Genomic DNA, 490,262 nt, shown 5'->3' with positions numbered 1-490,262 from the left:
CTATCCTGAACTCCACGAATAGCACAAAAACTATTTTTAAGATATTCAAGGACATTACTTCTCCCATTAGTCAATGTAACAAGACAATTGCCTCACAACTGCTCTGTGATGATACCTCGTTGCATTTTCAGGAGAAGATTAATAACATTGTTGGGAATTTATCCCCTCATAATATTCAGGCTATAGATATCGAACTGGATGAGCCAGTAACTGAGCTTAGTGATAACTCTCTGCTAACTTCTTTTCAATTATTCACGGAGGACTCTTTTGCAAGCACAGCTTATAGCATCTCCTAAGGCTCTCCGTTAGACCCTGTCCCCCACAGAATTTGGAAACAATTTGGCCAAATCCTGTTTCCATGGCTTCATAAAATCTGCAACCAGTCCTTGGAGGAAGGTGTGGTTCCAGCTGTATGGAAGCAAGCAATGGTTTCTCCGTTGCTAAAGAAACCATCGCTGGACTCTACACTACCGGCCAGTTTTAGGCCAATCTCTCTTCTCCCTTTCCCAATAAAATTTTTGGAAAAAACAGTCATCAGAATCCTGTCTAAACATCTAGAAGAAAACCAGTTGCTGGACGAATTCCAGTTTGGTTTTCGACCAGCACATGGTACTGAAACGACATTGACCACAGTGATGGATAACCTTGGACTGCGCGCCGACAGAGGGGACGCCTCGATCCTTGTCCTTCTTGATATGTTGGCGGCCTTCGACACTGTGAGTCATGCCGTTTTGATGCAAAGGCTGTGGAACAACGGGGTGAGAGGAAGAGCTTTTGAGTGGCTGCAATCCTACCTCCTGGGTCGCCAACAGGCAGTGACTTTAGCTCAGTTTACAAACAAAAGTCTCTCCTGTCCATTATGGAGTTCCGCAGGGATCATCAGTCAGTCCCATCTTGTTTAATGTTTACTTGAGACCTTTATTGTCCATCATAAAGTCCTTTGGTATCAGCGTGATAAACTATGCGGATGATACCCAACTGATTTCTCTCTAGAGGGTAAACAGGAGACATCGCTTGAGGTGTTCCAGGAGTGTATGCGGAAAACGGCTGGCTGGCTCGGAGGTAATTCCCTTCAACTTAATGGAGGGAACACAGAGGTGATGTATTGTTCAGCTGCAAAAATTCCAAAGCACCTCCAGACTGAGTTTAGGCTCACTCCAGAGGAAGATTTATTAAGTCCGGCTAATACCGTACGAAATCTCGGAGTGCTAATGGATGCCAACCTCCAAATAGTGTCTCAAGCTAACAAAACTATTCAAGTCTGTTTTGTTCTAATCCGCATGCTGCGAAAGACTCTCCCCCTATTACCAAATGACTCCCGAGCATTGGTGGTGAGAAGTATAGTGTTAAGCAGGCTGGATTACTGCAGAGCGGTTCATGGAAGCGGACCATTACCCTTGCAGGAAAAATGTAACTGGTACGAGCCTCCCAGACACTTACGGTCTGTTAACACAGGCTTAATATCTATTCCCAGATTTGAACGATCTGGAATGGGGGGCAAAGCTTTCAGTATAGCAGCCGCACAGTTATGGAATGGGCTGCCACTGAATCTTAGGTTAGCTGACCCCTTGCTGGATTTTAGAAAGGGTTTGAAAACCCTATTGTATCCCAGAAATTAATCAATCTGTCATCATCACCTGAGCCGTAGGTACAGTTGTTCTTTGATTGTCTGAGCGCCAGGATACCCGTAGGGTGATAGTAGCGCTATACAAAAAACTCACTACAATACAATACAAATGACTTGATATGGTGCACACAAGAAATACTTGAAATTACATCTTCAATCTCACATGGTTTGATAACACTATCTGATCTTGCCATGCCGATATGGGAAGGAGAACACCACTGGAACCCCAATAGGAATAAGGCTTGGTCATTCGATAAATCCTTACTCAGGGACCGACTGATTACTCAGGAGCTAAGAAACACCATACCACAATACTTTAAGGAAAATGATAATGGACAGCGTCCTCCAAATACCCTGTGGGATGCATTTAAAGTGGTATTCAGGAGATGATGCATTGTGGAAAGAGAGGAGCAATGTCACTTAAAAAAAAGAAATCTTTAACAAGCATTAAAACAAGTGACTGAACACCATAAAACTTCGGGTTCTTTTAAAGCCCTCCGAAAGATACCTCTCAAAGGTAAGATTAATCTATTAGCCGCTGGAAATTCTGAGGAAGTCTTGTTCTTGAAGCTGCAATTCTATGAGCATGGTAATAAGACTGGTTCTCTTTTAGCCAAAAGATTAAGAATGCAGATTGTGGCTACAAAAATGACCTTCTTGATTGGGCCAGGTGGTAAACAACTTCATATAAATGTAGATAAATTGAGGGCTTGCCGGGACTTTTACTCTGATTTATGCCAAGCAGACCCGGTTCAAATAGATTTGTCATAGTAGCAAATCTTCCCACATTATCTAAGCCCAATAGTGACTACCTTTGAGAACCTATTACAGCTGAGGAGATTAGGTATGAAGGACCTTCCTCCTAACAAATCCCTAATATTACTCTTTTGCCTAAACCAGGCAAGCCACCTGAACAGTGCGGGTCCTACCACCCATTGTGCTGTTGGATACAGGCTTGAATATATCCATAAGGCTTTTGGCCCACATGCCCAATTCAAGTTAACCCAGATCAATCAGATGTTATCCCTCAAAGGCAGGCTGCAGATAATATTAGATGAATTTTACACCTCATTGAAAAGGCTTATTTTATTAAGATACCCCCTGGCAATTTTATCCCTCATGCCAAAAGGGCCTTTGACAGAGTCCTTGCTCGAGTATTGGAGGATATAGGACGCCGTCATCTTTGAAATAGATCACTGCCAGCTACCAGAATCCCAAAGCTAGAGTATTAGTCAATGAAGATAGATCAGAAGACATAATTAGAAACAGGGTAACAAGACTTGGCTGCCCTTTGTCGCCTCTATTATTTGATCGCGCATTAGAACCAGTGGCGACGACAATTAGACAACATGCAGAACTAAAGGAAGTGCTATTTGGAGGCGATCACTATAAGATAAATTTCTTCGCAGATGACATTCTGCTGTCCTGAACTGAACCTAAGTGCTGGAGACCTTTGGGAAGATTCCTGGTTTTAAAGTGAACCTTGAAAAATCTGTAATGCTTAATATAGATCTACTCCTGGAAATCGAATCCCATCTTACAGAGACGACATCCTTTTGTTGGGCCACTAACAAACTTAAATACTTGGGAGTATTTATCATCCCCAAGCTCTGAAAATTTACAAGGCCAACCACACTAGACTAGTCTTATTCACGACTTGTGTAAATGGAGCAACCTCTTTGGCTTGTGGCTAGAAAGAGCTGCACTGAGCATGAAGAACTTACTACCCAGATTGCTATATATACTCAAAGCCCTTCCACTAAGACTACCCGATAAGGATATGCAAACCTTACAAACAGTTATTGACACATTTATATGGCGGGAAGGAGATCATGTATATCTAGAAAATGACTTAGAACACTGTAACCTGGGCCCGCCGTCACACCCCGAAGAGGGGCCCCAATTAATCTTGTGCGACCCCCCCCTCTTATCTCCACAGCCACCGCAGCCCCCCGGATGGTCGGGATTGGAGAGATACAGTTGTGATAAAGATGAAGAAGAGGACTGGGGGCCCTTTAAATGGACTGGAAGTCTGATGGAGGAGGAGGAGCCACGCACTCTGATTAAAGGCAGCGTCGACAGTCCACAGGTGTGTTACTACACCGGAGGAGCGGACAGCGTGAAGGAGAGCGGAGAGGCGGGAAGCAGCGAGGAGGAGTGGAGAAGAGGAGCGAGGTGGATAAGCGAGGAGAGCGTAGCGGAAGCAGAGAGACCAGAGAGCAGAGGACAGAGTACGGCACCGTCGTCTCAAGACCCAGCGGGACCCGAGGAGACCTCTGGAAGTGCGGGGAGCCGATCAGCAGAACCAGCGAAGCCCAGAGGCCAACCCCACGAGCCGCCCAGCCGTATGCCAGGAGGGGTACGGCTAGCCGAGGTACGTGAGCGATTCCTGGGGTGGTGGAGGAAGAAAGGCAGACACCTGACGTAGAGAAAATAGTTGCCCTGAAACGTCTGGGTTCCCCTCACCAGCAAACACCCGTTTGTTTTTCCCTGTCACGTTTCTGTTAAAAAGTGCACCGGGTGCCTCCTTCACATCCCTCACTATCCCCAACCCCCCTCTGCAAACCGAGGCTTATTCACCTGAATACTTACTTGTCCTCTCTTCTGTTTACTCCCTCGGTGTTCGGCGAGAGCGGGCATAACGGAGCCTCCGGAGCCTAGCCGAAGGAGGAGCCCCGTCCGGAGAAAGGAGGAGGGAGTACTCCGGAAGACCCGGCAGGAGAGAAGCCGATCTCCCCGTAGAGGCTCTACGAGAAAGACCTGTACCGATACACTGTTGGCTAAAATAAAAAAAAATACAACAAAAACTCGCCTCCTACCAATTCCTAGCCCCGAGGTAACAGTGGTGGAGAATGCGGGCATAACCTCCGTCTGTCAACCAAAGATGGATGAAGTTGTACAGGCCCTTGTACACGGACAGGAAAGACTGGAAAGGCTTGCTGAGCAGCAGCTGCGTGCTGCTGAAGCTGACAGGGAGATCATCAAAGCGGCTGTTGTAGCCCGTGCCCTAGATCCTCCAATATCCACCAGCTCAGTGGCAGTAGGCGGGACACCCCATACCATAGGAGGGGTATCGCTGCAGAAATACCAACCCGGTGAGGACCCGGACGCCTTTCTTCTCAATTTTGAGAGAGCAGCTCGAGCATGTGGCTGGCCCGGGGCGAAATGGCCGTTCTTTCTGGCCCCATTGTTGGTTGGGGAGGCTCAGGCGGCCTACCAGGTGGCGAACCCACGCGGAGACACCTCCTATAATGACATTAAAAAGATTATACTGGACCATCTAGGATTGGACAAAGAGGCGTACAGGCTTCGGTTCAGGAGGGAAGGAGGCGTACCGGGGGAGACGCCTAAAACATTGTTTGTCCGCCTAAAGATGGCCGCGGATAAATGGCTCAAACCCAACGAGAGCACGAAAGAGGAGATAATGGACCGTATTTATCTCAAGCAGTGTCTAGAGGCCCTACCCTTCTCTACCCAACGGTGGCTAAAGCAACACCACGACCTAACCACCAGCCAGGCAGTCGAGATGGGGAATACCTTTTCACGAGTGCAGCAGAGACCGCCTGTGGCGGGGGAGTCAGAGAGACAGAAAAACCCATTCAAGGCTGAGAAGAGACCCGTGAAGGCACAGGAGCCACTGAAAAATAGGCCTTGGAGACCGGAGCCCCTGCCACACAGTGGGCCCAATGTTTCGAGTGTGGTACCTGGGGACACATTGCACGTCATTGCCCCCGTCGGAAACAGGAAGAGGAGCCCATGGAGGTCGGGTACTTACCCCGGACAGTGTTATATTCGGCCGAGATGGGGCACGCATATCGAGTGAGTATGGATGTAAATGGTAACCCAGTAAAAGCCCTTCTCGATTCCGGATGTCGCCAATCAGTAGTCCAGGCCCACCACGTGCGTCCACACCAGGTTATGCCCAGAGAAAAAGTGTACATCAGGTGTGTCCACGGGGACGTGAAACCCTATCCCGTGGCCATACTCCCGTTGGTTCCCCATAATGGCGTCCCCTACTGAGTCAAAGTGGGTGTGTTGTCCTCCCTACCGGAGGACCTAATAATAGGAACAGATAACCCGGCTTTTCTGGATATGTTTAAGCAGAGCATTGAGCCTGAGAGAAAGGCAAGACCCCCTACCAGGATACGGAAGCCCTTGCCAGCCCCGGTCTCTCCAGAACCTTGGATACTGGACAGGAGTTTTCAGTTCGCCCAGGCCAATGATGCGACATTGTTCAATGCATGGGAGAGCGCGCACCAAATTCAAGTTCTTGTTCCCATCAAATATCCTCGCCTGTTCATTAAAAACGACTTGCTATAAAGACAGGGGAAAGAAAACGACCCCGAGCAGTTGCTGGTACCAGTGTCTTTCCGTGAGCAAGTGCTGTTCTATTCCTACTCACACTTAGTAGCAGGCCATACAGGAGCCGAGAAAACGACGCAAAATCTACTGAAATGCTTCTACTGGCCAGGGATATATAAGGATGCCATGGTATATTGTCAGGAATGTGACATTTGTCAAAAACGGAACATGACCAGACCACCCGCAGTTCCATTACAGCCTCTTCCGATCATAGGAGTCCCCTTTGAACGAGTAGGGATGGACCTCATAGGGCCTCTCCCCAAGACCAGAAAAGGACACCAATATGTGCTGGTAGTAGTCGACTACTCCACCAGATTTCCCGAAGCCTTCCCACTCACGTCGGCGACAACAAAGAACGTAGCAGACAAAATGCTGGAGCTCTTCTCACGAGTTGGTTTCCCAAAGGAAATATTAACAGACCAAGGGACCCCCTTTGTGTCTCGCCTCATGAGAGAAGTATGTACCCTCTTACACATCCACCAAATCCGCACCGCGGTATACCACCCCCAAACTGATGGACTCGTAGAGCGGTACAACCGCACCCTGAAGACCACCCTGCGTAAGATGTTGGAGGTAAACAGTGCGGAGTGGGACCAGGTTCTCCCCCTCGCCCTATACGTCATCAGAGGACAAAAACAAAGCAGCATGGTTTTCTCCTCATTTGAGCTGCTATATGGTCGCCAGCCTCGGTCCCTCTTGGACATGACAAAAGAGGCATGGGAGAAGGAGACCCCGGGGGAGATAACCAAGACCCTGGAGTATGCCGAAACCTTCGGTCCAAACTGGGCAAATTAAGAGACTTGGCGTTCGCTAACCTGGAGAAGAGCCAGGCGAAACAGAAGACAATATACGATAAAGGAAAAAAATGGCGAAGACTCTCCATAGGCGACTGGGCTCTGGTACTTCTGCCCTCCTCGACCCAGAAGTTCAAAGCGGAGTGGGGAGGACCCTACAAAGTCATGGAAACAGTTGGAAACACCAGTTACCGACTACAGATCCGGCCCCGGAAATCTCAGGTGTACCACATAAACATGTTAAAAAAATGGCTTGGTACCCCCCGGCCGAGATCCATCTGGCAGAAAAGAAAAAGCCCGACCCATCAACTACCCTCGATCAACTCGTGATCAACGAGGACTTGAGGGAAACGGAGAGACAGGAGCTAATGAAGACACTACAAATCCATGCCCCGGTATTCTCCGATATACCAGGAAAAACCTCCCTGGCCGAACATCGCATCAATACCGTACCCGGGAAAAGCGTCAAGATCAAGCCCTATCGGGTACCGGAAGCCCGAAGGAAAGGGATCCGACAAGAAGTAGAAGAGATGCTGAGACTAGGGGTTATCCGACCATCCCACAGCGAATGGTCAAGTCCAATAGTCCTGATCCCTAAACCAGACGGGACACGCCGGTTTTGTATGGACTTTAGATCGCTGAATGACATTTCCACATTCGATGCTTATCCCATTCCGAGAATAGATGAACTCATTGAGAAATTGGGAGAAGCCAAATATATTAGTACGATCGACCTTACCAAAGGATACTGGCAGGTCCCTCTAAAGGAGGAAGACCGGCACAAAACCGCGTTCACCACAGAAGATGGAAGATACGAATTCACGGTTCTCCCGTTCGGACTACATGGCGCCCCTGCCACTTTCCAAAGGTTGATGAACAATGTTCTAAAAGATATCTCGGCCTTTACGTCAGCCTACCTGGATGACATTGTCGTCTTCAGTCCGGACTGGGATACGCATCTGCACCACCTACAACAGGTATTAGAAACCCTCGCCCAGGCAGGATTGAGAATAAATGCAAAGAAGTCTTGGATCGCGTTCCAAAAAGTGAAGTATCTGGGTTATGTACTCGGTCATGGCCTCATCGAGCCGCAAGTGGAGAAAGTGAGGGCCATAGCAGAGACCCCGTTCCCGACAACAAAAAAAGAACTGCGTGCGTTTCTCGGCCTCATAGGCTATTACAGACGGTTTATACCAGGCTTTGCGCAGATGGCAGCCCCCCTCACGGACGCCCTCCAGACAAAAGTAAAACAGTCGGCATTACGGACACCCACCCCGGCCATGTCCGAGGCATTTACCTCCCTTAAACGTACAATCACCTCGACCCCGATACTCACCTCGCCAGACTTCTCGCGGCCCTTTTCCCTCCATACCGATGCCTCGGACTACGGTATCGGGGCCGTGCTGTCGCAAGTGGGTGTGTATGGTGTTGATCACCCCATTCTGTTCATTAGTCGGAAGTTGTTTCCGAGAGAACTCAAGTATCCGACTGTTGAGAAAGAATGTCTGGCCATAAAGTGGGCTGTGGAGAAGTTGTCCTACTAGCTGGAGGGACGCCCATTCACGCTTTATACTGACCATGCCCCCCTTCTCTGGATGGCCCGCAACAAGTCCAACAATGCGAGGGTCATGCGGTGGTTCCTGGCGCTACAGCCATATGCCTTTAGCGTCCGCCACGAGAAAGGGGTGGACAATAAGGGGGCCGACTATCTGTTCAGGAATCCACTTCCCGAACGGAAGTGTTCAGGGGGGATGGTGTGTAACCTGGGCCCGCCGTCACGCCCCGAAGAGGGGCCCCAATTAATCTTGTGCGACCCCCACCTCTTATCTCCACAGCCACCGCAGCCCCCCGGATGGTCGGGATTGGAGAGATACAGTTGTGATGAAGATGAAGAAGAGGACTGGGGGCCCTTTAAATGGACTGGAAGTCTGATGGAGGAGGAGGAGCCACGCACTCTGATTAAAGGCAGCGTCGACAGTCCACAGGTGTGTTACTACACCGGAGGAGCGGACAGCGTGAAGGAGAGCGGAGAGGCGGGAAGCAGCGAGAAGGAGTGGAGAAGAGGAGCGAGGTGGATAAGCGAGGAGAGCGTAGCGGAAGCAGAGAGACCAGAGAGCAGAGGACAGAGTACGGTACCGTCGTCTCAAGACCCAGCGGGACCCGAGGAGACCTCTGGAAGTGCGGAGAGCCGATCAGCAGAACCAGCGAAGCCCGGAGGCCAACCCCACGAGCCGCCCAGCCATACGCCAGGAGGGGTACAGCTAGCCGAGGTACGTGAGCGTTTCCTGGGGTGGTGGAGGAAGAAAGGCAGACGCCTGACGTAGAGAAAATAGTTGCCCTGAAACGTCTGGGTTCCCCTCACCAGCAAACACCCGTTTGTTTTTCCCTGTCACGTTTCTGTTAAAAAGTGCACCGGGTGCCTCCTTCACATTCCTCACTATCCCCAACCCCCCTCTGCAAACCGAGGCTTATTCACCTGAATACTTACTTGTCCTCTCTTCTGTTTTCTCCCTCGGTGTTCGGCGAGAGCGGGCATAACGGAGCCTCCGGAGCCTAGCCGAAGGAGGAGCCCCGTCCGGAGAATGGAGGAGCTCCGGAAGACCCGGCAGGAGAGAAGCCGATCTCCCCGTAGAGGCTCTACGAGAAAGACCTGTACCGATACACTGTTGGCTAAAATAAAACAAAAACTCGCCTCCTACCAATTCCTAGCCCCGAGGTAACAAACACACAAAAATGGGTCTCACAGACATTAAAAAAGTACTACCAAGAGTCACAACAAAGAGTATTTTTTTAATGTCTCTTTGAAACGCATATGGATGCAGCACTTATGGGTCGAGACCCTTGGCTATATCATGACCATACAAAAGAGCCAGGCCACCAGTATGGTACTACTCAAAGATTTTGAAACCAACATTTGAGTTATGAGTAAAACACAAACCACCTGCCCATTCACACCCTTCATGGGTAATTCATTATTCATGCCAGGTCTGATGGCAAATTATTTTGATAGATGGTCAGAGGGGGACTGTAGAATGTTGTGAGTATTTTTTCAGGGAGAGGAAATTAAATCCTGTTACCAATACAAACTGGATTATAACGTACAAGAAAATTACCATATGCACTATTTTTAACTTCATCATTGGGTGTTACACCCTGAACACAAAGTACTGGCTCCTAGACCCCTTATAAGGTACTAACCATGTTGATACTAAAGGTTATATGTCTATATTTACTCCATACTGACAAGAAGTTTCCAGGACCGAATCGGACATATATGAGGAAATGGCATATTTTATTGGGTAAACAATATCCTGTGTCTCAATGGTAAAAAGTGAGGTTAGATATTTGCTCAATTTGTAAAAGTGTTCAGTACAGAGAGTTAATACACAAAATAATGTTGATTTGGCATATCACTCCAAAGAAGATGCAACAAATGTATTGGACAGCTTATGGTTTGTGCTGGAGGGGATGTGGACAGGAGGGGGATGTAATGGATATGTGGTGGCCATGTCCTAAAAGAAAAATGTTCTGGAAGAAAGTCCTCAGACACATTAAGGGCAGACACATTAAAGGAGTGGCAGGGTACACCTTCACCGGGAGCCAGTTACTATTGTCCTGTGCCTTTGGCCAGCGCAGTGGAATAGCCACACCAATGCTGGCTGGAAACTAATAACTAACATGCTCCTGGCAGCAAAACAACTGTTGGCATTAAAATGGAGATCACAAGTTTTCCCAACAATGCAAGAATAGTCTGGCAAAGGCTGGACATTGCTGGCCATGGAAAAACTAACATGGAGCATTAATAATATGGGCGGTAAATATGATAGCAAATGGCAACGGCTTGTGGATTACCTCAAGGACAAATGCTTTGAATATGGCTGGCTTAAGGCATTCTAATCTCTCAAACATACCAACTACCTCCCTTATTCAAAGGAGAAGTACCTCTAATTGTGAAGCGAAGGTCTAAACTCAGTTGAGCCCGTTAAGGGAGGGTGCTTATTCCCTGTGTCTACTTTTTAAGCCTCAGCCAAATGTTTTTTTAGGAGGAGTTTCGCTTTATTGATTCTCCTAGAGAAGGGTGGAGAGAGGGATACTAGTCAATATGATTTATGGTGCACTATTGAGTGATCATTTATTTATATGTAACTCAGTTGATTACGCTTGTGTACTGTTGTGAAACATGATGTGGAAAATCAATCAAACGTCTATGAAGAAAAAAAGATGGTAAAGAAGTATGCTCTACGGCATGAACAGATACAAGAAGAGAAAGGGATGTCATCATATAAGAAGCCAGAAAATGAGAGCAACAAGAAAGCCAATCAGTGGTAAGCAATGGACTGGCCAAAGTCTACTGTAAGTGTTGCACTGATTCTGCTGGTAAAACACAACTGTGTGTTAGGGTGACAAGATGTCAGAAGGTAGGGAATGAGTCTCTCTCCCATGTCAGTAACTGTTGGCCCAATCCTAGCTAACTCCTAACCTTCCCGGAGGAACATGTGATTTTGGCAACCTCGACCATAACCTAGTCCCATAGGGACCCATGGAAATATATCCTCCCCTTTTGTTACTCACTTACTCATGCATGCCTGTAGTAAACATAAGAAAGACACAAAGAACATTTACAATACATTGAAACTAGTGTAGGCCATTATGAAGCAAATATGCTGCGATCATTAAGCAAATGCAACAAAACAAAGTAATTAGCAGTACTAATAGGGTATATAGGACAAAATCCCAACCATGAAAAATTATATATCTGTCTAGGTCTACCCTTAAAGGGATATATCTTTGTGATCTCTGGGACTGGTCCAAGACCACATACCTGGTGTATGTAGTTAGGTGGTCCACATCATGAGTGTAAACTTAGTTTACGCGGGGTGGCAAAGCAGGCACTGCTGTTATTCCAGAACAGTCCTCTCTGCCAGAATTCTCCTCTCTACCCCCACAGGAACGGAACACAGTTTATATGATAAAAACGATGGTGCTGGAGATACAGCTGTGCGACTGTGCTGTCTAAACATTAGGAACGGTTGCTGAACGAGCAAAGAAAACAGTACCCTATGTTGTTATGTATTCCAAGCAACATTGTACAAAAAGTGTAGACTAACTCCCAAGAAGAGTCCCTGAATAACAAACATGTACAGCGTATTCCCAAAATAATGTTTCAAAAAGCAAATGTATTATATGTGGCTATGCTGAGCAGAGGCAGCCTAAAACATCTAACACACCAAACTAAGGAAGAATCCTTGTGATATATAATAACAAACAGTAGGCTCAATAAAACTTAAATAGAAAATTTAGAAAAGGGGGCGAATTAACTTTAAAGAGAGGCACCCGAAAATTCCTTCCACATTGTCATTGTTTATCAAATCCAGAATGGAGTCAGCTTCCGCAGACGATGATTCCACAATAGCCCTTCTCAAAAGCTCCAAAGATATGATCCTCGCTATCAGCCGACTGCTGAGGACGTATTTTCCTGTGCTGCATCTGTGTTATTAGATTTAGAGTTCAAATGTCTGGGTGCCAAAGCCCCCATTTCCCAATATGGAATTGGTTCATAGTATACATCTCGAATCAACTGCAAGTTCATGGGACAACTCCAAAAATGGATCGTTATTGGACTCATCAATCAGTCCATGTCCATAGGAACAGTCAATTGCATTGCAAGACAAACATTGAGTCCCATTCAAAGGGACACCATAGGCACTGAAACACAGGTTGCACGCAGGAAAACCAGCCGGGTATGAAAGGCAACCAAAATTCATCGTTCAGCTCCTGGACCAGTGGTGCTCCAAAGAATTGTGTCATGCTTTCACAGTACAGCTGGACTGGAAGTAATTCCATTACCAGTAGGCTTTGAAACAGAACACCCATTGCATAGCAGCAAAAATAGAACCAAAATGCCGCAAATTAGGTATGACAGCAAGGGATTGCCCCGAAAAACACTTGAAAACAACACTTGAAAACCGAGAATGTATAATGGCAGATATTACTCCAAAGAGTTTCTGGAAGGTACTGACTAAGCCAGTTCTTATTGCTTAAAAAAGTGAGCTATAACAGCAGTATTGGAAGCATTAAAATACGAGGTACCAGCTCACCAAAATGCTGTGGAGGTTAGTGCCTTAAAGGGTCTGTATTTTTGATGAGGAGCTACGCTAGCAACCAAGATGGCCGCATAAGCTCCCGGCTCCGTCGACCTCCATCGCTGGCGGACCTATCCTGAAATTCATCCTGACCTCCCGCCCGACTCCCGTGTGTCTGAATCGTTGCTGAGCCCAGGGGGGCAATCTCGGAGTTTTTATTGCTCTTATTGACGAAGTTACACCGTCTTTCATTTTCGGGCCTACTCCAGTGTGTGAGCCGGGGCCTCGAGTACTGACCCAGCCGGGTTTCAGTTTAACAACATCGGCCGCGGGTTCCTGGCGGAGTCCAGTCTCATCGGAGTGAAACGTATTCTCGATCCTGATGGTGGTCTTTGGTCCCGGCGAATACTAGACAGACGGCGATGAGACCTGATTGCTGCGGTGGGTGGGGGGCCAGGTCCCGGGACCCTGTTGAGTCTCTCGGGGTCCGCGGGTGGGGCCCCCGCTCACGGCAGCGGTGTGAAGAGCGCCAAGCCTGCAAGTCGCCCGTTGCCACCGTCCATCCCGCTACTGTCTGTCTCCCCGGAGTAGCCGGCCTCCGGGGTTAAGGATCTGCTTTGTTATCATGCAAGCGGAGATGGATCAGACGATGTGTGGACCAACACTGGGGACCGTAATGGCCGCCATCGGGGCTCTTCACCTGCAAATGGAGGCTGCTCTCCACAAATTAACTGTACGCATCGAGACTGTGTGTTTGAGACCGGACTCCAGCCCTGTGTCAGACCTGCAACATATGGTGACCCCCGCGAAGCTTGGTCTACCTCGAGAGGAGAACCCCGAACATAATCAAAACCTGGTGCCATTTGTCTATGCACGACTACAGCGGTACGTTACTGGAGCCCCTGAACAGCTAGCAAGATCGGCAACGTCATCGCCCGCGCAGGACTCATTTCTTCCTTCGCTTCTGGAGACTTCCATTACTACTTTTTGGACTGACTTCCGTGTATTTGGTAGACTTCGAGACTTAACCTTTTTGACCCTTTCAGAATATATTGATCTCCTTTTTCTACAACGTTTTGACTCTTTTGCTACTATGTCGGTCCTACTGGATGGGGTTTGCGCGATGGATCGTAAGGGCCAGGGCTGAATTTGACTGTCTAAGTTCGGTACAGTGACTTTCTTTTGGCTCTGCTGGGTTGTATCCGTGAGCGTAGGGCCAGATGGAAGCCCGATTGTCTGGGTTTGGTACAATGGCTATGTTCGAAAAGGGATTTGCTGCCTCTGTGGTGCCGGGGGTTTGGCGGGAAGGTCTTTTCTCTTTCTGTGACCCCCCTACCTGTTTGCTTATTAGTCTGCTTTAATTCGCTTAGTACGATGGTAGGGGATGTCTGTTTTTGGCGGGGGGAAGGGGAGTCCGGGAGCCCGTATTGTATTGTATGACATTTCCTCCTTCATCTTTTCCCTTCCTTGGGGGTTAGTTTAGTGGGCGACTGGCACGCTGCTAGTGGGGTTAGGTCGTAGCCATCTGCAGGGGTGCAGGGTGGAGGGTTGAGGGGGGGGGTTATTTTTCCTTTATTTTGTTCTATGGCCTTTCTTTTTCCCTTTTCCCTTCTTCACAAGAGATGTGGCATATTCTCCTGAGTCTTTTGTTCCTCATATTTGGGTGTCGAGTGTCCGATCTTCATATGCTGTATTCTGGGTGGACGGGTTCCGATGATGTTTGCTTAAGGTTTTCTGTACCGTATTGTTTTGCCCCAGCTCTAAGCTGGTATTGATGACTCTCAGATGCCTATAATTGTTATGTATTTTCTCAATTCATTTGCCCGTTCACCACTACAATATGTTCCACCAAATGATACCCGATACGTACATTTCTACTCTTGTGTTATAATCAATAAAAATATATATAAAAAAAAGGGTCTGTATTTCACTGAATGTCCTTGCAACCCGCAGTTCAAAGGATTCTCGGACAGATGTTAATGCCACGTCCTTTTGAAACAATAAGGCTTTGAGTCTGCTTACCTTATTGAAATCAGACTTCAAGGTTGGAATTGAAGGCCACAAGGAAATATCAGAAACCTCAGGAGTTGGAGGGAACATTATTGCAGCAAGTCACTTTCCTGTGAAAAAGAAGGGACATACGGAATACTGTCTCGCATGCCACAACAATCTTGGACTTCTAACATCAAATAATTTACATTGGAAAGTTTGATAATGCGGGGAAGAATTGAAGGGCTTGGTTTTCTTTTTAGAAAACAGGCCAAACTTGCTATTAAAGTATTACATGCTCCATGAACTATAATATGTATACAAACAAGTGTGTGGCCGACAGGAATAACATTTATTTCCAGTAAGGAATACCTCTTTGTCTTCCCTTTCACATCGGTCATCAAAGGGACCGCAATTCGTGAATAAAGCTCCCTCTCAGGGGTTCATATCTTCCCGCTGGAAAATGTTTCATGCAAGATGTAAACTGGAATGTCGAAATTGTCAAAGATATTACCCCATGAATTAACCACACTGCAGAAGGTGGTTCAGCTATTGTGAAAGGCAAACGTCTTCTCACTATATAAGATTGTGTAAGTGGCATCTTTTTTCGCTGTAAACGTGTCCGGTTAAATTCCAAGAATAGGTGCGTAGAAAATTAAATAACGCCATGGCACTCAGCCAGATTTTAATACCTGAAGTGTCCAACTAAATTGCTTAATAGATCTAAACTGCCTTTGCCCATGGTATAATGAAGACATGTAATTTTGCATAATATCAATAACAAACTACACAATGTTATTCAAGCTATAAATGCTAGAAGACAACGTATTAATGCTATTATCAACAACAGCAAGTACTTTATCCAAATTATCTTGATCAATTTGTCTTAAACGTGCAGCCGTTTCTGTGATAATTTCCAAATGTTATTATAAGTGGAATAAGTGAATCTTTGAGACATCGGACCCAACAAGAAATCTGATTGAATCATGTCATATGACAATACAGAGACATGATGTTTAAATGCAGACAGTGTGGAATGTTCCAAACATTTTTGGCACAATTTCCCTACCAAATAGGTGGTGGCTATCCCTGAGTGTTGAGAGTGGGAATAACAAGGGTCTGGTCTGCTTGCCTTAAACCCTGGTCTGGAATTAAAAAACAGGCATAACAACCATTTGTGTTCACTGGCCACAATCACCACCCACTTGGACCAGATATTGTGGAGTTGAATATACCATTCAGCATCATACTGTTGTGCTGTTCTTCACTATCATTTGTTAAATGTTACCAACTGTCAAATCAGGCAGTGGAAGTAATATTAGATTAAATAATGTCTTTAATTTTAGCAAGTACTAGACCAAAACTCATTTGTGCAGGAATCAAGCACACTCTAAAAAAGGTGGTTTGTTGCCTGACTTTGCCAATGCTTAATACCATATATTCGGAGCCTTTTAATGCCAACTGTGTGATATATATCCAAGCTGTGGCAAGATAAGTGTGTTTCAGCCATTAAAGGAAAACACAAGCTGGTTTAGCCATAGTGTATAGAATGGTGAACATGTCAAGAGTCCAATGAAAAATCATCTATTTCTGCAAAATAACCAGAAGCAGTCTGTTGAAAAACAGGAGCCAGAGATGTAGAAAATGAACAGGTAGATTCCTTGAAAGGTGGATCATTATGAGTGATTCCATCTGCAGGAGATGCAGTTGCAAAGATAGTACTCACTTCTGTTGCATGGCTGGTATTTGTAGCGGCATCAGGAATTAACTGAAGTCCATTCACCACCACCATCCCCCCGCTTGGGAATTAACAGCTTCAAGGTTTCTCTCAACCTGAAGAGGAAATTTGTGTGTGGTAGCGAGAGGAGTTAGGAAACTACCGTGAAGTCCTCTGTCCTACTGTTTAGAATCAATCAACCACATGCTGTAACTTTACTTGATCAATGGACACAAACGATTGTCTTTACAACCAGCGAGCTGTAGCAGTATTACTGTTCTTGTACATGGAACGACAAGGACTGGAATTGGTACATGGTATGACGGGCCAAATTCCTTCTTCATCGCAATCTTTTCATGAACGAGATTGCCAACTTGTGGAATTCATTCAGAAGGCGCTGGCTGCTCCTTGATTCCGGAAGAGGTAGACGTCTTTAACTGTTCGTTAGCCTGACCTTTACGTAAGTGTTGCAAATCCTGTAAGAAAGCAGTACGATCATGTGCATAAAAGGGCATGGCTGCCACCACGGTGTCTTGACCATCAAGGTCTGGAACATATTTTGATGCCACAGAGGACCCCGTCTAGGATCCGGACACCCAGAGATCTTTTAGGGAGATTATTAAGTGCTGTTTGCACTAAGGTGGAGTTCACAGAGTTTTTGCCACTCTGTGCTCCGCTTGGAGATGGAGTTCGGCAGAAACTCCGCAGACCTAGGCCGAACAGAGTTTACTGGAGTGAGGCCCTTAAACATATGATATAATATGGGCCTAGTTGCCCTAATGTTTTCATTCAGGGAAGCTGCCATCCAAGAAAGAATAAATGCCCATCGTGAGTGCATTGGCGAATGACCTCAGTTGTTGTTTACCGGCCTTAGCAGTCAAAAATGGACTCCCTGGAAAAGCCCATAATGCATAAACTTAAATGAAGTACTAATCCCAGAGGTGTGAAAAAGCCCTGGCAGGAGAAATTGAGGACGGACTTCAGCTCCAAGGCAAGGACACAGGTGGAAAAAGAGCTGCAGTGCTGAACTCGCTTCAGCCGAAATATGCGGAAACAGCAGGGAAGTTGAGCAAGGACATTGAGGAAGGCAGATGTATTTTTGCAATTTTCTATAGCGCGGATATGGCCCGAAGGCATCAGAGCGCTTTACAACAACAGCAGAAATTCAATGGAATAGAAACTGAGCAATCAGACGAGGCAGAGAGAAAGCAGCAGAGCTCAGGTCACAACCAGCTTCACCCTTTGCCATGTTCCAGGAGGAGTGTGGCTGAGCCAGACAGCCAGCCAAGTACGGGATTGGTTGCGCATCTGTGCCGTGCTCCACTATTTTATTGGTGGCGCATGTGGCTGTTGACTGCACTCAGTGTGCTGTTTGTTTTTTTGCACACCGCTGCGTGGCGCAAGGGAAAACTAATAATAGTGGCGGAAGCCAAGCAATACTCCGCCTAGCTGGGGAACTCCACAGAATTTGGTGGAGTTTTTTGAAACTCCACAAGCTCCACCCGCCCTTAGTTTGTACCTCATATAAATGATGGATCCCGCTATGTCCTGAACCGAATACCCTAGCTGTTAAGGATTGCTTTAAGTCACGGTTCATTCTCGCAGCTACAGAATTTTCCTCAGGATGGTAAGGGAAGGAGTAATGTACCTCTACGACCAGGGAAGCTATAGAATCCCCATATGCTTTCAAGGCGAAAGCAGGTCCTTGGACCCAGTGGAATGAAGTCCATGCATATGTTCCGAATAAGAAATGGAAATCTTTAATAACAGTGCGAGTGTCAGTCGAACGTTTTGGCCACACCCAGAGGAATCTCAGGCAAGAATCAACTGAAAGTAGGATCAATTTAAACGCACCATCCAAATTAAGAGGACCACAATGGTCCAAAAAAATGCAGCCACAGAGCTTGTTGGAAATCAACAGGTGTGTCGTTGGGGGGCAAACCATAGTTGAATTCTGAATTTATTGAGAAATGTCACAGAAAAAGGACATATTTCTTGCACAAGCCATGCCTCCAATAATGCTGTTGCAATAAGAAAATTGTGGCCACCACACTCGCAGATGTAACACCTTCATGCGCACCTGTCACTAACAGCCTGCTGTCTCGATTAGGAATCACACAATCACTAACATCTAGATAAGTATATTTAGCTGGAAACCCCTTAAGCAAAGAGGTTCTGTTGTGTGTAGCATTAACGGCAGCCAGTATATCATCATCTACCTTCGTATGAGAACGAGTAATCGCAGCAACTGTCACAGTGGAAACTGCAGATTTGGCAGCTTGATCTGCCAAAGAATTCCCAGTAACGTGTATTCCAAAATGCTCATGACTCAGTGTATGAATTACATTAGCCTGCACTAACCTCTCTTTAAGATCCACTGCCTTCATCCAAAGCAGTTGATGCTTTATAGTATTTCCTTTAGAATCCCTGAAACCATTCTGGGGCCAATAATGCTAATTATCATTAATAGACTGGACACAATAATATGGATCACACACTATAAGAGTGGGGAATTCAGGATAGGTATCCAGCGCAAGTAGCAATGCTTTCAGTTCAGCTAACTGCAAAGTGCAGTCATCTAAGGACTGCAAACAATTTTTTTTTGCGGTTTCAATCTACTATCCAACATTACAATATGAACAGAGGCGCACGCGCCGAATAGTGGTGCTTGGGGCCTATAGCAGGCTGGTCTGAACCACCAGTATAAACAATATATTTATACTGTTCAAGAGGAACAGAGTCTGTAGCTGTTTGGGATGTTGCCCATTGAATACAACAAGGATGTAGGGCTTTTGCATTAGGGATGTTAGCTTTTGTAACAGCCTCAATGGCTGCAATAGGATTAACAAAAAAAATTGTTTCCCCTGTGCAAGTGGCTGCGTGTATGACTGCTTAAATGTCTGTATTCTAAGACTATCCGGTATAAGTGTTTTGGCTTTACCACCTTGAAAAAGAGGGTTATTCATTAGGGAGATACAAGGCTCAATGACACCCTGATATTCTAATTGTGAGAGTATTTCTCTAACACAAGTATTAGCATCCCGTTTAATTGGGTATTGTGGTTTCACTTGTGGGCTGGAGCATATGGGTATAATATGATAAGGAGAGACCTCATCCAAGCCGACATGAATGTGGTATAATGCCATGGCTTGGGCAAGAGCCCATGCAGATGCGTAGGCTTGTTTGACTTCACCAGGGATAAGCCCAAGAAATGATGGTATTATTACATTGTCACCTTGTGGTCATGTGCGTACAAACTCTGGGGGCCAGTTGACCTCCGCCAAGGGAATGTCATATGATAATGTTAAATTCTCCCAGACTATTACTCGTACAGTGCACTGTATGTCACCCTCAATTTGTATATCTAAATCATTTGATGTATCTGGAGGGCCTATGCGCTGAGCTGGGGTTTCATCTGTAATATATTTATCAGTTGCTTTTGCAAGCACAAACTCCTGGTGCTTCTGGCGCACTATAGGGATCTCTGCTGCGCTGTCGAGGGGAGTCACCGTCTACCTTCTTTTCAGGAGGAGAGTGCTCAGTGTAATATTTTGCGGATAGAGCTGCAACTTTCTTTTTCTGAAATTGGGGTTTAAACTGAAGAAGTTTCACTTCCTTCTTTTTCTTCATATCAGAAGAGCTTTGTGAGTCCTTTTTCAGTTTCACGTACTCTTCCTGTCTGCACTCAGAATGCCCTTCTCTCTCGTATTGTTTATCTGATGAGTCCTGAAAAGAACGAGGACAAGTATAAGAATATTGATACCTATCAGGGTCCTTCAATTAAGTGCGATCATGCAAATCATAGCATCTGTCAGAGTGTTCCTGTTGCAGAGGACCTCCTCGAGACATAGCTTTTTCTTTTGTTATGGGTTTGACCCATCGTTTTTTTTGCAAACTCTGGGTTCTGATTGGCAATGGCCTGGTCGGAACTAGGTTTGCCAAGATGTAGTTTATTTGTTCTAACCCCAAATTATCACGACCTACAGAGGTGTACACCTCAGCAATCATTATAGGTAGCTCACGTTCCTGTTCGACTGGTATGACCTTTGCAAGCTGTTGGCGTATAGCCAAAGCTGCTGCTTCGCCTTTGATGTTGGCTGGAATCATTGAGGAGACCACAGGAAAATTACACATTAATTTCATCCCTAAATGCAGGGCAGAAGCTGCCCTGTGTTTATTCTTTACTTGTCTCAACACCTCTGGCAAGACTGCCATAGGTGGAGTTCAATGTGTTATGGTACAGACTGCAGCAAAGATTGTGCCCCAAGTAGCCCAGTCACCTATTTGGGTAACCATCGCAAAGGGCAAGCACATAGTTAATATTCTGGGTGTATCCAGTGGTCCCATAAGGGGAAACATGGTTTCAATCTCATTAATTCGTTGAGCTATCCAAAATGGAAATTCATCACATTTCGTGGGAACTTGTCTCCTAATTGCATTAATAATTATCAGGCTAATAATTATCAATTTGTGGTACAGCAGGCAACTGTGGTTGTCCCGCTAGAGCTGCCCGCGCTGGGTCAGCTATCTAGGTGCGTGAAACATATTCAGTTAACTGCCAATAAAGTTTTACCAGACCATTGTATAATGACAGTAGCTCTTTAGCATTGAGACTTCATGCTAATGCCGGTCATGTGGTCCCTTCATTACTAAGGGGTTCTGTGTGGACATGGTCCAGCACATGTATTAGGGCGCCTCGGAACCAACTTTGATATTCCCAAAGAGATAGCGGTATTTCTAGCTGTTGATATGCTATGTATTGAGCTGGGGGTACAACGTCAGTGCATGTATGAAATGTCTGTGTGTTGGCATCCACAGCTGGACAATTGCCTCAAGAATAAAAGACTTCCAATCGATAGGCATCGTGGGCATTAACAATGAAAGTTACTTCACTGCTAAAATTGGACTGCAGGTCTGCAATTATCAGCTATAGGTATATGCTGCAGCACCACCATTACTAAAAAAATAAAAGGAAACTGAGCAGTAACACAAATATGGGTATCCTTGAAAAAGGTTCAAGTTTGAACAACCATCAGAAAAATGTAGGTCCTTCCTAAAATTACTGTGAAGGATTAATCCCCAACACCATAGACGTCTTGGGTAGAGGTGTAGAGGTACTACTCAGGAGACCCGCTAAATAAGTACCTGACCAAAGTTGGTAGAACCATATTGCACGGATTCTGCTGGTAAAGCAAAACTGGGTGTTAGGAATTCAGAATGTAGGTACTGAGTCTCTCTACCAGGTCAGTAACTGTCGGCCCAATCCTGGCTAGCTCACAGTGCCTCACCTGAACTCCTAACCTTACCAGAGTAACATGTGATTTTGGTAACCTCAAACATGACCCTCTAGTCCCCAAGGGAACCGTGGAAACAGACCCTCCCCTTTTGTAACTCACTTACTCACTCATGCATGCTGGTAGTAAACATAAGAAAGACACAAATCAGATCCTCAGCTCCCTGGTTTAGTGACTCCCTACGCCAGTGTAGGAAAGACTGCAAACGGCAGGAAGGAGCTCGGAGGAAGGACTTTAAGGCAGAAAATAAAAAGAACTACGGAGAGGCCTTAAGTGGCTATCATAAAAAGATATATGCAGCTAAGAAGAGTTTCTTTGGCTCAAAGATTGATTGTGCGAAAAATAAAAGCAGAGAGATCTTTGACATTGTCAAAAGTTTCTCCTCACCTAAGGCTGCAACTAGGTGCTCCTCCCCCTCTGATGAGTGGATCAGGAAATTAGCCAATTTCTTTTACACAAAGATAGTAACTATACAATCTGAGTTTGCTAGCCCAGACATGAAAGATGTGCCGGCTATTCAACAGGCTGGCCCCCAGTGTCAGATAGATGGTTTTTCCCTCTCCATCTTCCCGCCTATGCCATTTGAGACATCTTTGGCCATAATGAAGGGTCTGAAATCTGATCCTTGCCCGGCCAAATTCGTGGCTTCTATGGCAGAGATTCTGAATCCGACTGTTAATGGTGTTATGAACACGTCCCTCCTTACCGGACTGGTTCCGGTCGGATGAAAGAGCGCAAAAATAATCCCTCTACTACAAAAACCCACGGCAGACCCCATGGTTTTTACTAATTATAGACCAATTTCTCTTCTGTCGTTTTTTGCAAAAACAGTTGAAAAATACGTCCACACAGTGCTCAGCAATTTCGCAGAGGACAATAATCTGTTTAATCCTAGCCAGTCCGGTTTTAGGCAGAATCTCAGCACTGAGTCAGCATTATTGGAGGTATATGAATCGATCAAGGAGACCCTAGACGCAGTTGGCAAAGCGGTCTTGGTCCTTTTGGACCTTTCCGCTGCGTTCGACACCGTGCCCCACGGCCACCTCCTGCAGAGACTGAGGGAGAGTGGGCTTGGGGGCACAGTGCTGAAGTGGTTTGCTTCCTTTTTAGAGGGTAGAAACCAGGAGGTCTGGTCACCCCCCTTCTTGGCCAGTGTGCCAACTTTGAGTGTGGGTGTGCCACAGGGCTCCATAAACAACAGGATGTGGGAGCACACCGCTGACCTCACAGGCAAGGTTCGCCCCTGGCATTCTGGTAAATGCAGTCTCTTGTAGCTCGCTCCAATATTTTCAAGTATTTCGCCAAGGTTGGTGCAGATAGTGCTGATCTCGAACCTTGCTGGCAGGTGAAGCGGTGTGCTCCCACCCCTGTTCCTGTTTAATAGTACTCCCATGAGTCATTGAGCTGACGAGCTCGTGGATGAAGCACCTGCATGCCTGTAAGAGGTACCTGACCTGAGAAAGATGTTGGCAGCCTACTCAGCAAACCCCACATTTGAAAGACTGTAATCTCTACTGATGACGGTTAAAGAACCAGAAACACGTGTCTAGAGATCAGTCTCACAAGCACTATCTGCGCCAACTGTGGCGAAACACTCGAATACTCTTGAAGCAAGCAAGTAACTGAAACTGCATTTACCACAATGCCAGGGGCGAACCTTGCTGGGAGGTGAAGCGGTGTGCTCCCACCCCTGTTCCTGTTAAATAGTACTCCCATGAGTCATTGAGCTAACAAACTCGTGGATGAAGCACCTGCATGCCTGTGAGAGGTACCTGGCCTGATAAAGATGTTGGCAGCCTACTCAGCAAACCCCACATTTGAAAGACTGTAATATCTACTGATGATGGTTAAAGAACCAGAAACACGTATCTAGAGATCAGCACTATCTGTGCCAACTGTGGCGAAACACTTGAACACTCTTGAAGCAAGCAAGTAACAGAAACTGCATTTACCACAATGCCAGGGGCGAACCTTGCTGGGAGGTGAAGCGACGTGCTCCCACCGCTGTTCCTGTGCCACAGGGCTCTATTTTGAGCCCTGTACTTTTTAATCTGTACACGGCCCCCCAGCTACATTGGCGGAAGAGAACGAGGTCACAATATTATCGTACGCCGATGACACCCATCTGCTGTTCACCTGCAGGAAGGGTGAGGAGTTCAAGGGGGAGAAGATCGACAAGTGCCTAAAAGAAACCTTTGCTTGGTTCAAACATAACCAACTGAAATGTAATTCAGATAAATCTGAAATCATTTTCTTCGGCTCCCCCCCCGATGGACGTCTGAAAACAATGGTGGCCCCAACACATGTCTCCTCCACAGTCCGCGGTCAGCACCGTAAAGAACTTGGGAGTAAAAATGGATGACGCACTCTCTATGGTATCACAGGTATAGTCGGCACTCAGAACCTGTTTTGGTCTCCTGAAGATGCTTCGGAGGTTTCTATTTCTTTTACAGACTGAGCAAAGAAAAATGATTATTCAGGCCCTTATCATTTCAAGACTGGACTATGCCAACATTCTCTACTTGGGCCTTCCGGAGTTCTTAATTAACAAACTGCAGGTAGTACAGAACACGGCAGCCAGGGCGGTTCTGAGCCTAGGGCCTAGAGATCAAACCTCTCGCCATCTCAGAGATCTGCACTGGTTACTGATGCTTGGTAGTAGGATCCACTTCAAAGCTCTGGTCCTGGCCTTTAAGGCCCTGTATGGGATAGGAGCAAAATACATCTCTAAAAGAGTTTCTTTTTATATACCTGGCAGATCATTAAGATCTGCCCACCAACATCTTATGGCCACCCCAAAATACTTTAGAGCTCGCAAAGGCGGTCGCTCCTTTCAAGTGCAAGTGGCTAGACTTTGGAATAAGCTGCCTCTCCCACTTTGGAAAGTTACTAACCTGCTCGTTTTCAGGAAGCAATTGAAAACTTGGTTGTTTCAACAGACAGTATAACTTTTTTGTCTTGTTCCGGTTTCTTTTCTCCTGTTCTTTCTCCGGTTTTTCCCCCTTGCTTGTTGGTTCTTTCTGTCTTTAAGCGCCGGGACACTCTTTTGAGAAGCTGTGCGCTCTAGAAATCCTTCTGAACATAACATAACAAAGAAAGTTTACAATACATTTATTGAAACTTTCGTAGTCTATTATGAAGCAAATGTGCTGCGGTCATTAGGCAGATGCAACTTAACAAAGCAATTAGCATTATTTACAGCATATATAGGACAAACATCCCAACCATGGCAAATTATATATCTGTCTAGGTCTACCCTTACAGTGTGTGCACAAGGATATATTTGCAGTCTCTGGGATTGGCCTAAGACCACTTAGCTAGTGTATGTAGGTAGATGGTTTGCATCATGAGTGTAAACTTAGTTTATACAGGGTTGCATGTCACGCACTACTGTCGTTTCAGAACAGTCCTTTCTGCCGGAATTCTCCTCTCTACCCTCAAAGGGATGGAACACAGGTTATATGATAAAAACTATTGTGCATCCGTGTTATGTCTGAATATTAGGAGCTGTTACTGAACGAGCAAAGAAAACAGTACACCATGCTGTTATGTAGTTTAAGCAACCGTGTACAAGATGGGTTGACTTACTCCCAAGAAGAGGCCCTGAATAACAAGCAACATGTACAGCATATTCCGAAAATGGTGTCACAAAAAGAAATGCATTATATATGGCTATGTAGAGCGAGCAGAGGCAGTTTAAAGTATCTAAGACGCCAAACTAAGGGAGAACCAAAGTGGGTCCAGAAGGGAAATCACTACATAAGTAGTGGTGATGTCCTCAATATGTCTTCTTAAACAGACAGCTAAAAGCTGTCTGTAAGCGATGCTTAAACAGAGTTGTTACAGGAATCACTGGACTCGAATAAAGCAATCCAGGTGACATGAAGTCATCTGGTAACCATCCAGAAACTGCTTCCTTCTTCTAACAATTCTTTCCACTTCCCTTTATTGTTTATTTTGTTGGCTGTGTCTATTTTTAGTACCATATGCAGGCAAGTCAGTTGTCACATTTATCAATAATTAGCTGAGGAAGGGTGACAGCAAATTCAGTGCGCCGTTGCAAGTGAAGGAGGTTTACAACAGGGCGGCCTTGCTCAGCGATGGGACAGTTTGATCTCAGGATAGAATGTCCAAGCGCAACAAAATACTACAGTGGACCAAAGAGGAAGATGCTCAATCTGAACATTTCAATGACAACCAGGCGGAGGTCCTCCTATCGAAGGAAGATGAAGCAACCGTGGGAGGAAACATGAGAGAGATGGTGTCGGCAGAAAGGTGTGATCTGGAGTGTACACTGGGATACCAGGAAGGTCCCAGAGAAGCGTCACGGAAGGACAGGCCCGGGGGAGCAGACAGACTTGGGAAGAGAACTCCCAGAGTGGACGCCGAGATCGCCTCCGGTACTCCGGTGAGACACACCGAGCCGGCAGAACAGTGGTAAGACCGGCTAGGTACAGAGACTATGAGATGGGTGAGATCGAGGCTCCATGAAGCACATAGACTTTAAGGACTTTCTGTTCACAAATGTTAATTGTTAAAAGGGGGGAGATATGTAGTGTCGCGCTTTAGTCGTTGCGGTCTGAAGCAAAGACGCAGAGCGCGGCGGCCATCTTGGTGAGACGCTGCAGACGCGCGAAGCCTGCGAAAGTGCAGAGACGCGTTTCCCGGCGCTCTTCTGCCTTACCATTTAAAAATAAATAGCTTTAAACCTACAACCTGTTGTCCCCCTATTTGTGGTCCCTACATATAACCAGCTTGTAACACACAGGGCTGCAAAAATACTCCAACATGAACTAGTTTGCCACAAACGTTCCGCTTATAGACCAAAATGTAATTATTCAAAACTGCTATAGCTTGCGGGATCTGCCTGGCGTACCAAGGTGTCTGAACACTAACAGATATTGTTGTAAGTGCCTATCACCTCCACTTCACCAGATTCTAAAAACCCAGCCTCCACGGTGATGTAACCATTTAGCCATGGAACTATCCATGTAAACATGTGACCCCAGAGACAGTTCCTCATTCTGACGCCTGGTTGATGTGCTTTGCCTATTTCAGTATTATTGTGTTTCCTCATAAAACCATTTCGCCTGTCAGGCACATCCGGAAAATGAATTCTTTGTGAATTCATGGGCTATGGAATCCTGGGCTGTTAAATAAGTTTCCTTTCTCTCTTGACATTCTTCAATGCATAAAAGGTATGGGAAACTACTGGAAGGTCACTTGCAAATGACACTGGGATTGTGCAGCAAAATATACATAATTCTGTTGGGAAATAATGTACTGGCTTCACTATTCAGTCTCTCACCAGTGCACACACACAACTCAAACACTTGAAAAAAACACTTACCAATAGTGATTTGGAGAAGAAAAAAATAATTTATAATTTCCACTCTCAAACAGTGTCTCACGTGCATTAATTAGTTCCTGGTAACTTCAAAAACGTGGGAATTCCCAATAAAAAGATGTTGCACCCTCCTTGTATTATTTTAAAAATTGTCTGATTCTGAAACACAGTGCTACAGCAGAAGTACTACCCTTCATATATTTTGTAACAAAAAACGTAACAACTACAAACAATATCGGGTTGTTGAAAAATACAAGAATCTTTTTTGATCCAGACAAACACTGCCGTCAGAATTCTTAGTAGAAATGTCAGTGCTGCTCTGCCATGGAATATTATACCCCTCAAAACTATCTCATGAAACTGCTTCTGGGAATATTGGCCAACAACAATCATTGAAAATATTGTGGCAGAAGTCAGTTCCAAACAAGAAAAGGTTTGTGGCCTACATCATCTCATGGACTCTAACTGGGCTTGGAGACCGCTCCATGTTAGCTGGTCACCATTGCTGCCAGTCCTTCCCTTGTACCATGATTGTACAATGAAAGGATTGGCCATACAGTATCCTGCTAACATGGCTGAATAGTCCAGTCAGAATGCAAGCAAATGAAGACTACAATCCACAGAATACACTTATTTGTTTGATGAAAGCCCATACTGAAAATATGAGTCTACTGACAGAAGAAACACTCTGGCAACTAAATACCCAACACTGCCATGGGTAATTCTGTTATTGGGCAGAACACATTCAGTGGCATTATAAGCATGATAAACAGTGACTTTGCTAATTTACTTCACTGCACTCTAACCATGGTTAGTACCTTCAAATGTCAGGGTGAACATATAGGTTGGTGCAGACCCATTTGGAAGGAAGGCAAACTAAACTCAGGCTGTTACGTAGCAACCCATAGAGCAGGACAGCTGTGATACATGTATATTATTGTTTACTGTAACTTTGTACTACTTAAGATTTATTTAATGATTTATAATAAAATTTAAAGTTTGCAGTCACCAAATATGTTATATGATTTTGCCACTCGATAACATTATGAATGATTTATTTTATTTATTGTCAAACCTAACAGTGTGCAGCCTTGTTTGAGTGCTTGTGAAGGCCCAGCAACTGACTCTGAAAGAGCAATTGAATAACGGTTAATGTTACAGTAGTTCGGTGGGTTAACACCACTGCTGGGTGATTAACATTGGTTAAAAAAATAACATAGAACACTCTATATCACAAATTTAAAAGAAACGTAATGATGCTTGTATACATCACAGCACTAAATTGTGAGCTAAAGCCGAATAGAGGTAATTAATTATTAACTTGCTTCTCCTGTCCAGTTCAGTGTTTTTTCAAGGAATAAAAATGCATGTCAAGCTTTTATGCAGTTTCCCTGTCAATTTTCACATTTCACCTGCTCATTTACCACCAAGAGTTTGCTGCTGGTTATGGGTCCAGGATTTTACATTCCCTGCTGTCGTTTTATCAAAGTGCTACGCAAACAAATGATGGACGGAATGCTGAATAAAACATACATTCACCCCCAGTCAAGAGATCTGGGTAAATCCATCATTATTTTGCTCACCATGCCACCCCAGTTTAGCTCCAGCCATATGCAAATCAGTCTTGACCCTGTGCCTCATGGGAACAACCCAGACCGAACTGCCAAGCCAGGTCCTCCCTGGACTGGAAACAAGCATCCTGGGACCAGTTTCTGGGTATTTCCCTTCATCAGCCAGGCTAGCTTGATTCCAGTGGCACAGTGAGCAAGGGACTCATGTCTGGTCATACCCATCCCACTTAGGGTGAAAAGTGCTACTCAAACAAATGATGGACGAAATGCTGACTAAATCATACATTCACCCCCAGTCAAGAGATCTGGGTTAAATCCATCGTTCTTTTGCTCACCATGCCACCCCGGTTTAGACCCACCCATATGCAACCCTGTCTTGACCCTGTGCCTCATGGGAACAGTCCAGACCAAACTGCCAAGCCAGGTCCTCCCTGGACCGGAAACAAGCATCCTGGGACTGGTTTCTGGGTATTACCTTTCATCAGCCAGGCTAGCTTGATTCCAGTGGCACAGTGAGCAAGGGACCCAGGGCTGGGCATACCCATCCCACTTAGGGTACAAAGTGCTACGCAAACAAATGAATGGAATGCTGAATAAATCATACATTCACCCCCAGTCAAGAGATCTGGGTTAAATCCATTGTTCTCTTGCTCACCATGCCACCCCAGTTAAGACCCAACCATACGCAAATCAATCTTGACCCTGTGCCTCATGGGAACAGTCCAGACCGAACTGCCAAGCCAGTTCCTCCCTGAACCAGAAACAAGCACCCTGGGAGTGGTTTCTGGGTATTACCCTTCATCAGCCAGGCTAGCTCGATTCCAGTGGCACAGTGAGGAAGAGCACGTCTGAGCATACCATCCCACTTAGGGTGAAAAGTGCTACACAAACAAATGTTGGACGGAATGCTGAATAAATCATACATTCACCCCCAGTCAAGAGATCTGGGTTGAATCCATCATTCTTTTGCTCACCATGCCACCCCAGTTTAGACACAGCCATATGCAAATCAGTCTTGACCCTGTGCCTCATGCGAACAGTCCAGACCGAACTGCCAAACCAGGTCCTCCCGGAAACAAGCATCCTGGGACCAGCACTGTAAAGGTGTCCCACAAGATATTTTACACTAAACATACAATTCATACTAACAGTGAAATATGTGGATACCATGCTTCCAAAGGCCAATACATAAAATAGAAGATAAATTGCATTGTATTGCAATACTGCATTGGCTGTGCCTGTTATTTTAGAAAATACAGCGTTGTTGGTTAGCAGATGTCTTTTAAATATAACTCATCATTTTTTTACAGTGGAGAAGTAATATATCAAAGCAGATTTAACCTTGCACTGATCACACTAAAATGTTAATATATATCAAGAAGGCTAATAAAGGGACAGTGGAGCTCAATCGGGTTCTCATGTTGAGCATCAAATGATTCTGAAATATTTAGAGATCTTTGAACACTCTAGTATTGCATATGTTTTTATAAAATATTGATATACTCTAGCCTTCTTTCACACTCTCCTGTACCCCTGCAATAGTGTTTGTTAGTAGGATAATGTTACAAAATGCTTTCCCTTTTAAGTCAGAGAAAGGAAAAGCAAACACTATGTTAAGAGAAATATCAATAGCTGCTAACAAGAAGTTGGCTGACAATTTGACAGTCTGCATCTGAAAAGACACATGAAATATTGGAAGAAAAAATGTGAAAGGCCACTTCATTGCTAATTTCAAAAGTGAACAGTTTTTCTGGGATGCAGAAGCACTCCCACACCCCTAATTCCCACACTATTGCCACAGAGGGAGCAACACAAAAGGAGAGCCTCACACAGCACGAGCAGAGAGGACAAGCATTGGCAAAGTCAGTAGAATTCACTGCTACAATATGTGTCAACCTACTGACTTTGCCAATTGTTTGCAAAGCATTGTTAAAAAACAGAGAAAAAAATCTAAATATTGGAGGAAAAAAAGAAACATAACAGTTGTATGATGTAATGAATAGGATAGTCTCAGAATTTACAGGAAAGTGTTTGCCAATGCCTATACTGACCAAGAACTAGACAAGGTGCTCTTGCCATGTGGGTCTCTGCAGCAGTCCTGGGAGCAAATGTGTGGTACCCTACGAGAAGAGGATTCTCCTTTTCAGTCATGGTAAGTTCATATTCCTCCTCAAACTATAGTTGAATGAGTGCAGTCGCTCACCTCTCCTTAATGCTGTAAATTCTACCTTTGGGGGCAAAGTCTGGGCTTTCCTGCAATATGAGGAATGCAGTAGATAAAATAAACTAGCCCGATAAAGTCTGGACTGTAGTCAAATCTCTGTAAAAAAATATGGATGTATGACGTTACAACGCATACTTTTACAACACATGCCTTTACAACGCATTTTTTACAACGCAACATCCTTTACAACGCATTCCATTACAACGCATGCCATTACAACAAATTGTCTAAAACTACCTTTACAACGCATTCCATTACAACGCATACTACCTTTACAACGCATACCATTACAACGCATACCATTACATTGCTTGTATGGTAAGTATTGGATAGTATAGGGGTAAAAATTACTATTCTAACTCCAGGGGGTGCAATAGTAGGGTAAGTGTTAGATAGTGTAGGGGTTAAAATTACTATTCTAACTCCAGGGGGTGCAGCAGTAGGGTAAGTGTTGGATAGTGTAAGGGTTCTATGCATTGTAATGGTATGCGTTGTAATGACTGCGTTGTAATGACATGCGTTGCAATGGTATGTGTTGTAGTGTCATGCGTTGTAATGGAATGCGATGTAATGGATCTTGCGTTGTAAAAGTTTCGTTGTAAAGGTTGTTTCCCCAAAAATATACCTGTGGCTGTGGTTTTATGGATGACTTGGGAAGGGTTGGGAGCAACACGTGCACTCCCATGAAGTGTTCAAAGAAAAAAGAAGCTCCCTGATGTGAGCCATGGAAGGACACAAGTCATCAGATCGAAATGATGCTAAAGGAGCTAAGACCCAGAGGACAGACAACCACAAGTAGAGGACATGGCTGGACTGGGAACGCAAACCGGCCCTGGCAATTAAGTCTGACGGCCGCGGCAGGGGTGGTGGTCTGGTGGGAAACACTGCTGATGTTTCTTCTACAGGGGCCGATATTGCAGCACTGCTGCAAAACCGACTCACTGTACCAAAACCAACCCCCTCTCGTCCAAAACCTGCCCCCCACCCTTTCGGCCCACCAGGAAAAACCCGGTGGCCGCTACAGCCAGTCCAGCCCTGGTAGAGGAAGAAAAAAAGCTGCATAAAAAGCAAGCAAATGAGATTGACAAGAAAGCCAATAAAGGATAAACAATGGGCTGACCAAACCCACTCTAGATATTGGTATTGTACACAATAGGTTTTTACCAAAAGACAGCTAAATACATGCTGCTTTTATAATTCTCTGTAAGGGCATTAAAAGGCAGGAAGTTGGAAGATTTACTCCTGTCTTACTGAGGTGCATTGAAGTGAGAGGCATTTTTCTAGGGGAAAACAAAAATAAATGATGGCTAATAAACAATTATTTAAATAAGTAGTGTTAGATCTGGGGGTCTCTAATTGGCAGAGGTAAGTACCTTAGACCAAGTAGGGACCCTTGCTTCTAGTCAGGGTGAAGGAATACACACAGTAGATAACCTCCGCTCTCCCTCTAGGTAGCTTGGCGCGAGCAGGCAGGCTTATCCCCAAGACAATGTGTATAATAATTGCACTTAACACAACAATAATCCCCAATCCACCACAAACTGAGACCACACAGGTAAGTATATTTTATAAAAATATATAACTTTATCTAGTTGCAGGCAGTAAAAAGCAGTAATACACGATAATCACTTCTTCAGGTAAAGGTTGCACTTAATTCTTAATGGTTGCACTTGTTAGGAAGTTCTTATTAAAAATATAAAGAAAAAAAATAGTCTCAAGTCTCTCTTAAAACCAGTATTAAACAAGCATTGGCATAGCCAATAGGTCTCGCCTTCGGGACCTTATAAGTGTTTAGCCATGCAACAGTTGATGTTGTTGCACCAAGGATATTGTGCTGCATAAATAAATACTTATAGGGTCCCAAAAGCGAGACCTATTGGCTATGCCAATGTTTGTTTTACTTTAAACCATGTTAAAAACATTGACAAAGCCAATAGATTTTCCTTAGGTGAAACCTATTGGATTTTCCACTGCTTGTTTCACCTTAGCTTAGACCTAAAACTTTTGCACATTTTGCAGCAGCCTCCCTCACACTGTGTATAATGCAAGGCTAAAATAATGACTATATGGTGCTTTCTGTTACAGGCTGGGACCACATAGCACTAAAAATATACGTTACCCTTCTCCACAGCACCAAACTGGATTTAATTCTGTGGCTCTCCGGTTACACACCCAGACAGCGGCTCTCCGATTACACACACAGACATTGGCAGTGACTATATTAACCAGTAGAGGTTTAATAAGTAAAAGTTAATTTCCCACCAATTAGTTTAACCTGCATTTGTTTTTATTTTAAAGTATGTTATTTTATAAGCAGTTACCTGAGGGTGACAGGAAACACAAAATAGCTACAGCATCATTTTTCTTTTCAGCCATGTTTTTGACCCCTCCCCCACACTCACTGACCACGCCCTCATTGCACTCACTAGCGCAGTTTCTATACTCTTTCTTTAATGCACTTTGACTGTTCTATCAACTTTCTGGTCCTTCCCACCAAAGATCACCCCCCCTCAGTGTGCCCATATAGTTCAGTCCTTTCCTCTCTCTGGAGAGTGCCCTTTACCGTGGCAAATCTAGAGCGAGCCAGAGAAATAAACCCCAGGGGATTGGCTACCAAGACTCTGCCGGAAAAGCTCCCCATCAATTCTCTTAAAGGGTACACAAAAAATAAGAGAAATTGTATGAACGTGCACCCATGAACGTGACCGGTCGTGCACGGAGCAGTGTCTTGTGTGGTATTCGGCTAAAGTCAACTAATACGGACCAGGATGAGGAAAGAAAATGTAATTCGAAGTGCACTATACCTCCCACTGTTATTAAACATATATATGTATATATTTATAGGCATGAGGAGGTAAATTGATTTATTTATCCAGAAAGTCACGAATTTTAGGTGCAGTGTCTGAACTGGTACTAACAGCAAAAGCCATCTGGCCTCATCGACGCCTATCCGCTAACCTACGTTATTTGACGCTGCAGAGATTTTAAATATCTGTGTATATTGAATTTCACAGTGCATCAAAGAGAAGAAGGCGCTAGGCTTTAATATAAAAAAAAATTCAAACGCTACCGAGTGAAAAAAAGCGATGACATCGCTCACCTACGAAACCGAAAGAGCCCGGGCTGAGAGTGAGGGCGGGGGCTGCCCGCGCATGCGAGATCCGAGCCCCGAGCCCCGGCGCCGAAGCAGAGTGCGGCATCTTAAGTCCCGGGTCCCAGGAGGGGGCCCGGGTGAAGACCAGCGCTGCGAAGGGAGATCGTTGATCGAGACTTACCCCTGGCTGACGAGAGACAGACACGGAACACGCTAAAAGAGCCCGGTGAGTTTGGGGGAGGGGGGGAATGTGTGTGCGTGCGTCTGTCTGTGTGTGTGTGTGTTGTGTGTGCCTGCGTGTGTGCCTGCCTGTGCCTGCGTGTGTGCCTGCCTGTGTGCCTGCCTGTGTGCCTGCCTGTGCCTGCGTGTGTGCCTGCGTGTGCATGTGTTGTGAACAGCCGGCCGGGATCGGAGCGCAGGGGGAGGGGGGGAATGTGTGTGCGTGCGTCTGTCTGTGTGTGTGTGTGTTGTGTGTGCCTGCGTGTGTGCCTGCCTGTGCCTGCGTGTGTGCCTGCCTGTGTGCCTGCCTGTGTGCCTGCCTGTGCCTGCGTGTGTGCCTGCGTGTGCATGTGTTGTGAACAGCCGGCCGGGATCGGAGCGCGTGACCTGATCCGATTCCGGCCGGCTGCGTGCGCGTGACAGTCTGTTGTCTCTGCCTAGTCCTTGAACGGGAAAAGGACTAAAATGATTACAATAGATCGCGCTTTGCGACAGCAGGGGCTTTCGCCCCTGCATCGCAGGCGCGACCTAAAAAATAATACTATTGATTTCGCTCCTCGTGGCTCTAAAAACGAGCCAACCAGACTATGCCAATGAATTATTATCAGCCCGCAAAGCAATGGGCCTCAAGCGCTGCAAGCGCGCCTTACCCGTGGTGCGGGGAACTCTTTGATGCCAATCAGCGTGTCCTCGCGCCTCAGGCGCACCGCGCCGATCAGAGCTCACTCGCTCTCACCCCCGGCCGGTCTCAGCAGCCTCTCCGCCCGCTCTCAGTCCTTCAGGAGCGGCGGGGAGCGGAGACGGCAGGCCGGGGGCTGGGGCACTTCAGGGATTCCCTCGGCGAGGTCGGGTCAGTCTTCCCCGGTCCCGGCGGCGATCGGACGGCACTTGCAGAGGTCCCGATGACGGGGACCAATCCTGTCGCGGCGTTTGGGGCGAGCCTCTCTGCACACCCGGGAGTCAGCCAATGGCAGTGCGGCTCCCGGGATAGGCTCCCGATGACGCTCCGCTCCTCAGCCAATCACGGCACAATAACACTGATGACGCTGCGCCGCACGGGCCTATCCCGTCGCGGCGTTGGTGAGGGGGCTCGGCTCCTCCAACCAATGGGAGCGCGGCGGCTTCGTTCTTCGGCCTCGCAGCTCCGATCAGGATGGCAATTTGAAAAGAGGTTTTCTTGCCCCGGGCTGCGGCGGTGATCAGGCGGCAGATGGTTTTCGAGGGCGTAGATCACGGAAAGACGCCCTCTTGGCCTCACAACCGTTCTTGAGTAGATTCCATGAGGGGAGGCACCACAGACCTCCGACCCTCGCTGGGAATGTGCCGATGAGCACCCCGATCCCTTCTTACACTCAGCAGTTGAGCACCACACGCTCCAGGTCCGAAACAGCACGATCTTGTAGCAATTCTTGGCAAAGCTTTAGGAACCTTTAACCCTGGGTTCCAAACAGGAGGCCAGCTCTTCTCAGGCCCTTGGAGATTCAGTGAAGACACAGCACACAGCAAAGTCTTGGTAGATCAAGCAGGTAGGGTCACAGCACACAGCAAAGTCCCTTTCTCCTCCTCAGCTTTCAGTTGAAACAGCAGAACAGGTCAGCCCTTAGAGCACACAGCAAGGCAATCTTCCTTCAGTCCTTCAGCAGTCCTTCTTCCCTGCAGAGGTTCCTTCTTGATGGTAGAATCTTGGAATCTAAACTTCTGTAGTCAGGGGTCCTTCCCTTATACCCCTGAAAGCTTTGAAGTCCTTTGAAGTCTTTGTGCAAGGGGGCCCTGAGCCCGGTCTAAACCAGTTCTGGGGGTTGCTGGAGCACTGAGGTGTTTCTGGTTTTCTTCTTCCTGTCAGCTTCAGGGTCAGAGGTGACAGTTGGCCGGCAGGAGAGGGAGCCAGCATGGTGGTCAGGCAGGCACAGCCCGGCACTATCAGGCGCTTCCTCCTCCCCCTTCCCTGGCAGCAGATGCTGCCTTTCATCCACGGGCTGACCCCGACCCCCTCCTCCGGGGGCTCTGCAGCCCCTGTCACACCCAGACCAGACAGTCAATCCACAAACAGGCCCAGGCACACAGAAAGGTTTAGACAAGAGAACAGCCACTTTCTAAAAGTACTATTTTCAAACACAGGATCTAAAAACAACCTTCACTAAAAGATGTGTTATTAAATTCTGAGTTCAGGGATATCTTTCACTTATGTCCCATCTTGTTCCTATGAGAAGATAGGCTGGTATCCATTGGGACCAGCCTCCCCCATGTTATTCTATGGAGCAAGATAGCCTTACAGCAGTGAGCGCACAAGATGGCTGCCGCTCACTACCAGAGCATGTGACCTGCACTAGTACATGCTCTACCTTATCCATACACTGCACCCTGCCCAGGGGGGTACCTTGAGCCTTCCATAGGGGTGACTGATGTGCACAGACAGGGATGGGTTAGGCCCAGCCAGTGGAGACACTGGCCAGGGGGACAGGGCAGTCCACTGACTGCACACAGGCCCTGCGCTGGCAGGCCTGAGACACCATTTTAGGGCTACTTATGTGGGTGGCGCAATCTGCGCTGCAGGTCCACTAGTAGCATCCGTCATCACCAGCCCTGGCACACACAGTGCACTTTACTAGGGACTTCATGGTGATACAAATATGCCAATCAGGTATATTCAATCAATATGACAATTTACAGAGGGAGCACTTACACTCTGGCACTGATCAGCAGTGGCAGAGTGTCCAAAGCATCTAAACCAGCAAAAACGAAATCCAGCACAGCATCAAAAATACATGAGTCAGGGGCGTGGCTTCGAGAGCGGCAATGGCGGTCGCAGCTTCTTAGAGCTCCCGCTTGCCCGTGACACATCCGTCCAGTTATCCTGTCCCCGAGCCTCTACGACACACCCCAAGTGAGGCGATTACAGCTGAGGGCACCGGACATCTTCCGGTGCGGTCGACGACGATTCTGGCGCTTTGGTCACGGCGGGGAGGCAGGGAGAAGAGTGCGGCCTAGTGCGCAGTCGGAAGCCGGGACCTGGATTTTGGCGCTCCCCGTCCGGGAGGCACCTGTGTGGCGCGGCCGCCTTGCCGCTTCTCCAGTGCTGAATTGACCCGGCGGGACAGGAGAGGGCAGATACAGTCCCCCCGGGAGCCCGGCCACGGCGCCATAACATCGGAGGGGCGAGGCTCGCTCCACTGGCTGCTGGGGCCTAGCGGGACCGGCGGAGCCGGGGGCCTCGAGTTTCGCGGCTCCCGCCCGGGGCTTGCAGTGGGCGGTTGCCGCTCCCGGGACTGGAGGACGCCTCACCACTGCTTCTCTGCATTGGAGGACCATTTCACAGCGGTGCGGCGGTTGGCGGACCCTGTGGCGGGCGGCACATCGTGAGTACCCCCATCTGGACCCCCAGACATTGCTGGCAGTGGTGGCAGGCCTACAGGTGCAAAGAGGGCGAAACAAGCCCATTCACTGCGCTAACAGACTTACGGGCCACAGGTGGCGTGGGGGTGACTCCCGAGGCCTGCTCTGCATCACCTGAACTGCGACCATAGAGGGGTGTCCGGGTGCACGCATCTGGTGGTGGGACGTGATCGGCTGGAGGGGTCCCTATTGGGCTGGACGGAGGACGTGGGAGACCCCATACTGCCACGCCTGTGTTGACTGTTGGTGGCCCGCGGGCGGGTGGCGATCATGACCCGAGGAGGAGGCGGCAGCCAAACCAAGCAGCCGACCATCGACAAGTTCACGGGACCGACTGGAGGTCCGGGCCCGTCGGGTGGGGGTCAACAACAACCACCCCCCCAGACAATACCGCGCTCATGGCCGCCATCACCCAGTCCAGGGATATGCTGGACGCCAAAATCGGCGCAGTGGGCGCGGATGTTACCCTGATACGCCAAGACCTACGGAACGCGGTGGCGCGGATTACCGAGGCGGAATCCAGAATCTCTGTGGTGGAGGACGATGTTGGGTCCTTGAAGAAACGACTGGCGGTGGTGGAATCGGTGCAGAAGAATCTGGCGCTTAGGGCTGAGGATGCAGAAGGTCGCGCCCGCCGCAACAACCTCCGATTTGTTGGTTTTCCGGAGCGCTGTGAGAAGGGGAACATGGAACAGTTCCTTACTCAGTGGCTGCTGAGCTGGCTGCCTCCGGGGATCCTGTCCACATGCTTCGTCATTGAACGCGCACATCGCGCCTTGACCCAGAGGCCGCCGGAGGGTGAGCGGCCCAGGGCAGTGATCGCTAGACTATTGAACTACCACGACCGCGATGTTATCCTGAGGGAGGCATGGTCCAAGGATGCCATCCTATATGAAAACCACAAGATCATGGTATTCCCTGACTATACCAAACTCGTGCAGCAGAGGCGACAGTCCTTCATGAATGCTAAGGCGAAGCTCTGTGGTCTGGGTCTCCAATACTCCCTGCTGTACCCTGCTCGTCTGAGAGTAATTTTCCAGTCCAAAACATTGTTTTTTGATTCTCCATGAAACGGTGGCGCTCAGGCCACATGCCCAGCCGGGACTGAATCCGGGGTCCTCGAGGGGTTCCTCACCGGAACGCAGAGATCAACCGACCAAGGGTAAGAGATCTAGATCACGAAAGCGGTCGGCCTCTGTCTCTGGTGCACAGGGAGGCAGCAGAACCGAAGATTCGGACCTTTCTGGGAAGTGACATTGCTACTTTCAGGTACTCTGTGCTCCTGGTTTGATGGTGTGGCTCCCGGGGAGGGGAGAAGTAAGGGCGGCGGCCCGGCGAACTGGACGCCTTCCTGATGCCTCAGAGTCATCTCGAGACTGTGTTCGTTGAGTTGAGTGGGGTGGTGGAAACAGGCTCGGGTACAGCCGATTGGGGGCTGTCCCTCTCCTACCCTTGTAGGAGTTGGTTTTTGGGGGGGGGGGTTGCGACAATGGGTTTAAGGGTGTTGGGATCCATTGGCATGGTAGGTCTTGGGCCCTCTGTTTTGGGCTTGGGACTGCCCATGCCGCGACAGATGCTTCATAGTTCTGTGAGGTGTAGGGGGGGGGGGGTTGGGGGAATGGACAGTAAAGGAAGGAACGGCAGTTGCTGTCCCTGAAGTTTCTGAGTTTTGGGGTGGTAGGGGGGGGATGCACATGCTTTCTATGAGGATGCGGATGTTGTTGAGTGGTGGGTGGTGTGGACACGGGGGGCCTTCCTGGTGGACTCCATCTGACTATGGCTGATACTGTACACGGACTCCCAGTGGAGTCTCTACGAGTGGTTACGTGGAATGTAAGGGGGATGTTAGACAAGGTGAAACGTGGGGCTGTCTTGCGCTGGGGGAAAAGAGCCGCTGCAGATGTGCTTCTGCTTCAGGAGACTCATATGATGGGGTCGAAGGCGCTCAGCCTGCAGCGATTGGGCTATCAGCAGGTATACCATGCTGGCTTTACCAGGGGGTCCAGAGGGGTGCCTGTTCTAATCCATCGTAGGGTGGCGTACGTACACGAAAAGATGTGGGCTGACCCGCAGGGTCATTATTTGTTTGTCAAAGGCAGGGTGGGTACGGAGCCCGTGGTCCTTGGGAGTGTCTATGCCCCCCCCCCCCTGCAGTGGGCCCTAGCTGAGAGACTGTTCCAGGTGTGGGGGGGTATCCCGGAGTCCCTGGCGGTGGTCGGGGGAGACTGGAACGAGGTGATGGACGTATGTATGGACCGCAGGGGGCGCAGGGAGCTGGGCGGGCTGACCCCCCCTTCTCCCCCCTCCCCTCCCTCTACTAGGCTGCGAGCGATGTGTGATGGAATGGGCTGGATTGATGCCTGGCGACATATGCACCCTACTGCGCGCGAATATACGTTTGTGTCTGCTGTGCATGGTTCCTTTTCCCGCTTGGACTACATGTTTGTTCCCCGGGTGTGCATGTGCAGGGTGCGTGCGGTGGAGATTTTGCCGAGGGGACTGTCTGATCATTCCCCAGTATCGATCGAAATAGAACTCGTTAGGAAACGCCAGCCCTTTAGATGGAGGATGTCCTCGTGGCATCTTCAGCAACCTAGTTATGTTAAGCACCTCCGGGAGGTCATTGATCATTACTGGCGGGAGAACCTTGTTGAGGACATTGACGCGGTAGTGGTGTGGGAGGCTTTGAAGCCCACGGTGCGAGGGGTGGATATTGCTTGGACCACTGCGGCTCGCCGTGGGCGTCGTGAGGCGATCGTGGCGGCTGCGGCACTGGTGGAGACACTGGAGCGGCAGAGTCGGGGAGGAGGGGATGAGATTGGTGTGCAGCTACTTCTCCAGGCACAGCGATCCTACGCGTCAGTCCTACTGGATGAGGCCAAACAGGCGTGGCTGGCCACGCGGAGCCGGATTTGTCAGTGGGGTGACAAGTCGGGCTCTATGCTCTATAGACTGTGCCAGTATAGCATTAAACCCGACACACTGCCCGGTCTTCTTGCTGAGGATGGAGCGGTTATCACGGACCCTGTCGGCCTGGCAGCGAGCTTTGCCACCTACTTTGGAACGCAATATGCTCCGTGTGATAGCTTATCGGGAGAGGAAGTGGCTAAATTCATTGATGACCTACCCCCTAAAGCGGTGTCTGATGAGGCCAGGAAATCCCTGGATGCTCCTCTCACGGCGGAGGAACTTGGGGAAGCCCTGGGACAGCTTAACGCAGGTAAGGCCCCCGGGCCGAGCGGTTACCCCTGTGAATTTTATAAAAAATTTCATACGCAATTAGGGCCCCACTTTCGGCGTGCGCTTGAAGCGGCGCGTACTCAGGGCAGGTTGCCGCCTGATTGGCGTCATGCTGAGATAGTGGTTTTCCCGAAACCGGGTAGGCCCCCTGATAGGCACGACTCATATCGCCCCATCTCGTTACTTAACATAGAAGCCAAAATACTGGCCAAGGCCCTGGCGAATCGGTTGCTTCCGTATATAACGGAACTAGTACACCCCGATCAATCGGGCTTTATGCCTGGCAGGGCTACACACCACAATATTCGGCGTGCGTGGGCCGCGATAGAGGCTATGGGGGCCACGGGCGAGCGGGCTGCTTTGTTGCTTGCTGATATTAATAAAGCGTTCGACTCGGTGAGCTGGACATATCTGTTCGCGCTCCTGCCCTGTCTCAACCTGGGCCCTATTTTTCTATCCTATGTTAGGCTGCTTTATACGGATATCACGGCCGCTGTGCGTGTTGCCGGGGCAGTGTCAGAGATCTTCCACGTTGGCCGGGGAACCCGACAGGGATGCCCTCTGTCCCCGTATCTCTTTGCCCTTGCTATGGAGCCGTTGGCCGCCTGGGTACGTATAGATGCGCAGATGCGAGGATTTGTGTGGCCCCAGGGCCTCTCTGATAGAATTGCGTTGTACGCTGATGACGTCCTTTTCTTCCTTACGGACCTGCGTCGCTCCGGGCCGCGAGTATTGGAAATAATGCGGGTCTTTGGCGAAGTCTCGGGCTTATACCTGAACCTAGGTAAATCCACCCTGTGGGTCCTGGGAGGTGGTGCAGTATCGGACCCCTGGACGCTGGACCTACGGGTGGCGACCGATGGCATGCAATACCTGGGGGTGTTCCTGTCCGAGTCAGCGACCCTCACGTTGGAACGTTCTGTGCTGCCGGTTTGGGAGCGGGTGCAGGCCGACGTGAAAACTTGGTCCCGGATGCCTCTTAATATCTTTGGCCGGTCCGCCATCTTCAAGATGGTGGCGCTTCCGCGCCTTCTGTACCAGCTGCAAAACTATCCCCATTCGGTCCCAGCCTCGTGGTTTCGGCAGGTGAATTCGGTCTTGGGGCGGTTCCTGTGGGCTGGGGGTTCTGCCAGGGTGGCGTTGCGTACGTGCTTCCTATCTACGTACTGTGGAGGACTCGCCACCTCGGACCTCATGTCCTACTATCAAGCAGCTCACCTGCTCATCCTTAATGACTGGTGGTACGGTGATAGGGGTGACCCGGCATATGCTTTAGAACGCGCACTGATGGGCGACAACACTCTCCACATGCTCCTCTACTCTGCCCGGCTGCGGCGGGAATTGCCCAGTGTCACGAAGACTGTCTTCCTTGTTTGGCGTCAGGCGTTGCGACGCATGGGATGGTGGGGTAAGCTGACTGCGGAAACACCGCTGTGGCGTAACGGTAGACTGCCTGCGCTGGCCTCCTTGTCGGGCTTCGGTGGCTGGGACGCGATCGGGATCTCGTTGCTGGGCGATGTGATGTCCGGAGCTGCTTTTAAGTCGTTCCAGGACCTTAGTGCGGAGTTCCACTTGCCGCGGACCCAGTTTTTCCGTTATCTGCAGCTTCGGCATGCGCTCGCACCATACATTGCCGACTTAGAATCGCTCCCTGAATTTAGCCCTATTGAAGCGAAGTTGTTCATGGGGGATCTCGGAGACAAAAAAGTGTCCCGAATATACCAAACGATGGTCACCCACTGCGCCTCCGACCTTCTTCCCCTGCGGACGGCCTGGGAGGCGGATGTTGGTCCCATGGACGAAGACGATTGGCGAGAGGCCCTGGAGTCCCCACGAGGGACTGCCATCGCGATGAGGCTCAGGCTTATCCAATTTAAAATTCTCCACAGGGCTTATTTTACCCGTGAGCGCCTCTGGAAAGCTGGACTAATTGAATCGCCGGAATGCCTGCATTGTGGGATGGAGGTGGGCTCACTGCTGCATACGGTGTGGCTGTGTCCTAGAATTGTTGGCTTTTTGGAGAGGTGTGTGGAGTTGCTTGTCTGAAGTGCTGCGTTGGGACCTGCCCCGCACCCATCGATTAGGTTTGCTTCATATTCTTGAGGGAGTGGGGGGGAATAGTTATAAGCGCCATCTACTGCTATTGGGGCTGGTACTAGCCAAGAGAGACCTGGCACGGGATTGGAAGGACGAACGGGCCCCTCCTCTGTGTGTATGGAAAGCAGGATTAGATTTTTGTATGGGTCTGGAGCGCCCGATCTTTGAGGCGCGAGGATGCCCCCGCAAGCACTTTAAGATATGGAAAAGATTGGCCGATTATAGGGACTTGCCACTGGACCCTCCAGTTGAACCCGAAGAAGAACCCTAGGCTTCCCCCATTGCGTGGGCCAGTGTCTTGCGCCATACCGACTACTCTATACTCACTTAACGCTGTTACCTCTTCGCATGTGCACGGGGTTAGGGAGGGACTGCAGGGTGGGATTGGTTGAGGGTGGTGGGAAGTTGGGGTAGGGACGGGTGGGGGGTAGTTCCAAATAAATGTGATTTGCAATGAGTCTAGTTCGGATTCGGATCCTGCTATATGTAATGTATCCAAATGCTTAGTGGTTTCTCCTGACTGTGGGGTGCCACATTAATTGCCTTGCTTGACTATTCAATAAAATCTGTTGTGAAAAAGAAAAAATACATGAGTCAGAGGCAAAAAGATGGGGGAAAAACCACGCCAAGGGTGTCACGTCTAACACGCGTCCCCTCCAGCTGAAAGTGGGGAGAACTACCCAACCTCTTGGGCGTCCTCATCACTAAGGCGGAAGAATCTGGACAGACCATCAGCATTGGCGTGTTCTGTACCAGGGCGGTGCTCCACCGTAAAGTCCATCCCCTGTAGGGAAATGGACCACCTCAACAGTTTTGGATTCTCACCCCTCATCTGCATTAACCATCTGAGGGGCCTGTGGTCGGTCTGAACACGGAAGTGAGTCCCAAACAGGTAGGGCCTCAGCTTCTTCAGAGCCCAGACCACAGCGAATGCTTCTCTTTCAATGGCACTCCATTTCTGTTCCCTGGGGATTAGCCTCCTGCTAATGAAAGCCAATGGTTGGTCTCCGCCCTCATCATTGATCTGTGAGAGTACTGCTCCCACACCTTGCTCTGAAGCGTCAGTTTGCACAATGAAGTCAGGTGCCTTAAGCACCGGTGCTGTGCACATGGCAGCTTTGAGGGTGTCAAAAGCAGTTTGACAGGCCTCAGTCCAATTCACCTTCCTGGGCTGATTTCTAGATGTCAGCTCTGTCAAAGGGGCCACAATAGTGCCATAACCTTTGACAAACCGTCTGTAATACCCGGTGAGACCTAAAAAGGCTCTCACCTCAGTCTGGGTCTTGGGGGGCTCCCAAGCCAGAATGGTATCAATTTTCACCTGTAGGGGAGCCACCTGGCCGCTCCCCACCTGGTGTCCCAAGTACACCACAGATCCCTGCCCTATCTGGCATTTACTGGCCTTGATAGTGAGGCTTGCCTTTTGCAGAGCCTTCAACACTTCAGAGAGTGTTGCAGGTGTTCTTCCCAAGTGGAACTGAACACATCAATGTCATCCAGGTAGGCTGCGCTGAATTGCTCCAGCCCTGGCAGTACCTGGTTGACCAATCTCTGAAATGTGGCAGGGGCATTTTTCAACCCAAAGGGCATGACACGGAACTGGAAGTGCCCCTCTGGATTTGAAAATGCTGATCTTTCCTTGGCCCCCTCAGTTAAGGCAATCTGCCAGTACCCTGAAGTCAAATCAAAAGTGCTCAGGTACTGGGCAGCTCCCAACCGATCCACCAGCGCATCAGCTCTGGGGATGGGGTGCGCGTCAGTCTTGGTGACCGCATTGAGCCCACGGTAGTCCACGCAGAACCGAAGTTCTGGGGTGCCACCTGGGGTAGCAGCTTTCTTAGGCACTAAGACCACTGGGCTAGCCCAGGGGCTGCTGTAGGGCTCAATAACCCCTAGCGCCAACATCTTGGAAACTTCTTCCTTGATGCTAGCTCTGACCTTGTCAGCCACCCTGTAAAACTTCTGTTTCACAGGCAGACTATCTCCAGTGTCCACATCGTAAACGCACCACTTGGTGACACCTGGGGTCAGGGAGAACAGGGGGGCGAACTGACCCAAGACTTGGCGACAGTCCTTTTGCTGCTCTGGGGTCAGGGTGGGGGAAAGGACCACACCATCCACTGACCCATCTTGCTCCTTGACTGCCAGGAGGTCAGGGAGAGGATCACTATCCTCCTCCCCTCCAGCATCTGTAGCCATGAGCATAGTCACTTCAGACCTCTCAAAGTGGGGCTTGAGGCGGTTCACATGTAGCACTCTCAGGGGCTGCCTGGGAGTCTTCAGGTTAACCAAATAGGTAACCTCGCTCTTGCGCTCCACCACCTCATATGGTCCAGACCACTTGTCACGGAGTGCACAAGGCTCCACTGGCGCCATCACCCACACTTTCTGACCAGGGTGGAACTCAACCAGAGAAGTGTTCTGGTCATACCATCTCTTCATTTCCTCCTGGCTAGCCTCCAGGTTCTCTTGAGCGAGCTTTCTGAAGCGCTTGGTCTGGTTGCGAATGGCCAGCACATAGCTGAACACATCCTGAGGGGTTTTCCCACGGGATTTCTCCCACCCCTCCTTCACCAGAGTTAGAGGGGTGGCCATACAGCAACTCAAAGGGACTGAACCCTAAGGATTTCTGAGACACCTCCCTGTAGGCAAACAACAGGCATGGTAACAAGACGTCCCATTTCCGCCTCATGGGCTCTTCCAGGCCCATAATCATGCCCTTCAATGTGCGGTTGAATCTTTCAACCAACCCATTTCCTTGAGGATGGTAAGGTGTGGTGAATTTGTATGTCACCCCACACTCATCCCACAGGGACTTCATATACCTAGAAATGAAGTCTGTCCCCCTGTCTGAGACCACCTCTCTGGGGAACCCCACACGGGAAAAGATTCCCATCAGAGCACGGCCCACCACTGGGGCTGTGACTGTCCTGAGCGGGATGGCTTCCGGGTACCGAGTGGCATGGTCCACCAAGACCAGGATAAACCTGTTGCCTAGGGCTGTCTTGGGGTCCAGGGGCCCCACGATGTCAATGCCCACCCGCTCAAAAGGGGTGCTCACCACAGGAAAGGGTTGGAGGGGTGCCACGCACTTCCCTCCGCTCTTGCCACTGGCCTGACAAGTTTGGCAAGATTTACAAAAGGCAGAGACGTGCTTCTTCATCTGGGGCCAGTAGAAATGGGTGACAAGTCTGTGATAGGTCTTGTCTTGCCCCAAATGTCCTGCGAGAGGCACGCCATGAGCCAGACCCAGTAGGAAGTTCCTGAAGCGCTCGGGTACTACCAGCACACGGGCTGCACCGGGCTCAGCGAACTTAGGCTCACTATAAAGTAAGTCATCCTCCCAGTAAATCAAATGCTCCCTGGACCCCAGGCCTGCTGCCTGGTCTGCAGCCTGCTGCCGCACACCAACGAGAGAAGGGCACTCCTTCTGAGCCTGGCAGAATTCCTCCCTGGAGGGACCACCCTCTTGCTGCCACTGGGACAGCTCAGGCAATTCCCCCAGTTCGGCCACCTGCTCCCCTGTAGGTTCCAGGGCATCCCCCTCAGGGTCTGCTTCCTCCTGGACCGTGGGAACAGTGGGGGCTGGTTTCCCGCGCCCTCTAACCCTTCCTCTCTTGGCAGGTCCCTGGGCCATTGTTCCAAGCTCCAGTTCTGCTAAACCGCCCTCTCTGGCTGTCATTGCACGGGTGGACACACAGATCCACGCAGGCAAGCCCAACATTTCCAAGTGAGTCCTGTGCTCCACTTCTTTCCATGGAGAGCTCTCCAGGTCATTACCTAGTAGACAATCTACAGGCAAGGCATCACTTACTACCACCTCCAAAATACCGGAGACTCCTCCCCATTCAAATGGAACATTTGCCAACTTGCAGAGGCGCACTGAATTGTCAGACGCCACCACAGGCCGGCGTACCTTGGGAATGATCTGCTCTTCAGACACCCACTGACACCTGACAGATGTCACACTGGCCCCTGTGTCTCTCAGAGCCTCTATCTCTTTTCCATTGATGGTCACTGTTAGACCTGACACCCTTGGCGTGGTTTTTCCCCCATCTTTTTGCCTCTGACTCATGTATTTTTGATGCTGTGCTGGATTTCGTTTTTGCTGGTTTAGATGCTTTGGACACTCTGCCACTGCTGATCAGTGCCAGAGTGTAAGTGCTCCCTCTGTAAATTGTCATATTGATTGAATATACCTGATTGGCCTATTTGTATCACCATGAAGTCCCTAGTAAAGTGCACTGTGTGTGCCAGGGCTGGTGATGACGGATGCTACAAGTGGACCTGCAGCGCAGATTGCGCCACCCACATAAGTAGCCCTAAAATGGTGTCTCAGGCCTGCCAGAGCAGGGCCTGTGTGCAGTCAGTGGACTGCCCTGTCCCCCTGGCCAGTGTCTCCACTGGCTGGGCCTAACCCTTCCCTCTCTGTGCACATCAGTCACCCCTATGGAAGGCTCAAGGTACCCCCCTGGGCATGGTGCAGTGTATGGATAAGGTAGAGCATGTACTAGTGCAGGTTCCCTCAGCGAGGTCGGGTCAGTCTTCCCTGGTCCCGGCGGTGATCGGACGGCACTTGCAGAGGTCCCGATGACGGGGACCAGTCCTGTCGCGGCGTTTGGGGCGAGCCTCTCTGCACACCCGGGAGTCAGCCAATGGCAGTGCGGCTCCCGGGACAGGCTCCCGATGACGCTCCGCTCCTCAGCCAATCACGGCACAATAACACTGATGACGCTGCGCAGCACGGGCCTATCCCGTCGCGGCGTTGGTGAGGGGGCTCGGCTCCTCCAACCAATGGGAGCGCGGCGGCTTCGTTCTTCGGCCTCGCAGCTCCGATCAGGACGGCAATTTGAAAAGAGGTTTTCTGGCCCCGGGCTGCGGCGGTGATCAGGCGGCAGATGGTTTTCGAGGGCGTAGATCACGGAAAGACGCCCTCTTGGCCTCACAACCGTTCTTGAGTAGATTCCACGAGGGGAGGCACCACAGACCTCCGACCCTCGCTCGGAATGTGCCGATGAGCACCCCGATCCCTTCTTACACTCAGCAGTTGAGCACCACACGCTCCAGGTCCGAACAGCACGATCTTGTAGCAATTCTTGGCAAAGCTTTAGGAACCTTTAACCCTGGGTTCCAAACAGGAGGCCAGCTCTTCTCAGGCCCTTGGAGATTCAGTGAAGACACAGCACACAGCAAAGTCTTGGTAGATCAAGCAGGTAGGGTCACAGCACACAGCAAAGTCCCTTTCTCCTCAGCTTTCAGTTGAAACAGCAGAACAGGTCAGCCCTTAGAGCACACAGCAAGGCAATCTTCCTTCAGTCCTTCAGCAGTCCTTCTTCCCTGCAGAGGTTCCTTCTTGATGGTAGAATCTTGGAATCTAAACTTCTGTAGTCAGGGGTCCTTCCCTTATACCCCTGAAAGTCTTTGAAGTCCTTTGAAGTCTTTGTGCAAGGGGGCCCTGAGCCCGGTCTAAACCAGTTCTGGGGGTTGCTGGAGCACTGAGGTGTTTCTGGTTTTCTTCTTCCTGTCAGCTTCAGGGTCAGAGGTGACAGTTGGCCGGCAGGAGAGGGAGCCAGCATGGTGGTCAGGCAGGCACAGCCCGGCACTATCAGGCGCTTCCTCCTCCCCCTTCCCTGGCAGCAGATGCTGCCTTTCATCCACGGGCTGACCCCGACCCCCTCCTCCGGGGGCTCTGCAGCCCCTGTCACACCCAGACCAGACAGTCAATCCACAAACAGGCCCAGGCACACAGAAAGGTTTAGACAAGAGAACAGCCACTTTCTAAAAGTACTATTCTCAAACACAGGATCTAAAAACAACCTTCACTAAAGGATGTGTTATTAAATTCTGAGTTCAGGGATATCTTTCACTTATGTCCCATCTTGTTCCTATGAGAAGATAGGCTGGTATCCATTGGGACCAGCCTCCCCCATATTATTCTATGGAGCAAGATAGCCTTACAGCAGTGAGCGCACAAGATGGCTGCCGCTCACTACCAGAGCATGTGACCTGCACTAGTACATGCTCTACCTTATCCATACACTGCACCCTGCCCAGGGGGGTACCTTGAGCCTTCCAATGGGGGTGACTGATGTGCACAGACAGGGAAGGGTTAGGCCCAGCCAGTGGAGACACTGGCCAGGGGGACAGGGCAGTCCACTGACTGCACACAGGCCCTGCGCTGGCAGGCCTGAGACACCATTTTAGGGCTACTTATGTGGGTGGCGCAATCTGCGCTGCAGGTCCACTAGTAGCATCCGTCATCACCAGCCCTGGCACACACAGTGCACTTTACTAGGGACTTCATGGTGATACAAATATGCCAATCAGGTATATTCAATCAATATGACAATTTACAGAGGGAGCACTTACACTCTGGCACTGATCAGCAGTGGCAGAGTGTCCAAAGCATCTAAACCAGCAAAAACGAAATCCAGCACAGCATCAAAAATACATGAGTCAGAGGCAAAAAGATGGGGGAAAAACCACGCCAAGGGTGTCAGGTCTAACAAGTAGTGTGTTCTAAAGAGGCATAGTCAGATGCATTGGTGGAGTACAGTGGTACAAATAAAAATAGTACATTCAAACTATTTGCCTTTTCTGTGCTTTTCAGGATTTACTTTTAAATAATTGCGTGTTTGGAAAAGAAGTCCCATGACTGGGATAGGGTCTCACCATATACACTTATACATTTCAGGGGAGAACCGTGTCACAATGTTACTTTCCCACCTGGTTTAAAAGAAGACCATGATGATTCCCGGTAAGAACATGTGTTTTACCCGCTGCACAGCCACAGCAACCCCCATCTGCGGCTCTCTTGAGCTTCTGGTCCAAATGCACTTTGAAGAGAAAGAAAGGAAAGCAACACTGATGACATACTGCTAATGTGTGTTTTGTTTTAGCCAGCACAGGTACTGCTAGTGTGTTTTTTAACCTTTTTATGCTGTTATCTTAATTTTCAACTGATAGTTTGATTGTTTTACTCATGCCGAAATTCGTGGCAGAGACCCCATTGCCCATCTGCGTGTCTCCCAAACAGGGCTAGGCTAAGCAGCAGATAAATAGGCACCTAATGAGATAATTTCATCTGATTCACAGTGTGCTGACACATTCGTCCGTGGCAACACACAAAGTAAAATTGATTATGTCCCTTAGGGTTTAAATCTATGGCATATGGTAGAGGATTCTGAAATCCTCACGAGGACCGATAAGGATCACAGTGGGCTGAGGCTTACATTGGGTGGCAAATTTCTGAGGATTTCTGCATTCCTGGGTAATAAATCAGAAACAATCATAACCATAGGCAACAGCAGGAAATAGATCAAATAGTCCAAATTGAGTCTTGACAAGGGAACTCTGATATAATAATAATAATAATAATAATAATAATAATAATAATAAAGAGCTTATAAAGCGCACAGTAACGCCATCACGGCGTGTCCCCGTGCTGAATGGATCTACTCACAACCACCCACTACAGAACCCCTAGCCCTACAAGGTATAGAGTAGAGTTTTGAGCCTAGCCCGAAACACCGTCTCACTGCTCTCCAATCTCAGGGCAGGAGGAAGTTTGTTCCAGTGCTGAGCAGCTTGGAGCGAAAAAGATCGTCCGCCCATTCTGGCCTTCCTTACCCTTGGGACTGTCAGCAGCCCAATGCCCTCCGAGCGGAGGGCCCTTGGCGGTTCGTAGCGGCTGACTAAGTCCCTAAGATAGGCGGGCGACCTGCCCCAGACAATACGGTGACAGAAGAGGAGGCATTTGAACAGCACGCGTTTCTTCACTGGCAACCAGTGAAGCGCATCCAGTGCCTGCTGAGAATTTGCTCTCCTAGGTCTCCTTAACACCAGCCTGGCGGCGGCATTCTGGATGACTTGCAGGCGACCAAGGCTACCCTCGGTGGACCCAAGGAACAGAATGTTTCCATAGTCCAACCGAGAGGTCACCAGTGCCTGCATCAACGTCTGCATATCTATGATGATTTTAATGACATCCTTAAACCGCTCCATGAATATGCCTGTGACACTTCCTTACAAACAGACTACCACCTTACTTTATTTACCGCCCTGAAGCTACAGTGTACTAAGACCCAAAATGTTTTTTTTTTAAACCCCTTTTCTCGCAGTCACCTACATGGTACACCAAGGAGTGTTAAAGGTGAAGGGTTAACTCATTGAGGTTGTTAAAAATGGTCTTCATGAGGAAATCCGTGTTGCCCGAACAAATTCTAAACGGAAAACCACAAGTACCAAACAATGTTGGGTAGACTCCAACTGGAGGCGACCAACAGCAATGGCCCCAAGAACTTCTGGCATATATTTGCACATGGTTTCCCCAGATCTAATAGCTCTGTAGAGCTAACAATCCAACCACTACAATTTAGACCCAACTGAGCCCAGGGTCAGATGTCGTGGGGACACAAACATTAGATCTAGAGATTGCTAGTGCAACCACACCACTTTAGTTTACCCTTCCATACACTCTACGTGCCATTCTGGCTATGCCCTCAGGGAATGCCCCGGGTCCTGGTAGAATTCCTGCAGACATGTTTAGTTCGGAACCCCTTGTATGGGGACCTTACATAAACTCACTTTCGAACAAGCTACTGGCAGGTGGGAAAGTTCCAGAATCGTGGCAAAATGCAGAAATTATCCCAGTCTTTAGAAAGGGAGACAGAGGAATTCCCCAAAATTATTGGCCTCTCGGACTTAAAGATAACCTTCAGAAGGTTTGGATTGACAAAGCTTCAATCCTATCACAGCTACAGGCTGGGTTCCAGGCGAAGGTGAGCACAACAGACCAAATATTTAGATTGGATCTCATTGTGACAAAATATCTTAGGCTCTCTAAGGATCACTTATACCTGGCTTTTGTGGACCTTAGGGTGGCCTTTGATTTGGTTCCTAGGCAGCACTTGTGGTACGCTCTAGACGCAATCGGTATAGATCACAACCTGCTGGACACACTCATAAGACTACATAATAACACCACTGCATAAGTTAGGTGGGGGTTGGGTGGCAAACTAACTGACCATATATCGGTGCAGCGAGGGGTGCAACAATGGTGCGTAATCACGCCAACGCTCTTCTCATCGTACATCAATGATGTGGTCAAGTTTCTAGGTGAATTTGTTTGTGATTCCCCAAGGCTAGCTGGTTGTTCCACCCCCGCTTTGCTTATTGCAGATAATACCCTCCTGCTCTCCAAACTCAAACTTGGTTCCGAAACATCCTCAAAAAATTTACTGAGTTTTGCTAAACACTTTTAGCTTAAAGGTAAATACCACAAAAACCCCATAACAATGATTTTTAACCCCCGCCCAGCTTGTAGTGGTAATTTTTTAATGAAAGGGGAGCCCTTTCAAATAGTAGGACTACCAAGGGATCAGAACAGTAAAGAGCAGAATTTGGAAATCTCACATTGAGAATAGTGACTCAGTGTTACATTTCGCCTCTGCAATCACCAAGAGGTTTAAGGCAACCTCTCCTAAATCTGTATCCCCAGATATAAAAGCCCAGTCTGCAGCGCTCCGTAGGGTAGATGTTTGGAGGATTGCAAACACCAAAGGTCTGGTTACGAATATGTAAATAACATCTTGAGATCCCTGTTTAGCCTGCACTGGGCCAGGGACAGACTAATTTGCATATAGCCAGGTTCTGAGCTGGGATGGGGCAGTGAGATAAATAACGGTGATGGATCAAGCCCTGATCTTTGGACTGGGTAAGAGTGGTCTGCTTAATTCAGACACTCTGTTCATCACCACCCCCTTTTCTGAATCGTTTTTGGCCACTATAGGTGTGGCAGGGTATACTCAGACATGAGTCCCTTTCTCACTGCTCCATCAGGATTCAAGCAAGCCGGGCCAAAGAGGCTGAAATGCCAGAAACCGGTCCCCGGTAGCTTGTCTCCTTTCTGGTGAAGAATTGGCTTGGTAGTTTGGTCTGCCCTGTTCCCATGATGCACTGGGCAAGGGACAGACTAATTTGCATATAGCCAGGTTCTGAGCTGGGATGGGGCAGTGAGATAAATAACGGTGATGGATCAAGCCCTGATCTTTGGACTGGGTAAGAGTGGTCTGCTTAATTCAGACACTCTGTTCATCACCACCCCCTTTTCTGAATCGTTTTTGGCCACTATAGGTGTGGCAGGGTATACTCAGACATGAGTCCCTTTCTCACTGCTCCATCAGGATTCAAGCAAGCCGGGCCGAAGAGGCTGAAATGCCAGAAACCGGTCCCCGGTAGCTTGTCTCCTTTCTGGTGAAGAATTGGCTTGGTAGTTTGGTGTGCCCTGTTCCCATGATGCACTGGGCCAGGGACAGACTAATTTGCATATAGCCAGGTTCTGAGCTGGGATGGGGCAGTGAGATAAATAACGGTGATGGATCAAGCCCTGATCTTTGGACTGGGTAAGAGTGGTCTGCTTAATTCAGACACTCTGTTCATCACCACCCCCTTTTCTGAATCGTTTTTGGCCACTATAGGTGTGGCAGGGTATACTCAGACATGAGTCCCTTTCTCACTGCTCCATCAGGATTCAAGCAAGCCGGGCCGAAGAGGCTGAAATGCCAGAAACCGGTCCCCGGTAGCTTGTCTCCTTTCTGGTGAAGAATTGGCTTGGTAGTTTGGTCTGCCCTGTTCCCATGATGCACTGGGCCAGGGACAGACTAATTTGCATATAGCCAGGTTCTGAGCTGGGATGGGGCAGTGAGATAAATAACGGTGATGGATCAAGCCCTGATCTTTGGACTGGGTAAGAGTGGTCTGCTTAATTCAGACACTCTGTTCATCACCACCCCCTTTTCTGAATCGTTTTTGGCCACTATAGGTGTGGCAGGGTATACTCAGACATGAGTCCCTTTCTCACTGCTCCATCAGGATTCAAGCAAGCCGGGCCGAAGAGGCTGAAATGCCAGAAACCGGTCCCCGGTAGCTTGTCTCCTTTCTTGTGAAGAATTGGCTTGGTAGTTTGGTCTGCCCTGTTCCCATGATGCACTGGGCCAGGGACAGACTAATTTGCATATAGCCAGGTTCTGAGCTGGGATGGGGCAGTGAGATAAATAACGGTGATGGATCAAGCCCTGATCTTTGGACTGGGTAAGAGTGGTCTGCTTAATTCAGACACTCTGTTCATCACCACCCCCTTTTCTGAATCGTTTTTGGCCACTATAGGTGTGGCAGGGTATACTCAGACATGAGTCCCTTTCTCACTGCTCCATCAGGATTCAAGCAAGCTGGGCCGAAGAGGCTGAAATGCCAGAAACCGGTCCCCGGTAGCTTGTCTCCTTTCTGGTGAAGAATTGGCTTGGTAGTTTGGTCTGCCCTGTTCCCATGATGCACTGGGCCAGGGACAGACTAATTTGCATATAGCCAGGTTCTGAGCTGGGATGGGGCAGTGAGATAAATAACGGTGATGGATCAAGCCCTGATCTTTGGACTGGGTAAGAGTGGTCTGCTTAATTCAGACACTCTGTTCATCACCACCCCCTTTTCTGAATCGTTTTTGGCCACTATAGGTGTGGCAGGGTATACTCAGACATGAGTCCCTTTCTCACTGCTCCATCAGGATTCAAGCAAGCCGGGCCGAAGAGGCTGAAATGCCAGAAACCGGTCCCCGGTAGCTTGTCTCCTTTCTGGTGAAGAATTGGCTTGGTAGTTTGGTCTGCCCTGTTCCCATGATGCACCGGGCCAGGGACAGACTAATTTGCATATAGCCAGGTTCTGAGCTGGGATGGGGCAGTGAGATAAATAACGGTGATGGATCAAGCCCTGATCTTTGGACTGGGTAAGAGTGGTCTGCTTAATTCAGACACTCTGTTCATCACCACCCCCTTTTCTGAATCGTTTTTGGCCACTATAGGTGTGGCAGGGTATACTCAGACATGAGTCCCTTTCTCACTGATCCATCAGGATTCAAGCAAGCCGGGCCGAAGAGGCTGAAATGCCAGAAACCGGTCCCCGGTAGCTTGTCTCCTTTCTGGTGAAGAATTGGCTTGGTAGTTTGGTCTGCCCTGTTCCCATGATGCACTGGGCCAGGGACAGACTAATTTGCATATAGCCAGGTTCTGAGCTGGGATGGGGCAGTGAGATAAATAACGGCGATGGATCAAGCCCTGATCTTTGGACTGGGTAAGAGTGGTCTGCTTAATTCAGACACTCTGTTCATCACCACCCCCTTTTCTGAATCGTTTTTGGCCACTATAGGTGTGGCAGGGTATACTCAGACATGAGTCCCTTTCTCACTGCTCCATCAGGATTCAAGCAAGCCGGGCCGAAGAGGCTGAAATGCCAGAAACCGGTCCCCGGTAGCTTGTCTCCTTTCTGGTGAAGAATTGGCTTGGTAGTTTGGTCTGCCCTGTTCCCATGATGCACTGGGCCAGGGACAGACTAATTTGCATATAGCCAGGTTCTGAGCTGGGATGGGGCAGTGAGATAAATAACGGTGATGGATCAAGCCCTGATCTTTGGACTGGGTAAGAGTGGTCTGCTTAATTCAGGCACTCTGTTCATCACCACCCCCTTTTCTGAATCGTTTTTGGCCACTATAGGTGTGGCAGGGTATACTCAGACATGAGTCCCTTTCTCACTGCTCCATCAGGATTCAAGCAAGCCGGGCCGAAGAGGCTGAAATGCCAGAAACCGGTCCCCGGTAGCTTGTCTCCTTTCTGGTGAAGAATTGGCTTGGTAGTTTGGTCTGCCCTGTTCCCATGATGCACTGGGCCAGGGACAGACTAATTTGCATATAGCCAGGTTCTGAGCTGGGATGGGGCAGTGAGATAAATAACGGTGATGGATCAAGCCCTGATCTTTGGACTGGGTAAGAGTGGTCTGCTTAATTCAGACACTCTGTTCATCACCACCCCCTTTTCTGAATCGTAGCCTGCAACAGAGCACACTCACGATACCATTAGTTTTCGATACAGGGCTTAAAAGGGTGGGGGATTTGGCAATGCTGAGGCAATACTGGGATAGACTATGGTCCACTGAAGAGATTCATCACTACAGACTGGCAGCGGGGGAAGTCCTGAGCAAAGCGCAACCACCTCCCTGGTTCAAGTTTGTCAAATTTCATCTCAACGGCCTAGGTCTCGGATGGTATTGTTATAATCCAACCACTATTGAATCTGGTACCTAGGGTAGAGTTAAAACCACTTTTGGGAATAGAAATGTCTTTGAGCACCACCGCAAGGCTAAAATCGGGGGTCTGCTGGAGGAATTTCTAGCTTGTAAACCCACCCCTGAAAAAGAATTATACTTATTTCAGATCAAACCTCCCACAGCTCGCAAGCTTTTTAATACAATTTAGGTTGGGAACACTATTGGGTGACACATTTATGCATAACTGTAAATCTCACCAACCTATTTCGGAAGCATTTGCTTCTGTAATCATGCCAGAGAGGATATGCACATGTGCTATTTTTCTGCCCCAAGTATGACAGGCCCAGGCGGAATTTGGCTTAAACCCTTGTGTTCCTCCATTCGGGTGAGACATCACTGGGAGGCTTATCAAATCCATTCCTGCGCACACTTACAAGCCAGGTTTTAAACATCGTATGCACCGTTTTAAGAGCTCCGTTCATGTTGTCTAATATTACCATAATCCCCGGGCATTTATGGGAACTATGAGTTGAAAATTATATAACAGTTTTTATGTAAATACTATTACCGCTATATTTATGTTTTTAATCTTTAGTAATATAACTCCCGGAATTAATGCTGAATTGCTGTATATTTTTATTGTAATTTGTACATGTACTGTATTATTTTATGTTTGATGTGTCTTATGGGCAACTACCCAAAATAAAGTGGAATGAAATAGGGTACTTGGTGCCAATGTTTTTTACTGTGGCAGCACTGGGAACTCTGCTGTTAGAAAACAACAGACTTTCAGTTCTAGGTAATTTATTATCGTAGTTTTTTTTTCTGTGCCAGTGGGTTTTTCTCCTCTCTCTACAGCAATGGTGTAGCTCAGTTTATTTAAAAAGTTTCTCGTTCCTTATGACATAAGTGGGTCGTGTGTACAAATGGAGCACTATTACTTGTGCAGGTTAATAAGGGCCAGGGATGCACAAACTGTCTTGGTCATTGGGAACTCTTTATGGTTCTGCCACGTTGAGATAAGACTATACCATCATCTCTTTGATTAGTGTGGAGTTATAGAGAACTTAGTTATGTAGCTTTTAGGAGGTTATGATTGGCCTTGCAGACTGTGAACATGAGCATGCGCTGTCTGCTGCAAGATTTATTGTTATCTTACTATTGGCTTAGAGCCTGCCCATTGCTTACCATTGGTTGGCTTCACTTCCACTCTTATTTATTTGCTTCTTATTCATTAGCTGTGTGGGCTTTCTTTCCTCTTCCTATTTTTATCCTACTCGTGGAGCACGGACCCATTACTATGTCCTTTTGTTGCTTGCTTTTTCAGGTGCTACATTTTTTTGTTTTAGTTTCAGCACTCTACAAAAGTGCATGTGTTTTCCAGGTGTCTCCCTCATGTGCTTCTCACCCCGCATTGGCTTCTCCTCCATTTTCTTTCTCCTCGCCCGTTGCACGTTGCTTTCTTCCCCTGTTTGATAATCCTACGTAAACACCCTGTGTAGGCTTCCCCCCCACATATGCCCCAATGCTGCTTATGTCCCTTATGCCCACTGTTGCTTATGCCCCACCCTTGTTCCTGTGTTGCTTCCGGCACTTGCTTTAAGAACCCGCACGTACCCTGTGCTGCTTCCACGCGCGCCCCTCTTGTTTCTTTTCCCCCGCTTAAAAAAAATAATGCCTCCATATGTTTTTTTCCTTTAGTTACTGATCCGAATGGGTAACTAAATAGAATTAAAACAGTCACGCCATTTTATAGCCGTGTGCATGCATGGTGTGTGTGCTAACAAAATGGTGTTGCTAGTGGCTTCAGAAGCTTTTTTTGTTTTGTTACATTCTTCAGCTATGTGGCATTGCATCGTGGATGCCCTACCGCATGACTAATATCATTGGCAAAACCAATAGTTCCTAAAGGAGAGACCTATTACATTTGCATATGCTTGTTTTACATGGAAATTGTGAAAGAGTAGTTGTAAAACAGATAACGTGCTGCTCAACACACCTCTACAAACAGTTCTGCTTTTAAAAATGCTAATATGCAAGATTGAAGATACCGATGCAAAGTGTTGTGTGCTGAACAAGCAGGGGTTAACAAGATAAGATACTGTCACCATTTATTATGTTCCATTTGCTGAACATAGAGAATACAAAGCCTCTGCCTGTGCTTCATTAGTCATACATCACAGGCAGCAGTAGATGAGGCATTAACCCACTTTATACAAACTACAGCAGCAAACCTGTACCTAAACAAAATACAGCATGAGAAAACGTTCTGCCACATTAACCCCTTGGCCACGGCGGTAATTCCGCCGCGGCGCTGGAGGGATTGGGGGTGAGCACGCCGCCCCCATGCTCGTGACGGAACCACGCCGTCATGAGTCACGGGGGAGCTGTGCTCATGGCGGCGTGGTTCCGTTACGACCCCGTCCACTCACTAATTCTATGTCAGGGAGCGGAGGCGAGGATTTTGCTAGTCCTTTCTCCATTTTATTGGACAGCAAGTTAGAAGTAAGATAAAAAACAATAAGCCATGGACTACCCAAACCAACATGGCCGCGGTAGTCCTGGTAACATGTCAACCAATCAGAGTCCAACAGTAAGCATATAGGGAATCCCATCTGTTAGTCCTTCCTCTTTCTCCATTGCTGCCTCGGCAAGATAAGTCACGTTTTTTATCTTTGTCGTGGCAGTTATATTTCTTAATATTGACAGCTTTGTTTGGTTAGCGCTTGATTGGATTTGACTTTGCCTTGTTGTAGGCTGTGTTATTGTGCTTTCTAACGCGGTAGGCTTTCAGCCCGAGTGTTTCTTCTCCGCGCGTGCGCGGTCTTGGTGTCGGCTTCTGACGCCGACCAGCTGTTCTCCTCAGCGCTCTTCGCGCTTGAGTAGAAACGCGCTGAGGCATTGCGCTTCTTTCGTTTTTGTGCCTCTTCCCTCGCATTGACGCCGTTTTTGACGGCAAGAATTATTTTCTGATCTCAGTCAGAATTTTCGTGTTTCAGGCTTTTCATTTGTTATAGCCTGTGTGGTACCTGTGTGAAGGGTGTCCCCTTATAAATAGTTGGGGTGTTTGTGTATGGGTACCAGTTTCTCTGCAAGAATGCAGTCCTGTCGTCCTACTGTTGAAGTGGTGGCTTCTAATGATCAGCCACAATTGACCCCTTTACACCCTCCTGCAGAGGTTGACAGGCTTCTCTCTTCGGCGATAGCTCAAGCTCTGGCACCTCTGCAGGACAGTGTAAATAGACTGTCAGCCCATGTTTTCAAGAAGGATACAGGTGTTTTTGGGGACAGTGGGGCAGGGTCCAGTGGTGTTCCATGTGCTCTACCACGTACGGCCAGGAAGCGTGACGCGGGGCACCTGGAGGGCTTCAGTAAATTATCTGAGGTCTTTCGTAAGAGTGCGCGCATGCTTAGAAGCGCACCCTACCGGGGGGAAGACTCGCCCGGAGAGACTGGTGGCTTTATCACCCAAGACCTTGACCCGGAAAAAGGGTTCCCCTTTGAGGGAGATGATGAGGAGGATGAATACGTAGATGAGGATGACGACGCTTCCTCAGAGGATTTTTCTGACGTAAGCAGGTCTTGGCGCCCAAAACCTAGCGCTCCTAGTCTTACGGGTGGCGATCTTGCGCCTCCTAATATGTTCGACCCATCTACTATTGTAAGACCTAGATCTTCTGAGTGGTTTCCTGAGCAGTCTACAGCTGATTATGTCGCAGCTAAGCTTCGACAACCTTTACCTCAGGATGTCCGCCTTCGCCTTCGTTCTGAGTGCCCTCGCCCTTCCCTTCCCTTTAGGGTAGCATGTACCCCTGAGATTGATCCGAAGTTGTGTACCTTCTTCGCCAAAAATATCAAGGACCCTAAGAAGGGTATAGATAGGTCCTGGAAGGCCTGTCAGGACAAGCTTTTGGACGTCGTGGGTCCCCTGACAAAAATTATTGAATTGGCCCAACGTTCTAAAGAATCGGGCTTGCCAATGTCGGTTGATGAAGTGGCTGGCTGGTCGCAACGGGCAGTTTGCCTTCTGGGCAATGCCAATTGTGCGCTTTCAGCGGAACGTCGACGATCTTTGCTTCTTAAGATTGATCCTAAGCTAGGAGAGTTGTCGTCTTCGGAGGCGGGCCCGGTTGCACAGGGTGCTTTGTTTGGAGATCCCTTTGTGAAGGAGTTGGGGAAGTTTGTCGCTACGTTTTCTGCACTGGATAAGGCTCAGGCTTCTATGAAGAAGTTTTTCCCCAAAAAGGTTTTTGGTGGGGCCGGCAGAGGCAGGGGTCGCTCTTCCGGCCGTCAGGTCCAGCAAGGCCCCAACAGAGGCCAATTCAAACGAAACAACGGCTGGAATGATGGACGTCAGGGTACCTTTTACCCTTCCAGAGGAGGCAGAGGCCAAGGCAAGGGACGTGGTGGATACCAGTCCAACTCCAGAGGATTTAATGGTAAGATTTGGCATCGTATCTCTGGTTCAAATGGGGGGAAGATTGGCGTTGTTTCCCCAGGCCTGGTCGTCGATCACTTCAGACTCTTGGGTTCTACAGACAGTTCAGGGGTTTCACATAGAATTTTACGGTTCCCCCGTTCAAAAATCTCATCCTCGCCCTCTAGTTTTTTCTGTCTCAGAACAAGACCTTATAGATTTGGAGATGCGGGCGATGTTACAAAAAGGCGCCATCATCCCCTCGGTGCTTCATCCAAACGGATTCCTCAGCAACATCTTCCTTGTGGAAAAGAAGGATAAAGGGTTCAGACCGGTAATCAACCTCCGCTCCTTCAACGAATGGCTGATTTACAGGCATTTCAAGATGGAAGGCATCCATCTTTTGAGAGATCTTCTGTTGCAAGACGATTGGTTGGTTCGCTTGGATCTGAAGGATGCTTATCTTTCGGTTCCAATCTTTCCTCCTCACTGTCGGTTCCTCCAGTTTCTGTGGAGGGATCAGATCTACGAGTTTCGTACGCTCACCTTTGGTCTTTCCTCAGCACCTTGGTGCTTTACCAAACTCCTACGCCCGGTGGTAGAACATCTCCGTACCATGGGGATTCGTCTTATAATTTACCTGGACGACATCCTTCTAATGAGTCAGTCCAGGGATCTCCTACTTCATCAACTTCAGGTCACAATAACCCTTCTTCAATCTCTGGGTTTCATCATCAATTCCCAGAAGTCGGACCTCATTCCTCGTCAGGAAATGACTTTCCTTGGCTTTCTGATCATAACTACGGATGCGACGCTTCATCTTCCTTCCGAAAAGATCTCCAAGATCAAGAAGGAGATTCGCAAGGTTCTCCGACGAGATCGGATATCCCTCCGTCAATTGGCCAGGATTGTGGGATTACTGTCGTCATCGATCCAGGCCATTTTTCCAGGCCCTCTTCATTACAGGGCCCTTCAGAGGCTGAAGGCGTTTCACCTTCGCAAGGGTCTCACTTACTCGGAACTGATTTCCTTGAACCTGGAAGCCAGGTCGGAGCTTCTTTGGTGGTTGGATCACATGGATGCTTGGAACGGGAAGGCGATTTTCGGTTCCCGTCCGGATCTTGTGATCGAGTCGGACGCCAGCCGCCAGGGGTGGGGAGCCCGGTGTGGCTCCCTCTCGGTGGGCGGCAGGTGGACGGAGGAGGAACTTCACCTCCACATCAATTGCTTGGGGCTCCTCGCGGGTTCCTTCGCAATCCGCTCTTTCACCACGACCAGAGTTTCGTGCTGTGTTCTTCTACGGATGGACAACACGACTGCGGTCCGGTACATCAATCGGTTGGGCGGCACTCATTCCAAAGTCCTAGCGGATCTGGCGAAGGACTTTTGGAACTATTGCCTTCTTCGTCAGATTTCTGTTACGGCGGAGTATCTCCCAGGCGATCTGAACACGGTTGCGGATTGGCAGTCCAGGAATTTTCGAGATGCCAGCGATTGGAGACTGGATCTCTCGGTATTCCAAAGAATTTCGGACCTTTGGGGTCTTCCGGTGATGGACTTATTTGCGTCTAGGTGGAACGCCCACCTTCCCCGCTTCTACAGCTGGAAACCGGACCCGGGTGCGGAAGCAGTGGATGCCTTCCTGCAGGACTGGTCCCGGTTTCCAGCTTATGCATTTCCTCCCTTCCTTTTCATTCAGAGGGTTGCAGCTCAGGTCCGCAGACAGAGAGCTTCTCCAATCTGGAAAGCTCAATGCTGGTTCCCTTCTCTTCTAGAGTTGTCTTGGGACAAACCTCTTCGGTTACCGTCGTTCGATCACATTCTGACGGATCCTTTGGGTCACCCGCATCCCCTGGTTCTCCAGGGCCATCTACATCTCATGGCCTGGAGGATTTCAGGGGACGTTGGTCTTGCGACTCACTTTCGAGAGACGCTGAACTCCTCATCCAAGGAGCCTGGGCCCCTAACACCACTAAGCGTTATAGATCAGCATGGAACAGATGGGTTCGTTGGTGTGTGGCAAAACACCTGGATCCCATGGGATCCTCGGTCACTGATGTGATTAACTTCCTCGCTGATCTTTTCCAAAAGAAATTGGCATACAGCACCATCAATTCTTTCAGGTCGGCGATCTCTGCTGGTCATGCCCTTATTGATGGCTCTCCGGTGGGTGAGCATCCTTGGGTTTGTAAGCTCCTTAAGGGTATTCGCCTTTCGCGCCCCCCGGAGCCTCGTTATTCTGGATTATGGGATGTTAATGTGGTTTTGAATTTTCTTAAATCCTGGCAGGATAATCAATACCTTTCCCGAAAGGAACTTTCGGCCAAATTGGCGATTCTTCTTTGCCTGATTTCTTGTAAGCGTGCTTCAGATGTTCGTGCTCTGGATATCTCAGCTAGGGTTTTTACCCCAGAAGGGGTTACGTTTACGGTTTCAAGAAGAACTAAATGTAATACCAGGTCAGTAACTTACCCAGCTTTCCCTGATTCGCCATAGCTCTGTGTTGTTCGCTGCCTCAAAACCTATGAGGATGTTACTCTTGAGTTCCGCCCTCCGGGCGAGAGACAGCTGCTTATAGCGGTTAAAAAACCTTTCAAGGCAGTTTCCTCTCCCACCATTGCCAGATGGGTCAGGTGGATTATGTCAGAAGCTGGAATTAGCATCACTGATTTTGGGGCTCATTCCACTAGAGGTGCAATGGCTTCTAAGGCTGTACAAGTTGGTGGACGATTGGAGGATATCATGAATGCAGCGGATTGGTCTTCGGATTCCACTTTTAAAAAGTTCTACTTTAAACCAATCCATGAAGCTGCATCGTTGGTGGTGAGTAAGCTTTGAACAAGCAAAATCCTCGCCTCCGCTCCCTGACATAGAATGAGAAATTTCCTAGTTATCACAAAGGAAAGTTTCAATTCTATTAAGGAGGCGGAGGCGAGGATTTTCCCACCCAGGCTTTATCGAGCCTTCCCTCCCGAACAGGATCTGTGATGATTTTACTACGTCTAAGGGAAGTAACTCTTTTCCTATGTACTACTGTTCTCATGGATAATCTGTGCAATAATGTTTATTTCCTATTTGCAATTCGATTCTATTGCTTCATTGCAATGTTCTTGACTTGTTCTACATTGTTCTGGACAAGATATTATTATTATTGTTTCTTTCCCCTAGGCTCCGATCAAAAAGCGGACTAGTGGATGGATGACTTCTTTCCTGCGGCAGCACCCAAGAAAGAGGAAGGACTAACAGATGGCATTCCCTATATGCTTACTGTTGGACTCTGATTGGTTGACATGTTACCAGGACTACCGCGGCCATGTTGGTTTGGGTAGTCCATGGCTTATTGTTTTTTATCTTACTTCTAACTTGCTGTCCAATAAAATGGAGAAAGGACTAGCAAAATCCTCGCCTCCGCCTCCTTAATAGAATTGAAACTTTCCTTTGTGATAACTAGGAAATTTCTCATTCGCCCACACAGGCGGGGAATCAGTGCCGCGTGGGCGGAGCGGCCGCAGCATGATGGAACCACGCCGTCATGAGCATACACCGCCCGTGGCTCATTGTGGCGTGGTTCCGTCATGCGCAGGGAAGGGGTTAAAAATATTAGTGAAGATATTTCGTAAACACTGGAATAACACAGTCTCTCACAAATTTCTCAGCTGCCTAAATATGTAAACACTGAAAAAACTGACTATTTTGCGAAAACACCACAAAATACCCACGGTAATGGCAAAAAATAAAATAAATAAACACTGAAATTAGGGAAGCCCGGCAATAGCGCATGCAAATTGAGCATTGCCCATCTTACAAAGAAAACATTAACAGGCAGTATGTGAGCCAGTTGGGAGGGATTATGTTGTGGTATTGACACATTTGTACTGCATGGGACAAGCTGCAAAAAACAGTGGCGGCTGGAAAGTACCGCAATTGAAGAGGTGGGGAAATGGGTTAACACATTAAAAAAATAAAAAAAAAAAATTAAATAAAAAGGTACTTACCATGCTTTCCGGAGACACGTCCTCCTGGCTCTTTCTGTTTTTATTTATTTATTTATTTACAAATGTTTTATTGGGTTGTCGGTTAGAAGACATCAGAACAGTGCCAATTTCCATCATGTAGCATGACATTACAATGCAAGCAACTGGGAAACATCCTTTACAACGCAACTTTTACAACGCACTACCATTACGACGCAACTTTTACAACGCAAGTCATTACAATGAATTGCGCTGGAGGGCGCTCTAGGATCGGGAATAGTTTAATTACTATCCAACAACTTCCCTACTATCCACGGGGACTGGAGTTGGAATAGTAAATTCAACTATTCACTATCCAGCGCCCCCTAACGCAAGTCGTTGTAACGACTTGCGTTGTAAAACCTGCGTCGTAATGGCATGCGTTGTAAAAGCATGCGTTGTAACGTCATACATCCCAAGCAACTTATGTACTGCTCTTATTGTTAACAAAATGTAGTCTCCAATTTGTAGTGTTATTGCCCACTTATTCAGTGTAACATATCTGAACCAACTTTTAACTTCCAACTTCAAATTCAGGTCTCTTATCAGTTTTACAAATCTTAAACCGAAATTGATGTTAGCTGTGTCATGTCTTAGGGAGGTCCTTTTACCAGTGATGTGGCTCAGTGCTGGGGTCCACATTTGTCAGATCATGTCTATGCTTTCTTAAAAGGATGGGCCACTTTGAGTTTCAGCAGTCTTGCAGCATGCTGAACCCCAGCTAGTGTACTATCATGGGCAGTCCATGACTGCCTTCTTACCACTATGATCAGAGAATATCACATCCCTGTCAGGAATATTCCCTGCGGTCTGGTCTCGCCAGGAGACTCCACCTCTACCAACCACATTTTGGAGTACATTAAGTAATGCATATAACTGCAACCTATAAGACGTTCGAGTGAAAAGGGCTAGGGAATGATTGAGGGAAAGAGAAACATGGAAGCTTCAGAGTCCGCTGCCCTGACCAGAGTGAAATCATCTCCGGTATTTCAGCACTACCAACAAAAAAATTCAATAATCATCAATGCACACCAATAATACATACATTACAATTAAACCTGTAAAAGAAAAAAACCTATTAACGTGTTTAATGCAAGATATCCAGCATGCAAACAAACATAAAGAAAGGCAATTGATTATCAAAAGACTAGAGCTTTGCCAATAACCAGATTGAACATGTAATGCTCCAATCCATTCAGGTTTTAACCATGTTCATACATTTTCTCTCAATGCAAGTGAGTAGGAGTGAGGCTACCTAACAACTCAAAGATGAGGATTAATGATCAGGTCTAGGATTTTCTCGTGAGAAGGAATGCAAGATGTCTTTACCGATATGATACAAGTAACACTAACAAGAGCTGACTCTACTACTTTCTGAAATCACTGATTCCTTTTGCCAGCTCCAGAACAAGGCTATGCTTTACTAACACACTTCAGCAAATGTACATTGTAAAGTATCTAGTTGCATGCACTTGCAAGAACAGTAAGATTTTAGTGGTCTTGAAGCTGATATGAAAGCGACATACCGAATGATTAATAATATGCAACAGCACGTTAGGACACATAGGAGCATTAGCATTTGTGTAGTGAACATATATGTATTAAGGTCCTTACATGTATAAACTTACTTTTTCAAACTACTCTCCATTTCACTTAACCGGCAGTCCTTAGAGGGAATATGGTAACTGGTCTCCAAGCTATTAGAAAACAGTCAGAAATGCGGTCATAGGAACTGTTTGGACCACAAATAAGGAATAGATACATTAATACGAACTCAGGCATCAATGTACATGGACTGCTTTCTAGAAGGTGAATGCAGAAGAAACCGTTTCATGATAAACTCCTAAGTGCAAAACAACTAGACTAAATAGGAAGACCATGAACTATTGGGAAACGCTGCACGCCGGGCATTTTAGCGAGAGAGAAAAGGCACACACCTCTGGTCTTCAGCAAGCAGGAACAAAGTCACCACCACACTTGCACAAACTAAATTCTGGCTCCTACACAGAGCATACTGCACGCCGGCGCCTAGCAGCGGTCGGGCTGAGAAACAATGTCCTATGTTGGAATTGCCAGAGCCAGAAAGGAGACCTAGCACATATCATCATCCAATGCCCCAAAGTAAAGGGATCACTGACAGAATATCGACAGTCAAAATATCGACTTGCTAAAATATCGAGGTAAAAATATCGATTGCCAGAATATCGACTTCCTATCTACAAACAGGTAAGTACAAAAATATCGACTCCAAAATATCGATAGGAAAAAATATAGACAGTCAAAATATCGATTTTTTTAAATATCTTAAAATTAATTTAAAACTAATATATTAATAAATATAAATAATTTAAACATACTTAAAATACTTAAATAAACTTAACATTAATAAATAATTAATGTAACTTTAAAAAAATGTTTTTAACTTTAAAACATATATATATATACATATATATATATATATATATATATATATATATATATATATAATCCACAATCCTGAGTACCAGCAACACCGCACAGGCACGGAACAGGCACAGACCACAGGCGAGGATTCAAAAAGTAAAGTGCTTTATTCCATGAATGGAGACAGCAACATGACGCGTTTCGTCCGGGAACCCCGGACTTGATCACATGCATATATATATATGTTCCCACAAAGCCTCCAAGCTTTAAAGCAGCACTCCACAGGAAAATGTTCACAGAACCTTTATTTCAAAATGAGGTGATTGAACAGGCTGGTGATTAAAATCCCCGACGCGTTTCTGTGCACACCTGCACCTTAATCATGGGGTAAGCACACTGCAAAATCCGGGCTGAACTGTCACGAGTATTTCTCCCATCTGTTGCATGCTTTTCCCCAGTGAAATGCATGCTGGGCGTGGCAGTCCCAATTCTTCCCCTCTGGTGGGGTCCGATGTTTGCAATTGATTTTCGTTCGCCTGTATCAAATACATTTTGTTCACAGCCCTCCAGTGGGCCCCAGTCTGTCTAATCACCTCCAAAATTGTGTTGATTTCCTGCGCTGGAACAGGCTGTGAAGGTCACAGCCACACAGACTCTTCCCAGTGTTAATGGCGGTGCTTACTTCCACGGCTGGAGCAGCCGTGTATTAAATGTTCCCACAAAGCCTCCAAGCTTTAAAGCAGCACTCCACAGGAAAATGTTCACAGAACCTTTATTTCAAAATGAGGCGATGGAACGTATATATACATATTATTAACAAAACATATACAATATTTTTTCCGTAGGATAGCGAGAGGGTTACATTTACTATTCCCACTCCAGAGAGTGCAACAGTAGGGAAAGCGTTGGATAGAGTAGGGGTAACAATTACTATTCCCACTCCAGAGAGCGCAACAGTAGGGAAAGTGTTGGATAGCGTAGGGGTAAAAATTACTATTCCCACTCCAGTGACTGCAACAGTAGGGAAAGCGTTGGATAGCGTAGGCGTAAAAATTACTATTTCAACTCCAGAGATTGCAACAGTAGGGCAAGCGTTGGATAGTGGGAGGGTAAAAATTACTATTACCACTCCAGAGAGAGCAACAGTAGGGAAAGCGTTGGATAGCGTAGGGGTAAAATGTACTATTCCCACTCCAGAGAGCGCAACAGTAGAGAAAGAGTTGGATAGCGTAGGGGAAAAAATTACTATTACCACTCCAGTGAGTGCAACAGTAGGGAAAGCGTTGGATAGCGTAGGGGTAAAAATTACTGTTTCAACTCCAGAGAGTGCAACAGTAGGGCAAGCGTTGGATAGTGGGAGGGTAAAAATTACTATTACCACTCCAGAGAGAGCAACAGTAGGGAAAGCGTTGGATAGCGTAGGGGTAAAATGTACTATTCCCACTCCAGAGAGCGCAACAGTAGGTAAAGCATTGGATAGCGTAGGGGTAAAAATAACTATTCCCACTCCAGAGAGTGCAACAGTAGAGAAAGAGTTGGATAGCGTAGGGGTAAAAATTACTATTCCCACTCCAGTGAGTGCAACAGTAGGGAAAGCGTTGGATAGTGTAGGGATAAAAATTACTATTCCCACTCCAGTGAGTGCAATAGTAGGGAAAGCGTTGGATAGCATAGGGATAAAAATTACGATTCCCACTCCAGTGAGTGCAACAGTAGGGAAAGCATTGGATAGCGTAGGGGTAAAAATTAATATTCCAACTCCAGAGAGCGCAACAGTAGGGAAAGCGTTGGATAGCGTAGGGATAAAAATTACTATTCCAACTCCAGAGAGTGCAACAGTAGGGAAAGCATTGGATAGAGTGGGGGTAAAAATTACTATTCCCACTCCAGTGAGTGCAACAGTAGGGAAAGCGTTGGATAGCGTAGGGGTAAAAATTACTATTCCTACTCCAGAGAGTGCAACAGTAGGGAAAGCGTTGGATAGCGTAGGGGTAAAAATTACTATTCCTACTCCAGAGAGTGCAACAGTAGGGAAAGCGTTGGATAGCGTAGGGTTAAAAATTACTGTTCCCACTCCAGCGAGTACAATAGTAGGGAAAGTAAGTACTTCATATATAAATATAAATAACATAAATATTAATACCAATTACAAATTAATTAACATTTTTACAATTTTATAAAATATATTAATTAATCAATTAAAATTACAAATAAAAATGAGCTAATAATAAAAATTACCTACTAATACTAATTATTTACCAATTACCAATAAAATAATTTACAATATAAAAATAATTAAAAATTAGACACATAAAAATATTTAAAAAATGTAATTACTTACAATTAAATTACTTCCCAAACTATTCCCCTATAAACACACAACGCACTACAGAAAATAAATTACTAAAATTAACATATTTATCAATTAATCTATTAAAATTAATTACCAATTATATTTTAATTAATTACCAATTAATAATTAATTGTCAATTAATTTTAAATAAATACCAATAAATAAAATAACATATTTTATTAATTATAATTAAATTACTTCCCACCCTATTCCCCTATAAACCCACAACCCGCTACAGAAAACAAATTACTAAAATTAACATATTTATCAATTAATCAATTAAAATTAATTACCAACTATATTTTAATTAATTACCAATTAATAATTAATTGACAATTAATTTTAAATAAATACCAATAAATAAAATAACATATTTAATTAATTATAATTAAATTACTTCCCACCCTATTCCCCTATAAACCCACAACCCGCTGCAGAAAACAAATTACTAAAATTAACATATTTATCAATTAAAATTAATTACCAATTATATTTTAATTAATTACCAATTAATAATTAATTGACAATTAATTTTAAATAAATACCAATAAATAAAATAACATATTTAATTAATTATAATTAAATTACTTCCCACCCTATTCCCCTATAAACCCACAACCCGCTACAGAATTATATTACGCAAATATTAAAAATTATTATTAACTTACCTTAAATTCGATATTTTTGTTGTCTATATTCTGTCTAGTCGATATTATGTCCATTCTATATTTTTGATTCCATATTATGTCCATTTTATTCGATATTAAAATGTTCTAGTCGATATTTTGGTAGTCTATATTCTGTCTAGTCGATATTATGTCTATTCTATATTTTTTACTCGATATTATGTCTAGTCGATAATAAAAACTCGATATTTTGACTCTATACCAAAGTAAAGACATTCTGGGGGAAGGTAAGAGATTTCATACATAACGTAACGGGGTACACACCACAACTAGACATCCTCAGCTTAACAAACGCTTTCATGGCCCCAGAGATACACTCCACTAACGACAGGAACCTTATTGACCTACTCCTCACAGCAGCAACCAAGACAATCCTTTCGAACTGGAAAGACACGGGGAAAGCCACTTTCAAAGTCTGGCTCAACTGGGTCATCTTCCTAAGGGGAGCAGACAACGTAACAAAGAGCCAAACCTCCCAAGTTGGCCAGAACAGCGAGATGTGGCACTCCCTGGACAAATACCTCGACTCGCAAAAACTGCCATGAACACATCACACAGCTAGTCATCACCACCCCCCGCACCTCCTCCTCGCCCCAGTGCCTGCCGTCAGTAAACTCTGTCTAACAACTTACCACACACCACACGCGTGTCCGTTTGTTCTCGTCCTTCCTCATGCTTATCTCCTACTCACCTCTACACATTGTCCTTTCCCATTCATGAAGGCAACGCAACGCAAACAAACGCTGTAATGCCGCCAAGGTTCGAAGTCGATCATGTATAATCATCACTCAAGCTCATGATTAACCAGAATGTACTAACACCTATGTTTACAGCGACAGAAAGAACAGTAATTGCCTTCGTACCTGTCTGACTCTGTACTGTGATTGTAAAAATCTCTTTCTAATAAAATAACCTCAGACATCAGAGCAAGAGCTCACCAGCATGATGATGTCAGGTGCCATTATCACTGTCTTCAAGGCAGCTGTCCTGGCTCTTACCATTCATCCTGAAGGCTACCTACCCACCATGGTCCTCATCCAATTCGCCACAAATGTTTGTGACATCTTTATTTTCACTTTCTGCTTTGTGTCACATTGTGAAGCACCATTTCCCTCCAAACCATTTCTACTGATTATTCAGGTATGTCTCACTTTCAATCTTTTTTTTACTTTTACATAAATTCCTGATAGTCTTGCACTCGAGCAGGATAACAGTTTCTCAGGCCTCTTTTTACTTCCATGTGGTTTCTTGGTTTCCAATAGCCAATACAAATGTTCAGCAAGCTGCTGGGTGCTCAGGCAGAGCCCGGGGCCAAAGAGAGGTGAGGGCCCATGGATATGCAACTCAGTTTCACTTATTCAATCATGACTGAGGGAAGTCAACCTCGGGGAGGGCACTACAGGAAATTAGAAAGGAGAGAACAAAACCTGCCTTTTGTGAATCTGGTCAGTCATAAGATGAGGCTGGTGTCCGAATCATGAGGGCAGGACAATCCGAGTGGTCCATGTTACATAGCTACCAGTAGTTGGAGCCCTCATCCTCCATGGCACCAACTTCCAGGCTGGTCTGACCAAGCCTGTGATAGGGCTTTTTCTCTTTACCTTCTCGTCCTCCCTGGCGACAGACCTTTGCTGTCTTTTCTGAGGTGTAAGGAGCTATAATCACAATTACAATACTATTTCTAAGGTCAGTCAATAATGAAGGTTGCAAGTAGTTTTGAAGGGTTTTATTTTCTAATTAAAATGTTAGTAAGTTAAGATTCTTTATTCACTAATCAGAAATCAATCAGATTACATATTTTATAATAAAAACATATGGCTAGAGCAGATCATATTAAAAGAATGCTTTCAGTGCATTCCATAAAAAAAAGGAATCCCGATTCTAAGAATGGAGCAAATATGGTGTCAATCAGCCCCCATGAAGAATTTAAAAGTGAGAGGCAAGAATGAGAATAGGGCATGAAATTCAAAATCAATAATTGCAGAACTTCCCATATAGAGAGGCACAAAAGATTCAGTAAAATCTTAAAACAGCATTGGGTAAATAAGCATTGGCAGGAGCAAATGCAAATCATCAAAAGGTGAAGCATAGAGTATAGGTCCGATTGAGTGAGAAAATGGTTCTTAAACTTCACCAGGAACACACACTTTTATAAGACAGCATAAATCATTGTTGCAATACATGTTGCCTTATGCTTTCGTCTTCATCCAATGAAAATTCAGTATTCTCCTGAGAGCAAATACTTCCCTCCGGTTCTCCCACGTCTTCTGTTGTCCACCCAGGCCTTATCACCATGTTAACAACTTCTGTTAATTAATCTAACTTCACATGGGCCATTTCTAGTTCGAGTCTTTCGTTCGCATGACATGACTTTACTACATTTCCTAACCTTCTAATAAAGCAAAATGTATTTTAACTAAATGATAATCTGTCTGAAAGCATTACATCAGCTGCAAGAAAAGAAATTATTAAGCAGGAAATTCATTCATTTTAAATACAAAATGTTAAATGAATAGTCCAGGACATGTTATTTGCATGTAATAAAATGTGTGTTGTCTCCTTTCTTAGCAAGTAGAACAAAGCATAGATAAAATTATGAATGGTTTTCTGTGTGAACTGTAACATTTACCAGCTATTGACCGAAAGAAAATTTGCCTAAAGAAAGCGCTTTCTACACAATATCCGTACGAAAAGTTTGCTATTGAAGAGGTCAAATTCAGTGTCATCGTGTAAATTGTGTAAAGCTTCTTTTCGCAAAGAAGGATGTTTTCATGGCTACAGCATTCCTTTCTAAGTTAACTAAAACAGTTTACAGATTTTCTAGAAATTTCTTCTAACAGACATGGTTAAGCGGAGGTCAGCCTTTCAAGCAATTTGTGCTGGTCTTTTTCACATTTTATTCAAACCATTTATTAGAAAGATGCATAAAGCAGGTTTTAAGGCCCACGTTAGTAAGTGTGTCTGCACATTTAAGTTCAAGTTCAAGTTCGATCATTTGTATAGCGCACTACTCACCCAGAGGATCTCAAGGCGCTGGGGGAAGGGGTTCAGTATTTGTCGAATAGCCAGGTTTTGAGTTCTTTTCTGAAGGAGATGTGGTTCTGAGTAAGGCGGAGGTGGGTGGGGAGAGAGTTCCAGGTCTTGGCAGCCAGGAAGGAGAAGGATCTGCCACCCATGGTGGATTTCCGGATGCGCGGGATTGCGGCGAGGGCTTGATTGGACGATCTTAGTTGGCGGGTGGGTTTGTAGAAGGACAGTCGAGTGTTGAGGCATTCGGGTCCTAGGTTGTAGAGGGCTTTGTGTGCGTGGGTGAGAAGGCGGAAAGTAACTCTCTTGTTTACATTTAAGAGTCGTGTCAGTTCAATATAAACTGCACATTAATCCTGCATATTTTTTATTTTTGTATGTTTAATAAAAGGACCCTGAGTTTCGCACCATAGCTCTCAAACAGCCCTGCCAACAATAAGGAGTCTCTCAGGACGAGGACCTCTGTTCTAGAATACAACTGGCGAGCATTTCTTGTAAGTGCACTAAGATGATGGGGTGGATTGCCATCTGCTGGAATGTCCATCTAGCCTTTAACATGCATTAGATGGGTTCTAACAGGGGCGACCGGTACATGTATGTGGGGTGGGGCGGGCCGAAGAAGCGGGGGGAGACGACAGACGACGGGATAGGGAAAATAAAATAAATAAATACATAAAACCACTTACCTTATGCTCGCCACATCGCAAACTCAGCTTAAGCCTACTGTACATAGTAGGCTTGAACTGTGGTTTGAACGAAATACTTTAACTAGGGGCACTAGGAAGCCATGTGTGTCAGAGAGAGCCTGATCTGTGGGGATGTATGAACATGTGTGTATGAATGGGATATATGTGTTTGGGTGAATGAGAGTCGGTGTCACATGCACAGGGCATATCTTTCGCCATATGTGGAACTGTTACATGTATAACCCAAATATACAACCATTTATTTTAATGGGAGAAATTTAAAGTGCCAAAAATGTTCTGCAAAATTTTTTCCTAATATGGTAAATGTTGGTGCATTTCAAATTTCTCCCACTTTAGAAAATGGCTGTATTTTTCAGTTATAAATATTATACCGTGTCTACCAGTCACTGGGAGCAAGATGCCTTCTGTGTGTAAATGCGACACTCGAAATAGGGGGAAATTACAATGAAGAGTTAACATTATATTTATATGGTTTCCATAAAACTCATCATTTAAATTGTATCCCTTTCAAAGTGTCGCATTTACAAACAGCAGGCATCTTGCACCCAGTGGCCTGTAGACATGGTGCCATATCTAAACAGATAAAAACAGCCATTTGTTTAATTACGAGGAATTTAAAGTGAAGAAATATGCTTCATAAAATATTAAGACATTGACTAAATTTTTCACAGAAATACTTTTATCCACTTTAAATTTCTTTCATTTGAAAAAAGACCGTATTTTTGAGTTATAAATATGGCAAAGTGTCTACTGACCACTAAGAGCAAGAGTCCTGCTGTTTGTAAATGCAACTCTTTGAAACGGGATAAAATTAAAATGAAGAGTTAAGTTAATCATTAAATTAACTTCATTTTAATTTTCTCCAGTTTAAAAGCATTCAGAAATATTGTTTTGTTCTCTTGCTCCAATACTGAGTTGACAAGGACTTTTATTTATGATGTACATACCTCAGTGCTTCATGTCTGTGACCTGGGTCATAAACCTGACTCCAGCCATGCTTATTATCAGGCCCCTCTATCTGCAGCCTGAAGATAATAATGTAGAATAAACACAGTTTTCCCTTAACTTTAAAAGAAAAATGTGACCCTGTGCTTATTTAAAAATGAACTCAAGGCTGTGAGCTTCTCTGAAGGTGTCTGTGAGCTACTGGTAGCTCACTATCGACTGGTTGGAGAAACATGGTGTAGACTGACAGCACAGACTGAAGTGATGATCTGCTCCATTTGAGTATTGTCCGTTTTATACCTTGCATAAGAACTTCAGAAATATGACAGTAGTTTTAGAGTTCTTTAGGGACCATGAAATTGCACAAAAAGGGCTGATGTTGAAACTGGTCTCTTTTCATGGGCATAACTTTTTTGTTCGGCTACTTCTAAAGAGTCACACAAAGTGTCACAACTAAGACACTGAATTGTAACATATGGGTACAATGGAAACAGTGAAATGTCACACATGAGCAAACTGAAAGCTTGGCAGACTTCATTCCCTTGTGTTGTGCACTGCAGAGCCAGTTCAGAGGGGCTAGTCACAGAAAAGGACACCTGCTAATGAGCTGTAGCAGCAGTGCTACACATGTTCACTTATATTGTTTGAAGAAGTACTTTAGTACTTCAAAATATCACACAAATGAACAATAAACTAATTTAAAAAGCATGCACTACAATTTTTAAATCCCTTCCGTAACATGGTAGGTGCAGAGTCTAATGAGCACAACTCTGGCCACTCATGCAAAACACCAATTTTGGTCCATGTAGGCCTCCCTGCAATTTCAAACCTCTTCCGACCAAGCCCTCGACCATAGTGTAGTGCGCTACCTGATTTGCCAGATGTATGAAGCGGTACATAAATGCTACATAAACTACAGCTTCGCACTCACCCTTACCATCCACCAAATAGCTGAGTTCAGGAATAATTAATCTTTAGCCCTTTGATGATCAAAGTACATGGAATTTCTAAAAGTAGTCCTATCTCCACCCACTCACTTCAGTATCTGGATCTCCACTTTCCACCTAAAAGTATGAAGGCAATACTTTTCCATTGTCGGGGAGGCTCTCCTCTTCCCTATCTTGTGCCATGCTAAACTAAGGGCATCCAAACATATCCACTTAGTTTGTGAAATTAATACAATACTACAAACATCAAGGGTTTAAGAAGGCATCTGCTCCAGTAAGTAAGTAAGTAAGTAATGTTTATTTTGTACATGATTAGTTAAAATCTTTACAAAAATATAAAACACCAATAGAAACATTAAAAACAGTTTATAATTCAGCTTAAAAAGTAGGAGATTTACGGGGAACAGTTCAGGGTTGGCCTCAGGTCCTAATAAAGTTCTTTAAACACTATTAAGTCTTTTCCCTGTTAAGTCAAAGAACTTCACAACCTGGCAATTCAGTTTGGTGTTACTGGTAGTAAAGCATAATTTGACTGCCTGCCTGCAGGTCCGAACAGCATGTGACGTAAAGGATGGTAACAAAAGGTTATACCTCAAATCCCTTAGTTTAGGGCATATACAAATCACATGACCAATGTCCTCCTTACCGGACTTACACAGGCGACACTGTTGCGAAGCATGTGTTCTCTCCCTTGGGGGCAGGTGTGGCAGTATCGGGATTACACGAGGCGTAATTTTAGAAACTTTTCTTTAACTTTTATTTTCATCCCGGTATTGAGATATGCTTGTGGCTGTGTTTTACCATAGTGGCCCAGGATTGTCCATCCATGCGCTCTGTTTGCTAGGTCCTTCTTATCTTCAATCGCTGAGATAATGCGTGCTGATCTTTTAGCTAGTTTTTTGAAGGACTGGAGGTCTATAGAAGTTTCCCAAATGTCAGACAAACCTAGAACTTCAATTGATTCAAATAAGTAGTCTCTAGGCAACGAGGTACGATGCCGGAGTAACTCTTTCCATATGTTGGCATTAAGGGAGTCGGCCTCTGCATTGCGGATCTTGCGCCAGCTGGCTACGTACGCACTCCACCTTTCTAATCTTTGTTTAAGAATGCCAAATTCTAAACGAATCTGAGCAGGAGAGACATATTTAGGAAGATTAAAAAAAACCCTATAGGAGTTGGCTATAACTGTGTCCACCAGAGCGGCATCCTTCCCATGCAGAGATTCCCTCCCATATGTGAGCGTCGGTTGTAGTTTCGCACGCAGGATTTCAAGAAAGGGTTTGAGTGTGAGATCGGGGAGTTTGGCCTTTAATGATTTTAACGCCAGATAAGTCATTGTGGCCTTCCCTCGGAAGGAATGGAGTTGAGCCCTAGACGTATTATTTGAGTCCAGGAGAACACCCAGATACTTGTATGTAGCTACCCGGTCAAGTTTTTCTCCATTCAAGTACCAGCAAGGATTCCTTTTTTTCCTGTAATTCACCGTCATGACCTTTTATTTGTTAAGATTTATTCAGAGGGCATTCTTTGCTGAGAAGGCGTAGGCTGCGTTCAAAAGGTGCTGAAGGCCTGTTGACGAGCGGCTTATCAGCACCAAATCGTCCGCGTATAGCAGATTTGAAAGGGTGATTTTCCCTAACTTGGGTGCATGGTTGTGGCATTTATTGAGTTCTGCAGGTAAATCCGCCAAAAAAGATTGAATAAGATGGGCGCTAGTAGGCACCCTGATGTAATCAATAAGAAGCTGGAACTTCCATGTAGATTAAACAAGTTACTTTATTTAAGTTAGGATGTTAAGTTAAGTATATAAAATGATAACCCCATCAGAAGCAGCTGTCCTGCTGCTCAGCCCTCACCCAACTGACATTCACAGAGCACTAGCATTCCAACCATCCAATATTCCACAACACAGACATTCTAGCTGAGCAGCAGGAAGACTCAAGATACAACATATCTCCCTTCGTTATGGGAACAATTGCATTGTAAAATATAACAGATGAATCAATTAAGATAATGACCACATGTAAAGTACACATAGTCACAAACTTAAAACAATGCATATACAATGAATATGCAATACCATTCTACTCACCTCGCATTACACACTATACCACAACTCACCAAGAAAATACACCCTGAATCACTATACCGCGATTCACCCAACTAACAAAAGGAATACAACACGAGACGCTATATAACATCTCATCTCGCACACCACAGTCTGAGCAGAACGTCACATAGGTCCCTGAAATAAAGCACTATCCTTCATCATACACCATCAAACCCAAATACCACAAATCATACCAGTTGGCCAGACCAGTACAACAAGCAGCACCCACAGGAACAAACCTTAACACCAAATAAATCAGGAAACAACGTGTACCACTCAGACAAATGAACAAGCCCTTACATAACTCATTCATACTCCAGAACAAGCACTTACATAACTCATTCATACTCCAGAACAAGCCCTTACATAACTCATTTATACAGCAGAACAAGCCCTTACATAACTCATTCATACTCAGACAGCTCCTGGTGATTTATTCACCTGCAAACCAATACTGAGAGACTATACTGCAGTCATCTCATACACACACAAACCAATGGTTGGCCTTACGTGAACCAACTCATACACAACACCTGTTGTGGGACTTCTCTTGGTGACTTATTCACCTGCTACCAAACTACACTAAAACTGAGAGACTATACTGCAGTCATCTTGTACGTAACACAAACAAGAAAGAACTAACAACTTGACTCGACTCCAAAAACAACACTTATGGAAGCTACACTCTGTTGTGCTCTAGTTCTGGGACAAATGTTGCCAATGTTGGCTCTTCCACCACGTCTTCATGCTTCCTTCGCATTTCCTGTCTTTCCTTTTGCCAGTTATAGCTTCTTCTGGATTCAAAACCAACTTCCGTAAATGGAACTTATGTCCTATTTTAGCAATGAAAGTGCTCTCATACGTTGGACTTTTTGTCTTATAGCAGCATCTAAAGTGCTTTCATAAGTGGGACTTTTGTTTTATTGCAGCATCTACAGTGTTCACATATGTGGGACTTTTGTCTTATTGCAGCAGCTCTCATATGTGGGACTTTTGACTTATTGCAGCATCTACAGTGTTCACATATGTGGGACTTTTGTCTTATTGCAGCAGCTCTCATATGTGGGACTTTTGACTTATTGCAGCATCTACAGTGTTCACATATGTGGGACTTTTGTCTTATTGCAGCAGCTCTCATATGTGGGACTTTTGACTTATTGCAGCATCTACAGTGTTCACATATGTGGGACTTTTGTCTTATTGCAGCAGCTCTCATATGTGGGACTTTTGACTTATTGCAGCATCTACAGTGTTCACATATGTGGGACTTTTGTCTTATTGCAGCAGCTCTCATATGTGGGACTCTTGACTTATTGCAGTATCCACACTACTCACGTGCAAACTTGACAATTCCCAAAAACTCAGTTCTTTTTAATCTACATCTGGGCTCAAGAACTTTAGATACGTTCCAGTTGACCTCCGGGGCAACATTCACTGTAGATCAAAGACAATACCTGGTACACCTCATAGAGCATCGACATTCAGATCAAACCTCACTGCGTCAACATCAACGTCAATATCCTGTCTTGACGATGTATGCCTAAATTTTCCATTATACAAAATGGAGGCACGCACGATAACGCAGAGTCGACTGGTTCACGGCATGAACATGCACCAAATAATGCCACGCCAGCAACAGACGAACATGGAATGAAGTTTCGTCACAAAAGCCACAGATGAGGTAAATAATTGTACAATCTCGTCTCATGTAGATTTGAAAAGTAAACAGCAACCGTTATCTCTCTCCACAGAAAACAACAGTCAACGGAAGCGAAAGTCAAAAGTACATATTTCTTCTTTTTTCCTTCCTTTTTTTTTGTTTCACTTTAATGGTATCTTGCCAAGCACCACAGCGCCGTCTCGACACTTAATCCCACATCATATGCCAACAACTCCTTGCGCTTCTAATCCAACTTTAGTTCATCACAGAAGAGAAATAACACATCTGCTGATAATAAGTCCGTACTTTAAACCAACGCTCGTTTTTTTTCCCTTTTCGCCAGAACACAAACCCCACTGTAGCAGTATACATGTACTCCTCACTTCGAGGCTCGATTTTATGCCCCCGAATACAAACAAATCCTGCACTCTGCACCGAGGCTCGATATTTCCTTGCCCCCGGACAACCAACAAACATCAAAAACGTCTGATGTTAAACTGTTAATTAACGCTGAAAGATTTGGCACATTTGGGTTATAGGGCGACCGATGGCAGGGTCACTGATGGGGTTCTTTAGTGCCAGACAGCGTTACGCACATTCACTTAATTACTTCAAAAAAAATTTACCTCAAAATTTCCTTTTCTTCTATTTTCTGTACCTATCCGGTTTCATTTTCTAACAGCCATGAACTTTTCTTCTTACTTTCTGTCCAGTTTCTGTTAGGTAACCAGTTACCTTGAAGTTTCACACGTGGATTCTTCTTCACAACAATCGCCAAATGATGTAATCAATAAGAAGCTGGAACTTCCATGTAGATTAAACAAGTTACTTTATTTAAGTTAAGATGTTAAGTTAAGTATATAAAATGATAACCCCATCAGGAGCAGCTGTCCTGCTGCTCAGCCCTCACCCAACTGACATTCACAAAGCACTAGCATTCCAACCATCCAACATTCCACAACACAGACATTCTAGCTGAGCAGCAGGAAGACTCAAGATACAACACACCCCTGCTTTAGTCCTTTTGTCGTCCTAATCGGCTTCGAAAGGTGTGTACCTGCCCCAAGTTTAATTTTGATCCAAGTATTGGAGTGGAGCAGCAGTATTAGGACGTCTAGGAGGCGTTTCGGAATGCCCCAATTGTAAAGTTTCTGCCAAAGTTTGTTGCGGTCCACATGGTCGAAGGCAGCGGTATAGTCGATGAACATGAGGAATAAAGGTGACTTGGTTGCTTTTGCTGCACCCATCAGAAGGAACAATGCCATAATGTTAGTTGTGGTCCCTTGGCCTTTGCAGAAACCCGTTTGGTTGAGTGGGATAATGGCATTTTCAGAGGCCCATGACGATAATTCCTCCAAGATGAGTCCTGCGAAGTATTTTGCTTCTACGTCAAGCAGGGCAATAAGACGATAACTGTTTGGATGACTCTTGCTCCCATGTTTGTAGATCTGCTCCAGCATTTGCAGTATTACCTTTTTAGGGCTCGGGCCTAAGACTCCACGAAGTGGAGGCGGAGCTTGCGAGCTCTCATGTGTTCAATGCAGAAAGGGCTCCGGCTGGCACATTCCGTAGTTTTTAATGGCATCTGCCTAGTGATTCGTCTTCGCTGTGCTGTGTATTTAGTAGCGGTGACGTGATAGGCTGTAAGTAATTTACGCGTGCCCGATGTGGCATATTGTGTGCGAGAACGAGCACGGCAGAGTGATTAATCTTAATTACGAGCTGTCAGAGTGCCCGTGTAATGCAATCCAGATGGTGCGAGCGCGTTCACCATTGCATTGCATTTATCATGCGCGCGTTTAACATTTACCTTTCGCGCACGGCAGTCCATTCGTGTGTGTCTCATGGTTGCCCTCATCTGGGGGTGTGGGGCAATAAAATATTAGATAGAACGGAGGCACTCTTGAATGTATTGCACCATGACAAGTTGCACCGTGCTAAGACAATATATTATTCATCTCGTCATATTTCTGATGAGCCAATGTTAAAAACAGAAGCAGCTTAATGTCACAGACGACCTCTGGTTACCCAAAAATGTTTTCTTCCTTAGTTAACTGACACGAGCAGCACATGTGGCTCTGAATTTTGTTAAGCTTCCGAGAATACAGTGTCCATCCACCCCACCCCCCGCCCATCAACCCCCCACATCATCATCAACTCTCCCCTACCCCCCAACTCTGCCACGGGCTTTCACTGAAGAGTTCTCAACTCTAGCAGCAAAAGTACGTTTCCCATCACTAACCTGTGAGGACGAACAGCAGCAAGAGCGCTGGAAGGAAGTCTCCTTGGCTGTTTGCTTTCGGTGTGTCCATTCAAGGTGGGGGGCACGTCCCGTTCACCCCCACTGAAGCCGGTTTTGCCAGCGCGGTGAGAGAGTGTCTAGCCGCACACGTGCGCGAGACGGACAGCTGGAGCGACTTCCGATGCTAAACTCTTGTCAAAGGGTGGCTCGTGGGAGCAAGGGACCCATTGCCAACTTCCACAGCATCGGTCTTCTCAGTTCATCCCTGAAACTGTGCATGCGTCGCAGCTGTCCCCCACGCCGCCACCAAAGCGCCAACTAATATTTTCTAAACTCTTCAGACATGAAAGCGACTGTGCCTTTGTCTGGGAGCAGGCTACAGTCCCGGCCGGCTCCTTCCCTCTGCTTTCCAGCTGCTGGTCCCGGTGCCTGCTTCTCAAATTTCAACCTCCTGGGTGGCACTGGGAGTCTTAAAGAGGCAGATACCCCTTTACTCCTGGTTTTAGCCAAACTCAGATTTGGGCGGCCTTATTTTCCCGGACTGGTTGCATCTTGATTGCTTTTCCATATCAAATGCAAGTGTACCAAATCAAAGTACATATAAATTAAAACAGTGATGAATAACTCACATGCTTAGATCTTGGAGCAAATAAACCTCAAGTATTTCAAACATCTTCATGCTTTTCTTTCATTGTAGCGTTTTTTTTGGTGCAAATTTATATAGCGCGAACTCGACCCGAAGGTATTAGAGGGCTTTACATGAGCATCAGTTACGTTACACAAGGCGCATTCAATTTTTTAACAGGCACGGGGAGATTAAGTGATTTGCCCAGGATCACAGAACATGTGGAGTCGACCCCGAAGCTCGAACTTTGGTTTTCCAGCTCCGAAGTCGGCAGTGTAGCCGTTAGACCACATCCTCTCCGCAGCGTTGATGGTTTGGCACTCATAATTAACTGAGTTCCCATATTTTGGTTCCACCTCCAGCCCTGCCTCCGATATTTGTACAGCACCTTACACCCCTGGAGCCAGGTGGGCAACAAGATTTGGGGGGTGGGGTGTAATTCTTCCAATAAATCAAAAATGGACTAGCTAAATAATCAAAAGAAAATAAATTATTTTAATTTATCAAGGACTCAAGTATGCTTCGTCAATGGTTTTTTGGCACCTGGTAGGTGTGCTCAGAAAGCCCTCACCCACCAACCTAGTTGGTGGCATGCTTCATCATCGGGCCCACCCAGTGACACCTAGCGTGTCCCGGGTGTGCTTCGACGCCTGAAGACAGCGGAGCAGGTATGTCGCTGTGTGTGCGGTGAAGACTGTTATGGATCGTGATTTTAAAACGGCTTGGCGGGGATCCCAGTGCCCGAGGGCAAATACACTTTATTAGCTGGGTCACCGTCAGCGGTTAAAAAATAAGGCTTATTGGATGTTAGAGGCGAGTTACGACCTCCCACATCCTGGGGTGTGTCAACATGTTTCAGCCAGTGCCTTATTACTATGCTGGCTTTCTTCAGGACGGATAAAAAAGGTGTGTGCAATTAAAATTAGTGAGTGTATATCCAGACTATGTGTATACACGCCCTAAAGTGTTTTTCTATGTGTGAGTGGGGAATTCCCATCTCAAGAAAACACCTGTACATAAAACATTTAGGACAAGGACAAAACATACAAGGGAAAAAGTTAGAGTCACTTGGCTGTATAATATGAATACAGTTGGTTGCCGGCTCTATAGCGGTGTGGGTGCTGGCTATGAGCGGCTAGGGTGTAATGGCACTGGTGGTACCATTAGGGTGGGATTCGCACTGGATTGCGGTAGTGGGGTGGCTAAAACACGAATAGTTCAAATTGGTGCACAGTGGTACAAGAGGAAAAACATAAGAGTTCAATCTTACGCTATTTTGTAAAAAGTGCTACTTCATGGTTTGAGAAGTGGCATAGGTTGACCCTGTGGAATAAAAACATAGGTTTTGCCACAGTGGTTGAGAGAGAGAGAGACCTGTAGGGGAGAAAACGCTTACCAGAGATGAAGAACCGTCTTAGTACTCACTGAGTTCTTGGTCAGAGCCTGCCGTGGACCTGTACTGCCTCCTTCGCTGCACCGGTAGCGAATGGCCATGGGAGTGGGCTTTTTATACTGCAGGCTGATTGTTAAATTATTGCCACCTGTGTTTTTCGAGAAAAAGGGTGAAAAGACTCGAAATACCGGGTCAGTGCGCTCGCAAGCGCTAGTCATGGTTGGGGTGGCGGTCTGCGCATGCGCGTAGTAGTGTGCTGTTATCGCGCATACACTGTGTAGCAGGACTTTATGTCCACCACTTTGAGTGCTCCCACATTGCCACAACCAGCAACCCCTTCAGTCACCACATCCTGAAATGGCACAGGTACATTGACGATATCCTGGTCATTTGGCAGGGCTCACAGAGTGACCTGGACAACTTCATGACATGGCTCAACACCAGGGACCAATACTTGAAGTTCACTAGCTCCGCCAGTAACAAAGCTTTGCCCTTCCTGGACCTAGACATCAGGGCAAAAGATGGAACCCTAACCACGACGACTTACTATAAACCTACGGCCAGGAACTCTTTATTGCACTACAACAGCTTTCACCCCCGGCCCCTGAGAGAAAACCTACCATTCGGACAGTTTCTCCGCATCCGTAGAAACTGCACCAATATACATGACTACAAAGCACAATCTGCTGAATTAGCTACCAAACTTGAAAACCGCGGATACCCTAAAACCATCATTCACAAAACCCAGAAAAGGGCGAGAAACCAAAACCGGGATGCCCTTCTGGAGAACCACGTGAAAAATGACCAAGATCAACCCATCACTTGCGTCACCACATATAACACGGCCTCCAACGAAGTGACCAAAATCATAAAAAAACATTGGAGAATTATCAACTCTGGACAGAGGGACTGGGAACCACCCAGATTCGCTTACAAAAGGAACAAAAACCTCAAGGACCAGCTGGTGAGCACCAGACCTAGACTACCACACAAGCAACCAGCCAATACCATCTTAAATGCCTGGGGCCTTCCGAAGGTGGTTGGACACTACCCTTGCAACGATTGCAGTGTGTGCCATTTGACCACACATACCAAGACGCTCCACCTGGAACCCAACAAAACATGGACACAACAAAGTCACACCAACTGCAACTCACGCAACGTGGTGTACCTCCTGACCTGCACATGTGGCCTCCGTTATGTGGGGATGACCACCCGAAAGATCAAGACCAGAATCACTGAGCATCGGAGCACGATCCGATGCAAGAAAAACGTAAGCAAGCTTACGAACCATTTCATTACCCAAGGTCACACTCCTAATGACTTTAATTGGACAATAATCGAGCAGATCCCAGAAAGTGCCACTGAAAATGACAAAAGACTCCTGGGCAAAGAACAAAGATGGGTATACCGTCTGTCAACATCGACCAATGGGCTCAACGATGCCATCCCGTGGAACTCATTGTCCCACACATGATCAGGACATTAAAAAAAAAACCCAAACTCACACCCCCAGCCCAGCAGTGCCAGCCATCCCCAGACCATCGCCCGGTCGCCTTGACAACAGGCACTCTAACAAGACCAGTGCCCAGTTGCAATGAGGCATACATTTGCCTCAGTAATTCCATCATTAGTCGTTTCCTATTGCCCCACCACTTTTGTTAAAAGCACCTGATGGTTCTCACTCGCGCCGCATTAACCGCGCACGCGCGAGCGAGTAGTACCGGCCCTCCCACTCGTGCGCATGCGCAGAACGAGCACCCTATGCGCATGCGCGATAACAGCACACTACTACGCGCATGCGCAGACCGCCACCCCAACCATGACTAGCGCTTGCGAGCGCACTGACCCGGTATTTCGAGTCTTTTCACCCTTTTTCTCGAAAAACACAGGTGGCAATAATTTAACAATCAGCCTGCAGTATAAAAAGCCCACTCCCATGGCCATTCGCTACCGGTGCAGCGAAGGAGGCAGTACAGGTCCACGGCAGGCTCTGACCAAGAACTCAGTGAGTACTAAGACGGTTCTTCATCTCTGGTAAGCGTTTTCTCCCCTACAGGTCTCTCTCTCTCTCAACCACTGTGGCAAAACCTATGTTTTTATTCCACAGGGTCAACCTATGCCACTTCTCAAACCATGAAGTAGCACTTTTTACAAAATAGCGTAAGATTGAACTCTTATGTTTTTCCTCTTGTACCACTGTGCACCAATTTGAACTATTCGTGTTTTAGCCACCCCACTACCGCAATCCAGTGCGAATCCCACCCTAATGGTACCACCAGTGCCATTACACCCTAGCCGCTCATAGCCAGCACCCACACCGCTATAGAGCCGGCAACCAACTGTATTCATATTATACAGCCAAGTGACTCTAACTTTTTCCCTTGTATGTTTTGTCCTTGTCCTAAATGTTTTATGTACAGGTGTTTTCTTGAGATGGGAATTCCCCACTCACACATAGAAAAACACTTTAGGGCGTGTATACACATAGTCTGGATATACACTCACTAATTTTAATTGCACACACCTTTTTTATCCGTCCTGAAGAAAGCCAGCATAGTAATAAGGCACTGGCTGAAACATGTTGACACACCCCAGGATGTGGGAGGTCGTAACTCGCCTCTAACATCCAATAAGCCTTATTTTTTAACCGCTGACGGTGACCCAGCTAATAAAGTGTATTTGCCCTCGGGCACTGGGATCCCCGCCAAGCCGTTTTAAAATCACGATCCATAACAGTCTTCACCGCACACACAGCGACATACCTGCTCCGCTGTCTTCAGGCGTCGAAGCACACCCGGGACACGCTAGGTGTCACTGGGTGGGCCCGATGATGAAGCATGCCACCAACTAGGTTGGTGGGTGAGGGCTTTCTGAGCACACCTACCAGGTGCCAAAAAACCATTGACGAAGCATACTTGAGTCCTTGATAAATTAAAATAATTTATTTTCTTTTGATTATTTAGCTAGTCCATTTTTGATTTATTGACATATAATTCGGGGGATAAGGACTAGCTTTCTGGTCCTCTCTCTCCCTCTTGATACACGCGCGCGTGTAATTCTTCCAGCCATAGGCAGAGTGGCTCTAAGATGTGGTGAAAACACAACACAAGCCTCATTAACAAGTAAATGGTCTTTTAAAGACTTTTGAAGTACTGAAGTGCGGCTGCAATTAGAGGGTCACCAGCCCACAAAGCTGTCTCAGCCTGGGCTGGCAGACATGAAGGGGGGGGAAGGGGGGGGGGGGGGGGGGCTGAAGCCCAGGTAGCCCAATGAGTGTTGCGTTTGCCTGGAGCTAGGAGTTACAGGTTTTCAATTCACCGTAAGGCCTACAAATCCCTGCATGCAGGTTGTTGTCGGCTTGAGAGCCGGGAAAGACAGAAATCGTCACAGAGACGGTTGTGTGCACATTGTATGTTTGAATGGAATTCCCATACTAAACATTCAAGTGTTATTGCCTGTTGTTTTTCATATATTCATTGCATTTTTAGCTCACCTATAGAGATGCACAAGAAACCTACAACTTTGAATATAAAACGAGCGAGATATAAAGGCAGAGCTCACAGGTTTAGGATGTGTATGCATGAGAGTGTTTTTATTTATTTATTTACATTCTAAGATTTGTAGTTCTGATACTGTCATTAAAAAACTCCAGTTCCAGAATGTAAAGGTACACGCTCCACTGGATAAACTTCTCTCGCGTGGGCCTGGAAAACGCTAGAGCTCTCATAAAGGTTAGATATTACAACTGTGGAGGCCATTTCACTCTATCTCATAAGTACCTACATTTACTGAATGTACTAACACTTTAATAACTATTTGATTGCTAAGGATTAATAACTTCTGCAATGTGCTTCCATTTTCATTGCAAAAACCACAGTTGATGGACAGAATGTAGAACAATGTCATACATTCACCCCAGTACAAGGATCTGGGCCTAAATCCATCTTTTTTTGCACTCCACACCACCCTGGGTTAGACAGTGGCTATATGCAAATCAGCTCTGACCCTGTGCCTCATGGGAACAGTCCAGTCTGTACTACCAAGCCATGTCTTTCCCAGACCGGAATCAAGCATCCAAGGACCGGTTTCTGGCTATCATATCTACAGGATAGCAATGACAGCGCATATCTACAGGCTAGTGAAGCCAATACATATCTACAGGCTAGCGATGACAGTGCATATCTACAGGCTAGTGAAGCCAATGCATATCTACAGGCTAGCGATGACAGTGCATATCTACAGGCTAGTGAAGCCAATGCATATCTACAGGCTAGCGATGACAGTGCATATCTACAGGCTAGCGATGACAGAGCATATCTACAGGCTAGCGATGACAGTGCATATCTACAGGCTAGCGATGATAATGCATATCTACAGGCTAGCGACGACAGCGCATATCTACAGGCTAGCGATGACAGTGCATATCTACAGGCTAGTGAAGCCAATGCATATCTACAGGCTAGTGAAGCCAATGCATATCTACAGGCTAGCGATGACAGTGCATATCTACAGGCTAGCGATGATAATGCATATCTACAGGCTAGCGACGACAGCGCATATCTACAGGATAGCAATGACAGCGCATATCTACAGGCTAGCGATGACAGAGCATATCTACAGGCTAGCGATGACAGTGCATATCTACAGGCTAGTGAAGCCAATGCATATCTACAGGATAGCGATGACAGTGCATATCTACAGGCTAGCGATGACCGAGCATATCTACAGGCTAGCGATGACAGTGCATATCTACAGGCTTGCGATGACAGTGCATATCTACAGGCTTGCGATGACAATGCACATCTACAGGCTAGCGATGACAGTGCATATCTACAGGCTAGCGATGACAGTGCATATCTACAGGCTAGTGAAGCCAATGCATATCTACAGGCTAGCGATGACAGTGCATATCTACAGGCTAGCGATGACAGAGCATATCTACAGGCTAGCGATGACAGTGCATATCTACAGGCTAGCGATGACAGTGCATATCTACAGGCTAGCGATGACAGTGCATATCTACAGGCTAGCGATGACGGTGCATATCTACAGGCTAGTGAAGCCAATGCATATCTACAGGCTAGCGATGACAGCGATGACAGTGCATATCTACAGGCTAGTGAAGCCAATGCATATCTACAGGCTAGCGATGACAGTGCATATCTACAGGCTAGCGATGACAGAGCATATCTACAGGCTAGCGATGACAGAGCATATCTACAGGCTAGCGATGACAGTGCATATCTACAGGCTAGCGATGATAATGCATATCTACAGGCTAGCGATGACAGCGCATATCTACAGGATAGCAATGACAGCGCATATCTACAGGCTAGTGAAGCCAATGCATATCTACAGGCTAGCGATGACAGTGCATATCTACAGGCTAGTGAAGCCAATGCATATCTACAGGCTAGCGATGACAGTGCATATCTACAGGCTAGCGATGACAGAGCATATCTACAGGCTAGCGATGACAGTGCATATCTACAGGCTAGCGATGATAATGCATATCTACAGGCTAGCGACGACGGCGCATATCTACAAGATAGCAATGACAGCGCATATCTGCAGGCTAGCGATGACAGTGCATATCTACAGGCTAGCGATGACGGTGCATATCTACAGGCTAGTGATTTGATTTGATTTGATTTTGGGTTTTATAGAGCGCATAGCTACCCTAGGGCATCCCAGCGCTAGTGACCACTGTCCTGTGGGGTAAGGAGACAGGATGGAGGGCTCAGGGGAAGAGTAGGGTCTTTAGTTGTTTCCTGAACCTGAGGTGATTGTGTTCTTGCCTCAGGGAGAGAGGAAGGGCATTCCATAGTCTGGGGGCATTGTACGAGAACAGGCGACCGCCTGTTCTGGACTTCCTGATTCTTGGAACGTTTGCAAGGGAAAGGGAGTTTGATCTTAATTGTCTACTCGACTGTTGTTTTGTTACAAGTGGCCTAAGGATGGGGGGGCCTTCGTTGTGCATAATTCTATGGGCTATGCACAGGGACTTAAAGTTGATCCGTTCCTTTACTGGTAGCCAGTGCAAGCTTCTAAGGGCTGGTTTGGCCGAGCTCCTTGCGGCGGTTCCTGTGAGGATTCTGGCGGCCGCATTTTGTGCACATTGAAGTCTGTGGACTACAGAGGCTGGGGCCCCCAGATAAAGGACATTACCGTAATCCAATCTGGAGTTCACCAGCCCCTGCATTAGGAGTTTCCTGGAATGGAGGGGGAGTAGGTGTAGAATTTTTCGTGCCATCTTTATAAGGCCGAAGCAGGTTCCCGCGGTTTTCCTTGCTTGGGTCCTAGAACTGAGCTCCTGGTCCAGCCATATCCCAAGGCTCTTTACTTCGGGCTTAGGGGATGGCGGGGTTCCCATGCATGGTGGCCAGGGGAGGGGAGCGGGGATTTTCTTAGGGTTTCCCAAGAGGAGTATTTCTGATTTCTCCCCATTCAATTTTAATCGGGAATCGCACATCCACTGGTGTACCTTTTCCAGACAACTGGATAGATTGGGGAGGGCGTTGTCAGACTGGTTGAGGGAGACGACGAGCTGGGTGTCGTCGGCATACATTATTGATTTAATGCCAAAAGGCTTGACAACATCCTCGAGAGGTTCCATGTACACATTAAAAAGTGTGGGGCTCAGGGAGGATCCCTGGGGCACCCCACACTTGAGTGCTTGAGCCGTGGAGGTGGAATGCCCATCTGCTACTTGAAACGACCTGTCTTCAAGGAAGGAAGAAATCCAGGCTAATGCGGAGTCCTCCACTCCTATCAGCCCAAGACGGTGAACAAGGGTTGCGTGGTCCACCGTGTCGAAGGCGGCACTCAGGTCGAGGAGGATCACTGCCACTGATCCTCCTACGTCCAATATGCCCCTGGCTTCTTCGACTACGGCTAACAGTGCGGTGTCGGTCCCTTGTCCAGGTCTGAAGCCTGTCTGGGACTGGCGGAGAAGGTGATTGATTTCTAGGAACTCGGAGAGATGTTGGTTTGCAATGCGCTCGGCGATTTTACTAATAGCCGGTAACAGTGAGATCGGTCTGAAATTAGATGGGTCTGTGGGGTCTAGATGCGTTTTTTTTATGAGAGCCTTGACTGTGGTTTTTTTCCAGTTTGCCGGAACTGAGCCGTTCTTGAAGGAGGCGTTGATCAGGTTGGTGAGAGGAGGGGCTATGGTGGAAGCAACTAGCTTTAGTTTACTGATCGGGGCTGGATCTGATGGAGCGCCGCTTTTGACTTTATGTAGGACGTTAAGAAATGTTTCGATGGTGATTTGAGGGAAGGAGGATAGCCTCGGGGTGTCTTGGCGGGGGAAAGGGTTAGGGCTTCCTAATGTGGTCGTGGCAGGCGGGAGGAAAGTCAGGATTTTTTCGATTTTTTGAGAGAAGAATTCGGCCATCTGATTACATTTTGCGCCGTCCAGGTCTGGTGGTGACGGTGGGTCCTGAATTTTGGTGAGGAGTTTAACTATCCTATAGGTCTCTTTTGCGGAATTTGCCGCTGTGGCTATTTGCTCTTCGAAATCGGAGGCCTGGGCTGATTTAAGAGCGTTTTTATAGAGCCTGATATGGATTTTATATTCACTTCTGTTTTCCGAGTTCCAGTTCTTTCTCCATTGGCGCTCTAGCCTTTTGCCTTTCTTTCTTAATTCACGTAGTTCGTCGGTGAACCACGGTAGTTTGGAGGATTTCCTGGAGGAAGGGAGGGTTTTGAGTGGCAGGACTGTATTAAGGGAGTCGCTAATCCATTTATGTAGCTGGATTTCAGCTTTAGACGGATCTGGGTCTACAGTAGGTAGAGTGGAAGACAGAGAGCGTTCCCAGAGGATTATGTCTAGTTTTTTCCATGGGCGTGACGGGGCCTGTGGGCGAGGAAAATTTACCATCTTCCCTGGAAGTTGGAGTTTAAAAGGAACCAAGAAGTGGTCTGACCAGGGAAGGGGTAGGGGAGTTTGAGCAGAAAGTTTGGAAAGATTAGAGAAAACGGGATCCAGTAAGTGTCCTTTCGTATGAGTGGGATCGTTGCTGAGAAGTTGTAGGTTAAGGGAAATTAAGTCGGTTTTTAAATCTGCGGCGGATTTATTGTTTTGATCATCGAAGTGGAGATTTAAGTCGCCGAGGATTGTAAAGTTGGGAGTCACACAGGCCAGAGAGGAGATAGCGTCCATAAGTGAGTTTATGAAGCGACCTACCTGACCAGGGGGGCGGTAGATTAGGACCCCAGATAGTGTGGTAGATGGCGGCAGATGTAAAGAAAAAAGCACATTTTCACTATCTAGGATGGGGCTGTCTTTGAACTGACAAACAAGGCTATCTCGATAGATAATCGCAATTCCCCCTCCGGTACCCGTCGGTCTGTTGAGAGTTTTAATGAGGTACCCGGGAGGTAGCGCTTGGACAATATCCGGGTTGGAACTCGTGGATAGCCAGGTTTCCGTTAAGAACAGAACGTCAATGTCCGACTCTGTTAATAATAGGTTAATTTCTGTCTGGTGCTTTGGGAGTGACCTGCAGTTCAGCAGGGCCATCTCCAAACAGGCTGGTTCGGGAGGGTGAGAGGGCGTGAACCTGAAGGCGCAGTTCGGGCACCTAGGATGCTCGTCTTCCAGGCTGATAGGTTCGATGCATCTAGTGTTTAATGGTACTCTGAGTTGGTGCAGAGTTTCCTGTGAGTATTTGATACGGGGGGTTTCGAGGCCGGCCAGGAGTTTAGGCTCTGGGCTCGGTCTGGCGCGGACGGGCGCAGACGGGCTTGCCTTAGGCGCGCCTTCGGCGCGCAACCGGCGCTCGTCCGCTGCGCTTCCTGTGCATGCACATGTTTATAGGAAGTGGAAGTGGGCGTGGCCTAAATGGGCGTGGCCAGCGCGCACGCCTCTGCTGATGGCGGCCGCTGTTTTGCAAAGAGCGCGAACAGCCTTCAGATCGGCTGTGTGCTAAGGATTTGGTGTCAGGAGCGCGTCAGCACAGAGAAGGGTGAGTAAGTAATAGACAAAGTAAAATGCAAATTTTTAAGATCAAAGTGCAAGTATTACAGTTTTTTAAAAAAGCAAGTTTTAAAATCAAAGTGCTAATTTTTGTTGAAAGAGTACCTCCAGCTCCCGGCTATTTTGCCTCAGGACTGGGTGAAAGGGTCAGTCAAGCGCTAGATGAAGCGGAGTATTTATAGCGCTGTCAGGGGGCGTGGCTTGGGTGGGCGTGGCCTAAATGGGCGTGGCCAGCGCGCACGCCTCTGCTGATGGCGGCCGCTGTTTTGCAAAGAGCGCGAACAGCCTTCAGATCGGCTGTGCGCTAAGGATTTGGTGTCAGGAGCGCGTCAGCACAGAGAAGGGTGAGTAAGTAATAGACAAAGTAAAATGCAAATTTTTAAGATCAAAGTGCAAGTATTACAGTTTTTTAAAAAAGCAAGTTTTAAAATCAAAGTGCTAATTTTTGTTGAAAGAGTACCTCCAGCTCCCGGCTATTTTGCCTCAGGACTGGGTGAAAGGGTCAGTCAAGCGCTAGATGAAGCGGAGTATTTATAGCGCTGTCAGGGGGCGTGGCTTGGGTGGGCGTGGCCTAAATGGGCGTGGCCAGCGCGCACGCCTCTGCTGATGGCGGCCGCTGTTTTGCAAAGAGCGCGAACAGCCTTCAGATCGGCTGTGCGCTAAGGATTTGGTGTCAGGAGCGCGTCAGCACAGAGAAGGGTGAGTAAGTAATAGACAAAGTAAAATGCAAATTTTTAAGATCAAAGTGCAAGTATTACAGTTTTTTAAAAAAGCAAGTTTTAAAGCCAATGCATATCTACAGGCTAGCGATGACAGTGCATATCTACAGGCTAGCGATGACAGTGCATATCTACAGGCTAGCGATGACAGTGCATATCTACAGGCTAGCGATGATAATGCATATCTACAGGCTAGCGATGACAGCGCATATCTACAGGATAGCAATGACAGCGCATATCTACAGGCTAGTGAAGCCAATGCATATCTACAGGCTAGCGATGACAGTGCATATCTACAGGCTAGTGAAGCCAATGCATATCTACAGGCTAGCGATGACAGTGCATATCTACAGGCTAGCGATGACAGAGCATATCTACAGGCTAGCGATGACAGTGCATATCTACAGGCTAGCGATGATAATGCATATCTACAGGCTAGCGACGACAGCGCATATCTACAGGATAGCAATGACAGCGCATATCTGCAGGCTAGCGATGACGGTGCATATCTACAGGCTAGTGAAGCCAATGCATATCTACAGGCCAGCGATGACAGTGCATATCTACAGGCTAGCGATGACAGTGCATACACTCACAAGGAGACCACAGCCAGCTGAGGTGCAATCTTCTCCCACTCACAAGAACGACATCACAGGCAGCAGCAGTGCAAGCTTCTTACACTCACAAGGAGACCACAGGCAGCAGAGGTGCAAGCTTCTCACACTCACAAGAAGGACATCACAGGCAAGTGGTGCAATATTCGCACACTCACAAGGAGATCACTGGCAGTACACACCACATGAACACACTCCATAACACATAGCAACAATACATTGGCATTTACAATGCCATTAGCTCAAACTCAAATAAATCCGAGCCCGATTGCATTTCTAATGCTTGTTAATATTTGTATTATGTACTCCTGTATTCTCCCGCTTCCTTGGAGCTCTACATTTCCCAATATATGCTTTCAGCCATTAATACTCCCAACATCTGAGTTGATTAGGTGGCATTGCTGAAACGGTGGTGTATTAGTAGCCGAGCAGTGGGGACAGTTCGTCTGAATCTAGTGTCTATCAAAAATACTAGAGCACAGCATCACATGCAAATAATGCGTATGTGTACAGTGCTGTATTCTTAGATTGCACGGTACCTCAAAAAGCCTCCTCTATATTACTAAAACCTTGCATGCCAAACTGATCCCTAACTAACTCTTGTGTAATATAACTGGTGTTCAAGAAAAGTGCTGGAATACCTTTGGGTCGAATTCGCGCTATATAAAACGGCAACAAGAAAAATCAGATATAACTTCCATTAATCTAATATACCACAAAGAGATTTAAGTGAATGCATGGAACGGTTTCCCAGATATCGCAAGATTCATCCAAATAACCAACAATAAACTGTAACCACCAATCTAAATCTCGGGTTCCCAGAGCAGCGTAATGCCTAGCGTAAAGGGCTTCAACGCTCGCCAGGGTTAGCAAGTGCTACATTAATTCAATTACAAGCATAAATCCTGCCGCATGACGCCCGATAAAGTCTTCAAGATGTCCTGTCAGTAGTACAGCATTGGTATCAGTTAGCAGTCTAGTTCATTATAACTCTGCGAGCAGCCTGCGTTGTAAATCCGTGAGCGAGTAAGCCCAAATGTGTCACCGTCTCTGATTCGATTGTAGGGTAAAACCGTGATCACAACAGCAGATCTGATTGGTTCCCTGGCCTGCGTGCTAGTATTCCGAATATTTCGGCGCTTCTGAGGGTTGCCGCTGCTTCCGGATCAGGATCTGAAAATTGTGTCTGACAGCAGGGAGCCGAAAACATGCTGGAGCAGGGACTAGAGATGGCATCTATGATCCCGGCCTTGAGGGAGCTGGGAAGGTGAGTATCTGACAGTGAGCGTCAGTGTGTGCGAGAGGAGCAGCTGTATCGAAGGGCGGCAGCAGGAAAGCGAGTAGCAACGTTATGTTATGTTAAGTGCAACTTATAGAGCGCGCTAACACCAAAAGGCTTCATGGCGCTTTAACAGGGGGTCCAAACCATTTTTGCAAGAAGAAAAAGAGGGTGTTACAGAAGTTCTAGTGAGAGGGAATTAAATAGCTTCTATACATTCATCCAGTGCAGCTTTTCAGCTAACACCATTTAGCTTTATGGAACTTGTAGTTTTGCATTTAATATTTTAAGCTTTGGCTCAGAAATCCAAAAGTACTGTTGGTTAAAAACAGGACTGTCTGTCTGAATGTGCCCCATATGACTTAGGAACACTTTGCAAGGATTGAAGATGGGCAGCAGAACCCTTTCTTTGAGCGATAGGGATAAGAAAATCCCTGATGCTACAGAAGTGAGGGGCAGTAGAACCGCAGGGCAGGATCATAGCAGCACAATAAGGAGTGAGAGTTGCACCAGAACCTGCGTGTTAGGAATGAGAGGGCACTAGAAACTCGGTGCAGGAGAGGCATTCTTTGCACGAGACAGAATAGCACTAGCCCAGCGGCATGAGGAGCGAAATGGGTAGCAGTTCCCTCCTACTCGTCCCTCATTAGTGAATGGGGAGTAGCAGGTGCTACTCTCACTTAAGGAGCAGCCGGTGAAGGACGAGCATACTGTCCCCAGGGAAGATATGAAAGGGGTGCAGAACCGTTAGTTGTAAAGAATGAGGGAACAGCTTAACCCCTTTCCTATGTAGCACCTGGATGGGCAAAAGCAATTCTTTTATCGTGTTCACTGTTTTGTCAATTTGCATTTTAGGTTCGACTTTTTCTCTTGCTTTTCAGCATATTAATCATGAGAAAGATTGTTGATGTGTCTGGAGAATATTAGGTGCATCTAGTGCGCCAGTGAAATTCAATGGGAATTCTGTGGGATACTGTAATACCTCCAGGCTCGAATGTCTTCAAGTTTTAGTTTTTCACTATGCACGTGCAGTGCTAGTATATCTTGTGTAGGTGCTCTTTTTGGTCTCCCATGCCTTCTCTGTATCTTGCTGACCGGTAGTTGGTGTTCTTCTTCGATCGTGCCTTCATGAAGTAAGTCTTGCGTATGGGACCTGTCTGCATGAACAAATATAGAAAGTCAATAGTGATTGCTGGACAACATCTTTGGTCTTGTGAAATTAGGGTTGGTTTTAAAGGATGATAATCCAGATAACTTTTAGATCCAACAAATTCTTGAATGGCTTGGTGATAATACAAATCTTAAACTGGCTCTTAATGTGAATGATTATGTCCCTTTTTTGTGGGATCAATTTTTATTGGCAAAAACCCCCCCACACCTCCAGTCATCATGCTCTACCATATAACTTACACAGACTACATTGTAAACAAATAAAATTACCTTATGCAATAGTTGGTTGGAAGAGGTGTCACTGCACTAGCACACCCAGCAAGAGCACACATCAATCACACTTTCCAGTCGAGCAACTTAACCCACTACTAGCTCACAGGAGTAGGGCATCCTGGGGCTCCCGAAGCTCAGCAAGCATTGCCGCCGATGCCTGCAGGTCGTCTGCAAGCTTATCTCTGCATGTTTTTCGCATATGGCTCTAATTGGGCATGGCCCATTCATCCATGTCTGGCAGCCAATCAGTCACCCTCGGAGCTATAGGAGACAACTATCTAATGGCAACCCTCTGCTTAGCAAGTACCAAACCCAAAGGGAAAAACTTCCCGCTAAGTTTATTTTTTCTTTCGAGCTGGGATCATCCCAGTAGGCACAGTCCAACACCCCTGGGAACAAATCACTCTGAAAGCTCATTCAAGGTTTCCAAGATGGACTGACAAAAGGTATCCAATTTGGGGCACTCCCAGAACACTACTTTGGTGGAGTAGTGTGGCTCACTGGTTAGAGGCGGCAGACCCGGAAGCAGAAGTCGGCCCGGGACCAGGGTTCAATTCCCGATGCGGCAGGGTCGTTGACTTGGGTCAGCGGACTCGATAATTCTCGCTTCGGTGCTTACTCTAATCAGGGGTTCCACTCGGCAACTCTGGGCATTAGCTTGCCTAATCTCCACAACGGCCCCCTCAATTCCGTGGATGCCTGGCTCCACCTTGGGGACTCCCAGCAGGGACCATCCCACAGGGAAAGCCAGGACGGGTTCCCCAGGGTTATACAGTGCCAGGAAATCTACGGACAGGTAGCAGTGCGCTTTACAAGCTCAAATACATACATTTACAAATACATTTACATACAACATATGTAGAAAATCCGCCCTTTGCCTGGCTCAGTGGGGACAGGAGGTCGAATGTCCTGGGTAAATTGCATGCAGTGTGGTCGGAGTGAGGCGTAACTGGTGGACCACATTATAATGAAGCAGTTTGAATCCGACATCCCTAGATGTCCCCTTCACCCTGGCATTGACGCCCTCCCGTTCTTTGTCGCAAAGAGTAGCACCCAGAATCTCATGCCACTTATTATGAACAAAGCGATACAAAAGGGGATGATGGATGGAGCGTTTGAGCAAATCAAACACTCACCCCCAGTCAGCTGATCTGGGTTTAATCCATCACCATTCTTTAGCTCACTCAGCCACCCCAGTTCAGACATGGCCATATGCAAATCAGTCTGACCCTGTGCCTTATGGGAACAGTCCAGCCCGAACTGCCAAGCCATGTCTTCCCTGGACCGGAAACAAGCATCCTGGGACCGGTTTCGGATTCATAATCCTCATCAGCCAGGCTATCTTGAATCCAGTGAGCAAGGGACTCACGTCTGAGCATACCCTGCCACACTTAGGGCGAACAAAGCGACACAAAAGGGGATGATGGACGGAGCGTTTGAGCAAATCAAACACTCACCCCCAGTCAGCTGATCTGGGTTTAATCCATCACCATTCTTTAGCTCACTCAGCCACCCCAGTTCAGACATGGCCATATGCAAATCAGTCTGACCCTGTGCCTCATGGGAACAGTCCAGCCCGAACTGCCAAGCCATGTCTTCCCTGGACCGGAAACAAGCATCCTGGGACCGGTTTCGGATTCATAATCCTCACCAGCCAGGCTATCTTGAATCCAGTGGCCAAGCGAGCAAGGGACTCACGTCTGAGCATACCCTGCCACACTTTGGGCGAACAAAGCGATACAAAAGGGGATGATGGACGGAGCGTTTGAGCAAAACAAACACTCACCCCCAGTCAGCTGATCTGGGTTTAATCCATCACCGTTCTTTAGCCCACTCTGCCACCCCAGTTCAGACATGGCCATATGCAAATCAGTCTTACCCTGTGCCTCGTGGGAACAGTCCAGCCCGAACTGCCAAGCCATGCCTTCCCTGGCCATGTCTGAACTGGGGTGGCAGAGTGGGCTAAAGAACGGTGATGGATTAAACCCAGATCTATTGACTGGGTCTGAGTGTTTGATTGGTTCAGATGCTCCGTCCATCACCACCCCCTTCTGTACCGAACATGAAGACTGATCGCATCAAACCTGCTGTCCATGACTCAAGTTGGCTGCCTATTCTATTCTATTGTATTCTATTCAATCCATTTGTGAAATGTATTATTATCCAATAATGGCATCCTGTCCTTGAGGGGAACCATTTGAAAATGGCAGCTGAAGAACTAGAATAAAAAAGTGTGAACGATTTGCAAAAGGCAAGGTGATCATTATGAAGGCGAATGGCAGGGGGGAGAGAACTGAAGAACAGGAAGTGGCATTCAGGCACAGAGAGCCACCAAAGAGAGTCTAAGCATAATGAGCAGGAAACGCAATAGCAAATAAATGTACCTTGCTGTTAAGTATGGGCCTGCTTTTTTAAAAACACTTTGTTAGTTTAAATAAAAGGTTACAGTATCACATCAACTTAGCAGCACAGCTACAATATCTGATCATTGAAACATATCTGTGCCACAGATTTCGATAGGTACAGGATACCCATTTTGGCCACTGCTAGCACTGTGCATAATCATCAACCACAGTAAATAGACATGCTAGGGATATCAGACATTTCGTGTAAGACCACTAGGTAGTTAGTTAAGGACACATATATGTTGGATACTGATTGTACATCCGACCATACTGTTTACCGATAGTGGCCGAATTTTGAACATTTCCACTTTACATGGACGATGTCAGTGTCCTCGCCGCCACAGCGCCGACACTCTGCACCAGCGGTTAGGCCAGCTCTGTGCAGCTTATATGGAGTCCAGTGCCAATTGTGCAAAACCTAACAGTAGAACAGTTTCAAGCTGGCTTCTCTTAGAAATGTATTGTGGCTGTCCATTAACTCAGTCCACTCATCATCAGGAAACTGAGTCTCGAGCCACCTTTCCAACCAGTATTTAAGTGCTGTTGATGTTAGGGTGGAAAAAAAGTTCTCGGTAATGTTCCAGTACAGCTCGTATACCGTGCCAGAGAACCCTTTCCATGTATGCACGTGTTGTACAACAGGTGATCTTTGAATGGGGGTACGTATGACCTTTAGCACACCTCGTAATTAGTGGGCAAGTTGTAGATAACACCAGTACCTGGAGAGAGGCAGTGCAAACTCTGTAACTATTGAAAGGATTTAATAGGATTTAATTGCTGGATCCTTTTACTGATCCATGATGGAGCAAGTAATGGTTCATGGTTTTTTTGTGTCACGTGGTTGTGCCAAATGTGTGCTGTTTTGTGTGTGCTGAAATTTGGAGCAGGGAGTGCATCTTTTGTCAAGCGCATCATGAATCTTTCAGTATGAGGTTTTTTTCCGTAGTCTTATCTTGGTGCCAGGTTTAATAAATTCCCAATTCATTGTTTGCCTGCCTGATGTGTCTTTCTATCTTGCCCCATGAGGAAGTTTCTCAGTGCGTGTTAAAAGATAGACTGCCACTACTAATTGGTGTACAAGCCAGTATGATTCCATGTGTGGTCGTTTTAACCTCCCTTCCTAGTACTAGCATAACGCTTTGCCCCAGCAAATCTTCTTCGTTGCCCATTCTAAATAAAGGTTATAATACTGGAGTCTATCAGTTGGATGATTTGTTTTGGAATTTTTAAAGGCAACATTCTAACACTAGTTAAATCTAGGCACTAGATTCAACTTAACTTGTTTTCATCCTCAGAGAGAGAGATTGTAAGGGCAACCACCTCTTAATCCTTCTTGTCGCTTGGTCTAATAAGTGTCTTATATTGGCATTCATAATGCTTGAAAGGCTTGCCTTGACATAAATGCCCAGGTACTTTAGGTCAGATTGTTTCCATTGAAAAAGTGTGTTAAACACCACTGTCTGAGACGTATGTGTGTTCGTTAGGAGTGCCTTGTATTTGGTGCAATTTATGTTATTCCCTGAGAATATTGCGGGCCATCTATACTCGTAGAAAGATATTAGGATGGGAGACATTCATCAAAATATCATTGGTGCAGTACACCGTTTTGTGCTCTGCTATTGCTGATTGTATTTCCAAATCTATTGCTCTGCCTGAATAGCCGCCAGTGGTCCCAAAACCAATAGAAATATCAATGGTGAAAGAAGGCATCCCTAATGGATTACCCCCCACCCAGGTGGAGCTTGTCTTAGAAAAAGCACTGTGAATAAGGCGGAAGGACTTGAAAGTGATGTGTTTGGCAACTGGTGGTCAGGGCTGAGAGGACCTATGGGTAGAGATTGGGGCTAGCTGGGGCAGTAGAAAGATTAGCTGTACGGCAGTATGCTGTACCATGAGGAGCCTGGCTAAAGATGAGGCAAGAAGGCCAGTATAAAGTCAGCTCAGTAATCCACATTGGATAGAACTATCGCCTGCACTATTGATTGGTGAGCAGATCACTTTAAGAAGGAAATCTGAACTGAAACGGAAGAAGCAAGGAGAAAACATGCTACCGATTTGGGGGCGATATTGACGGAGTGTGATGAAAGAGAAAACAGATACTGAAGTAATGTGGGTGGATAGCTAGTCTAAATCAGCAGACCACCACTTGGCACACCGTAAGGTGAGCTTAAAAAATCTATTTTGTCTGTGTTAAGTTTTCAAGTGCCATTGTGCATCCAAGTGACCACCAAGTTGAAACATTTGTGGACGTAAGACTGGTTGTTCATGTGTGTAGCATCCATCTGGACCAGAATTAGTGTCATTGGCATAGGAAGTAAAGGATAGGGAGACCAAAGAACCCGATAAGTGCTAACAGTAGAACAACATAAATATTGAAAAGAGTGAAACTGAGGAAGGAACGTTGAGGGATCCTAAACAATATTTTTTTTTTAATCTGAGCTGAAAGTGGGTCTATGGATAGCCTGGGATCTGTCCATTCAAATATTGTGCAGTGTATGCAAGAGCCTTTGCCTGGATACCTACTTGGTGAAGATTTCCTAGCCGAATGCTGTGAGACACAGCATCAAAGGCTGCAGGGAGAGCTAACAAAATCAGAGCAGCACTGCTGCCCTGATCTGCTAGAAACCTTAAGTCATACAGGCTGGAGACCAAGATTGACTCGGTGCCGTGGAAAGAAAGGACCCCCGATTGAGAAGGATCTCAGATTTTTTGGGATTTCAAAAAGGAAGACAAATGAGCGTCACTTTATTTTCAAGAATTCTCTGGGGAGCATGAGAAGAGAAATAGGACAGAGATTATTAAGAGTATTACGATCTGCTGTAGGTGTTTTTTTAACAGGACAGCAAGAGTCTGTTTCCATTAATGCAAAACGAGTAGGGGGTTAAAGCTGTATTGCAGAGATCTTTGAAAACTGAAGATAGCACAGAGGCAAGAAGATGAATAATATCGGCTGGACATGGATTTAGAGAAGAGACTGGTTTGATGAGAGCAAAGGTTTGGCATTGTGTTCCTGGGAAGGTAGAGAAAACCGAAAAAGGTGAAAAGGGAACTCATTGTCAGTAGTAGAAAGGGGGTGAAAAGACACCAGTGGAGCTTTAGGAAAAGCAAGAGTAACAGAAGCGCAATTATTTTCAACGTTTTCATGACTAAAGAAGAAATCAAATCACAGAGCATGTGAGTTAAGTTGCAGAAAGTAGGCTGGTAAAGGAGGCAACAATCTTGAAAGTTTCCCTTTGGAGAAAGTAGCAGCTGTGGCTATTTCATCCTCTTTGAAGTCGGCGCGTGTCACTGAAGTATCTTTTCTGTTAGTGTGGAGTGCTATGTGCAAGTTAGTACGAACATGGGGCAATACTCTTGGTGTCCGTTCTTTTCCAGTTCCTTATAGAAGAGTTTCTCATCTTTTAGGTCATGGGTGAGCCAGGAAGCCAAAGGATGAAACTGATGCCAGTGAGAGAGTTTCAAGGGGAAGATCTCATTAATTGGATTAATTTATCCAAGAGTTGATACTGTTCACCTCATCAGGGGAGACATTCCCTGAATAGGGGGTTCTTGTTGAATTAACTGAGTAGAGTTCTTCACAGCTTATTTGTACCAGTCATATTTAAGAGCGGGTTAAAGGGCAAAGAGCAAATTAATTGGCTCTTGTGTGCTTGTATCAAGAAAACTACTGTCATAGAAGCTGATATTTGTTCATCTCACAACTTTTACCTCACCTGTCCCTCCAAAATGTTACAGAGCTACTGCCTTGACCACAGTATTGAGCACAGGATATGGCTTAGTGGTTCAGCTCTTATTCAGAAATTCTGGGAGGGACCTGCAGAATAATTCACAGCAACATGTTAATGTAAACTTTGAGTGATCTATGTCTCATTGTTCTTCCCACCTCTCACTAGTATGTGTAAAGACCCAGGACTGGATAAAACCACCACTCGGGTCACTCAGGCATCACAACAAAATGCTTCCCGCGTAGACCTTACTGCAATTGAACATCTTTGCAGTGATGCACTCCCATACCGTGTAGCATGCTAGGCGAAGGAAAATGCATTTTGTCTCCTCGTCAGGGGTATGAAGTGTTAATCAAATGCAGTTCCATTTCCACTTCTCATTGACTGCCAACCGAGATTACATGAGCAGTAATGGTTGCAGTTACACTTGCGGCAAATCAGTTTTCTCATGTAGATCACACGGAGTCAAGACTTCAGTCCCAGTGATGGCTAAAATATTAACTAATAGATATTCCATTGTGAACATAGCATGCAGACACACTGACTAGCAACTGATGTCATTACAGACATCACGCAGAAAGTACACGTTGCAATACTAGATTTTAAACATGGAAAGTTACCATTGCATCAACAGCTGTCACATGCCCTCATAGACCTAACACCGACTCAAAAGTCTGCAGCACATCGGGCACTGAGGGCAGGGTTAGCAGAAAATTTGAAGCAGTTGTTAAATAATTACAATTCCCGAAAATGTAAACAATTTTGACAGGCATCATGGCAGTCTACTAAAGTTAGTTACTACTGAATATTAAAAATGTCAATTTTCTTAAAGCTTCTGTTGATGGAACATTATGAATAAGATCTAAAACGTAAACACCAATGAATCTCTCTAGTTATAGTTAGCTGCATACCAAAACACCCTGCACCTCATCCTTGACCCACGTAACCTCACAGCACGATTTCAAAATTGGTATAATTTATGATTGACCTGATGGCATCACATTTGATGAGATCAGCAAAAAATTGCTGTTAATTATTGCAATTGCCTGCAAGGTTGTGGTTCCACTAACATTTGGTACAAAGAGGAAATGCTCCCATACCACTTGTTAGGGACTGTCCGGGACTATCTCTGGAACACAGTCAGGGACTTGGGCGAGGACGGGCGACTGGGTAGAAAACGTATGCAAAAAGAGGAGTTCAGCGCTGCCGAGGATCATACAGGAAGTCAGAGGAGAAAAGGGATCCAGGAACAAGATGGCTAAGACTCAGAAAGAACAGGCACTCATGAGGTGATTTAGCATTCAGAATAACTACACCCAGGAGGAATGTGCAAGACATATATATGAAACAATATGAACAATACAGGGGAGTGTGGGGTAAAGCACCACACAGTAAGACTGAAGCTCAGTAAGTTCCTCACCCACAATTGCTGTTACAGATACTGACTGCAAATACCCACATATAGGATATGCATGCAAAGGCAGGGTCTGTGGAGCTTATATCTATGGTGATATAAATGTAACTCAAAGACAATACTCACAGTGAACAAGAAACACCACCTAGGTGCTCATCTGTGCGCACGGATCCTAGCGATCAAACAGAAACACGCAGGCAGTAACAGCACAATAAACAAAGAGCTAGCAAGGAGGAGTGCTTAACAAGAAAGGAAGGAACTCACAGGGCACACTTGGCATAAAGCAGGTAACTAACATACAAGTTAATAGAAGCCAGACAGCAGGCATAGAAAGACAGCAAACTAGGAACGGGAACCAAGGAAATGGGAAGAAAGGCAGAGACTTGAAAAGGATATACAGAAGGGGAGGCTACAAGGGCATACTCAAATAGTGCTGGATCAGGAGTTAAGAAAACAAGGTAGCACTGAAGGCTGGGCTGGAGCAAGAACAAGAATTTAGTAAACGCTCAAAAGCCAAAGTAGCTAGTTCAGGAACAAGGGAAACTGCTGCAGCTCAGGAACAAGGAATGATAAGGCTCAGGAGTGAAAGTAGCACTGCAGGCAGGGCTAATTCAGGAACAAGGAAAACAGCAGCAGGTCAGGAACAAGGAATGCTAAGGCTCAGGAGCAGGAACTAGAATTGAGCTAAAGCTCAGAAGTCAGGGTAGCACTGCAGGCAGAGCTAATTCAGGAAAAAGGAAAACAGCAGCAGGTCAGAAACGAGGAATACCTCTAGCTCAGGGAACACTGGAAACAAGGGTCGGTGTCACCGTTACACAGCTACAATGACCAACCTTGGCCTGAAGGGTGCTGGGGCTTAAAAAAGCTCACAGTAATCCATGCACCAGGTGCGAGCAGGGTAGAAGCAGCCTGCACAGGTGAGCTGAATTCCTCCACCCATCCTTGGCCTGCAGGGGTGGAGATGAAGCAGTGAGCAGGGGATTCTAGGTAACAGAGTGTCAAACATTATCAGGTTGGATTCAAGCATGAGCTGGCTAGCTTTCACAAAATTCGGGATGGATTGGGAATGGATGTCAATTCCCCAATAGTGACCAAATGTATGGAAGTCAGGATATGCATACAGGGTAGTATCTGGAAACGTAGTAGAACACAGGAAAGTCACACTATGCGCCCCTCTGGTGGTGGGCACGAGAGTGCAGGGAGAGAATCATGACACTACTGACTGTTCATAGATTTCATTATGGTTATAAGGCGTCACAAGTCTGCAGTTTACTTCACGGACTTGAATGACCACCATGAGCCCCCTAATGCCATGAAATCTGAAATAATCCTAATCTATTTATCCAAAAGTGTCGTTAGAATGTCAGGTGGTGGTTTCACAAGAGGTGCTGCCATTTTCACCAAACGTGGAATAATATCCTATCAGTATTGTCCTTATATGCCCAAAAGTCCTTCATGTGCTTGCAATATGCCTTCACGATTTTAAAAAATCTTTTAAAAAAAAAGGACTCAATAATTGCAGCTTTTTTCCTAAATTAGATAAATGTGAGGACATCTATATATACTGTATTCTAGCATTTGAGCACCATGTCACTTGTGTTAGGATATTGGTACCTTTATCTAACATATTATTGGTCACGTCATATGTTATGACACAATTGATATTCTAGGTGAAATAAGCGTCCTGGTGCCAGAGGAGTTTTTTTTTTAAACAATTTTATTGTTTTGTTGTATACGCAGTATTTCACACCACCTTACAATTAGCATTGTTTCTGTTGCTTCTTTTGACTCTTAATACACAGCACACATTTAAGTGGGGAGTCAATGAAACATCTGCGCCCTATATTTCCAAGGCATATCAAAATGATTTTACCTTGAGGGAATACCCTTGCCATATCTCTTGCATAGAACAGTTACACCTCTTATTGCCCTGTCCAGGTTACTGTTAAACATCATGGCGAGAGGTCCTCGGCAATTATACACATGCTTACATTTGCAATAAAAACATAACAAACCTGGGAACAATAACAATTCCAACACTGTCTAGGATTATGGCCACTTTTCAGGTGTAGAGCTTAGCAGTAGTTGGAACAGATACCTAGTTAAAGTATTCTTCAAGATGCTACGAAGGGCGTGGTAGCCGTTGTTACCCAATGCCAGCCTCAACCATATAATTATCTAATGAGAATGTCTTCTGAAGGGGTGGGTATAAAGGGCAGATGCAACATGTGACAAGGGAGGTCTCCTCTAACTGTGGCATATTATTTTGCCAGCTCTGCCTTCAAACCCTGCAAGGATCATTTCCCAGGATGTCACAGTCAGATTTCCTCAGGCCCCGCTTCGCATCCATATGTAACGGGGTACTTTTGTATCCAGCCCATGCCCCAACCTCTCGCCACCATTTATCTATGGACAGAGCGGCTGTTCTCTTCCAGTTCATGGCAATGTATTGCTTTGCTAGAAATAAGGCTAAACCAGCAAATCAGCCTGTAGCCTTCCTATCTTTAGGGTGTGTGAAATGGCTCAGGAGGCATACCCCCATAGTGCAGCTGATATTACCACTAGTGGCAGAGATCTTGCCATTGGTCTATTTGAGCCTTCACTGCATGCTGGATATGGCTTGTGGCCATTCTTAGCTTGTAATGATCACAGTCCCTTCTATGCAATGTTGTTGCCTTTAACCATTTTGTGTCCCTTGTACTATTACTAGTTCTGCACTCTGTGTACACCTGCCACCCACATTTCCAAGGGACACTGTTTACATAGGATTGACTCTAAAATATCTTTGAGCCATTGCACCTATAGATCACCTAAATATATAGACCCTTTCTTTCAACGTAATCAAATGGGTGTTGGAGGTTCCTCCATTGAATTGGCAGTTCCTACATAGATTTTAAAGGAGAGTCCCTATTGAGAAGAGGTGTCGAGCAGCTACTAAATCCTGGCTGTATACCTTCACAAATCATTATTATCCATTAGTCCCAAAAGCACTGCCTGGAAGATCAGTTGTTCGGCGCATGTTGATATAGTACGATCTTTTGTGAAACTTCCAAGTTTCCACCACCCACATTATCAGGGTATTGCGCGAGAAACTTTAAAAAGCTGCTGAATCTCCAGAAGAAGAGCTTTTAGTTGGAGAATATGTTGCATTAAATACAAATGTTTTGGTAGGTGGTGTCCTCCCGTTACTGATTCTTTTTTGCTCACCTGCCTCTATTCACTAGATCAGAAAAGACCTGATGCCTCTGTGGTGAGCAGGGTATATATGCATGAAAGTGCTCAGGCAAGGGGATTCCGCCATAAATGCATAGTTTGCCCATTTCCCTTTTGATTAGTGCTACAGGTAGACCTCGGGTTTCTGGAGTCCCACTTGGCAGCTATAAGATGAAAAAATCTGTAGAAGAAAGCCAGTATCCATCCGAAATGCTCTTTTGACAGGTGAACACCTTTTTACTATCCTTCTGTTAAGTATATGAGTCGTTGAACCTGTGCACATTACAGTACAATGCTACTAAGGCGGAGAGTGGCTCCTACTCTAGAAAGAACAGCTTGGTGTTGGATTACTCCTTTTGGGGAAGGCTATGCTTGTTTAGCATATGGGCCTCCTCATTTAATGGAATAGGTAGTCTAAAAATCAATGGAATGGAATGAGTGAGTAGGATTAATTCAAACATGGCCACCCCTCACTTCTCTGTAACTTAAAGGCATCAGTAAGTAGCAATACCCAGGGGACAGACCTAGGTTATTTGTCGAAACTGCACACTTACAGGCTCTTAAGATATAGACTGATTATTCCTTCTACTTGTTGTACTGTGGGTTGTTGATTATTGTTGTTTAGGGGGCACTCTTCTGCAGCACGGATTTCAGCCTTTGGGGCATTGATGAATTAAAGCTTTGGTTCAGCTTTGTATAATTAATGGTGCATCATGATCGATGTTACAGTTAGTGTTCTTTCTCTTTATAACACATTAGTGCCAACCCAGAAGATTACAACACAGTTGTTCAGAAACCTCGACAAATCCTTTGCCAGTTCATCGATCGCATCCTTACAGACGTCGATGTTGGTAAGTCATTCATTTACTTTGCACGCTTCATACTAACTGCATGGCTCACCCTGTTGTTACTCGTTTAGTATGTGGTTTATATTTGTGAACATCAGAATAATGAGATTGCGAATTTGTTGCCTGTGTGCCGTCCTTGTGGAGAAGTGTGAAGATCAGGTACCACCGTACTACTTTCCTTCCAGTGGTTTGCAGCAAGCAGTTGAGGGCTTTGTACAGCAGAACATGCCATGTGTCAGTTTGCATGCTTTAAATATTGAGTCAAGCGAGATGATTAACACTTCTGGAGAAACAAGGTATGCAATTGAAGATGTTTGAATCCTTTCTCTGAAACATAGGATTTAGGGTACACTGGTCAAATGGTACATTGAAGTCCCAGTCTCCCGGTTATTGCATTTGTGTATTTTCTGCACATTCAGCAATGACTGAATTCTAGAGTGACAACATAAGAAAGCTTTGTTTTCTGTTGCTTCATTTGTTAAGCAGCAATTGCATATTTTATTCTGTGTAGGATGTATGATCAGATATTTGCACTTTGCATAAAAGTGAAAATAAAGGTGGCTTTTTAGGTCTCTCGACAGAAGACTTTGGCTGTTTATCAGAGCTCCTGACATCAATACGTATGCTTGACCGGTCCTAAAAACACAGAGTAGGCTTTGGGTCAGTCTCCTTGAACCATTGCCTCGTTAGGGTCAGCCCTGCTCGGCCATTGCTTTCTGAAAGCATCAGTCACATTTTTGTCCAGCCCCTAGAAGTATTGTCCATTTATATGTGTTGCAGTGGTGATTGGATAGAGTCAGCCTCTAGCATCCCATATTCAGTCCAAACAGTTGGAATAGTGTACTATTTAAAAGTCTATTTTGAAAGTATTTTAATACAAAGGTTGACATTGGAAATGGAAATCACAATGCCCATGCCCTTCCCCCTCTACCTGCACCTTTCGATTATATCGTCTGTTAAAATAAATTACTGTTAAACAGAAAGAAATTGCACCAGTGGGCGACTCAAGCCTATCGCGTCATGGGTATTTACATGAACCCTGCCACGGCTGTGGGTGTTTTCTTTATCAATAGAGCTGTCTTTTTGATCCTTTGCAGTTTATAGTAGAGGGAAACCAGAGGATAAAGAAAAGGCATGTTTTATGGTATTTTTCATGTAGTCAACACCACCTTGTTTCTTGTGAACTGCACTCCTGCTGACTTTCCACTAAGGGTGATTTTAACTATGTGTTTTGTGCTCCCTTAGTTAAGTTTTGCCCCAAATGAGTTTTTGCACCTAAATGTGTTTTTGTTTCAAAAAAAACTTTGTGCTCTCAAAGGTGCTTCCACACACTGCTGATGTCGCACCAAGAGTGCAATTGCATATAACGATGATTTTACTTCTAAATATGACAATATTCTGCTTACTTTGGTGGTAGCTTTGAATGACCTCACATTCCGACACAACGTGAACAAAGTTCCCAAGAGCTACACTTCATCTTAAACATTTCACTGGCCAGAACTCTGAGCCAGTAAGTCAGATAAAGTATCCCCTTTGGATAAGTTATAGAGCAGATTCTAAATATGCAACCTCATCATTACAATTAAACTAAATTCAGTACATACAGCCTAACAGGAGTAAAGAGTAAAAATGATGCAGATGATTGAAGTTAAAAGCGTGTACAATTTATTATAACTTTTATACAGAAAGAAAATAAAGTAAAATGGTTATACATATATCCTACCACAGTAAAATAAATACATAAAAAATCCAAACACAGTGAGAATAGTACATAGAAGATAGTTCCAATTAAAAATAAGAAAGGACACAATAGTCAAACAAAATTAAATCAAACTCCAAATTGTACATGTATCTTCAAAGGAGAAGTTATTTGATCCAATGACTTAGTGTGTCACATTTCAAAGTAGCATCGACGCGTTTCGGTTTTGGCAACTTGATTTAAAAGCCAGCACCTTCCTCAGGATTAAAATATAGATTCCCACAAAGTACAATATCTGAAAATAAAAATGTACAGTATAAGATACACCATATCCAGTTTAAGATTACATCTACATCATACTCTGATGCCATCCGGGCATATGTCCAATCAACCTCCTCCAACTTCCCACACCTTCCTCCCCATTATGAATTGAGTGTTAGGATCATGTTAAGTGCATTAGTTGGCAGTGAATGGTATATCTGGGATACTTTGTTGTTATTTTGGCCTTCTATTGTTAATTTGGTTTTAAGTGGGCTAAATTGTGGAAGCAGTTTAGGGTCTGGACTGTGTTATGCTTTTCCCACACTCATGCTGATATTGTACTAAGTGTAACTTTGCACCTCCATCTGCTGTTAAGCACATGTGAGGACATTCTGGTGCACACCTTTTACACCAAATGATGCATCTAACTACCATCCTTTCTCTCTGTAAGTAGTGGGTTTGCCCCAGATGTGTTTTTCACCGAAATGGCATATAGTAAAGGGGTGTAAAGTGCAATGGCATAGGAGTGTAGTGGTGCAGAGTAGGTTAGAGTGGTGTACAGAGGATAGCCGTAGAGTGCAGGGGCATAGAGTTTAGTATTGCATAGTAGAATGCATTGGCATAGAGTGTATTGGAGTAGAGTGCAGCAGCATAGAGTGAAGTTGTGCAGAGATTGGAGTGGCCTAGCCTGAAGTGGTATAAAGTGAAATAGCGAAGAGTAGAGTGGTTTAGAGTAGAGTGCATTGTCCTGCAGTAGAGTGGTGTAGAGTGGAGTGACATAGAGTGGAGTGGTGCAGAGTGCAGTGGTGCAGAGCGCAGTGGAGTGGTGTGAAGTGGAGTGATGTCGAGAAGAGTGCAAGGGCGTGGAGTGGTGCAGAGTTCAGTAGAGCGGAGTATGAAAGGTGTGCTAGCACACTGCCATTACAGACAACATATTAAATTTTCAATTGAAATGATCATCATTTGCACAGACATACAGTTTTACTAATAAAACTATTCAGTGCACAAACGATAATGTGTGGAAATGGCGTCACCTAGTATTGATTTGTTTTGATTATATTAAAATATTTGTTTCCAACACACTTCAGAATGAACAAATGTGCTTCATTTGTGCGTTCCTAATGCTGATATATTCCAAAATACTTGAAAATTAATGTAATTGTTGTGCACTAGAAAAAAAAAACTTTCCTACACCCAGAATTCAGCAAGATTGCCACACAAGTACTTTCACTTTGAAGTCCGAGAAAGAAAGGTAAACATCAAGCTCCCTCGGTAGATGAGTCTGATCTTTGACCTCTGTCTTTGAATGCCCAGCATAGGTGACAAGACAAGAACAGGTTTGCAGGACTATTTACAGAATGGAGCCGTAGTGGAAGAGTACAAGGGGAGTTGTTGTGAGAAGGCTTTGCCCCTTCAGAGGGCGAACTCTCGCTGGACAGCCTAAAACAAATAAAGTCAGGAAATAGAAAGCCAGAAAATGTGAGTTGCAAACCACAAAGCCAAGAGTAAGCAACAGGTGGAATGCATTCCCTAGGAAGCTTTCTGAATGTCCCCAAGATATCTTTAGCAGGCTTCGATTTAAAAATTGATGGGATATTTCCTTACCCACACGGAGTCACTTGAATGCAAACTGATGAACTCCGTACATTGATCCTTGTTCCAATACCGCGTTGTGGAAATTACAAACACAACACCTAAACCACCAAGTCTAAACATCGTAGAGTGCTCAAAAGAAGTTTTTGTAGAAAACAAGTTTTAATGAGGGTTTCCTTGGTTTTAGAATTAATCATCTTATCTCCTCTTGTCATCAGATCTTCCCAGACAAGTTCATCGTTCACTGGCAAAAGATGAGAACACCTGCACATCTCTATTCAAATGCTTCCTCTTAGACAAGAAAAACTACTGCAACATTATAGCCCACTCCAGGTTGTTAAAGGTCCTAAAACAAACTTATATAACAAGGACGCCTTTAACAACAGGAATACCTTGAAGCAGCAGGTCTAGAATGCTATTAGACTACTTCATTCACTGAGGATGTAATATGCTATATTAATATGGGAGAAGCCGAACAACCATCACTGAAATGTTGGTGAAGAAGGTCTATACCAAATATTATTGGCTTAATTTGACAGCATAGTCGTCAAAACATTAGAAGCAGATCTGCCGATACACTGAGGACCTATCTGCAACCTCACCTCTGGAATCCTGACTTAAAGTGAGGAGCTGTGTGTGCCCTTCTGCTCAGCTGGAGTCAGGGCTGCATGTATCGAGTAGTCGTCTTCGGCTCCCCGGTTTACAGGAAATGCTCTGTTTGTTACTGGGACTGTGGCAGCTTGGTAGGCTGTGGGGTAGCCCTTGCTAGTGCTGAAGATATGCCTGCCGTGGCTCCCGGTTGCTGTGGGGCCAGTTTGCATGGCCAGGGAGGATGTCGGCCTGTCGAGGAGAGGGAGGAATGTCTAGGAGGAGGAGGAAGTTGTGCTGGCTGTCAGCACAAAGCTGCAATTGCACTCTCTGGGACCTATCTGGCACAGGAGGAGCACGGTTGGGCATGGCCATCTTAGTTGTTCTGGCCAATTTGTTCTACTCCTGTTCTTGTTCTTCTACTCTTCCTTTCAAAACGTCGTTCTGGATTCATCTTACTTGCACTTTCTGTTGTCTAGTCTGATAGTTCTGATTAATTATTGCCTCATCTGCTTTAGTACTATGTCTAGCCCTGCTACTATCCTGCTACTATCTGCCTTACTCTTTCTCCTGTGCTCTTCTCCCTGCGTTTTCCTACTCACTGATTTATTATTATCCATTCTCTGTCACTCTAAAGTCAACCTATAGTACTGGAAGCAAAATTATCTCTGTTGGCTTACTCTAACACTCCACCACTGCCTTATGTACATGACCCCCATAGCTGTCAAGATTTTTTAAAATCAGGTGATCTGAGTTATTCAACCCTCATGGACTCCCCTTAAACACACAAAACTCCCAGGGCACTCAAGGTAACTCTGAACTGCTCAACTTGCCATACAAACTCAACAGTGTTCCTCTAGCCTCCTTTCATATTCCTTCTGTCTGGCACTCCTACCTTTGCCCCAAAGAATAATGTGTCAACACAAATAACTTCATCAGTATTAAACGCACTCATTCCTACTCTCGTTCCAGTCCAAGCTCCAACTTCTATCTAATGTGATTGCTACTAAATACCAGATTCATTTAATTTAATTTAATTTAATTTCAAAATACTTTATTCGCCATGAAACACAATACCATAAAAGTACAGATAAAAAAAGAACATCACAATGTAAAAAGGCTGAGATAAAATACATGTGCAATCCATTCACAGGTGAAGCCGCCTCTCCTATATCATTCAACTTTAGGGTCATAAATAAAATGTCCTGGGTTTAGATAGGTCAGAGTAAGTTTGTGGAGGGATAACATATAAAATCAGCCACATAAAATGCACGAATAATTAATCCCTTTACGATTAAGAATGCCTTCCCCCACCCAATTCCTTACTAAGACCTTTAACAGACAAATGCTGCAACCGTATGTATTCACCCCTCGCCTCTTGTGTTTCTGAGTCTCACAGCAGACCTTAAAAAGTTTACAGTACAGAAAAGTGTTAAAACCTCTGTGGACAATTTCAGAAACAATAGAGCCACCTTTACCTGTTTAAAACTAGCGTTCTTTAGAATACTTTTTAAAAATAGAATCCTTGGGCGCGCATAATAGGGACATAATAAGACAAAGTGAAGGGTGTCCTGCGGAGACCGATGGTAGCAGCCGCATGGGCCCTTCAACTCTATAGATGTAGTGTAACCTGCCGGAACTGCTAAAATATGGTGTAATAGGTTTAGCCTGAAGCGTGTCATTATGAATCTGTCTTGGGCATTGTGAAAAAAAGACAAATAAGGCTCAATGCCCAGACAGGATTTGGTCAGAAGGTGTGCTCTCACAGATGGCTTAATCAGCTCCCTATCTTGCCTAAGAGATACAACATGCTTCAGGAATTCAGCCTTGACATGCGCCTTGTCCCGGGGTAACAATTTTGTAGGGTAGTTAAAATAATCTGCACATCCCATGCCTGTGAGGGTTTCCCTCACATACTTGAGCCATGGGATGTTCCGGCCCCGGTCACGGGCAATACAGTCCATTATAATCTGTTTGCTTAGTAAGGCCTCAGGGTTTGTCCAAATTTTGATCCAAAATGTTAGGGGTTTGAGTTCCAGGCTGTCTCTAATATGGATAACACCCAATTCTTCGTGAATAATGTGGGAAGGTGTACTCTGAGGCACTTTCAGCAACCGCCGTAAATATTTGTTCTCTTCAATTTGTAGATGTTGTGAATCAATAAAACCCCAGATCTCCCTGCCGTAAAGAGTTTTGGCACAGCGACATGACCAAAGGGTTGTGATCACTGGAAATGCTTACATGTATATTAAAGCTTAAAATCCAACGCTTTAGCGTGTTGGAAACTAAAATAAAATCAATATAGGAGTGTACCGGGGTGGGCGGGGCTGAATAGACAGAGTTGGAGACTTTATGTAGAGATTTCAACGAGGGCTTTATTTTTATTAATGACCTCCGTTTTCTAGTTGTTATGCGCTCTCGAGCGAAGGCTGCCGGGTCTATTGCGGGCTTCCGTAGAGGATCCAGGATGTCTTCAGACAGGTAGGTCAGTCCTCCGCCAGGCACAGCAACCGGAAAAAAAGGAAAGAAATAGGATCGGGTTAGGGAAGGTTTTGGGCTCAGGAGGTTTCGGGGCCGGGTGTGAGGAAAACCACGTGCTCAAGTGCAGGCAACCCTCGGTCTGTGCAGAACGCTAGTGCTCGTGAGGAAGGTATAGAAGAGGTTGTGAGACTGTACACGGGCTTTACACTATTTACAGGTCACTCCTTAGGTTGGACACTCCGTCCCACCCAACCCGCTACTTTGCCCCGTACCTGTTGGAGCCACGCTCCTCCCGTGGGAGCGTGGCGGGGCGACCCGTGAAGTCGGTGGCCTCCTGGCTTCTCGGGGTCCCCTCCGATGTTCTTCTGCGGGTCCGTCTCGTACTTCTCGTCCTCCTCGCTCGATCCTCTCCAACTCCTCCGTTCGCACTGTAACCCTCTCTCCTCCGGGAAAACGCCGTCCGTGGCTTCCTGGGTTCCTCCTCCTTTTGGCGTGGATCGGGAAGTGACGCGGGTTAGGGGTGGTTCCTCGCCATATGTTCCTCGCCATATGTGAACTCGTATAGTCCCTCATCGGTGATAAAGGATGTTTTCTTCCGGTCCTCCTCACGGAGGGGCACCTGCCAATACCCCTTCGTGAGGTCCAGGGTGGTGATGTACACTGCGTCTCCTATTTTCTCGATCAGCTAATCGACTCGGGGTATCGGATATGCGTCGAATGTTGAACTAGCGTTTAAAGCCCGCAAGTCCATACAAAAACACTTTGAGCCGTCGGGTTTTGGGATCATCACTATAGGTGAGGACCAGTTGCTCTTTGACGGCCGTATCACCCCAAAGGACAGCATGTCACTGACTTCTTTCTTCAAGGCGTCCCGTCTGGCGGCTGGGATTCTATAGGGCCGTTGTTTTATGATTTTTCCAGGTGGTGTCTCGATATAGTGTTCCACCAGGTTTGTCTTCCCATGGCAGCGAAGGGTTGAAGGACGGTCCTTAGCTCCTTTTCTTTCGTATTAGATAGCTCCTCGACTCACCACGAGATGCTCGAGGGTAGAGGTATCGGTTTGTACAGCGGGAATAGCTAGGTGGGCTCCTCGGGGAGCGGGGCCCAGCCATTCTTTCAGTAGGTTTATATGGTAGCACTGAGGCTTGGCGGGGGAGAGCTGTAATCGGTAGGTAGTATCTCCGATGGATTCAGTTATCTGGAAGGGTCCCTGCCATTCGTTCTTGTTTTTGCTGCTGATGGACGGCAGAAGAACTAAAGCCCAGTTCCCCACCCGAAGGCATCGCAACTTCTTTCCTTTATCATAATTCTTTTTCTGTTGTCTTTGCTTTTGCTCCAGGTTGGAACAGGCGAGATTTCTGAGTTTACTGAGTTTAGACTTCAGTTGTACCGTTTATTCCAATAGGGATATCTGCTCCTGTTCCTCCTCAGACTCCCAGGAGTCCTTTGTTATTTCCAGTAGAGACCTAGGAAGACGACCATACAAAAGCTCAAAAGCCGAGCAGCCAAGGCTACTCTGCTTCTGCGCTCATAATACGTATAGGGCTAATGGTAATAACCTGTCCCAATCCGGACCTTCGGACGTCAGCATCTTCTTCAGTGTGGTCTTGAGGGTTTGGTTATACCGTTCCACCAGACCGTCCGTCTGGGGATGGTAAACCGATGTTCTTAGGGGGCGTATGTCCAGTGTCTTAATAATAATAATAAGCCATTTCTAGAGCGCCTGGCTGCACAAAAACAGTGTGTCCCCGCGCTAGATGCTACTAAATCATCGAGAGGCAGAAGTTAGGGCGAAAGGCCATGGTCGGAGAAATACAAAAGAATTAAGTCGAAGGGAAGAGGAGCGTTTTAAGTTTTACATACCTCTCTCATTAGTCTGGACGTAAACGGCGTGCCCTGGTCGGTTAGTACCTCTTTGGGAAATCTGACTCTCGCAAACAGCTCTACAAATTTTTCTGCAATGTTAGAAGTTGTGGGTGTTCGTAACGGGAAGGCTTCAATGAACCTGGTGGCGTAATCCACTATAACAAGAGCGTAGAGGTGTCCTTTTGAAGATCTTGGCAGGGGGCCTATTAAATCCATGCCGACCCTTTCAAACGGTACTCCAATGATGGGCATGGGATGCAACGGCACGGCGGGAGGGCGGTGAGTATTCCTTCTCTGACATATTTCACATTTAGCACAATAGTCTTTGACGTCCTTGTATATTCCTGGCCAGAAAAAATGTCTGAGTATGCTCTCCGTAGTCTTTTCCTTCCCGGCGTGACCAGCAGTGAGATGTGCGTGTGCGAAGAACAACACTTGCTCACGAAAAGACAAGGGTACTAACAGCTGAGGTTGACTCGTCTCATGGGACTGCCGGAATAGCAGATCCTTCTTGATGACAAACCTTGGAAATACTTGATGTGGGGCTCCCTGGGATGCGTGGGCGCTCTCCCAGGCATTGTACATGGTTCTGTCCTCACCCTGGGCGAATCTGAAGCTGCGGTCTAGGACCCAGGGTTCTTGGGTTATGAGAGCATGAATGGGACTGCTCCCTTCGCGTTTTGTCTGATTCAGGGAATTCCTAAAGAGGGAGAGGAACTCCGGGTTGTCTACCCCTAGAATCACGTCCTCTGGGAGGGAATCTACCACTCCTACCCTAACAGTACAAGAGCCTTTGTCTACATGGGTCAGGGTGATAAAGGCTACAGGATAGGGCTTAACATCCCCATGGACACAGCGTATGTTAACTATGGCTTCAGGGACATACTGTCGGGGTAGGACAAAACGTCTTGCACCACTGATTGCCTACACCCTGAATCAAGGAGGGCTCTCACTGGACGGCCATTCATCCTCATACTCACGTAAAATGATGCACCCAGTTCTGCGGAATATAATACTGTCTTAGGAAGGTACCCCACTTCCAGAGGCTCCTCTGGGGGTCGTTTTCGAGGACACAATCTGGCAATGTGGCCCCACTCACCAGAGTCGAAGCATTGGGGTCCTCTTGAGAGGGGGGACACCATTCCAGAGGTGATCTGTCTCCTTGGTTCCACACCCTGCTTGGGTTTCTTGTCTGGTTTTGGTGTGGGAAGTTTTTGCTGGCCTTTTCCTGTTCCCAACCCGTGGTTCTGGGCTGCGCCCTTGCAAAGTGAGCAGCCATTTCGATGGCCTGTTCTATGTTGAGCCCGGCATGCTGTCGGAGCCACCTCTGAGATGCATATGGGAGGGCTTCCATGAATTGTTCTAAATATACTTTGTTTAGGATTTCTTCCTTGCTACATATTTCGGGTTTTAGCCACTTGTCGGCAGCCATCTTTAATCGGAAAAAGAGGGTTTTGGGGTTCTCTCCGGGGTCCCTCTTTCCTTTCTGAACCTCACTCGGTAAGCCTCTTGATCCAGTCCCAGATGGTCTAGAATGACCTCTTTTATCACGGTGTAGGAGGTGTTCCCAAAGGGGTTAGCGGCCTGGTAGGCCGACTGAGCTTCGCCGGTCAAGAGAGGCACCAGGAAGAAGGGCCATTTCGCCTCTGGCCATCCCAGAGCCCTGGCAGCCCTTTCAAAGTTCAACATAAACGCATCCGGATCCTCACCGGACACATATTTCTGCAGCGCGATACCAGTAGGATGCGGAGTATGACTCCTTCCTTCTACTTGAGTCACGACGGTTGGAGGCGGCACATTCTTCATGCTTTCAAGGTGAGCAGTAATGGTGTTTTGAAAAAGTCCCCGATCAGCTTGAGCGGAGGATAGCTGGCGCTCTACTGCCCACTCGAGCTTTTCCTGTCCTTTGATCATGTGCTGGATTAGGGCGTCCATCTCGTTCTCACAGATGGGCTGTGGTGGAATAGATCCCACTTCTGACAGCACTTGTACCGGGGTGGGTGGGGCTGAATAGACAGAGTCGGAGACTATATGTAGAGATTTCAACAAGGGCTTTATTTTTATATATGACCTCCGTTTTCTACTTGTTATGCGCTCTCGAGCGAAGGCTGCCGGGTCTATTGCGGGCTTCCGTAGAGGATCCAGGATGTCTTCAGACAGGTGGGTCAGTCTTCCGCCAGGCACGGCAACCGGAAAAGAAGGAAAGAAATAGGATCGGGTTAGGGAAGGTTTTGGGCTCAGGAGGTTTCGGGGCCGGGTGTGAGGAAAACCATGTGCTCAAGTGCAGGCAACCCTGGGTCTGTGCAAAACGCTAGTGGTCGTGAGGAAGGTATAGAAGAGGTTGTGAGACTGTACACGGGCATTACACTATTTACAGGTCACTCCTTAGGTTGGACACTCTGTCCCACTCAACCTGCTACTTTGCCCCGTACCTGTTGGAGCCACGCTCCTCCCGTGGGAGCGTGGCGGGGCGACCCGGGAAGTCGGTGGCCTCCTGGCTTCTCGGGGTCCTCTCCGATGTTCCTCTGCGGGTCCGTCTCGTACTTCTCGTCCTCCTCGCTCGATCCTCTCCAACTCCTCCGTTCGCACTGTAACCCTCTCTCCTCCAGGAAAACGCCGTCCGTAGCTTCCTGGGTTCCTCCTCATTTTGGCATGGATCGGGAAGTGACGCGGGTTAGGGGCGGTTCCTCGCCATATGTATCCTCCCACTTAAAGGCACCGTGTCCCAGCTTCTCGGGCTGCCAAGGGTTAGCGTCATCGTCCTCCGGCCAGTCCTCTCTGAGGCACGGACCCGGCTGCTGTAGAGAAGGGATAGAAGTAGGTAAAAGCAGGGCCACTGTCCACCAGTCCGATTCCGGGGTTTGTCCCTCTGTCGTTCGACCCGCCCTGTCACAAGGAGTCACTTCCTCTACCTTTAAAAGATGGATGGACCATTCTGTCCTCCCCTACTTAAATCAGGTCCATAGTGTATGTGAGGGCGTGTGTGCCCAACACCTTACTTAACTCCCTTCCCTCCCTTGTATGTTCCAAGTGCGGGCCCTCTTCCCATGGGCAGGATTACCAATCCCCCCTGCTGACTTTCAAATATGGGCACATATGGCAATTCAAATCGCCAAGTAACACCAACTGGGGCCTCATCGCCCCTTGATCTTGTATACCTGCCAGCCTACACTCCAACTCGATACCTACAGATTCATTAATGAGCTTCACTCTGAACTCTGCAACCTCCACTTCCATCCAGAATTTGAACATTCTTTGCATCACTAAATTCGGTCTTACTGAACATTCCCAGCGTGTCATTAGGTCATTAATCCTTAAGGATACAAAACATAAATCGGGAGACAGCATAGCAGTAATTCTCAAGGATATCCTTTAGTAAAGATCTATACTCACCAAAATCTGACAGTTGAATGCATTAAAATGTCTGCAACATTTTTGCCATTCAACAGTCTATACCTGCACACCATATATCACCTGGCTAAACTGAGAACAAATTTCAGTAGCTAGGTTTCATGATCCTTTAACTCAAACCAAATGATGTCTAGGAAAAATTCATTTGTAGTGGATTTGAATTTCTATGCCAAGCCATGGCAACAATGTCAAGTTACCCGATCCTAGATAACACACCATTACGCCACAAGCTATATTAGCATTCCTTCCACCCTACATACTACAGAGGCAAAATTCTCTGTCTCATTTTCGCAGAGCCAGACATCATTAAGTGCTTCTCCACTATTCCATGTGATTTGCCTCCACTTGACCTTGACTAACAATACTCCTGTCAAGAAAAGTTGGAGTTCACCTGGTACTAGTGCTCTCATCTGCCATACTGCGAGACCCCATCACTCCCTAAATTAAAGATACTGGACCTTTCTTCTGACATCAATGACACTATCAAGAACTATCATATCATTCATTTGACCAAGGTGTTCCAAGGGTGTGTTTTGTTTTAGCTGTAGCTCATTAACACAAAATGCAAGCAGCTGTGCTTGTCCCAGGTCCTCCAGTTGCCTGATGAATTTGAACATTTGGCTTCAGATTTTGATCTTTGCTATTTTTCTTTTTTAGTGGCTTTGGAGCTTTCTAAAAAAGGTGACTCACAGCCAAGTTCTGTGATGCTGTTGGACTTCATTCAGCACATCATGAAGTCTTCGCCATTGATGTTTGTTAATGGAAGCGGAATGCAACTGGAAACTGGAGCTGAACAGAATTGCGTTGGTGAGTTTAAGTTCATGCTATCTGTTACGTTAACAGTATAATCCACGTTGGATTGCATACATTAAAATGTAGATTATTTTACTTCCGTTTTTAATAATCAAATTGATGCCTGTCTTAATTACTGTCTACCGAAACCCTTTCTCTGTGATTACAGATTCTTTAAAAAATATTAAGAGAGATGCTTATTAGTCTTGCCTTCTCTGGCCTGCAGTGTAAACTGCCTCAGTTCAATTCAGGGAGATTTATTAAGCGCATGACTACCTGACAGGCTTCTCAGGGCTGGGAAGGTTAAGATCAGATAAGGAGTCCCAATCAAATAGGTAGGTTTTCAGTTGTTTTCTAAAGCTGAGAAGGTTATTTGATCTGAGGGAGAGAGGCAAGGCGTTCCAGAGCCTTGGGGCCATAAAAGCAAAGGAACGCCCTCCGCATTCGGACTTTTTCACCCTGGGGTTGGAGAGCTGATGCAGGCTGGTTGATCTAAGTGTTCTGTTTGGCTGATATGGACTGATCAGTTGATGGAGGATGCGAGGGCCAGTCTTGTGTTTTGCTCAATGAGTCCTGCACAATGCTTTGAACTGAATTCTCTTTCTGATGGGCAGCCAATGCGGTGAGGGCTGAAGAGGCAGACTGAGACTTGGGAATACCCAAGAGGATCCGGGCCGTGCCCCATAATATATAAGTGCCCCTTGCCACATTTTCTCCATTTGAGGCTTCATGCCCAAACCTTTTTTGTGATTTGAAAAAAGAGACTACTGAGTGGCAAGTGGAATTCCAGGATTTTCAGTTTGAGTAAGAGTGGTATACAGGCATCATATTTCAGAAATGAAATTAGGCCTCAAACCGAGCTAATGAGGCCGCTGCTTATTGGCACATTGTAAGCTTCTCAGAATCAGGGTAACTCAAGTGTGGGTTTCACCATGCTCATAAGCTAAAATACAATTGGTCTATACTTCTTTCTTTGCTGTTTTAAAGTGACATTTTAGAAAAGGAAGAGTATTGTTTAGAGACCGTGATTCTGCCCGAGGTTTGTGGGATTGCCGGTGCTCCTCTTTAAAGTTTCACTCAGTCTTTCACTGAGACAGTGTGGCCTTAACTTAATTTGAATGTTATGTAACCTGTTGATGTCCTATGCCTTCCGTTTGTTTTATAGGGGGTGCTTTTCATCCAGGTGTAATTTTGTACAATTCATATTTATAGCAGTAGCTTACTTTTATTTATTATTCAACGAGGAGTTTGTATAATGCCATGTGTAGCTTTTTAGTGTCTTCAGCCGACTAGTAGGTAGGGAGAATAAATTGACTGTTTGAAGTGGACATTAGCAGAATCTTTAGCGGGGTCATTAACGATGTCCAGTTATTTCAGTTGAGGGTGAGTCTGTGTATACTTAGCACATGTGGAGACAGTGTCTCTCTCTCGCTCTCTCTCTCTCTCTCTCATGTAGTCTATCACTCTCACCCTGATACTCTCACCCTGATATCACAGTTCTCGGTGTATTTGTATTTTTTTACTTATTATTCAATAATTCTGCTTGGTCTTTCTTGCGAAAAAAGCAAGAACATGGAATTTATTTTATTTATTTATTTTATTAAAGAAGTTTTCTATAGTGCTGGCCAGACCCGGGTGTATCGGAGCACTTTACAACAGGAGGGAGAGAAATTATATACAGTTTAAGAAAAGGATAAACGTATTCGTAAGTGTTCAAAAATTACAATTGTGATGAGCGTCCGAGGTGCGCCATTGAGATAGAGAGGTCTAGGGTTCCGAGGTGCGCCTGTGAGGTAGAGAGGGTTAGAGGTAATCTCGATACATGGACAAAGTTTAAGGCTGAGAGATTTCTCCGAGCGGCGATGGAGCAAGGTGATGGGTTGGGGAGAGGGGATGAGGTAGGCAGTAGATGCGCATTACCAGATGACTGTCGGCTGGAGGCTTGAGAGTCACGGATTTCAGTTCGGGAAGGCACGGTTGAGGTAGAGGACTTTTAGGAGGCTTTTGAATTTTGCAAAGGAGGGGGTAGTTCTGATGGCAACAGGGATGGAGTTCCAGATTTTGGGTGCGTTTCCTGCAAAGAAGCGGGTTGCGTTTTTTTGTTTGCGCGTTTCAGGGTGATGAGTAAGAGGGAGTTGGAACTCCTGAGGCTTCTAGGCTGGCCGGCTTTCTTAAGTTTAGAGGCTAGGTATTCTGGTTTCCCTGTGTGCAGGGCTTTGTGCGTGAGGCATGCAGTTCTGAAGCTGGCACGCAATTCCACTGGGAGCCATTTTACTTATCTGAAAGCGGGAGAAATGTGGTCGTATTTTTTGACTCTGGTGACCATTCTGGCAGCTTGTTGCAGTCATGAGTTGATATTGTACGCTTATGTATGATTCTTATATGGTAGTGTATGCTAGTACCTTGCATATTGTATTGTATTGTTATTAACATTTTTTGTTTTTATAAATGTGGGTCACATCCATATAGCTTAATTACAGATGATTTTTTTTAATTGTCCATTGTGTTATATACTGTGGTGTGGTGTGTATGAAAATATGCTCCGATAGAAAAGACTCTATGGCGGGGAGAATTTTATGTTCTTTTAGATTGTGTACTACAGCCAGATTACACCTTGTCAACCTTCGCTCCCCTGTAGCTTCATTCGTCTTTACATAATTTGATTTTTGTGTTTTAACAGATACACATATCTTCTCATGTTTGTGGCAGGCTTCATCAAAAGTATATCCTGCTTGGTGTTGTCATCAGAGTTTCAGGGCATATGTCAGATGTTCTAGCCCTCCTTCCCACTTATAGTTTTGCAGGTACAAAGAGGTTTAGGATGCCTGCCAGTTGGCCTGTGCTCTGTTTGATTTGTGGCTGTGGTTCTCAGATAGTAGTAGCTTGTAAGCCCCCAAGAGACAGAGGCGTCATTGCTAGCCCCCACCTAGCTCATAGACAAGGGGGTATGTGGTACCCCTCCCCTACACCTTGTCCAAGGGGGTGGAGGTTTGTGATTGCCTCCAGCCTTGCCCTGTGGAACTAGAGCACTTCCCCAGGAGTTAGGGCAGCTGTGAATTGGGCTGATCCTCTGTTGTTCACCAAATGCTGTAAGCCACGAAACAGTAGGTCTGCTTACAGCTGCCTCTGTGCAATTGCAAATAAAATACTTGGGCAGCAATGAGCTGACCAACTTCTCCAGGGCCCAAAGGACTTTGCTGGCCGTTAAGGAGTAGGACAGCTGCCAGCTGCCTAGTTTTATTTTACAGTTATTATTTTTTGCAATTTCTGTAGGAAGCTGGCACTGTTTATACTATACCAAAGTATGGTATAGTGTTCACAGAGTCCAGTGGATCCCCAGAGGTATAGCAGAGACTAAAGTAGATACTACTGTACCCTCTTTTGTGGTAGTGTGGTTGAGCAGTCAGGCTTACCAGAGGGTAGTGTTAAGCAGTCAAGAAATGATGTCACACACTCAAAGACTGAATCCAGACCAATTGTTTGTATAAAAAGTTATTTTGTTGATTTAGTTCTAGAACCAATATTTACTTAGTAGCAGGTAAGTTAAACTCTTCATACAATGTTTCTTTTATAAATACAGTGAACACTGGATTTGTAGGAACATTCAGATTACTTTTGCAGTTGAGAAAACAATTTGTAAACAGTTCAAAAGCACTTGAAATTACTTGTAGATTACTTTTGGGTTACTTCAAGATTACTTGCCTAGTTTACCATGAAACGCACTCCTAACACAGTTCAAACAACACAGGACATTAGGAAACAGGTTAACTCTTGTGAAGGCATTAAGTTACATTTTGTTGCAGTACAAGACAGTTCAACACAAAATAATTTTCAGGGAAAACCCACCATTCAGTCCTATGGAAACAAAATTAATGTTAAGTTTGTATGTGAGTAAACAGTTTCAGGATTGGAGTTTTGGAGGATAGAATCAATGTTCCCCAAGATTTAGGTTGGCACTCACAGGGCACCACCTGCAGCACTAGGGCAGCCAGATGCAGAGTGCCAATGTTAGTCAATGGGGCAAGGGGAACCTCGGTTGGGGGCTGCTCACGGGCAGGCCATTCGCTGTTGGGAGCCAGGCTGCTAGGGTTGGGGTAAGGGTAAAGGGGGTCCCAGGTTGGCACCAAGTCCACACCAGTATCAAAACAAATTGGAGGTACCCCTGTAATTTGTGGCAGGGAAGGGGGTCTAACAATAGGAAAAGTTAGAGATCCCTGACTTTTTCATTAGCTTATTGGAAATAGCAAAAAGTATTCTCAGTGGACCTGATCTAGCTTCAAAGGGACAATTGCATATGTTATTATACATTGGACTAAATTATATACTAAGCAAAATTGAACAGCTGAACCCAAACACTAAAAAGATTAAACACACAGATGAAAATATCAATCAAACGATATTATGTGATATTAAAAATGATCATAGGTTTTATTGTTTACCGCCCAATTGGGTTACAATCTAAAAGGATATAACGCACATATAATTAAAAACATCATCATATTCTTAAGTCAAAGTTAAAACAACAGTCGACGCAGCGTTTCGGTGCTTTTTTTCTTTTTTAACACCTTCTTCAGGACTTTAAAACATTTGACTCCAATTGCTCTGTATTATGTGAACGATTGGTTTCAAATAAATTCTACACGTACTATGCGTTGCTCAGGTACCTCAGGTTTCCTTGAGCTCTCTCATTGTAGGAATATGCTCTTCTGATTGCACGGAGGAGCCACCGTTAATGATAATAAAAAAAGGAACTTCTATGGTTTATAAGCCTGTTGTCGATAAAGGCTACTTCTTTAGTGGAATTTAATCTTGTTCATTTATATACTTCGTGAGATTTTTCAAAATTTTCTCCTTGTTTTGATATAAAAGCCAATCTCATAATCGGAATTCGGCCTCCCTGCTCCTCCGTGACAGCGTCTTCTTGGAAATTTGAAAACAAGGAGAAAATTTTGAAAAATCTCACGAAGTATATAAATGAACAAGATTAAATTCCACTAAAGAAGTAGCCTTTATCGACAACAGGCTTATAAACCATAGAAGTTCCTTTTTTTATTATCATTAACGGTGGCTCCTCCGTGCAATCAGAAGAGCAAATTCCTACAATGAGAGAGCTCAAGGAAACCTGAGGTACCTGAGCAACGCATAGTACGTGTAGAATTTATTTGAAACCAATCGTTCACATAATACAGAGCAATTGGAGTCAAATGTTTTAAAGTCCTGAAGAAGGTGTTAAAAAAGAAAAAAAGCACCGAAACGCTGCGTCGACTGTTGTTTTAACTTTGACTTAAGAATATGATGATGTTTTTAATTATATGTGCGTTATACCCTTTTAGATTGTAACCCAATTGGGAGGTAAACAATAAAACCTATGATCATTTTTAATATTACATAATATCGTTTGATTGATATTTTCATCTGTGTGTTTAATCTTTTTAGTGTTTGGGTTCAGCTGTTCAATTTTGCTTAGTATATAATTTAGTCCAAATGTATAATAACATATGCAATTGTCCCTTTGAAGCTAGATCAGGTCCACTGAGAATACTTTTTGCTATTTCCAATAAGCTAGTGAAAAAGTCAGGGATCTCTAACTTTTCCTACACCAAGTCCACACCACCAGTGGCGCAGGGGCTGCCGGGTGCAGTGTGCTCAGGAGATGTCGGGAGCCCAATGCTTTTTAGTATTAAATCTTTTTTATTAAGCAGCAAAGGAAAACATTACATCGTGCACAGCCACCCGCACCTGCATAAGCACAAGGCGGTCAAGAACAGTTCAATAGCGTAAACACGGCTAATAGATGCTCCAACTGTGAGCGTTAACACAGCAAGCCGCCTACAACCCATCCGGGCCGGCCGTGTCCTAAAGGCTGAAATGCAGGTGCATGTTGTAATGATAATGAAACATGAATAAAAAAGGAAAAAAGGAAGACGGAAAAACAAACCCCTGCCCCCCACCCTCCTCCCGCAACCACCCCCCTCCTTGTCCACAGAGCAAAGATAGAGACCATAAGGGATCACCTCTCTAATAGGTTCCATCGGTTGCAGAACCACCCGGAGTCTTGCGCTTGCGTGGCTGCGCCTTAGGTTCTGGAAGCGGGGTGTCCGCAAGGCGTAGCAGTCGCAGGTAGCGGGGGCAGCTCAGTTCTCGGATTTCTCCTGTCAGTAGGGTCAAGAACGGCCGCCAAAGTGCTGCAAATTCTTCCCCCCTCCCTGCCTTTGCCAGTGATAGTTTCTCCATCCCCAGGATCGCCCATAGCCTATGTAGCCAGCCTATTTGTAAGGGAGGTTAGATTGCTCTCCAATGTGCTACTATATTTTGTATAGCTGCCCCCAGTGCGATCGCAATAAGCCTCCCTCTCCTGGATCTTAAGGGGTACATCAAAGCGTTAGGAAGGCCCAGCAGGACATAAGCAGGGAATCTGGGTAGTTGAGTATCTAGGTGTGCGTCTATCAAGTCTAGGATTGAGTTCCAATAAGGCTGTAGGCGGTCGCAGCTCCAAAGTAGGTTTTCCAATGTTCCAAGCTCCCCACACCCTCTCCAGCAGCGGTCGCTAACTCGGGGGTCCCATTGATGTAGTCGTTCGGGTGTGTGGTACCAGTAGGTGGCTACTTTGGTCATGGTTTCGGTAAGACCCGTGTGGTAGGCAGAATGCCTGGCTCTGTAGTAAACCCCCTCCCATTCCTTGCGTGTGAGTTGTCTCCCCAAGTCCCTCTCCCATCTGACCCTCGCCGCGTTGTAAGTGTATATGTTGGTGAGGAGCAGGTGCTGATACAGATCTGAGATCAGTTTTTTATCGGAGGTGCGTGTCAATAGCCACTTCTCGTATGGGGTGAGGAAGCACTGTGCACCGGGTCTGACCGATGGCTGTAAAGCCCAATGGCGGACTTGCAGGTAGGGCAAGCGATCTGTTTCCGGTATGCCATAGTCCTCCTTCACCTTCTGAAAGGGAAGGATGCCGTTAAGATCAAACATATGTCCCAAGTCCCTACAGGGCGTCGTCCTCCACGTCACGAATGTCCGGGGGTCAAGGCCGGGAGAGAAGTTAGGGTTGTCGAAGATCGGCGTCATTGGTGAGGGGAAGGAAGTGAGCTCCCGCCTAACAGCCACCTTGTCCCATATATCCAGGACGGTGCTCGTGATAAGTGAAGCGTAGAGGTTGGGAGGTCTATGGCAGCGTGGCAAGAACGGGACACCCTGGAGCGGACGACCTGCCCACTGCCTGGTCCTGAAAGAGCCAGTGTTTGCCAGATTCCAGTTGGTGCCACTCCACCAAAGTGCGCAGCTGAGTCGCCTGAAAGTATAGAGTGAGGTCGGGCACACCTACACCGTCATGTTCGGGGGGGGAGTATAGCGATCGTATGCTTAAACCGCGGGCGGCGACCGTTCCAGACAAAGCGCGCCAGATCCGATTGTGTCATCTGGAGCCATCCCGCCGGAGGGCGTAGAGGGAGGGTCTGAAATACATAAAGGATCTGCGGCAGCAATGTCATCTTGGCGGCTGCAACACGGCCCAGCCAGGATAGTGTGAGGTGTTTCCATCTTCTGAGGTCATCGCGAAGGCGGGAGCTGAGTCTAGCATAGTTGGCATCCCCGGTGGCTCGCACCGTTGGGGCGAACAAGACCCCCAGGTAAGGGATGGTAGACGCTGACCACTGTAGGTCAAACTCAGCTTTGGCGTCCGCCAGTACCTCTGGCGACAGTGATACGTTCAGGGCCTCTGACTTCGCTACGTTAATCTTAAAGCCTGATGCCAGCGCAAAGGTGTGAAGCTCCATAAAGAGCGCTCGGAGAGATTGCATCGGGTTGGTCAGGGAAAGTAAGATGTCGTCAGCGTACAGACTGATCGTGTGTGTGTCCCCGCCGAACGGGATGCCTGTGATGAGGTTATGTTGCCTAATACGTTGTGCCAACGGCTCCATATAGAGCGCGAACAGGAGGGGAGAGAGCGGGCACCTCTGTCTAGTCCCCCTGCCGATCGGAAACCGTGGGGAGGTGTGGCCGTTAACCCGGACCGCAGCATTTGGTTGGCGGTAACAATTAAATATACGATTGCGAAGGGTTTCTCCTACCCCGAACCGCTGTAGCACCAGGTCCAGGTAGGGCCATGCACCCTATCGAATGCCTTCTCTGCATCGATAGTGAGGAGCATGCAGTCCGGCCTCGTCCGCGACCCAGCCTCGATAAGATGGAGGACTCGCCTGGTGTTGTCGCTAGTCTGCCGTTGCGGGATGAAGCCCGCCTGATTGGGCTCCACCAGTTGCTGCATATATGGTGCTAGTCGACCTGCAAGAATGCCGGTGTAAAGCTTCAGGTCGATGTTCAACAGGGAGATTGGCCTGTATGAGCTACATCGGGGGGGTCCCGTCCGGGCTTGGGAATTACCGAGATTGCCGCTTCCAGCAGATCCGGGGGGATGGCACCAGGCTGATCGAAGTTGTTAAAAAGGTCTCTCAGCAGTGGGGCCACTTGTGGGCAAAAGGTCTTATAAAAGGCCGCTGTGTAGCCGTCCGGGCCTGGTGACTTCCCCAATTTGAGGCGGGAAATCGCCGAGATTACCTCCTCAAGGCCAATTGGCCGATCGAGGAATGTTGTCTGTGCCTCATTCAGGGATGGGAGGGCGGCACCCTGCAGGTAATCATGGCCATCCTGCAGGTTGAGGTGGTCCGCCGTATAAAGTTTAGCGTAGTAGTCTCCAAAGGCCGCGGCGATAGCCGCGTCCTCCGTGATGGGGGCACCGTGGCTAAGCTGGAGGGTTCGGATATGTTGCCTCTGACGCTGCTCCCGCAATCTGCTCGCTAGCAGTTTCCCGCAGCGGTCTCCTCCGGTATAGTATGCGTGTCTTAGGCGCATGGCGGCATATTCCGCCACATCCTGGTCTAGGGCTTCCAACATTTTCCGCTCCGTACACAGCTGACGCCACGCCCGCGCCACCCCAGTGCGTTGGTGCATCTGTTTCAGTTCCGCCACTCGCTGAGTGAGTTCGGCTCTCTTCTGTGCGCGCTCTCTATTATTAGCCGTAGCTATAGAGATAAATTCACCGCGGAGGACCGCTTTGAGAGCCGCCCACTGTGTGGCTTTAGATGTATCATCATTAGCGTTGTGGGTGAGGAACTGAGCAAGCGCCGTCTAAATCCGCTCTAACGTGGTCGGAGTCTGTAAGAGGCCATCCCGCAGCCTCCAGTGCCGCTGTGGGCCGGGCGTGGCCGAGATAAGAAAGGACGCCACCACCGGCGAGTGATCGGACAGAGAGGCCGGGAGGATCTCCACGTCTTGTGCCTGAAGCACCAGCTGGGAGGAGCACAGAAGGTAATCAAGTCGTGCATATGTTTTGTGGGCCGCGTAATAATAAGTGTATGCCATTGCCCGTGGGTGTGAGTGTCTCCACAGATCGACGAGATCCAGGTCTGAGAGGTGAGTGTGCCCTGCCGCTGATAGTGCCCCTACTTGACCGGACCGCTGGCCAGAGCGGTCCGCAGTGTTATGAAACACAAGGTTAAGATCACCCCCGAGCAGTAAGTGTGGTGCGTGGTGGCTGTGGCTGCCTCCAGAGCAGTATGCAGAAAGTTCTCCTGACCTTCTTTGGGTGCATATACTAACAACAATGTCTGACCCGCCACTTGGAAGCAGTGGACCAGCAACCTACCCTTGATCTCAGCCTCTTTCTGCAGGACCCTCCCCCCAAAGGATTTGGCCACTAGGATCGCTACCCCGGCTACCTTTTTGTTTGCGGACGAGAAAAACTGCCAGGGAATGGATCTGGACTTGAGTCTGTGTTGATCTTTGGGCAACAGGTGTGTTTCCTGCAGGAGGCAGATGTCCGCCTTCGAGTGTTCCAGGAGAGATAGGACCGATTTGCGCTTGATAGGGTTATTAAGCCCTCTCACATTAAGCGAGAGAACAGTCAAAGGGCGTGTCATTCTAAGCGGTCAACTGGGCTGGCTGTGCGCCACGCCTGATCTGCAATAGTGAGGTGCGCCGCTGTGGCGGGGCCGCGCTGCGTTCTGCGCGTTATGCCTAGGAAACACAAGAATAAACTCAAAATTCCGTGGACAAGGAGAGCCCCCTTACCCCCCCCCTCCCAACTCCAACACCCCCTCAACTCCCACTGTCCCCTCCCTGCTCCCCCTCCCCGCCCCTACCCCAACTGTGAGCAACTCACTAGTGAACATTGTCCCAGGTCCAGTCATCAGTCTGGCTAGGCCTGTGGTAAAGTGCAACGTTGACGGGGAAACAGTGGAGATGGCGACTCAACGGCCCCCTGCCCCGACCCCCTCGCCGCATGGCGGCAGTGCACACCTGTAGCCCCATGAGCAGTGTCTCATGGCGCGCTGGCCGTGTCCTTGGTCACTTCTTGGATAGCAGCTGCGTGTTCTTGCGCCACTGTCTCTGGGTCCGGCCTGCTGACCTTCTTCTTAGGTCGCCTGTGCCTCACCTTCTGCCAGCCGTCTCTAGTGCCCAGGGAAAACGCCGATTGAGACAGGGGAGCACCAGTCTCATCCCCAGATGCCTCCTCTTCATGGGGGATGCCCAGCAGGTCGCAATTTTCACGTAGAGATCTGAGTTGGTGTAGTGTCCCGTTCCACTTGAAGATGATGCGGAAGGGGTGCCCCCAGGAGTATGGGACCCCCTTGTCTCGTAGGAATGTAGTGACCACCTTGAATGTCCGTCGTTTCTGTAAGGTGATTGCGGACAAATCCAGAAAGAGTTCCACCGCCTGTCCCTGATAGAGGAGGGGCTGGTTTTGCCGAGCCACCTTCAAGATACGCTCCTTGAGGGGAAAATCAGGGAGGAAGGCGAGAATGTCCGGCGTGGGAGCGGCTGTGCGATGTGGGAGACCCACTCTGTGCGCCCTGTCTATTCTGATCTCGAAGTCTTCAGACTCCCCCAATATGTCTCGGAACAGGCCCTGGAGATAAGCCGCTACGTCCCCTCCTTCAGTCTTACGGGGTACATTCCGGACTCGGATGTTGTTGCGTCGTGAGCGGTTCTCCAGGTCTTCTGTGTGCGCTTGTAGATCCATCTGTTGCTCCTGAAGTCTGAGTATTTCTTGCTGAAGTGTGTGCACTTCCTCGCCTCTGGCAACCTCCGCGTTCTCCACCTCTGCCACTCTCTCCCCAATCTCGTCCACATCTCGGCGTAGTTCTTTGTACCCTCCAGCCATCTCCTGCTTAAGGGTCTGAATATCCTCTTTGAGGGAGGTGAACAGCGCTTCCATGAAGGACTTTGTGGCTGGCGCTTCCCTGTCAGCTCAGTCCCCGTCCCTGGGTTGAGGCAGCGGCGTCTGCTTGTCGGGACTCTTCTCCCCTTTGGCCGTCCCTTTTACGAGCATTTCAGTAATAGTGCGCCCAGCTCTGCGATTAGAGGAGGACATGGCCGAGGCGCGCTTCGTGTTATTGGCGCCTCCGTCCCCTGTAGTGCCCCTCACAATGGCGCCGCAGCCGTTGGGCCGTCACTGGGAACCAGTGATGTAGGCCCGGGGCCCGCTTTGCGGGGGAGCGCGTATGCCGTGAAAGCGGGGTGTTGAGGTGTTCCCGCAATGGCCGTCTGTTGCGTGCGCCAGCCTCTGTCTCCAGCAGGCGAGGGCCTGACTCGCGCCCTCGGGTGCTCGGCCTCGCAGCTTGGTCTCGGGCGGGCCTTCCGCTCCTGCGGCGCTTCGGGCCTAATCGCGCCTCAAGTGAATGTTTCCCGAGAATGGGCAGGGGCGCCGGGTGCGCGGTCTCCTCATCTGCCGGCAGCGGCGGCAGATCACCAGGGGCAGGACCTCCATTCCAGCTCGCCCCCCCGGGGCACCTAGGCGGCCACAGTCGGCAGGGCCAGCGTTCGCCCCTCCAGGCAGGTGGACCGGCACCCCACTGAAGCACTGGCACGTGCCTCAGGCGTGTCCGTGGTGGCCGTTAGCAAGAGGATGGTGGCAGCATGGTGGCCCGAGTGCCGGGTGCGGGCCGCTGGCAAAGGGCAGTCCGGGGGCGGCGGGCTCCCGGCAGGAGATTAGGCACGCGGGGGTCAGAATCGTAGCTGGAGCCTCCCCTGACCAAGGCCTCCTTGCGTGTTGCGGGGCCCTTCTGCCCCCCCTCTAGTGCCGATCTGCTCTTAGTTCAGCCAGGCCCTGCGCCGGGGGCTCGAGTATGCCCCCCGAGTCTCCCGCTTTCACCCCTCCGCGCCACTCCTCACCTCCGACCCTCTGGCCACCGCAGCTCCGGATCACGAAGTGTCTGGGCACTCCACGCTGCAGGTCTCTGCTTCCTCGCCTCGACTGCTCCCAGGAAGGCTCCGCTGCTTCCCACCTGGCCGCGCCTCCTACTTGCCCACCGCTCCGCTCCGGTCGCGGCTCCACCAGCTCCACACCGCAACCTGGCCCGTCTCCGCAGCAGTCCGGGCCGTCTTCTGCCCCTCCGGCTCTCAGGACGCCCGCTCCACGTCCAAGGGAGCGCCCGGTCCTATAGGGCGGGCACCCACTCACGTCGCGGTGTCTTCTGAGGGGATCTGCTGGGCCCCGACGCAGGCGCCGGCACCGAGTCTCTGCAGGCCCGAAAGCCGGGGCCTCGAGTTTCGCAACCTCCGGCTGGCCCTCCCTCACTCCGCCGGCCGGGTCGCGGTGGCGGTAGTTGGTGCTTCTATTTCACTCCCGGCCAAGGGTCACGGGCAACTGGGCCCCTCTGCCGACACCGCAGGGAGCGGGACGGTCCTCACGCCGCCCAGGCAGCAGCCACAGGTCAGTGCGAGGCCGGCAATCACAGCGGGGCAGCCGCCATCTTAGGGATCGTGGTCGCGGGGCTCCACATCCGCCGGGTCTCCCAAAGGGTCATGCAAGTCCGGCAGCAGCGCCAGTGGTGCAGTCCACTGCAGCGGTCAGCTGGCGACCCGTAAATGCAATGTTTGGGGGAGGTTTGGCCATGTCTAAATGCTTCAAACGGGGATCGGGGCAGGGAGCCACAGAGACCTGCGTCCGATCAGGTCGCCATCTTGGCCACGCCCCCCCAGCCAATGCTTTTTAAAGGAGGATGTAGGTCGCGGGAAAGGACTGCAGGCTGGGGCCAGAAGACTGGATCAAGGGAACCAACAACTGAAGGATTAAGATAAAGAGTTGTTGGACACCAGGACATCAACGGCCAGGCACCTCAGGACTCGGGTGCAGGGGTGTCCTTCTGTGTCGGGTTCCGGTCGCGGTTGAAGGGACCCTTCAGGATAGGGGTGCAGGCATTGAGAGGAAGATCGGTGGAGGTTGTTCAATGCTGGAACACAGGTCAGGATCGCCAGGGGGACCTCACTGGGGTGTTGGGCCAATCAAACTTGGGCTGTGTGCTTCGGGTGGTGAGGACTCGCGGATCCGGCTGATTCTGGAGTCCTGACTTGGGTTGGTGTTGGACAAATCCGGTGCCCACAGGAGATCAGAGTTCTTTAGGAAGGCAGGGCAGGTCTCCGGGGTTCTTGGAGGCTGCAGGACAAGCCGGTTTCAGCTCGCAGGGGTTCAGAGCAGGAGACAGGTCGGTAGGGCTGGGGTGAAAGCAGTTGCCATCATCCTCCTCTTCTAAGCACAGCTCTTCAGTCCTTCTTGTCATATCGACCTGAAGAGGCAAGGTTCAGGGGTGACCAAAAATACTAGATTTAGGGGTGTTGCAGGGGTGTACAGGTTTGGAACAATGGGTCCCTTTACTGGGGTCACTACACCCCCTAGTATGCCACCCTCCAGTGGGAGGGGGTCATAGGCCTCTTCCTGATTGGTGGCGTCCCCCATCTCCAAGATGGAGGGGACTGAGAGGTGGCCTTCCCTTCGCCTCCCCCACCTGAGTGGTGGGGTTGGCAAATGTGGGTACCCTTTCTTCCTGGCTAGGGTTACCCGCCGGTTCTTGCGCCCAAACTGGTGAGAGCCAGTTGCTGATAGCAGCAAAAGGCTGGGGGCAGCTAACAAAGGAAGCAAGCCTTTGAAGCTTCCTCTTCGAGGACCCTGCCCATCCTGGGGCAGGATGCATGACACCTCTGCCCAGGATGTGCTTTGTTTCCAGACCCAGAGAGCGGAGGCTCTCTATCCAGTGGTCCAGAATCTGTCTGCTGGTGGCATATGGCTGGGAGCCAGTCAGGAACCACACCAGGGCTAGTCGTTTTTTCAGGGGCCATCTCTAAGATGACCTCTGAGCGTATGCTACATTAAATACCACACTGGTATCAGTGTGGGTTTAATGTACTGGGAGGTTTGATACCAAACTTCCCAGACTTCAGGAAAACCATAATGGAGCTGTGGAGTTTGTGTTGACAAACTCCCAGCCCATGCATTCATTGCCCTTACAAGGTCTGTGAATGGTGCAGACACTGTAGGGGCATATTGTTCTTGCAGCTATGCTCTCACCTGAGTATGGTGCACCCTGCCTTCAGGGCTGTAAGGCCTGCTAGAGGGGTGACTTACCCATGCCACAGCCTGAGTTGAAGGGCATTGCATACTGGGATGTGTGTCATGTCAACTCTTTGGTTTGGTCTGCACCAAAACGCCCAGCCTGCATTGGCAGGGTGAGAGTGTTAAGGTGAGGGGTCTCTGAGAGTAGCATAATACATGCTGCAGCCCTCAGAGGCCCTCTCTGGTCACAAGGCCCTTGGTACCAGGGGTAACGTTTACAAGGGACTTGCATGTGGCCCAGAGGTGTGCCAATTGTGGGTACAACTGTACAGTTTTAGGAAGGAACCCAGGTACTGTGTCCTAGTTAGCAGGATCCCAGCACACACACAATCAAGTTGGCATCAGGTATCTGGCAAAAAGTTAGGGGGTGACAGTGAAAAAGGGGCCCTTTCCTTCAATCACCCTTCCCCTTTGAGCAAGGCAAGGATGGAGAGCCCCAAAGAAATAATCTCCAGGCCATGGGCAAGATGGAGGGAGGGGGGAGGGAGCTAAACATAATACACCCCTGCAATTGTGTAGGCAAGGGGAAGGGTGGTAACCTATTTCCCCATCCTACTCTTGGGCAGTGCATGGCAAAGAACCACTCTATGCCCTTGGGCAAGGTAGGAACATACCCTTCCCCGGACAATATGGGGAGGACCTGGCAGTCATGATGAGGGGACATAGTACCTCTTCCGGTTTGGCTGGGGGAGTTCGATGACAACAGAGCAGGATGATTTCCTCTCTATCTTGTGATAAGGATGAGCTGGTCATAACTTACCCTCTATAAATATTTGGTGGACTTTAATTCACCGGTTTCAAAAGTAGTCACTGAGAACATTTTATAGTTGAACACTCATGCTATTTGTAAAAGGGACATCTTTTGGGACTGCCTTTTAACTTTTGAACAGTTTGGCAAATCTGCACCAAATCTGATACACCCAAGACCTGAATTCTGATCATTTCCCCAACACCCGTCACCCCCATTTGGTGAAAAATGGTCAGTATGGACTAAAGTTGTTAAATGGGTAATGTGTGGGACTTCTTTTAAAATGAAGTCTCAAACTCACCTACACAGATGCAACTGCACCCCGGTAAATACATTGTTTTGATGAATATTGTTTATTAATATGGTAACAGCCACATCCCATTAACATTGTTCTCCGCAGCTAACCTCAGAAGTGTGTCAGTTTACATCCAAGGTCTATTTCAAGCCCTGTATTAGAGAAATTGGCATAGTCCTGTGGCCCGCAGTTTTTGTATGGTCATGTCATCTCCAGACATCATCAATCTTTGATCTTATTCTCTGTTTTATTCTTCTGATCTAGAATTCAGCAATTGGATCATAACAAGACTCCTACGGATTGCAGCTGCATCAAACTGCCATACCTTGCATCAGAAAATTTCAGTGGTCATTCGTTCTCTGCTGTTTCTTTTCCGGAGCAGGAACCCTGGCCTTTTTGGTATCCTCACCAAGGAGCTGTTGCACCTTCTCGAAGATCTAGTATTTTTGCATGAGCAGGACACGCAGACTCAAGCCAACTCAGACTCTGTAAAATGGCCAGTAACAGTTTGCAGATTCCAAAGTAACATGAGTGAAGATAAGGTGTCTTTAAGTGCAGCACCTTTGTTGTTGATGTGCATGAGAAACGTGGACACCTTGGAAGCCACATTGTTGAGTATCTTGATCGACATTCTGTCTCTTGTGTATTTCCGGAAGCAAAATCTTGTTCTGTGGGGTATAGGCTGCTCTCTCTTGGAGTACGGCAGTCCGCACATTAAAAGCATGGCCATGCATCTCATTGCGGACCTCATTGATCTTGGTGGACCACCAGAGCAGCCTGCCAGCTTTTTCTTCACCGTTTTCTTTGGTATACTAAAATCCATCACTCTGATGGAGCGAGTCGAGTTAGAGCTGTATGAAGGACCACTCTCACGATTGGTGAGGACGCTTTTCCCTTTTGAAGAGGAGTCCCATTTAAACATTGAGCCTGTCTATCTAAACATGCTGCTTGAAAAGCTGGGGGTGTTGTTTGAAAGTGGTTTACTTAGTCAACTGCAGTCTGAAACCCTAAATGTGACTTTATGCCGCCTCTTCCAGTACTTCCTTTCCTTTGTGCCCCCTGGATATGAATCTGCTTTAGAGGTCCGGAAAACCCGCATTCACATCATCTGCAATGCTTTTATCAATGCTGTAGGAGATCAGGACCAGCAAGAGGTAGGTTGTGATGTGTGTAAGAGGCGAGTGTGAGGATCAAGATGATACTGTGCTTTGTGATTTAGTTACGTACCCTTGCCGTAGAGAGGCACTTGATAGCGTTCTTCAGCGTGAACCATTCTTTTTGTAACATTGTTGTTCTGCTGTTGTTGACTTAAGCACCTTACACATGCAGTTGTGGGTATTACAATGTGAGCTATTGCTTGTAACATTTCTAGGTGGCAGTCGATTTTACTCTCCGTACATTAGTGATACTGTGAGCTTTTCAGTGGCATCTGCAAGCTTTGCTTGTGGTGGTAACACCTGCTTCACTTACTTTTAGATAAATCCAGAAATATCTGCTTGGGTGATAATACTGGGAGTATTGTAATAGTTGGACATGACTGAAAGACTAGTCTTGGACTGCCGCAAGTTCAAGCACTAACGCTTAAGTTGGCTACATATATTTCCACATAAATGATGCACCATTCTGTGTTTTCTTTTCCAAGCTGCGAGACAAAGCCTTCTTTTCAGGGGCTTATAGCATCACTTGGTAAAGTAGAACCAACACCTAGAGAAACCCCACAAATGATTAGAATTCCACAAAATGAAACCTGCAGATTAAGGTTTAAAGGCAATTATTGACCTGGTATCAGTCATGGTGTTCCATGAGACTTTGTCTGGAGGTCCCACGTGGGATCTCCTCGAAACTGGAATCCAGCAGGACGATGAGGGATGGGTTCTACTGGCACGGAGCTCTAACTGGACTGCCATCCAGCACCTCATGATTCTGTGCAGCACAGCTTCCCAATAACGAAAAATAACTCTCAGAGTTCATAGTATAGAATTCAGATTTTATGGAGCACAACCAACTGTGCCGCCAGTGTTGAAGTTGTACCCAACCTGTGCACAAACACTCACTTTATTTTCTCAATCACTTCCCTCCCTTCTACTCTGGTTTTCTCAGTTTGTAAGCCTTTTCCTGTTTCTGGTGGTATGTGTAGCAGAGCATTCAGTCCTATTAGGGAGTTCCTTAAATCTGCAGTACTCTGATATTGGTTCCATACGTGTACCCGTTTTGTCCTTCTCTGTCCACAGGCAATACTACTGTCTGTGCAACAATGGAGTATTTGCTTCAGCAGACTCATTTCTGATCATGTCTGATTTACTGTTGTAGTCGAAGGGAGGGGTAGAGCTTCTCAAATTGGGTTCTGTTTGCTCAAACGCAGGCGACACTTGTCCAAGGAATATTTGTGATATCTGGAAAATCAAGAACACATTTGTTTGGGCCGGTGCTCGTGCAGAGGTATATTGTGTGAATTTGCTAGTACAGCAGTTGACACTCAGAATAGAAGTACAGCTACAGTGAAAATGGAAATAACAATACACATGAGGATGCCAGGATGCCAGCTGGCTTGTTTGAAAGGCTCGTTTTCTTATAATATTAAGACATGCTGGAATCCGTTCCAGACATATATCCACAACTGACAAATTGTATGAGGATAGTCAGAATTAAAATGTGAATGCAACACTTGAGTTTCTGTTTTGTCCAGTTCAATTATATTTGTAGGCATGTGCCCGCCAAAATGTTCACTCCATCATAAGCGCTTTAAATTCTGCAGCAAGAGCAAAGTTATGTTAGGGAGAGACCAGAGAGTAGGAAAATTGATTTTAAAAAACTGACTGACGAAGAAAATGAAAGAAAAAATAATAATGCACACTTATATTTAAAGGGGCCAGATATTATGATTGTACAGTGATTGTACAGTGCACCTATTCAAATATTAGGTACAACACCAAATTGAAATTAAACAAAGACATACAACCGAACAAATTACTCCACAAAGAAAGAAAATAGGCTGCTGACATGGAAAGGTATCATGTGCATGCTGCTGAGATAGCTTGGCACACAGCAGTAGTTGCTGCTCCCAAATGCCTTCCCTCCAATATATTTTCAGACTATCAGGTTTTGTGAATTTTGAAGTAGTGGAAGGTTGTTTGCCCTCAAAACCCTGGCTGTCTGAGGGAAGTAAGCCATTGAGTAGGACCAGAGTAGGAGCAGCCTGGTTGCTCTCTGTCTCTGAGAGCAACTAAGGGCCTGAGTCACACATAAAGGACTCTTCAGAGTAATCATTGTAGGAGGTGATGAAATCCGAAATGGTTCTGTAGATCTCTTTCACTAAATACTGTACTTCACCGGGGACAGGCAGGAGTTCACCAGAACACACCAGAGCACTGTAGGTCTCATTCATGTTAGAAGTTTCTCATATGATCTTGCAAGTTAATTCCCTCTCCTGTACCTGCTTAGAACTTGACTGATTACTTCAGACACACATTATTGAAATAGTAATCCCTAATCGTGACCAAGGCATCCAATGTGGTTTCTTCAAAGATTCACCCTTAAATGGTCTGGAACAAAAATGAATATTGATACAAGTACAGGTTCAATCTGCAAAGTAGTTGTTTTTTTGCAGCAGATCACCAAGTATCCTTTGAAAGGTGTACTATTCCCAAGGCATGATAATTCACTTTTCAGACCATGTGAAATGTTACATATCCCACTTATAAGCTACAAAACGAAGGTTACAGTGTACCCGGCCCATTAGATTTCTGGTTGTATGTACAAGGTAAGTTAGCACAATTATAAAGGCTAGCGAGAATCGTCACATAGGCAACTGTTGTTAGCAATCTGAGTTGTTGCATGGTTCTGCGTATGGTTTGAGATTGGGGCTGCAGAACACGCTAGTCCCATTCAGTGACAGGGAGTTAGAGGACAGTAACATTTTGCAAGCTAATGTTTCTTTGTGTATGTTTAAAGATTATGAAGGACGGCATCCAGTTTATAGCTCGGTGGTGGTTGGGATCTTACACAGCAGTCCATTCATTATTATGGACTAGATCCAGGGAAGTAAGCAGAGGACCCTAATAGAGGCACAGCTCCAGGATATTGGCTGCCTTGGCCATGCTCTAGAGTGGTTTTGATCTTTTTTCTTTGACAGGTATCAAATGGTGGTGCTTCTGACTTTTACCTATGTGGACAGAAACTCACCCGGGGAGTGCCCCAGGGCTACATTTTATCCTCTGAGCTTTTTTATCACCTAATTGCAGGCACTGGCAGTCCTTCTACACAGACTGGGGATGCCATCATACATTAACACAGGTGACATCTAACTTATGTTTCGCCTGTCAATAGATGTACGTTCCCGGAATAAGTGTACTTGTCTACTATTCCCTCAAAGCTAGGCCATCAACTGTGTTCAACCTAAAATTAATGTCTGACTTATCCAAGGAGAAACCATTTGCTTTTCTATAAAATGTTCTTGCCAAGTAAAAAAAAATCATCCTCAATGCTTCACTTAGGGCTAAAACAGACTAATTTCCAACATTTCTTCTGCAGCCACACTGTTGGCATGCCTTTCTTCCTAAAAGCTCAAGCATACATTAAATAAATTCTTAATTATGCTTTCCCCCTTATTGTGGGATGGAGTAAGCTTCCTTCCATTGAGAATAGAACTTCTTCCACTGGACATATGTTAAACAGCATTCATTAATCTATTTGAACTATTAGTGGAATGCAGTGCTACAACGCTATTGACCACTAGTTACTCATAAAATGTCTTGGGCTTCACAGGCCTTCTACTGCATCTGTCTTGAGGAATCACCCTTGTAGATAGCCTTTCTGCTCTCTATCTTAAACAGTACCTGAGACTAGTAGCTAATCGCATTCTTTAGTGATCACACCTAATTTAAGTGTTACCCAGAGAACATCCACTTTGTGTGAATTTTTTAAAAGCCCAACTTGGATTTTGTGCCATTGTGAAGGTTTGGTGCCAATTATCCTGCCTGCACTGTCCCAAAACTGCAGTTCTATGGTTTGATTACCCATATCCATTTTTCTTGGTTTACACCACCTGCAATATACTTGGTCAGGGACTGCAAAGCCCTCTTTCACACCCAAGTGCCCTTTATAAAACATTAGCACAGATGAAACAATAACACTTCCTGATTTAATTTGCTAAGAACTCCTCCATACTGCACAAACAGACAATATTTGTTTGGAGCCCCCATGATCTGTGCATGGGGTCATTACAATTGTCAATAACAGGCACGGAGCAGCCGCATCATTTACAGGCTCAACTGAAACAAAATTGTGTTCCTCTACTAATATTCTGATGCAAACCCTTTGACCTTATGCAACCAGCAATATGCGGGAAGGAAAGGCAGTGGCTGGCCTTCCAAACCTGTGAACTGAGATTTGCACACATCTAATGTCCTTATTCTACTCCAGATGCCTGCTATGGAGTTTAACATGCAAAGTTATAAAAAGTAGGCGGCTGGGGTTTGAAAGACCACCAGTAGAAGCATCATTGTGAGTAACTTGCACAACTTTTTGATGGAGACGACCATGTAAAATGCCACATCGATTCTATTTTATTGTGCTTTTGAGGGCAAGAAGAAACCATGGGGCATCTATCAACAGCCTATGCAAGAGAAAGTGTGAATTATCGTTGCATTGTTGTTCTAGAGCATATATACTTTTTTCTCCTGTTTTTTTTTTCACAGTATTTGGTGAGGTCACTCTATGCAGCATTGAAAAATGAAGGCTTGGAAGTGATTGACCAACTCCAGTGGAGGATGCATCAGGGTCAGGTGTGGGAGGCAGATGCTGGAGGCAGCAACAGTAGCAGTGATGAGATTCCAGAAAAAAGATCTCGATTGAGCCTTTCATTAAAGTCACCCAGGAGGAAGCTCCCACCAGCAGAGTAAGAGATGTCTCTCACGTCTCACTAACACGTAGATTAGTCTATATTGTGCATTTTCTATTAATTCACACACTTTGAATCACCCTAGTAGTGTGAGAATGCTTTACATTTTCTGATCTTTGTGATGATGCAACTACTGGTATGATGCCTATGTGGCTCTGCCAAAAAGAAAAAACTTAAATGGTAATAATGATTCACCAGGCAACTACCGAGGGTATAGAGGAATCCTGCAGTGAAAGAAGTTGAAACTGATATTTAGGGCCATTAGGGCATAACATTTCTATGGCAACTCTTGTGGTATACCTAAACCCACTTGGCTCAATCAAAGTAACACTTCTTGCAGTGACCAGGCTCACTTCTGGGGCAAGGAAATCTGATCAAAGTATCCTACTTATGATTACACTAAAGGTGCTGCTAATTGAAGCAAGGAGCCAGTTCAGCACCTCCATACTTTTCCACGTAGGCGCCCCAAGTGATCAGGACAGCAGGCTGAATATACCCGGTGGCCAGCGCACGCTCAGTAGTTCAGACGCTTGTTAGAAACCTTATCATTCAAGAAAGACAAATCTATGAACCAATCATTCTCAGGAAGTCCACCCAAAATATAGAAATCATTATTGCTTGCAATTAGAATTTCGTTCGCCTACGAAACCCTCAAGAAGGCATTAAAGGCCCTACTGTTCCAACACCACTTCCCATTTAATGGACCACATGAAACGTCCGAGCTGAATAAACCAACACTAAACGCACTACTGTAAATATATTACCGTGGTCAACCCACACCGAACTATTCAACATTAATGAATTGCTTACTGTATACTTTACCATATGGGCACCCATTGAAGTAATGCTTATCTTGTAACCAATTCATTATCCTATCTAAAGCACTCTTCAAAGATGATCAGTGGGAAGATAAAGGTCAGCAGACTCGCCATAAATCCTCATTGTGTAAATAATTCCTCATTTTATTCCTTGCATTCTACCATCGCAACCCGTTTTAGGGCGGGATGATTGTGGCATTGTTCATGATTGGTGCTTAAGTAAATCCAGGTAGTCTGCTCTGTGCCCTCCTTTCTTATATAGCGGGTAGACCGGAGTATGCATTTGGGTCATATGAGAACAAAGTAAAATATTGCTGTTAGGGCAGTGGGAAAGCCTATCTACAGATTTGGAATGTGGCAAGGTAGCATTAGGACTACAGAATATCGGTGGGTGGGGAAGCTCGACCTTGCAACAAACATAAAACACATTTGGGTTTCTTTGCTTTTTAAACGCTAATTACAACCCAGAGCGGGCAGAAAAGTTTTTTTTTTTCTTAATGCCATCCAGAAAAAGTTTGTCACAAAAACTGTTATTGTCTGATTTTTTTTCTTTTCTTTCCAAGACACCTTTTTTTAAGTCTTGACACTCATAATACTGTTGAAGCAGGTGGCACATTTCTTGTAATTGGAATGTTTGCTCATGTCTTCACTTAGTCATAAGATAAGGACAAAAAATTGGGGTTTAGCAAACTATTTCAAATTTTTTATTCAAGTTTTATTTCAATACAAATGTTAAGTCGTTTTATTTGTGGAGCATAAAACATGTGTTACAGTTGCATTAAAATGCATTGTTTCGGAAAAGATACAATTTGCAACTGGTTTTTTGTCATCAAAAACTGGCAATTTGTGGCAATCCACTGATTTATTCTTTCCATCCAGATCCCACCAGATGATAATGGATTAAAAAAAAAAGTGTGATCATCGCAAAATCTTCAGCTGATACCGTTGGCTGCTCCTCATAGGAGATCTAAATACCTTCATAATTTCTAGACAGCGTTCCTTTCCAAAATTGCATTAGTGCTCGACATAGCTTTCCGACTCTCCTACTTCGTTTTCGGGACTTCATGTCCTGGATTTGTACATGAACTTCCCTTCAGATATATTTAACATCTTGGACTCAGCCTATGTGGTTTAGTAACACTGTTCGTTTGATAATTCCTGTAGGGCTTTGTTGAACCTCTGTATATAGGAGCTGCTGATCCATTTTCACTTTGATTCGTTGTGCTTCTGTGGCAGTAGTGGTTTGGGGCCTATGTCACTCTCTCTGTGGCAATTAGAAGAGCCTCTGAATGGCTAAAGGACTTTGTGCACAGCCCTCAAAGACTTTTCTCTTGTGATCTTGGAATCATCGTTCAAACTCTACATTTCTACATTGGATGGAAAAGCCTGTTTTAAAATGAATTACCTTCTTGCTTAAACTCCTTTGTCATGAGTCTGTTGTAAAATTGATGTGTGCCTCTATGTTAAAGATGTAAGCACTGTTCTAGTAATGGTGTGACCGTTGCTGAAGTCTATAACTTCGTCCTCTGGTTGATCTAGCCCTTCAGTCACCTATCTGCGTAAAATGTCTGACATCTGGCCAGCCTCTGCACCTCGTTCTCTCCACTACTTATTAGTTGGGCCCAGAACTGGTTTGCTTATGGGTCCAGCCCTTTGCTCTCTCTTCACTGCTGGGATTAGCAGTTGAGAGGATTCAACACACTCCTCTGATCAGCTAGGACAGGAGAACTGGCACTTTCACTTCCATTTCGTCCGGTACTACTTCCCACCAGCAGATTTACTGATCTGAAATAGAGTTGGCCTAAAAGATGTGCAACCTTTCCATACTCTGAATCGCATGCTGCAAGTGAAGAGACCGGCCTTTCTACAGAAAGACTGAGAGGGGCATTTATGAGGGGTGGGGAGTGGCACAGGCGAGGCTCCAAATAGTTGACTAAATATCTGTCTGTGCTGGGGGTAAGGAGGAAGGGTAATTGATCTCAGAAGTGGAGCCCATGGTGTGGTACTTATCCATTTCTGCTCCCTTCTGAACACCTACTGAAATTCACGTATGACGAAGGTTTCCACTCTTATAATGAAAACAGTGCCATATGTAAGTGCTTGTAACTTAGGCTTGAACTGACCAGGTCTTCCATGTCAAGTGAGTTGTAGGGAAAATGTTTCTGTATACCTACTCAAAATGTCACATGATTGGATTTCCGCACTTGGTTGTGCTTCATCCAGCAAAATATAATAATGCTCAAGCAGTTGATCAATCTTTAACCAAAACATTTTGTTTTAGAAATGTGCACCTGATCTTTTTTTTAATAAATCTTTTTATTAAACATTCATCGACATATGATATACAATACAGAGGAATCAAAACATTACTATCAGCGAAGGCAACAGTAGATAGTCTTCCATGTCAGAGTACTATGGGTACAGGCTACGGGGTGTATGTGCACCTGATCTTGAATAGTATTATCGACAAATGTGAAGAGAGGTCCCAGGTACTCTCGAACATTCTTCTGCTAAGAGAGATTTAGTATTGGCTAGTAGAGGGGTTGCATTTACTTGATTTGCATTGCATGTTTCTAATTGGTTGTTCTGTGAAAAATCCCCTGTCCACTTGTAACCGTTTGTGAACTACTGCACAAGATTTACGATTATGACTCAATCATGTTGTATTTTTTCAAGAATTGGCTCCCTGGACATGACCATAAAAAGTATGCTGTGGAGTGCTCTTTGCAAGAAGCTTTCAGCTTTGCTGGTTCTGCTTGAACAAGACAATCCTGATGGGGACATTGTCAATGCTTTGGAGGGAGTTGCTGTGATAATGAGACTGGCTTCGCTGTGTACAGTTCACGTCTCTGAAAAATGCAACAGGTAAACCCAATAATAAAGAACCACCCTACATAATACCAACCTGATGTGTATTTGTTTAGGATTGATGCACGTTATGTAGCTCCTTTCCTGCTGTCTCTTTGAAAAGATGTTTCTCGGGTACCACCATAACAACTGCTGAACCTGGCAGCATTAGATGTGCTGATCTCAGCTCATGTTTGCAAAATCTGTGATTCACTTACCATGTGCTGTTGCCATGCTTTTTTGTTAACTCACACCATGTATAAATGATTGCTTCTGAACCATGTGTATGTCCTAAAAGGTAAAGATCGGAAAAGGTGGTGCTCACCGATGGATGACTGATTGCAATTGATGGAAATCAAACTGCTACTTTGCAGTTTAGGCCAGCCCTTTTCACCTATGGCATCACTACTACTGTTGTACCCATTAACTATTGATTTGGAACTGGTGCATTTTATTCAAGACAAGTCACGCGTGGTATTGGAATCCAGTTGCAAGTATTCACTTGCATTGACCAATGCTCACTCACCCACTCATTGTGATAGCAGTCTCTAAGACACAGAGGCATGAAGGCTGAGGGAGGTATTGTGTCAAGTTATATTGGCATCTACATAAATGAAAAAAGTGCAAGATGCATATTTCACCACCCTTAACTATTTATTGATCATTTAGGAGAAGCTGTTTCAGATAAATTGACTGCTTTGGAGGGCATTGGAGGATGCTAGAGATTGTGGCAGAGGGGACATGCGAGCAAGGGTTAGGTCTATAGCAGAGGATAAACAAAGGTGTTAATGAAATGTTTAAGAATACTTTTTAAGTCTGGCCTGACAGCACAGCTGTATGGGACTTTGTGATCAAAAGTAAAGGAGCTTTCAGAAGTACTGCTGAGATGGTGCCTTAGGCTCTGCCCACTTGTTGGTTACCTTGAGTACAACAAAGGTACAACATTTGATTGGGAAAAAGTTGTGCATTTCCATCAAGAAATAGAGCTTGTATTGCTCTTTTTGTCTTGTGTGAATTTAGTCTATGCTCAATATAGCAGGACTTAGTTTGTTTTGGTGGCAAGCTGATGATCAAGGCTATAGTCCCGATTAATTTATTATGAAAAGTTATGACAAAAACAAAAGGCCTGATCTATTTATTATGAAATGCAAATCTTAAAGCCAATCGCTTTTTAAGGGTGGATTGTTGCTGCACCCTGTTACAGTACTCAGACATGTCTCTTGTTGTATGAAATATCACAGATTAGCTTTGTGGCCAGGATTCTGCTTCAACCATGACTACATACTGCATCAGATAATGAGTTAGCCTACATCACTCATTGGTTCTTTTGACCTATTAATGATAGCATTTGCCTGATCATGGGCATATCTGCGGAAAAATGTGTGCTTCGGTGTGTCAAGCCTTCAGTTTTGAATTTTCTCTTTTTATGGGTCTCTTTTCGTTTCTTTCCCTTTCCTATTTTTATTTTCATTTAAAAAATATATATATTTTTGTGATTTTGTTTTACCAAGAACAACAACAAAATACCCCCCCCCCCAACAGACAGAGGCATGTAGTCAAACTTACATCCACAAATATTCATTTTCCCCCACAGAAATCCCAGGTTGAGCCACACTTCGCGGACATCTGGTGCAGAATGTATCCTCCTCTCGCACAACCTCCCACCTTGATCAGGGCCTCCCTGTTTCTTCCATGTGTTACTTTCATCCGCTGTGGAACTTCATCCTGTCAAGTCTCTTGTTTACATCCATTGCCCCTTTTTTTTATCGAATTTGCGCAGAGAGCCCCTCGCTTGGTACACCAACTTTTCCGCCACCCAATATTTGATGAGCTCTCTCTGCACTGCCATCAGGGCCACGTTACTAAAGAGCGAGGCATAACGACCTAGGGTTTGTCCCCCCCTCCTGAATAACCCGAAGGATATTAATTGAGGGGTGAGCTGCACTCACAATCCAACCCATCCGATATTCTATTGCCTATTCTTTCCCAGTACGCTCTGACCTCTGGACACTCTCATATCCTATGGATCAGGGTACCGCGCATCCGGGAGCGGTACAGGCATCGATCATCGGCTGCCCTCCTCTTCCTGAAAACCTGAGTCCTTGTATAATACGCTCGGTGAAGAGCTTCAGTTGGATTAATTGAAACCCTGCCCTGATCGCCACTTCCCTGGATATCTGCACGCCATCCCCCAGTCATCGTCCTCCAGCCTACCCAAATCTCCCTCCTATTTCTTCCATAGTTTCTCAATTGGTGGGAGACTATTGTGAAGTGGCGTAGAATAGATTTGGGATACAGCATGGCTCGTCAGGAGAGCACTTTATACTGTAGCGGGGACTTCTTTTACACTTCCTCCCAGAGGGCCTCTCACTTCCCCAAGATGTGCCTCAGTTGCTTATATCTCAGGAATTGACTTCCAGTCAATACATACTCCCCCTGCAGTTTGGCAAAATAGAGCAGCTCGTAGTTTTTTCAGACATCCTCAAGTTTGGAAATTCCAAGCATGTCCAACTGCCTATAGCCGTCCACCTAGCGCAATATGCTTAAAAGGTCGGAGTCCCACAGTGGAGTCTCGAGTGTCAGTCTACCCTGCCAAACCACAGCCCGAGTTGCCCTTTTCCATGTCTTCACCCCCACCACCACTATCGGATGGGGTGGGCAGCCCCCTACTCCTGCACAGTCCCAGAAAATAACACTCTGGTTCCTTTGCCCTCCTCTCTGACAGCAGGGAGTACCGAAAATGCCCAGTCATTTATCACCAGCAGTTGAGTGGCCCAGTAATAAAGGTGGAGATTTAGAAGAGAAATTGTCCCATCTGCCTAGTGCCTAGTCAATAGTGACAAGACCTTTCTGGGTATCCCTCTTGTCCAACAATAACATTCTCGTAGTCTCATCTTCCATTTGAAAGAATTTGTCTGGGACCGCAAAGGAGCTATTCTGTAGAGCATACAAAAATGTGGGCAGGTAGATTATTTTATAGAGGGCTGCTCGACTCAATAGAGACAGCGGGAGCCCTCTCCGTCACTCTGCATCACTCCGGTAGGCCTCCAGGACCTTCAGCAAATGACTCTGCAGGAATAGGTTCCAGTCCTGCTCTATGTAGATTCCCAGGTATTTGAAACCCTGAGTCTCCTACCTAAAGGGGTAGTCCCGATGACAATCCAGACCAACCTCTCAGTTGAAGGTTTACCTATTTGTGACAGTCAGTAACAATCCCGGCATATGATCCAAAAATTTCCAAAATGGCAAGATTGTCAGTATGGCAAATTGTGGGTCTGCCAGATCCAAAAATATGTAATGGGCGTATAGTGAGTTGAAGTCCTTCTACCCTGAGTCTCAGTGGAGGCCACAGAACAATGCATCCGTGCAGATCCAAGCTGCCAGGGGCTCCAGTGCCACTGCGAAAAGCAGGGGACAGCGGACACCCCTGCTTAGCCCCCCTGGACAGTCTGAACTCTCTCGGGAGTGCTCCATTAACTCATACTCTAGCCACCGGATCTCTATGTAGTAGCCCAATTAAGGACAGGAAATTCGGACCAAACCCCATCTTATCAAGGACGGCCATCGTGTATGGCCATTCCAAGGAATCCAATGCATTTTTTGCATTTAGGGCCAAGAGGACCGCCAGCTGTCCCAAACCACCAGAGCAGGCCAGGCACCCCTTCAGCCATCTCAAATTGTGTCTTGTGTCCTAGTAGGGCATAAAGCCAGACTGATCTGGGGCTGCCAGGGAGTCTACCACCTGCTCCAAGTGGTTCGCCAGAATCTTCACTAGTATCTTTGTTTCCACATTTAGCAGTGTAACCGAGTGGGAGAAATGGGTCGGAAACCAGGTCTAGGTAGGTAAGGTTTTATTTTAACAAAGGTTTTCTTCTTTTTCTTTAACTGTCTTTCCCGCGAATAAGCCGCTGGGTCCGTGGTGGAACTGGACAGTGAGGAGCTTCCCTGTCAAAGGTTCTTCTTCTATCTTCACTGGGAGACCGGGCCGTAAGACAGGGAGTAGCAGGCTCTTCCTCCGGGGTGCAGTGGTTTATATATAAAAAAACAGAAAGGAAATAATCAGACCTCCGTCTGAGGAGTATTTTGTTTAAGGGAGCCGGGGTGTGAGGGAATCACTGGTGCTTAATTACAGGCGTCCTTATGACCGTACGTGCAGAGGTGAAACAGTGTGCAAGAACAGGGGGAGGGAAAGAGAGAGCGGGCGGCAGAGGAGCACGAAAGCAGAGTAGAAGCTCACAGCTACCCCAGGCATCTACTACCTCTTCTCAGACCCAGCCCACCTCTCTACCCAGCTCGACACCCGTTGTCGTACCTGGGAAAGCCACACTCCTCCGAGAGTGTGGCTGGGCTATTCGCCGTATCGATGGCCTCCTGGCTTCTCGTCTCCTTCTTGGGATTCGGGGATTCCTCGTTCGGCTTCTCCGTCGTCTTCCCTCTGTGCTCTGGAAACAGCCTCTGCTCGTTCTTCGTCGGTGACGTCGCACGCCGCCTGTAGGATTTCCTCCCTTTTCTCCAATGGACTGCCTGCCACGTCACTCCAGGGCGGACCGTTTAACACTGGATACGCCCCCTTAAAGGGCAATACGCTTTCTTCTTCGTCTTGTGGGCCCCAGAGCTGGTCCTGATCGTAACTCCAGTCGTTCTGCTTAGAGTGGAAAGAGGGTAGAGTCGAGGAGTCAGGATTCCACCATTCCAGTGCAGGCGCCTTGTGTGCTAGCGCGAAGTCCTCCCGGTTACAAGCAGGTAAATCGGCATGTAGGAGGCACAATCATCTGGCCCCTTATCTATCTTGTATATCATCATAATTGTTGCACCCTAAGGTCCATTGGAAGCTTACCAATTTTCCAAGCTGCAGTAAACAGTTTATGCAAAAAGAACAATTGATGGACAGAATGCAGAACAATGTCATACTTTCGCCCCAGTACAGAGATCTGGGCCTAAATTCAACGTTTTTTTGCTCACCATCCCATACCAGTTTGGACCCAGCCATATGCAAATCAGTCTTGACCCTGTGCCCAATGGGCACAGTCCAGCCCGAACTGCCAGGCCAGGTCCTCCTTGGACTGGAAACATGCGTCCTAGGACCGGTTGCCAGCTTTCAGCCCTCATCAGCCAGGATAGCTTGACTCCAGTGGCCAGGAGAGCACGGGACCTACGTCTGGGCATACCCGTCCCACTCGGGGTGACCAAAATGCAAAAAGAACAATTGATGGACAGAATGCAGAACAATGTCATACATTCACCCGAGTACAGAGATCTTGGCCTAAATCCATAGTTTTTTTGCACACCATGCCATTCCAGTTTGGACCCAGCCATATGCAAATCAATCTTGACTCTGCGCCCAATGGGAACAGTCCAGCCCAAGCTGCCAGGCCAGGTCCTCCCTGGACTGGAAACAAGCATCCTAGGACCGGTTTCGGGCTTTCAGCCCTCATCAGCCAGGATAGCTTTGCTCCAGTGGCATGGAGAGCACAGGACCCACGTCTGGGCATACCCGTCCCACTCTGGGTAACGAATGCAAAAAAACCAATTGATGGACAGAATACAGAACAATGTCATACATTCACCCCAGTACAGAGATCTGGGCCTAAATCCATCGTTTTTTTGCTCGCCATGCCATTCCGGTTTGGTGAGCAAAAGAACGATGGATTTAACCCAGATCTTGACTGGGGTGAATGTATGATTTATTCAGCATTCCGTCCATCATTTGTTTGCGTAGCGCAGTAAACAGTTTAAGCCGCGGCCCACCACCCTGGATTTCACACATTTAAAGAACTCTGGTGGAAACCCGTTGGAGCCAGCGGTCTTGCCACTATGTAATTGGGTGATAGCCTCAGCCACCTCTCTCTCTGTAATTTCCACCTTCCTCAAACCTCTCCAGCCGGACTCAAGTCTGGAAGTTGGGATGTCTCTAATAAATGTTTCCTATCCGACCCACACCGGCACGGTCCAGCCTTGTAGAGGCTCTCTAGATAATCAACAAAGGCCGGCACAATCTCAGTGGGAGTTTTCATCAGTCATGCTGTCCCTGCTGTAACGCCCCATACCCACCCCTGTCCTTCCTCTTTTTCGGCCAGCCAGGGGATAAGTCTTCCTACCTTGTTCTCCCCTTAATAAAATCTACCATACCTCTCACAAAAGAGAGCCCTTATACGGCCCTGGTGCACAAGGGCCATATATTCATGTCTCGCCTCATCGATTCTATGGGCCAGTTCTCTAAAGGGAGAGTCAACGTAGTCCCTCTCCCACTGCAGCAACTGGTCCTCAAGCTCCCTGCTGTCCTCATCCCTCTTATTTTTCTAACCTGCAATTTGGGCGATTATCTGCCCCTTTGTATGCTTCCCATAAATCTATGTCAGTTGTGACAGTTATCTTATTTACCGCGAAGTACAGGTCTGTGGCAGTCATAACCATCTGTCATGTGCCTCTTTTGGTCATTTCCCAGGTGTCCAGTCACCACATCCCTTTTCCGGTCTGTAAGCCATCTGGATGACTGCATCCAGTGGTGAGTGATGGGATATCCCATAAGGGAGAAAGGTGGTATGACTGAATCTGTCCACTTGATGTCGTGGTGCCAGGAGATAGTCCTGTTGAGACAGTGACCACATCAAGTTGGCCGTATATGAGTATTGGTGTTGCCACGGGTGCACCTCCCGCCAGAGATCAACTAGCCCCAATGCCTCCAGGGAAGTGGTCAGCCGCACATTCGCCCTAGGCCTCTCGCCGGACATAGTCACTCTTTCCAGTTCACCCTGTCATTAATCATCTGCGCATATGGAGCACATGACAACCAAGACCCCAGGCTACAACCCCTCAGTCTGCAGGCCTGGTGGAAAATACCAAGATCCCAACACCAAGCTTTCCCCAAAGCATTTCCCCAATATCGCCGCCTGGCACCCGTTCCCATTGACCCACTTCCTTGTACCCTCTAACAGGAGGGACCTGCAGGCCAGAATTTCCACCCTTCTGGAGACCGCAGAAAAACCTGCATGCACTAACAATGTATACCGGCCTCGGCTCTGGAATCCGTACTCGTTACCCAATAAGTGGGTTTCCTTTAGTAGGATGATATCGGGGGCATGCTAAAGCAGATATTTTCTCACCACTCCTCATTTCAGCTTATTGCTAGTGTTATTCACGTGCTAGGTGAGGACCTTCAGGGTCCGATTCTGGTTCATGCCCAGCTGTTCAGTACTCCCCATCCATCACGCGTTGCCGCACCCAATTTCTTAACACCGCTCAGCCTCAACCTACATGCCTCTAAATGCACACCTCCCCAATGCCACCAATTCCCCAACATTTCAAATCAACTATGTAGAAGACGTTTCTCTTATCAAACGTAGAAGTTGCCTATCACTGAGAAGGCTGCGGCCCCTTGGTCATCCAATATACTAAATCACCAGTACCCAGCTGCCCCTGATTCCCACGCAGAGCAAATTGTTCAATGCCAAGTCTCTTGCACGTCCCAGCCCCTTTCACTCCAAAGTATCTGCAGTCACAGGAGTCACCACTGGGAGTTCAACCTCATCTCCAGCCTCCAGAAAGTTCCCAGACTCCTCCCCAACCCCCATGAAGACTGCACCAGGTCTATCCCCTCTACTACCAGGAACCAGAGAGCGGCTCTGCTGCAGCTCCGCCACCACCTTCACCCTCTGTTTGCTCTTGATCCTTGGTTGGTGCTGCATCTGTTTTATCTGATGGCCTGCCTCTCAGTTTAGTTTGTTGCCAGCCCCCCTGCTGCTACTCTCCCTGCTTATCCGGAAGCAGACAATCCCACGCCTCTATCGCGGAAGTAAAAAAGTATGAGCGTTTTTAATCCACCAGTTGGAGCTTAGCTGGGAAGTACAGTGCATATTTTAAGTTCAACTTCCTCAATTGCTGCTTCACAGTCATGAACATTTCCCTTTAGCGTTGGTCCGCCTGGGTGTAGTTATGCTAGATGTTCACTGTCGCCCCCGCTTGGGTGTATTTAGTATAGATGTTCCCACAACAGTTCTTAGGTGCCAAACCTGCAAACAGCTGGACCAGAGCTGCACCACACAGGCCTCCTCATCAGTAATGCTGCACAGCACCCCACCCCACCCCACCCGCCCCACCGTCTGCCCTATGCCATAGCTGCTGAGGTCGCCAAATCCAGCAGTCCCCACGAAGGGCGAGGATCAGTCCTCACTTCATCACAGGCTGCCAGGACTCGACCGGGGCACCATTACTCCTTTCACCCCCTCCGAGGGGGGAGGGGCTCACGAGGCTTCCCAAGGCCTGCAGCATCTCGCCGCTCTACGCAGCCCTCGTGGTTGGCGCTGTTTTGCTTTCGCCACCACTGTGACTCCAGCGTCGGTTGCTCTGGGTTTTTTTTCTCAGTGCTGGGTGGCACTCTCGTGGTTCAGGTCCCCCGCCAAGAGCAAGCGACCAACCTGGGCCAATGATTCTAAATATGCCAGCCATGCTCGAACTATGGGGCAGGTGTACGAAGTTCTTAATTTTGCACATGGTTGCCATTGACTTTGAGTCGATGATAGTCGCATTTCCTAAATGTCTTATTCGCATTCCCATTTTGGATATGCTTTGTAGATGTGCTTAAGGAATCGCGAATAGGTAATCCCTATGTACAGTACCATTGAAAGTCTGCCATTGCCACCCACTGCTATGTTTAATTTTGTTATTGCAAGTGTAAGAAGGTGGAGTATTATGTAGTAATGCTGGTTAGGGTTCGCTATGCAATACTCTCAGAATACCCTAAAGATGGTCCTTGGATTCACAATAATAAATCCTTAGATCAGTTCTGGTAGAGTAGCTTAGAGCAGAAGGCCTTTATTAGAGGAACATTGGCTAAGCATTTCAGAGTACCAACATGGACAATAATTAATTGACACAACTTGAAAGAAATCCGACACCAATTTATAAAATTGGTCACTTGCAGGTCGAGTTGCGTGGAACCCACTGACGGTTGCAGTGATGTGCATCCCAGGACCATGCCATGACAGGCAGTTCGATTTTACCTGGCTCAAGAAGCCAGAGTGCAGAGTTGTCCTAGCTGTCTTTGGTACTAAAGCAAGAGCTGCGGGGGAACTGGTTTTACTGCTTACTCTGTGCTTGTGGGGAAACAGGTGCAAAAAGTTGACAACGGGGCCACTACTGTGGTCGGCTGAAGTTGTTGCGGAGTTCCCTCAGGTTGCGCGTCGAGTAAAGGTGGTGGTTGTCGAGCTGGCGACCAACAAGCCTTGGTAGCGGTAAGGTCAGCAAGAAGTTTTTTACGACCTCTGAAAGTCTGGGGGAAAAGGGTAGCTGCCTGAAACTTGCTGGAGGTCAGGACCATGTCACCGCAGTGCACTGGACCATATACTTTTGGGCGATCCCTCTGAGGGCCCGATGGCCAGCGATTCTTTGGTTCAGGTACGTTGTTTTTACCTGCAGACTTAAGGGGACTAGTGCCATTAGTCCAAGGGAGTCTGGAAATGCCTATGGCTCTAAAATGGGGTCCCTCTGTCCTTTTGAACCGGTCTTTGGTCAAGGATGAATCGCAATCATTCAGTTTCAGGATGGTTGCCACAGCTGCAGAGTATCATGCCTTTGGTTTGTGCAGCTCCTCCTCTGTTGTAGTTTGAATCAGAACTGAGGTTCTGGTGCCAAGGGTGCCCCTTGAAACGTAGATTTAGGGGTGTAGGTGCAAGTGACCAATAGGCTACTAGCCCCAGCAGCTATTTCGCCCCAGAGGTGACCACATCTGGGGGGGGGGGGGGGTTCGGAGTGTCACCTATTCTATCTCGGACCCTCTATCCTGCCGGTAGCCCACTCTAGAGGTGTGGCTAGCCTTCTGGGGGTGTACACCTCCTGACTACATAATTTTCTCACCTGCCTGGGTGCAACTGTGCCTTGAGGCAGGGGAGGGCTGTTTGCTCCTTTGGGAGGCAGCCTGGTTGCATATCACAGGCGATGTAAGCTTTGAAGCTCACCGTCTTGATGTGCCACTTAACTAGCTATCCATTCAGGGAGGGAGGTGGGACCTCCTTCCAGTCCAGGCCTTTGTTTTCGACTCCTGGGAGAGTTCACACGTCCTGGCAAAGGGGAGGGGGGGGTTTCGGGGGGGGAGGGGGAGTTGGGTTCGAATCCTGTTTTGGTGGCAGCAGCTGAAAGGTTGGCAGCCAGAGCACAGGAAAGGCTGGGGCAACCAGGTAGGCAACCTCTAAGGCAGCCATCTTCCCTGCGTACCAGTTCGACCTCTACATGACGGTCATGTCTGGGGTGGTGAGGCACGTTGTTTGATACCAAACATGACAGATTTCTGCAGTTCCATAATGGAGATGACAACCTTGAAGTTTCACGGATGCCAAACCAAGTTATCTTATAGACCACTGAACACTTATAGGAGCACTTAATGGAAAAGGCTACAGTAGAAGCATATTGGCTTGCACATATGTGTCCTCAACTTTAATATAAAGCACCCTGCCTCCTGGACTCAGGGGGCCTTCCTTAGGGGTAACTGGCATATATTAAAAATAGTGCTTTGACCTTGCCACACATGGTGAGGGCAATATCGAGTTTGAGCAGTTTTCACTGCTCCTGCAGCCTGCTATGGCGGATTGCTGTCATCTGTTTACCTGGATCAGTCAGGGTAGCACAAACAGTACTTTTGGCCCGGTGACCCCTTTAACTCCCATGCCCTGGATACCACTGGTACCATTTAACAGGGACTTAAAAGGGGATTAAAATCTTGCCAGTTGGTGTTACCAATTTGCATATGTCAGTTTTAGGAAGACCGCACTGGCACCTGGACAGCAGGCGTCAGTGCATTTCCAGAGTCATAACCATCAGCATTGATGCAAAAGGTGTGTGTGGGGGGACGGGGGTTGACCATACAAAAAGGGCACTTTCCTACAGCAAGCATATGCCCACCATGTTTCTGAGGAAGCATTTTTCCTTTTTTCTACTTTTGTTCTTTTAAGTTATCTTCCATAGGTTGTTGTGTGTTTATTAGGGCTGTGTAAGTGGGAGCATGTAATAAGGACTTTAGAAGAAGCAGTTTTGCTGTTTGAGCCGGCCAGAAATTGGAACTCACTACTTCTGGACATTCACTTTATCCCGTTTTTGGCAGCGTTTTAACTCTAATTCAAGACTTTTTGTTTTAATGTGACTCTCGCTTCATTTTTATACAGAAGCGTATGGGGCCAAAGCTTTTTGTTTAGGAGCTTGGCGCTGCCAAATGCCAGGGTTGCTGAACACCAGCCCTATTCTTGATGATTCCACCTCTTTCTTCTTTCTTCCACCATCCTACACTTACTGTCTCTTCTCACTTTTGCATATTCTTTTTCATCCATGTTTTCTGTCACTGTTTTCCTGCTTTAGTCTTACTCGCTTTTCTGCCATTCTCTATTGATATGAGGTGTAGACAGGTTCCTGATAAGCCTGGAAAAGCATACCAGATTACAACTCTTTTCAGGTGAAATGTTAAGATGTCTACCATATTATCTCTGTTATTCAAAACTTTCTTTACTGTTGTCTACGTTGGGAATGTCACTTTAAAACATTTTTTTTTAATTGAAAACACTTTCTTTCTTTCCGACTTTAGTGTTTGAAATTTGGTTAAGTGATTACACTGAGCTCTTTGTTTCCTTAAAGGGCTTTATGTCACTGGGCTTTCAGTTAAATATGTCTGTCTGTTGTATTGATCTAATTTTTATAACTACCTTGGCACCCAGGAAAGCACAGGTTCCACTTTTATAATGAAACATCTCTACCCCTTGTGTTTTTTCTTCAAAGCAGTATGGTGGCCAAGATGTCAGAATTGCAAAATGTGAGCGGTCCTACAACTATGCCTGTGAAGCTGCAGGTGACCTGGCTTCCGCCAGACGTCATTAGGAGAGTTCTGAAAGTCTGTAAAGCCCTCTTGGACTCTGCAAATCAAAGAACTGATATTGGCTCCTTAATTGGCAGAGCAGTGAAGATATTTGATGCTTTACTGTACATGCAAGGTAAGCAGAACCTGACGAACACTGGTCTGCCAAGGAATTAAAATAGCAAGAATAATATTGTACTAAAAATCACATGCTGCATGAGTTTGGGTTAAGGTATGATGGTGGTTGTATTTCCTCTGCATGGCAAATCAGTTGTAATTGTGGCAACAATCGGCTTATGAGGCTCTGGAACAGGATGCACTTGCATACAAAATTGATGTTTACTTGCACCATTTTAACTGCAATACAGGAATCGCTGAATTAATTGGTAATATAATCACAATTGGACTCGGGGTAGTAATATGATTTTACCGATGACCTGGGAAAATTTCTAATCGTGGCAAGCCCGTATGGTTGTAGGAATGTATATTTAACGCACAGGTGACCCTTTTCTCCATTTGGCGATTAATTAAGAGCTTTTTATATAGTGGCACAGATTCCTTTGCATATTTTATTAGGATTGTATTGAGTTTCATACAGCTTCTACTGTAGCACTGTTTGTACAATTTGTATTTTAACTGTATGCTGTAGTGTGACATCTGTCTTTTTATGGCTATAGGCCGAATACAAATATTATTAACAACAACACTGCCAATGCTGCACAAAATGAGTATTAGATGTTTTCGCCAGGTGCACCTGTGATAGCAGGCTACCCTCATGTTTCAGACTATGCAACAGTGTAAACATTCTGGCAACAAGTAACTGATGGAATGCAAAATTTCCTAGCTAACGTGCAGGAAAGTTTCAATTCTATTAAGGAGGCGGAGGCGAGGATTAGGCTTAATCTTTTATCACTTTAATTCTCCAGCAGCCTTTCAAAGGTAACAACACATTACATAAAATCTTCATTTCCTATGAACACAGGGAAAAAATGAACATGAAAAGTGTCCAACATCATCAGCCAATGATATGACAGGACGCCTCATATCCTCTTCTGCCGGTGCTCTATCCTCCTCTTTCTTCCTGCGACCCCTCATGGCAGTCTTCCAAACTACTCTTGCTTGCCCATATCCGAACCTAAGATAAAGGAACATCAGTCAGATCGGGAGCACCAACTCAGTGAACAAAAAACCTCACAATGCCATTGGTCATCTAGTAATAATAAAACCGCAACAAACACAGTCCCAGAAACTCCAGATACATCATAAAAGAGTTACTCACCGTACCAACGAAGAGTTCTGGGAGGGTACGAAGGAACATCGGGTGGGCTAATCCTCGCCTCCGCGTCCTTAATAGAATTGAAACTTTCCTGCACGTTAGCTAGGAAATTTTGCTTTCTATGTCAGGGGTGGAGGCTTCTGATTAGGCTAGTTCAAAGCTTGTCGACCACCAAAGAGCCTAGAGAGACCACCGGCTTAAAATAAAACCTCTTGAAGGTTTAATCTGAGGACCAGTCCGCCGCATTCAGGATGTCCTCCAGCCGTGCTCCCAGGCTGAAAGCCTTGGATGTCATTGCACCCCTCACCGAGTGAGCCCCAAAACGGGAAACATCTATACCAGCTTCCTGCATAATCCACCGGGCCCATCTGGCAATAGTAGGGGATGAAACCGCCCCATGTGGTTTCGTGAGCGCAATAAATAATTGCTTGACACCCTGTGGGCGTACATCTATTGTTGCAACTTCATAGGCTTTAAGCGCCCGAACCACACACCGCTTTGGGACGTCAGGAAAAGCCAGATAGGAGACCAAACGTGAATTGCACTTATTACGTCTAGAAATATGGAAGGTCACTCCCTCTAGGGTGAAAACCCGGACTGTGAGATCTAGGGCCCTCACATCCGAAACTTGTCTACAAGAAATTAAACATAACAACATCGCGAGTTTCGCTGAGATTTGTTTCCTGGACAAGTACTTGTTGGAAGGCCACGACTTAAACAGGTTCAGGACCTTGTTCACATCCCATAAAACCGAGTAACGCGGCTCGGGGGAACCGATAGCCCGATGCCCCTCAATAGTTTGCAGACCAAAGGGTGTTCTCCAATCGGGTGATTGTCTACTGGCACATGGCCCGCTAAAATGGCGGAGCGAAAGGTATTGATTGAGCGATAAGCCAAGCCTTCCTTTGCCAGCGAGGCTAAGAAATTAAGGACATGGACAACATCGGCCCCCACCGCATCCACCTGTCGTCGCAGACACCAACTGCCCCAGCGGGACCAGGCTGATCTGTATCTCTTGTTGGTGCTGTCAGCCCAGGACTTCTCAAGTAACTTGGCAGCATCCTGCGAAAGGCCTGGGACTTGCCAGCGTCGCCTGTAACCCGCCAGGCCATCAGGCGGAGGCTGCCCATGGACAGAAGAATGTGAGGATTCCCCTGAGGATCTTTGAGGAGATCGGGACTCTGGGGTAGAGGGATTGGAAAATCTCAGGAAAGTTCCATCAGAACTGGAAACCAGGCTTGCGACCTCCATATCTGGGTAAATACCACCAGGCCTGCCCGCTGTCTCCTCACTTTGGTTGACAACCTCATGATCATTGCAAAGGGGGGAAATGCGTACCCCTGCTCCTTGCTCCAGTCCTGTAAGAACGCATCCACTGCCAGTGCCCCCGGATCCGGATGCCAGCTGTAATAACGTCTCTGTTGGGCGTCCAGCCGGGAGGCAAAGAGATCCACTGAGAACGGACCCCACCGGTCCTGAATCCCCTTGAAGACCTGGGGATTAAGTTGCCATAAACTGGTATCTTTCCAGTGGCAAGAGCACCAATCCGCCACTTGATTGGATGTTCCCGGCAGATGTTCCGTGGACAGGGATATCTGATTGACCAGACAATATTCCCAAAGATGGCGCGCAAGATTGGACAGCGCTTTGGAGCGAGTCCCTCCGAGATGGTTGATGTAACGTACCGCCGCCACATTGTCCATCTTGAGAAGGACGCAACTCTGGATCTTGTCCTTCGTCCAGCACTTCACCGCGAATGAGCCCGCCATCAGCTCCAGACAATTGATATGAAGTGTCTGTTCTGAAGGTGACCATCTTCCGCCTGTAGACACGTCGCCGCAGCGAGAGCCCCAACCTGATCCACTGGCGTCGGATTCTATGATCAGGTCTGGCTTGGAGCCGAATATGGCTCGGCCGTTCCAAGCCTCCATGTGGTCGACCCACCATTGTAACTCCGTTCTGGCCTCGTCCGTGAGGGGAACGACCTGCGAGTAGGTGAGACCCTTCCGCAAGTGGAAGACTTTAAGACGTTGTAGGGCCCTGTAGTGCAGAGGCCCTTTGAAAATTGCTTGGATCGAGGACGACAGAAGGCCCACCACCCTGGCCAGATGGCGTAACTGAATCGTGGGCCTTGTGAGAGTGCGCCGCAGCTCGTGTCTGATCTTGGACAATTTCCGCGAGGGCAAGGATAAGTTGGCCTCCACGGAGTCGATCATAAACCCCAGGAACTGCATTCTCTGAGCCGTACGGAGGTCGGACTTGGCGTCGTTGAGAACAAACCCCAGTGATTCCAGAAGGGTCACCGCCATCCTCAACTGGGTCACCAACCTGTTCGGACACTGGCACATTAACAGTATGTCGTCCAGGTAGATTATTAACCGAAGGCCATCCGAGTGGAGGCGCTCCACCACTGGCTTCATCTTGGTGAAGCACCACGGGGCGGACGAAAGTCCGAAAGGAAGGGAGGTGAATTCGAAAGTCTGGAAGCCCCACTGAAACTGAAGAAAACATCTGTGTGGGGCGAAGATTGGGACCGTCCGGTAGGCATCCTTCAGGTCCAGGCGGACCATCCAGTCCCCTTCCTGAAGCAGATCCCGCAGGAGATGGATTCCCTCCATTTTGAAGTGGCGATAAATGAGCCACCCATTGAATTCTCTGAGGTTTATCACTGGCCGATATCCCCTATCCTGCTTCTCCACTAGGAAGAGGTTGCTGAGGAATCCCCGGGGGTGTAGGGTAGAATGAGTAATCGCTCCTTTCCTCAGAAGTTCCGAAATTTCCTTGTCTATTAGAACCCTCTGTTCTCGGGTAAAGGCTATAGGGCTGGGCCGACGGGGTTGCTCGGGCTGGCCTGAGAACTCTATGCGGAACCCACAGACTGTTTGTAAAACCCAAGCATCGGAGGTAAGCAAAGACCAATTGTGAAGAAAACATTGGAGTCTGCCCCCCAACCGCACACCGTGCACCCCCAGTATTCTCACCTCTCTGATTGTTGTATCCGCCGTCCCCTCTGCCTCTGCCACCGCGGCGACGGGGGAAATCTCTGGTCTGGTAAAAGTTCCTGAATTTGTCGGGATCTTGATATTGCCCTCTCTGGGACTCGCCTTGCTTGAAGGAGGCTCTATTATGGGGCTGGCCAGCCGAGCGCCCCCTGCCACGACTGGCTGCTCCAAAAACACGCGGGGTAAATATCCGCTTGATTGACGTCTGTGTTTTTGTCTAGAGAATTGAAAGTGTTCATGAATTTACCAAGTTCCTTAACGAAGGGATCTCCGAAAAGATTCCCTTCCGCAATCGGTCCCGCTTCCGAATTGGCCAGTTCTCCTAATATGGGGTCTATTTTAATAAGAATGGATCGACGCCTCTCAGTAGAGATCGCCACATTAGCATTGCATAGGAAAATAATCGCTCTTTGTGCCCAACCCGAAAGCGTCTCCTGAGAGATCAGGGCACCCGAGGCTTTGGCATCCTCCACCATATCTAATATTTTCGCCAAAGGCCCTGCAGTATCCAACAATTTGTCTTGGCACGCTCGCCAGGAGCCATCCATGCCTTTTTTCGGGTCTTTGACAAATTTAGTCAAAAAGGTAGTCATCTTGGCGTCAATCTCTGGTGTGACCGCAACCTTACCCTCCAAGGTGGGATGCGGGCACTCCGCCCGAAGGCAACTACGAACCTCCTGATCTAGGGACTTGCGTAATCTAGACGACATATAGGCCACCACCTTAGGGGCCGGAACCCATTGGGAGGAACGAGGATGCAACAGGTCATCTGGTTTAAGCATATCCCCGCTCGGTTCCTCAGGAGTGGGTCGGCTGGGGTGGGAGGGGCGCCATGAGCTCTCTGGTTCTCCATCACCATCCCCATCTGACGTCTGGGGGGACTCATCTGGGTCAATGGTAGCGACGTCGTCGGGAACCCCAGAGGGACCAGCCTGACTCTCCTCCGGTTTACTAGGTGGTTCCACATTTTTGGCGTCCTGGAATGCTCTCTTGACTCTCGCAAAAGCGTCTGAGTCTACCCCAGCATCCTCAGAACGTTTCCGCTTGGGCTCTACTGACGCAGCGGCGGGTTGGGCTGGAGGTAGGGGAGTGCTAGACCCCGCGAGATCTTCCCTCTGAGTGAGGGGTTTACATTGAGCTTGGAGTAAGTCTATTTTCTTCTCCAAAGGCTCAACAACCCTGGTCACTGCCTTTAAGATAGAGGAGTCCATCACCTGACAGAAGTGATCATCGACCGGTAGGTACATGATCTCTTCTGCCTCCTCATAGTAGTCCTTATATTCCATCTTGGGATCACAGATCAACCTCTCTGCGCAATAAAGTGTATTCAGGAAAGGGCAACACCCGTGAATTGTAAGCCCCCACGTATGAAGGCACAGTCAGTAACCTTGGGACCCTGCACCCTCTAAATTCCTGGGAAAAATCACAATCCTGCCTGGGCCGGTCCCTGACAACACTGGAATGGTCTTACCCGCAGCGCGGGTGTTCAGGCTCCAGGCAGGGGCTCCGATCACTAGAAAAGCCCAGCGCGTCAATATCGTGTACTAATTACTCCGTCTTCCCCCCGCAGCGCGCGCTCGTCTGAACCGATTTGTTTGTTCAGTAACGGCGGAATTAGACGACGCGCCACTGCCCGGGGGGTAGAGCTCTCACCAGAGCTGCGACGCGAGGGCGCATGGTCCCCTAGCGGCGGGAGGCCGCACAGCGCTCGGAGCCCGATTACAGAAAGACCGCGAAAGGAGCGAGAGCCGCCCCCGCGGTGAAAGCGACACCGAAACGCTGCAGGCAAGCGTGCAGCCCTTCCACCGGTGTCCGCAAGTGCACAAAACACAAATTAAGTCGCCAAACACAGCAAATCGTCAGCACAACAGAAGGAAAGAAAAACCACTCATCTGCATGCTGCTGGAGCAGCGATGAAAGAGGAGGATAGAGCGCCGGCTGAACTAATATTGGTTTTCTATCGGAGAACCTTAACTGTGGCCCGTAAACAACCCCTGGTGCATAAAACTCATATTTATTGTACGTATTTGGGAAATTGTCCTGAACAAAATGAAAAACGCGAATGCCTCTACAATATCAGTGGAGGACTGGTGGAAACTGGCGGATGCCCTACTAAGTACCCCCAACAAAATGCTCTAAAAAGCTCTTCATGATAATACAAAGTCACTCTGTATCCCTGTTGGGGGGCAAAGGTGTTTGTTGCAGTGTTGGTGGAGGGACCCCACCTGGGAATGATTTTGATAATCATACAATTTAACCACTGTCTTTACCAATATCCTGGTCAGGACATATCCATTAAAGCTCTGTTGATAAAATATTACTTTTACTTATATCCTAAAGAACAATTGGTGTCTAAGTGTTTTAGAACCAATGCATACACGTTTTTCAAGTTAAGAACGTTGTCACCCTTTAACAGTGTGATAATAGCACGTGAGTTAAGCAAAACAGATTTCTTATTGAATCCCTCCCCCAAACAAATGAGATTCTGCCAAACCCCAGTATTTTTTGTTGAACTGGTCTCAAATTTGTATCCAACTAAGGTTCAAAATTGATCTGCAAGATTGTCTGAGTTTATTTGCGTGTTCTATAAAATGCACCGTACCATTTGCTAATTGTCATGGTGTTATACAGTTAGGTGGTAAATCTCATTGCTTTAAATGTCTGCCTTGCCCACAAGGATTAGGCTTGCAGCATATAGTTAATCTTCTGTAGTAGCAAAGAACATTTAGGTCGCCAAGCTCTGAGTGCTGGTCCTTGGTTGTAGGAAACAGGGCGTTGATAAAGAATTACCTCACAATTTCTCCAGGCTCACTGGTGACTCAATCGGAAGTGTTAAAGGGCCTGTAGTCCTAGCATGTTACCACCACATTCTTTTATCCTTTTACATGAGGCATTCCTCCTCCTGGTAGTCCTCAGCAGAGGGTGAACACTTACAAGGCACCCAAAATTTGCTCTAGATACGGCTTGAGACCAGAATTCCTCCCCTTCAGATAAGACATCAGCTAAGCAATAATCAATATGCATCGTGCTCCTGATCACCTACAAATAGTCACATCCAGCCACCAAATGACAGCGTTTCCGCTCAACAGATACCAACACCCTCATCCACATACCATTTTTAATACACATTCCGCTAACGCTACAAATCATCATACTTATGGTAATCAATGCACCCTCTGTAGTCATCAAAGCTTCTGACAAGGTTGACACAATCACAGAGCAGAACCTAGATGCAGTTTTCATCACAAGCTAGTGTGTAAGGTACTTCACGCCACCCTTAAAGAAGAAGTAAAGTCAAGAGTCTATCCAATAGCAAGCATATGTCATCGGCAAAGAAAATCCAGAAAAGAACTGTTCAAAATTCACAAATAGTTACCATTGTCAAGTAATGGGATAAGCCAAGAGGCACCACCCTCCGCAACTCCTTGGCTCACTACTTTTGTTCAAAAATTGCGAATATACAAGATAGTGATGTCAACACTATCAACTGTATGGGCTCCATGTCCTTCTCACCGTACCAGTTCATTCGTAAACTAACCTCATTTGATTTAATATCAGAGAAAAATGGCTACTCATGTCACCCACTTGAGACAGGTAGGATTGACATTTGGTAAATGGCCATCAACCCGTGGGCTCTGGGAGGACAGATAGCACTAGTTATACTACACCTCGTAGCTACCGTTTATAGAGAACCATAAGATACTCTTCCTCTTTCTGTTGTAGGAGAGGTGCAGTTTCTCGGGAAAAGCCCGGGAAAGCTTTAGATCTTTTCTAAAAGAACATCATACCTAACCTATGAAACTAGGCCACCTGACTTTGCAACCTACCACACTGGACCGTGGAGTCTTCCGAGACTCTGATCTTATTTCTCCCCTCTTTAATCTGTACATGCTAACATTGGCAGATTTAATTAAAGAGGGCTTCTCTGTTGTGAAATGTATGACGATGAATCCCAGCTCCTACTTGACACCTGAATCAAAACTAATGAGAGTACCGGGCAATCTGCAACCTGAAATCAGGAGTTAGTTGTGACGTGGGCTATTCCTCACTGCAGTAAAATAGAAATGCTGTTGATCGAAAAATGCAACATGCTAATGATCGCTAAAGAGCTTAATACACCCCGTCTTTTGAGCTGGCCCAACATTGTCCACCCCTGCCCTGTCCTCCAGGCCTCTAAGGCCTAAGAAAAAATTGCAACTTGTTTACCAGGAGGTCTAAACTGACATGGCAGGCAATGGTATATCAGATTTATCATATTGATCAGCACCTTGTCCGATAAAGGGAAAGGTCCCAATTACTGTACATGCCTCTTCTTCTATCATAACACCATAACAATGGGGCGACGTCTCACCCCAACCAGTCGCACTGCTTAGTTGTGTCTTCATAGGCGACATTGTCATAAACATGCTCCTTTTTAAATTCTTTTCTTTTTTCAACATTATCCTTGTTGCAATGTTAAGAGAAAGCACAACGAAAATGAACAAGGATAATGTTGAAAAAAGAAAAGAATTTAAAAAGGAGCATGTTTATGACGATGTTACCTATGAAGGCACAACTAAGCAGTGCGACTGGTTGGGGTGAGACGTCGCCCCATTGTTATGGTGTTATGATCAAATAGTGCTTTTTGGGCATTGTACTTACCAGTCTGCACGCAAAGCAATGAAATGTGAAAAAGATATGGAAAAATGTATGAATAAGGTGTGCATCCTGTCTCTACATTTGATGATCTTCTTCTATCAGGCAGACTTTTACGATAGGGCCACAACCAGAAACTGTCCAGCCCTAAATGGCACTTATCCAAATTCGGAAACAGAACAATGAAAAACATTGGAATGGCCTTCCAAAAGCTCTATGGCTTGAACAACGGAGACCTCCTTCAAATGAAAACTCTGATGGCCCCTGCTTCAACAATGAGGCTTGGTTTTGACTTGTTGCATTCACTGCTGGACCCCCCCCCCACACACACACTTTTGGAGCGATCTCGTGCTTATTCTGTAATATATGCCCACTTCTCTTGCATGTGCTACCCATACATATTGTCCTCTGTGAGAAGTTGGCCTGGTATATGATGTTCACTATTCTAGTGAACACCTTGCACCAGTCCAAACAACCCTTATGGTGATGGTTGTAAGTCAGCCAGCTGTTTTACCATATGTAACCCCTTGAATATCAAATGAAAAGACACCACACAGGATATATATAAAATATATATGTATTTATTTACTAAGACACTCCTCTGAACTCTTTATGAGATCAGAGGCCAAAGCACATAACGAGATACTTAGTCCGAATACGTTAAGTTGCACAATTTACAGTTAGGCCCTAGGGGCGAAGCAAACCATATACTAAGAAAGTGGTATAAGTACCATGGCACGAGAAAAGGAAAGGCCTAGGGCATAGGGAATCGCTGGGGCTACACCATCTGAACCTTAGTTTAGAAGTAAGAGGCCCACAGGCGGCGCGTGCAGTGTCTTTACACACACGTGTGAGTCAATGCGAACTTAGAAGTTAGAAAAAGAAGGATTCAGGACACTTCCGGTTTAGCTAGGAGGAAACAACTAAAAACCTAGAAACTTGGATAGTCAATACCCTTGGGAGCACCGAAGTACTCGCGTTACCTCACCCACGGACGGCGGGTGCATAGGTGTGAAGATGTGTCGGGTTTCGTCGTTGAAGCCTATGGAGACCTGGAGAAAGATGCTGCAGGCGACCAGGAGGAAGATGTCCGGGTGGATCCAAGGGTGGATCGAGGATGAAGAGGACCTGAAAGCAGAGGGGACAGAGTCTGGGTCACTAGCCAGTGACCGGGTGGAACCAGGAAGGAACCAGACGACGTCGTGGAGCAATCAGGTGCTGTCGTGAAGCTCGTCTCTTCAGCCACGCGGACCAGGAGGCGTCGAGGACGACCAGGTGCTGGAGGCGAGCTGTCCCACGAAGGTTCTCGCCGATTGTAGGGGTCGACTGCCGGATTGGAGTCAACAAGCCTTGGCAAAGGAAACCCACGCAGGATTCAAAGAAGGCTTCTGGTGCAGACCAACAAGGTCTGAGGTGCCTTACCTTTGCAGGGAGGCAAGGGCCAGTCTGGAGCAACCAGACCAGCGAGTTGATTCAAAAGGATTGTCGTCACAGAGGCTACTAGCCAACGGGCCATCAACCGGACAACGCGTCTAGCAGAACACAAGCAGAAGGGACCCACGCAGAACTCGTGGAGTGTGGAGGGCTAATCTTCGGTGCAGGTGGAGCTCAGATTAGGGGCTTCTCAATCCCCCGTGCACAGCTTCGAGGATACCTCGGGAGCTGCACAGTTAGCAAGTTGCAGGCTTTCCACGATGTCCGGTCCCACGTGTCTCGTCGCCTCCACGGATCTCAGCTATGCTGCAGTCGTGAAGAGAGGGTCAGAGAGGTCTGGAAGTCTGGGTCTTGTCAGGCTCTGTGCTCGGGTTCCGGCGGGAACGTCAACAAAGCAAGCCGTTGATTTGCTGGATGGTGCCTGGTTGCCCAGGGTGGTCACTCCTTGGCCACAAGGGAGATTCTTCAGTCTTCAGCTTCAGCAGAACGTCGAAAGTCCAAGGTTTCTTGTCAAGTTTCAGTTCAGGATCAAATCTAAAGTCTCAGGACTCAGCTCCTACCTTTATACAACTAAAAGGGTCTGGATTACTTTCTAGGTCCCTCCTATGGGTGGGACCAGGAAGGGGGGTGGTTACACCCCCTCTCCTTTGTCCAGTTTCGCGCCAGAGCTGGGGCTGGAGTTCAACTGGTTTGAACTGGGGTATGCATGAAGCACCTAGTGTGCCTCAGGCAGTGTCTCAATCTATTCAGCCCTCCCTGTCCCAATACACAAAGTCCTGTCTGGGGTGGTGCTCGCACCTCTCCAGGCAGGAAACCTATTGTCCAAACATCCGTGACTGGAAGGACTCCCAGCAGCAGGAGGTCAGACTTGTGTCTGTGGCAGCAGCGTCCATTTTGTGACTCTGGGGCTCTGGTTAACTTTAACCGGGATAGTCAGTACTAACATGTCTTCTCCCTCTAGAAGGGTGGAATGCTACTCCCGTCGCTAGAATTGGCGAGGGGGTAGTATTCCAAAGCGTATGACACCTTACACGACATGTTTTGATAAAGCCAAACCAGAGTTAGCATTTAACTGCGAGGTTCATAATGCACTTAAGAGTATATGGTATGGCAATATCATAGAACAGCTATAAGGACATGGTTCTGAAAGCTGCAGACAGGCTCAGCTCATGCTAGAGCACCATCTCACACATAACCAAGCACTCTGCCTCCGTGATTGCTAAGGCCTGCCATAGGAGTGACTTATAGGTTACTTTGTGTCTATATAGAAGGGTAGATATAGGAATACTATACCTAAGCAAGGGGTGATTACACGACCTTGCCCCAGCTGAGTGATCAGCCAGTTGTGTCAGTTTGAGTGGCCAGCCAGGGGTGGCATAATACATGCTGCAGCCCCTGGTAGGCCTTGGTTACACCTATGCCCTGGGCACCTATGGTGCACTTGTACAGGGGCTGATAAGGTGACCACCTCCCAATTGTGGATGTACCTAGAGTACATGGTTTAAATTTAGAGAGAGTGCATCTGGGCTGTGGGTCTGATTAGCAGGCCCACAGCCACATCTAAGTCGAAAACCAGTAAAGCAAAGCAAAAAGTGGGGGTGACCATAGGAAGCAGACCCTACTCTCCTACATCCTCCACTGCATCTTTTTTGTATAATGCTCTAGGAGACCAACCACATTCGTTTAATGTTATGCTTTATGTTATGTGTGTGTTATCTATGTGTCTTTTTTACTAAGTATTTTGAATATTATTCTTTACTGTGCTTTGAAGCCATGTCCCTTCCGCTATCCTGTATTATCAGCAATGAACAAACATGGCAGTGAAATATTTATGTTTTGAGGTGATACAGGATGCGCTACTCAGCAACATGGCTGTCTTTTAACCACCATGTCATAAATTCTTTATTTTATTATTTGCTAGTTAAAAGCCAGTGGAGTGAACACATACAAAAGACTTTGTGTGGCTTGCTGTCTCTGCCTTGGCTTCACAGTCACTCGGATCATCCATCTTTCAAGCTGGCTGCCTTCGATCCTGGACTTCTAGAACTCAGTCATCAGATTTCGAGTAGCTTCAGTGAGTTTTGTTCTTGCCATGTAAAAATTGGTATTGTCAAGCTGTGTAAAAATGTACATTTAGCATGCTGGAATCGGGCTCGTTTACGAGACATGGTCACTCTTGATTTTTTTATGTTATGTGATTCCATTAGGTAATGGTATTTTTTTAAGACATTATCTTTCACCATTCAAGTCTTACAAATCAGTGTCCACGGTATCTGTTCTGTTCAGTGATGATGTACTCTTATGTAGGCTTCTATTTCATACTAGGCAACCAGTTTCTATAAATTGCCACCATTCTTATTACTTCCTTCAATATTCAGTCTATTCTTGGTTATTCATACTTCTATTTCTTGTCAATTGCCACTGTTAATTTCTTTGTAGCCTCTAATTCTTCCTTTCTGTTTCCCATTTCTGTCTATATTTCCCTTATAGTGTGAACCCTTAGCTGCTCTTTCTGCCAACATTTGGTTTCCCCTCTTTTTTCTTTCTCTATCATCTCTCCTCTTTTCTTACCCATTTCTATCTTGTAGTTCTAATTTACAACTCCTTTGTGGAACAATTTTTTTAATCAAATTGTTTTAAAGGAAAAGCACACGTACACCTGCCTACATACCAAGGCCAGCAGGGTGCGATACAGAACCCTTGGGACTCAACCAGGTACCTCAAACTTCAACCCCCTCGACACCCCTAACCCAGAGCCAACCACCGTGCCGGAGCTCACTCGCAAAGCATTTCCAATAGCAGGGAAATGAGCTGACCACTGCTAGGCCAAGCCCTAAAGACTTCCATAACTTCGAACTTCAATTTTCCCCAGGGAATAGCGGCTTTCGGATCTTCCCTTTGTGCACGTAACCTCAATTCTCAAAGGTATTTAGGGCAGGTAACTTCTCTAAATTAGGTGAAGTGTTGTGTTAAAGAAGGCCACCAATGTTTCTCAAGATATTTCCCTCTTTGGTCCAAAGTCATGGATATCCTTTCCATGCCTATGATAGCCCAAACCGTGTATGACCAGTGCCCGCGCTCAGGAGTTATATATACTCCTTCCCCAAGGTGCCAGGCTTGCCTGTTTGGCTGCACATAGGAGAATTGTGAGGAGTTTCTTCTTAGGGGATCGAAGTGGGTACCAGGCTTGTCTGATACTCCAATATGCAGGAAGCCTGAGGATGGGGCAGTCAAACATTGTGTCAATGCCATCCTATACCTCTCCTCATTAACGTGTGAGTTTAGGACTGTACCACGTCAAGTGCAGTAGTGACCCAATCCCTCTGCACACAATGTAAGTCATTTAAACAAACTTTTGTGGACTGTTTTTATTTCCTTTCTCATTCCTACATATTTTCTATTTCGATTTCATGCTTTTTCCTCACTACCTTTCCCTTACCCCATCTATTCCACATATGCCTCAGAAAGTTAAGCGCACATGACTCGCATGTGGTGCGACCTGCAAGATATACGTTTGGATGCTGAACATATTAGTTGTTTCATCCTGCTGAGGACGATAAATTGAGTCATCATTGGTGTTATAGTAAGGCATATTAGTTACAATATTTAGATAGGACAAAACTGGCACACCATGCCAAAAAGTCAGTCAGTCTCTCTCTCTATCTCTTTCTCTTTCTCCTATTTCTCTGTCCTATATCTCACCCCCCCTTTCTCTCCCTCTTCAATCTATGGCTATTCCTCTGCATAGTTTTCCTAACCTTTCCATCTTTTTTCTTCTATTATTTCCTCTGTCTTTGTTTTAATCACCATTGGCTTCGTTTTCATTTGTTTGTCTCCAGCTGTCACTCCTCTTTCCAAGGCGCTCTTATTCTGCACCTGGCTCACATTTTTTGCTCCTGCTTCCCCTGCTTTGCATGCTTCTCCTTCTTACCTCTTGCCTCTTACTTTGCTTGTCTCCACCTGTCATACTCTTCGCATTTTTTTCTCTTTCTGCATTTTCAGGAGTTCCATTTTTGTTTCCATTGACATCCGGTTCCAAAGGACAGTGGAATAGTGGACAGGAATGAAAAGTATTGGTCTGTCCCTGCTCTTTACATCTATGTCTTGCACGCCGCTGAACATTTTCTCTTCCAGCAATGTCTTTCCCCTCACTTTCAAATTGCCCTCTTTCACTCTCTTTCAATCTTTTTTTCTCTCTGCTGTCTTTTTCCAATCTCACTTCTACATCAACAGTTTCCTTTTATAGCTCTGGCTCTCCCTCCTTTTCCAGATTACTCTCTGCACCCATGTGGAAGACAGTGTGTGGATGATTAATAGTTCCTCAACTGCACCTACTTTAGTATCTTTAAGCTGCCTGTGGCTTTATTTAGTTGAAGCTTCCATAGAACTATGTGTTCACCTCCCATTGGTGTTAAATAATGAACATCAGCGATACAATTCCCATCAGCTGTATGAGCCCTGGATGGCAAGACCGCTATAGATGTCCAAATATTGTTAGTGACTGAAAACATTACCATCTGGATGCTTGTCCATTTCAGCGGCAGCTTTTGTCAGTTTCACATCTGTTGTAAGTGGTATTAAACCGAAAGAATTGTATTATGGCAAATGGAACACTTTGTTGATGTTGTCAATTACTCCTAAAAGACTAGAACCAGAGCACCTATAGCCCTGGTTTCTGGCCTCTCTCTTCCCAGATCAAGCCATACTTATTTGTCTTTAAATTAATGTCTCCCTTTTTGTTGTATCTCTCTTAAAGTGCAAGGTATGCTTCCTTGAGGTGGCTGTCAAAATTGTCTTGTAATTGATTTTCCCACTTGCCTTTTCTTATTTTTATTGAACTTTAATTTTCCAATTTTTCAGCTCCTGAATTGCAGTCCCACTGTGTGTTGCTCCTTTCTCTGTTCCCGAAAGGCATAAATTCTGATTGGCGCATAATGATTTACCACTTGGCGCTGCAGAGCCCTCATGAGATCATGCGTGCGAGCAGTGTTCGAGGATTCCCCATCTTGCTCCATCACCTTGCAGAAAAGGCCTATGGTCCGATTCCCAAGATTCTCCTGTATGTGACCCTTTCACTTACTGTTCTTTGTTTCTGTGAATGTTTCCCCTAGATCCGTAACACGAAATACTGCGGGCTATTGTCTTTACACTGACTGTGTCTTTGATGTTGCTATTGCGCTGTGGCATTAGTTATTGGGTATTGGTCTGATGGTGTTCGGAGCAGAGACAAAGATCCGGTTGCGTCTTTGCTCATCCTCAATGACTTCAGAAAGTGACCATTGTGAGCTCAAATTGGGTTCTATTTGGTGTCTTGCCTTTTTAAAACATCTTCTATAAATGACTTTTTTTAAATTTTAATATTTGTGAGAAGTCCCAAAAGGAACATTGAAATGTAAAGTTTTCATTGCCAATCCATGCAAGTATGACATTTCTGCCAGGATTCACACATAATGTACTGCAGTAGTAATAATCTATTGGGAAAAAGAATTGACCAAAAACGGTATCACATTTGCAGTCTAACCCCCGTGCCAATATGAACACGATATTATCATCCGTAATATTTTAGTGAAAAACACTTTTCTTGATGGGATTCACAGGACAATCTTTTGAAACAGCAGGTCCAAGCATTCAAAGCTCTGTTGGCTAAAAAAACAAGATTCTTTAATGGTTCTCCGGGTGACATGAGCTAGTTAAGAAACGTACAGCATGTTTGGGAAAACAGGTATCATATGAACTAAGAAGCTGCTAGAATCTTACTGGGCCAAGTACCACACAAAGGTAAATAGGCTCCCTGTGTTCACTACATGTGAGCCTGAAAACAGCTATTTTGTATCCGTGATGTCAGCACTGCACCAGCTAAAACTTTAAAGCAAAACATTTGAGAAATTCGCAATGGAGCTCACAAGAGGTAAATTGCTCAACAGAAGCTATTGCGAGGGTGTGATATAAAAAGCATGTTTGCGGGATCTGATCAATAGCAAGTACAGAATAAAAGGGGATGAATATGCCTTGATGTACATTAAGGGTATGTGTGTGCGATAATCTAGTGAGTAAAGTGATGAACTTTACATTGGTTATAGTTACTGAAGTTTATTATCCAATAAGGGCGAGCGAAAGAAAAAGATGGATGAGATGCGAAGAGGAAGAGAAAAACGTTTTAATGTGAAGGGATCCTACTATGCTACTTCACTGTGTACATGCCCTCCTTCCCTTTTAGTTAGTTTCAATTGTTAGTTGGGTTGAAGTTAGATGAGTATAGTATAAGTCTGCAACCAGCTGACAATTCCTTGAAAAATGGACGTGTACTTATTTATCCAGAACTGCTCATGACAGTCAATTATGTTGTGAAGGATCCACTGCCAGTATGGTAGCATTAGCTCTAGGAGACTGATTCAGGGCACTGAACTGAGACACATTAATCAAACTTACTTTTCTTGCAAAGTGATAGATGTATTTACTTGTGATGCTTAAGGATAACTTTATTGATATATGTATTTTTTGTATGACAGAGATAAGGTTATGGATGACTCCGATTTGGTAAAGAAGGAGTTTGCAAACATCACTGGGAAGCTGGCATGTGGCCTTTCTGGTGCATTTGAGCTCGGGAGTCCTTCTGTGGAACCACTCTCGGAAAACATGGATTGTCCTCTCCTCAGCGGCAGTCTTACTGTGACCTCTCAACAACAAGCCAACAAGCCTTCTATTTCAGCATCTGTTTTCCAACCATTCATTTGTCTGCTAGAAAAAAGCATCCCAAGTCCAGTAAAACTAGGCAAGTCTTTTCTGTTATTTTGCATTGTGTGTTTTTAACTCTTGTGCCGTCTCAGGGCTTTAAGCATGGTACTTGGACCCAGGTTGAGACTGTTCAACCTTATCTCTTCAGTTTCATCTCAGTCTCTGCACTGTTATATTAACTTTAAAAACCTTCTGTGTTACTGCGTCTTCCACCTCTAGGTAGTTCTTCACATGTTGCAGTCATAGACTTCAATAATGTTAAACCAATGTCATTCCTTTCTTCCTCACTCTCTCATTCCCCCCTTTTTTATTCGCTCTTTCCCTTTCACTCTCTTTCTTATTTGGATAGTTTATTGCAAGTTTACTGTGTGGTCTTTTTCCTTTGAGGGGAAGAGGTTGCAGGGTGACTGAAACACATTTTTATACTATTGTGAGACATATTAATTTGCCTGCGTCCCATGACCATGCTAAGAGTATAGGTGTGCATTACATATGACTTCATAAAGCACTTTTAAATGAAAGGAATAGGAGCCATTAAGTCTGTGTCATGGTAGGCTCCACTGATAACCTCACTGCCTGACAGCTGTTCGGCAACAAACCCCAAACTTCACATGAACACACACTAGACAAGGTGATTAAAGCATTAGTAAAGCACCTGCTGCACCCCTACACGCACCATCTCACCAGAGTTTGCACACCAGTATGAAGATACTACTTGTCCCCTCCACTTCTTAAGTACCCTTTCATCCATATATGGGAGAAGCAAAGATCACTCATAACTCAAGCTGTTGCTGGCCAAACATAGCAGCATGGATAATACTGTGTGCCTGATAATAGGAGTGAATTCTATTAAAATGACAAATTAGCCTTTGAAGTCCAATAATGTTAAATATTATTCAAAACTATTTTCTCGTTTTTAATAAAAATTTACTTGACTCTAAGCTGTGCAGCTACAAAGAGTGATTTGTGTGACACCCAAAGATGAACTTATTGTACTTCTCACCTGATACCACATCACAATAAATATAGAAGACAGGTCAGGAAAGAGGACGTGACAGGCATGTCAAAATATCATTTCAGCTAGGATGACAAAAATACAAAACTCTCTGCCGTGATTGTTGATGTTAGAATCCAACATTTCTAAATTACCCAATGAAGGAGTGAGTATAAGAGGCATGAACAAAATAAAAGGAAATCAACTACTGATCTATTCTATAATGTGAAGTAAATTTAACTTAATGGAATTTCATTAGAATGCAAATGATTGATACACAAAAAATGACGTCTTAAACTCTCAAAATAATATTCAAGGGAAGGAACTGGTTATATCATAAAATTGCCCAAACTAAGTTGGGGCTGTTTTCAAAGTGCAGAAGCCACTGGTCTGAAGAGCTTGATTCGGAAATTAGAATTTGAGAAGGGGGTCTATACCAATCATCTAGCACAAATATTTAGATAAACAAGCCTATTACAGTAATGCATCAAAAAACTTCTACAGACTTCATTGGATGCCATCAAAAATGAGAACACTAAATTTTTTTTTAAAAACAGACTTGTAAAACAAAAATTGTAGTTTCAATGCCAGAGCATCACCAAAAATAATGCCTTTTCCTAATACTGGGATTAAATGTGATTGCTTTCGAGGTTCTTCAACTAAAAAGTGCGATTTTACAGAGTTGTGATGTGGTCACAATCATAATGAAGCCTGTTTATGGACGTGGAAGTATACAGGAGACCAGGAATTCCGGTTTGGGAATCAACCAAATATTATTTTCTTTTTTAAAATAAATTAAGTGAGACAGTACCTGATGAAATAAATAAATATGCCTCCTGAGACTGTACCATCAGCTGCCTTGCACACTTTTATAGTTTTCAAATTACCAGTTTCAGGCTGGTAATTTGGATAGACAAGACAGCACTTACACACTGAATAGAGTGTTTGAAAGGTCTCCTACCCTAATCTTAAAGTTATAATCCAATATCCAGTTGCTATTTAAGTTCGATTTGAATTTGCATTTGCACAGTTATGCATTGATACAGAAAGAACGTTGTTTTGTATGTGATCTAGATGTGTAATATATTATATTTAATTTGCTTTGACCAATGTAAGCGTTTGATGGAGTGGTGGAAATATAAAAAAAGGGACACAAAAATATTCATCTTCTCTACTGTCTTCACTGTCTTCTTATAATCTGTTTAATGTCTCCTCTTTCTATACCATTTTGAATCTTGCCACGTATGAAGTCTCTAGACCAAATAGTAGATCAGTTGCCTACCCAGAAGTGGCATTTTGTCATATTTTTAGATCATTCAAAACATACTTTATAACAAGTTTTAGCGTAGATCTCCTATTCACATATTTTGTTTTTATTTGAGACTCCGGGGTCAAGCTTTTGCAGAAAAGGTCTACGAGTATGAGGGTCAGATTCATTTACGAAGCATATCTTCTTCCCTGTTTGGTGAATATAGACATGTTCTGGTTAGAAAAGTCTTGCAAAGGCACTTGTTTCAAGGACCAAGCACTCTGAGGCAGCCACAAGTTGGTATGCAGCACTTTACGGAAACCTCAAATAAATTATAATAAATATGAGTGCCAGCGACATTTCTACAGACCGTCTATCTTTGTGCAGTTGCTCCCCTTTTTGTAATTCCTTAAAGTGCTGTAAAATGCCTGCTTCACCTCCCTCTCCATCATTGATAGTTGGTCAAGAAAAGCAGCATCTATGAGATAAGGTCAGGCTTTGATTTATGATTACTCTAGAGTACATTGGAGAATTGCGGAGATTTTTTTATTTTCTGTTTCCATCCACAGCTTTTATTGCAAACATACCACAACTCTGTAGACACCTTGATTTTAGTTCTGAAGAACCTAATGTGAAGGAGGTCATCAGAGCACTACTGAACTTGATGGAAGACCCCGACAAGGACGTACGCATGGCCTTCAGTGACAACATCAAGCACATCTTGGAATCCACAGACTCCGAGGAGGGTTTCATAAAAGAGGTAAACTCTGACCTTCCTGAAAGGCTTTTTTAGAATGAAGGCTTTAGCTCGATGGCCATATTTTTCTTTGTTCTTTAGGCCAATGGCTTTAAATCCTGTGCTATCATGTTTTGTGTTTCAGTTTTTAGTCTTGAGAATAAAAGAAGCATATACCAACGCTAAAATATCCAGAAACAATGAGCTGAAGGACACCTTGATTTTGACAACGGGGGATATTGGAAGGTACGCTTGGATATATTCTGTTTTGTTGATGTGACTTCATGCGTAATAGTTTGTTTGTTAGCAATGGCACAATTGTAGGAAGAACAAACCTAATTGAACTGAAATCTTATTCTTGAGCGAAAAGCTCTTTGTGTATCAAATGAGGAGCTCTTTGCTAATGGATTCTGCGTTGGTTGATCCAAATTCCAATTTGATATTTATCGCTTCTAAAAACTATAAGTACACACATTTACATTAAAATGCGGTGTTCTTTTTCTGACAATGTCAAGCAATGGAGAGTGATGTATTCTGTAATTGTACTTTTAATTTTTCCCTTGAAGGGCAGCAAAAGGAGAACTAGTACCATTTGCTCTCTTGCACTTACTACATTGCCTGCTGTCTAAGTTACCTTCTGTGGCTGGAGCAGCCTATACCGAAATCAGGTCACTGGCCGTAGCCCGATCCATAAAACTGCAAGCCTTCTTCAGCCAGTACAAGAAACCAATCTGCCAGGTGAGAGACGTTCATGTTGTAGCCAAGTGCCATGAAGCAGGAATATTTTGTGTTCCATTGGAGATGGAGGACAGAAGCAGTCTGTAACTACTGAATTGAAATCGCTGCAGTAATTTTAGGAGCACAGAAACCGACAGCTGCCTACTTCCACATGCTACTTAGAAACTTCATGTTACTTTTTTTGGTAAATCTTCCACAGTGCTTTAATTTAGATTTTCTACTGACCCATCTACTTGCTAGTTCTTTTGAAGCTAAACTCAACATATATGTATATAAATCTTTCTATATAAATTACATTTCTGTGAATCATTAGAAATATTTTCAATCATATATGTTAAACTCAGAATTAGTGAGATTAGCCAAGTTTGGCAGTATGTCAAGGGGGTCTAGTGAGATCATTCTACACAAAAGAGGGGTGAGAGCTTGTAACTCTACTGCCCCAGGCCCCCATGTAAATTCAGATGTATACACAAAAGGGGTGTAGAGTACACAAAATCAAAGTCACAAGACAAACGCAGGAAAATCCATAAATTGGGAAAAACTGCCCTCATTCACATACCGAAGTATGTGACATGCTTCATCATTGGGCCTGCTTACAATACGCCCTGGTGTAGCCACACTCAGGGCGGAGCATAAGGGAGGGGAAAAATAATAAATTCCACACAACGCTACAAATAACCAAAAGACACAAACAACACGTAACATGTAGTGTGATGAAACCAGTGCCAATCACCATATAATTGAAATAAGTAGTGCGACAATAGTGCAGTAAATAGGAAATGTTAAAACTGATTAGGGGTGCCAACTGAAAGGATTGCTTTATTAGACGTTACTTGGTACCCTTATCAGGATTAAAAAGAGAAAGAATAGGATGGGAAATGTCTTGCTAGAGACTGAAAGATCCCTCAAGACTTCCCTCCAAACACTGCTGTGGTCAACATGTTTCGACCGATTTAATCGTGCCAAAATTGGTCACCCCGGTCTTCGTCAGGACTGTCGCCTATTATTTAACTAGTAGCCCTACCGTAGTCCGGTTTCGTGGGCCCCCCAGATATGAGCCGGTCAATCTAGATCCATGCCCTTCTTGTTGCGTGTTAAGGCTTGTCCCAAAGTGCGGGAACACATTTACTGAGGGGAAAAAAAAAAAGGAAAATGTCGTGGTGTGATATTAGCCCACAAAAGCCCTCTCCTTCCTTCCCCCCATTTTTCTCTATCTGCCATCTCATTCTGTGTCATGGTTTCTGTGATCACATTCCTTCTACTTGAATTGTGACCCAGGGCTATCGGCAAAAATCTGCTCGATGGCCCGAATCAGTATATTAGTCTACTATAGTTTGCCAGTGTACGTAACATTAGAACTGACTTTATAACATCACCACCAATGCAAACATCTCCCCGTGATGTCCCACTGTGAACTCTGATCTGTTACCCTTAGAAGATAAACCATGATAAAATGAAATAAAGTAAAATTGTTTGTTACATTACTCACCGAGTCCATTTAATTTATGAACTCGAACTGGTGTCCGGCGGGAGGGTCCCCTGAGAACACAATCTATATGCGCATAGTTAAGAGGGGAAAGAAAGGAAGAGAAAAAAAGCGTGTTACTTTTACATCTCCCTCGCCCCCATGTTAAATTAATTGGTAACTCGAATATCGATCACGTTATTTGCCCAGTCTCTACAAAGGAGTACGACCTCCTCATACTCTTTCTCCCCCATAAGAGTGGATCACCCGCTCCTTACCGTTCCGTGGGAGGCGTCCTTCCTCTAGCCCCGCTATCCGTAACACCGTGCAGTTAAGGTGTGTGATTTCAGTACGGATTAAAAGGCAACGGAAGGCGTTTCCCGGGTTCTACGTACCGCGTCCCACGTGATGCAACGTGGAGGTGCGTCGCCCTTTGACTTCCGTTACACGTTCCTGCAGTATATCCTGGGAAGTGTAGTCGGATCTTGGCCCCGACATCGGAGAATGTATGTTGGTGTTAGTTTTCATGACAATTTCATAGAACGGTGTTCCTTATCCCGAAGTTAAGGGACGGAAACGATAAACGTCCTATTTACATCATGAATGGGAAATTAATAAGTGAAAATCTCAGTCTATCTTGCGATGGTAAAGGGGTTCACAATACTTAACCATACCCACTTATCTTGTTTTATTTGTATTACTGTAGGTCCCGTTTGCATTACCAGCATGACTTAAGGGAGGAGGAAGTGGATGACGTAATTGAGGGAGAGTTACCATCTGTAAAAGACAATGAAAAATATATTTTCTCTATAGTAATAAGTTGAGGATAGGTAGAACCATATATTCTATAGTATGAAAACCCTTTCTTTTTTTCAGATACCTTTCTCAGTATTTAAAAAATAGAATCATTTCTTAAAAAGAAGTCTAGTATTTAAGAGAATTCGAGCCTAGCAGTAGCTCAGTATTCTGCATAGGAGCAAATTCAGTTTAAACAGAGAGATTTAAAATGCTGCTATGCTGTTGGAATATGTACATGGGGCCAGATGTATAAAGCATTTTAACTATGGGAAATGTTCTGATTCCACATTTATAACTGTTAAACTGCTTTGTTGTATGCTCTAATCCCATGTTGGTGGTCAGTAAAGTTTCCTCAACTAAAATAGGATTCCATATGGATACCGATTCAGTATATTGGAGGAGTGTCCAAATACCAAATAGATATCCTTTATATCAGTCTTGGATGCCCGAAATCTGGTTGAAAATCAATGACATTTTTACTGATCCCTCAAGTTGTGGTGGACATCTATTCATGAAAGGGAAGTTAAGGTGAAAAATGTGTTGGGGAGTAGGCAATGGCTAACACTCCTACAAAGAAGTACACTTTTCTATTTAAAGGCAACCATGTTTACTTTAACAAAAGGACTGCATTAAAAAAAGTTTACTTTATTAAAAGGCATTCACAGACATCCTGGTCTGCTGACCCCGGAAGGCCACTTTCCTTGTGATGGCCTCCAGTCGAAGTGAGTCTCAAGTTGCGAGCTATCATATGAATATTAATTAAAATAGGTCCGATTGCGACCCACTCCTAATTTGAATTTTCTGAACTTACCTATTTTTCCATAGGTCAGTTAAAAAAATTATTTACTGGTCGCAAAAATATTGGTAGTAAATTACGACCAGCATTTTGAGAGCAGTAAATACTACATCTGGCCCATATTGGCTTTTGTATAGGGCAGTGTTTCCCAGACTGTGGGTTGTAACTCACTGGTGGGTTGCAAGTCGATTTTTGGTAGGTTGCTATATTTAAAGATTCCTTTAAGTTCTGTATTTATCTTGGCACATTTATTGTGCTTCAGAGATAGAGGTCATGTCAGTCTATGTATTTTGACAAATTGCTGCTTATTTTTTAACTTGATAATTGATGTTTACAAACTCCTCTCACTTTGCAGTCAGAAAAAGAAAATGTATAGAGAATTATGAGACAATCTTGCGGAGTTCAAGGAGTGCGAAAGGAAATGTTGTCATTTTGTTTGTAATGCACAACAAAATGTAAATAACTGTAAATGACCTGTACATGTTCAGCAGTTACAAAAGCAAACATCAAGCACATTTTTTGTGATTCTGAAGTGCGCTGGAAACAGATTTTAATAATAGCAAAACAAATCAGGATAATTTATTCTGTGATGCACAAATGATAAATATTTACTATTTGCACACATCATTTGTGTGCAATATAGTTTTAATTAGTAAAGCTTGTATGACTACGCAAATTTAGCAGCCATTTAAATGAAAAACGAACGGCCTGTAAATGACTGCAACAAAATGCTCTAGTTACATTAAACAATCACCCACCATATTACCATTAAAGCTAGGTGGGTTGCAAAAGTTTGTTGATCTAAAAATTGGGTTGTGATTGTAAAACGTTTGGGAAGCACTGATATAGGGGCATAAAAGACTCTGTTTCCAAGTCATTCCTCAGAAGCAAAACAAGACTTAGGGTATCTCAGGAAGCTTCAGCTCTGGAAACAGTGTCCGTAATGAGGGAGACGGTCACCCTACCTTTGAAGTAGACTGAAGTCCCTTAAAATGTAAAAAAAAAATGGTTCCCTTAAAATTATTTTTTTTTCATCTCTTTACGAAACAGAAGTTAGTTTAAACAGATTATACTAGAGGTTTCTCTATAAGGGCAACACTTTGCATCACTCTTGCCGTACATCTCTTCTCCAAGAAACAGAGACTTTAATGAATGAAGCAGTGAAATACAGGTGTGGATTCAAGACTATATGCTAAGGCGGAAGGTCCTTTTTCAGGACTAAGCCATAAACTCAACCTACAAATTATTATTAAAAAAAAAAACTTACAAGGTCGGAATCTGAGAATGGTAATGTATAACCAATTTCAGGATGCTTCATTTCACATTTCAGTCAATCCTGTGATGAGGTGATTCCTAAGGTTTTTAAAAGGGTAACCGTTCTGAATTTAAGTTTTGCCTTTCAGTTTATCTCCCACCCACAGTTATTCTGAAGGTTCATGGCATTAGTAGAGGATAGGTACTTTTTCTCTTACCTAGATGATTGGTTCATCAAAGCGGAGTTCTTTAAATCAGGGTATGTAAATTAGAAGGATTTTCCTCTGTTCGATAATTTGAGAAAGTTTGCGAAATGGGAAATGGTTTTTCCACCCCAAGAATTGGAAGCAATCATTAATATTGAAGCTGCAGGTTTCTGTCCTTGACAGTTTTTTCCTAGCAGTTTCTTTTGGTGAGGACAGTGAAGCTGCTTTCCAGCAGCATGACTTATGCCATTTTCTAGTACTGTATACTAAAAGGCCCTTGAGAATGAGTAGATCTGTGAAAGCAGACCTGAGTCCACTTTAATAAAAGTGTTTGTTTTTTTACAAAGACAGTATAACCTGTTCCCTTGTGGACGCAATTGAAAAAGGAATTCCTTGTGAGGTGACTCCTTCAGATATGACAGTGGTATGACCTATTTCTCTGTTGGGGCGACGGGGCCACTTGGGATATCTCACAGTTCAAGGTTGGTGGGCATTTATGAAGCATAGTCTTGACATCTGTGTGTTTGAGCTCAGTGTAGTACGTCTTGCACTGAAACTAAATTGTAATAATGGCGTAACACAGATCAATACTAATTGGGGCAAATAGTAAAACAGCAGTGTACTACCCGAGGAAGCAGTGTGGTATAATGTACAAAACACATTTTGAAGAATGGGATTTATTTATGAGTTTTGGTCGTACAATGAGTTTAGAGCTGATGCAGCCATGTCCAACACCCTACCCAACAAAACTTGTTTTCTAAGTTTAAAAGATCTACTAACGTGGGGGGAACAGCTTTATGAAATATTCCCTACCTGTACAGGGGGGGGGGAGATTTGATTGGCTTTGATTTTAAAGGAATTTCTAGTGGCCCAAGAACATTATGCACCCCTTTGGTGCTAGAGCAACCACTTACTTTGAAACGACCTTTAGATGCAGTCAAGTTGTAAAAACGGATATGTTAAAAAAAAGATAAGGGATTAATTAAAAAAAAAGGTTTCACAAGCACTAAGGGCACAGCTATGAACTTAGAATTCACAAAGGCCCTTAAACTTCACCACCTCTACCAAATTTGGAGTTCTTGCCTAACTGTAGACGAGTGCAAATATGTCTGTTATATTTGTGCCAGTGCAATCACTGAACGTACATATTGAAGAATTAGATAGATTTATGGTATTCATTTTTCAAAATAGAGCCCTGCTTCAGATTTTATTCAGTATACCCAGCCACAACATTATTATTCAAGTGCTTCCAAAAGGCTATGTTTCATAGTTAAGACAGTTGTGCCAGCTTCAGGAATTATCACGTTTCTTTGCTAGCATGCATGTTTCCTCCTAGAAGTATCCTAAAGTAAAGTGATGTGTTTACCTTTCCAGTTTCTAGTGGAATCACTGCACTCCAGTCAGAGGGCTGCGCTCTGCAGCACGCCAGGGCAGAGCAACGAGACACAGAAGCAAGAAGTGGCTCATCGCAGAGAGGTGGCTCTTGACATCTTATCTGAGATCGCCAGTGTATTTGATTTCCCAGATCTTAATCGTTTTTTGACAGTAAGTTGGGGACTGCCACATCGCACGAGTGTGGTCAGCATAGGCACCACCTTGGTACCCTCTATGTGTTGCTTTATGACTGCCTCTGACGTCCTGGCAGAGCTTTGAGATTGCTAAGGTTAGGGCCTTCTCTGTCTGCAATAGAAATACTTTGTCCTTTTGTCTTGATAATCAAGAGCTATGCTGAGCTGATGTTTGAATCTTTTTACTGACACATTGTGTGTAGTTTGGGATACCTGTTTTGAACTGGGCCCTCATTTTTTCATTAGTCTTGCTGTAAGGAACATCTGTACATAGGACACAAGTGGCTTCTGGAAAGAACTTGTACACTTTCAAAGTGTTATTGAAGCCATTGCTTTGTCCTAGTTCCTTCCTCCTGTCCATGCAAAGCAAACTTAAAATTCACTGCAGAAATGCATTCCCCAGAAGTATGAAGCTTGCACTGACCTGTACTCACAGGTCTGCGCCACAATTATAGTCCAGAGTCGGGGTGAGCGAACATATCAAGAGGGCAATTAGCAGCTCTTAACTCTACACAGCATGTGGACAATCAACCTGTTAGCACACTTCCATCTACTCTGATTCAATAAGCCAAATAAACACATCCACCCTTTCTGTCTGCTTTGTCTTCCTGCCACTGAATGTTGAATGCAATAGACCCACAGTAGTTAGTGCAACATTCTAAGCACTGCCATTGGCTCTCCCAGTCTCAGTGCAACAGTCTAAACATTGTCATTGACTCCCTAGTTTTAGCATTCTGTGCATGGTGCTGATGGGTATAGTCCAATATTTATTTAATTTAGTGCATTTATATATTGTGGACCTAGTTGCGGGACAAACAAAGCACTTAGAAGATGAGCTAAAGATATGTAATTCAAGGATATTTACCCATTTTTATGAGCAGTTGAGGTGCCGATTACAGGCAGTTGACTGGTAGTGTCCATAGCACATGGGGTATATATAGAGTGGAAGTACTTGGAGTAGGCTGCTATTCCTGAGTTTAGAAGCAAGCATAAGGTAGAGTAGACGTAGAGCTAGTTAGGTAGAGGGTGAAATTGTCTGTGGAGTTTGGTTCATAGTTTACTCCTACATTTCTGGGGTGATGGGAGAGCCTTGGAAAAACAGGAAGGTTCTTACAAATCTTGTATTTTTTGTTCCTTTTTGTGTGCTTTCTTGATTTTCATTCTTGTCAGGGAGGTTCCCAATGTGGTGGTGGGAGTAGCTGGAGCTGGAAAGTTTGAAAGATAATCTGTGCTATTGCTGTTGATGGCTTTGAGTATGATGCACCAGGTATTGGAGGGGTCAGTGCAAACTGGCCCCTACCTCTTTGACTATTGATTAGTCGAGCTGCCTCATGAAAATCTGACTTCAGGTGGGTCATGCTGGGTTCGTCGTCAAAGAATGGGATAGTAGAGTTTGGACGTGGAGCAAAAGATGAAGATTCAATCAATCAATAGATTTGTAGAGCGCTACTTGTCACCTGTAAAAGTATCCAGGCGCTGTCAGGATCCAGTTGATTAGCCAAATAGCCAGGTCTTTAGGGACTTTCAGGACGCTGGTAGAGAGGGGGAGGTCCATAGATGAAAGGGTGGCTCGTTCCACATCTTCGCTGTTTGGAGAAGGAGCGACCTCTGCATCTGCTACATCGGATGTGGATGGGTGAGGGTTAGAGAAAGGGACGTGTAGCGGAGGTGGCTGATGGAAGTTTAGGTGGTGGTTCAAGTAGGCAAGTCCATAGTCATGTAGGGCAATGTATACATAGGTCAGGAGCTTGAACTGACATCTTTTTCTGCACAGGGAGCTAGTGGAGTTTCCTGAGGTAGGGGTGAAGTGGGTTAATTTAGGAAGATCCAGGTTTAGTCTGGCTGCAGCGCTCTGCATGGTCTATAGTCGTTGTTGAAGGTGAGCTGCGATTCCTGCGTAGAGAGCGTTGGTGTAGTCCAGTCAGCTGGAGTTGAAGGCCTGTCTTGAGCTTTGGGGTAGACATCTGAATATCTTCCGAAGTATGCGGAGGATGAAGAAGCAGGAGGAGACAGAGTTGGCTTGAGTCGTCATGGTTAGCTTGTTGCCCAGAGTGATTGCCAGCATGGTCAGTAGGGGTAGGAGTAGGTCTGCGGTCTACCAAGATGCATCCCATGGGTAGCTTTTGTTTCTGAAAATCAGTACCTCTGTCTTGCCCGTGTTGAGTTTCAGGTCAGTTATCCTTCATCCAGTTGGCAACGTCTCTCATGCAGTTGTGAAAGTTGGTCTTGTGTTGGTGGTGTCTTCGGAGAGAGAGAGAGGATGATGTGTGTGTCATCTGCATGGATAAGATGTTGGGCCCGTGGGTTTTGGTGATGCTCGCCAGAGGTGTCATATAAGTGTTGAAGATGGTGGGGCTGAGGGAGGATCCTTGGGGTATGCCACCAATGATTTTATTGGGTTCGGAGGTGATGGGGGGGAGGGCAGACTTTTTGCATTCTTCCGGTGAGGAAAGAGGCGATCGATCTGAGGGTGACTCCCTGGATGCCCATGTTATGCAGCCTTGTGATGAGTGTGTGGTGGAAGACAGTTTCGAAGGCTGCTGAGAGGTCTAGGAGGATCAGAGCCACAGTCTCTCGGTCGAGTAGGGCTAAGATGTTGCAGTTAGGGCTGTCTTGGTGCCGTGGTTGCTGCAGAATCCGGATTGGGAGGAGTCGAGTAGGAGGTTCTGTTCCAGATGTGAGGAAAGTTGCTGGTTGATGGCTTTTTCTAATACTTTGTCAGGGAATGAAGCAGGGAGATCGTTCGGTCGCTGGGGTCTGACGTTGGTTTCTTGAGCTGGGCCTAGACTTTTGCATATTTCCAGTCCTCTGGAAAGGTGGCCGTGGCAATTGAGGTGTTGAACAAGGTGGTGAGTACGTGGTTGATTCTGGCTTTGTCTGAAGATGTGGTGAGGACATGGGTCGATTGGTGCCCCTGAGAGGCCGAGTTCATGATGGTGGCAGTGTCCTGTGGGGCGAGCTGACTTGGTTATTCGGATGTCTGTGATGGTAGCGGGGTCGTTGTGTTGCTTGAAAAAGTCAGTGGTCTTGGGCTGGGGTTTGAAGTGTCTGTAGATGTTGGTGATCTTGTCGTGGAAGAAGTTTGCAAGGTTGTCGCCAAGTTCCTGTCAGCGGGCAAAATTGTTTGTTGCAGCTGAGGGGTTGAAGAATTCTTTGATAATGTTCAAGAGTTCTGTGCCGTAAATGGAGCTTGATTTGATGCGTGAGGCTAAGGCCTTTTTCTTCAATTCTCTCAACTGTCTATGGTAGAGGTTGAGAGCTGTCTTGAAGGCGTTCCTATCAGTCATATTCTTGCTGTCTCCTTTCCAGTTGTTTACAGTGTCGTTGTGTGAGGTCTTCAGTCTACAAGCTAGACTGCTTGGTGGACGTTCCATAGTTGTTGTTGCGGTAGGAGCGATGCTGTTGGCGCAGTTGGTGATCAAATTGTTAAAGGTTTCTGACATTCTGGACTTGGTTGTTGAAGGAGATGGGGTGGGTGGTGTTGAGGGTGTTAATCCATGTGTACTTAGAAACTTTGTTGCAGTCAGCGTTGGGCAGACTGGGGGTGGAGGTCCGTGAGCTGGTGATGTTGAAGTGGTCGATGGGGTCCAGGTGAGTTCCGTGATGTGGCTGTACCTGATGCGGTCGCTGAAGGTGAGGATGGGTCCTAGCGTGTGGCCTGTGGTTTGCTGAGATCGTGGGCAAGTTGTGCGAGTTAGATGTGGCTCAAGTTGTCGAGGAGGTTGGTAGTGTTGATGTTATTGTGGTCATCAAGATGGAAGTTTAGGTTGCTGAGGAGAATGTAGTTGTTGGAGTCTATAGCGAAGGGGGGTGATGAAGTTAGCGATGATGTTGCAGAAGGCTGGACGTGGTCCTGGAGGACACTATGCGAGGGTACCCCTGATGGTGGGTTTGCTGCTTGTTTAGAGTCGGAAGTTGAGGTGTTCCATGGCTTGAGTGATGTCATTTGTGGTGGCGCTTTGGATGGATTTCTTGTGTATGATGGCGATACCTCCGCCAGTCTTGTTTATGTGGTCGCGGTGGCTGATCTTGTACCCTTCTTGGATTGTGGGGGCAATGTCGGGTGCGGAAATGGGGATGAGCCAGGTCGCAGCGAGGAAGAGAACGTCGGGTGTGAGGGTGGAGTTGAGGACTCAAATCTCTGATGTGTTTGCATAGTGAGCGTGTGTTGAGAACCGTGCGTGTTTTTGTTCAGGTGGTGTCTGTGATGTGTGCGGAGTGGGGATGGTCGGTGGGCTGGTGTGTGTGCTGTGTCAGCTGAAGTAGCAGTGGGTGCAGGTGAAAGGTCCTACCGAGGAGCGTAGGTTGGTGTGGTGGCTCTGTTTGTTCCGGTGTCCGGGATTTAGGGTGTAGGACTCGAAGATTGTGTATCTTCTCGGGACGGGAGGTCCAGGGGTCGTGGTGCTGGGCACGGTCATGCACAACTATACTTGCCTTTGGCGTGCCTTCAGAGGGCAGGAGACAGAACTTGATTTTCTAAAGTAGGCTCAGTTGTATTTAGGTTTGTTGCTACTGATTTCATTTGTCCTATCAAGAAATAGTTGATTTTGACTTAAAAGCCTAGTGACTTTGTACTTATGGTGAAGTCATCTTTAAATGTCAATATTTCTTTTTGGTCTTAAAATATTTCATTTGTAATGGTGAATATATTAATTTGTTGTGGATGATCCTCTGTTTTTTTTTCTCAAGCTAATGAGCAGTTTGGAAACCTTGCTAGTCTTATCAGTGTCAGTCTGAAACTGGTTCTAAATCTTGTGTTTGGCAGTACTGCTTAATATACAAATTGATTGTCATTCTGTGATTCAGAATTCTGCCATTTTAAACACTGCAGTTGTGCCTTTAGGAAACGTGCAGGTTGTAGGTGGAAATTGCAGCATGCTTTCTTTTCCAAAGGGAAACATCATCAGCATCGAGTTGTCTAAGAACTAAAATATAATATAGTCAGTAGTGTGCACTAAGGAAACGAGTAATATATTTATTTGTAGCCTCAAGTATAGTATTTGTAGCTAAGTATAGATGTGCAGATTGCTGTTCAATAATTATTTTTGCCTTGTTCTTGTCTTTAAACAGCGAACCTTACAGCTTCTACTCCCATACCTGGCTGCGAAGGCCAGTCCTACTGCCTCTGCACTTATTCGCACTATAGCCAAGCAACTGAATGTGAATCGTCGCGAGATCCTGATTAATAACTTTAAGTACATCTTCTCTCATCTGGTCTGCTCCTGCTCCAAGGACGAGCTAGAAAAAGCACTTCACTATCTCAAGGTAATCTGCTGTTGACCGCATTTGAAGTATATTTTACGGACTCTTTAGGTCGCATAGTGTTTGGGGATGGCAGTGGTGTTGTACCTTACTATAAGATGCAGTTGCTGGTGTTCATTTCAATGGAAAAAGTTACTTTCCAGGATGCCTTGCTGCCACCTTTGTCTGTTTTTGTCTGTGACTGAGCCTTATGTCTATCTTTGGTGGCTCTGAGTGTAGCCTGTTGATTGTTCCTTGGGTCACCTCTGCTGCTTAACTGTTCTGGATAGTGCCAAGTGTCTGACTGATCAGTGTCCCAGATCTTTTATGCTTGGAGCTCCTGTGGCTGTACCAGCTCAAGGAATGTCACGTTTAGATTGTGTTTCTGGTTTGTCCTTGATGGAGTCAACCGATTCTTCTGCGTACAGGTTGGTTTCTGAACGGCGCAGTTGGAAGGAGCTCCCTCTGTGTCATTTGGGTCAATAGATTATCCTGTTGGTGAGCTTACTTCCTGGCTGTCCTCTAAAATTTGAATGAGCCTGTCTCCATGAGAGCCCCTGGCAATGATCATGGTGTCTTACTGTTCCTGGTAGTAAACTTGTCATTCCACTTTCAGACAGTAAACTTACTATGCAGAAATATGACTGGATTTTACACTACTTTCATAGATAGCTAGATATTGGTCACGGATGAAGTCAGTACGGTCCTTTTATCTATTACAGGTCCCCGCCTTCTGCAACACCTTCTGTTGAGAAGTCTTAATTTTTTACAAATTAACATTTCATTATACGTTCCTGATACACAGGACTCCAGCTCTACTGATTTCAGAAATGAGAGACCTATAGGGGATTAGATGCCGATTTAGACATGCTTAACATGAATTCATGTGGTGTCCTCAGTAACATCAGAATGCCCCTGCAAGTTGATGGTGCTTCCTATCCTTTGACAGACACTGTGCTCATACAAGGACTCAGACATTGAGAAGCAAACCCATTTTGAAAAACCTCTGAGAGGATTTTGTAGAAAGACCTGGAATTGAATAAAGACTGTGTTTGCATTGCAGTTTGAGGTGACACTGAAAGTCGCTTTGTAATCCTGATCGGGTCATATGCTATTACTCAAAAATTATTTTTCTGTGTCTAAATCCAAGCTGAACTTTGTGGAGTTGTCAATATGAATTTTCATCATCCTTGGAAAGATCAGTATGTGTTTTTTACAAATGCATTGCCCTTTTGGAACTCAGTGTGCCTTATGCACTAAATTAGAGTTAAATATAATTTCTCTCCTCTCTTAGTGTTTAAGATGAGCTGTTGACCCTTTCCGCTTTCGATTTTGGCTTTTTGTTCAGAATGAAACCGAGATTGAGCTGGGCAGTCTCCTGAGGCAGGACTACCAGGGCCTTCATAATGAGCTCTTACTGCGTATTGGTGAGCACTACCAGCAAGTCTTCAATGGTCTGGCAATACTGGCCTCATTCGCGTCCAGTGATGACCCGTATCAAGGTCCGAGGGACATCACATCAGCTGACATCATGGTAAGAATTCACTTGCTTCATTTCGGTTAAAGAAGTTCTGATCTCCAGGTCTAAGGATTCAGGGGCAATCCTTCTAGCTAATGTTGCATCTTGCTGCTTCTTGGAATCTCAGGAACTAGGTACTAATGCAAGCTCCCTGAACAGCCATGTACCTCCTGTTTAGGCTGTAATTTTCCTGTGTTTGTGAGGTCAAACTTTTCAAAAATTACTCTTGGAGAGTGATACAAGTTTCCAAACTTGGATACAATCAACACAAAAATAACACACATTAATAGCTCAATCTGCTTTTTTTTTTTTTGTAGAGTTTTATATAGCGCGAACTAGACCCGAACCGAATCAGGTATCAGAGCGCTTTACATAGCACAAGTTACGTTTTACATGAGGACACACACTTCCATTTTTTTAAAAAAATTTTAGGCACGGGGAGATTAAGTGATTTGCCCAGAATCACAGGAGGTTTTGGCGTCGTTACCGAGACTCAAACCCAGATCCCCAGGTCCGAGGTCGAGCGCCTTAGCCGTTAGGCTAACTCCTCTCCCCAGTCTCTGTCAGTTGCTTTACATGTGATAGTGTTAATGTCAATCAATCAATCAATCGCTCAATCATTTGTAGAGTGCGCTACTCATCCGTGAGGGTCTCAAGGCGCTGAGGGGTGGGGGGGAGCAGCTACTGGTCGAACAGCCAGGTCTTGAAGTCCCCTGAAGGTCAGCAGGTCCTGGGTCAGACGCAGATGGGTGGGAAGGGTGTTCCTTGTCTTGGCGGCGAGGTGAGAGAATGATCTGCCGCCGGTGGTCATTCGGCGGGTGCGTGGGACGGTGGAGAGGGCGAGGTTGGCAGAGCGAAACTGGCGGTTCGGGGTGTAGAAGGACAATAGTTTTGTTGAGGTATGCTGGTCCTGCCAATGTCAAATGCATTTCTAACCAGAAAGGAAATATACTGACCCCTCTTAATCAATTACCTATCAAATCATTTTGCAGAGCACATGTTTGAAAAGGGGGTACCTTTGTGTTTGATTATGAATGTCGAGTAGGCGATGTACCTCTGCTTTGCATGAGTAACTAAGTATGTTCTGTTACTTGCTGTTAGGTGCTGCCAGCAGCAAGCCTTTTTTTGCGATGGGGTATCATATCAGTCTGCTGGCAGGGGCCCCTTAGTCTCAGGACACATCCACAGCACCAGCTCTGATAAGGTTACAGAAAATGTGCTGCATTCTCGCAGATGAGGCTAAGGGCAGTGTGACCTTACGTGTATTTGTTTAGCAGGAAGGAGAAAAGTGGGACAACCTACAATAATTGGCAACATGGTGAAAGGGCTCAGAGCAGGGAAAGCACCTCTGCCAGCTAAACGTTGATGCTTCCCCTAGGTGTACTTGAGCTCTTCCTTCACTCTTTGCGGTCGTGGAAATATCAACGCAGGGTCTCTTAAGGGAGAAATGTTGAGGGTGGCAAGGAAGGTAGTCAAAATCTAACCAATATTCCGGTTTTCAAGTTCACCTTATATCCCAAGTTTGTGGTAGTTGATGTCAGGCCAACCAACCATTCAGGTCTTGTACAGCATTTGAAAATTTGACAAGCGCATTTTTCTTGTTGCATAGTCATGTCTCCATAATGGGCCCTGTGCCTCAGGGATCTTGTTCCCCCATATTACTTGTGCTAGGTACCCTGCCTCAGCAAATCAAAGTCAGTTCCTAGGTCTGTTGCTCATCTTACTGAGCAGAACATAGCAGTTGGGGCACAGAGCTGTCCATATCTCTTTGTTAAAGGTGATAGTTGAACTTGCACCTGGCTTCCTCTTTGTGAAAGCATAGTATCTTCCAGGCAAAAGCTGTCTTGCTGGTCTTCCCCAGACTAGTGTTGTGGACAGAGAAAGCTTCTTTCTGCATCATTGAAGGGTTTCTTGATGTTGATCCCAACTCAACAAAGCAACCTGTCCAAAGTAGAGTAAGTGCACACATGATGGAGCCAAAAAAACCTACCACTCTCTTCTGTGACAGTGCAGCTTAATGGGGAAAGTCACACACGCACTTTCTTTTCTTGTGGGGTTACAACAGTGGTCTTCAAACCTTTTAATGCTGTTCCCTCTTCGTGTATTTAAAAAAAAACACAAATATATATATATATATATATATCTTTTTTTTTCTTCACAAATATTCTAAGAAATTGGTAGCTCTAAACAATTTTAATAGTTCTGAAGTTGCAGTTATGCTACGTTATGCCTTTTACAATGCAAATGCATGATTGCCAGCATGTTATGGCCAGACTGATCTCCCTAAAGTGTAAAAGAATCCTTTGAGTGATCCTTTATCAAAAATGGGTGGAAGGACTATGATGCATGTTTGGAGCTCCTTTGACACCTTCTCCCAGCCAAGATAAACTAAAAGCACAGCTCTGTTCTCAGTGCCATGCTCCTCTTGGCCAGATTCCTCTACTGCATTAGTTAGGAGATTTATTCTGTCTGGTATGGAAGTAGGGGCTCCTGTATGCATTCCCACCACAAACTTTCCTGCCTCCGGTTCTGATCAGGACAGAGGGGCCCAAGTTATTTGAATTGCCCTGGACTGGGCCATGAGAGGGTGGTGCCCAAAGTTCATAAGCATAGATCATCCAATCAGGCTACCATGTTGGATGGACCTTTTGTCAACAACAACAACAGGGCAGGGTTTTGCATTCGACTCCATAACACACACCTACATGCATCAAAATGGAATGGCGGCAGTTGAATACCTCTAACTTATCTACCAAGGTGGTTGATGCCATCCTCGCTGCCATATGCCCTACCACAACGACCATCTCTGCGGGGTGTCATGAGAAGTTAGTTGACCGTCATGGAGCCTGAAATATAGACTCCGTACAGGCTAAATGCTCTGATGTTTTTTCATTAGTCCATCAGGGTGTTTCAGTAGGTACCATGAACGGTAATATGTCAGCCCTTTCAGCTGTTCTCTGTTTACCGTATCAGCTATTCTTGTTGAAGTCAACAGCTGTTATGTGTTTTATTAAAGGTTTGATTCGTATGTTTACCCAAAGCTATTCGGCATGCTAGGTGAGTGGACTGCAGGCATTATAAGTATGACCGCCCTACACTTCCTTCTAGACAAGTTGCTGCTTAGAGACTAGGATTCCTTTTGGTCCAAAAATCCTTGAGGTAAGTGCCGCTGTGATCTTTTCGACTCCCCGGCTTCTTTTTCAGGCGTTCTTACGCTCGTGGATATTATCGAGCTGTTCAACAGGCTCTTCCCGCCTGTGTATCCCCCATAGATTTCACTGCCTTCTTAGTTCCACAGAGGTTGGGGCGGACCCTGGCCTCATTTGTGTTACACATTTCCAAGTGTTTCTTCCTTCATTTCTTTGCGCACTCGGTCCTTTTACTAGGATATCCCTTGCCCATTGAAGATCTCAGTATGCTGATAATCATGTACCAACTGGATATATTTATATTTTTTTGGTTTCTCTGCAAATTATGTTTGATTAAATTGCCGCCCTGGAGATATTGAGACGGACATTGTCTATGTGTGTATTCGCACTGCAAGATTAGGGCCGTTCTGAGCCGTTCCTGCCTTATTTTCTGTGCCATTCCGCTGGATATCTCGTTCTTCCACCCATAAAGGTATTCAAAACCTCTTGGATATTTTTGCATATGGAGACATTAGGCTGTTCTCAGACATGGACTAATTGAGCTTTGCTTCATATTATTGTCTGTATCCATCTAGGGTATCTGCTGGAGCTGTGGATATAGCTCTATGGACATAGCTCCATCTACATAGCTCCATCTACATTTAGAAACCAACAGGGGAGCTCTGCCTTAGTATTGAGCGGTCCACCAGGAGCCAGGTATCTGCCACCAAAAGGGACACATGTTGTCCTGTTGCCTCTTAATGCAATTTTAAAACTCTACAGTGGGATATAAGGTATACAGGTATTGCACCACAATTCTGAAATAGGTCTGGTGTTATCTAGGGACCACTTCTACTTGTATGGAGAGAAATCTTCAGTCATTAGATATATTTTTTATCTTTTTCTTTTGTTTATTACTTGTGAAACCTTAGAACACTGAAGGACGGGGCTATAAGGTTACCTCTATGCATTTCTTTCTGTACACCAAATATTTTTTAAGTTTTATGATTTTGATTTAGTTTACGTGGGTATGTATATGTATGTATATATATATATATATATATATATATATATATAATATATATAATATATATATGCTTATGATCCTATCTTGCATTTCTAGATTTGTCTCAGGATGTACCCCCTTGTTGCCCTGTTATTGATGTTTTTAGTACCCTGAAGGTGTGACCAAGATTGCGGGTCCACCGAAACGTGCGTTGGCGCACTACTAGATAACAAGACGTGATTATTAGGAAACTTAATGTATGATCTATCAATCAATTATTCTTAAGAAACAAATTGATTGCATTTTGGTATGCAAAATAATTGAATATTTTTCTCTCTCTTTTATATATGTTTTATATTATTGTGTTTTGTGATCATTTGTTTTTGTGCTGTTATCGCCTGTGGGTTTTTGATATGTGTAAGGGTGTCCTTTGAACGAATGCGGTGTGAGTTGTATGGGTGATGAGTCTTGAGTATCAGTGGGGGTAGGTCTATGGTTACTCCTGAGTGTATAGTATTTCCCTTTCTTTAAATTTATGGACCCTTGGAATGTCTTGCGTTGTGACATGTATAGATATATGTATCTTTATATGGATATGACCACAATAATTAATATATATTTTTGATAAAACTTTGGCTGATGGCATTGATGACGCTGTATGTGTCTGATAAACATAATTGCTGAAAATATATACATATATACAATGACTCCGAGATGACTTGGTAAGCATCCTTGAAGAATGATGTGATACTCCGCCAATTGAATTTTCAGGCAGTCGTTCTATGTTTTTTAGCTTATGTATCTCTTATATGCATGCCATTTGAGCCTCCCATCACACGATATGCTAATTGAGTGGACTGCGGGCATTGTAAGTATGACCGCCCTACGCCTCTTTCCAGACAAGTTAGTGCTTAGGACACAGGAGGCGTTCCTTCCCAGGGTTGTGACACCCTTCCTCATTGGCTAAACAGTCACTTTGCTAGAGGTATTTGCTCCACTTCACCCCTCGAAGACAGAGGAGTGACTCGATTTCCATGATCTGAAGGGTGTGTTAAACTTGAAAATCGACTGCACGAAAGACCACAGGTGGATGCGTGCTGCACACATACCATCTCTGGGCCTACAAGAAAGGGTCAGTGCTATGCTCCTCCCGGCCTTCCATCTGCCTTTAGAATCTCTCTTTGAATCACCAAACCGGCTGAAGTGATGGGCCTGGTGTCCTTGATAAAGGCACTCCGCCTTCCTTCTTACCGCAGGTGCTGCCTGGATCCCAGTGCTCCTGTGCAATTTCCCCTCTTGAAGCTTGCCCACTTCAGTATCATTGGCCAGAAACCCAGCATCGCTGCTGCAGGGGTCAGGAGTATCTATGTTCCTGAATGGAAGTAATTTTAAACAATGCATGAAGTCTGTGTCAACCTCCTTACTTACATTCAATGTGTAACTGCATCTTACGTCTTTTAAAACAAACTTTAATTTCTTGTGGTTTTTTCAGGCTGATTATCTACAACCTAAATTGTTGGGGATTTTGGCCTTTTTTAACATGCATCTCCTGAGCTCGAGCATTGGGATTGAAGACAAAAAATTGGTAAGCAAAAATCTTCCCTTTTGTTGGTGGGGTATCCTAGTCACCTGACAATTGAATCAGTTTTATCTGTGATTCCAAAATGTATTTGTGCATGGGCGAGGAAGACAGGGGGCTGGTGTGGCTTGTTGCAGTGGGCCACAAAGGAATTATTTTGAAACACGGGCGGTATTTCTGGCAAAAAACAGCCTTTGTTCTAATAAGACTGCAAGCTCACTATGGAAGGATGGGTAGAACTAGTTCTGGTAGCCTTGCTCCATGATTGGATTTACCAGAGTCCATTCAAAGAATGTGGATGGAAATAAGTTGGCCCTATTCACAATGGTAAGGTATGTGATAAACCAAAGCTTGTGAATAAATGTACCTTTTTTTTCTTCTTCTTTTTTTTAACTTCTGTCAGGAATTAACAAAAGGTATTCCCAATAGGCGTAAATGGTTTTAAGAATGTGGACCTTAAAAGTGCAAACCTTTAGACTGGGGTACTGTGGGCCAGATTAACAAAGGTAAATTAATTTGTAAATGCAAGTTTATGACCAAATATAACTTTTTTTCACTTCTGCCACAAATTAACAAGACAGACATAAATGGGTTTGAGTATCGGCATTTCCACGAGTGTGGAGAAACCTGCACTTGTAAATTCTATTCTAAATCCCATTCATGGGTGGGAAAAAGGGTGCCCTAATACATGGTGTGTCTTGTCAGTTTTTGAATTCCCCCAAACCTGTACTTTTGATGGCATTTCCATTTCCACAATGAAAATGGTAAAAGAACGACTGCAGCCCAATGCTGTGGTAATTCTCGTATTAGGGTGTAAAGGAGAACTTTTGGTTGAGGTTGTAGGGGAAGGACCTTCTCTGAGGGTAAAAAAAAATCTATGTAGAGAGGAAAAAAGTGTGTTTACATGGAGGGCTCCATTCTTCCAGTGCAGACTTCTCTGCTATGGAGAGCTCTTCATGGAGGAAATAGGAGGCCACATGAAGAATCACCTAGCATTTCCAGTAGTACACCTGGATAACTGTCCCGAGCACTTTTCCAGGCATACTGTTGGGAAAGTCGATGAAAGTAGTGAATCTACACCCACATGTAGACTTAAATCTACAGGTGCAGATTAACTTTTTATTATGCTCAAGCCTGGGAAGAGTAGCACAATTCTATCACACACCTGCAGTTTGTTTTTTTAAATAAACTTTATTTAAAGGTTTTAAACAACATACACACCTGCAGTTTGAGGCCAGGTCCCACCTCAACTGAAGCACAGAAACATCAACAGCACTCTAGAGCAGGGGGCTCCAACCTTTTCTGCAATAAGAGCTACTTATGTTCAATAAAAGTCCTCTGGGGCTACTAATGTTATTAAATATGTAATAGTAACCACATAAGACAGGGTTACATAAGTGCCCACCATATGCAAGATTACCAGCAGTAATCACCTCCGTGCACATAGTACAGCTTCCAGCAGTGCTGTAAAAAATGATTTGTCAATGTGGAATGTCTCTGTATGGGTAACATAACAACCATCACTGCAATGCCACTAGAACCAGGTTAATAATATTACTAGAAAGGGCTCCCCAACACCATTTGGTTTTTAGCATTCAAATATGAGATTAAAATATATATTGAAAATTCAATCATTTTCTGGTATACATTAACTTATGACCTCTGAAAATACACACGTTTTCATCTTGAATACATGCTTTTCAGTTTTAGTATACATATATTAATTTAACCTAGCAAAAGTTGATAATTTAGCTCCCCGGGCTGCACACATGAGAGCTACTTTGGCGAGCTACCAGTAGCTCATGAGGTACTTGTGGGAGAAGCCTTATCTAGAGGCATTTCGGGAAGAACAGGGCCTTCTTTTCCGATTAAGGACTGGATGCATTTTAGTGACTTGATATTTGGATCTGGCCACAAAATCGGATTTTACGGATGCCTTGCCCTGCTCTGCCTGTTTACCTACATCCAGTGGCATCACCCACAAAGTGATTTATCATGACATGTTGAAAGGTCTCCTTTGTGACGTATCCTCAGTATAAAAGAGTGGTAACCAGGGAACTGCAGCATTACACACATGGACACCGGATGATGAGGATTACTGCTGGAGCTGGAGACACTGAGATGCTGGAAGCTGCAGGGGCTGAGCGGGAAGGGGAAGGGGGCAGGGTCGGAGGCAAGGAAACAAAGGTGAGTGAATAAACCAAACAAAAACTGACTGAAAACCAAACTGAACCCAAAACCGACCTAAATACTGAACAAAACCAAACTGAAAACTTACTTGAAACCCCCGTTTACCATAGCCCTTAATACCTTCACCCCACATTCGTCCACTCCATTCTTCTAACCATTCAGTTTCCAACTGTATCCTTCATTATTCTTTTAATCTCTTAATGTCTCTTCTCACCCTTCTCTGTTCCTCTCTTCACTCCACTATGCCTCTCCCTTTTCTCTGTTCCCTTTCTTTCCCACCCCACACACACTCTACCACTTAACCGCTTCTCTTCCCTGTCTTTCCCTTTCCTTCTCATCACTTCCCATCCCTCCCCACCTGCAATCCCACCTTTTTCCCTCTTTTACAATTTCCTCTATTTTCCTGACATTTTACCTTACCTAACCTACTTCCCTTACTCTCCCCCTCCCTTTACTTTCATTCAACTCCCATTCCCTTCTCTCTGTCAACCACACCCAAGTTGTCTCCTCCCTGTTTCATCTGTGTCTATTCCATAGCCAACCCATCCAGTCCCTTCTCTGCCTATACCTTTCCCTTCTTTGCCCTTCCCGTTTCTTCTGTAACCTGCCCCACTCTTGGCTACATCAGCCCAACCACTCTATTCCTTCAATTTCCACACCCTTTCCTCTTCCTTTCTCCTTTCCTTTCAACTCGGTACCTCTCCTTTCCTTTCCTTTGACTAACCTAACCACTCATCTGTTTACTCTCCCATTCCTTTCCTTTCCCATCCCTCTTTCCTATTCCTGCCCATTGCTTTAGTCCCTTCACAGCCCTCTTCTTTTTATCACTTCCCTCCCTTTTTCTTTCCTTCACCACATCTCCCTCTTCACCCATCCACCCTTTTTATTTCCCTTTCCCAACTCCGTGTTCGCATCCCTTTATGACCCCTTGTCTTCCTCTTCCATTCCCCTCTCTATCCAACTCCTTTCCCTTTCCCCACTTCACATTTCTTTCCTCTATCCTTCTCCCCTCCTATACCCTTCCCTCACCACTCATTACTCCATCCCCCAACTCTCCCATTCACCTCGCTACACTGTACTCGCTTTTCCTCTTCTTAACATCTCTCCCATAGTCGTTTCCTCGCTTCTCCCTTTCCCGTCCCTTCCATGCTCCATTCCTTCCCCATGCTATCCTTTTACCTATCCTGCCCCATCCATTTATTGCTTTCCATCGCTTTCCCACTTCCCATTCCTATTTCTCATTCCATATTCTTTCTGTTCTCATCCTTCTACACTCCTATTCCACTTTCTACTATTCCCTTTTGCTACTACTTTCTTTTTCCTCATATCTTTATTCTTGTGCTATCCCCAACATTCTCCTCCATTCCCATCTCTTCCCTTCACCTGCCCTGTTCAGTTCCATTAACTTTCCTACTGCGTTCTTTCATGCCTTCCCAGTTCTCTTCCTTTTCCTTCCCTCTTTATTCTTCCTTATTTTCCAACCTCTCCAACCCTTTTACCCCAGTGCTACTATTCTTCCCCCATTTCTTCCACCTCTTTCCATTTATCCATTCCTCCTCTACACTGTCCTTGTTCTACCCTTTCCCACTCATTAGTTCTGTAACAAACCTCCTCGCTTCCCCTGTCCTGCTTTCTCTCCAATATCATCTCTTTCCCTTCTATATCCACCCTTCCTACCTCTATCCATTTTCCCACCCATCTTCTCCTCTCTTCACCATCCGGACTATCCTACCTATTTCATTCACTTTTCTTCTGCCTCCACCCAACCCCTATTTCATTCCTCTCCCTTCACTTAATTGTCTATACATGCACATCCCTTTATGTCCTTAGCAAGCCTGCTCCTTTTCTTTAAATTTCCCTCCCTGTGACTCTTCTCCTTTTCCGTTCCTATTTCCTTTCCATTCTGTTCCCTCTACCCTAATCCCTGATCTTCTTCCGTCTTGCCTCCCCTCCTTCCTGACCGCTATCTGCCTCTCAACTGTTACCCCTTTACCCTAGTATCCCATCTGTTGTTCTTTACCGTTTCCTACTTTCTCCTTTCGCTTCCCCTCCACTTTTCCCTTATCTTTTCTTCTCCTTCTCTTCTCACTTGTCCTCTGCCTTATCCTCCCATCTCTAGCTTCCCGTTCTCAATACTTCTCCTCTTTCTTTTGTCTTTCATTCCCTCGCACTCTACTCCTCTATCACTTCTTCACCCTACCTCTGCTTGTCCTACCCCATTCCTCTTCTTTCCAATACATATTTTACCTGTTTCCACATCCATCCATCATCTTCCATTCCCCTCCTTAACCTGCCTTTGACCACTCTATCCCACAAATTCCCTGGACTCCTCTTGCATACCTCTTCTCCTTTCCTCTCCTACTTGCCATCCTTTACGGTCTGCCTCACCCTCCTTTTTGTTAGGTCTCGCGCCTAGCGTTGCAGTGCACAGTTTTGCTCGCGCAGCGAGAGACATTTAGTAGGGGAAAAACGGGGTTTGGGTAGCTGACCAAGGAATGGCACACGCACAAGTGTGTGCTTTTCCTCTTGTGGTACGCTATTGGGCTTTGCGTGCGTGTTTTTTAGCAATAGAGCACCCAATAGGCCAAAGGCGGGCGCATAGCTCCGCCTACGGTCTATTGGTGTCTATTACGTGCACCAAAGGCCATGTGGTTTCAATTATCGTTCCCAGGCACGGGCGTGATAATCAAAACCACATGTCTACCTGTGGCGCGCGTGCACCACTCGCCTGCTTCTTGTTTTGTAAAAGTTTCTGCTTGTGCTCGCTCGTTCTCATATACGGACACTTTCGGTGTCCTAGATTTGCTTGATCCAAACATGGTGCGTTTATTTAAAGTATTACTCACCCTCGCAGTACAGCACAAAATTACTGGAAAACAAGAACGAGATTACAAAAGAATCTGGAGGACTTGGCAGAGTTCCAGGATAACAGACCTTGCTATTGCACAAGACACTACTGAAATGGAAAAGCTATCCTCCTGGTAGAAATGACCGGCGGGGGCAGCATTGCGAGCAGCTTTATTGTGCAGCTCCAGTGTGTGCTATGAACTCCTCCTGTATTAGCAACGAAGAGTTGGCTCTAATCAGTTAGGCTGAGCACTTCTATCTATATAACAAAGGGAAATGCCTACACTGATACAACTAGTCAAACATGAATTCAACTCACAAAGGAAGAAATCTCATTTCCGCCCGAGGTTTTGCTAATTAATAGCGATTTATTCATTCAATTTTTGGAAAAAGTTTTCAAATTTTTTACATATTATATACAATAAGACACTACACCATTACACTCAATACCAATATAACAATATATATACTCATTCATACTAATCAAGCATATCACAGTCATTCAAAAGTGCATACATCCATTCATGCAAGATCTAACAATTCCCTCAATAAAAAAAATGTCTGCGAGGGAAAAAAGAAAAGAATAGGAAAGGTTGCTTAATAAATCTATACGTAAGGTATAATACACAAATGTTTATCAACCTAGAAAACAGTACACTTGAAATTTAGATACCAAACAGATTATTAGATTAAAACAATTTTTTTTGTATGGCAATGTGTACAAAACTCAGGTGCAGTATTTTTCAACACTTGGGTTTAAAGATAGAGCAACACTTAATACAAGGGCCTACGCGTTTGAATCCCAATCGAAGTTAAAGTGGGATTCTCCTCAGGGCCAATGGAATATCTGAAAAACATAAAAATGATCTCTATGTAATAAAATTCTTAAGGTGCCTATGTTAAACTGAAGAGTGAACCACCACCATCCAAAGCAGCTTACCCAACTGGTCTGCAAGGCAACTTGGAAGGCGTAGTGAAGCAGAAATCTCTGCAGGGAAAAGGGTGATTACGTAAAAGGGGTGAAAGTCATCACACCGGCAACAAAACGTGTAATGAAAATAGATAAATGGCGGTACCTGTCTAGTAAAACAGGAAGTCGGCGGGTATGAGCTAAATCTTTGGAAAGGCGCAGGGGATGTCTTTTGGCTGGTACGTGGAGATGATCTCACTAAAAAATGATGATAATACCCATTTACTCATAGCCGTCCAAATATGCCATAAGGAGGCATAGAATCACAATAGATTGTCACAAAATATCTTACCAAACTGAGTAATCAGCCTAGAAGTCCGTTAAGAGTGTACGGATTCAAGGAGATCAACGGCAGAGGGGTCCTCGTGTGGCTTATTTGGAGGGAACCTATAAAACCAAGGTGGGTGTTATTTGTCTGCACATAAAAAAACTATTTGTAAAACTGAAGTGTGAAAAATGACTGAACAAATCTGATCGCGTCGCATGCACAAGGGACAATGTACTAATCTACTTGAAGGCTATATACAAAACCGAGTGTCTGTCGGAAATGCGGGGCATACGCAACGATCCTCGACTTATACTGAATCTACAACTGTAAAACAGTAAAGAATTAAATACCTGCATGGTGGCAGGCGCTTGGCTCAATTGACGGGCATCAACTTAAAAAATAGGCTGCCGTCAAGAAGGAATATTAATCCTGAAAGTAAGGAAACACGGGGATTGTATAAACATGGGGAACAGTGAAGGAACAGGAAGAATTGTGGACTCAAAAGGCGTTTAACGAGTCTTACCTAATGTGGCTCGATCTCGCGCTGGACACTGTAAGCCGACGTTCTGTGTGGGCGTCTGTACGGCACTAATCCCCTGCACATGCGCCGGAGGGCCGGTGTCAATGTTCTGTAGTTACTTACAGAAATGGCCATGAGCGCGGGTGGAACGCTACTCACCCGCGCATGCGCTAAAACGGAAATGTGAAAAAATACGAACAAAACGAAAAAATACATGAAAGTACGAGTCGGTCAAATTCAAATTAGTGAAGCCTTAGCGAACAAGAAGGGAGGGATAAAAACGACTTTAAAGTTATCTAACAATTGTTTTAGCCTTCACAAACAAGATGAGTGGGTGGAAATCGCAATTTGCAGGACCATGTTGTCTTTACAGTTTATAAATCTCTGACAGTTCATTTAGACCTATAACTGCCGTGTTAAATTTGACAATGAGGAGCGCTTCCCTTTTGGAGAGTCTGGCATCCCAGTCTCCTCCTCGGGGATCGCGCTCCACCCTGGAGATGATAGTCCATTTTAGATCTTTAATCTGATGGTTCAATCTATTCCAATGATTGACCAGGGGTGCTGTCTCTACTCGATTCTTGAGTCTAGATTTGTGCTGGGAAATTCTTTGCCGAACCTCCTGGTTCGTTTTCCCAATGTACAGGAGTCCGCACGGACAGAGGATGCCATAGACGACATATCTTGACTTACAATTGCTGAATGTCTCGTGTTTCCACGAGACTCCTTTATGTTGAAATAAAGAACCCTCTATGGTCGTCTCACAACATAGACAGGTCCCACATTTGTGATGTCCTGTGATGGGGTTGAAACCCATCATTTGTCGAATAGAAGTGGGGGCTTCCTTTGCAATTGCTGCTCTCACCACATAATTGGCTATGCTCTTTTCTTTTTTGAAAGCAAACAGTGGAGGCTTGTTGAGGCACTCGTCTAGATTTTTGACTAAGTGCCAATTTTGATTTATTACTTTTTTGAATTGGTTGGCATTAGGGCAGAATGTGGGGACACACACCTGACGTTTTAACTGTGGTTTAGTACGTCGTTCTAGAAGTGTTACCCTGGGGGTCCAACGTGCCCTTTTCATGCAATTAGATACCAGTTTTTTTGGGTACCCCCGGTCGCACAGCTTAGTCATCAAATTAGTAGCATGAAACTTATAGTCTTCATTAGTTGTGCAATTTCTTCGTATCCGAAGAAATTGCCCTAGTGGTAGATTTTCTCGTAAACTCCTCGGGTGGTTACTTGAAAATAAGAGGGATTTATTACGATCAGTTGACTTAACAAAAAGGGAAGTTGGTAGTTTGCCCTCAGTTGGAAACACTTCCACATCCAAGAAGGATATTTTTTTATTCGAAAGTGTCATGCTGAACTTGATGTCTGCTGTAGGTGCATTCAGCCAATCATAAAAGCATCTCAGTTCGTCCTCCCCGCCTTTCCACACCATAAAAACATCATCTATGAAGCGTAGCCACACTCCAATATGATCTTTAAAGGGGTTGTTGTTATATACATAACGTCTATATACTCCAGCGACGTCATCACGGCGCACGACGCTGACGACGGACGCGGAGCCGCAGGGGACGCCTGCAGACGACGCCTACCGACGCGCAGGGGTACTGCTACGCAAAAGTTTCCGGATCCAGACTGACGCCTGGGGATATTCTAAGGTAAGGAATCTAATACTAACTACTGTTTCTTACAGATATATCGTTACCGAAGGTAAGTAACTTGTTCTACAGTGACATAAATAGGACTGCCAGTTCTGGGGCAAAAGGGCAGCCCATCGCTACTCCTTTTACTTGAAAATAAAAGTCCTTCCCAAAGCAAAAATAATTCTTTTTGAGAGCAAAAGATGCAAGGTCAATCAAGAATTTTGTTGGCACCTGTACCGGTCTTGGTCTCAGTTCCAGGAAGTGAGTGAGCACTGCCACTGCTTCATCCTGGGGAATCTGAGTATAGAGTGAAGTGACATCCAGGGTGACCAGGATGTCACAGCCCTCACGAAACTCTATTGTTTCGAGTTTATTAATAAAATCTGTAGTGTCCTGCAGATATGATGTAACAAGGATCATGAATTGTTTCAAGAAAACGTCGACATATTTGGCGACTGGTTCCAACAAGGAGTCGCATCCTGCCACGATTGGTCTCCCCGGAGGTTTGTTTTGGTCTTTGTGTACCTTTGGTAGAATATAAAATAAAGGTACCTTCGGATGCCTATTCTGTAGATAATCCAACTCTTTAGGACCTACAAAGCCTTCTTCAAACCCGTCTCTAATAATAGAGAAGAGTTGGTTCTGTAGTTCTAACGTAGGGTCTTTACCAATTTTCCGATAGCATGCCTGATCATTCAATTGCCTAAGAACTTCATTGTTGTAATCTGTAGTGTCCCACACCACTATCGCCCGCCCTTATCGGCTTGTTTTATAGTAATAGTGGGATCACTACATAAATCATGAAGAGCTTTAGTTTGTTCTTTGGTTATATTGAATTTGACATATTTTTTCTGCGTTTCCATTGCAGAAATTGCAGAAAGTACAGTTTTTTCAAAGACAATAATTTCTTTTGGTATTTTATGTCCCGGAGGACAAAAAGTGGATTTATTTCGCAAACCTGTGACTTCAGGAATTGAAGTGGAAGGGTTATCAATAAAAAAGGTTAGGAGTCTTAATTTGCGGCAGAACTCAATGAACTCCGTTTTCATTCTCGTAAAGTCAGTGCGTTTAGATGGTACAAAAGAAAGGCCCTTTGAAAGGATACTTTCTTCTGCTGTAGTCAGTGATTTGGGTGAGAGATTGAAGATGGGTGACACTATTAGTTTTGGTAATGCTGGCGTCGAGTTGTCATTTCCCATCTCACTTTCGCCCTCGGTCGTGTTTGACCTCTCCCTAAAAAAGAATTCTGGGCATTGCTTTGTTGCTGTTGATTCTGGTTCCATTTGCGTTTCCTATTTGGTCTGCTGTTACTGTTGTTGCCGCTGTTATCACTATCGCCGCCGGACGACGAGGTATCCGAAAAGGTAATAAACTGATTTCGAGATCTACCGCGATTACCTGGTAAAAATCGCCTCGAGTCTGGTTTCGTGTAAAAATCTACTTGTAAAAATGGATACACGTTCTCTAGTGTGAAGTTTTTTTTATCTTTTTCGAATTGATTTGTTTTTTGGGTTATAGTATAGTCCTTGAATTCCTGTATTTCTTTTGCAACTTTGTCTAATAATGCCTTTGCATCTGCTATCGTGGGATTGCTATTTATTTCAGACTCTAGTTGGGCTATTTCCTCAAGTTCTTGTTTGGAAATTCTAGCCGCTGTTTCAACAGTAAGGACCATGAGGTCCCTGCTGCATTTTGTCTCAATCTGACTAAAGCCTTTTTTAAATAACGGGTCCTCGGTGAAAATAACTGGTATATTTTTAATTTGAAGGCCCCCCGGGATGGTCCCTTCTCGTAAATGTTGGAGAAGAAAGCTCGGGCGGAAATGAGATTTCTTCCTTTGTGAGTTGAATTCATGAACTCCTCCTGACATCCTGTTGGTGCAGTTCTGGCTCTGAGGAGGCTGGCGCTACTGTTTTGTGTATAGTGGAGCGCCGTCCTCGCCCCCTCCTCCCCGCCAGCTTGCTTCAGACGTCACAGAGCCGCTTCCCTGCCAGTTCCCTGCTCCTCCAGTATCCCGGAAGCCCAGCGCTGGACGGTCAGCGGCGCAGGACAAAGAGCTTGTGCCCCACATCAGTCGCAGCCCCTACAGCAGCCAGGAGGTAAGAGCTGCAGGCACGGCCGCGCAAGCTGCTTCGTCTCACCCTCTCCCGCCCTCAACTGTGCGCCGGCTGTTTCATTTGCTTCGTTATTGTGTGCCTGAGGAAGCCTCTCCGCCTTTACACTAAATTCAAACGGTGCTCCATATGCTCCTCCCAGACTCCCTTGACCTCCACTGCCCTGGTAACTCTGCCATTCTAGTTAGCATCGCCCTGGGCACCTGAGTCCCTGCTAACCACTTCCGTGCAGCCGGGCTCATCACTCTCTCTTCCTTATGCACAGCAACACCTTGGTCACTCTGTTCCTTCTATACACTCTAGGCCACTGCACCCCTTGTAGGGGACAGCCATTGTCACTTAACCCCTTGCTGTACAGAACAGTCGCTGGCCATACCTGTACAACACACATCTGGTCACTTGCCCTGGTGTCTTGCAGCACACCCCTGGGCACATCAATACACATTCCTGCTGTAAGGTACACACACCCATGGCAATGTCCTTCTGTACAGAACCGCACTGGACACCTCGCCCCTTTCCGCAGCACTGCTGTGATCACTTGTGCCCCTGCAGTACTGCACAGCCATGGCCACTCACTTAACACTACAGCACACAACGGATCTTCTATTCTCGCATGCCGCAGACATGACCATTGTACCTCTTCTTTATGCCACTGCTTAGATATCTCTGCCTCTCATGCACAGCCCTGCGCACTATGCCGCCTTCAGTATACATAGAGCCCTGAATAGGGCTCTGAACAATCTTCCTTCTTGAATCGCACAGGCCAGTCTCCCGTACAGTAAGTTTGGGCCTCTTTGCCCCTCTCTAACTATACCGCACAGCTCTAGCCCTCCTCCCAGCATTTTGCAATGGCCAAAACACTTTCCTGACCATTCTGTCTGTCTTCTGTACCCCGCAAGCAGCCCTGGTCAGCATGACCTCATGAAGGCCAGAGACGTGATTCCTTTGCCTATCTATCCCTGTTCTGCAGAGCTCCTTGGTGTGCATCACAGTTCTCTCAAGGTGCACCCTCTTCGCGTTGGAGCACAGCCAAGGCAAGTGACCACTACACCTTTCTGGCACTGTGGCACAGCACAGCCAGGTAACTTCCCAGGTCAAGCTACTCCCTTTAGCAGAGCACTGACCTGGTTACTCTTGCCCTTCCTGCATGCCCCCATTTCACCTTTCATTGCCTAAAGCCTTGGTGTACAGCATCTCTTATATATTGTTTACCAGGGCACACGTCCTAAAAAAACAGAAGAGGGCGGACTAACCAAGTCAGGTAATATGCAAGTAGCATCATGGCGCTTGACATCGCACGTGTCATTACAGAAAGTGGCATCACAACCAGACACAAAATCTGGGCATCAACTTAAATATTTATTTTTGAAAACTGCCACAAAGAAATTGGCAACAATGAGAACTGTGGCTGTAAATCTGTTCTGCTTGTTTGCAAAGCCTGCATTTTAATATATATTATGCGATTAAGGCACAAGCTGCATCGATCGTTGTGTATCCAGTAAATCTCAGTGAATAATAATTGTAAAATAACTCAGGAGGGTAATGCACTTGCTGGAGAGATCTGTGTTTTGTCTAGTCCCAGTTTTGATACAAAGTAGCATAGAGGTTTAATATGTCTCCTTCAAAGTACATCATGTGACATGCAGATGACAGATTTGTATTTAATGTTGATGGGTAAGCGGGTTACTGCTTTTAACACAGAGATCCTTTTGTTACTTGCAGTTCATACATTTTAATCGTTCTAATATAGCACAGTGAGCTGAGGACATGTGACTCCTACACCTTGTAACTGTCACTGTCTTATGTAACACATCCTGTACATTGATTTAAACACATATGATTTACTGTCAATGCATAATGTGATAATGTGTATGTGTGCTGTAAAGCGCGCAGACACCCTGGATTGGGATGAGTTCAACTATAAAAGAAATATAAGAAAATAGTGGTATTTAAATTATTTGTGTCAATATTAGGGCGACCATCACATCTGAAATTCTTTTTTTTATTAACTCTTTTTATTAAACAGTTGTGAATCGTCATTCCAAGTTACAGAAAGAGGGCAGTGCAGAATTGGATACACAAATACAGTATTTAATGATAGGGCATACAAATGGTATATAAGGAGTTACATCTGAAATTCTTATAGTGCATGATTATGTCTTGTACAAAGTCAAAAGCATGCCTCTCAAGTACTTGTGAAGTAATAACAAGCTGTTGGTCTTTGTTTACCCTCCATTTCATTTGCAGGTAGGTGTGAGGCTGCATATAGCTTGTAGCCAGCATACTCAATCAAAAGAAGGCCTGCTGCCCACTTAACTTTGGCCCTTGTTAGGGGCCCAGCTGGAGTCTGCACTATGAAAGCCTCTTCCCACCTGCAGGTTGCTGCTTGGAATGAAAGCAGACAACCTACAGGCAGTGCTGAATGTGTCCAGGGTCTGGAAGTTACAGTGGAACCAGTTCAGGATATTTTGGTGGGTCTAAACCTCTTGGCAGGGGAAACGGCGTCAACCCTGTCAAAAAAGTGGGTTGACGCCATCAATCCGCGTGTATCCTCGACTTCCACCCTGCTGTTTTTACACACATAGTACAGAGCACTATACTCTGGTTCCTGGGCACTCTGCCCGTCCCCTGAAAATCATGCCATATATAAGCGCACCGGTGGGGGTCCTGACTGTGTCTTTCCTGATGGCGGGTGGTGCTGCTGTGTAGTTTCTATGAGGCCGTGCCTCGGTGGCCCCTATTCGGCTGAACTCGCAGTTCTGGCACGTATTGTGCCTCTGCGGTGAGAGGCGTAGACCTGACCCGTGTTGTTCGATGGGGCGATCAAAGTGAGCTGTCCGTCTACCCGTCGAGCTTAGAACCCGTTGCTCTAGAACCAGGAGGTTCATCCACCAAACCTTCCGTCAATCACGAGACCCCATGCATACAAAGTAGACACAAAGCTGCTGCTGTTGTGTGAGGCTCACAACTAACCATAACCCTTAAGGCATTATTATAATACAGCACATACCCTCCCTTGCTCCTGTTGTCTGGGGTTGGACTTGCCCCTGTTTGTCGGTAGGCACTAGACAGACGTATCCGGCCTGGTTCCCGCTGCACTAACAGTGGTTCAGATAGAATTGAAATCAGCAGCTTATTCCGACTCCCGCACTCATGGCCTCGGCTTGAGTCGATGCCGACGTCACCTCCAACCTGACACACATTGCACCAGTGACCGGACTGTAAACAAGCCACGCACGTGACTAGCCACGTGGAGGCACTGCGCGCGTCACAGCTAGATTGGAATGTCAAGTCCCGGGGAAAACGAGCAAGCACCTCGCAGCAGCGTCACAGACCTGCGATTACCCGTGGGAGGCTCCCCCTGTGCTCTGTGACCATGCCTGTATGCCCAATCACCGATCTGCGTGACACATTCCTAACATTGAACTGCATTGCCTGTCACAAGCTCATTCCTAGCCAAGCCAACAGTGCTTTGCATTCGCATTATGAGAACTTACCATAAGGAAAGTTAATCCAGAAGTTCCAGAGTGCAACGACGTTGGGTAAAATGGTAGAACTGTCTGAAGTTTTATACGTGACACTTTTCTTTTTGATGTCCGTGCCTCTACGTGGTACTGTGTGTAGCCCTGGCGCCCCTGATGCTCTTCTGACAGGAAGAGGCTGTCCCGTGATAGTTGATAGCTCTGAAATATGCGTTACTAGATGAGTTCAGCTCAGTTATCAGGGGTCCTGTAATTTTATTGACTAACCCAGTCAGGGTCGGATTGGGATCACAATTCTGCCCAGGCACTCACTAAACAAGCATTTGCAATGCAATAGGTCTCGCATTACTGAATGTTTGATCTACTGGTGTTGCATTATTATTAGCAATGCCAATAGCTCAAACTTTAATAATGCGAGACCTATTGCATTGCAAATGCTTGTTTGCCTTCTCTTTGTTCTCTTCTTTCGGGCCCTTCTTCTCCTGTCTTCTGTTCTTTCCCATAACTCCCTTTTCCATTCCTTTCCCCTTCGCTTACCTTACACGTCTCCTTATACATTCCCTTTTCCCTTCTTTCCCTTCATTTTCACTCCACTCCTTTCCTTTCCCTAGTATATCCTTACTTACTCTACACCATTTCGTTTCTCCCACTGCAATTCCATGCTCCACTTGTTTTTCCATCCATATGCTCCCTTTCCTTACCTACCCTGCCTGTCCATTCCCTACCCATCTTTCCCCTCCCCTTCATACCTTCTGCAATCTACCTCATTATTCTCCTCCCCTCCCATTTCCTCTGTCCCATCGCCTCTCTTCTTCTCCCTCTCCTCCACCCCCTTTTCTTTCTCCTCCTTTCGTCCTCCCTCCTCTAATCTCCTCCCCTCCTCCTCGCATCTTCCCCTCTCCTCCTCTACATTCCTCAGTCCTCTTATCTTTAATGCCATCCCATCCTATCACTTCCTCCTCCATCCATAGTCCCTACACTCCCCTCCTTTCTGCTTCCTTTGACTTTTCCTTCTCTATCCTACCATCCTGTCCCATCAATTTGTTCCTTTCCTCCCTTTCTTATATATTTCTATCCCTGCCCTTTCCCTCATCCATTCCATAACTAACCATTTCCTCATACCTTCCATCCACTCCCTCCCTTTCCATTCCCTACCCCATCCATCCATTCCTTCCATCCATCCATCCCTCCCCTTCTATTCCCTACCCTCAACCATTCCTTCCATCCATTCCTCCGTTTCTCAATTTCTTCCATCCCTCCCTTTCCACTCCCTATCTGATCCATTCCATCCATCCTTTCGTCCCTTTCCACTCCCTTCCCTAACCCATCCATCCATTTCTTCCATCCTTCCCTGCATTTACTTTCCTCTATCCTACCCCATCCATTCCTCGCTCCTTCCCTTCCCTCCCTTTCCTTTCAATTTGCTCCCCTAACCTATCCATTCATCACCCCTTCTATTCCCGCCTTTTGCATTCCCTATGCGATCTCTTTGCTCCACTTCTTTCCTTCCCCACTTCCAGCTTGCCACTATTCCCCCATTCCTCAAAATTGCCAATTCTTTCCCATTTCTATCTCTCCCTATTGAGTGCTTTCCTTTCCTATATCCTCTTTTTTTTCCTTTTCAATCCCTTCCCCATCCTAAATCATCTATTTTTCTCCCTTTCCCCATCCCTTTAGCCTCACCCACTTACCCAAAACCCTTCCCTCTGCTTACTCTCCTTTTCCCTTCCATACCCATCTCCATCTCTACCCTTCATCCTTCCCTTACATTCACTTGACTCTCTGCTCCTACCCTCTCAAATTCCTATTCCCTCCTCTCTTGTTAAGATCCCATCCTTCCCCTCTTCCTCCAAACCCCTTTTTCATTCCTCTTCCTTCTCTTGCTTACCTAGCCTTATCTGATCGAGACTTCTAGCCACAGATTCCATACCTTAGGATTATCCCCAGGTGTCAGAGTGGATCCGGAAATATTTTGTGAGCAGTACCCCTGTGTGCCGGTAGGCGACCTTCAGCTCTGCGATGCGTTGTATGCGCTGGAAGTGATGTGCACGGTGCCTATAAAGGCGCCACCTTAGCTGATGACGTCAGTTCTTTTCTTTCCATGCCAGTCAGTGCAGATCCAAAGAAGAGCTCTCTGAGTCACATTTTTGACTGACATTTTTTGAGCATTTTGTTGAAGATTTTTGAGACATTGTCTCCTGGTGTGGTAGGCATATCCATGAGGAAGGCTGGTTTCAGGTCTTGTGGTGCCTCTTACCGGCAAATGTTAGTGACAGATCCACACGTCGTCTGCCTTTGGTGTCTTGAGCGTGACCACCCCACAAGACCTGCGTCGATTTTCATGCCATACACCCCAAAGGTTTGAGGGAGCGGTCCCTCGGTCTCCTTGCTGCTCGGTGCACGACACTGTGCCGGTCTCGATCCCTGTTGAGAGGAAGCTCCCGGGCTCGATTGTGGAGCCATTCCAAGTGCTCATCTGCAAAGTCATCTGGGCGTTCGTGTAAGTCCCACAAGCATAAGAAGTCATCCAACGAGATGAGGGAACATAGGCATTTGAGGCCTGGCTGTCGCTGTTGAGCCTGCACCAGGGTTGTCTTCCCGCCTCTCTGATTTTCCTGGAGCTGGAGCGACACCCGCCCAACTCTATGAGTCATATGAGGTCACGCACCTCATATTTCGGCGGCATGTACCTGTTGGTGTGCCCTCAGGTCCCGTGGGTTCGGGGGCGGCCCTACTGGTTTCCCACCAGTGAGCTCCCCTCTGGATCCAGTCTGGCCCGGGCCACTTGGATCCATGGAGTGATCCGGACCGGCGTATGTCGAGTCACCTTGACCTTCCATGGTGCAGGCTCTATTGCCGCAAACCCCATATTCATCCCCCACTCCCAACATTGAGCCCGATGGGCGTCGTCTGACGCTGTCACTTACTGCAGGCATTCCTTCCAGGACCGGCCTGTGCCCTAAACTTATGGGCTTTGGGGGATGATTGGGTGGGCCCACTGGAGCCTGATGAGTATCAGTCCCTAGATGTCACCGAGGACACCTGGTGAGAGGATCTGGCAGATGCCAGTGGTCTGGACGCCTCCCAAAATACTGGCTTGGTTTCTCCTCTTATCTTGGCTATGGAGGAGGGAGCCTTATTTGCTATGGCGGGTAGGAGCACAGCCGAGGTCCGGACCTTCAGCTGCCCTCGGGAAACATCATTTACTACGAAGCAAATAACACGCATAACGTTTACCACGCGTCACTCACCACGCAAAGGTCTTTCCCACGCGTAAGCCTTCAACGACCGTCTTTACCACGCGAGTGGTATTCCTTCCTGTCGTCGTTCTGCAAATACGATCTGCGTTGGCTTTGGGGGGCTGGGGGGAGGGGGGGATTAAGGGGCTGGGGGGGGGACTGGGGGGAGGCTAGGGGGGGTTGGGGGGGTCTCCCCCCCCCCCCCCCCCCCAAAAAAAACCAAGCGGATATTAATAAATAAATAAGAAGAAAATTTCAAAAACGTAAAAAAAAACGCTCTACAATGCCTCAAAACGCTGAAGGAAAAGAGCACGTCATAATAGAAGTCCGTTATCAGTTTTGATAGACGTGTTTTGACGCTTGTTTCCGTGGTCGGTGGAAGAAAGGGCTGATGGTGAAAGACGTACAGGGGTAAGATATGAATCAAAACTTTGTAAATTAGGGTATTAATTAAGCGCATTATGAAAAAAATAAAAATATAATGTAAGGGAATCTGTTTATTATTGTTTAAAACATCGATCTTTTCCTTCGTACTGCATGTAGCCTATCAGTATCATTATGTAAATGTAAATGGGACGTCAGATGTTTCGTAACGTTATGATTGCGGAGTAAAAACATGCGTTGTCAAATGCTGCGTGCAAAAGACACATGCGAAGTAAAATTCGCGTGGTAAAGGCATGCGTGGAACTTGAAATCGTTGAATAATCATATATTCGCTGCCCTCTGTGGCGGTCAAGACAAACAACTTGGCATACGTGCTTTTCCCGTTTAACAAATTTGGGGATTTGTTGTAAGGGGCAAGATGGACAGGAGGTAGGAAAACTGCAGTAATTGTAGGCACAGAAAAGGTAGGAAGAGATTGGAAAGAGGGAGGACAGGCAGTGTGGCACTGAGGAGGTTGGTTTAAAGGGGAAACGCAAGGTCAGTATGAGGGACAGTAGGAAGAGGTGGAAGTCAGGGGTAATTGGAGGGACTGACATGAGGGAAGGTTTCATAGGAGTGTTAGGCCATGGGAGGAAGGCTGACTGGTGAGACCGAGACGAGGGGGGAGATGCAAAGGACAGAGGTGGAGTTGTAAGATGGAGTGAGAAAAGAATGGAAATGGGTGAGCTGAATGGGTATGAGGACGGTAGCAAAACAAGACGGAAGGGAGAGGTTAGAGGAAAGTGGTAGTGCAAGTTCTAAAGAAAGAACAGGAGGATCAGTTGCAGTAGAGAAGGTAGTGGCGAGTTACTGGAGGGAAGGAGGGGCTGCAGTAATAGAGGGAGTTTGGGATAAGGATACTTTGCTATGACATTAAGGGACTTAAGGGCTTGTAGAAATGTGGATTTGATGGAGGGAAAAGGGTGGGTCAAGGCAGGGTAAAGAATGGAAGGCAAGGGTGTGCACAGAGTAAATGTAAAGGAAGGTATAGGTAGTGTAAGGAATGTAAGAGAAACAAGTCGGAGTAAACACTGGGTGAGTAGGGAAGATGAAAAGAGGGATGGAAGGGAAGACCAGGAAGGATAACAAGGGAGTGGGAATGGAGCAGGTGAGTGGGGAAAGGAGAGGGGAATAACAGTGGAAAGATTTAAATTATAGTGGTGAAGAGAAAAAAGTAGGTGAGTAGAGGAGATAGGACGGAAAGAAAGAAAAGCATGGGAAAGGGCAGACAGGAGAAATAGTATATATTGGAAGGTGAGGGGGTGGGTGAAGGACCGCAAGGAACGAAGAGTGAATTATCAATGTAGGCAATGTAGGCAAGTCGGAATGTAGTGAAAGAATGGAAAAGAGACAGAGGTATTAATGGATTGGATACTAGGTGGTGGCATAGGGAACTGAAGGAAGGGGTAAAGGGGGGACATGCATGGATGAGTTAAAGAAAGATGGCAGGAAACGAGAAGCAAAGGGAAGGAGGATGGGATGATGGGAAAGAACATGGAACAGAATTCAGGTGGTCAGGAAGGGATGATAGAAGTAAAAATGGGAAGGAAAGGGGAGTAAGGGGAAAAGGACAAATAGGGAAATGGGGAAGGGAAGAAAGGGACGTGAATGGTGACAGGAGGACAGAAAAAAGAGGGATGTAATGGGAAGGGATGAAGGAGCTAAGGGAAGGCGTGGGGAAAATATGGAGGATAGGAAAGGAGGTGGTGGAAGGGAATGGAAGGTAAGAAAAGAGAAGGGACGATGGGGAGGCAGTGGAGAGCTAGGGTGGAAGGAAAAGGGATGTTGGTGGAAAGGAGGTAGGGAAGTAGGAAGGAAAGGAGAGAGATGTGGATTAGGGAAAGGCAATGGGATGGATGGGGAAAGAGTAGGGTAGGAAGGCTAGTGGTGGGGAAGGGAGTTAGTTAGAAAGGAATAGACTGGAAGACAGGTAGGCTAGAGGAAGGAAATGCCATCCAAGGTCTTGTAAGGGAATAATGATAGGCAAGTGAAGGATGGGTAAGTGAAGTAGAGGAAGAGATGCAAAAGGGAAGCAGATTGGAACAGGGAGAAAAAGAAGAAAACGGGTGGGCAGGCAATAGGATGAAATTCTTGGAGGTAGAGGCGGGTAGATAGAGGGCTTGGAAATGGAAGTAAGAGGCAGATAAGCAAATTGGTAAGGTAATGACAATAACAATCTGAGAGAAGGAATGGAAATTTTGGGAAGAGTATGGACGGAGAGTGAAATTAATTGATGGATGTAGGTAAAGTAAGTGAGGAATAATTTACAAAAAGGGAGTGGATCGGAGGGCAGAAGGGGTTGGGCTTGAAAGGGGAGATCATAGTTGGGAAGCTGGAGAGAAAGAAATGCGATTAGGGGAAGCAAGGGGGAAAATTAAGGGAGTGGAGGTTAAAGTAAAGAAAGAGGAGAGGGGGAAATAGGAGGAGACACAAGGGGTAGGTTGTAACATAGAAATGAAAGGAAGGCAAGGTGGTAGAAGCGAATAAAAGGAAGGAAAGATAAGACCAGAGGAAAGAGTGGACAATGGGAGGGAAAGGGAGTGAATAGGAATGAAAGGGAATGAAAGGCAATTGAGAATGAAAAGAGAGGCCAAGGATCGGATGGGGGAATGAAAAGGAGAGTAGGGGTTAGAAGATGTAGGATAAGGAAAGGAAATGAAGGCATGTGGGGTGGTAGGACAACTTTGACAAGGAGTGGGAGGAAAGAGGAAAGGGAGAGGGAAGAGATTAATTGATGGGAGAGGACAGGCCGGTTAGAAAGCGGGTTGTAAGGGAAGGGAAGGGTTCTGAGAGGGGCAAGAGATAGGGTAGGTGAGGATATGGCGGGACAGCTGAGAAAGGAGTGAAGGAAGGAAGTAAGCAGAAGTAAAGCAGCTACGAATAGGCGGGTTGCAAGCCCAGCGTAAGGAAAGAAAATGAGTTGAAGAGAATTAACAGAAAGGAAGAGATCAGAAAAGGGAAAATGAGAGGAAAGAGACTACAGTAGGGCAGGGGAACAAAGAAGGAGAATGAGTACGAAAGGGAAGATGAAAGGGGCGTGAATGCGAATGGGAGGAAAGTGAAGTCTAGGGAAGGTAGGGGGTATGTAATGGAAGAGAAAAAGAGAGAAGGGGAAATGAGGGGAAGGAATAAGGGTGGTAAGAGGAGGGGGAGCAGGTATGGGAATGGAAAGCAAGAGGGCATGGAGATGGAGTGGCAGGGAATGAGAGGAGAAAATCAAGGATTGGTAACGGAGAAGGCTATGAAAGGGATTGCAAACTAGAGGGAGGGGGAGGGAGATGCAAAGGTAAGGGGAAATGGAAGATGGTGGAACTGAAGGGTGGGGAAAGGCTTGGCAGCGAAGTGTAAAGTAGGTGAGGAAAGGGAAGGAAATAGGAGAGAAGGGAAGGAAATGGGGCTAAGGGGAAAAAGTGGGAACGAGGAGGGAAGTAAAGAGGATGGAATGTGAGCAAGAGAAATCGGAGGGAGAGAAGCAGGGAGGAAAGGCAAGAGAAGAAGATATGAACACATAGGATACAGAAAGAAAAGAAAAAAGTAAAAGATAGGTGTGGGAATTGAAAGAGGGTGAAAAGGGAAAGGACATTGGGTGGGAAGGTAAAGAGGGAACAGAATGGGGGTATATTGTAGGAAAGGATGGTTGTGGTTAGGGTAGGCAGAGGTAAGGAATGAATTAAGGAAGGGGATGCACAGGAGGGAAGTGGGCTGGCATACAGTGTACAAGGTGGGAGAGTAGGGAAAGGATAGCAAAGCAGCAGTGGTCAAGGAGAACAAAGGCACTTGAAAGGGAGACCAGAATAGATGGGAGTGCGTAGGATTGAGAAGTCAAAGGCATTACAGGGAATGTGGCAAGAAATTGGTAGGAATGCGACAGGGAAGAACGTGAAATGGAGGGCTAGCATAGGAGAGGGAAGGGATAGAAAGGAAGCTTGAAATAGGGGGAAAAGATGAGAAAGGATTTGGATTGATGAATGGAGGTGATGGATTATTTAGGCAATGAAAAGGAAGTGAGGAGGGGAAGGAATGGGTAGGTGAAGGGTAAGAGGGGGGCAGATATAGGTGGGATTGATAAAGGGAGTGAAAGCAGTGAATAGAGGATTTAGATGGAATGGAAATGTACAGGAAGTAAATGAAAGGGCAAAATTGTGGAGGGAGGAACATGAAAAGGGTATCAAATGGAAAGTAATTGATTGGGGTAGGAAAGAGAGATCAAGAGAGAGAAGCCAAAAGTCAAAGTGAAGAGGCAGGAATGGACATCTAGGGCTGGGGGAGTATGGGGTGTAGATTAAATGGTTGGGGTGGGAGATTTAGGTGTGAAAAGGCAAAGGTGAAGAGAGGAAAGTGAAGAGTGAAGTTGGGAAAGAATGGAGTTGTGGAAGGGAAGAGGGTTGGTAAGGGAGAGGCAAGGGGTCAGGAAGAGATTTTAGAAAGGAGTGAAGAAAAGAAAAATTAATTGGAGATTGGTTGGAAGAGCTGGGGTGGAAAAAGGGAGAGGAAAAGGAACGAGTGTAGACAGGGGAGGGGACCGGTAAGAGGGGGAGGGAATGGTTAGGGGAAGTGGTTGTGTTGGGACAGGCAATAATGGCTAGGGATGTGGAACAGACGGAAGAAGAAAGGGAAAGTAATGTCAGAGTATAGAGGTAAGATAAATTAAGAGAGGGACAGGGAAGGAAGTAGAGGGATGGGAACAGGCAGAAAGGGGAGGAAAAGGGGCTGAAGCACGGAAGGGAAGAAAGGGTAGGGAAGTGAAGTTTAGGGAAGCGGGGGAGAGTAAAGATTGATTGAAGAGGAAGGAGACTGGGTCGAGCTTAATGGAGATGGAGACAAGAAAGGAAAGTCGGGTAGTAGATAAGAGCAGGGAAAGGGTTGGGAGGTGGAGGGAAAAGAAAGTAGGAACGGAAAAGGGAAGGATGGAGAAGGACAAAGGGTAGGGAGTTTGAAGGGGTAGGTAAGGAAAAGTATGGGTAGAGTAGGAAAAGTGTGGGTAGAGTAGTACGGGAAGATTGCATATGTAAGGGAAGAGGACGGAAAGGGAGAGGAATGACTGGAGGTTGGGTATTCAGGGGATGTGGAAGGAAATAAGAGCGGAAGGAACGGGTTAGGGGAGAAAGGGAAGAGAGTGGAGTCGAATAAAAGGAGAGGAAGTGGTAGAAAATGGAATGGGAGAGTAGGTGAAGAGCGGAAGGGGTGGTTATGGAAGGATGGGGAGTATTAAGCAGTAACTAAGAAAAGATGAGGAGCATGGAGGAAAAACAATAGCTGGGGCAAGGCAGGCAATGGTGAGTTTGGAGGGCAATGGAAATGAAGGGAGGAATGGGAAAGGTGAGTAGTGGATGGAGATTGGGTATGGAAGGGATGGAGAAGGAAACAGAGGGGACGGGATTAATGGGGTCAGGGAGGGAAAGGAATGGGAGTCGAATGATAGTAAGTGGTATGGAAGGAATGAGTGTAGGGGAATTGAGTGGAGGTGAGGAAAGGGCCGGAAGGAATGAGAGGGTAGGGGACTGAGTGGGAGGGACGGACAGGAGACAAAAAGGGATGGGAACTGAATAGAGGGAATGATAAATGAAGGAAAGAGCAGGAAATGGAGGAACAGAAAAAGTCGTGGGGTGAGGGAAGGACTGTAGGAAAGGGTTAGTTTGGAGGAGGGGAGAGACGGGGGAAGGCGAGTAAGTCGATGAAAAGAAAGATAAAGGATGGAAGGCAGAGAGAAAATAAGGGAAGGGACTAAAAGAAAAGTTAAGGACACAGGAAGGAAGGTATGGATTGGAGGGGCTATGGGTTGGAAAAATTGAGGTTCACGAATTAAGGTTAATGGGGATTTCATGTCAGTTTGCAGTTTGGTTTTCAGTTTAGTTTTCGTTTGGATTATTAACTCACCTTGGATCCCTTGCCCCCACCCCGGCCCCATCCTTACTGGAGCCTGTTCAGCTTTGCCCTCTTCGGGTTCAGCGCCAGCAGTGGTCCTCCCCGTCCGGTGCCCTCCTGTCCAATGCTGCATCCCCCCGGTTACCAGCCTTTTATACCGAGGGCGCGTCACAATAGAGACCTTTTTAACATGTCCGCATACATCACCACTGTCTGGGAGATACCATTTGTTTCCTGTTAACGGGGAAATAGGCAAGGCACGGTCTTCTAGCCAATTTCCTGAAGCGATCCCACTATTGAGTCCCTAATAATGATCCTGTGATGAAGCTGTAAGAAAACCCCATCCTGTCCCACATCCACAATAGTGGTGTTTTCTTTTCCCCCCGTTCTTCAGTCGAGGCCTCCCCTCTGCACGTACCCCCGGGGCCTTCTGAGATCACATTGCCGGCCTGTGATGTCACTAGTATTCCATTCACAGGATTCCGATTCTGGTACCATCTGCTGGGATGGATGATTCATACACATTTATTTTAAACATAATGCCTATCCCTTCGACGTGTATTCAGAGTTCTCCAGTTTATTTATTAAATGATTCCACGGGGACCCATCCACATCCTCCTTTCAAAAAACACCTAGTAGGCCACCCAAAAAGAATGTCTCATAACCAAATGTAAATCAACAAGAAACAGCCGAAGGTGAAAAAAGAAATGGGGATAAAAAAATTGTTTTTACCCGAAGTAGAACATGACGGTGCTCACCAGAAATCCAGGAAAGGGAAGCTGTTGCAAACAAAGTCAGAGTCAAGGTAAGATGAAGAAGTAGAAGTTTATTATATCAGCCCCACACCTTAAGGCGGTGCGTAGGTCAGTAAGTTAGAATCATTATGACAGTTGGGGGCAAGGGAACGGAACCAGGACAGGCGGAATGTAGGGGAACCAATCAGGTGACAGATGATGCCCTCGCGCAGGAGAGCTGGTAGGCACCACTTGCCAAAGGTTGCAGGGGGGAAACTAGAACTAGGTTACAACACATCTTCCTCTCTAGAGGGTTTTGACAGGTAGGCCCAACGTGTGGCAATGAGAACTTTGGTGATACGTGAACTGGTAAACATTAGTCACACACAGTTTTAAAACAGTGGCAATGAGAACTTTGGTGATACGTGAACTGGTAAACATTAGTCACACACAGTTTTAAAACATTTGGAATATGGTCGGCTCTCCCTGATGTTCCCTGGGCCACAAGGGCATGAGGAACACTCTGTGTGTCGTGCTGGGATTACATGTAGGTTCTGCCAGACCTACCGCTGAAGCAGTGACCGCCAAGCTGGGCTTCAGAGACAGAGTGGGAGTTACCGTACAGCTCCGTTAGGTAGTCGGAGTGCGTGGAGTGACCCCCAGGGACTGGTCTGAGTGATTGACAGTCAGCTGAGTCAGTGGCAGGTGGGAGATGGTGTGAGGTTACAACACATCTTCCTCTCTAGAGGGTTTTGACAGGTAGGTCCAACGTGTAGCAAAGAGAACTTTGGTGATAAGTGAACTGGTAAACAATAGTCACAAACACAGTTACACAGTTACATCCCTAACGTGAATGGTGAGCTCCCGTAAGGGCTCGCTGGGTCTTGTGGTCCGCAGGTCTTATGCTGGCCCGCAAGACCTGTATGCATCTAGTCAGTTCCTATGTTTACCACATGGTGTGGGCAAGGTACTGGTCTGAGTGCCTTCTTGTTCCCTTTCTCTGATTCCTCATCGTTCTCTCCGCCATGGCACTCCCTTATAGTATTGTGCTCCTGTCTGCTGTAACTTGTACTGTCTTCTCCACCCTGGTGAGTGGCCACGGCTTTGGAATCCTTTTTCCTGGGATATTTCCAGGACCATAATGTACTGCGTCTGCGCCTACACTTACTCATACCACAAGTATCCCTCACGTTGTCACTCTCTGGGATGGGTCTGACATCACATCTCTTGTAGTACTCTGTACCAGTGTCACTTGTACTTTCTTTTCCAACAACTCTCATTCCTTCAATACTTGCATCCGCAAGGACCTGTTCTCCATCCAATTTCATCACGTGAGTTCCACTAGAGGATGTGGTTGTGTCCTCTGTGTCACTTAACTTGCATTCTCTCCAGCGTTCCACAAGCTTCTTGTTATTCCTTAACTGAACTTTGGGGTGAGGATCTAGTACGTGTTTGTGTGCATCTTTACTTTCATTCTTTGGCTCTACATTATATAACCAGTCAAAGTACTCCGACTCCACCAGACACTGACCATCATTTTCTTCTTGGTGACCGCCGTCAGCATCATTCTTTCTTGTGATGGGTTTTGACTTAATCAGTGCAGTAGAGTGCCACACTTCCTCGTCTTTGTGGCAGGTAGATTTACAAAAGTGCACCACTGGCACCGTGGACAGAGATACCATACTTGTTCCTCCATAGGCCGGTTCATTTTTATCTGCCAGAACTTCTTCACTAATACTGTCCTCTACATCATAACTCATGAATGCATTTTGTTTTGTTTTGAATTTGTCAATGGCTGCTTCCTTTTTCCATTTCTTACCCCATGCAGCCTTTGTCCATCCACTTTTGGTCGTGGACGATGGCTTCTTCTCACTCAACATCTTGGAGCTTGTACTGAGTTTGTTGTTGATTTGTGCCTGCCTATTCAAAGGTTCAATACGGTTGGGATCTATCATTATGTTACATTTCTTCTGTTCTTCCCACCCCAGTACCGAGGGTCCTTCTTCTGAAATATAAACCGTACTCCATGTGCTTCCCTTCATATAGCTCAATTTTGCTTCTCTACACCCCGTTAGGTTAATGTTTTCTCCTGTGTATGTTATCGGGGACGTTTCAGTTTCCTTCAATTCATTCCCTTGTGTCACAACCAATTTACTTTTCCATATACCCCTGTTTATCAATGTGCAGTTCGAACCTGAATCAGCAATAACGTCAATCCCAACTCCATTTATGTCTATGGTACACTCAGGTTTGGTTTCACTCATGTTAAAATCATTTTTGCAATCACCACTTTCCCGGTGAATTTTGTCACTTTGTGCGTTGGCAAACAGTTTTTGTTCGTAAAGTTCACTTAAGTCATCCTTCACCTCCTCAAATACGTTACTGTTCGCTACCTTCTTGGCTTCTTTTCCTGGTGGGGGTAAGATGCACATTATGTTTTTATCCATGTTGCTGCTGCTATCAAATTCGACTTGTATAATTTCCCTTTTATGTGTTGGCCGTGCCGTGGTTTCTACCTATATGTTGTGGATGATGCGCTTTGTTCAGTTGGTCTTCTTCACTCTTGAAGTTCAGTTCGGATTCATCTCCCGTAGCTCATTGAGTTTATTTTTAGGTTTAAAGTATTTTATGGATTTTATGGGGTTGTGTGTTAAGACTTTGTCACTTAACTGGGCATACTTATGTCCTTACGTTTCCACTTATCTGCCCATTTAGCGCATGACGTGCATTTAATTTCTAAAAGCTTTTCCTTGACAAGTTGCTAGAAAGTTCCTCTAAGGGGTACTGGTCTTATTCACTTATGTGCAGTACCACTCGCTTTCGTTATTTCTCGGGATATGTGTGTGTAAGCAGTTGCGGCCTTCAACGGCAAGGTGGCGCTGCTGCGAGAGGTGTGTAGTTCTCCCCTTCGCGCCCAAAGAGTTGAGGAAAACTCACGATAGCCGAGCGCCGCTGAGGTATGTCAGCCGCATACACTTTAAGGTTCTCGGATCCTTGACTTCAAAGTGGGCTACTCATCGCGTTGAATTATACAGAAAAAAACCCAGAAGGACGGCTGACGCTCAATGGTGCAGATGGGTCTCTTCGCCTCGCGCTTACGGACTGTTAAACAATCAAGGGTTTACGACGTTGCACTTCATTATCACTTAAGACACGGCTAATCAGTCATGCGTGGCACTAATCTTTGACACTGTGGAGAACTCTATGCCTTAAGATCCTTTAAATGCTTATGTGCTCGTTTGGTCATAGAGATGGTCGTGTGCATAAGCATTTGTGGCCTTTGACAACCAGGTGGCGCTGCTGCGTGAAGTGCGTAGTTCTCACCTTCGCGCCAATGTGCTGAGGAAAACTCTACGACAGCCGAGCGCCGTCAAGGTCTGCCAGCCACAACCTCCCTCAAGCTCCCCAACGTGCAGCTTCAAGGTAAGCTAACCACTCCATAGAATATACTGATGACACTCGCCGATGCCGATTCACTTTTAACATTTAAATGAGCCTCTTCGCCTCGCGCTGAGGAAAGTCACCCTTCTTCTTTCAGATTGCCAGACAATCAAGGGTTTGCGCCGTTCTAAATGCACCTCACTCTCACTCAGGACGCAGCTTATTTGTTATGCGCTGCACTTAACTTCGACAATGTGAGGAATTTGACACGTTAAATCCTTTCAATGTCAATGTTCTTTTAGTAGGTGATTCTTTGTTTTCCTCAGAGCGTTAACTAGTTTGGCCCTGGGTTTACGCTGAAAGTGGGGTGGGTTACTTAACACGCTTAAACATCGTTAAATGCGGCTGCAGACGTTATATTAGTATGGTTTCCTGCTTCGCTCACTTCACCTCCACCCGGCTACCCGGCTCACCTCATGGACTCGCTCAGATTCCAGTGGTCTTGCGTTTTTCTTTTCTTTCACTGTTACCACAAAAACGCTCGAAGTTTCATCAGTATCCACCGGTCACTGTCAATCTCTAGGAAGTCCAAAGTTCACTTATCACTATCACTTTTCAAATACTAGCCGAGATTCACGGAGGTTGATCAGTTTCCTCACCGTACTTCACGGCTCACCATATTGACTTGCGCAGGATCCAGTTATACTTAACTCGAGTCTTACTCCGTCAGTTTCACAGGAACGCTCGAGTTTGAATGATAATCACTGGTCGAATCCCCCTGCTAATCGTCAATGGTTCATTTCACATTCGACTTACTCACAAGTCGATGGCTCATTTCACGCTCGACTCACTCAAAAGCCGGCTTGCCGAAATCACGGAGCAGTTCTTAGCCCTTCACATTCGACTTACTCACAAGTCGATGGCTCATTTCACGCTCGACTCACTCAAAAGCCGGCTTGCCGAAATCACGGAGCTGTTCTTAGCCCTTGACCTGTTAATCTCAAGCCAGTCGTTCCTTGAACCGGCTGCAGCACCGAGCCTTTAGAAGAAGTTGCTTCCGCATTCAAACTGGAAGGCAGTGGGTTCACGGTGAGGGGCTGGGGTCCTCGTCGCCACTGTTGCAAACAAAGTCAGAGTCAAGGTAAGATGAAGAAGTAGAAGTTTATTATATCAGCCCCACACCTTAAGGCGGTGCGTAGGTCAGTAAGTTAGAATCATTATGACAGTTGGGGGCAAGGGAACGGAACCAGGACAGGCGGAATGTAGGGGAACCAATCAGGTGACAGATGATGCCCTCGCGCAGGAGAGCTGGTAGGCACCACTTGCCAAAGGTTGCAGGGGGGAAACTAGAACTAGGTTACAACAGGGAAGCAAATCCTACTTTATATCAGAAAATATGTTTTTATTTTTTTATTAACAAAGTTAACAAACAATTATGGTGCCAGGTAAACGTGTTTCCTCAACTCTCTGTATGTGCATTATCTTTATTTAATGACATGTCACCAATCTCATCCATTAACATGATATTTAATGTTTTCAATGTTTAATATTCAATTATTTTTTCCGTCTTTGTTGTATTTGTCACATCAAGAAATATATACTGACAACCCCCTATTTTGAGGGGTGCTGTCTCTGATAACCTGGTCTGAGGGGTCTGGCACATGTTGCGCCACACTGGTTTGAGGGGCTCTACGTCTACGTCTAGCCCCCTCCTAGTCCAAGGGGGATCAGCCTCTATCCCCCTTCTAGTCTCGGGGCTCTGACTGACCCCTTCTGGCCTCAGGGCTCTGACCTTTCCACCCTCCTCATCAGTGGGGCTTAGATTTAATTGATTTTAGGCCGAGGGGCTCGAGTCACTTTCACAGCTCTTCGTAACAACGTCATCAACGTAAAAGGTGGCTTGAGGGACGGTCTCCTCCTCCTCCTCAGCTCCTACAAAAGTGAGATCTGGTGACATACTCGGGACCGAAATGGGCCCAATAGAGAAAGGCATTTCCCACTGAGGTGTATGTTTACGGCTGAAAATGCCTTCATTTATGCCTGTCAGGATTTCCCAGAAGAAATCCTGGCAGGTGTAAATATGTTTAATACTGCATTTCTCTTCGACATGAGTGCAGTGACATGTGCAGTAGTAACCTTGGCTTAACTTAAGCCGGGGCTTGCAGGTGGACCCACCAGCACTCTTCTTTTTTCGGTGCCAGCACTTTTTGTTCCTCAGCAAACTTTGATCCAGACCAAGAGAGAGAAAAACACAAAAGAGGGAAAGAAGGAGTAATTGAATGATGGGAAAAGAGTCACAAGGGGATAAACCATGGATGAAAAAGAACCGGTAAGAGGGAGATAAAAGAAGAGGAATGGCTTGTGGGGGTGATAAAAGGTGCTTTGGGGTGGAATCAAGATTAGACATCCCTGGTATTCAGCAACCCTGCCATTCAATAGCACCAGCAGCATCCTTCTGAGCAAAACTTTGGGCCCGGTACTTGTTCTTTTACAAATTAAGCACAGGTAGTAACTCTCACACAAGAGGTGCAAAGTTGGAGGAACAAGGCATAGTTTTTCCTTGTAAGTTTGTGAACTTCCAAAAGCTTTGATTTTTCCAGGTATTCACAAATTCCAATCCGACTCAATCCTACCCTGAACACGGTCAGAGATTTACGGCAGCTCAGGGCTGGAGTAACTCCTTCACCAAGATGCGACAAGGAGCGGATCACATGCAAACTTGGAGGAGATGTAAGGGAAGGGGTTTCCCAATAGAGAAGCATATTTTCCAGTGGAGGAACAAAATAACAGGAAAAAACCTCTACATTAGTACATCAGGCTTCATTATCCCAGTGCTTAATTGTATGCTATGTAGGACTATACATTGAGGAGATGGAGGCCTGGAGGATATGCCCCATGGAATTCCAGGTGGTGCACATGGAATTCCAAATGACACACATGGAAACCTGCACCTGGCACAGTTTTCCAAGCATGCCACTGGAAATGTATGTCAATTCAAAAAAGTAATAAATCTGCAAACGTTAGTGTGAATGCTTTTACACATACATGTTTACTACATACATGTTTACTACATATTTTGAGAATTGCCTCGACATATTCCATCTTGTCCACTTTTTTAATCTGGTGTCAGCCAAGACCTTTTGATTTTTAAAAACAGATGTGTGCAATATACCTATTTAAAGGGGGTTTCTGCCAGCTTTCTTCAGCCATTGCTCTGTTGGTGTGTCATTCAAAAGTTGTGTCCACACACTACAGGATGCAGCATGGGCCAGAAGACCAGCCCACTTCAGCCACTGGATATCTTCACTTTGTGTGACTGCATTTTGCTCTTTCACAAGGAGCACATGCGCACACAAACTAGTTCCCGTCTGTGCCAATGTTTTTGTTTTTAATGTATTACTTTGATGTTGCCTTTGAGTTTGGAGTGGGATGTGACATCTGGATGCTTCATACCATCCGTGAACACAGGTCGCATTACACGCTTTGTCAGTTCCTGTCTCTTACCAATGCTGTTGTGAATTCCTTTTGGGAAAGTCCTTTGTTTATCTGCCTTTCTCCGATAAACAAAGGACACTCCAAAAAGAATTTCATAGCATAACAGATTGTGTCCATTTGAAACTGTTCTGTATTAAGTTATCAAAAGCTTCAGAATTATACATTTGAATGTATAAACTGACAATTCTTCAGAACACGTTTTTTCTAGATTCAATTTCACAAATGGTTCTTTAATAAACTTTGCCCAGTAAGAAAGCCTTTATCGCGTTTAGTTTACAGCACTTTTAACACTTTTTGTATTCGTTCTTTCTTCCTTATTCCTTTGTTTCTTTCATTACCCTTTCCTTCTTCCTTTAGTTTTTTTCATTCCTTCTTTCTTTTCCTTTTTTCTTTCATTCCCTCTTTCCTTTATTCTTTCATTCCTTCTTTCTTTTCCTTTTTTCTTTCATTCCCTCTTTCCTTTATTCATTCATTCCCTGTTTCCTGCCTTCTTTTTTCATTCCTTCATTCCTGCTTTCCTTTTTTCTTTGTCATTCCTTCTTTCTTGCTTTCGTTTTTCATTTCTGCTTTCCCTTTTTCATTCTTTCCCTCTTTCATGCTTTCATTCCCTTTTCCTAGTTTCTTGCTTTCATTCCTTCTTCTCTTCTCTGTCTCTTTATTTTTCTTTCTTTCCTGCTTTAATTTCTTCTTTCCTTCTTTCTTGCCTTCCTTTTTATTTTTATTTCTTGCCCTCTTTCTTTCTTGCCTTCTTTTTTGCTTGCCTTCCTTCATTCCCTCTTGTTTTCCTTCCTTCCTTCTTTGTTTCTAAAGGGAAGAGATTGGCATCCAGTGGCATACAATTGACTTTTTCAGATCTGTTTTAGCCAAGACCTTTTGATTTTACTAAAATTGCGTGTATGATACACTGACATAGCTTATAGGGATTTTCAGCCACACTTCATCCATTTGTCTGTGGTTGTGTCATTCAGATTTGTCTCCAACCCGCTCAAGCATGCATCATGGGACAACCCGTCCCTCCATTTCAGCCTTTGCCTGACTTCACTATGAGTTAAGACGCGCTGCTCTTTCACAAGGAGCACATCCACACCCAAAGTAGTTCTGTACAGTGCTAGAGAGTACTGTGTTAAAGTATGCTTTTTTGAGATTAAAAACAGTTTTCCCTCTGGTCAATTTTTTTTAGATTGACAATGCATGCCAGCTTACCAAACTATAAAGTTTTGGAAGAGCCATAGCAGTACCAAACAAGAATTGACAAAAGGAAAGTAGGCCAATATTCAGCCACTGGCAAGAGTGTAAGAAGGGCTTAGTTCATTCTTAAGAGCATGTGCTTAGAGCTGATCAGTTGTATTGATTAGACCTCTTCATTATTGTGAATCATATACGCTTAATACCTTCCAATGTTTGCTGGAATGTTCATGGAATAATCAGATTGATACCCTTTAATAAGCTTATTTCAGCTAAAGTAATCTAGGGATGATGGAAGGAGAAATAATAAGAATACTTGGTTCAATATCTTTCCCTTGACAGGCGTTGAACAGTTTGATGTCTCTCATGACGCTCTTGGGGCCCAAGCACATCAGTTCCGTGAGAGTGAAAATGATGACCACCCTCAGGACGGGGCTTCGATACAAGGAGGACTTCCCAGAGCTGTGTTGCAAGTAAAGTATCAAACGCCTTTTAAAAAAAAAAAATTGGTAAATAAATTGGTAGAAGGTGGCTGTGGGAACTTGCACCACACACACATGCATCTAAGCTTGACATTAAATCACAAAATCATTGAAGATCGGGATTAAAGCCTCTGCTTGTTATTCCAGGCTTTATTTGGTTTCACCAAGCTTCCTGTTTCCATTACAGGGCACAAGACTGCCAGAGATAACCTGCATTTTGAAATGTAAAATGTGCCAGGTACTGGGTATCGGTATATATGCCTGAGCTTATGTATACCATCTCAGTTTCTCTTACGTTGCCTTTCTAAAAGCAGGAGGCAAACCCGTTCATTTACAATGTTATTTTTCTTAGAGTTTTGTGACTTTCAATTTCCTTGTATACATTAAGGCTATCTTGGTTCATTGAATCCTCATGTTAGCCCACATTGCGTTGTTGTTATCCCTGTCAAGAGAACCATCATATTAAAACTAATTAGGATCCCTTAGACGGTTCTAATCCACTTGGCACTCTATTAGCACTCGCTCAGCCCTACACATACCATGGCCTCACACATATCTTCGTCGTAACGTCATAAAACGAAAAGCATTTCGACAAAGAGCCCTCTCGTGGGGCCTTTAGGGCGTTGGTTTATTTACAGTGGCGGCTGAGACAAAAAGTGGTGGTGCAGCGGGTCAAGGGGGCACAAGGAGTTTAAAAATAAATAAATAAAGCTTACCTGGTGCTGCCGGCCGCTTCGTGCTCACCTGTTTCCTGGTCCCAGCAGTCCCTGGGACAGCATCAGAGACCCCCTCCCCTATCAAAATACCAGCGCTGCTCTCATGCTATTAACAATCATTAGAGCAGCGCGGGGATTGGCCTGAGTTGGCTGGTTTAACGCCTGCTCAGGCACAGGGAGTCTCTGCTATTTCTCTTCAACCCAGCTGTGCACTACAGCTGGGTTGGAGAAACCTAAGTGCGCATGTCTGGCCGGCCTAAGACAGCCAGCCACACTGACATGCACACTTAGCAGTACACATCACTCAGCCCCATCTGCCATGGTCCGGCCCCTCCTGTCCCTAAACACGCTGGCTCTGAGCCTGTGGGGCGATGATCCTCCGCCATTACAGTTGGTTATTTACATCTTTCAAACCGCTGAGCTTCATTACTAGGTGGCTCACTGTTTGAGCCCATAAGTCTAAATAATTACCTGGATGTTTAATTTCACCGATCTTTCTGCCCTATCACACTTATCAGTATGTAATTGATAAAGAAAATACTTTAAAACCATGGTAGGAGGATGAGCAGAGTTGCTAGCTTATGTCACACCCGGAAATCACACAACTTGACAATATCTACAACAGTCCAGGGTATGCATCCATTGTGTGCTGCTCTTTTCAGAATTGAGTATGCATCCATTGTGTGCTGCTCTTTTGAGAATTGATAACCAATATGCGTGACACAACACCTCTAGAATATTTTATTATGTTATTACTACTTATAAGGCACCCACGAACGCTAAGGTTTCATGGTGCTTCCTGGTAGGTAACATAGATGCAAAACTAAATACTAAAACTTTACATGAAAATCCAGATTTTCAATGTTTGTTTAAAGCGAAGGAGTTGAATGCATCCCTAAGATTTTGTGGGAGACCGTTCCAGAGGTTAGGAGCACAAAAGGAGACACTCCAGCTTCCAGCTCTAGTTGCACCGCCTTAGGCACTCTAAGACATAACATTAGCAGCAACAGTGTTGGAGTATTTATCATTGCCTCATTTTATATACTGCACTGAAATCATAAATGCAGTGTGAACTGTTTTATACTTTCCAAAAGCCAAAAATGCTGCTGGCCAAGTACAAGAGACCAATATTACAGTCGAGGTAATGCAGTGGTATTTTTCTGTAGATTTGTTTTAATTGATGAAATGTACCAAATTAGGATATATATATCTATATATATATATATATATATATATATATATATATATATATTTAAACAAGCATTGGACGCGCGGCAATGAAAGTGAAAGCAGTAAGGCGTCCTGCGAGTGGCGCGCTAAAAGAAAATAAAAACAAGCATTGGCCGCGCAGCCGTGAAAGTGATCGCGATCACCATGCACTTAATGACCCATGACGGAGGTAAGACAAATGGCGGCTGCTTGAGGGCAGCAAAAGCCTGTGGTAGCCCTTTCAAAACTCACTTACTAAATGTCTTGCAGAGCATGCGTTGGCTCAGGCGAGACCTAAAAACTGTTTTATTTCTCTTATAAATTCAGTTTTTGGGATGTTGGTTCTGGCATGGTGGTCAGTCTTCAGACTGAGTTGCAGAGAAAAGGCTTGAGGCCTGATGCTCACTCTTTGTTCCACGTTCTGGGCGCTTCTGTTACTGAACCTAACCTCACACCCATCCCAAACGAAGACCTTATAACTTTCAGCCAGTGTCTAGGCCTCCAGCCCCTCAGCATTTGTGTTGACAGCCACGCACAGTGACCCTTAAACCTTACCTGTGTCTCTAAAGCAGATTGCTGATGTCAGACGGGGCTCCATGATTTACTATGAGCGGTGCCCTCAAAAAGTGCTATCTTCAGAAAATCAAAAATGACCTCCATGTTGAAGCTATATGACTACTTTAAATACGATGCCTGGTTACAGTATTTCACATTATAAGAATATGTAATAAGAAATCAAAAGCTTGATGATTTAGTTGTCGGATGAACCGGCGAAGAAATGAATTGGGTTTAGCTGCACAGTGAATTCGACAAAATTGTGGGCAAGTCAGTCCTTGAGATCTCTGTTTGATTATTGACTGTGTGGCCCCACCACTACCCCATACCCCTCAGCTTTGGTAAATAAGCATTGATAAAGCCAATAGGTCTGACTTGTGTTTATAGTCCAGACTAAAATACTTGAAAATGCCAGGTGCGAAGGAAAACATCACAAAAACGGTTGATTTCTGTTCACAATGCATCTATGAGATAAAGAATTGTGTTTGAGGACTCAGGCACTCCAGAGGAGCCGAAATGATACAGCAATCATAAGCACGAGGTGAAAGGTTGGTCTGCTGCGGCGGCAGGGGCAATTCCCACTCTCTGTACGTATCTAAGAATTGGTACCAAGAGATTGTGCTATTAAGCCAGACGTAAGACAACATAATAGTGAAACACTTGAGCTTTAAGCAGTAATCGGTTTCAACTCAGAGAGTGTAACTTAAAGAATTTAATCTCTCACCAAACTCTATACGCAGGAACAGCTTGCAGATAGACCAGACTTGTGCTTGGAGTGATAACTCTTCCCGGCCATCAGTCCATAACAATGGACAATAGGCAAGCAGTTAAAATTGGTCTGGAGTTGCCCGTGTTCCTGTTGAGATGGGGTGCAGCCTAGCGGTTAAGGGTCGACTATTCCCCCATGGAGCAGGATGAAGACTAATTTGTGTATGGTTGATCCCTGTTTGTAGCGGCACGTGGAGCAAAATAAAATGTAGAATCCGAATGTGGCGGAGAATATTTCACTGATTTTACACATCACTGTTTGTTTTTCCCAAGAGCCAGCAGTAGTCAAGACACTACAATCTGTTTAAAATTCTGCAACAATTTGTTGAAGATTGTTTCATACATGAATCTCTATGGTGTCAGTGAAAAGTACAGACGTTTTGCAAGATGCTGTTTGGGAGGTTTTTTTTTTGCATTGGAATCACCCCCAAACACGTGTCACACTTGCCAGGTTCAGGGCCAACGGTCAAATAAAGGTCTCTGAATATAGGCTGGCTAGGAAGCAAAAACATATATGGTTGTACTATTATACACACTTCGTACACATGATTTGTTGAGAAACAGCATGGCCCATTTTTACCTGGACTTGATTGTGGTTACCTGGCTGACTGTCATTCATCTCTGGAGTATGTGTCAGATATTGTAGCGCCAAAGAAGGAAAGAAAGAGTGCATGAAGAATACAGGGGAAGTGACTCAAGGAAGCAGGGAATTAGATGACTAATGCAGGAAGTAAGAAAAGCAGGTGACGGAAGAATATTTTTAGTAAGAATAAATATTACGTTCATGCCAGAATGTAGTGGTACCTCCGCAGGAAAATTGTAGGGGAGGCATAGTAAGACCATAAAAAAGAGCGGGAAAATGTCAAAAAAGGAAGTAATGAAAAAAGGCTAAGCCAAAGTGTAGGAATTTAAAAAGAAATAAATGTATAAGAAAGTTTTTTTCTCCTTGCCAGTAAGCCCATGAGCATGCATAGTAGATCCAAAATTGACCAAAACAACTACTGCTAAGTTGACCAAAACTTGGCCAAATGTGGGAATTTCTGTCTCCCTCCAAGATGCAGTCCCAAACTGATATCTATAGAAATTGCATGATTGAGCTGCATATTTTAAGAGAAAATCTTGCATATCAAAATATACCTTTTGTTTAGTAGCTGCTAGAAATCAGAATAATTTCTTCAAGACCGGATGTCTGCTTTACGAATTTTAGGGATCACCATGGGGTAGGATAACTGTCGTCCCAGTGTATTTGCGTGATATGGGTGTCTTTTGATAATGTTAAATCAGACTCCGAAACATTCAAAGTGACTAGAGCATAACAAGGGAACATCGGGCAAAGCAGAACTTGTGCCAATGATATGTATGACCACTAAGGGGTTTGGGGAGAAGTAGGGGGGGCCTGCCAGCTAGTATGAGAGAGTGGCTTAGCAAGAGCAATTGATAACATCACATCTACTGGCCAAATGACCGGGAGCACCCCGCTCTCCCGTAGTCTCCTCTGTCCCCATTTTTAGTCCTAATAATGACAAACCATTTATTAGGGGAACCATCTTTTACAACGCAGTCAATACATCGCACTACATTTACAACGCCGTCATTACATCACAACATCCTTTACAACGCATGTCACTACAACGTATCCATTACATTGCATGTCACTACAACGCATGACACTTCAGAGCATTTCACTACAACGCAGGCATTACAACGCATGGTACCCCTGCACTATCCAACACTTACCCTACTGTTGCACCCCCTGGAGTTAGAATAGTAATTTTTACCCGTACACTATCCAACACTCACCCTACTGTTGCACCCCCTGGAAATAGAATAGTAATGTTTACCCGTACACTATGTATGTATGTATGTATACACTTACCCTGCTGTTGCACCCCCTGGAGTTAGAATAGTGCTACTGTTGCACCCGCTGGAGTTAGAATAGTAATGTTTACCCCTCCACTATCCAACACTTACCTTAAATGCGATGTAATGGTATGCGCTGTAAAGGTATAATGCGATGTAATGGAATGTGTTGTAAATGTAGTTTTAAAAAATTTGTTTTAGTGGTATGCTATGTAAATGTATGCGTTGTAACGGATGTTGTGATGTAAAAACTGCTACATTAAAGGCATGCGTTGTAAATGTATGCTTTGTAACGTCATACATTCATTTATTAGCAGTGACTTTAGCTAACAAAAAGCTAACATATGCTAATGTTGTTGGCAGTTATTTTGTTATGCCTGGTATTGCTGTTCCATTGAATGTCCTTTTGAGGTGCTATTGCAATATACTTTTCAACTCAGAATTCCTGTGTCAATAAATATACTAATCAGAAGGTTCACGCCAGTTAATATGCCAAACATGATCTCTTTAGAAGTTGGGCAGAGTTATTGTACATGTAAATACACCTGTCATTATTGCCCCTGGGTGATCTCATTGCATGTGCTGTGGTACTCCTACTGCTGTTATTCCTCATTGTACACATCTCAGATGTTTCCACAAGCCTACATGTGACCAATAACAGGCATCCTTCCTCGTAGGTGAGTTTGTAGAATGTAGACCATATATGGATTTCAACTAGGTCACATCTCTGAAGGATTGATACTGTGGCCACATATTGAATTCTAGAATGTGATGATCATTCTGCTCTTTCTTTCTGTTTAGAGCTTGGGACTGTTTTGTGCGGTGCTTGGACCAGTCTTATCTTGGCTCCCTGCTGAGCCATGTTATTGTAGCTCTTCTGCCCCTCCTGCAGATCCAGCCAAAAGAAACCGTGGCTGTGTTTCGGTACCTCATTGTTGAAAACCGGTAAGGAAAGAGGAGCTGGAAACAAATCCAGATGCCCAGCAGTGTAAATCTTTTACCTGTTCTAATGTTGGACTACTGTGTTGCAGCACTCTGTTGGGTTTGTGCACATTTGTGTAACAAAAAGTATGACGGATGAGTTTGGTTACCACACGTCCACACCCATGCAACTAATTAAACCACAGTTCATCCAAAGACCTCTTCAAGACACCACATCAGGCTCAACAATACAAACAGCTCTTCCCTCTTCCCACACATTTAACATTGGCGGTCTCATGTACTGATATGGTACACTGCCCCGTTGGTCATAGAAGTGTACTGGCACTGATTCTGGGTGGACTCTGGTGTTGTGACCATTTTGAGTTAAGCTGGGGTTCTGACAGATGTATTGGGGGAGGCCTTATTTGCTACTCTTCTTTCCCAAATATTCCTTGGGAAGGACCTCTAAACTACCTGCAACTTTTTTTTTACTGCTGTTACTAGCCCAACACGCTTTTATCACACACAAAAGGAATTTCATCAGCTACCAAAACCCCCTTCGAGAAAGAATACTGTGTAACCAGAAATTTGGCAAAATGTTTAATAGGACCCCCAGGAGAATAGAATAATATGATGTGAAAAGGCAGAAGAGGGGAGTTGAAGAGGGCACACTGGAGACTGGTAAGGCAGCAATACTCCGAATGGTATAAGATGAAGATTTAAGAAAAATGGAGGATAGTATTTTGTGATAGACTTGCTGGACTGTGTTACAGGGTAGACATAGCCGGGCTAGTGTAGATGGAATAAATAGACTGAGCGGACATGCAAATACCTTCTTCTTGAACTAAATCACCTCTAAGCTGGGTAAAGGAAGGCGTACTGAGGAAAGGTATTGGAGCAGGGTATGCACAAGCCTTCTAAGATAGTGAGACTGATGAACAAAGTTGGAATAGGGTGTATGGATGACGCTGTTCAGTAGAGTAGCTGAGAAACGATGTTAAATGTAGTAAGTTACTTGAAATGCGGAAAAGCTTAGGTAAGGGGAATTAACCTACTGCCAGTGGCTATGATACGGTGGGGTGATGAAATAAGGATAGAAGATACAATGAGTGTATGCAGGAGATTTTACACGAAGGACGGCATAGGAAGAAATAGTTAGCGTGTGTATGTAGAAAATTGGCTTGTGAAGGAAGTTAGATCAGGAGAATGTTGTGGCCTTAGAATCGCAAGAAAAAACACAAGATGGATTACATTCAGTCGGCAGGTTTGTTTCCATGTCATAGGAAAGAAATTCATTTTTTTTTTCTTTTTTTTTTTTTTGTCCTCATATTGCCAAAAAAGAAGAACTCATAATAGAATACCTCCATCTACTCCTTGCCTTTTGCCAACCCTCCGGATAGGCCTTAGAGAAAGATAGGGCGTTCTTCTCTTAATTCCACCGAGACCTTCTCCAATCCCGTTCACTGTATCCGGTTCCAGCCCTCTTAGTTACTAGGGAAAATAGGTTCCACGGTGTTCTCTTTTTTTGCTTAATCATTTGACCCATTGTCACTTTCTCTCCAACATAACCAGTTTGCCCATATCTTCACCTTACTTTTTATATCACATGCCATGTCACTCTCACTTATACATATTACATTTCTTAAAAATTCTGAAAATACCGGGGGATCTTCTGACTTCCAGAGCCGGCAAATCTCTCTCCTAGCTAAAATTATCACAAAAAATATAAAGTTATACATAGGTGAATTCATTTGATAATCTTTTGGTAGACCGAAGAAAACCATACCAATGCTTAAATCTATTGGTCTCTTCAGAACAGCTTTCAAAAAAGAACATATTTCTTTCTAGTAAGGTTTGATCTCTACACACTCCATAAATACGTGGTTATCATCCGCCTCTGGAAATTTACATCTTGGACAGCAATATATTGTCCCTATTACCTTAGTCAGCTTTTCTGGAGACCAATATACTCTATAAGCCGTAAAAAGGTGATTTCTCTTCAGAGCAGCCGGTTTCACTAATTCCTGTAGCATTAAGAAAGAGTCAGACCAAACCTTGTATATGTCTCTTGTGTTCCCCGCATTCTCTCTATAGTCCTCCCCCCATAATCTAATTACATCAGTTTTTGCCTGGTCTTCCTGATTAAGTAATGCACCATACCAGTATGCCACTTCTTTTTTCCGGATTCCTCCTCTCACTATTTGGTCTAAAACTTCAGAATAAGTTTCTTCCTCTTGCCAAAGTTGGGTTGACCACCATGAGGCTATTTGATCATATTTAAATCTTGTCAATAATCCATGAGTGAGCTTGCACAATGCTTCCCAACTCATCAGGTTACAACCTACTTGTAAATCCCCCCAACACTTTATTCCCCCTCTTTTAAGTGGTTCACTCAATTGATCCTTTAAACATTCAGGAGTCCCAGGTGAGTCCCACACTGGTGCTTGCGTCGCATAGTATGGTATGTTCATTGTTTTCCTTATAAACATCCATGTTTCTAAGGCCGCCCTTAATATCTTTAATCTTACTTTTTTGTAGAATTTGGGATTGCCATACTTATATAAGAAGGAGACCTGACCTTGAGACATGTTTCGTAACATGGCCTTATATAAAAGACCTAATGGTGAAGTATCTGGGTTATTCAACAGAATTCTAAAGTTTTTAAAATGAAAAGCATAACAATAAAATAATAAATCTGGAAGGGCTAGCCCGCCTACTCTTAGGCCTCTTCTCAACTTTTTCCAGGCTATCCTAGAACCCCTTGTTGCCCATATAAATGTACCAATTCTACCTTGCAGTTTAGCGATATCTTTTTTGTTAAAGGTTAACGGAATAGTATTAAATAAAAAACGTTATCTTAGGCAAAATAATCATTTTAACTAAGTTCACTCTTCCATATATATTTAGAGGAAGATTCGCCCATCTAGTTAAAAGGTTTACCACTTCCTTCGAGATCTTCTTCAAATTTTTGGGGGGGATATCTTCTAGGTTCTGCTCTAAATGGACCCCTAAATATCTCATCTCAGTTTTTACCCCAGGATAATTATTAACTTGATTCCATTCCATTATTTCTGTCTTATCTTTATTGATTGAGTATCCCGAAACATTCCCAAATTCTTCTGCCAACTCGAATAACCGTGGTATAGAATGTACAGGATTTGTTGTATATAAAAGCAAATCATCTGCATAAAGAGCAGTTTTAAGTTCTATCTCCCCCATCCTATATGGATGTATATCCGAATCTTGCCTCAGCTTATTAACAAAAGGTTCAATGTAAAGATTAAATAATAATGGTGAAAGCGGGCACCCCTGTCTTGTCCCTCTCTCAACACTAAACCAATTTGTCAATACACCATTCACCAAAACCCTCGCCCTGGGGCTCAAATAAACATTCTTAAGAGTTTGGACAAAGTTATCTGGGAATCCAAATTTTTTAATGACTTGCCAGAGATAAGGCCACCTAACCTGATCAAACGCTTTAGCAGCGTCTATAGCTACTATTGTAAGTGAGTTTTCATTTTCTACAGCCATGTCAATGGCTGCCATTACCTGGAATGTCATTTCATTTAATTGTCTCCCTGGTATAAAGCCTCGTTGATCAGAATGCACTATCGTTTTAATAACTTTTGCCACTCTTCCCGCCAAAATTCCAGTAAACAACTTATAATCTGAATTAAGTAAAGATATAGGTCTATATGATTCTATTAGTTTTGGGTCTTTATTAGGCTTTAAAATTAATGTAACTGTAGCTTCTCCCCAGGAGCTAGGGGTACTTTTGCCTTCCACATATATTTCATTAAACATAGTTTTCAGTATCGGGACTAAACCTTCTAGGGCGAATAAATAAAACTCATTAGGAAGACCATCCGGTCCTGCAGCTTTCCCCCTGGCCGCCTTTCTACACTGTATCCGGATTTCCTCTTCTGTGATTGCAGATTGTAAAAATACCTTAGATTCATCCGGTAAGCTAGGAAGTGTTACAGTATCTAGCCAATTCTCAACATCTGGTTCTGCATTTGTTACTTCTGTTTACAAGTCACTCGTAAAACATCTTGCTTCTTCTAATATCTCTCCCTCACTACTTGTTTGTCTGCTAGTGCCTCTCAGGGTTAAGTTCTTTATCCCATTCCTAGCCTTGTCTGATCTGGCCTTCCAAGCCAGCAGTGAACCACACCTTTCTCCATATGAAAAATGCTGGAGCTTACTAACTCTCCACTTATCTGCTAACTTCTTGTCTATCATAGCTTGATATTCTGCTCGTAGTATATCTAAGTCTTTTTCTAAGGTAGCAACCCGTTTCTTCCCGTGAAGCTTTCTGTAATTCTCTCTCTTTGTTTTTGATCTTAATTATCTTCTCAGATTCTTCTTTTCTCATCGCCCTTATTCTACCTACTGATATCGAACTGAGAACCCCTCTTATAAATGCTTTGTATGCCTCCCATACTATCGGTGTTTCTATTGTACCCATATTAAATTTAAAATATTCTTCAGTTTTATTTATCACCTCTATCTTTACTTCTTCCTCCAATAAGATGACTATCTAAGGTCCATCTCTTTTGTGCTTCAATGAGCTTAATTCCAAGAGTCATTTCAACTGCAGAGTGATCTGATAATATTGCTGGTACATGTTTTATATCCACAACATCGGGTCCCAGTGACTGATCTATAAAAAAAATCTCTAATGATGTTTATATTTTTTACTGTAAAAAGTATAATCATATAATGCGACATTCCGTCTTCTCCATATATCTATTAAATTGAATTCTTTAATTAGATTATTTAATAATGAAAACATTTTTAATGGGTAAATATATTTTACTCTGGAGGTACGATCTTTATCTTTGTTCAACACCAGATTAAAATCTCCCCCCATTATTATTGGCCCGGTCAAATTCATCAGACAGGCCTCCATTCTAGCTAGGGCACCTGGATTATCATCATTTGGGCCATAATAGACTGCACACACTAAGAGTAGGTCATTAACAGTTAACGTGGCTACCAACCACCTTCCTGAATAATCAGTCTCCTTTTTCACTACCCTAATGCCAGCGTTATTTTTAATAATCAGGGCGACTCCTCTAGTACTCCCTCGTTGTTCTGAGCAAAGATCCTCCTGTACACATCTCTCCTTTTCAAACCACAATCTACACTCTTGAGACTCTAGATGAGTTTCTTCTAAAAGAAAAAGATCAGCCATCTTATTTTTTAAGAATTCCCTGACTCTAAATAATTTCTTTTTATTCCGTAAACCATTAACATTCCAAGTTATTACCTTAATGCTACGTGGCCTATCCATATACCTTACTTACAAATTTATTTAAAAAAATGTATATATGAGAACATTTTTTTCTTTCTTTTTTCCCTTCTATTTCCCCCCTCCCTGCTTTCCCCCTCCTCCCCACCTTCCCATTTCCCACCCTCCCCTCCCATAAGGAACCCCCCTCTTATCCCTTTTGCGGTCTACCAACCGCCTTCGGAATCTACCTTTCACAGCCGAGACTTCAAATCAAAAATACATAGCACATCCTTTTTTTAACTAAGTCCAACAATCCCTCCCAAAATCATCATGTATACCAATACCTACACTTCCACCCATCTATTCTTCTACCCTATAATTACATAACCCTTATTCAGACCTATTTTCTTTGGGGGGTTTTTCTTCCCCCCCCTTTCCCTCTTCTTTCCATTCTATTTTTCCTTATTCATTCCTTATTCATTCCATATGGTCTTGACCGTATTTAGGAGTCATCACCCCTAGTCCTGCTGCATAGTTTTCAAAAGAGGGTCAACTTCCTCTATGGAACTGAGATTATGCATTTTGTTTTTCCACATTATCTTAAGCATAGCCGGATATCTCATCTGAACTTGTGCCCCCCGACTTCTCAGCTCTGGCATTCTTGTACCAAGTTCCCATTGCCTCTGTGCCGTTCTTTTTCCAAGGTCTGACCTTATTTGGTAGGTTATGGCACCGTATACTTGCTTAGGTTCTCTCAAGGCTCTTCCCAATATCAGTTCTTTTACTGAGTATGATAAGAAGTTAATCAAGATTTTCCTCGGTGCCTTCCTTGCTGAATTCAGTTTAAAGGGGTCTCTATGGACTCTCTGGACTTCTTTATCCAAGTCAATATCTGGTCTATCTTTTAATACTCCATCTTTAAGAATCTGGCAGATGAAAGACTTTATATCTCCCCCTTCAGCTCCCTCCGGGATTTTTAAGAGCCTAAGATTATTCCGTCTTGCCTGCGTTTCCAACCTCTCGAGGTCATCCTGTAGAGTCTTGTTTTGAATCTTTACATTTTCTATTTCTCTGGTATTAACTGTTACAGTTTCAGAAAGACTCTTAACTTCGGACTCCAAAGCCCCTGTGCGGCAGGCAATGTCATCTATTTTATTTTCCAAAACCTCACATTTATTGTGTATGCTTTTTTGATTGGCCTCTGAGATCTCAAATTTCAGAAACAGCTCTTTCCTCAAATTCAACAGAATGGACTCTAAACCCTGGTTACCACCCTCCGACTTCTGTGCAGGACCTATCTCTGTCTCGCTTCTGGACTCACAGCTACGATCTTTTAACAATAAAGTCTGGGGTACAGGTATAGTTTGTATATTTTATATAGACGCTCCCGTTAATTCTGCTTCATCATTTTCCTTCTCCTTCTCTTTATCTTCTCCTATAGCCCCGCTACCTGCTAGTGGAGTATATCGATTCTCTAAAGGGAGGGGAGTAAAGGATTGCAATGAGACCAGCTCACCCCCTGGTGAAACTACCGCCTGCTCCATAACCTTGAAGTATGTTTTTAGGGATGGGGTGGTCTTTGCCTGAAGACTCGCGGCTTTAACTTTAGCCACTCTTTTCTTCCTACTCTCCTCAGCTTTAGTAACTTTTTCCTTCGGGGTTAATGGAATATGTTTTTCGCCAAAGCCACCCGAATTTGCTACTGATCTCCCAACCTCTCCCTTCTTCAACTCAGGCTGTGAACGGAGATTATATCTACTCCTTAAAGGGAGTTCGCCCCCCCCCCCCTCCCTCCGCTGAGCAGAGGGACCTTTTTTAGGGATTTTTCCGGACCTGCCAGGGACTGACCCTAACTCCTGGGGGAAACCTCAACACAAAATTCGGCTCCTTCGTCTTTATTATCTTTCCTCTTTGAACAAAAAATGAATGGCGAAATCTCCATCTGCCGAGTCTCAAACAAATACAAACAAAAATAGTCTTTGGGCTTACCCGAGTCTTGGTTGTTTCCTCAAAAGAAAGGTTTTGCCGTTCCCCCAACGAGTGCTGCCACAGAGAGCCAATGCCTTGAACCCCCCCCCCCCCTACCCGAAAGCCGGTCTTGCAATCCCAGCCGAGGCTCTCCGACGCTCTCCACCGCAACTCTGCTCTCCGTTCTGCTCCTGACGCTCTACAACCGGAATCAGCTGCGGTGAGTAGGCGGCCGACTCCGCCTCTGCTCTGCACTCTCCTGCGGTAGAATCCGTTCCACACGAGCCTCTCGAGCGGGAATAAAGCACAAAAGATATTTCTTTTTAAGCAGTGCTATATTTTATCGTGATTAGCGTATCTCTGTAATTACCGTTTGGAAGGCTTCTGTTCTCGATGTGCTTTACACGAATTCTTCATATCTCGCTGCTGCTATGGTAGCTCCCGCGACCGGTGTTAACCCGCCGCCATGTTCCTCCTATCAAAGTTCTGTTTCAATGAAAGAAATTCATTTTTGCACTTATTGGATACTAGTGAGCTGGGATGATTGGAAGGAGGACATACTCTGACTGTTGTAGGTTATAGAGGCTGAGGAAAGCTGATAGTTCTTTCATTGAAATTGCAGACTGCGGAAGATGAGGAAAAATGTATGGTGAGCGTGCAGGGTAGTGGAAAATGTTAGTTGGTCAAAAGGAATGCTTGGAACTGGTATGCTAGTAAGTCTGTGAAATTTACTAGGAGACAAAACATGCTTGAACCTGCCCAGGTAGTCAGTTGAGAAATCGTATTGGTAAGGGTTTGCATGCCATACCAGTGGCGATACCTCACACAAAGTTATTTCATTGGCACAACTAAAACCCAACTTAAGCCTCCTCATCGACACCCCCCCTATTATGACACTCAAGCCTGCCACCTGGTGCTGGCTGGTTGCCCTCATTGGCGGCTAACATTGTATTCACTGTGAGATTATCGACTGGCATCTATTTCAACAAGGTACCAGACACTGAGAGATATTTATAGCATCCTTCCCTACCTCACACACCTATCCACTGCTGACCTACTTGCTATCTTGTTTGATATTTGCTTTTTCCCTTTTCCCTTCTCATTGCCCAAGTCAGAAAGTCAGCGTAAATTCAATATGTATCCCTTATGGTTCCTTTGCTCATCTCTAACTAAATATTATAACTAAGGCCCCAAGCACAGCAATGCAAGCTGTGGGCACGATAGCAATGACACATTTTTGATGTTTTGTTCTCAACAAAACTTAATAAAGACATTTAAAAAAGAAAGTGTGTGCACCGAAAACTGGACTCCTAATGGAAGGATAACAAATGTTGGAGAGAATCTATCGATGACATATGGTGTATACGAAGGCTTAGGCATGGGTGTCAGAGTTGGTTTGCCATGATCTGTGTGGTCTAGGTTGCCGAGGGGATTGGATAGTGAGTGTGCTGGGGACTGCTAGGTTAGTGAGCCCAATGTAACAAGTTTTACATAGGGCATGGAATAAACTTCAGTGGTTTACAGTGCCTAAGGAAAATATTGGAGGGACTAGACCCAGGAGGCTGACAATGTAGGGGATAGATCAGCTGCAGTGAGTATATGCCAGAGATAGATAGATTAGGATTGTAAGGTAGCATGGAGTTGTATCAGATGGTCTGAGAGAAAGACTAGGGGTTCGGTTAGATAATCAGTCCAGGAGATTGATATGTCAGTTTATTTTTTCAATTATTTAGTCAGCAAAATGATTTTTTGACAGGAAATAATGTACAAAAGAACAATAGAAAACTTACATATGTCAGCAGCTGTTCTGGTGGAGTACATATTGTTTGGGTGATGTATGACACCGGAACATTAGAGAGACATTACAAAACTTATAACAATTGTACATATACACAGTGAGGACAGTTCATGGAAAAGTGGTAGTGGAGCCGGGGTTATTATGTTTGTTCTTGTGAGACTATATGTTCTTGAAAGCATCTTGAATGAATTGAGCTCTGGCATTGAGCACAAGTCCATCAGAAGAAGTTCTGTTGTAGGACCCTGAGTAAGTAGAAAAACAATCTGGATGGCAGACATGGAGGTTTGGGTGAAACATGTGGGTTCTGGATAGCAAAGTGAAGTTTATGGGTTAGGGTGTAATGTGTTATGAGGGTGGAGAGGTAGTTGGCTCTGGCGTGGTGACCTGAAGACTTACATATAATAGACCTTTATAGTAAGTGGTGTGAGTATATGTTTGGAGTAGTTATTGAAAATAGAGTGTGTGCCGCCTTATAATTTACTTATAGCTTCCTTATGACTAATTTCCATGCTTCACTTCTCAACACTTTCCTAGAGATGCCGTGCAGGACTTTCTCCATGAAATCTATTTCCTGCCAGATCATCCTGAGCTGAAAGAAATTCAGAAAGTTCTTCAAGAGTACAGAAAGGTATGTTGAAGAACAGTACGTTAACTGTTTATTTGCTTTACTGCTGTTTGATCCATATTACATGGGAAAGCTGGACCTTTGGCATGTTCTGCTTATTTTTTAGATATTAAAAAATAAGGCATAAGTATTTCATGTTCAGCTTTGTATAATTGCAAAAAACAACAAGTGATGGACTGAATGTGGATCAATGTCACACACTCCCCCAGTCAAAAGATCTGGGCCCAAATCCATCGTTTTTTTGCACTCCACACCACCCTGGGTCAGATAATGGCTTTATGCAAATCAGCTCTGACCCTGTTGCCCCATGGGAACAGTCCAGTCCGAACTACAACAGCCATATCTTTCCCAGACCGGAATCAAGCATCCGAGGACCGGACCGGTTTCGAGGTAACACCTCTCTTCAGCCCGGCTAGCTTGACTCCAAGTGGTGTGGAGTGCCTGGGACCCACGTCTGGGCATCCCCAGCGCACTTAGGGCGGCAATTGCAAAAAACAACAAGTGATGGACTGAATGTGGATCAATGTCACACACTCCCCCAGTCAAAAGATCTGGGCCCAAATCCATCGTTTTTTGCACTCCACACCACCCTGGGTCAGATAATGGCTTTATGCAAATCAGCTCTGACCCTGTTGCCCCATGGGAACAGTCCAGTCCGAACTACAACAGCCATATCTTTCCCAGACCGGAATCAAGCATCCGAGGACCGGACCGGTTTCGAGGTAACACCTCTCTTCAGCCCGGCGAGCTTGACTCCAAGTGGTGTGGAGTGCCTGGGACCCACGTCTGGGCATCCCCAGTGCACTTAGGGCGGCAATTGCAAAAAACAACAAGTGATGGACTGAATGTGGATCAATGTCACACACTCCCCCAGTCAAAAGATCTGGGCCCAAATCCATCGTTTTTTTGCACTCCACACCACCCTGGGTCAGATAATGACTTTATGCAAATCAGCTCTGACCCTGTTGCCCCATGGGAACAGTCCAGTCCGAACTACAACAGCCATATCTTTCCCAGACCGGAATCAAGCATCCGAGGACCGGACCGGTTTCGAGGTAACACCTCTCTTCAGCCCGGCTAGCTTGACTCCAAGTGGTGTGGAGTGCCTGGGACCCACGTCTGGGCATCCCCAGCGCACTTAGGGCGGCAATTGCAAAAAACAACAAGTGATGGACTGAATGTGGATCAATGTCACACACTCCCCCAGTCAAAAGATCTGGGCCCAAATCCATCGTTTTTTTGCACTCCACACCACCCTGGGTCAGATAATGGCTTTATGCAAATCAGCTCTGACCCTGTTGCCCCATGGGAACAGTCCAGTCCGAACTACAAAAGCCATGTCCTTCCCAGAACGGAATCAAGCATCCGAGGACCGGACCGGTTTCGAGGTAACACCTCTCTTCAGCCCGGCTAGCTTGACTCCAAGTGGTGTGGAGTGCCTGGGACCCACGTCTGGGCATCCCCAGCGCACTTAGGGCGGCAATTGCAAAAAACAACAAGTGATGGACTGAATGTGGATCAATGTCACACACTCCCCCAGTCAAAAGATCTGGGCCCAAATCCATCGTTTTTTTGCACTCCACACCACCCTGGGTTAGACAATGGCGATGTGCAAATCAGCTCTGACCCTGTTGCCCCATGGGAACAGTCCAGTCCGAACTACAAAAGCCATATCTTTCCCAGACCGGAATCAAGCATCCGAGGACCGGACCGGTTTCGAGGTAACACCTCTCTTCAGCCCGGCTAGCTTGACTCCAAGTGGTGTGGAGTGCCTGGGACCCACGTCTGGGCATCCCCAGCGCACTTAGGGCGGCAATTGCAAAAAACAAGTGATGGACTGAATGTGGATCAATGTCACACACTCCCCCAGTCAAAAGATCTGGGCCCAAATCCATCGTTTTTTTGCACTCCACACCACCCTGGGTTAGACAATGGCGATGTGCAAATCAGCTCTGACCCTGTTGCCCCATGGGAACAGTCCAGTCCGAACTACAAAAGCCATGTCCTTCCCAGACCGGAATCAAGCATCCGAGGACCGGACCGGTTTCGAGGTAACACCTCTCTTCAGCCCGGCTAGCTTGACTCCAAGTGGTGTGGAGTGCCTGGGACCCACGTCTGGGCATCCCCAGCGCACTTAGGGCGGCAATTGCAAAAAACAACAAGTGATGGACTGAATGTGGATCAATGTCACACACTCCCCCAGTCAAAAGATCTGGGCCCAAATCCATCGTTTTTTTGCACTCCACACCACCCTGGGTCAGATAATGGCTTTATGCAAATCAGCTCTGACCCTGTTGCCCCATGGGAACAGTCCAGTCCGAACTACAACAGCCATGTCCTTCCCAGACCGGAATCAAGCATCCGAGGACCGGACCGGTTTCGAGGTAACACCTCTCTTCAGCCCGGCTAGCTTGACTCCAAGTGGTGTGGAGTGCCTGGGACCCACGTCTGGGCATCCCCAGCGCACTTAGGGCGGCAATTGCAAAAAACAACAAGTGATGGACTGAATGTGGATCAATGTCACACACTCCCCCAGTCAAAAGATCTGGGCCCAAATCCATCGTTTTTTTGCACTCCACACCACCCTGGGTCAGATAATGGCTTTATGCAAATCAGCTCTGACCCTGTTGCCCCATGGGAACAGTCCAGTCCGCCATTGTCTAACCCAGGGTGGTGTGGAGTGCAAAAAAACGATGGGGATGCCCAGACGTGGGTCCCAGGCACTCCACACCACTTGGAGTTAAGCTAGCCGGGCTGAAGAGAGGTAAAAATAAGGCATAAGTATTTCATGTTCAGCTTTGTATAATAGCATGAATGTGCTACTTTATGTGTTTTCGACTAGAGAAGGCAACAAATTAATTTGACCTTTCTGCGACCTCCATCTTATTCCCATTCATGAATATCAAAACAAATCTGATGTCGAGTTCCCTTTCTATAACAAAATAAACATCACTGTTGGGTTTTACATTTATTGTAAGGTTTTACTTGTGACTCGTGTGGATGTGGCTGCAATCTATTGAATAACGTGGGACAATTTGCACCGACTCAGTAATGTTGATAAAATATAGACTATGCATACTGCTACTGTCTTTATTCCTAGGATTTGTGTAGTTGGGTGGAATGTTAGTAGTCGCAACTCATCAGACGGTCGTACTTATTTGGTCATTGGTTTCTTTGGCTTGATGGTTTCCCTGCAACTCTCTTTGATTACCCTTAATTAGTGCATTTTCATAGCAAATTGTAACCTTTAACAAATCATGATTCAGCAAATACAATCTTTTCCCTTTGATTTATACAAATACGTTTACTGGTCAATTTAGTCCATCTGCCATCAAGACAAAGGTGTAAATGTGCAAGGTTGTGGTTCATAAGTAAGCATACGTGCATAAAAAGGGGGTGGATGGGTCTTTCAGCTGTACGAGAAGTTTGCATAACCTAGATTTTTGTTTGCAAAAATGATGCACCCATCTCACCACATTGCGTAATATTTAATTTAAGTATTTTTTTCAGATAGATTCGATTGTTTTAGTGGCTGTGGCTTTATGTATCTAAATTAGAGGCAATGCTGCATTGTTAGCTTTTGATTAAAAAATATGGTGTAATACAATACAAATTAGGTTTGTGAATAGGTGAATATGATGTGTGAAACGTTTTGCAGGTATTGCAGTCCCAGCATTCGTCTGATGGGGAGACGTTTAATGAATATAGCCTTTTTGAGGTGTTTGAATGAAAGGTTGTGTCTCTGTGATTGCTGTATTTTGACTTGCTTCACACAGGGAGATGTAATTTGAATTGTGAAGGGAAGAGCCATTACTAAACTGTAGCTCCCAAGACAAATCCGATCGCCTATCTTCAACGAGGCTTCCTTATATGACTGCATTCCTGTTGTGTGCTTATAAAACTAATAAGCAAGTTGTCAACCAATCAATTTGTGAGTGAATGTTTGTGGATTCTCGTTTAGAAATGTTGAGGAGTTTCAGCAATTGTCAAGTTTTGTTTCCTCGAAACAAAATGGTGGCGCTATTTATACAGCTTCAGGAAGTATTTCTACATACTAGACCTATCATTACCCACTGAAATTCTTGGAGAAGTGATATTTTTGAAGTGGGTGTGGATGTTGGAGTCCCTGTTGTTGGTGGAGCTCCTAAGGTTGCTTCTCTTTAATGCAAGTTATTGTAATATATGGCTTTATGTGTGAAAGAGAAGTGGTTTCAAGGTAACTCATGCTTGGAATAGAAGTTAGGATATGCCTCTCATGAAATTAGTGATATAGGCTCTCTTCTAGGTTTAGGTAATGATAAAGGTACTCTGTTAGAGTTTTTTGTGGTTAAGCGATCAGCCTAATTTGTAGCTTCGGCAAGAGGCATGTTGCAAAAGTTTAATTTCACATAGACTATTCCACACACTATTAAAGCTGTGATTTTACTTATAGGAATGGCTAGATGCATTTGGTTGAGTTAGGAGTCACTGAATTTTATGGTGTTTCATGGGTGATTTTATTGCTGCTTTGTAGTTTGACATTAGAATTTTTCCTTTATCCACAGTGAAGATTCGGTGTCCCTAAATGGTGACGAAATGAGAGAGGTGTTTTCGTTCGTTATAGTGGTTAATCGTGTTGTGTTTCCGCACTATTGCTTTTCAGCTTTGAGCATTGTAAGTTTGATGAGGAAGAAGAAGTCAACAGGGTGCTAATAGTCTGTGATCGGGCATCATGAAGTCACCCAAAAAGCTAAATATTGCTCGCCTAGCATAGAATTTTCTTTCCTCTGTAGGCTGGGGTTTCAAGCCTAGTTTTATGTTCATGGTGAAGTTAAGTGTGTCTAGGGGTATTAGCAAATTTGTTTTTTGACAGGGATAATGTGGCAAATGCTGTTTTTCAGGTGGGATGGGATAGAAAGGGATGAAGCTTAAAGGCAGTATTGTGAGTGTGTCCCTCTAACTGGTAATAATGGTACTACTCTGTTTTCTGCAGGAGACATCGAGAAGTGCCGATCTGCAGACAGCACTGCAATTGGCAATGAGAGCCATTCAGCATGAGAATGTAGATGTGCGAATCCATGCCCTGAGCAGCCTGAAGGAAACACTTTATAAAAATCAGGTACTTCTGAACTATTTCATGTAAACCAGTAGCCAAGATCCATGGAAGCTTTGCCATTTTCTCCTATACCCATCCTATAAGTTGATGGATGGCTTTGATTTAAAAGGCTGATCACTCTATAGAGGTCAGGTGGTAATGGGTCGGCCATCTTGGGAAGGGATGGGAGGCATGGGAGGCTGACTTTTTGCTTTGGAGGGTTCTGTTGTGGAGCTGAAGCTCACTTTGTTAGTCATGTGGCGAGGAAGACTATACTCGGAGTAATGAAGATTACCGGTAAGTAACCGGGGCATTTTCAATTAACTCACTAAATTTAAAGCTAAGACTCTAACCTCTATTTTTTTATTGTTCCCATGCTGAATGCTGGAAATCACTTGATATAAATGTAGAATCCTTCTGTTGAGACACATGCCTATTCCTGTACCTTCGGCTGGAACCTTACAGTGTTCATGATTATTGGACATTGGCATGATCACTACTTTAATTAAAAAATGAATCCCAAGTCAAGCCACCCCAGTCTGGAAGGTCCAAAAATCTAATCCGAGAAAAGTCAAGCCTACAAAAAGAAATTGATGAAAGTCTGATGGTTTTGTCTCAGTTGTAGCACTTCTGTAGAATTCTTTCCATACAACAGTTTGCTAATTGAAGATCTCTAATAGGTTCCAGGAAGGTAAAATGACAAATGTGCAAACGATCATATGCAACACTACACAGAATTCATCAAAGGCATATGGTAATTGCTTATAAGGAGGTTGACCTTCATCTGTATGTCTTTAGGCCTGGAAATGTAGACAAGTTAAAGTACACATTCATTCTCATAACAATATATTAAGACTGAGGCAGAGTTGACGTAAAAGAAAGGGAACATTGGGCCTAGATATTTGAAGACAATCTTTCTGGCGAGCACTGACAGCACATCAAAAAAAGCCATGTGAATTTGAATTTAAGAACAAAAAGACCTTACAAAAACCAATGGTAGGCAGTAAATATAATCCCACACAAAATATATTGGCCACAATCTTTAATATTTCTTGCCAGAATCCCAAAATAGATGGACCTTTCTACTGCTTAATTCTATCCTAGGGCAACGAAGCATTTGTCTAATGTGTGACTATACATGTTGCAAATATTTGATGACGTTTACTACACCTGATAGTTGACTGTAGCAATTAACTGTACATAATTTGGAGACACCTCCTTGGCTTTGGTGACAATGTGTGAGGAGGTGGTGGTGTATTCTTTATCTAGATGATTATATACATATTTGAGACAGGACGCCTTAGTTATTAATGGCATTAAATATTGGATTTGCTTCGATTCCCTATTGGCTTTGAAAATGTTTGGCACCCACTTTTCAGTGAATTCCTACAGCCTCTAGAGTAAGCTAGTTTTACCGGTGAGGAAACTAATTTGTTGTAGGGATGTCATTCTACAACTCAAACTGAGTACCAGGAATGATTCTTCAAGCCTTTTCTTGAAGGCGATATCTTTAACAGTCTTACAGAGAGGTAAAGCAAAAGGGTTTGCGGTGCTATCTTAGCTATCCTTCACCAAGGCATCGGCTAGATCTCCTTTCATTTAAAATGGACTAGGAATATACCAGTTAATATAACATATATGTAGAGTTTCTTGGTGTCCCTCTTAGAAGGACAGTATATTGGTCTGTGGTATGAGATAGTCCGCCCCCTTTTCCGGAGCCCATTTTTAAATATAAATGTGTCTGTTTCTTTCACATGGCGGCACATGATTTCCACCACTTTTTAGTGGACGAGAGCCTGCTAACGTGGAGTACCAGAATTACAAGGCAGGAACTTTTTCTTTATGATTTAACAGTTGTTTCTCCTTTTCTGTAACTTCGCAGGCAGAGTTGGTCAAATACTCAACGGACAGTGAAACTGTTGAGCCAGTCATCTCACAGCTGGTAACAGTGCTCCTAAAAGGATGTCAGGATGCAAACTCACAGGCCCGTCTCCTCTGCGGTGAATGCCTCGGAGAGCTTGGAGCCATAGATCCTGGTCGATTGGACTTTTCAACAAGTGATACTCAAGGAAAAGGTTTTACATTTGTGGTAAGCACTACAGCAATATATCTGCTCGTTAACTGGTTTGTTAACCTTTCAAAGAAGTAGATGCATGTGATGCACTGTGGCATAAATTACAAGTTGCAGTTTCACAGAATTCTGAATGTTGTTCAAAAGTTTTTGTACAGTAAAATGGAGAGCTCCCTACATGATAAATAAGTTGTATGTGTTAATCATACATTTTCAAAAACCAAATGGCGGATTTCAATGATGTTTTTTTGTTGTTTTTTTTTAATTTCAGTAATTTTTATTGAAAATTATATTTACATGGTGCAGAGGATATACAGGATATACATGGGAGATAACTGAAGACAAGGACCCCAGGGGGGGGGGGGGGTTGAGTAGTGATTTGCAGCCGTTGGTCTCTTTTCTTCTTGTTCTTCTTCCGTTTCTTTTGGCGTTCCCCCTTCCCCCTTGTTGATTGACCAATTGTCTTTTCGTTCCCCCTGGTGGCGTTGAGAGAGAGGTATAGAGAAAGAGAGTAGGGAGAGTAGAGAGGCTCAACTAGTTAACAGAGTAGGCGATCTTGGTAGTCTATTCAGTGGTGTCTCATCTTGCTTTGGGCTTATTTCCCGGTTTTCTCTTTAGCGTTCAGGGTGGCTTGTGTGAGGACAGGTAGTTGTCTAGCGAGAGCCACATTTCGCTTTTCTTCCCTGCGTTCGGTAGGCTGTTAGTTATGTTGTCAGCCCCCCGCAGGAAAATGACCCAGTTAAACCAGGCTTTGAAGGTGGCTTTCGCTGTGTCTTTCCGGTTGCTCAATACCGTCTTCAGGTCTCTGTCTGTTTCGGTTTCACTGATGTTTTTATTTCTTACAGGTTTTTCTTTTTGCTTTATCAGATTCCCTTATTTGGTCATGGTTAAACTGTAAATGTAATCTCTTTAAATCAGTTTGTTTGATTCTTTTTTTAAGTGGCTTTCAATATAATTCTGCCAAACATATACTCTGGCCTTTTCCCTAAAGGACCCTCCACTCCTAAAGATATATCATTGCTTATGCCTGTACGAAAACTGGGAGTATTCATAATCCAGCTCATCCGTATCCCTTTGTGACAAGTAGAAAATGTCCTCCTCTCCTTAGGCTGATTTGCTATTGACTGTTCTCTGATGGAACAATTTTCAAATTTTTCATGGGCAAATATGTTTTCTAGGAACATAACGAAGTAAAATAGCTTATTTATTTCAAATATTTCTATTCATTTTACATCTCTCTCGATTGTAAGTGTTTATTTATTAATAAAGAGCAACTGTCAGATGTGCTACATATAAGTCTCTATTGTTGGTACCAACTCTTTCCTTCTGTATTTAGCAAAGATTTTCTGGCTGCTAGAGGGAGTTGTGCAATATCTTTGCCTGTCTGTGAGTGTTGATTAAACTGCCCCAGGATCAAGGACCCCAACATTACAACATCTGGTGGTCTCCACGACGCAATTTAAAAAATATTCTTAACTGCATCTAGCAACGTTTCCCCAATTTTTTTGTAGTTTGAAACATCCTGAAAACAGTGTAAGCAATGGTTCTGCTCCTCCAACATCAGTCCAATTTATTGATATTCCATTTTTGTATGTATACTTGTTGGTGTTTCATACCATACAATTTGCATAACAATTCCTTCATGGACACTCTCCAACCTATGTAATTTGTCCTTGTTAGTATTTCTTCCCATTGTTCTTCATTTAGTGCCTCCCCAGTACTTTTTCTGAAGGTGCTTGAAAGCATGTCCTTCTAAGTGTCTGGTCCTCTGATGAGAACTTGTTTATCTAATATCAAGTTGGCGTCTCAATGCATACCATATAACCAGCTCTCAAAATGAGTAAGAAGCTTCATTGTTCCCTTTTTAATAAGCAGATGTGACACCCAGTTTCTTATCTCATTATAATATCTCTCAATTTCCTGTCATCCAATTTTACTTATCTGAAGGATTTAATGACCCCCACCTTTATAGATGTCTCTTTCCTTTGTGCAACCATTACGTAATGCAGTTTAGAGCGCTTCATTTAAAGAGGAAGTCCCACAAAGACCACCCCCTGGCTAACCTACTTTGAATCAGCTGGAAGATGTTTGTCATGTTCTGCATGATGTTAAAAAAGATTAATGAGGTTGTCAGGTTGCATTGCATCAGCAGTTCACTGCCATCTTTTAATGTAAGTATCCTATTTCTGTGGCCACAAAGGCTTGAAATCATTGTTTATGATAGATGGGGAAAAGAGATGATGGAAAGATTGGTGGGAATTAATGTTTTTTAAGAGAGTTCCACTTCAAGTATTTTATTTTTTAACTAGTTTACTAGCTGATAACAAACAAATTTAGAAACCTCTATTTATTTAGGGCAGTATGTTGCCAGGCTTGATATCGAATAACTAAGAATTGGTGTAATATTCTCTTTGTGATACAATTCCCCAAGGAATTTGGTGGTGTCTGCCTTTCACTGTGCATCTACACCTGCTGCAGAACGTAATAAACATCGTATGATATGGGTGATTGCGACCCAACTAAAATGTATAGAGCAGACAAACTAATAGTGAGATAACTATTCAAGATTGGAGTTGACAGTGGAGGGGTCATTCCATTCCAATGAAATTCCAAATTCCTCTGTTTGATCACTAATAGATTGCTGGGATATTCTCCCTCGCCACTACAAATAGCTAGTACTTATGGCTTCTTATACTAGCATGCAACTATTTGGATATCTATATTTTGTCTCTAAACTACCTAAACCAGCACTGCTTTTACAAACAGTGCGCCCATTGGTCCTGGTGGAGGATGGCGACACAAGATGCTAAAATGCTGCTGTACTCTGCGGAACTCCTTTTATTGAATAACCTCTGCTTCCATCAACACTTGATAAGGGGATGATCCACAGACTGAGCGGAGCTAGATATTCTAAGCTGGATCAGCTGTTCACTGATGGCAAGTTTAACTCACTATATCAGTTCACAGACTCTAAAGTAACAACGCCTATAGACACTTTTGATTATGCCAGATTCCACCATGCCGTTTCGGCGACTTGGCCATCTTTTCCGGACAAGCCTGAGGAGTTTATCTCTCTAACTCAATTATTCACAAACCCTTATGCATATGGGTGGGTCTCTAAACTTTATAAACTGTACACAGAATATGACACCTCACCCAACCATAGTGTCTTAAGAAAATGGAAAGCCGATAAGGGGTGTATATCAACCCAGACATATGGAAATATTGCTGTGGTCCAACTACATTTATTTCTATCAACTATAGACACAAGTAGTTCCATTTAAAATTCCTCAACAGGCTGTATTGCTCTCCCAGCTATCTACAAAAAATCAAACCAAAAGCCAACCTGGTGCATTAGATGTATGTGTGAATCAGCAGGCCTCCTCCACCTGGCCCGGGAATGCCCACCATCAGTTTGTGTTGGAAGGAGGTTGTGCATATTACTGGTGATATATTAGAGTCACCAATAATGCTGACATATGTTAAATCACTCCCCCAAGTTGAAGAGAAGATTGGTGCTTCTACTACTACTGTTGACAAAGCGTAGACTGATGAGATGCTGGAAGAAAGGGCCGTCACCCAAGATTAAACACTGGCTGAAGGGCGTTGCTATCAGTAATGAAAATGCTGAGAACTATGCTGATTATCAAGTCCCGAAGGCCAGATCCTGGATACAATTCGAGAGGTGTGGCGCCGCGGCCAGGGCGACTGACGCTGGAATCTGGGGATCAGGGTTCGATCCCCGGGTCCGGCGGCAGGTTAGCCCAGCACCATGCGACTCTGGGCAATAGCTTGCTTAATCTTCCCGACGGCCCCCAGCGCCTAGAGACCCTAACGGGTGATTGTGCGCTATACAAATGTGGATTATTATTATTATATTATTATTATTAATTCTAGGGAATGTAACATCTTAGAATGGATGTAATGCTTCTGCCCTATGTGTTCCTGTCTCAATTGTCCAGCATATTGCAGATCCATTGTTTCTATGCCCACTAGAGATATCATTATGAAATGTGACAAAATTTGATGACAGAGATGGCTATATTGGGTTTGTACTGCTCTGTACGATACAATAAATCAATGATACGTGTGCCACTATATATACTACTTACTGTATGTTGTATTCTTGTCACTACTGTCCATGATTTTTTTCTATATGCTGTACTTTATGAATATCAATATAAATATCTATCTTTTCTCTGCAGACTGGAGTAGAAGATCCAAACTTTGCCTACGAACTGCTGATGGAGTTAACTAGAGCCTTTCTTGCATACGCTGATAACGTCCGTGCCCAGGATTCTGCAGCATATGCCATTCAGGCAAGTTCAAAGCGTCATTACTACAGTGCTCTAGTTTTGTGTGTAATTTGGACACCTTGTTCTCAGCACTTTTTTAGGTCTCGCGCCTAGCGTTGCAGTGCATATTTACAAGGGGTGGTGATGGACAGAGTCTCTGAAGTAAGCAGAATACTCTCACCCAGTCAAGAGATCAGGGTCCCAGGGACCAGGATCCAACACCATTTTTTAGCTCATTGCACCATCCCAGTTTCAGAACCTGGCTGTATGCAAATTAGTCTGTCCCTGGCCCAGTGCATCATGGGAACAGGGCAGACCAGACTACAAAAGCCAATTCTTACACTGGGAAGGAAACAAGCTTCCGGGGACCGGTTTCTGGCATTTCAGCCGTCTTCGGCCCGGCTTGCTTGAATCCTGATGGTGCAATGAGCAAGGGACTCACATCTGAGTATACCCTTCCACGCTTAGGGTGGACAAAAATATTTACAACAAGGGGTGGTGATGGACAGAGTCTCTGAATTAAGCAGAATACTCTCACCCAGTCAAGAGATCAGGGCTAGATCCAACACCGTTTTTTAGCTCATTGCACCATCCCAGTTTCAGAACCTGGCTGTATGCAAATTAGTCTGTCCCTGGCCCAGTGCATCATGGGAACAGGGCAGACCAGACTACAAAAGCCAATTCTTACACTGGGAAGGAAACAAGCTTCCGGGGACCGGTTTCTGGCATTTCAGCCGTCTTCGGCCCGGCTTGCTTGAATCCTGATGGTGCAATGAGCAAGGGACTCACATCTGAGTATACCCTTCCACGCTTAGGGTGGACAAAAATATTTACAACAAGGGGTGGTGATGGACAGAGTCTCTGAATTAAGCAGAATACTCTCACCCAGTCAAGAGATCAGGGCTAGATCCAACACCGTTTTTTAGCTCATTGCACCATCCCAGTTTCAGAACCTGGCTGTATGCAAATTAGTCTGTCCCTGGCCCAGTGCATCATGGGAACAGGGCAGACCAGACTACAAAAGCCAATTCTTACACTGGGAAGGAAACAAGCTTCCGGGGACCGGTTTCCGGCATTTCAGCCGTCTTCGGCCCGGCTTGCTTGAATCCTGATGGTGCAATGAGCAAGGGACTCACATCTGAGTATACCCTTCCACGCTTAGGGTGGACAAAAATATTTACAACAAGGGGTGGTGATGGACAGAGTCTCTGAATTAAGCAGAATACTCTCACCCAGTCAAGAGATCAGGGCTAGATCCAACACCGTTTTTTAGCTCATTGCACCATCCCAGTTTCAGAACCTGGCTGTATGCAAATTAGTCTGTCCCTGGCCCAGTGCATCATGGGAACAGGGCAGACCAGACTACAAAAGCCAATTCTTACACTGGGAAGGAAACAAGCTTCCGGGGACCGGGTTCTGGCATTTCAGCCGTCTTCGGCCCGGCTTGCTTGAATCCTGATGGTGCAATGAGCAAGGGACTCACATCTGAGTATACCCTTCCACGCTTAGGGTGGACAAAAATATTTACAACAAGGGGTGGTGATGGACAGAGTCTCTGAATTAAGCAGAATACTCTCACCCAGTCAAGAGATCAGGGCTAGATCCAACACCGTTTTTTAGCTCATTGCACCATCCCAGTTTCAGAACCTGGCTGTATGCAAATTAGTCTGTCCCTGGCCCAGTGCATCATGGGAACAGGGCAGACCAGACTACAAAAGCCAATTCTTACACTGGGAAGGAAACAAGCTTCCGGGGACCGGTTTCTGGCATTTCAGCCGTCTTCGGCCCGGCTTGCTTGAATCCTGATGGTGCAATGAGCAAGGGACTCACATCTGAGTATACCCTTCCACGCTTAGGGTGGACAAAAATATTTACAACAAGGGGTGGTGATGGACAGAGTCTCTGAATTAAGCAGAATACTCTCACCCAGTCAAGAGATCAGGGCTAGATCCAACACCGTTTTTTAGCTCATTGCACCATCCCAGTTTCAGAACCTGGCTGTATGCAAATTAGTCTGTCCCTGGCCCAGTGCATCATGAGAACAGGGCAGACCAGACTACAAAAGCCAATTCTTACACTGGGAAGGAAACAAGCTTCCGGGGACCGGTTTCTGGCATTTCAGCCGTCTTCGGCCCGGCTTGCTTGAATCCTGATGGTGCAATGAGCAAGGGACTCACATCTGAGTATACCCTTCCACGCTTAGGGTGGACAAAAATATTTACAAGGGGTGGTGATGGACAGAGTCTCTGAATTAAGCAGAATACTCTCACCCAGTCAAGAGATCAGGGCTAGATCCAACACCGTTTTTTAGCTCATTGCACCATCCCAGTTTCAGAACCTGGCTGTATGCAAATTAGTCTGTCCCTGGCCCAGTGCATCATGGGAACAGGGCAGACCAGACTACAAAAGCCAATTCTTACACTGGGAAGGAAACAAGCTTCCGGGGACCGGTTTCTGGCATTTCAGCCGTCTTCGGCCCGGCTTGCTTGAATCCTGATGGTGCAATGAGCAAGGGACTCACATCTGAGTATACCCTTCCACGCTTAGAGTGGACAAAAATATTTACAACAAGGGGTGGTGATGGACAGAGTCTCTGAATTAAGCAGAATACTCTCACCCAGTCAAGAGATCAGGGCTAGATCCAACACCGTTTTTTAGCTCATTGCACCATCCCAGTTTCAGAACCTGGCTGTATGCAAATTAGTCTGTCCCTGGCCCAGTGCATCATGGGAACAGGGCAGACCAGACTACAAAAGCCAATTCTTACACTGGGAAGGAAACAAGCTTCCGGGGGCCGGTTTCTGGCATTTCAGCCGTCTTCGGCCCGGCTTGCTTGAATCCTGATGGTGCAATGAGCAAGGGACTCACATCTGAGTATACCCTTCCACGCTTAGGGTGGACAAAAATATTTACAACAAGGGGTGGTGATGGACAGAGTCTCTGAATTAAGCAGAATACTCTCACCCAGTCAAGAGATCAGGGCTAGATCCAACACCGTTTTTTAGCTCATTGCACCATCCCAGTTTCAGAACCTGGCTGTATGCAAATTAGTCTGTCCCTGGCCCAGTGCATCATGGGAACAGGGCAGACCAGACTACAAAAGCCAATTCTTACACTGGGAAGGAAACAAGCTTCCGGGGACCGGTTTCTGGCATTTCAGCCGTCTTCGGCCCGGCTTGCTTGAATCCTGATGGTGCAATGAGCAAGGGACTCACATCTGAGTATACCCTTCCACGCTTAGGGTGGACAAAAATATTTACAACAAGGGGTGGTGATGGACAGAGTCTCTGAATTAAGCAGAATACTCTCACCCAGTCAAGAGATCAGGGCTAGATCCAACACCGTTTTTTAGCTCATTGCACCATCCCAGTTTCAGAACCTGGCTGTATGCAAATTAGTCTGTCCCTGGCCCAGTGCATCATGGGAACAGGGCAGACCAGACTACAAAAGCCAATTCTTACACTGGGAAGGAAACAAGCTTCCGGGGACCGGTTTCTGGCATTTCAGCCGTCTTCGGCCCGGCTTGCTTGAATACTGATGGTGCAATGAGCAAGGGACTCACATCTGAGTATACCCTTCCACGCTTAGGGTGGACAAAAATATTTACAACAAGGGGTGGTGATGGACAGAGTCTCTGAATTAAGCAGAATACTCTCACCCAGTCAAGAGATCAGGGCTAGATCCAACACCGTTTTTTAGCTCATTGCACCATCCCAGTTTCAGAACCTGGCTGTATGCAAATTAGTCTGTCCCTGGCCCAGTGCATCATGGGAACAGGGCAGACCAGACTACAAAAGCCAATTCTTACACTGGGAAGGAAAGAAGCTTCCGGGGACCGGTTTCTGGCTCGTGCAGAGCGAGACCTCTTGAAAGGGATTCTGAAAGCTGACCGCATGCTTGTGCAAGTTGTCTCTCTTGGAGTGTGAGTGCGAGTGCGACTATCCTTCCAGTAGTGTTTCGGATTCATGTTGTGTAGTGTTTCGTGTCTGTATTGTGTATTGCTTCGGGTCTGTATTGTGTAGTGTTGAGTGTGCACTTCCTGTAGTGCTGAGGCTGTCTGGCCTGCAGTGCCATGGATGTCAGTCCTGTAGTGGTACTGAAGCGGTCTCTCCTGTTGTGGCACTGAGGATGTCTCGTCTGTAGTATTGTAGAGGCCTGAGTGTCTCTCTTCCTTAGTGAGGTTGACTTTCCTTTAGTGTTAAGAGTTCCCCCTCCCTGTTCGACACTGTTGCTACTGTGTTTCCGACTGTACTGGGGCTTCTTCAGTGGACCTAAGGACACACTCCTGCAGTGGCGCTTCTTTTATCTCTGGTGAGGCTGTCTCGCCTAGTGCTGCCGATGACACGCTTCTGGTGCTGCTGCCGTCTCTTCTGTGGTGCCAAGCATAGCCCTTCTGCTGTACTAGGAGTTCTCTCTTGAGGTGGTTAGGGTAACTGTACTGTATTGCTGGGGTGAAGGTATTTTTTCTTGTAGTTCAGGAGCAAGGTTGTCCAATGCCCCACGTCATATGTCACTTCGCCACTGCCCTTGTTTCTTTACAAATTAAATTCTGGGCATTCATATTTCAGTTGTCCTGCTGTTATTTGCTTTGTATTTCTCAATATGTAGGCAATTAAATCGAGGACACGAAGAGGTAATGCTTAAAATTGCATTACTGCGAGTCCCTCCTCGTTTTAACTCATTGCTTTCCTTCCTCCATCCCTATTATGCTTGGATCCAACTGAATTTCTGTAGCTTGTTTACAAACAGGAAAGGGTAATGGTGGGAGAGGCTTTTATTAGTTTAATTGATCTTACGATTGGTTGTGTCTGAAAGGCATGGCTGCCTCGTGTTTCAATAGGTCTCGCATTATTAAAGTTTGAGCTATTGGTGTTGCATTATTATTAGCAATGCCAATAGCTCAAACTTTAATAATGCGAGACCTATTGCATTGCAAATGCTTGTTCTTTTAATGCAAGTGTAGTAAGGAACATGTAAATGTTTTAGCCAAATAGTTGGCCTATAAGTTTTGTCTTTATTATGTTTCACAAATTTCTCTTTTCCACGCAATTGCAGCAGCTTAAAATCAATAAGACATAGTTCTAACAATTTGTCCCTTTATACCAAAACTGAACATTAGGGTACTAGTTTTCAAATTGCTCTTGGAACAAGGCCAAATCCAGTGCTCTACTAAAGTACCCAGAGGGCCTGCTCCATGTAATTTTGCTGATACCCATGCACTTAGAGTTTATGAAAACCCAGTGTGATTGCCTCCCTAGATGTCTCGCTTGATCAGCATTATAAGTAAAGTAGGCATGTATTGTCACCTAGAGAATTGGATAGCTCAGAGCACTTGCAGAACACTTTATAAATTAGTCATTTCACCATTTAATATGCATTATTTTATTTTTTATAAACTTTCTTATTTTATATTTGCATAGAAAATAACAAACAGAATGTCACCAGGACCAGCACATCAACCCCTTGTAACACCTATCGCAAGACTTATTCGGATGGAGGCGAGCGCCACAACAGCCCCCCACCCTTCCCGGTTCTCACACCCTCACAACCTTCTGCCCAGGCTGTTGAAGTGGGAGGGGAGGGGCAATGTGGATTGTATCTGCTGACTTCAAGTAGAAGGGTTCGAGTCAGCGATACAATGATTGCCTCCAGGCGGGGAGGTATTCTGACATCCCTCACTGTCCCATTTCAGTGTGTAATGTTGTCTCCAACTTCCCCATAGTCTATCAAAATGTTATCGGCCAGCCTCTTGCAGTGTTAACCACTCTCTTGGCCTCCATGCAGTGAGTCATCCCATTACCCATATCTTCCTGGTGGGGGATAGTATGTTCTCCCAGTGTCTTGCTGTGTTTCTTTTGGTCAGGGCAAGTCCCAGGAAGCAACAATAATTGTCTTCGTGGTAAGGTCACTTTTTCCAGGGTTCCCACCAGTATGGGTACTTCCAGAATCTCAGACAGGTTTGCAACTATCCCATTCCAGTAGCTTTCTGTACGAGGGCAGGACCCCACTCTATGTAAGTGTTATCTGCTGCCCTGCACCAAAGGGACTCGGTCTATTCTGTGGAGCCTACTTTTCTTGAAGTATATCCTATTGAGTATTTTCAACTAAGCAAGTCGTAGACTCGCTTTAATGGCCACCTCACGCGGGTGCATCATTGCTGCTCCCTAGACCCTGTCTTCCATGTCCCTATTGTCCTGTTCCCATCTCTTTTTCAGGGCCTCTAGGTTGTCTGGGCTATTGTTTGAGTGTCTGGTATGTTAGCAAGATCACCTTTACTGTCATTTCATCCCTCAGTATCCTGCTCTCCACTCAGTGCCCCCTCCAGTCTCGTTGTCGGGTCATCCCTTGGGTAGAAGCAACCCTCTATGTATTGGCTGCAACTGTGTGGCCCAGTTGTAGGCTCAAAGGTCAGGAAGTGACATAACCCGGTTGTATATATTGCATTACAGGGTGCACAGTGCTATTCATGAGATGCCTCCCTCCAGCCCTTAGGAGCGTGCACAGTGTGGCGTCCGCTCCATTGAAGAAAGCATCGGGGATCGGCCATGGGCGTTTTGGAGGACATACAGGAATTTTGGGAGGGTGATTATCTTGATGCCCTTCCTGTTAACAAAAGGGACCGGCGTCTCCACCTGTCTAAGGCAGCTTGGAAGTCTCTGTGGACTATTTTTATATTTTTCTGCAGGAACAGGGAATTATCTTTCAGTTTTCAATCGCCAGGTAGTGGAGCCCTTCTGTCAGAACTTTTACGTAGGGCAGGATCGGTAAAGGGTCGTTCAAATCTTCCTTGCTATGACAGTCTTGTATGCCTCCCACAGGGTCTCCCGGGAGGGCACTGATTCTTTCTTTTACTCTAAGTATCGGTGCTCTCGGACCGCTCACGACATCAGCATCCTGGAGCTCCCAGCCAGGTCTTGTCTATGTGGAAGGGAGGGTTCTTTTGTGGTAGAATCACCACCCCTCTGCCCCCCATGGCGAATCCCAAGTGAGCCAGTGCTCTGTATTGGCCTCTGTAAAACATTTAATTATATTTCCTGCTAGCCGTGTCTCGCAGGATTATCTGTTCTGGATTCTGTTTCCTAAGGTATTGAGCCACCACCCCTCGTTTGAGCTTACTAAAGAGGTCATTAATATTCCTTCACTGGACCTTTAACCGGTGTGTCTCTACCCTCAGTGTGATGTGTCTTGGTCATGCTTCTCTATGTTTCTTCGTACACGTGTGGCTACAAGTAAGAATGTGGGTCTTGGGCCTGGGCCTCCACTATACGCCCCTGTTCCCTCCTTCCAGTCTAGAGAGCCATTTGCGTGCTCTAATAGCCTGGTGGACTCCAAGCCAAAATTACCCAACTGCGGGAGGCAACCGGCCTTCCCATAACAAGCTCCCCTCCACCCCACACTTTGTAAAATAAAGTATCTGTTGCCTGAACTTGCAACTTCCCAACATATTAAACACTGGGAGAGAGCCTGTTGGCAGCCCCTTACCCCTTCGTGCTCAGTCTCGTGTTGTCCGTGTGTCTGTGGAACCTCCAGGTGGCCCAACTGGCTTGTGGAGCTGTCCCTGGAGTGATTGCTTCAGCTGGCCTCCGCCACCACCTCCCTTCCCCAGCCATGGAGAAAGCTGTTCCCAGACCTTCCTCCTCTTATGCATCAGTGGGGGAGGGGGGTTGCCCTTCCGGGCCTTCCAACCCACCAATATACAGAGTCCAAGGGATAACCTAGCTGTGAGGCCGCCGGCAGTTTGGATCATTGTTTTCAGACAGTGGGCCGGGGTCTGGTTCGCTGGTTTCTCTCAGTCCGCCAGTGATGATACCCCAATAGCAACTGCTCTTATTCGGACGATGTTGCATGGCCTTGCCCGCAGTTGGGTCTGGAGAGAGGAACCACCCTCCAAGTGTCAGGCTCCCATGTGGAGCTGTTGTGCCGAGGGACTCTGAATGGCTGCCTCTCCTCCACACATTGTCAGGCTCGTTCTGCGGTGACGAAAAAGTGAGTCTTCCCCTGGTGAACGTCTTTTAGCCTGGCAGGATAGAGGAGCTTGTATTTAATTTGCAGAGCTCGGAGTTTGACTTTCACCTCCATGAACGTGCACCATTTCTGCTGGACTCTAAGAGTGTAGTTCAGACAAATCATGTTCCTGGCGGACTCCAGTGAGAACATTTGGAATGCTCTGGCTGCCCGGAGGATGGCATCTCTGTCCAGGCAGTTAAGCAGATGCATAGTCACTTGTCTGGATGGCAGCCCCGGGGATTAGGGAGTTAGGGCTCTGTGGGCCCTTTGTTATAAAACAGGAGGCAAGTTCTTGAGCTGGGACCCAGGATTTAAACCATTGTGCAAAGTAGTGTTCCAGATGTGTGACATCATGTCCCTCTGGAACTCCTACCAGGTGCAAGCTGTTTCCCCAGGACCTTCCCTCCTCATCTTCCACTAATTTCTCGAGTGGCAGAGTCTCAATCTCTGTCATGTGTAACAGAACTTTATGGAGGTTGTCTCTCAGGAGGGAGACCTCTGTGTTTGCTCCACCAGTGCACGCTTCTAGGGCCTCATATGAATCTCTAATGGCCTGTAGTATTGTTTCAGTTGATATCAGATCTACACTTCGCTGCTTATCTCCTGAGGGCCATCCTCTTGGTAGGGGGAAGTGTCACCTCTCTACTGCCAGGTTTTGTAAAATGCTTGATTTTCCCCTCAGGGGAGCTGCTACTCTGGCCACCTTCACCATGGCAAAATCTGTTGGTGGCCCTTCTCATTGAGAAAAGGCGCAAACTGCCATAGGCCATTCTCCTCGCCAGCCCATCATGGGTGTGTTCAGTGCAGTGAGCCTAAGGGGTACACCACCGCTCTTTCTAATGTCCACTCTGTAGTACGCAGGAAGGTCCATGCCTCAGGGACCCAAGCAGCAGGGCTCGACCAGTACACCTTCATCCTCACCTCGTGCAGGGTCCAGGGAACTGGGTTACACTGCCATGGCCCCACTTCTTCTACGCTCCCCGGTGCTCAAGCCCTAGGGGCCACTTTCACTCAAGTGATCTGGTTGTCCCACCTCCCCCGGCGTGCCTAATTGCAGTAGAAGCAATGATCCTCAGAGGGGCTAAGCTGCCCCCCAGAAGGCGGGGTAGGGGGAGTTGGCCGCACCATTACTACCTGGGCCCACGGTGTGAATAATCTGTGCCAATCCGTGGCATTAGGCAACCTCGACACAGGACGTCCCCAGTGTTGTCTCCAGTGGCGGCTGGTGACATTTGAAAGTGGTGAGGTGTGAAATTATCGCCTTACTGCACTACGGTGAGCGTAGGGAGCGAGCCCGAACAACCTACGGGGGTTTGGGGGGTTTACCCCCAATAGAATTTTGAAAAAAGAGTAGATAAATGGTGCATTTTCAAGAAAATTTGAGGAAGCAGGAAGGTTAATAAAGCAATACGATTGAATTGTTTATCATTTAAGCAATTGTCAATTTTTATAGCTAAAGAGGACAATCTTTGCATATGCTGATGTTATCATTTGCCCATATTAATTTTTAAACACCCTGGTACACTTGTAATGGTTTTAACTATACAATAAATACATTCATTGACTGTGCAGTGCTGTACATCAATATGATGACACAATTTGCTTAAATTAATTTTCTGTTTTCATGCAAGAACTAGATCATTTTAGATGTAAAGGGAGTGAGAGAAAATGGCACTTCTTCATCTTAGGCCTGGAAAAAACTGAAATACACCGGAGAACACCATGTGCAGTTGAAAGCTATCTCTTACACCGAATACAACAGCCCATAGCGCAAACGCTTAAACTTTGCACTGTGTGTCTGCCCCCTGTCCCCCACCCGGCTGACATTCATGGCATCCATGCAATGACAAGGCATCCATAGCTCAAAAAATTAAAAGAACCGAAAGCTTAATTTTAATTAATACTGACACAAGTTAGTGAACATGTTAGGATCCATGGCTCTAGCCTCCCAATTTTTTTAACCTCTATAGGCCTTTTATTTAGTGAACATCAAACAAATACTGACATCATCAGATGTTTTATTTAATCCATAGCTCAATCCATAAAAATGGCACTTCTTAATCCAGCACCTGGAAAAAAATAATCACACCGGAGAACACCAACTGCAGTTGAAAGCTTTACACCGAATGCAACAGACACAACCCATAGCGCAAATGCTTAAACTTTGCACTGTGTGTCTGCCCCCCTCTCCCCTACCCCGGCCGACATTCATGGCATTCATGCGACGACAAGGCCCTAAACGGGCCTATAGAACTTAAAAAATGCCCGCTTGGGTCTTACCTGGGCTGGTGAACTGACCGAGTCACAACGTCAGACGCCTGACAGCAACATTCTGCAGTAGATGGCGGACTACTAGCTGCTGCCAGCAGTAATGAACTGCCTCTGCTCCAAAACGCAGTCCGTCCGTGACGAAGTTAAACATGGCTTCCACGACTCCAACTGCCACAGTGCCACGGCAGACTCATGAGCGGGAAGCCGCCTGAGGTTGAGTCTGCGCAGACTCGATTCCTTGGCTTCCTGCCTGCCACACCCTTTCCTGACTCGTCACAGGGTGGGTCCCACCACACCCTGTAACGAGTTGGGAAAGGGTGGGGTGACAAGCTGTCCACTCTCTCTGATTGACGTGGAGGGTTAGCGATCCCAGGCTTGTACTTAAAACGCCTGGGGCTAACTTCACCTCCACGCCATCAGGGGGTGAGATTACGCTTGCAGCTAGGTCTTTGCCGAGCTGATCACAACACAGCCTTCAGAGCTGTGAGGTTCTCAGCCCGGCAAACACGTAGGCTTCTTGAGCAAACAACAGGGCAGGGAAGAGACTAGAGTGTCAGTCAAGTGACGTCAGCGGTATTATCGGTGAGTTGGGCATACAGTGCGCCGCAGCCCCGTGTTTAAGTTCTAGCAGGAAAAGTGTTAATGGCATTTTGGCAGTTGATAAATGGGTATTTTGTTAAATAAATGACTATGAGCTGAGCTTTGTTGAATCTTGAATGTAAAGGGGCGGGGCCCCAATGCCATCGTAGAGAAACCGCCGCTGGACTTGTCTCCACGTGTTAGTTCTGGGGCGCTCTTGCTCCGTTGCTCATTTTAGGATGGGGAATTTCTCCCCATCAGCCCGCCTTCAACTCTGGGTCTTCCCAGGGAGCAGGTGGCCCTTCTCACCTTCCGACAGAGAGGTATGAGCGGCCACTTGGGCCTAGCTATGGTGGGTGTCCGGGTTAGCTCGGGCAACAGCCCCGATGGCCTTCGCGACCCACCCCACTTCTCTCCACATGTCCAGGGGGGGTACTCCGGCGGTCGCGTCACTGTCCCTTTCTGGGGCTCGATTTCCTGCTGGCCCAGCCAGGCATCCATCGCGACTCGCATGTGGTGCTGCAGCCCGAGGACTTCGCTGCCTTTGGACGTTCAGGTGTTTCCGCCTCCTAAACCTGCCAATTGCCTGCCTCCCTGGTCACTGCCTGTCATCGGGGCCCAAGGAAGCTGAAGCCGCACAGCAGCACAGGGCTAGGTGCTGATATTCGGTCGCTGACAGAGCTTCAACAAAGCTTGACTACCATCTTCAGCGGCTTGCCACACCTCCTTTAATATGCATTCTTAATTCTCAAGAACCAATATTACATCCTACCGCTATACTGTTTTTAAACTGTTTATTCAATGGAATCTATTCTATAGAATTGTGTGGGTGCCTTTTTTCAGCCTGGGTAGCTTTATTTGGCCCATAGTAGATTTAAAGAATGTTCTCAAATGTCAATTGATTGTTTGTTCTATTGACCTTTTAACCTAAAGTATATGTATTTTTATCTGAGACTTGTGTGCTTGTGCAAACACTTCCATTTTCTTATTCACTTTTACTCATATGTTTGACCCTGGTTTTGCCTGACCTGCATGTAGCCTGATTCTGGAGAAGCAGCTCCAAAACAAGATAGCTGTGCGCACAGTACCTCCAAGCTTTTCTCCCATCACTCTCTACTGATGTTGTTCCCTCATCTTGTTGTTGTCTGGCTAAAGAAAGTGAACTTGTATGAAATGTTTAGTATTATGCTTTTTAGGCTCCTGTTCCCTTCCACACCTTGACAGACTATTTGTATCAAAGACATATGAAGGTTTAATTTGAAAGCATATTGACTTCCTTTAAGAGATCCACATGATATGGAGCACACAGAGTAATAGAAAAGGGATGCAAAGGATCAAAAATGTAGTTGTGAGATCCAATTGTAATTTTCAGATTTACCTGTACGAGTTAGACTCTAATCCAGTTGAGTTCAGATGAAGAACTAGTAAGGATAGTTATATTTGTCTCAGTCCGCTTTGTAGTGGAATGCACACCCAACAACCTGATGGACATAAAGTGCTGGAAACCAAGAGCACTGACTCGAGATGCGATATTGCAACACAAAGACGAATGATGAGAGCTGGAAGGAAAGTCTTCTCTTTCCTGCTATGCAGCAACAACAGCGTGTTCCTTGGTGCAGATATTTATGAAGGGGGTCACTGGCTGCACTCCTTGCGTGCTTGTGCTGGCCCGAATTACTCAGCTCATGGTATTAGTGGCTGCACTTTCTTTGTGTTGTTCGCACAGGTATTGGTAAGAAAGCTCCCCCTTTACCTGCCCTTTGCCTGGTGTCCTCCATGGCATCCTTTTCTGCTCTCTTGAACTTGAGCCTCTGTGTACACTGCAAAATTCCTAAGCGATCCCATCTCTTACATTCTGTCTTTGCTTTCCTCAGATCCTGTGAGGCTGCTTGTGTCATATGTTCCAGGTGGTAACCCACAAGTGGTCTTCAGCTTGTACTGACGTTTATGGACCCCTCTGTGTAGGAGTAAATTAATGTATCAAATGTGGTAATTCGTGACTTGTACTTGCAGGAGTTACTATCGATCTTCGACTGCAAAGAGGCGAGACTTGACTGTCCAGGGCGCAGGCTGTGGCGGCGTTTTCCAGAGCATATTCAGGAGATACTGGAGCCTCACCTCAACACTAGGTAAGTGCTTTTCTAAGTACTCCCAATAAGCATGGGCATTTCATAATGGTTGTTTGTAGTCCATGGTCTAGTCAGGACTCAACCTTTAGTTATGAATGGTAGATGCCGATTTACAATCTTCTCAAGAGATAGAAATCATGACTCTGCCTGTTTCAAAGACTATTGGTGTCTTCCTTCTAGTCCCCCAGTATACTCTGTAGCTTGTTTACAAAACCACCTACATTATCTATCAAGTTAGATGTGTTCACTGAACTCACAAGACCTATAGCAGTCTACAATAATGATTTATTTTGTTTGTTAGGTCTGGTGTTAGCCAAGACATTTTAATTGTACTTAAATTATACATATAAATATTCTTTTTTGGTGCTTTCATCGAGCCCTCATCCATTTGTCTGTTCTTTGACCAGTCACATTTATTGTCCTCCTACTATAGCACGCATCATGGTACAGTGGAACAGTCCACTTCAGCCATTGGCTAAATTCACTGTGAATAACGGTGTTCTTCTCTTTCACAACAATCACATCCAGTCACAGAGAAGTTCCTTTCAGTGCCATGGACTGCTCTGGCAGTGTGGTCTTTTTGAGACCGAAAGCTTTATTTTGTTTTTAGCCATTTTTAAAATATATTTTCGGTTCAATTCAACATTCTTTACAATTGAATATTGACCGTTGTCCTAGGCAGTTACCTTGGCATCTCAGGTGCAAGTGTAAAACTGATGACAACAGATTGAGGTGGTGAAATATACATCAGTGGCTCATCTACAAAAGCAAGCCGCATATCCAGGGGTGCCCATCTTCCTGCTTCTCTTTACATGTAATAAAGCACTTACAAATGGCATCCAAAGAAATCAACTGAATAGCAACTATATGGAGGCTGCAATCAATAGTGAAACGGGACTAATGCGGTTGATGGATTACCTTCTTAGTTCTCTTGATTCCGGCGCTTTGATCTTCGATGATTAGCATTGCCAACTCATATGCATTAATTTTTAATATTAGTGAAGTAGTCAGTATCAATGGTCGTCTCCTTAATTCAGTTGTACCTAAGTGTCATCTGCAAATGTGTGTTGGTAGATTGTTGCAATGAATTATGCTGACCAAACGAGCCACATAGATCTTAATGGGAGTGCTGATTGTTGTTTTATCTTGCATCCAGTGTGTCCTGTAGACTAGAACATTACTAGTAATTTTAATAAACAAGGCCTCTAAAATTGCAGGTACAAGAGCTCCCAAAAAGCTGTGAACTGGTCCAAAATGAAGAAACCAATTTATCTCAGTAAATTGGGCAACAGTTTTGCAGAATGGTCAGCTACTTGGGCAGGTTATCTAATAACAAAGGTAAGAGCCAAGCAGACTTGTCTGTAAAGGTTATGGAAGATGGTGGTACATAGAGGTGTATTGAAGGGAAATTAGCCAGAACAATTATTACTTTCGGAAGAACTAAATATTCCTGATGATATACACTTCTCTTAAATTGATACCACATTTCAACTAGTGTGCAACTCCTTAGTTATTATCCCTTGACATTGGGTGTAATCTCTAAACTTTGGGGTTAAACCAAGCATCAGTGACCCTAGAAAACTGACATCTACCAGTGCTTATTTTTGCTCTTAAACCATTGTTGATCTGTGTGGGCCTGTGCCTCTTAACTCTTCTACCTATTTGACTTTCATTTTGAAACCTTCTAAAAAACACTTGAACATGTTTGTAATCAGACGCAGACCTCTCATTTTCTACGTTCATCTTCATTTTCTATCCAGATAGACTGACCACCGCCTACTTTCTCTAAGTGGCAAGTTTAAGTCTCTGGTGTCATGAAGAACTAACACCAGTTGGGATGTGAACCTTGTGCTCTGTAATCTTAGGTGTAAGTCATTGGAAACAGTTGGCTTGTGGCTTTAAGCTGAGCACCTCAAAACAGATTTTGCAACTGCTATTACTTCTCTGAGGCACATTAGAGTGCAGTGGACCCTGTGTTCTGCAAAACCGTGTATTAAGTTGCATTGGGAAACCTATTTTGTCAAGTTCATCCCTCATTTTCCTTTCACAACTATGGAAGCCATACATAACATAAATGCTGTGTGTTTTCTTTATCCTTCTACCTACTTACAGTACCATACAAATGCAGTTGTTTTAATTTGACCAGCTTTGTCAAACTTCTTCCTGGCCTCCTAGGCCATGATTAGCAGATGGAGTGCCTCCTTTAGCCACACATGCAAGGTTGGAGGTGGCACTGTAGCCATCCATTGTCTTTGTACACTTTATCTGACCCAAAACAGCTTCATTTGCAGATTCAAAGACCTGCCTTCATTAGTGTGTGCCAGTCTGCCCCATCAAAGATGTCGATCTAACAAGGATGCTTATAGTGGATTCTCAGCAGGGATCTAGGAGGACCGATTTAATTTATTTCCTCTACGCTAGAGTGACATCACTAACTAGTAATAAGTCTCTATATAAAGATATTCTTGGAAAGTCCGAGTTGATTGGGTTCATTGTGTAACCTATAGATTACATTTTCGAACAAATACATGATGATGTTTGTGCCATTCTCTTGCCTTCTATATAGCAGTCCTGCATCTGACTGCGAGGCTGGGTACAGGTAAATGAAAGAAGACATTATTGATGTGACCGGGGGAAGGTCTGCAGGGACAGAAAACATGAGAAGGAGGAGTCAGAGAAACCTCTAACCAACTTCTTTTTATGTCACCCAAATGTAGACCTTAATTGTGAAGAAACCATTCTGAGGTACATTGACTTCCTCTTAGCAGAGCAGAAGCCACAGTTCTTGTTTCAGCCAGTTGGAGACTGAAAAAGTGTCCCTGAATAATTTCACTTATATTGTGACATTGTTGGCATAGCCTCAGTAGGCAGGATCACCATAATAAATTTGGCAAAGCTAAAATCATTATTCTTAAGCCAGGCTGGTTAGTACATTTATAAACACCTACAATTTGGTATGGCAACCCTTTTACATGTCACACTGCATGACATGCTAACTCATTGTAATAGTTACTAGCTTCTTCTCACAAGAGCTTTTCGAAACTATTAAGTCTAGCAAAAACAGTAAACAAGTTATAGAATATCTCCAATTGAGGAAAAAACAACTTTCCAATGTGTACGGTAACAACTTCTTGCTGCACTGGTTTGAATTTTGAGATGGCTAGAAGATTTTGATGTGTTCAATGTCAAGTCGAGTCAAGAATAACTTTATTTTGTCTCAAAGAACCATAAAAAGATTCACAGATTTAAAAAAGATTAAAATACCATACATACAAGATTCGCAATAACAGATTAAAATCTCTAAGCAAATTTTACTCATAGTGCTTTCTGATCGCTAGAGGCACTAATGTAGTTAGCTACTGCAATGCAGATTCCAGCTGTGGCCAAGGAATGTAAAAAATTAAAACCATCAATATACGAGCAAGGGCGAGCTTTCCTTAATAATGGGAGCAGAAATCTAGTTCTCTCCGATTTATACAATGTGCCAAATATTATAAAGTGCATAGTGCTTTGAACAAAGACATTATCGCAGGGAATAAGCCAGTTTGACCACCCTCCTTGGCAAGGAAATGCCAGCAAAAAGTGCACTGTGCATGAGCGCAACCTAGTTAGATAAAATCTAAACTGAGTCTTAATAGAAAGCTATAAATAAAATTGTGCAGGGGCAGGAGGCAAATGGGGGGTCTCCCATATCATCATGTCAGTAACTAATAAGCCTATTGTCCCGGGAGCGGTACGCCTCCTTAATACCTTTAGCATTCAAAGGAATCAAATGGTATTTCCTCCTTAAATATTGAAACCATGGAATCTTTCAAACATTGTCTGATTTTAAGCAGTCTCTTATAACATCACGTGACAACTTCAAGTCCTCAGAGGTCCATATCTTGGCCTTTAGGGGCAAAGGGGTACTGCCTTTACGGCCTTCTTTAAATTCTAGTCCACGTTACATATGGCAGAATAGGGTAGGAGTGCTTTTCGGGAGCATCAGGAGCTTTTTCATAAATGTGTTTTCAATTACTGCAAGCTGTTGGCTTTTAGTGTAGCCCCAAACCCCAGCTCCATACAAGGTGATATACATTTGGCTCTATAAAGGGTAATTAGTTCCTTCACGGGCTTATGCCCAAATTGAAAAGCAAAGCGAAATAGTGTCCATTGCCTTACTTGTCTACTGTGCTCTTAGGGTCAAAAGTGGTTCCCAACTCAACTGACTATTAAAAGATTACCCACGTATGAGAAATTACTAACCTTTTCTATCTACTTTACCTGCACGATAACTGTTGTGGTTTTAGGTCCACATACCATTTAATAGGATTTTATAAAAGTAACTTTTAAATCAAGCTAGGTCATAAAATCTTTAAAAGCATCAAGGGATTTCTGTAAACTCATAGCTGTTCTTGCTAAGAAAACCGTGTTATCTGCATAAGATAAAAGCTTTCAATGTAAAAATCTGAGATCTAAGTAGATCGAAATTATTCTTTTGGGGGGAAGGCGCTTTGATATTGTAAATGGAGGCATCAGGAGAATCTGTTTTTAACTGAGAAGTTTTCTTTTTATCAATTCAAAGTAATAATATTGACAAACAGTCTCACTTGAACCAGTAAGAGGGCTTACTATGACCAGCAAAATGTGTGAAGGCAGGGCATAAGATTTGAAAAGAGATAAAGGTTGTTGTATTACTGCTTCAATGGAAGTGGAGATGGGATATTGTACAGTGTTATTGATTCACCAACTGTTTCATGCAAAGTAATCTTAAAATCATTTTTGTATTTGCGTTGAAGGTTAGACATGAACTTGCCAGTAGAGTGTTCAACTGCTGCAGTATAATGATGAAGCACGACTTCAAGGTTACCATCTATCTCTTGCCTCATATTCTCGTCTATGTCCTATTGGGGTGCAGTCAAGAAGATCAACAAGAGGTGAGAATCCTTAGTGGTGCAATGCTGATGTGATTTGTTTGCTTTGGCAGACGGTGTGATCCATACTTGTGCAATGTTGCTTTGATTTGGTTACTTTGGGAGTGAGTGTTAAGGCATCAAGTACATGACTGTCCATTTAAGTTGAGCTGCTTCTTTCTGTAACTGATGTTTGGCGTTGCAGCCGGTCCTTAATATTTGTGGATTTTTTGGTCATTGGTGACCAAATACTGTTCAACACGTAAACCAAGTACTAAAACCTAAAAATAGTGAATCCTGAATCTTTTTTTTTACCAAGCTATAAATACCCTTGGAAGTGTACAAAGTAGTGAATGTGGAATAAATATATTTTAATGGAGGCAGTGCATCTGTTCTTGTTGAAGCAGCATATGATTTTGTTCAAGAAATGTCTTGCTGGCTACATCAGTTTAGTAGCTAGTTGTAATGTTTGTATAGTGGGCCACGGTATATCTTTTCATCACATTTATCAATATCATTAAGTGAAACCCACATAATCCCTCTGCTGTCCCCTTCTCCTAGGTTCAAGGACAAACTGAAGAAAATGAATAAGAGGCCATGTAAAGGAAATAAAAAGATTCCTAACTCTAGGATTCCCTGTTCTATTTTGGCACAGTTCTCCACTGAGCATTACTAATGCAATGCAATATGTCGAATGGCATCTGGTGGAGATGTTGATACTAACCATGGGTCAAAGTCTTTGACTTTTCAAGCATTGACCAAATGATCTACCGGATTTATGAAGCTCACACTAGATAATTTCTGGAAAAATGTTAAGTACGACTTTCAGATGTCCTTGTAGGGTCTACGGCACCCTCCTGCTGAGGGGGGCCTAGGTGCCCCTGATTTTAAATTGTACTTCTTGGTCTTGTTGCTCCAGTAGCTATCGCAATGGCTTGATGGAACCCACCAAAAAGAGCTAGGGTTGGTGGAGCAGTCCACATATTTGGGTGCTTTGCTAGCTAAACTGGTCTGTCTGGTGGTAGTGATTCTGCGCCCAGGAGTGCTTCTGACTGCGGTGCTAAAATGCTGGAGGTGCTGTGTCTTGAGAATCATGGGGATCCCCCTATATGCTGCGGCATTGCCCCTGGTGGGCCTCCCACACGGAGACCCCCTCTCCTTTTTCACAACAGGCAAGCTGTCAGCCTGGATGGATGCCAGACTGGTGACAGTAGGGGACTGTTACCTACAGGTTGCTCTGCCCACTATGACCTGCCCCTAGGACAATTCCTTATATACAAGGCACTGACTTGGAAGCTCCAGGACCTGTGGGCTGGGGGATGGGATGAGCCTTTGACCCATACAGTGTTGCAGCTGTTGGTTTCCCTTGGTACCTCCAGACATCTGATAATGTGGATTGACCGCTCCTTCTCCGAGATGGTCCGTAGACCCCTATCTACCATGTGAGGGCGATGGGTGGGGGCTCTGGGACGGGACATTACGGATTTGGAGTGGCGTAGATAAGGGCATATCCAAAAAAGGTCTTCAGAAATATGAGGCTAAAGTACACCCAATTTAACTATATTCACATGACATATATGATTCCACACAATAACTGGGTGGTTTAGTGGGGGAATTGCGTGCTTCCCCAAGATGCAGACCCTTGGATGCAGATTTTGTCTATATGGTCTGGGACTGCCCCCAATTACGTACATTCTGGAACGATATGATTGACGCCCTAAGTGCTACACTGGGATGCTCTCTTTCCTGCTCCTTGGAGGCCTTATATTAGGGCTGTTCATGAGACCCCCACGGACGAAAAGTTAGCACTAGATTTGTAGACCTGGCTCTAGTGTTGGCCAAAAGACCAATATAGATGCCTGGAAATCAGCCACTGGTCCAGGGATGAGAACCTGGAACGCGGATGTGACTCAGTGGAGAAGGAGAAGTGTGGCTCAATGGTTAAAGCGGCAGACCCTGATGCAGAGGTCTGGCCCGGGACCAGGGTTCAATTCCCGCCTCGGCGGGTCTTGGGCTCAATTTCCTCGGACCTGATCATTCTCGCCTCGGTGCCTATTCTAATCATGGGTCCCGCTCTGCAACTCTGGGCAATAGCTTGCTTAATCTCCACAACGGCCCCAACAGCGCTGGGATGCCTGGCTTCACCTTGAGGGTGCCCAGGAGTGGACATTTCACAGGGAAAAACCAGGAAGGGTTCCACAGCGGTATGCGTTACAGCGCCAGGACACTCATGGGTATTAGTGCGCTTTACAAGTACAAATTACATTTACATTACTCAGTGGGCAAGAGCTGAAGAGAGGGCCCTGATCCATGATGAAGCTAGAGGGGTACGGTGACCCCAACTGCGGGACTGTGGACAGAAATTCTAGGTGCTTGGGAGCATCCGGAGGGAGAGTCTGGTGATGATACTGAGGACCAACCAGGACTGACTGAGGGAGATGGGGCAGCCCTTCCACCCGGGGTTCACCCAGAGAAGGCGTTGTACATTAGGCTTAATACATTTCCACCGACACTGCCACAGCCCTCTAAAGACAGACCCTCTCCCCCCTTCCAAGATGAGTACCCTAGAACCATATATTTTGCAAGTTCTGGTAGGACTCTTGAACGTGTCTCTTATGCAAGGGAAGAACCTGCAGGTATGGAAACATGCCTTGGTTCTGCCCCTCTTGCAGAAAGAGAAACCAATAACTCCCTCTGACTCCCCACCTCCAGCACAAATGACCCCTCATCCCCTGCGGAACACCTCCATTTCCAGATCCAGACCAGCCCCAGAACGACTCTACGTGGCACCCTCGCCTACAGACCTCCCAGACCTTGAACAGCTTTCACCACTACCATCACCGACCTCATCACCCCCCACACCATTGCCTCAATGGACTACATACTGCTCGAAGACCTCAACTTCCACCTCGACAACCTCAGCGACCCCCAACTACTCCACCTTCCTGGACAACCTCTCCAAAATCGGTCTGAAACCTCTCGTCACCACCCCCACCCACAAGGCAGGACACACCCATGACCCCATCTTCGTAGGAGGCAACAACATCCCCTTCAGCCACACCACGCAACCCCCCTGGACAGACCACCACTGCATACGCTTCTCTTTCGACAAGGCCACCACTCATAAACCTACAACACGCCCTTCGCGAAGGAACTGGAGCAAGGTCACTGAGGAGCACCTCAACTCCACCCTCAACCATGATCCCCCTCCCACCTTGACTGACACCAACTCCGCAGCCAAAGAACTACACTGATGGCTCACCATCTGCCCTGACAAGCTCGCCCCCCCCCTGCGCAACCCCGACAGACAGCGCCCCAGGAAGGCCATCTGGTTCAAAACCGATCTCCAACAAGCCAGACTCACCTGCAGACGTCTCAAGAAGCTATGGAGGAACATCAAATCCGCGGAAGATCGGACCTACAAAAACGCCATGACAGAATACCAGCAACTCATCAGATCCACCAAAAGGACCTTCATCCAGAACAAAATCCTCGCCAACTTCAGCAACTCAAAAGAACTCTTTTGCATCATTCAGGAATTCACCAACCCCCCCGTCCCCCCCCCCACCGTAGCCACGGACGTCACACCCTCCCGGGACCTTTGCAACAAACTGCTCCTACTTCCATCTGAAAATCAAGTCAGACACCAGAGGCCGAAACCACTCCTTCCTCCAGCAATGACAGCCAGCCTACCATATAGGCCTGGAACCCGGTCCCCACTGAAGACACCGCCACGACCATGAAAAGCATTCACTCCGGAGCTCCCAAGGACCACTGCCCGATGCACATCTTCCACAGAGCAGCAGCCGCCATAGCACCCGAGCTACGATGCATCATAAACGCCACTTTCTAAGCCAGCACTTTCCCCAATGGCTGGAAACACACAGAAGTCAAGCCCCTCCTCAAGAAACCCTCTGCAGACCCGATGGACCTCAAAAACTACTCACCCATCTATGTCTTCCCCTTTGCTACCAAAGTCACAGAGAAGATCGTCAACGTCCAGCTAACTAATTTCATCGAAGAGAGCTCCTTCCTCCACCCTTCCCAATTCGGATTTCACAGCAACCACAGCACCGAGACTGCCCTCCTCAACGCCACAGACGACATCTGCACTCTCCTCCACCAAGGCCACACCACGGCCCTCATCCTACTAGATCTCGCTGCAACCTTCAACACCGTCTTCCACTGCCAGACTCCACGATGCCGGCATACAGGGAACCGCCCTTGGCTGGCTCCGCTCCTTACTCACTGGCAGAATCCAAAGGATCAGACTCCTGCCTTCCTTTCCGAACCTACAGAGATCAACTGTGGAATACCCCAAGGATCATCGCTCGGCTCCACGCTCTTTAACATCTACAAGGCCCCCCTTGCCGCCATCGTCCGACAGCATGGGCTCAGCATAAAATCCTACGCTGATGACACCGAGGTCATCCTCTCCCTCACAAAGGTTCCCCACATCACCAGACTCTGCTTCCAGGAACGAATAAAAGACGTCGCATCCTGAATGAGCAGCAGCTGCCTGAAGCTCATCTCAGAGAAGACCGAAGTCCTCATCCTTGGACCTACCCCTCACCTGGTGTCCCACCGCCCTCGGAACCCCTCCCCGCCCCCCACTCCCACGGATCGCACCCGAAACCTCAGCATCATACTCGAATCCTCCATCACCATGACCCGACAGATCAACACCGTCACCTCCACCTGCTTCAACACCCTCCAGATCCTACGTAAGACCTTCAAATGGATCCGCCCCGAATCCTGAAAGACCGTCACCCACACATTCATAACAAGCAGACTGGACTAAGGGAACAATCTCTACTTCCAAATTAACAAATCCCTGCTCCCCAAACTCCAGACCATCCAGAACACCGCAGCCAGACTCCTCCTCGGCATCCCATGGCATGAACTCCTCACTCAACACCTGTGAAACCTCCACTGGCTCCCTATTGAGAAGAGAGTAACCTTCAAACTACTAACCCACGCCTATAAATCCCTCCTAACACCGGACCCCGATACCTCAGTGAAAGAGGCTCCTTCCACGTACCCAAAAGAAACCTCTGCTCAGCCGACCTCGCTGAACCACGCGCATTTGCAAAGCCAGGGCCGGTGGAAGAGCCTTTTCCTACAGCGCTGCAAAAACCTGGAACGCGCTCCCGATCAGACGCTGCCCCACTCTGTACACCTTCAGGAAGAGCCTCAAGACCTGGCACTTTGACTGAACCGGAGCTGCAGCCCCCCCCCCCCCCCTCCCCACCCCAAATCCCTCACCCACCCCCCTCAGCGCCGTGAGGCCATCACAGGCAAGCAGCGTGCTTCACAATTCCCTAATTGATTAATTGATTGGACCCTAAGAATTGGTCTAAATCTAGAACAATCTGAATGATTCCCATTATGGCGAAAGTAATGGATAAGCATCCGGTGGACACTCTTTTGCTTGTCTAGGGCTGAAACTGTGGACCCTCAGTGTATAAGAAACTGCACTTCTTTAAAGCAATTTTGCAAACTTTTAAATACATGGCTCTTCTAAGTATGGTGTTTTCAGAATCTCCTTGCTGATCCTTGGCACCGGGAAACCCGATGGGTAGCTGTGCGCTCTACAAATGGCAATTAATAATAATAATAATATGTCAATGAGCAGTGCTTCTTGTGTAACTGAGTTTGGTTTACCCCAAAAGTGTAGTACATTCATAGTCTTGTGAAAGAATGGTACTCCAGTCTGTGGAGGCACTGTACAAATGACTTGTATAAATGACTGGGAATACATGGGCAAAAGAGGCAGCAGAGAAAGATGTACAGAAGACATTAGAGCATTTTTCTTGCCAAACGTTGAAAGGAGAGCAGATGTTTGAAGTGACAACTGGCAACAGTATGCTTTTGAGGCCAGGCAGTGGACAACCAAATGTATGTTGGAGGTGCTCTCCTCATTTAAAAACTGCACATTTGAAATAATATTAATGACTGGCTTGCAGATTGACCTTTTGAAGAAGGGCTGCCTTTCTGAGGGGTTCTCTTTGTTCCATCTTCAGTCCAATTGAAGTCACATCTGGAAGAAATGTAGAGAATGTTTACCAAGGTGATGGAATTGCTGTATGAAAATGAGCAAGAGTAGTATGGTAATAGTAGCCGAAGGACATGACCCCAGTCGCTCTGGGAGGAATGTGAGCACTATTGGTAGCGTGGTCTTGTGCTTGGTGGGCATCCCATTCTAGCTTAATGTGAGTATTCTAAAGAGCTACTTTTACAATTTCTGGGAGTGACATAGGGTGATGGGCTGGCCATTGGTGTCTTAGCTTGCGGCAAACCAGGGAGTTTCGCCTTCTAGGTAGGGGAGTAGGGAATGAATTGAGAGTTCTAGGGCTGACCTCCTACTCTATTACCCCCTCTGCTTCCTTTCCGTCTTCATATAGCCCATTTCTCCTAGTGATGCAGAAGTGTAATGCCTAATTAAAAAAGTGTTCACCCTAGTGTATTGCCTGATGAGTAGCAAGGATGCTCAAGTAGTTGCCATTCTCAGGTATTTGTTCTGCATCCCATGTTTATTATACAATAAACTTATGTCTGAACGAGCCCACAGCTGGAGATCTTTTAGGTTAAGTAATATAATTTCCCAAACGTTCTGCCCTAGTCGTAGCTTATGTACCATTTTCAAAAGACTTTATATCCAGGGATGTACAATTTATGATTAAAATGTAATCTACAGATTTGTCAATTGACCGTCTGCATTTGGTAATTGACATTTTAAAGTCCTCAGCCCTTTACCTCTTAGAAAATGTTTATCTACTCTATTACTGGATTCTAACTGAGTTCATAAAAATGTGGAATATATGTGCATGTGTTGAATCCTGAAACATACCTGAAAGAAACATTTTAGATTGAAAAATAAAAATGTGATACAGTGTTTAAATGGAAAACTGCATGGCAGTGACCGCAGAAGACACTCAATTGATGGATGGAATGCAGAACAAGTCAAAACATTCATCCCCAGTCAAGACATCTGGGTTAAATCCATCATTCTTTTGCCCACCATGCCACCCCAGTTTAGACCTCGCCATATGCAAATCAGACTTGACCCTGTGCTTCATGGGAACAGTCAAGCCCGAACTGCCAAGCCAGGTCCTCCCTGGACCGGAAACAAGGATCCTAGGACCAGTTTCGGGGTCTCACCCCCTCATCAGCCAGGATAGCTTGAATCCAGTGGCACAGTGAGCCCGGGACCCATGTCTGGGCATACCCGGCGCGCTTAGGGCGAGAAAGCAAAAGACACACAATTGATGGAAGGAATGCAGAACAAATCAAAACATTCATCCCCAGTCAAGACATCTAGGTTAAATCCATCATTCTTTTGCTCACCATGCCACCCCAGTTTAGACCTGGCCATATGCAGTGACAGTCGGACCAATCAAGATATAGCTTCTCTTGCTGGGACTGTGTATAGGATGACGCCAGAATGAGCGAGTATGACACTAACTCCTAAAGGGTACTCCTGTTCCCAACTGGAGAACTCTTAGATTAAGTCATATTTTTTGGGAGAATGTGAGCATGGGAACCCGTGAAAGCTACAGAATAAAATTAAACTGAAACTAATTACATAAAGCAATGACAGCATTTCCTACCATTTGACCCAAAAGGCTAAGCATAAACGTTGTAAATCTAAACTGAAAGCTAAAAATTAAGCACTGTTCATGGTAGTCCAAAGTCCCACCAGGAATTGCAGAAATCCTCCTTAGAGATTCGAGACTTGATTTGCTGGATTATATGACAAGGATCTGGAAAGTGACTCTAAGCACACTATAAATTGCGGATACTGCTAATCACTGCCAGACCCTCTTACAGCAGATTGAAAGTCCGCCTGTGATGCGTGTGAGGGCACCATGCTTGTGCAGGTCTGTAGGAACCTACATGCTAAGGTGTCTCGTAGGTCAGCGAGTCACCTTGTTGATGGAATTGTTTCCATAGTGTATAGAATGTGTCAGTTTTTTTATCTGAAGATGTGCCCAACACCCATTTACCACAGCCTATGTGACTTCCGATTTCATCGTAGGACAAGGGAACCTGTAAACCCTTTATCACGTGAAACCTTTTAAACCAAGAAAAGCATAATCACAATTGCTATACCCTAACCAGTCACTGAATCATCATTTTGATAAGTTGATTTCTCTCTGGGGAAAGGATGGAAGCATAAAGGACATATAAGGAACCAGTTGTAGGGCATTAGCTGTTTAAGCCATTTGTTGCTGTATTACAAGAATTATGCATCACAATTGATTACAAGCTTTGGGTTGATGCTTCACCAGAGGCATTTGTGCTTATTCTAAGGCACCATGCATGACTTTACCAAAATAGGACCCCAGTGCGTGAATCCCTCTAACATCATTTAATAGTGCAGCCTTGTTCTCGAGGTTCATTCTTTGAACTGTCCCCCATGCTTTGGAGTAAGAAGGAGTGGTTTACTAAAGTGAGGAAAAGATAATGCTCTGGTCACCCTGCATTATCATTCAATAATCTTCCCGTATGTGTCTGCACAAACCTTGACCTGCTTCTCCAACCCAGAATCTTACACATCTGTGAATTGCAATGGGTGTACTGGTTACAAATCGGAAATGTGGAAGCATTTATGTTTTGATTATGGGCTACACCCTCTGAGGTTTATACGCATAAAAAGCAGTTTCCAGTGTTGCTACATGAATTGGCCTCTGCTAAGAATTTTTAGGTAGTTCACTTCATTCATATCCCTTTCTTTGTAGTCACATTTTGGGAAGTGATTTAGCATCCACTCAACAATGTCAAGTCCAAATCCCAAGAAATAATGCATGCACCACATGGCGAGTGCAAGCTTTTCTCCTAACATGATTTATGCTTTTATTAGATTTGTTTTCACTATTTTTTTGTACTAATTATAGTTCACCCTTTACTTTTGACCCCAATTGTCACAGCAGAGCTTTGTGTCCATTATCCTTCATGCCTCCCTTTAGGAAACCTAAAGCGTGTTTCTGTCTTTAAAGGTGTATGCCGAGATCATGGCTGTTTTGAAACATGACGACCCATGGATTAGACGCCTGCAAGATAATGCATCTGACCTGAGTCAGCTTAGCACCCAGACTGTCTTCTCTATGCTTGACCATCTGACTCAGTGGTCAAGGCACAAGTTCCAGGCACTCAATGCTGAAAAACCTACCAACAAATCTGCCAGAGAAAAAGTTGATCACAAAGGTGAGTTACAATTTTCCAAACGGGTGGGTAACGATGGTAACATGATATGAGAAACCATCTTCAGAAGACAAGTAGACCTTACCTGTGCTCGTGCAGCACACTATGCCAATTTACTTGCACAAAGAAGAAAGTTAAGGGCCTTCTTTTTAGTACCAATTGTTCTCCCTTGGGCATCTCCGGCCATGCGCAAGGTGCTGATTCAAACATGCAGTTAATGTAAAAAATAAAATAATACCACTGTTAGAGTCCAGCAACAGTGCCACAAAAGTTAAAGGGGGTTTCAGTGGAAATAGACTAGACTAAGTCAAAGAATTTTCTAAATTTAAACATGGTTCTTTTTAGTGGGATCTTGATGACAGGGCAGTCTGAACCACAAATAGGTGAAGGTGGGCTAAAGTTGGAGTTTAGACTCTTTGAGAAAAGTTGAAGTGGTGCAAATATGATCACAGCTCAAAGGCATAGGTGCTCACAGGCATAGGTGGTCACAGACAATAAGACGGGAAAAGAGGTTAATGAGAACATATGTTTTTTTTGGTATCCATTAACCAATGTCTTAATCTTGCTTTTAATGTGTGACAGCCAGTTCTTAATTTGAGCCAATGGTTTCTATGGCTTTGCACCGGCACTTAAATGTCAACACCGGTGTTTGTGATAGTCTGCCACAAGGTGGTGTTGTATATATACATTACAGATAACTATTACCAGCCGCCCAAGCCATTCTCCTAGCTTTGGGGGCCAGAAATAGTCCGAAATGTCAAACTGGTAGGATTGTGATGGTTAGTAGATGTGTTGTTATTGTCATTGGCCGTATGGCAGGGGCAAAGGGTGGTGCTAGTTGCAGTGCCCTCCTGATGAGGGCCCTGGTACTTATTTTTTTTTTTTACCTAATTAAGCACTGATGGCCGCCATGTTTTAACACAGTTCAAATCACTGAAGAGTTCATTGACTAATCTTGTTTTTCTGTTCTTATTGATGTAGCGTTGAGCGAAGATTTGGGGGAGTATCAGAATGTGACCCGTTTTCTGGACCTTATTCCTCAGGATACCTTGGCTGTCGCTTCCTTTCGCTCTAAAGCTTACACAAGGGCTGTAATGCACTTTGAGTCGTACATCACAGAGAAGAAACAAAACATCCAGGAGCACTTAGGCATCCTCCAGGTAACAAGCAGGCATTTTTCACAGAACATCAAAATATTTCTTACCAGCCTGTGTCAGTGTTGTGCAGTCTCCTTCTTCAGAAGACCAATTATTGAGTATTTGTTGCACCGTAATTCATTGGACTTAAGGAGACTGTCTTGGTAAGTCCAAGTTTGAAAGGTGCTGCTTCATTCTAAATTTAAGTAGTTGGTATAAGTCATTTACTAAATTCAATATGTTTTCTTAAGCTTCTGGAGTGAACTGCTGGGGACATTTAGTATAAATATATTGTCTATATATATGTGTGTATATATACATTTGAGATGTCATCAGTGATGTCATCGGTGATGTCACTGACCATGTCATGAATGATGTAATATGTGACATCATCAGCAGTGGATTGCGGGTGCGCGAAATATAGTTAGTCCAACTAACTATATATGAGCAATTTCAATGGTTCTGTATGAGTAAAATGTCCAGCTAACTATAACACCACTAAAACTTATAGTTGTGTGAGTGAATTTCCAAGGTTTTTTAAATGCTAATACCTAACTATATATGACCTGAAACCTATGGTTTTTTCAGTGAATTTGCAAGGTTTTTTAAATGCTAATTCCTAACTATATATGGCCTGAAACCTAAGGTTTTTTCAGTGAATATATATATATATATATATATATATATATATATATATATATATATATATATATATATATATATATATATATATATATATATATATTTTATCAGTCTTGGTCAAAAACACCTCAGGCTAAGGCTTAAGATGTTTGATTAATACGCATTTGGCAAAGCCACAACATATTTTAGAAGAAGGGGGCTCTTAAGACTTTCAATTAATGACTTTTTGTGTTTTTACCCTGAGTCATCGCTACCTGCTGCCACACCAAAATGGTCTCTACCTCTAACCCTGCTTCCAAAATGGTCTCTACCTCTACCCCTGCTTTTCCTATAGATTTGCGTGCTATTTTCCAGACATCAGTGATGACCTTCCATAGCATACTGTGAATTTAGCCTTGTTAGCAGAGTTGCAGACCTAACTTCTATGAAATCAAGGCTCTAAAAATTTCCCGCTCCAATGTCATAGACTCCTTTTTAGGTCTTGCCTAGGCAGCGCGCATGCGCTGCTCTAGGAGATGACCTTTAGAAATTGGTCAGCTCTTTTCAAGTACTCGTGCTGGCATCCACCTTGCGGGAGCGAGCAGCAGCGCGCGCGGCCACGCTAATTGTGAACAGATGGCCCACTCGCCGCTGCTCGCTCCCGCAAGGTGGATGCCAGCACAGGCACGAGTGCTTGAAAGCGTTTCAAATCATTCAGACATTTACAGGATTGTGTTTGCAGCCAGAAATGCAGTTCCTGGCGGAAAACGCAGTCCGCCTTTACTGATTCGGCCCACTGTCCTTTCAGGATGGCTTTTTATTAGAACCCGTCACCCTTTTTTTGCACGTAAATATCAAGGGCCGGGCTTCTGTGCATGTGAAAAAGCATTTACCGTTGAAAGTGCATTTAAACATTCTATTTCTTAAAGTTTTTTTTTTTCATACGAAGGATGAGAGCTGCCTCGTGCTTTTCAAACTACGGATTCTGGTTATAAATGCAACAGGGTAAATGTAATTTCCGTTAATTAAAAAGGCTTGTGGGTGTCCTCTGCATTCATTCAGGTGGCTACTCGGCGCCCACTGGCCAACAAACCCTTCCTCACGGCACAGGCGTTTCGAAGACTCTGTTGTGGCATCAAGGGGTTCCCCCTTTTACACAGACACAAAATGCATCCCACGGTGTCTAGTTGACCCCACTCAGTTGTCCTTTGACCTCCCCAATTGTTAGCTCCTAGCGTCAAGAGCCACAGACTCTCCCCCGACCACAGCGCCTAATGCGGCTTCCTTTCTTGTTTTGGTAAAACCAAATGCAACAGCTCCTTTCAGTTCCCCCCTCCTCCTCCCCACCACTTACACTTCTGCTCCAGATGTTACGATTGAAACATTGCTGACTGTGGGCGTGCAGGGAGATCTTGCATCTGTGGAGCAACAGCCTAAACACAGGAACAGAGCCAGAGTATGTGACAATGACCCCGCGCTGCCCCCCGGTGCCCCAGCGTTGCCCCCGGGATACAACCGGCCATAAACCAGCAATATATCTGTGGCCACATGACAGCGCCGAGCCCCTTGACACTGGCACACAATGAGGTAAGTGGAGCTCCAAGACAGAACACACAGGGAAAAAATATTAAAACCCACCACGTTTCTCCACACCCACCGCCAACACACTTTTCCCACCCAACAACCATTCAAATGACCCCTCCTACTCGCCACGATCTTCAGACTCACCACCCTACCCCTCTATCATCCTCACCCAGGCACCAACCCTCACTAATATCTTGCCGCAATCCAGGTCCCAACCCAACACCCTCCCACCAGCGCCACATTCACCAACCCAACCACCATCCTGCAAACATCTAGCTCTACACCATCCAAGATGCGAATGTCATTCTGCACCAGCTTCATCCGTGCTTCAAACTCCGCTGCCACCCTGAATTATCCATGCTATCATCGCCACTCCTACTCACCAAGCCATCAACTCTCACAAAAACCTTGTTATAAATTGTGCCTGTTATTAAAGCATGTGTAAATGAATTTCTGCTGGGACAGCGCCGGGCATTAGTTAAGCTACAGTGTCCAACTAGGTATGATTGGTTGTAGCTGATAATTAAAGCACATTTATTGCAAGGACAACGTTTGTAAAAAGAATAAATAAATGGCATTAGACCACACATGCAGAATAATGAATTGTAAGTGTAGATAAGAACATAAGACATTGGCAGTAATCATGAAACAAGCATTGGCATAGCCAATAGGCCTTGCTTTTGGGACCTTATAAGTATTTAGTTGTGCAGCACAATGTCCTTGGTGGAACAACATCAACTGTTGCATGGCTAAACTCCTATAAGGTCCCAAAGGCGAGACCTATTGGCTATGCCAATGCTTGTTTTTGTGGATGTTGATGGAGCTCTTGAAAATAGTACAATAATAAGAAGTTTTCAAATGATTTCATATTTTCCACATAGTGCCTGGTTGTCTATTCATTTCTATTTTTAATTTATTTTTAGACGTTCTTTGAGGAGATCATATTTTTATATCATCTTCCTTATTTCTTTATTTACCATTTTCTATAATGCTCCTGCTACTCAAGTTTTCAATACCTCAGAAAAAATTTGTTTTACACATCCTTGTATCAAATCTTTTGCTACTTGAATTTAAATGCAAAGGTAAATGTGCTGGGATGAGTTCCCTGCTGTCCCTGAAACTGGGTTTGAGTTGCAACGTGCTTGTTGTTCCTTAAGCTTAGCTCTATTTCTAGAACATTTTGGGAAATTTTGTTTCGTATTAGTGACCACAGAGGTGCTTGCATGTTTATTCCAACAACACTCCTCCGATATAAGAGTTAGCATTAAGAGACCCTTTACCCATGGGTCTTGTGAGCATAATACATGCACATCTGGGGCTGTATTACAAATAGGCACACTCTTTGCATCAAGGCACACCTTCTTATTGGTGCAATGAGCCCAAAAAGCGAAAAAGTGCCATATTATTGATAGTGTGCCGCCCCCAGGGCAGACGGAGCTCGCAACTGCCCTGGGACAGCAAAGTAGTGAAAAACAAAGCGGCTGCTTCAAGCAGCAGGGATCTCAGAAGCGAGTAAGATTTTGTCACTCTTCTCTGCAAAAAGCAAAAGCTTTTCCTAATGAGAAGCGGCTCCAGGATACTTTAAGGGGCTGTGAGGCATACAAAAGGACCAGGCGAGACCAGTAGCATACTTTTACGGCAAAGCCACTTTATTTTTGGTTTCTCGTCTTTAACTGGCCTTTAATTGTCCTTGTGGGGTTTAAAGGGGACCTTGTTCTCCTGGAAGTGAGGGATCACCAAACTTAGCGCAGTCCACCACTATGTGCTGTGCCACTGAGAGCGGGAGTGTGTTGTATGTGCGGCAGTGCTAGGGACTGCTGGTGCCTTCCCCATCCGCGCCTCCAACCTCCCGAACAGCCCCCGAAGATGTACGCGTACCTGAATAAGCCACGCTCCTCCAGGAGTGTGCCTGGCGGCTCGCTGGTTCGTCGGCCTCCTGGCTTTCCCACGGACTCTTCTTCTCAGGTGTCTTCTCTGGAAGGCTGGGGATGATTCTCTTCTGACCCGTTCTCCGGTGGTTCGTTTTTCGTCTCTGCTGTGGCGTCCTTTCCTCCTGCTTCCTTTTCCGAAGCTCCTATAAGGACCTGGCTTCCACCCACGTGGGTGATGACAGCGTTTTTCCTGGGTCATGGCTCGAGAGTTCTCGACTCTGCTTAAGGGTGCCACATTGAAAGCTGTCTGGAACGATGTCTTCCCAGGTGTCCTGTTCTCCCATCCAAGCTTCCGCATTTATAGTTTGTGAAAACAGAAGGGGTTTTACATGAGGTGGGACACACCACCATTCGTCCTCATCTTCCTTGGACCCCAGCTCAGAGATGCCTTCTTCATGACGGGACCCTCATACTTTGACCTATGTAGGTCACACGGGCACCAAGAACTCCTATGTAAGAGTAAAAACCTCTGGATGTGAAATGTGCACTCTATTGGGCACCATAACGCTAGAACCCATGAAGTAGATTAGGGTATTCAACTTAAAGTCCTGATGAATTGCCACAGACCCATTCGGGCCAAATTGGGCATGAAACATGTTGGCTTTATTTTAGGACCACAAGCTAATCTCGACACTCCATTTATGTTTTAACCTTGGATTGAACAATCTCTGAGAATAAATCTTCAGTGAAAGGGTTGTCCATAGACCATTTTAGATCCTATTCCCTCCCAGTCTACCACACTTCCTTCACAACTTCATAAAAGGGCACTGTCTTATGCGGTGGGCCACACCACTCCAAATGAGCCTCTTTGGGGCCCGCTGGGTATTGCAGCGCCCACCCAGTGAAGAGCACAGCCCATTGATGAAGCATACCATCTTGGTGGGTGAGGGCTTACATATTTGAAAAGGTGTGCCTAGTGACCAAAACAATTGTACCACTATCTCAAATTGGGATCCAGTGGACGAGTGGAACCCCACACTCATTTGGGTTTGCTATTCAACCAGGTGCAACAAAGGACCAACCCCACAAGTTGCTCAAGTTATATAATTACACTACATTGGTGTTGCGTTCACATGGGAGAGTCGCTCAAGATCCCAAATAGAGAAAACCCCATAAGTAGTTGCCTCAAATCTTTCTACCCTTTATCTTAACACCTGGATTAGACGCCATAGAATAAGGGGTTAAGAGAGTACAGTCATAGTGGAGGGATGAAGAGTGGACTTGTGGTTTGGGGTTGGCCCATTTAGTGGTAAGAAGTATCTGATGGAAAGGTGGAGCGCTTAGCTGGGTGGTGGAGTGAGTGATGTACAGTTCCTAGTGAGAGGGAAACATGAAGATGCACTGAGTGGAAGAGGAGACAGGGACTTGGAAGGTTGCAGTAGGGTAGAAGAAAGGACGTAGTTAAACAGATGCCTGCCACAGCAGTTTAGTAGGTTCAGTGCATTTTAGATGCTACTAAAAATAAACAGTCTCAACATGAATGCAGCAATTTCAGTAGTAGGTAATGTCACAAGAAAGCCTCACGGACCCCCACTCTGAAATCGCACTGTTGCTTACATTCCCTCTCCTGCACCTCCAATCATTGGTCATCAGTCAAAGATGGCTAGATGCGCTGGAGCTAAGAAGAAGAAGAATGGAGGGGAAAATGATCTCTATTTTAATATTTGTTCATTGATTTTACTAAGCACAATCGCTTGTGTACATCAGTACCTGGTCAGACGAAACAATTGGCAGATGTATAGCACATATATAATGCATTATTTCTACAGCTGTCAGTTAAAGTCCAGACAGGGACCACGTAATTGTTCGTATATAATAGTATACAATAGTACAAGGTGGCACAGTGGACTAATGCGTCCACTGCAGGGGCCTGTGTTCAACCTCGTGGTTACAGGTTCAAATCTAGGCGGGTCCACCCACCTTTTCATCCGTCTGAGGTCAATAGAATGAGTACCATTGAGTTGAGTAACAACTGTTATTCAGCGCCAAGATGTCTACGGGTGAATGTGCGCTTTACAAATTCACATGTTATGTTATACAAGTATCAAATCAATTGTTTCCTAAGAAAGAAAAGTGCAAAAGAAGAAAAACAGAAGCACAACATTGCCTTCACGACTCAGCCACCCCTCCCCCCCACCCGCCAAATAGAAATACATACCCCGGAACATGCACTGCAGGGTCAGTCCCTTTCAAGAGGATCGCATCTGTTTAGCAAAGAGTCAGTCAACAAGTGGCTAGTTGTTCTTTCAGGGAAAATGATCTCTTGAGCGAGCATTTTGTCTTGTAGATATTCTCTGATCCTCTATAAATCCCATTTTGTAACTGGTTATTAAATAATAAATGAACAGGTGATTAGAGACAGGATTCACCAAAAGATATACCCATTCATTTGTCACTGTTGTTCACATGATGAATTTTACTTCTGTTTGGAACCCTTTACTAATTTATTTGTTCTGCTGTCCTTTCCTGATACTCAGAAACTGTATGCTGCCATGCATGAACCTGATGGAGTGGCTGGGGTGAATGCGATCCGAAAAGCGGAACCATCTCTCAAAGAGCAGATCCTTGAGCATGAAAGTATTGGATTGCTTCGAGATGCCACAGCTTGCTATGACAGGGCTATCCAATTGGAGCCAGACCAGGTATGCTGTAAAACATACCTAACTATCATGCTTAATGAAACTATGTCACAGATTTTTAACATTTCATATAGTTAGTGTAGTGTGTGTATTTGAACTAGTTTGAAAAGATGCTCTGTTATGTTTGCCTTTCTTAGAATTGCCCAAACTACTCCCCACTTCTGCCCAGTGTTGGATAGAGCAAATGACTTTTTCAACCATTCCAAGCAATATGTAACTCTTAATCGTTCATTTGTCCCCTACATGCACTCTTTTCCTCCCACATAGTATTTTCACCATCTTCTTGCTCATATCGTAAAGAACATGTACCATGTATTCTTGTATTCAATATCCTAGAAGAAATTACATTTATTGATCACTTCCACATTTAGCTGTCACCTCAGGAGAAGTCTAAGAATCATGTTGAACTCAGCACACTACTCATGATGGGCCAGGCATCCTTTATCGGAGCTAGTGCTTCACGCGTCTTGCAGGTGTAGCTGCAAATGACCACTACTCTCCACAGTTTGTCTTCCAGCCACAGACCATTTCTTCTTTCAGCGTTTAATTGGACCATCCTTTAGGTACTACTTAAACCATTCACCAAATTCAGCCTGCCAGCCATTTATTTTCCTTCTTGCTTTACTTTGGCCCCCAGCAATAAACCACTTTGTCTCCATAATTGTTTGTCTTCCACTTTAATCTCATTACTTTGGTGCAATTCTTCCTGTTTCAACTGACATGTTTACATTTTTGTATTGTTTGCAGTGTAATTGCACTGTGTAAAGCTCATGAAGCTTAAAGACATCAGATCAATAATTGAATGAATCTAAAAAATCATATCTTCAGTATGTGAATAGGCGAATGTTATTAAATGCAGTCGGTAGACGTCTTCCAATGTCCAACTCAAAATCTATTGACCTTCCTTTAAATGTATTTAATTCCAAGGAATATTGTAATCAACTACATTTAAGTAGTTCTCCATAACACATTACTTTCTTCAAAATGTCGTCTCTCTGAATTGAGTAAGTGAATTTACATCTCATGATTGCAGAGCTATCTGTGCAGTGCTGTGCAGCCACTTTCTCCGGTGTTTGCACAAACCTTGTGCAAACATTTGTGGGACACTTGCTTTGACATCTGTGCCTCAGGGCCATGACATATATTAACAAGTCATAAGAGCATATTAAGTGCACTTTTTATGACACATAAACATCACTAGGGCAGGGAAGGGATTAAAGATCTTTTAACCAATTAATGTAATGTAAGATATTGGTGTTCTAATTTCCAAATAGCCATGAAATGCATGGGCATTATGAGCCATACTTCCTGTAGTCGCATTGTCTGGGATAAAACAATGCATTTTATTTTGATTAAAATGCTGGACATGTTGTTATAGTTAAAAGTAATAAAGTCGAGATCTGGCACCAAGCGGACTCCTAGGTTGGGATGTTCAGACCGTCTGACCCAACCAGGATTTGACAAGTGGGATACCATAGCCATTTCGTCCATTGGCCATCTAGTGAAAAAAGGTAAATCGCTAACCTTCGCAGAGCTGAAGACTCAGTACCAATTAGCTCAAGGGGAAATATTCTGTTATTTACAGATTCGTCACGCCTTGCCAGGAGCCCTTTCTGACTTTGCCAGTCTCCCAGAATCCTTCCCTTTAGAAAATCGATTACTGTCGGAACCTATGTCAGAGAAAGCTGTCTCGCTGACCTATAAGAAATTATGCAATAACCTTCCTGGCGCATTTTTTACTCTTCGGGAGAGATGGCAGGCTGATCTGGGACAGTTGGAAGATGATGAATGGCAAACAGCATTGATGTCTCCGAAAAAAGCAGCCATCTCTCTCTGGTTCTGATTAATTCAATTAAAAGTCATTCACTGAGCATATCTCACAGGTCCACGCTGGAAATAATTGGGCAGAGATCGGACTCGACATGTCTTCGTAATTGTAATCAGGTAGCAACTTTTTATCACACTATCTGGGAATGTCCCCGCATACAAATGTTATGGGAACTTGGAAAGAGCGTTAGATAAAGAACTTAGCCTCACTCTGTGCCTATGTATCCTTAATGTTTGGGAAGCGACAGATCTTACAGAAGTGGAACAACAAATGACCACATTAGGATACACACTTGTCAAACGGGCTATAGCAATGGAATGGGGAGTGGGGGAGAAGCCTTCATCAAAAAGCTGGATTCAAGAATTTGATAAATGTATGATAGCTGAGAAAGATGTGTTTAAATCTCGGGGTTGTACTAAGAAATGGGATAGAAAATGAGGTAAATGGAATGTGTATCGAGGTGGGCTGTGTACTTCACCAACTGTTGATATGGAAAAGCGTCACGGAGATAGACTGGAGAGTAGAACACAGATTTGAGGTTTTATTGTTTTTTTCTTTTCTAATAATGTGGATGTTATAAATGTGGTACCTCATACAATTTATCAGACATGTGACCTAAGTTCAATAAAAATATTTATATAAAAAAGTCTAAAGTTAAACATGAATCTTGATTGTCCTTGAATAACAACCTGCAGCTTAAATGTATTTAATGAAAAAAGAGAAGATGACTCAAAAGACCTCAACCCCTGTGTTCATGTGCAGATCATCCATTATCATGGTGTAGTGAAGTCTATGCTGGGTCTCGGCCAGCTGTCTACTGTGATCACTCAAGTCAACGGTGTGCTCGCCAACAGGTAACGATGGAATTGAGGGATGGGGAGCTATTTGTTATTAAAGCCAAAGACTCAGAGCTGCCTGAGAAGTAGAAGCAGACGGGTCCTTCAGCCTAACGCCCAAGGTTTAAAGTAAGCCTGCTTCCTGAAGTAGTCTTCCCGTGCCATACACTTTTACCTCACCCGCAATAAGGAGGAGCTCCAGAAAGCCGGAACTGGAAATCAATCCAGGTGACACATTGTGTTATTTGGCCCCAGTCTGGAGTTCATAACACATTCACTAGGGACTCCACAAAAGAATGGAAAAAAATAAATCATCTGCAAATGCTGGAACACGAGGTTCTGAACATGCACCAATAATGGGGGAATAGAGAAGGGCCCCAAAGGCAAATGCGATCAACAGGTAGAATTGAAATATTTCCTACCTGTAGCACAGTCCGCAAGAAAAAGCTTGTAGATTAACTTAAAACTGCAACTTAAGCCGCCAAGTCCACCTGGTATCCTCTTGTCACCAAATTCCATGTGTACAGACTCGTCCAGGTTTGCATAATTTTTGGTTCTGGGGTGACAGAAATCGCTTTGAGTGATGTGATGCAAACGTATTATGACAAGTAAAGCTACTCATACAAATGGCACATTGGGCATATGTCTAACTTTGGACTTAGTCCAATCACAAACATAAAGGTAATTGAGGGCTGTACCCGAAGTGGCTCACCTTGTGTACTCCTCACTGTTGATTTTATGAGACAATTTAAAAATATGAATGCATTGATATACACATTATCCCACAACATGGAAGTCTTCCAGAATGTGAGAGAAAGAAAGACAGAGTGATCAAATGAACTGGTTCTAGATGGATGCTGGGAAGGGTGATAGGCTTCATTATATTAAGTCTTCAAATGGGAAAAACAATGATATACAGTTTATAGTGGAAGCCAAAGTGAAACATTAACCTGAATAATTTATACCCTTTGCCTTGTTTAATCAATATTATTTTGTTATAGGCGGGGTTTGCTTGACTAGAAGGAACCCAAATTAGTACCGTAGAAGGGTTTCATTTGATCAGAGCAGCAAACATGTATCTGATTTGTCACTGAACAAACATTCAGTAAATCCAGCATGTATGTGTACAGGATGACCTTCACTTATAAATAGTTCTCTTTGGGACTCCAACCTTGTCACCTAAAGGCACATATTTCCAGTGAACAAATTTGCTTGTCGGATTACAGGTCCTAATGATTTACCTTCATGTCTTGCCTTAGGTCAGAGTGGACAGCTGAATTAAACACTTACAGGGTTGAGGCAGCCTGGAAACTAAGCCAGTGGAATTTGGTGCAAGATTACTTGGCTGCAGGTAAATTCCCGTTAATGATGTCATCTGAAAAGGTTTTTGTTAACATAGTAGTTTCTTGAAGCAACAAGTAGTGATCTTGCTTCACAGGATTTGAGGCGTTATTTAGATTGTGTGGAAAAAAGGATATCCTCTTTAAACTAGGAGATGTTTCATTCCATAACACTTGAGGTTCATCGCCCTAATTTATTGAGGATCCCCTGGGTCTCCAAGAGCGAATCATCAGTTGCCTGTCCCATGGGAAATGCCTAACCAGGGGCCTACTCATCAAAGATTGGCTGACTTTTCAGCATTGGGATGCCTGCCTTGTTTAGGGTAGGCCTTCTGACTCTGATTGTTCCTGTTTGCTTCCATAATACAGGCGATTGTGGGTGCAATCAACAAGAAAGTGAAAATGTGCCTGCAAAGCCGGGAGAAAACTCTCCGTGAGTCAGACTGTGTTTTTGAAAAGAAAAACACAGCTGAGCGAGCTACTGTAGCGTGACTTTGCATTACTTGGCTGTCTGCCTAGGACTGCATTTCCCACCATGTCGGTGGTAACATTTTTCACACAAAAAACAGCCATAATGTTGCTATATCTATTTGCGACAAGTGGTTCGCTGCTAGCCCCTTCTCATCACTATGTCATCTCCTGATACGTACATGTGCTGAGTGCAAAGCTTCAGCCTCCATAGAAGAATTTTGCAGAGCATTGATTTTACACTGGTATGAGAAAGTTTCTTTGGAAATAGTAAGTGGACGAGCTTTCACTGAACAACATACATCACAATATTTGGTTGTTTTAAAAGGAGATGTGAAGTTGTAAAAATCACTACTGAATGGATGCCATCAAGGAAACTAAGCGTGCCTGTGCCATCATATAGCGGGAAAATGTGTTTACCATTACAGATGTGGATGAGGATGCTGTTTTGTACGACAGACCTGTAAATGCCAGCATGTGTGATGGAAGCACAGGTGCTTTTATTCAAGCTGTCATGCATGTGTGTAATAAGTGTGAATTTGCATACACGTGGAGAAGGGTAATACCATATATGCTAGATACAGAGTTGTCAAATTCTATATTATAGTAGGAATAGAGGGGTTGCAACTTGTCAATATGTGTTAAGAAAGTTATCATTAAAACAGGAAGGGTTGTTAGTGTGTCTGACTCACAGGCACACACAGGTGCCAAGAACAGCTGTGCCTTTGTTTACAGTAGTTGTGAGTGCCTTGATTTATGGAAGCGCAGGTGAATATAATTTATTGCTTCCAGGCATCACCGTTTATAGTAGAAAGCCGTCATGTCTACTTTCAGTGATCTAGCGCGGTTGGAACTAAGTGAAGATAACTGTGGTCTCTCCGACTATATATGTGAACGGAGACCACAAGTGGGTCTCTGAGAGCAGAAGGTACTTTGGGCCTTCACTTTTGCAGTAGGGAGGTCTTGCACTTACAAGCTTCTGATTTGCTACTGTTTCTTGGAATGAGCTGCACCTAGCTGTGGCTCAAACAAGTCTGCAAATTAGTCTATAGGACAGATGAGACCTAATGATGAGGAACCAGCTAATCTGACTAGATCCCACCTACATGTCAATGAAAGTCTAAAGAAAGCTGTAGGCAACTTCCAGGAGTTGCAGACGTAGGGTGAAAATGCCTACCATTTTTTTCATTCTTAGAAGTTTTTTAATTTAGAAAAGCTGTCTACTCCTTTATTGTCCAAACCTTGCAGCCTCAGCAATGACCATGATAGGTTCCTCAAACCTTGGTACCCTCCTCATCACCATCACGTTACTATTGGCCAACACCCATATGCTTCCCTGATAATATCTACACTTAGGTTTTCTTAGTAAATGTTGTAGCAGACCTTATGCAAGTTGTGTTAACCTCATCATATTTTGTTTACATTTCTTCACACAACAATCCTCTGTGTATGGAAGTCTGCTTATCATTTCTGCATAGCACTGATCATACTATCCGAGGTTCTTCTAATTTCCTCATTTTGATGCATTCCATGTTGTAGGTAACTAACTATTTTTATTTCAATTTTGCTTGTATAATACATTTTCTTTCCCAATTAATTTATGTGGGCAAAATTAATTTTTTCTAGTTTTTTGTGATAGTCATAAGATACATATTTATTACTGCAACTATGTTGCATCTTGATTTCTCCATAAATGATTGAAGTTTAAACTATCATGGCAATAATGCTGAGACAGTTTTTTATCAAGAGTTCCGTTCAAAGACTGTTCTAACCTGTTACAGTAGTAATATTTTATTGGGTGCTTATTCAAAATCTTACAATCTACATCTTGTAATGCACTGAATCATTCATTACAAGATTTTAAACCTTTGCTTAATATAAATATAATAAACACACATACTAAAGAATTATTACAAATGCAGAGATCACATCTATGCACGAACATCATCTACATTACCAGATATGCCACTAGTTGATTAAACACAATGCCAAGAAGCTAACCCGTCTGTTACATTATTGATCCAATGATGGATTAAAACATAAAGCAACTCCATTATTTCAAGACCTAATTTCTCTTGCTGAGAAATATTTGGCGCTGCCAATGGTCTTGCTTTGAGCAAGGAAATATGGATATGCAAGTTGTGCATCAAATTGTCTCATCCATTCGGACATAACTTATGCAAGTCGCTCAGACCTGTGGAGGATTTCACCCAGTCTTGGGTTCGCTGTTGGATATTAAGAACGGTAAGATGATTATTCTTAGAGAGACTTTTAGCCGCAGATTCCCCTAATTTTGAATATTCCCCAGGCGTCAGACTGGATCCAGAAACATTTCTATAGTACATCTGCATGTTGGAAGGTGGCTATGTTCAGTTCTAAACTAACGCTGTTCCATTCTGGAAATGACTTGCAAAGCTTATTTAGGTGCCACTCCCACGTGCTGATGTCAATTCCTTTCTTTCTGTGCCACCAGAGGTGGATCCAGAGCATCCTACGCCTCTCAGAGACTTTTTGATTGCTGTTTTTCTCTTAAAAAAAGAACATCAGTGTGTAAGGGATGTCACCCCCTAAGACGACATGTTTTATAACTTTGTAAGGACTGTCGCAAACAGATGTCTGTAACAGTTTGCCATGACTCCAAGGCCTGTGGACACAGCGCAGCGAGGAACCCGAATGCCATCAGGGAGCGCAAGATGAAACTTTGTTGCCAAGCACAAGAAGGCGTAACGTCTGGACCGCTCCAAGTCCCAATCCACATCCAAGGCTTCTTCCCGAAACTGATCCCATTCCAGGAGTCAACGGAGCCACTAAAGAGGCCAGTCTTCGTTGCACTCCAAGTCTTCAGGTAAGCACACAAAAAGTGGAAGCGGAGTTCTGCTCCTTTGCTCTATTCCCAGTCCCTTGATGAAGAGCATGGGCGTCGCCAGCCATCTGGCTCCCACTCTTGAAGTCGGTGGACTTCGGAGCCTTGCACAGCTGGTTCTGGCACAGCCTGGGACAGCCTGGGGTCTTCATCCACACCACACCAGCATGAAGAGTTCCGCTCAGCCATGCTCCAGCTATTCAGATCTATACCGACTCCTCTGTTGTGCCTCCGGACCCCATGGAGCCGAGAGGCCTTTAACTTGACTACTGCCCGCGGGTTCACCCTCACCACCAGCTGAACATTGTAACCTACTTCTGCCCTCGGCGCCAGTTTGGCCGCTGCCCCCAGGACCCACAACCACACCAGGCCGGGCTACATCAGTGCTGATGCTGACCTTGCCATATTAAGTGATGGCCCTGATCATTCTCTCGGTTGCCGAGTCGACGCAGGTCTGACTTTGACCAACGTTGCCTCCAAATCCAGCCGAGGCACCATTTTCTGCTCTCACATTATCACAAGGCAGGCGACAAGTTTTCTTTTTGAGACCAACTCTGATAACGACTATGACCAGGGCGATGTGTTAGTTCAGCCCTATGCCAAGGAAAATTGGTATGAGGACTTGCAGGATCCGAGTGGTTTAGATCCCTCCCTGGAGACAGCTCTATTCTCTCCCGGCCCTGCCATGGAAGACTGTCCCTCCTACCCTATGGTAATACGTATAGCAGTTGAAGTCCTCCTGGGGGCTTGGGTCAAGCATTGCACAGGCCATCCAGTAAACAAACAAATTGCCAGATGCCATAGTGCTTCTCCAGGTGACCCGGCCTTTTGTCTCAGCACCCTTCACTGGGAAACCTCTTGGAGCAGGCTTCCACCAGCCAGATCAACACTTTTCCCACTACTCTCCCTGACAGGAAATCAAAGCAAGGGGAGACATTCGGAAAGCTCATTGGGCCTCTTCTCATTAGCCAGCTTGGTTCTGTGATCAATCAGTGTCTCCTGTTTTTTTGGCCGTTACACCCATGCCCTTTGGGACTCGTGGTGCAAGTCCTCTCTGGTGTACCGGAAGACCTTTACCCAGTCCTTTCGCAGGCGATTCAAGATGGTTATGATAGGGCCAAGTTCACAATTAGTTGTAGCTAGTACACCACTGACTCCGTTGTGCGAGCTATACCAGTATTGACATTTGTCGCCATGCATGACTTTGACTGGCTGGGTTCTCTGTTGACATACGTCTTTACTGATGGAAATGAAGTTCAATGGGACTCACCTTATGGACAACGCTGAACCTGGGCTTGAATATTACAACAATAGTGGGGGTATGGCTCTCTCTCTGAGTCTCTCTGACCAACCTCAGCAGACGCAACAGTTCAACTTCTCCTTTCGTGGCTTTGGACTGTTTCACTCTAGCAGAGAACCCAGCAGTTTCCCAGGAGAAGCCGAGTTGCCTACCACACCTGCGGCCAAAGCCAGCATTTTGCTCAGTCTACACCCACAGCCCCAGCTGCCATGCCTCTTTAGTGTTCCCTTACACAGTCATAGCCACCCGATGGGAGGCAAATACACTAATTCTATCTGGGTTGGCAAGGGATCATGTCAGACAGATGGGTTCTGCAGATTGTCTACAATGGTTATGGTCTTTTTACTTTCTTCCCATTCGCACCTTCAACTGGCCACCCATTGACTGATTGAGGACCATCTCTACATTTTGTGCCATGAGGTGCAAGCCCTTTTTGGCAAAGGGAGCTGTCAAGGGTTCTAGCGCCAGAAGTAGTACTTGGTTGTTCAGATTACTTTCTGGTACCCAAGAAGGATAGAGGATTTCAATCTTTTCTAGAGCTGCAATGGTAATCCTGGCCCAGGTCTCGTCTGCCCTCTACTCTGGAGAGTGGATGGTGGCGTTGGACCTGCAGGACGCCTATTTCCATATTGCTATCCTGCCGACCGACCAGCTATATCTGCGGTTTGTGGAGAGAGGGGAGCATTTTCAGTTCTCTCTGCTCCCCATTGGTCACACCAGTGCCCCTCGGTGTTGAGAAAGTGATGGCAGTGGTGGGAGTGCACTTATGGAGGTCATGGGTGCTAGTCTTCCATTATCTTGACAACTGGCTGTTGAAGGTGGGCTCGCCGAAAGACAGGTATCAACCATCTCCGGACTGCGGCGATCCACCTGTCATCTTTGTGGTTCACTATCAGAGGGCCGAAGTCACACCTGATTCCATCTTCGACGGTCCCCTTCATCGGAGCCTTTATGGACATGGTTTGGTTTTGTGCCTTTCTCCCGGATTAAGAGAGCCAATATATTCAAGTTATGATCCCGATCTTTCAGCCTCAGTTCTGGATCTCAGTGTGTTCAACTCCGAGGCTGCTGAAATTGCTGCCACTCTGCTGGTCAAGCACACCAGGTGGCTTATGCCAGCCTTGCGGTAAGAACTGAAGTCCCAAGGGATCCAACATCAAGGGGACCTCTTAGACCACGTCCAGATTTCGCGGGAAGGCTGTGGGTCCAAAATGCCTATATTACAATTTTTAAAATGCTCTGTAAAAGTTAAAGAATTTGAAACTGAAAGCTAACATTTCAAATTGGTATCCTTGGCTTCACTTCTATGAACAGCGCAAGTACAGTAAATAGAATCTTGTATAGGTTATTACTGGCCTAATTAAAGCTGCACATTTATGCACTGACAAAAAGTGAGCGTGCATTGGGAGCAAAAGAGGCAACGTGATATGCTAGGGACTAGCATATCACTTTGTCTTTTAGAAGTAAAGCTAGATTTCATAAGGCGACAACTTTACCATTAAAATTTCAATTTTTTATATTTGTGTTTGTGAATTAAAAAAAATGTTAATCATTTGTGTATTTATTTGAGGTATAGCTTTTATGAATGTTTGTGATAAGCTGTAAGCTTAAAATAATTTAAATTGCTTGGGTGGGGGTCCCCGACTTCCAGTGGTGATTCAGTGGAGGTGCACACAAATCAAAAAGTTAAGAACCAGTGGCCTAGGGCAATTGAACTCTACTTAAAAGTCCAAGTGATTAGCCACAGCCCAGCAAAGTAATTCTGAATCAACCTCCAGATATAAACACAGGTACAATTAAATTTTCTTTTAAGTCAATTGGAGATATTTGTTGTTTGGGGAAAAAATGGTAAGTCTAGGCAATGAGGTAAGCATTAGGGTTAGAGTTAGCGTGGGATTCTGTGAGAGTTGGATTAAAGTCATTGGTTACTTTCAGGGTTTCAGTACTCTTTTAATAGAAAGCCAGCTGCATTATTAAAATGTCAATCTTTTCGCCAGACCTTTCTAGGCATTCATCCCTATAATTATAATGAATTTTGCCTGATTAATCCTGATGGAAAATATATTTGACTTGGTAAATAATATATGAATGTATTTTACATGCCATTCTTTTAATACCGAATCAAAAGTACTATGTGCCCGACTGAGTATGTCTTTTATGTCTAGTCACTATTCTGCACAGGTGAATTCAGTTCAATCACTCACTAGCACTTTAAAAGGTGTATCTTACGATTTAAACGCTGTCATGTGATCAAGGCTCCGCTGAGCCGAAACGTCTGTGACTCTTTCTGCTTAATAAATTGTGAAGAACCTCGAGGTCCGTGTCCGGTGTTTACTTGCCAGCAGAGGGAACTGCGGGTGCTCGTAAGGAACGGAGTTCAGGAAATATAGCCAGTGGGATTCGTCCTGGCTTTACACGGGACCCTTCTCAATAATTGGTCGACGCCAATACACGAATCTTTCCCCTGGACGGCGTTCAGGAGAATACATACTCCGGAAGGAGAAAGGCGTTTGACCCCCAGCAACCGGAATTTGATCCAGATTACAGAGCGGAGGATTTTTCGGCACCTTCGGCTGCAAGCAACTCGGGCTCGAGTTGCAACTGTGACTGCAGTGAGTGGATCCGAAGATACAGGCGCCGAGATCAAGTAAGCTCGACTGTGATAACGAACTTGCTGGGAGAGGAGAGAGGTTAAAGACCGGTGAAACAGTTTAGACAACCGTCGACTTAAACACGGACTTCTAGACGTTACCGGTGCATTTTCTAAATATTGCAGAAAGATGTCGGGTGACAGCGTAAGGGAACGGGAGACGTTAGCGGCAACGACGTTCTCCGATGACACCCCTATCCCAGATAGTATACATGGGAGGGGCAACACTGAGGCTAGTGGCAGCAGTACTACCAAAATCAAAGAATTATTCAAGAAATTGGAAAAAAAGTCATTTCAAGAGCAAGCCAAGTGGTGGGAGTCTAAGTCACTGCAGCGTTACATAGAAGTGAATCGTATCCCAAGGGGATTGAGAATACTAACAGCCCCTACCTATGACAATCCAAACCCTGACCTGATGAAAGAATGGGCAGAGATTAATTTAGAGGCATCGCGTCGTCAAGTACAGGTACTCATTAAGTATGCAGATATAGACAGAACCATTCTCCTTACGGAGATAGCGGATCGACAGGAGGAAATAGATGGCCTGGGGGAAGATGAAGAAAAAAACAGACTCTCCAAAATAATGCAGGAACGATTAAAGAAGGAGGAGGCAAAAATTGTGGCAAGAAAATCATACAAATTTCAAAGAGACAGAAATGACTATGAACTCGGCCAAATTTTTACTTTTGCGCGCAAGTTCGAAACGTTGCGCAAGGGAGGTCCAAAACAACAACCAAAAGCAAAAAATGCCCAGAGCCATACTAGTTCCTCAACAATGGGAGCCGATAGAATGAGTGACTCTTCAAGTGCCGCGATCAGCTCTGATCCTGATTCAGACTTAGAAGCAGACCGCCGCAGACAAGCACAGGCGGCGGGACAACCGAAACTTACACCAGGCCAGGAAATGATTTTTTTAGGCCAGGACAGACGGAACACCCTGAGGTCCCACACAAGGGGCAATCAAGAAAACACAGGGCAAATTACAGGCGCCGCCAGAGGGCGAGGATGGCAAAAAAGAGGATCCCAGAAGAAGAGAGGAGGTGGAACCGGGCGAGGCAATGCCCATCAACAGCAATGAATGAAACCACCAACCGCACTGTTGTGAACCTAACAGATTTGTCACTCACAGGAATAGAGGAGAATATACTTAAACTTGGCCTTTCATATGCATCCCCATGTGACTTTGACTATGCCAGAACACGTTGCAATGTTTATAAAGCGGTAAGGAAACTCAAGTTACGCAAGTTTTATGCGATGAAAAATAAAGAAGGAACAATATCTGATATTAATCCAACAGTTGAATTAGAGGAGTCCGATGCATCGCAAGGAACTCGGATATTGAGAGAACTGTGGGAAACTGAAGGAGCAGGATATGGAGAAAACCCAGGTAAAAAGGAAATCAATAAGGGGATTGATGAGAGTGGAAACAGAACATCAACCACTACCCAATTTAAAGGACCGTCCACATTTTACCCTATCCTTCTAAGAGACAATATAGATATTTTTCACGAAAATGTTGTAACTGAGTTGAAGAAATTGCAAAGCCAAATTGGAGGTAAAAAACGCAGATACTCTGCCCAACAGCAACAATATAAGGCTTTGATTGAAAAGTTGAACAAAGAAAAGAATCTGGTAATCAGGAATAGTGACAAAGGGGGAAACGTTGTCCTCATGACAAAACTTAATTATGACAAAGAAGCATATAGCCAACTCAATGATCATCTTTGCTATGAGAAAATCAATAATCGAGAGTTATTGACTATTAGAGAACAATATCATCGTAAACTTTGCAAATGGCAGTCAGCCAAACTCATTACTGACACTGAATTCAAATATCTAAAGATTGATCACCCTGTGACCCCTATTTTGTATTTTATTCCTAAAATACATAAGGACTCCATCCACCCCCCAGGAAGGCCAATAATATCTGCACGGGGGGGCCTACTGGAACATACCTCGATGTATATAGACTATTTCTTACAAGGTTATGTTCAACAATTGGGGTCATATATACGTGACACAGGGGACTTTCTAGTGAAGATTAAAGAAGTACAAATTCAGGAGGGTGATTGGCTGATAGCACTTGATGTTACAGCGCTCTATACGAGCATTTCACATAGCGATGGGTTGGAGGCAATACGTTATTACCTCTCTAGAAGGGAACCAGGTAATGAAAAACACACCAAAATGCTGCTAGATATGTTGAATTTCTGTCTGAGTAACAATGTCTTCTTGTTTAACCAACAATTGTACCGTCAGAAGCAGGGAGTAGCAATGGGGGCCAGCTTCTCTCCGAGCTACGCATGTTTACACATGGGGGCTTGGGAAGAGCTGGTCCTCGGCTATGGATATCAACATATTATCAGGAACAATCTAGTGGCGTGGTTCCGCTTCATAGATGACTTATTTGTCATATGGAGAGGCAGCTATGGAGAAGCCCAGAAATTTTTGGAGGCAATAAATGATAATCCCCTGAATCTCAGATTCACAGCGACTCTGAGCCAAGAAAAAGTCACATTTCTAGATACCGAATTGTACATCAAGGGCAGTCATTTGGAATCAAGGGTATTCAGAAAAAAGACGGCTGGCAACAGCATTCTCCATGCTGCGAGTGCCCACCCCAAACATTTGATCTCCAGTATCCCTTATGGGGAGATGCTGCGTTTAAGACGCATTTGCAGCAACCCCGTAGATCTGGAGCAGGCGCAGAATGAAAGCAGAAGTAGGTTTTTGGAGAGAGGCTACTCTAGCAGAGTGGTCGATCAAGCCATCCAGAAATCCATGAATATGAGTAGAGGGGAGCTCCTGATTAGAAAAGTAGACAGGGAGCCAGACAAGGGACAGGACAAAGCCATACCTGAAAAGGTAGAACCTGAATGTTTTAGGCTAATAACGGGGTTCACTAGTCAACATCAACAGATTAGAAGAATAGTGAATAAACACTGGCCTATAGTGCTTAAAGACAATGTGATTGGCAGTACACTGCCTAAACAAGTATCATTAACCTTTAGCAGGGCCCCCTCCTTAAGGGATCACATTGTGAAAACTAATCCGGACCCTTTTATTAGAACAGAGTGGTGGCAAAAAAACAAAGGTTTCTACAATTGTAAGGTTTGCAAAGCCTGTACCCATGGTATCAACAAGAAAACTTACAAGGATGGATTTACTGGGAGAAATCATGAGATAACCCAAGTCTTAACATGCAAGACAGAATTCGCCATTTACGTCCTATGCTGCCCATGTGGATTACAATACGTGGGCAGTACGAGGAATGCTGTCCACAAACGTATATTGCAACATTTGCGGGCAATAACAAATGAGGACAGTTCATACCCAGTGGCGCGTCATTTTAGAGACCACCATCAAAGCAATAATAAGGGTCTTAAATATTGGGTTATCGACTCTGTCATCAATAACAAACGTGGTGGAGACAGGGAAACTAGGCTCAGAAAGCTTGAAACAAAATACATTCTTCTGCTCAATTCTAAGGTGCCTTTTGGGTTAAATGTGACAGAGGACCTCCACACTTGTTTGCTCTAAAATCAGATTAAAATAATTTTTGTGGTATGCTCTCCCCCATGTGGGCAATGTCCAGAGCGGTCACCCGGCTGGGTGGCTGTTGTGACAGACCCCGTGGGGGCTGCGAGCGTATACCAATAAGTATTATAGGAACTGCTGCTATAAGAAAAATATTATCCAGTTATTTTAAACAAGTTTTTTTCACTGTGCACAATTTTAACCATGTTAGGAACCATTACGATGAAATATACCAGAGGGAACCTAACAATGGATATGTTATTGTTTATATTATTTAGGGTTGGATTTATTTTGGGTACTTATGACCTTGTTAGTTTTTACTCACTCCTTTGCACTTTAACTTTTAGACATACTAATAGTGGCACACAAATAAGGTAGAGAATTCCGTATTATACGTATATTACTTTATTCTGGGATGTGAATTAGGAATCCGTCACACATATTGTGGCTTAATAATATCTTTGACTATATTTGCGACAGTAGACGGGGAAGAACCTTCATGAAGTCCCTACCACTCTCTGTATCGGATGAAATCTGATTAGAAGCTTTAAATATTCCCTAGTCGGGCCTATGAAATGTAAATAATTGTATATTTGCACAGTTCTGTAAAAATTGCATATTTGCACATCTTTGCAAGATTTGCACATTTATTAGGATGATGCACTTTAGCATGAATTTGCACATTTGAATGTAGGCACTTAGCACTTTATAGCGTTTTTTGCACTTAGTAGGCCCAGATTTTATGTTGCGGATATATATAATCAAGTGGTAGGCATTTGACAAATGTGTCTGAAAAGAAGTCTCTCTTAATTTGTTTACCCGTTTTTTCTACTGATGGTATTTTACATTAATTGTCCAAATAATGAATTTTGCCTGATTAATCCTGATGGAAAATATATTTGACTTGGTAAATAATATATGAATGTATTTTACATGCCATTCTTTTAATACCGAATCAAAAGTACTATGTGCCCGACTGAGTATGTATTTTATGTCTAGTCACTATTCTGCACAGGTGAATTCAGTTCAATCACTCACTAGCACTTTAAAAGGTGTATCTTACGATTTAAACGCTGTCATGTGATCAAGGCTCCGCTGAGCCGAAACGTCTGTGACTCTTTCTGCTTAATAAATTGTGAAGAACCTCGAGGTCCGTGTCCGGTGTTTACTTGCCAGCAGAGGGAACTGCGGGTGCTCGTAAGGAACGGAGTTCAGGATATATATATATATATATATATTTTTTTTATTTTTTTTTTTAGGTCTGACATTAGTCAAAACCTTTTGATTTGAATGCATCAGCCCACACATACCACATCATGGGACAGTGGATCAGCCCACTTTAGCAATTTGTTAGCTTCACTGTGAGTGACAGCATTCTGCCCATTCACGAGGAGCACATCCACACACATAGTAATTCCTGTCAGTGCCCGGAACAACTAGCTCAGTGTGTTCTCTTTAAGGTAAAAAGATAGTTTGTCTTTTAGCAAATAGAAAACATTCATTGTCCAAACAGATGCTTCTGAGTTGGGGGTAGGTGCTGTGCTTTCACAACTGAATAAAGATGGTCAAGACCAGCCAGTAGCTTTTATTAGCAGAAGGCTGACCCCTAGAGAGAAACGTTGGTCAGCTATTGAGAGGGAGGCCTTTGCTGTGGTTTGGGCCCTGAAGAAGCTGAGGCCATACTTGTTTGATACTCACTTCAAGATTCAGACAGACCATAAGCCCCTCTTGTGGCTAAACCAGATGAAGGGTGTAAATCCCAAACTGCTCAGGTGGTCCATTTCACTACAAGGAATGGACTTCACAGTGGAACATAGACCTGGGACTGACCATGCCAATGCAGATGGACACTCCAGATATTTCCACTTAGAACTGGTCAAGGTTAGTTCAATGTCCCTGCGTGGGGGGGGGGGTTGTGTAGGAGAGTAGGGTGCAGATGCCAATCTGTCAATGAATTCATCTGCCCTTGGTATTGGATGAGCATCTGTCCTAGTGACAGCATTGAGGCCTCTGTAATCCACGCAAAACCTCATCTCTCTCTTACCATCTTGGGTGTGAGGTTTAGGCACCAACACTACTGGACTGGCCCAGGGGCTCTCTGAGGGCTCAATGACTCCCAAATCCTACATCTTTTGGACCTCTGTCCTGATACAGTCCCTGACATGATCAGGTTGCCTGTAAATCTTACTTTTAACAGGCAGTCTGTCCCCAGTGTCCACTTCATGAGTGCACCAGGTAGTCTGACTTGGAGTCAGAGAAAACATATGTCTGTAGGACTGTAGAACTTATCTGCAGTCCTGTTGCTGTTGGTCAGTGAGGTTGCCTGCCACGGCTACACCATCAACTGAACCATCATCAGGGTTCTGACAAAGCAGGTCTGGGAGAGGGTCAATCTCTTCCTCCTGTCCCTCATCTGTAGCCATGAGCAAGCCCATGTCTGCCCTGTCAACATATGGTTTCAATCTGTTGACATGAAGCACCCTGTGGGGGCTCCTGGGAGTTCCAAGGTCAACCAAATAGGTGACTTCTACCTTCTGCTCAACAATAGTGTGAGGTCCACTCCACTTGTCTTGGAGAGCTGCTGGGGCCACATGCTCCAACACCCACACTTTTTGTCCTGGCTGGTTAACAGTCAGCACAGCCTTTTGGTCATGCCAGGCCTTTTGCAATTCCTGACTAGCCTCAAGGTTTTTAGATGCCTTTTTTATGTACTCGGCCATCCTGGAGCGGAGACCAAGTACATCATCCACAATGTCCTGTTTGGGAGGTTTGAGAGGTAACTCCCATCCCTCCTTCAGCAGACACAGGGGTCTTCTTACAGGATGCCCAAACAGAAGTTCGAATGGGCTGTAGCCAACTCCCTTCTGTGGGACCTCTCTATAAGCAAACAAAAGGCAGGATGTCCCATCTCCGCCTAAGCTTTTCAAGGAGACCCTTAATCATGCCCTTTAAGGTCTTGTTGAATCTCTCAACTAGACCATTGCACTGTGGATGATAGGGTGTGGTGAACTTGTAGTTCACTCCACACTCTTTCCACATAGCAGTCAAATATGCAGACATAAAGTTTGCACCTCTGTCTGAGACATCCTCTTTCGGAAAGCCCACTCTTGTGAAAACTCCCAGGAGGGCTCTTGCCGCAACAGGTGCTGTTGTGGTCCTTAGGGGAATTGCTTCTGGGTATCTGGTGTAATGATCCACTACCACCAGAATAAACCTGTGCCCAGTTGCTGTTTGGGGATCCATTGGTCCACAAATGTCAATCCCTACACGTTCAAAGGGAACCCCCACCACAGGTAGTGTGTAGGAAGGTAGATCCCTGACTATGGTTGCCCCCAACTTTTTGCCTGGTGTTTTACTGGTTTTCTGACTTAGTTGACCTGGGGCCCTGCTATTCAGGACCCCAGGCCTACTGCTCTCTCTGTAAAATGGATTCCATGTACCCTAGGTACATATCCAATTGGATACTGAGTCACCTTATCAGTCCCTGTACAGTGTACCTTAGGTACCCAGGGCATAGGTGTACCCAGGGCCTACCAGGGGCTGCAGCATGTATTATGCCACCCCTGGCTGGCCATCCAAATCTGACACAACTGGCTGCTTGACAGCTGGGGCAAGGTGGTGTAATCACCCTTTGCTTTAGATATAGTATACCTATATCTAACCCTAAAATGGACACACAGATCTCCTATCAGTCACTCCTATGGCAGGCCTTAACAATCCTGAAGGCAGAGTGCTTGGAATCGTGTGAGATAGTGCTCTGGCATGAGCTGAGCCTGTCTGCGGCTTTCGGGATCCATCCCTTAGCCGTTTCCATGATATCGCATACCATATACTCTTAAGTGCATTATAATCCTCGTGGTTATATGCCAACTCTGGTATCGCTTTATCAAAACATGTCGAGTAAGGTGTCATACGAATTGGAATACTAACCCCTCTCCAATTCTGGCGACGGGGTTAGCATTCCACCCTTCTAGAGGGACACGACATGTATGTAACCTGTAACCCCGGTTAAAGTCCAACAGAGCCTTAGCTCCACAAAATGGATGCTGCCACTGAGACACAAGTCTGCCCTCCTGCTGCTGGGAGTCCTCCCAGAGCAGGAGGCAAGGACAAAGGGTTTCCTGCCAGGGGCGGTGCCAGCACCGTCCCAGACAGGATTTTGTGTATCCTAGGTAGGCAGGGCTTCAGAGGAAGGTTACTGCAAGTGGCACCCCGGTGCTCACTGTGCATAGGCCGGCTGAAACCAGTTCCAGGGGCACTCCAGCCCCTGGCCTGGGGAAAGCCCGCCAAAGGAGAGGGGTGTAACCACCCCCCTCCTGGTCCCACCCATAGGGCAGGACTTAGTCGCGTGCCAGCCCCCTTTTCCCAGATAAAGGTAGGAGCAGGCCCCCTTCCAGATTAGATCATCTTTGGAATCAAGACACGACTTTCTACGAAAGGACATCAAGATTTCTTCTTCAAGATTCTCCCTTGTGACTAAGGAGTAGTCACCCTGCATCCGCAGGCACCATCTTAAGAACACTGCGGTCTGCTGCAAGTCCTTCCTCCGGAATCCGACTGCCCAGCTCGACGAGAACCGGCTTCCCTGGCACCTCTGACCTCTACCCACCTCTACAGCCCAGCTGAGAACCGTGGGTGCGACGAGACCTCGAGGGACCGGCCATCTTCAAGACTGCACGACTTCTACCCAGCACGACCGCCGAGGCATCCTCTGGTGAGTGCTTTGGGGTCCGAGAAGCCCCGACCCTGAGCAGCCCCAGCACCGAAGTCCAGCCTCCCAGCATCTCCACGATCTGCGTGGGGCCCTTCTGCTTGTTGCTGCTCACCGCGTTGTTTGGCTACTAGCCCGCTGGCTTGTGGCCTTCTTAACGACGCCCGACGACATCACTGCTGCTGGTCTGGTTGCTCCAGACTGGCTCTTGCTCCCTTCCAGAAGAGGAGCACCCCGGACCCTCCTGGTCCACTCCAGACGCCATTTTAGGTCCACCGCGTGGGCTTGAATTTGCCAAGACTTGTTGCCCCAATCCTGGGTCCAGCGACGTCGACAGCATCATCCATCGTGGGACAGCTCGTACCTCCATCCTGGTCGCCGACAACGCCTCCTGGTCCGTGAGACTGCAGAGCACAGCGTCGCCCACTCACCTAGTCGAGGTGACTACCATCCGGTGCCCTCCTGGTGCCCCCTGACTACTGGCTAGTAGTCACGAACTTGGTCCCCTCTGCTTTCAGGTGTCATCCATCTTCGATCCAGGCTTGGATCACTCGAACAATCTTCACTGGTCGCCTGCCAGCAACTCCTTTCCTTCAGGCTCCTGGTTCGTCAACGAAGAATCCCGATGTCTTTTCAGACCTATGCAGCTGCAGCCCCTGGGCTAGGTAACTTCGGCATTTCGGTGCCCCAGCATAGCCTCACTATCCAAGGGTCCAGATCCACTTTCGTTTTTGACCTACCTAGTCGGGTTCGCCCGAGAACACTAACTTGTGAATACTAGCTTCCATAGGCTTTTTCCCGCCTTACGCGTGAGAGTTCCCACTCTGCACGTGGTGTCCCTAGGCCTCCTGCTCCTAACCTGAGTGTTCAGTATTGTAGGCCTAGCGTTCCTAAAGCTTCTGAGAATCGTTACTTACCTGCTAGTAATTCGCATTCCACTTTTAGAGTATATGGTTTTTCGTGCCCCTCGGGCATTTGTGTAAATTGTGCGACTTAAAGTATTTTTATAAGAGTTTTGTTGTGTGCTTAGCTCCCTGTCTCATAAAGAGCCAGGGTAGTCTTGTTATAAATAAATACACTGTTTATTTTCATAACAACTTGTGTGGTGTCCTTTCACTGGGTGTTCAAGGGGTAATGTGATGGTAAAACAGCTGGCTTAACACGCCCTCTAGAGTCTTAGCCTTAGACTGCTCGTATCCATGCTACTAGGATAGCTGGTCTATAAGGTTGACTTACAACCAATCATCAATAAGGGTTGTTTGGACTGATATATAGTGATCACTAGAATAGTGAACACTGCACATCAGGCCAACTTCTCACATAGTGGTATTAGGGGGGGCCTTTGTGGTGCCACCTGATTTGCCACTGGCTTGGGAGGTGACACAGGAGCGACAAAACTCCTTGGTATCTTCTGACATATGAGGCCAGTGAAAGTGAGGAACAAGCCTGTCCCAAGTCTTGTTCTGGCCAAGATGTCCTGCAAGGGTCATATCATGGGCTAGTGTGAGAAGGAAGCCCCTGAATGCCAATGGTATGACCAACCTCCTGGAAGCTCCAGGCTTGGGGTCTCTAGCCTCTGAGTACAGAAGCCCATCATCCCAATAGACTTTGTGGGTCCCACTAGCATTCCCAGCTGCTTCAGCAGCAGCTTGCTGTCTGAGGGGTTCAAGAGAAGGGCAGTCTAACTGCGCCTGCCTCAGAACTGCCCTGGAGGGTCCCCCTATCCCAAGAAACTCAACCTGATCAGGCTCAAGCTCTTGTAGGACAGTTTCCTCCTGGGTCTCACAATCAGCTTCCTGTGAAGTCTGATCCTCTTCCTGAGGCAAGGGGAAAGGCACTGCCTTAACCCTACTGCTTCTCCTTCTGGTAGGCAACTGGTCCATTGTTCCAGAAACCAGTGCCAGTTCAGTGTTGCTATTTCTGACCTGTGCCCTAGTCACAGCAAGGACATGTGCTAACATTTCTGCATGGGTCCTATACTTCAGCCCATGCTGAAGTCTCCAGGTCATTTCCAAGCAAGCATCCTACAGGTAGGTCTGAGCTAACCACAACGTTTTTGAGGCCAGTTACCCCTCCCCAGGAGAAATTAACAATTGCCATACTGTGAGTGGTAGTGACATTGCTAGCATTGGTCACTAGGTAATTTTCACCTAGTATGATCTGTCCAGGGTCCACAAAGCCAGGCGTCACCATTGTGACACTAGCACACATGTCCCTGTAGGCCTGAGCCACTTTGTCATTAATTAAAGGAGTTTGTCTGTACTTGCCCAAGTTATTGGGACTCACAGTAGAGGACATAATTATGTCCCCAAGTGATCACCACTTTGGTTTCTTATTGGGTGGTGTCATTATTTGGTCTAGCACCAGGGTGCTCGCTTCCCTAGGAGAGTGCTGCCTACATCTACGGGTGGGTACTTGTGGGATCTGTGCAGTGAGATCTAAAATTACCTCCTGTACCTTAAATATTAAATTTGAATGTCTGTGAAGAGTATAGGGGTAACATTAAAATGTGAGGTGGTGATGTTCCAACGTGCTAACTGTCCTTAACATCACAAATGAGTGGTCAACATGTTTCACCCTTCATTGCCTAAATGGGTCCTGGCCTTCATCAGGACCTTGGTTAATAGTAGTCGTGTCCCTTTTTGTTTTTTATTTGTTATATGCACCATAAGTGTAATTTTACTTGTGCATCTTCGGTATGGTTGTTATACAGGCGTGTATTGAGCCTATAACTTTTAACCTTATTGGCTTTGGCTCATAGGCATCAGGTGAGTTAAGGGTCCCATACCAATTTGGTTCAGAGGGCTCCTTGGCGTCTTCACCTGAATAGTCCTCACCAGTCTTGGAGAGCTTTTTCAGCCACGTCGTCGCCTATCAGTCAAAATGGTGATAATTTTTCTAGGTATAATGGCTTCTTGCATAGCAATAATTCCATATGCAAGACTACATATGAGATCCCTACACTACAGGAGTGCGTAGCATCACAGTAGTCACAAGCGAGGGGCAACATGGAGGATCTAGTGTTGGTTTCAACCTAGGTCCATCAGTCTCTACAATGGTGGAATACACAAAACACACATAAGGGAAAAACCTTCCCGCAAGTGAGAATTAAACAGATGTATCCCTCATGGGTTAGGCTGCTCACATGGAGGACATTACAGTATAGGGTTGCATCAATGTTCTAGACCTACTAGCCATACAAATAGCTCTGAAGCATTTCTACCCAACATAACCGAGGAGAGTGTTCTTCTACACACAGATAATAGACCTGTGATGTACTACATGCGGGAACAAGGAGGGACCTGCTTATTACGGCTATCTTAACTGGCACAACTCATATGGAAATGGGCCATCTGGCACAACATCCACATCCTGTCACAACACATTCCAGGGGTGGACAAGTTGCTAGCAGACCTACTAAGTAGGACGTAACAACAAGTCCACGAATGGGAAGTCCACACTCAAGTCCTACAAACATGCTTTCAGTGGTGAGGGACTCCAACAATCGATATCGTCGCCTCCATGGACAAAAATCCACAATCCAAAGGCAATGCTCCATGGATGAACTGGTCAGGAATATTTGCTTACGCTTTTCCATATCTCCCACTCATTCGTTATCTGGTCAGAAAAGTCAGACAAACATCACTAAAGATGATACTCAAAGCTCCAGCTTGGCCACGCCAACCATGATACACAACACTACTGGAGCTGTCCCTAGTACATCACGAGAAGCTTCCCAGCATTCCAAATCTTCTCACTAACAACAAGGGCAGAGTCAGGCACCCACACGTGCAACAACTCAACCTTGCCATCTGGCTCCTGAGGTCGTAGAATTTGGGTACCTATAATTACCATAAACAAAAAGGGAGGAGAGGGAGGTAGACGTTAGGTTCATCCTCCAGACTGTGTATAGTTCTTAACAAACCTGTAAACGACAGATCAGAGAACCTAACCAAAGGGAAGGGCTTCCGCTAAATGTGCAAATCAACACCCGGATCTAAGAAGAAAAAATTCTCTTCTTGAGCCCCCTCACTCACCGAGGGTTGCCCCTCTGTGACATGCTTCATCATTGGGTCCATCCCAGACCGCTACTGTCTGGGGCGTGCTGCAACTTGCGGAACTACGTAGGAGCACTTTTTGTGGAAAAAATTGTAGTGCAGTGTATGGGGGAGTGGTGATGGTGATGCTAAAAATACCTAGCTAGTGAGTGATTAATTTATTCCTTCTCCTAGTTGGTATGGATAAAAAGGAGTTAATAGTAAGGAGTAAGTGTAACTGTTATGTGTATTCTGTACCTAGTATTTGGTCAACATGTTTCGAAGTTTTCTCTAAACCTCTTCTTCAGGACCACATGGGGACCAGCCCCATGTGTACCACTCCGTGAGAAAAACAATCCTATACTAAAGAAATAATATAATAAAGAAATGATGCACACCTAATGTGTGAGCACCAAAATGAAATACATACGGTTGAAACCAGACTCGTAGTATTTATGCTCTGGCAAAGCTGTGCCTCATGGACTGCCAGGGTGGAGGGCCTTGTAGTAACCTTGGCTCAGCACTCCTCTGTCAATGACACCTATTCGTACACGGGCAGGTAGGTGTGTATCTTTTCTTTATTATATTATTTCTTTAGTATAGGATTGTATCTGCAGCTCACATGCCTCGAACGGATAATGTTACTTACACTGCTAGCAACTATTCATAGCGTGTAGTGCTGCTGATTCACATGCACCCTCCTGCCTCCCCAGCGGGTATGAGATGGTGACACATTTACACAATAAATATAAGCATTTTCAACAGCAAACGCTAACTTAGCAGACTATATCCTCACTCACCGTATGGCAGGGAAAAACATTACAATCTAACAAAGGAGCAGTTGAACATACGCATTGCATCGAAGAGGAGGAGATATGCCGTGTGCATAGCATGTGAATCTGCAGCACTAGCCACTAGAATTTGATGCTTACAGAGTAACATACTCCCTTTGAATGTACAGCCATGTAAATGTGATCTTCTACATCAGCATACATTAGCTAAGTACATAAGTACAACGGTTGATAATGAATTTACTTTGCATTTGCCATTTTGCTGGGGTAAGTTTGGTTAGCTCAATGTTTTTTTATTAACAAACTAGATAAGAAGTCTACCACATGGAGCGTCCGACTGGGACAGTTGCTGTTGGCAGCAAAAAAGCGAGACACTGAAGCTTTTTATGAGACCTTGAAGGTGGTCCGGGCTGAGCAGATAGTACCCCTCTCAGCAGCAAGCTTTGAACGAGGATCCTATCAGCGGGGATATGAATACATTGTCAGGTGCGTACATCTGATGTGTACACTACCAGTGATGGTACGGGCATTACAGCATATACTTGTTTTTTTTTGGTACTAGCGACCCTTGGCAGTATTTGATTTAACAGCAAGGTCCTGAAGTCCTGAACCCCTAGAGCACCTGAAACCCTCTTATGCAATAACTAAATATAGAAACATTGATTCCCCTTTGCTAATGTATCAAACAACTGTGGCTACAGCCAGTTGTATATTTTAAGGTACTTAGCTGCATTTGCACCAAAAGCTTTTGTATTTGCATTTATTCTTTTATAAAGCGCTACCGTTTCCAGAAGACAATCTTGGTTCATAATAGGAAGGAAATGAGCAAAAGAGTGGTAGGAACAAGGAAGAAAGAGGAAAAAGGAGAAGATGGGAGGAAGCAGGTAGACAAAGGGAAAAATAAATGAGGTAGAATAAATATCCCAAACGAGTTGAGACAGTGTTGCAGTGAAACCATAAGCACTGACGTCAGTAGTCACCGTCCTTGTCAAATAAAACTTTAACTGCTAGCTGGGACTGGCAATAAATAATTTCCAAACACCCTCAAACCCTTTCTGCCATATATAATTCCGAACATATTTATCCCCTTTCTTCCATTCATTAGTTCTCTCAAAGGTTCAGTCTTGCTGGCAATGCTATAGCAAATATTGCATAGAACATGCACCTTCTAACATGTGGTTAAAGTTGTTCTCAGTACTATGTGGTGAGGCTTGACAGCATTGCTTGAAAATACCACGTCTGAGACACCCAGTCGTTTCGCTTTAGGAGTTTTCCGTCTTTCCACTTAATGCCTTACTCTTATCCAGAAGTATTGCCAACACATTGTGCGGTTCTTGGAAGCACTCATGTTCAGCACATACAAGAATATCATATACACTCTATGAAATGAGAATTGCATGAGCCTTCAAAACAATGTGGAAGCAGATGTCAGCCCACTAGGCATGTTTTGGAAGTTGTAAATGGAATATGTGCGATTGACACATGCAGCTTAGGGCCTGATTGGACTGAGATTGGGCAACAGAGATTGCATTTCTTTCCCTCACTGCAGCAGTTGGCAAAGCGACATCGATAAATTAATTGGTTTTACTATTTCATTCGAGGACTTCCTTGTGGCTCTTCTGCTAACCACCCTCTTGCACTCACTGGCAGACCTCCCAATCCATGTCTCACCGTTCCTATTATATTCACTTCACGCACCCAGAAAACCAACACATTCTTGTCTTTTTGTATTAAGGCTGTAAATAAATACCTTGCAGGTTTCCACCAACATAACCTCTTAATTTGACATATAAATTTAATATTATCCACAATGCAGGGTGGTTGTTCCAGACAAATATTTCTTTTCATTTCTCGTACGCATAGTTTTCCTTACATGCTTCTGCCACTATAACAACAAGCATTGAAAATGCAATAGGTCTCGCAGCATTAGAGTTAGTGCTTTTAGAATTGTTTATGGGTTTTTTTTGTAAATCTTTAGCATTTTTGTTTCCTGTAGCCAATGCTAAAGAATTTCAAAAAAAAAAAGCCATAAACATTTTTAAAAGCTCTGAAATGCAGTCTGAAATGCTGGATATATATTCAGTACAGATACACTATATTGTTAATGAAGACATAGGATATAATATGTTGTACTGTATACACACAATTAGATGGGAACGTGCTGTGTGTGTCAGCGATTGAATGTGGAGGTGATGGTGGATGTGGTGGTGGATGTGGTGGTGGATTCGGTGGATGTGGTGGTGGTGGATGTGGTGGTGGATGTGGTGGTGGATGTGGTGGTGGATGTGGTGGTGGATGTGGTGGTGGATGTGGATGCGGTGGATGTGGTGGGATGTGGTGGTGGTGGTGGATGTGGTGGTGGATGTGGTGGTGGATGTGGTGGTGGATGTGGTGGTGGATGCGGAGGTGGAGGATGTGGTGGATGTGGTGGTGGTGGATGCGGTGGATGTGGTGGTGGATGTGGTGGATATGGTGGTGGATGTGGTGGTGGTGGGTGTGGTTGATGTGGTGGTGGATGCGGTGGATGTGGTGGTGGTGGATGTGGTGGTGGATGCAGTGGTGGATGCGGTGGTGAATGTGGCGGTGGATGTCATGGTGGATGAGTGAGTGAGTGAGGGTGAGTGAGGGTGAGTGAGTGAGGGTGAGGGGTGAGTGAGTGAGGGTGAGTGAGAGTGAGGGCTCTGAGGGGGTGTGGCGGTGTGAGGGAGAGGGTGAGGGGGGTGAGGGGGAGTGAGGCGGTGGGTGAGGGGGTGTGCATTCTAAGGGAGTGTGGCGGTGTGAGTGGGTGAGGGCGTGTGAGGGTGAGGGGGTGTGCATTCTGAGTGGGGGGGTGGCGGTGTGAGGGGGTGAGGGCGTGTGAGGGGGTGGGTGAGAGGGTGGGTGAGAGGGTGGGTGAGAGGGTGAGTGAGGGTGAGGGGGTGAGTGAGGGGGTGAGGGGGGTGAGTGAGGGGGTGAGTGAGGGGGTGAGTGAAGGTGAGGGGGTGAGTGAGGGGTGAGAGTGAGTGAGGTGAGTGAGGGGGTGAGAGTGAGTGAGGGTGAGAGGGTTGTGAGAGTGAGTGAGGGTGAGAGGGTTGTGAGGGTGCCTGTAGATGGCAGACTCGTTCCCTACATTCTCTGGGTATGCAATAGGTCTGATAAAAACACATTTCCTGGGCTGCTGTTTCCTCCCAGTCCACCACTGCAACAGAGGTGCAACAGAAAAGAATACAGTGACATAGCCGAGTACCCAGTACCCTGGAAAAGAGTCAATCACTGCTAACTGACCTCTTTATATAGCAGGGATAACGAGTTCTCGTGGGTGCTTTTCCACACGAACACACCATCGTCACAAGATGTGTTGTTACTTCGAATTGGCTAGCGTTACATTCGCATCTGCTGCTCAGAGCCTGCTTGTTCAATAATGAATTCACAGTTCGGAACGTGTTAACATTAGGACATTTTGTCTGCTTGGAGAAATGCATTTTGTCAGATGCAAATGGGAGCGCCTCAAACCCCGAAGCACATTTTTAATTGTTTTACTCCTGCTAAAAATGACTGCATACCTGCAAGCATCTGTCAGATCGTTTATGAACTGAACAAAATGTCTGCACCCCCGCGTGCTCCTCCAAGGGTGTGCTCGGTCTATTGTTTATAGGCCCCTTCGAGCTATTCTGCAGCAGAACATAGCCTCGAATAGACTGTGGCACTGCAGCGACAAGGATGCATGTTTCACCCCAGCTGTAGAGCAATTCAGAGTAGGCTGAACCATGATACTAATTGATTGTGAAAGAACAAATAACAGTTTTGTCACTTTAAAGCACTGCTCGACTCATTTGAAAGAATATGCATTAACACCTCTTGATCTGTGTCAAAGTGAAAAAGAATGTTGAATATTAAAGGGATGAAGGCTTATTGCTGCATATATCAGCTTTGATCTTAATTGGCTCCTGCTATCGCTAGTTACACTTGGGTTGTTTGCCAGCTTTCCTATGAGAGCAGGCGCCCCTCCCCCACGCCAGAGCAGGCTGCCAGGGTGCTTGCAAGTGGCCAGGATGACTTCTAACGATGCAGATGCTAAGTAGATGATTGGCGGCACATCGAGGTCTGACGGCTCAAGGGACGGGAAATGTACCGCTCGTCAGGCTTTCAGCAGGAAATTAATTAAAAAATAAAAAACTAGGGGGAGGGGGCGGGAGGCGGAGAGTTGAGGCAGGAAGAATTAAGTGAGAGAAATGTGTGGAGAACAGATGAGCACGAAGAGAAGTGGGGGCGAGAGGGTAGAAAGAAAAGAGAAAGATGTGAGAGTAGGCGGGAGAAACGAGGAGCTAAGGAAACAGAGGTAAAGGGAGGCAAACGTGTGGGGAGACGAGGAAAGCAGACGTGGCAAATGTTGGAGAAAAGAAAGGAACAGGAGATGGGCATAGAAGGAGGTTCAGAGAGGGAATAGAAAGGAAGGGATAGAAGTAAGGGGCAAAGAGTGACAAGTGAGCAAGAAGAACAAGACGGAGGGAAGAGAGGGGAGGGGGGAGGAGAAATGCGACACGGCGGGAAGGGGCAGGCAGGATGACTCAGGGGAGGGGGCGGAGCAGGGCAGAGCGGCATGTGGGTGTGAAGAACCGGGCCTTTGAAGTGAAGCTAAGCTTCACTTCAAAGGTGTCGGAGGAATGCGGGCGGCTGTGCACGCGCTTTTAAGCTCAATGCACATGCGCATTGAGCTTAAAAGTCACGGGCACTGCAAGGAATCGCCACGATTCCTTGCAAGTTAGATAAAGTGTAGATGAGCCCCTATAGTCTCGCTTGCTCGATGCGCATGCGCATCGACAGGCGAGACCTAAAAATTGTCAAGAAATACATATTTGAGCTAGCTTATGACGATTGTTGTTATATGCTGCTAAGAGTTTCATATTTTAAACAACACAATCAAAATATTATTCCCAGCATTCCCTAAAACGTAATTTGTTTTCTTAATGCTAATCCAGCCATATGGCACCCATTTTATGGTCTCATAGTAGTCCTCTACTGAAAAGCCAACTGGTTTACCCTTTCATCAATGATATCCACTTCACGATGTGTGTGATTAGATTTGGTTGTTTCACGTGCAAACACAGGCAAAATGACAATGCACTCCTCACTCGTCCATTGCAATCAACCTGACCGGCTACTTTATAGCTGATTCCCATTGATCACTTGGCTTGAAACACCCTTCTTTTTCTATGGCATTGACATATATTTACATGTTCACACTCCACCCTCAATAACTTTGCAGCCTAACACCTTGCGTAATTGCACATTCCATTTGATACGCTCTGTGATGGAAGTTCTCATCTGAAGCGTTGTATTCCTGCAACTCAAAAGCCTCTCTCACACCTTTCTCTCATGGCAGTTTACAAGTGTCACTTTATGTGTCAGTTGACTAGTGAATTCCTTAAATTTGTAATGCGTGGCCAACTATGCAGTGCAGAGATTATTGCAGTTGCTTGTATGTCAAGGTTGGTGTTTAAATACTTTATCCTTACTCATAATTCATTCTCAAACAAGGGTAAATGTTATGAAATTGTATGTTCTTTATGTTCGAAAATTAAGCTGAGACCTTTTCACTCTTTCTCAAGATATGCTGGATGCTTGCTCGTTTGGCTGGCATAATGCACATGTTCATTTCCTCCTGTGTCCCTCTCACAGTTGTCACTATGCACTACTCGGCCTTTCTATTGTACGTGTCCTCCTATTTCTTGTTCAGGTGGGTAAAAATCATTTTCTTAGTTTCTTTCCTGATAATGGCCTTTGTAAGAAACGAAGAAAATTATTTTTGCCCACCCGAATAGTCCAAGAAACATTAACTTCCTTGTACGCAGTGCTTGTTGCAATTCTGGTCGATTAATGCGTCCAGTGCAATGCCTCCCTAGACCATCAACTGCTAACACTAGATCCAGCTTGGGTCAAAGTTCTGCAGAGATATCACCAGAGGCATGAACTCCTCCTTGCATGTGGAGTCGAGTAGGTAAGAATGTATCTTCATGCAACAAAATAACTCAAGCCAACACCTACTCTAACAGCTGGGTCCCAAACCCAAATTATCAGCCATAAATTCTTTGCCATTCTAGAGCCATCTTTACAAGGGCTATCCAGTGAATGATGACACAAAACATTTAAAGCCCATGCAAATATCATTAAATAAAGCATTATTCTAGAATGCTTATTGTTGGTCATTTTTTGTGATGTAGGACTGGATTAAAAAAACTGCTTTTATTTTATGTTGATTGCATAACCCCTTTAAACTCTCACAAATAGAACCCACATGAAATGTTCATGCACCATCATTATAAACCCAACCCCAAAGACAAATGTTATTGTAGTCTCCTAGCCACTTCTTTTTCAGTGTACGCCTTTCTATACAGACTACTTGCATGCTCCTTGCTTCACGTGAATGGTCATGCTGTAGATTCCACCACAGTGAAGCAATCAACCTTGTGGCTTTGCTCGGTAAAAACATGTTTTACTCGTTCAAGTAATTTATAATAAGTTGCCTTTGGTTTTGTCTTCAGAAATGTGTGTTTTTCTTTTTAGGTTGCATATGCTGTGTGAACTGGAGCACAGCATCCGACCCTTGCTTCAGCAGCCACTGGCTGACAACAGTAAAGACGCCCTAAACTGGCTGGCCCGTTTAGAAATGACACAGAACTCTTACAGAGCGAAGGAGCCCATTCTGGCACTTCGAAGGGCGTTAATTAGCCTCAACAAAAGGTGAGATATTATTATATTATATTATTGTATATTATATTGTTTAATCAAAATGTTTGTGTTTTGTTATGGAAGTGAATATCCGATAGTTGTTTACCTTAAATTGCACCTATCAAAACTTCTCTTTTCTAAACAATCTGTCCAAGTTTGTGGTTGACATTTGTACCGTTTCACTGTACCTATCCTCTCAGTGTCATTTCTTTTGTATTTGTCCATGAATAGCTACATTTCAGACCGATCCTGCTCCTTTGTTTCCTCCCAATATTGTATCTGGGTCTTGGTTTCTCCATTTCTGCTATTGAACCTGTTTCTGTGCATTGTAAGTGTGTGCCTCCTAACTTTCCTGTTCATCCTTTGCCCTCGCTGCTTCCATCTCTGCCCACTTAAACTTCTTCCGAATGTGTGTGGCAGTATTTTGTATTCGCCTTACTTGTCTTTCTGTGTGTTTTGTTTCATGTGCACTATGTGCTCTCTTGTTTCATAGACTTAGGTCTTTAGATAAGGTTTTGTATTGGGAATATGTTTTTCATTACATTTGCAAATTGTAAATGAAATGATGTCTTGGAGTGTAAAAAAGCTGTTCTAAATTCCTGGTATACAACTTCAGTTGACTAAATTTACATCTTTAACAAGTTCACATTGAAACACACTCCTGCAAACGCTCCTTGATATAATGATGATCTTGTCGGCATAGAGAAAACCTGTAAAATGGCCAAGATAGAATCCTGCCAAGACCATAGCCATCAAAATGAAGGATGCTTTACTTTCTCTATAAGGCAGTAATTAGAACGGCACTGGATGCTTTCAGCAGTACCAGAATCAGACCCTTAACTCCTTTAACTCCTTTAACTCTGCTAAGGAGGTATTCTGAGTTGTAAATGAACTAACCATCTCTGCCTGTAGCATATCTTCTATTGCAACATTTGAGACTTTATTAGAGCCACCAGATAACTTCTTTGTGAATACTGAAAAGATCCGACTGCTTTGCCCAGTCTTCTTTAGATATGATTGACCCCTTTGCTCTTTGTGACTCTCCTTTTTCCCAGCTCATGTTTTAGTCCTTCTTTTCCACTTTCTACAGATTTTACCCCCTTGCAGTTCTCCATTAGATTAGGACCTTCCTCCGCCTCAATCATTGTCGAATGAAACTATTAAACTTGCCACTGATACCATCGTACCAGTCCTCAATGAGGTCAGCAGTCTTGCTTGTTAGTGGCCTACTGTCTCTCTCGTGGAAACTGGCTGTGGTCATTCCCCTCTTTATGAAGCCTAATGCAGACCGGGGTATATTTTCCAATAACTTTCCCATCTTCCTCATGCCTTTTTTTTTTTTTACAATTTTGAAAGCACGTTTGTTGAACATTTATACATATAAAACAACAATACAGTGTATGACTTATAGAGATAATCATGTCATTATATCCATTAATTTGCAACATTGCCCTTCCTTACTAAGGTAATCTAATGAGCCATCAAGCTGGAATGTTTTGCCTTCTTTGAACAGCAAAATCATCTGTACACCACACAATTCTGCTTCAGTCCCACTCATGGGATGAAGTAAGTGCGTGTGGCAGCCCTTGATGACCTACACACGACTCTCCACACCAGAGGATTAGCTGCCATTTCCCTCCTCAATCTTTCTGTTGCATTAAGCATTGTCTCCTATTCATAATGCTGCAAATGTGGCGATGGGCAGTGACCTACACTAGGACACCGCTTGTTTGAAGATCAATGATGGGCTGTCAAACTTTCTCCCTTTTGTTCTAACTTTACAACTCTTACTTGTGACCTACCACTGGCTTCCTTCTTGGGACCTTCTCATGTTAAGAGTTTTATCCCCATTTTGGCAAAATTGATTACGTTGCTTGTTATCCATCAGTTAAGTCTAAGACATCTAATTTATTATTAGGCTTAACGAGTGCTCCTTTTCTACTCAGAAGATGTTTTAAGGCTATCTTGTGATCGTAGTCTAGTGAATGAACTCCAGTACACTTAAGCTTAATACAGAGAAAAGAGAGGCCTCATTTTAGGAGACCCCAAAATATCTGGTTGGACATTGGGTCTGCCAGTTTTATAGGCTTAGACTCAGTCCCTGCTAAGCCTCTAGGAACCTAGGTATTATACTTGATACGAACCTTTCATTCCAACCTTAGATCACAGAGTCGACAGCCCCCTATTTGTTTGTGCCTGAAGACCATAAAAGGGAAATCTTCCTTGTTTACCTACTGAATTAATGAAAATTATTACCCCAGGAATTAGTTAATCCCGCCTTGAGGATGGCAACTTGGTTTATGTAGCTCTCTCCAAATATTTTGTCTAATGTCCAAACCATACAGAGCGTGACTGCCAGATTATTCGAAAACCTCTTGTAGAGACCATATCTCTGATCACTATACCAAATTTGCAATGATGGTGCTGTTTAGGAACAAACCATTTTGCAATTCATTTGTAGTGGTCACAAGGCCTTCTCAAAAGCAGGCTAAATCATTAGTTGTGTTTCAAAAGGTACAGCCTCTCTAGAAACCTTCCTGCATCCTTCCATCATCAAATAGTCCGCTCATAAATTAGCCTGAGGCAAGGTACGGAAGCAGAGCCTTCTGTTGTCTGACGTACCAAATATTTGGAGCTTACATCCCTTTGATACTGTCAAAAATGAGCAAGCATTCTGTAAATTTCTTAATGCTCAGCCTTTTGCATTTCTCCATCTCTCTTCAAAAGCCTTTCCTCCATTGGTCTGCTTTTTGATCAATCTCCAATTGTCTTTCGAGGTCACAGTAATGTTCTACAAATGTATTTTATGTTATTTATTGATTTAGTAGTGCATGTTCGTTGGGCACACAAAGGGACTGAGCGAGAAAGGTGCTTTCAGTAAGCTAAGGGAAGTGAAGTGGCATCCTGTTGATGCATTCCTCTAATCTGGACTGTTTGCCATTCCTGATGGGCAGTGTTTTCCAATACAAAATGAATGATGCATTTATCTGCATTGAAGAAAATGTGAAGGAAAATCTAGTATGGAAAATGAATAGGCAAATCCAATAGCCACCATCTTTTTGTAGAGGGCATGATGGTGGTGAAGATGTGTACCATTCTGAACATCTTGTCCCTTTGCCTTGATACACCACTGCAGTGTCTTTGATGTATCATGGCTTTAAAAGCGTAAATACTGTCATCCTATTCGTAAAAGTGGCACCATATTCCAAACAATCTCTTTTTTTCCCCTCAAAACAGGTTCTCATATTCCCTTAAAGTAGCATCATATGCCCAGAAAGATCAGGCATATGCTTAGCAAATGCAACCATTTGTGAAAAAACTTTTATTTTATCACATTAGTGTTTCATCAATGATGTCAAAAGTGGTCTCACTAGCATCTTACTGATAATGGCATGTTCGAGGCGATCATCATTACATTAGAAGTGTTATGGTTGTGTAAAAAATATGAATTTTGGTTCCAAATTACAACACCTCTTCAACTGATATTTTTCAGGGAATATGAAAAAACTGTAGATTGTCGATACAGGATTTGTCCTGTACCCACATAAGTATTGTGCATGAGATTTGACCATTCCCAGTGCCCAGTATCCCATTCCTCAAACTTTCTGGAGTGGCCAGGCCCTTTGGACAGAATGCCATGCCTTCTGCTGTGTATCCAAATGGCCTGTCATTAGGCAATGCCTCACAGGTACTATGGGCATGATTACTGACAGAGATCCATGTTCTTAGTCCAGTGCCCATGTTTGTAGTACCAACAGGTCGTGGCCTTCTTCCATACCATGTGTGCAATAGAAACAGAGCACGCCCTTTGGCCATGCCTAGAATCTGTGCCCTTGGTACCCACATGCCGCCCCTTGCAGATGTGAGGTTTGTGCATGGGTACAAAGCACCTATGGCCTCTGTACCTGCAGAACATGACTTTCGGCTAGTGACTTCTCTGATGTCCCAAAACAAATGACTTCGGAAAAGTGTGACTTTTTAATTCCTATGACTCTCCCTTTTTGAGCACCATCCCAGCTCTCCCAAACAAGCTTTGGCCCCTTTTCCAATCTGCAGTCAACTTTGCATGAGGAAGCATAGCTGGTGAAATTGTCACTTTGAAAAAATATGTACCAGTACATAGTAGTAGTGGGGCAGGGCATGGTGTAAGGTTGTGCCTGCTGGTACAGTGCATGGACTGTTAGATTTTGGGTGTGTATGTTATGCCTTTTCATCCTAAGCCTAGCAGAAAGTTTAATCGGAACGCTATGAATTTGAAATTTGCTTTTTGTCTGGAGGAGAAGGGACATTTTCCACCCTTCCGGAGAACAACCTAGCCCTCCCTTGACATTGGATGGGGGACTCAGACCAAGCCCCTTCCCTTCCCATCCTAAGTCCTTAGCAAAAACAACATTCAGAAAGGGGTCTGCTAATGGATCATGTGATCAGCACTTCACAGCCAATCTGATTTTGAGTTCAGATACAGAATCACAACCACTGACCCAGCTGTCATATAAATATTCTTTTTACAAGAATTTACTTTTGAGTAATTTCCCATGAGACAGATTTATATTACATGAAAACGGCACATATAAGACAATGGCATCTGTCTTTGTGGCAAATATTTTATTTAACCTTTTAGCAGTTTGGGATATTAAATGGGAAGAACGACTTCTGGAGACCCTCCCTATTACTTCTACAACCTCCCCTTCTTGACATATCCAATGTTAGATCAGTAGAGGCTTTACTGGCATAGTCCATGAAAGAGCTTGTCTAAATAAAGAACAATTAGTTTATGTAAGGATGCTTTGATGACATAAAATGACATTGTGTGAAACTTACCAATTCCAACTGGTGCATAAACATTAAGTAGAAAAGCAGTTGGAAGTTAAAATAATTATAATAGCCAAAAATTGATCTGAGATAAAGAACATAGTGGTTTCTTTAAATTCAATCCCTTTTAACGTGCCATTTATGTGATGCCTCAGAACTTCACAAGAAACACCAGCAAAGTTGCCTTTGAATAAATTATGAGGTTTAGCCATTTGGATGCAATTTTACAGTTGATGCTTGTTTTTAATGTGTAGTCTCTTAAACAATGTTTCTTAGAGATGATTTATAGGTTTCTTTCATTCCATTATTCCTACTATTGTTTTTCATCATTGTGTGAGGAAACCATTTTCAGAAAAATTAAACCATATGAATGAATTCATCCTTTTAGTTCAGGAACACCCATTCATTTAAATATTGAGTTGTTCCCGTAATATCATCATTGATTTTATCGACAATCTCTGGGGAATATGATTTGATAACCTGTTATTCATGAGTCACATATCTGTAGTGTAAAATGGATTTTGGATGTTACAAAGGGTTGTGCCTGTGGCCCACATTAGGCGATATCAGGTTTGGGTATTCTGTACGTGAACAATGTTATGACCATATACATAAGACTGGCATGCTGCTGAACGCCCTTAGGATAAAGCATTCATATTTATTTTTAGTGGTTCGATGAAAAATTATGGTTTTGATTCTGAAATTGTGACTGATAAATATGGAAGACAAGGCTAGCCTATTAGTGCAATTTGCCCCAGACCTTTTTTTATTGTATTGAGATCTCGGCCAAAAAAACAACAAATAATCGTCAGAAACTGTGTTTCCACATTGTTTACCACATCTCTGATGGCAAAAGACTACTGATGACATCACCAGTAATTACTGAGAGATGTGTGATAATGATAGGTCACCTTTAGTATTCTTTACCAAAGAGGTATGCAGTTGTGTAAACTAAACAAAAAACTGTTAACCAAATTGTCTTTGTTTTCACTCCATACATTTACAGCCCACTTGTAAATGGTAAACTCAGGACCTTATTATGAATACGGAATTCCACCGCCACACTGTGGGCCCTCCTGCAGTATTAGGAGTGTGGCGGTTGGACTGCCACAGGACCTCTGCATGAAACCGCTGCAGCACGTCCTACCCGCCATGGATTACACTCGTAATCCAGCAGGCGGATGCAACACAGCTCTGCAGTGTGCCTGCGGATTGTGCAGTGACCGCGCCGCAGGAGGACTGCAAAACTTGTAATAAGGCCTTAAGGGTTCTAAGGAGTGAAAGAATGTTTCTTGGATAGAGCGTTGTAATTACTCTCAGCTTCATAATCTAATAATTCTTATTTTTAAAAACCTCATTATAGGCCAGATTACGTGGAATTGGTTGGAGAATGCTGGTTGCAGAGTGCCAGGGTGGCTCGGAAAGCAGGACATCACCAAACAGCATACAATGCTCTCTTAAATGCGGGGGAATCTAGACTGGCGGAACTTTATGTGGAAAGGGCAAAGTGGTTGTGGTCTAAGGTAAGCAATGCACTCCATAGTTAAAGTTCATTATACGTTTTCAGGTCACATGAAAATCCTACATTTCAGACAGAAAAAGACAAGTCAAATACTTCGATTGAGTATCAGTCCTCCAGTTCAAAATCAAGTGACATTCAATCAAGGTGAATGATGGGGTAAAGGCAGGTGATGCTGTTGGACAAGACTATGTTGATTTATTAACAATTCCAAGCCAACCCTCCATTTAGTAAAGAGTCAAGATTCCACAACCATTCAATTCACAACTGATTGTGTGCTATGCTATAGGTCCTTACTTTTGTGTATATTGCACCACAAAATTTCCCTTTCAGCACCTGGATCCTGTTGGCCTCCCACCTTGAGAGGTATTCTCTGCACAGAGAGAGAGAGAGAAATAAAACAATGTTTATTTAGACCATAGTCTATAAACCATACATACAAGTTTGGATCCTCATAGTGATAACATAATTAGACCACATTTAATTTAAAACACAGTTTACAAAAATATAATCTATAAAATTCTCATTGTTGGTGGAACGCTAAAAGATTTCAAATCAACACCCCTCCTTTATTTTCTCCATTACAAATTCCCTTGTTGCTTTCAAGAACTTCCCCACGGCAATTGTAATATCTAAAAAATGTCATATCCATAAGGAGACAAGAGGCTTGAGCACGTGAAATCACCTTATATTTTAAAAATATTGGACATAAAAACACTTTCCGTACTACTAAAATCAATGTGCAATCACGCAATATATCTAAGATAGCATTTCTTACTCCTAAGCCACATTTACAAATACCATCTGGTTGGATCAAGGCTGCTTTTATTTTTCCTTCTGTCTTCCAAGGATTAATTCCCACACGAACCCTTAGGATTTCGTGTCTTAACCATTTATTGGGCAAAAAATCCAAGTATGGGAACCGAGCCTCCTTTTCCTATGCGCTCCTTACCCAATTAACTGATTTTTTTCCCCTCAGATAATCATAGTCTTGTGATCGAGAGTATAGGAGCCCTTGATCCCTAAGCAGTCTTTTTGTAAACACTACGTCCAGGGATGGCTGTAAAAGGCTAAATTTTAGGTGCGCCGCCACGGTCTGGAGGGTTTTCCTTACATCCCGTGCCCAACCAAGGTTGCTGGTTTGGATTTCCTCTCTGCACCATATTGACACCTTGTGTACGCCACCTGACTCCTGGCATTTCCAAAATATTAGTAGGGACATTTGGGTCTTTACATTCCATGCTATTAGCCCTACCTCCATTCTGATTGCTTGGATCATGGTACAATTTGGTAAAGATAGCAGCATTTTTAAAATCTTTCCTTTTTCGCGATCCCACCCCCTTTTACCACTCACATAGAGCACTTCTGCACCATATAAAACTTGCGGGGGGATCATAGCTTCAAATGCATTTAACATAGGTCTGTGTGACATATCGCCATATTCTTTATTACATTTTTTTAAACCACAGACTGACGAGAAGGCTTTTGCTGCTTGAGCCTCCAAATTAGTGCTCCACTTGTATGCGCTATCAAACCAAAGTATTTATATTCACTTGCACAGGCATTTATCTGAAACTTAGAAAGCTTTGGCATGTGATGAGTTCCACAGACATTATACAATATTAATGGTGTTAAGGTCTCTAAATTTAGTACATGGGAGATGAGGTAATTTTCTGGATCACACAACGTGGCAAGCAGGATAAGCGGAGATTATTTATGCATTTAGGAACTTGTTTTGTAAAACACTAGCTCGTAATGTCTTTTCACTATGCATTGATAACAGATAACGAGTTTGGCGGTCTTCCCGCCATCCCACCACGGTGGCTGTCCCAAGTACACTGTCGAGTCGGCGGTCTCTCTTCCGCCATATTACGATGTCACCACTGGCCCAGCAGCTGTATTTCTGATGGCTGTGAATAATTTTTCATGTGTCGATGCAGGTGTGTACATTGTGACTAAACAAGTGTAAAAATTACACATTTGCATGATACATGTGAGAAAATACCTTGTGTGAGTGCTTTCCCATTGCTGGATTCCAGACCATATGTGCCCAGTCCAGTCAATGGGTGAAAAGTGTGAAACAGACTTACCTGGCTTTCAGCGCCTACAGGCTTGGTTTATTTAGGATTCAAGTTGCAGATGTGAAGGGGGCACCTGGAGGGAGGAATTCACGTAGAGGACTGCAGGTAAAAGAAGAAAATAGGTCAGTTTGCACCCCATTCCTTTCGATTCTGCCAACTCTAAGCAGGCGGTCTCCCCTTCACTGTTTGCTCAATGGAAAAGCACCATGTGAACTTGTCTGTACCGCTCTTTGACAGCTGCTTTTCCCCCTGCCGCCATCGAGGTGGTCTGCAAATTGCTAGTGGTGTCTGCAGGACTCCAGCGGTCTTTCATTCAGCAACCTGGCAACATTGTAATACAGTAGGCGGATCGCCGACTCGGCAATTGGGGAATCTAATGCCGTATTGATGACGGGACCCTTTCTTCCATACTCCTAATCAAGCCTTTGGTAGCAATTCTTGAAGATAACTTGCCCCCACTCACTCTGTACCATAATTAAAAGTTTTGGGTGGAGGATTCTCAGATCTTGGAAATATGATGTAAAAACAAATACTTGGGCAAAAATGGGTATATTTACCAGAAATAGAAATGAAAGCAAGGTAGTCTGCGAGTTATATATATATATATATATATATATATATATTCTTTGGATAATCAGGTACAGACCACTCCATGCTGTAAGTTCATAACTTGCTCTTTATTACGTGAAGAACAGCATGACGCGTTTCGGCCGTGTTACCACGACCTTGATCACATGACACGCTAGGACCATTAACAACTAATATAGTGACGTCAATTACCCACATACCCTATCAGCCTATTACAGCATACCATGAAACTGAACAACATACTGCATAGATCAGGAGAAATACATTTAAAACAAAGACTATCTTTAAATGATCTTAAACTACATCCTGCTGTGAGTTGAATTAATTCCACAATCTGAACGAATCCACCTTAGTGGAAAATTATTGTTCATAAAATTCTCCCTGGTCAAAAAAGATTGTATTCTGTAATGAAAAAACGATAAAAGACAGGCTGATATAATGAAATATTCCATAAATAGTGCAAGTGCAAAATGTTCAAATAAATTAGTGTCCACACGGGAATTTACATCTTTTCACAGGGCCGCTATTAAAGTCATAGTCGGGCTGGGGGTAAAAATACATGTGATGAACTAGGGAATACCGTTGCGGTTTAGCACACATATAGCTGTACATCTGCACTCCTGATAGATGATATGTACGTCTCGCAATAGGGGTCATACTCCAATTACCTCTCACCCATAAACATGCACCAAGAATGGATGCTACCCGCTGCCTCGAATCAGTTGCTGTAAATGCATCATCATATTAAACAATAGTCTGAATCCCATAATGCAATGCCACCCGTCATCATAGACTAGTCATTGGTGACAGTGTAACTCCTCCTCATACTCTGTGTACAAATGATATGTATATATGATTTGAGAGGTTGGGCACAGGGAAGTGTTGCATGTCATATAATAAATAAAAAAACAAAGATTCACTAATAAAGCAAAGGTTAACTTTAAATTCTGGTTATTTTTGGTTATAACACATTTACACATGTTAACATTTTTTTAGAAATTCACAAAAAAGCCACAGTTAAAGTAACTCGCACACAAAATTCAATGCTTTTGACCTCGCAGTAAGTAACAACACATAAATACAAAACGTAATTAAATCAAAACACACTCATTATACTAATTAAAAATACATTCATAATCATCTTTTCATAGTGTTGAGGGGTTAATGTGATGTGTAATCTCATCTATAAGATTGTTCACAATATGTGTAATTGCATCTGTCACATCATGGGTGAGGTCATAAACATGGCTGTTGTGCGAGCTATGGATTGCAGAGCTAACAATATTTTTCTTATTTAACCGATTCGCCGTGGCGGACATCTGCCACGGTGCGGCAAGAATCCGACACGTGCGCAGATCGGACGGCACACGCCTACTGTGACGTTGGACGCACCGAAAAGGTTATGTGATTTTTCGTTTCTAATTCGGAAACATAATTGCATTCTTAAAAACACACTTATGAGGGGCGAAACACAAAATTAGAATGCATAAATAAAGTGCAGTGGATTTGAAAAAATGACAATATAGTGGTAGTCCATGTAAAACTAACAATAATGCTACACTTACCTATTGTGAGATACTAAGCTCTGTTCTTTTTTGGGAGTGATGTACTGATATACAACCCAGGAGAATGCAGTCAAAGCAAGAGGGTTACAGTAATCTGTTTTTTTAGACTGGACGAGACTAGTTATTTATTTGTAGGTCATCCCACGGCTCATGTCCTTATACAGCAGCAGAGTTCTGTGCTTTGAAGAATGATGAAATGACACATTCTTCTTCTATTATCATGTTTTTCTGCAACAGAGTGCTTCAATTGTTCTGCTAATTCTTCATACGCAGTTAATCGTACTTTGACAGACGTTCTATATGGCGAACAAAGATTAAATTACATGTTTTTTAAATTATTTATTACTTTTTCAGATCTAATAATAGCAACCATATAATAGCACTTCAGTTAACTCTGTTCTGAGTAGAGATCCATCGGTATCATTGTTAAAGATTAAATAACGCATTCCTCCATTATGAAGTGTTTCTGCTTTAATTATTGTGCATGTTCTTCTTGAGCTGCAGACCACACATTAACAGATTGTTTAATGGGGAATGCTGTCAGTCTTCCAAGGGTGGTGTTCCAATTTCTTCATTAAGTTAATGATTGGATCATGTCCTGAACCTTCCTGAGAGAAAGGCAAACAGCATATGTTTTAGTCAGTGTGACAATCTCAATACTTTCTAGTATGCTGCAGATTCTTGAGTTAATCAATGTTCTGTAGTAGGGGATCTCTGTGTATAGTCATAATCTAGTGAATAGTCCTGCCCATGGACCCCGCAGTAATCAAAAATAATCTCTTAAGCTGTCTTCTTTGCAGTCCTGCCTAGACACTTAAGAGAGAATTAAGACAAATAATGCAGCCTAACATATACAAGGCTACAAAGGCCACCACTTCATCTAAACAGTGAAAAGGATAGCCCACCATGCCCGGTTTAACACTTTTTACCAAGTTTTCCTCACAGGGAAAACTCCCCTTCACCAAAATCCTTGAAATGATATAGAGGAAGGGTTGGACAGACAAGCCCCATAGGCTGCCATTATGTGTCTTGAAAAGGGATACCGTGCCTTTAAGGAACTCTCCAGAGACCCTCGGTATCCCAGGATGCACAGCCGAAGTCCTTTTACTTTCAGTTCTTTTTTCCGGATCCAATTTTTTGGCACTTTTAAAGTGTTTTGAGTGTTTCACTCGACGTCTGACTGCTTCTTCTTCCTTTTGCTGGGTTTTCTGGCCAGTTTTGCCCACTCTTCTGTCGAATCTGCCAGCTTTGTTCGACAAGTGCCCTGAGTGTGCCAGGGAGAAGGCTAAATCGGATGCTCACAGAGTGTGTCTCCTCTGTCTCCCATCCTCTCCTGTCCCTGAAGATTGTGAGATTTGTCAATCCTTCTCCAGGAGGACCCTGAGGGACAAGGAGAAAATCCGTCTCCAAGGCCTGGAGCTAAGGAGACATCAGGAACCAGGTGGGTCTGGGCATGGAGGTCCTCGTCCTCTGCCCGTGCTTCGTCCTCTGGGGGGCTCCCCAGTCAAGAAAAGGCCTGGAAACGGCACAGATCTCCGTCGACGTCAATAGCCTCGGCGTCGAGAGGGATGACCACCATCTGCTCCCCGTCGACCCAGGGCACTGGGTTGAAGCGACGTCGCCATTCGACATCGAGGGGACTGACGTCGAGACCTCGGACGAGGTCGACGTCGAGGGCTTCATTGGCGTCAAGACACCATTGACGTCGGTATGGGTCCATGAGGCACCGGTGCTCGCCGTTGAGGCGACACCGCCGTTCGCCGCCGAGGTCGACTCGACGTTCGACGTCAAGGAGAAGAGAGTCGACGTCGAGGGACGTATCGGCGTCGAGACGTTCGACGTCGAGGAAGGGGTCGACGTCGAGGAAGGAGAAATCGACGTCGAGGAGGCAATCAAGGGCCAGGACGGTGTCCTCTGCCTCAGTGGTCAGCCTTTCTTCTGCATCCACGAGCCCCCGGTCGCGGCGGCGCCGGCGCTCGTCTGAAAAGAGGTCGGCCTCGAGAACATCCTCGTCAAGGCCTGCGCAGAAGAAGAAGAGGAGAGTGGTTAGGTCTTCGGACTCTGAATATTCTCAGACCTATTCGCCTTCTAGGCCCAGGACGCCGACGCCTCCTCCATTACCTAAGGAGAATCCTCCTCCTCATCTTCCTCCTCCTCCTCCACCGAGGCCTCCTCCACGGTCTCTATCTCTGCCGCTCTTCCCGTCGCTGCCTACGGGGCCTCCACAGCCTAGGATTCGGGTTCTGCCTCCACTGCTTCCGCCTCCTGTACGGCCAGTGGATCGCCCGAGGCCTAGGAGGTCTAGGTCACGGTCCAGACGGAGGTACCGATCAAGGAGTGACTGTCGATCTTCGACACGGTCCCGGCATAGTCACCGGAGGGACAGGTCAAGGTCCAGTCATACGGACTCTTCCAGTGCCCGGGGATATTCGCCCAACTTATCGGATTCCCCCCATACGAGAGTGTCACCGGTGTATGGCATCGTATCGTTTCAGGAGGTGTTATTAAGAGGGGCAGCGAAGCTGGGGATTACTCGAACGGTACCCACACCTTCTACATCGGTGATTTTCGAGACCTTACACAAGCGGCAGTTGTCTCGACCCTTATTGCCCTTGGTGCTAGGGCTGGAGGAACTGGCTATGGAGCTCTTCCTGACTCCTGCGTCAACAAAATCCGCTCCTTCCCGGCTGCAGAAAAAGTACAGGCCCCCTGACTCAGATCCGGCGTTCCTTCGATCTCGCCCGGTGCCGGATTCGGTGATCGTCACAGTGGCCAGGAAGCAGCACGCTACTGCCCCGTCTTCTACGGTGCCTCCGGATAAGGAAAGCCGTCAGATGGACTCAGCGGGACAAAAAGTCTGCAGTACGGCTGCTACTTCCATGAAAGCCACTAGTGCAGCGGCTCCTTTGGGTCGGTATGACCGGTCTTTGTGGGAGTCCCTGCAGCAGTTTCTGGAGCACCTTCCTAGGGACAGGAGGGAGGATTTCCAGGAAATCATCAATGAGGGCATGATGGTATCCAATCAGGTTATCAGCTCGGCTGCAGATTCCTCTCTTTTGGCGGCTCATGGATACTGCCACGGGATTAATCTAAGATGCCATGCCTGGTTGCGCCTGACATCGCTGAAACCGGAGGCGCAGCAGAGAGTCGCCAACTTGCCCTTCTCTGGGTCTACGCTCTTTGGTAAGCATGCGGATGAGGAGATGGCCCGCATGAAGGCGGAAGCAGAAACCCTGACGGCCGTCGGGTTAGAGAAGCCAAAAGAGCAGAAGACCTTCCGCCCCTTCCAGAGACGTTTTGGTGCCCAGGGAAGAGGGCAAGGTCGCCAAGCTGGCCAGCTGCACCAACAGCAGCAGCAGTACCAGCGGCGACCATTCCAGAAGCGCTAGAGGGGCAGAGGCGGCCAACAGTCCTCCTCGTCACCCAAAGGCCCGGCCGGGTCTAGGCCCTGAGGGGTTACTTCCTCCTTGTCCGTTACCCGCTCCGGTGGGGGGAAGCTTACATTACTTGGCAGAGTGGAGAAAAATTACTCGGGACATGTGGGTGCTGAATATTGTTTGCAATGGATACAGTCTTCGTTTCGTCAGCCCGCCTCCAGCGATTCCACCGGTTTACTCGCAGTTCCAACTGCGCGAGCTCCAAGTAGAGGCCGATACCCTGTTAAGAAAAAGGGCGATAGAAGACGTCCCTCTGTCTCAAAGGGGAAAGGGTCTTTACTCACGGTTCTTTCTGGTACGCAAGAAGGACAAGAACGAGTGCAGGCCCATTCTGGATTTGCGACAAGCAAACAAATGGATTCGCAGGGAAAAGTTTTGCATGCTGTCTTCGCACCAGATTTATCCTCGGCTGCAAAGGGGAGACTGACTTTGTGCAATAGATCTGCAAGATGCGTACTTCCATGTGCCCATTGCACGGAAACACCGGAAGTTCCTGCGCTTTCTAGTCGGCACCAATCACTATCAGTACACTGTACTACCGTTTGGACTGAAGTCTGCACCCAGGACGTTTTCAAAATGCATGGCAGTGGTGGCAGCGCACCTGCGAAAGAACAAGGTGTTTGTCTACCCGTACCTGGACGACTGGTTGATCAAAGCCTCCACCTTCCAGGAAGCGCAACTGCACTTCAACAGGACGGCCGTTCTGTTGAACCAGCTGGGGTTGCACATAAACATGTCCAAGTCTACAGTACTTGGGAGCCTCCATCGATACTCTTTCAGCAAGCGTGTCTCCTTCGGAGGAGAGACGCTTATCGATCCTTCGGAAGGCTCAGGCTCTCATAGCTGTTCCATCTACAACAGCGAGGACGGTGTCTTCTCTACTGGGGTCGATGGACTCTTGCATCTTCCTCACGCCACACGCACGCCTATACATGAGGCCGTTGCAGGAATGTCTGGAGGATCAATGGGACCAGATGTGGGGGAGCTGGGACGACACGATCAAGCTGTCCCTCCACGCTCAACAGTCCCTGAGCTGGTGGTGCTCCGCAGAGAATCTCCTCAAGGGGGTTCCATTCCACAAGGACATTCCCTTTCAGACTGTCGTCACGGATGATTCTCTCCACGGCTGGGGAGCGCATTCAGACCATCTACAGATCCAGGGAACGTGGTCCCCGGCGGAATCCACGTATCTCATCAATTTCCTGGAGCTCAGAACTGTCCACTTGGCACTGAAGGCCTTTCATCCGTCCTTCCAGACCAACTCCTTGCTTGTGCAGACGAACAATACGACCACAATGTATTACCTCAACAAGCAGGGAGGATCGAGATCGCGCACACTGTCACAGGAGGCGCAGGCGATCTGGCACTGGCTGCTAGCCAGAGGACTGACGATAACGGCTACCCATCTGCCGGGTGTGCAGAGTGCTCAGGCGGACGCTCTCAGCAGGCTGGTGCAAGAAAACCACAAGTGGGTTCTAAATGACGGAAGTGCTAGGAGACATCTTCGACAGGTGGGGCACTCCGGACGTAGACCTGTTCGCCACCGCCAAAAACAGAAAATGCAGAGACTTCGCCTCCAGGTATTACCAACCGGGGACTCTGGGGAACGCGTTATGTATCAGCTGGTCGAACAGCTTTCTGTACGCTTTTCCACCCATTCCCCTGATTCCGGCGGTACTCATCAAGCTGTCTCAATCCAGAGCACGGATGATCCTCATTGCTCCAGAGTGGCCCCGACAGTGGTGGTTCACGGACCTGCTTCACCGGTCTCTCCTACCCCACATGAGGCTGCCGTGTCGGCCGGACCTTCTCACGAAGATCCGGGGCAGATGGTGCACCCCAACCTCTCATCGTTGAGTTTGGCGGCATGGCTCCTGAGATAGTGCAATATGGGCACTTGAATCTTCCTGACGATTGCATGACTATTCTTAAGGAAGCTAAGAGACCTTCCACGAGGACTTCCTATGCCTACAAGTGGAAGAGGTTCTGCATCTGGTGTACTTCCAAGGACTATGATCCCACAACCTGCAAGGAAGATGTCATCCTTCCATATCTTTTGCATTTGGCTCAATCTGGCCTTAATTTTCATTCTATTAAGGTTCACCTCGCAGCGTTGACAGCATATAGGAAATGCCCTTCACAGATGTCCTTCTTCCATATCCCTGTGATTAAAATTTTTTGGGAAGGATTGAAGAAAGTGTTTCCTCCTATCCGGCGTCCTTCGCCATCATGGGAGCTGAATGTGGTGCTGTCCAGGTTGATGAAGGAGCCTTTTGAACCCATCCATAATGCTTCTCTGCAGCACTTGTCATGGAATGCGGTCTTCCTTGTGGCCATTACATCGGCCCGCAGGGTGAGTGAAATTCAGGCATTGTGTTGTCAAGAACCTTATACTGTATTTCATGCTGCTAAGGTTGTGATGCGTACTCACCCTAAGTTCCTTCATAAGGTGATTTCTGATTTCCATGTCAATCAGACCATAACTTTACCTACGTTTTTCCAGAATCCTTCCACTCCAGCGGAAAGGTCTCTACATTCCCTGGATGTCAGAAGGGTGTTGAAATTCTACTTGGATAAGACCAAGGACATTCGTAGGTCAGACCAATTATTTGTTAATTATGGGTCGGTCAGGACTGGTCTTGCCACCTCAAAACAGTCCATCTCTAGGTGGATTGTGTCCTGTATCCAGTTATGTTACCAGAAGGCTAACAGGACCTTAGGAGGTAAGCCTAATGCTCATTCTACCAGGGGCGAAGCAGCTACAACAGCTTTGCTTCGTAATGTTCCCATTGCAGAGATCTGCAGGGCTGCCACTTGGAAGTCGGTCCACACCTTTGCTAAGCATTACTGTCTGGACTCTGATGCCAGAGCAGATGCTCAGGTTGGGCAGGCTTCATTGAGAAATCTGTTTGCACAGTAGTGGTGTTGTCTGGTTTTCTCCACCGCCGGGTTGGGTTTTTGGGATGGGCTTGCCATTCTATTCACTAGATTATGACTATACACAGAGATCCCCTACTACAGAAGGAGAAGTTTATTACCTGTAACTCCAGTTCTGTAGTAGGGGTATCTCTGTTATAGTCATAAGCTCCCGCCCTCCTCCCCGTTGGAGAAAATGGTACTGTAATGTATGCTACAGGCCTTGCTTTATAAACCTTCAAAAAGAACTGAAAGTAAAAGGACTTTGGCTGTGCATCCTGGGATACTGAGGGTCTCTGGAGGGTTCCTTAAAGGCACGGTATCCCTTTTCAAGACACATAATGGCAGCCTATGGGGGCTTGTCTGTCCAACCCTTCCTCTCTATCATTTCAAGGATTTTGGTGAAGAGGAGTTTTCCCTGTGAGGAAAACTTGGTAAAAAGTGTTGAACCGGACTTGGTGGGCTATCCTTTTCACTGTTTAGATGAAGTGGTGGCCTTTGTAGCCTTGTATATGTTAGGCCGCATTATTTGTCTTAATTCTCTCTTAAGTGTCTATGCAGGACTGCAAAGAAGACAGCTTAAGAGATTATTTTTGATTGCTCTGGTGTCCACGCACATGGGCGGGACTATACACTAGATTATGACTATAACAGAGATACCCCTACTACAGAACTGGAGTTACAGGTAAGAAACTACTCCTTATATACACAGCAGAAGGCTACGCCGACCGATTCTAGTTTTCTATTTTGACTGTCATATGATAGCTCACCGTTTATTGCCCAACTACTAAGGAAAGTAGACTTCTGGTCCAGTTGCTTTTGGCCTTTCTATTGCTGATTTTGTCCGGTATTGTGATAAAGCCACTGTCCTGGGTTGGGGTAAGATAGTGACCGTGGGTTGTACCTCGCCAGTGGCTAGAGCAGAGAGAGTAGCCAGAAGGTTTCTGCATCACTACACTAGTATGTTGTATTGTAATTTCCTGTAAAATTCCTCAAAATATGTTAATATGATTGTCATTCCATTCTCCACAAATTCATTTTGATTTATTGGGTATTATCCAACTTCTCTCTTAACAGGATAGTACTGGAATATCGTGGTCATAATTTATTCTGACAAAAATATTTTGTCTGAAATATTGTTTACAAAATAATCACACTCATTGAGGTTATAAATAGAAACTCCACTCCTACTGGTAGAAATATTTGTAACAATATTTACTACACAATATTTATGTCACAACATAGTTCTCTAGAAGAAATTCTGACATACACAATCCTTGGAGTTTGGTGCCAGAATATACTTGGGAAAAGGTCAGCTGACATAAATATTGTGTCCTAAATGTATTTTCCAAACATATTGCCCATTGGAGTTAATAATGGTAAATCTGTGCCCTAATCCGTTTTAATCGTTTACGTTTACTTTTTCAATCAAGTTATCTTATTCCTTTATATAAGAAATGTATATGTTAACGTAGCCTTACTCTTAGTTTCTGATTTTAAAAACTATTTTTGACATACCCAGTTTCTTATAAGCTTCCGTTTAGTTTTTCTGGTTGTGTTTTATTGGATTTCTTACTGATTTAAAAGTTTTCTTTTAACATAGTAAGCTATTATTTATTGGTATTTGTATTATACTTGCATATTGATCATCACTTCAGAGTGTATCATTATTAGCAGCTCATGTCTAAAAGATTTCTTTATGTGCTCTTTTAGTTTACCAAAGGACATTTTGTTGTATGTATATTTTTTGTATAAATAAATTAGCTGCACTTGGGCTTTGTTCATGTCATATAAATGTATAAAATAAATCAATAACTTAGTAGTAGTATGTTTGTTCTTAAATTAGGCAAAACATTAGATAAATAGCTTTACAGTTTAGTTTTTCGTTCTTAAATAAGTGCTAGGGTAAATCTAGATCTTACTCTGACTGTCTTTGTGCATCCATCTGCTGAGACAGATGAAGAGGTAGTTTATACTTGATGCTATTCCAAACCATCTGAACGACAAAATGAGTACCAATTGTCTGTGAATTATGACTGGTGAAGGTTTTATCTTGTTTTCCAGGGTGAAGTGCATCAAGCCCTCATTGTTCTCCAGAAGGGAGTTGAGTTGTGTTTCCCAGAAAACGTAGCACCAACAGACTGCAAAAGTCAGCTGATCCATGGACGTGCAATGCTACTGGTTGGCCGCTTCATGGAAGAAACAGCCAACTTTGAGAGCAACGCAGTGATGAAAAAGTATAAAGTGAGTACACGGTACAAAGAGAGAGTTTGTGATGTGTCTGTTATGCATCACGCTATTACCGACAGGCAGCTGTCAGTTTTGAATAAGTTGTGTTAATATCTTGTTCATTACAGGATGTCACTGCCCTGCTGCCAGAGTGGGAGGATGGCCATTTCTACCTTGCCAAATATTATGATAAACTGATGCCTATGGTGACAGACAACAAGATGGAGAAGCAAGGAGACCTGATCAGATACATTGTTCTTCATTTTGGGAGGTGAGCCGGGATTATCTTGAAACTTTGTTGTAAATAGCATTTTCAGAAATGCAGAGAGACATATAGCCTCATCTATGAAACAAACTTTCTGCATGTTACAATTTCTCGAACATTGTATTTTGTTTGGCAAATTGTTTATATCAAGTAAGCTGGGTGGTGACCCGTGCATTTCGTGCAATTGACTTGAATGTTGTTTCTACTAAGTATTGAATATATTTCTTGACTAGTTGTTGAAAGACAATGGGTTACTGACAGTTCTTCTGTAGCCAAGCATCTTTTCCTTTCTACCCAATTTATCTCTTTTTGAGCTCTGCCACAAAATCTGTCTTAAGGTTTGGCTTGAAAGGCACATTAGCGCCATTAATACAAAATGTATTCCGATAGGAAAAAACACAAACAGTGAGGACTTGTGAATGCGGATAGAATGCATTTCTTTTCATTTTCATTCCTACAGTTTCATGGTGGCCTTTTGAGTTCTGATTATTTGCATTAGATGTCGTTCAGTGTTGGACCCGGCCTCATGGCGTGGTCCTACCCCTCCCGCATGGCGGGCCCAGGACAACATCTGCCCTCCACTGGACCTCGGGCGGCCCCTTCGGCCCGATCCTGCACGCCCCAACACCACCGGTCCGGCTACCATCCCGGTCCCCCACCACCGGCCTGACCCTAGCGTAGGCCCATCACGACCTAAGCACGAGGCCGTGCCCGACTCCATCTTGGGCCCACCACGTCACAACCACGTGGCCTCGGCCCCGGCCCCAGCGAAGCCCCGACATCGAGGCACCAAGATCCACCCAGGTGGTCGAGTGGCCACTCGACAGATCCCGGAGGAAGAGGAGTTTCGATGGGCCCCCAGCCGCCCCCGGACGCCTGGTATCGATCGCCCTCCGGCCTCCCTGGGTACTGGCTCCACCCCCCTGCTGGGTGTCTGGACACCATCAACCCGGCCCCTCCGGCCCCCAGGCGCGAGGGTCCGGACATCAAAGGACCTCCGTCCTATATCTGGGCCAGCCCCGGAGTAGGACGCTAGTTGTATCCTGGACTGGAAGCCCTGCTGACGCTGTCGCGGCCGACACCAGACGAACTCATCTCCCCCGTAACCCGACGTCCTTACGAGAGCCTGCTGGCGCTGCCGCGGCCCACCTTGCTGAACCATTCTAAGAGCCTGCTGGCGCTGCCGCGGCCTACCTTGCTGAACCATCTTGAGAGCCTGCTGGCGCTGCCGCGGCCTACCTTGTCGAACCATCTTGAGAGCCTGCTGGCGCTGCCGCGGCCTACCGTGCTGAACCTGCTGAGAGCCTGCTGGCGCTGCCGCGGCCTACCGTGCTGAACCATCTTGCAAGCCTGCTGGCGCTGCCGCGGCTCGAACCTTTCGGAACCCCCCAGCTCGAGGATTGAGAGCTGTGCGCAGGGTACCCCTTCTGCTTCCCGGAAGCTAGACTGTCCCGCTACCTACCCCCCTTTTTCGAGACTTTACGGATCCCTCGATCCGCCTGTATATACGACCAAGAACCAGCAACCTTTCTTTCCTATAAAAGCTTGAGAACTTGATCTCCTGTGTGGTGTCCGTTTGTAGTGTTGTAATTACTCTGCTGTACGATCCTAGGAGAGGGCCCTCATTCAGGAGGCCTCTCGATAACGCTCGGCTACTTCTCGACGGAGAGGTGGACCTAGGGGTGGTCAGTCAGACATCTTCTGCCTCCCCCGGGGTCGCCTTTCTAACATTGGTGGCAAGCGCCGGGATCCGAGCCCACGCAGATCGTACAGAGAGTAATTCACTCACTACCAAGAAAACCCACTGCGACCATGAGCACAGAATTCCAGAAGGAGAAAATGGAAGACTACAGTCACAAGGAGCTAAAGCAATTCTGCAAAGAACTAGGCATCGCTACCACGGGCTTAAGCACCAAAGAAGACTTTAAATCGGCCCTGCAGGCCTGGGTGGACGCCGGCGAGGCGCCACCTCCGAGTGAAGATAACCCGGGCCCGAACGGATGCCCGGAGGCCGAGACGAACCCAGCGGGAGGGAGACCCGCAAACCCAGACACGGGCCTCTCCCACGAAGACGCCCGAGAACGAGAGAGGAACCGGCTCCACGAGTTGGATCTGGCTCGACTCAGACAAGAAGGAGAAATCCAACTGGCAGAAAGGAAGTTAGCCCTCGAGGAGAAAAAACTCATGCTCGAGCACGAGCGCGTCCTCAAAGAAATGGAACTTAAAGCCAAGGCAAATGAGACGGGCCTCTCCGGGGGGATGACCTCACCTCCCCCGGGGGACACGAAGGTGCACATACCCAAGGATGTCGTCAAGGAATACTATAAGAACGACGACATCCAACAGTGGTTCAAAGCCTACGAGGTCGCCATGACCGCACATCGAGTACCCCTCAGGGACTGGGGCGCCGGCCTATGGGGGAAGTTTATCAACGAAGGGAGAGACGCCCTGCTGGAGCTCCCTGATACCGAGATGACCTTGTACGAGCACATGAAGACCGCCCTCCTCACTCGCTACGGACTCACCCCCGAGATGTACCGGCAGCGATTCCGAGACTGCAAAAAAATCCCCGGTACCACGTGGGTAGAGTACGTGAACTATTACAGCAGAGCCTTCGAGGGGTGGATTCGGGGATGCCAGGTCACCAGCTACCAGCAGTTGGTCGACCTCATTCTATGGGAGCATCTTTCCAATAACTGCTTCATTGAACTCCGGCAACACCTCCTCGACAGCAAACTGACTGAGCCACGAAAACTCGCTGTCGAAGCGGATAGATGGGCGAGCACCCGAGTTCCCCGGAGTCTGATGGGAGACTACGGCCGGGGATCCCCGGGGAACCACCGACCCCGAGGCGGCGGAGCAGGCCAGAGCCGGGGACGGGACACCCCCCAGGGGTCCTCCCCTACCCCCACGTCGCCATCCCTGGGTCGAAGGGGGGTCCCCCCAGCCAGACCGGGACCCCGCCCGAATGTTACGTGCCACAGATGCCAGCGACAGGGGCATTATGCGAACGACCCCCTCTGCCCGATGAACCAGCGACCCGGCACCACCGGTCCCCCAGCCCGCCAGATCGTGGCCGCTGCCCTGGGTGAGGAAAGAAGTGAGGAGGAGGACGACGACAACCCCGAGCAGGCCGAGTGGGAGCCCGCCGCCATGACCTTAGCATGCCTGGGTACTCACGACCTGATCCCCCGAGGCCCGATCCCCGGCAACACCCAGAAATACCTCCAGTGGGTCACCATCAATGGTCGCCGGACCGAAGCCCTCCGTGACACTGGAGCCAGCGTGACCGCGGTCCGCTGCCATTTGGTGACCCCGGAACAGATCCTCCCTAACGTCCTGTGCCCAGTCCGGTCCGCAGATAACTCAGAGACTTTGTGCCAGATGGCCCGCATCCCCTTCGAGTGGGGGGGAGTGTCGGGCGTGCTAAAAGTGACTGTCCGCAACGATGCCCCCGTGGACTGCCTCCTTGGGAACGACCTGGAAAGTTCCCCCTGGGCCAGCGTCGAGCGGAGAGAGCATCTGGGGATGCTGGGCCTTCCCGAGTGGGTCTGTGCGACCACCCGCTCCATGTCCGCCCGAGCCTCCGCCCCAGCGGGAGAAGCACCGACCGAGGAACCAGAGTGGCCCGCACCTCCGCCGCCCGTCGTCCCCGAGGACGCCGACCCCGAACACGGCCCCCAAGGGCCCGACCAAGAAGCTCTCACCGAGCTCCACCGCCTCCCAGAACTCGCTCAATGGCGCCAAGAAGGTGGCCCCACCCGCGAACAGTTCCGGCAGGAACAAAAAACCTGCCCCTCCCTCGAGGGGATCCGACAGCAAGCCGCTACTCAAGCCGCTGGAGACCCCGTGGGGTCCCACTGGGTCTACTGGGACAACGACCTTCTCTACAGTGAGCAAAAGATTGCTGAACTAGGGGCCGGCCGGGTCCTGGTCGTGCCTCTCCGATTCAGAGACTTCCTCCTGAACTTAGCACATGATGTGCCCCTCGCCGGGCACCTGGGGCAGGACAAAACTTACAGCCGCCAGGTGACCCATTTCTACTGGCCAAAAATGCGCAACGATGTGCATAACCACTGCAGGACCTGCACGACCTGTCAAGCCAGCGGGAAGAGTGGGGGGAAAGTCAAAGCCCCGCTCCAGCCGTTTCCCGTGGTGACCACCCCCTTCGAGCGAGTAGGAATAGACATTGTGGGGCCCCTGGACCCCCGCACCTCGCAGGGGCACCGCTTCATCCTCGTCCTGGTGGACCATGCTACCCGCTATCCCGAAGCCATCCCCCTCCGAACCATCACAGCCCCCGTGGTGGGCCGAGCCCTCATGAGCATCTTCTCCCGAGTCGGCTTCCCCCGAGAAGTCGTGAGTTATCGGGGCTCCAACTTTATCTCGAAGCATATGCGGTCCCTATGGCAACAGTGTGGGGTCGCCTACAAGTTCACCACCCCGTATCATCCCCAAGGGAATGGACTAGTGGAACGATTTAACAGAACACTGAAGGGGATGATCAAGGGCCTAGAAGAACCCCTCCGGCGCAAATGGGATGTCCTGCTGCCTTGCCTCCTGTTCGCCTACCGAGAGGTGCCCCAGAAGTCCCTGGGGTTCAGTCCTTTTGAACTCTTGTACGGACACCCGGTCCGAGGCCCCCTCAGCCTGGTCAAGGAAGGCTGGGAGACAGCAGTTCGAGATGCCCCACCAGATGTCTACCGGTACCTCCTGACACTCCGCAATCAGACTCGGAAGTTCCGGGAACTTGCCGAGGCCAACCTGGAGGCTAGTCAAGAGGAGATGAAGCGCTGGTATGACCAGAACGCCTCGTCCGTCGAATTCGAGCCGGGCCAGCAGGTCTGGGTCATGTCCCCGGTCGAACCTTGTGCCCTCCAGGACAAATGGACGGGGCCCTTCAAGGTGGTGGAGCGCAAGAGCCCCGTCACCTACTTAGTGGACATGGAGTCCCCCAGGAACCCCCTCCGGGTTCTACACGCTAACCGGCTCAAACCGCACTTTGCCCGCACCAAACTGAGCCTGCTGCTAGCGACCGATGACGGAGCTGAAGACGACTCCGACCCACTACCAGATCTCCTCAGCACCACCGCGAAAGACGGCTCCTTCGAAGGGGTCCAGCTCTCCTCTACCCTGACCCCAGCGCAGCAACAGGACTGCCGGATGCTGCTGGGGCAGTTTGCGGATCTGTTTTCCCTCACTCCGGGGGTCACCCGGTGGTGTGTCCACAACGTGGACACCGGAGACAGCCCGCCTGTAAAACACCGAGCTTTTCGAGTGCCCGACCGGGTTCGGGCCTGCATCCAATCAGAAGTGGCCAAGATGTTAGCTCTGGGGGTAGTCGAACCCTCCAACAGCCCCTGGGCCAGTCCCGTTGTCCTGGTCCCTAAAGCCGCCGCCCCTGGAACAGCTCCGGAGCTCCGGTTTTGTGTTGACTACAGGGGACTGAATGCAGTCACCAGGACCGACGCCCATCCTATCCCCAGGGCAGATGAACTGATCGATCGCTTAGGGGCCGCCAAATACCTTAGCACCTTCGATCTCACGGCGGGGTATTGGCAGATCGGCCTTACCCCTGGTGCACAAGAGCGATCGGCCTTCTCGACCCCAGACGGCCACTATCACTTCAAAGTGATGCCCTTCGGCATGAAGAACGCCCCCGCAACCTTCCAGAGACTAGTGAACCAGGTGCTGGCCGGACTAGAGGAGTACAGTGCCGCCTATCTCGATGACATTGCTGTGTACAGCCTTCACTGGGGTGAGCACCTGACCCACGTCTGGACGGTCCTGACGGCCCTTCGGCGGGCCGGACTCACCATCAAAGCCAGTAAGTGCCAGATAGGCCAAGGGTCCGTGACCTATCTGGGACACCAAGTGGGGAGCGGCCAAGTGGCTCCCCTCCAACCAAAGATAGACGCCATCCGGGCCTGGGAGCCCCCGGTCACCCAGACCGCCGTCCGAGCCTTCCTGGGGCTCACTGGATATTATCGGCGGTTTATAAAGGACTACGGGAGCATTGTGGGGCCCCTCACCGAACTAACCTCCAAGAAACTACCACAGAAGGTGCACTGGACCCCTGCGTGCCAAACAGCCTTTGAGACTCTAAAGACTGCCATGTGCACCGCCCCTGTGCTCCAGGCCCCCGACTACAGCAGAGAGTTTGTGGTCCAAACCGACGCCTCGGAGCACGGCATCGGGGCGGTCCTGTCCCAAGTTAACCCCGAAGGAATCGACCGGCCTGTGGCCTTCATCAGCCGACGCCTGCTGGCGAGAGAGCAACGCTGGAGCACCATCGAGAGGGAAGCCTTCGCCGTGGTGTGGGCCCTCGAGAAGCTCCGGCCCTACCTCTTCGGCACCCACTTCCGAGTCCAGACCGACCACCGGCCTCTGCGGTGGTTCATGCAGATGCGGGGAGAAAACCCGAAACTACTGCGCTGGTCCATTTCCCTGCAGGGGATGGACTTCACTGTGGAGCATCGCCCCGGCAACGACCACGCCAACGCTGACGGCCTGTCCAGATTCTTCCGCCTCGGCGAGGAGAACCCCCAAGAGGATGGGTGACTCTCCCCTGCCTTCAGCTGTGGGGGACGCGGGTTGGACCCGGCCTCATGGCGTGGTCCTACCCCTCCCGCATGGCGGGCCCAGGACAACATCTGCCCTCCACTGGACCTCGGGCGGCCCCTTCGGCCCGATCCTGCACGCCCCAACACCACCGGTCCGGCTACCATCCCGGTCCCCCACCACCGGCCTGACCCTAGCGTAGGCCCATCACGACCTAAGCACGAGGCCGTGCCCGACTCCATCTTGGGCCCACCACGTCACAACCACGTGGCCTCGGCCCAGGCCCCAGCGAAGCCCCGACATCGAGGCACCAAGATCCACCCAGGTGGTCGAGTGGCCACTAGACAGATCCCGGAGGAAGAGGAGTTTCGATGGGCCCCCAGCCGCCCCCGGACGCCTGGTATCGAACGCCCTCCGGCCTCCCTGGGTACTGGCTCCACCCCCCTGCTGGGTGTCTGGACACCATCAACCCGGCCCCTCCGGCCCCCAGGCGCGAGGGTCCGGACATCAAAGGACCTCCGTCCTATATCTGGGCCAGCCTGGGAGTAGGACGCTAGTTGTATCCTGGACTGGAAGCCCTGCTGACGCTGTCGCGGCCGACACCAGACGAACTCATCTCCCCCGTAACCCGACGTCCTTACGAGAGCCTGCTGGCGCTGCCGCGGCCCACCTTGCTGAACCATTCTAAGAGCCTGCTGGCGCTGCCGCGGCCTACCTTGCTGAACCATCTTGAGAGCCTGCTGGCGCTGCCGCGGCCTACCTTGTCGAACCATCTTGAGAGCCTGTTGGCGCTGCCGCGGCCTACCGTGCTGAACCTGCTGAGAGCCTGCTGGCGCTGCCGCGGCCTACCGTGCTGAACCATCTTGCAAGCCTGCTGGCGCTGCCGCGGCTCGAACCTTTCGGAACCCCCCAGCTCGAGGATTGAGAGCTGTGCGCAGGGTACCCCTTCTGCTTCCCGGAAGCTAGACTGTCCCGCTACCTACCCCCCTTTTTCGAGACTTTACGGATCCCTCGATCCGCCTGTATATACGACCAAGAACCAGCAACCTTTCTTTCCTATAAAAGCTTGAGAACTTGATCTCCTGTGTGGTGTCCGTTTGTAGTGTTGTAATTACTCTGCTGTACGATCCTAGGAGAGGGCCCTCATTCAGGAGGCCTCTCGATAACGCTCGGCTACTTCTCGACGGAGAGGTGGACCTAGGGGTGGTCAGTCAGACATCTTCTGCCTCCCCCGGGGTCGCCTTTCTAACATTCAGCATGGACATCTACTTTAATGAAGTAGTCTAAGCTTGCTCAGACATCCAATGTGAAAAAGGGTCTTTGTTGTGTTGTGCTTCTTGCCCAGCAAGAGTGTTTAGCAGTAAGCCATGATTATAAATATTCATACAAAATATTAAAAAAAATAAGTGGTGTTATCTGTGCTCATGGCAGCTATTTCTAGCGTATTTCTTAGAATGCTCAAAGTACTGCAGTTTCATAAAATAACTTTTACTGTTAGCAAAACAGCATTGACAAATTCAGCAGCTTTTTTATGTACGTGTTCTGATGTAATGCTGAGGTATGCAATGCAGACCCTATTTCTGTTTCTATTCTTTCAGTACAGAGCAAAACAACCATAACTTTCTTTCCCCAGGAGGCTGGATTCAGCACTTAAGCTTGGTTCCTCACTAACTGAATAGTATAGAACTGCTCACTAAACTAATAGCAAAGTCTTCACATTCTTTCTTAAGATAAATAATGAGGACTCTTTGCGACATGCAGTAGGTGAAGAGTTCTATAGAGTTGAGAAGGGAAAATTGACTTGGAGGTGGAGGTGGCTAGGATTATCCAACCTCAATTCCTTGCCCAGATTTGTAGGGCCACTGGATGTCTGAGATACTGCTGAACTTTCCCATACTTCAAGAGATGAACGGGGTATAGCACCTTAAATGGTGCTCGATACACAGCCAGTGAAAAGTTTGCTGTTAACGAGTAACTAAATCAGATTTGTAGGTTCCTATTTCATATGGAGCCCCATTCCAGGTCTTTCACGAATGGTATTACTGACGCCGAGGCTTGCACTACTAAAGGGCAGCCTGGCGCCAATGCGCAGAGAACGCGCGCAGCGAGCGCTCCAAAGGCAAGCCTGCCTGCACCCACCAGGGGCCAGGACCCCTGCTCCTCCCAAGACTCGCAGATAGGTCTATTCAGTTAAGAACCCTGCACCCTAAGTCCCTAGAGGTATGTTGGTAGTCGATTTACCCCTTAACATGCAGCAATTGCTGTAAACACTGCCTTTTTTCTTCTGGCCCTAAGGATCCCTCTACAATCACAGGCCGTAGGCCTAGCACTAGCACCTTACCTGGTGAATGCACATATACTGAGGTCAGGGGCAGAGCGACTAAACACGGCTTTCGCCTTTTAGCCTAAATTGTTGATACTTACCCAGTCATCAACTATACATTTACGATTTTCTTGTTGATAACGGCCCTGATGCCCTGGCCCTTATGCCCTGTTCCTGTTGGAAACTCGGCTACACGAAGAATCTCTGCCAGATGTCATCACTTTACTTCCAACTAACTACTGTATCACCAGAAAGGATCGTAAAATGGAGGAGCTTCCATTTCCAGCTTGTGAAGCCCTCTTCTTCGTGCTTGGCCTCACACAAAAATGTACATTCTCTGGCACCCTTATCTGTCAGTCCCCCGGCTTTGCCGGTAACTGGTGTTCCACCATCTCTGACCTTATCACATATATTGAAAAGTGACATCTTTTCCCTACTAGGGGACTTAAACATGCATCTAGATCAGTTCTGCCCCCCCCTCAAAAGGCATGCCATATGTCGGACCCTATTTTCTCAAACATTGCTGGTCTCCCCACTAATACCCCTTTGCCGTTATCATGGTCGGACCATTTTGCTGTACCCTTTTTTGTTCCCCTCTACCCGTCTCCCTCCCCCACAGCCTTTAGGCCAAGGTGATGGCCAGAAATTGGGCTAAACTGGATTTGCTTGCCCTTAACACTTGTTTATGCAACACCTCCCCCAACTGACCAATTTGGTCGACCTTGATCAGCCCATGGTCAACAATTGGCTCAGAAGTTCTCTTGATACTATTCTAACTGCCAAGTTAGAATTGGCTTTTAGACTTTACCCTTCCGCCTCCTGGTTCAATGCAACCCTTCAGGAAGAGAATAAACGTTGTAAGCGGTTTGAAAGGGAGTGGAGGAAGCTTTATGACCTGAATTCAAAATTTAAATACAAAATAGCTTTAAATCATTATCATTTGAGGTGTAAAGACTCTTGTGCCACTTTTTACTCTTAAAAGATTTCTAAAGCTCAAAACTGCCCAATGACTCTCTTCATAGTAGTTCAAGATCTGTCCGACCAGAAGAACTGAGTCGCTCCCCCTAACTATCTTAAGCCCAATGAGAAGAGCTGGCAACTTTCATCGTGGAGAAAGAGGCCAATATTCTATTTGCTTTAAGCTTAGCTAGCAATGACAAGACCCCGCTTTGGAAATCTAGTTCACCCTCTAACTCCGCCCCCTCTCTGTCTGAGAATGTTAGTCAACTAGCTACGCACCAGACGTCAGCCCTAGACTCATTAAGTTTCTGGGAATTATTACAGTCCATTAAGCCCGGCTCCCCGCTCAATCCTTTTCCCCCTGCCAATCTGTGCACCCTGAGCCCTCATCACCTGTCTCTTCTGGCTGAACTTCTGAACTCTTCTCTTCCAGAGGGTTATATCCCCAAAGCCCGGAAGCAGGCCATGGTGCTCCCTTTGCTAAAAAAAAAGCTGTCAAACTGATACAGTTTTAGGCCTATCTCCTTATTGCCCACTCTCTAAGATATTGGAGAAGCACGTCAACACCCAACTTACTTCTTTCATGGAGGCGCAGAATGCCCTTCATCCCTCCCAGTCAGGATTCAGAGCTTGGCATAGCACTGAATCAGCCCCCATGGGAGTTACAAAACACCTCAGTTGGTTCCTGGACATGGGTGGCACTGGTGTGCTGATCCTACTGGATCTCAGCGTGGCTTTAGACACCATGTCTTATGACACCCTTATCAAAAGACTGGCATTCATGGGTCTTCAGGGCACTACTCTGGCCTGGCTCTCTTCCTTTCTGACAGATCACATGTTTCAGGTCTTATTGTAAAATGTTGTTTCTAGCATGTATTTGCTTACTCCTAGTGTCCTGCATGGATCTGCCCTTTACTTTTCAATATCTATGTCCATCCTTTGGCAGACATAGTGGAAAGTTGTGGCCTTACTCTATCTCATACGCGGATGATAGCCAGATTATTTTCTCTTTGTCATCAGAGCGAGAGTCCATCTCTGAAGATCTCAACTTCTGCCTCGGCCTGGTCTCCACCTCTATGAATGCCAACTCTCTAAAATTGAATGGTGACAAGACTGAGGTCATGGTTCTGGGTAAGATCCCTCAGCTCTGGGGACCGCAGCACCGGCCTGCCTCACTCGAAGCCCTTCCCGTCCCTATCAACAAGGTGAAGAACCTTGGTTTTTGGCTAGACTCCACTCTGTCCATGAAGCCTCAGGCAGCCAAGCTGGTCTCCTCGTGTTTTACTACTATGAAGTGGCTTAGAAAGATCCTGTGGATACTTCCGTTCTCTGCTCAATTAACCATCATTCAGGCTTTGATTCTGTCCAGGTTAAATTATGGTAACATCTTCTATCTAGCAGCAGACACGTTCGTAATCAGGCACCTTCAAGTGGTTCAGAGCTCTGCTGTCAGGCTCCTGTTACGGCATCCTAAACACTCCTCTGCGTCCGGGAGCTCTCTTCCTAAGCTAACTTGCCTAGCGCTGGGAAACCCTTTGAGTAGCCATGCCCTCTGCAAGTATTAAATAATAATAATCTATACTACTCTTCAGGTGCTTGAACTAATGGCCTACTTATCCCATGGGCTTTTGAAAGTCTGTCCACAAATTGAAGGACTTCTTCCTTGGTAGTGGTGCACACTTAAATAAAGGGCGCTCAAGTCCATTCATGCACAAGAGTTCTTGAAACATGTTACTTTTTATTTCATTTGTTATTTCATCATTCATTCTCTTTATCTCAGAATGTTGTTTACGAATGCATCATTTTGTTCTGCACCAACGAAGAACGGGATTTAATTGTATGGAAATTGTAGTTCTAGAACTTTGAAAGCATTAAACCTTTGGTGGATTATAATTACATGTACTAAAGTTGTGATACTATATGAAGAAGAACATACTAGAAGAACAATATAATTCAATTAAAGAATCTGGAAGGCTTGAAAAGGTCATGGATACTCCACAGGATGAAACATGTGTTACGTGGATGAAAATAATTTAAAGAGTATCTTTTCAAATTTTCAAATGCGATTGATCATCAATCAAGATATTTGTGTTTTGCACTTGATGTTTGATTCATGTAGAGTGTGTGCAATGTTATTAATTGAAACATCATCAGAGAACAACTTAGTTTCTGGTCTTCGATGAAAATTCTCAGAATGAGTATCTGAAGTACCTGTAGACAATCAGTAGAAATACATAGCAATACTAATGGCAGTCATTGGGCTGTACAAGAGCAAATAATATAACATAACCAGCATAGCCAATAGAAGTTTTACTTCATAGTTGAATATGAGAAATTGTTGGCATCTCAGGTTGCCATTTCAGGTAAGTTAAAGTGGAACAGTGATCTACGAGGACTGATAGTGAGTGGAAAGCAGGGGTCTGTGCTGAGATGGTTCTGTTTGAATGATTGCTTAATGTTGGCTCTTCATTTTGAACCTCTCTGTGCTCTTATTACCAATTCCCATCATCACATTTTAACATTGAATTTTAGGCCCTGTTAAACGTGTTTTATCATGTAGTAGTAGTGCTGTTTACAAATAAATATTAGTCTGTTATGTAAATATTTGATGTTGATGTCGCTGTCACGTGTAAAGATAATTAAGCACTTATAGGGTCGTAATGTTAGTCCCTGTGACCTTGAGGTGCAACTCTTAAAATTATAGCAGCCCCTCATTAAATTGTGCTTGAGGTCCCACTATTTTGTACTGTGCCACTCATGGAATTTTTAATCCATTGGAATAGTGAGTATATGCTCTTATACTCGTAAGCGTGGATGTTAACATCTAAAGTACATATGTGTTTCTCATTGTATTTTGTGTAATTACAGATCTCTACAATATGGGAACCAGTACATATACCAATCAATGCCAAGAATGCTGTCACTTTGGCTTGACTTTGGTGCAAAAGTATACGAGTGGGACAAAGGTATTGTTTGCTCATGCAATAAGTTGAGTAAGAATGTTTCTATATTGTCCACAAGCAGATACCATTGCTAATAAGTGCAATGCTGCTGCCCCATGAGATGTTGTATGGGAAGAGCAAGGACCTCCAATTCTAGCATGCCTTAGCAATCTTTTTATTGCAGCTGTGACTTAATACTATAGCACAATCACTTGTTAAACTTACAAAGTCTATAATCCACATTAAATGCCACAGACAGGGTTTACTTTTTCAGACTACTTCCATACTCCAGAATATTTGGGTGAGCAATTCATAAATCAAAATCAATCTGACCTGGAAAAATCCATGTTTTCAAAGTGTCCAAAAATGTACCTCTCTTGCTTAGGGGCTAGCTAGTCCTCCATTCCATCCACTTACAATCATCACCCGCTCCCCCTCATTGTGGTCTCTGATCTCCTGAGTTTTTAAACTTTTGGCCCTGCTTCTCGGTAGCCTCAAGTTTTACTACCACTCAGGTTTTTAAACTACACATCACTCTTATTCTACTTCAGAAGAACTGCCCCATGCTTCTTGTGGAAGGCTGGAAACTCAGTATCCTTTCCTTTAGATAGTCCCAATTGGCTAGTAAGGCCATGGGTTGTCGCTTCATTTGTTCGCCTTCTCAAAAAGACAACCGGTCTGTGCTTTCACTCAACCATTTCATCCAACTGGGTCATTCTACACAAGGCTGGCCCTGTGCAGCAGTTTGTGTCATTTCTATCTTTATTTCAGTAGGTAATAGCTACCCCACCTTACATTCCTAATACATCTATTTTGTTTATTATTGTAAGCCCATCTGCCAGTATTAGCGATATGCCTAGAACAAAATAGCCCCCAGCCATGATTCGGATCCTGAGAAAGAATATAACATTTCCTAGATAGCATGAAGGGAAGTTTCAGTTCTATTAAGGACACGGAGGTGAGAATTATGCTTAACTTATTCGCCTAGCAGCATTACGTCATATTCTTTGTCAGAACCGGAGGCTCAGATTGTGCTATTTTAAAGATGATTAACAAACAGTGAAGTTATGCCAGTGATTGGTTTAAAGTAAAAGGGCTTGAAAGTAGAATCAGAAGACAAATTGGCCATCCTGAGAATATCCCCAGATGGCTGCCCAAGGATATTGCTCTGAAGCAGTAGCTCCTCTAGTAGAGCGGGCCTCTAAGGAGGACATATTAATACTATTTCTTGTGGGACCCAACGGGCGATAGTTGTTGCTCAGACTGGCTCAAAAGGCTTCTTGAGGGAAATGAATAGTTGCATCACCCCCGGTTGCCTATATTCCTCGGTCACCAATTCATATGCTCTCAGGCAGCGGACCACACACAATTTTGGATGACCAGGAAAAGCAGGGTAATGAAACACCCTAGTATTGGACTTGGTATGATGTGAAATAGTAAATAACACTGCTTCTGGGGTTACGTATGTGCCGTAATGTTGAGGGCACGAACATCAGAAACACTTTTATAGGAAATGAGACATAACAGGACTGCTAACTTACCTGTTAGCTCCTTACGAGAATAGTATTGATTATCCTGCCATGAACGCAGCATTCAGAGTACAACATTAACATCCCAAAGGGGGGAGTATTTCGGTTCCTGTGGGAAGGATAACTGAATACCCCTCAAGAGACGACAGACTAGAAGATGTATCCCTACTGGGATGTTACGAATAGGCATATGACCTGCAGTATTTGCCGATCTGCATGCGATAAACCAATCCCTTGTCAACCAATCCAGACAAGAAATTGACAACATGGACTACATCCTCCCCCACTGGATCAAAATCCCTTCGCATACACCAGCCGGCATGACCATCTCCTCCATGCCCAACCGTTTCTCATCAACAGTAGAGTCTGCCCAGGCTTTTCTGATGAGGGAGGCAGCCTGTGACAAAGGTTCAGGACTTCTCAAAATCCCCTGTACTCTTTCAACCCATCAGTAGAAGAGTTCTGTTCTGAACCATTCGGTGCAGGTTGCCATGAGGGTATGTAAGAATCTGAGGAGTCTTGGGAAGTTGTTTTGGAAAGTTCCAGAAGAACTGGATACCATACTGACGACCTCCAAAGAGGTCACCAGGATCACTTCTGCCTTTTGACGCCTGACTAACTGACTCCAATATTGGAGGAAAGTGTCTATCGCCTTTGTGAGAGGTCTGGACGCCAGCTGAAAAAGCGTGGAAGTGGGTGGTTGAGTCTGAACGTAAAGAGATCCACCTAGCATGGACCCCACCGTGATGAAACCGAGAGGATCCAGTTTCCATGCATTGCAATTCTTCAGGTGTCTGAACTGCCAGTCCGCAGACTGATTGAGTCTGCTGTCACTGACAACTTGTGTTCCAGACAGTGGTTCCAGACATCCCTGGCCAAGGCCACCAGTACCTTGATTGAATGCTTCTGTGTTAAGTACCGACTTGTCAGGCCCCCTCTTATTAAATGCCAGTATGTGCTCCTTAGCAGCGGGTCTCTCTTGCCATTCTGACGATTCTGAGTTGGGATTCCCTTTTTGCGAGACAGTTTCCAAATAAGGCTCCCTGGGGTGTAATTCTAGAGCAGGCTTCCTACTGTCTTCTCTGTCCTTAAAATCCTGTGTTGGAAATGAAGCTTCTGTCATAGGGAGTCTGCCTGGTACCGGTAGCACCAAGCATGCACTTGTTTTCTTTCTTGGTGTTAGCACCTGAGAACTTGATTTGGAGTAAATTACTAGTTAGACTCTCCAATATCCCAAATATGTACTATACATAAGGTGTTTTTATTTTAATGGCCTCCTCTTCACAGCCATAATGCAACTGATAAGGAGGGATATTTCCATAATCTTTGAGGCTGTGTGAAATATGTGCATAGTCTCTTGCATTTGTATTGATTGTGATTGTAAGCAGAATGCTTGCTTTTATGAATAATTATTGGTTTTCAGCCCTCCCAATCATGCACTGATTTGAAAAACAAAACTGCATCCTTTAGGCCACATAAGGGGAAGGATTATATCATAATTCTTCCATCAATGGCAAAAGCATGTCGCAGATGTGGCTCATGCACATTTCAGTTTTTGTCCTATTCAAATAAAAAAAATGAGCACTGCTTCAGAGTGCCAGAAATCTTGGGGTAATATAGCTGCGATTGATACTGTCAGACTCACAGCACGAAAATGGCCGTCTCAGACGCTAGCCGAACGATTCTGCAAAAGCAGAGGATTTTTTTCATTTCAATTACAGAACACTTAACAAACATTAAAACACCTTCCGCGATGAGTGTGAAATTAGGGTGCACTGGAATTGTCCTGGTTATCTCTGACAATCAGATTCTCAAGTGAAATCAAATACAGATGCCCGTAGCTCAATAATATTAGAGTTGGTTGTGACCCCTGGATAATTATCAAACAGGTCAAAACTTGACTCTCCGTAGTGGACACATTACTTCATGGAGACTTCTTGTACTATAAAAATATGTATGTATATGGCCTATATACAATGTTGACCCTTTATGTGGAGATCAGGACGAATATTTGAGTACTGCACTGAAATTCCCCAAAATTGTCTTTACCTTTTTCTAAGTAAATGCACAAAATACACCGGTTTATTCCTGTCCCTTGTTCCTTCACACGAGCATTTTCTGTACATTTTGTGCTTCTGTGATGCATATCTTTTACTGCATTGGTAGCATGTTTTTGGATGCTTTAGTACTGCTTTCTGAATAACAGTTGTTTAAAATATTGTTTGTGCTAGGAGCATACTAATGGGTGTCCTGCAAAAAAATTGTTATAAACATTGATATCAATGAGCCAAGGTGAACCTTTGTTTCATTATCGAACAGATGAGGAAATGTCAGACTGGATCATCAAGGCAAGCAGGCTAAGAGTTAAAGCAAGAAGCCTTCAGTGTTATAGTAGCACATAAAACCCCTACAAAATATATGGGAAAGAGTCTGCCCTTGCAATCTTACTTTGACTCCCCTAGCAGGGCTATGCCGATAAGCTTCTCTTGACTGTCTGAAGTCCATTCCATAACCTGGATGAAAAATATTCCTTTAGTAGGCAGTAGCAATGTGTGAATGATGAGTAAATAACTTTGGTAGCTTTGTATCTCTTCCACGGGGTTTCTGTTCATCAGTCGATTTCAAGATGGTAGAAAAGAAAAATAGGAATTTATAAAGTTTGACTGAGTATAGTGTGTACAGTTTTCGTTTTGTGTTTTTCAGCCGGTCGCCCAGATCGCTTGCAGATGCGAACAGATTTGGTGAAGATAAACAAAGTGATCACAGAGCATACAAATCACTTGGCGCCTTACCAGTTTCTCACTGCATTCTCACAGTTGATTTCCCGAATCTGCCACTCCCATGATGAGGTGTTTGTGGTTTTAATGGCGATCATTGCTAAAGTGTTCCTGGCCTACCCTCAGCAGGCAATGTGGATGATGACTGCTGTATCTAAGGTTTGTTTTGGAGAAAATAACCTTTTTTTCTGATGTAAGAGCTATTTAAATAGATTTGGAAATAAGACATCTTGCACAGCTTTTTTCTGTTTGTTATGTTAGAATTTGGATAGCTAACATTCTTTAGTGGGTGTGGCCACCCCATATTATTCAGGAAAGTTCCACAACTGTTCCACTGCCACTATTGCACAATGCCTTGTGGATGTAAATGCTCTTTCAGTTGTCTGCTTATCGTCCCAAGTTCCTGATGTTATTCTCAGTCTCACCATGAAGAAGTTAGAAGATTGCAATAAAGGAGCCACTCGTTCATTCCTGCCTTCCACAGTGGACATTGACCATTGAAAGGACCCCTTGGAGAGTTTGTTGTATGTACATTTCACCAGCTGATATTGCACTATATATATATATATATATATATTACGCTCCATGGGGTTGTCCAAGTAGCGGGTAGCACCCGAGCCTGCGTGCGCCTTCCCCAAAGCGTTAGTTGGTATGGGCAGTTGCGTGTTTGAAATAGGCCCGACGCGTTTCGGAAATTTATTTTCCTCATCAGGGGCCAGCAGTAAAGTGCATGACGTCTACCATCTCCCTGTATGAAAACACATATTGTGCTTGTGGGAGATGTAGTCCATATATCCTGGATGGATGCACTCTCAAATTACTGCTCGTTCCAAGGCTCTACAATGAGCCCCAAACATCACTCCTGTCCTCATCCATCACGCAGCTCCACATACGAGACTCCTTGGATAGCGAGTCTCGTGGCCCCCGTTTCTTCGGGGTGGTGCAACCCAGCGGCAGGACCGCCGCTAATGTATTACGCTCCATGGGGTTGTCCAAGTAGCGGGTAGAACCCGAGCCTGCGTGCGCCTTCCCCAAAGCGTTAGTTGGTATGGGCAGTTGCGTGTTTGAAATAGGCCCGACGCGTTTCGGAAATTTATTTTCCTCATCAGGGGCCAGCAGTAAAGTGCATGACGTCTACCATCTCCCTGTATGAAAACACATATTGTGCTTGTGGGAGATGTAGTCCATATATCCTGGATGGATGCACTCTCAAATTACTGCTCGTTCCAAGGCTCTACAATGAGCCCCAAACATCACTCCTGTCCTCATCCATCACGCAGCTCCACATACGAGACTCCTTGGATAGCGAGTCTCATGGCCCCCGTTTCTTCGGGGTGGTGCAACCCAGCGGCAGGACCGCCGCTAATGTATTACGCTCCATGGGGTTGTCCAAGTAGCGGGTAGCACCCGAGCCTGCGTGCGCCTTCCCCAAAGCGTTAGTTGGTATGGGCAGTTGCGTGTTTGAAATAGGCCCGACGCGTTTCGGAAATTTATTTTCCTCAACAGGGGCCAGCAGTAAAGTGCATGACGTCTACCATCTCCCTGTATGAAAACACATATTGTGCTTGTGGGAGATGTAGTCCATATATCCTGGATGGATGCACTCTCAAATTACTGCTCGTTCCAAGGCTCTACAATGAGCCCCAAACATCACTCCTGTCCTCATCCATCACGCAGCTCCACATACGAGACTCCTTGGATAGCGAGTCTCGTGGCCCCCGTTTCTTCGGGGTGGTGCAACCCAGCGGCAGGACCGCCGCTAATGTATTACGCTCCATGGGGTTGTCCAAGTAGCGGGTAGCACCCGAGCCTGCGTGCGCCTTCCCCAAAGCGTTAGTTGGTATGGGCAGTTGCGTGTTTGAAATAGGCCCGACGCGTTTCGGAAATTTATTTTCCTCATCAGGGGCCAGCAGTAAAGTGCATGACGTCTACCATCTCCCTGTATGAAAACACATATTGTGCTTGTGGGAGATGTAGTCCATATATCCTGGATGGATGCACTCTCAAATTACTGCTCGTTCCAAGGCTCTACAATGAGCCCCAAACATCACTCCTGTCCTCATCCATCACGCAGCTCCACATACGAGACTCCTTGGATAGCGAGTCTCGTGGCCCCCGTTTCTTCGGGGTGGTGCAACCCAGCGGCAGGACCGCCGCTAATGTATTACGCTCCATGGGGTTGTCCAAGTAGCGGGTAGCACCCGAGCCTGCGTGCGCCTTCCCCAAAGCGTTAGTTGGTATGGGCAGTTGCGTGTTTGAAATAGGCCCGACGCGTTTCGGAAATTTATTTTCCTCATCAGGGGCCAGCAGTAAAGTGCATGACGTCTACCATCTCCCTGTATGAAAACACATATTGTGCTTGTGGGAGATGTAGTCCATATATCCTGGATGGATGCACTCTCAAATTACTGCTCGTTCCAAGGCTCTACAATGAGCCCCAAACATCACTCCTGTCCTCATCCATCACGCAGCTCCACATACGAGACTCCTTGGATAGCGAGTCTCGTGGCCCCCGTTTCTTCGGGGTGGTGCAACCCAGCGGCAGGACCGCCGCTAATGTATTACGCTCCATGGGGTTGTCCAAGTAGCGGGTAGCACCCGAGCCTGCGTGCGCCTTCCCCAAAGCGTTAGTTGGTATGGGCAGTTGCGTGTTTGAAATAGGCCCGACGCGTTTCGGAAATTTATTTTCCTCATCAGGGGCCAGCAGTAAAGTGCATGACGTCTACCATCTCCCTGTATGAAAACACATATTGTGCTTGTGGGAGATGTAGTCCATATATCCTGGATGGATGCACTCTCAAATTACTGCTCGTTCCAAGGCTCTACAATGAGCCCCAAACATCACTCCTGTCCTCATCCATCACGCAGCTCCACATACGAGACTCCTTGGATAGCGAGTCTCGTGGCCCCCGTTTCTTCGGGGTGGTGCAACCCAGCGGCAGGACCGCCGCTAATGTATTACGCTCCATGGGGTTGTCCAAGTAGCGGGTAGCACCCGAGCCTGCGTGCGCCTTCCCCAAAGCGTTAGTTGGTATGGGCAGTTGCGTGTTTGAAATAGGCCCGACGCGTTTCGGAAATTTATTTTCCTCATCAGGGGCCAGCAGTAAAGTGCATGACGTCTACCATCTCCCTGTATGAAAACACATATTGTGCTTGTGGGAGATGTAGTCCATATATCCTGGATGGATGCACTCTCAAATTACTGCTCGTTCCAAGGCTCTACAATGAGCCCCAAACATCACTCCTGTCCTCATCCATCACGCAGCTCCACATACGAGACTCCTTGGATAGCGAGTCTCGTGGCCCCCGTTTCTTCGGGGTGGTGCAACCCAGCGGCAGGACCGCCGCTAATGTATTACGCTCCATGGGGTTGTCCAAGTAGCGGGTAGCACCCGAGCCTGCGTGCGCCTTCCCCAAAGCGTTAGTTGGTATGGGCAGTTGCGTGTTTGAAATAGGCCCGACGCGTTTCGGAAATTTATTTTCCTCATCAGGGGCCAGCAGTAAAGTGCATGACGTCTACCATCTCCCTGTATGAAAACACATATTGTGCTTGTGGGATATGTAGTCCATATATCCTGGATGGATGCACTCTCAAATTACTGCTCGTTCCAAGGCTCTACAATGAGCCCCAAACATCACTCCTGTCCTCATCCATCACGCAGCTCCACATACGAGAGCGTGAATCTATATGCGGCAGTCCAGCCGCAGAGTATGCACCACCCCGTTAACGTGGGGGTCACGGCAGTGAAGTAGCAGCCGTACATGGGATCGAGGACGGGCCCACTCGTGGAGTCCATACAGGACTTGATTGTGTGCTTTCCGCACTACACTTCCCAGAAGTCTCATTGGAGCCTCCCATTGGCGGGTGAGTTCTATGAAATTGGAGAAGTGTAACGGGTGCGCACACCGCTTCCGTTAAAGCCCCTGAAGAGAAGCAGATGGAGCTTCGAAACGCGTCGGGCAGATCCATTACGAAGCGGCGTCTACGAGCGGATCCCCGTCCTCACCTACACATAAATAAAGCTGCTGCTCGCGTGCTACTCATAAGGTGGACAACCTTGGAGCGTGAATCTATATGCGGCAGTCCAGCCGCAGAGTATGCACCACCCCGTTAACGTGGGGGTCACGGCAGTGAAGTAGCAGCCGTACATGGGATCGAGGACGGGCCCACTCGTGGAGTCCATACAGGACTTGATTGTGTGCTTTCCGCACTACACTTCCCAGAAGTCTCATTGGAGCCTCCCATTGGCGGGTGAGTTCTATGAAATTGGAGAAGTGTAACGGGTGTGCACACCGCTTCCGTTAAAGCCCCTGAAGAGAAGCAGATGGAGCTTCGAAACGCGTCGGGCAGATCCATTACGAAGCGGCGTCTACGAGCGGATCCCCGTCCTCACCTACACATAAATAAAGCTGCTGCTCGCGTGCTACTCATAAGGTGGACAACCTTGGAGCGTGAATCTATATGCGGCAGTCCAGCCGCAGAGTATGCACCACCCCGTTAACGTGGGGGTCACGGCAGTGAAGTAGCAGCCGTACATGGGATCGAGGACGGGCCCACTCGTGGAGTCCATACAGGACTTGATTGTGTGCTTTCCGCACTACACTTCCCAGAAGTCTCATTGGAGCCTCCCATTGGCGGGTGAGTTCTATGAAATTGGAGAAGTGTAACGGGTGCGCACACCGCTTCCGTTAAAGCCCCTGAAGAGAAGCAGATGGAGCTTCGAAACGCGTCGGGCAGATCCATTACGAAGCGGCGTCTACGAGCGGATCCCCGTCCTCACCTACACATAAATAAAGCTGCTGCTCGCGTGCTACTCATAAGGTGGACAACCTTGGAGCGTGAATCTATATGCGGCAGTCCAGCCGCAGAGTATGCACCACCCCGTTAACGTGGGGGTCACGGCAGTGAAGTAGCAGCCGTACATGGGATCGAGGACGGGCCCACTCGTGGAGTCCATACAGGACTTGATTGTGTGCTTTCCGCACTACACTTCCCAGAAGTCTCATTGGAGCCTCCCATTGGCAGGTGAGTTCTATGAAATTGGAGAAGTGTAACGGGTGCGCACACCGCTTCCGTTAAAGCCCCTGAAGAGAAGCAGATGGAGCTTCGAAACGCGTCGGGCAGATCCATTACGAAGCGGCGTCTACGAGCGGATCCCCGTCCTCACCTACACATAAATAAAGCTGCTGCTCGCGTGCTACTCATAAGGTGGACAACCTTGGAGCGTGAATCTATATGCGGCAGTCCAGCCGCAGAGTATGCACCACCCCGTTAACGTGGGGGTCACGGCAGTGAAGTAGCAGCCGTACATGGGATCGAGGACGGGCCCACTCGTGGAGTCCATACAGGACTTGATTGTGTGCTTTCCACACTACACTTCCCAGAAGTCTCATTGGAGCCTCCCATTGGCGGGTGAGTTCTATGAAATTGGAGAAGTGTAACGGGTGCGCACACCGCTTCCGTTAAAGCCCCTGAAGAGAAGCAGATGGAGCTTCGAAACGCGTCGGGCAGATCCATTACGAAGCGGCGTCTATGAGCGGATCCCCGTCCTCACCTACACATAAATAAAGCTGCTGCTCGCGTGCTACTCATAAGGTGGACAACCTTGGAGCGTGAATCTATATGCGGCAGTCCAGCCGCAGAGTATGCACCACCCCGTTAACGTGGGGGTCACGGCAGTGAAGTAGCAGCCGTACATGGGATCGAGGACGGGCCCACTCGTGGAGTCCATACAGGACTTGATTGTGTGCTTTCCGCACTACACTTCCCAGAAGTCTCATTGGAGCCTCCCATTGGCGGGTGAGTTCTATGAAATTGGAGAAGTGTAACGGGTGCGCACACCGCTTCCGTTAAAGCCCCTGAAGAGAAGCAGATGGAGCTTCGAAACGCGTCGGGCAGATCCATTACGAAGCGGCGTCTACGAGCGGATCCCCGTCCTCACCTACACATAAATAAAGCTGCTGCTCGCGTGCTACTCATAAGGTGGACAACCTTGGAGCGTGAATATATATATATATATATGCAGAAAATATCTCCTCTCAAAGAAAGAAGCAGCAGCTTATTTTACATACATATTTATATAAATATACTTTAGGGGGCTAGGTAACAACCCTTGGTCTTTCCCAGACATGGGTCTCTTACGGACATTTGCTGTGCTACAGCTGATCTGGTTGCAACATCTCTGCTGACTCCAAAATAAAAATAGTTTGTTATCTGAAGTCAGTTTATACCTATTGTTTTATAGTTCCATGCGCCATTGATGGTTTTATTTGCAGTTTGTTCCTATGTGGAAGTATGTTGAGTTAGTCTTAATGCATGGTGGAAGCATCTGTGTGAATGAAGAAGTAAGATGTTCATCCAATTAGTAATTGACCTGCATGAATAAGCATTAATTTACAGTTCATCACTCAGTGGACTGAGGATTGACATTGCCTGGTCTACTGTATCTTGGACAACACCGTATTGAATGAGGTGTGGCATGTTTGTGAGTCCTTTTCTGGGGTACAGGGGCAATCAGTGGTTACTGGACAGTATCTCTGGTGGGTGCTGTTGTTTATCACTGGAGTCCTTTGTCATCAGATATTTGTCGCCCAGCTGAATAACCAACTTACTACTTCTGTATACTTAAACCTCTAAGGGTAGTGGGCACCTGAAGAGAATGCTTAGTCCAAGAGGTGGTACAGGGTTTGGAACTCCTATACTCTGATTCACATAAATACACGCAATCTAAATGTCGATTCAAAGATATATTTGGGAAATTTAATAGACGTACCATTCCAGGAAAAAAGTAAAAAAGTTAAAATTGTTCACAATACAAAATAATACAAGTCCCAAGCATGTTCCGGTGCCGAAATAGGGTTACAAAAACAATTTTGTACATTTATCTGCTAAGGCACATGACTTGAGTTTATTATGGGCTTTGTTTACTGCATCAGCGCAATGTGGCAACAGTGCTAGAAAGAACGTGACAACGTAACACGGTGGTTGTGTGAGTCTGGCGTAGATTCTTAGCAGCCCAGGGTAAAAAGCTGAACAAATCAATTAGCTGAGAGTACATTAAAAATTACTCTGAAACACAAGTGACCCAAAAACACAGATCCCTTCATGAAAAAGTGTGCGATCCGAATACAAGAATGCGAAAAGGTCATTAGATGGGAGTTGATAATTTGTAATTAAGTAGGAGACAGTTCAGAAGAGAGAAGATGAGATCCAAACCTATCTCAAAGTGACAGTCCAATACATGGAGATTACCGATGCTGAGCTACCATGCAAAATACATCACGGGGGAAGAGAAATGTTTGTGAGTCAAAATTGGGTTACATAATTTTTGGTTGACAGTGCCGTCCCCACAATGAATGCACCCATTAGACCCAGAGACTCTCCAGCAGTGACTTAGAAACTGAGATTTAGAATTAGTGTTCAAGTATGACTTCAAGTTATAATATCTGTATAACCGTAAGGGCTGGGGAGATCGGAGACTGGACACAGGCAAAAGGTCAGTACCTGAAGGCCTACAGAGAGGAAAAAGTATTTGATGTTACCCGGGGCTGACAGGGGCAAATTGGGCTTCCACTAAGTATGAGATGGTACCAGAGTAGCTGGAGGGTCGGGGCTCACCGCACTCAGTTGTGAAATGTTTATTGCAGGACTTTGAACATCTGGTCACAAAAGAGTTTTTGAGTCAGGTCTGGCCAGCAGAGCTCCAAAGTCTCATGGCTACCCGGAAAATCCCTCCCTCAAATAGCTCCACACAGGCATTGATCTCCTGTGCCTTGCTGTTAGTCCACTTGTCCACACACCAGAACTTTGAGGTTCCTCTTTCAAGGCAGGTTTCTGCAAGCATTTCTATAGTTCTTTGTTCTGGTCTTGGAAATAGCAGCAGAATCCCCCCAGTATTAAATTTCTTTTCGTCAGTGTAGATCTGTTGACGTCCAGACAAAGTGCAAATGTTTGTTTGATGGGACCCATGCCTATCATGTTTTAGGACCCTGGTTGGAGGTCAGGGCAAATCATAGGCCAAGCTTTGCTCAAAATGCACACAGTTTTAATTAGGAACAATCCTTCTTCCCAGGACTTCTGGAAAGTCGAAGAAGGGGCTGATAGCAACTAGTTATTCAATGTGGACTATCCCATGCTCATACCAGGCTCCCTCAGCCAAAGTCTCTTTGTTGCTTGGATATGAACAGTATAAAGCAGCATGCCAAGCACTAAGATATGTAAACGTGAGTTGGAGGTAAGCTGATGTGTACCCCCTGAATCTGCACAGCCTTAAGGACAATATTATGAATATTCCAGGCCAAAGATGAACAATGGCATAGAGATGCGCCCTCCCTGACCATGCCTGGATTTTCAACCCATCGTGAAAAACTAGCACTATTTTGCTGTGTTTGCTTTACAAAGCTCTGCTGTATATATGTATTTGCCATTTTAAACTATTTAGCAGTGTTCCCACTCTGAGTCAAAATTCACATAGTAGCTAATCCTTTTCAAAGCCACTATGCTAGGGATTAACTAGCCTTTCTAGGTAAGGAACTTGTTTAAGTAGCATTTAGATTGCAACGTAGAGCCTGAATTTACTGAGTACAAAAATTGTTTTTTTTCTTTTTCAGTCATCTTATCCAACTCGTGTTAATCGCTGCAAAGAGATTCTTGAGAAAGCGATCCACATGAAGGGGTCCCTAGGAAAATTCATTGGCGATGCAACTCGCCTTACAGACAAACTCTTGGAACTATGTAATAAACCGGTATGTAACAATAACGTGGTACACAAAGCTTTAAAGAGATTTTTGAGTGGGTGCCTCATTACATTGAAAGGTTAAACATATTCTACACTGACAAATAATTATAAATCAGTGCTCTTGGAAATCTATAATAGTTGTCTGTAAATTCAAACAAAAGTCAGACGTGCCCAAGAGAGTCATAAATCTGTGTGTGTCATTTTCTGATTGTTTGTTAATCTGGCCCTTACTCTTTTAAGTACCATGCTGTGATCTGTGTTTTATAATGCTGTTTTGTCAGTCAGCAAAATCACTGTGATTAGAGCTAGCAGAAGCAGTACTGCCTGATCATTAAATATGGTAATGCGAAGGCCTCCGTCTGAGTTTGGCAACAGTAGATTTTGTTTTTCACGTGGTTTTAAATCCTGATTTACAAATTTGTAATGTATTTTATTGAGTAGTTGGTAGCATAAACCTAGCTAAGAGGGTGATGTTAGATACAGTTATCAGGATAAGCTACTAAGCTAGGCTGCTGAGGACTGTTATCTTTAAGTGGGAGGCAATGGAATTCTGAAGGGTTAGGCCAAAGAGCTATGACTGGGGACAGTGTTTTTTAAGAGCTGCAAAGGAAATGATCGATGTAGAAATGGATTTTGAATTATGTTCAAAATTGTCTTGAGAGACGGTTGAAGATATGGTTCCATAGCCTTGGAACCTTGACAGACAAGGCTTCCATCTTGTTTTCTCTCTTGAAGTGGCTATGCTAGCTGTTTTCTTTACTGCCAGATATGACAAGTAGATCATGATGATACCGGCTTGCAGGGGCAGGCCATTGTAGAGGTGATGTGATAAAATAATCAAAATTCTTTAGCGAGGCAGATACCTGTGGTCGGATTGCTCTTAAAGGTTGTCTGGGTGGTTTCTTGTATACTTGCATTTCCACCACATAAGTATGAGAAGAACAGAACTTCAACAGTTTTGAAAGTATGATTCTTTTAGGCATAGCTTTCCTTTAAGGGAAGGTAATGTTTATACCTTGCTTTCTGAAATGCCTTTGTTATGTGGGTCTTGAAGAAAAATGCCCAGCTGATGTAAAAGCTAAAGGATTTGGCTTGGATTATGAGATTGGCATGAAAGCTTCAGAGAGAGCCATGCCTGGAGCTCAGCCAAGCTGTCAGTCTTGTTGGAGTTGAAAATATATTCAGTTTAATTTGGATTGATCTTAAGCTAGTTACTGAACCCAGATTAATTGAAATAAAGCATCCCATCTATGTACAGTGCTCCATTGCTTGCCATCTAGGTCTGTGGTATATACATGCTTAGATACATTTCCCTTGAGATTCCAATCTCCATGTTTGCTGTATGAATTGATTCTATAAAGAACAAAGGTCCTTAGCTTTTTTTAAAAATACAGTTATGGATAGCAAACACAGACTTAAATAAGATCTATGGCTCTTTTTATCTCCAATGTCCAGCCGGACAAGGGAATATTTATTTTCACATTTTAACAAGGATTCATGAATGCGTGAGACACGAAACAATTTGTGAACTGGGTACAAGCCTGTACCAAGTAAAAGGGAAAGAAAACAATACAGGGAAGAAGAATAACAGGCAAACAGAGTGGAGCAAAAAGGTGGCTTGCGATACAATACAATCTTGCGTAAGCTCAAACCAACAGTTACTGCAACACATCTTGTACAGTTGAAAAATGCAGTACTGTTAAGATAGTCGACGTGACGTTTCAATCCCTAGCTCCAATTATTAACTGGGATCATCTTCAGGACTAGTTAATTTGTACTATTGCCTGAGTGGTTTAAGACGCCGAGTTCCACCGCGGTGGAGGAGCGAGGCGTCTGGGTGTAGTGCCTCACAATGGGTGTTTTCCGCCTTAACACTGGTCTAGAGAACCGAAGGAGACTTTCGAGCTAATGCAGTCGGCGTAGAGGCCCGTCCGGGTGGAGTTCCTCGTGGTAATGAAAACCGCCTTGGCGCGGGTTGAGGGGGCCAAGCGCGGCTTCCTTGCCGAGGTGCAGTTCCAAGGGAGCGGCAGCAAAATTAAAGCTGTTCTGTTCCGTGAGGATCTTAATAAGATCTAGGGTCGGGCTTGTGCAGTCCCTTCCTGGGAAGCGTGATAGCTGATTTGGATTGATCTTAAGCTAGTTACTGAACCCAGATTAATTGAAATAAAGCATCCCATCTATGTACAGTGCTCCATTGCTTGCCATCTAGGTCTGTGGTATATACATGCTTAGATACATTTCCCTTGAGATTCCAATCTCCATGTTTGCTGTATGAATTGATTCTGTCCTGTATTTAAAAACAGCTGCAAGCATATTAGAACCTTTTGCAGGGATTCTGCACATATACAGAACTATGTGCAGGAAACTAGGACCTCGGTGTATAGTGGTGTACCAACTACCCACCTTAGTGCCCAGAACCCCAATCCGACTAGCTATAGTGTCTCATTCATTCTCCGTACTACAGCGAAGCTACCAATGATTAGACAACCCAGAACATGTAACTCCAGCTCTCTCCGGAATCGCGGTAGCAAGAACACTCTTTCGCTCACTCACTCATACTTGTCCACAACATGAGTAGTCGGAGACACATTATAGATTAAATGTTTATTTTAACTAATGTGCTCTAAAATGCAGTACATGTGCCAGTACTATCAGCATAATGCATAAACACAATATAGTCAGCATTGTTACAATTCCGAAATAAACGGGGATATCATTTTATTGAGCTAGTGGAAAACGGCCTACTGTGCCTTGCCGCCCTCCCCGTGCTAGGAACTAGTTAATATAAAAAAGAAGACCTGTGGGCTTTGGCAGGGGGATCCCATACCTCCAAGTCTAGATGCAAAGGTTTACATCTCTGCTCTTCTCTCTGGAAATGTTTTCTCCAAGTGTGTCTAACATACATACATGCAAATATTAAAAGCACTCGATTTTCAGCAGTGCTGCTGTGCTTTCGTGTTATTTCTAAGTGTGGGGGACTGACCAAAGCAGAGTAACAAGGGACATTGTTTTTCGACCTTGAACATCATGTGCAGACGAAAACCACAGAGAACTGCAAGGAGCGCGAAAAGTAGACGGTTCTCATCTGAACACGCACAAGCAGAGGTTTTGCAAAAACAAAGTCTTTTAGTAACGTGTGAAACAGCAGCAACATGGCAGCCAAGCTTGTGCTAACTTAGCAATGTTCACAGTGAATCCAGCAGCCTCACTACAAACCTACCTGATCCACTTGTGACAGTCTGGTCCAGAATACACGCCCAATGGACAGCGCTGCAACTTAAGTGGTTACAAATGCAACTGATTTCTTATACTATAGGTACCAGAATAGCATCAAGATGTATTCGCATCCGGCATTCTAATTGCTTTTTTTTGTTTTGTTTTTTTTACTTTTATTGTACAGTTCAATAAAATTACAAGCACGGGCCAACAACCGCAGGGGCCGGCCGCAACACAAGAAAAAGACCCACTATATTATCAAATGACACAGCTCTTCATCCGACAACCCTGAGGTCCGGCAGCGAATCAGGATAAACATTGTATTGAACCACAACACGTTACAGGATAAGACGAAGGTTTCATTTTATGTTTAACCCCCCCCCAACCTAAAAAGCAGGAAAAAAAGAGACCGACATATCTGGTGCCATACATTCAAACACTATGATAAAGTGAGCAGGTACAAAAATAGAATAATCACAGATCAATTTAAAGGGAACGACCGAGACGCCTGCGCTAGCAAGCACAAAAACAGGATGTACGACAAAGCAATCTAACCCAACGCAGTCGCCCGCACACTGACCCCGCCCACCCATTGACGCCAGGATAGAAAAAGAAGTACGGTTACCAGATACTGGAATACATACGAAATCAGGATAATACCCCAACGTTATGAAAGGAGAGCGAAAGGAAAGCGTGAGATAAAGAAACCATAAAAACTAAACTAACTAACAAAACTATAGACCCATCCCCCCACCCTGCACCCCTGCATGTGGCTTTCGCCTAACCCCAACTAGCAGCATGCCTGTCGCTCCGAATAACTAAACTACAAAAAGTAAAAGAAGAATGGAGGAGGAGAATGTCATACAAACTCCCGGTCACCTTTCCCCCCCCCGCCTGAAACGAACAACCCCTGTCCTAAGGCCACAGAGTACTCAAAAATATTATAGACAGAGCCAAACAGGGGAGACGTTGAACACCGCCCAACCTCCCGCAAGCATTACGTTAGCGAATCCCTTGTCCTCTAAAGCCCCGAAATCAGACCCCGACCAACAGTCTCATCCTTGACCCCTCCGATCTTTCATGCGGACTCTGTCCGAACACAATCACCGCCCCTGAAGAATCAAAGTTCGTAGGAAGTTCAATTAAGATTAATATGAGACCAGTCGAACACATTGAGTCTCTGCAAGCATTCGCCACCGGTAAGATCTCCCTCACCGACATGCAGTCCAGATATCCTTTCCTCCGTAGATGTAAAAGAACCACAAGGGCGGAAAGGGACGGTAGTGACTTTCGGTTTTTGCTAGTCATAGTCTCAAGGAGTGAAGAACCAGGTAGCTCCACAATGATCGGCTGCGATGGTGAATGCAGCGATACCCCCCAGAGAAACAATTCAGCAAGTATGCTGCAAACAGGTCAATGGCGTCAAAACTTTATCGCGCACGGGGTCTCCATCCTCCTTTACTACGGGCATCGTGGGAGAATCAGTTCGTTGAAAGTCATGCAATAGAACGGAGCCCAGACCCGGTCGCCCAGTTTCGATGTCACCAGCGATCATTTTATGGACAATGGTCTCCAGATGCAATTGAAGTGCCCTGATGGCGGCCATTACGGTCTTCAAGGACGGCTCACAGTTCGTCCGATCCGCCTCCACTCGCTCAGTTCCAAGCATGGGCGGGTTCCTCAGAGAGCCGGGTCTCTCCGGGAGAAGAGGCAAGAGCGGAGCGGACGGCAACGGAGGGTGCATTATCGGTCAGCAGTACGCCACCGCGAGCGAGGGCCCCAGCCCAGCAGATCCGGGAGGTGGCGACCGGGTGGACGGGGACTCCCCCCCCCTCCCCCTCCCCTACCCCCCCCCCCCCCCCCCCCCCCCCCCACAGCCACAGACGAAGCCTATCACCACTCCTTCAGTATAAAACAGACAAGACGCTCGCCACCAAAAACAGGCCAGGATAACCTCCACTGCAAGAGACCCGACCCTGTCTGAGTCCCACGGCCGATGTTATTCAACTGCAACCCGGCTGGGCAAGTACTCGAGGCCCCGGCTCAGAAGCTGGGTTAGGCCGAGATCTTGAACACGACACAACTCCGTCAATCTGGGCGATAAAATTCTCGGGACCGCACCGTCAGATTCAGCAACAGTTCATCCACACGGGGGTCGGGTGTAAAATCAGGATATCTGGCAGGATCATCAAGCAGCAGACGGAGGTCGGCGGAGCCGGGTGCCTATGCGGCCATCTTGGTTGCTGCGTAGCTCCTCCCCTCTATTTGCTTTTTTAAATCACTCCTTTATCTTCATTTCAAAGTTGTCAGGTTTTATTCTCTTTCAAGGACTTTTAACTGATGTTCATGTACCTTAAATGGCTTCACTTATGTGTGGTACCCCCCAAAGCTTTACAAGTGACAGACACTCCCCTTCATTTTTACTGCACATAAATGTATCCATCTTTTTTGACTGAACAAATAGTAAGAAATTCTCAGATTAGCAGTAACTCTTTACTAAGAAAATTGCACTCTCCTTTTAAGCTCACTGTCCGGCACTACAGTGGCTGAAGGCACTACATTGCCTCTTGACTCAGGTGTTTTTTTGCTCTATTCAGTTGAGAAACGGGGCTTTTGTTTGCTTACGTTTTGCTAGTTTAGTGAGAAGTGACAACATTCAACATCTTTTGGCATAATTTTTCTCTCACTTGCATTTTCTGAGTGAACATTTTTTAATAAATATTCTCAGCACAGGAGACATCTTGCCATCATGGTGTGTGAAAGGCCCATTATGTGTCGGGAAGGACTGAAAATCACTCACATGGTCGTGTGTATCTTGTACTCTCCTGACAACCACACTGTTCAAATAGAATACGTTTGTCAGATAATGTCCAGGAAGACACTGATGACCAATAAAAGATTCTGCCTTGTAATTAGAAAAAATAGAAGAGCCTCTCAGCCTCTGCAGGTCATGATTACCAGTTAAAAAATAAAGTGTCACTGAACTCCTGCATCTACTTTAGGGCTCTGTGAGACTCCATGTGAAAAAGGTGACAAAACTGGCCCCTAATCCAAAATTGAGGCATGTTTAGAATAATGATGCACCCCTGGCTCTCCAAGCTAGGAAAGAAGTGAAAATGTAATTTAAGCTATCAAAGATCCCTTGGGCACATTACAGATGGAGCAAAAGAAAATTCTGCAGCTTTTCTAATAGTATTACGGCAAACTATACAAGGAAGAGGGCACAGTATCAGCAATAGAAATGCAAGAATACATAACTCCAGTGGCCTCTAATACAGTTACAGATGTTGAGATACAGATACTTGTTTCCTTTTCTCGACAAGAAATTATTCAAGCTATTGGCGCACTTCCTGTGGGTAAAGATGCAGGCCCGGATATAATTCCCTGTGAATTCTATGAAACCTTTAAAGATATTTTAGTACCTTGCTTTATGGAATTATTTAAGTTGATGGATACTGGTAGTAATACCCCTTCTTTTTATCCATACTTTCCCAAAAAGGGAAAAGATTCCCAGGCTTGCTCTTCTTACCGTCCTATATCGTTAGTCAATGGCAATGCTAAAATGTATTAAAAAATCTTTCTAATCACATTGCTCCAAGACTATCATACTGGGTAGAGACCACTGAACATACAAGTTTGACCATCTCTATATTTGATGTTGCAGGGATCCTCGGCATACTGTCAGGTTTGCCCCACAAGACTCACCTTTGCTTGTGGCGCGATTCCGCAGAGACGACAAGAGCACCCGTCCCTGTACCCACCTAACCCTCGTGGACGACAACACCCAGCAGGGATGAGATGGACGCAGGGATGGGAGCCAGGGTGTAGGGTTAAGGATGGCGTGGAGCTGGTGGGGCGTTCCGGAGACACTGGAAACCAGAATAAGAAAGATCAGAAAGGGAAGCAGACCCGAAAGGAACCACCCCCACGTACACACACAGGACCAGGTACCCCTTGAGGACTTACCAAGGCTTCCGAAACGAAGAGTTCCCGATGAATGCAGCTCCGGTTGTGAATAGCGAGGAAGGCGCTCCTGCGCGTTATCGCCAAGTACAAACTAAAGAAAGCGCTCCTGCGCGTTCACCCAAGCTAAAACAAAAAGGAAAGCGCTCCTGCGCGGGTAGCTGGAAACGGGAAACAACCACCCAGCTTGTGGTATCCCTGGAAAGGTGAAAAGGATCTGTAGGCGGAGTTATTCCCTGATAGCGCTCCGGCGCGATGGGAAAACAAAGTAAAACCCCAAAACACAATCTTAGGTTCACTTAATACCCTTAGGGCGCTCCTGCGCACCAAGGGTCTTGAAAACGAAATAAAAAGGCTTTTCCTGGAACCCCCAGGTGAAGTAGGACACAAGCGTTCCTGGATGGCGCTGTCTAGGACAAGGAAGCGCTTCAGCGCGGCTTGCCTCCTAGACGTTGAAACAGAGTTTGCAAAGCAGCGCGGCTCTTCGTGAAAGCCGCTGAAACAATGTAGCACTTCAGCGCGGCTTTCTGTAAATGCCGCTGATACAATGTAGCACTCCAGCGCGGCTCCCGTGAAAGCCGCGGAAACAAAGTTGCACTTCAGCGCGGCTCTCCGAGTCAGCTGAAGAGAGCTCCGCAGGGCAGCTAACGTGACTGGAAGTCAAAGCACTCCTGCCCGGCTCTTCTCCGGGCATGCAGGTCTCAGGAAACGTGAGCTTCAGCAAGAATCCGGAATCCGAAGCACTCAGCCGGCGGGAAACGCGCAGTTTATGCGTTTTCCCCCGGAAGTGCTTCTGTGCCTGGTTATCCCAGTGGCTAGACCGGGTACTCGACTTCCGCCGGAAGTGAGTATCCCGGCCTCCCGTGTGTGTTGCGGGATGGCCGGCCGCGGCAACGCCGCGAGCCGTGACACATACCAGCAGGGGTGACCATGTTACATGCGAAGAAGGCGGTTGACGGGTCTCCTTTCTTTTTCTCTCGGAGAACCTGACTAATACTGGATTTGGGCTCAGAATGTTTATTAGGATTAAGATGCTGTATAGCTATCTGTCTACTATAATGGTAAAGATATCACATCGAAAGACTTAACTATTTTATTGGGATCCAACAGGTGAACCCATAGAATAAGGGAAAAGTGCTCAGTGCCTTAAATGTTTAAATGGATTTTGACTTACTAAATGGTTTAATAGAGTTCTTATGATATTTGAATCGGAGGGCTCTTTTTTCTTTTTGATTGAGGACTGGGGCATGTACATCCAGGTAATGTAATACTGTGCCAGGGTGTTTAGGGATTTTCCATATTGGAAAACTTTACTGGATTTTTATGTGATCATCCAAAAAATATACTGAGGTCGGGATCGATCACATTACCAAACATTAGACTTTTGTTCTGTATATTGAGTAGCTTACTGGGGGTCTGCTGCCCTACCGGTGGTGTCTTCCATCACCATGGAAAAGGTATTTGGCTCTTTAAACTGAGACTAGCTATTTATGTTCCTGGGAGAGAAATGTTTTTGGAATCACACTGCACAGTCGATCAGACCCATCTACTTATTCTTCACTGCACAAGTGAAGACAGGTCGGTTAATATCGGAGGCCTGGATAGCATATATGGGAACCAGTTTACGATGCTCCTTGTCACTATTGCTGTTTGAGTTGACAATAAAGCCGTTAGAGGTACGCTTCCAGGAGAGAGGACCCCCTATCAGCTTATGGAAACAATATTATGTGCAGTTCATCTCTTTATAGTAAGATGATGTGCTTGTTCAGTTAGTCGATTCCCCATCTAACGTAGTTCAACTAATGTAGGAGCTAGATAATTTTGGTGACCTATCAGTCCTAAGGGTAAATAAGGACAAATCCTGCTTATCCTCCCTTAAACTACCCTGTACCCGGAATAGTGAAAAACTCCCATCACTTCGCTTGAGTGGGATGAGCCCATTTTTAAATATCTGGGTGTGCAAATCTATCTCAATGTGACTAAAGTCATAGATAAGAATGTAGGAAAAGCGATAACGGCGATGAAGAAAGCTGTCCTCTTCTGGTTCAAACTCCTCCTCTCAGCAAAGGTCAGGATCGCACTTTCTAAAATGATGTTTCCCCGTCTACTGTATTACTCTGCAAATACACCCATGATACAACAGCGACAAATATCTGTGACCCTTTGTTCAATACGATGAGATCTTATTTGGGGAGGCAAGAGGAACAGAGCTGTGCAGAGAAAACTCCAACTTTTAGTTCTATAGCTGGGATGACTGTCCCAGGAATTTCCCTACATCTCAGCACAGCTTCGTTGGGCACCTGGGGGGATAGCCAAATAGGCTACAGCTGTAGTAACATATGTGCCAAACTTGCCAATGTGGTGTTACCTTATGCTCAAGGAGGTGGCACCTTAGGTAAAGAAGAAAGGGGGACTGATGCAGGTGTACTTTACTTATGTAATCTCTAAGACAACTCTAATCTTACCTTCCAGTACATCACACAATTTCAATATCCGGTACCTAAGTGACAATTCTTAGAGCATAGGGCCATGATGGGTGCGATTCGGCAAACTTAAGACATGACATCAAAAAATCCGAAACGTAATACACTGCTCAGAATAGACAGGACTTTGCCACTGTAACCATCTTGTTAGCATAGTCGTGCTATTACACCATTAGGTGACTATTAAGTTAAGTGCTTGGACTAGGAATAAAGGTAGGAGATTCTACAGGGCTGGTGATTGGTCTAAGTGTGGACTTATATTTTTGGTATGTGCTAAGTATTTCAATATTATTGTCTACACTTCCATTATTAAGTATACATCCAAACTATATAATGTAATACAATATAAATGTAGGCAGTTTAGTGGTAAACTAATAGGACCTACAAGGACATTGGGTGACATAATGGTAAAATACATTAGACATACTAAAAACTCTGTAAATTTGTGAGATATTTTTGATACAATGTAAGTGTCCAATGATCTTAAGGTAGTCAATATTGTGTCATAAATCTCTGTAAATTGATGTTGTAGATATTACATGAAGATATTAAGGCAATTTAATGTCAATTATTTAAGAAAATGTTGTTCTACTGACCAATCCAACCCTGTAAAAGATCTTTTACGTACATCACATAACTCTTGGCCAACTGTACTGCTAACACCTCCATGGGGCAAAATGGCTATATAGCTATATATTTTTTTTTAAGAATACAAAACAGTTAAAGCAATAAATACTGATTGCATGTTTTATATTGTTTGATGTTAAAATTTATTTTGCATTGCATAGGTGGATGGAAACAGCAGCACATTGAGCATGAGTGTGCACTTCAAGCCGCTGAAGAGGCTGGTGGAAGAAGCGACGTTCAGTGAAATCCTAATTCCTTTGCAGTCAGTGATGATACCCACCCTCCCATCCACGCCTGGCACCCATGCCAGCCACGAACCATTCCCTGGGCAATGGGCCTATATCTCAGGCTTCGATGATACGGTATAACTCGTGATCTAAACTTACTATTATTATGAAAGTGGTGGTTTGTGTCATGGACAGTCCATAATCTGTGTTCGAGGCATGTGGGCTGCTAAATTCATATCTTTTGCATTAGATCGCCGCCTAGTGTTGGGTCCGGATGATCGCACATTGTTGTCCTGGAAGAGTCTTCGAAGTATCCTGAGATAGGTGGCTCCTCCCCTGGACTACAGTGCGCATGGGCATCGGCTCCATCCCCAGATTGTTTTTTTCCGCCATTGGGTTCGGATGCGGTCTCGACGTCTCTCTGTCGGAACCGAGAAAAACTAGCTTTTTGACGGCCAAAAGGCCTTATATTCTTTGCGTCGGTATTGTTGCGCACGGTCTCGAGTTCTTCCGTCTCTTTGAGTCGGAATCAGCGGAGTCGTTTCACTCTTCGGACATCGAGGCCTTCTCGTCGCAACACGACCGCAACTTTTCAGCATGGAGCGGAGCCCGTTTAAAAACTGTCCGCTCTGTGGGTCCAAATACCCACATATCGACGTGCACCCGGTCTGTAACAAATGCCTTTCACCAGACCATAACGAGGACAATTGCATGGCCTGCTCCAGATTCAGGTCAAAGAAGACACTCAAGCTTCGGCGCGCGGTGCGCCTTGAGGCCAGACTAGCGGCCCCGGATCCAGAAAACATCTTCGGCGACCAAGATGAGGAGGAACAAGGCCATCATCTTCAAATCTCCCCGCCCGAGACGGAGGTCGAGGCGGATCCGGAAGACGACAACGGAGTCGTGGGTCAAGGCCTTGAATACGTCGACGAGGTAGGGGACGTCGAAGAGGTTTATGGGGCCGCGGAAGATAGCTCAGGGGACGAGCTATGCCCGAAGGTTACGAAGATCAATATCGGGTCACGGGATCGCCTGTCGGCCTTACCCAAGACCCCGTACCGCAAGCCACGGCCTCGCCTTCAGGCCCGGCCACGGACATACTTGCTGCGCTGCCCGTATCGAAACCGAAACCTGTGGTAACGACTACACCTAAAATGGCCGACCCGAAATCGAAACCGAAACTTACGGATCCGAGCATCCCTAAGATGGCGGCCGTCACACCAAAAACACATAAACCGGCTGCCTCCTCGACTCCGTCGGCCACCGGTCCACAGAAGTCGAAGAAAAATGTCGATTCCACAGTGTCGAAATCAGCGCCGGAGGAGGTCTCCGCTAAGAAGGGTGTTCGGCACGGGTCAACAGTTGCGACGCCGTCTAAGCCCGCAAAGGCCAGCGACAAGGCTCCGGTTCCGACAGGGACTTCGGACACGGCGAAATCACACGGATCGAAAGCTGGAACGTCCACGCATCGGTCCAAGGACTCTGGGTCGGCGGCTGTGGCATCATCGTCCAAGACTCAGAAGGGTCAGCAGGACGTCGGATCCGAGGGCAAGGTCAAGGCCTCCTCGTCGGCGCCAAAGGCCGCTGTCAGTGACGCGTCCCCCATCGCCTCTTCACTGCAGAGAATCAGGGAGAAGGCCTCTGCTACGTCAGCTCCGATGCCATCGCCACAGAAGCCGATGGACATTCCGGCAAAGCCTGCGAGTAAACTTCTCTTCCTTCTGCCGCCAAAAGAGGCGCCGATAGCCTTTTCAACTAAATCGGCGCCAAAGAAGTCGGATTCTTCAACGTCTGGAGCAGTTTCAAGTCCCCTACTCCACTCAGAGGAGGAATCTGAGCGTTTTATCGACGCAGACACGGGCAAATTGACCCTTTACAAGAGGAGGATCACCTCACAGCCAGTGGACTCCTATGTTATCCCCCTAAAAAAGAAAAGGCTTCCTCAAGACGCTTCAGCCCTAATGGAACCTATCCAGCCTCCTCCTAGAAGGAGCCCAACACCTTCCCCAGAACACTCTGAGGGTGAGGGATATGGTGATGACGACCAATACACTTTCCCCATCAATGAACCCGATGCACAGCAAGATTCCTATGATGACATAGGGGACCAAGGCACACAAAATGTGGGGCAGGACCCACAGCCTTTCAGTGCACGTGCATCCCCAACAGAAGACTCTGCAGGTTTTCATGCACTTATTGAAAGGGCAGCGGCTAATCATGATGTGGACATGCATGCTGACCCAATTGAAGAGGACTTCCTATTTGACACTTTTTCAGTCTCTGAAAGGACTGTAAAGACACTGCCTATGCTTAAAGGGGTCATTAAACATGCTGCGGACATCTTTAAGGAACCGACCAGGGCAAGAGTGGTCAATCCACGTATCGAAAAGAAGTACAGACCAGCACCTGCAGACCCTGCATACATTCGGGGACAGTTGCCGCTTGACTCCCTTGTGGTCGCAAATGCCCGCAAAAGGGCGAACTCCCAAACAACGGGTGAAGCTCCTCCCCCGGACAAGGAGTCCAAAGTGCTAGAGGCAGGAGGCAAAAGAGTAGCTGCACAGGCTGCCAATTTTTGGCGTATTGCAAATACACAGGCACTCTTGGCACGTTATGATAGGGCGCATTACGACACCCTAGAGCGGGTTTTAGAACACCTGCCTCCGCAGTTTCAAGAGGGCACCAAACTGCTTATAGAAGAGGGAAAACTGATTTCCAACGCAGCCATAAAGTGTGCACTTGATGCAGCAGACACAGCAGCTAGGGCTATTAACACTAGCGTAATGCTGAGACGACAGGCGTGGCTCCGCATATCGGGGTTTAAACCAGACATTCAAACAACCATACTTAATCAACCAGTCAATCCTGATAGACTGTTTGGTCCAGATGTTGACACCACCCTAGAAAAAATTAAAAAAGACACCGAAACTGCTAAGTCTATGGGGGCCCTACAATCACAACAGTTCCGTGGCAACAATTTTCGTCGCTCAGGTGCACGTGGAGTCACCCGAGGACAGATGGGTCAACAATCACAATTCTCTAGAGGTGGAGCACAATCCTCGTACCCCAAGCAGAACAAGGGGGGTTACCGAGGAAACAGCACCAGAGGACGTGGCAGAGGGAACAACAACTCCCGCTCCTCTGCCCCAAGCAAACAGTGACTCTCTGTCACTGCCCCCCGACCACTTAACACCTGTCGGGGGGAGACTACAGCAGTTCCTGCCCGTCTGGAGAAACATCACCACAGACAGGTGGGTGCGACAACTTGTCCAGTACGGTTATTGTCTAGAGTTAAAATCCACTCCACCCAATATTCCACCAAGGCAACGGCCTATGTCCGCAGAGCACTTGCACTTATTGCAGCAGGAAGTAGTGGTGATGCTGCAAAAAGGCGCAATCGAGCTCGTGCCAGTGGAGGAGGAAGGCACAGGGGTATATTCCCTGTACTTCCTTATTCCAAAGAAGGACGGATCTCTCAGACCCATTCTGGATCTGCGTCCCCTCAACCTGTATATACTGTCAGAACATTTCCATATGCTTACACTGCAACAGATTCTTCCCTTGCTAAACCAAGGGGACTTCTTAGCAACCTTAGACCTCAAGGATGCTTACTTCCACATACCACTACACCCGTCCCACAGAAAATACCTCAGGTTCACTATCCAAGGCAGGCATTATCAGTTCAAGGTCCTTCCCTTCGGAGTGACCACAGCCCCAAGAGTGTTTACCAAGTGTCTGGCGACAGTAGCGGCGCACCTCAGGAGGCAGAATATCCATGTCTACCCCTACCTAGACGACTGGCTCGTTCAAGCCAAGTCGGAACAACAGTGCGCCGCGGACATGTCGACTACCATTCACCTCCTTCACGATCTGGGCTTCTCGTTGAACTACCCAAAGTCGCATCTTCAGCCGGCACATGTCCGGCAGTTTCTGGGTGCGACGATCAATACCCTGACGGCCATGGCTCAGCCAAACCAAGTCAGGATAGACAGCATGCAGTCTCTAATCCAAAAGTTCAGACCACAACACTCGCTTCCAGCGAGAGTGTTCATGCAGTTGATTGGCATGATGGCATCCTGCATCTTCATAGTCCCTCACGCACGTTTATATATGCGTCCGCTCCAGGAGTGCTTAGCAAATCAGTAGACACAGGCTCAGGGACAATTGACAGACCTAGTGTTGGTTACCAGTCGGGCATACGACTCTCTGCATTGGTGGACTCCACACAACCTTTGCAAGGGCCGACTGTTCCAGGAGCCAGTGCCACAGATTATCCTGACAACGGACGCATCTCTCCAGGGATGGGGAGCTCATCTGCTCACTTACACAGTGCAGGGACTATGGACGACGCAGCAACAGAAGATGCACATCAACTATCTGGAACTGATGGCAATCTTCATGGCGCTCAAGTCCTTCATTGTACATCTGTGCAACAAGGTAGTGTTAGTCCGGACGGACAACATGACTGCGATGTACTACATTCAAAAGCAGGGGGGCACCCACTCGCCACAGCTGTCTCATCTGGCTCAGGGCATGTGGAAGTGGGCCATTCAGAGGAACATTTTCCTCATGGCAGAACACCTCCCAGGAAAGGACAATCAGATGGCGGATCTGCTCAGCAGATACAGCCATCAAATGCACGAGTGGGAGTTACACCCATCTGTACTCCACCCATACTTCCAGCAGTGGGGTCATCCGGAGATAGACCTGTTTGCCACAAACAAAAACGCAAAATGCCAACTCTTTGCCGCCAGGTTCCCTCACCCACAGTCGCAGGGGAATGCGATATGGATGAACTGGTCAGGCAGATTTGCGTACGCTTTTCCGCCAGCCCCTCTGATACCGCTGGTGGCAAGAAAGCTACGGCAGCACTCGCTGACTCTCATCCTGGTTGCTCCAACGTGGGCGCGCCAAGCATGGTACACCACGTTCCTAGAACTCTCGGTGGTGCCGCATCAAAGGCTGCGCCTCACGCCCAGACTTTTGACGCAGAACCATGGAGACATTCAGCATCCAGATCCGCAACAGCTCAACCTGGCGATCTGGCTCCTGAAGTCCTAGAATTTGGATACCTTCACCTACCTCCAGAATGCATGGACATTATCAAGGAGGCGAGGAAGCCAACTACCACAGCATGCTATGCTGCAAAATGGAAGCGTTTTGTCATTTACTGTACAGCCAATGACATCAACCCGCTAGATGCATCTATCCCTAACATCATTTGCTATCTGTTACACCTTTACAAGTGCAATCTAGCGTACACTTCTATTCGGATACATCTATCCGCCATAGCAGCTTATCTTCAGAATAGGCAGCATCTCTCTGTCTTCAGGGTGCCTGCCATTAAAGCTTTCCTTGAAGGCCTGAAACGAGTCATTCCCCCAAGAACACCGCCAGCTCCGGTGTGGAACCTCAATGTGGTCCTCACCAGACTAATGGGACCACCTTTTGAGCCACTGCACTCGTGTGAACTCCAGTTCCTAAAATGGAAAGTAGCTTTCCTAATTGCTATTACGTCGCTAAGGCGTGTTAGTGAGCTACAAGCGCTCACAATCCAAGAGCCATTCATTCAGATTCATCCAAATAGGGTAGTACTACGTACTAACCCCAAATTCCTTCCGAAGGTGGTGTCACAGTTTCATCTCAACCAAACTATTGACTTGCCGGCATTCTTCCAAAACCCACAAACGGTGGCGGAAAGAATGCTTCATACTTTAGATGTCAGGAGGGCGTTGATGTACTACATTGACAGGACACAACACTTTAGGAAAACAAAACAGCTTTTTGTTGCCTTTTCACCACAGCACAAGGGCAACCCTATTTCCAAAGCAGGAATAGCCAGGTGGATTGTTAAGTGCATCCAAATATGTTATCTAAAGGCAAAACGTACCTTGACAATACCCCCAAGAGCGCACTCCACTCGCAAATTGGGGGCATCTATGGCTTTCCTGGGAAACATTCCTTTAGAAGACATTTGCAGAGCAGCCACGTGGGTTACACCACATACCTTTACAAAACACTACTGTGTTGATGTACATTCCAAGCAGCAAGCAGCTGTAGGACAGGCTGTTCTCAAAACACTTTTTCAGGCTTCTGCAGCTGGCACGGGCAACCGCCGCTAATGGAGGGACTGCTATACATTCTATGCAAAAGATATGAATTTAGCAGCCCACATGCCTCGAACTGAATATGCTACTTACCAGTATGCATCTGTTCTTGGCATGTAGGGCTGCTAACATTCATATCGCCCGCCCTCCTCCCCGGTGCCTGTCGCAGCTGCAGACATACTCTTGTATACAATCATTAGCATGGACATCCTTTACACTTTACACTCCATCTCTGCCACAATGGCTAAAAACAATCTGGGGATGGAGCCGATGCCCATGCGCACTGTAGTCCAGGGGAGGAGCCACCTATCTCAGGATACTTCGAAGACTCTTCCAGGACAACAATGTGCGATCATCCGGACCCAACACTAGGCGGCGATCTAATGCAAAAGATATGAATGTTAGCAGCCCTACATGCCAAGAACAGATGCATACTGGTAAGTAGCATATTCATTTCCTGCAAATTTGCATTGAGAACAACAATTCAAAAGGTGAGGGGGTTTAGAGGTGGGGGGGTGTCCTAACAGCTAGAGCGGTCGACCTCGAAGCTGGGGAACTGAGTTAGAGTCTAGGCAGGGATGCTCAACATCCTGGGATTCTGGGCAAATCACTTAATCTCCCCGTGCCGAACAAAAAATGAATGTGACCGTCTGTAATGCAACTGGTGCTCATGTAAAGCACTCTGATACCTTCTGGTCTAGTCCGCGCTGTATAAAATTCCCCCTAAAAAACAAAAATTGTGCAGTGCGTGTGTTTTCACAGCTCCTGCTGTTTAGCCAGGAGCTAATGTCAGCTGTTTATTTTATTATAGGGGATTCCTTTGATGCCATGAGCTAAGTGCTTTAGAGTGCAACAGTAAACAGAAGGACATTAATAGTCCAGGAGGAGAGTGGAGATATTAGTAAAGATCGAAAATGGTCAGTCTGGTTCTTTTACAGCTACATTTTCTGCATTCCCGCTCCTGTTAATGACTAGGAACATCTTTTAAAGGGAGGTAGGTGCTTCATTCCATCTGGTATATTTAATGGTTCTGTTAGTGAAAGCAAGAGGTATGTCCATCAGATGTTTTCCACAACATTAGTATCTGATAGAGGCTTCCAGCCGCAGATTCCTTACCTTTGAATTTCCCAGGCGTCAGACTGCATCAGAAAGATTTTTCATGAGCAGTACCCCTTTGCACCAATAAGTGGCCTTGTTCAGCTCTGCATGCGTCGTCCGTGGTAGAAGTGACATCCGTGGCACCTATATAGGCACCCCCTAGGCAAGCTGCCATCAGTTCTTTTCTTTACACGCCAGCCAGCGCTGATCTGTAGAAGAGCTACCCCATAGGGTGGACTCTGCCTGTAAGGCATTGGCACCAAACAAGCGGTGTATTTCTAAGCGATCAGTGCCTTCAGCCCCCTGGTACTCCGAAGTGTTAAAAAATTGGAGAGAGCCTGGCGGAGAGAGTATAAGATCTTCGATAGAGAAGCATTTAAACAGGGTCTCGCTGGCTATAAGAAGGCTCTTAGTGATTCAAAAAAGGTCTATTTTGGTGAACAAATTTGAATGGCTAGCTCATCGTCTAAAGCCTTGTTTAAAACAATTTCTTCGCTTACAATGGCCCCCATTCCTAAGACTGAGAGCAATACTGAAGTGTACGAGACCCTGGCTACTTTCTTCTCTCAAAAGGTGGAAAATATTTTTTCTTCATTCACTCTCACCCCCAATGAGGTGCGGCCCTCAGCAAGTGTTGTCCAGAGGGGTTGTTCTCCCAGATTCGATCATTTCACTCCACTGGAACAGTAAGGAGTAATTAAATTGATCTCAGAGATCAGGTCTGGTTCTCCTTTGGACCCTTGCCCAGCTTCTGTATTGAAAGCAGCACCAGAAATTGTGGGGGAAGCTCTTATTCCACTGTTTGCTTCTATTTTTTACTCAGGTAATTTCCCTGGCCCTTGAAAGATAGCTTCTATTTTTCCGTTACTAAAAAAAATCCAACCTGGACCCTATAGACCTGAGTAATTGTAGACCTATCTCTCGTCTTCCTTTTCCGGGTAAGATGATTGAGAGGGCTATGAACGGTCAACTTAGTCGCTTTCTTCAGTCTAATGCCCTGTTGACAACACGCAGTATGGTTTTTGTTCGGAGCACAGCACTGAGCTGGTGCTAATAAAATCTACCGACGAGATCAGACAGACCTTGGATCAGGGTGGTGCAGCCATACTCATCATGCTGGACCTCTCAGCCGCTTTTGATACGGTCCATCACAAAGTGTTGATGGAACGATTATCAGCGGTTGAAGTCCATGGCAAGGCCTGGGCCCTCCTGAAGTCTTTTTTGACAAATAGAATTCAAACAGTGGATCTGGGCAGGGACAGCTCTAAGCCTTTTTCACTCCCTTGTGGAGTCCCGCAGGGCTCCTCGCTCAGTCCGACACTGTTTAATGTGTATGTCGCTCCATTGGCACCATTAATTAGATCATTTGGCTTCCAGCTAACCTCATATGCCGATAATACACAAATTGTGTTATCTATTAAAAAAGGCACTGAGGCAGAGACTGGTGTAAATTTCCACAACTGCATGCAGGCCATTGCCGCATGTATGACGTCAAACTGCCTTAAGCTCAATGCGGCGAAGACCGAGGTTATCATCTTTGGGAATTCCGCCCATTTGTGGACACCTGATTGGTGGCCAGACACAATGGGCACACTTCCAATTCCGTAGGACAGGGCAAAAAATCTTGGGGTGATTGTTGACTCGAAACTGCCGTATTGCGATCAAGTCAGTGGGGTTGTTTCCTCCTGTTTTTTTGTTCTGCGTATTTTGCGTAATTTCTCCTTCCAGAAGACAGCATGAAAATAGCAGTCACGGCACTCATTCTCTCGCGCCTGGATTATTGCACCGCTCTTTTTATTAACATCCAGAAAGGGCAGTTGGCAAGACTCCAGATGGTGCAGAATGCGGCAGCCAAACTGCTTGCTGGAATTCCCAAATTCGCCTCAGAGCAAAACTTAGAGCCCTTCACTGGCTCCCTGTTGACTCCAGGATTCAGTTTAAGGCTTTGTGCCTGGTATTTAAAGCTCTAAATGTTATTGGCCCTGATTTCTTGAAGCATTCTTTTCAATGGTATGTTCCTGGAAGGGCTCTTCGGTCCATGCAAGTCAAACAAGTCTCTCTCCCCGCGTGACGAAACAGAGCTGGGGTGGAAGGAGTTTTGGCTACTGTGCTGCTAAGGCATGGAATAATCTTCATTTCTCTTTAAGGAGCTCGACAGAACTGCTCCTGTTTCGTAAGGGATTGAAAACCTGGCTTTTTGGATAAACCGCTCCTGCCCACTGTGTTGTTCATAGCTTTGTTTCAGATGGTAGTGTACAGCGCCAGGACACCTCTGGGTAGCAGAGCGCTTTAAAAAATGTATTAACATAACATAGTCAATGTTTGACTGGATATTTGTGAGGTTTTGTTTAGTGCTTTTGAGGTTTTGTCCTCCTGGTGTGTAGGATGTCATCAAAATAAGTAGGATTTAAGTCCTGCGGGGTCTGTCATTGGGCGATGTTGGTGATGGAGCAGCGGGGGGCAGACACTCCGATAGGCACGACAAGCTACCACCGCTTATTCCTACCTGTGGCATTGTTGTTTTAACGGGACTCTCGGGGGGAATCTTTTAATTTTCGGCAACTCTCCGGTCCACCGCAGCTTCTTCAGAAGGGCCGTTTGATGTGGAGAGAGGCTGCCTTCTAGCCAGACTACAAGCCAGGAGCAGCGGCCATTTTTGGTCGGTTAGCGTTCTAGGCTTTGTGGAGGGGGCTATAAAACAGATAGGACGTGGGAGCGCTGCAGCGGGAGGCAGACACTCCGGTAGGCACGACAGGCTACCACCGCTTATTCCTACCTGTGGCATTGTTGTTTTAACAGGACTCTCGGGGGGAATCTTTTCTCTTCTTTTAATTTTCGGCAACTCTCCGGTTACATGCCAGGAGCAGCAGCCATTTTTGGTCGGTTGGCGTTCTAGGCTTTGTGGAAGGGGCTATAAAGGCGCACCAAAGGTAAGCCCGTCCGCGCCTGGACGCTGCTGGCTGCCAGGAAGTGCTGCACTTGTCCCCCTGGCTTAGGACAGGATGTCTTTAATCAGTTACACGAGAGAGCAACTCAGGGGAATGAGACCGGGTTGCAGGGGAGACTTGTCAGCCTGTGGGGAGGATCTGGATGGCTATTGCAAGAACTGTGGGTGGTCAGGGGAGCACGTAAGGCTTTTAGCTCACAACCTTTCAACACCTCAACTACCTAGCAAACAGGGGGCTAATCAGAAAAAAGGGGGTCTCACCCAGTCAGATAACCGAACATACAGAGGAATGTTCCAGGGGCTGTATGTGAGTGCCAGGTCAATTTCTGAACACTCGGGGGAACTATGGGACCTCCTAGAAGAGAGAAAGCCAGATCTATGCCTTCTGACTGAACCCTGGCTTCAAAGCCATTCAACCCCAGCACTAGCGGTCACATTTCCTGAAGAGTATAAGGTGACTAGACTAGAAAGGGAAGGTAAACGGGGAGGAGGGGTGGCAGTAGCAACTAGGGCGCCCCACCATATTAAGGTTGTAGACTCAGTGCTCACAACTTATATTGAGCTACTGGTGTTTCATATTTAGTCCTTGATGGACACCAGTTGGATTGGCGCAGTAGTGTACCATCCCCCGGGGGAAAGTAAGCAATTGTATTGCTCCTCCCTCCTGGAAACCCTCGCCCCTTACATCCTACAATCGGATTGCTTCGTGCTAGCAGGGATTTCAACCACCATCTGGAAGATTCCTCGAACATAGAAGCTTGGGCCCTTTTATCGGCAATGGAATCATTAGGGCTTCTTTCCAGAGTGCACGAGCCTACGCATTGCACGGGCCACACCCTGGACTCTATCTTCACCAACTTCCCCCTCCTTTCCATAGACACACCTCAGGAGTTAACATGGACTGACCACCGAGCCTTAAGATTTTCCTTTAGCCAGGCAGAAGGCGCTAAAAAGTCCCGTGGAGGGAAGGCTTGGCGCAGGTCTTGGAGGAAAGTCACGCCGGAGGCATTCGGCGGGGCCTTTTTAGCCCTTTCTACAGGGGGGGGGCTAGATAGTAATAAGGCATTGGAAAAGTGGAAGGTTGTGGTTGGGACGGCCCTGGATCGCATCGCCCCTCTGAAAGCAGTGAAAGTAAACCAGAAACAGGTGCCTGCCCTGTGGTATTCGGAAGAACTTAAAGAGGAGAGGGGCCGATGCAGGGGTCGTGAAAGAAAATGGAGGAGAACCAAATGTCCCAAGGACAAGCTGGCTTATAATGTGGCACATAGTCTACCTAGGCCACTGCAAATCTGCCAGAAGGGAACATTTGGGCATGCGGATAAGGGGGGCAAACAATTCCTCACAGGAACTGTTTAAGATATTAAAAGAATTCACCAATCCCACTGTGAGTAGCGCAGCGGTCCCCCACACACAAGATCTATGCGAGAATGTGGCCACCCATTTCAGAGAAAAGATAGATAACATCTATAACTCTCTGGGAGGAGGTGAGGCTGCAAGGGTTCCCAACCTGAAGATTAGGAACCCCTCCTTACCCATGCTAGACTCTTTTTCTACCATTACTACAGAGCAAGTAAGGGCGGCACTTGCAGCAACTAAGTCAGGTTCAGAATCAGACTGCGCCCCTCCTTTCATCATGGCAGAACTATCCTCCATCTTAGCTCCCTCGCTCACTGAAGTATGTAACATCTCCCTGGACACGGCTATCTTCCCAGATAAGTGGAAGAATGCACTGATCAAACCTCTCGTTAAGAAAACGTCAGCTGATCCATCAGATATGAAAAGTTACAGGCCTATTTCTCTTCTGCCATGCTGCTCGAAAGTCATGGAGAAGATGATTAACCAGCAATTGACAGTCTATCTGGAGCAGAACCAACAGCAAGACCCTGCCCAATCGGGCTTCCGAGCAGGACATAGTACGGAGGCGGCCCTAATGGAAGTTACTGACAGCATCAGGATGTCCCTAGACAGAGGGACTCCCACTATGCCGGTGCATCTTGACTTGTCAGCAGCCTTCGACACCATCTCACATACTATCCTGCTCTGCAGACTGCAGGACATTGGTGTCGAAGGCCAAGCACTGGCATGGCTGCAAAGCTTTTTGTCAAACAGATCTCAACGGGTCAAATTAGATCCATTTATGTCAGTAACTACCTCACTTGACAAGGGGGTACCCCAGGGCTCCATTCTAAGCCCTACTTTGTTCAACATATATGTGGCCCCGTTGTCCGCCATTATAAGATCCTGCGGCTTTGAGACGATTCCGTATGCGGATGACACGCAGGTGATAATCCCATTCAAATCGGATCCATCTGTCACCAGAGCCAAGTTTAAGGCCGGTATGTTGAACATAGCGGCCTGGATGGGGGTCAATTTCCTCCAGCTCAACTCTAATAAAACGGAGATCCTCCTGTTTGATAAGGCGGAGGAATTATGGACACCAGACTGGTGGCCCTCGGAATGGGGGAGCCCCCTTCCCCCACTAAACTGCTTGGGAATTTGGCAGTCCTATTGGATAACAAACTATCCTCTGAAGACCATGTAAAGACACTGTCAAGCACCTGTTTTGGGATCCTGAAAATGCTAAGGAAAGTGTTTCCTTGGATCCCTTTGGATGCAAGAAAGACTCTCATCCAGGCGCTGATTGTGAGTAGATTGGACTATGGTAACGACCTCTTGGTAGGAGCCAGGGAAGAGCTTTTTTGCAGGCTCCAGGCATTGCAAAATACTGCGGCAAGAATAGCTTTAAATAAGCCCAGGCGTTCCCCGTCTCGACCCCTGTTGCATGCTCTACACTAGTTGCCCGTCAGGAAGAGAGCAGTCTTTAAACTTCTGATACTGGTGTGCAAGGCAAGGCAAGGCCTGGGACCAATATACCTAAGGAGGAAGGTAAGGGCGTATGTCCATGGTCGCCAGCTGAGATCAAAATCTTTTAGTCCCTTGCAAGATCAACAGATCCAGAATGGGAGGGCCTGCCTTCTCTTATCCTGCCCCCTTCCTTTGGAATAGACTACCGGAAGTGATGCGTTGCTGTTCCTCTCTGGGACACTTTAAGAAAAGTCTAAAAACCTGGTTGTTCAAGGGAGCTAGCGCGGTGAGGGCTCTGCCAGTGTGCTGCCTGCGCTGAGAGATCCCCCTGGGGATGATTCGCTGCACCATATAAATGTTAAATAAATAAATGGACCCCCAACCGGGCTGCCTGTGGTGTCTCGAGTGCGACTACGACCTGATGTCGTGCTCCGATTGCCACGCCATTAATCCCAAGGCCTTGCGGGAACTGTCCCTCAAGCTCATGGTGACCCTGTGCGCAACCCAGCGGCATTCGAGCTCACGGTCGAGAGGAAGGTCCCAGGAGAGGTCTCGGAGTCCAAGGTTGTTGTCCCATTCCAAGTCCTCTGGACATTCGTGTAAGTTCCGTCACAAGAAGTCGTCGAAGAGGTCTTTGATTTTTCTCGTCCATCGGCCGATGAGGGAGCATTGACATTCAAGGCCGGGCTCCGTGGTAGAGCCTGAGCAGACTCTGCACCTCTCTGACTTTCCGGCAGCCAGGTAGACTCCCGCCCAGTTAAAAGAGTTTTTTGTGGCCATGCGCCTTATTTTTGGCAAGGCCGACCCCTCCAGTGCGCCCTCGTGCCCGCAGGGTCAGAGGAGAGTTCCATCTGGCTACAGAGGAGGGAACCTCTTACACAGTGGTGATGCAGAGGGCGGGTGAGGTCCTTGACCTTTAGTTTCCCTCTGTGGCAGTCGACTAACATCTTCACAGAGGTGCAGCAACCGTGAGTGTCAACATCAGAACCACTACTCCCGTTCAGTGATGCCCTCACTGACGTCTTTTTGGGGGCGTGGTCCAAACCCAAAAAAAGGGCTCCTGGGAATAGGACGTTTGCTTACCACCCTGCTCCAGGGGACCCACACTTCCTCACCCAACACCCTACCCCGGAGAGCTTGGTGGTCCAAGCCTCAACATCCCATGGTACAGTCTCAACTGCTTCATTGGATAGAGAATCCAAGAGGCTGGACTCTTTGGAGGGAGAACGATCTTTTCTTTGGCCAACCTGGCATTGCGGTCCGTGAACACTGCACGCCTTTTGGGCCGTTATTCCCAAAATCTGCGGGATACAGTTGTGCAGCTGCTACCACAGCTCTGGGGGAGGCTCCGGCCGTAGTCTCTCAGGCTGATGCAGATGGGAGAGATGCAACAAAGTTCACTATCCACTGTAGACTTGACATGACAGACTCACTATGAAGAGCGGTTTCATCAAGCGTGGCCTTGAAACGCTACGCCTGGTTGAGGACAACTGGTTTTCGGGGATGTCCAATCCCCATTTATGGTTATGCCCTTTGATGGCACCTGTCTCTTTGGAGACAAGACTGACAGTGGTGCAGCAACCGTGAGTGTCAAAGTCAGAACCACTACTCCCGTTGAATGATGCCCTCACTGACGTCCTTTTGGGGGCTTGGTCCAAACCCAAAAAAATGGCTCCTGGGAATAGGACGTTTGCTTACCACCCTGCTCCAGGGAACCCACACTTCCTCAACCAACACCCTACCCGGAGAGCTTGGTGGCCCAAGCCTCAACACCCCATGGCACATTCTCAATTGCTTCATTGGATAGAAACTCCAAGAGGCTGGACTCTTTGGGGGAGAACGATCTTTTCTTTGGCCAACCTGGCATTGCGGTCCGTGAAAACTGCACGCCTTTTGGGCCGTTATTCCCAAAATCTGTGGGACACAGTTGTGCAGCTGCTACCACAGCTCTGGGGGAGGCTCTGGCATGACTTGACATGACGGACTCACTGTGAAGAGCAGTTTCATCAAGGGTGACCTTGAAACGCTACGCCTGGTTGAGGACAACTGGTTTTCGGGGATGTCCAATCCCCATTAATGGTCATGCCCTTTGATGGCACCTGTCTCTTTGGAGACAAGACTGATTCAGCGCTGGAGCGCTTCAAGGACAGTAGGGCTACTGCCAAGTACTTAGGCCTTTCCATGGCCCCACATCATCCCTAATCCGCTTTTCGCTCCTGTCATGGCTACAGGATTGGTTTTGAGCCGTGCCTATTTCCTCCCAGCCACCGAGCCACACATGCTGCCCAGCCTCAGCTTGGCCGAGGATGCGGTACCCACATACCTCATGGGTCAGGTAGCCAGCGGTCTGGTCAGTCCCCCACCGCCCTGGCAGCTGCAACCTTCAAACCCCCCCCAATCTGCCCCTTTGTCACCATGGACATCAAGTTGGTGGCTGTATTCACCATATCCTGCCAGATTGGCAGTCCATAACATCGGAAAGGTGGGTTTTGCAAATCGTTAGAAGGGGCTACTCCTTCCCCTTTGTGACTACCCCTCCCTCCATGCCACTAATTTAGGGAGGAAGCCCAGTAACTGGGGTCCTGATTAGCAGGATCCCACACCAGCAAAAAGTGGGGGGAACCATGAAAGCAGATCCTACATTATTGATATACACAAGTCTTATATTGTTGGTTTGTCCTACGCAATATACTGCCCTACATTTGCTTAACTAACCTTTTTAAGCTGCATTATGGAAATGCAAAAACACTAATATCTTCAACATTTGTATAGTTTATGCATTCAAAGACACACATCCCATATGGGTACACATGGAAGCAGACCAGCACACCAATGGTCATATATACAGCAAATATACAGGAAACTAACATTAACAAACATACAGGTATAAACGCACATAGGCAAGAATAAGTATGCAGCAGGGGACACAGTGTTATCGGACTCTTTAGAGCAAAGGATGTTGCACAGGACGGAGCTCAGTGTGAAGCTCAGCAATGAATTATAGGGTGCACTACACAAGAGGAGCAATATTGATGCACCTTGTGAGGGCATGAGATGACATGCACCGGGGACCAGTGAGTTCTATGGGTTGGGGAGCACTTGGTGCTGTGCTTTGAGGGAACATTTGGTCTAGTACAGATCAGGAACACATGGCTCTGTGCTTCATGTCAGTCAGTCAGAAATACTTTTATTTGATCTCGTTAAAAATCATAAAAGAGTGGAAAAAGTTTGATAATACAAACATGTTGAAGAAAACAAGAATGCATAAGTAGATAAATAGATATGGGTTAAAAAGTGCTAAAAGATGAAAACACAATACTGTCATGACCTAGATAGTCATCCATAGATAATACATAAAATAAACTTTCATATTAAAATGACATTTTGAACAGTGAGAGGCGGTACTATAAACAAGGAGACCTGAAATAATGTTGGTGCAGGAGAAGGAGAAGGGTCCAGTCTTAACGGAACCGCTCCGGTTCATTCGTGTTTGTTGTCTAATTATTTGGCTGCCATTTTCCAAAGCATGATGGCTTTACAAGATAGTTCAATGGAATGGCCTCCAGGACATTGTATGACTGCAGCTCTGCATGTCCATAGCTGGTTTTTAATTAGCAACTGTGCTTCATGTGAACACAGAGTGATGTGCAGTGGAGAGCACAAGATGATTTACAGCAGGTACACACAGTGATGATCAGTAGAATGGAGGCCACTATTTTCTTTCGACTCCAACCCTTTTCCTGAACTAGTTTCTCTGCAGCAACATTTTACATTTTTGAGCTGTACAGTGTTCCTCTGAACAAACTGTTCCAAGCAACACATTTTTGTACTGGGTTGTATGAAATATAGCAGTGGTTCATTGAATAAAATCTGTTACAATTCTGTGATTCCTGTGAAAACTAGTATTCTTTTCCATCAGTGCCAAGCTAATGAAAAACACAAATGTGAACAAAAGAACAGTAAAGAAACAATATTCTATTCCAAAGCACACCCAAACCTCCAACACGTTATTTGAGTGCAGTACCATTGATTATGAGCACAGTACTTAGCTGATTGCGCGTCGTAAATACTTTTTTGATCAGACAGTGCTTTGTGCTAAAAAAGCAACCAATTACTCAGTTGTTCATGGTGTTGGCTTCACTCTTTTAAACCTGCCATTATTGTGTTATCATTTTCTGTTTTTGATGCAGGTGGAAATTTTAGCCTCCCTACAGAAACCCAAGAAGATCTCGTTGAAGGGCTCAGATGGCAAATTATACATCATGATGTGTAAACCAAAAGATGATCTCAGGAAGGACTGCCGACTTATGGAGTTCAACTCCTTGATTAACAAGGTTTAAATATGCTTTGAAAATATGTAATGATTGTTTGTCCTAAAAATACGTCAGATTAGATTGTTGGTCAAGTGGAATGATGTTAATAGGTGATGTTTCGAATAGATGGATTTTGGACCCTTTTGACTTAAAATGTTCGTTTATTTTTGTATTCTACCTTTTTTGGAAGTTTCAGTGTAGTACTGACATTCTTTAGGAAACATGATTTATAATTGCGTTGAGACTCTTTCATTTACTGTCTCAGTTTATGAATCTGTTGATGAACACTGAAGATCCCTGGACAAGTTATATTCCAATACAATGTTGTTGCAATATCGCTGTTAGCATTTATGTATCATAAGATTATAGTGTATATATAGCTTCTTTAGATGTATACGTAGATTTCTATGCAATAATGATGATATTATTATTATGATTATTTCCTATAAAGTGCCTACGAAAGGATGCAGAGTCACGAAGGCGAGAACTCCACATTCGCACCTATGCAGTCATTCCACTCAATGACGAATGCGGTATAATTGAATGGGTGAACAATACAGCCGGCTTAAGACATATCCTGAACAAGTTATACAAAGATAAAGGTAAAGTGTTCCCTGATACCCTTATATTGAATGAGGTGGTAGTTCATTGGGGTAAATGGCCCACATAGGTGTGACTTCTGTTTTCTACCAATAAACTTAAGGGTTTTTGATAAATAAAAACAGTTTAAAAAAAAACTTAAGGGTAACCTATGCCTAAGTCACACCATTATTAATAACATATTTTTACAAAAGCACTTAGGAGTTAGTAATATATTATGATAAAGTGTTCTAAACGCGCTTTTGATTTGTAATATTGTCATTGATAATAGAAATGTTGATGTTGAAGGTTAGAGGGTACAAACTTTAATATTTAATGGAGCGTTAAAAGGTTGTCAGTCCTTTTATTAACTCTTGTCTTTGATGCCAATCTGAAGATGTGCATCCGTGTACAAGCAGGAAGAGCATCCCATGCAACTTGAGTTGATGTCTTGGGCCACCATAGCTTTTCAATTTGCCAAAACAAACTTTCTGTTTTTTATAGTTGAAAAACTGCTTTGTTTTTTTCTATAAAGAAAACCGGTGTCCAGGTTTTGCACTGCCAATGGGCCAGGCACAATACAGTGAAATGTATCTGCTTCTCTTTTGGTAACTGGTGCAGGTTATTCAAAACCAGTATGCTGTGGGATCAACTCACTGTGACTGCGATTCTTCTGGCTGCAGCATCTTGCAATCAGGTGCGAGTAAAGTCTTATGCCATAGTGTCAATCTCATGCAAACTATCGCGTGGAATTTCTAAGAGTACATGGGAAAAAAATCCTAAAAGTAAGTCAGTTTTAACTGTATGAAACATGATTCTCTCGTAGGAATACTGAGTTATGTAGAGCTTACATAGTTTCCTCCACTTTATTGAGGTCTGCATTGGGTTGTACAACCAGGAGAAAGTTTAATAAGTCCTGGTGATCAAGCTATACATAGGGTCATGCAGAATTGCCGGGACGCTGGTTGTTCTGCTACCAAATGATCTAATTCCAGTTTTACAATCTCCACCTCAACCCTATTAGCACTTTATTTGAAACCCATGTTGTCATATTCTCAGCTGTGGAACCGTACGTTTTCTTGTAGGCTCTCAACAATGAGCTTTCTCACACGAGAGAGGACACCACAGCCTTAATTTTGGGGTTTTACATTTTTTTTTTTAAATGTGTAGTGATTGTCCACCTTAGGATGCCAGCTCACATACTTCCCTATTTATCTGCTTTTCCAATAAACAGACTTCCTTCCTTTGAATACTTCTATAGACATTTAAGTAGCAAGCAAGACTGAGTGTGCATAGAGAAACATTCCCACCATGTGTTGAGGTAAACAATTGCAAACCTCTTGTCCACCTTATGAAGTGTGTCTTTGTGTATAATGTGGTAGCCTGGATGGGGTGAAAAAAATGTGTGACATTTCTATTGCTACATATGATTATTCTATCACGCTGCACTTGTGGAGCCATTTCTGATGAGTTGTTAAGTTGCTGCTAGATGGATTTAAGTTCTACAACAGTGCCATTATTTCCTACAGATGTGGATTTTGAGCATGATACCATGGGATTTGTATTTCTATTTCTAAATATTCCTGGAATTCTAGGGGATAATTTATGCAAAGGGATGCCAGGACCCTTTCCTCTACTTAAAAATGTTTCTACCTCCTCTATGAGTATATCAATCTAATTTAGTGTACAGTTTGCGCCTGCTTTTTGAGTATCATTTAATTGCTTCCTCGAGTCCTGAAGTGGTTCCACTCCTTTCCATGTTCCCATATTTACTAATCACAATAAGTCCGTGTAACATAGGTGAGAAAGGAATAGAAAAACAAAGAGAATAAAGTTGTCCACTGATCTTAAACAGTGTGTCATAGAAACATGGAAATAATGTTGCTACTTTAACATAGCTCAGTCTCTAAATCCCTTACTAGGGGTGTACATTTTTTTAAATATTTGTTTAAATTGAGTCTTTCCACAAAACAGCAGTGCCCATAGTACAGAATCGCAGCCCCTCCAGGGGTGGGCCAGCCTAGCCTCTTCCGGACAAAGACGGGCCAGCGCTTGATCCGGGCTTTGCCCGTGCATTTCCTGCACAGTGGAATTTGTGATGGTGCTTTATAGGGTGTTCTTCACAGTGGCCCGCCTCCTTCTGCTCCACTCTCGCCACTCACTGGGGACTACTAGGGGTTGTAGTGCCTGAATGTGTCCCGCACAGCAGTAGTGATGGCGCTACATAGCACTTTCTTCAGAGTGGCCCCGCCTTCTCCTCCCCCACTCCGGGAGGTCAGGGTGGGCTTCAGAGGATTGTAGTGCCTCAATGTGCACCCTTTGTATTTAATTGAGATCCTGAGAAGTACTGAACAGGCACATTTTTAGTAGAAATGTTACACTGCTTTTCTATTATTAGAGCGAAACAGCCACAAAATAGAAGTCCGCATAAAATGCAACTCAACAAGAGGCACCAGGGTCTCTGAACAAATTATTACTTTAAATAAAAACGTTAGTCAGTTAACTGTACAATATTTGGGTTTAGCTCATGGCCCAGTGAGGGCGCTTAAAGTCCAATCCTCGCTTTTAGAACAATGAACACGTAAGGGTTGCTGTCCTTATTCTCAGCTTTTAAAAATGCTACTTAGGTTTTTTGGTCTTTGATGACCTGGTTTTTAACATTTTCCTTCTGTGGGTGAGCCTCACAACTGGTGACTCACCCAAGGTAAATTCACAGTACATGGACTACACTTGTTTGCCACCAGTGTCTGCCTTTTAAGATAAGGCCGCTGCAACGCAGTAAGGGTATGGGGCACCTGGCTTGTTATACGTGAACATTTGTGCTCACGTGTGAGGGCTGTGCCTGTGAGACTCCTGTAATACGGAGCCCATTAACTGGGCACACGTAGCCTGGCGTAGAGGGGACTCTGCAGGATTGGCTATTGACCTGGGTTAGCCTTATAGTGTTAGTGTATACTCATAGGGAAAGTCAGTGTGGTTTACTGTCTTGTGTGCAGTGACACTCCATTATACAAAAACTGCCTTAGCGGGACGTTTCGCTTCTCCTTGGCCTACAGAGACCAGTGACCTATCGAACTGGGGTGGAATCTGTGTGCCAAACCCAAATATTAGAGTTATCTGTTCAGCTTATGGGTCATCCAGGATTGTCCTATTTCTGTTGCTTAGCTCAGGATCAGACCTGAGGTCTTTTGTCACCCTGCTGTGCCAAGTTAATTACATTTATCTCCAGCAGCAGGAACAATGGCCACCCCACACAAAGAAAGAATGCTGTTGTTCTAAACCGAGGGAGAAATAGAGGGAGGCAAGGCCTGACATTCCCAACTCCAGGCCCTGATAGCATGCAGGTGGACGGGGAAGTACTGCTGCACTCCTACCACTGGTGGTGGGCCAGCCACACTCCCCAGTCCCGTGTCTGAGGGGAACAGGCTGCCACCACCAACAGCAGGGCCTTGCCCACCGGAGCGGGCAGGTGAGGAGAACTGCTGGCTCAGGCGACAGCACAGGGAAGTGCTCCCTGTTCAGGGGGTCCCTGGGTTGGGGCTCCCTGGGCTTCTCCAAACACTTGGAGACTGGCAAGGTGTCCTGGTGGGTGTGGTTACCCCCAATATATGAACAAAGGAAAGAAAAGGCAGATGCTGCTAGGCACAGGAAAAACAAAAGGCTGGAGCAGCTTATTATCATTCACTCTTCCTGGGGGAGAGCCCCATAATACCCTGCTTGGCTTGAAATTGACAAAGCATATTTCCTACTTCATGTGGTGGCCCAAGGATGAAGTAGGCCACCACCAACTATAGATAGAGAATGCAGGGAAGTAGCAGAAGTGCCTTAGCTCCCCTTCAGTAACCCCAAGATTTATTTTAAAGGTGCAGACCATAAGTTTGAAGGGTAGAGTAAAGAAGAACCATCCCAGGATTTCCTTGGCTTTTTTGTTGTTGTAATTCTTCCCAGGCTGGAGCATCAGCTCTACATCTGGGAGTGCAGCGCCCTCTAGGGTTTAAGTTTATGCCTACAGGTTCTATGGCCTAGAAATTGTAAACCAGCATTTGCAATGCAATAGGTCTCGCATTTGCAAGAGGTTAACCTATTAGCTTTTAAATACCAATGTCTTTTATTTATGTTTTAAAAACCACAACATAAACAAAAGGCAACGCCAATAGCTCAAACTCGAGTAATTGCTAGACCTATTGAATTGCAATTAATTTTTAAAGCACAGAGTGTGAGGCTGTGCGCCGAGTGGGAGAAGAGGAGCTGTGGGAGGGAGAAGGGGGCGTGGGGGAAACAGAGATTAGGAGCAGGCAGTGGAGGTCAGGAGACGAAAAATAAGTGAAATAAATAAATTAATAATACCTTATCTCGGCCGTTTTGCTGTTTCCTCTGCGGTGCTGATATTGAGATAAACCTTTAGGTTGCAGACAGTTGTGAGGCAGGGCTTGCAGAAAGCCCAGCAGAGTTTGTCGAGTGGCGCGGAATAAAAAAATGGCAAGGCTCAGAAAACTTTTTTCCCCCCAATATTTTATGCTTCTAGTAAGCAGCGCCGCATGCCGCCTGTGCCGCGCTGCTTACTAAAAGCATAAAATATTGAAAACATTTAGTTTGGTTAGCTGGCCTTTCATTGTAATGGGGCGAGGCGGGGCTTGCATAATGCCCAACAGACTTTGCCTAGCGGCACTGAATAAGATAAAGGCGCTGCTCGGCAAACTCTTTTTTTTTCCAATATTTTATGCTTTTAGTAAGCAGCGCAGCATGCTGCCTGTGCCGCACTGCTTATTAAAAGCATAAAATATTGAAAACATTTAGTTTGGTTAGCTGGCCTTTCATTGTAATGGGGCGAGGCGGGGCTTGCATAATGCCCAACAGACTTTGCCTAGCGGCACTGAATAAGATAAAGGCGCTGCTCGGCAAACTCTTTTTTTTTCCAATATTTTATGCTTTTAGTAAGCAGCGCAGCATGCTGCCTGTGCCGCACTGCTTATTAAAAGCATAAAATATTGAAAACATTTAGTTTGGTTAGCTGGCCTTTCATTGGAATGGGGCGAGGCGGGGCTTGCATAATGCCCAACAGACTTTGCCTAGCGGCACTGAATAAGATAAAGGCGCTGCTCGGCAAACTCTTTTTTTTTTCAATATTTTATGCTTTTAGTAAGCAGCGCAGCATGCTGCCTGTGCCGCACTGCTTATTAAAAGCATAAAATGTTGAAAAAATTGAGTTTTCCAAGCCACACCTTTCCTTGGAATGGAGCAATTCTCACGAAGACGAAAGGCAAGCTTTTGCTGCTAAAAACAAACAAACAAACAAAAAACATTGTGTTGAGGGAGAGGTATCCTAGCTGCAGGCAGGCAAAAGGCATGTAAGAAAATAGTGCAGACAGACTGTTAATAGAGCATACCAAGTAACAATACATGTAAAAGGGCCAGTCCTTTTGGGAGGTAACAGAAGACAGGGAGGTACTAAGGAGGGACTAATAAGCCTATTAACAAAAATCTAAAAATCTAAATCCAACATTTACAAAGGGCACTGACAGCAGACAATTAAAAAGATGGGTGGGGAGTGGGTGGAGCTTCAAGTCCATACCTGAATACAGCATGTCTTGAAGAGATTGCGCAAACGCTGCCTATGCGAGACCGAAAAAAGGATACAGACACATGGGTGATCTTTGAAAACACATTATTTAAATGTGTTTGTGTGATGGCTATTACAATACTTTATTGAAAAGTTCTATTCATAATGATTTGGCAATGCCTTATTTCAAAGTGTTATTCACAATGATTTTAGGTAATGCTTCATACAAACATATTATTTACAATGCTATCTTTAAAGGGTTCTTAATCCAGACAGTAGGTCATATTCCTGAGAGGCTGTAATGTTTAATTATTGATGATTCTAGCGCCTTATTGCAATACCTGATTACTCAGGATAAGTGCAGAGGAGGAATTATGGTTACCGACATCCGTGAAGGAATGAGGTATTACCGTAACTTGATTCCAATCTTTAAATGAGACATTGACCTAATGCAAAGTGACACCCCCCTATATGGTTAAATGTTTTATTTAAAAATGAAGGGGGTGTCCTGTGACTTTGTGGGTCATGACCCTTTAAGGGTCAAATGTAATGTTGTCATAGGAATTTTCACCAGCCTTATGTATGTTTGTAAAGTACTGCATAGTTTTGAGTAATGTGAGTGTAATAAATGTACTTTTACTTTTCTATAGAAAAATCACAGACTGGACAATTAATTTGTGTTATTACTGTATACCAGCGAATGGTAATTAACAGCCAACACTACCACCCTTGAGTAGGCTATGGACTGCTCTACTCCGACAGAGACTGTGGAGCGCTACAATGGGGTTCTTGGTGCCTAGTAGAGGGCGAATGTGGACCCATTACCTGTGCAGTCCTCACAACGAATTGCCCGTTTCTTGACAAGTCATCCCACTCAGTCCCCCAACTTCATTTGCTGACCACATCCCACTATTTAACTACTGGTCTAAATTCAATCTGTTTTTGAAGCTTATCCTTCATTCCTAGATCGTCTTCAAACCAGGGCTTAGCTTGCAATTAACTAGGATTTTTGTGATAGAAAACTCGGAAAGCTATAGACCTTGCTTCAATCTAAAGTTAAAGTAGACGGAGAGGGGGAATATCTTAAAGTAACATTAATTGAGCAAGCCTCCTATAACAATGTGGTTTTTTTTGTTAGAGTACATCATGTTATAAGCTGGACTGTATGTCAACATTACATTATTATAGTAGAATTATCTTTGGAGTAGCCTGTAATGAAAGTCTCAAAAGTCACCCTTATTCTTTAATGGTTAGGTTAGGCAGCTTGGTTATATCATAAACACTAAGCCCTTGGTTTATAAATGTATGCAGTGGGTACATGTACACTATTAAGATTCAACAAGCACTGCACAAAAGGGAAATGTATACTCTTGGCGACATGTACGCTTGAAGAACTCTTTGTTCCAGTTACAGAAACTTAAGAAGAGAAGGCCTCTTTTGTCAATCAAAACTCAGGCATTGGTAGTTGGGTGCCACTATTAACTGTATTTGGATACTGTTCCCACATTAAGGGCTGGCACATCTGCCATATTGAAGGATAAACTTCATTTAATTCAGCATGTGGTAGTCCACCCGATACGTAGCCCCCAAAAAGGGATTACATTGCAGGTGTTACAATTACATTAAAGTTAGGGTGTCTGACCTTCCGACATGTGTGTACTATAGGCAACTGAAACAATGGTCCAGAAAATCAAATCAGCAAGCATTGGTTGTCCAATAACATGTTTACGGTAAGCAGCATAGATCACTGTGAATTTGTCACCTATATAAATGCACTTCCTCCAATGTCAAGCCTTGGTCAACTATCTCGAGAAGCCGACTGAAGTTTGAAAATCATCCTAGCAACAGAGCCTTTTCACTATGCTCATAACACCTACTTGTTTTACCGATGTGTTTAATTTAGAATAGTTGTATAACCCATTTTCTTAGCAAGCTTAGGAGGAGTGTTACTTTTCATTTCCAAGTGCCAAGAAAAGTGATCAGCCTTACAACATTTCTGCTCACTGGGCGACATGGTGAAGGGTCAGGCAATGGATACTTGGTGGTGCCGGGGTCTATACCGGCAATGCAAAGATGTGCAGGGAAACTTGTTATTCAAAGCATGGACAATGGTGGCATTTTAGATACAAAGGTCTGGGCTTGCTACTGGTAGTAATCCTCTTCCAACTGTGAAAATTACATTTTTGACTTGGAATCCATTATCTGTGCTCCCTTTTTTCCAGGCTACTGGCACGTTCTCAACATCAGTTACATATTAAATGATGATGCTGTTGCTTAGAGTAAAAGTTTTCTTCCTTTGAAAAAAATAAGTTCCACACCCATGCTTTTTCAAAGCCATTTCCTTTACGTGCTGTTATGATGAAGAGAAAAGAGCTAGCCCTGTCTAGTAAGACTGGAAATTGGAGTCCCCAATGACGTATTCAGTGAACGGGTAAAATGGACAACATGTTAGACGTTTTCTAATATTTTGGAGATCAAGGAAGATTTTCTTGCTGTCATATTGGTATTTGCTACAAAATAATTGGATAAGATCATAGCTACAAATTGTTTCACGTTATTCCCCACTCCCAACAGTTTTACAGACGTAGATCTCTGATTGTTAAACTCACTCCTCCTTGTCCTTTTTCTACTATACATGTAAAAATATTGTTATTTTTTTATAGGGTTATATATGACTGGGAAAGAGCTCCGTCAATACATGCTACCAAAGGGAGCGCCAATTCAAGAGAAGATGAAAATGTTCAAAGAAGTTCTTATGCCACGACATCCTCCTGTTTTTCATGAATGGTTCTTAAGGACCTTTCCGGATCCTACTTCTTGGTCAGTACTATAGCTGCCGCTATTATTAGTTTGATTAACATATTAATTGTCCGGCAGATGCAAAAAATAATCCAATATTAAAAGCTAATAGCTCATACACCCTGAAGAATGAACTGACAAGGTGTTAGCGGGTACTCTCAGCATGTAACAATTTCTACCTTTAAGGTTTAACTTTTTAGTCCGCTCCGTTTTGTGTCGTTCTTAAAAGAATTAGATGATCTAACTCAGTTCCTTCCAACATATCCATCTCTTTCTTTCCCAAGTAAGAAGAATTATATTGCATGCATCTTTGTTTCCAAAATGGTTTTTTATTTTCAGCTAGCTCATTTTAGCACTGTGCTTTTTAAAGCAGCTTTTGTCTGTAAGAACTTCAGTTGAAATTAAAGCATTGACATTGGGGAGTGGAAAGAGAACCTGCAGGATGTGTTCAGAATTGCGTTGCTTTCCAGAGACGATTAATAGTAAGCAAAGAGCCTGGTCGTTAATTGCAGAACCTTAAAGAACTTAGAGTGAGAAAAGAGCTTAAGTTGCCCTGTGAGTCTCCAGATGCTTTTATTACTCATGTGCAATGTTCCCTCTAATATTTTTCCTCTGTGTGCGGCAGTGTAAGGTCTATGTGCGCTGCAACCAAGGCTATGTGCGCCAGTAACCAGACCGCGCATGTAGGTGCAGCGCCAAATATCACTCCAAACTTGCTTAAAAAAGTGAAAAGACGGTGCATTTTCTCACCAACAGATCCAGGTGAATGTTGTTAAGGCAGGTTTGAAACCGTCCCACATGTCAATTTGAAACCTTGGCAACTATGTTGCTGCATTTCTTTTCTTAATAGAGCTGGGCTGTGGGTTGATAGTGTGCATTTGTTCAAGTTTTCATGTTAATTTCAGCTCACAATGGGTGCTGCAATTAACATGAAAACTTTAACAAATGCAGTTTCAGGGCTGGGTTAGGGTAGGGCCGCATCAGGCTTTCGGCTAACACATGTTAATGCTAGTGTCCACATCACAGCATTAAAATGCATTTGTCCTGTATTCTAGCGCCCCTCTGATAATACTGCAATTGAGGTACACTTCCAATGAGGCAGCACCAGTACGCTAAAATTGTCTAACATATATGAGCATGCAACTGCGCCTTCAAATTCAAAATGCAATGCGTCAGAGATAGAATATTCATAAACAGCGCTGAGCAGGCCTGGCCGCTAGCAGGTTTAGGCAACAATAAAAATGTCATGATAACTCCGGTGATTAATGTTCTTCCTAGAGATAGATGGAGTTTTGTCAAGTGGAGCTTTTGACTCATGGAAAGGTAGCACAGAGGGCTAATGTGCCTGCTGCAATTAACATGTACCATCCAGATCACAAAGTGCACATAATGTAAATGGGTCAGTGGGTTACTGCTTTAGTCAGTGAGATCCTTTTGATACTTGCAGTTTATAAGTCAAAATCCTAAAATAGAACAGTGAGCTATTAACGTTCATGTTTTCACCAGACTGATTACCCTATGTTTGCAAAAAGGGTTCATTTGAATAGAAATCAATTCTGTTTATTGAAGAGAACCCCCAATCATGATATTACATTCTAATTTCAGTGTGTTTCTCCAAACCAATCACTATTAAACTATACTGCGTACTAGTATGGATGTCATGTCAGTCAAACACCTTGTAGTCATTTGTTGTATGTAACATTTCCTATACAAAGATTTACACACATATGAGTAACTGTCTCAGTGTAAGGAGTGTGATGTAAAGTGCTCTGCCACCCTACACTGGTAGGAGCGGCGCTGTAAATAAAGTTAAATTCATCTGAGTCAGAGTTCCTTTTTGAAAGCAGTAAAGGAGGTGATTCCACGCACTAGTGGAGGTAATAGTCTGACGAAAACAAAAGGTAGTGTTTGCTAAATACCTTTGAAGCGCTTAGTCACCTTAACAGCTTGAGTGGTTACTGCTGATAATACTCCTTAAACTGATCGCTAGATTAACGTAAAAAGATGCTACTTTTACAGCCATTAAATTTGCTATTCACGCTAAAGGATTTTTCTTGAGCAGTAGCAGCTCGCACTATAGAAAAGGCTGGAGACCCACTGGCTATATAGACCACAGATGCACATAGCTGGCTATAGCAAAATTATTGTATGAGTCCATCTTCCATCAACTTTAGTGCTGGAACCGGCTGTACTAGTGCTTCCTTCGAAATTTGATTTTAACTACTGTACTTTTGAGTGTGTGGAAGCAGTCACATTTTTTAACTGTTTGTTAAAAAAGCAGGAGAAAAGTGAGCAAAAGCGGACTGGCCCCCTTAAAGGATATGGTTGAGAGGCTTGGTAATCAGTAGAAATAAATTACATCAAAAGCGTTGCCTTTCATTTAGGTTGGTAGTGGGGGACTAGGCCTGAAATTTAAAAGATCCCTAAATTTATCAGCCCATGGTGAGCAAGAAGAATCTAAATTAATATTAAGGTCTCCAAGTAATACTAAGTGTGTCAGAACTACTAGCTGTTGTCAACATTACAGAAAGATTACTGGATTTACTGGTGGCTGAGGTGGATCTATAAACTAAAATTATTTAATAAAGACCCTGCAGATTTTCTATTTTGTTGGAGGAGTCTCAAGGTCAGATGTTTAACACGATCTCATAGTCATAAACGCCACATCTATGTATTTTGTAAGCTGCCAGAGACTAATAAAAAGGTGAACCCCCTCAAATAGGATTTTCAGTAGTATGCTGGAATATTTTTTACACAGGAGCCACACACAGTTGCCTTCGTGTCCCAAATGAGAAAGGGTGCAAGGAAGTGTTTAGAAGGCTTAACTATAATGTTTATATTTGATTTTATCTTAACAGATTAGACAACAAGGGTCGAGCGAATCAAATAAGTAAAAATTTTACGTGATTACTACTTTAAACAATATGCATGAATGCTAGCGAAATTATTCTATAATGTACTTCAAATGCGAAAAAAAAGGCAATGCAAGCTCACTCTGAGGTGGTAAGTGAACCCTCAAGGCGCACTAAACGAATATGCATTTTAAAACATGATTCATATCACAAAGTTATCTAAGGATGCAAATACATGCTTGTGAGTCAAACAGCAGCCTCGTTTCTACATCATGGGAACAAAAACGGTCACGTTCTCACTTCGCACATCTGGTAAAATACTAGATTAAAAAGTAATCATAGGCAGATGATGCTCCTAAACTAAGTAACAAACACTAATGTGCACGTGAGACTGTCATTTAAAAGTTATCCCTTTCCACACCATTAAGAGACGGAATACCAATACAGACAGGCCTCAGTAAGAACAACAGAGTTAAGTCCTTGATAAATTGACGGATTCGTATTCCCTGACGGAAAAAAAAAACTTTAAGATGCGGTACAGGAGGCCTGGGCATTTCCAATGAGCCATGCGCATGTGGGTTTTGCAGATCACTGGAACCATCAAAGAGTTCATGTAACATCACCTAAAACTCGCAATTTCATCTGATGGTCATCTGTTCGGAGATTGCAACCGCATACCTTGAATAAAGCAACTTGCTGACTGGACAAATATTGAATACGAAAATTTATTTTTTATTTGATTTTACCAAGGCTCAGAACAATTGATACATTAGGTTGTTACAATATCATGGATTAATCACAATATTACAATTCAATACTAGCAGTAAAAAAAAAAAAATGTAAAAAAAAGAGATTGATGGGAGAGGGGCGGAAGAGAGATAGTGCGTAAGGATTAGAGAAAGCCAGCCAGCGAAGAGAATGCTGTAGACAGAAACATTGATTTCAGGGATTTCGATACATGCAAAATAATGGAACAGATCTAGACCCATCGCATGTAAGACCAGATCCTCTTGACTCTTTTAGTTGATCTAACCCCCCTGGTATTCGCAACTGCGACTTCGCGTTCAAAAGTTTGAAGTAACATTGCCCAGAATTCAGCTGCTTTTGGTGGTGCACAATCAATCCATGCCCTAGCTATGCATAAGCGACAGCTGATAATTATAATCGCAATTAGTGAGCTAAGGCTGACATTAGACCCTGGCTTGCGACCCAACATGATTATCCTTATTGCTCAAGTGAAATTCATACCCCAATTACACTGAAATCAGTCGGCGTAGGCTATCCCAGAATTCCTTAAGAACCGGACATTCGATAAGCATGTGGACTATGTCAGCTGCATAGAGGCAACACTGTGACCGATCAGGGGTTCCGGATACTGCCCATTTAGAAATACGGTTTGGTGTATGATCTAGCATACAGATTGTTCTAAATTGCTGTAGCTTAAGGCTGACCGAGATGAATTGTCCACTATTGCAAGTGCCTCCTGTATTTCATTTGGCGTAACTACGTTTACGAGATACTGCCAAATGTGTATTGTCGTCCTAAGCACACAAGATATATTTCTTGTACATTGTGCTTATGTTTATTACAATTTGGTCCCCTGAAGGCTGATAGGAATTTGTGAGGATTTCGGGTGTTTCTTGATTATTATTGAATTCACAACAATGTGAGAAATAATCCCTCACCTGCAGGTAGTTAAAAAAGTTGTGTTACGGGACCCCATATGTATCCTGAAGTGATGCAAACGTCCGGAACCCCTGTGCATCATACAGTTGCCCAACACTGTGTATGCCCAGATGGCCCCAGGCCTCCCTGATTGTATCATGGAATATGTCGGGCAATGCTGGATTCGCCCATAATGGAGTATAGGGATGAACTACTGGTATAGAAAATGTATTGCAGATTTCACACCAGATCATGACTACATATCTAATTACCTTAAATCTGACCCTCTTGAAGTAATTAGGGTCTGTTAATTTGTGCAGCAGATAGCTAGTATCCAAGCTTAGCGCCAGTTGATGTGCGAGCATGGTCAGTCCCGGTTTCCTCCCCATTAATAGGCTTTGGATCCGACTGATGAAGGATGCCTAAAAGAATTACTTAAAATCTGGTAGTTTAAATCCTCCCTTTGAGTAAGTTAGTTTCAAAAAGCGAATAGCACGTCTGGCCCTCCTATACCCCCAGATAAAGCTACTGACTGCCCCTTCCAAATGTTTGAATAAAGAATCCGGAACCCGTAAGAGGTATTGATCGAAATAGATACAGAAACTTCAGCAGTATGTTCATCTGGATCATATTACAGCGGCCCAGAATGCTCAGAGGGATCCGATGCCATTGCCTCATTTGATTCAGAAAAGGGGGTGGTGATGAACAGAGTGTCTGAATTAAGCAGACCACTCTTACCCAGTCCAAAGATCAGGGCTTTATCCATCACCGTTTTTTAGCTCACTGCACCATCCCAGCTCAGAACCTGGCTATATGCAAATTAGTCTGTTCCGGTCCCAGTGCATGATGGGAACAGGGCAAACCAAACTACCAAGCCAATTCTTATACTGGGAAGGAAACAAGCTTCCGGGGACCGGTTTCTGGCATTTCAGCCGTCGTCGGCCCGGCTTGCTTGAATCCTGATGGTGCAATGCTCACTGCTCCATCAGGATTCAAGCAAGCCGGGCCGACGACGCCTGGAATGGCAGAAACCATCAGCCTTAGGTATACAGCCTGTTCATGTGTGTCTTTAGTGAGGATCACCTGTGCATGCTGCAGTGCTAATGCCACACAGTCCCGCTGACATTTATCGGTTTCATGCAGCATTTGCTTGTTAGAATTTAGAATAAATCGGAGTGTAATCGCCCTGATGTATGCCTCTTGCAGTCCCATGTAGTTGCAACAGGGACAGAGCTCTTGTTTATTCGTCAGTATTCTATTAGTGAACACCTTATATATCCCCAATACACAATGTTAGCAAGAAGATTATGTGGAAATGTAAATAAGCGTTGATTATTCCCCCCTACATGTGCCATCTGCATAGCAGGGTTATGATCTGAAGTTTTCTTGGGGCATATCTCGATACATACCCCCTCAAACATGTACCCTTGTGCCCATGTTGTATTTTAAACTAAACATTGTGCTGATCCCAGTTTGGTCTACCCTTCCCTATCCGTGATATCACATAGACTCCCCTCCACCCATCTTTGTAACATTCTAAGGTCCATCTCCAACTGTTCTGACCCTTAAGGTTGCCCATGACCCCCAACCCCCTGAAATACAATATAGAAAACAAGAAGTAAGTTGCATCCTCCCCTTGGCCCCTCCTACCACCGAAAGCCCCCCCCCCCAACCCTCCCTGTGCCCGGAAAAGGAATCATCCTCTCCCTTTGCTGTCGCTGGAATGACTGCCCTTTTGGGTCACCACCGAGACCGCCCCTCCTCCCCTACCCTTTCCCACACCACTCAAAAAAAAAGAATCTGTCAAACTCCGCTTCGCCTTTTCTGGTGCTCCTAAAGTTTTAACATACTTTAGTCCTGACTTCTCTTCATAGCAATAGTTCCAAAGAGAGTGCTGTATAGCAGCCTGCCAAAATTGACCCTGCAACCCGTAGTTGCAGTGCAAGAACACTTATTGCCATTTGCTCAGGGCCCGAGAACTGTCCTGTTCAGAGTGAAAGAACAGCGATCAACCATCCTTGATGACCTTCAGTTGTGCTGGTTCTTGCAGGAACACCTGCACCCCCAAGGCCTTTAACGGGTCTATTACCTGTCTCATCTTCCAGCGTCTGTCCATTGTGGTCTTGAATAAGTCTGTTTGGACGGAGATGGACATAGAGTTGACTGTTATAGGTGCTGGTGGTCGGGCTTTAAAATAGAAAGTTGCCGACGTAGATCAGAATAGGACGGGGAGAATCTATATCCCAGTATGCTAGATCTGAGAAAGCTTTCTGGAACAGATTAAAGACATATGATCTGAGATCGCTCCCTTCCTTCCCCTCTGGTATGCCAAAAAGACTCCGGTTGTTTTGGTGCTGCCTATTTTCCAAGTTTTAAACTTTGCTTTGGATGAGTGTGAGTTGTCTCCCTTGTTCATTGATTGTTTTTACCTTTGCTGAGCCGATTTCTTCTGTGCCGTCCACTCGGTGTTGGAGCTGAGCTACCTTCGATGAGAGTGCTGCTGACCTGCACATAAAATCTGACAGCGCCTGATGCATTGCCACATTATTTGCTCTGACCTGGGCATTAAAAATTCCTGCGCCTCTGCTCTTTGATTCTGCAAGCACTGGAGGATTGTAGACAAAGATGGCTCTTTAACACCAGTTAAGTCCCCCTGTTCATACTGATCGGTAACATCACTTCCAGATTACGCTGGGGGAGTTCCCCATGAAGGCGAGCTGCCGGTGGACTCCAGAACTCCGCTTATGCTGTTATCGAGCTTAAGATTGGGACTTGCATCTGGTATTCTCTAAATGACCGCTCCAGGCTGGGGTGAGTGAGATTGGGAGGCAGAGCCTTTATCAGACAGCTGTAATATCACGGCCTTAACCTCTCCTTTGGAGGAAATTCGCTTACGCAAAGGGCTCTCCTTGGGCCCCCCTTTGGAGCGTGTTGTGGCCAAGCTGTTACGGTCACTGATATAGTTCGCTTTTTTAAAGCCACTGAGGCTCTTAGCAATTTTGGTTTTTACTTGCTTTTTCCTCCGGGAGGTCCTCCGTCCTGGCGTCTTTGTCCCCTAAACAAGCGGAAGCCTAGTATAGCTGGTTATTGGGGCCTCGTTCTACCCTTGAACCAGCTAGACCCGCTATCCCAGAGCAATCCATTATCCCCTCCAATTCTCTGGACTGGCTCTGTGTTCTGTCTAAGCCTGCACAAGGCCATCTATTGCTGCTGATATTAGGAGGAGTGGTAGTCACACTGGCCCCCAACCCATTAGTACTTTCTACAGCCTGTTGTACTGTATCTGTTCTTTGTGAGCTTTCTACTGTGCCTCTCCCTGCTTGGCGTGATACCCTTGGTAATCCGGGCCTGATCCTGGGCTAGCCCCTATAGCATTGGAAGCAGGGGCCTGACCATCCCTCGGTGTTAGCATGAGCCCCCTCCCCCCCCCCCCCCCCCCCCCCCCCGGAAGAGGCTGAGAGATTGTCAATATTGGCTGAGGCATTGTCATTATTAGCACTGATGATATAGTTAGGATCTGTACCTTCAAGTTTGGCCTGGTCGACTGTAGTCCTCGTTTGCGGCATAGTGGAGAGTTCTCCCCCTATGTGCCATTAGTGTGCTGTACTGCACTCACCAGCACATCTGCCATCGATGCTGCAGTGTTCTCCATGTTTTCCTCGTTGCAGACATGCAGCAGGCCATTCACGTTGCCAGACTGCAGGAGCCTGAGGATTGGCCTCCCTGCCCGGGAGCCACAAACTCTCTCTGGAGCACACAGGCAAGCGCCGGTTTCACTTGCCTTCATTGCCGTTACTGTTAACCCAGAAGAGTCAATTCCTGCAGCTGCTGTCCCTACTGCAGCAGTCCGTGTCCCCGGCCTCCACGCTGGACGCTTGAGCGCGGAGGAGCCCTTGTGGTGATTGGATGCTGTGAGTCGACCTTGGCACAGCTGTGATGTCAGTGGCTTTGCCACCTCGCTGCCCGTACCTGCAGCAGGCAGCCTAGTATGTGCCTGAAAAGCTGCGTGTGTGTCCGAGGCTACGACTGGAGAGATGCTTGGGGTGCAGAAGATTCCCCCGCCGTTGAGGGCAGGACCAAATGGTAACTGTGAGGAGAGTTACAGGTTATGCTGGCTCCCTGCTGTGTGGAGAGAAACAGAGGTGTGGGAGATGTCTCAGAGTGCTAATCAGGGCGGGATCAGCCCGCCATCTTCCCTTTCCCCTGAAAATGATATGTCTAGAGTACCAGTGCAAGACTTTCTTACCTGGCTTCCGGGCTCAACAGGATCAGATCGTCCTAGGCTGTATCAGTATTGGAAATTGGTTTTCTGGTTGGCTAAGGTATACACCCTGGCCAGACAGAACCCGCCACCCTAGCCAGGGTAAGCTAGATACACAACTGAGATAACCTGTGCTCAGCATCTGGTAGCTTGTCAGAGAGCAGGCAGGCTTATCAAAAGAGGCAATGTGTAAAGTATTTGTTCAGCATGCCCCCACAGTACCACAATGAATACACCACAAAAAGACTCAACACATGTTTAGTAATCTAGCCTATTCTATTTTGAACAAAACAAGACTAAAACAACAAAAATCCAATAAGTTGTTCTCAAGTTATGAGCTTTTCCAAGTACAATCAATCTTATAGTGCTTTACAGTTCTGAGCTTTGAGAGAACACTCATTCTAGGCAGATTCCTTACGGTCGCGTCAACTGAGTTGCATTGGATTGGGTCCCCACAGAGGATCGTCAAGTATGCGATAGACAATTACTATTTGTTCGATTGCACCCAAATCATGGATACGGGAGACCCGTATGTGTCCCCCGAGACCTACACACTGAATACAGTTCAGCAGTCTGCAAGGAGCCCAGCACAGCTGACAGTGCTCGCTCGGGTCTGTTTACTGTAAGTACCTTCTCAGACGAGGCAGCAGGGTTGAGGAAAGCCACCGAAGATCACCTTCCTCAGGCCAAGTGCAAGGGGGCTGCGCCAAGTCACGCTTGCCCAGAGTGCGACACTGAACGCTTATAGTAGTTGCAACAGCCTCCCTCTGGCTTAAGCGGTGCAACACGTTGCTATGGTGACGCTTCCACCAAGAGATGCGGTGAAGTTGAAACACTGCTGCCAATCAGAACTCCGCAGCGTTCGCGAGTGAAGCGCGGGTCCTTAAATGAAATCAACATGGAGCTCTGAGCCCAGCTGCAGGACGGTCCAGCGCTGACTACCTTAAACGCTGAGTTCTTGATCCTTGCAGAGCGGACCATTAATTCTCTCATAACAGGCCATTTGCAGTAGTGCAAGGAAAGTGCCAACAAATACTTTGATGGCCGTACGGCTTCAAGACGGGGGCAAGCCAGCAGGCCCTTGGAGATCACTTGGAGGGAAGGCAGAGTCTTTCCAGCAGTCAGGTAGCAGCAGGCAACAAGCTGAAAAGCAGTCCTTCCCAGAAGCGCAGTGCAGTTGAGTACTTCAAGCAGCACAGCAGCCCACAGCAAATGAAGCTCAGCAGTAGTAACTTTCACGTGTGCCTATAATTCTAAAATGCTCTTTTCATATGGACTAATATAGTTACGTTTCAATCTTGAGTTCCCTCAATAACGAAAATGAGGTCTTTCTCAGTTCCAGCTTTCATACGCCTGTATGTTTCCTGAAATGTAAAGGAAAAGTGTAAATGGTTTCATTGACAATTGAATTTTCATTTAAACTGTAAATTTAAATAATGTTTTCGTCCAGATAAATGAACATTTTCTTTCAAACACAAATTCTTCTATTTTGTGCATGCAAGAAAAATGTACTTCTCATTTTGTACACACTTAAATCCATTCCATTTCCATTTAAATCTTTATTCGATCCATTTATAAACAGATCATAAAAGTACAGTCTCATAACAAATATTATGATAAATCCATTTACATAAATACCAAAATTTCTAAAATGTTTTTTAAACATTTAAAATCTGATTAAAACCATAATTGATCCATCCTTAGAAATTCATAACGGCAAACTTCTTACCCTTCTATATCTCCAACAAGCCCATAACAAGCATTTACAATGCAATGGTTTCGCCTTCGGAAAAGTTAGAGCTATTGGCATTGTAAATGACAAACTTTTTATTTATGTGTTGGTTTTGAAAACAGATGAATAAATGGCATTGTCATTTACAATGCCAATAGCTTCATGCAGCAGCGCTGCCAAGGGACTCTGCGTGTGCCGCGTAGTTGTTTGCCTCTGTAGTGAGACTACTACGCACGTTCAAAGCTTTGCTCTACAAAGTCTGAAAGTGACATTTGCTCAAGCACTTCAGCTCTGAACATGGCTACGATCCCCAGAGTGCACAAGCATTGGCTGTACTAGCGTCACCTGCATAACTACCCAAGGCGCTATACGTAAAGACAAACTACAGCATCGGAACATACCAATAAAAGCAGTACCAATAAACCAAACTATGCTACTGATCACGCCAAATGGATGTGTTTGTTTGCGCTGTCAGCATGCAAGCATCGCAAAAAAAAAACTCTGCGCTACACAGCATGCAACAATATAACATTACGATGCCGGACGGAACACAGATAACGGACGTGTTTCTGGTCGCGCTGTGTGCATGCCAGCAATGCCCTAGTATTCAGTGCTGTACATTAAGCTACAACATAATATTACAGTGTACTACCGGCGACTGGTAACAGTTACCAGCTGCTGCCGCAGTAACTCAAGAGCTTGCAAATGGTGACCAGGTGATCTGTCACTAGGGCACGAGTTGCTTCCTGTGAGTTTATCTAACAAACCAGTGCAATATCCTGCAGCTCGCAGAACACCTCTACTGGGTGCTGTCTGCTGAACAGACGAGGAAAGGGCGCCTAGAAGGCAGGCCATCAGCTGTGCTCACTGGGTGTAGCATTGGCGAACATGTTACCAGTCTCTGCCGCTGCCGTCAACACGGTGACACTGGCAGCGCTCCGCCATGCCCTACAGACACCCAGCACAACAGCGGGAGAGCAGTGTGAGCCTCCCGGCATGTCCTCGGGCGGACCAGCTCCCTGGACTCGCCTCGAAGCTGCAGAGGCCCCAACCCTCTGGGCGTCACGATGGGCAGAGGAGATGTCCCCATTACTATTTTTTATCCTGTGTATTGTATTCTTCCTATCTGCGTTGTGTCGTCCAATCTCCTGTTTTATGTTAAACAACCGGTTCAATCCAAAAGTGCGCACAGTATGGGGCAGCTTTTTGCACGTGGCTCAACCTGCATGGCCGTCAAAATAACATGCACAAAAGGTTTGGGCAACGTTTTGGGCACCCTTATCCTCATCACTAAACTAATGTCTGCAAAGTTTCACCCAGGCACTAACCCGAGAAGCTATCCTTTTGGCATAACTCGGGACTGAGACCAAAAACCGTGTCCTCGTCTTTTCCACACCATTTCACACTAAGTCAGGGGCTCAAAATAAAGCATTTTGGTGCGAGACAACCCCCCAACTACACTCTCCCAACAACTCTACTACAATGCTACTTATCTGGACAGCACCGACAGACCCCTCATTGCCCGCCACCCCTCCCGGGTACCACCAAACGCGGGCCCTTACATTCTCCCCGGTGACCACGTGCAGGCCCTCGCGCACCTTGGCGAAGGAGCCCTCGCCCAGCTTGCGGCCGATGAGGTAGCTGCCCACCGGCTTGGTGTGCTGGAAGCTGCGCAGGCTGTCCCGGGACACGGTGCTGACGGGAGGGGGGACGGGCACACGGACAGCGGGAGGGGCGACGGGCACACGGACAGCGGGGGGGGGGGGCAGGTTAACGGGCACACAGACAGCGGGAGGGGGGGTGGGGACGGGCACACAGACAGCGGGAGGGGGGGCAGGGACGGGCACACGGACAGCGGGAGGGGGGGGCGGGAACGGGCTCAGCACATTGGCGTCTGGTGCCTGCGCCCCTAGGCTTCTGGGCCGCGCCTGGCGTTCTCTGCACATGGGGTCGACCTTCTTTCCCAGTCGGTGGTGAAGCGCTGTGTGGGAATCACGACCTGCTGGCTAAGAATAACAGAGCTGTCACAGTGCCCGAGTGAGACCGAGAGGAACAACAACGCATTCATGAAGAGAACGGCCCTCCCTCTGAGCCAGAGGTCGCCTTTGCATGAGGACACGGGGGCTGGCTCGCATCAGCCTAAGCCGCCATAAATCTGAGGACAGATAGTAAAGCAGAAGCCGCATGCCTCAGTGACGACGCCCGGCGCGCGCTCCGAGGTGACCCCAGCAAGGCAGGCGAGCGGGTTCGACCCTGGAGAGCTATGAAGCGAGCACAGTACATCACAGCAGCAGCTCTGGGAACCTCCCACCGAGCTGACTCTCTGGAAGAGTGAAGCCTCTCTCACCCTCTGGGCCCCTGTAGACATGGAGACTCTCTGTAGGGCGAGCGCCTGCTGCTACAGGGACACACGCATGTGCCTAGCATACACTGGTGTGCGCTACACGCAGGCTCTGTTTGCACACCTCCTTCTACTGCTCAGAAAGATCCGTGTGCACTATGTACACAATCCATCAGCGTGACAGAAGAGCTCACACGTGCGCGGTGTGAACTGGTGAAGGAATACTACTCACGGACAGCGGGAGGGGGAACGGGCACACGTACAGCGGGAGGGGGGACGGGCACACGTACAGCGGGAGGGGGGACGGGCACACGGACAGCGGGAGGGGGGGCGGGTTAACGGGCACACAGACAGCGGGAGGGGGCGGGGACGGGCACACGGACAGCGGGAGGGGGGGTGGTAACAGGCTCACGGACAGCGGGAGGGGGGGCGGGAACGGGATAAAAATATGCTGCTTACCTGCTAGCTCTTGGAAAGTGAAATCGCGCAGCCCACCCCTGCAAAGCACACGTTGGAAATGAAACCAACATGCCGAGACAAAAAAAAAATATAACATCCGCCCACCACCGGAATGACGTCACAAAGGGGCGGGATGAGAAAAATTCGACGGAACGCCCACGAATCGCCTCGCACAATGACGGACGCCTCTCTCTTCCAATAGCTAGCCTCCATTTATGGAGCTAGCCAATGGAAGACAGAGGCGGGACAGCCACCACATACTATTCTCAAAAGATTTCGCCTGCGCGAAACGCTGCTGCGCAGCTGTTCGCCAGGCGAAACCTAAAAAGGATGCTGCCACAAAACAAACGTAAGGGTCACTTAAATCAACATATGAGTAAACTTAAAATTTCATAGAACATGCTAGTTTAAAGGCAAAATAAGTATTTAATTTATAAACATTAGGATAATTATAAGAACATACTTGCCTTTTACCTGTGTTTTAAGAGTTCCGAAAGAGTAGCCTGGCTTTCTGTACAGCTTATACTGACAGCTCTATGCATTTTCTGAGCCCTGGGTACTAGAGAAACATGACATTCAAGGACAAGTATCTTTGTGTAAAGAATGGAGCACTGTTCTTCTGGCGTTGACAACTAAAACTTTTCTTAATGATTAAAACTAAACAGTGCCATTGAATTACCCTTATCTGCTTCAAGCCTCCATTGATTCCTTTCTGCAAATCTATATTTCTCACTCCGACATTAGGTCTCTAACTATTGTGCCAGGGTGAACAATGCAAGCATAGGTCACTCAGAACACTCTTGCTTTTTATCTCTGGAACATACTTGTTGGGTCTGTAAAGCTTAGACAAAGTTGAAGGTGCTGCGACCCAGTGAAGTGAATCACTAAAGCCTTGGTCTGCAGAAATGAATACAGATCAAAATGTCTTATTTATTTCATTTAGCAATGGCTGAACTGCTTACAGTAAGCTTGTATTCAGCATGACATGAGTATTTTTAAATGTACAATAGAACATTATAAAAATACAATGTTCAAGCCACTTTTTTAAATCTCCACAATTACTATGCTAGCTCAGTAGCACACACTATGAATCTTGAAATGTAAATGAAGTTGTAAATAATTTTTCTCCTGAAATAAATAAGTGGTTTTATTAATGCTACACTACTTTTGCTTTTGATATGTTACTATAACAATTGAAGTGCAGAAGTCCTTATAAAATGTAGAGAAAACAAGCGACGTGTGGTTAACCTTAAAATTGGGTCACTTTTGAGTCCTTAGAGAATCTGTTTGTGAGAATCATAAACTATCAAAGTGATTAGGAAAACCAACTACATCAATGTCAGTGTTTCACATTTTTCAACTCTCACCGGGTAACACTCAGGTTCTTGTGGTATCACTGTGCATTTTATGCATTTATAAAGTGTATTTGATTATACATACCTTTGTAATAACTAACTTTTTATCCACGACGATAGTGAAGTGTGCACATCAAAGTGGTGCTTTTTATCTCTTATATTGGTTTTTCTGCATCTGATCTTCATTCTCTCCAGGTACAGTAGCCGATCTGCGTACTGTCGATCCACAGCAGTTATGTCAATGGTTGGATATATTCTAGGACTCGGAGACCGGCATGGAGAAAATATCCTTTTTGACTCTTTATCTGGGGAGTGTGTTCATGTGGATTTCAACTGTCTCTTCAATAAGGTATGCCTGTGGAAGTGCATGTTTAATTGACTTTATTAAAGCTCTCTTCATTTACTTGTATTGTAAATTGTACTTTGGAAATACACCTTTTTTCAATGAACCTGCTCACTCAATCGCTCATTTTCACTCCACCACCATTAGCAATATATTTTAACTGCTTGAGAGTCGACAAAGAATAATGAATATTTTGAGACAAATATTCACTGGAAAACACCTTATTTTAACTTCCAATTTGTGCAAAGAGATTACATTGTTGGCAGATCACAAGGAAAGTGGCAAAGAGTTTGTTTGGCGTCCTCTATTGAGAAGAAGCAGAGGTGATTGGACAGGTGGAGGGCAGCAGGAAATAAATAACAATTTGGAGGTAGAATCTAGATTATAGGTAGCATTTTACCAACAGGCAAGAAATGAGAGGTTGGTGGGGGTTGCAGTTATATATTAAAGGCGATGCGAAGAGAAAGGATAATCAGATGTAAGAGGACTAAGGAACAGAAACTAGAGAGGGGAAAATATAAGAAGTGGGGGAAGACATGTCCGTTAGCTGAAGGTACCATATGGTAAAGGAAAGTGTTGGCATGGCTATGGGTAGCAGGTTTCAATTGTTTGTTTTTTTGCATTCTTTTGCCTTTTTAAAAATTTCAGGTTGAAGATTTCCAGTCGAATTTTCACAATACTGTTATGATGCACAATGAGTTTTCAAGAAACTCGTTGGAATGTGTTTGATGTAGCAGAGATCTTGGAGCATGCAATGTTCTCAAATAATTTAACTCCACACTACATCGTCTTCCGTTATCCCTTTCCAGAAAGACAATTTTATATTCTGGAAACAGTTTGTTTTTGACAAACGCTAGATAAATCTGTTCTGGTACTGCACCATTTTCCAGTACTAGGCTCCATTCTCCATGCAATTCCAGAAATAACTCTACAAGATTTGACTATACTTATTAGCAAAATGAAGACCGGCTCTCCCACTGATTTGATTCCTGCTAAAATGATTTCCCCCTGACGGAATCTCTAGGCCCCACTATTCAAAAACTAATGAATCTCTCCTTTGCCGAAGGACAACTTCCACAACCCTGGAAAGAAGCGGTAGTGAACCCCATACGCAAAAACACCACCTTACCTTGGTCAGAGCTCTCCAACCTTCGCCCTATTTCCCTCCTCCCTTTTATTAGCAAACTGGCTGAGAAACACGTCAATACCATCATTTCCAGCTTTATCGAGGCGACAGGGGGCCTGGACCAATCACAATCTGGGTTCAGGCCCAACCACAGCACTGAATCGGCCCTCCTCTCGGTGACTGATAAGATCAAAATGTCACAGGATAGAGGGGGTTCCATGATTATAGTGCTGCTGGACCTGTCCGCGGCCTTTGATACCGTGTCTCATAACATCCTCCTCAGCCGTTTGCAGGGAGTGGGGATTGGAGGCTTAGCATTATCCTGGCTGGAGAGCTTCCTTTCCGGGAGGTCGCAATCTATTAGTCTGGGCCCCTACCGTTCCACCTCGAAGGTGCTCACGAAGGGGGTGCCACAGGGCTCATGCCTTAGCCCTACATTGTTTAATGTATATGTGGCCCCCCTTGCTGAGATTGTGCGGAAGTATGGGTTCACACCGGTTTCCTACGCTGATGACACCCAGCTCCTCTACCCTTTCAGCTCCCTTGGTCCTAAAGTCAAGGAAAACTTTGCTGAGGGTATGAGGGCAGTGTCACATTGGATGGCCGCAAACTGCCTCCAATGTAACGTTGCAAAAACAGAGGTTATGCTCTTCGGCAAAGCAAATCTTCTTTGGTCTCCAGATTGGTGGCCGCTGGATCTGGGTCCAGTTCCAACATCAAAGCCACACGTTAAAAATCTAGGGGTAAAAATTGATCAAAAATTGACCCTTAAGGAACACACCAACCACATTGCAGGATTGTGCTTCCACACCATTGGCCTTCTAAGACGAGTCTTCCCGTATCTTCCTGACACCTATAGTAAGACACTCGTACAGGCCCTGGTTACTAGCCGCTTGGACTACTGCAACGGCCTGCTGACGTTAGCAAATGCAGATGCAGTAGGCCGTTTGCAGGTAGTCCAGAATACTGCGGCTAGACTGGTCATGAGTGCACCGGCAAGGACTCCCTCTAAGCCCTTGTTGGATGAGCTGCATTGGCTCCCTATACGGCAGCGCATCAGTTTCAAGATATGCTGTACGGTCCACAAATGCTTATATGGGGATAGTCCTAAATACCTCTCTCAATCACTTGAGCTGTATCAACCCAGCCGGTCACTCCGCTCAAGTAACCAAGCTCTCCTAAAACCCCCTGCAACAAAAAAATCCAGACAGGGAGACCGAGCATTCACCTCAGTTGGCCCTGCTTTATGGAATAAACTTCCAACAGATGTGAGAATGACCACCAACCATCTGTCCTTTAGAAAGGCATTAAAAACGCTCCTCTTCCAGGAAGCATCTCAGCCCCACTAATATATCTCATTGACTCTGTTAATGTTCTGGCTGGCAAAGCGCGGAGATACCCTTACGGGATTGAGTCCAGCGCGATATAAGAAATTAAAATAAAATAGGCATTCAAATGAATTAGTTCAAACGATGCAAACAGCTCTCAATGTGTACTAAAATGTTAAATAGCGGTTAGGGACTTCAAAAGGGCTATTTGGCAACATGGAGGTTTCCATGAGACCCAGGATTTGGAACGTATTCTTAGTGCCTGCTGTATGATTTTATAGTTTGTGTTTTGGGATGGACCCGAGGTAGTCCATCCATAATATTGTTATAGGTTTAGGATTGTTTTCTACCCTCCTGGTTGAGTCTCAGAGCAGGATCGTGTTATTGGTGGATGGCTGGCTTCTATGCTGGAATACTAGACCTGCTTGGTGCAGGAATTGATTCAGAAAAGGGGGTGGTGATGGACAAAGCATCTGAATTAAACAGAACACTCATACCCAGTCAAAAGATCAGGGCTTGATCCATCACCGTTTTTTAGCTCACTGCACCATCCCAGTTCAGAACCTGGCTACATGCAAATTAGTCTGTCCCTGGCCCAGTGCATCATGGGAACAGGGCAGACCAAACTACCAAGCCAATTCTTTACTGGAAAGGAAACAAGCTTCCAGGGACCGGTTTCTGGCATTGCAGCCGTCTTCGGCCCGGCTTGCTTGAATCCTGATGGTGCAGTGAGCAAGGGACTCATGTCTGAGCATACCCTGCCACTCCTATAGTGGCCAAAACGATTCAGAAAAGGGGGTGGTGATGGACCGAGCATCTGAATTAAACAGAACACTCATACCCAGTCAAAAAATCAGGGCTTGATCCATCACCGTTTTTTAACTCACTGCACCATCCCAGTTCAGAACCTGGCTACATGCAAATTAGTCTGTCCCTGGCCCAGTGCATCATGGGAACAGGGCAGACCAAACTACCAAGCCAATTCTTTACTGGAAAGGAAACAAGCTTCCGGGGACCGGTTTCTGGCATTGCAGCCGTCTTCGGCCCGGCTTGCTTGAATCCTGATGGTGCAGGGAGCAAGGGACTCATGTCTGAGCATACCCTGCCACTCCTATAGTGGCCAAAACGATTCAGAAAAGGGGGTGGTGATGGACAGAGCATCTGAATTAAACAGAACACTCATACCCAGTCAAAAGATCAGGGCTTGATCCATCACCGTTTTTTAGCTCACTGCACCATCCCAGTTCAGAACCTGGCTACATGCAAATTAGTCTGTCCCTGGCCCAGTGCATCATGGGAACATGGCAGACCAAACTACCAAGCCAATTCTTTACTGGAAAGGAAACAAGCTTCCGGGGACCGGTTTCTGGCATTGCAGCCGTCTTCGGCCCGGCTTGCTTGAATCCGATGGTGCAGTGAGCAAGGGACTCATGTCTGAGCATACCCTGCCACTCCTATAGTGGCCAAAACGATTCAGAAAAGGGGGTGATGATGGACAGAGCATCTGAATTAAACAGAACACTCATAACCAGTCAAAAGATCAGGGCTTGATCCATCACCGTTTTTTAGCTCACTGCACCATCCCAGTTCAGAACCTGGCTACATGCAAATTAGTCTGTCCCTGGCCCAGTGCATCATGGGAACAGGGCAGACCAAACTACCAAGCCAATTCTTTACTGGAAAGGAAACAAGCTTCCGGGGACCGGTTTCTGGCATTGCGGCCGTCTTCGGCCCGGCTTGCTTGAATCCTGATGGTGCAGTGAGCAAGGGACTCATGTCTGAGCATACCCTGCCACTCCTATAGTGGCCAAAACGATTCAGAAAAGGGAAGCTTGTTTCCTTTCCGGTTAAGAATTGGCTTGGTAGTTTGGTCTGCCCTGTTCCCATGATGCACTGGGCCAGGGACAGACTAATTTGCATGTAGCCAGGTTCTGAACTGGGATGGTGCAGTGAGTTAAAAAACGGTGATGGATCAAGCCCTGATCTTTTGACTGGGTATGAGTGTTCTGTTTAATTCAGATGCTCGGTCCATCACCACCCCCTTTTCTGAATCGTTTTGGCCACTATAGGAGTGGCAGGGTATGCTCAGACATGAGTCCCTTGCTCACTGCACCATCAGGAATCAAGCAAGCCGGGCCGAAGACGGCCGCAATGCCAGAAACCGGTCCCCGGAAGCTTGTTTCCTTTCCAGTAAAGAATTGGCTTGGTAGTTTGGTCTGCCCTGTTCCCATGATGCACTGGGCCAGGGACAGACTAATTTGCATGTAGCCAGGTTCTGAACTGGGATGGTGCAGTGAGCTAAAAAACGGTGATGGATCAAGCCCTGATCTTTTGACTGGGTATGAGTGTTCTGTTTAATTCAGATGCTCTGTCCATCATCACCCCCTTTTCTGAATCGTTTTGGCCACTATAGGAGTGGCAGGGTATGCTCAGACATGAGTCCCTTGCTCACTGCACCATCGGATTCAAGCAAGCCGGGCCGAAGACGGCTGCAATGCCAGAAACCGGTCCCCGGAAGCTTGTTTCCTTTCCAGTAAAGAATTGGCTTGGTAGTTTGGTCTGCCATGTTCCCATGATGCACTGGGCCAGGGACAGACTAATTTGCATGTAGCCAGGTTCTGAGCTGGGATGGTGCAGTGAGCTAAAAAACGGTGATGGATCAAGCCCTGATCTTTTGACTGGGTAGGAGTGTTCTGCTTAATTCAGATACTCTGTCCATCACCACCCCCTTTATGAATCGTTTTGGCCACCACAAGTGTGGAAGGGTATGCTCAGATGTGAGTCCCTTGCTCACTGCACCATCAGGATTCAAGCAAGCTGGGCCGAAGACGGCTGTAATGGCAGAAACCGGTCCCCGGAAGCTTGTTTCCTTTCCAGTTAAGAATTGGCTTGGTAGTTTGGTCTGCCCTGTTCCCATGATGCACTGGGCCAGGGTCAGACTAATTTGCATGTAGCCAGGTTCTGAGCTGGGATGGTGCAGTGAGCTAAAAAACGGTGATGGATCAAGCCCTGATCTTTTGACTGGGTAGGAGTGTTCTGCTTAATTCAGATACTCTGTCCATCACCACCCCCTTTATGAATGGTGCAGGAATTGGTCACACAGTTCTTTAGAGAATAGCCACCTCTGTTTTTTTTTTTTTTGCTGAAATGAAGTGTTTCTTGTTGGATTTTGATGCACTTTGCCTTGCTATTTTGTATTGGGTGTAGTATGTATTTCTGGTTTAGCTGAGCTTTGGGCTTTGCTGTAGTCTTAAAGGCTGTTGGGGCAATCCACTTTTTTGTATGCGACATGTTATTTGACTGATGCTTTAGGTCGACTTCATTCATCACAGTTATGGTGAGAGTTTCTATCTAGCCTCATATTTATTCTATAGCTGGACGCTTTTTATAATTTTTTGCTTTTGTTACTTTTTGTCCAAGTGGTGGTAAGTATTCTCTCTCGTTTGTGTATATATTTATTTGAAAGCTTGACATTAGAGGGAAGATAGATGGATTTAGACTTGAGTAGATGGTTTGCAATGGACTTTACTGCGAGTGTGGTTAGGCGAACCACTGTTGCTAAATTCCTTCCCTGTGCCATCCCTTATCTGTCTAAAGTCATGCGTCGTGTAATGCTTCTAATTATATCTGCTGAACAGAGCTTAAAGCTATGTTCAGGCATAGACCTAGCCCTGCTGAGGAGTGTCTCTCTACAAAGCTATGGCACCTGTTACTCTTTTGGGGATGTTTAATTGCAATACTGGAGGTTACGTTTTGTCTGTTTTGCTTGCATATCCTTTTTGATGCTGAGGGGATATTTCTAACAGAACCAGTTGTTTCTGCATTTGTCGGTATGTACTCCTGTAGCAGCTATTTATTTTGATTTGGATGTTGTATTTCCCACCTTTGTAGTGGGATCCTGTGATTCTGCATTCCTTTACCTAATAAGCAACAAATCAATGATTGAAGACAACTGTTTTTCATCAGTTGTCTGCATCAGCCCAGTCCCTTGGAGAGCACAGGGGATTATTTCTTGGACATCAATTATTGATCTAATTTTGAAAAAGATGAGAAGCCAAAGGATTTTCTTCATCCTCGTGACTTTGAGATGGTTTGATGATCAACTCTAAAAATGCAAGTGAGGTCAATACCTCAAAGGAGGGGGTACCGCAGGCAGGCATACGTCTCTCTTGGTGAGGTATCTTTGGAGTATTTGTATGTAAGAATACTGATACCCTGAAAAAATATCTAGTTTTCGTACTAAAATTGTAGCTACCTCCTACCCAACCAACTGAGCTTTTAGAGCCTCAAACAAGATTATTGTAGATTCTATTATGGCAACATGAGAAGTATCCAGCTCCGCTGTTAGGATTCAACAGTGGGCTACGAAGAAGCACAGACCAGGACCTTCAGAAATTACGTTTATCAGTGCCCTTTCCACACCATAGAACTGAGTAGTACAGCACTTTTGAACCACAAAGAATCTGACATTTTTTTCATCAGCTCCACCTACTATGTAACCCAAAGCAATAGAGATCATAGTTCACGTCCAGCAGCGTTGGAGAACACCAATTGTAACAGCCAAAGTCTGGCCAAAGCAGAATTGTGCCTACTTATTGCTAGGTCTGCTAATAAAAATGAATTGTTAGTAATATAGAATAAGTGTTTTTTTGATTTCCCTCCCCCGTCACCAATATCAGCCTTTAAGCAATTAGTAAGAAGACTTATAATTTATCATGCCGACTATTTTAAAAATGTTGTAATTTATCAAGCAACCACGTGTTCTGCAGCCTTTTAAACCCAATGAGAGGTATTCAAACTAAAGTAATACATTTATCATACAGGATTGTTTTATCATTAAGCATTTTAATATGAATCAGAAGGACACACCAGGATATGAGCTGATTTAAGTCTTTCAAATTCAGTGTCCCAGTCACATACATGAGTGCAACTCAGAAACATGTTGATGCACTATTTTCTAACATCCTTAAAGGTTCTATTGTTGAATTGTGCAATATTATGTTGATAACTTTATTCAGGAGTTAGTCGTTGTTTATTACAGAATGTTTTTTGTTATGTATGGAACCATCTACTCCTGCCAAATATCTTACGTTTACTATGTTTGATAGCTCGTACACGCATTGCTGAATATTGTATCACATGATGTTTTGTTGTCTGACAAAATCTATTAAAAATGGTTTATAAAATAAAATGTTGACAACTTTTTAAAATAGCTTCCTTTAAAGCTCACAGTAATTGGTAAGAGAACTGTGGCCAACGCACTATCAAGATTTAATAGTAGTGTTGTAGAATTGATACTGATGAAAGAGGGGGAAAATATTCAGTCTGTAAGTTGGACTCTGGAAAAATGACTGAAGTCTTGCAGGCACATTTGATTCTACTTATTCTAAAGCTCACATGAAGACATGTACACTTGTATAATCCCACTAGGAGCTGTGATATTATTCAGCTCAGGCCCTAGTTTTGACTGATGTTCTAGATGCCAATCATAGAACTCAGTTATGTAGAACACTCTAGATCATACGCTTATAAGACACAGACATAGAAACGCAAACAAAGATGAGGGACCACACAAAGCAAAATGCCACAAAATATTGTTTTGTTTATTTTAGGCAGACTCTTCTGTAAACTATTTATTTTGGCCTTTCTCATTAAGGGACCCAAGACAAATTGTTCACAGATATGTTGTAGAACATATTTTCGTGTCCAAGGTCTAAATGACAGTAACATAATATCACTGAAAGATATTGAGGTATCAAACAATCAGCCAGCACAACCCTCAAACATCTACGTACAAATGGCAGAAGTAAAAGATAGGGGTTGCTAGAAACCCCTGCACAAAAAAGCCTTAAATCAAGGCATACACCTGAATGCTCACCTGCACCTAGAGTGAGTGGCCTGGAAAATGTCTAGAGATAGCTGACAAAATGTAACTACATTTTTTGCCCAATTTCTAAACAACGTTGAAAACAATAACAAAGGATAATCTTGGAATGTTTCTCGCTACTCGTGTAGTTGTGACCCAGTGTGATCGCAGTTGATGAGGCAGAAGGCACTAGGTATATTATCATCACCTTCTGCCCAAACTTTCAGATGCATGTCTGCGCCAACACAGTTCTATAAACTCGTGAGTTTACGCCAGTAACCCTGAGGTTTAGTTCTACTATATAAACCTAAATAGTGAGATAAATGAAGTACAGCCATATTGAATCCTTACTGTCATTATTTCTTGCTTTATTAGGGAGAAACCTTTGAAGTTCCTGAGATAGTGCCATTCCGTCTTACTCATAACATGGTGAATGGAATGGGTCCCATGGGAACAGAAGGTCTTTTTCGAAGAGCATGTGAAGTGACGATGAGGTTAATGCGTGACCAAAGAGAACCCCTGATGAGGTAAGGAATGAAAGATTTACAAATATCTTATTTTTAATTACTAAGTGAAAATTCTTGATTTCCTGTATTGAAATATATGCTTTCTACATGAGTCTCTAAGTTACTTTTTGTAAACAACAGTCTTTCATCACTGCACACGTTTTAAAATAGTTACTAGTCAATCTTTCCCATTTAATCTTATATAGCGTCTTGAAGCCTTTCCTGCATGACCCCCTGGTGGAATGGAGTAAGCCAGCACGGGGAAGCACCAAAGCACAAGTGAATGAAACTGGTGAAGTGGTAAACGAGAAGGTAGGTAATGCAGAGCTAATATATTGTATCCAGTACTAAATCATTTTTGTGTGCAGGATTTTGTGACATTTTAATTGTAATCATTGCAGTCCAAATGTAGTAAACCTAAAACATTCAATCGATGCAGCATTGTGAAAGAAAACATAGAACATCGCTCGGATGATAAATGGGTTTTTTTCTTAATACCTGTACTAATAGTTTTAAAATCTCAAAATTTAGTATTCTTAATCCCAACATCATATGAGACCTCTACAACTTCCAAATCCTTGGCTCAGGTTTTACAACTGGGTCTCAATGCCTTTTATTTTCATGCCTTACTAATAACACGTTCTCAGGATTACCTTTATTTCTCTTAGAACATTTGTATTGGCATACCCTTCCTCCAGGTACATGGGAGTTTCTGGCTGCTGACCAAAGTACAATTCCATCTTGTGGTTATGAACAGTTTACTTTTTATTGGGAAGTAGAGTTTGTTTGTTTCTATCCTTTAAGAGCATGCCACCACCGCACACTTCATTTTTCAGTTGTCTTCCTCCTCTCCAGCTGTACAGATTTTTTGCCACAACACACGTCATCCTCAGCCCCTGATTATTGAGACATTGTCAGAACTCCTGCATATCTACCTACACCTTCACCAGGTAGCTCAAGAAAATCTCTTTGTACCAGTCCCAGTTTCGTGAAGGTAACCGGCACACTGTTGGGGGACTGCACCACTGGTTGAACTGCTCCTTCTGAAACTCTTGCACCCCTATGTGGCGCCAGAAGAAACTGGGTGGACAGCATCCCAAGGTGGCAGGAACGACTTATGAAACTCCCTTACCTTCATTCACTCTAGGCATGGTTTCACCAGAGAACCCTGAACATATATTACCTGGAACAGGATGGTTATCCATTTACTGTACCTCAATCTTGCTTCCCATTAGTTTGTGTAGTGCTGGGGTATTTTATCAATGTCTATGTAATAAAGATATAATTGTGATAATATATGTTAGTGCTAACATTGTTGTTAATTGTATTGCTTCTTTTTGTTGGCATCTTGAAGCTTGATTAATCCCTGGCTGCTAGGTGTGCATTACAAATGGAAATAAATGTACTTGTTTTCGCCCTTGAATAGCAGAGAATATTTAGAAGGTGAAAAAAAGTCCTAGGTTGGTCAGTCCAGTCTCTTTCACTAGGGGCAGCTTGCCATATCAGAGACTGCTCCAACGTGTCTATGAAACCTAATTGTATTGATACTGATGTATCTTTTACGCCTAACTGACATTTTCCAATCCTAGCAGTACTGTGATCCCACTTCAGCAGCTAAGATCCTTTGTTAAAAGACTTAATCAGAAGAAACACGCATATATCAAATAAATATACAAAACTTCATGCTTTCATCTGTATTGTAGTGTTCTTCCAGGCATCTTGTTTAATTCTTACATGTTACCTTTGGGACATGTGGGCCCATCAACACTCATTTTTGTGGACTGGCACTAATCTTTCCTCAACAGAATTGGCTACAGTGTAAAAGAGAGAAAATGCAAACTAGGTAAAGGAGGAGGAAGAGAATTATGGCTAAACGTCAAAAAAAGAAAGCAGGGGTTAAAATCAACCTGCAAGAGTGAGATAAAATGGCAGGGACTGTCTGGTGTTGGGCTAAAGAGGCACAAGGAAAGACTAAAGGAAATGCAGCCTTGGTAATTAGCACAAGGGTTACTGAGCAAAATTTTGAGCCCCAAACTTATTTTTTTACAAGTCATGTATTGGGCAGGTGGTGGACGACTATGCTCTTTTAAAGATGCTACACTCTCTGGAGTTAAGCCAAAGACCTCCTAGTTCCCTTAGGCCTAATTCAAATTCCCCTTACTCTTACGTACCTGACTCAGGTTAATTTCTCCAGAACCGTCTATGATGTGGTCTGGGGTCTTGCAAGGGAACAATCTCCTAAAAGATCTTCCCAAAACAAGCAACATTGGAAAAAAGTCCTCTTCCTCTTTCCCGCTCCCTGGACCATTCCAAAATTCTCAACGACGTTCCCCAATACCAAATTCTTCCTCCTCATTGGCGAACATCCCAACATTGAAAAAGATGAGTCTGGTGTTTCTGGGTCTATCAGCTGTTGACGGCTGGGCCAAGACCTTCCTGCACCCTCTAGGCCACCCCTCACCCCAAGGTTGGAGCATGTCCCTTCGGACTTGGCGACTTTGGTCACTCTGGCCCTGACATTGTGCCTGCACGGGCCCCGGTGCTTAAAAAGATGTCAAAACCTGCCAAAGCACTATCCCCCCGTTCAGTGAGAGCCTCCCTCAATACATGCACTACCCACGTAGCTGCCGACGATGATGCTCTCAAAGCTGTTTTCGGAAGAATACATTCATGTTGTGAGGGAAGAAGTTGAGGCAAACTCTAATCATGTTCCTTATGGGAGATTTTCGGTTCAGACTTTGATACCCAGACCCTAATGTTCTCGCAATGCCTGCTAAGTATTATGCGCTTAAAGAAAATGATCATTTAGAGGCTGATAACCTCCTCCCCAGTTTTAATACAGATACTGGCTTATTTCTGGATGTACAGATTGCGATTGACCTAGACACTTCAATGAAAGGAGACATCCCTTAATCCTTTGATCTTGCTTCAGAGGAAGTCTCATCTACAGCTGTTGTGCCTAAAGCAACTAATGTCTTGGAATTGATTTTGCCCATCTAGCATTCTGAATGAGATTTTGCAACCCTCTTTCTCAGTGGCGGAGCCTTTATGTTTAACAATGCCCTCTTCTGGTCTGTGATGACTGCATGTGAAAAAGCATTTTTGAGCCCCACACAGAGAGATTGCCAGGTGTTTCGTGCATGCTCTGGGTGATCCTCAATTTTTGTTCGCTCACCAGTCACTATAACGTGTGGTTATCCAAATATCCTACTCGAAGCAGAACTCGTATGCCATGCCTACAGCAACCTCTGATTGGCGGAAACGTCTTTCCTTCTGGCAGCCTGACCGTTTGCACCTCAATTGCCTCCTGGCTTTCTGGTTCGATATATTTATGTCCTGGCGAAAATTACATTGATCAATTTGCTAGACCACATGACAAAGTCATTAACGAAATTAGTCAATGATGTCTTAAATGTATCCAAACATCTTTTCTATTCCCTTTGCTTTTTGGTCCCCATGATGCACACGGTCTGAAACCCATTCTATGTCTCACTTTCTGAACTTGTTCTTTTGACAGGACTCGTTCAAGGTGAATTCCATGATCCAAATACTACTGACTCTGAATGCAGGAGACTAATTGGCATCCCTGGATCTTCAGAACGCCTATTTCCATTTTCATTCACAGACTTTATCTGAGGTTGCCGGTGGAATCCTAGCAATAGCTATTCTTGTTTTTACCATTCAGACAGACAACTGATCCATACATCTTTATGAAAGTGCTGGTGGTTCCAGCAGCTTCACCTCAATGCTCAGAGTCCATGTATGCATGTACTTGATTGACTGGCGGGTGAAAGCGGAGTCCCAGGTGCTGGTCAGGGAACACCTCCAGCAGACAATGACTCTGCACCACGACATGCACTTTTACATTAGTGCCAGGAATTCCAAAGTCTCTCCTGATGTATAAGCTGACCTTCACAGTGGTTGGTACGAGGCACAACCCACATGAAGGTTGTTTCTCCTCCTCAAATGGCTGTCTATATTTGAGAGATGATTCCAATGTTTCTGACTCAGAATTTGGCTCTGTAGGTTTTGAATTTATTTGGCCTCCTGGCCTTGTGCATCCTGTTGCAGCCAAATGGTTAATGAAGGCTGTAGTATCTGAGATCACAGTGGGTCTAGTATCAGGGGAGTCTAGTGGCAGATTTTCCACTCCGATTATCAAGACCTGTACTGGTGGACTGTCTTCTTCAACCTTTTGGTTAGTCGTCTCTTCAGCCCTTCACATGCTTAGGCTACCATGAACATGGACACTAATCACAGTGCTGTAGTGTTCTGGCAAAACCCTGTGGGTGACAGGAAGATATGGGTCTTTGGTCAGTTTTGGAGCAGCACCTGCACAAATGTGCTTGAGCTGTGGGTGGTCCGTCTTTGGTTAACAAGCCACCTACAGTGGCAGATGGTGCTCGTGGGAATCCCACTGACTGATCAGATGCAGTGGAGGTACAATAGGTTTGAGGAATCTAGAAGTATGGTCTCAGGTTTCTGGGTGTTGAGACGGGCGCTTTCGATGCATGCTACTAGGCTTCCTTCAAAGAGCTGGTTACTAGACATTAGGGTCTGCATACCTAACATTATGAGCATCAAGGTTATAGAGCATGGGGACCAGATGCCAATTAACAGGCATAGTGAGCGGGCAGAGCTCTAAGTGTCTCTATAATGAAGGATGACCGTACTGGAGATGATGGCTGCAATTTGACCTTGTGAGAGTGATTGTCAAGGAAAGATCTGAACCAGGAAAGTGCAGCTCTGATTTCTCCAGCAGGTCAAGTGATATTTTGTGATCAGTGGTTTCAAATATAATAAACAGAATTACTGCACAGGCACAACCTTTGTCTCTGGTGCTAAGGAAATCTTCCATAATGTGAGGGAGAGCGATTTCACACTAAACATTTAAAAAAGTATTCATGATAAGACGTCTGGAAATATTTTCAATTTGCTAATTGAATTGCTTTTCTAGGAAACGATGTTGCTGCGAATATAATATGTTGACCTGTGAAGTGTTTTTGACTATATAATTTAAACGTTTTTTCTTTCATTTGAAGGCCAAGACTCATGTCCAGGACATAGAACAACGTCTTCAGGGGGTGATCAAGACCAGAAATCGTGTTAAAGGATTACCATTGTCTATTGAAGGTCATGTCCATTATCTCATACAAGAAGCCACTGATGAGAATTTGCTCTGCCAGATGTACCTTGGATGGGCCCCGTACATGTGATCTTGTATACTTGGAACAGACATTCTACTTTCTATTGGTCAGCCTTTGCAGTGCCTCGACAGGTTTGCCATAGTCTTGTCGCTTTAGGCACAGAGAAGGCACGCGTTTTGTGTATTCTTTCCTCTAATCCGGACTGTGCTGTCGGAGCAATGGATGAGAAAACGAACTGCAAAAATTGTTCTAAATGAGGAATTTTCTACACCTCATTGTTGTAGTAGTAGTTACAATTCAAGGGTTTGTTTTGTAAAAGGAAGCCACCCTACGCTTGAACTTTTTTGTTAATGGGGAAGAGAACGTACAGTCATATAGCGCACCACAAAGCCAGTCATTTTTCATAAAATCTAAATTATATATACATAGTGTTTACATTTGTAACTTTGTTCTTTTTGGACAAATGATATATAGGTGATCGTACGACCAATAAGCATGTTATACCCTTAACTTCATTTAAGCTATTGTAAGAATGTAAATAATAGAATCTAAAAGTGACCTCTCCCAACTTTGCAAATATCAAATGAAGGATATCAAATGCTGCTATTTTCCATTGGACCTAGCAATTTTGGTTTATCATGCAGGAGATACTGAGCATGAAGAGTGTGAATAAGTGGAAATCAAATCAAACTCCCACGCTTTAAGATAGACACAACTGTTGAAGAACGAGGGTCGTGTCCCTCAAAATATTGATGCACTTTTACATAACCAAGTATTCCTTTATATCATTCTCTGGGTAGATATTGTCCTAATGGGAGAGCATATAAATATATTTTTGTAAATGTTTTCTACACCATGATAATTTAAGGACAACAGTCATTTCCCAAGGAGATAATGTTATCCACTAAAAAGCACTTCAGTTTTTCAAGATTTCTGTTTTTGTTAAATATTAATTATTTGTATTTCTTAATAAATCGTCAGTCTGATGTGTTCTGTGGCTAGAGTTTCATGTCGTGCTTCCTTAAGTATGGAGGAGTCTCTGTGTATCTCAAAACTAGTAAACAACTATTGAATTATGTTAGCAATGTGGGAATACACGTTTTAGCTTGAGTCCAAGTATTTTGTGAATGAATGCAATATTGTGTCTTTTTCTCGTCACAGAAGAAATACTGGCCCACATTTACCATTGTGGGCTTTAGTTTAGGAGCTGACCCCTCTACTGTGCATGATTCATGCCATCCTACTTTCTCATCGCTTTTTCCTCTATGGATACCCTCTGCTATTGACACTTTCATTGGCACAAGAGAGAGATAACAAATGTTTCCACAGCGGGGATGCAGAGGGGAGTCCCAAATATACTTAGATAGCAATATTCCATGTTTGACCATCATCACCCATGATTGACCTTCCTTCATGTTATATATATATATATATATATGTGTGTGTGTGTGTGTGTGTGTGTGTGCGTATATATATATATGTATGTATATATATATATACATACATATATATGTTTATTTCTTGTCTTATTAACCCATAACCATCCTTAACCCTAAAAAAACTGCCACCCAAATATCTTTATCTACCCTAAAAATACTTGTACCCCCCAAATACCCTTGTCTACCATAAAAATACCCTTGCCACCCAAAAACCCATACCCACCCTGAACATGCCTGCCACCCAAAAACCCATATGCACCCTTAACTAAAATGTTGCCACCTCGTATCCCATACCTACCCTAAAAATTCCCTTTCCACCCAATAGACAACACTCACCCTAAACTCGAAAAACCCATACCAACCATAAAACGCTCTTGCCCTAAACATATATATATGTGTGTGTGTGTGGTGGGTGTATGTCTGCATGTGTATATTCACCAAAAACAAAGGTTACATGGATGTTAGTAACGCTCAGATTTTACACTCACAAACCAATAGAAATTCAGCAGTTAAAGTTACCTGAGCTAACGAAACGTACCCCCCGCAATGCACTGCTTATGACCTCACTAATGACATGATCAGTGACATCACTGATTACATCATCCAGTGATTGTGAGTGTTTTCTAAAAGTTTATGGCTGTTAAACATATATTCTAAGCTACTACAAAAGTTACATTAGTACTTTGTGAGTGATAATACTTCGAACATATATTATTTGAATGGCTGTGTGTTTCCGTGTGTGAGTGGCTGTATGGGTCTGTGAGTGGGTGTGTGAGTAGCTGTATGGGTGAGTGGGTGTGTGAGTGGCTGTATGGGAGACAGAGTTACTGTGTGAATGGCTGTACGGGTGAATGACTGGGTATGTGAGTAGCTGTTTTGGTGAGTGTATGGGTTAGTGACTGAGAGGATTTGTGAATCAGTGGGTGTGTGAGTTTTATGCTTGAATACATGGGTGTGTGAGTAGCTGTATGGGTGAGTGACTGGCTGTGTTAGTGGCTGTATGACTGAATGAGTGGCTGTGTGAGTGACTTCTGGTGAGTGAGTGGCTGTGTGAGTTGGTATATTAGTAGGTCAGTAGCTGTGTGAGTGGCTGTATGGGTGAATGAGTGGGTATGTGAGTTGATGTCATTTGAGATGTTGCCAGTGATATCACTAAGCATGACATGAGTGATGTAATGTGTGAGGCCACAAGCAGCACATTGCAGGGGTATACATTAAAGTTAGCTCAGGTAAATATAACTGCTGAATTACTAAGTATTTTTGCGTGCGAAATTAGAGTGTAACTATAACGGTCGTGTTAGACCCAGCGGTTTCCGGCTGGCTGGGATGCATCAGAACCAGTCAGAATCCACCGGCCTAGATAGTGAGTATGGTACATCTGGCCGATAAATTATGCTCACCCTAGAGTAGCTTGGCACCAAGCAGTCAGGCTTATCCTCAGGGCCCAAGTGTAAAGTATTAGCACAACACCACTCTCGCAACACACTGCGTATGCCACAAAAAGACTCCACACCGTATGTATTAAACACTGGTCTTTATATTACACACACATTGAAATGAAAATGAAATACACATTGTATATACACTTTACAGTTATATGAAATTGTCATACCTTCCCATTAGCGCAGAACGGCATGAACATACATGCCCTAATCAGAGGTATTCATCTGACACGACATTCCCCAAATCACATACCCCAACAGATGCAATGGTCAAGCAATCACAGATCTTTAATTACGTCTTGTGACCCACCCCCTCAGTCACTCAACTACACCAGCTCCTGCTGACGCCACATTGATTAGTGTGTTGGAACCAGCTAAAGCGGAAATTGATATCCAATCCGTAGATAAACAGTTGTGCACAGTGTGATGACGGTGTACGTCAGGACGGTCCTTTTGCCAACCGACGATCACTTCCACCCGTTTCCACCTCAACTTGTGTGTTCCTTACGATCATAGAAATAAGGAGATCCTTTGAGTATCGTGGACAGTAGGCCAGCCAACCGGCCTTTGGAGAGTACTTAACACAACAGTTGGGTCTTAGCTGCTGGGCAACAATGTCCCGGCAAAATCCACCATGTGATGATCCCTTCCCTGGAGCACCACAAGCTCCAGGTCACCACAAGTCTGTGGATATTCCAGTTGCAGTCCCTCCTGATCAAATGATTTCTTGCGCTGATCCAGCGTCATATTGTTCCAAATTTTAAAGCGTCTCTAATTTCCGAGGCCAGAGCCCCAGTAGTTATACCCACAATGGCCTTTGAAGATGGGATCAGTTCAAAAGGCCACCTTTGAAATGCACGGGCCCTCCCTAAATTTTTTCCTGTCTGCCATCCTACCTCGGGGGGGGGGGGGGGTTGATCACAATCTTTAGTGGGGCCAAGACACTGCTCCTTGGAATGCAGGTCCCAATTCCATCCCCATTTAACTGTCCCAGAAAGGCCTCTCCGAGGTCTGCACCTTCCCTTGTGCCCCTAGTTTATGGCCTTCTATCAGGAATGCACAGATGTAGCTGTCCCCCCAGCACCCAGATGTGAATTGGGGACAGGCACACAGAGCCATAAGCATCGAAAGGCCAACTTTCCCAAAGTGACATTGCCACATTAGTAATGTCGAATCCACTCACACTACCGGAGAGGATTCATCAGTACGAACTCATTGATATCAAACACTATACTGCTACTATTCTGCATGTAGGAAACACTGCTCAATAACCTTTATCCACATTCCCCCATGCTAATCCCATGTGAGAAGAGGCTCCGTTGTACCAACACATCATACGGTGCCATTCACGACCCCTGCATGTAATGCACACGTGCACATTCCGTGCCTCTTCCCAACACTGCACCCTGTTCCCAGGTAGAACTCCAAAATAGCAAGAGACATGCAGAATCTTGGCACACAGCTTTTTAAATGCAAAGCAGAGTAACAGTAACTTGCGCACACAGGCCCCACCAGGGCAAACCTGAGGAGCATTCAAGGTACATGCCAGAGGCATATGTCTTACCCTAGACAAGGGACTTACAGTTAACTCGAATCAGCTAATCATGTATACACCAAGCACCAGTATGTATATGACAAGCACAGCGCTTTGGTACTGAATGACAGTGTCAAACGCGCTCAAATTCCTGTGCCAACAAAACGAGGTCTAAACATGAGGTTGGTAGCCAAAAAGGCTTGGGGAGACTACACCAAAAGATGCCAGTCTAACTGTTCCTTTAACCTTTTGTTTTTTCAGTGAATTTCAAAGGTTTTTAATGTTACTTCCTAACTATGACATCCCTGTAACCTTTGGTTTTTTCCAGTGAATTTCAGTTTTTAAAGTTTTATTTCCTAACTGTAACCTTTAACCTTTAACCTGTGAGAGTGTGAGTAAGTAAGTAAAATTTTATTTGGTTTCAATATACAGAAAACCATAAAAGTACATATTTAAAAGAAGTTGGTACATTTATCAGTAAAGGAGACGTACATATACACTATTAAAAATATCAGTTAAATAGGATAAAATATTCATAAGAATTTTTTTTTCTTAAAAAGGAATATGGTTAAAGATTCTTTCTGTGTCTGATACAAAATTTAAAAAAACCTAACAATAGGTAATGCAAAATGTTCAAACTCTAGATATTGAAGAACCAAAAGGGCAGGACGACATTGACGTAAGCCAAGACTTTTTAAGATTGGAACTATGACATCCCTGTAACCTTTGTTTTTTTTCAGTGAATTTCAGTTTTTAAAGTTGTATTTCCTAACTGTAACCTTTAACCTGTGAGAGTGGGTCTGTGAGCGGCTGTATAGGTCGGTGAATGGGTGTGTGAGTGGCTGTATGGGTCTGTGAGTGGTTTGGTGGGTGGGTGTCAGAGAATGGGAGTGGCTGTATGGGTCTGTGAATGGGTGTGTGATTGACTGTATTGGTCTGTGAGTGGCTGTATGGATCTCAGTGGGTGTGAGAGTGCTGAGTGGGTCCGTGAGTAGTTTTGTGGGTGTGTGAGTGGCCATATGGGTCTGTGACTGGGTGGGTTAGTGGTTATGTGGTTGTATGAGTGTGGGGGTCTGGGACTGGGTGTGTGAGTGGCTGTTGGGTCTGTGAGAATGGCTGAATGGGTGTGTGGGTAGGTGCATGAGTGTCTGCATGATTGTGATAGCAGCTGTGTGAGGGACGGGCCAGAATGGAACCTTGCCTGCCCTTTTATCCAACAAGACTCCACAGTTTTGCACAACATGTCCACCCAACTAGAGAACTTTTCATTGGCTAATTAGTAAGTGCTACCTCTGGTAAATGTATAGTGCATAATCTATCCTACAGCTGCCTAATGGATCACCAGGAAATGTCTCTAGTGACCTTGTGTGCATGTAATTTCAGAAATGTCATTGCTTCTCAAGGTCTTGATCCACAAATCTGCAATAACATTAATCCTTGCTCTTGAAGAGGACAAGACTACAAAGAGGGGTATGTCCACCAAGAAAGGGTTCTTCCTCTTAACTTTATGAAGTAAGTGCTTCTTTGTTTGGTGGAGATGTCCTCGTATTCCTCTGCATTAAGAACGCATCACCAAAGTCGTCGGGAAACGCCCTTGGGGCCTTTTGGTATGCTGGCCATCAACTTGGGAAAAGGTAGGAAGACCTTTCCATACTACTAAGGAAAATGGAGCGGTTCTAAGCTGGCGTGGCTTACAGATGATTTTGGGCATTTGCATACTCAGGGTAATTTAAAGGGAGAACCATGGACTATGCTCTCGCCAGGAGACGATAGGAAGCCACTCATCACAATCACTACAGATGGCCCAGGGGATGGGCATGGGTGGTGGCGGTCCCCAGGGCCATTAATGGCTCCAAGAGGGGAGGCCGCATGGCACCCCTACTTTGGTCTTCTAGGGCGGGGAGGTGGTGGTCCCTGGGGCCAATAAGTGCCCAAAAAGAGGGCCTTGCGGCCCCTCTCCTAGTTTAATTTTGGCCATGCCCCAGAGAAGTGGTGATCGCTGCTGCCGAATATGGCCTGGGAGGGGGGCCATGCTTCTCCCCTCCGTTAATGACAACCGGCCTGCCAAAGGAGGCGACGGTCCCGGGGCAAAGATTGGACATGGGGAGGGGTGGGGGCCCTCCCAATAATATCTACCATAATAAGCACTCTGGACCTCGCCCACTCCAGGGCTCAAATACAAACAAGCGCAGGAGACCGTGCTTGGTTTTTTCTTTTATTATTTTTGCAGGGATTTACAAATCTTTACGATTTTCCCTGCGAAAAAAAAAATGCTTTTTGGCCCTAGCTGGGTCCCTGGGGGACCACAGCACCAGGTCGATCGAGTCAGGGTATTCCTGCCCTGCCCCTTTTTCTTTATTTTTAACTTTTTGTTTGGCACTCGGCTGAGTCCAAGTCACAAAATGACTGTTAACACTTCCTAACCAATCAGATCTCAGCACCAGATCAGTTAGATTTGCAGAGGGTCCGCGCCTAGAGATATACAAATTTGTTTTTCCTTTAATATCTCTCAAACTACAGAACGGATTTTCACCAAATCACAAAAAGGTTTCTTTTTGGTCCAAGAGCTAGCTGTCTGCCAAATGTAGTGTAATTCCGTTCAGTGATTCGGGCTGTGGTCATGTCTTAAATCTCTATGGGAATTATCATGGGAAACACCCTCGCCTTGTACCTTTTCGTTGTAAAGTTATGCGTGATAAACATATATGCATGTATGAGGATTTACTTACCTGTGCGGTGCCAGGACATCCTCTCATAGGAAATTCTCAACAATACTGGACTGGAAAGGGCCCCGTGGAAGGAGCTGCAGGACTGAGCTCCTGGTGTCGGGGCCGGGACGGGATCACTACCTGTGCAAATCCTGCCCGAACCAAGACCCTCCAGCCCCCCCCCCTGAAATAAGGTGTGACTTACCTGCACACTAGGCCAACTTCCGACGAGGGAGCTCGGATCCGGGACGCGGCTGCAAAGGCGAGTGGGATCCACGCCTTGGATCTCCATCCTCCAAACTCCTCCGCCAGCGAAGCTTCCCTTGGGACCCCCATTCTTGACCCAACGAGTGCCAAGGGCCGAACGGTGAGGTCTGCCATAGCCGGATCATCGAGACGTTGTGGTCCAGAATTCATGATTCGAGCTCCAACGCTCAGCCGCTCCGCAACAACTGCGCCTGACTCAGTAATTGCAGCCAGTCACGGACGCGACAGATAATCTAAACAGTCCAAAAAGCACGCGAGGCCTCCCTGGACGCCCTGATCCTCCGGTCTTCAGCTGAACGGGGCATTTCCGACCCCCGACGACAACCAGGACGTCTCGAGGCAGGAACGGAGCCTCGGGACCCAGCACAACAAGAGTTACCACTGCACAACAAGGGCACCCGACTGAGCAATGGGCGCCAGTCACAGACGCAATAGTAAAACCATACTGTCCTAAAACTTCACGAGGCCCCACTGGATGCCCTGATCCTCCGGTCCTCATCTAAACGGGCATTTCCGACCTAGACGACGGCCAGGACGTTCTGAGGCGGGAGCGGAGCCTCGGGAGAACCATCGCCCCAGATCAACTGCGCCGCCAGTCACAGACGCAACAGTGAACCCAAACAATATTAAAACCACTCAAGGCCCCTCTGGACACCCTAATCCCCGGTCCCCAGCTAAAAGGGGCTTTTCTGACCCTCGGCGACAGCCAGAACGTCCTGAGGCGGGAGCGGAAACTCGGGACCCAGCACAAGTAGAGCAATCATTGCCTGACTCTCTAATGGCCGCCACAATTGAGTAATGGCTGACAGTCACAGGTAAACCAGAGAAACCAGCCAGCAATAAGGCTTCACGAGGTCCCCCCCCTTAAGCCCAGTTCCTCCCGAGCACAGCTAGGCAGTGCTTTGCCGACCTTCGACAAGAACCAGGGTAACCCGAGGCAGGACCGGAGCCCCGGGACTCAACTCATAAAGAGCTCTCCGTGCCTGACCCTGCAATGGCTGCCTTGAAAGCTCTTCACTAAGGCCTCACGAAGACCCCACGAGGCCTGGATCCACCCTACTACAGTAAGGCTGAACTTGCTTGACCCCCGACAACTATCAGGCCGTCCCTAGACAGGAGATGAGCCCTGAGACGCAACACAGCACGAACCACCGCGCCAAACCCTGTAATTGTCGCCATTCTCCCTACCACTCAAGACAATCTAAAAGCAAGAAAGACTTATATAAAGCTCCCTCCAGTAAGATAGCCTCCTGGTCCCGCAAGTCAACTACGCCCGCTCCCCACCGCACAGGAACCCAGATCTGAAGCTACCCGGCGAGGGCCACCCCGAGGTCACTAAAGCACCTGACACACTTTGATGGCCGTCCTGCGTGGATTATATCGAGCTTTTCCGACTTCCCTTAGGGATCTAAGAAGATCTTGCCTAAACTAAACTAAGACTGGCCGCTTGATGGTCCCGATCTAATGCTCCCTCAACCCTCCGGACATCGCAACCATAACTCACAGGTTGGTGCTAGCAGCTTCTTGGCGCAAGTCCCCTAAGTGGCCAGCTAGGAATAGGTCCAACCACAAGAGGGTCTTGGTCCTTTGCCACTCCATCATGCCCAGGGTCTCCCTTGACGGTGTAGGTAGCCTCTAGAAGCCCGTCCACCTATTGCCCATCCAGGCCCCAATCTCAGGATCACTGTCTCATCTCTGCAAAGGCGTCCCTGGCACCCGGAGAGAATACCAGCTGCGTTTCAGGGCCTCCTCCCTAGAACCCAACTTATCATAGACTCTCTAACCGGGTCCTAAAGTAGCCCCTCACCGCCCTCACGCTCAGCACTAGACCCTTCCTTCACTCACCCAGATAAAATGCCTCTGGACATGCCTTTGGTTGCCGCTAACCGGCCACTAAATTACCTAAAACCCTTTGGACCGAACTCCTTCGCGATTACTTTCCCTCCCAACCTCTCAAGGAAAGAGAAGAAACTCTTCAAACATAGACTGATCAGACAGCACCCCGAAACATTATTCGCAGATTGCTCCTCCAAAGGTCAGTTAATAACGGATCTCATCCTCCACACCCAAAGACCTGACAATTGGTTCTCCATCTTCAATTCACACCTTCACATCTCCAAAACTAACATCACACCCCATAGCAGCAAACTAACAACCTCGCTCCTGAGGCACCTGACCCTGAGCAGTACACCTCCATAACCATCTACTCAAATAGCACTGTCCTGATACAGGCTAATAATGATAACCTCGGGGTCTTCGACTCCCTCTTCCTCTCACTAAAAAAGGCACCCTTTCCCACGATGCGACCTGGCCAGATCCCTCACTGCCCCCTAGTGAGCCTTCCCCCTCAGGTGAGGCGCCAGACCCTTCACATGTCCTCGTCGAGTACCCCTCCCCCGCCAGTCACCCCCGCAACTCCACACCTCCAAATAACTATCCCCCCCACAGCGGTAGACCCTCCAACCCCTGCTTCCTCTCTCATCCTAACCAGTCATCCCGGAGCGAACACTACCCACAAGCTCAGTTTCCCCCAGCCTTTCCCAACCTTCAGACCACACAAGACCTAAACCTCGCTCTGAGCCACTACTCCTACCTAGGACCACACCCAGAGACAAACCTGGTAGCCCCTTCCCCAACAGTCACCCTGACTGGGACCCACCCTCCTTTCCCCCCCCCCCACCCCCCAGCAATGCTGCCTCAGACACCCCTTCTCCCACCGTGGATTTCACGACCCACCACCTCTACCTCCTGGAAACTGAGCTGGCAATCCTGATCCGAGGCCTGAACGAAGCTCTATCTAATGTGGTCGCAATCAAAAATCTCACCCAGCCCCCTACCGCACCGCTTAATACCACCCAACCCTGGCTGGCCAAGGTTCCGTCACCTAACGAGCCCCCGGTCTCTAGCAGGTCACAGCAATCGACCATCAGAAGTGGGAAGGAGATACACTCTGGGAGACACAGAAGATCAAAAGCCGCCCTCTTTCCCCCAAGAAGCGGAACATTTAGCCTCCACTTACAACACTCCCCCCTGTCCCTCCCCCAAATCTACGATATAAGTAATTACGGGAGTCGGAAGAGAACTCCTTCCACCGAGAGCCCCTAGACCCCCAGCTCATCTAACTGCTCTACCCAGGGACCGAACTACTAAGACTCTGAGCAGCGAAGAATCCTCCATCAATTGCTTGCTCCTAAACTGCAGATCGGCCTCCAAACATGCAACAGAGCTAGCAGAAGCCATTCTCTCCCATGGTATAGATATAGCATTCATCACGGAGACATGGCTCAATAATCTCTCCTACCCCATCATGGACACGTTGGTACCGCCTGGATTCACATTGTTCAACAAAAACAGAATAGCTCAAAGAGGAGGGGGCCTAGCAATCATTCACAAGAATACCATCTCCATCTAGGAAACCGCCTCCTGCCTATGTAACTCCTTTGAATGTCTCACTGTCAAGATCAAGAAAATCGAGAACAGGCCATCTCTATGCCACCTCCTGTACCACCCCCGAGGTAACTCCACCGAATTCGGAGAACACCCCACTGCTCTCTTGGAAACTCTAATAATATCATTCTTGGCGACCTTAATTTAAGATGGAATGAATCAAATAGCCTGCTTATTCAAACCCTAAACAACCTCCTACTAGGAAAGAATGTGACCCAACACTGCTCTGAAGAAACTCATCACAGAGGAGCAACCCTGGCGCTATCATTGCCGAAAGCAATGCAATCACCATCGACCACATCCTTCCCGTAGACTGGTCCAATCACCACATCATCCTTTTTCAAATCCACCAAGAGGCCCAAACTCAACCTCCCTTGAAGGCCCCACCCAAATGGGTTAGGAACACAGCTCAGATCCCACAAACTGATCTAGAGGAAAGAATAAGCTCACTTCTCCCGCGCACCACTGACCACCTTCCAACCTGCCAACTCACCTCTCTCTACAACTCTAAAATGACGCGCACCCTGGGTCAACTTGCCCCTCTTAAACTAAAAAAAAACATAAGTATTCTATCCAGATCATGGTTCACCACTGACATCGATGAAGAAAGAAAACATCTTAGAGGCTCAGAAAGAATCTGGAGGAACAATCCCACCACCCTGCACCGCAAGCAACTCCAAAAAGCCCACAGGAACTACAAAAACACATTAAGAACGAAAAACGTCTTTCTTCTGTTCGGCGCGGGACAACGCTAAAAACAGATCCAAAGAGCTTTTCAATATCATCAGGAAACAGACCTATAAACCAATGACCTCCTCAACTCAGGCATCCATAGAACGATGTGACAACTTCGCCACTTTTTTCAACGATAAAATCGCAAAGATCGATCTCTCACTTAACTCCAACCTCTCTCCCCCCACCGAGATCCAGGCAGCCGGAACCATCAATAGTGCTTCCTTGAATCCCCCAAACTCTGGTCTTCCTTCACTCCCATTCAAGAAGAAGAGATAGTTAAACTAATCTCCAACGCAAAACCCTCATCCCACGCCCTTGATCACCTACCCCCTCAACTAACCAAAGACTTGAAGCTCGTCCTAGCTCCAGTTTGGTGCAAGATCAGCAACAGCTCACTGAGACCAGGGGTCGTACCAGACTGCCTCAAAGTTGGTCAAGTCACACCTCTGCTGAAAAAGCCAGGATTAGATACGGAGGATTTGAACAACTTCAGACCCGTCTTAAACTTACCTCTTCTGTCCAAAATCATGGAAAGATGTGTACTCCCCCAACTGACCCAACACCTGGACAACATTAACATTCTAGATCCCCATCAATCAGGCTTCAGAAAAGGCTGCAGCACAGAAACAGCAATCCTCAATGTCATAGATGACCTACACAAGTCACTTGACTCGGACCAATGCTGCCTTCTCATCCTCCTGGACCTATCGGCCGCATTCGATACAGTCAATCACAAGCTTCTCCTCAAGGTTCTTCAAGAAAGGGCTGGTATTGAAGAGACAGTCCTCCTGTGGTTCTCCTCCTTCCTCTACAACCGATCACAAAGAATAAAAAGAAAAAAATGTTGAATCCGACCTCCACCCCATTACCAGGGGTGTTCCACAAGGGTCAGTGCTCTCTCCTCAGCTTTTCAACATTTACATCGAACCCAGAAACCACCTCCATTGAGGACCTCCAGAGACTCACCGCCACGCTCAGAGAGGTACAACAGTGGCTCTCAAGTAACCACCTGAAACTCAATCAAGAGAAAACGGAAATACTCATCTCGAACAAAGATGAAAACCCCCAAATTGCAGAATGGCTCAAAGCTATCGACGCCCTCAATACCAACATCTCACTGGCGGACTCTGTAAAATCTCTAGGTATCACCCTTGACCCAAAACTGGACATGAAAAATCACATTTCTAGATCCGCCAAAAGCGCCTTTCTCAACTTGAGACTACTGTACAAAATAAAACCCTTCCTCCCTCCCAAGGACCTTCAACAAGCCACCCAAGCTCTGGTGCTCTCCAGAACGTTTCCAAAATTCAAAAGCCTGCTCAAAATCCTCTTTCTGGATCGTTCTCAAGTGAGCAGATAGGATACAAGGACGTACTCTAACCGGCACCCCCGCCAACTCTAACTAGGTGACCAAAGTCACTGAGTCCGATCCAGAAAACCTACCAGAGACTCATATTGTTGTGTCAAGAAACCCTCCAGTCTCTCGACCCAAAGACTGGTTTACCAGGTTACATTACTAAGTCACCCTCGCTGAAACTAGGCTTTCATCTTCCTGTGCATTACGACAGCGGTATGGTGACAATTGCTCTATGTCTCTGTAAAGGAACGTATAATGTATTCGTTGTCTCCATGCGCAGGTACCTGCTACTACTTATATGTCTGTTTTGCTATGTTTCCCTGTATTTTCTGAACTACCCATTTGCACTTAAGTTACTTGTTGTGAAGCGCTCTGATACCCTCGGGTCCAGCAAGCGCTATACAAAACTCCTAAAATAAAAAAAATAGAAAATAAAAATAAAAAAAATACCCGTCATAGCGTGGACACAGTACTAAAACCAGCCCGTCTCTTTAAACAGGCGGGTTACTGGAAGGTCGACGACCCAATCAGATGCCACAGGGTGGAGGAAGGAGGAAGTTGAAGAAAAGGAAGGGGACGTAAAAAGGACGGACCGAAGGAAGAAGGACGCCATTGTGGGTGAAACCATGGGTGAAAGGATACGCGGATGGGTGTGTGTCAAGTGATGAGTGGATGAGTGAAAGAATGACTGTGTGAAAGGATGCATGGGTGGATGAAATGATGTATGAATGGGTGAATGGATGAAAGGAAGTGTGGGTGAAAAAATGCGTGGGTGGGTGAAAGGATGCATGGGTGGGTTAATGACTGAAAGGATGGATGGGCGAAATAGTGGATACAAGGATAGATGTTTGGATTGAAGAGGGAGCTTTTATAGGGAGGGTTGCACTCTCTTGCTTCGATTCCTTGATTCCATCAGCACTTTGGTTCAAAATGGGGGTATTTTAATTTTCTGGCTACTCTAATATTGCCCTGTAAGCAGTCCATTGGGGTTTCGTCTATTCTAATACATGTGATTCTACTGATCTCTGTCGCTACTTGTGTCCAGTAGCTTCGCACTGCTGTGCATCGCCAAGCTAAATGTATAAAGTCTGCTCCGTGCGCCCCACATCTAGGACAGTCCTCTGGTTTTAGGGGATTTATTTTATGGAGCATTCTGGGGATTATAAAAGGCTTATGCAGAAAGTTGAAATGGATCAATTTGAACGAAGCGTTGCCCAAAACTGTACGTTTGAGCCCTGCTACATTTGTCCATTCGCTATCCGTCAGTTGTGTCCCAATATCCGTGTTCCACGCTGACCATGCCCTAGGAGTGGGGCCGGTCGAATCTCGTCTCATTGCCCTCAAAAGGTGCATTATTAAATGTCGTCCCGCCCCATATGTCAAAATTATATCTAGTGTTTCTGTGGCTTGAGGAATGACCAGAGAAAATGGCCATATTTACCAACCCTGCATAATGTATGTATTGGCCCAGTCATAGCTCGAATGTATCTCAGGCTTGTTCATAGGTAAGGGAGGAGTTGCCGGGGTACAGGTCTCCTAATTGTTCTCACCCTCCTGTCTGCCACTCATGAAATTACATGTGCTCCAACATCTGCTGTATTAGACCCGGTATCCATAGGGGGAGCTTCCTGTGAAACGGAGCATGTTTCAGTACTTTTTCTACATACTGCTGCCAGATATCTGCCGTATGTGGTACTATGTATGGAAGTTCTCTGCTTACCCCTGAGCCCTTCACCAGAGTCATTGGCAGTCTGTCTGCCGTCATTGTCCCCGCAAGTAGTCGCAGCTCCCAGTTCTCCCCTGCATCAAATCACCTGACTGAATGCAGCAAGTGATCGGCATAATAGTACAACTCCATCTGGGGCACCTCCAGTCCTCCCACTTCATGTTTCATGGCCAATGTACTTAGGGCCACTCTGCTACGTCTGCCCACCCATAGAAATGAGGTTAGTGCCTATCGCAGTCAAGTGAAGTAAGAATTAGGTATTGGACATGGTAAGTTTGGTAGCATATATAGGCAGTACTACAATTTTAGAGATTACCAATCTACCCATTAACGACAGTGGCAGTTTGTTCCAGAATACCACCGATTTTGTAGCGTTTACACAACTCTATGTTCATGTCTAGCATCTTGGCCTCCATGTGCGCCACTTGTATACCCAGATATCGGAATTGAGCCAGTTCCCATCGCAAGTCTAAATTGGGAAGCTTTTCCAGAGGCACCCCTACAAGTTTTGCCAGGGGAAATATTAATGATTTGGCTCGATTTAGACATAGGCCTGATATTTATCTGAATTTGTCCAGTAGTGGCAACAATCTGGGGAGGGGTGTCCCTTGCGGAGGCCACGTAGAAAAGTGCATCATCATAAAGAGATTATGCTGCATGTATCTTCCGAACTGATGCCTTCCCTGCTCAGTGCCAAGCGGGCTCTGATCACCAATGGTTCTATTGCCAGATCGAACAACAGCGGTGATGGGGGGCAACCCTGTCGTGTCCCTCTGCCCATCTGCCATTCCTCCGTCAGGTCCCGGCCCTCCCGCACTCTGGCCCGTGGCTCCGCATGTAAGATCTGTATCCATTGCCAAAATTAGAGCCCTATTCCCACCGCTTTTAGTACCTCCAAGAGGTACCCTCATTCCATAGTGTTGAACACCTTCTCCAGGTCTATCAACACTAGCGCACGTTCTTCGTCCCTGTCCTTTACCTCATGTAGCATGTGTGTTAAGTGGCGTAGGTTCATGCCTGTATGTCTACCGGGAATAAAGCTGCATTGGTCTTGGTGGATTATCTGCGGCATCCCCAGCGCCAGTCTGTTAGCTTGCAGTTTACATAATATTTTGATATCTGTATTAATCCATGATGAGGGGTCTGTAGGCCGCTAGGACTGATTTATTTCCCCCTGGTTTCAGTATCATTCAGATTTCCCCCTCTCTCACTGACATAGGGAGCATCTCTGTGAGTTGCGCGTCAGTCAGTACCTGAAGTAGTTTTCTAGTTATCTCCGCCGGTAAGGCTTGATAAAATTTAGCCAGGATCCCATCTCTGCAGGGTACTTTGGCTCTGGGGAGCGCCATCAAGGCTTCCGATAGTTCCTCCTGTGTCAGCTGAGCGTCTAGCTACAGTACGCCTGGGGGGTCTAGTTTCGGGAGCGGAATGCTCTCTAAGAAAGGGAGGAACCGACCTGAGATAATCGCAGGGTCCACTGTGTCGACCTCCTGCTTGTGCTGCCGCAACACTTTTAGTATGCCCGACCTTCTGCTAACTCTATTACCCTCTGTATTTATTAGATATGTAGTCAAGGGTGGGGTCTTTTCTTTTTTCAGAATCCAGGCGAGCAAGCGGACAGTTTTGCCCCATTCTCTGTGACGGCATTGTCTATACTGTTTAATCGTACATTTATCTAACCGGTCCCGTATGTCACTCATCTGTGTGCGTAGTGTTTGTTCCCTGGGGCAGTTCTTCTCTGACATCTGCAGGGTAGCCAGTTCTTGCTCTCCCTCTGCTAATTCTCTTTGCAGCTGACTACGGACCCCACATGTCAGTCCCAGGCTTACCCCCCGCATTACAGCCTTTAGTGCCTCCCATTCATTGGTTTTACTAGCCTTTGCCCCCAATTAAGTGACGTGTAGTCTGATAATGCTCATTTGAGGGCATCCCTCCCAATCGGGTCTTCAAGGATGTCCACTGGCATCCTCCAGCTATGGGTTCCCGTCATGGGTCCCCCCCCCCATCTCACAGTGCAGCTGACCGGTGCATGGTCTGATAAAAATCACACTAAATGTGTCACTGAGGGGTCTTCCAACCAGGGCATATTCGCTGCTAGCACTCTATCCAGTCTACTGTAGGTGCCATGTGTGGCTGAAAAGAGTGTATACCTGTTTGGTAGGGTGTCCCAATCTCCATATGTCATGGAAGTCCATGTCCTCCATGACCATGCGTAAGGCGTTAGCCATCTGTGGTTTTGTATGTGTTCTGGGCGGTGATCTGTCCAGGTTTGGGTTCAAAATACAGTTAAAGTCCCTCATCCATAGCATGGGTTTGCCTAGATCCTGTATCAGCAGATCCCATAGGTTATCGTAGAACAGGGGGCGTCATCTGTGTTTGGTGCACATGTATTTAGTATGGCTAAATGACGTCCTTCCAGTTCCCCTTGTATGTAGACATATCTTCCCTCATCAGCCTCTTTGAATGTAGGGTTGAATGGTACTCTGGGTGCTACCCATGTTAATGTCCCCCTTGTGTATGTAGTGTCGGAGGAGTGATATACTTGTCCACGCCATTTACCAGCTAATCCAGTGGCACCTGTGTCATCAAGTAGAGTTTCCTGTAAACATGCTATAGAGATGTTATGTCTCTTTAAAAAGGATAGGACTATATATCTTATAATATATGACCCCAACCATCTGACATTCCATGTCACTACTTTAAGTCTGTTGCCATCCAGATCGATTACTTTTAGTAATGGTAGGATCTAACTCTCCCCGTCTCCTACCCCATTTACCCGCAGCCTGATTGTATAACTGATTCATAACTTTAAAACTACAAACTGCCCCGCCAGCATATAAAGCATAACCATTACTTCCCCCCTTTTGTGGTGTCAAGACGTATACAGCTTCCCAGGCAGCCCAACGGGGACCTCCTAACTGTTTTCATATTCAAATCCCCAAACCACTCGCACTTATCTACCTATATTGTAGCATGCCGCCATTTGTTTCCTGACAGACTTTCAACTTTGAGTCATCCCATTCCACATGCATTCCCTGTTCATTGTAACTCCGTTTCTGGGCTATATATCTCCTTGCCCACCCCCTTACACTGCAATGTTCTCACTCCACATACTTGTATTCTCTATTAGCCCTGTGCCTTCCCAAATAAGTTATTTAATCCTCATCCGCCCCTTGTGGCTGATCCTTCAGCGTTTCCGGCATACAGGTCAGGGAGGCAGACTGGGTCAGCATGCCCATATACTGACTGTCTGTAGGCGGATCATCTCCCCTTTCAGCCTCACCCTCCGCATCTGCTCCAAGCCTTATAGTGTCATCCTCTCCTATTGCTACTCTTTGCTCCCTTTCCTGGATGGCTCCAGGGTCTCTAGTTGCTGTAGGGGTTCGTTGCCGTTGTCTGCTTGATCTAGAGCCCCATCGCTGTTGCTGGTCTCGCGGCTCACGCGGGGGAAGCATTTCTCCCCAAATTTCCAACCACTCCCACGCTTCATCTGGCATCTCCAAAAATATTTGCCTTTCCATGTGCCAGATGCTTCAACTTTGCGGGATATAAAAGCATATACTGCAACTGAAGAGTCCTCAGCTTCTGTTTTAACCCTACAAATTATTTCCTCCTGACTTGTACTTGTTTTGTGTAATCGGGGAATATAGTAATCTTGGTGTTGTCATAGGTCAGTCCAGGATGTTAGCGTGCTGCTCTGAGGATAACATCTCTATCCCTGTAGGTAAGAAATTTTGCTATTAGTGCCCTCAGTGGTGCGCCCAGGGTAGGTGGCGGCACCACCAGAGCTGTGTGCACCCTCTCAACTACGAAGAAATCAGACAGTCCCCCTAGGGCATGGTTCAGTGCATATCCAGGATTCCAAGAACTATTCTTTTGATTCTTTTTCTACCCGTTCTGGAAATCCCAGCCCTCAAATATTGTTCTGTCTAGACCTACCCTCTGCATCCTCCGCTCGTTGTTCTAAATATTTTGTAATCATGGTCATCTGCGCCATCTGGTGTTTGAGAGTGGATACTTCTCCCTGGAGATCCGTTATATTCTCTTCGGCTGCCACAACCTTATCCACAAATTTGCATAGGTCGGCCATCAGCAAGTTCACAACCACAGACACTGTTTGAATTTATTTTTCCAGTGCGGTCTTTGATCCTTGGATTGCAGTTAGCCATTCCGCTCTAGTGGGCTCCTCCTGCCCCTGCATTTAGTCATCTTCACTGGTTCATGTTTGCCTTGCAAGTCTTTGAGTTGACTGTCGAGGTGTAGTGTACTGGGTAATTGTGTTTCTCACTAGCCTCTCTTGTATTGTCCTTCCTCATTGTGGTCTTTCTCAGTGGGTGTTCTATTTAGTGCTTCTTTTCTGCTCCCCACCTTGTGGACCGTGCTTCACACCTCTTAACTGAGCCTCGCCTCAGGGGCCCAAGCTCTCTTTGTCAGTTTCCTCTTAGAATAGGGCCCCTTCTGTTGCGGTGACTGTTCGCTGTTAAATGCCAATTAGGCTTACACTAGTTCCGTGGAGTTCTCTAATTCACTGCCTGCTGTCTCCAACTAATCAGGCGCACGTCTGTGTTTCACGCCCCTCTCCAGGAAAGTGGAGTAATGCCAGGGCCCGGTTGATCACCCACAGAGTTTATGCCATCTACATGGCCCTCCTTTTACCTCTGGGGTCCAGTTTCTGTTATTCGCTTCCCTGGGTCTATGTTCCTCTTTGCTCAGACTCCACAGTGGGTCCCAACTTCTCTCTGGGCCGACAGGGATCCTATCGGGGCTTTCCTCTGAGCATCAGCTGCTTTCTAACCCAGCTGTGCCTCCGCAGCCTGCAGCAGCGTCAAAGGGCAGCTAAGGCTCCGGGCACACAGGTGGTGCTCCTCTCCCCTGCCACTAATTACATGCACCGGCCGCCTCCAGGGAGCTCGCCGTCCACACAGTCTGTCACCCGCAGGGTCCACTGCTCACCTCTGTTTACCAAATCTCACCCGGCCCCTCCTGGGGTTTCAAGCTTCTCACCGGTTCCACCGTCAGGTTCACCTTCTTCACGAACCAGCACAGAACCATGCAGGGGTTTCCCCTGGGCCTCTATTGTGCTCTCGCCTGATTACTCTTCCTCTGCCACGTGGGAATTGATACAGCGGGAGCCACCGGCCTCGTGGTACAGTGTTCTAGGACGACTATGGCCCAGGCCTCTCAAGGAGTGCTCCTCATCCAGGCTGCCAATGGCATTTGCCTCCAGTGCACTCGCCGTCTGCACGTCCGATCCATCCTGTTTACTGTGTTTCTCGCGGGCTCAAGTTGAACTCCGCGTTCGCTTCCCTTTTCAGTTGCTGGCTCTATACAGCTCTGCGCAGGTGACCCCGCCCCTCGTTGGACTCGGGGAGCCAGGGCACCCGCCATCTTCTGAATTACCATCAGCCCAGACGCAGGTCCAGAATGCAATCCCGGTATCCTCTCGCCCTCTGCTCTCTTTCTGACAGGTGAGCCTCACCCCCAGTCTCATTTGCGTTGGGCACACATCGTAGGGTTCTTTGCGTTTGTCGCAGGCCTGCCGCCTCCTTCTGAGCTGCAGTCTGCTCCCAATGATTTCTGTTAGGAAAGTCGCAATATTTGTATGTCTGCTTTCAGACTGCAATGCCCTGTTGTCTGAAATACTTCATGCCATGCAGTTATTTTGGGCAGTATTGTTCAGGATTATGCAGGACTAATGACAAGTTGGCCGGGAGCTCCGGGGCTGACGTTCTGTCACCCATGTTGCTTGGCCACGCCCTTGTGAACCTGTATAGTTAAGAGGATTTTGTGCTTCCCTGTATCCCAAGATTGAATGGATTTTATTAACTTAGAGGGATCCTAAAATGGCTGTTGTGTTATTATACTGTGTTGGTGCTGTATATAATATTTATATTTGTATTGAAATAATGGATATGATGTTAGGTTGATGCATTCTCTATAAATACGTTCATAACAATACATCATTGGTACAGAACATGAGTGATTTACTGATGTTATATATTTGGATCATAATAATGACCAGCATAATATTGAGCTGAGCATAAATAATTTCTCCAGGAACATAATTTTTCCTTAGCTTTTCATTTAAGGCATAGTTATGGAAATGTCAACTTTGTAACAATTTCATGCATTGCAGCACATCATGGTCAAATCAATTGTTAAGCAAAGCTGTTTCACACATTTTTTAGATCTAGTACAAATAAGTATAACTTGATAACACAAATTGCTAATTTTTAAACATCTTCAGTTTCATATTAATTGCATGTTAATACTGCACATGTTTTTTAAGCTATTATTTTGTTTTTAATAAAACTCCCTATCAATTCGCTCATCTGATGGTCATCTTAACCATCACCCTTTCGCATGTGTGGTCAAAGTTCACTCTGGTCTTCAGTTGAGTCATGCCCTTTTCTTTTTCAAACTTTTTAATTGTAACGATTTTCTGTATTCTTCATTAATATGATAATTTAAAGCTATTTCTTTCTTTAATTGTTTACTTATTTTCCTGCTTTTCTTATACTAATGCAGTATTTACGGCCTTTGAATAATGAGAATAAGAAACGTAAGCAAAGCCCTATAATTGGTATTGCCATAAAAATAACCTTAAGGATTCCTCCTCCTGCAGTTGCGTACCAGTTCCAATTGTGTGTATTCCCTTCCCAAAGTTTTCTAAAATCTTGGATGTTTCTAATTGACCTAACTGGGTTTTAAGATCAGAAATGTTCTTTGCAAATTCTTGAATTTTCTTATGTTTGTCTGGGATGTATGAACAATGCTGACTTTTCAGCATTTTGTAGACTCCTCCTTTCTCTGCGAGTAAAATGTCTAATGCTAATCTGTTTTGCAAAACAATGGATCAAATAGCTAAAAAATCAGTGTTCACAACTAGTAAAGCACCAGAAGTACTGGTTACCAGCTTATCAATGACTATTGACAGTTTTCTAATCTTTTCTTCATTCATGATGACACTTACTGGTAGTATAATTGTATCAAAAATGTTTCCCACTAACTGGGTTCCATCTTCTGCACTACGTGTGTGTTTGTGTGATGTTGCTATTATTAATGCATCTATACTATGTACATGGTGCACTTTAGGAAACAATATAGCTAAATAGCAAACACCCTCCTTGTCAGCAGGTAACTGAAGTAAGCATCTTGTCCACAAATCAAATAAAATCCTGGAAGTGCAGTTTCTTCTCCTTGTAAAATTTGCCATGTGCCCCCAATTAATTTGAATATGTGTTTAAAACTACTGATTCCCACATGTCTACTTATATGTATGTTATATTCTAAACACAAAAATTTCCTTTTTGGCTTCTGTCTAATTTCAGCTTTGGTTTAACCATTTTCTTCTTAAATTTGTCCTCTTCTTTCTTCCAAACATTTTTTCAAAACATCATTTTCTCTATCCTTACTATGTAATATGCTAATGTCATAATGAAAACTTTCTTTAATGGAGTCATTAAACATCTGGGGCCATATGTATCAAAACCGAATTTTGCTAATCTAATTGCGATTTTTTGTGAATCGCAATTAGTGAATCGTAAAATGCAATGTATGTAGGATTTGCAAAAAATGTTGTGAATCCTACATATTCCTTATTTGCGAATCGCAAATTGAGATTTGCAAATAAGGAATACCTCCCCATTCATTCCTATGGGCTAGGAGGCCCATAGGAATTGACACTTCTCAATAGAAATCCGACACCAATTTATAAAAATAGAGTGTATTTTTATCTTGTTTTAAACACCAAAATGAACAAAGCAGCATACATACACCCGGAGTTTCAAATCAATATACAATCAAGCGGTAAAATACATTGAGACTTTATCATTGCGGTCAATAGCAAAAACTATACAAGTGACAGTCGGTCACTTGGGAGTAAAGTTGCCTTGCACCGTTGCAAGGTAAAGGTGGTGCCAGGACCAGGCTCTAACAGTCAATTAAACTTTACCTAGCCTATGAAGTTCGGGTGCTGAGTTGTCCTAGCTGTCCTTGGTGCTGAACTGGACCTGCGATAAAGCTGCTTTTACCACTGTGACGGTGCTGCTGAATAGAAGATGCAAAAAAAGAACAGGAGTGGGGTCGTTGTCGACATCCTTCACAGGTGTTGTTAAATGCCCTCTTAATGCAGCGTCGGACTGGTTACCAACAAGCCTTGGTAGCGGTAAAAGTAGCCAAAAGTAACTTCGATGTCTGGAGGTCCAGCAGAGTGCGGTAGCAGTTTGAAATTCCGAAGAAGGCCGAACTACAACTCCCACAATACATCACACCGTCTGGATTTGTGAGATTCCTCACAATTCTTTGGTTCCTGGGTTTTGTTTTACCTGCAGTTTGCAGGGGACTAGTCCCACTAGTCCAAGGGAATGTGAGGATGCTTCAAGCTATTACAGGGGTCCCTCTGGTTGCGAGTGTGGAGTTATAGCCAAGGACGAGCATTATTCACTCGGTTCCAAGTCTGTTGCCTCAGGGACAAGGTATCCCTCTTTTGCTTTGGTGCAGTGGGCATAGTCCTGTTGTTGGTGGCACTGGTCTCCTCTTGGTCATTCTTTGACGCAAGTACTTTATAAGTCTTTTGTGGGTCAGTCTATACATTTTGGTTTTTGTTCAGTAAACAATATTTCCACAGAGTGTGAGACCATTATAGTTCAAGGATGGCCCATCACTATGCTCTCACTCCTCTCAATACTAACAACTACTACTGTAACCGCTTTAATGTAGGCAGGCAGTCTTGAGGCTACAGGGTCAAGGGTTGTTGAGAAATAAGGCAGGTATTCAAGCATCTCCATTCATCTCAGTAAGCACTGAGAGCACAGCCCTCACTCTGATTGCAAAACAATGTAAACATCTTTCTGTAATCAGGCACTCCTAGTGCTGGGGCATGACAGAGACTTTCTCTCAGCTCTAGGAAAGCTTTCAAGCAATCAATGTCCCATGGAAGTGGATCAGGCCCATCTTTGTGTGTCAGCCTCAGTAAAGGCTTAGCCACTAGGGGAAAGGGGTATCCGCTGTCCACATTAGCCAAACATTCCCAAGAAAATCCTGACTTCTCTCTACGTACGGGGGGGGGGGGTTATCTACGGAATTACTGCTGTCCTTTCTGGTGACACCTTCCTTGCTACCTTTTTCAATGTTGTGTTCCAGATACTGAACTTCGTTTTGGCAGTACTGCAATTTACTGGGGACATTCTCAGCCAGGTGATTTAGAGGTGAAATTCCATCCCACTTACAAGCTTCTTGTATTCCTGATGCCACAACTAGTCATCTATATATTGCACAAGTACTGAATTGCAGGGTATCTGTAACGATTCCAAATTCTTTTCCAAGATCTGATTTAAAATAGAAGGACACTGAATACCCTTGTGGACCTCTGCACCAAACCAAAACTCTCTGCTGAAAAATCAATGAAAAATTGTATTGACAATCTTTAGGCAATGGCACTGAAAAGAAAGCCTGACAAAGGTCAATGACTATGAACCACTGTGCAGTGGACCAGATTTGATAAAGTATGGTTAGCTTATTTGGTACCACAGGACAACTTGGAACAATGATACTGTTAATCTTTCAGATATCCTGCACAATCCAATATTTACCATTGGGCTTCTGTAACCCCATGATCGGAGAGTTGCATGGACTCTTAACCAATTCCCTCAAAATCCCTTAGCTCGGTATATCTTCAATTGCAGGTGTTATTCCTGCAACTATTTATGGTGTCAAATTATATGGTGGAGTTCATTGATACCCTGCATTTTGTTATAATGTGACTCAGACATGCTCCGCACCTTTTATTAGTCCGATATCTTTCCCTGTGAAGTCCTATACTTCTGGGTTCACTGTTTCTTTCAGATCAGGAGGTAACGCTTCAATAGTTCTCACTGTGAACAATCCTACAGCTGAATCTTGTCGAGCCATTTCAAACTCCATTTCCTCATCATGGATTTGAAACTCAACAGTATACAGTCCAATTTAATTTGTGCAACAAATCTCTCCCTAATTGGTTTACAGGACTTCAATCACATATTACGAATTGTTGCTTTTCTTCAATAAACCTATTTTTACAGGGACGTTCTCGGAAACTGGGTTTGTGATCTGTTTACTTGAAACTCCTATGGCTTGGGTCTTCTTTCCCAAGAGGGGTAGGTCTGGGAATTTCTCTGTTCTTGCAGTGGAATAGGTAGCACCGCTCTGGTCTACCTAAAAGACTGCACCAAGCACACAATCTTCCTCCCCCTCAGGCACTGTCATAGGAAGTTGTCAGAGCTGAAACTGTCATTATCAAATACAGGAAAACTGTTGGAATGCCTTTTGATTTTGGTTCTGGAAAGGGTTTAAGTTTGCCTTGGGCAACTGGTGCATATTAAATCTAGAGTTTCCCATACCCTGCGGGGCCATTGGGACTTGGGGAACTTGCATCATTGGGACCTGTTTCTGCATAGGCACTTGCATCTGCTAAACTGTCATATTCTGCAATGGTATCTGGTTTCCTCTTTGTGTTTTCACATTTACATTTTCCGCATCAGGATTAAGTCTACACTGTCTCTTCCAATGCCCGATCTTGGTACAATAGTGACAAGGAGTCCCCGCGTTTTTCCCACCAAACCTAAACAGTCAACCCATATCCCTTACTTAAAAAATACAAATATATTTATTTTATAGACCCGCTTATTCTGTCCTTGGGCACGGAGAAGGGTCCGCCACACTTTGGGATGAAGGGATATTGCATGCCCCATACACCCCGTATTTGCCAACTCCTCTGGCTAATAGGTATAATGTCTTCTCCGGTCTGGATGATTTAGATTGACATTCGAGAATCATCGAGGCGGAGAACTCACGCAAGCCGATTATTTGCCCGTTGAAATCCTCAAATCAGTCGAGGAGGACAGGGATGTTAGGGACAGGGGGGGTCTTAGTGGACTTAAATGCCGTCTCCGCAAGAGAGGTTCCCACGGACAAACAGATACACAGGGTGTCTCCAGTGGTTGCTATACTAACAATCTCAGACACTGTTTTGGAACCACAGGCCCCTATGGCCCCTCCTCCTTCAATCTTGGGGGTTCGAGAGGTTAAACGCTTAAAACAGACATATTATACGGGTTCTCTTCTCTCTTGGAATGTTGCTGGGTTGGCAAGCAAAGTATCCCAAAAACACTGGTTAGATGTGGTCACTGACCATAGCATTTTCTGCTTACAAGAAACATGGTCCTACAAGGAAAGACATATAATTGGTTTTCAAACCTTTCATACCCCAGCGGTGGTTAGTGCACAGGGCCGAAATAGAGGGGGCCTGTGCACATGTGTCCACAACTGCAGACATCTAAGTGCACAAGTTTTTGTGCACTGAATTTTACCAGATATTGATGTTAAGCTGGGGTCATCTTAAGAATGTGATCGTTGTGAATCTTTATAATAACATACCATCCCATATGATAGTGACTATGATCAATAAGCTCTTGCCGAGCCTAATCACCTTAAATGATCAGAGAGAAGGAGAGAAGGTTATGATGTGGGTGGGGGATTTTAATTGCACCATCTGTCCTTACCGCTCGTCGGGCATGTGTGGCTTAGCTGAGCATAGGGAGGATTGCCCCACTCACTTTAACCATACGATCCTGGGAAGCTCTCTTAACAACATCCTCTTTCATTTTGATTTGTCTTTTGTTAATGAGGTATGTAGCCCGAGCGTACCGTTTTAACCGACATTTAATGGAAGAGGGAGCAACTCTACAATTGACTTCACATTAATCTCCGCTGCCCAACCAGGGATGGTAGCAGCTTAGGAAACAGGTCAGTCTTTGCATAGTGACCATTATCCTATATCCTTTACCATAATTATCAAAGGACATACAGGTAGGGCAGGGGTCAATACTTTATATACACCAAAGATTAGATTGGCTTCAAAAAATGGTTACACTATTAAATGGGACAAGGTGGAGCCTTTGGGTTTCATGAAAAAATTAGTTAAGGCTTCTTCTGAGGACATGTCTATTTGTCTCACACATGACGAGGTCCCAGAAAAGGTAATGGCCTCCTTCATAAAAATACAAGCTGTCATAAAAACTTTATTGACAAGAGAATATCGGGCGGAGACTGTAGGAAGGTAGATCCCTGACTATGGTTGCCCCCAACTTTTTGCCTGGTGTTTTGCTGGTTTTCTGACTTAGTTGACCTGGGACCCTGCTATTCAGGACCCCAGGCCTACTGCTCTCTCTGTAAAATGGATTCCATGTACCTTAGGTACATATCTAATTGGATACTGAGTCACCTTATCAGTCCCTGTACAGTGTACCTTAGGTACCCAGGGCATAGGTGTACCCAGGGCCTACCAGGGGCTGCAGCATGTATTATGCCACCCCTGGCTGGCCATCCAAATCTGACACAACTGGCTGCATGACAGCTGGGGCAAGGTGGTGTAATCACCCTTTGCTTTAGATATAGTATACCTATATCTAAACCTAAATGGGCACACAGATCTCCTATCAGTCACTCCTATGGCAGGCCTTGTCAGTCCTGAAGGCAGAGTGCTGGGAATCGTGTGAGATGGTGCTCTGGCATGAGCTGAGCCTGTCTACGGCTTTCGGGATCCATCCCTTAGCCGTTTCCATGATATCGCATACCATATACTCTTAAGTGCATTATAATCCTCGCGGTTATATGCCAACTCTGGTATCGCTTTATCAAAACATGTCGAGTAAGGTGTCATACGAATTGGAATACTAACCCCTCGCCAAATCTGGCGACGGGGTTAGCATTCCACCCTTCTAGAGGGACACGACATGTATGTAACCTATAACCCCGGTTAAAGTCAAACAGAGCCTTTGCTCCACAAAATGGATGCTGCCACCGAGACACAAGTCTGCCCTCCTGCTGCTGAGAGTCCTCCCAGCCCAGGAGGCAAGGACAAAGGGTGTCCTGCCAGGGGCGGTGCCAGCACCGTCCCAGACAGGATTTTGTGTATTCTAGGTAGGCAGGGCTTTAGAGGAAGGTGACTGCAAGTGGCACCCCGGTGCTCACTGTGCATAGGCCGGCTTGAACCAGTTCCAGGGGCACTCCAGCCCCTGATCTGGGGAAAGCCCGCCAAAGGAGAGGGGTGTAACCACCCCCCTCCTAGTCCCACCCATAGGGCAGGACTTAGTCGCGTGCCAGCCCCTTTTTGCAGGATAAAGGTAGGAACTGGCCCCCTTCCAGATCAGATCATCTTTGAATCCTGAAACTACTTTCCACGAAAGGAACTCAAGACTTCTTCCCAAGATTCTCCCTTGTGACTAAGGAGTAGTCACCCTGCAGCAGCAGGCACCAACCAAGCTTTGCGGTTTGTTGCCAGTCTCTCCTTCGGATCAAGACTGCTCCAGCACGACGAGAACCGGCTTCCCTGGCACCTCTGACCTCAACCTACATCATCAGCCCAGCTGTGATCCGTGGGTGCGACGAGACCTCGAGGGACCGGCCATCTTCAGAACTGCACGACGCTTGTCCAGCACGACTCCCGAGTGACCCTCGACTGAGTGCTTTGGGGTAAGAGAAGCCCTGACCAGCTCCAGCACCGAAGTTCAGCCCCCCTGCATCCACGAGATCTGCGTGGGGCCCTTCTGCTTTTTGCTGCTCATCGCGTTGTCCAGGTCGCTTGCCCGTTGGCTAGTGGCCCTCTCACGACGCTCCACGATGACAACTACTGCTGGTCTGGTTGCTCCGGACTAGCCCTAGCTCCCCTCCAAAAGAGGAGCACCCCGGACCCTCCTGGTCCACTCAAGACGCCATTTTAGGTCCACCGCGTGGGCCTTGCATTTGCCAAGACTTGTTGCCCAATCCTGGGTCCAGCGACGTCGACAGCAAGTACCTTCGTGGGACAGCTCGCACCTCCATCCTGGTCGCCGACAACGCCTCCTGGTCCGAGAGACTGCAGAGCCCAGCAGCGCCCACTCACCTGGTCGAGGTGACTTCGCCCGGTGCCACTCTGGTGCCCATCTAATCACTGGCTAGTGATTCAGAACTTGGTCCCCTCTGCTTTCAGGTCTTCCTCTTCCCTGATCCAGGCTTGGATCACCACTAACTTTTCTTCACTGGCCGCCTGCCAGCAACTTCCACTTCAGGCTCCTGGTTCGTCAACGAGGGTTTCCGACGTGACTTCAACCCTATGCAGCCGCAGCCCCTGGGCTAGGTAAACCGAGTACTCCGGTGCTCCAGCATAGTCCAACACTCCTAGTGTCCGGATCCACTCTTGTTTTCGACCCACCTAGTCGGGTTCGCCCGAGAACAGTAACTTTGCAACTGCTAGCCTCCATAGACTTTTTCCCGCCTTACGCGTGAGAGTTCCCACTCTGCACACGACGTCCACAGGCCTCCTGCATCTAATCCCAGTGTTTAGAATTGTAGGCCTAGCGATTCCTGAGTCTAGAAAAGTATTACTTACCTGCTAGCAAGTTCGCATTCCACTTACTGAGTATATGGTTTTTCGTGCCCCTAGGGCATTTGTGTAAATTGTGCGACTGAAAGTATTTTCGTAAGAGTTTTGTTGTGTGCTTAGCTCCCTGACTCATAAAGAGTTCAGGGTAGTCTTGTTATAAATAAATATCTGTTTATTTTCATAACAACTTGTGTGGTGTCCTTTCACTTGGTGTTCAAGGGGTAATGTGATGGTAAAACAGCTGGCTTAACACGCCCTCTAGAGTCTTAGTCTTAGCCTTAGACTGCTCGTATCCATGCTACTAGGATAGCTGGTCTATAAGGTTGACTTACAACCAATCATCAATAAGGGTTGTCTGGACTGATACATAGTGATCACTAGAATAGTGAGCACTGCATATCAGGCCAACTTCTCACAGAGACATCAAAGGTTCATAGGTGGTTTGATAGTAAATGCACCAAGGCACTATTAACCCTCAAAAGGGTCTTACAGGCAACACCGAGAAATTCTGTTTTAATTCGCCAGGCAAGGAAGTTATATAAAGACACAATTAAGGCGAGAAAAGCATCTTTAAAGAAAATGCGGCCTTAAAAGAAGCATCCCACAAAAGAGATAACACGGCCTTTTGGAAGGTGATAAATGCGTCTTATTTACAGAATAAAGAGACGGACCTTATAGACATTGCAATATCTGGAGAATCCTGGGTGACCCACTTTAAACATCTCTATGATAGGGCTACTACCTGTGATAGTGGGAATACCCCTAGTGATGGGACTGTCGGCTCTCCTGATAGTGATCAATCTTGTTCTTTCCCATTAGATATTACCTTCAGCTGCCAGGAGGTTATCAAAGCAATAAAAGATAGTTCATCCGGAAAGGCCCCGGGGCCGGATGGTGTCCCGATCAATGTTTATAAGACCGAGCTAGATCTCTGGGCACCTTTGATAACAAATGTTTTAAATAAGGCTAATCTACATGGTTTTATATCTTCCTGGGCTGACGCTGTTGTCGTACCTAGGCACAACCCCACCTGTTACCGCCCAATTTCCCTGTTGGACGCATTGATGAAGGTGGCAGGCCGCATTATTTTAAACAGGATACAAACTTGGGCGGAGGAGAACCAAATTATCTCAAATCTCCAATACGGGTTCAGATCAGGTAAAGGGAAATCTGACACTACTTATCTCCAAATACACTCAAGCAAAGAGCGGAAATCTTTTTATTACCTTTATCGATTTAAGCTCCGCTTTTTACTGCGTAAATCATGAGCTACTATGGGGAACACGGAGAGAAATGGGAGTTGATAGCCAAATGATCCTATTTATCAAAGAATTATATAGGGGCGCAGGGGCAAGGGTGAGGTTTGGCCGGATGGGGGAGTGCACAGAGAAATTCCCTATAAGGAGTGGGGTCAGACAGGGGTGCATTTTAGCACCCCTGTTATTTACCCTATACATCAACTCAATAGGACATTATCTCAGGGACTCACAGCACAATTACCCGGTAATTGGTGGGACCCCCACTCCAATATTATTATACGCAGACGATGCGGCACTAATGTCGCGAACTAGGTTAGGACTACAGAGGACTGTGGATAAATTTAATAGTTTCATGAGCGACAGAGGCTTAAGAGTCAATATATCAAAAACCTACACAATGTCCTGTGGGAAAGGGACAAAGAAGGTGCCCTGTCCAATCTATCTTCATGGCAAGAGAATTGCAACCACGGACAGGTTATCCTACCTAGGCGTGTTTTTTGATAGGAGAGGTAGATGGCATACAGCAGTAAACACTAGGCAACTAGCCTTTACGCGTACCATAGGAGCATTAAGAAATTTTTCGTCCAAACTAGGGGGTAAACCGGTAAAAGAACTAATTTATATTTATAAAGCCAAGTGCGTATCAACAGACACTTATGGTGCAGGAGTGTGGGGGATAGAAAACGCTCAGGCAATACAAAGCTGTGAAAACCAGCTTATTTGCCACCTATTTGGTGTCTCCAAAACTTCTTCTACATACACGACACACATAGAAGCAGGTCTCCCCCATATTTCAGATACCATAAGGATTTGCCCCATACTTCTTTGGCACAAGGTTTGGGTCACAGATGAGACCTCTATGAATAGAGATCTAATAAAGGATTGCCTTTCTCTTGACGAACTAGCCAATATTAAATGGTTGTCCTATGTTAGATCTATGTTTAATGAGATAGGACATCCAGAATTTTTTGTTAACCCAACTAGTCTGGAGACGGTTTCGAGAGGTTCGCTGAAAAAATGGTCCTTGACCATTTAGTCGGTGTGAGGTGGAATTCTGAGAAAGGGAAACACACTGTTCTTAGATATCAGCAAATTACCTCTCATGAGGGGCTACAAAAGTATCTTATCTCTGTGTCAAGCCCCTATGCCCGTATGCTGCTGACTCGCTTTAGGCTAGGCACCTTTTTCTGCTTGATCACCTTTTCCCTTTGCAATAATTGGTCCTTGGATAATCTTGTATGTCCCTGTGATGATACTTCCTATCAATCCAATATACATTGTGTTCTTTTTTGTAAATTTTACCAGGCACCACGAAGGGCATTCTTGTTACCCATCCTAAAAGGATGGGGGATTCAAACCTGTTTATTAGCCTTCATTAAGCTGCAACAACTAGAAGAAGAACATTTTATTTTTGCAGTTTCCAGCTTTTTAAAACTTGTGATAGAATTTCGGAACACAATGTGATGGTTGTAACAATTATAAATCTATAGATTGTTTTTAACATTCACATTGTTTTTAGGAACCCTGTAGTTCAAAAGGGATTATTTTATATTACAAATCTAATGAATCTAAATACTTAACTGTGATCTGTCCGATATTAACTATATTTTGAACTGGCTTTTTTTTCTATTGTTTAAGCTGCAAATCTGTGCTTTTATGATTTTGATACTTGAAATCGAATAAAGCTTGTTTGATTTGATTTTGATTTGACAAGGAGTCATTTTCTACAGCGTTGCAACATCCATACCAGAATTTGTATCAACTAGAACACTTCTACCTCTACCCTGTGGAACACCCAAATCATCCTTGAATGACTATCATTCCTGCTTGTGCACCAACACCTTGCATACCACCTTGATTCCCTACAAAGGATTGATTTTGAAATCCTTTCTGAGCAAAGTTAATCAGAGACAACATGAATCTCTCCTTAAGCTTTTCCTGTTTCATTTCTTGTTCATTTCTACAATATTTTGCATACCACAGGATCTCATCAAGTGCTTTATTCTGCCAACAAACCACACTTTGTTTTATATGTACTTTAGTCTCAACCCAATAAAAAAGTGAGATACAAAGAATCCAATATCACTGACATTGTGATATTCTCTTCCATTGTGTTACTGAAACACCTGAAGCAATCTTTCATAGCATAAATGTAATGATTCCTTCAGCTCTTGTGAAGTTCTCCTACTTTTCACCCAATCTTTTGGAGGCATTTTGCTTTTCTGGAAAGTAATTGCTGCTTCATGTTTCTCCATAACTATAAGAGCTGGTGCATTAGTGCGTTCCTCTCTCATTGGCACATCATATCGCCATTGCACAGAAAACTTTACACTCAGCCCACAAATCATTTGGTACTACAATATCAAAAACTGTATTCGGATCAATCCATAGCACTTTTGACATCTTAACAAATCTGTCAACCTGGGTGTACCACTCCATGGGTTTGTCTCTTAATTTGGGAAAATTGTTTATGAATGCTGCAAGATCACCTCTACTCCAAGGTACATGGACATGTAATCCTCCTGCTATCCCTCAGTGGAAAAGCTGAAGCTCCTTCCCTCTCTTCGGAATATGTCAATGACCTTTATTTTCCCCATCTACTTTATAGTGTTTCTTTTTCTTTTCATGTTTCTTGGACCATTTAATTTCTAATCTTTCAAAATAACTCACTTTTGTATGCACTTTACCAGCTCACTTATGTGTATTTGCATTTCCCAAGAGCGCATTGCTTCAATTGCACCATCATCCGGCTAAAACCCTGTTACTTCTCTTAAAAGGAAATCTTATTGTAAGGTCAACCTCATACTTTCAGCCAAATCAGTCAATTTATCATGCACAACTGCTGCACATTTTATGATTTGTTCACACAAGTAAATCAATTCTTTTTCTTGAATCTATGAATCTGGGATGTCAGAATAAATCCGATTGCAGCTAATCTTACTACAGCTCCTTTTGCTTCTGGAGTCGGGACAATGTGCCGGACTGGCTGTAGCGGGCACTGGGCTTTTCCTCAGTGGGCCGCCAGGGTGGGGGTCAGTTTTGGGCCCCTGGGGGCTGCTTTTGTTACCGGGGCTGGCAATTGCGGCCCCCTCTAACAAAATCATCTGAAACCGGCCATAGCACCCCCCCACTCCACAGGGGGGCCTGCTGAGCAGTTTGCCAGGGTGGTTCCAGTTACCAGTCTGGCCCTGGGGCAGTTAAAATTGGGGCAGTCACAAGTGGTCTGGGTTTTGTTTGTACAGTCATTACTGAAGTAGTAATATCAGGTGTGATCACAGATGGAGTCTGAAGAACAGGCGATGGAACAATCTGAAATGTCTGACAATGTCTCTTGTTAGAAAGGCGATCCCGGAGGAGGCAGAAGATGTCTGACTGACCACCCCTAGGTCCACCCCTCCGTCTAGAAGTAGCCGAGCGTTATCGAGAGGCCTCCTGGGTGAGGGTCCTCTCCTAGGATAGTACAGCAGAGTAACCACACCACTACAAATGGACACCACACAAGAGGATAAGTTCTTAGGCTTTATCAAGAATAAAGGTTGCTTGTCTTCAGTGATATGTACAGGCAGATCGAGGGATCTGAAAAGTCTCTTACATAAGGGACAGGGTAGCGGGACAGTCTCAGTACTGGTGAAGGACGGGATACCGTGCGCACAGCTCTCAATCCTCGAGCCGGGGGTTCCGAGAGGTCGAGTCGCGGCAGCGCCAGCAGAACTCGACAGATGGTCTTTAACGGAGAGGGGGCCGCGGCAGCGCCTGCAGGCCTTGAGGTGGTTTCGGCGAAGATGGGCGGCGGCAGCGCCAGCAGGCTCCAAAGATGGTTCAGCTAAGACGGACCGCGGCAGCGCCAGCAGGCTCCAAAAGATGGTTCAGCTAAGATGGACCGCGGCAGCGCCAGCAGGCTCCAAAGATGGTTCAGCTACGATGGACCGCGGCAGCGCCAGCAGGCTCCAAAGATGGTTCAGCTCAGATCGACCGCGGCAGCGCCAGCAGGCTCCAAAGATGGTTCAGGCTTCAGGGTAATGAGTTCTTCTCGGGTCAGCCACGTCAGCGTCAGCAGGGCTCTTGACTCCAGGATACAACTGGCGTTCTACTCCAGGGCTGGCCCAGATATTGGACTGGAGTCCTTTGATGTCCGGACCCTCGCGCCTGGGGGTTAGAGGGGCCGGGATGGTGGTGTCCAGACACCCAGCAGGGGGGTGGAGCCAGCACCCAGGGAGGGCGGAGGGCGATCGATACCAGGCGTCCGGGGACGGCTGGAGGGCCATCGAAACTCCCCTCCTCTCAGATCCGTTGAGTGGCCACTCTACCACCCGGGGGGATCTTGGAGCATCGATGTCGGGGCTTCGCTGGGGCCTTGGCCGGGGCCGAGGCCACGTGTTTGGGACGTGGTGGGCCCAAGATGGAGTCGGCGAGGCCACGTGCTCGGGACGTGATGGGCCCACGCTGAAGTTGGGCCTGTAGGGGTGATCCGAAGGGGTAGCCGGACCGGCAGTGGTGGGGCGTGCAGGGTACGCCATGTTCCAGGGGGGAGAGCCGTGGTTTGCCAGGGTGGTTGCTCTCATCGGTAGTTCGTGTAGGGTCGTGCCCAGGGGGTGACCGTGGCTCGATGGAGGGCCGATGTTGTCCTGGGCCCGCCATGCGGGAGGGGTAGGACCACGCCATAAGGCAGGGTCCAACACGCGACCCCCCCAGCTGAAGGCAGGGGAGAGTCACCCATCTTCTTGGGGGTTCTCCTCGCCGAGACGGAAGAACCGGGACAGGCCATCCGCATTGGCGTGGTCGTTGCCAGGGCGATGCTCCACAGTGAAGTCCATCCCTTGGAGGGAGATGGACCATCGCAGTAGCTTCGGTTTCTCGCCCCGCATCTGCATCAGCCACCGTAGGGGCCGGTGGTCGGTCTGTACCCGGAAATGGGTGCCGAAGAGGTAGGGCGGGAGTTTCTTTAGGGCCCACACGACGGCGAAGGCTTCCCTCTCGATGGTGCTCCATCGTTGTTCTCTAGCCAGCAGGCGCCGACTGATGAAGGCCACGGGAAGGTCGACTCCCTCAGGGATTACTTGGGATAGGACCGCCCCAATGCCGTGCTCCGAGGCATCGGTTTGGACCACAAACTCTCGGCTGTAGTCGGGGGCCTGGAGCACAGGGGCGGTGCACATGGCAGTCTTTAGAGTCTCGAAGGCTGCTTGGCACTCGGGGGTCCAGTGCACCTTCTGTGGTAGTCTTTTGTAGGTCAGTTCTGTGAGGGGCCCCACAATGCTCCCATAGTCTTTTATGAAGCGCTGATAATATCCAGTGAGCCCCAGGAAGGCTCGGACTGCTGTTTGGGTGACCGGGGGCTCCCAGGCCCGGATGGCGTCAATCTTTGGCTGGAGGGGAGCCACCTGGCCGCTCCCTACTTGGTGCCCCAGATAGGTCACGGACCCTTGGCCTATCTGGCACTTGCTGGCTTTTATTGTCAGTCCGGCCCGTCGGAGGGCCGTCAGGACCTCCCAGAGGTGTGTCAGGTGCTCGTCCCAGTGGAGGCTGTATACCGCAATATCGTCCAGATATGCGGCACTGAACTCTTCCAGCCCCACCAGCACTCTATTCACTAGTCTCTGGAAGGTGGCCGGTGCGTTTTTCATGCCAAAGGGCATCACTTTGAAGTGGAAGTGGCCGTCGGGGGTCGAGAAGGCAGATCGCTCTTGTGCACCAGGGGTGAGGCCGATCTGCCAATAACCGGCCGTGAGGTCGAAGGTGCTGAGATACTTGGCGGCCCCCAGGCGATCGATCAGTTCATCTGCCCGGGGGATGGGTGTCGGTCCTGGTGACGGCATTCAGCCCCCGGTAGTCGACACAGAACCGGAGCTCCCGGGGTGCGCCGGGGGCGGCGGCTTTAGGGACCAGGACAACGGGACTGGCCCAGGGACTGTCTGAGGGTTCGACTACCCCCAGAGCTAGCATCTTGGCAACTTCGGACTGAATGCAGGCCCGAACTCGGTCGGGAACTCGAAAAGCCCGGTGTCGTACAGGCGGGCTGTCCCCGGTGTCTACATCGTGGACACACCACCGGGTGACCCCGGGAGTGAGGGAAAATAGGTCTGCAAATTGCCCCAACAGCTTTCGGCAGTCTTGGTGCTGTCCGGGGGTCAGGGTAGAGGAGAGCGTGACCCCTTCGACGGAGCCGTCCTTCTCGGTGGTGCTCAGGAGATCGGGTGGGGGCTCGGAGTCGTCTTCAGCTCCGTCATCTGTAGCTAGCAGCAGGCTCAGTTCAGTGCGGGCAAAGTGAGGCTTGAGCCGGTTGGCGTGTAGAACCTGGAGGGGGTTCCGGGGGGACTCCATGTCCACCAAGTAAGTGACGGGGCTCTTGCGCTCCACCACTTTGAAGGGCCCCGTCCATTTGTCCTGGAGGGCACAAGGTTCGACCGGGGACCTGACCCAGACCTGCTGGCCCGGCTCGAACTCGATGGACGAGGCGTTCTGGTCATACCAGTGTTTCATCTCCTCCTGACTGGCCTCCAGGTTGGCCTCGGCAAGTTCCCGGAACTTCCGAGTCTGGTTGCGGAGGGTCAGGAGGTACCGGTAGACATCCGATGGAGCATCTCGGACAGCCGTCTCCCAGCCTTCTTTGACCAGGCTGAGGGGACCTCGGACAGGATGCCCATACAACAGTTCGAAGGGGCTGAACCCCAGGGACTTCTGGGGCACCTCTCGATAGGCAAACAGGAGGCAGGGCAGCAGGACATCCCATTTGCGTCGTAGCGGCTCTTCTAAGCCCTTGATCATCCCCTTCAGTGTTCGGTTAAACCGTTCTACAAGTCCATTTCCTTGGGGGTGATACGGGGTAGTGAACTTATATGTGACCCCGCACTGTTGCCACAGGGACCGCATATATTTAGATATAAAGTTCGTGCCCCGATCACTCACGACCTCTCGGGGGAAGCCGACTCTGGAGAAGATCCCCATTAGCGCTCGGCCCACCACGGGGGCCGTGATGGTTCGGGGGGGGATGGCTTCTGGATAGCGGGTGGCATGGTCCACCAGAACGAGGATGAAGCGGTGTCCCTGAGAGGTGTGGGGGTCCAAGGGCCCCACTATGTCGATCCCCACTCGCTCGAAGGGTGTTGTTAGCACGGGAAAAGGTTGGAGCAGGGCCTTGACTTTCCCCCCGCTCTTCCCACTGGCTTGACAGGTCGGACAGAGCTCCAAGAAGAACTGCCGAGCCCTCGAGAAAGTCTGGAAAAGGGAACCGACACCGGACAACAGGACCTCCTTCAAACTCGCCACCCGGAAACACCACCAGCTGATCCGCGCCGCCAAGAAAACAGCATTCAAGGACCGGCTGGACAACAACGCACACAACTGCAAGGAACTCTTCAACATCGTGAAAGAGCTTTCCAACCCCAGCGCAGGAAACAACGACATCACCCCATCGCAAGACCTCTGCAACTCCCTCGCTTCATACTTCCACAACAAGATCGCGGACATACACAACAGCTTCAACAACCAACCAACGCACACCATGACCGAACAACCACCCCCCACCACCACCCTCCACGCCTGGACCCCGATCAGCACCGAAGACACCATCCGCACGATGAACTCCATCCACTCCGGATCACCAACCGACCCCTGCCCTCACCACGTCTTCAACAAGGCCGACGCAGTCATCGCACCCCACCTGCGAGACATCATCAACACATCCTTCGACACCGCCACCTTCCCGGAGAGCTGGAAGCACGCCGAACTCAGCGCTCTACTCAAGAAACCAACAGCGGACCCCACCGACCTCAAGAATTACCGCCCCATCTCGCTCCTCCCGTTTCCAGCCAAAGCCATTGAGAAGAACGTCAACAAGCAGATGGCCGCCTTCCTCGAGACGAACGGATCCCTCGACCCCTCACAGTCCGGCTTCCGAGCCAATCACAGCACCGAGACCGCCCTCATCGCCGCCACCGATGACATCCGAGCCCTGATGGACAATGGAGAAACAGCGGCCCTCATCCTCCTTGACCTCTCCGCGGCCTTCGACACGGTCTGCCACCGCACCCTAGTGCAGCGCCTCGACAACGCCGGAGTCCAGGGGAAGGCACTGGAATGGATCATCTCCTTCCTCGACGGAAGAACACAGAGAGTCCGCCTACCACCGTACAAGTCAGAGGCCACCGAAGTCATCTGCGGCGTCCCCCAAGGATCCTCTCTGAGCCCAACCCTCTTCAACGTCTACATGAGCCCCCTCGCGGCCATCGTACGCAAACACAACCTCAGCATTATCTCCTACGCCGACGACACCCAGCTGATCCTCTCCCTGACCAACAACCCCGCCGCCGCCAGAGCCAACCTGCACGAAGGGATGAAAGAGGTAGCCGAGTGGATGACGACCAGTCGCCTGAAACTGAACTCGGACAAGACGGAGGTCCTCATCCTGGGCTCCTCGCCCTCCGCCTGGGACGACTCCTGGTGGCCCCCCGCCCTGGGCACCGCACCCAAACCGACGGACCACGCACGCAACCTGGGCTTCATCCTGGACTCCTCCCTCTCCATGACCAGGCAAGTCAACAACGTCTCCTCGGCGTGCTTCAACATCCTGCGCATGCTACGGAAGATCTTCTGGTGGATCCCCACAGAGACCAGGAAGACCGTCACCCAGGCCCTCGTCACCAGCCGGCTGGACTACGGCAACGCCCTCTACGCCGGGACCACCGCCAAGCTCCAGAAGAGACTCCAGCGGATCCAGAACGCCTCAGCCAGACTCATCCTCGACCTCCCACGAACCAGCCACATCTCCGGACATCTGAGAGACCTTCACTGGCTCCCCGTCAACAAAAGAATCACGTTCCGCCTCCTCACCCACGCACACAAAGCCCTACACGACCAAGGCCCGAGCTACCTCAACAGCCGAGTCAACTTCTACGCTCCCAAACGCCACCTCCGATCAGCCAACCACGCCCTCGCCGCCGTCCCCCGCATCCGAAGAGCGACATCAGGAGGAAGGTCCTTCTCCTACCTGGCCGCCAAGACCTGGAACTCCCTCCCGACCGACCTGCGCCTGACCCAAGACCACCTCTCCTTCAGGAAGAAGCTGAAGACCTGGCTGTTCGAGCAGTAGCGGCACCCCCCCCCCCCCCCAGCGCCTTGAGACCCTTCGGGTAGGTAGCGCGCTCTATAAGTGCCACTGATTGATTGACAGATTCTGCAGTGATTGTTCACATCGTTGCGCATTTTCGGCCAGTAAAAATGGGTCACCAGGCGGCTGTAGGTTTTGTCCTGCCCCAGGTGCCCGGCGAGGGGCACGTCGTGTGCCAGGTTCAAGAGGAAGTCTGTGAATCGTAGGGGGACCACCAGCACTAGGCTGGCCCCCAGTTCGGCAATTTTCTGCTCACTGTATAGGAGATCGTGGTCCCAATAGACCCAGTGGGACCCCGATGGGTGTCCGGCGGCTTGCGTGGCGGCTTGTTGTCGGATTCCCTCGAGGGAGGGACACGTTTTCTGTTCCTGCCGGAACTGCTCGCGGGTGGGGCCACCTTCTTGGCACCATTGGGCTAGTGCGGCAAGGTGGCCGAGCTCGGTGAGGTCTTCGTGGTTGGGCCCCTGGGGCCCGGGTTCAGGGTCGGCGTCCTCGGGGACGGCGGGCGGCGGAGGTGCGGGCCACTCCGGTTCTTCAGGCGGGGTGTCTTCGTTCGGGGCGGAGGTCCGGGCGGTCATGGATCGAGTGGTCGCACAGACCTACTTGGGAAGGCCTAGCATCCCCAGATGCTCTCTCCGCTCGACGTGGGCCCAGGGGGAACTTTCCAGGTCGTTCCCGAGGAGGCAGTCCACGGGGGCATCGTCCCGGACGGTCACCTTCAGCATGCCCGACACTCCTCCCCATTCGAAGGGGATACGGGCCATCTGGCACAAGCTCTCGGAGTTGTCCGCCGACCGTACTGGGCACAGGACGTTGGGCAAAATTTGTTCAGGGGTTACCAAATGGCAGCGGACCACCGTTACGCTGGCTCCAGTGTCACCGAGGACTTCGGCCCGGTGTCCATTAATGGTGACCCATTGGCGGTACTTTTGGCTGTTGCCTGGGATCGGGGCTCGGGGGATCATGTCTCTTTCACCCAGGCACACCAAGGACATAGCGGCGGGCTCCCACTCGGCCTGCTCGGGGTCGTCATCCTCTTCCTCGCCTCTTTCTTCAGCCAGGGCTGCGGCCGCGATCTGGCGGTTTGGAGGACCGGTGGTGCCGGTCGCTGGTTCATCGGGCAGAGAGGATCATTAGCATAGTGACCCGGCCGCTGGCATCTGTGGCAAGTAACGTTCGGGCGGGCCCCGGTCGGGCTGGAGGGGCCCCCCTTCGGCCCAGGGCTGGCGAAGTGGAGGTAGGGGAGGACCCCGTGGGGGCGTCTCGGCCTCTGCTCTGGCCTCCTCCCCCACCTCGTGGTCGGTGGTTCCCCGGGGATCCCTGGCCGTAGTCTCCCATCGGACTCCGGGGGACTCGGGTGCTCACCCATCTATCAGCCTCGACAGCGAGATTTCGTGGCTCTGTCAGTTTGCTGTCGAGGAGATGCTGCCGGAGTTCGATGAAGCAGTTGTTGGAAAGATGTTCCCATATAATGAGGTCGACCAACTGCTGGTAGGTGGTGACCTGACTGCCTTTGATCCACCCCTCGAAGGCTCTGCTATAAAAGTTCACGTATTCCACCCATGTGGTACCGGGGATTTTTTTACAGTCTCTGAATCGCTGCCGGTACATTTCGGGGGTGAGTCCGTAGCGAGTGAGGAGGGCGGTTTTCATGTGTTCGTACGAGGTCATCTCGGCATCGGGGAGCTCTAGCAGGGCGTCCCTCCCTTCGTTGACGAACTTCCCCCACAGGCCGGCGCCCCAGTCCTTGAGGGGTACTCGATGGGCGGTCATGGCTACTTCATAGGCTTTGAACCACTGTTGGATGTCGTCGTTCTTATAGTACTCTTTGACGACATCCTTGGGTATGTGCACCTTCGTGTCCACAGGAGGGGGCGAGGTCTTGCCCCCGGAGGCGCTGGCCTCATTCGTCTTGGCCTTGATCTCTAGTTCCTTTAAGCCACGCTCATGCTCGAACGTGAGTTTCTTTTCTTCGAGGTCTCTTTGTCTTCGTTTCTCCTCCAGGTCTCCTTCTAGCCGTAGTTGCTCGAGGGCTATTTTTCTTTCCGCCAGCTGTAGTTCTCCATCTAGCCGGAGTCGGGCTAGCTCTAGTTCGTGGAGCCGGTTCCTCTCTCGCTCTCGGGCGTCTTCGTGGGGAAGGCCCGTGTCTAGGTTTGTGGGTCTTTCCCCCGCCGGGGACGCGTCGGTCTCCGGGCGTCCGTTCTGGCCCGGGTTATCTTCATTCTGGGGTGGCGTGTCTTCGGCTTCCACCCATGTTTGCAGGGCTGATTTAAAGTCTTCCTTGGTGCTTAGGCCAGTGGTAGCGATGCCCAGGTCTTTGCAGAATTGTTTCAATTCCTTATGACTGTACTCTTCCATTTTCTCTTTCCGGAATTCTGCAGCCGGTCTGGTTTCTTGAGTAGTCATGGTCTTGGCGTGTTTTTATCGGTAGCGGGTGAATCACTCTCTGTACGATTTGTGTTGGCTCGGATCGCACCGCCTGCCACCAATGTTAGAAAGGCGATCCCGGGGGAGGCAGAAGATGTCTGACTGACCACCCCTAGGTCCACCCCTCCGTCTAGAAGTAGCCGAGCGTTATCGAGAGGCCTCCTGGGTGAGGGTCCTCTCCTAGGATCGTACAGCAGAGTAACCACACCACTACAAATGGACACCACACAAGAGGATAAGTTCTTAGGCTTTATCAAGAATAAAGGTTGCTTGTCTTCAGCGATATGTACAGGCAGATCGAGGGATCTGAAAAGTCTCTTACATAAGGGACAGGGTAGCGGAACAGTCTCAGTACTGGTGAAGGACGGGATACCCTGCGCACAGCTCTCAATCCTCGAGCCGGGGGGTTCCGAGAGGTCGAGTCGCGGCAGCGCCAGCAGAACTCGACAGATGGTCTTTAACGGAGAGGGGGCCGCGGCAGCACCAGCAGGCCTCGAGGTGGTTTCGGCGAAGATGGGCGGCGGCAGCGCCAGCAGGCTCCAAAGATGGTTCAGCTAAGACGGACCGCGGCAGCGCCAGCAGGCTCCAAAAGATGGTTCAGCTAAGATGGACCGCGGCAGCGCCAGCAGGCTCCAAAGATGGTTCAGCTACGATGGACCGCGGCAGCGCCAGCAGGCTCCAAAGATGGTTCAGCACAGATGGACCGCGGCAGCGCCAGCAGGCTCCAAAGATGGTTCAGGCTTCAGGGTAAAGAGTTCTTCTCGGGTCAGCCGCGTCAGCGTCAGCAGGGCTCTTGACTCCAGGATACAACTGGCGTCCTACTCCAGGGCTGGCCCAGATATAGGACTGGAGTCCTTTGATGTCCGGGCTCGCGCCTGGGGGTCAGAGGGGCCGGGATGGTGGTGTCCAGACACCCAGCAGGGGGGTGGAGCCAGCGCCCAGGGAGGCCGGAGGGCGATCGATACCAGGCGTCCGGGGACGGCTGGAGGGCCATCGAAACTCCCCTCCTCTCAGATCCGTTGAGTGGCCACTCTACCACCCGGGGGGATCTTGGTGCCTCGATGTCGGGGCTTCGCTGGGGCCTTGGCCGGGGCTGAGGCCACGTGCTCGGGACGTGGTGGGCCTAAGATGGAGTCGGCGAGGCCACGTGCTCGCGACGTGATGGATCCACGCTGGAGTTGGGCCTGTAGGGATGATCCGGAGGGGTAGCCGGACCAGCAGTGGTGGGGCGTGCAGGTTATGCCATGTTCCAGGGGGGAGAGCCGTGGTTTGCCAGGGTGGTTGCTCTCATCGGTAGTTCGTGTAGGGTCGTGCCCAGGGGGTGACCGTGGCTCGATGGAGGGCCGATGTCGTCCTGGGCCCTGCCATGCGGGAGGGGTAGGACCACGCCATGAGGCCGGGTCCAACATCTCTCATTTTGTATTGTAGTCCGTTCAGCAGGGGCAGGAGCCACTGTAGCATTTGCAGGTACATTACTATTAGTAATCGTAATGGTGTTCACATAAGGTGGGGGACACGCAGATAAGATTTCCTATCTGTTTTATCCTCAGTTTCCTTTTCTGCTTCTCTTTTTTTGGGCGTCTTAGTCTTTCTGAACTTCTGAGATGTCTCAGTGGTAATAGCTGGATACAGTTGAGTTCCCTCAAATTTAGCTTTCCTCCATCTCTGTTGTGCTTCATCCCATCGAGCATCTGCCTAATTACGCAATGCTCTTTTAGTCTTACTATGGTATTTCTCCCTGTCTTTCTCTCTGGATACCTTCTACCCCATATTCACTGCTTCATATTGTATAGATCTAGGTGGTGGATTCAATTTGTATAACTTCTCCTTCAACTTTTTAATAATTCTAGTCTTAAAGTATTGTATTTTGCAAACTCAATGGACTGTCTTTTTCAGTAATCTTGCACCATTGGTGAAGCCATAAACATGTGGGTAATCCCAATTCAGTTGCCATGTAATGTGCAGGTGCACCCTCATGACGTGCCTCTTCACTTTCCCATATAGGAAATGTAACATCACCTCTTACAAAACTCTTAAATTCTTTAAGGCATCTCATGATTTTCGCAAAGCTCAACAATGAATCAGTTCAGATAAATTCAATTCATTAATTTAAATGTCCTAATTTTGTTATATAAATATCAAAATCTTCTCACCAATCCTTTCACAGTGTATATTCTTGAAGACTTTTAACACAATCTAAATGCAGCGTACACACAACAGTCTGACCTATCATAGTGTGGCACTCTGTCGTCATCAACCAGTCACAGTGCGACCGTACACTAACATACCTATCCCAGCGCAAATCTATAAGACGTATGATCTCACTCCTTGCAGCAACTCACCCTCCTCTACAATTGCTCTTATACACCCACAATTCAACAACTTTAAACAAGTAACAATCCTTGTCTGCTCTGCAAAAGAAATCAAAGATGATTAACCAAACGGAATATTAAGATGCTTACACCTTCCGACTTTTCACACAAAAGATATTTTACATTTGCAGGTCATATCTCGAACAGCAGGAAATGACCCTAATGAATGTACCTTCACCCTTTGCGCAATCATGTTCTGCCAACATCAATCAATATCAGCACAATCACAACAGTTCATTAATATCCCTATCTCAATTTGTGTAGTTGGCGGTACCTCACAACCTACGACACAAACCTTTTGCAGACAAGAAATCCATTAAGTGTATTCTATGCTTTACAGTATCTATTTAGTATCTTATACACTTATCTCAACATCTGTTTATCTCTATTTATCCCAGGATTTTAGGCTACGCAGAGTCTGAAACTCTTCAACTTCTTCACAATAACCAATAAACATATAAATTAATCAAATTATTCATCTCTTGTCATTACGCACAGAAGTAATCACAACTCGCGATGCATCACCCTTTTAATACTCACACCTTCAAAACAGCAACCGCCTTCGAAAATCGCACCTTGTTTGTCTTCAAGTTCTGGGCATTGGACTTCGGGATTCAGGCATTACTCTAACTCTGAAATTATTTATAGCCCTCTTCAATGTGTCTAAACATTACCTCTGCTACCAAATTCTGCTAGAGCAGAATTTAATTTATCTGCTTCTTCTGCGTATGTATCTCACTTCCCTGTAACAGACCTTTGCCACCGTGTATGAAGATCCTAAGAGCTATAAATAAGTAGCAAAATTTCTATCACAATAACATTTCTAAATTCAGTCAGTAATAAATGTTTGTGATTAGTTTTCAGGGTTTTTAAATACATTAATGTTTATTAAGTTAAATGTTTCCCTATTATTTCTGTAAACTGATTGAGATAATTTCGAACTAACTAAAGAAAAAGAGAAGTTAGAACAAATCATTTCAAATAATGCAGTACAGTATGCTCCATTAAGGAAGAATCCCTATTCTATGGAAAGGAGTGACAGAAGGGTGTTAGCATGTACCCATAAAGAATCCAAGTTCGAAAGCAGGAGAGTAAGAATGTGAAGCTCAATTTCAATCAATCAATGTCAGAGGAACTCCCCATAAAGAATCGTTCATAAAGCAAAAATAATCATGCAGTAACAGTAGCAACTGCAATCAGCAACTAAGTATGATAGGATGGCAAATCAGTATTCAGCAAAAAGCTGTTTGTATTCAGCTTCAGTATAGCATGGGGTGGGATGGGGTTGTGCGGATAATGGCATGAAAAAGAATGTGAATTTGTACTCCTCTAGAACAAAGAAAATGTTGCTGTTAATGTTGCAGCTTCTGCTCCGTCCAACCAATGGACTCTCGATTCTTCTTGAGACCCATCTTGTCTCACATGCTCCTAGGAAGTCGCACAATGAGTTTTCAAAAAAGTTATCTTGAGCTTTTAAACTGTGTGTATCTTGTATGGTTATATGAGGCCTTTTGATTCTTAGTCCTGCTTTCCTATAGGCATGTGCAAAAACAACAATTGATGGACAGAATGCAAAACAATGTCATACATTCACCCCAGTAGAGATCCAGGCCTAAATCCATTGTTTTCTTGCTCCCCATGCCATTCCAGTTTGAACCCAGCCATATGCAAATCATTCTTGATTCTGCGCCCATTAGGAACTGTCCAGCCCGAACTGCCAGCCCAGGTACTCCCTGGACTGAAAACAAGCCTCCTAGGAACGTTTCAGGGTTTCACCCCTCATCAGCCAGAATAGATTGACTCCAGTGGCATGGAGAGCACAGGACCCACATCTGGGCATACCTGTCCCACTCGGGTGACAAATGCAAAAACAACAATTGATGGACAGAATGCAGAGCAATGTCATACATTCACCCCAGTATAGAGATCCGGGCCTAAATCCATCGTTTTTTTGCTCCCCATGTCATTCCAGTTTGAACCCAGCCATATGCAAATCAGTCTTGACCCTGCGTCCAATATGAACAGTCCAACCCGAACTGCGAGGCCAGGTCTTCCCTGGACTTGAAACAAGCATCCTAGGACCGGTTCCAGGGTTTCACCCCTCATCAGCCAGGATAGCATGACTCCAGTGGCATGGAGAGCATGGGACCCACGTCTGGGCATACCCGTCCCACTCAAGGTAACAAATGCAAAAACAACAATTAATGGATAAAATGCAGAACAATTCATACATTCAACCCAGTTAAGAGATTTGGGTCTAAATCCATTGTTTTTCTGCTCCCCATGCCGTTCCAGTTTGAACCCAGCCATATACAAATCAGTCTTGACCCTGTACCCAATGGGAACAGTCCAGCTCGAACTGGCAGGCCAGGTCCTCCCTGGACTGGAAACAAGCATCCTAGGACTGGTTTTGGGGTTTCATCCCTCATCAGCCAGGATAGCTTTACTCCAGTGGCATGGAGAGCACAGGACCCACTTCTGGGCATACCTGTCCCATTCGGGGTGACAAATGCAAAAACAACAATTGATGGACAGAATGCAGAATAATGTCATACATTCACCCCAGTACAGAGATCTGGGCCTAAATTCATAATTGTTTTTTTTGCTTGTTTCCGGTCCAGGGAGGACCTGGCTTGGCAGTTCGGGCTGGACATTTCCCATGAGACACAGGGTCAAGACTTATTTGCATATGGCCAGGTCTAAACTGGGGTGGCATGGTAAGCAAAGAAATTATAGATTTAACCCAGATTTCTCGACTGGAGGTGAATGATTTGATTGGTTCTGCATTTCGCTCATCAATTGTGTCTTTTTTTCTTTAACTCCCTAAGTGCGCTGAGTATGCCCAAACGTGAGTGCCAGGCTCACTGTCCCACTGGATTCAAGCTATCCTGGCTGATGAGGGGTGAAACCCCGAAACCGGTCCTAGGATGCTTGTTTCTGGCCAGAGAAGTGCAGGCTTGGCAGTTTGGGCTGAATTGTGTCCATGAGGCACAGGGTCAAGACTGAAATTGCATTCGGCCAGGTCTAAACTTGGGGTGGCATAGTGAGCAAAAGAATGATGGATTTAACCCAGATCTCTTGACTGGGGGAGAATGTTTTGATTTGTTCTGCATTCCGTCCATCAATTGTGTGCCTTTAGCTTCCCATAGGCATGAGCACATTTCTTAACTCATAAACAATAGTCTATGTATGATCAATTGCAATGAATATTATTCAGCTTTACATTCTTCATTATAAATTGGAAAAGAAATAGGTTAAACTAATAACATTTTCTATTCATGTATTGTATTTTAGTGTGTTAAATAATAATAAATCATTCTAATCAGTGTTAAAGAGTTTCATAGCAAAACATTTCAAAACATTATTACTATTACTCAAATACATCTTTCAACACAGTGAGGTGTGAGACAAAATAAGTATCCCCATGGCGCAATGTCCTAGTGAATCAAATGGAGATAGATACAATTAAGAAAGAGTTCTTTCTTTAAGAAACCCCTCACTCACCAACCTAGTTGGTGACATGCTTCATCATCGGGGTCCACCCAAGTGGCCAAGTGCCACTCAGGTGTGCTTAAAACCTGCAACTGCAGCGGAGCTTGTTTTTTGTGAAGGAGTGAAAGTGTGTGATTTAAAAATACCTTTGTGATGTTCCTAAAATGTTAATGTGGAGTCACAAGATATAATAAAATCAAGTGTGGTACTTATGTTGGCTAAATTGACCAAGAAGTATCAATATTTATGTGGGATTAAGGTCAACATGTTTCAACCTCTATATGCCAGTGCAAGGTTTTTGTCAGAACCAAGTGTGTGAATCGAGAGGTCTACGCACAATAAGGAGTACTCTTCCCTGATCCACCAATTTGCCAGACTGTGTACTTACGGTTTTAGCACTCTTACAGCCTCCTGTATAAGTAAAAAGTTTTGGGAAGCTAATTTAGGATCATCCCCATGGAGACCGTGGGGGGGACTGGTTATAGAGGCATTGTCTTATAACCTTTGTGCCCACTGGATTACCTATAGAGGGTGCTCCACGGTAAGAGTGCCAAAACGGTAAGTACACGGTCTGGCAAATTGGTGGATCAGGGAAGGGTACGCCTTAGCCTGAGTAGACCTCCCGATTCACACACTTGGTCCTGACGAAAACCTTGCACTGGCATATAAAGGTTGAAACATGTTGACCATAATCCCACATATATATTGATATTTCTTGGTCAATTTAGCCAACATAAGTACCACACTTGATTTTACTATATCTTGTGACTCCACATTAAAATTTTAGGAACATCACAAAGGTATTTTTAAATCACAGACTTTCCCTCCGTCACAAAAAACGCTGCAGCTGCAGGCGTCGAAGCCCACCCGAGTGGCACTCAGCCACTTGGGTGGACCCCGATGATGAAGCATGTCAACAACTAGGTTGGTGAGTGAGGGGTTTCTTAAAGAAAGAACTCTTTCTTAATTGTATCTATCTCCATTTGGTTCACTAGGACATTGCATCCTGGGGATACTCCCTCTTTGTTTTTTGTATATCTGACCCTAGGGGATTGGGAGTGTTTTTCCCAAACCAAATATCCCTTACTCTCTCATTGTTTATACGCGTGAGACAAAATAAAACATGTCATGGTAAGATCAACTATCAAGCATTTTGTGCACATTTGCACATTTAGTTTTGCTGCTAAAATAATTAAGCTTGTTCTACATTTCTACGGTCTAGCACGGGTAAATATGACTGTGTAGTGCATTTTGCAAATTTTAACATTGTCAATTCAATAAAAATGGTATGTTAATATTGCCCATATATGTTTTAACTATATTATTTCAAAATTATGTGAAAAATCTCCTCCAATTGCTAACCTGACTATCCCGTTATGTCTCGTTTTGTGCCAGAGAGTCTCGGACGTTCGAGCTCTCGATCTGGCAGGTAGAGAATCTGCCGAACTCTGGTATTTTTCACAATTGTGAAAAGAACAAAAACAAATTCAAGATGTGTCTCTTTTCAGGCGTTTCCAGACAATCCTAACTTGTAAGTAGTGAAATGCTTGAAAGTATGCAAAGACTGTACCAGGGAATTGAGACATAACTTATCGTTCAACTCATTATTGTATCACAGAAAACTTTCTGGCCAGTGACTTTGGCCACTTTAGCTATATGAGTTAGATGGCTTCTTGTGGAAGCAGGGGGTTGATGTGTCATCTTTTGGGTCTCACTCGGTTCAAGGAACTATGCCCTCTAAGGATTATTCTTTGAGTTTTCGCCTAGAGGATATAATGTGTGTGGTAGATTGGTCCTCAAAATCGACCTTTAAGTTGTTTTTATCATGAACAAATCGTTATTGTTGCATCTTTTGTTGTGGTACAGTTTTAAACAAACATAATTGGAGCCTCCAGCCTCTGACATAGAATAAAATATTTTCTAGCTGATTCATCAAGAATTTTCAATTTTACAAAGGATATAGAGGCGAAGATTATCCTACCCTTATTGATCTTTATGTATAAACACGTTTGATGCCCTGTATAACTAGTATATGTATGTGCATTATGTTACTTTGGAATGTTACATATTGCCCCCCTTCCTTGGTCGCCCCATAATGTTTTATGGCTTATTTTCATTTATGTTGTTACTGTTGTACATTTTTTTCACAGGAAGTGAACAGAAACAAGTTGAGGTCTGACTACATCTTACTTGAATATGGCTGTGGTTGCTGTTGACATTATTCCCATGTCAGACTGATTTTGGTATCCGTTTCAAGGCGGAAGCTATTGCTGTGATGTTGGAGTTTGTTCAAGCACACTTGCTGTCTGAAGGTTCTTTTTTGGTTTTATAGACTGTTAATTGTAGATTGTTACGTATGTTCTGCCAGGAGGCACAAAGAAAGAGGGAGGACCAGGATGTCTTAAGTCCTTATATTGTTTAACTCCTTGCGTGCTGACGACGGCCCTCGTCCGTCATGCATCACAGTGCTCGTGTGCTGATGACGGCTGGGGGCCGTCATGAACCCGCCCACTCTTCAAAACAGCCGCACAGGCGCAGAATCGCGCCCGCGCCCAAGGGGTTAATGCACACTGATTGATGGTTAAAGGGCTATGAAATCACTGTAAAGGTTCATGGGGAATTACGTTTTTGATTTGTAATGTTATCATTGGCTGCTGTGTTTTGAGTATTAATGAATGAGAAGCATAAGCCTTGCCTCAGTGTCCTTAATAGAACTGAAAATTCTTGATGCGTTAGCTATAAAAAGAAATGTTATTGTACATCCCCTACATGATCATATATACCATCAGACTTGATTCAGGCTGGAGACTCGCAATTTTTGAAGTAAAAATGGTCGTATTTTAGCTGACTTCCCGTTAAAATTTCCCCTCCATCAATAAAAGTCACTGGGTGTAGAGTCAATAATCACAATAATTGAAGATGAAAAGGTCAGTTTAATCGTGGATAAGGAAGCACTCCCAGCAACACATCTGAAGGCTCCGGACAGTCAGCAGCAACTGCCCTTACAGTAACTGAACAGTGTGGAACGGCACGATAACATAGCGTGCCGTGTAGCGAGACACATGTATTTAAAAGATAACAGTTGCACGAGGTACAATTAAAAAGAAATACAAGCACGAGAGTAAACATGAGAAAGAGCGCATGCATACACAACACACCTTCCTCTCTTGTAAATTGAAAACAAAAAGAAATAAAAAAAAAACTAAACCTAAAATTTCCCTATAACAAAAGCAACAAAGTCTGACACCCATCTTGGTTTTCTTGTAGTTCTTTTTTGCAAAGAAATATCATTACTGTAGTCGGATTGAATTTGAGATTGAGGTTGAGATTGAACACCAACATCCTGATTGATATTACTACTGGAACAGCAGGGTGTTGCATCAATATCACAACAAACTATATCTCTACTCAAATCCTCATCCAGATATGAAAAATCAGAATTTTTCAAAGTAGGTCCTTTGCAGTAAACATCCTTATCAGCTTTGAGAATAGCAATCCTACTGAGATTCCAAACTTTATTGTCTGATAATCTCACTGAATTTTTTAAAATCTCAATAACTTTGAAAGGACCTATGAATAAACTTTCACCTTTCTTGACCTTCCAAGGTTTTTTGACTTTAACCATCATACCAATTTCTACTTTAGGATCTGTTTTTGAACCAAACTTCTCATCAAAGTACTTTTTATTGGTACTATGGGTACGACTAAGATTCTCTTTAACCTTTCCTAGATCTACATTTGAAGAAGTCGACTTAACTAACCATGATGGATTCACTTTGGTTCTTGGAAGTCTCCCTCTCATGATTTCAAAAGGAGAATATCCAGTCATGGAGTTCATAGTTGTTCTGTACATCCATACTTTCTTAAAAATTTCCACTTCCCATTTTTGGTTCTCACTACCAACAGACTGTATAGCACTCTTCGGAACTCTATTGAACCTCTCTATCACTCCATTCCCACTGGGATTATAGAGAGAAGTAGTGGAATGGGTTATGCCAAGTCTCGAAAAGTAATTTTTTGCTTTGTTAGAGTTAAATTGAACTCCATTATCAGTTATAAGTCTAACTGGTAGGCCTTCTTCTATAAAAATGTTATCCAAAAAACACAAAACAGAGTCAGTATCTATTTTTTGCACAATCTTGATAATGGGCCATTTAGAAAAAATGTCAATAGCTGCAATGATGTACTTAGAATCACAACCAATTGGGCCCATAATGTCCATAGCAATAGTTTCCCATGGATTGTCAGGAATGGTATGTGCACCCATATTGGGTTTAAGAGTAACCAAAGATTTATCAGAATTCGCGCAAGTAACGCAATTCCTAACTAACCGCTCAATAAACACATCCATGCCTGGTCACCAAAATAATTGCTTAACTTGTTGTTTAGTTCTGACCATGCCACTATGACCTTCATGACCCTGCAGAACTATGACTTTCCTCACACCTACCGGTGGTACAATACGTTCACCTCTTTTAATGACATTATCACAGTATGAAAGTTGTGATCTCACTTCCCAGAAACTCTTCAACTCTGAATTTATGCACTTCTTATCAGGCCAAACACCAGTGATGTAACTTGCCACATTCTTCAAAACTTCATCTTCTTCAAATTTTTCTCTCCATAAGGTTTGATCAATAGAAATGGGACCCTCATCATGAATCATAGCAATCTGAAAATCATCCCACTCATTATGCAAATCTTCTTGAATGGGTAACGGCATCCTTGACAAAAAATCAGCAGAAACATTTTCCCTTCCAGGCACATATTGTATGTCACAAATAAAATCTTGTAACCGCATAGACATGCGTGCAATGCGGGCTGAAGCTCTCAACATGCCTTCAGTTGTGAGAAGGAGTACTAAAGGTTTATGATCACTCCTTAATGTACACTCTTTACCCCAAACAAATACTCTAAAGTGTTCTAGAGCCCAAATGCACGCTAACGTCTCCCTTTCTATTGTGGAATACTTTACTTCAGACGGGGTAAGGGCTCTAGAGGCATGTGCAATAATGACTTCCTTCCCTTCCTTAGTCCTTTGAGTAAATACAGCCCCAAGTCTTTTAGAGCTAGCATCAGTGGTGATAATGTTTTGTAAAGAAGGGTCATAACAAGAGAGTGCATTTGCAGAGCAAATAGCATTTTTTACATCACAAAATTCTTTTTCGCACTCATCAGTCCATTCAAAAACAACTCTATTCTTAATTAACTGTCTGATATTAAATGTTCTGCAAGAAAAATCAGGTACATATTTGGCATAAAATTCAACCAATCCTAAAAAAGATCTGACATCATCCTTAGACTGAGGATGAGGCGCAGACTCAATGGCTTCTAAAAGAGAAGATTTCGGTTTGATACCCTCTTCACACAATTCATGGCCTAAATAATTAACAGAATGAACCCCAAATTTACACTTTTCATACTTAATGGTAAGACCGTGTACATTCAGCGCATTTAAAACTTCTTCTAGAGTAGCAATGTGCTTATCTCTGTCATCATTAAAGACCAAAATGTCATCTTGGAAACAGATGGCATTTTTGCAGTCCTTTAAAATGTCTTGCATCACCCTTTGAAAAATGGCTGCTGCGGACGCTAAACCAAAAGGCATCCTGTTAAATCTGAAGCACCCAAACGGAGTGATAAATGCAGTTAGGTCTTTGCTCCTCTCATTAAGCTCTATCTGGTGGTAAGCAGCTGATAAGTCAATGGTAGAGAAAAATTTTGAACCACCTACAACTGATAACATTTCTGAAATGCGGGGAAGGGGAAATTGATCCACAATAATGTTATTGTTAAGGTGGCGAAGGTCAATACAGAGTCTGACCTTGCCATTGGATCGTCTGGCAACCACTATGGGCGAAACCCATTCAGATGATTCAATTCTTTCTATTATGCCACTTTCCACTAAAGCATCTAACTCATTCTTCACTTCCTCTCTAACGGCAAAAGGAATATTTCGAGTTTTGTGTATCTTAGGACATGCATTTTTCTTTAAGCGAATTTCGTGTTTAAAATTGGTTAACCTCCCAATGCCCTTTGAAAAAACATTGGGAAACTTACTCAACATCAAAGTAGAAATTCCATTTTGTTCATCAATTAACATTACAGGATTAGGGCTATTGGGATTTAAAATAATGTCTAGTTTGCCCTGGTCGAACCAGCTAAGTACTGAAGGACCTTTTTTTGAGACATATAATTTTGCAATACACTTTCTGTTTTTGAATCTGAAGATTAATGTTCTGAACCCTAAAATGTCTATCCTTCCACCAGAGTACCCTTCAGGATTAATATCACTTTTCTCTAAATGGTTACCTAATCTATGCACAAATAATTTTTTCCAAACAGATTCACATACACCAGAATAAGGTGAACCCGAATCAGCATACATGTTGATTTTTACACCTCCGATAACCATATCACATAATTTTTTTTTTTTTGATCTCAGTATCATTTACATTTAAAATTATAGACTCTTTTACATTTAACACAAAAGAAGAGTTGTTAGAGTCATTTGTAAAAGATTCGTCATCACTGTTGTCACTTTGTTCGATACATTTCACTTTTTGGTTAATTTTACCCCTTCTGCAAGCAGAAGTAAAATGTCCCATCAAACCACAAATTGAACATTTCTGTTTTAAACCAGGACAGATTTTGTTATTTGCCAAATGTGATTTGCTGTTGCATCTGAAACACTTTAAGTCACTTTTGAACTCTTCAGAATTCCCTTTGGAGGAAAGGTTTGTTTCTTTTTAGAAAAATCCTTATTCCTATTATTATTATATTTAGGATTTATCTTGGAAACAATATCTTTACTGATAGAAACTTCTTTACCTTTAACTTGTTGCGCACTTCTACAGGAAAGTTCAGCTTTTCTTACAATGGATACAACAAAATCTAAATTTTCATCACCATTGATCCATAATCTTTCCTGTATGGTATCATTACTTGAGTACATAACTACTTGATCTCTTATCAGATCATCTTGTAAATTTCCAAATTTGCAATCTAAAGCCAAAGTTTTTAGAGAAGACACGAAATTGTCTATAGATTCTTCACTTAACTGTTTTCTCTGAAAAAATTTAAATCTGGAGATTCCTATGCATACCTTAGGAGAACAATACTTGTCAAAGTCATATATAGCCTTATCAAAAACATTCATATCACCACCAGCTTGTGATATGGGCAATTGATTGAATGCTTTTAATCCTTCAGGTCCTAAGCAATGTAAGAAAATACCTTTCTTTTCTGGAGCTTTCATCTTTCCATTGGCATCTAAAGTTTCAATGTAATTTAAAAAATAAGCCTTCCATTCAATCCAAGGCATACAAGGAGAACCACCTGCTGACCAATAACTTTGCGGTGGAGAAAGAGTGTAACCTTGTGCACTCATAATGAAGAAAATGTGTAATTAAAATCACACCTATGAAGGATTAATTAAACTAGTAAATAGTAAGTGACATTACTACATAACATTCAGGTAAATAATAATTAAAAATAAACAGTCACACGATCTTTGAAGGTACGAATAACTCCCAGTCACTCGATCCCTACGATCTTTGAAGGTGTGGATAATTCCCAGTCACTCGATCCCTGAAGGTGTGGATAACTCTTTTCTTTTCACTCCGTGGTTTGTATTAAACGGGAGGAAAATGAAGTCACCTCTTTTCTTTCGTTAAAAAAAACGGGAGAGTAGCGTCTCAAAGGAATCAACCAATCACTTCTGCCCAAAATTAACCACACGTCAGCACGGGAATCACATGTGGAAAGCGAAAACGATGTGAAGACGATGTTCGTGCACTCGGCGCAGGGCAGTTCGCGCACACAGCGCAGGGCAGGCAGCTGAAGAAAAGTGAGTAAATAAATTCGAAACTTCACTTTCTGACCTTAGGAATCTCCTCAGCGTCTGTTTTGTAGGTCAAGAAAAATTATCAATGTCAAAAGACGTGACTATAAATTTTCGATGCTCATAAGAAAATGAGTTTTTTTTTTTTATTACGCCAGGAAATGCTTCCAAATGCTCCGTCCCTCGTCGCCAAATTGTAGAGTCAATAATCACAATAATTGATGATGAAAAGGTCAGTTTAATCGTGGATAAGGAAGCACTCCCAGCAACACATCTGAAGGCTCCGGACAGTCAGCAGCAACTGCCCTTACAGTAACTGAACAGTGTGGAACGGCACGATAACATATCGTGCCGTGTAGCGAGACACATGTATTTAAAAGATAACAGTTGCACGAGGTACAATTAAAAAGAAATACAAGCGCGAGAGTAAACATGAGAAAGAGCGCATGCATACACAACACTGGGGAAAATACTCCCCCAATTTCTTTTCTTCAAAATCTCCCCTTTTTCTGTTGTTAAATGTTGGCATGTATGTATGATCATGCATGCCAATAGGCCCAAT

The 490,262-nt window shown here is 45.7% G+C and overlaps 1 protein-coding gene across 2 annotated transcripts; it reads left to right on the top strand.

The window, feature by feature from the left end:
• Positions 1–95,121: 95,121 nt before the first annotated feature.
• On the top strand, positions 95,122–435,142 carry ATR (ATR checkpoint kinase). Of its 2 annotated transcripts, none has more exons than XM_078666419.1 (47): positions 95,122–95,257; positions 108,229–108,320; positions 120,874–121,023; positions 136,702–137,591; positions 142,134–142,333; positions 145,831–146,019; positions 157,762–157,970; positions 170,103–170,255; positions 173,042–173,240; positions 174,691–174,953; positions 177,729–177,919; positions 178,041–178,141; positions 178,462–178,633; positions 184,527–184,697; positions 189,791–189,985; positions 191,310–191,495; positions 197,107–197,199; positions 229,901–230,031; positions 235,950–236,093; positions 245,606–245,699; positions 250,669–250,794; positions 252,653–252,859; positions 257,047–257,160; positions 270,007–270,122; positions 271,340–271,460; positions 274,901–275,038; positions 284,014–284,221; positions 285,200–285,378; positions 291,968–292,132; positions 294,720–294,811; positions 296,053–296,144; positions 316,799–316,976; positions 323,034–323,210; positions 329,374–329,533; positions 342,181–342,360; positions 342,474–342,616; positions 355,323–355,420; positions 359,629–359,861; positions 368,313–368,447; positions 378,891–379,091; positions 396,104–396,247; positions 396,678–396,828; positions 405,029–405,185; positions 420,025–420,178; positions 428,868–429,019; positions 429,205–429,310; positions 434,041–435,142. In XM_078666419.1, the coding sequence occupies exons 1-47, from the start codon at positions 95,199–95,201 to the stop codon at positions 434,212–434,214; spliced, it is 7,983 nt and encodes a 2,660-aa protein (XP_078522545.1). In that variant the 5' UTR covers positions 95,122–95,198; the 3' UTR covers positions 434,215–435,142. The 2 variants fall into 2 exon arrangements, with proteins under 2 accessions (XP_078522545.1, XP_078522544.1); XM_078666418.1 differs by having other exon boundaries at positions 157,759–157,970; positions 434,041–434,356.
• Positions 435,143–490,262: the final 55,120 nt, after the last annotated feature.

Source organism: Lissotriton helveticus, chromosome 11, assembly GCF_964261635.1.
Source record: "Lissotriton helveticus chromosome 11, aLisHel1.1, whole genome shotgun sequence".
NCBI classification, from domain to species: Eukaryota; Metazoa; Chordata; class Amphibia; order Caudata; family Salamandridae; genus Lissotriton; species Lissotriton helveticus.
This window is presented reverse-complemented; position numbering and strand designations above follow the sequence as displayed.

Coding starts and splice junctions, on each gene's coding strand:
- ATR (XM_078666418.1), top strand. CDS start 95,199: ATGCTGGAGCAGGGACTAGAGATGGCATCTATGATCCCGGCCTTGAGG. Junction 191,496..197,106: donor TCACATCAGCTGACATCATG/GTAAGAATTCAC, acceptor TGGTTTTTTCAG/GCTGATTATCTACAACCTAA. Junction 285,379..291,967: donor AGCACTTAGGCATCCTCCAG/GTAACAAGCAGG, acceptor CCTGATACTCAG/AAACTGTATGCTGCCATGCA.